The following is a 576716-nucleotide window of genomic DNA, read 5'->3' on the forward strand; positions in this document are numbered from 1 at the left end:
GGAGTACGTATCTAAACTCCTTGTAGATAATGATATTGACGTAGTTCTAATTCAGGAAACACATGCTCCAACTATGGAAGATCTGCGTAAAAGAGGCAGAATCTATGGCCACGATCTTATGGGTGGCACAAATCACGATGTGTATGCTGTTGCCACCTATGTAAGGGGCAACATCCAGCATCCTCGTCTGATACAGAAAACGAGATCCATTATGTCTCTAAACAAGTGGAGGAGACCATTATAAATAATATCTACAAGCCACCAAATGTGCCATGGCCACTGGATGTTCTGCCAGTTACTGCCCACCCATAGATTTATGCTGGAGAATTTAATAATCACCACGGTCACTGGAACTATGCATGTGACAATGAGTGCCGTATTGCGCTCAACGACTGGGCTGCAAATCAAAATCTATACCTGGTTTATGATGTGAAGGATTTGGGAACTTATAGATCCACCGCTTGGCGGAGAGATTACAACCCACATCTCTGCTTTGTGTCCCGCGACTGCAGAGGGCATCCAGTGCCTAAATCTAAAGAAGTCGTACCTAATTTCCCACAAAGCCAGCACAGGCCAGTAATCCTCGAGATGGGGCTCTCTGTCCCAAAAGCGAGATCTGTACCGCGACCCAGGTGAAACTTCCGCAGGGCTGACTGGCGGAGTTTTGCTGACCACCTAGATAAATATATCTGTTTTATTCCACCAGAACCTAAAAACTACCCTCAATTCTTCGGGGCTGTTCTTGCAGCTGCTAAGAAGTTTATCCCTCGTGGGTGCAGAAATGAATATATACCAGGCTTGAATGAACATTGTGAACAACTTTACGAACAGCATAGCGTAACTGGCGACAGCGATATTGCAGACCACCTCCTCCAAAGTCTTGACGCTGCTAGAACAGTACGATGGCGTGAGATGGTAGAAAATGTAATCTTCAGACATTCAAGTAGAAAGGCATGGAGGCTTCTGCGTAAGCTTGGTGGAGCCTCCAATAAACCCAGGCAGAAACCTGGTATTTCAGAGAAACAAATCGCTAACAATATAGTTCAAACATCTAGATCATCCCGTGACAAACAACATACTTCCAAAATAAAACAGGAAGTCACGTCTCTGAAAGCTCAGTGGCCAGACGAATTCAATTTCTCTTCACCATTTACACTGACTAAATTGGATGAGGCCTTGAAACAAACTAAACGTGGTAAAGCACCTGAGTAAAAGTGGAAAAAAATGGCTGGTCCGCGTCTTCTCCAACATCCTAGATAGCGGATCACTGCCCAACGAGCTAAAAAAAAAAACAAAAATAATGGCAATTTTGAAACCAGTGGCAAGACGCAATCAATACCTTCACTGCGCGATAACAACGGTGAAGTCACTGATGACAGTGCAACTATAGCAGAGTTACTGAACACGGTTTCCCGAAACTCCTTCACCAAAGAAGAAGTAAATATTCCTGAATTCCAATCAAGAACAACTGCCAAGATGAGAAACATAGAAGTAGATACCCTCGGTGTAACAAAGCAGCATAAATCACTTAATAAAGGCAAGGCCTCCGATCCAGACTGTGTACCAGTCAGGTTCCTCTCAGAGTATGCTGATAAAATAGCTCCATATTTAGCAATTATATACAACCACTCGCTCACAGAAAGATCCGTACCTAAAGATTGGAAAATTGCTCAAGTCAAACCAATACCCAATAAGGGAAGTAGGAGTAATCCGCTGAATTACAGGCCTATATAACTAACGTCGATTTGCAGTAGGGTTTTAGAACATATACTGTATTCGAACATAATGAAGTACCTCGAAGAAAACGATTTATTGGCATATAGTCAGCACGGATTCAGAAAATATCGTTCTTGTGAAACACAACTAGCTCTTTATACTCATGAAGTAATAAGTGCTATCGACAAGGAATGTCAAATTGATTCCATATTTTTAGATTTTCAGAATACTTTCGACACCGTTCCTCACAAGCGTCTTCTAACCAAACTGCGTGCCTACGGACTATCGACTCAGTTGTGTGACTGGATTCGTGATTTCCTGTCAGAATTCGTAGTAATAGACGGAAAGTCATCGTGTAAAACAGAAGTAATATCCGGCGTTCCCAAAGGAAGTGTTATAGGGCCTCTATCGTTCCTTATGTATAGTAACGACATAGGAGACAATCTGAGTAGCCGTCTTAGATTGTTTTCAGATGATGCTGTCATTTCCCGTCTTATAAAGTAATCAGATGATCAAAAAGACTTGCAAAGTGATTTAGATAAGATATCTGTATGGTGCAAAAAGTGGTAATTGACCCCGAATAAAGAAAAATGTGAAGTTATTCACATGAGTGCTGAAAGAAATCAGCTAAATTTTGATTGCGCGATAAGTCACACAAATCTGAGAGCTGCAAATTCAACTAAATACTTAGGGACTACAATTACAAATAACTTAAATTGGAACGATCACATAGATAATATTGTGGGTAGAACAAACCAAAGACTGCGATTCATTGGCAGAACACTTAGAAGGTGCAACAGGTCTAGCAAATAAGCTGGTTACACTACGCTTGTCCGCCCTGTTCTGGAGTATTGCTGTGCGGTGTGGGATCCGCATCAGGTGGGACTGACGGAAGATATCGAAAAAGTACAAAGAAGGGCAGCACGTTTTGTATTATCACGAAATAGGGGAGATAGTGTCACAGACATGATACGTGAATTGGAGTGGCAATCACTAAAATAAAGGCGATTTTCGTTGCGACGGGATCTTCTCATGAAATTTCAATCGCCAGTTTTCTCCTCCGATTGCGAAAACATTCTGCTGGCACCCACCTACATAGGGAGAAGTGATCATCACGATAAAATAAGAGAAATCAGGGCTCGCACAGAAAAATTTAAGTGCTCGTTTTTCCCGCGTGCCATTCGAGAGTGGAACGGTAGAGAGACAGCATGAAGGTGGTTCATTGAACCCTCTGCCAGTCACTTTATTGTGAATAGCAGAGTAATCACGTAGATGTAGATGTAGGTAAACCAGCTGACCACCCACAAAGTTTCAAACCAATTTCCATTTTGAGCTGTACTTATAAACTCTTGGAGAGGCTCATCTACAGGGTGTTACAAAAAGGTACGGCCAAACTTTCAGGAAACATTCCTCACATACAAATAAAGAAAATATGTTATGTGGACATGTGACCGGAAACGCTTACTTTCCATGTTAGAGATCATTTTATTACTTCTCTTCAAATCACATTAATAATGGAATGGAAACACACAGCAACTGAACGTACCAGCGTGACTTCAAACACTTTGTTACAGAAAATGTTCAAAATGTCCACCGTTAGCGAGGATACATGCATCCACCCTCTGTCGCATGGAATCCCTGATGCGCTGATGCAGCCCTGGAGAATGGCGTATTATATCACAGCCGTCCACAATACGAGCACGAAGAGTCTCTACATTTGGTACCGGGGTTGCGTAGACAAGAGCTTTCAAATGCCCCAATAAATGAAAGTCAAGAGGGTTGTGGTCAGCAGAGCGTGGAGGCCATGGAATTGGTCCACCTCTACCAATCCATCGGTCACCGAATCTGTTGTTGAGAAGCGTACGAACACTTCGACTGAAATGTGCAGGAGCTCCATCGTGCATGAACCACATGTTGTGTCGTACTTGTAAAGGCACATGTTCTAGCAGCACAGGTAGAGTATCCCGTATGAAATCATGATAACGTGCTCCATTGAGCGTAGGTGGAAGAACATGGGGTCCAATCGAGACATCACCAACAATGCCTGCCCAAGCGTTCACAGAAAATCTGTGTTGATGACGTGATTGCACAATTGCGTGCGGATTCTCGTCACCCACACATGTTGATTGTGAAAATTTACAATTTGATCACGTTGGAACGAAGCCTCATCCGTAAAGAGAACATTCGCACTGAAATGAGGATTGACACATTGTTGAATGAACCATTCGCAGAAGTATACCCGTGGAGGGCAATCAGCTGCTGATAGTGCCTGCACACGCTGTACATGGTACGGAAACAACTGGTTCTCCCGTAGCACTCTCCATACAGTGACGTGGTCAACGTTACCTTGTATAGCAGCAACTTCTCTGACGCTGACATTAGGTTATCGTCAACTGCACGAAGAATTGCCTCGTCCATTGCAGGTGTCCTCGTCGTTCTAGGTCTTCCCCAGTCGCGAGTCATAGGCTGGAATGTTCCGTGCTCCCTAAGACGCCGATCAATTGCTTCGAACGTCTTCCTGTCGGGACACCTTCGTTCTGGAAATCTGTCTCGATACAAACGTACCGCGCCACGGCTATTGCCCCGTGCTAATCCATACATCAAATGGGCATCTGCCAACTCCGCATTTGTAAACATTGCACTGACTGCAAAACCACGTTCTTGATGAACACTAACCTGTTGATGCTACGTACTGATGTGCTTGATGCTAGTGCTGTAGAGCAATGAGTCGCATGTCAACACAAGCACCGAAGTCAACACTACCTTCCTTCAATTGGGCCAACTGGCGGTGATTCGAGGAAGTACAGTACATACTGACGAAACTAAAATGAGCTCTAACATGGAAATTAAGCGTTTCCGGACACATGTCCACATAACATCTTTTCTTTATTTGAGTGTGAGGAATGTTTCCTGAAAGTTTGGCCGTACCTTTTTGTAACACCCTGTATAATGAAATTAGCGGCTTCGTTCTGGAACATATCCGAGCGGAGCAAGAGGGTTTCAGGCCACAGAGACATTGCTACGACCAGGTACAGGCCCTAACAACTTTCATAGAGGCTGGTTTCCAAGAAGATGTGAAGAAATCTGTCACGTTCGTACATCTAACCGCGGCATATGACACAGTCTGGAGAGAAGGGATGATATAAAAATTACTAAAAAAACGTTCTAGGGACGGATGGATTATCAGCAACAGGAAACTATTACTGTGTGATGATTATAAAACACGTACAGTTGTCTTGATATCGGATGGTCGAGCATTTTCTCAACTATTACAATTTACAGTCGTTTCATTTTCCTCTAGAACTGTAAGTTTCTCACGCAGATTTAATGAACATTGAAACTTAAAACAAATACATAAGCAACGGATAAAATAAATTGTAATTTTTCATTTTGCTTGTCGTTCACGGTCAGCACGTAGGTGAAGAATAAGACTACTCCGCTACGTACATTATCGTTCGTTTGAGCGAGGGATGTTCAAAAGGCAATGAAACATTTTTTCTCTGCCAATTTCAGTCATAAAAATGCGGAATTTGTTGAGGGACATCGCGGAATATTTCCGCTTGAGCCTCTAGAGTTTCATAAAGTTCCGATGGTTGGTGGCGCTCCCGTAGCCTTCAAAGCGGCGTCTGTAATGGATGTGCCGTCCAAGTAGACATCTGTCATTGAGTTTCTTTTGGCGGAAAACCAGAGCATCGCAGATATTCATAGCTGCTTCCAGAATGTCTTTTGTCGAACATCGTCACAGGGAATGAAACATTCGTTCATCGTTTCGAAGCGAGTGGCCGAGCGTTTCTAGGTGCTACAGCCTGGAACCGCGCGACCGCTACGATCGGAGGTTCGAATCCTGCCTCGGGCATGGATGTGTGCACTGTCCTTAGGTTAGTTAGGTTTAAATAGTTTTAAGTTCTAGGGGACTGATGACCTGAGATGTTAAGTCCTGTAGTGCTTAGAGCCATTTGAACCATTTTGAACTTCGAACCGAAAACAAAATGGCAATCCATGGAGTGACGCCACACTATCTCTCCTCCAGAGGAAAAGCTCTGAGACGCGCCCTCAGCCGCTAAAGTCGTGGCTATGATCTTTCTGTTTGATGTTCACCCTCATGCTGCAACGATCTGCTCTGACATATATTACGCTACCTTCAGGAAACTGAAGAAACGAGTTCAGGGTGTTGGTTGCCAAAAAATGCGAACGAACTTCTCCTTTCCCAGGACAACGCAAGGTCTTACACAATTCTGCGCACCCGAGAGGAGCTCACAAAACTCCAGTTGAAACCTTCCCGTCTCTTCTATATCTCTTTTGTTACGCAATAACCGTCTCCTCTATATCTCTTTTGTTACGCAACCTTCCCTTCTACAATAACCTATGAAACCTTCCCTTAGGATTTCTATCTCTTGCTTAATAATAACGAATGAAATCTTCCCTTTGAAATTTATTCTCGTTCTCAGTCTTCGCATACAAATTTAATTGCTGCTTATTCAAAGTGATTTTCTGATTATTTCGACGAAACATAGAATGTGTCGTGGTCGTGGCCCTCAGTCGTTACCTGCAATAACCCAAAACTGTTCCTTACCTGTTACTGGATCGCCATCTGACTGCTACATCGAACTGCGACATGAATATACTTACTCTGTTTTACTATACTTCATTAGCTGCTGGTGGGCTGTCATAATAAGTGGCTGTATTTATTACCAAAGCTGACGTTATTCTTTATTACCAAAGCTGAAGTTATTCTTTAATTAATTTGACTTAAGTTACGTAATTCATAGTTACACTTTTTCTTGAGAACAATAAAATTTTTGCAAAGTTTTATGTTGATGGTTTTTGGGATGGATTATAATCAGTAATGCAACATTGCTGGCAAAAATTATTTATATTCTGAAAACGCTTGAAATATTTACTGTTGGTAATGAAATGATTTTACAAACGTTCAAATGGGACTTACTTTTTACAGTAGTCTTACAACTAGCATTGCGAAAACATACCTTCAGTAGTCTTGAGTTTCTCAAAAAATTAATTCAATAATATTAGTTCCTCTTATTATAATAGTTAGCTGATTTCTCTGTGCATCCGTTTATAATCTCTTGTAAATCGTAGCTAGTGGCTGGCAGGCACTCCGCTCCTCTCAACCTCTCGCTTCAGACCTGCTACCGACTCGCTTCAATTCTCGCTTACTACTGACTTCCTACGAACGCTAAAGTGCGGTCTCTCCTGCCAACAACGCTTTCTGGTATAGACAGTCCCTGCTACAATTACAAAATGTATCAATGCGCCTTCTTTCCCGCTCTTTTCTTAAAATGTATCCATACGCGGTCTCTCCCGCCCTTTTTAAAATTGTATCAATGTGCGGTCTCTCCTGCCAACAATACTTTGGTGCAGATATTCCCTGCTACGACAATTATTTCCAACATGACAAATATTAATTATTCCTATTTAATCCTATTAATAAAATATAAACATTTTTCATAAATTGTGGTTTGACAATAGACAATAGAAATACACACGTCTCACACAGCGGACTGTTATTCCTGATCCAACCTACAGCACGGATCTCGTACCGTCCAACCTCCATCTGTTTGGCCCAATCAAGAATGCACTCCGCGGGAAGCAGTACGTGGATGATTGTGAGGTTATGCAGCAAGAAGTTGACTCCGACGTTGACCAGAACAATGGTACCACGTGAGTATACAGTCCCTCCCAGAAAGGTGGCACGCGGCCGTCGCATCGAACGGACATTATGATGGGTTTTGTAGTGAAAAGAGTTGGGAATAGATGGTGTATTGGAATCCCGAATAAAGAAAATCTCCTTTCAGAACCCCTCCCGTATTTACGGCAGCAGGCTCGTGTCTACAAACGTGTAAAGTACGTCCCAGAAAAGTTTCCGACATCAAAAAGGTAAGAACGGAGAGAGAGAGAGAGACAGAGACCGAGAGGAGACACCAAACTGTGTCGGGTAAACAACCGGCCGGTCTAAGCTCCCAGGTCTGTGACGTAAACTCTTTGTTAGTCGAGAAACCACTGTCGCACACAGGCTAATCTCACGGAGCGCAATAAAACTAAGAGTCGGAAGTTACGTCATCGCCCTTTGTCCCGATGCTGCTAATTGCAGTTGAGAGTTACTGCAAACCCTGCTATTGAGTAGGACTCAGGAAGCTCCTGTGTCAGATGCCAACTGCACTTCACGGAGAACCCAGGAGGTCTACTGCTAAAGGTGTTCCACCACTGTGGAGGGACTTCCACGCTGGCGTATGACTGTGCGCGTATTTATCCATCTCAGGAACTCCGTTGCGGATACTTGTTAACGCAGTGATCATTCCATTGCTCAAGTGGTGGCAAGTGCCGCATGTAGTTGGTCTGGATTTAGAGCAATATACACGCGAAGAACATCAGCACTGTTCTGCCGCCGACTGCGTAGCCTTTCCTAAGGAACGTCTTTTTTTTCGCGTAGAACTTTATATATTTCTGGCGTAGTAGTGAACAGACGAATATGGCAACGGGAACTGTAAGAAATAGCTATAAGCTATCCTTACCATTTTGACAAAAAATACACCACTGGCCATTGAAATTGCTGCACCAAGAAGAAATGCAGATGATAAACGGGTATTCATTGGACAAATATATTATGCTAGAACTGACATGTGATTACATTTTCACGCAATTTGGGTGCATAGATCCTGAGAAATCAGTACCCAGAACAACCACCTCTGGCCGTAATAACGGCCTTGATACGCTTGGGCATTGAGTCAAACAGAGCTTCGATGGCGTGTACAGGTACAGCTGCCCGTGCTGCTTCAACACGATACCACATTTCATCAAGAGTAGTGAATGGCGTATTGTGGCGAGCCAGTTGCCTGGCCACCATTGACCAGACGTTTTCAATTGGTGAGAGATCTGGAGAATGTACGGCCAGGGCAGGAGTCGAACATTTTCTGTATACAGAAAGGCCCGTACAGCACCTGCAACATGCGGTCGTGCATTATCCTGCTGGAATGTAGGGTTTCGCACGGATCGAATGAAGGGTAGAGCCACAGGTCGTAACACATCTGAAATGTAAATTCCACTGTTCAAAGTGCCGTCAATGCGAACAACAGATGACCGAGACAAGTAACCAATGGCACCCTGTACCATCACGCCGGGTGATACGCCAGTATGGCGATGACGAATACACGCTTCCAATGTGCGTTCACCGCGATGTCGCCAAAAACGGATGCGACCATCATGATGCTGTAAACAGAACCTTGATTCATCCGAAAAAATGACGTTTTGCCATTCGTGCACCCAGGTTCGTCGTTGAGTACACCATCGCAGGCGCTCCTGTCTATGATGCAGCGTCAAGGGTAACCGCAGCCATGGTCTCCAAGCTGATAACCCATGCTGCTGCCCATGCTGCTGCAAACGTCGTCGAACTGTTCGTGCAGATGGTTGTTGTCTTGAAAACATCTCCATCTGTTGACTCAGGGATCGAGACGTGGCTACACGATCCGTTACAGCCATGCGGATAAGATGCCTGTCGTTTCGACTGCTAGTGATACGAGGCCGTTGGGATCCAGCACGACGTTCCGTATTACCCTCCTGAACCCACCGATTCCTTATTCTGCTAACAGTCATTGGATCTCGACCAATGCGAGCAGCAATGTCGCGATACGATAAATCGCAATCGCGATAGGCTACAATCCGACCTTTATCAAAGTCGGAAACGTGATGGTACGCATTTCTCCTCCTTACACAAGGCATCACAACAACGTTTCAGTAGGCAATGCCTTTCAAAAAAATGGCTCTGAGCTCTATGGGACTTAACTACTGTGGTCATCAGTCCCCTAGAACTTAGAACTACTTAAACCTAACTAACCTAAGGACATCACACACATCCATGCCCGAGGCAGGATTCGAACCTGCGACCGTAGCAGTCGCGCGGTTCCGGACTGCGCGCCTAGAACCGCTAGACCACCGCGGCCGGCACAACGCCTTTCAACTGCTGTTTGTGTATGAGAAATCGGTTGGAAACTTTCCTCATGTCAGCAAGCTGTAGGTGTCGCCACCGGCGCCAACCTTGTGTGAACGTTCTGAAAAGCTTATCATTTGCATATCACAGCATCTTCTTACTGTCGGTTAATTTTGCGTGTGTGGCACGTCATCTTCGTGGTGTAGCAATTTTAATGGCCAGTAGTGTAGAATAGTGGTTCCTGCATAGCAAAGAAGAACTCCTGCTTCAAAGAGGCATTTAATTGAAAGGAACGCAATACATTAGACCTACGAAATCTTAAACGTATTTAAGCTTTAACCGTGAACAATGTTCAATGCGCTGTTTGAAGCCTACAACATGATACCATCACAAGAACGTCAGTCTGAGACAGTTCGAGAGAATTTTAGAATTATTGGACAGTAAACTGGACAACGACAAAAGCATAAGTGTACACACAATGGAAACTGCGAGGTGGAGATGGAGGGGACGTTACATACAGTGCGCACAAATGAAACAGAGATTACAGCTACATGTAATTTTAATAACAACTTAATAATTATATGTAAATTGAAGGTACAGATGGGAAGAAAGGAAACGAAAGGGAGAGGATCACTGCTGTTCGCTGCATCGGGACATTACATGGAATCACCGGCGACGATTAAAAATGTCTACTGGACCAGGATTCGAACCCAGCAGAAACTCATGGAGAGTTAATTACAGGCCATATTGTGGGTGATCAAACACTTTCCTTAGAAAACGCTGCAGAGCAGCTTCATTGCCCCTGCAGACTGCGGCCGAGAATTGTCATGCAGACGGAAACGCATTACAGTTATGCTATGTGGGCTGCATGATATCAGGCGAAAACTCACACCAGGCCCTCATACTTGGCGGGAGACACTATTGTTCTAAGCATCTTACGTGCTCATTGTGTGCTCAGAACTGAAAAGAGCGAAATGACGTGATCGACGAGCATACTAGAGGCACTGCCCAACGTATCTACGCAAAGCTTCATCGGATTTTCACTGTGGTTTCCATTTCGTACACCATTGGACCTTACTTTCCGGATTTCCCTCGTGCAATATATCACAGCTGCGGATTCTGCATGGTGTCTGACACCACACATTCATATAATACCATAATTACAATTAAAGTGGAACTGTACAACTGTAAATAATTGCAGTTGACATTGATGCACCGATCCCACCGCGTAGAAAAAGAGCAGTTGGCTTCAGTGTAACAGCTCTAGTTGCTGACGGATCCAGTTTTCCATAGTGTCCTGCAGTCCCTTGCCACAGGAGAAACTCTGACGTTTCAGAGACCGTTTTAAGGGGCCACGATACTGCGGCTGTGAGTAAGATGTCCCAGGACCTCCCATCTAGATGATTTTTGAAGGAGCTCGAGGGTCTTCTTGGTCACATGTGGCCGAGCGTTGCCCTGGAGAAGCATCGTCCCATACGAGAGCTTGCCCCTAAACTTATTCTTGATTGCCTGTTTGAGCCTGAGAAACGTGTTGCATTACTGCCCAGCGCTAACTGGTGCATCCCTTGGTAGTCAGTCGAAGAGTATAGGACCCTCTTCGTCAGAAAACAAACTGGGTATCACTTTTTCGGCAGGATGGACTGTTTTGGGCGAGGGGAGCCGGTATGTTACCCCTCCATGTCCATGCGTTTAGAGGAAGGGTGAGTCCACGTTTCATCACTTGTCGCGATCTGAGCAATGAAATCTGTTCCTTGCTGCGCGTATCTCAACAGGTAGGTCAGGTAAAGACCCGTTCTCACCACCCTCTTCTTCGAAAGATCCTTGGCCACCCATTGTGCACAAAGTTTGCCACAAGGAAGCTTTCCCTTGGGTTACGTGATGCATCGTTCCTCACTTGTCGACAGTTCAACAGCATTGTCACTTGCAGTGATCCGACGATTCCTCCGTATGACTCCAGCATAGCCAATCGTGGCGCTGGTGGTGACAAGGTGCGCCTGCCCTGCCCGTGGCATGTCTCTAATATTTACACGTCCTGCGTCATAACGTTGACACCACTGGAATACTGTGCGTTGTGCGAGACACTGCTCTCCGTACACCTCTTTCATCCTGCGATTAATTTGTGAAGCCTGCGCCCCTTCTGCGCGAAGGAGTTGGATAGGCGCTCTTAGTGCTGATCAGGAGGAATCCGTCATGCGACGAACAGCGGAAAAAATTCTAAAGAAACGGGGAAATTGCTGCGAAGCCATTAACTCCGCTTCTGAAACTGGGGATCACACCATACATCGGTAAACACAGTCACCCACTGGGATTACGTACAACGCCACTACAGCGCAGGTTTGCTTTTCAATTAGACATACTTTACAATTTTGAGATTTCACTACAAACGGCTCTCGGTAAATTTGGTATTAGTCAATATACATTAAATGCTCTAGTTCTCTCCAGACTAATTTATCTATCAAGTTATGATGGATCATGCGAGCTATAGTTATTTCGTCATGGGATAAGTCAGTACATAGTTTACAATGCAGATTAGAAAATTTATAAACAAAAGAATGAAATACGAAAAAATTGTCAAAGAGTTTACGAATAAGTAAAACTTACGGAGAAAAGTTCTGAACTATTGCGAAGAAAACCTGTACAGAATAGAAGAAGTGTGCCACAGGGGAGCTTTTCCACATGAATACTTGCGGTTTTCACTCAACTTTTTTCAGTTCTGCTGGAAGACTACTGAAAATAAAGCCGGCTGAATAGTGCTCAGCCTCCAATACAATGATTAAGGAAGTTTTATCCAAGTGCTTATCATTTTCGCATCTAGTGTTCTTTGAATTAATGTTACACTTCCTCCTGATTCAGTCAGTACTACCAACAATGGATCTCATGAGGGGGATGGCATAGTTAGAATTATGATACACTTGAACAACAGCCCATACGGAAGTATGCGAATTGACTCCTTAGACCAGTCTGACCACCATTTTCTGGGCTAAGAGTGAACAGAAATGAAATGAAATGATCGTGTGGCACTATTTGGCCAGGAGACCCCATCTGGGGACTTTGGGCCGTCGAGTTGCAAGCCTTATTTCAGGAGACACCACTTTGGGCGAGTTGCATGTCGATGATGATTAATGTCGATGATGGTGAGGGCAACACAAAACCCAGTCCACGAGTGAAGAAAATCTCCAACACTGCCGGGAATCGAACCCTGGCTCGTTGCATGCTAGTCAAGCACGTAACCACTCAGCTTAGCAGAGTGGGTGAAATAAAACTGTCCTGTAAAATTTCCTGGTGTGCAAAAGTTAAGGACGAAATACGTTCTGCACAATATATGGATGTCAAGTAACACACCGCGATGAAAATTGAGCCGCACATAGAAGTAACTGCTACAGTATAGTACAGAAGGTATCCCAGTGTGATATTTAGGGGTGAGATTAATGTGAGTTTTGATAGTTCCCGTACCCTGCAACAGAGGCAACACTTATCTCTAGGCTTTTACATTTGAGAGTTAGTCCGGTTTTTCGCGCATGTCTTCGATTGATCTGCAGGCTCTTCTTACGTGACTGGTAAACAAATCAGGCAAATAAACACTTTAGGAGGCAGAGAGTGAACGCTGAGTGAAATTAATCACATAAAGGAGACAGGCCTGGTAAGTTTGTACTCTACTTAACTTTATTCAACTCCCCGTTTCGCGATATGAGATATCGACCTGCCCATGTGAAAATAGAATGTCGTCATCTCACAGGACCTACCTACACGCTCAGGTATGAGTCTAGTCAATGCTGAATAAAGGAAAGTAAACATTCGACGTGTGTGATGCCTGGGGTAGTTATGGAACCATTGAGGCTCAGGGGATGTGCGCGACTATCTATAAATATGAAGATAATATCTCGAGAAGCAATTAAACGCTAATACTCGACTCACTTCAACAATGACCACCTCTTGTGTAAAAAACCGAAAAATCAATGAAACAAAATGATACATAATTTGAGGAAACCAGTGCCTTCAAATTTTTAAAAAGTTGTTATTTTTCGATGATTTATATTTCAAAGAAAAGCTGAAAGGACAAAGTAAACAAATTCATTTTACATTATGTCACAATTATTGAGTTGGGATGTAATTCAAGGATTAATTATGTAAATTACGACTCAAATCTAAATTCTGGAACACGATTAATTCACACGAATACTCGTACTAACACCAGGTTTGAATTTTTGTAACATAATATTTATAACTTCAAAAGTTATAGTCAGAAAAAAGACAGCATTAAATCGAAATTTTGCCTTTGTGAGTATTCAAAATAAGCACAGTGAACAAGTTTATTGGACTATTAAAAATAGAAATACTAAATTGTATTTATACCAATTATGATCAGTACAAAGAGATAGAGGTATTACATTAAAGTCATCAACATCTATTGAACATTCAACCCAAATCCCAGCAATTATAAATTTCCTGCATCAAGAAGTCAGTATGTAAAAACTGTGTTGACTTTGCAGAGATGCATCATGTTTGACAGGGAAAACCGTATAAAGTATTTATTATATGTTTTCTGAGAAAGGAGTATTTTGGAATTTCTACATATGTTAAAGTGTTGCGCCCCCCTGTTGAAATTTTAATGTGTTTAATACATAAGTGGAGTAAGAAGCAACTAATAAACAATGAAGATTATTTATTTATTTACACGTCAAGTTCCGTACGACCAAATTGAGGAGCAAATCTCCAAGGTCATGGAACGTGTCAGTACACGAAATCACAACATAAAAATAATAACAGATAAAAATAAAATGTTTATGAACCCGAAAAAAGTCAAGCCATACGTCTACGTAAACAAAATCAACAGTACAACAAGAATCAGCTTAATTTTTCCAGGAACTTCTCGACATAATAGAAGAAGTGGCCCATCAGGAAACTCTTCCGTTTCGAATTTAAAACGCTTGGATTACAGATAAGATATTTGAATTCTAGTGGTAGCTTATTGAAAATGGAAGCAGCAGTATACTGCACATCCTTCCACACAAGTGTTAAGGAAGTCCGATTCAAATGCAGATTTGATATCTGCCGTGTATTAACTGTATGAAAGCTACTTATTCTTGGGAATAAGCCAATATTGTTAGCAAGAAATGACAGCAAGGAATATATATATTTAGAGGCCAATGTCAAAATACCCTGGCTCGTGAACAGGGGTCGACAAGAGATTCGTGAACTTACAGCACTTACTGTCCGAACCGGCCGTTTCTGAGCCAAAAATATGCTTTTAGAATGGGAAGAGTTACCCCAAAATATAATACTATAAGGCATAAGTGAATGAAAATAATCAAACTAGACTGATTTTCGTAACGAACGATCACTTTATTCAAATACCGTTCGAATAGTGAAAATCACAGCATTAAGTCTTTGAAGAAGATCCTGAACGTGGGCTTTCCACGACAGTTTACTATCAATCTGAAGACCTAGAAATTTGAACTGTTCAGTTTCACTAATCATATGCCCATTCTGTGAAACTATGAAGTCGGGTTTTGTTGAATTGTGTATTATAAACTGTAGAAACTGAGTCTTACTGTGATCTAGCATTAGTTTATTTTTTACAAGACATGAACTTATGTCGTGAACTGCACTATTTGAAACAGAGCCTCTGTTTCACACAACATCCTTTACTACCAAGCTAGTGTCATCAGCAAACAGAAATATTTTATAGTTACCCGTAATACTAGACAGCGTATCATTTATATAAATAAGAAACAGGAGTGGCCCCAACACTGATGCCTGGGGCGCCCCCTCACTTGATTGCACCTCACTCAGACCCCACATCACAGCCATTCTCAACACCGTAAATAATGACCTTTTGCTGTCTGTTGCTATAGTAAGAGGTGAACCAGTTGTGAGCTGCTCCCCATATTCTGAAATAATCCAATTTCTGGAGCAATACTTTGTGATCAACACAATCAAACGCCTTAGTTAAATCAAAAAATACGCCTAGAGTTGGAAACCTTTTGTTTAACCCTCCAGTACCTCACAGAGAAAAGAGAATATAGTATTTTCAGTTGTTGAACACTTCTAAAGCCGAATTGTACATTTGATAGCAAACTTTGTGATATAAAATGATCAATTATCCTCTTTGCCCGCCTCATAACATTTTTTAAGTACCTTACAGTATTGTTTGTAGTTATTCTTACATACACAGCCTTTTCAATACCTTTAGCAAACACTGATAGAATAGAAATAGGTCTAAAATTGTTTACATTTCATTTTCTCCATTTTTATAAAGCGGTTTTACTACTGAGTGCTTTAATCGATCAGGAAACTGACCATTCCTAAAGGAAAAATTACAGATATGGCTAAATACAGGGCTAACATGCGCAGCACAGTACTTTAATATTCTGCTAAGGACTCCGTTGTATCCATGAGAGTCCTTAGTCTTCAGTGATTTAATTATTGACTCAATCATCCACTTCTCTGTATCACAGAGGATATTTCAGGCATCAATCTCGGAAAGGCATTTGCCAAGAGAGTTATATGATTCCTTGTAGAAACTACATTCTTATTTAATTCACCAGCAATGCTCAGAAAATGATTGTTAAATACTGAACATATATCTGATTTATCAGTAAGAGAAATATTTTTACTAGGAACTGACTCTATATCGTCGACCTTTTGCTGCTGATCAGACACTTCCTTCATAGCTGACCATATGGTTTTAATTTTATCCTGTGAATTAGCTATTCTGTTTGCATACCACATACTCTTTGCCTTCCAAATAACATTTTTAAGCAACTTACAGTGCTGTTTGTAATGAGCTACTGTACCTTGATTGGGACTATTTTTAACATTTTGATATAATTCCTGCTTTGTTCTACATGATATCCTTATCCCAATAGTCAGCCACCTGGGCTCCCTTTTACTGCTAGTACCCAGTTTAGAACGTTCTAATGGAACGCAACGCTCAAAAAGCATGAGAAATGTTATCGGCGCTATAAACATCATGCCACTCTTGTTCCTTTACGAGGTTTAAAAAACTCTCTATTGCTGTTGAATTAACTTTCCTACACAGTTTGTAATTATATGTGACATTTGCTTGAATACAAAAGCCTTTTAGTGTTAAAATTTGTGTCTCATGGCCATTCACCCTTTTACTAACAGAATGCCCATCTAGAAATGAAGAATGAATAAAAATATTGTCGCTGTGGTATTGTTCTCCTGCACCCTAGTTGGAAAAAACAAAGTCTACATCAGATCATATGAATTTAGGAGATCTACCAACATTCTTTTTCTTGCACCATCATATACAAAATTTATATTGAAGTCACCACGTACAACTAATTTCTGGTACTTCCTATAAAGTGAATCAAGAAGCCTCTCTAGCTTGATCAGAAATGCTCTGAAGTCACAGTTAGGGGACCTATAAACAACAATTTGAAGCTTAGTTTCACTAAATTCAGCTTCCCCCACACAACATTAAAATGTCTGTTCAGTGCAGTGCCGTGATACGTCTATGAAGTGAATGTTTTTTACGTTCATGGCGACTCCCTCGCCTCGCAAGGAACTCCTTGAGAAACAGCCAGCTAATCTGTATCCTGGTAAAGAAAGCCTCTGAATTGTCAAATTCACTGGAGCTAACTTCGTTTTCTTAATTGGTTGTAATTAACATCACAAAATCTATTGTGCAAATTTCGGCAAAGCAGCGACAGTGAATGTGGAGGTAATAGCTACGCAGTTTCAACTTCTACGAGACCGTGAAGAACAAAGCCAAAAATATTGCGCTGCCTCATTGCTTTGGACGAAAAAGGAGTCTGTAGTGCTACACTCAATTCAGGCGTGACGGCAAATGCGAATTCTGCCTCTGAAATTTCGAGGGAAGGTCACACATTCACTTGGTTTTCCGGGCTGCACATCCTGCTTTGCTATATGCACTGTGCATGTCTGAAAGTTACTGCGGGCAGTTAATAATGAACACCAAGTCGTGAAATGCAAACAGTGGTATGCTCTAGGCTAGACACAATGGTAACACCACCAACATGCCGCATGCAGTTGGTAGTGAACTTAGTGGATAGTTTGTACACTATGAAGAAAGGTAGTTGCTTCATTTTTTTATGTCTTGTCTGTCGTCCTTGTTCTGAAGTAGAACAATTACACCATTGTTCCAGTTTTTGAGAATTTTCCTCTTTCACAAATATTCTGTATACAAATTTTCAAGTACCTTTTCTGGTAGTTTTTCCCCCGCTTCAATCGTTCATTAGCAGGCATTCACTTGCTTATATAGAGTGAACAAAAACTACACCATTTCGTAAGTTGTACAGGATGTTTATTGAGTATTTTGGTACAAGGGACTAATGGTGTCCAGCGCCTCGTCTACACATACCTTAAACTGAACTCCCTCGCCGCGTTTTTTCTGTATGCGAAGGACAATTTCAGGAACTACTGTAGGGATTTTGATAACATTTTCTCTAATAGAGAGACTGATAGACGAAGAATGCTTGTGCATGCCACTACATGTTATAAACAAGTCGTCCGTACAAGGTGACCGCGTTTATTCGTCATCAGCGATTTCGTACAGATATATGGTTTACGCAGGGCTTGGTCAGAAACGAAAGTGACGGAAGTAGGATCTCCATATGCCCAAGCACTTAGAAAAAAATAACATTTTTGGACGAGGAATAAGCAATTTATGTTAGTGTCAGTTCCAGTGTTGCACGTCAGCAAATATGGAGAATCCAACAGTGGCCAAAAGGCTGGAAAAGCTGAATATTCAACCCTCACCCCGACTCCAAACAAAGATGTTTCTAAAGAGTGATAGAATCACCGAACAATCGTGCTTATCGTACATACCAGTTAGTAAAGTCATGCTTAAAATCTTGAAGAATAAATTCACCAGTATATACAGGTAAACTGAGAGCTATTTGAAGAACAAGCTGGGTTTCGTAAAGGAAGAGGAACCAAAGACCAAACTGCCAACGTCACATGACTTATGGAGGAGGCCAAGAAATCCAGAAAGATGTATAATTTGCTCTGTTGATTATGCTGAAGTCTTTGACTACGTTGGCCACAATAAATTAAGGGAAATATTCGAAACCAAGGGAGTACCAGATCACTACATTCACCTTATACGAAATTTATACACTGAACAAGGATCCGTGGTGAGAACCCTATATGCAGCACCTAAATGGATCAAGATGCAGAAAGAAATACGGCAAGACTGTATCTGTTACCTTGTGTATTCAGTCTGTATGCAGAACACATTACAAGGAAAGCTGGGTTAGATAAAGATGAAACCCGCGTTGAAATAGTTGGGATAAAAATAAACAACCTTCGATATGCGGATGATATCAACCTCATGGCAGAAAGTGAAGAACAGTTATTAAAACTCCTCTTACTAAAGGCGAAAGAAGGAAGTCCGAAGGGTGAACAAACGCTGAATGTCAAGAAAATTGAAGTTCTAGCAACTGCTTCAATCAATTCATGGCATGTAGTAGGAGGAACAATGGAGGTGTTTTATATGTTCATTTATCTCTGCTCCCAGATTTCTTTTGATGGTGATAACAGCCACGGAATCGAGAGACACTTCTTACTTCGTAGAAAGGCGATGTTTTAAGGAGTAGAGACGTAACCTTAGTAACAAAGATCCGTATTGTAAGCACTACTCTCTTTCCAGCTATGATATAGGGATGTGAGACCTGGACCATAACAAAAGGTTGAGAGGAGTAGAGTAGACTCCTTTGGATTGTAGTGTTGGAGGGAACTCCTTACAGTTCCATGGATAGCAAAGACAACGAAGAGGTCTGTATTACAGCAAATAAAACCAGTTGCTTCTTAGAAGATCTGATACTAAAACAAAGCTAACCTACCTTGGACAGGAGAAATCTGGATTCGCAGGGAAAGACGTTAATACTTAGATGATCGAAAGTACAAGGAGAATAGTGCTGCAAAGAATGAGATTGACTGATGGCAGTGCAGAAGTAATGGATTCCAACCTGAATAGTCTTCGGGAGATAGTACAGGACAAAAGACTGGGAGTACCTTAACTCGTGGTTCATGAAGTCGCGAGAAGTCGGAACCGACTAAACAACGAAAGTGAGGGAGGGGAGGAGGGGGGAGAGAGGCAGTACAAGTAGCGATTGGTACTGCGGAATGAGTGCAGGGTGGCAATCCGAGGGCCGTGGGTCAAGTATGTGTGCGGAATTATTTTATTTTTTTCAGTTTTTAATTACTTGCACTGTAAATAAACCAATATAATGCTTAATATGGTGTATTTCTTAATATTTTCACAAACGGCATGAAAAGGAAAGGTCAACGAAAATTAGGGATAACAAATAAATTTCCAGGATGGGACTGTAATGCATACACGAGAACTTCGTATATAAATTAGATAGTTTTATTATTTTGTAGTTGATGATTTGCACGTGGTGGGCCAACATCCATCATAAAAACAGTGGATGCTGTAAATTTCTTGGCATCGTGCATACGTTATAAACGCCGTATATTTACAGTTAACTGGTGGTTTTACAGCTGCTATAAAAAACTAAAGTTGGTTAACATCCAGAAAAGACTCTCTCTCATCGCGCAGTGTGACAGCAAACCATGCGTAAAGCATCATTTCGCGCAATATTGTCAGTGGCATGTTTTTTGATGCTGTCTTTTCGGGTGCGGTTTCTTTTGCTCTCCCGGTGAGATACGGACAGCTTTGATGAAATTTTTTACCTGGCGATAAAAATAACCGCAGGGTTGCTTTAGTGAGTGCCTTTGAGGAAGGTGGGGTGAGGAGGTGGGGAGATTCGCTTTACTATTGCATGATGCCAATCTTTCATCTTGTAAAAACTTGTCGTGTAATTGTGGATTTGTTTGTCGTCCTAGAGCCAATTAAGAGAAGGAATTTGTTCTCCTACACGTAGGCTTCATCACAACAGTAAAAAATGCTTGTATAAGATTCTTGGAAGTTTTAGAAATTTTGATGAAGTAATGACGACACTCCTGTATTTCGCCGCTAGCCTATTCATCCACCAAATTTTCCTTTATTTCGGGTCATTTGCAGTGTAAGTAACGTAAAAATTGAAGCTGAGAAGATGTGCTTGACTAGGGACTCGAACCGATGACTCTGAGAATACGATTCTGTACTCTTTCTGCTGCGCCAACTACTGCCGCAACGCTAACAAAAAATATTCAAATGGCTCTAAACACTACGGGACCTAACATCTGAGGTCATCAGTCCCCTAGACTTAGAACTACTTAAACCTAACTAACCTAAGGACTTCACACACATCCAGGCCCGAGGCAGGATTCGAACCTGCGACTGAGCAGCAGCGCGGTTCCAGACTGAAGCGCCTAGAACGGCTCGGCCACAGCGGCCGGCAGCTAACATAAAAGGTTCATGCATCGCCCGATCAGCCTCGAAAATGATATTTTTTCTTCGAAATACGTCGTGATGTGGAGTTCTCACTTCCGCCACTTTTATTTGTCGTTAAGCCCTGCGCATATGATATGAGGACGAAAGGGGTGATAACGAACAACGCGGATCGCTGTTATTGCTAGCCGTGCGATGCAGTGGAGGGTCGCTGGTTACAGAATAATTATATGATTTTTTTGCTACCTCATTTAACCTTGTCTCCCAGAAAATTCCTTCACAAGATTGGACAGCACACATCCCACGGCCTGTAAGTTGCATTCTAGCAGAGAAGCATTATGTTTCTCGTAGGCGTCCCTGTTGGCAAGTGGGGTGCACTCAGCCTTTGTGAGACAAATCGAGGAGTTGCTTGTCTGAGATGTAGCGGCTCCGGTCTCATAAACTGACAACGGCCAGGAGAGTGGTGTGCTGACCACATGGCCCTCCATACTGGCATCCAGTGACACCAGTGTGCTGAGTATGACACGGCGGTAGGTCGGTACCGTTGGGCTTTCAAGGCCTCTTCAGATGGAGTGCATACCGGCCAACTCTAGATAAGTAAACCTATCGTCACCATGAACACACGTCTAACAATGCTTGAAAATCAAACCTGAGACACAACCGAGTAACACTGAGTGCAAACTTGAGGTAGTGGAGTAAAATGGAGATTACCGTTTTCAACAACAAGTATCGTGAGTGAATGGAACAAGTTTGTTTCCAAGCGGGACACACAGCACATATAGTCAACATTTTGACCGTTGGGCAGATGTTTTCAGTGAAATACAGAAGCAACGATAAAAGGGGTGTAAGAAATCAAACTAATGCAATTACTCGGTAACGAACCATCGGATACCATGTACCAAACTACTCGGGAAATACACACATCAAAAAAGATTTGCATCATCTCGGTTCTGAGAGTTCCGGAACCTGTACATAATATTGGAATAGAGATCAACATAAACATCATTTCCGCCCTTTTTATTGCTCATGTAAACCACGCATTGCGTGTTGTCTCACAATACAGCGAGACCTTCAGAGACGGTGGTCAAGATTGCTCTACACATCTGTAACTCTAATACCCAGCAGCACGTCCTCTTACACTGATGCATGCCTGTATTCGTCGTGGCATACTATCCACAAGTTCATCAAGGCACTGTTGGTGCAGATTGTATCACTCTTCATCGGCGATTCGACTTAGAGCCCTCAGAGCCGGCGGGGGTGGCCGAACGTTTCTAGGCGCTACAGTCTGGAACCGCGCGACCGCTAGGGTCGCAGGTTCGAATCCTGCCTCGGGCATAGATGTGTGTGCTGTCCTTAGGTTAGTTAGGTTTAAGTAATTCTAAGTTCTAGGGGACTGGTGACCTCAGAAGTTAAGTCCCATAGTGCTCAGAGCCTTTTGAACCGTTTTTGAGATCCCTCAAAGTTGTTGGTGGGTCACATCGTCCATAAACAGCCCTTTTCAATCCATCTCAGGCATGTTGGATAGGGTTCACGTCTGGAGAACATGCTGGCCACTCTTGTCGAACGATGTCGTTATCCTGTCATTCACAAGATGTGAACGATAGGGGCGCGATTGTCGTCCTTGAAGACGAACGCCTCGCCAATATGCTGCCGATATGGTCGCACTATCGGTCGGAGGATGGCGTTCACTTGTCGTACAGCTGTTATGGTGCCTTCCATGACCACCAGCGGCGTACGTCGGCCCCACATAATGCCACCGCAAAACAGCAGGGAACCTCCACCTTGCTGCACTCGCCGGACAGTGTGTCTAAGGCGTTCAGCCTGACCGTGTTGCCTGCAAACACGTCTCCGACGATTGTCTGGTTGAAGGCATACGCGACACTCATCGGTGAAGAGAACGTGATGCTAATCCTGAGCGGTCCATTCGGCATGTTCTTGGGCCCATCTGTACCGCACTGCATGGAGTCGTGGTTGCAAAGATGGACCTCGCCATGTACGTCGGGAGTGAAGTTGCACATCATGCAGCGTAGTGCGCACAGTTTGAATCGTAACACGACGTCCTGTGGCTGCACGAGAAGCATTATTCAACATGGTGGCGTTGCTGTCAGCGTTCCTCCTAACCATAATCCGTAGGTAGCGGTCATCCTCTGCATTAGTAAGCCTTGGGCGGCCTGAGTGAGGCTTGTCGTCGACAGTTCCTGTCTCTCTGTACCTCCTTCATGTCTTAACAACATCTCTTTGGTTCACTTCGAGACGCCTGGACAGTTCCCTTGTTGAGAGCCCTTCCTGGCACAAAGTAACAATGCGGACGCGATCGAACCGCAGTATTGACCGTCTAGACACGGCTGAACTACAGAAAACACGAGCCGTGTACCTCCTTCTTGGTGTATGACTAGAAGTGATCGACTGTCGGACACCCTCCGTCTAATAGGCGCTACTCAAGCATGATTGTTTATATCTTTGGGCGGGTTTAGTGACATGTCTGAACAGTCAAAGGGACTGTGTCTGGGACACAATATCCACAGTCAACGCCTATTTTCAGGAGGTCTGGCAACCAGGGTGATGCAAAACTTTTTTTGATCTGTGTATATCTGAACCAGCTCCAAACTCTTGTCGCTGGACTTGGAGCCCACCTTATACCCCTCGTCGTCTCGACAATGTTTTGCTTTATTTTGTGGTTGTTAGACAGTCAGTTTTTGTTATAAGGACTCCTGGTTATCCCACAAGTTTTATCCATATTGCATGCCCTTCCGTCTGCAGTAACTTTTTCTAAACCATTTTCTTTGGCTCATTTCTCGCGAATGTTTGAATTTTTTCATTACTTGCTTCTGGCCTACACATATGCTCCGCATGCCACTGAGTAGTGTAGGTGGAAGGTACACGCTACCTATATTATAGAGTTTGTCTTATTACATTCGAATATCGAGCAGGGAAAAAAATGTCTGTATACCTCTGTACACACCGTAATCTCTCTCATCATTTTCTCAAGAACCATGTGCGATATGTACAATGGCAGTAGTTTCATGGTCCCTCAATCTTCCTCGAATACACGTTCACTAAACTTACTCAACAGGATTTAGTAAGAACTACGTCATCAGCAGTATAGCTATAGCAACTTTGGGTCACTTATTACGGTGCAAACATCACCAAGTGGGACCCTCAAGCTACGCCCCTTGTAACCAGAGACATCCCATTATCTTCACATCACTCACAGTCCAAGAAAACACATTTCATTTCTTGTAACAGTGGTACCATTGAAACGAAACATCCAATCACGTCCCACTACATTTTCGAAACAGTTAATCACAACGTAGTCTAAGAGCCACCATCTTGACTATGATAAAGAACACAAACATCCGAAATGTTGTGTGACATTCTAAAGTATTTATCAAAAAATTATGTAAAAGGATCTTCTCTATCTCCTCCGTCAACCCGATCTGGTACGGATCCCACACTGATGAGCAATACTCAAGTATAGGTCGAACGAGTGTTTTGTAAGCCACCTCCTTTGTTGATGGACTACATTTTCTAAGGACTCTCCCAATGAATCTCAACCTGGTACCCGCCTTACCAACAAATAATTTTATATGATCATTCCACTTCAAATCGTTCCGCACGCATATTCCCAGATATTTTACAGAAGTAACTGCTACCAGTGTTCGTTCCGCTATCATATAATCATACAATAAAGGATCCTTCTTTCTATGTATTCGCAATACATTACATTTGTCTATGTTAAGGGTCACTTGCCACTCCCTGCACCAAGTGCCTATCCGCTGCAGATCTTCCTGCATTTCGCTACGATTTTCTAATGCTGCAACTTCTCTGTATACTACAGCATCATCCGCGAAAAGCCGCATGGAACTTCCGACACTATCTACTAGGTCATTTATATATATTGTGAAAAGCAATGGTCCCATAACACTCTCCTGTGGCACGCCAGAGGTTACTTTAACGTCTGTAGACGCCTCTCCATTGATAACAGCATGCTGTGTTCTGTTAGCTAAAAACTCTTCAATCCAGCCACACAGCTGGTCCGATACTCCGTAGGCTTTTACTTTGTTTATCAGGCGACAGTGCGTAACGAACGCCTTCCGGAAGTCAAGGAAAATAGCATCTACCTGGGAGCCTGTATCTAATATTTTCTGTGTCTCATGAACAAATAAAGCGAGTTGGGTCTCACACGATCGCTGATTCCGGAATCCATGTTGATTCCTACAGAGTAGATTCTGGGTTTCTAAAAACGACATGATACTCGAGCAAAAAACGTGTTCTAAAATTCTACAACAGATCGACGTCAGAGATATAGGTCTATAGTTTTGCGCATCTGCTCGACGACCCTTCTTGAAATCTGGGACTACCTGTGCTCTTTTCCAATCATTTGGAACCTTCCGTTCCTCTAGAGACTTGCGGTACACGGCTGTTAGAAGGGGGGAAAGTTCTTTCGCGTACTCTGTGTAGAATCGAATTGGTATCCCGTCAGGTCCAGTGGACTTTCCTCTGTTGAGTGATTCCAGTTGCTTTTCTATTCCTTGGACACTTATTTCGATGTTAACCATTTTTTCGTTTGTGCGAGGATTTAGAAAAGGAACTGCAGTGCCGTCTTCCTCTGTGAAACAGCTTTGGAAAAAGGTGTTTAGTATTTCAGCTTTACCCGTGTCATCCTCTGTTTCAATGCCATCATCATCCCGGAGGGTGTGGATATGCTGTTTCGAGCCACTTAGTGATTTAACGTAAGACCAGAACTTCCTAGGATTTTCTGTCAAGTCGGTACATAGAATTTTACTTTCGAATTCACTGAACGCTTCACGCATAGCCCTCCTTAAGCTAACTTTGACATCGTTTAGCTTCTGTTTGTCTGAGAGGTTTTGGCTGCGTTTCAACTTGGAGTGAAGCTCTCTTTGCTTTCGCAGTAGTTTCCTAACTTTGTTGTTGAACTACGGTGGGTTTTTCCCGTCCCTCACAGTTTTACTCGGCACGTACCTGTCTAAAACGTATTTTACGATTGCCTTGAACTTTTTCCGTAAACAATCAACATTGGCAGTGTCAGAACAGAAAATTTCGTTTTGATCTGTTAGGTATTCTGAAATCTGCCTTCTATTACTCTTGCTAAACAGATAAACCTTCCTCCCTTTTTTTATATTCCTATTAACTTCCATATTCAGGGATGCTGAAACGGCCTTATGATCACTGATTCCCTGTTCTGCACTTACAGAGTCGAAAAGTTCGGGTCTGTTTGTTATCAGTAGGTCCAAGATGTTATCTCCACGAGTCGGTTCTCTGTTTAATTGCTCGAGGTAATTTTCGGATAGTGCACTCAGTATAATGTCACTCGATGCTCTGTCCCTACCACCCGTCCTAAACATCTGAGTGTCCAGTCTATATCTGGTAAATTGAAATCTCCATCTAAGACTATAAAATGCTGAGAAAATTTATGTGAAATGTATTCCAAATTTTCTCTCAGTTGTTCTGTCACTAATGCTGCTGAGTCGGGAGGTCGGTAAAAGGAGCCAATTATTAACCTAGCTCGGTTGTTGAGTGTAACCTCCACCCATAATAATTCACAGGAACTATCCACTTCTACTTCACTACAGGATAAACTACTACTAACAGCGACAAACACGCCACCACCGGTTACATGCAGTCTCTCCTTTCTAAACACCGTCTGTGCCTTTGTAAAAATTTCGGCAGAATTTATCTCTGGCTTCAGCCAGCTTTCTGTACCTATAACGATTTCAGCTTCGGTGCTTTCTATCAGCGCTTGAAGTTCCGGTACTTTGCAGCTTCCACAGTTTTCAATTACAATACCGATTGCTGCTTGGTCCCCGCATGTCCCGACTTTGCCCCGCACCCTTTGAGGCTGTTGCCCTTTCTGTACTTGCCCGAGGCCATCTAACCTAAAAAACCGCCCAGTCCACGCCATACAACCCCTGCTACCCGTGTAGCCGCTTGCTGCGTGTAGTGGGCTCCTGACCTATCCAGCGATACCCGAAACCCCACCACCCTACGGCGCAAGTCGAGGAATCTGCAGCCCACACGGTAGCAGAACCGTCTCAGCCTCTGATTCAGACCCTCGACTCGGCTCTGTACCAAAGGTCTGCAATCAGTCCTGTCGACGATGCTGCAGATGGTGAGCTCTGCTTTCATCCCGCTAGCGAGACTGGCAGTCTTCGCCAAATCAGACACCTGCCGGAAGCCAGAGAGGATTTCCTTCGATCCATAGCGACACACATCATTGGTGCTGACATGAGCGACCACCTGCAGATGGGTGCACCCTGTACCCTTCATGGCATTCGGAAGGGCCCTTTCCACATCTGGAATGACTCCCCCCGGTATGCACATGGAGTGCACTTTGGTTTTCTTCCCCTCTCTTGCTGCCATATCCCTAAGGGGCCCATTACATGCCTGACGTTGGAGCTCCCAACTACCAGTAAGCCCACCCTCTGCGACCGCCCAGATCTTGCAGACTGAGGGGCAACCTCTGGAACAGGACAAGCAGCCATGTCCGGCCGAAGATCAGTATCAACCGGAGACATAGCCTGAAACAGGTTCGTAAGGCAAACTGGAGAGGCCTTCCGTTCAGCCCTCCAGAATGTCTTTCGCCCCCTACCACACCTCGAGACGACCTCCCACTCTACCACAGGTGAGAGATCAGCCTCAATGTGGGCAGTATCCCGGGCAGCCACAGTCGTAGTCCAATCGGGGGATGCGTGGGACGAGCAGGCCATCCCCGACAAACCCCCATCCGGACCCCCACAGTGATGCCCATTGGCAACAGCCTCAAGCTTGTAACCTCCCCCTCACTTATCGACCTTAATGACAGTGAAAAATTAAACCGCGTGTACCTAATGGATATTTGGGAAAAGCAATCGTCACCAAAGTTAATCTGTCGGTAAAGAGGGAGGAAAGGGTTACATCTAAATGAAAGAAAAAATGCAAATGAAACTGGTGGAAATTCATTTTGAAAAAGGGGAAAATTTAATAAAGAAAGTAAATGTGCGGCCGTTACGTTAACAGTTAACTATCGGTAATTAGATATTTGAGATTTGGGGGAAATTACGGTCGCCAGTCCTATGGACAATTACTGTAGTAACTGAAAAAGAAAGGTTATTACACATATAATTAGCACTAGAAGCGTGGCAACTGAAGGTTGACATGTGCAGTGTGAAAACTGAAAGTTTGTCAGAAGTAATAAATTTCGCTACACTCTGACTTAATTTAGCAAAAGAATTAATAACACCGGAAAATTCAAAGTTAATTTAGTGACTGAAATTAATAGTGAGCTTTGTTTCTGAAGCACATCGAAATTCAGTAAAATACAGTTAGTCTTGGGCTACCTCGACAATCATTTCAAAAGCTACTTGAATCTACGCAATTTAGAAGTAAGAGATTTAACTTTGAACTTGAATTAAATGATTCTGAACAATTAACAATAGTAACATTTAGTACGTACCAAGCTGAGCTGCAGTCACAGGTAAGCTAAAATATGCTAACAAAACTCGCACTCTGAATTTGTGCTTGGGTAATCTAAATATTTTATACTATATACTTTAACTGAACTTTGAAACTAAAGCAGTGAAATGGAATGATATTACTTTAATGCTGGCGTCTGAATTTCAGACACCTGGGTTCATTTCGGAAAAGGAAGGGACCCTGCTTGGTAATGCAATTGGGACAATGAGCAACAAAGCTTCATGCTACGTTGCTGTAATTTAGTGAGAAAAATTTAACAGTTTGAAAAGCTGAGGTCTGCCATACAGTTCTAAAACTTTACGTGCTACCAGTCTTCCTTGTTGGTTGATTGAAGGTTTGAAGCCGTCGATCGAGGAGGTGGCGACAGTCACTCATTGTCGGCCGTCGCTGTTGCAGAAGCTGGATGTTGGCGCGCCTTCTTCTCGACACGGTCACCAGGCGAAACGGGCTCTTGATGTGCGCAGCTAATGCTTCCTGTCCGCGACACCGTGTCAGAAACTATCATAGCAATTCGAGCGCAATTACATGCTGCCAAACCCCGAAAGCGCGGCAACTCGCGGGAGCGTCACACAACACACGTGCTCCACTGCACTACTCCAGCCAGACTCCGCTCTGACCGCGCTCCACGCGGCCGAGTTCACACTACCAAAGATCCTAAACACTTTGATTCTCCACACGACCTATCGATGTATTCGTTCGATTGCATAGTTTTCCCTAGGCAAGACCCAGCGTAAAAATACATATAGTATTTACAAAACAAACCAATTATACATCGACACAAATGCATGTATATACAAGTAGTAAAACAATTATAATACACAAAGACACAGAAACGTCATATCTTCAGGTACAAAATAAGGAAAAAAATTTATAGTACAATAGATGGAAATAGGATATGCTTTTCCGGCGTTACAAGTTGTGTGACCGAAGCCAACACTGCCTGAAGCTGGGAGCGAAGGGATGCCAACTCAGCCTGCATCCGAACACAGCAGTTGCAGTCCCTATCCATGCTAAAAACTGTTGTGCAAAGAATGTCTGAACTGATCTACAGAGAGCACAAACAATTCAACACAAAATTTAAATGGTTATTAAAATACAAGATTGGCTAGTAAATGCGGTAATGCTGCTACTTACGCACTGCTGACACACTGCTCGGCGGCGGAAGGAGACTACGCGATTTTACACTATTCATGTACTAAAACGCGATGCTACAACTCTCAAATACTATAATACGCCCGAAATTTATGAATTAAACAATGTAAGTACCAAAAACACGCAAAGAAATTTAGAATTAAACTATATAGCAAATAAGTGAGCTAAGAGTATACGACTTGCTGCTGGCAGCTGCTTATCCAACGGCGGCAGGGAGCACACTGGCTGTGACCAATCGACACTGGCCGTTCAAAACAAAAACACAAGACAGACGACTACGCGAATTTACACTATTCAGGTACTAAAACGCGATGCCACAACTCTCAAATACTATAATACGCCCGAAATTTATGAATTAAACAATGCAAGTACCAAAAACACGCAAAGAAATTAAGAATTAGACTATGTAACAAATAAGTGAGCTAAGAGTACACGACTTGCTGCTGGCAGCTGCTTATGCAACGGCGGCAGGGAGCACACTCGTGCTCATCAGTGTGGGATCCGTACCAGATCGGGTTGACGGAGGAGATAGAGAAGATCCAAAGAAGAGCGGGCGTTTCGTCACAGGGTTATTTGGTAACCGTGATAGCGTTACGGAGATGTTTAGCAAACTCAAGTGGCAGACTCTGCAAGAGAGGCGCTCTGGATCGCGGTGTAGCTTGCTCGCCAGGTTTCGAGAGCGTGCGTTTCTGGATGAGGTATCGAATATATTGCTTCCCCCTACTTATACCTCCCGAGGAGATCACGAATGTAAAATTAGAGAGATTCGAGCGCGCACGGAGGCTTTCCGGCAGTCGTTCTCGCCGCGAACCATACGCGACTGGAACAGAAAAGGGAGGTAATGACAGTGGCACGTAAAGTGCCCTCCGCCACACACCGTTGGGTGGCTTGCGGAGTATAAACGTAGATGTAGATGTAGGTGGTAATGGCAGCATTTCCACAGCTAAACTATGGAAGGTTCATCATCATCATCATCATCATCATCATCGCAGCGCACACACACCACACACACACACACACACACACACGCACACAAACACACATACAATATCATTATCACATGAAATTCATCACTTACGAATGTACATAGTTCGATCTCTGTAACGTATTTGATATAAGGCGCGACAGACCATCTAATTAAATATTTCCAAGGAATATAGGTTATATTCTGTCCTTTGTGAGTATAATAAAAGTCTTATTTAGACCATACTCATTTCATTTTATCAGTACTTTCGTTTTATTTCAACACTTCTGCTATGTTCAGACTTTTTTGCTTGTTACTGCTTTCCTATTGTTCTTCCACATACACGAGGTGTACCATTATTTATAACTCTACTCTTCAATGACACTGGATATATATATATATATATATATATATATATATATATATATATATATAAAGTGTGAAGACACATACACCTCGTATCCTGGCACCTTGTCACCTACCACTCATCCCCAGGCGAGCCATCGAAGACTGACACTTCCCACATCCCACAATTTACTAGCGTGCTGTGTGTATTTCTGCAAATGCGTGAAGATCATGGTGCAGGTTGACCATACTAGCTAGCGGGGAAGGCCCTCACTTCTGGAACTGCTGAACTCTGCTGTCATCAAGGCTGCCCCTCGCTGTGCGCGACAGAGTTGTCATGTTCGTTTCGAGCAAACCGTGGAAACGGAATTCCGCACATTATTGATTTGGTACTCGAAATCATGGTTCACCAGATTTTTCAGTTTGCATATTTCCATGGATTCTTTAGTAAAGGTGCCCCAGAAGATTGTATTGTAGCCAAAACTATTATTTTATCATACTCCATTGACTGTCCAATGGAGGTATGTTGTTCAGCAATAGCAGACTTAGTTTATTGTAAAAGCAGAGCGTAGCTTTGTATTCAGAGCAGTGTTCTTCCACAATACGCGTGGTCAGGTTTATGTAAGCCATAGTGATAAACCAGTTGTATTTTTGAGTTGTATGTTCGAGCTTTGGGCTCAAAGAGAGGGTAACTGAATGGAGTTTCTTACGTCACATCAATTCCAGCTACGAGAACATTCAGTTCACTAAGGAAATATACAAAGACGATTGTCTGCGTTTCCTGGACGTTTTGGTCAGAAGGAAGAATGATGGCTCTCTGGGGCATCCAGTTTATAGTAAGCCCACTCATATCGAGTTGTCAGTGTCATCACCGTTCGCAGTCTATGAGTGTTCTTAAGACACTTACACTTAAATGCAATAGGATGGACATCCATAAATTGAACTTACACACAGAGTTCACACAGTTTCGGATCCAGATAGTACGCCAAAACGATCCGCCCATCTAAAGAACTTTTTCAAAGAAAATAGATATTCTATCGGGCAGATTAACAGAACAGTTAAAACCAAAATGAAGGCTGACGATGACAGCACGTCGGAAAAATCCCTACGCCTTCTTTGGCAATATTTAGTTCAAAGTAGAAAGAATCCCCCGGAAATTACAGTTTAAAGTGGTTTTCCATCCGTCTGGGATCAGTGGAAAACGATTTGTCACTATGGGAGGCTGGAATCTGCTAAGTGCCTTGCGAATAGGCCAGACCAGCCGCACCGTGGAAGAACGCTACGGCGAACATCAACGCTGTACTCGCCTTTTAGAACCAACGAAGTCTGCTGTTGCTGAAGGAAGGATACTGTGGAGACTTGCCCGCGAAAGGCAAAGTCCCAAGTTCGAGTCTCGGTCCGGCACACAATTTTAGTGTACCAGGAAGTTTCATATCAGCGCACACTCCGCTGCAGAGTGAAAATCTCATTCTGGAAACATCCCCCAGGGTGTGGCTAAGCCATCTCTCCGCAATATCCTTTCTTTCAGGAGTGTTCGTTCTGCAAGGTTCGTAGGAGAGCTTCTGCAAAGTTTGGAAGGTAGTAGACGAGGTACTGGCAGAAGTAAAGCTGTAAGGACGGGGCGTGCGTCGTGCTTGGATAGCTCAGATGGTAGAGCACTTCCCCGCGAAAGGCAAAGGTGCCGAGTTCGAGTCTCGGTCCGGCACACAGCTTTAATCTGCCTGGAAGTTACATGTCGGACACCTTTTCACATGAATCAGCTGAGTACATACAACAGCTGCACCGACGCACTGCCCTTTTATAAGTTGTGTCGCTGCATTTCGCTATCGCATTACCTTTGTCACGTCAATGTACCTAAATACACTTTTATAATATGGACGGATTCCCACTGAAACCCGCCTGCGTATTTCATAATTGAGGAGCATTCCTGTTTTTGGAGTAGGAAGACAGCTGGAGACTGTTACGAGATGCGGAGTATTTATGGCTATTGCGGCACGCTTCCATTGCTCCCCCCTCCCGCCGACACACCCTCGCCGGAGAGACGTAACCAGTTGCCGCGCTCGGGGAAAGCGCGCCGGACCGGCCACGGATGCTGGCTCCGAGGATCGCTCGGCAGTAGAAAGCCGCAGGGGACCTTGCCGCCCGTCTGTACAGCACGGAGCTTTCGCTCACAGCGCAACACTGTAGTGGTGTATACACGCGGGCCATCAGCTGTCATGGGAAGCGGATTTCACTATCACCAGTATTACCAATTTCGAGTTGGGAACGAGACGCTGAATTTCAGTGCGAAAGCTACTGAAAAATCTCAGTGTTACTCATCGAACAATGGAGAGATTCATTGTAACTTTGGAGTGGGTTTGTTTCCTTACTGACACTTATCAATTAAACTTAGTAAAAATAAACTACTGGCCATTAAAATTGCTACACCAAGAAGAAATGCAGATAATAAACGGGTATTCATTGGACAAATATATTATAGTAGAACTGACATGTGATTACATTTTCACGCTATCTGGGTGCATAGATGCTGAGAAATCAGTACCCAGAACAACCACCTCCGGCCGTAATAACGGCCTTGATACGCCTGGGCATTGAGTCAAACAGAGCTTGGATGGCGTGTACAGGTACATCTGCCCATGCAGCTCCAACATCGTACCACAGTTCATCAAGAGTAGTCACTGGCATATTGTGACGAGCCAGTTGCTCGGCCACCATTGACCAGACATTTTCAATTGGTGAGAGATCTGGAGAATGTGCTGGCCACGGCAGCAGTCGAACATTTTCTGTATCCAGAAAGGCCCGTACAGGACCTGCAACACGCGGTCGTGCATTATCCTGCTGAAATGTAGGATTTCGCAGGGATCGAATGAAGGGTAGAGCCACGGGTCGTAACACATCTGAAATGTAACGTCCACTGTGTAAAGTGCGGTCAGGTGACCGAGACGTGTAACCAATGGCACCCCATACCATCACGCCGGGTGATACGCCAGTATGGCGATGACGAATACACGCTTCCAATGTGCGTTCACCGTGATGTCGCCAAACACGGATTCGACCATGATGATGCTGTAAACAGAACATGGATTCATCCGAAAAAATGACGTTTTGCCATTCGTGCACCCAGGTTCGTCGTTGAGTACATCATCACACACACACACACACACACGCACACACACACGTGGCTCTGAGCACCATGGAACTTAACATCTAAGGTCATCAGCCCCCTAGAACTTAGAACTACTTAAACCTAACTAACCTAAGAACATCACACACATCCATGCCCTAGGCAGGATTCGAACCTGCGACCTTTGCAGTCGCGCGGTTCCAGACTGAAGCGCCTAGAACCGCTCGGCCACTCCGGCCGGCGAGTACATCATCGCAGGTGCTCCTGTCTGTGATGCAGCGTCAAGGGTAGCCGCAGCCATGGTCTCCGAGCTGATAGTTCATGATACTGCAAACGTCGTCGAACTGTTCGTGCAGATGGTTGTTATCTTGCAAACGTCCCCATCTGTTGACTCAGGGATCGAGACGTGGCTGCACGATCCGTTACAGCCATGTGGATAAGATGCCTGTCGTCTCGACTGCTAGTGGTATGAGGCCGTTGGGATCCAGCACGGCGTTCCGTATTACACTCCTGAACCCACCGGTTCCATATTCTGCTAACAGTCATTGGATCTCGACCAACGCAAGCAGCAATGTCGCGATACGATAAACCGCAATCGCGATAGGCTACAATCCGACCTTTATCAAAGTGGGAAACGTGATGGTACGTACTTCTCCTCCTTACACGAGGCATCACAACAACGTTTCACCAGGCAACGCCGGTCAACTGCTGTTTGTGTATGAGAAATAGGTTGGAAACTTTCCTCGTGTCAGCACGATGTAGGTGTCGCCAGCGGCGCCAATCTTGTGTGAATGCTCTGAAAAGCTAATCATTTGCTTATCACAGCATCTTCTTCCTGTCGGTTAAATTTCGCGTCTGTAGAACGTCAGCTTCGTGGTGTAGCAATTTTATTGGCCAGTAGTGTAGACACTATTGTGAATGGGTGCAGCCCCTATGTAATGAGCGTTAGCAATACATCTTACCGAAAATACACAGGTGTGCAAAACTTAAGGACGAAGGAACTACCACGTGGTGCGTCACTGTCAAGTAACATAACTCGATGAAACTTGGACCAGACATAGAAAGAGCCGCTGCAGTATAGCGCAGGAAGGTAACTGAAAGAATTACGTAATGAGACGAACAGAAATGACACTTTCATTCAAAGAAAATAATTGCACTAAAGTCATCGCGATTCATGATGGTCACTTGGACAGTACAAAAGGCGGGTCACGGTTCTCAATAGGGTACGTGATCAACATGGACGGAAACATAAGCTTCGCAACGTACTTCCATGCCAGTCACAACGTTGGTAAGGATTTCTTGTGGTAAGGCGTTCCATTCCTCCACTTGCAGGGTTGACAACAGCTGGGCGAACGTACTGCAATACGTCTCCCCAACGAATACTGCACGCGCGCGATGGTATTTACAGCGTCGCAGTTATTGAACTGTATGAAATAACATCGTCATAACTTCTGAACGTTTTGCGTTAGGAGGTTCAAACTGCACAGTTGGCCGCGGGGCGTGACGGGAATTAGCATGCGTTGTACGGTTTGGTTTAGCTACGAAACCCAATTTCATTTGGATGGGTTCTTCAATAAGCAAAATTAACGCATTTGGGGGACAGAGAATCGCATTTCGCTATCGAGAAGTCTCATCATCCTCAACGGTGACTGTATGACGTGCAGTGTCCAGTCACGGAATAATCGGTGCGATATCCCTTGATGGCACGGTGACTTACGAACGGTACGTGAAGGTTTTGGAAGATGATTTCATCAAATGGCTCTGAGCACTATGGGACTTAACTTCGGAGGTCATCAGTTCCCTAGAACTTATAGAACTACTTAAACCTAACTAACCTAAGGACATCACACACATCCATGCCCGAGGCAGGATTCGAACCTGCGACCGTAGCGGTCGCGCGGTTCCAGACTGTAGCGCCTAGAACCGCTCGGCCACACTGGCCGGCGATGATTTCATCCCCGGTACACAAAATGACTCCGATTTCGACGCGATGTGTTTCATGCAAGACGGAGTTCGACCTCATCGAAACAGCAGAGTGTTTGATGTGCTGGAGGAGCACTTTGGGGTGCCCAGAGGCGGCTGGCATGGGCCTCGATTGGCCGCAATGGTCTCCGGATCTGAACACATGTGACTCCCTTTTGTGGAGCTATATTAAAGACAAGGTGTATAGCAATGACCCCAAAAACATTGCTGAGATGAAAACAGCCATTCAAGAGGTCATTGACAGCATCGATCTTCCGACCTTCAGCGGGTCAAGCAGAATTTCGCTATTCATCGCCAATGATGGCAGGCATATCGAACATGTCATAACGTGAATCCGAATATCTGTAGTGACGTTTACATATTGAATAAAGTGTGTGCACGTCGTAGTTTGTAACTAATTTACGTTTTTTTTTCATGTACCTCAATAGTCGTCACCCTGTAAGTGGGGGAACGGGCAGCCCAGGCCATTCGCGGAATATTCTCTCTTTGCGATTCGGTCGCGAATTGTCATTCCTAAAAATGAAGTCAGGGCCGAATGCACTTCTAGAAAGACGCACATGAGCATAAAGTGTCACAACAATGCTTGCCATTGTGTTCGAAGATTTGGAGCACAGTATGCTTATGCAACATTCTGCCTCCCCATGCCATAACCGCTGGCCCATCACGACAACCATGTTCAGCAATATTCCTGGGTGCATTACATGTTACCAACTCTCGCCATAGGAGGATACGTCCAGAGCCACTGCTCTGAATTTGAAGAGCACGCGACTCCACACGCCAACGAAGAATCTTCCCTCATCACTAAAACACCTTTGCGCATCACTTGTAAGGTAACGGGCGAGTTGTGGCGCCCTGGAAATATTATAAGTTCGGAATTGGGGCGGCCGCACAGGATGCTCGTCAAAGCCGAGGCCCGGCAGCAAACATGTGGTGCCAAACATTAGCCGGACGAGAGGGGTAGCCCCAGCGCGTGGTCCGCCGAGTGGCTGGGAATTCCACCGTGACGTGGACGCTGCTTTGAGTCGATGAAGGAGATGTGTATGGCAGGAATGCCAAAGATGGCGGACTTTGTGAAACCTTAATGGCAGACATGTCACAGTTCGTACAGAAATTAATAGCAGACAGATGAATCATGATACCTCAAAAAGAAACATGTATATTACTATTATTTGCACGACGATTCTGATGGTGTAATCAGATTTTCAGCATCTTTATTAGTATAAAGTTTAGTATCAGACGCCCGCAGCTCGTGGTCGCGCGGTAGCGTTCTCGCTTCCCGCGCACGGGTTCCCCGGTTCGATTCCCGGCGGGGTCAGGGATTTCCTCTGCCTCGTGATGACTGGGTGTTGTGCGATGTCCTTAGGTTAGTTAGGTTTAATTAGTTCTAAGTTCTAGGGGACTGATGACCATAGATGTTAAGTCCCATAGTGATCAGAGCCATTTGAACCATTTTAGTATCAGACGGTAAATTATACAAGTAACAAATGGCTCTGAGCACTGTGGGACTTAACATCTAGTCCCCTTACAAGTAACACCCAGCAACGAATTTCCAAAATATAAACGCTTCATCCGATTATGTCGATCGCCGTGTCTTTAGAAAGATATTACTGTAAACCTAAATTGCTATCAATTACAGGCATGTAACTTGAATAGTACATGAGTTACTGGAGGTCAAAGTGTCTGATTACTATCGATCGCGTCAGGCCATAAGTACTCCACAGTTACACGAAAAAACGGTAGCAGCAGGCTTATAAATATATTGATTCATCCATGTCTTTGTTAATATCCGATATATGCTATTCACGAAGAAATTGGTTAAATACCTACTGTGTGTTAGAAAGCACAGAGACATTAGGCCACTGGCCTACCATTTCCTTCTTTTCTTTTGATATATGTTTATTTAATTGTTTATGTATTTAATTATGTGTGTTAGAGCGCGTTTATGGTCCAGCCGTAGGAATATTTACTTATGTTCAAATTATTTAAATGTAAATCCGGTATTTCGAATATGTTTCCTTATGTTTGTGACTGCATTGGCATGAAGACATGGCGCAAGCGCTCTAGCCAATCACAGCGCTCGTGAATGGAGAGACGTATGGAGGCTGGGGAAGAGCATCGTTTCCGGAGAGGACACTGGCACTTCTGGCAGTGCTGGAGTTATGGAGGTCGGCACAGGACGCGACAGGACACGGGAGTGAGTGCTGGACGCGAACAGTACGGCGCGACGGACGCACAGTCGGCGGAAAGACTTGGACAGTAGAGCGGTTGAAAGGTGGCTACACTGAGTCACAGCGCCAGAGATTGCGCCAAAGATTATTATTCCGCCGACTCCACTGGTGCAGTAGTAGTTCAGAGGTTGCCGTGGTCAGTAGTTGTTGAGAGGATGTCGAGAGCAGTACTAGTTCAGAGGATGTCGAGTGCAGTTGTGTTCTGTTGGGCGAGAGAGTAGATGCTGTTCGGTTGGTGTAATGTATAGATAGAAGATGTTGCAATGATCACAGTGTATTTTTCGTCAATATACACTCCTGGAAATGGAAAAAAGAACACATTGACACCGGTGTGTCAGACCCACCATACTTGCTCCGGACACTGCGAGAGGGCTGTACAAGCAATGATCACACGCACGGCACAGCGGACACACCAGGAACCGCGGTGTTGGCCGTCGAATGGCGCTAGCTGCGCAGCATTTGTGCACCGCCGCCGTCAGTGTCAGCCAGTTTGCCGTGGCATACGGAGCTCCATCGCAGTCTTTAACACTGGTAGCATGCCGCGACAGCGTGGACGTGAACCGTATGTGCAGTTGACGGACTTTGAGCGAGGGCGTATAGTGGGCATGCGGGAGGCCGGGTGGACGTACCGCCGAATTGCTCAACACGTGGGGCGTGTGGTCTCCACAGTACATCGATGTTGTCGCCAGTGGTCGGCGGAAGCTGCACGTGCCCGTCGACCTGGGACCGGACCGCAGCGACGCACGGATGCACGCCAAGACCGTAGGATCCTACGCAGTGCCGTAGGGGACCGCACCGCCACTTCCCAGCAAATTAGGGACACTGTTGCTCCTGGGGTATCGGCGAGGACCATTCGCAACCGTCTCCATGAAGCTGGGCTACGGTCCCGCACACCGTTAGGCCGTCTTCCGCTCACGCCCCAACATCGTGCAGCCCGCCTCCAGTGGTGTCGCGACAGGCGTGAATGGAGGGACGAATGGAGACGTGTCGTCTTCAGCGATGAGAGTCGCTTCTGCCTTGGTGCCAATGATGGTCGTATGCGTGTTTGGCGCCGTGCAGGTGAGCGCCACAATCAGGACTGCATACGACCGAGGCACACAGGGCCAACACCCGGCATCATGGTGTGGGGAGCGATCTCCTACACTGGCCGTACACCACTGGTGATCGTCGAGGGGACACTGAATAGTGCACGGTACATCCAAACCGTCATCGAACCCATGGTTCTACCATTCCTAGACCGGCAAGGGAACTTGCTGTTCCAACAGGACAATGCACGTCCGCATGTATCCCGTGCCACCCAACGTGCTCTAGACGGTGTAAGTCAACTACCCTGGCCAGCAAGATCTCCGGATCTGTCCCCCATTGAGCATGTTTGGGACTGGATGAAGCGTCGTCTCACGCGGTCTGCACGTCCAGCACGAACGCTGGTCCAACTGAGGCGCCAGGTGGAAATGGCATGGCAAGCCGTTCCACAGGACTACATCCAGCATCTCTATGATCGTCTCCATGGGAGAATAGCAGCCTGCATTGATGCGAAATGTGGATATACACTGTACTAGTGCCGACATTGTGCATGCTCTGTTGCCTGTGTCTATGTGCCTGTGGTTCTGTCAGTGTGATCATGTGATGTATCTGACCCCAGGAATGTGTCAATAAAGTTTCCCCTTCCTGGGACAATGAATTCACGGTGTTCTTATTTCAATTTCCAGGAGTGTATATGGAAGTAAAAAAAAAAAATTATTTCACATTTCTTTAATGACAATGCCTCTTGGTCACAGATTCAGTCAACAAAGCATCTGGCTCGTGTTCATGTATTAGACTTGTAATTCTGGTTTCTATGTGCACTTATAGTATTTCTGGTTTTTCAATTAGTTCATTGTATATGGAGTTTAAAATATCTTGTCGTATTGAGGAAGAACCGTGCCAGATACATGTACGTTGAATCACACTACCATTGAATCACACTACCACACACAGAACAGTAACACTTGTGCTTTGTTGTTTGGTAGCTTTTATAGTTGCAGGGGACTTAATTAATCAGTTGTGTTAACGGAAATTTCTTGTCATTCTTTATTGTTATTTTATGCAGTCAGATTGCGTACTAATACTACTCAGGGCCAACCGGTTACGAGACTTCGTAACCGGACGCACGGCTACTAAAGTTATTGCATTTATTCATTATTCTTTTTGATTAAGCCCCCATGCACAGTTTGCACGTGTTCGCGGAGGATAGAAATGTTTCGGAGTGCCGACCTGTGCCCTTGTGAGATTTCCGTGGCTTCTGCTGTGAAGTCGTAGTATGCATTCAGAAGTGAGTATCTCACGAGCTATGTTGTTGTTCATAACTAATTACGTGAAGTAGGAATCTATTGCTTCCCCTGTTATTCAACTTGTTGTTGTTGTTGTGGTCTTCAGTCCTGAGACTGGTTTGATGCAACTCTCCATGCTACTCTATCCTGTGCAAGCTTTTTCATCTCCCAGTACCTACTGCAACCTACATCCTTCTGAATCTGCTTAGTGTATTCATCTCTTGGTCTCCCTCTACGATTTTTACCCTCCACGCTCCCCTCCAATACTAAATTGGTGATCCCTTGATGCCTCAGAACATGTCCTACCAACCGATCCCTTCTTCTGGTCAAGTTGTGCCACAAACTTCTCTTCTCCCCAATCCTATTCAATACTTCCTCATTAATTATGTGATCTACCCATCTAATCTTCAGCATTCTTCTGTAGCACCACATTTCTAAATTTCTATTCTCTTCTTGTCCAAACTATTTATCGTCCATGTTTCACTTCCATACATGGCTACACTCCATACGAATACTTTCAGAAATGACTTCCTGACACTTAAATCAATACTGGATGTTAACAAATTTCTCTTCTTCAGAAACGCTTTCCTTGCCATTGCCAGCCTACATTTTATATCCTCTCTACTTCGACCATCATCAGTTATTTTGCTCCCCAAATAGCAAAATTCCTTTACTACTTTAAGTGCCTCATTTCCTAATCTAATTCCCTCAGCATCACCCGACTTAATTAGACTACATTCCATTATCCTTGTTTTGCTTTTGTTGATGTTCATCTTATATCCTCCTTTCAAGACACTGTCCATTCCATTCAACTGCACTTCCAAGTCCTTTGCTGTCTCTGACAGAATTACAATGTCATCGGCGAACCTCAAAGTTTTTATTTCTACTCCATGAATTTTAATACCTACTCCGAATTTTTCTTTTGTTTCCTTTACTGCTTGCTCAATATACAGATTGAACAACATCGGGGAGAGGCTAAAACCCTGTCTTACTCCCTTCCCAACCACTGCTTCCCTTTCATGTCCCTCGACTCTTATAACTGCCATCTGGTTTCTGTACAAATTGTAAATAGCCTTTCGCTCCCTGTATTTTACCCCTGCCACCTTTAGAATTTGAAAGAGAGTATTCCAGTCAAATTATTATTATTATTCAACTTATATTTTATTTAATTGATGGACCATCGACACCAATAAGTGTTTAGCAGAAATATACCGCATTCTCAAAAGTACTTCTGCTATCGTACTCATCATTTAAAGTCGTTAAGATCGTACCTGCAAATTTTATTTAATTACAATCTTTCATTTACAAATTTATATGGAATTTTCATAATTCGCAATTGTCGAGTGACAGAAACCTTCGACCATCCGATTCATGTGTGTATTCTTATTGTATACTGTAGACTCAGCAATATTTGGCCTGTAGTGCGGCAACTATGTATCCCACCCCCTAGACAAGGAAACCAGCCAAAAATTTTAATAGAACCTTCAACACGACGTCTTTAGATTACGTCGTCCCCTCAGCAACCCCCCCACCCCCAGGCTAACTATTGACTTTTGGAATAGTTTTTAAGAGTTCCTCCTGTTGTCATAGGTAGCTTCATATATGTTTCTTTCCTCGCATAAGCAACCGTGTGCGGCTATTTTTAGGTTTAATCTCCTATTTAGCTCGTCACTTATTCCATCCATTCTATTTTTTGATATACGTTGATCCACGGTTGGGAATATATGGCCTATTTAGCCACTACCCATGTATAAAGTTTCTCGTATTCGTATGCGCATGCGCATTCAAGTAACTTCCCTTGTCTTGCGCATGTGCTTAGGTAGCGGGTCGGGCGTGTAAGTGAGCGACTATTTGTAGCTGCAGTTTATGGCGGGTCACGACCCATCGAACATAGGCCGGTGTGAGGTGGAGCGTACACCATTAAGTTAAGTAGTGGTTTAGACTTTGTACATATGTACTGTTTGTGTTCCCCCTTTTTTTGTTTATAAATGTATAGCTATGGTGTTCTTTTAATCATTGACAAAGGTCTTCTTAGGCACTTGTGGGTTTTATTGTTCTGAAGAAGGTTTAGTTATCTACGCCGAAACCTAGGTTAACACTAGGTGCTTTTTTCGCAATCGAGGCGGGTTTCTAGTTTTGTAATATATGTAAAAATTTTAATATTGCAACTCTGAGTCTGAGGGTGCGTAGTTTATTGAAAGCCCGCACATTTATGCCATCCAAAATGAACAGTACCTAGAATGATGCTACAAAGAAAGCTTACTCTTTCAAATGCTGTAAGATCATACTTTCGTACATTATCTCTGCACAAAACCTTGAACAGCTCTCTGTAGCTTGTATCACCCAGTTTCTTGGGTGTCCCAAACTCTTAGGGTGATCACTGTTCAGGTAGTAGAGGATCCTAAAAATGTACCTTTACATCTAGATCCATATTCCGCAGGCCACCTGACGGGTTGTGGCGGAGGGTACTTCTGGTACCGGTAAGTGATCCTCCCTTCCCTGTTCCATTCACGAATGGCGCATGGGAAGAATGATTGCCGGTAAACATACGTATTAGCTCTAATTTATAATATTTTCTAGTTGTGGACATTTCGCGAAATGTATGTGCCAGGAAGTAACACGTTATCGGATTTATCCTGGAACTTGGAAGCTCACTAGTGAGTACCTTAGGGTGAACAGCTAACGGTCAGAATGAAAACTTTATTTTTTTACGTAAACAATTTCCAACCTATAGTAAAAATATGCGTGAATAAACACCCTACGACAAAACAGAAAATTTTCTTTATTGATTACCGTTTGACAAGCCGTCTTCCTATCAATCTAAAATGTTGTTCAGTGTATAACAATCACTTCACATCTTCATATTCTTAGAGCTAAGTCCCCCAAAATGAAAACTCTTAGTTGGTTATGTCAATTTACATAAACAACTATGACTTTTCATCTTAGGGCGCCTTAGCTCTAAGAATACGACGATGTGAATTGATTGTTATACACTGAACAACATTTTAGATTGATATGAAGACGGTTAAACTTCTTTAAAAATTTTTACTTAAATAGAAACCACTGAGACGGTGAAATTTCTGCGTTATTTAATTCTGAAACTGCTGTATGCTTACTCAGTGTTCTTAAACTGCTGAGTGAGATCGAATGCTAGTGTCACTTTACTATTCTTTATCATTTCAGCACTGACTCACAATATTCTATCGCAACGCAATCTGACTGCTCTAAAATGATAACCTGACTTCAAATAATTAATACAAAAGAATGGCCCTGAATAAGAAGCAATCCTAACAATAACCTATACATTACTTAAGTCACTTACCTCAAAAAAATCATTACCCGAACTACTGCAATACAACAAGCGCCAATACAGGCAGCTAAATAAAAGATTCTAATTACTGAAGGCTCTAACTACTAACAGGCATATGGTTAGCAAAGGAAAGATTTTTATGCAAAGCAAACAATATATTTTTTTACCTTAATAATGTGACAACCAGTTCAAAAATTATATAATCGTCCGTGACATCCAGTTCCAAAAATTATATAATCATGAATAACATTCAATCTCCAAGTCGCACCCGCCCAGATCGTCCGCTTTCGCTAACACTTCAAACCACTAACCTCCATCAATACTAACTACTCACTTCCAATCTCCATCACTGCTGGCTGTTCACCTCCAACTGCAAGTCCCACCAACCACAGACTCTCTCACAGACAGAGATTTAATACAGAGCGCTACATAGCGCTACCAACATACAAACACATAAACAACCTACTTACAACGGCTCCTCAATGAGCCGAAAACGGTAATCAATAAAGAAAATTTGCGATCTTGACCTAGTATTTTTATTCACATATGTTTCAAATCAAAAGCTCGCGTATATCCCCATTAACAATGTCAAAGAATATGAAGATAGTAACTGTTCTCGAAAGAGCAGATACCATTGATGACAGTGCAGCTTCTCCAGAATAAATGGTAATTAATTGAAACCCTCAGCTGCCGACAGGTGTTGTTGATATACCTCGATGGGGGGGACACCTGAAAATGCATGCACCGCCCGGGATTCGAACCCGGGACCTCTTGCTTACATGGCAGACGCTCTGTCCGTCTGAGCCACTGAGGACAGAGACGAATAGCGCGACTGCGGGGACTTATACCTTGCACGCTTCCCGTCGGCAGCTGAGGGGTTTCAATTAATTATCATTTATTCTAGAGAAGCTGCACGGTCATCAATGGTATCTGTTCTTACGAGAACAGTTATTATCTTCATATATACATAGTTAAAGGCTATCCAGCCATTGACCTTCTCCTGTGCGAATGCGCACGGGTTGCCCTAACTCTTACGGGAATCGTCAGCTTAGTCTGGCGCGAGTAATGAGTGGATGGGCAAATATTTATTAGGTACATTACGTATGTAGATTGTGGACAGTTGGGAATGTGGGTCTCACGGGAAACGTGCAAGGCGTAAATCCCTGCAGTGTCTTCTCGGTGGCTCAAATAGATAGAGTATCTGCCATGTAAGCAGGAGATCCCGGATTCGAGTCCCGGTGGGGGCACACATTTTCAGCTGTCTCCATCGAGGTTTATCAACAACACCTGTCGGCAACTGAGAGTTTCCATTAATTATCATTTAATGCCAAAGCATAATATAGCAAAAATGTAAACTCATAGCAACTGTACAAAATGACGATTGCCAGTCTCAATTCTCGCATTAAAACGGCGTCTCGTTTATGTTACAGGTGTATTTGTTCTTGCAGCAGTACCCTACTCTCCGTATCCTTCACAGTGCGAACTTCGAGGTGACGGGCACGATCCAACAAAGCTCCTCAAATTCTACTGTGCGAACAATTGTGTGTGTCAGGTCTTGAATTGCTCTTTGTGGCTTGCCCCAGTTTCTTGTACGTTTCTCTCCGCGGCGCTAAATTGCTTCCAGTTAGGATGAAAACTACTGTGAAAAATTTTTTGAGCTTCGTGAACACTGGGCACTACTGCTATATACATTACAAAAAGGAGGTAAGGTTAGGATTTAACGTCCCATCGACAACGACGTCATTCGAGATGGAGCACTAACTAGGATTGTTTTAATCATCTTGTGGTGTTGCAGTCCTACAGGATTGTTTTTGTGGGTGGGGAAGGAAATCGGTCGTGCCTTTCAAAGATACCATCGAGGCATTTGCCTGGAGCGGTTTGATTTGATTTGATTTTGGCAGGGAAGCTAAAACAGCTTTGGTCTGACCAGCCACTGCCCGCACCAAAACCGAGTTTATTGTCCGATATCTCTCCCTGTATATCTAATAAAGCCAACCAGTGCCCTTAAATAGTGCTAGGAGTCTCTTTACCAGTTTTTTGTTAGACACAATTGCTTCAGGTCTAGTTGCCCCGAAAATTCCGTGTCTCTTGCTCTCCAATGCCGTGTATTCGAAGAGTAGGTGTGATGCAGTTTCTTCACTCTCATCATGGATCCTACATTCAGGGTCTTCTCCCGTTATACCCATTGTGTATAGATGTTTTTTGAAATTTCCATGGCCAATCATCAGTCCGACCATGAGTTTAATATCTTTCCTGTTCAAGCCCAGGATTACAGAGCTTCTTTTAAAACAGGGCTTTGGCATCATTACCTTACCAAGTTTTTTGTTTATAGACCTTGGTCCAGAATTCTACGTACTGTCTTCTAAGCCAGTTCCGTAGTTCTAGTTATAGCCTTGATGATTGTCAGAACAGGTTCCAGTCCAATGAATTGAGTCTTTGCCCTCATCCTGCCAATTTGTCGGCTTGTTCATTGCCACCGATCCCTCAGTGGCCAGGGACCCATACTATGTTTACCCTATTGCTTCCCCGTAGCTCCACCAGAGACATGTGGCATTCTGCAACATCTTAGATCTTGTTGCAAGAGCTGCCAATGATTTCAGGGCTGCCTGGCTGTCTGAATAGATGTAGATGCTACAGTCCTTGTAGCACCTACGCATATTCTCCTCCACGCACGCCCTGATTGCAGTAATTTCAGCTTGGATTACCGAGGCCAGTTTTCCTAGCGAGATGATACCCTCCAGTCTTGACTGAACCCCATACACCCTGGCCCCAGCGCCTTGCTCTGATTTCGACCCATCGGCGAACCAGACAATGTCCCCTGTATGGTGTCTACCTGTTTTTCCCACTGCTTCCTGCTTCCAATTATTGTATTGTAAGGCTTGTTGAAGCAGTTGGGAGTTATTATATAGTCGGCCGGCATTTCCTCAGCCTTTTCCATATTTACCTCACTCACTATTTTAGTGTGTGATTCTGGATATCCCAGTGAGATCCAGTTTTTACCAGTTTTGAGTCTGTATGCTCCAGCTGCTGCCTTCAACTTGACCCAAAGGTGTAGTGGAGGCATGTCCAGTATGGCTTCCATCCCAGCGGTTGGTGTGCTGCTAATTCCGCCTGTCATGGCTAAGCAGGCCGTTCTCTGCACCTTGGCAAGCTCCTTAACTGCAACCTACTGTTCTACCTTCTACCACCACACTACGGCCCCATAGGAAATCCTAGGTCTAATCACCATGGTGTATATCCAGTGCATATCCCTGGGGCATAGGCACCAGTTCTTGCTTCAAGCCCTTCTGGTACTAACTAGAGTACCTTTCGCCTTGGAGTAGATGCTCTTAATGTGAGGGTTCCATGTTATTTTCTCATCTAAGGTGACCCCTAGATATTTCACTGTCCCCTTCACAGGTAGAGTTTCATTAAAGAGCTTTAGATTCCAACTTGAGTGCTGGAGATGTTTCCTAGTGAATAGTACCACAGTCTTCTTGAGATTAACCCTTAGATCCTGTTTAATGCACCAGTCTTGCACAATGTCCAATGCACCTTGTGCCATATTCCTAACTGTGTCAGTAAATTTGCCAAGTATTACTATGACAAGATCATCTGCATATACTTGGCAAAAGCATTGTCTGGAATTTAGAGGGGGCAAAACTCCTCGTTTTGAACAATCTCTAGTGATGCTAATTACCATATTTTCATTCATCATCGCGGCCTCTACCTTCCTTCCTCTAAACATGACCCTGGTCCACCTACATATAATGGTACCTAGGTCATGCACTTCTGCTGCCCTTACCATGGAATCGAAGGCTGTGTTACTAAAGGCCCCCTCGATGTCCAGGAAGATGCAGAGGGCTATTTCTTGAAAGTGAAGTGCTTTCTTCAGCCTCCCAACAAGTTGATGGAGAGATGTCTCACATGATTTATCTGGTTATATGCGGGTTGGTTTGAATGTAGAGGAGCCCTTCTCTCCCCAACATGTACATTACCAAATTCTCCAATGTTTTAAGAATGAAGGAGGACAGACTGATTGGTCTCATGTCCTTGGCCTTGGTATAATCAATTATCCCTGGCTTTGGAATAAAAACAACCGTCGCTGCCCTGCAGGCATTGGGAATGATTCCTGTGGCTAAGCTAACCCTGTATAACCTGCAAAGGACTCTTACGAGATTCTCTCCTGCATGTTGCAGGACAGCTGGAAAGATTCCATCTGGGCCAGGTGACTTGAACGATTGGAATGTTCCCACCGCCCACTGGATTTTATTGAAATCGACACACTATTTGGCCGATTTCCAGTCCTCTTCAAGTGCCTGAGAACCATTGTCTCTCAGGGATCGCATTCTGATCTATGTTATCCGGCAGAGCATATTGAGGAAAGTGAGTATTGAGGAGTAGTTCCAGTGTCTCATGTGCTGTCTCTGTATATTCCCCACCCTCCTTCCTCAACGTACCTCTTGGATTAGTTGGTACTCTAGTGAGGATTTTGTGGAGTCTGGCTTGAGCAGCCGTGCCCTCCACTTCCTCACAGAATGCCTTCCAGGATGCCTCGCATTCTCTGAAAATTATTTCGAGTAGTTAGTTCATGAGCCCATGCGAATAATGAACGGTTGTGAAAACACGCTTGACCTCTTAGCAACAAATAATCCTGAATTAATAATGAGCATCAAAACGGAAAGAGGGATTAGTGAACACAGGGTTGTCGTAGCGAGACTGAATATTGTAACCCCCAAATCCTCCAAAAATAAACGAAAAATACACCTATTCAAAAAAGCAAATAAAAATTCACTTGACGCCTTCCTGAGAGACAATCTCCACTCCTTTCAAATTAATAATATAAGTGTAGACCAGATGTTACTTGAATTCAAAGAAATAGTATCGGCAGCAATTGAGAGATTTGTACCAAATAAATTAACAAACGATGGAGCTATTCCTCCTTGGTAACAAAACGGGTCAGAACACTGTTGCAGATACAACGAAACAAACATAACAAATTTAAACAGACGAAAAATCCTCAAGGTTGGCGATCCTTTACAGAAGCTCGAAATTTAGCGCGAGCTGCTTATAACAGTTTCCACAACGAAACTTTTTCTCGAAACCTGGTAGAAAATCCAAAGAGATTCTGGTCGTATGTCAAGTATGTTGGCAGCAAGAAACAATCAAGGCCTTCTCTGAGCAATAGCAATGGAGATACTATCTAAGACAGTGCTGCCAAAGCAGAATTACTAAACACAGCCTCCCGAAATGCCTTCACAAAAGAAGACGAAGTAAATATTCCAGAATCGAATCAAGAACATGAATAACGTAGAAGTAAATATCCTCGGAGAAGTGAAGCAACTTAAATCACTTAATAAAAGCAAGTCTTCTGGTCCAGACTGTATAGCAATTAGGTTCCTTTCAGAGTATGCTGATACATTAGCTCCATACTTAACAATCATATACAACCGTTCGCTCGACGAAAGATCCGTACCCAAAGACTGGAAAGTTGCATAGATCACACCAATACTCAAGAAACATAGTAGGAGTAATCCACTTAATTACAGGCCCATATCATTAACGTCGATATGCAGAAGGATTTAAGAACATATATTGTGTTCGAACATTATGAATTACCTCGAAGAAAACAGTCTATTGACACACAGTCAACATGGATTTAAAAAACATCGTTCTTGTGAAACACAACTACCTTGACATGGGATTTCAGATCGATACCGTATTTCTGGATTTCCGGAAGGCTTTTCACGCTGTACCACACAAGCGACTTGTAGTGGAATTGCGCGCTTATGGAATATCGTCTCAGTTATGTGACTTTCCTGTCAGGGAGGTCATAGTTAGTAGCAATTGACGGAAAGTCATCGCGTAAAACAGAAGTGATTTCTGGCGTTCCAAGGTAGTGCTATAGGCCCTTTGCTGTTCTTTATCTATATAATCTATTTGGGAAACAATCTGAGCAGCCGTCTTAGGTTGTTTGCAGATGACGCTGTCGGTTATCGACTTATAAAGTCATTTGTAACGCCGGAAATGCATATACTCCTATTTCCATCTATTGTACTATTATTTTTTTTCCTTGTTTTGTTACCTCAAGATATGACATTTCTGTCTCTTTATATATTGTAATTGTTTTACTGTTTGTATATATATATATTTATGCACTCATGTCGATGTATAATTGGTTTGTTTCGTAAATATTATTTGTATTTTTACGCTGGGTCTTGCCTAGGGAAAACTGCTATCGAACGATTACGTCGATAGGTCGTGTGACGAATCAAAGTGTGTAGGATCTTTGGTAGTGTTAACTCTGCCGCGTGGAGCGCGGGCAGAACAGAGGGAGTCTGGCTGGAGTAGCGAGTGGAGCAGGTGTGTTGTGTGACGCTCCCGCGAGTTGCCGCGCTTTCGGGGTTTGGCAGCATGTAATTGCGCTCGACTCGCGATGATAGTTTCTGACATGGTGTCGCGGACGGGAAGCATTAGCTGGCGCACATCAAGAGCCCGTTTCGCCTGGTGACCGTGTCGAGAAGAAGGCGCGCCAACATCCAGCTTCTGCAACAGCGACGGCCGACAATGAGTGACTGTCGCCACCTCCTCGATCGACGGCTTCAAACCTTCACTCAACCAACAAGGAAGACTAAAAGCACGTAAAGTTTCAGAACTGTATGGCAGACCTCAGCTTTTCAAATTGTTCCATTTGCCTCGCAAAATTACAGCAACTTAGCATGAACCTCTGTTGCTCATTGTCCCAGTTGCATTGCCAAGCAGGGTCCCTTCCTTTTCCGAAATGAACCCGAGTGTCGTTGAAATTCAAACGCCAGCATAATTCCATTTCACTGCTTTAATTTCAAAGTTCAATTCAAGCATTAGCTGGCTACAATAGTTAGATTACACAAGCACAAATTAAGAGTGCGAGTTTTGTTACCGTATTTTAGCTTACCTGTGACTGCAGCTCAGCTTGGTACGTACTAAATTTTACTATTGTTAATTGTTCAGAATCGTTTAATTCAAGTTCAAAGTTAAATCTCTTATTTCTAAATTGCGTAGATTCAAGTAGTTTTTGAAATGATTGTTGAGGTAGTCCAAGACTAACCGTATTTTACTGAATTTCGATGTGCTTCAGAAAGAAAGCTCACTATTAACTTCAGTCACTAAATTAACTTTCGATTTTCCGGTTATTAATTCTTTTGCTAAATTAAGTCAGGGTGTAGCGAAATTTATTACTTCTGACAAACTTTCAGTTTTCACACTACACGTGTCAACCTTCAGTTGCCACGCTTCTAGTGTTAATTATATGTGTAATAACCTTTCTTTTTCAGTTACTATAGTAATTGTCCTTAGGACTGGCGACCGTGATTTCCCCCAAATCTCAAATATCTAATTACCGCTAGTTAATTGTTAACGTAACGGCCGCACATTTACTTTCTTTATTAACTTTACCCCTTTTCAAAATTAATTTCCACCAGTTTCATTTGCATATTTCCTTTCATTTAGATGTAACCCTTTCCTCCCTCTTTACCGACGGGTTAACTTCGGTGACGATTGCTTTTCCAAAATTACCATTAGGTACACGCGGTTTAATTTTTCACTGTCATTAAGGTCGATAAGTGAGGGGGGAGGTTACACGTGGCGACCTCGTGACAGGACAATCTTCAAATTTGAGGTTGTTCTGGACACGAATTTTGCATTGTACAAATCTCGTAACAAAGTACTGGTTACGAAATGGTCGATACGTCAGCGAGAATATTCGTGTGAGAAATCCTAATTAGAGTTGAGATTTTGCATTTATATTGAAAATTATTAAAATGAGTGAAGGCAACAATTTCCAAAATTTGGTTGACTTGGATACGGAACAATCGGTCGAACAGTGGGAAACGCGCACCGCGGTACCCATTGTTCAGGGGCAGGCGGCTAGGATGAAAGACGCGACCGCCGAAACGCAACAAAGAGCAGAAATGGAATTCCACACTTTAGAAAATGTTTCGGAGTCGGAAGTGAAAATCAAATGCGAATCCCTTGATGACGAATACGGGGGGACAATTAAAGAGGAAGCCGCTACGGAAGTAAACCTGGTAGTTTCCGGGAATTTAACTGATTTATTGAATGTTTTGATTAACGAAATCAAGAGTCAATCGGTCAAGCAAGAAGCTCAGTCTGAAAAATTTGAACGGATGCTAGACAATCAGAACAAAGCTATTAACGTTCTTAACAACAATGTTGGAGTTGTTAACACAAAAGTTGATAAAATCAAAGAAGATATTGTTGTAATTAATACCGAAATCGGTAATCTTAAACAGGAAATGATAGGCGTTCAGGCGGAAATTGCGAGCATAAATACTCGTTTTGATTCCGAAATTAGCAGAATCGAGAAAAGTGTAGGAGACGCAGTTGCTCCGATCATCGAGAATAAGGTGACGGAACAAATTCAATTAGTGAGAAAAGAGGATCAACAGAAGGTGGAAACTTTAAAGGCTTTAGTATCCGAAGTAGATACCAAAGTGACGAAGCAGGCTAATACCTGCGAAGAGAAAAAGAGGGAAGTGGAAACGCTTGCGACAACCACTTGCCAAGTGATTACGAGGGTGTCGGAATTAGAAAGGAAACTTGACGAAAAACAGAGCTATGTGCCAATCTGTGCACATAGTTCGGAGTTGTTGACGAAAGAGGAGCGGTTCGACCCCTTGAAAAAAGGCGGTATACACCCGACGGATTTCATTAAAAATTGTGAAAGAGTTTTACCCAGATCATGGACTGATGAGAGAAAAATTAATGCGATTATTGATGTGTTGGCTGGTGATGCCAAGCGTTGGGGCTTAAACCTCAACATTACGAACCTGACTTTTGACGAATTTAAAAATTTGTTTCTGGCTGAATACTGGTCAGAGCAAAAACAGCAAAGTGTCTGGCGCGAATTTGTCGTATCGAGGCCTTTCGATGCGAATTCGCGCGGTTCGATGAAGGAGTTTTGTGAGGGCTGGATCCGCAAGTTGGAATATTTGCGTGACCGCCGCACGGAATCCGAAATAGTCTGGGAACTCTACAAGAAGCTTCCAGATGATACAAAACGATACGTAGGAAGCAATTACAGGACAATCAATGATTTCCTGGAAAGAGTGGAGGACGAGGACAATTGGCGCAATAATCGCGACAGTGGCAGAGGCCGTGGTAACAACAACGGGTACCACAGCAACCACAACAACGATAACCACGGGAATAATGCATACCACAACCATTGGCAGCAATAACAATAATGGTTCGGACCGTAATAACAATCGGTACAATGCAAATAATAACAGGAATGACGGAAACCAGTATCATACTAACGTGATACGGGCTTCACAGAATAGTAATAACGCCAGAGGGTGTGATCAGCCGCCTCAGCAGCATCCGGGGAGCGTATCTGCTGGGACGAGACAGGGAAACCATTAGCCGCGCCGGTGAGGGGCCGACCGGGCGTGGAGAAATTTTGGCGGCCCAATAGCAGGAGAAAACCCAGGTGTCGTCGGTATGAAAATTCCATGTGGAATAATCAACGGCGGGAGAGTGTGCCAGTGTTTAGAGAAAGGAGTGCGCCCACAAGTAGTAGATCAGCTGTATACACGGCAGTAGAAGGTACATTCACTGTCAGTGAGAACAATTTAAGTAGTGTTCCGGAAATCGATTATAAGGTACCAGCTGTAATACCCACAGCGGAACTGGAGATTGAGTTTAAGAATGATTCGCAATTGTTGAGAGAAGATCAGATGTCGGATAAAACGTCCGTCATCGAGCGAGGGGATGCAGAGAGGGATGAGGTCTGGTTAAGGCAGTTCGGTCGCTTATACGACGAACTAAGAGATTATAGGGGTCTGTATGGGAGAAGTGTTTATGGGGAGCGCGTGCAGTATTTGCCGCGTCTCGTCCCACAGGAAGATAGTATTTGTGAAGTGATTGAAAGTTCTGGCCCTAACCGGCAGACTTTACCAGAAATAGTTGATGTTAATGGGGAGCACGAGCAAGATTCGTCGTGTTTCGTCCCGCAGGAGTTAGATGTTGAAGGAGTAACGGAAAGTTCTGGCCCTAACCGGCAGACTTTACCGAAAGTTATAGTGGTAGAAGTAGCCGACCCATCCGACGCAAACCTCCAGTTTAAACATTGCGAGAGTATTAAGGGGAAAGATTACGAAAATTTTAGTGATAGCCGGACACAATTGGTAGAAAAGCACATAGATTTCAGCGTGTATGAGGTTAGAGGTGTATGAGGTTAGAGCTGACGTTATGCGGTCAGACGGTAGCAGTGTGGGTTGCGCAGATCCAGAGGAAGTAATTTCAGATGCGACTGGGCACATTCCTCCAGGTAGATTGGCAGATGAGATCAATCTGATTAAAGAGGAATCAACGAAGGTGACAATTAGTGAATCGATAGCAAAGCAACACTCACTAGTTGACGAGTTACAGGAAAAGGTTTCGGTATTGGAGGCGAAGCTAGAGACTAAGCCTCAGGACAAACGTGTTGAAATTAAAACTGTATGTGAACAGAGGCTGAAAAAGCCGCCAGATAAGCCGGATTTAGGATCAAAGCCGGATGGTTTTTTCTGGAATGACCTGGATATAGACGAGGATTTACTGTGGGAAAATAAAGAAACAGTCGAGGACAAGTGTAGACAGATAGTAGTGTCTGTTAATATGCACGACCTACAACTAAACGTGTTGATTGACACCGGTGCAGAATTGAGTGCTGTATCTGGGAAAATATTTGAGTTACTGAAAGACAGACCTGGCATCGTAGTTATGCCAGTAACAGGAGTGAAAATTATCGGTGCTACTGGGAAGGCCAGTAAACCGGTCACAAAACAGATTTTTGTCAGCTTCGAGATATGTGGGGCACGATTTGAACAAGAGTTTGTCGTCGTGCCAGACTTAACTACGGAAGTAATTATCGGGTTAGATTGGCTGTTAAAGTACCGTGCAGCGATTAACTGCGAAAGCAAAACGTTGACATGTACGTCCCAAGATAAAACAATAGTAGTTAGTTTTGACGAGGCAGGAGACGGTGTGCATAGGCAATACCAGCCTATACACATTGTTAACTGGCCGGATGGTATTCACGTAGGTATGAAGCTGAACTACTGTAATGTGAAGAATCTCGGCATTGACAATAATGTAGAAAGTGAATTGGAAAGTATTGTAGACGGTGTGTCAAACGTAACACACGAACAAAGACGAGGCCGACTTTCCCGTACCTATTGCCATCACAACCATAGGGCATGGGGCAAATATGTAGCAGTATTTGAGAGAATTATGAACACCTTGAGACATGAATCTACGGGATTTTCTCCAGAGGAAATCCTGTTGGGTGACAGAAGTACAAGTTTAGTGGAAGTGATAATCAAATTCCCTCCACGGATTGACATTAGTATTGGTGTGAAAAAAGATCGTTTGCGAGAAGTAATGAAGCTTAAAGCCGATGCTCGCATACGTCGTCATGACGCTAAAGCGCGTTTTGCTAAGTTTGCGATCGGAGACTTAGTACTTGTAAAAGCTCATGAGAAATCGAGCGAGATAGACAATGAAATCTCTAAATTTAAGTTTGTTTATAATGGACCATATAAAGTCACTGGTATACCTCACACAAATGCTTATTGCTTAGAGTATCCAAGCTCTGGAAAGCTATTAGGTATACGAAATATAATAGATTTGAAATTGTAACAACCTAGGATCGATTAATACCACACAATGGGTAATTTGTACAATATGTAAATATAGAGTGTAAGATTTAACGTTTGCTAGATTGCCATGCTTTTGACTGACCAAGAGGACATTAAAGAAGTTGTAATTAATAAGTAATTAATTTTGACTAAATGATTTAAGAGAGAGTGATTTTTTATCAACTGAAAAATCCAAGCTGCTAGTTTAAGTTTTCAGCTGAGTCACAGTAGATTAAGGAATGTAAATATGATTTTGTAAATAGCTGTAAGATTCCATAAATATGTGATTTACTAGTCATTGCCGATGTACTTAGACGCTGTTTTAAGTTTCAGGCTAGTACATGCGTGTGATGATGGACAGTGTTGAGTTATCCACTGTGATAGTGTTTATGGACTCCTTGAGATTACTCGGGAGTGAGTTTTACCGAAAGAATTCAGTGAAACGGACGTTCTGTAAATGCCGTTACAAGGGCGAGAGAGATCAAGCGTGCCGCACAGGCGGGCGCAACAATACTGGCGAGGCGAGCCGCTGTCGGCTCTTGTGTCGCTGTTGGCTCTTGTGCCGCTGTCGGCATTCTTTGTACTTGCGAGTACGAAAGGCGGAATAGTTTTTCTTCCCGGACAGCTGATGTGAAAGAATTCTGCTGTCAATATTTATGTTTTTTTCGATCTACTGAATATTATTTTCTTGTTTAGCGTTAAGTGGAATCTCATGACGAGATATTAATTATGAAAAGGTTATGTAAAAATGTGTATTCTATGTAATTAATTATTAATTTGCGTATTTTGATCTACCTGTTTTTATGACCATGTACTCTGATTAATTTTGCAAATAGCATTCCATTTCTCATAGTGTTACGAATTTTAATGATTTTGGAATAGCTAAACCATTTTCTATATTTGCTATGAATTTTAATATGTTGTCAACCTGTTTTATTTTGATCAAGATGACAGAGTGGAATAAGATTAGGAGTGTCTCCACTCAATTATTACGGTCTAAAAAATTGATTTATGGTTAATTAGACGAATGCTAAATTTTGTTGATGTTTTGAGCATATGCATTTCCGCTGTTTCTTTTTTGGGACATTTTCTGAGTCTGTTTACGTTACACGAACATCCTCAGACAATGTGGGGCACGTGTAACGCCGGAAATGCATATACTCCTATTTCCATCTATTGTACTATTATTTTTTTCCTTGTTTTGTTACCTCAAGATATGACATTTCTGTCTCTTTATATATTGTAATTGTTTTACTGTTTGTATATATATATTTATGCACTCATGTCGATGTATAATTGGTTTGTTTCGTAAATATTATTTGTATTTTTACGCTGGGTCTTGCCTAGGGAAAACTGCTATCGAACGATTACGTCGATAGGTCGTGTGACGAATCAAAGTGTGTAGGATCTTTGGTAGTGTTAACTCTGCCGCGTGGAGCGCGGGCAGAACAGAGGGAGTCTGGCTGGAGTAGCGAGTGGAGCAGGTGTGTTGTGTGACGCTCCCGCGAGTTGCCGCGCTTTCGGGGTTTGGCAGCATGTAATTGCGCTCGACTCGCGATGATAGTTTCTGACATGGTGTCGCGGACGGGAAGCATTAGCTGGCGCACATCAAGAGCCCGTTTCGCCTGGTGACCGTGTCGAGAAGAAGGCGCGCCAACATCCAGCTTCTGCAACAGCGACGGCCGACAATGAGTGACTGTCGCCACCTCCTCGATCGACGGCTTCAAACCTTCACTCAACCAACAAGGAAGACTAAAAGCACGTAAAGTTTCAGAACTGTATGGCAGACCTCAGCTTTTCAAATTGTTCCATTTGCCTCGCAAAATTACAGCAACTTAGCATGAACCTCTGTTGCTCATTGTCCCAGTTGCATTGCCAAGCAGGGTCCCTTCCTTTTCCGAAATGAACCCGAGTGTCGTTGAAATTCAAACGCCAGCATAATTCCATTTCACTGCTTTAATTTCAAAGTTCAATTCAAGCATTAGCTGGCTACAATAGTTAGATTACACAAGCACAAATTAAGAGTGCGAGTTTTGTTACCGTATTTTAGCTTACCTGTGACTGCAGCTCAGCTTGGTACGTACTAAATTTTACTATTGTTAATTGTTCAGAATCGTTTAATTCAAGTTCAAAGTTAAATCTCTTATTTCTAAATTGCGTAGATTCAAGTAGTTTTTGAAATGATTGTTGAGGTAGTCCAAGACTAACCGTATTTTACTGAATTTCGATGTGCTTCAGAAAGAAAGCTCACTATTAACTTCAGTCACTAAATTAACTTTCGATTTTCCGGTTATTAATTCTTTTGCTAAATTAAGTCAGGGTGTAGCGAAATTTATTACTTCTGACAAACTTTCAGTTTTCACACTACACGTGTCAACCTTCAGTTGCCACGCTTCTAGTGTTAATTATATGTGTAATAACCTTTCTTTTTCAGTTACTATAGTAATTGTCCTTAGGACTGGCGACCGTGATTTCCCCCAAATCTCAAATATCTAATTACCGCTAGTTAATTGTTAACGTAACGGCCGCACATTTACTTTCTTTATTAACTTTACCCCTTTTCAAAATTAATTTCCACCAGTTTCATTTGCATTTTTCCTTTCATTTAGATGTAACCCTTTCCTCCCTCTTTACCGACAGGTTAACTTCGGTGACGATTGCTTTTCCAAAATTACCATTAGGTACACGCGGTTTAATTTTTCACTGTCATTAAGGTCGATAAGTGAGGGGGGAGGTTACACATTAGAAGACCAAAACAAACAGAAAAACTATTTAGAAGTGATATCTGAATGGTGCGAAAATTGGCAATTGACCCTAAACAACGAAAAGTGTGAGGTCATCCACAAGAGTGCTAAAAGTAATCCGGTAAACTTCGGTTACGCGATAAATCAGTCAAATTTAAAGGCCGTAAATTCAACTAAATACCTAGGAATTACAATTAGGAACAACTTGAATTGGAAGGAACACGTAGAAAATGTTGTGGGGAAGGCTAAACAAAGACTGCGTTCATTGGCAGGACACTTAGAAAATGTAATAGACATACTAAGGAGACTGCGTACACTACGCTTGTCAGTCCTCTTTTAGAATACTGCTGCGTGATGTGGGATCCTTACCAGATAGGACTGACGGAGTACATCGAAAAAGTTCAAAGAAGGGCAGCACGTTTTGTATTATAGCGAAATATGGGAGAGAGTGTCTCTGAAATGATGCAGGATTTGGGCTGGACATCATTAAAAGAAAGGCGTATTTCGTTGCGACGGAATCTTCCCGCGAAATTCCAATCACCAACTTTCTCCTCCGAATGCGAAAATATTTGTTTGTCAAATACCTACATATAGAGGAACGATCACTACGATAAAATAAGGAAAATCAGAGCTCGTACGGAAAGATATAGGTGCTCGGTCTTCCTGCGAGCTATACGAGATTGGAATAATAGAGAATTGTGAATGTGGTTCAATGAACCCTCTGCCAGGCACTTAAATGTAATTTGCAGAATATCCATGTAGATGTAGATGTGGAAGGTTGTAGTTGACAAAGGCCTTACGATATTTTGCCCCTTGTCCTTCACATCTCGCAAGGTTAAACAGTCTTCGTACTTGTTTTCTGTGCGTTTCCAAGTTATTGTTCCACCAAGGCACACTCCTAGTTGTGCACTTCTTGGTGATTGCGCAGTTGTCCTGGTATCAGGTCACTATGGCAGAGGTGCAGCGTCTGCTACTTCCTGAAACTCCACTGGATTCGTAATCGAGGTTTTAGTTTCCGATACGCTTAAGTCCATGTCCCTCCTGTATGTCTCCCAGTTTATTTTCCTGGGATTCATATAGGCCGTGGTCTGTCTGATTCCCATTTCAACCTTGAATTTAATATACATGTAGTTCTAACGCCACATGCCATTGTTTGCAATAGCTGCCCATCATCATGGAACCAAAGATTATGTCAATTACTTCTTCTCTTCTGCTATTCCTGTATGTAGGTTCATTGCCCCTACTCAGAACCTCCTTAAGTTGTTAGACAAGAGAAATTCATGTCATTGCTGCCCCACACAAGGTTGTGGCCATTGGCATCACATTCAAACAACAGCTGGTGGCCTTGCCGATGGCACACTTCTGTCAATCTCCTCACCTCCAAAGGAGGAGGAAGCTTTCTTCGTAAGGAAGGTATGCTGAGGCCAGAACAATTTCCCTCGTGATACCTTCCTCACGTTGCTGCATCCTAGTGGTCACGAGGTCCTTGGAGCAGAAATCTATCACTGGCATGGAAGAAATTCCATCTCTCACATGTATGCATGTTATGGAGTTTCTTAGATTTCTAGCTTAAATCAACTTACCTCCAGCGCCACCGAGGCCGAATACGCCCCGTTCATATAAGTAGGGTTCTTGTATCAGGGCTACGTCCACTTCCTGTCTACGCAGGCAGCGGCTCAGGGCAGCAGTGGCCCTTTCACAGTGCTGAAAATTAATCTGCAGCACCTCCAGTCTCTGTCGTGCTGCCATCATTGCCCTTGAAGTCTTTGATTACCCTGAGGGCAACTTGCGAGAACCCTAAAAACAATTTCAGGTCCTGCTCTCGCATCGCCTACAGGGACTTCTCTCTGACCTCCACCAACAGGGTTTGTCCTTCTGGTACAGCCTTCTGGCTGATTACTCTCAAATCCTCTGTCGAGACTTTTGGGTTCTGGACCCCTATTTTCTCGAACAGAGTCTTTGGAGAGACAACCTTAAGGATCTTTGGTACCCATATTGATACCTTTGCGGTCTTAAGAAGCTGAGCTGCCGTATTGACCAGCAGCATCCTATCCTCCCTCGAGGATATCATGGGCAACTTGTCCTTGAGCCATTCCGCAGTAGGCACCCCGTCATAGACAAAAATGATGGCACTCCGATCTAGATAGACCCTCCTGAAATTGGGTCCTGGAAAAGCGTCCCGCCGCCCCCCCCCCCCCACCCCCGCCCCCAAACTTTTCGAAGAGGGCCATCTGTACAAGCTACTCCTGCTGCGTGGTGATGCCTACCAGTGGATAGCCTTCCTGGATAATTGCCATGTTAAAAACCGAGACTGCAGTACTATAGGTCTGTTTCCTTATTTCTTGGCTTGGCTTTTTCTGGGCTCGCTTATCCTGAGAGGAGGGTGTCTTAGATTCCTACCTTATCGTATTGTTGCCTGTCTTCGCGTTGTGGGGGTCTGTGTATCCCCTTCAACCTGAGACAGTTATTCTTGGGGGTCTTGGGCTCACGCCCTTTTAATTCTTTCCAGTTATATTTGGCAAGCCATTCTTTTCCTTCCTTTTGTTTCTGTTCCCTGAGACGTTTCCTCCTCTGGGCCTCAGACAAGGTATTAATCTTGATCTGGTCCAACTTCTCAGTTACAGTTCCCACCTCTTTCTCAGGTCTAGACCCTGATTCAGCAGTGGGAGTGCATTCCATCAGTCCTGACCCAGATGTTTGGGTGTCTGAGGTCTCAGTTTGCCGCTCAGTTTGTTTTAATTTATTTTAATCTGTCGTGCCCATCTTGGTCCCACGAGATTTGGGGATCTACATGGTCCATACAACAGAAACCCCGCGCAGTGTAAGGCTACTTACTCAGGGAGATCGCCCACTATCCCTGAGGCTCTTTTTGCGACACATCTTCCCATGTGCCTCACACACCTCAGCACGGATTGTATCACACCTTTGGTTGGGAAAGGGAATTAGGTAAGGACTTGGAGTGTATAAGGAAGACAGGACGTTGTGGGACACTCTTAGTCTGATCCATCAACTAAGACCTTTCTGGCAGAAGGTCCTCTATCTTCAGCATAGACCTCAGGTTCACGCGGATACGCAAACCTCTCCACCCGCAGGGGCAGTGCTTCGCCAAGGTGAGTCTCCCGGAGAGGCCTGGAACACTTTAGGGAGAACATCTGCATGATCGGGCGCGTAGTTTAGTTGACGTCCTCCCGAATGTGAGTCCAGTTCCTTAAGCACTGCGACATTTCACTCGGTAACATACATTAAAAGCAATTTCCTGTAGAAAGAACAGCTCTGTTTTCGATAACCAATGGGAAACTATACTATAAACGGTGGTAAACAGCGCTGTGTCCATATCATAGACGATTGTGTATTATTTTTCGAGGTAGTGCGTCCAACGTCGATGCAGCAGGAAGTTGTTCGTTACTAAACATAAGCATGTACTTCACATGAACTGCTCATTTAAGACCTCGTACTGCCTTAAGCATTCATTTCGACCATTAGTTCCTTACCACATAAGTATCCTATAAACTCCGGGTAATTTTGACCATAAATGTTTTGGGAGACTATATCGGTACCCATGAGACAGCATACATTACCTAATTGTTCCAAAACACCACACATAAAAAAGGGATTCCTCCGGGGCTCATAACTCGGATTCTGTTGGTGATAGAAAGGTAGGGTCAAGCGTCTCGGGTAGACCTTGAGCTAGGGACCATTTGTATATCCAGCAGAAGAATCTTCTTAGTGACGGTATCCTACAGTACATGGTCAATGTATGAATATTAGACTTCCTCCCGCTTAGGCAAATGGTGCAGATCGTTTGGCTCTTGTTCCATTTGAGGTGGCCTACGGTGTACCTTAAGGGACTTATGGAGCACCATTAGTTCTTGGGCAGTTCCTTAGGGAAGCCTAAAAAATCGTGTTTTAACATTTTCTCCTGCCAAAACTGAACCTCAGATTCCAAGACGGCTAAGCACAGCAAATGGGTGTCATTTTTACGGTATATTCCTAAGCTCGCGGTCTTGAAAAGGCTTGAACATTTTCTTGACATCTGTATCCGTTTCCGAGATACAGAGGTTCAACGTTACTCTACTTGGACAAATACGCGCATATAATCGGGTGTGAGACGAAAACGTAGTTTATAAAGCGACGTTGCAGGGAGAAAATGCTGTAAAGTGTATCCGTTATCATCAGAAGGATTCTGGGAACCCCACATTGTAGTGCACGTAAAATCCGGTTTGGAATATAAAATTAGTTTTGCGTTATCTCGTTTTCACGTAAGTAAACTACCTACATTTTACTGACCCATGAAGTTCTTTTCATATGAGTGACGTGTACTGACGTGGAAGGGAAAACAAGTGAACCAGCGGAAAAATGCTCCTATTGGGGCACAAAAAAGACTCTGACTTACCACTGGAAATTCGCTTAACGAGCATCTCCCATATCGCGCAATTCGCATAACGAATAAAAAAAATTGTAAAAAAATGACTCGCTTAACGAGCGATTTTTCGCATAACAAGTGACGACGATTTAGTGTGACGTCACCAGCCGTTGAAATGATAATTAAATCAAGACCCTAAGCTGCCGACAGGCGTTGATATACATCAAAGGGGATAGTTGACAATGTGTGCTCCGACCGGGACTGGAACCCGGGATCCCCTGCTTACAGGGCAGACGCTCTATCAATCTGAGCCACTGGGGACACAGAGCATAGTGCGGCTCTCGCGTGGGACCCACATTCCCAACTTAATGTCACACAGCATAGTGCGATACCATCTTCATATCACCAGCCGTTGGCGCGCGGCGGAGGAACCGTTCAACAGAATTAACACATTTCACTGTCGGCAATGGCGTATGAGCAATGTCTTTAGTACGTAGTGCAGTCTGGGTTTAGGACTCTTTCTTCAACCATCTCAGTGCAGCCTGTGAACACACATTTTTTCTAAACTTGTGTTCACACAATGTTTTTTTTTTTTTGTGTGTGTTCAAATTTTAATAACCTTCGTAGAAATGTCCTCGAATATAAAGCCGCAAGAAGACACCATAAGAGAAAGAAACTGACCTTGGAAATGAAACGTGAAATCACTGAAAAACACGAACGTGGTGTCAGCGTTGCCGATTTAGCACGCACGTACAGTCGGTCTACATCAACTATTTGCACTGTCCTCAAGAACAAGGACAAGATTAAAGAGATAGATGCTTCAAAGGAAGTAACAAGAGTATCTAAACAATGGTTGCGTATTCATACCGACCGCTGTGGCCGAGCGGTTCTAGGCGCTTCAGCCCGGACCCGCGCTGCTGCTACGGTCGCAGGTTCGAATCCTGCCTCGGGCATGGATGTGTGTGATGTCCTTAGGTTAGTTAGTCTAGGGGAATTGATGACCTCAGATGTTTAGTCCCATAGTGCGCAGAGCCATTTGAACGATTTTTGCATATTCTGGGCGATGTGACAGGTTGCTCCTTATATGGATAAATGAAAAACAATTGCAAGGCAACGCTATTAACGAGAACATAATTTCTGAGAAGGCGATAATGATTTTCGTCGACCTCGTTTAGAAAACTCCAGGATCATCAGGGGCAGAAGAAGTGTTTTAGGGAAACCTGAGTTGTTAGAGAAGTTTAAGATATGAACTGGCATCCAAAGCGTTGTGAGGCACCGTGAAACAGCATGCTCCTACACAAAGGCAACAGAGATCTGCATCAGCAACTTCAAGATGCTCGTAGATTCTGAGGGTTACCTTCGCAACAGGATTTTAATTGTGACGAGACAGGTCTATCCTGGAAAAAGACGCCGAAGCGTGCCTTTACAACAGCAGAGGAGAATGCATTGCCTGGTCCCAAGTCAAAGAAAGACTGCCTCACACCGCTATTCTGTGCCAATGCAAGAAGCAGTTTGAAAATTAAACTCCACGAGCGTTCAAGAAGTGTCAAGTCCAGAAGAACGGGTTAAATATGATGTCAAGGTCCAATAACAATGCTTGCGTGACTTGTGATTTTTTTAGTGATTGAATCAATAAAGTCTTTGGTCCTTCGGTAAAAAATATTTGCTTGAGATGAATCTGCCATTCTATGTCTTGCTTGTTATGAACAACGCTCCTGCCCATTCTTCAGGCTTACAATATCACCTCCTTGAAGAATTTCAGTTCATCAAGATCCAATTTATGCCTCCCACAACCACTCCGTTGCTCCAGCCTATGGACCAGTAGATTATTTCTAACTTTAAGCTATACACAAAGCACTCTTCGAGCATTGCTTTGAGTTGACTGAAGCTGCCAATTTCACTCTCAGAGAGGTTTGGAAATATCACTTCAATGTCGCTGCCTGCGTCAAGATGATCGACAAGGCGTGGGAAGGGGTTACCAAGAGAACTCTCACTTCTGCTTGGAAGAAGCTTTGGCCAGAGTGTGTTGTGGAATGTGACTATGATGCATTTGAGTCAGTACCTTTGGAGCCCACAGTCAACGAGATTGTGTCTTTGACCACCGAAGAGCTTATGGAGTTGCATAGTGTTTCACAGCAGGAAGCTGTGGAGAGGAGTTCTTCAGAGGAGGAAAAGGAGGAGGAGGAGATGGAACAGCAAAGGAGCAATCTTGTGGCGCAACAAGAGAAATGCTGAAAGCATGGGAATAGATTGCATCATACATTGAAAATCATCACCCCAATAAAGCAGTGGCAACGCGCACTACAAATTTATTTGACGATAATGCTGTGTCACATTTTCGCCAAATTTTGAAGTGTTGGCAGAAACAAATGACTATAGATAGCTTCCTACTATAAAGGAATTAGTTATGTATTGTGAATAATAAAGTACACAATACTGTATGTATTTTTTTTAATAAATGGCATGAATAAGATAAAACTTTAAGTATTTTTCCTGCGTGGAACGCATTATAGTATTTTACATTAATTTATTTGGCACAAATTGTTTCACTTAACGAGTGTTTTGCACTACGAGTAAGAGTCTGGAACGAATTATGCTCGCTATGCGAGGTACCAAGTGCCTCATTCTACTTTCTTCAGTACCTTCAGAAGCTTTCCCAAAAATTATGGGAAGCGAACATATTCGTGTTTTTTATGCTGAGAGAGGAGATAGAGGCAGTGGGAAAGAGACGGAGAAGTAATAAATACTGGAAGATAACGTTTGTGGTGTAGAGAGAGCGAAGGAGACAATGGCAGTGTGTGAGAAAGGGAAGGACACATTGTCAGTGGAACATGGTTGACAATGACAGAGTAGTGCTAGGGAAAGAGTGGGGGAAACATTGCCAGTGGGAGAGAAATAAAGATGAGAAAGTGGGAGTGAGTAAGAGCCAGAGATAATGACAGAGTCTGTGACAGTGACAACGAGGAAGAGAGAGACAGTAAGAAGACCCTGCAGCAGTAGGAAGGAATGGATGAGACAATAGCAGTAAGAGAGAGCAAGAGAGAGACGGTGACCGTGACAGGAGACGGTAGTAGCAGGACAGAAAGAAGGAGGCTGTGGTTGTGAAACAGGAGACGCTGACAGTCAGAGAGACAAAAAGAGATATTGACACTGAGTTGGGCTGAATGAGTGAGTGAGGACAGACAAGTGGGAGTGATGAGTAAGAGCGATTTGCAATGATGGACTAGTGGGTGTGAGAGAGTCACAGTTACGGAAGCTCATGAGAGTGATAGGTGAGTTGCATATTGACAAGAGCAGAATACATTCGCAAAGCCCGAATTTTGGTAAAATTTTTAACGCTGCTGTGCAAGATAGAGGGAGACAGCTCGTGCCCCACTTTTCAGTCTGTCTTTTAAACCTGAGCATTTTTCCACTGGTGACGGGTGTGCTCCGCAGATGTACTGGTGACTTCAATGCAGGTAACGAAGACGAACTCTTTCTGGAAATAACTTAATGTCTTGAAATATTGTGATATCATACAAGTCAAATTTAGTAGATTCTGATGTCATTATTTAGGGCATGTAAGTATTTTATTCATTAATTTGCCCGATATATTTCAGTTTCACATGACGCAATGGTAAAGAAGCAATTCAGTTATTGAGCGATGTATACTGGCTCAGTTTCTAACTGCAATCAATTATAAATCAGGCGTACTGGATTTGCCACAAAATACTGATCCTCAAGACCTAGCTGTGTTGTTTGCAACATTCCCGATAAGCTTAACTAATGGTCTCTTTAACTCGAAAGTCTTAAGTCTTAGGCCTGCTTAAGAAGTATTTACTTGTTTGTATTAACAGGAATATTCTGACCAAAAGCGTGCAGACACAATTCGGCAAAACTGTTGTAGTCGCCTACTGGCTTATAAACACGAACAGCGTACGCAGTTGATAAAAATAGGATGAGAGATGTGAATCAACGGCCCTTCGGAGTTCACGTGTTTTCAAATGAGTGAAACTCACCTGGCTGTTCTCGTCCATCAGATTACGTTAGGCTGTTTGATGACCTTTGGGTGCTGTCATTGAGGGACAAGGCGACCACTTTCATCATGACCTAAAAAAAAAAAAAAGAAAAATGTTACGAAGACGGTATCAGGGGCCGCTGAAGTCTATTTATATAAGGAAAAATGTAAGTATATTTGTGTGTTCCACACCTCCTCCTAAACCACCAGCTTGCAACCTGAAGAAAGAAGAGGTACAAGCCATTAAGAATCTCAACGCCGACAAGAGTATATTGGTACTGCCTGCCGATAAGGGAAATGCGACGGTCGTAATGAAGACCGAAGATTATGAGCAAAAGATCCGAGACCTATTAGATCCGACGACGTACCGAAAACTAAGCGCAGATCCGACGCAGCGTATCACACGGAATACGAATCGATTAATCAAGGCGTCTTCTCTGCCGGCGGACATACAGAGAAACCTGCGCAATACAGAAAACCTACCACCCCGGCTGTATGGGATACCCAAGATCCATAAGAACAACGTTCCACTGAGACCGATTGTAAGCGCTCCTGGCCCACCGACGTATAAACTGGCAAAACACTTGGCCTCTCTGCTCCAGCCACTTGTGGGGAAGACCGACACATACGTAAATGACTCAGGACATTTCACTGAGAAGCTGAAGAAACTGAAACTTGCATCAGACGACATCCTGGTCAGCTTTGATGTTGTTTCGTTGTTTACGAAAGTGTCTCTCAGTGACGCTCTGGAGCTCATCGGTTCCATTTTCCCGCAAATCATCAGAAAGGTCTGCCATACATGTGTCACCACGAGCTATTTCACGTGGAATGGCGATTTCTACGAACAGCTGGAAGGCGTCACCATCACTCTTAGTCCAGTAGTGGCTGTCGTATCGGCCGCCGCACAGCAGCCGTCAACTCGGCGCGGCGTACTACAATACGCGCGGCACACAGCGAGTACCGCTGGTGCCGTACACGATGTCAATAACTGGCGCAAGTGAACGCGTCGTCGCCGGGTTAGCGGCAGCGTACACACCACTATCGATTCGGATTACCCTGGCGGCGCTGCCCTTGCCACCAGAGTGAGCAACTGTATAAGGGCGCCATCTACCAACACTCTGATTGGCCGGACCTGCGGATTTAAGCGCGCTCCCTGCGCCCGTTTAACCAGTTCAATCTTCGCCGATGACTGTGTAATTACCCGGCTGCTGGATTCACGACGACCGAACCGTACTGTGGCCTCCCTGGCTGGAAACTTGCGACGCGTCGGTATCGACTGGTTGCCAGTGGTTTCGACTTGTATTCTCTACTAGTGACTCTGATTTCTCCTTGGCGCTACAGCCAGCGAAGTGTTGTGTAGTCGAACTTAAGTTTTGTTTTGAATGACAGAAGGTCAAATAAATTTGGTTATCACGGAATATTTGTTGTGTTATAGTGCGGACATAACACAACAGTGGCCAATTTCTTCATGCAAGAATTCGAAGCACAGGCACTCGACTTGGTGACTTTCAAGCCTAAGGTGTGGTACAGGTACGTCGATGATACTTTCGTGGTGTGGAGCCATGGTGAAGAACAGCTCAGTCACTTCCTAAGACACTTTAACAGCCTCCATGCCAACAAAAAATTTACCATGGAAGTAGAAAAGGACAAGAAACTGTCATTTCTAGATGTGCTGGTCACAAGGGACGGCGAAAACCTGGGACACAGCGTATATCGAAAATCGACACACAAGGACCGATACCTGCACAAATTATCAAACCACCACCCGAGCCAGAAAAGAGGTATGATTAATACGCTCGTAACGAGCGCAGGACGAATATGTGAGCCGCAGCACCTCAGAAGAGAAATGCAACACCTGGAAAGTGTTCTGAGGAGCAATGGGTACTCCACAAATTGTATTAGAAGTGTAACAGAGCAAGACACTCGGCGAAGTAAGGAATCAGAAAAAGAAATGTCAGGTACGGCCTCTCTGCCACACATTCCCAGAGTGACGGACAGAATCGGCCGTATATTGCGCAAGCATGGCGTAAAGACGATTTTCAAACCGACAAGGAGGAGCAAAGAGTGTCTTAGATCGGCGAAGGAGAAAAGGGACCCACTTGCAATGTCGGGAATGTACTGTATACCATGCACACACGGAAAAGCTTATGTCGGAATGACTGGACGATCAATCAACACCAGGATCAAAGAGCGTAAGCGACATTGCAGGTTGGGACAGGTGGAGAAATCGGCCGTGGCAGAGCACGTACTGAGACCGATCATCTAATAAAATTCGCCGATACGGAAGTTCTGGCTGTAGAGAACCACTATCACACGCGCTTGCTCAGAGAAGCTGTAGAAATACAAAAACATGCGAACAGCTTCAACAAGAAAGAGGAAAGCCTTAAGGTAAACGGATCCTGGCTTCCCGTACCGCAGTGAACGACCATCGCAGGTAGCAAGAGGAGAACCTCACCAGAAATGACCGCGGAGAAGCCCTCGGACGTTGGCGCGCCAGGTATATATAGTCTGCGGCCGCGAGCTCGGCTCCAGTTCACCACCGGCAATGGAGGGTGAAGCTTTGACAATGCCAGCCACTCGTGCTGGCGAAACGTCAGTAAAATCATTAGATGAACGTCGGCCGAAGAACCCGAGACAGGAGCCAATTGGCAGTTTGTCAATTTCTGACGATTTTTCTTTTGTTTTGGATTGAGCTACGGCGTTCTATCGGTGTAAAAGCATTCAGTTAGCTAGCAAATGGTTTTCTGAGAACAAATCCAATATATTTAACAAGGTAAAATACTTTTCCTCCACAAAACCTAACGAGATAATTACCTTTTACAGATAGCATTCAGACAATTGGAATCCGTGAGGAATGATAGTGGGCCTACTTCCGGTCCGGCTTTATATAAGGAAGAATTTCTCTGTTAAAGACGTTACATCAAATATAAATTTTCTATTTATGCAGACCAGTAATCTTTACTCCATGGGGAGTGCTACATTGCAAGGTAGACTGTAGGCTGTCTGTAGTGCTTCGATGAATGATTTTTCAAGGTCCAGCATCACAAAAATAGCAGCAGTAGCGGCGTCAAGTGTACAGAATTCTATAACGACAGTCTTGTTAATACTTTCAGCTCTACGACTGCTATCAAAGAAGAGTTATTCCTTTAATTCTTTTTTTCTCAATTCACTACAGGAACTTGAAGAGATCTATAAACAGATTTTAATGAACTGCAATTTAATAATTTAAGTATGCATTTAATGAACTTCAATGAGTTAGACTCGATAAGATTAATAGGCTTGTGCACTAAATGACGGTAGCCGGTTAACTTATTACCAGAATTACCTCAAGTAAACGAAATATTGCCTTTCCTCTATTGAATAGTTATTTTAATCACTACCGCGGTACAAGACTCTGCGAAGAGGAGTTAGGTTTCATTTTGTCTTGTGTAGTATTAGTGCAAGTACTGTAATTAATTTATGTTTGTGGTCTTTTCCATGCGACACTAGGGAGTTGGTGAAGTCGTGGAAAGCTGAGCAGCTGGATCGTTACCCACGAGTTCAGTCTACCACAGAATGTAAGGTCAGACAAGAATGTTTTGTGTTCTCTCGCTATATTCCGCCTGTGACAGCTTCTCAGCAAATCTTTCACATTTTATAGGACAGATAATTCTATCATTTCACTGGTAGTTACTGTAAAATACTGTGATGTGTGTACAATTAAGTTATTGGGCATCGTCTTTTGAAAGGGTGCGACGAGTCTTATTAGCAATAATTGATCACTGTGAATAATTAGAGAAGGTATTAGCGATTAGTGGCTGGATATTAGGTTATGGTCAAGACTCACCACTATTCCCAAATGCAGGGCGAACAAGAAGCGAATATCCAAAACATTACTAATATTTCCGTGGAAGCTGAGGCAGCTTAGGCATCACAAGCTACCATGGATCCGCTAGCCGAGATCCTTGAACAGTTAAAGACAGTTAGCCTCACAGGAACCTGAGGTGGCAAGGAAAGTTGAAAGTGCTGCCTAACAACAATCAGCTATGGTTAATCAACAAATAGAAGTGGCTACTGAGCTATCTCAGTTAGCAAATACAATTTGAATTATTTCACGGGAGGTAGAGAATGTGGCAACAAAGTAACATTTAGAGTCAGTTACCGATCAAGCTCTGACATAGTACGCAAACAGGAGGAAATGACTAATGACTAATGATTTAATTCAGTTACTCCAAGTTGAGGAAGCAATTCCCAATGAGTTACAAAAGGAGATAGAAGAAATCAGAAGACGACAAGATATTGGCGAAGCAACTGTTAGTCAAATAACAATAACTTTAAATAACAACGCTTCAGATTATGAAGATATGATAGCAAATAAGTTTGATGAACCTCGAGTTCAATTGTCATCCAAGTTAGAGAAATGGAGCTTACCCTTAAACGAATTGTACACGCAAGTGCTAAAAAGGAAGAAAAGGAACAACTAGACTCTGTTTTCCTGCAGTGGCGCATACAAATAGCGCAACCAGTCGAATATGTCTGTAAGAACATGGAAGATACCCAAGAGGCAATGAAAAATTCTCACTTTGTAATTCTACATCTACATCTACATTTATACTCCGCAAGCCACCCAACGGTGTGTGGCGGAGGGCACTTTACGTGCCACTGTCATTACCTCCCTTTCCTGTTCCAGTCGCGTATGGTTCGCGGGAAGAACGACTGTCTGAAAGCCTCCGTGCGCGCTCGAATCTCTCTAATTTTACATTCGTGATCTCCTCGGGAGGTATAAGTAGGGGGAAGCAATATATTCGATACCTCATCCAGAAACGCACCCTCTCGAAACCTGGCGAGCAAGCTACACCGCGATGCAGAGCGCCTCTCTTGCAGAGTCTGCCACTTGAGTTCGTTAAACATCTCCGTAACGCTATCACGGTTACCAAATAACCCTGTGACGAAACGCGCCGCTCTTCTTTGGATCTTCTCTATCTCCTCCGTCAACCCGACCTGGTACGGATCCCACACTGATGAGCAATACTCAAGTATAGGTCGAACGAGTGTTTTGTAAGCCACCTCCTTTGTTGATGGACTACATTTTCTAAGGACTCTCCCAATGAATCTCAACCTGGTACCCGCCTTACTAACAATTAATTTTATATGATCATTCCACTTCAAATCGTTCCGCACGCGGGGGTGAGATGCTACAGAGCACTGCATTGGACAATAACAATGCGCGCTCTTATCAGATGCCTGGCGAACAAAATGCAGATGCAACACAGGGTATGATGCCACCTACTAACTTATGCACAAGTATATTAATGGAAGGACAGCTTATGTTCACCAGGGATCACAAACTCAAATGAATCTGTGTACAATTACAATGCAAGCAACGATCAGTATGGTAATCAGCAGCATTATCCACAATCGAACAGTTATCGCGGTAATGGTGCTAATGGCAATTAAAACAATGGAGCTAATGAAAATGGATCCAACTTCCGACCCAGTAGAGGACGACAAGGAAGTGAGACAGAAGATATGATCTGGTTCCCGATTGCCAATCATTTGAACTGTAATGAACAATAAGTGCATATTCTGCAGCATCCGAATAACCAGAATTGGTGAGAGCAAATTATATTGGTAACTGATGTTACTGATGAGTACGCCCTCAACATGAAATTAGCAAGTCAAACATGAAATTAGCAAGTCAGACTAACACTGACTATTTCATGCCGCAAGAAGGTCGTCAATAGTGATTGCAGGGGCTATAGACAAAAGTTCAACTTTGTGCAATATAGTGATGGAGGGTAGTTGCCTGAAAGGTGAACTCTGCTCAGACACAAAACAAAGCGAAGGAGATCATGGAGTGGCGCCGATCTCTGCAGTTAAAGCCACAGTGGAAGGAACTCCTGCGACAGTTAGGATAGACTTAGGGGCTATTGTTAACGCTGTATCCTCCAGCTTCTTCGACAGGCTATCTCAAGGAGAGAACTGCCTATGTTACCAGTTCATAACTGTAGTATGGCTGGAACTGTGGGACATAAATCCCAACCAGTAATGAGGCAAACGATGTTGAATATGAAACTAGGAAATGCAGCTCCGTCATGCGCATTCTTATTAATTAATATCTGCATCTACAACATATTCCACATGCCACTGTACGGTGCTACCCTGTAGCACTACTAGTCCTTTCCCTTCCTGTTCCACTCGCAAACAGATTGAGGGGAAAAGACTGTCTATATGCCTCTGTATGAGCCCTAATTCCTCTGGTTTCTATGGCTGTTATCCGTTACTGATGGAATAGGCACCCCTCAGCAGTATCCCTTGTGTTTGCTCTTGCTCCTTCGTAGGTCTTGTTGGACCACTTTTCCATCAGTCTCCATATCCCATTGCCCCCTATTAGGTCTAGTTGGACCTCCCTTCCATTAATCTTCATAAAGTTAATAGCCGTTTGTGTCTGAGGTTTGGAGGCAATATGTGAGAAGGACAGTAAATTCAACTTGTCAAAAGGAATATTTTTATGAAGATTTGTGGAAAGGAGATCTAACTAGACCTACTAAGGACCGAGGTCAAACAACAGTGATTCTGTCAAGCTGTGCCTTTTCCATTAATAATGGATAACAGCCACAGAAATCCGCAATATCCAAAGCGAGAGGATCCTGTACCAGAGTTACTTGACCAAGTATAGGAGAAATTAAAAGAACCAGGGCATGTAACATCTGAGCGGAGGACTAAGCAAATTTTCTAACATTGTAGTGTTTTTTGAAAAGGAGCTACTTACAATCACGTGATCTTGACCTTTACCCACACACAACCTTTCATTATCCAGTCCCCTGGAAACTAAAATATGCAGTAGAAGAGGAGATAAGTCGTATGATTAAATGGGTAGTCATTGAACCCAGGAATAGTCCATATTGCAGCCCACTCTTTGTGGTGCCTAAACCCAGTGAAAAGGTTTACTTGGTATGCAACTCCCAGATGGTGAGCAACATCACAGCTCCAGTACAAACACATCTGAAGAATACACACAAATTAATACAAAAGTTCAATGGTATTAGATACTTCTCCAGTACAGATTTGAGACCTTCATTCTGGCACATAGCCCTTGGACAATCCTCCAGTAAGTACACAGCCTTTCCAGATGCTGTGTGTAGCTATCACATTAAAGTATTGCCATTTGGACTCAATGTGAGCTCCAGCGTGTTTATTTCTGCACTGGACAATGTGCTTGGACACTTGCTACGAAGTCGCCTCAAGTTGTTTGTTGATGATCTACTAATCGTTATGTCAATATGGAATGAACATGTTTCACTTTTATCTCAAGTACCATAAACATTGTGAGAATCTGGAGCAACAGAAAATCTCTAGAAGTCTCACTTTGGTCTGGAAATAATAAGGTTTCTCAGTCATCTTACAGATTCAGAAGAGACTCTGCCCGATTCCAGTAAAATTCGTGCTTTTAGGCGTTTTGTACCAGATCAGTCGCTGAACGCTTTGTCAGTGTTGAGCCTATTGAGTAAAAACGTGCGCTGGCCATGGACAGAATAATGTGAAGTGGCTTTCGACGATATTCAGAGTGTGCTCTTGAATTCAGAGATTCTCTGCCACCCTGACATGTCAATTGAATTTGTTTTACTTAAGGACACATCCTCCATGGGATTAGGGGCTTATTTATTCCAAACCTGAATCATCGATGGACCACCAACACTTTGTCCCGCTGCACTCGCCAGTAGATCATTGTCACCACGCAAACGCTCATATACAACAACTGAGCAAGAAGCATTGGCAATTGTGTGGGCCTTTCGAAAGTTCAAATATTATTTGTATGGGTCGCACACGATTGTTTATTATAATCATCAAGCTTTAAGCTTTCTTCAGCTGTATAAACTATTGCATGTGCGACTTGCTCGATGGGTAACATCTCTGCAAGAATAAAATTTCCAAAATAATATATTACAAGAAAAGATAATATTATTGCAGGTATCCTATCAAGGCTACCTGAAGGGCTAAATCAGGAAACAGTTTTGGATGATCGTAATGAGGAATTCACTGTCTTGTTAATGCAAATTCAGATAAACCAGAATTACCATTTACTGTTATTCAAAAGTGTGTCAGCATTGCAAGAGCAAGACCAAAAGTGACAATCGCGATTCAAAAACTTCAACAGCAACCGGATTACAGACTGCATCAGTTTAACAAGCTAGTGAGTAATGTTTTATTTCACAGAAGGAATGTGCATGCTATGAATTGGTGTGCATGTATTCCAGAAGCTTACAAAAAAAGAATTCATCTGATATAAACATCACGAGGAAGATCAAGCCTACTGGTGCTTTCCAGATGTAAGGTGGAAGGTTCAGTGCGAGATTAGACCTTGTCAGATATGCCAAAAGGCAAAACCAAACGACAGAGGTAGCAAAGTATATTTGGAGATAGTATCTATTCTTTCGGACGTGTCCGAAAGAACAGATACCATCTCCATGTATAGTTAAGGCTAACCGGCCATTGACCTTCTTCTTCTGTGCGGATGCACAGGCATTGCCCGAGCTCTTACGGGAGCTTGCAAGGGATAAATCCCAGCAGTTGCACTATCCTCTGTGCCCTCGGTGGCTCAGATGGATAGAGCGTCTGCAATGTAAGCAGGAGATCCCGGGTTCGAGTCCCGGTCGGGGCACACTTTTTCAACTGTCCCCGTTGATGTATATCCACGCTTATCGACAGCATAGGGTCTCGATTTAATTATCATTTCGAGGTAGCAAAGGTTTGTTGCATTCGATCGTTCCAAGCAAGCCACTCACAATTGCAGATCTAGAGGTGGCTGCAAGCACATTGCTGCTTTTTTCGACATATTTACGACATATGTGAAGATCTTTCCACTGAAAACAGCAATGTGTCCACCTATACTGAAAAGACAAATTCGACGACTTTTTTCTGTGCGTCAGAAAACCTTGCGCAGTTTTATCTGATAACGCAACTAATTTCACATGCTTTTCTTGGTGAAATGCAATAAATCAAGCAGATATCCGACAGATATTAACTTCCCGGTAGCATCTAGAGGGAAATTCAGTTGTACAGTTATTCAGAGAACTCAACGGAATCATATGAACCTAGTGTCATGCAAAACAGATGGCATAGATTGATTATCTTGAGATTATAAATAATCTTCCACATACGATGACACATTACACACCCTGTGAACTGATGTATAAAAGGGGGGATTCTATCTAACTGTAAAAGTTCCAATAGAAACCAATGAGTGGGAATGGAATGTTAGAATGGCTCTGGGTAACTTAGCCAAAACGAAAAGACTCGTGCATGAATGTAAGACACTGAGAATGGTTAGTATACGTGTGCTACTGAGGAGAAACCCCAGATCGTCACTGCTAAGCGAGTGGAATAAAAAGTGGCAACTTTTATATGTATGACCTTTCACAAAACTCAGAATAGAACATCCGAGTGCATATTTATTGGGATACCCCGGAACCAGTCATATTAAAGGTTTGCATCCTGATCAAGACCTAAAGGAATTCTACGCCTGATAAGTGGAACGTCCAAATAGGGCTTAATTGTGTGTATACATTATTTATGTAAATGCTTCTTAGTTGTAAGTCATGAATTTTTTTCCGGAGAACATCAAGAGATAATTCTTATTAATTTGTGTATTAATATTTTCTTCACAGACGATGTGATATATTTAATGATACTTGTGTACATAGCTTTCTGAGTTTAGAAGATGACAGTGAAGATTAGTAGTAGTAAGAGTTAATATATAGGTATAAGGACGTGATTTGTTTGAGGATGAATATTTCAGTTTTTATTGTTGGAAAGAAGAACAATTTTTCCAGAGACATTAAAGCTCATTCATCAAACCTAACAAAGTGATTAATCAGGTTTATTCGTATGAAAAGGTTCTGTGCCATTGCAATAGTAATTTCTGGATTGCTATTAAAATGAGTCAAAGTTTTTGGCTGTAAAGTTACGAGTGACTGGTACGGATGGTGTATGGTTGTGAAATCGTGGCATGTATCTTGGGTTGACCATATAATTTTCCATGAGACATCAGCTCAAACCATAATGAAAGAACAACTACAAATTTATCATAATTGTACACTGAAGCGCCAAAGAAACTGGTATAGGCATGCGTATTCAAATATGGAGATACGTAAACAGGCAGAATACGGCGTATAGCGTCCCCAGTGCTATATTACGAAAAGACTTACAAACAGTATTTATAAAGAAGAGACATTAAAGAATTGAATAATCTATTTTTATCATGTAGTCGTAAAATAATAATTTCTCTGTGCAGGTTTAGATTGCAAAGAAATAATTTATAACAAAATGATCTAAAGAGACGACAAGATACGCTCTTTTGTTAATTTTTTAGTCGACTTCACTTTCTCTTTTGTCTTGAGTGTGTATAGACGGACATCTTGCGAGTGCTGGCAAATGTAAGCATATTTGTATGAGTTAGGCATATAATATATTAATTGAATATTATTGTGCACTTTTAATTTGTAAGAGGTGATCCCGATTTCATGTCCGCCTTCCTTGAATTGGCCTGCATTCAAGTAATTTACAGTTCAACAATCGCAGCGGCCGATGCAGCCAACGACGCCATTACGTGGCAATATTAACTTACGAAAAATTAGCGGAAGCGAAATACTCGCCCGCTATTAACATAATATTAATTTTTCTCCACAGCCGCAGAAATACGTAGCTTTAAGATTCTTATTTTCAGTACCATAGCCTAGAGCCAGAGCCAGGACTCCGACTACAATACAATGGTTAACGGAGGTAAGAAAAATACTCTCGCGCGTGTGTGGGCCGCAATTGTAATTAATAACTAAAGATTTCTTGCTTTAAAGTGAACTGACTAGCCGAGGAAATTAATATGAAAAGTTTATTACATTGTTCAACTTATATGCTCATGTTTTAAAAGATTCAGCGAGTCTAACATTCATTAACGTAACAAATAATTTGAGATTAATATTGTTAAAAAGGAAAACTTCAGGAAATCATTTAATCGTAAATCAAAATTAAATGAAATATCATTTTTATTAAGACCCACCACGTAAGTCGGCAACAATCAAAAAATAATAATAACAATAATAATATATTAAATTACGACGGCCGACGGACGCGAGAGGCGCTGTGGTCGGCATCTCCTATATAAGACAAGTGTCTGGCGCAGTTGTTAGATCTGTTACTCCTGATCAGGATATAAGTAAGTTTGGACGTGGTGTTATAGTCGGCGCACGAGCGATGGGGCACAGCATCTCAGAGATAGTGATGAAGTGGGGATTTTTCCGTACGACCATTTCCCGAGTGTACCGTTAATAACAGGAACCCAGTGAAACATCAAATCTCCGACATCGCTGCGGCCGGAAAAAGATACTAGAAGAACGGGTCCAATGACGACTGAAGAGAATCGTTCAACGTGACAGAAGTGCAACCCTTCCGCAAATTGCAGCAGATTTCAGTGCTGGGCCATCAACAAATTTCAGCGCGCGAACCATTCAAAGAGACATCACCGGTATGGGCTTTTGGAGCCCAAGACCCACTCGTGTACCCTAGATGGCTGGACGACACAAAGCTTTATGCCTCTCCTGGGCCCGTCAACACCGACATTGGACTGTTGCTGACTGAAAACATGTTGCCTGGTCGGACGAGTCTCGTTTCAAGTTGTCTCGAGTGGATAGACGTTTACGGGTACGGAGACAACCTGATGAATCCATGGGCCCTGCATGTCAGTAAGGGACTGTTCAAGCTGGTGGAGGCTCTGTAATGGTATAGGGCGTGTGCAGCTGGAGTGAAATGGGACCCCTGGCACATCTAGACACGACTCTGACAGGTGATACGTACGCAAGCATCCTGTCTCATCATCTGCATCCATTCATTCCATTGTGCATTCCGACGGACTTGGGCAATTCCAGCAGGACAACGCGACACCCCACACGTCCAGAATTGCTACAGAGTGGTCCTAGGTACACTCTTCCGAGTTTAAACACTTCCTCTGGCCACCAAACTCCCCAGACATGAAAGTTATTGAGCATATCTGGGATGCCTTGCAACGTGCTGGTCAGAAGAGATCTCGACCCCGTCGTATCCTTACGGATTTATGGACAGCCTGCAGGATTCATGGTGTCAGTTCCCTCCAGCACTACTTCAGACATTAGTAGAGACCATGCGACGTGGAGTTGCAGCAATTCTGCGTGCTCGCTGGGGCCCTACACGATACTGGGCACGTGTACTAGTTTCTTTGGCTTTTCAGTGTAGTTCCGCAGCTGAACTGTTCCGATTCGAGAATGGTAATTAACTGATCAGTTGTATAGTAATATACTTATTGTGTGACATGGGATACAAGTTTGAACCATAAGCCAAAAAGAAAATGTCAATGAACAAACTACACTGGACTTCAAATGAAGGTGTTGTGAAGTATATAATAACTGAAGGACTCTTCAAGTCAATGTGAATTGTACTAATTGAGTGTCAAAGGACCTACCACACAGACTGTGGCAGTCTCCAGTTCCGTGCGTATGTTTTACAGTTACAATGAGTGAATTGTTGTGTTACCGACATGAATAAAACATACTATGGAATTTTGCTCAGTGAGCGACTTCTGGATCTGATGTTTCAGAATGGGAAACAGCTGAATCATGCATGTGGATGAACGAAGCTATTTCTCAGTATTAATTCCTGTAATCTTTATTTCCACATATCCCTCCTCTCTTCTGTACCCATGTATTCTAAGAATGGTTAGCACTGTTCCTGAGTCACTCACACCCCTCCACTACCAAGACGGGCTTACATTCTCTGGCCTCCTAGAACATCTCGAACTTCTATAACGTCCTCTACCCATTCCATCAGCCGGCCGCGGTGGCCGTGCGGTTCTAGGCGCTCCAGTCCGGAGCCGCGCTGCTGCTACGGTCGCAGGTTCGAATCCTGCCTCGGGCATGGATGTGTGTGATGTCCTTAGGTTAGTTAGGTTTAAGTAGTTCTAAGTTCTAGGGGACTGATGACCACAGCAGTTGTGTCCCATTCCATCCCACCTGATGCTCCACTGACATTATTCTACCGCATCTCTCAAGAGATTGCTCATAACGAAGATTTATAATTTACGAACACAAATTATTCAAATATATTAACTCATCTGATGTTCGTATGACGATAAATTTACTTACCTTTGCAACTCAAATTTAACGGCCTAAATAAGTTCCTAAGTTGTTGTCTCAAAACATTCAATCTTTAAACCATGGTAACCTAGAGACGGACAAGAGTAAGATTCGGTTTTGTCTTTTCAAGGGTTTCTGTGGTTTCCCTTTGAGAGACATTGCCCAAATGTGAAGATCGTTTAAATAAATGTGGCGTGGCATCCTAGTCATTTAATTTGAAAAATTTACGAATTACTGTGCTGGTAAACCCCTAACGTTATTTGATTTTCAAACAGCTGAGCAAAACTGAACGTACTCAGACATTTCTCTCTTTACTTATTCTGATCATTACTAAACTGACACACACTATTTTTAGCGCAACGCAATCTGACTTTCAATAATCCCTACAAAAGAATGGCCCTGACTAACAATAACCTATTCCTTTCATGAATCACTTACCTCACAAAAATTTTCGTTACTCGAAATACTGCAATACAGCGAGCGCCAATACTGCTAGCTAAATAAAAGATTCTAACTACTGAAGGCACTAACTACTGAAAGGCATAGTTAGTAAATGAAAGATTTTGATAGAGGACAAACAATGTATTTACCTTAATAATATTCAAAAGTCATCATATATATATATATCAGTTCTTGATATACAGTATTACAACTTTACTCTTTCTGATGGACACACGTCCAGATCGTCCGCTCTCAAAATTCTGCCATCTCTCTCCCCACATCCATCACTGCTGGTGGCTCACCTCCAACTAGGCAACGCTACGCGCTGTTCACATCCAACTGCCCTACACTACAATAGCGAATATTCCAACAATGCCAACCAGCCACAGACTGCACACAGCATAGCCAGTGATTTTCATACAGAGCGTTACGTGACGTTACCAACATAAAAACCTAAACAGCCTACTTAAAAATTGTCAAACGAACGACTAATAAAAGTCAGTCTTGCGAAAGGAAAGATGACGAACTAATATTAGCTATTCTTAGCGCATATCACAGTAATTGTATGCTCCAGACTACTCCGCAGCAATGCACTACCAAGTTGTCGCAAGAAATAAATGCCTGTCCAAGTAGAATTCCCTGACTGGTAGCGAAACGAATTTGTTAGAAAATTTTATTCTCTCACAATGGGCAATATAATGGATCAAATATAACGATGCGATGTGCAGCATTAATTTGTCGTAAGTTAAAGTGTATTGACATGAAGTAGTATTAACACAGGTCGGAGATCTGAGAGACTATTTAAATGTGATTTACGGCATCTTCCGCGCAACGATACTCCAACTGCGAGTTAGTTGCGAGCAGCGAAAACGATTTACGAGTATAATCTCTTAACAAGAGATGCATTATTCGGGGTTGTTCGGCTGTCTATGATTCATTGCATGTAACTAGAAGAAGTACTTACGATTTTCCTTTTGTCTTGGGTTAGGCTATGGTATTCTATAGGCGTAAAAGTATTCAGTTAGCTAGCAAACGGTTTTCTGCGAATAAATACAAGATATTTAACAAGGTAAAATACTTCGCTTCGACAAAACCTACAGAGATAATTACCGCTAAAAGAAGACGTCATTCAGATTGCTGGTTCGATACTGCTTGCGGCCCGGCTTTGTATATGGAAGAATTTTCTCCGTTAAAGTCGTTACATCAAATATAAATTTTCACTTTATAAAGACCGGTGATCATTACTCCATGGAGAGCGCTACAATGCATGGTAGTCTCCAATCAGCCTGAAATGCTCCACTGAACCCTTTCTCAAGTTCAAGTAAATGACAGCTGTAGCAACATCGAGCATACAGAATTCTACGGCGACCGTCTTGTTAGTGTTTTCAGTTCTACGAAATACTGAGCAGCGTGTCCAACAAACACAAACTGCTATCAAAGAAGGTCTACTTCTTTAATTCTTTTTTTTTCTCAACTCACTACAGGAACACAAAACTTTCTGTGGGCTTCTGTCTGCCGGCCGCGGTGGCCGAACGGTTCTAAGCGCTTCAGTTCGGAACCACGTGGCTGCTACGGTCGCAGGTTCGAATCCTGCCTCGCGTATGGATATGTGTGATTTCCCTAGGTTATTTAGGTTTACGTATTTCTAAGTCTAGGTGAATGATGACCTCAGATGTTAAGTCCCATAGTGCTTAGAGCCATTTGAACCATTTGATTTTTGGGCTTCTGTCTCGGTTTCTTCGGCCGACGTTCGTTGATGATTTTCCTGACGTTTCGCCAGCACTAGTGAGTCGCATTGTCAAAGTTTCACCGTCATTGCTGGTGGTGGACTGGAGCCGAGCTCGCGGCCACAGACTCGTTCTACCTGGCGCGCCAACGTCAGAGGGCTTCTCCGTGGTCATTTCCGGCGCGGTTCTCCTCTTTCTACCTGCAACGGTCGTTGGCTGCAGCATGGGAGGCCAAGATCCGTTTACCTTGAGGCTTTCCTCTTTCTCGTTGAAGCTATTCTCGTGTTCATGTACTCCTATAGCTTCTCTGAAGAAGCAGGTGTGACAGTTCTTCTCTGCAGCCAGAACTTAAAAAAAAAATGGTCCAAATGTCTCTAAGCACTATGGGACTTAACATCTGAGGTCATCAGTCCCCTGGACGTAGAAATTCGTATACTTAAGTAACCTAAGGACATCTCACACGTCCATGCCCGAGGCAGGATTCGAACCTGCGACCGTAGCAGCAGTGTGGTTCCGGACTGAAGCGCCTAGAACCGCTCGGCCACAGCAGCCAGATCTTCGATGTCGGCGAATTTTACTACGTGATCGGCCTCAAACAGCGCGTGCTCTGCCACGGCCGATTTCTCCACCTGTCCCAACCTGCAATGCCGCTTATGTTCTGTGATCCTGGTGTTGATTGATCGTCCAGTGATTCCAACATAAACTTCTTCCACATGTGCACGGTATGTGGTATATTACCGACATCGCAAGTGGGTTCCTTTTATCCTTTGACGATCTGAGACACTCTTTGATCTTCTTTGTCGTTTGTAAATATTCTTTACGCCGTGCTTGCACAATGTACGGCCGATCCTGTCCGTCATTCCGAGAATTTACGGCAGATAGCCGTACCCGGCATTTCTTTTTCTGATGATCACTTCGCCGAGTGTTTGACTCTGTTATACTTCTAACGTAACTTTTGAAATACACATTGCTCCTCAGAGCACTTTCCAGGTGTTGGGTGGTGGTTAGTGTTTAACGTCCCGTCGACAACGAGGTCATTAGAGACGGAGCGCAAGCTCGGGTTAGGGAAAGATTGGGAAGGAAATCGGCCGTGCCCTTTCAAAGGAACCATCTCGGCATTCGCCTGAAACGATTTAGGGAAATCACGGAAAACCTAAATCAGGATGGCCGGAGACGGGATTGAACCGTCGTCCTCCCGAATGCGAGTCCAGTGTGCTAACCACTGCGCCACCTCGCTCGGTATTTTTTCCAGGTGTTGCGTTTCGCGTCTGAGATGCTGCGGCTCACATATTCGTCTTGCTCGTTTTACGAGCGTATTAATCATGCCTCCTTCCTGGTTTTGATCGTGATTTGAAAATTTGTGCGGGTTTCGGTCCGTGTGCGTCGGTTTTCGATACACGCTGTGTCCTAGGTTTTCATCAGCACATCTAGAAATGGTAGTTTTTTGTCTTTTTCTACCGACGTATAAACTGGCAAAACACTTGACCTCTCTGCTCCAGCCGCACGTTGAGAAAACTAACACATACCGTACATAAAGGACTCCAGACATTTCTTTGATAAGCTGAAGAAACTAAAACTTCCACCATTTTCTCGCAGGATATCACAAAGCTCTTTCACGCTTGTCTCACCACGAGCTATTTCACGTTGAATGGCAACTTCTTCGAACAGCTGGAAGGCGTCGCCATGGGTAATCCTCTTAGTCCAGTGGTGGCCGTCTTTTTTATGGAACATTTCGAAGCACAGGCAGTGGACTTGGCACCTTATAAACTTAAGGTGTGGTACAGATGCATCGAGGATACTTTCGTGATAATAAATGGAAATGTCGTGTGGCTAGGGCCTCCCGTCGGGTAGACCGTTCGCCTGGTGCAGGTCTTTCGATTTGACGCCACTTCGGCGACCTGCGCGTCGATGGGGATGAAATGATGATGATTAGGACAACACAACACCCAGTCCCTGAGCGGAGAAAATTTCCGACCCAGCCGGGAATCGAACCCGGGCCCTTAGGATTGACAGTCTGTCACGCTGTGGAGCCACGGTGAGGAACAGCCTGTTGACTTCCTAAGACACTTGAACAGCCTCCATGCCTACATAAAATTTACTATGGAAATAGAAAAGGACAAAGAACCGCCATTTCTAGATGTTCTGGTCACAAGGTATGGTGAACATCTGCGACACAGTGTTTATCTAAAACCGGCATACACGGACTGATACCTGCACAAACTATCAAATCACTATCCGAGCCAGAAAAGAGGCATGATTTATACGCTCGTAACGCAAGCAAGACGAATATGTGAGCCGCAGCATCTCAGACGTGAAATGCAACACCTGGAAAATGTTCTGAGGAATAATGGGTACTACACAAGTTATATTAGAAATGTAAGAGTCAAATATTCAGCGAAGTGATACTTCAAAAAAGAACTGTCGGGCACGGCCTATCTGCTGTACATTTCCGGAGTGACGAACAGGTTCGGCCGTATATTGCGCAAGCACGGCGTAAAGATTATTTACAAACGGCAAAGAAGATCAGTGAGCGTCTCTGACCGGCAAAAGATAAAAGGAACCCACTTGCAATGTCGGGAATATACTGCATACCATGCACATGCGGAAAAAGTTTATGTTGGAATGACTGGACGATCAATCAACACCACGATCACAGAACATAAGCGACATTGCAGGTTGGGACAGGTGGAGAAATCGGCCATGGCAGAGCACGCGCTGTGGTGAGGCCGACCACGCAGCATTTTCGCCGACACCGAAGTTCTGGCTGCAGAGAAGAACTATAACATCCGCTTCTTCAGAGAAGGTGGGTTCAAATGGCTCTGAGCACTATGGGACTTAACTTCTGAGGTCATCAGTCCCCTAGAACTTAGAACTACTTAAACCTAACTAATCTAAGGACATCACACACATCCATGGCAAAGGCAGGATTCGAACCTGCGACCGTAGCGGTCGCGCAGTACCAGACTGTAGCGGCTAGAACCGCTCGGCCACTCCGGCCGGCTCTTCAGAGAAGCTATGGGAATATACAAACACGAGAATAGCTTTAACGAGAAAGAAGAAAGATTGGATTGGATTGTTTGGGGGAAGAGACCAAACATCGAGGTCTTCGGTCTCATCGTATTAGGAAAGGACGGGGAAGGAGGTCGGCCGTGCCCTTTCAAAGGAACCATCCCGGCATTTGCCTGTCGTGATTTAGGGAAATCACAGAAAACCAAAATCAGGATGGCTGGACGCGGGATTGAACCGTCGTCCTCCCGAATGCGAGTCCAGTGTGCTAGCCACTGCGCCACCTCGCTCGGTCGAAAGTCTGAAGGTAAATGCTGCAGCAAACGACCGTTGCAGGTAGCAAGAGGAGAACCGCACCGGAAATGAAAACGGAGAATCCAGCAGCCCTCGGATGTTGGCGCGCCAGGCAGATCGAGTCTGCGGCCGCGTGCTCGGCTCCAGTCCACCACCACCAATGGAGGGTGATACTTTGACAATGCCAGCCACTCGCGCTGGTCAAACGTGAGGAAAATCATCAGACGAATGTCGACCGAAGAAACCGAAACAGAAGCCAACTGGCAGATTGTCATTATGGGAACTTGAATAGATCTACTTAACAGACTTTAATGAACTGTAATTTAATAACCTCAGTCAGAATTTAATGAACTTGAGTGAGTTAGACTTAGCCGGCCTCTGTGGCCGAGTGGTTCTAAGCGTTTCAGTCCGGAACCGCGCGACTGCTACGGTCGCAGGCTCGAATCCTGCCTCGGGCATGGATGTGTGTGATTTCCTTGGGTTAGTTAGGTTTAAGTAGTTCTATGTTCTAGGGGACTGCTGACCTCAGATGTTAAGTCCCATAGTGCTCAGAGTCATTTTTAAGTTAGACTTGACAAGAGTAATGGGCTGGTAAACTAAATGTCGGTAGCCATACAAATAATTCCCAGAAGTACCTCAAGTGAATGAAATATTGACTTTTCACTATTAAATAGCTACTTTAAATTGTAAATTTTAAGTCTTATAAAGAACTGCCAGTAGAAAGATATCCTAGCGCAGTAGATAAGGGGTGACTTGGTGGAACCGTATCTCTCGTTGTAGTATTTCGTTTTCTGATGATGGGGTTATAGGCGTCAGCAAAAACTTATGCATGGGGGGTGGGGAGGAAGATTGTGAACTTACCGTTTATGATACAAATGAGACATAGCATGCATGAAAAAGTAAACTAATTTTATATGTGACACAAAAATTTATGGTAGATAAATGATGCATGTGACAAACATTTTCAGTAATGTATCAAATGATGGACTAGCGAGACATAAACTGCCATGGTAATTTTGTTTCCGTTTAACGTCAGTTCTCATCAGCTTTCGTGACTTACCTTGGACGCTTCTGAACCAGTTCTAAACTCGTTTGTTATAACTACTTTGATACTTAAAACCAACAAAAAACAAATTATACAGCAATTGCTAAAGCCACAGTATTGTCTCACTGCTATTAATCATGTAGTTCTACATTTGGCAAAAAGAGAGTTTTGGCGGAATCATGGGAAATTCGTTCTAGAAGTGTACGAGGATTTTGCAATGAATAAAACATCTGTACTCCAGATCCCAAGTGAGGTTAAGGAAGGGGGGCAGGGAACGGTGTCTATGAGAACACCTATGCATTGGACAACCATTTCCGGTAATGTATCAAATGTTTTGATACTTTTTTGTTGTTCAACGTCAGTTCTCCTCGTCAAGATTTTGTGTTATCTTTGACAGTCCTGAACCAGTTTTTCATCCGTCTTTTTTTTCTATTTTTGCAACAAAGTAGAGCAATTATCACAGCAACAGCGTCTTTATCGTCCGACATTTCGTACCACAGTAATATTGCACAATATTATTGAACCGTCTACGGAAAAATTTAATAATATTGCACAACATTATTGATCGTCTAGGGGGCGCTTTACATCGCTGTTGCCGCGGAAAGTCGATGGGTGATATGAGCGGTCGTCTTTCCGAATATGAGTCTAGTTGCTGATGGTGGTGGATCGTGTAAATGTCAGCGTCTGCTTGATGTTTGTGGCTGAGTGCCCCATGCGTCGTGCTCCTATGACGTAGGGTGCTCGAATGCCACGCTGACGGCCAATGCAGATCTGACTACATCCTTAACACGATACACGCTGAACTATTCCGTTCGCTGGGGTTACAGGCGAGCTCTTTCTCAACACAGCTAATATTTTTAGTAAAGTTGTTCGTGATCCTACACACAACTGAAACGCACGAATGTGTAGAAATGGAGAAGCTGGAAAAAATTTTCTGCGTTTGTGTGGCCAAAGCATCCGTAGATGCTGTACAACTAATAAAAGTGTTTCAAATCCATCTTCGCAACTAATAAAACGTGCGTATTTATTTTACCAATCGAATTTCTTTTCATTCATTTGAAACATCGTCAGTGGACGGGAAGCAAACATATTTACAATTTGGTAGGTTTATAGACCTAAAAACAGTTCTTTCAAAATATAACGAAGAACGATTTTTACTCACTGCATTTCCGCTCACACATGGAAGCATCGTCTACGCGCGCATTTTCCAGAAATCCCTGCGATTGCCATTGATGTTTCTGACCTATTTCACCTTGTCTTAGAGCAACAGACATTCCTCGACGTAAAATACGACAAAATATGAGAGCTTGTGCTCATTTACAAGGGACAGTCGATGAGAAAAAGAGTTCTTGAATGCAAAAATGGTAAGTTATGCACATTATTCATATTTGTCGATGGTTCCATGATAAGCCGAGAAATGGTAGCTCTACCTCTAATTTCGGATTCTCACAAATGCAGCTTTGTCAGGATGTGTGCATGTAAACAGTGGCAAGTGCCAGAAACATAGCTGCTGGCAGTAGTAGTAACTTGGGTGTTTGTGCCATGAAAGTGCTTCACCCGGATTTGTACAAATCCGAGGATGATGTGGACCACTACCACTCAGGTAAAGATCCCGCATATGTTCCTGAACGCAAATGCGCTTAAAAATTTGTTGCTAATCAGGTAAATGTGAATATTTATGTAAGCAAGTAAACAATGTTGTGTCCCTTACCACAGTTTACGTTAATTTACATGGCAGGGTGTTCGTAGAAATGTTAAGGGTCACCCTTAACATTGCTTACGTGCTCTAGAGAGGTGCTTGCTAAAATTAATTTTATATCGTGCGAGACCATTGATTAATTTCTGAGGTTTTTCTACTTCATTATTGCGAAAATTGTTATGCAATTCTTAATACGAAAAAGTGAAACAATTTGAAACTTTTAAAGTTGTATTTTTGTGAGGTTTCACAATAATATTTGTTTAATTCCCCCAGCAAGTAAAGAATGTTAATTCAATGCTTAATTTGCAAGTAAGCAATATTAAGTAACCACTGACAAATTTTTCAGGATAAAATTTTGGGTAGAATTTATCTTTTTATGAATATGTCGTCACTGTAGATATATTTGTTCCTTAACATTGTTCACTGCCAAGATCTTCGCACTGCATCACTCATGTTTGTTTACGTTTCCTGTCTAAACGTATGTCTGTGTGTTTTGTGTGTGCAGTGTTAAAGGAAAATTTAAAAAAAAAACATCCAGTTTCCAACAATCTGATATCTACCAACTTAACTGCAGGGACTGTGACATAATCACGTCTGGAGGAGTAGCAGAAATTTTGAAACCAAGCCAAGGAACACATAAGGACATTTAAATACCATACAAGGCTCTTATTATCTGCAGACCATCTGAAACAGAACAATACAATCCAAGCTCAATAGAGAACGATATGGAGAGCACTGGAAGTCCTCTGCAATTCCGACGCTCAGACCAACCTCTGAGGCGCTGGTTGCCACCGTAACTAGCCAGTCTTCAATAAGTAAGACATCCGCCTATTGGACAATGGTATCGGTAATGCGGTGCGGCGTTCCAGTCCGTGATGATGATGATGATGATGATGATGATGTTTGGTTCGTGGGGCGCTCAACTGCGCGGTTATCAGCGCCCGTACAGATTCCCAACCTTTGCTCAGTCCAATCTCACCACTTTCTTGAATGATGATGAAATAATGAGGACAACACAAACACCCAGTCATTTCCAGTCCTTCTTTGAATCGCTTTTTCCGCATCTTGACCCTTGCAACGGACATGCATTGTTCTTCGTACACTTAGGCCATTCTGTGGTGAATTTCCGTTCCCCGAACGCCTTCCGCCGTTAGGAAACGCACTACACACCTTTGCTCTTCTTTTGAAGCCTTCATTTCTCCGTTTTTCAACACGACTGAATGCAGTGAATAGTCGGCACGTGCACGTATTTGCTCTGTTGTCACGTGGATGTGCGCTCATGTCTCTCTAGCGGCAGGTTTGGTGCCTCAGCACTCTTATAGGTACCACACATTCTTCCGTAGGCAGTGGTATTGCCATCTCTTCAGCGGTTTTAATTTTACAGCATTTGGATCGTTTCTTTTCGACTGACCACATTATAAAAATTACCATTTTTCACCTTTATTGTCTTGTGTTAGTGCCAATAAGTAGTGTCTTATGAACCAAAACTGAATTACGAAACAGTGCCTAGTGAACTATAATATTGTAGAACTTTATTCATATGCAGTGCCTTATCTTTTCACATACCGTTGTCTGCCTTACACATACTTTCCAATCTCTTATTTCGTGGCTTTTATCACGATCACCGTGAGTCTGACATTGTTAAGTATTGAATTATCATGTTTGCTTTAAAACAACTACTTAAAGCAATTTCAATTGGAACTGTGTTCTTATCTCGGAGCTCCAGAGCTTCTGCTTTATCTTTCCACGTTTCACAATCCTATTCTTACACAATCGATTTAATTAATGTAGTACCCTAATTTAAGGTATCTTTCATTTCCCGAAATTTTAAGGTTTTTGCAGTACGTACCATAATTTATATCGTCTTCCGCTTCCTGCAATTTTGCGTCATCTATTTGCCGTGTCAAATACTATCAAACTTTTCTGTCTCTTATCACTATCTACACTGGATCAGTTGTGAATTAATTTTTTTCAACGTATTAAAGACAAAATGGTAAACTGTGGAGTCAGTCCCATTTATTTACTATAGGTTTCCCCGAATCGATTATTATAATTTTCCAGTCATTATGAACGCTTCACATTGCTCTCATTAATTTGTCAGTGTAATCTTTACTTCCTGTTATTTACTTCACCGTGACAGAACACATTTGTAAGTTAAAGTTCCCTGCAATTTTACCATTACTTGTTTCAAAAATATTATTTTATCCGCAGTTGATGCTCGTCCTTGGAATTCATTTTTTCCATCCCAATAACTGTTTCTCTAAATTTTCTGATCTTCGATGATATTCTTACACTTAATTTAAATTAATGAAATATTCACTCTGCAGCGGAGTGTGCGCTGATATGAAACTTTCTGGCCCGCGCAAGGCAAAAGGTGCCGAGTTCGAGCCTCGGTCTGGCACATATTTTTAATCTGAGAGGAGGTTTCGCGTGATTTATATATCTTAGCTAGGTTTTTAATTTCCAGTAGGGGTTTCCCCTTTCTTGTAACAAAAGCATTCACTTCATTGTTTCGGGAGTATTTACAATTTAGTGTCTTGTCCGTTGTTTTGATATTTTAATAATCTTACATTTTTTATCTGTGATACGCATCATGTAGTTGTTTTTGAAGTGAAATTTTTGTTACACTCTTACAAATACGTATCAGTGATCAACATCCAATACCCTAGGTGTTAGCTTCGCGGCTGGCCAGAGTGGCCGAGCGGTTCTAGGCGCTACTGTCTGGAACCGCGCGACCGCTATGGTCGCAGGTTCGAATCCTGCCTCGGGCATGGATGTGTGTGATGTCCTTAGGTTAGTTAGGTTTAAGTAGTTCTAAGCTCTAGGGGACTGATGACCTCAGCAGTTAAGTCTCATAGTGCTCAGAGTCATTTTTGTTAGCTTCGCATGGTAATCCACTAGACATTTTTAACTACCAAGGAAAGATTCTGAGTCAAAGACAATGTCTTCTTTAAGTCTTTCTATTGTATGCAACTACATTTTACAAGAAAAATGTTGTCTGCTAGTCAGTTTCACTTGTCACTCAGAAGCACACTACCTGATGCAATCAACGAAGTTGATTATTAACACTATATCACTCGATGAAGAAATGAATTTGTGCGAAATGGTAGAAGGGCCAGGATGATAGGGCATTTGTTAAAACATCAGGGAATAACTTCCATTGTACCAGAAGAAACAGCAGATGGCAAAAACGGTGAGGGAAGAGCTTGGAATATTTCCAACAATTAGTAGAGGACTTTGTGATTAAGTGGTGGTCGAAGACGGCGTTGCTGACATAGGAATGTAATTCGTGGCGAGCCGCATCAAAAGGTCGGAATACTCAAGACTCATGAGAAAGCCCGAGGTCTAATACATCAACACATACAGAGAAGTAATGTGTTATGTCACACCCCTTATTTTACACTATGATTTACAATATTTTGTTTTCTCATAAATCTTTTAAGCTCCACATAAACTCTACTTTTATTCCTTAATTTTTCCACTCGCCTCTCCCCTCCCCACAGACATACACTCACTTTTATTTTCGGAAATAAAAACTCTGTTTCGTACGCTGCCGTATGTGTCAGTATGAACAAATTTGAGGAGTGGATGTTTTCTCTTTGGCGAGTACATAAAATCTTCTAGAATCACCAAAAGGTATCCGGTTCACTCCAGCGAGCCGTCGCCGTACCAAATTGTCTCACTTCCCTGCGTTCAGACAAGAGAGTGGCGTATTCAAAGCAAGTGGCCAATTAAGAAAATTCCCCTTAAAGTAAGATTAATTGGTGGGAGTCCAGCAGCGTGGCCCTGCACTTCGCTTGGATGACTCCAGCGTTCGCCGGGACTTGCGTAGGAAGCCTTCTGCTGGCATTTTGCGGACTGGAGACGGTTCGTTGAACTTGCTTCTCCAGAGACAGAGCTGCCGACACGGCGCACTGGTTAAAACACTGTGCTCACATTCGGAGTCGAACCATTCAAATATAGACTTAACCGCAAAACAGTTTGGAAGAATTAGGAAATACAAATTAGCCGAAGAGATTCAGCAATTCCTGGTTTATCAGTTATAGTTTATTCGCAGCCAATGTTGCACAGAATCATCCGTTTCAATCTATGGAAACATTTTCATCTCTTAAGTCACGACAAAGTAATCCGTCATAGCAAAAGCTTGACACGGCCACTTTCATGTGCGATCGTAGTTTGTACTCTATTTTTAATGACCAGATCATCGACTGGACGTTAAACATTAGTCTCCTTTTCTTTCTTTTATAGAAAGCAAGAGAGAACTATTTTCAAGCCTTTTAGACAAAAATGCATACCGCCAATGTGTATATTCGTGTGCTTCCAAAAATGTGTTTCAGTCTTAGTTTAAAGCAACTTCCGTCAGCATACACACAAATGCAAGTGTACAGTTTAGTTTTTCACTTCGTACTTGCCAAGAAAACAAAGGAAATGACACAAATCTAAATAGCAACTATGTTCAAAATATAGTAACTTGGAATACATCTGCGACCTTGTTACAATGTAATTCTTTTGTATATTTATGAAATTATTCTTGAAGTCTAAGGACATTTCGTTTGACTCATACATTTTGCACACCAGATGGACTAGTTCTGCCATGGCCGCTTCTCCCAAGGCTATCAGTAGTTCTGAGAGACTACTTTAGGGGCCTTGTCTTGACTTAGGTCTTTCAGTCTCTGTCAAATTCTACTCGCAGTATCGTATTTCTCCTCTCAACATCATCTACGTCCTCTGCCATTTCTATAATATTGCCTTCAAGTTCACCTTCCTTTTAGAGACCCTCTATATACTTCTTCCACCTTCCAGCTTTCCCTTCTTTACATCGTACTGGTTTTTCATTTGAGCTCATAATATTCATACAGCTGCTTTTCTTTTCCCCTAAGGCGGTATCTATCTATCTCCTAGTGAAATATGCTTCTAAATCCCTACATTTCTCCTCTAGACATTTCTGCTTAGCCATTTTGCATTTCCTGTCAATCTCATTTTCTAAACGTTTGTATTTCCTTTTGTCTGCCTCATTTGCTGCATTTTTATTTTTTCTCCTCCCATCAGTTAAATTCATATCACTTCCGATATCCAAGGATTTCTATTAGGCACTGTCTGTTTACCAGTTTGGTCCGCTGCTGCCATCACTATCTCTCAAGGGTACCCATTCGTCTTCTGTTGTAGTCCTTTGCTCTGTTCACGTCAATCCTTGCCTGACGCTCCGTCTGAAACTCTCAAGAACCTCTCGTTCTGTCAATTTACCCAGGCCCCATCTGCTTAATTTCCTAACTTTTTGCAATTTCTTCAGTTTTGATCTACAGTTCATAACCAATAAATTGTGGTCACAGACCATATCTGTCCCTGGAAATGTCTTACAAATTTAATATCTGGCTCTGAAATCTCTGTCTTACCATTATATAATCAATCTGAAACCTTCTGGTGTCTCCAGATCTCTTCCACGTATACAACCTACTTTCATGATTCTTAAGTCAAGTGTTAGCCATGATTAAATTACTCTCCCTGCAAATTTCTGTCAGGCGGGTTCCTCTTTCACTCCTTTTCCCCAGTGCATATTCACCTACTATTTTTCCTTCCCTTCTTTTTCCTGCTGTCGAATTCCAGTCCCCGTCACAATTAAATTTTCGCCTCTGTTACATGAAAAATTTCTTCTATCTCATCGTACATATCTTCAGTCACTTCATCATCTGTGGAGCTAGTTGGCACATAAACTTGTGGTGGGTGTGCGCGTAGTATCTGTCTTGGCTGCGATAATGCGTTCACTGTATTTTTCGTAATAGTTTACCAGCATTCCTATTTTCTTATTCACTATTAAATCTTCTCCAGCATTATCCCTAATTTATTTCATAATTATAACTCTACATTCACCTGACCAGAATTCCTGTTCCTCATGCTAAAGAACTTCATTAATTCCCTGTATATTTAACTTCACTCTATCCATTTCCATTTTTAAAATTTCAACCTGCCTGTTCGATTAATGGATCTAACATTGCACGTTCCGATCCGTTTCTCCTGATGACGACATCCTCAAGAGTAATACCGACTCGGAGATCCGAATGGGGGTCAATTTTACCTCCGGAATATTTAATATTTTACCCAAGAGGATGCCATCAGCAGCTCACCATACAGTAGAGCTGCATCCTCTGGGAAAAAATTATGGCTGTAGTTTCCTCTTGCTTGCTTTCAGCTGGTTAGCAGTACCAGCACAGCAAGACCATTTTGGCTGCTGTTATGAGGCCAGATCAGCCCCTCATCCAGACTGTTGCCCCTGCAACAACTGAAAAGGCTGCTGCCCCTCTTCAGGAACCACACGTTTGTCTGGCCTCTCAAAAGATACCCCTCTCTTGTGTATGTACCTACGATACGGCTATCAGTATCGCTGAGGCCCGCAAGCCACCCGCCAACGGCAAAGTCCAAACTATTAGTTTAATCAATTATGGCTGCAAAATACTAGTGCTATTCTTTACAGAAGAATGGAAAAACTCGTAGAAACTGACCTCGGGGAAGATCAATTTGGATTCCGGAGAAATATAGGAACACGCGATGCAATACTGACCCTACGACTTATCTTGGGATATAGGCTAAGGAAACTTAACCTACGTTTACAGCGCTTGTTGGCTCAGAGAAAGCTTTTGAAAATGTTGACTGGAGCACTCCCTCTGAAATTCTGAAGCTAGCAGGGGTAAAATAAGGGAAACGAAAGGCTATTTCAACTTGTACAAAAAGCAAACGCCAGTTATGAGAGTCCAGGATCATGAGAGGAAGCAGTAGTTAAGGAGGGAGTGAGACAGGGTTGTAGCCTATCCCAGACGTTGCTCAATCTGTACATTGAGCAAGCAGTAAAGTAAAACAAAGGAAAATATGGAGTAGGAATTGTAGCTCAGGGAGAAGAAATAATGTGGTTTGGACAATGATATGTTATTGTCACAGACAACGAAGGATTTGAAGGAGCAGTTGAACGGAATGGACAGGGCCTTGAAAGGAGGATTTGAGATGAACATCAACAAAAACAAAATAAGGGTGATGGAATGTAGTCGAATTACATCAGGCGATGCTGAGGGAATTAGATTAGGAAGCTAGAGACTGAAAGTAGCAGAGTTTTACTATTTGTGCAGCAAAATAACTGATGGTAGGCGAAGAGGAGAGAATATAAAATTAGACTGGCAATGACAAAAAAAAGTGCGCCTGAAGAAGAGAAATTTATCACCGAATATAGATTTAACTGCTAGGAAGTATTTTCTGAAGGTACAAGTATTTGTCTGAAGTGTAGCCTTGTACGGGAGCGAAACATGGGTGATGAATAGTTTAGACAAGAAGAGAATAGAAGCCTTTGAAATGTGGTACTACAGAAGAGTCATGAAGATTAGACGGGTAGATCGCGTAACTACTGAGGAGGTACTGAAGAGAACTGCGGAGACAAGAAATCTGTGACAGAACTTGACTAAAGAACGTATCGATTCATACGATATAATCTGAGACATCAAGGAATCACCAGTTTAATATTGGAGGAAAGTGGGAGAGGGAAGGGGAAGAGATGAAAACAGAAAGCAGATTCAGAGGAATGTAAGTTGCAATAGTTATTCGAAGATGAAGACAGACAGCATGGGGAGCTACATCAAAACAGTCTTCGCACTGAAGATCGTAACTACAACAACGGGTATACATAGAAGGTGTTAGGGGTTCAGTAGTTTTTATTAGTGACTGAGGACAGCGTGCTTAACAAAGGTATATAAATATGTACTTTATTTGCAGAGTAATAATAATAGCTGTCACAAATAGTATGTTATTAGGTTGGCTAGTGCCTCCAAACGCATATGGCAAGAGCAAGCCATTAATGCTTATTTTTACCTGAGGAGTAGATCAGGTGTTGAAGTGTAGGTGCGTGAACGCAAAACAGGTAGTCTATGCCGACAGAGGTAGTCGACTTAGTGGCAGTTACGACCTGGCAGAACACATTAGGTAATAAAACTTGTGACGCATTTATCGGAAGACTGTTACGTGGAGAGAAAAAACTAACACACTGAAGCCAGTACTGTTGGCATAGACACCTACTGACAAACTTGTTTATTTTGTGCCACGTCGAACTACTTATGTTAGTTTGGGCACTGGTGGTGTTACAGAATGGAGTAGGAGGCTTTTGAAAGGACGTTTCTCAGTTTCTCTGCGATGTTGCAATGTAAGCTTTCTAATGTCTTGTGTTAAACTGTATGTTTCGTACCACAAATCTGATGATTGTGTTATCTCGAAACGCGTAATGAGATGATAAACAGAAAGATACGTTGGTGATCAAGACAAGTGTGTTATCCCTCAGTACAAATTTAAAGTTCGATCAGTATTAGGGAATGGCTCATCATCAGGAATCAGACAAATTGTACAATGAAGTCACAGTCGTCACGTCGGATATTAAAGGGTAATAATAAAAGTAAACACTGCACTGGTACTAATCGCATTCCAGTTGGGATCCTGTACACTGCCTAGAAACAGCTTTGTATTTTTCATGGTGAAAACTGGAAAAACATACATGGACATCAAACTGAAAGCTTTGGGAAAAGTAATACGATATTTAACAGCCTGAGACACATTAGTACGACTAATAGTAAGTTTAAATTGTCACTTGTGAAAAATAAAAGTAAGTAGGTAAATTTATCATCATCAGTAAACACTTCCGGGCTAAGTTGCCGTGGTCGATCTGTAGAACTTCTTCTCCCTGACTTTTCGTTCTCAACTACGGAGAACATCTTCCGAGGTGGGTCAACGACTGGCTGCTAGGAGCTGGGGCCGCCGCTTATATAGATATCGTAGGGGGCGCCACCGCACGTCACGTGGCGTCGATGTGCAGCTATCTCTGGCTATCGTCTGTTCTCTCGATTGCAGGCAATCGATTGTCACGTGATTGATGCAACGTCGACCGCCATATCTTATCCAATTTTAATCCTTCTTCTTTACGATTAAAATTGTATTGATATTTGTGGATTTCAATTGCCTCTCTATACATACGTGTATAATAGTATACGGCAACTTAGCCGGAAGTGTTTACTGATGAAGACGCCGGCCGTGAAAGCCTACAAGGTAAATTTATGTTTGTTTGCAGATACGTGAGTACAGTTCAGGTACACACCGAAATCCAGGGGCCATAGAACAGTAACCAGCCAAAGCAAGAGCACGTCTGCACTTTATTAGTGTGTTGCGCCATTTACAGTGCTTTTGCAGTAACAGTCAGTGTCAAGAAATCTGAAACTACACGCTTGAATCCAAGTATTCACACACCGAACAGATAGTCGATTTCTGTGTATGCCGCTGCGCACATACTTAGCCCAGTACTCGGTCTTCCCACACTTTCTGACATTTTCTCTCTCTCTGGACGAGTGAACTCTGAAAGAGAAAGCACGCGCAACTGTTCCATTAACGTACTGGCCTTCAAAGCTCTTCAAGGGCACACTGTCAATAGCTTCGTATAGGTCCGGTGATCAGCTAACTGATGAGGTAGTACCAGTAAGGCATGTTTCGGGCGTTATTCTTCTTCACAAAATGTCACTTTGGACACTCCACCGTCTGCCAACACAATGAAGTAGCATCCAAAAATACCTGAAGGCTAGCTTAAGTAATAGTACTTCACGCAGGTTTTCAGAGAAGTGAGTCGTATGAATAAAACGGAGAATATACTTTATTCTCGGTATTTCGGAGAATATTACCAGGTTCGCATGAACAAAGAGAATATATTTCACCTGAAAATGTTCTCAGCTAGAGTAAAAGGGTGGTGGAAGTGGCTCAACGTGAAGAACATTCTCTGATTTAGTGCGAACAGAACTAGAGGAGCTTCTGACAAGCGGAGAACATTCTCCGATTTTTTAAAGTGAGGTCGGTAGCATACTTCGAGCGGAGTAAGTTCTGTTGAGTTTAAGATTTACCGAGTTTTTTTAGTGAAATTGGTAGAATTTATGTTGCTTGAAAGGAAAAAGAAAAAAAAATACAAGTAGCCTGAAGAAATACTGAAGAGAAAACCTGTAGAAGTTTATACGGATTTAACAATAAAAACATTATTTGGCTGGCGACCTTCTTTCCCGAGAACCATGAGAGAATAAGGGACGGCCTATTAAACGAAGCGAAAATGAAAACTTTTTTATTGTTTTGCTATTTAGCAGGCCCAAGTTTTCAAATTGTTGTGCGAGAAGACTTGCGTATATACCAGACAAAAGTGTCACTGACGTTTTCAGATGTTCATCATCATGTTTTCTCACACCATAAATCTTAAATTTTGTTACGTTATAAATTAGTAGAAGGGTCAGAAAAATTAATAACTGGTTTATTATAAACGTAGCAAGCTGTTTCTCGCAACGAAACCACACAGTCGACATCTTACGTATTTGACGCGCGAGTGCACCATTATGCTTCACATATAAACAGCATTACCTCGTATTAGAAAACTCTGATGAAACTCCGGTTTTAAGAAGATGAAAATGTCATGTATACTGAAGACTTCGTTTGCATAAAGTGTTCACCTAATTTCAAAAGTTTAAAAGTTTCGCTCATGTGTAAAGTTCGGTAACATCGCAAGAAATACAGTTTCGTAAACACCCCTTTTACATTTACATCTATACTCTGCAAAACCACTGTGAAGTGCATGGCAGAGGGTACGTCCCATTGTACCGGTTGTTAGGATTTCTCCCGTTCCATTCACGTATGGAGCGAGGGAAGAATAGTTGTTTGAATGCTTGTGTGCTTGTTCTAATCTTATGCTCACGATCCCTACGTGAGCGATACGTAGGGGTTGTAGTACATTCCTGGAGTCACCATTTAAATCCGGATTTTGGAACTTAGTTAGTAGACTTTCTCGGGATAGTTTACGCCTTTCTTCAAGAGCCTGCCAGTTCAGTTTCTTCAGCATCTCGGTAACACTCTCCCACAGGTCAAAGAAACCTGTGATCATTCGTGCTGCACATGTCTGTATACCTACAATATCCCCTGTTAGTCCTATTTGGTACGGGTCCCACACATTTGAGCAATATTCTAGGATCGGTCACACGAGTGATTAGTAAGCACTCTCCTTCGCACACTGATAGCACATGCCCAATATTCTACTGATAAAGCAAAGTCTACCATCTGCTTTACCCACGACTGAGGCAATGTGATCATCCCATTTTATATCCGTAATAGTGTTACACTCAGGTATTTGTATGATTTGGCCGATTCCAACAGTGACTCATTCATATTATAGTCATAAGATAATACGTTTTTTTTTTTTCTTTTGTGAAGTGCACAATTTTACATTTCTGAACATTTACAGCTTAATAAATTGTTGCCGCTCATAAAAGTTAAATCTATACGTAATGCAACTCCTTCAGAACAAACTGACGCCTGTTCTACAATGAAGCGCCAAAGAAACTGGTAGAGGCATGCGTATTCAGATACAGAGATGCGTAAAAAGGCAGAACACGGCGCTGCGGTCGGCAACGCCTATATACGACAACAAGTGTCTGGCGCAGTTGTTAGATCGGTTACTGGTGCTACAATGGCAGGTTATCAAGATTTAGATGAAGGTAGGAGACGAGGTACTGGCATAAGTAAAGCTGTGAGGACGGGGCGTGAGTCGTGCTTGGGTAGCTCAGTTGGTAGAGCACTTGCCCGCGAAAGGCAAAGGTCCCGAGTTTCAGTCTCGGTCCGGCACACAGTTTTAATCTGCCAGGAAGTTTCAAGATTTAAGTGAGTTTGAACGTGGTGTTACAGTCGGCGCACGAGCGATGGGACACAGCATCTCCGATGTAGCGATGAAGCGGGGATTTTCCCCTACGACCATTTCACGAGTGTGCCGGTGATAATCAGGAACCCCATAAAACATCAAATCTCCGACACCGCTGCGGCCGGAAAAAGATCCTGCAAGAACTGGACCAACGACGACTCAAGAGAATCGTTCAACGTGACAGAAGTGCAACCCTTCCGCAAATTGCTGCAGATTTCAATTCTGGGCCATCAACAAGTATCAGCGTGAGAACCATTCAACGAAACATCATCGGTATGGGCTTTCGGAGCTGTAGGCTCACTCGTGTACCCTTGATGACTGCATGACACAAAGCTTTACGCCTCGCCTGGGCCCGTCAACACCGACATTGGACTGTTGATGACTGGAAACATGTTGCCTGGTCGGACGAGTCTCGTTTCAAATTGTATCGGGCGGATGGACATGTACAGGTGAGGACACAGCCTCATGAATGCTTGGACCCTGCTTGTCAGCAGGGTACTTTTCAAGCTGGTAGAGGCTCTGTAATGGTGTGGGACGTGTGCAGTTGGAGTGATAAGGATCGCTGATACGTCTAGGTACGAATCTGACAGGTGACACGTACTTAAGCTACTACGCCGGGACTACGCCGGGACTAAGGTAAACGTCTGACCTAGAAAACTGAGTAGACTCCAAAAACTTTACATTACGATATCTTTTTTTTTCGTGACCAGGTTTTGATGAAATAAAGCCTACACGTTACGCCAAGCTAGAGTCAAGTTGCCTGTGGAAATCTGATGAAAATTCGACTGGCAGTTTTGGACATTATCGTGTTCGAACAGTCAAACAGAGATACACGAGCCGGCCGCAGTGGCCGAGCGGTTCTAGGCGCTTCAGTGTGGAACCGCGCTACTGCTACGGTCGCAGGTTCGAATCCTGCCTCGGGCATGGATGTGTGTGATGTCCTTAGGTTATTTAGGTTTAAGTAGTTCTAAGTTCTAGGGGACTGATGACCTTAGAAGTTAAGTCCCATAGTGCTCAGAGCCATTTGAACCAGAGATACACGACGGTGTTACAGTTTTATTGTTAGTATACAAGGTGTCCGGAAATTCCCGTTACAAACGTCTAGGACTTACAAGGTGGGGGGGGGGGGGTGAGTACATAATATTTTGAACAGGAACGCATGTCCGGAAACTTACCGTTTCTATTCTGTGACGGTTGCAATCCAGATGTGTAACGCGTCCACGTCTCCTGAGGGAAAGAGAAAAATCTCAGAATTGTTTGTCCTGGTATGCGATAGGGCAGACAGGATGATGTGTACTATACCAGACGGTCACATGATGTCAAGAAATATGGTTTCAGCACGATGGTGCACGGTTTCACTTCTCAAGTGCGGATCGAAGACATCTTAACAGGGCCGGCCGCGGTGGTCTCGTGGTTCCAGGCGCTCAGTCCGGAGCTGCGCGACTGCTACGGTCGCAGATTCGAATCCTGCCTCGGGCATGGATGTGTGTGATGTCCTTAGGTTAGTTAGGTTTAAGTAGTTCTAAGTTCTAGGGGACTGATGACCACTGATGTTAAGTCCCATAGTGCTCAGAGCCATTTGAACCATCTTAACAGACGACATGGTGAAAGATGGACAGGCCCAGGTGGTCTAGACGCTTGGCTGCCGCAATCACCGGATTTAATTCCCAAAGACTACTCTCTGTTGGGTCGTAAGCAAAGTTTAATTTACGAGACTCCTATGGAAACAAAGGGAGATCTGCTGGCACGAGTTCTGACCGCTGCACTGGAAAGTGAACAGACGCCAGATTAGATGGAGAGTGTGCACCAGAACATGCTACATCTACATCTGCATCTACATTTATACTCCGCAAGCCACCCAACGGTGTGTGGCGCAGGGCACTTTACGTGCCACTGTCATTACCTCCCTTTCCTGTTCCAGTCGCGTATGGTTCGCGGGAAGAACGACTGTCTGAAAGCCTGGGTGCGCGCTCTAATCTCTCTAATTTTACATTCGTGATCTCCTCGGGAGGTATAAGTAGGGGGAAGCAATATATTCGTTACCTCATCCAGAAACGCACCCTCTCGAAATCTGGCGAGCAAGCTACACCGCGATGCAGAGCGCCTCTCTTGCAGAGTCTGCCACTTGAGTTTGCTAAACATCTCCATAACGCTATCACGGTTACCAAATAACCCTGTGACGAAACGCGCCGCTCTTCTTTGGATCTTCTCTATCTCCTCCGTCAAACCGATCTGGTACGGATCCCACACTGATGAGCAATACTCAAGTATAGGTCGAACGAGTGTTTTGTAAGCCACCTCCTTTGTTGATGGACTACATTTTCTAAGCACTCTCCCAATGAATCTCAACCTGGTACCCGCCTTACCAACAATTAATTTTATATGATCATTCTACTTCAAATCGTTCCGCATGCATGCTCCCAGATATTTTACAGAAGTAACTGCTACCAGTGTTTGTTCCGCTATCATATAATCACACAATAAAGGATCCTTCTTTCTATGTATTCGCAATACATTACATTTGTCTATGTTAAGGGTCAGTTGCCACTCCCTGTACCAAGTGCCTATCCGCTGCAGATCTTCCTGCATTTCGCTGCAATTTTCTAATGCTGCAACTTCTCTGTATACTACAGCATCATCCGCGAAAAGCCGCATGGAACTTCCGAACAGTATGCTTCGTGGGTACAGTGCCTGTAACAACGCTGGTGGTCACCACATTGAGCGGCTGTTGTAATGCATGAGTACTGCTCCTTACGAACAGTATGCTACGTTCTTTTTTTGTTTTGAAATAATGTAATTTGAGAAACATAGGGAAAAATTGAAAAAAACATAGGATTAATTTTCATAGATTTAGAAAAACCATTTGGTGTCGTACGGAGAAAACTACTTTGGAGAGCATTAAATACGGCGAATATAAAGGGTCCTTTAAATAAAATAATACAAGAAATAAATAAAGATAACATGTCATATGAAAATTGGTAATACACTTTCACAGAAACTTACAACAAGCAAGGGTCTGTTACAAGGCTGCCACATATCACGAATACTATTTACAATCTATGTAGACGTAAGTCTTAAGACATCGTCTCGTAAATGCAATGGCATGGGTCTGGAAATTAAAGATGGAGTTTATTTACATCATCTCCTACTTGCTGATGCTCAAGCTGCTATAATAAAAGGCGGGCAGGATGCAAATTACATACGTAATCAGTTAGCAATGGAATACAGAAATTGAAGACTAATTGCCAGAGAACAGAAAACCTCACTGCTGGTAGAGATGAGTTATACATAGAGGGGAAGAGAATTATTAAGTTCAATACTTCGTTATTTGGGATTCATTTAGAGATGGAGGAAAAATCAGAGGTAGAAATCAATAAAAGAAGGAAGGTCACTGGAATGCTCAACCCAATCTTATGAAGCAGAAGTGTAGTAAATTGAACCAAAAGAATCACATATAATCGATACTAGAGAGCATAGTTATGCATGGAGTGGAGACAAGGACTACTAATCTGAAACACGTAAAATAACTGCAGGCAAAAAGAAATGGACTTCTAGAGAAGATCAGCAAGAATTTCTAGAAAAGAGAAAATAGGAAACGACGAAATAATAATGAGAATGAAAGTAAGAGAAGACGTGACGGATAGGTCATGTGAGAAGAAGGAAGCCAGAATACCGGAAATGATACTGGAATGGGAACCGGAGGAAAGAAGAGAAGAGGACGTCCTATGACAATCTGGCTGCAAAAAGTACAAAGGCTTGGCGCGGAGGAAGAAGATATACGATCTAAACACCTGGAGGGCCATCCTGAGGAGATAAATTAAGATTTTACGTAACAGATGTAATAACTTCCGGGTATCTTGGAGAAAAATCATTGTATACAGGAAAATCTCAATACAAAATAATGTACACAAGTAATGTTTAAGTGTTAATACACACGAATGTGATAAATGGATGTTTCGTTATGTTTCTTTTCGAAATTTTGCCTAATAATTGTACTGCGTCACGCCTAATTCAATTCCTCAAGCAGAAGTGGATGAGTTAAACATCGGAACTGATACCATCGTAGATCGGAAACTGTACTTTTCCGGGCACGAGTTCCTATTCAAAATATTATGTACTCACTCCCCTCTACAACTCTTAGAATTTGTAACGGGATGTTCCGAACACTCTGTAGATGAATGCCTCTTCGAATGTCTGCCAGTGCACACTTAGAAATTGCCTATGAGAGCGTGTAAGACATACAGACCAGTTCCATCCATTTCCTAAATTAAAACTTTCAATCCGATTGATTGTGTTCACTGTTAGTCGCAGTTCCACTCATCCTTTAGCCAAAGAATCTCTTAAAAATGCGCGGCTGGTCCCGACGGAAGTTCGAGTCCTCCCTCGGGCATGGGTGTGTGTGTTTGTCCTTAGGATAATTTAGGTTAAGTAGTGTGTAAGCTTAGGGACTGATGACCTTAGCAGTTAAGTCCCATAAGATTTCACACACTTTTTTTTTCTTAAAAATGTGGCTGTGGCCAGTATTTGAACACTGAGGTGCAGTGGTTGACACACGAGAAGATTAGATTAAATTAGATTAATACTAGTTCCATGGATCATGAATACGATATTTCGTAATGATGTGGAACGAGTCAAATTTTCCAATACATGACACAATTAAGTTAATTTAACAACATAATTAAGTTAATATAACAACTATATCATTTTTTGTTTTTTATTTTTTTAATAATTTTTTTGTTTGTTTTTTTCTTAATTTATATCTAAAAATTCCTCTATGGAGTAGAAGAAGTTATCATTCAGAAATTGTTTTAATTTCTTCTTAAATACTTGTTGGCTATCTGTCAGACTTTTGATACTATTTGGTAAGTGACCAATGGCTTTAGTGGCAGTATAATTCACCCCTTTCTGTGCCAAAGTTAGATTTAATCTTGAATAGTGAAGCTCATCCTTTCTCCTAGTATTGTAGTTATGCACACTGCTATTACTTTTGAATTTGGTTTGGTTGTTAATAACAAATTTCATAAGAGAGTATATATACTGAGAAGCTACTGTGAGTATCCCTAGATCCTTAAATAAATGTCTGCAAGATGATCTTGGGTGGACTCCAGCTATTATTCTGATTACACACTTTTGTGCAATAAATACTTTATTCCTCAGTGATGAATTACCCCAAAATATGATGCCATATGCAAGCAATGAGTGAAAATAGGCGTAGTAAGCTAATTTACTAAGATGTTTATCACCAAAATTTGCAATGACCCTTATTGCATAAGTAGCTGAACTCAAACGTTTCAGCAGATCATTAATGTGTTTCTTCCAATTTAATCTCTCATCAATGGACACACCTAAAAATTTTGAACATTCTACCTTAGCTATCTGCTTCTGATTAAGGTCTATATTTATTAATGGCGTCATACCATTTGCTGTATGGAACTGTATGTACTGTGTCTTATCAAAATTCAGTGAGAGTCCGTTTACAAGGAACCACTTAGTAATTTTCTGAAAGACATTATTGACAATTTCATCAGTTAATTCTTGTTTGTCAGGTGTGATTACTATACTTGTATCATCAGCAAAGAGAACTAACTTTGCCTCTTCATGAATATAGAATGGCAAGTCATTAATATATATTAAGAACAACAAAGGACCCAAGACTGACCCTTGTGGAACCCCATTCTTGATAGTTCCCCAGTTTGAGGAATGTGCTGATCTTTGCATATTATGAGAACTGCTTATATCAACTTTCTGCGCTCTTCCAGTTAGGTACGAATTAAACCATTTGTGCACTGTCCCACTCATGCCACAATACTTGAGCTTGTCTAGCAGAATTTCATGATTTACACAATAAGAAGAAGTCGTGGCAGACAGCATCAAAGCAAAAGCAATAACCACGAACTTTCACTCGCCCATAATTCACAAAATGACCAGTAGAAAGCAGTACGACAGGGATGTCACACGTCTCTGGACGACGTCACACACTTGGTTCTTGAACAAAGGTCTGCGCGGATGCGGATATCCGCGGCATTTGTTCATTTGTTACTTGGCGGATAAAATCGCGACCGGCGCGGATATCCGCGGGTCATCTGCGGATAATGAGCAAGACATCTACCCAGTACGTATGCTGCAATGTTAGTTGAAAACTTCAAGTCTGTTGACATTCTTAGAATCTTGCAGGGCCCGGGTAGAGCGGACGTCTGTTGTCCTCAGCCCCTGGCTACGACCGACGTAGCTGTACCCAAGAGACCTGCGCTTAATCCGTTTCCGCGACCGTGTCTTTCGTGTGGCCTGTGAAGTGCTCTCTGGGTGGCAAACCTGCCCACTGTCTACCAGGTATGTGCCCGTTGCAATTTTCCGCTGCCTTCAGTTAGCGCTTTGTAGTGAGCGAGTGACAACGTGCATCGTAGCAAATATCAGTGAGAGTTCTTTCTTCAAATGAACACCATATCAATGGATACAATTTCGTGTAGTGTGAAAAAAGGTAATTTTACGTTAGTGAAGGAAAACAAATTGAAATCGCCAATTTGGAAAAAATTGGGATACGTATTTGATGGCAACGAAAAGATAAAAGATATAGTGGCTTGTTTTGCATGTAAAAAAGTATATTCCTACACTGGACACAAAAGTGGAACTTCAAATTTGCTAAAACATTCGTGTGAGGTTGGACAAAGTAGCATAATTACGTATTTAAATACCAAGAGAGATGTGAAAGTTCCTGAAGTTCCGCCAAATTTGAAGACAGCCGCAGCAGAAAAACTTGTCAATCTTGTCAGCAAAGACATTTTGCCATTTGATGTTGCGTGTGGATCTGGGTTTCTCGAGACGGCACAGTTTCTTATTATTGATGTGGAGGCCAAGTACGGTGCAGTGAGTGCTAAGGAACTGCTACCTCATCCAGCCATCATATCCAGAAATTTGAAGGAAACGGCCGATCGTCTGCGTGAAACTGTCTCCACAGAAGTGAAGAATATATTCAGAGATATAGGTGGAGCACTAACTGTCGATTTATGGACTGATTTTTACCGTAAAATAAACTATATGGGAGTGACTGCACATTATGTTAATTGTGAAGAAGTGAAACTTGAGGATAGAGTGTTGTGCACCAAAACTTTTGAGAGTGAGATTTAAAAAACAGGAGAAAACATTAAACTTCAATTAATTAAGATACTACGGCCGTTCGATTTATTCAGTGCTGTGAATAACATCGTGTTCGTTACGGATAGAGGTCCAAATTTTGTGGCAGCACTTCGCCAATATAAGAGGCTCTCGTGCCCAGCACACATTCTTAATACTGTGCTGGAGCACACGACTCGAGGAGACGCGAATGATGAGAAGAGCGACGTGCAGCGAGTAATAAATTCCTGTCAGGCTATCAATCATTGAAAGGAGATATAGACACACGATGGAACAGTAAATTGGATATGTTTGAGTCTATTAATTCATAATGGTTTGAAGTTCTGTCAATTTTGTCAGAGAAAAATCAACATAATGTGATTGATTCTATAGACAAGAGGTTGTTGGAAGATATAATAACCTTTCTGACACCATTTAAAATAGCTTCTTGTGATGTCGAAGCCTCCAAAACCCCTACGCTTTACTTATGTGTGTTGTGGAAGATAAAACTTCTGTCCTTCCTTGAAAAAAATTATGGCAGCAGCCCATTTCTGATAAATTTAAAGAGTAGCGTCAAATCTATTTTAATCAGTAAATGGGACATAACAGTAACCCATAAACTTGCAACGTTTTTGAATCCAAAATATAAAAATCTAAAATATCTTAGCAGTGCCGAAAAAGATGAAGTTGTAAAGGAAGCGAAAAATTATGTTGCGAGAAATTGTCCACAGTTAAAAGATAAGGAGGAAACAACATCTGGAATTCCTGCAAAAAAAAAAAAAAGAAAAACGAAGTCTGACGTACTTTTTAATAAATTTGAAGATTCTACAGAAGATGAATCGACGAGAGATCTTGACTTTGCGTCAGATGAAATTCTCAGATATACGAATGATAAAGTCCAATTTTCGGAAGGCATCGACCTGATAGCTTGGTGGCATGGACGTGAAAACGTCTATCCGCGTCTTTCCAAACTCGCATACTTCGTGCACTGCATTCCAGTGTCCAGTGTGCCATCTGAGAGAAGCTTCTCTACTGCGGGACAAATAATGCAGGACCGACGCACGTCTTTGAAGCCACAGACGATTGATGACACCATGTTCCTGCATAGTAATCTTCCAAAGTAAAAAGGTACTTGTACACCTTCTCTTACTTCACTGTATTTTTTTGGGCTTATCTGAATTATTTTCAATTTTTTTCATCTGATTCATTCTTTTACAGAATTTGAATCAGAAGCAAGCAGAAGATGAAAATATTTAATCTGAAGCCTGTGAGTTTTTATTGTAATATTTATAGTAAAGAATTTCCTCGACATATTGTTAGTATTTTTACTATTCCCAATAAGAACATTTAAGTAGCATTAGGTAAAAGAAGGAAATACTTAGCAAGCAATTTGTTTTGTTGTAATTTTCATATTAAAGAGCTCAATTTTAAGTTTTTACTCTTCACAACAAGAACATTCAACAGCTAACACGTCAATATTATTAAACTAGGTAATGATGATCTCATAAGTGCCTACCTAAATTTTAGCGTGCACTACAGTAACATTTGCAGCTGCCGAGCATTGTCGCTCCTTGTGAACAGTGAAACAGCCCGGCCGGAGCGGTGGCACGGCGGTCCTTGTAATTAATTACAAGTGGGACTTCAAACTACGGCTCACGACCACCAACAACCTGTGACTGCGATAGCCCGTGAAAGATTATTCTGATCACATTGAAAACTTACAAAATATTCAAATCATCCAAAATAATAATGTGTCTTTTAATTTACCAGCCAATTAGTAAAAATAAGGGCTGAAATTCGTAACACAACTGAACAAAAAAATTGAACAAAATTGAACACTGTAACTCGGTATTGCTTAACAGGGAACAGTGCCTAACATTTGAAGATATGGGACAGCGGTTTTTATATAGACATCTTGAAATCGTTTGCAGTTCCATTAAACTCTGGAAAAAAATATTTTTTAACATTGAAAGTATTAAAATGCGAAATATACTGCAAATTTTGTCTTAGTAATTTAGACCAATGCTGAGGATGTTTTAAAGTGTGAAAAACTTCGTTTAGTTGAGAATGAGACAGATATTTCATTTATCGCTAGGTCTTAATTCGATAAATCAGCCAAAAGGTGAGGTTCGAGATTTCAATCGTATTTTTAGCTAAAGCTAAATGGACTCCTAATTTCTGTAACCACTAATTTTGTTGCCACTCTTCGGAAGACGAGTTATTCCTTCCAGACAACGTCAATTATTGCTGGCAGTTTAACTTTTTCACAGGTGCGCCAGCGTTTTGCAGTGTAGGCCTAATACTGTAAATATTTTCACCAGGAAATGACGAGGACTGAACGCGTAAGCTATATTATAATCATCAGCTGACATGAATGGCTTCAAAATATGACACATGCAAGCAGTGAGTACAAAAAACTGTCGGTAAATGATGCAATATGCTAGTAACAGTTTAAAGCCATCGTCATTTTCAGCTGCCTTGGCACAAGAGCAGCGAAATGTAATTGTTTCTATACACGTATTTTCATCATTTAATACTATTACATTGAATTTTATTTTTTTAAATAGCGTTTCCAATCTCACGAGATCCGAGCCGCTACTGTGTGTGCTCCGGAGCGCCAATGCTTTCCTATTTGGAATGGTCTGCTTTAGAGTAGGTATTGAGCTTTTCCTATGATTTAAGAAGTCAAAAGTAGTTAAGTTGTCGCAGAAATGGCACCCTAACAACAACTATGTCATTACATACCATAATTCTAAGTACTACTGTCTGTTGTGACTTGGCAAGACAGCCAAGCCACTAGGAGGTAGCCGAAAGGCACGCGTTTAAGCTCACGCAGGCTGGCGTGAGGTCTGGAACAGTTAAAGGAGTTGAGTCTAGTAAAAAAAGTACGTAGCTTCTGGAATACTTTAATCCATAATTGGTGAACATCGGTCTGACGGTACATGCATCACAAGATAAATAGCAAATGATAATAGCGCCTTGCTAGGTCGTAGCAAATGTCGTAGCTGAAGGCTATGCTAACTATCGTCTCGGCAAATGAGAGCGTAATTTGTCAGTGAACCATCGCTAGCAAAGTCGGCTGTACAACTGGGCCGAGTGCTAGGACGTCTCTCTAGACCTGCCGTGTGGCGGCGCTCGGTCTGCAATCACTGATAGTGGCGACACGTGGGTCCAACGTATACTACCGGACCGCGGCCGATTTAAAGGCTACCACCTAGCAAGTGTGGTGTCTGGCGGTGACACCACAACTGTCTATTACTATTAATTACTCATTCAAAACTTAAATATGTGCGGATGCGGATAAGGAACTTGCGGATGCAGATTAATTGCTGCGGATGCGGATGCGGTTGCGGATTAGGAACTTGCAGATGCGGTGCGGATGCGGATTGCACTTTTCTTATCCGCGCAGACCTCGAACTATAGTCTTCGGAAGTGAATGCGTCGCAGGCCGCACCCCCATTTCGGACGGAATCATATTCCACGGCGTAGCTCTGACGGACAATACGAAACGTGAATCCCCGTCTGAACATAAATGCAGATACCCGCATGGTTCGCAGATGGGAGAATAAAACGTGGGAAGGCAACCGGTCGGACGGAACGAACGCCCAGCGCCGACGCGAGGCCGCGTAGAGACGGGGGGTGCGCTGTGACGTCACGGGCGCTCACCTCGCGTGGGCCGCAGGTACGCCAACCAGAGCGCGAGGCTCATTCTCGCCCGGCACCTTGCTCGCTGCGGACACGCGCTCCGCCGACTACGACGACGCGCCGACGGACATCAGGCAATCTCTCCTCTCCTCGCAGCTGATAACCGATACCGTGGGGCGGGTCACTCGTGTTGCGTCACGCGCCTTTTTATTTCTCCCAAGTGGACATTGGGAAGATAGCCGCGGCTGTCGCCCAGTGCTTCTTTTCCGCCAGAGGCGCGAGACAGGAGACAGGTGTCTGTGTGCGCGGGTGCTCCACCCAGCGACTGCCTGCAGTTGCCGAGTGACAGAAACGAGAGAGAGCAGTTCCGTTTGTGGCAGTTCGAGGGCTTGCCATCACCGTTCCGACAAAGACGTCCTCCGAGAGTACAAGCAGCATGGGATACCGCCTACTCGTCTTGTGGACGATAAGCTGTCTCTGTAAGTACACGTCTCCAGAATATTCGTAATATTTGCTAGTGAATCACGATAAATGAATTTCTACACCTGTGTTGCATGTATCACAGTATCTTGCGTAGCGGGGGAGAATGTTCTGTTGTGTCATATCTTACGCTACTTCCGGTCGACTCACGGATGGGGAGCAGGAAAGTTTACTGTACGCCCTGTTATTAATCTGAATTTACCTTCACAGTTCCAGCACGAAACAGAATATACTCGTTTACTGGATAAAGTCTAATCCACTGCCCTCACCCCTCGCTCCTGAAATCCTGTTTGTGATGAAAAACTGAACTGTAGAGCGGTTTAAGTTCGGATGTAATGTGACAGAATGGATGCGAGTTGAAGTAGCCAAAGAATGTGAATACGAAGCAGAGATATTGGTCCAAGATTGATCTGTATTGGAGCAGCGGCCTGTCTACATTCTGTCATACTTAACGCACTTTTCGTTGCAACGACGAAAACTGCAAGGTATTTAAAAAAATCTCGTAACAATGTCTCTCAGCGGATTTACCATTGCGGCGCTTTCTATACGTTTAAACATTTCAATGAACATTAAAATATGATTACTCTCTTTGTCGCAATTACACACAAACTATGACAGGGTACTACCGTAATTTACTAATGAATGTTCTCTCTCTGAAGAGTTTATTGGTGCACACTGTATACATATATCAAGAATAAACTACGAAAATGGCCAGAAGAGGAGAGTTGCAGATAACTTTACCCATAGGCTAATCACTAAGAGGCGAAGCGGCCAAGTTATTTGACTTAATATGTGAGGAGAGGGCTTCGAAGTATTGCTGTCATACTGACCTCGGTTTTCCGTGCTTTCTCTACATCTCTTGAGGCGAATACCGGAAGTTTCCTTGAGCAAGGCCAGAACCAATTTCTCTCTATAGCTATGACTTGTGTAGACCTGGAATCATTGACGCTGCACTTCTGTGTATGAGTAACTCAGTGTCCGCTTTTGTCCAAACTGTAGTGGAGCACATACCTTTCAGTTCAGGGCGTAAAAATGTTTGACGTAAGATGCAAATTGCACGTTTTGGTAAGTATAATCCTACGGTAGATAAGTTTTCTGTTGATATGGCACTTTCATTCATTAGTAAATTACGGTAGCGCCCTGCCATAGTGTGTATGTAATTGCGACAAAGAGAGTAATCATATTTTAACGTCCATTGAAATATTTAAACATATAGAAAGCCCCGCAGTAGTAAATCCTCTGAGAGACATAGTTACGAGTTTGGGCGGTAGTAATTAAAGTTATGTATTACCGTATGTCTAAAGGATCAGTTAAAAAATAAATTAGCAAATCCCAAGCTTAGACTGCAATTCGCATTGACAGTCATACGACTTGTTAGCGCTCTGCAGTTGGTTCCATCCCAAACCGCTGCCTTTACAAGCAATGATCTGCCAACTGAGTTATCCGGCAACGCATTAGAGGCCAGCTCTAACATTTTATTATCTGTTCAAGAGGCTACAAGTCCCCTTCATCTTGATTACGCTGTTCGAATCCCAGTCTGGGACATACGTTTAATTTATAACGAATGTTAATTCGGCAATGTATTCCCCCGAAAGCTATGACGTAGTCCACATTTGTCTAAATTGCCCCACTTCGCTTACTATGAGTTTCGAGTTAAGTTCATTTCGTAGTTCAATCTTTTCACAGGGACATCTTTACATGTAGAGCATAACAAATCTGATTAAATCTTTTTGAGATGAGGATTCTGATTCGTCGACATCTATACCTAATCTCGGCAAACCACTGTAAAGTGCGTAGTAGTGTGGCACGTATTAAGATATGTTCACGTTCAATTAGCCTATGGAGCATGGGAAGAATGACTATTTAAATGCTTCTGTGGCATCTTTAATTAATCTAATCCAATTTTCCCAATAATTTCGGAACCATGTGTACGGCATGCAATATATTCCTAGATTCCTTGAAACTTTCTCAATACGCTGTCATGGAATAGCTGGGCTCTATCGTGGAGCATCTGTCAATCTTTGTTCATAGCATCTCCGTTACGTTCTGCCATTGGTAAAATAAACCTGTCGTTATTCGTATTCTTTGTACACTTTCAGTATCGCCCACTGGTCCTATTTGGTACGGTTTTCACACACTTGAGCCATATTCTAGGTTGGGATGCATGAGTGTTTTATAAGCAGTCTCATTTGAGATTGCATTTTCTCAGTCTGCCATCTACTTTCCCTTCGATTGAACCTATATGCCCGTTCCACTTCAGATCCCCATAAACTATTACCCCCCCCCTCCAGTTGTATGAGTTGACTGATTACAACCGTGAGTCATCGGCATTCCAGTTAAAGAGCACAACGTTTTTAGGTCTTGTGCAGTACACAGTTTGACATCTCTGAAGGTTTCAAGCGAGTTGACGATCTTTGGACTACTTTTATCAAGATCTGATTGCGTATTCGATGGGAATTTTTTTTGGGCAGTACTTCATTATACATAACTGCTTTATAGATAATTGCATAATCTGCGAAATGTTACTACGAATATTGTCTGCAAGGTTATTAGTATACAACGTGAACAGCAATGGTCCTAACACACTTCCGTGGGAAACACCTGGGGTTACTTCTGTGTTGTCGATGACTCACCATCTAAGATAACATTCTGCGACCTCCCTACTAACAAATCCTCAGTCCAGTCAAAAATGTCATTATATAGTCCATGTGATCTTACTTTCATTAATAAGCACTGGTCTGCGCAAAGCACCAAGGTTTATCTAACTCATCACACACTGATTAAGTTCATCATATGGTGCAGGGCAGAGCAATGACCTCGTATCTCTCACGGGAAGATCCCATATGTTGTGTACAACAATGTGCTACTTTTAGTGTTGAGAGTTTTTCACTCTGATGGGGATTTGAGGTGAATGTCGAACAGCTGCTCACTGCCTTGTGAATGTGCCACTTCTCCGTCTGACGTAATCGGCCCGCGTTGCCATTCTTAAGGAGTGCAGAAGTTCTACTTTCTGTTCGCGGAACCAGCAGATGTCGGCGCGAAAAGAGCGGGCCGATGGCCTGTCGCTGGTGAGACCTTCTGCGAAAGTGAGCCGGTAGGACGGGTGTGTATCCGCAGACAAGGAGACTGACTGCCGGAACTCGACGCTTGGAGGTCGCACACAGGACGTACATAGCAGCGAAGGCTACTCGGAAACGAAAGCGACAGTGAAAGTTGTCTTACGTCTAACCCTCAGTTAACACAGCAGCTTACGATGATACGCCTGCAGATTAATTTAGAACCATACTAATTCCTTTTATTCAACGCCCTATTCCGTGAGTACTGGAAGAGATAAGTAAAATGTTTACTCGCTTTTGCACTTTGGCCCGTTTCGCGGAGTGAATGCCTGACACTCCTTTGTCTCGGCACTTCATTGCCGATCTGATAACCGTCAAGTCCCTTAACTCCATTCGATAACACCGGTATATCATGATGGCTGATTCTTCTGCCGCTCCTCGGTGGAACAACGTAATTGAAAATAAAAACCCAATACTGGGTATGTTCTGTAGAATTAATTTAATTTAGCTACCTAGTTTTCGGCTTGCAAGTCCATCTTCACACCTCAGCTGACTGTCGTCGTCAAAGAAGTTACAATATTTGAGGAACACCACAGTCGAGTTTATTTATGGAATTTATTTTCAATAGCAAAGATAAGAACCAATTACTAGCCAACAAGGAGGTGTAAATAATTAACCGGCCTGATCGTGCTACGTTTTACACTACTGGCCATTAAAATTGCTAAACCATGTCGATGACGTGATACAACGCGAAATTTAATCGACAGGAAGAAGATACTGTGATACGCAAATGATTAGCTTTCCAGAGCATTCACACAAGGTTGGCGCCGGTGGCGACACCTACAACGTGCTGACATGAGGAAAGTTTCCAACCGATTTCTCATACACAAACAGCAGTCGACCGGCCTTGCCTCGTGAAACGTTGTTGTGATGCCTCGTATAAGGAGGAAAAATGCGTACCATCACGCTTCCGACTTTGATAAAGGTCGGATTGTAGCCTATCGCGATTGCGGTTTATCGTATCGCGTCATTGCTGCTCGCGTTGGTCGAGATCCAATGGCTGTTAGCTGAATATGGGATCGGTGGGTTCAGGAGAGTAATACGGAACGCTGTGCTGGATCCCAACGACCTCGTATCACTAGCAGTCGAGATGACAGGCATCTTATCCGCATGACTGTAACGGATCGTGCAGCCACGTCTCGATCCCCGAGTCAGCAGTTGGAGACGTTTGCAAGACAGCAACCATATGCACGAACAGTTCGACGACGTTTGCAGCAGCATGGACTATCAGCTCGGAGACCATGGCTGCGGTTACCCTTGACGTTGCATCACAGACAGGAGCGCCTGTGATGGTGTACTCAACGACGAACCTGGGTGCACGAATGGTAAAACGTCATTTTTTCAGATGAATCCGGGTTCTGTTTACAGCATCATGATGGTCACATCCGTGTTTGGCGACATGGCGGTGAACGCACGTTGGAAGCGTGTATTCGTCATCTCCATACAGGCGTATCACCCGGCGTGATGGTATGGGGTGCCATTGGTTACACGTCTCGGTCACCTCTTGTTCTCATTGGCGGCACTTTGAACAGCGGATGTTACATTTCAGATGTGTTACGACCCGTAGTTCTACCCTTCATTCGATCCCTGCGAAACCCTACATTTCAGCAGGATAATACACGACCGCATGTTGCGGTCCTGTATTGGCATTTCTGGATTAAAAAATGTTCGACTGCTGCCCTGGCCAGTACATTCTCCAGATCTCCCACCAATTAAAAACGCCTGGTCAATGGTGGCCGAGCAACTGGCTCGTCATAATACGCCAGTCACTACTCTTGATGAACTGTGGTATCGTGTTGAAGCTGCATGGGCAGCTGTACCTGTACACGCCATCCAAGCTCTGTCTTACTCAATGCCCAGGCGTATCAAGGCCGTTACTACGGCCAGAGGTGGTTGTTCTGGGTACTGATTTCTCAGGATCTATGCACCCAAATTGCGTAAAAATGTAATCACATGTCAGTTCTAGTATAATATATTTGTCAATGAATACCCGTTTATCATCTGCATTTATTCTTGGTGTAGCAATTTTAATGGCCAGTCGTGTATATTGGCCAGTCAGGCAGCGAAACGACGACTAGGTTGGCTAAACATGAACGTAGCTGGAGGTTGCAGAGTTATGACTCCACATTCGCTGGGCACGTGCCAGGTGAAGGCCACAGCTGCCGGACACAGTCCCACGTGTCCTCCACTGGGTAAGGAAAGGCTAAACACCCAACCTGTTGGACGCCCAGGAAATCAACAAGCATCTGGCCCGAAGTCCTGATTTGGTGTTAAATGACCAAACACATCTCATCGCTTCCACTATTCTAAAATTCACTTAATCTTCGCAGTTTGCCAAATACTTCCACCACTATTCCTTTCTATTCCTGCATTTTCTTGTATTTTTTTATTCCATATCGATTGCCTATGTACTCCATATATTCTGTTATTACAATTGTCAATTTTGCTCTTTTTCTGTAATACCTCTTCAAGCCTTTCTTTAGTACTCTTGTCAAGAACTAATTCCATTTCATTGAGATTGTTAATATAATTAAAATCGTTGTACGGGAACTGTTTTTCGAGTTTAACGTTAATGTTTTTCCTGGTTACTCCCTGTACTGTGGTCAATATTCAAAGATATGACAGGAACGTTCATTCGAAGGGAAAAAGTGCAGTAAACATGGTCTCTGAAATGCATTCCATAAGAGCTGTTAGCACTTCTTCATCTTCGATGCCGTTAAACAAATCTCTTCTAGTGCGAGTTGCTTGCTTTCCATATTTTAAGAGGTTGTAGTATGGACCCAAACAATAAAAAAAGCCAGTAAACATGGACCCTAAAGTACATACTTAATGGGGATAAGCGCTTTTTCATCTTCACTACTGTGAAAAACATCTCTTCTACATATTGTCTTCTTTATGGCCTCTTTATCTTCGCAGTCGCAGTTATACGAGCTATACACGTTGGTACACTATTTTGCGACTGTAATAAAAGTCTTGTTAAGACCAAACGTGTTTCGCTTTATTTCACAGTATCTTCAGTGGTCAGTTTTTTTTATCCTTCTTATATGCATCACATGTGTGGTAGATTTTAGCACTTAATGGGGATAAGCGCTTTTTCATCTTCACTACTGTGAAAAACATCTCTTCTACATATTGTCTTCTTTATGGCCTCTTTATCTTCGCAGTCGCAGTTATACGAGCTATACACGTTGGTACACTATTTTGCGACTGTAATAAAAGTCTTGTTAAGACGAAACGTGTTTCGCTTTATTTCACAGTATCTTCAGTGGTCAGTTTTTTTTATCCTTCTTATATGCATCACATGTGTGGTAGATTTTAGCACAGCACTTTCACTAACACTAAATATATTCATCGTTTTTGTTGTTGTGAAAGTCCAGTGCCATCTCGCCATTTGGTGCATTTTGTTTTGATATACTGAACAAGTGCTCATAGCTCTTAAGGTTTTCATCTCAGAGCCCATGTTTACTAGACAATGTTTTCTGTTTTTGGTTGATACTACCTCCTCCCAAAACATGGAAAGCAAAGAGCTTACAGTAGAAGAGACTTGTTTCACAGTATCAGAGATGAAGAAATCCTCTTAGCTCTTTAGAACCCATGTTTACTATACTTGTTTTCTTCGAAAGATAGTTAATATCATATCCCTGAATACTGAACATTCTTCCTCGGACACCCTGTCATCTGTTGTTGCAGCTGTCAGTTCTATCCTTTACTCTGTTTATGTGTCAGTTTTCATACGAAATACCTCTTCAGCCATTCTTTACTACTCTTATCAAGTTCTAATTTTATTTTATTGGGGATTTTCGAGTTTAATATTATGCTTTTCCTGCTCCCTTTATATTTATTTGCTGTTCAACTGTTAACCTTTTCAACTGCATTACAGATGCACTCTCAAAAATGACATTTACGATGTGTTTGTGCCTCAGTGTAGATAAGTAACATCTTCTCCAATGTTATTTACAGGTATTGTAACTTCTTTGACAACAGTAGTCAAAAGTCTTTATGTGTCTACCTCTCTTTTTCTGAAATTACAAAAACTACTTTGGATAAGTAGGGTTTCTCCAAGGGTGGAAAACTGACCAAGGTTCAACATATACCTAGGAACAAATTTTCTGCTCTGACTTCAGAGTTGCAATCGAGAAAATATTGTCAGTACTTTATTTTCTAACTCTGTGTGCGACAATAATACTCTACTACACACCAGTAGATGAAATCAAATTAAAAATAAGTTTATTCAAAAACCAACTGCAACTTAAAAACATTCTGAAATAGAAGCTATTGCCAACCAACACAAATTTCCGATTTAAAGACAGGAAAAACTGTTAAACCATTAAGAAACTCATTTCATTTGCAAAAATCACGTGTTCCACGGCAGAAGACCGTTTATTTGACATTACGAGATGATACACGACCGACGACGAAGTATGGCGTAGCCGTCCACATGTTATGTAACTAGTTTAGAAAATATACAGAATTTTACTCACTATCAAACTCTGTTACTAAAGAATTAACATTACGTTCCACATGGGTTTAATATAATGCAAAGTATTTAAATATTTAGGACTTCGTAATATTTACAAACAGTGCACAAAACAGTCTCATGTCTCACAACAACAAAAACATTAAAACATACTGGAATATAATTGTCACTGTTTCTAGAGCATTTCCTCATGTGATTCTGAAACCAGTCACTACACTGAAATATCGACCAGCAAGCATCATGTGTTACTAAGTAGGTACACTGTCCACCAGGTAAAAAATCTCTCCCCTAAGTTTTCATAATTTTTAACTGGTGCTGTATTTTGTTGCTAACTAAACCATATCTGAGGACGTTTCGTGAAGAGAACAGTAAATAAGTTTAGTTCATTTAGATTAATTCCGTGCCCCATGGATTATACCTGCGAAATTTCGGTATAATGTGGAACAGGTCCAAAAGCCCCGCAAATACAATAAATAACACAGTGTCAGTGAAACGCAGCTACATACTGATTATTTGCATAATTGGCTACCACGATAATTTTAATGTGCATTTAAAATTAGTAATTGCAACCTAGTCACACAGAGATATTATTCTTATTGTTGTTGTTGCTGTAATTATTTATTCAGAAATCTATCTAAGGAGTAGGAGTAGTTATTAAGCAGATATTATTAAATTTCTTTTAACGTTGTAGTTTTGATTCACGAGGAAGCTGCATACCTTTCTCTCTCCGGTGCAAGAGTAAGCTTAAGTTATGCCTTGTGATAGCTATTTTGTTCCTGCTGTTGTACCGGTGATTACTACTAATGTTTCCAAACTGTGAGTGGTTATTGACAACAAATTTCATGTATTATGAAGCTGTTGTTAGCATGACTGGCTTTTCTTTAAGTAGCTGGCTATGAGTGTTTCGTACTTAAGGGCGGAATTGCCACAGAATATTATCCCATATGACATTAAAGAGTGGAAATACGTGAAGTAAGATAATTTTCTGATTCTTTCATAATTAAAAATGGCAATGATATACAGAGAAAACAGCTGAAATTACGCGTGTTGTAACTACACTTGGCTTGAAAATTATAGTGCTTATCAATATGCACATCCAGGAAACTTACATTTACTTTTACAGTTTCCTTTCTGCCATGTTCTGTCGTTATTGGTGATGTTCTGTCCTGCCTTGTAGACAGCTGAATGAGTCGCGTTTTTTTTTGTGTCATAAGTTACAAATATTTACCGGAAACTAATTAATTATTTTGGTGAAAATTTAGTTTATAGTACGTTTTGGATGCCTCATCTCTTTGAACTTCCTTTTTATGCTTACATCTACAGCTAAGAACAGTATTTCAGCTTTGTAGCTTCAATTGGAAGATCATTTGCATTCAACAAAAACAGCAGCGAACCTAAAACTGAACCCTGTGGAACATACCAGCGATGTGATTCGTCAAGAAAACTCTCTCAAAACTCTATCATAACCATCAGTTAAAAATGAAATGAACTAATTAATCGTTGTGTCATAACAGGATTGTATGATCATGAAATGAAAGTTTTTCTTCTGTAGCTGTCTATTCAAAATTTTTATCGTTCTACCAACTTCACATTATCAACTCCTTCCTAACTTGTTGATTTGTGTCACCCCGGAATACCAGACAGGCACATCCCTTCTCCGATGCAGATTTTCCTTGATATTTTGTTAATGAACTCCATTATATCAACTACTTTCTCCACGATTAAACTGTTTTTTCCTCCCGCTTCTAATTATTTCTGTGCGCGGCAACACGGAAGTGATGTCAAATTAGCTGTCCTAATGACCTGCTGTCGGCGTTCTTTCCTGTCGTTAATGAGCTCACCCTTGTTTGTAAACAATACCTTGTAATAACTCAGTGTAATGGTTGTACGCCACGGACGCTGCGCAACACACAAAGGTGCCGTTTCTCTTTAAGGGACACTTCATTAGCTACAAGGGTGTAGCTAGAAGCGTCGAGATATTTCGCTGATAGTATCGCATTTGGCGCAGAGCGCTAGTGAGATAAAGGACAAAGACGAGCAGTAGTATATCAAGTATATCAGGGACTTGAAAGATCGCCTCGAAAGCATGACGTCACGGAAAGATAAGAGGATCCGCCAGTAAACACCTAAGCGTATCCGTGTATTAACTGTTATCATTGTGTTCAGAACACAATCCGTTAAACATGGCGAGTCCGTGTTTTTCCACACAAGCCAGGAGAAAGGCTGATTTGCATGGCGGAAAAATACTCCTGCTTGGGTAAACAACCTCGTAATTGCATTTGGTATTTAGACCAAAGAAGCGCTTTCAGGTAGAGCGCCCGACAACGAGAAAGACAACTGAACTACGAAGCTGTCACAGAAACGAGCGCACAATCATAAGTTAGTTTCTTTGTATAAAGCCGGTAGTCAACGTAATTAACGATGTGCTCGAGTCAAGTTACGAACACCGCTAACAAGAGTTTTGCTTGCGGAATACAACAGACACGTCACATAACCTGCACGTACTCCGGTATTTACTAGTTAATACACGAGATTGCCTGGTTACCTATTAAAACCAATTTCTCGTCACACAAAGATATCGGAGAATGATTTCTCACATTTTCAATTCGTTCAAGAAGTTTCTGCTGCGATACACATGCACTGTTTAAAGAAACGGACGCTTAAATATCAAGACCTTCACCATATTGGCTTGCGACATCGAAAACTACGGTTCTCCACTAACAATGACAAATTTCTGTTGTTTTTGTCATCTCCTTCCTCCCCATTCTACGGGTGCTATGGGTACTAACACAAACAAACACACAGCTACACAGACACATACACATGTAGAGAGAGAGAGAGAGAGTCGATTTCAATGACTGAAAGAACGTGAGAACACACCAGGTGTCGTTATGTAGTGCACAGGCTTGATGAATGAATAAATATCCTGTAGCATAGACACCATGCATTTTCGGTCATATGTCCATATACGAGGACTATTCGGAAAGTAAGGTCCGATCGGTCGCTAAATGAAAATCACTGTAAAAATCAAAACTGTGTTATTTGTAATAACTTGCTACAGCTTCCAGTTACTACTCTACATAGTCGCCGCTCAGACCTCGACATCTTCCCTTGTCGTAGAAGGCAGCCGCTTGCGCTTTCCGCCAATTTTCTGTGCTAGTCTTCTGCTTGTTGTCTCTGCCAGAATGTTGTCTTTACAACCAACGGTTCATCTGAGCAGAGATGGAAATCAGTGAGAGCCAAGTGCAGGCTGTATGGTAGGTGATCAAACACTTTCCATCGAAAACGCTGTAAGAGCATCTTCATTGCCCCTGAAATGTGTGGCCGATATTGTCATGAAGAAGGAAATGCATGACAGCAATGTTAAGTGGGCTGCATGACTATAGGCGAAATCTCTCACCAGGCCCTCTGACTTGGCGGAAGACACTATTGTTGTAGGCATCTTTATGTATTCACTGTGCGCTCAGAACAGAAAAGAGCGACGTGACGCGATAGATTAGCATACTAGAGACACTATCCAACAGATCTGTGCAAAGCTTCATCGGATTTTCACTGCAGTTCCACTGAAATGCCGCGAATAATGAGGATAATGGGGAAGGGGCCCTACATTAATAGGGTGTGGGTAAGTCGAGATTTTGGGTCTGATGGGAGGTGTGCTAGGGTAACCCGTGCAGTTGCAATGACCACTGTATATGGATGGCTTAATGGTCAGAACATGTGCCTACTGTGCAGGAGACCCACGTTCGTACCCCAGTCTGTCACAAATTTTCAACTTTCCCCATTGATTTCAACCAGTGCACTCTCGCAGCCAATGTCTGTACTTCCTTTGTGTCTTAATTTATTGTTCAGCCCGTTAGAATCTTTCGTGTAGTTACAGAGCAAACAGTCTTAACTGAAACAAAGTCAGTTTTATTGTCTTATACTACCATCACTTTGTAAAGTCTGCGGTGAATACTGTTGGTCTCAAACATAAATATGTAACATGAAGAGAACCCCCTATCGCTGAAAGTAATTGCTGCTAAGAGTTGGCATGCTTGCACAGTACCAAATAAGATTAAGTAAAACTGTGGCAAAAATTATGGTACCACAGATTTATAATAATTTATTAATGGAAACTATACCTTACTTTACTTCAGTATGATGATTGCACATACTAACAGTTTAAAGTTCACTTTCACTAATGTGTCTTTGGTCTAGTCCTGAATCCAGGAACGACAACTATCATCAATAGTAGATTATCCAGTTTGCCTCTTCATAGCAGTGATAAAGGATGAATGTTGACACTATCCTGATGCACTGTTGGCACTGTGCAAATACTGACTGACAGGAACCATACATTTGCTTACATCTGCGTTTGCTGGAGTGATGTCCACTTAAGAACAGGTCTTGCTTTGTGCGCCCTCTGTTGAAGGCTAGCCATAACACGCTTGCCCCTGAGTACTAGGCGACTCTGCAATCTTCTATGCGCACTGTGTTCCATATCTTCTGGGGGATTTAGCAGTTCGTGCACAGCTCTGGGAGTAGATGCTATCGACACAGCAGTATCCAGTGCTAAATTGCACAATGGGCTGTGCAATCTTGTGGTGGTTGAAGCCCATCTAAGTGAGTATTTGTGTCCATTTAGACCCATACGACAAACTGAGAAGCTTCTTGAAGAAATATACAGCATCGAACGACATTGCCAAGCAAGCCGCCAAAATGCCCCTTCGCTGTTGATGTTATTAAAGACTGGACGATATCCTCTGGGTGGGTTTCACAATTTAAATAAAGTTGAAGAAGGACATAATTCCACCAGACTGTGTTTTAAATTATGTCAGTTACTGAACAAGTGTATATAGTGTGATTTGTAGTAAACGTTACAAGATGGCCTTTGACTGGTCGTCAAACATGTGCACAAACATGTATGGCAAATGATTCTTTGAGGAAACGAGGGCTATCTATTCACGTCTGTTACGATGTATGGGCAGCGCCCGAAACTATTAGAGCAAATAAAATAGTTTAAAATGTAGCCTGGTGGAATAATGTCTTTCTTGAAATTTAAAGACGGAACAATAGCTCACTTGGAAGTGGATAAAGAATGGCCTCAGTTGGGGCATTCATCTTCAGTTAACTACTCGAACCACGTAAACCCTAAATCAAGACGTCCAGGCGGAGTTTTGAAAAGCGTTCCTCCTTACGCGATGGGTCGAGGTACTCAGTTGGTGACATCCATAAATAAGCGGCATGAGGTCAAAGTGCTTGCTCTAGAGTCACGTGAATAGCATCCTTTACTGCGTCTCACAAGAGAATTTATCCTCTCTGGTTGCTTTTATATATACAGTACATGAACGATCGATTGAATGTATAACGTCTGGAGCATGACATTCCTCAGTGATGACTCACAAGATTGCAAGAAGTTGCTCGATTTCGCAAGAACTGAGCTAAGCTACCACAGATTGTGAAAAAAACTGATTCAGAGCGGTCACACCCACATTAGCGGTTCATTTTTGACCTGTAAGAAACAGAAAACCGCGATATGTCAGACGGCTGGTATTCAGAAGCAGTTGAGTTCAAATCCGAGCCGTGCCACACGAACGTCGATTTCGGTATTTCCTGTTCTTTGGTTGAGCCGAGTTTAAGGATGGTTCCTTCTAAACGGATGTAGGCTATTTCTTAATAAGTCTTCTTCCAACTAAAGTGATATTCTGCCTTTAATTGTCTCACTGCTGTCTCGACTCACAATTAACGTAATTTCGGGAATATGCCAAGGGAGTGATAGAGGGCCATTACTGTTCGACACCCAGGGTCTAAGAAAACTATACCGACAGTTCGAGTGGTTGTAGAGGGTGTCTTGACGAACGAACTGAGGACAGAAATACATGTCTGAAACGACATCCAACGTCTCTACAAGGCGCCGAAGTTACGGGAACCAAATAACAGTTTATAAATGCACGGTATTTGACTGTTGCAGGTACAAAAACAAGGGACGAGCAGAGGACAATGAAAGAAGCAAATGTTCCTAATAAACGTAGGTCCATAGGGCCGAGAACCATTGCGTTAATGCCTTATCTGCCAGAGTTTTAAAGTGTCCTTCGCCCTTAGCCTGTTAAGAACAAAGGGAATGCCTTTAGTGTGATGCTGGAAGACTGTCATTACAATGTTACAGTGCTAGTATAACGAGCAGTATTAGCGTCACGTTATGAGACATCTCCAGTGTGACTTTTATAGTGAGTTAAGTGCGGGATTAAAACTTAACGTTTCATTCGTAAGCGGACCTACGATTATTTATCATGAGAAATTACTTTCCGTTGTGACGATCGTTTGTGTATGTGTAAAATGCTACGCCGTTCTGAGTTCTCTAGACGCCGACTGTTCACAAGTGAAATTTCCCACAGTGCACCTAACGACATTTATGGTGTTAGATGACGCTGAACGCGTAAACGCTTGTCATAACAATGGTACAGAGTTCATCTTTTGGCTCTGCAGCTCTTGTCTTTCTTTCCGTGTTTGTGGTTAAATTACAAGATACTAGATCGGCCTGTATGCAAAAACACTGTTTTTTTTCTTTTTACCCAAATATGTTTCGGCACCTGTGTGCCATCATCAGTGGGTTTTGTTTATTGAAAACGTGATTTTACGTTATATGGTTTTGCAGGACACCACACAGATGATGATGACGACGATGTTTGGTTTGTGGGCCCTCAACTGCGCGGTCATCAGCGCCCGTACAAAGTCCCAGTTTTCTCACAGTCTAGTTTTTACACAGTCCAAATTAGCAACGGCCATGAATGATAATGATGATGATGATGACGAAATGACAACACAAACACCCAGTCCCCGGGCAGAGATAAATCCCCAATCCGGCCGGGAATCGAACCACACAGATGATCCTGCAAAACCATATAATGTAAAATCACGTTTTCAATTAACAAAACCCACTGGTGATGACACAGAGGTGCTGAAACACGTTTGGGTAAAAAAAAAGCTGTGATTTTGCATAAACAGTACAGAGCGTAAAAAATCACTTTTTCTGCCGAAGAAGTGGGCTAGGGCCAGGCAATGACCGCTTTAACTGCAACGCTCTGTAGAGTCATTATGTCACTAACGTTTCCAGAACTAGTTTGTATTCCCAACTCATTGTCACGAAACCTTCTACAACCCCTCAAAGTGTATAGGTATCGTTTCATTACATCGGATTCATAAATGATCTGTGTTGGATAACGTCGGAAGCCTACGTGCGCGTCTGCATCTATATCCACACTCTACAAACAACTGTGAAGTGGATGGCAGAGAGTGCCTCCCACTGCACCACTTATTACCACTTGTTCTCGTTCCATTCACGTATGGGGCGCGGAAAGAACGATAGTTAGGTGGTTGTAGCATATTCTCAGAACCATCATGTAAAGTTTGTCGTTGAAATTGTGTAAGGCGGCTACCTCGCAATAATTTTCATCTACCTTCAAGAGTCTACCAGTTTAGTTTCTCCAGCATCAACCCATTCTAGTATGTGTCGCACAGGTACTTCATATGCACTCTCCTTTGTAGACTGAGTGCATTTACCCATTATTATACCAGTGAATCGAAGTATGCCACGTGTTTTACCTACATTGAACCTATATGACCGTTGCATTCCACATTCCAAGAAACTGTTACTCCCTGGTATTTTGAGTTGACAGATATCAATTGTGACTGGTTGGTATCGTCATCATAGGGCACTACATTTTGTTTCGTTTTGTGATGTGCCCAATTTTACGTTTCTGAACGTTTAAAGCAAGTTGCCAATCTTTGCACCACTTTGTAATCTTATCAAGACAGGCGCAGTATTTTTGAGACAGTACTTTCCTTATAGATAACTGCATCATTTGCGAAAAGTACGAGACTGCTATTAATATTATCTACAAGGTCAGTAATATACAACACGGACAGCGAAGGTAACTGGGGCATACGTGAAGTTACTTCTGCATCTGTCGATTGACTATCCATCCAAGATAATATGCTGCATAATCCCAACCAAGAACTCCTCAATCCATCTCACATTTTGCTTGATACGATATACGATCGCACTTTCGATAGTAAGATAATACGGGAAAGTCACAAAGCCATGAACTTATTGTGAAAGGCAGTAAGAGATGCAGAGGATCGTCATTTTGTGCAGAGAGCGGCAGTTGAGCCTCAACATAAACGTAACATACCGCATGAAGAGACCCACCATTGTTTGATCATCTGAAAGTATCCTCGAGAGGTATTTGATGAGGAAAAAGTACATAAAACAAGTCATAAGAAAAGTGAGTGCCAAATTGAGACTAACAGGAAGAATCGTAAGGAAATCTAAATTCCCCCACAAATGAAGTAGCTTACAAAACTCTGTTTCCGGCCGATTCTTGCGTTTTACATTTCAGTCTTGCACCTCATTCGGTAGCATAAGCAGTTGAGACAGAAAATATCCAAAAAAGAGCGGTACATTCCCTCAGCGGATCATTTTAGCGACCCTGAGAGCTTAATAGAGATGCTTACGAAACGCCAATTACAGTACCAAGACGTCAGGCATTGCGTGTCACGAGAAAGTTTACTGTTGTAATTCAGAAAGGCGTACATCTACAAGGTGAATCATACAACATGTAACACATTACGTCATCCCACATACATTTCGTGTAATGAGTATTAAGGGAAAATAAGAGAAATTTGAGCTCATGTAGAACATGACAGAGGAGAATTACCCTCCGCCACACACCTTAAGGTGGTTTGCGAAATATAAATGACGCAGTAATTCTGCCGTAAAGTAATTGCTTTATTTTATGTGAGTAGACGACTGATAGTGTCTCTGATCTTTCCCTCTTTCTTGGCAGTATCGGATGTGATATAAGCCAGTACTGTCGAAGGGTATCTATGACTCAGAATATGACGTTCTGCAAATGATTCCGACCTGCAGAGGCACTTTTTTTGTGCTGTTTTTTGTTCCCTGCGTGACGTACGCAGAGGTCACAGTTGCCCCACCGGCCTCGGAGGAGGTGTCGACCAGTTGTTGACGCGAAGCAAGCATCCAACAGCCGGCTCTCCGCGTACCAGTAATTGCTGTGACGTCCCGGACATTCGTCACTGGGCAGATGGCACCATCGCTCAGTCTTCACTGTCGGAAGAGGCGCCTGAGTCGCATGACAATTAAGCTCTACTTGAAAGCAACGTCTCGATTCCCTTGCTTCGAAACCCCTTCCTAACAAGTTTACTTCATCGTTGAAATAAAGCTCTCGATAAAGAATTCTGACACAAGATCAAACTGAAAGAAGGAAGGACAGGTGCCATAGGCATTCTGAGGTAGCGATATAGTTCTCATTAGCTTCCATGCCTTCTTGGGAGTAGGTGAGAAAGGGGCGAGATGTAACAGAGCGTCATCGACATCTGTTTATTACTGCAAACTACTCTGCGCTCTGCCCTATTCTCTTCTTTACATATTTTAATGCAGTGACCTGCTCATCTCGTGTACCGCGCGGAGCGCTTGACTATGGGACCGTGGTTAAACGACATTCGGACACGTGTCGTTCGAACAATCGTTCGTTAGACAAGCCAACCTCGGAGTGGTGTTTACGCTATGTCTCACAGCTGCGTAGGGGAATGCTGGGCTTGTTGCAGTCTCCACCACAGAAACACAATCCACTAACAGTAAAACAAGGAAACACACCCCAGGCCTGTATTGAACACCAGAGGTAGGGGTACGGTGAGCTGTTGGGGAGTTGTTTTGTATCCAGCCAGGTGACAAATTAGCGTTTAATGAAGGCTCATGACGTGCAGACATTGGAAAGCGGTGCACGACGGACACCGCAGAAAAGACCTCTACGTTTATTGGTGCCCACCTTACAGTCTCTGTCCAATATATCACATATTCCGTTCAGTTGCCATTCCAAGCCCTTAGGTTTCTCTGACAGAATTGGAATGTCGTAGACAAACCACTAAGTTTTTGCTTCTTCTCCATAAACTTTAAATCCGTTTCCTTCGTTTCCTTCACAGCTCATTGTACAGATAAAATAACATAGGGAGGTATGCTACAACTTTATCTCACTCCCTTCTCAATTACAACTCCCATTTCATTTTCTTCGGCTCTTTATAATGCAGACTGGTTTCTGTACAACTTATAAATAATTTTTTGCTCCGCGTGGTTTATCCGTGCTACTCTCAAAATTTTAAAAAATATACATAAAAACAAACACCTTCACTGTCATACTGTTGTGTCTGTATGTGTGTGTGTATGTGTGTGTGTGTGTGTGTGTGTGTGTGTGTGTGTACGTGTGTGTTCCTGGTTTATGGGCGCCCGACGGCGAGGTTATCAGGACCCGTATGAAAAATTTTAGGAACGAATGTGGATACTATTTTCAAAATGTCGTGAAACAAGTTAGAGTCTGACACAATTACGAGTACACTGACTTCAAATGTTCAAATGTGTGTGAAATCTCATGGGACTTAACTGCTAAGATCATCAGTCCCTAAGCTTACACACTACTTAACCTAAATTATCCTAAGGACAAACACACACACCCATGCCCGAGGGAGGACTCGAACCTCCGCCGGGACCAGCCGCACAGTCCATGACTGCAGCGCCTCAGACCGCTCGGCTAATCCCGCGCGGCATATACTGACTCCTCGTAATGTCAGTATAAGCGATCTACACATCTCATTCTGATAAGTAGATCGTGTGACTAATGAGGAGAGACTAAACAGAACTGGGGAGAATTGGTGGTAAGTTGCTATGGGACCAAACTGCTAAGGTCATCCGTCCCTAGGTTTATACACTACTTAATCTAACTTAAACTAACTTACGCTAAGGACAACACACACACACACCCATGCTCGAGGGAGGACTCGAACGTCCGACGGGGATAGCCGCGCGAACCGTGGCAAGGCCCCATAGACCGCACGCCTACCCCGCGTGGCGAGCTGGGCTGAAAATAAGTTTGTGGTACAAGGCGACTGAAGGAAGTGATCGGTTAATAGGACACATTCTGAGACATGAAGGAATCGTCAAATGGTTCAAATGGCTCTGAGCGCTATGGGACTTAACTTCTAAGGTCATCAGTCCCCTAGAACTTAGAACTACTTGAACCTAACTAACCTAAGGACGTCACACACATGCATGCCCGAGACAGGATTCGAACCTGCGACCGTAGCGGTCACGCGGTTCCAGACTGAAGCGACTAGAACCGCTCGGCCACCCCGTCCGGCAGGAATCGTCAAATCATCAAATCGAAGGGAAGTGTGTGTGTGTGTGTGTGTGTAGGGGGGGGGGGGGGGAAGAAAGTTAAAATTGCAGAGGGACACCAAGAGACGAGTGAAGTACACAGGTTCAAATTGATGTAGGTTGCAGTAGTTATTCGGAGCTGAAGGGGCTTGCGCAGGATAAGGCTAATAAGGAGAGCTGCATCAAACCAGTCTTCCGACTGAAGACCACGAGAAGAAACACCACGTATGTGACAGTGAAACTTCATGTGATTCTGGTCGACCGGTTACTGTGGGACTAGGAATGCCGAGAGATAATAAAATAGCAATCGACAGACTGAAAATAAGTACGGCTTCATTACAAGAACGTTTCTGCTCGTCATCTGCGTAAACAAACGTTTATCCACATTTAAAGTAAGCTGCCACTCATCCTACTAAACAGAAATTTTGTCCACCGTAACCACCCCCCCCCCCCCCCCCCCCTAACAGTCATTCAACGACAACGCTTTCCTGCACTGCACAGTGGGATCTCAGACCGTTTCCCGCCCAACTGACAAAACGTTTATGTACCTGGGGAACTGGGACTAGCACTCGTGGGAGGGTGCGTACTGCGGAGCTCAACACAAGAGACTGTTTGGTCGGAACGAGGGGCGTGTACTCCTCAGAGGCAATTCTCACGCACCGCTCACTCTCGTCGGCACTGTTCCCAACCATTGTCCAACTCTTCGTTCTGGAGGACAGTGAAATTTTCCTAGACTCTCTCCCTCGAGGCGCCGGGTGTAGCGCCGGCTTCAGGGTACACTCGAGGCAGGTAACGGCAATGGTCTGGCCGGAGATCTGGACCAGCGATACGTGCAGAGAAACCCGGACAGCGCCGCCTTCGCAGAGCCTCTGGCGGCGGCCAGCCCTGTCTGTCGGCTGTTCTCTGTAGACACCATGGCGCGACCAAGTGCGGGCCAGACATAGTGGCGCGCGCCACACGGCGAGCCGGTAGCTGTTTGTGGAGCCGCAGGATCCATTATCACCCGCCCCGCCTCAAGGCTGAGGGCCGACTCCTTTTACGTAACAGCTCCTGGCAATGTCGCGCCGCTTCCGCTGCTACACGCTTTGTCACCTGCAAGAAAGTAACAACCACGGCGGAGCTTACACCAATCTACACAACTGGCCATTAAAATTGCTACACCAAGAAGAAATGCAGATGATAAACGGGTATTCATTGGACAAATATATTATACTAGAACTGAAATGTGATTACATTTTCACGCAATTTGGGTGCATAGATCCTGAGAAAGCAGTACCCATAACGACCACCTCTGGCCGTAATAACGGCCTTGATACGCTTGGGCATTGAGTCAAACAAAGCTTCGATGGCGTGTACAGGTACAGCTGCCCGTGCAGCTTCAACACGATACCACATTTCATCAAGAGTAGTGAATGGCATATTGTGACGAACCAGTTGCTCGGCCACCATTGACCAGACGTTTTCAATTGTTGAGACACCTGGAGAATGTACTGGGCCATTTTCTGTATCCAGAAAGGCCCATACAAGACCTGCAACATTCGGTCGTGCATTATCCTGCTGAAATGTAGGGTTTCGCAAGGATCGAATGAAGGGTAGAGCCACGGGTCGTAACACATCTGAAATCTAACTTCCATTGTTCGAAGTGCCGTCAATGCGAACAAGAGGTGACGGAGACGTGTAACCAATGGCACCCCATACCATCACGCCGGGTGATACGCCAGTATGGCGATGACGAATCACGCTTCCAATGTGTGTTCACCGCGATGTCGCCAAACACGGATGCGACCATCATGATGCTGTAAACAGAACCTGAATTCATCCGAAAAAATGACGTTTTGCCATTTGTGCACCCAGGTTCGTCGTTGAGTACACCATCGCAGCCGCTCCTGTCTGTGATGCAGCGTCAAGGGTAGCCATGGTCTCCAAGCTGATAGCCCATGCTGCTGCCCATGCTGCCGCAAACGTCGTCGAACTGTTCGTGCAGATGGTTGTTGTCTTGCAAACGTCCCCATCTGTTGACTCAGGGATCGAGACGTGGCTGCACGAGCCGTTACAGCCATGCGGATAAGATGCCTGTCATCTCGACCGCTAGCGATACGAGGCCGTTGGGATCCAGCATGACGTTCCGTATTGCCCTCCTGAACCCACCGATCCCATATTCTGCTAACAGTCATTGGATCTCGACGAACGCGAGCAGCAATGTCGCGATACGATAAACCGCAATCGCGATAGGCTACAAACCGACCTTTACCAAAGTCGGAAACGCGATGATACGTATTTCTCCTCCTTACACGAGGCATGAAAACAACGTTTCACGAGGCAACGCCGGTCAGCTGCTGTTTATGTATGAGTAGTCGGTTGGAAACTTTCCTCATGTCAGCACGTTGTAGGTGTGGCCACCGGCGCCAACCTTGTGTGAATGCTCTGAAAAGCTAATCATTTGCATATCACAGCATCTTCTTCCTGTCGGTTAAACTTCGCGCCTGTAGCACGTCATCTTCGTGGTGTAGCAATTTTAATGGCCAGCAGCGTAGTTTCTGGCGCTGCTGAAACTTCCACCGCACGAGCTGTCGCAGTGGTTAAACCGGTGGGTTCATTTATGTTAGTATCGGGATACAATTCCTTACTTCCGCACTTACATCTACACCTAAATCTCCATCTACATGGTTACTCTGCAATTTACACTTAAGTGTCTGGCAGAGGATTCATCGAACCATTTTTATACTACTTCTCTACCATTCCACTCTCGAATGGGAAAAGGGACACCTAAATCTTTTCGTTCGAGCTCTGATTTCTCCCTACTTAGGTGGGTGTCAACAAAATATTTTCGCATTCGGAAGAGAAAGTTGGTGATTGAAATTTCGTAAATAGATCTTGCCGCAAAGAAAACCGCCTGTGTTTCAGTGACTGCCACCCCAACACGCGTATCATATCAGTGACACTGTCTCCCCTATTCCACGATAACACGAAACGAGCTGCCCTTCTTTGCACTTTTTCGATGTCCTCCGTCAATCCTACCTGGTAAGGATCCTACACCGCTCAGCAATATTCCAGCAGAGGACGGACAAGTGTAATGTAGGCTGTCTCTTTAGTGGGTTTGTCACATCTCCGAAGTGTTCTGCCAACAAATTGCAGTCTTTGTTTCGCCTTCCCCACGATATTATCTACGCGGCCTTTCCAATTTAAGTTGCTCGTAATTGTAATTCCTAGGTATTTAGTCAAATTGGCAGCCCTTAGATTTGTGCGATTTATCGTATACCCAAAATTTATCGGATTTCTTTTAGTACCCATGTAGATGACCTCGCACTTTTCATTGTTTGGTGCCAACTGCCACTTTTCTCTCTAGATCATTTTGTAATCGGAATTGATCGTCTGATGATTTTACTAGACGCTAAATTACAGCGTCATCTGCAAACAATCTAACGGGGCTGCTCAGATTATCACCTAGATCATTTATGTAAATCGGGAACAGCAGAGGGTCTATGACACTACCTTGCGGAATGCTAGATATCACTTCTGTTCTACTCGATGATCTCCCGCTTATCACTATGAACTGTGACCTCTCTGAGAGGAAATCACGAATCCAATCACACAACTGAGACGATACTCCATATGCACACAAATTTGATTAATAGTCGCTTGTGAGGAACGGTATCAAAAGCCTTCTGGAAATCTAGGACTATGGAATTGATCTGAAATCCCACGTCGACAGCACTCATTACTAGCTAGCTGTGTTGCACAAGAACGATATTTTCTGAATCCGTGTTGGTTATGTATCAATAAGTCATTTTATTCGAGGTGATTCATAATGTTCGAGTACAGTATATGTTCCAAAATCCTACTGCAAATCGAGGTCAGTTATATGGGTCTGTAATTCAATGGGTTACTCCTATTTCCTTTCTTGAATATTGGTGTGACCTGTGCTACTTTCCAGTCTTTAGGAACAGACCTTTCGTCAAGTGAGCGGTTGTATATGATTGGTAAGAAAGGCGCTATTGCGTCTGCACACTCTGGAAGGAGCCTGATTGGTATACCATCTGGACCGGAAGACTTGCCTTTCTTAAGTGATTTGAGCTGTTTCGCAACACCTAAGATATCAACTTTTATGTCACTCATGCTAACAGCTGTTCTGGTTTCGAATTCTGGAATAATTACTTCGTCTTCTTTCGTGAAGAAATTACGGAAATTTTGAGACAGTGTTTCATTGTGGAAACTATTAAAAGCATCTCGCATTGACGTCCGCAGTAAATTTCGAGCTTCTGTGAAACTTAGCCAGTCTTGGGAATTTTGCGTTCTTCTGAATTTGGCATGTTTTTTTTCGTTGCTTCTGCAACCGTTTTCTGACGTGTGACAATTATTGAACTATATGAAATAAAATCGTCATAACTTCTGAACAGTTGGCATTAGGACGTTTAAACGGCACGATTGGACGCGGGACATGATGGGAGTTAGTATGCGCTCTATGGTTTGGTTTAGCGACGAAGCCCACTTTCATTTGGATTGGTTTGTCAGTAACCAAATTTGGCGCACTTGGGGAACTCAGAATCCGCATTTAGCGTTCGAGAAGTCTCTTCACCCTCAGCCGGTGATTATGTGGTGGGCAATGTCCAGTCACGGTATAATCGGTGCGATATTCCTTGATGGCATGGTGACTGCCGGACGGTACGTGAAGGTTTTGGAAGATAATTTCATCCCCATTATCCAAAGTGACCGTGATTTCGACGAGATGTGGTTCATGCAAGACGGAGAGTGTTTGATGTCCTGAAGAAGCACTCTGGGGTCCGCATTCTGGCTCTGGGGTGCTCAGAAGCCACTGGCATGGGCCTCGATTTAGCACCATATTCTCCGGATCTGAACACATGCGACTCCTTTTCGGGGGGCTATATTAAAGACAAGGTGCACAGCAATAATCCGAAAACCATTGCTGAGCTGAAAACAGCCATTCAGGAGGTCATCGATAGAATCGATGTTCGACACTTCAGTGGGTCATGCAGAATTTCGCTACACGTCTGCGCCACATCATCGCCAATGATGGCAGGCGTAAAGAACATGTCATAACCTAAAGCGGAATATCTGTAGTGACGTTTCCATGCTGAATTAAGTGTGTGCACGCCGTAGTTTCTATTTTACGTTTTTTTTTCATATAGTTCAATAATTATCACCCTGTAGGTTTCCCGTAGTTTAATATAAATACAAATAAAACGATTTTCTGAGTCAGTCACTTGTTTATTGTACCACTTTCTATGCTTCACCCTATCATTTGTAGTTAAATTTCTGGTATTCGTGTAGCGCACAGTGTGTGTGTGAAATCTTATAGGACTTAACTGCTAAGGTCATCAGTCTTTAAGCTTATACACTTCTTAAGCTAAATTATCCTAACGACAAACACACACACTCATGCCCGAGGGAGGACTCGAACCTCCGCCGGGACCAGCCGCACAGTCCATGACTGCAGCGCCTCAGACCGCTCGGCTAATCCCGCGCAGCGCGCACAGTGTAAAGGTAGAGAGCGAGGAACTGGAGTGGAAACAGCTAGTAAAAACACATTTACCCCAAAAAATGTAATTTTTCTATTTGACTCGAGGTCAGTGCTGTTCTTTACAGAAAACAAATTTACACAAGCTTATTGCGATTACTACATAAGAATTAGAATCACGTGTTCTACAGGCACAAAAGGAACTTATGAAACGTGCATGAATGCACTCGGTTTAGAATAATCAACTAGCCCCTGTCACTGAAAGTCTGAACATGCACGTGTCTGGTAAGATGATGCAATTTTACAATTTTTCCAGGGCAAAACTGCCCATTAATGGTAACGAAAATATTTGAAAAACTTCCATAAAACACGGGGGTGACAAGGAGATAAAACATACACATTTTTTTAAAAAGAATATGAAAACAGTCAATTCCGATAAACAGCTCATAGACGACTTTTCGCAGTAGCAGGCCACGTGAAAACCTGTGTTTCTTCCTTTGCTGATAATAAAACTTGTTTTTTAATCTGCACAGTAGCGGAAAAGTTTGATTATACAAACTTCGTGAGTGCATGGCTGTAAAGCAGAAGCGAATGGGTGCTGAATACTGCTATTTTTTTATATTCGCTCTTCACTGTAGACGAAATGTTATAGTTCGTTTAATTTATACAAAAATATTATACGCACCAGAGAGGTGCTTATATTTGTATTAAATACAAATATTACCGACAGAAACCCTTGAGATGTGATGCAGTAGAAGAATACAGAATATTAGATGAGTAAATCGAATAACAAATGAGGTGGTACGGAACTGACTCGAGGTGAAAAGAAATTTACGGCACAGCTTGACTAAATGAAGGCACTACAGTTTATTTTTATGTACACGCGCTTTGTTATCAATACGTGGCTGGATTGTAACAGAAAGCGCAGTTGTGCAAAAGCAAGAGGAAGAGCGTCAGGAATGACTATAGCAAAATTACTTCAATAAGTTTATGAGGAATTGACACTTATTACAAATTATAAAAGTGTTATTGACATAAACTGAAACAGTTTTCAATAAGTTCAATTCATTATTACTGCAAATACATATATCATCTACCATTCATTAATAACTTAGTAAAATCATTGTTGATACTCACACTTCTGAATATTCACGTGTGCATATTCAGTTGTCATTCATCCACATACTAATTTTATGAGTGAATGCTTTAAAAAAATAGATGAAACGTAACTGTTTTTCATTTGAAGTGCTGTTATATGAAAACATCTGTCCGCTACACTAACACTAAGAATGTAACTACAAGTTGCTCTACTTGAAGATGACGATGTGCATCATCGTATTTTATAGTCCTACAGTAAGTAACTGACTGGCGCAAAAATTGTTTCATCCCAATTTAACTACGAGTCCCAGTCTTCATGATTCCGTCTTTTGTGGACTAAATAATTATTCCTCAATCGCTTCAGGTATTTGTAAATTCTTCATTTGTGTGGCCATAGTGTCGATACTATCTTTACAATTCCTAAGGGTATTTTCGTTCTGTAGTTGCAACTACAAGAAATAGCGTGTTTTTTTCACCAGATGCGTTTCGCTTTATCGAGGCAAATCATTATCAGTGATCTGTAATTAAAGATATTTATAATTTACTTTGAAGATCAAAAAACAGTTCGTAAAAAGCAACGTATTGGTAACGAACTGTTTTTCGATCTTAAAAGCAAATCAAATTGCAAATGTCTTCAATTACAGTCCACTGATGGCACCTTACCTCAATAAATCGAAACCCGTCTGGTGAAAAAAAACACACTATTTCTTGTAGTTGCGACCATAGAACGAAAATATCCTGAGGAATTCAGGCATTTTCGTTGATAAGAAGGTCATGGTCAGATACGCCCTGAGTTGAGCTAAACTAAGGCTTAGTGTTAGGAGGCATTCGTCGCTAAAAGATGTCTCGTAGTATCAAATATATTCTTTAATTTGAGGAATAAATTTCTAAATTTTAGAGGGGTCTTTACGTCTGGTGCACAGCAGTGAAAGGAAGTGAATCGTGCGTGGACCGTGGGAAAGGCAAAATGTAAGAGAATCGAAGCGTTTGTGATGTGTTGTTACAGAAGGGTGGTGAAAATTAAGTGGATTGATAAGACAAAAAAATTGAGAGGTTCGGCACAGGGTCGATGAGGTAAGGAATGTGTGGTGAACACTGGACAGAAGGAGAGACAGGATGATGGGACGTGTATTAAGGCATCAGAGAAAATCTTTTACAGTAGTAGAGGGACCTGTAGAGAGTAAAAACTACAGAGGAACATAGTGATAAAATATGTTCAACAATTAATTAATGAAGTTTGATGTAAGCGCTACACTGAGGTCCAATGGTTGACACACGATAATAGTCGTGGCAGACAGCATCAAAGCAGTAACCACTACCTTTCACTCTTCCTTCGGTTTCCGACTGTGAGGCCTAGCAGCGGTTTTTTTTTTTTTTTTTGAGCGAAACCAGAGATTCTCCAACCACACCATCAATTCATCAGTTAGCTCTGTGAAGTTTAGAGAGACGTGTAAAGGAGCTGACAGCATTGAAGATTTAAAGGGGGTTGTAAGTGGGCATCAAGAAATTTTTATTTGGTGATGGAGGAGGATGTGGCGAGTATAAATTGTAGACGGAGACTCCAGCAAACAGATTCAAGTGTATGTAAGTCGCAACAGTTATGCTTAGACTAAGAGACACGTACAAGATTCCTCTGTATAACAAGCCGGCGTTGCCGTCACGTACGGAATTTGTGTATGGGTGCGGAAAACTTGTAATTCGACTGCCACGAAAACCGGAACAATACGGTTGAAACGGCAGCACACATCACGACTGAGACAAACAACATCTTTAGCAACAAAAATCTATCGTAATCAAACAAAACATCAAATTCTTACTCGTACAAACAGGTCTACAATTTTCGCCCCTCGTTTCCTTAATGGCTAGTAAACAACCGTCGTGACGTCGGAAAGAGTAAACGAATCGATTGGTTTGTGCGGCGAGGACGTGGCCCATCTAATCCATTAGAGAAGAAGTATTGGCTGCCGGGATGACGATTGATGGCCTCTAACTGCACACGAGGTTAAAGACGTACCTCTCACGTACTTTAGTACGTCGTTGTGGCTGAGCGTGCTATAGCACATGGCAGAACGCAGTAAATAAATCTATAAAACTGTGTAACATCATAAATAATCAAAATGCCACAATGAGGGCACAACAGAATATAAATTCCCTTGTAACGGATAGGCAGAAATATGGGACTGGAGGAACGGTGGAACTGCAATAATTGACCGCATAGGCACTGCCTAACAAAAACCGCTCCCGGCACCGCAGGCGCGGCTGTATCCTAAATCTAAAAGAATTTACACAACTGACTCCTACGTCATATTATACTCCAAGAAAAATGCAAATCAGTCTAAGACTTCAAAACATACATACCAGTAGAATTCGACAAGTACAAGAGGGTAATAATTTTCAAAATCAAATACAGACTTTTCCTTGGGCAATCTTCAAGCATGGGTTTTAATGTAAAAGGAAACAGACACAGGAAAATAGTGCGCTGATAGATAAAATGGAAGATTTTTATTCCATTTACTTTAAAATTTATATGTACTATTTTTTTCAATGTTGGACGAAAAAAAACAATTCAAGACAGAAGCGAAATATGCTGCTGAAAAAATACAGGATATCTGATTCGTATATGTATTTAAAAGACTTCGCTAATGGCTGAAAGAAATAAGGAAGATGGGACTGAAATTGCTGTTTGATATTTTCTGCATGGTCAGCATAAAAAACTAAAAATAGAGTCTGGATACTATGCAAGGGAACCTTTAGAAAGCGAGACAAGGAAATACGGAATTGTCACCACTTACGAGAGACCGTAGAGGTGTCTCCCAATAAGAAGAAATTGAAATACATTTCCTGCCAAGTGTAGCTACTGAAGACTGCATATAAGATCTGAATGCTGCAGTTGTTACTGTTTTGTTATTGTATAATGTAAAACGCTGATCTGAAATCTTAATGTAACAGTGTTTAAATATTTATCATTAACAAAAAATAAATAAAAAATGAGCTTACCTTGTACAAAGACTAGAATAAATACAGAGTAATCAGGAAAGTGAGTAAATTACAGAATACAAACCCAGAGTTGTTGCTTTTGAGCCCAAATCGCTCATAGGATTATTTCCGTCGTTTGTCGCTCCCCTCACTTCTCGCTATGACGTATTAATGTGGAAAATTCCTAATTCCAACACATTCCAGTTCTACTACTGTGCTGTAACTCTCGTTATAATTGGTTGGGGTAACTCAGTTCAAAGGTCGAAGAAAAGCTAGAGCATTCCAGCTCCAATAGTATCGTACGCAGCAAACCACTGCGATATTCAAAACAATCACTGAAGAGAAGCCCGCTTTACTTAGGTCACAAACTGGCAGAAGTGGCTGAGGTCCTCCTAACAAATATTTTTTATCTTAGATTATACACGATCAGACCAAAAGCATCCGGTCACCTTTTAGTGGACATTAATGTGGCATGTGTTCATTCTTCGTATTTATGACGGCTTGAACTCTGTTGTAGACACGATCAGGTGTCAGAATATCTGTAAAGGAATGACAGCTCATTCGTCCTCAAGAACCAAAACCAGAGAAGGTAACCATGTTGGACGCTGGGGTCTGGAGCAAGGTGTTCCATTGGGATCGGGTCGGACTCTGGGCAGGCCAGTCCAGGTACTACACATAAACCATTGCCTCACAGATGCTTCTCAATGACGGGTTGCATTGCAATGCTGCATTGTAACGCCTACGGACTGTTCCTCTACTGTAAGCAATACACAATACTGTCAGATGCGTTCGCATCCTTCCGCTTTTAGCGTTTTCTGACATGCGATAAGAGGTGCACACTGTAACGAATAAAACCACCCCCATCCTCACACCACCTCCTCTGCACTTCACTGCTTGCACCCCAGACGTTCGCCAATCCCAGACCCTTCCATGGGATTGTCGTAGCGCATAGCGTGATTCATCATCGCAAACCACGCTTTTGCAGTCATCCACTGTCGAGAGACGTCGCTCTTTGTACCTCGCGTGTCGTTTGGCACTGACTACAGAAATGTGTGACTTTGACCACTGTATCTCATTCTTTTTAACTCCCTGCACGCAGTCATTTTGCTAGGTGCACTGCTGCTAGCAGGTTAAAACTAAAAAGTGATTTCTTCCGTTGTTTTCATGCTGTTTTTTACAGTTACTTTCCGCAATGCTCGACGCTCCCTATCCATCAGTACATGAGCCCTGACTGGTCTCAGTTTACCTGTGGTTTTCCACTTGACACTCACCAGCAGTGCGGCTTTAGTAAGGTCGAAGTGTACCTCGTGGATGAGTTCCTCAGGTGACATCCAATGAATCCATGATCAAAATTACTGAGCTCTCCCCACCTACCCCTATTTGTTGTTACAGCTTCTCTACTGACACCACAATACACTCTGTCTCCTTTTACACTGATCAGCCGGACCTACCTAATAGCTGGTATGCCCACATCTGGTTCTGGTACCAGTGGCGACGCGTCGTGTCATGGAAGAAATGAGGCTGCACACACAAGTCACCTAAACTAAACTAAACTCCTCCCGAACAGGCCATGAAGGGTCCAAAGGTACCGACCGGCCGCCGTGTCATCTTCAGCCCACAAACGTCTCTGGATGCGGATATGGAGGGGCATGTGGTCAGCAACTCGCTCTCCCCGCCGTATGTCAGTTTCCGAGACCGGAGCCGCTACTTCCCAATCAAGTAGCTCCTCAGTTCGCCTCACAAGGGCTGAGTGCACCCCGCTTGCCAACAGTGCTCGGCAGACCGGATGGTCACCCATCCACAGCGCGTAACTTCAGTGATCTGACGGGAACCGATGTTAGCACTGCGGCAAGGCCGTTGGCCACATAAGTCAACTACTTTCCGTAAATTCCAGGGAGGTGGCGAATGAGCTCTGACCCCACGTTCATTCACATCCCAGATGTGTTCGATCGGGTTCAGATCTGGTGAGTTAGGGGCCCAGCACATCAACTGGAACTCGCCACTGTGTCTCTCGAACCACTCCATCATCCTTCTGGCCTTGTGATACGGCGCATTATCTTGTTCAAAAATGGCACTACCGTCGGGAAACATGATCGCCATGAAGGGGTGTACCTGGTCTGCAACAGTGTACCATACTCCTTACGAGCTCATGGATGCCCACGTCAATATTCCCCAGAGCAGAATGGAGCTGCCGCCAGCTTGTCTCCGTCTGGCAGCACAGGTGTCAAGGAGCTGATTCGCATCCTCCCATCGGCATGACGAAGACGGTTCTAGGATTCATCAGACCATGCAACGCTCTGCCACTGCACCAAGGTCCAGTGCCGATGGTCACGCGCCCGTTTCACTCGTAGATGCCGAGGTCGTGATGGTAACACTGCCACATGCATGGGTCGTCGGCTGCGGAAGCCCATTGTTAGGAGTGTTCCGCACACTTGTACTCTGCCCAGCATTTAAAGGCTGATATTAGTTCCGCCACAGTTCGCCGCTAGTCCTGTTCTACCAGTCTACCCTGCCGACATCTGTCATAAGAAGTGGCCGCCAACCCCATAACGTCTGTGCGTGGTTTCACCTTGGTTTCGCCTTTGTTCGACACACTTACCACAGCACTCCTTGAACACCCGACAATTCGTGCAGTTTACGAAATGCCATCACAATGTGCCTTCGGTCAAAGTCATATAGCCGCCGCGGTGGCCGAGCGGTTCTAGGCACTTCAGTCTGGAACCGCGCGACCGCTACGGTCGCAGGTTCGAATCCTGCCTCGGGCATGGATGTGTGTGATGTCGTTAGGTTAGTTAGGTTTAAGTAGTTCTAGGGGACTGATGACCTCAGCTGTTAAATCCCATAGTGCTCAGAGCCATTTGAACCGAAGTCATATAGATCGCATGCCTTCCCAATTCTACACACGGACAGGACGCTCACTGACACTACATGGACAGTGCGGGTGTCTGATTAGCAGTCATTCCTCGCCAGGTGACGCTGCTATCGCTGGTTGTGGTGGTGGTGGTGGTTAGTGTTTAACGTCCCGTCGACAACGAGGTCATTAGAGACGGAGCGCACTGTGGGACTCAACTGCTGTGGTCATAAGTCCCCTAGAACTTAGAACTACTTAAACCTAACTAACCTAAGGACAGCACACAACACCCAGCCATCACGAGGCAGAGAAAATCCCTGACCCCGCCGGGAATCGAACCCGGGAACCCGGGCGTGGGAAGCGAGAACGCTACCGCACGACCACGAGATGCGGGCGGTTAGGGAAGGATTGGGAAGGAAATCGGCCGTGCCCTTTCAAAGGAACCATCCCGGCATTTGCCTGAAACGATTTAGGGAAATCACGGAAAACCGAAATCAGGATGGCCGGAGACGGGATTGAACCGTCGTCCTCCCGAATGCGAGTCCAGTGTGCTAACCACTGCGCCACCGCGCTCGGTACTGCTATCGCCCGGACGGGTTTATATCTGCAGTAGGTCGGTGGTGATAATGTTCTGGCTGATCAGTACACACTGGTGGGGCCGCCTCTCGTGACATCTAGCGGTCAATTCCGCACTACACAGGTGTGTCCGGATACTTTTGATGAGAAAGCGGGCGTACCGATCGAAAACGGTTTGCAGCGACGGGACTCGAACTAGAAATCGTACCTTCCGCAATCATTGTGTTAGAAACTGCTCCACCGATCGCGTTTCAGGAAGACATTAATAACTTCAACATGTCACAAGCTCCTCTCCTTTCTTCAGAAGCTCCTCCACAGAACTTTTGAGTCCACGCGCAAGGTGTAAATAGGCTGTTTAGGTTTTTGTGCTGGTAACGCCACGTAGCGCTCTGTATGAAAATCACTGACTGTGCTGTGTGCAGTCTGTGGCCGGTTTGCATTGGTGGAATTTTTGCTATTGTAGTGTTGGGCAGTTGGATGTGAACAGCGTGAGTCCGCAGCTCGTGGTCGTGCGGTAGCGTTCTCGCTTTCCACGCCCGGGTTCCCGGGTTCGATTCCCGGCGGGGTCAGGGATTTTCTCTGCCTCGTGATGACTGGGTGTTGTGTGCTGTCCTTAGGTTAGTTAGGTTTAAGTAGTTCTAAGTTCTAGGGGACTGATGACCATAGATGTTAAGTCCCATAGTGCTCAGAGCCATTTGAACCATTTTTTTGTGAACAGCGTGTAGCGTTGCGCAGTTTGAGGTGAGCCGCCAGCAATGGTCGATGTGGGGAGAGAGATGGCAGAATTTTGAGAGCGGACGATCTGGACGTGTGTCCATCAGAAAGAGTAAATTTGTAATACTGGATATCATGAACTGATATATATAGGGTGATCAAAAAGTCAGTATAAATTTGAAAACTGAATAAATCACGGAATAACGTAGATAGAGAGGTACAAATTGACACACATGCTTGGAATGACATGGGGTTTTATTAGAACCAAAAAAATACAAACGTTCAAAAAATGTCCGACAGTTGGCGCTTTATCTGGTCAGAATAGCAATATTTAGCATAACAAAGTAAGACAAAGCAAAGATGATGTTCTTTACAGGAAATACTCAATATGTCCACCATCATTCGTCAACAACAGCTGTAGTCGAGGAATAATGTTGTGAACAGCACTGTAAAGCATGTCCGGGGTTATGGTGAGGCATTGGCGATGGATTTTGTCTTTCAGCATCCCTAGAGATGTCGGTCGATCACGATACACTTGCGACTTCAGGTAACCACAAAGCCAATAATCGCACGGACTGAGGTTTGGGGACCTGGGAGGCCAAGCATGATGAAAGTGGCGGCTGAGCACACTATCATCAACAAACAACGCGCGCAAGAGATCGTTCACGCGTCTAGCAATACTTTTTTTTTGTTCTAATAAAACCCCATGTCATTCCAAGCATGTGTGTCAATTTTTACCTCTCTATCTACATTATTCCGTGGTTTATTAAGTTTTCAAATGTATGCTGACTTTTTGATCACCCGGTATATATGATGACTTTTGAACATTATTAAGGTAAATACATCGTTTGTTCTCTATCAAAATCTTTCATTTGCTAACTATGCCTATCAGTAGTTAGTGCCTTCAGTAGTTTGAATCTTTTATTTAGCTGGCAGTAGTGGCGCTCGCTGTATTGCAGTAGTTCGAGTAACGAAGATTTTTGTGAGGTAAGTGATTCATGAAAGGTATAGGTTATTGTTAGTCAGGGCCATTCTTTTGTAGGGATTATTGAAAGTAAGATTGCCTTGAGCTAAAAATACTGTGTGTCAGTTTAGTGTTGATCAGAATAAGTAAAGGGGGAAATGTCTGAGTACGTTCAGTTCTGCTCAGCTGTTTGAAAATCAAATAACGTAAGAGGTTTATCAGCACAGTAATTCATAAATTTTTCTAAGGGGATGTTTCAAAGGTAAACTAAAAATAGTCCTCGTATTAGAGCTAATTATAACATAATTAAAACGCAGTATGGACGGATAATTTACGCAGGTTGCCACGCTTGATGCTGATGCCGGGCACCTATTGATCTGGACAATGAACTAATCTCTTTCTGGCCTTCCGGGCGGGGCCGGAAGTTACGCGTGCAGTCTGCGAACGCACGTCGCCGGAAACTGTGCCGTAACATGCGTGCTGTCCCGCACGCACGCCCGCCTCCACTTTCTCCATTTCACCGAATGAGGGCGTAGTGGCAGCACTCAGTATCGATTTCCTCCAGTACATGCTGGTCTCTGTCCCACAAAGGTTCTGATCAGGCTGTTGCGAATAAATGGAAGCGCGGGTTCTGTTCGAGACCCCCTTATTGGAAGCAAGTGAACGGCAAACGCAACTGAGAGTGACAGCTTACACTATCTAATCAAAAGTATCCGGACTCCCCTGCGTAATGCGGAATTGTCCACTAGATTTCAGTGGAGGTAGACCTCCCACTATAAAAGGAGGATTGCTGTGTTGGGCCAGCCAATGTGGCCGTGCGGTTCTAGGCGCTTCAGTCTGGAACCGCGAGACCGCTACGATCGCAGGTTCGAATCCTGCCTCGGGCACGGATGAGTGTGATGTCCTTAGGTTAGTTAGGTTTAATTAGTTCTAAGTTCTAGGCGACTGATGACCTCAGAAGTTAAGTCGCTTAGTGCTCAGAGCCATTTGAACCATTTTGATTGCTGTGTTGTGTTGCCAGTACAGAAGCAGCAACGATAGAAGGGTAGAACAGGTCTCTGAGGAGAGCTGAGAGACTTGGAACATGCACTAGTCACTGAATTTTACCTGAGTAACAAATCCATCAGGGACATTTCAATCTTATTGAAACTGCACGAGGCGAGTGTTACTGATGTGACTGTGAAGTGGAAACGAGAAGAAAGAACAGGCGGTAAAACTGAGACCAGACAGACTTCATGTACTACGTACAGCAGAGGAACAGTTCTGAAGCGGTGACTGTTTCTGTCAGCACGACGATGCTGCCTCTCATAAAGCAGCGTCTGTGAGAAAAATCTCCAGCGACGTCTTTACCTCATACAGTTCTCCTCTTCCGAGGTGCCCTACTAATGTATTCCTGTTTCGAGAGACTGTGAAAAGCCAATAAGTCAATGAAAGAACAGAAAAGGTGTGTATAGTGCGCACATTTGCAACTCTCGAAAGAAAATGTAACAAAGCCAACGACAGGTCTACCTGTATCTAGTTCTACATGGATGCCACTGCTCATGATATACAGGGTGATTCAAAAAGAATACCACAACTTTAAAAATGTGTATTTAATGAAAGAAACATAATATAACCTTCTGTTATACATCATTACAAAGAGTATTTAAAAAGGTTCTTTTTCACTCAAAAACAAGTTCAGAGATGTTCAATACGGCCCCCTCCAGACACTCGAGCAATATCAACCCGATACTCCAACTCGTTCCTCACTCTCTGTAGCATATCAGGCGTAACAGTTTGGATAGCTGCTGTTATTTCTCGTTTCAAATCATCAATGGTGGCTGGGAAAGGTGGGCAAAACACCACATCCTTAACATACCCCCATAAGAAAAAATCGCCGGGGGTAAGATCAGGGCTTCTTGGAGGCCAGTGATGAAGTGCTCTGTCACGGGCTGCCTGGCGGCCGATCCATCGCCTCGGGTAGTTGACGTTCAGGTAGTTATGGGACAGATAAGTGCCAATGTGGACTCTCCATACAGTTGATTGTGGAATTTGCAGCTCTCTGCTAGCTCTGCGAGTCGATTTTTTTGGGCTGCGAACAAATGCTTGCTGGATGCGTGCTACATTTTCATCACTCGTTCTCGGCCGTCCAGAACTTTTCCCTTTGCACAAACACCCATTCTCTGTAAACTGTTTATACCAACGTTTAATACACCACCTATCAGGAGGTTTAACACCATACTTCGTTCGAAATGCACGCTGAACAACTGTCGTCGATTCACTTCTGCCATACTCAATAACACAAAAAGCTTTCTGTTGAGCGGTCGCCATCTTAGCATCAACTGACGCTGACGCCTAGTCAACAGCGCCTCAAGCGAACAAATGTACAACTAAATGAAACTTTATAGCTCCCTTAATTCGCCGACAGATAGTGCTTAGCTCTGCCTTTTGTCGTTGCAGATTTTTAAATTCCTAAAGTTGTGGTATTCTTTTTGAATCACCCTGTATAATGGATCGTCAAATGAAAACGAGATGATGCGAAAAAAGTAAGTAAAGTACTTATTATTTCACAAGTAATCGTCGTAACTGTTAATACAATTATCCCACTGTGTGACAACACAGTCAGTACCTTTACGGAAGAATGTTTGCGGTTGTCTACGGAATTACGATGGTACCCAAGCGTACACCTCTTCGATTGAAGCAAATCGACGGCCATCGAGTCTTTGTTAAGAACCATTCAAAAGCCAAGATCACGTAAAATATTTTTTTCTCCAAAACAACCAGTTTCAACTATCTTAGCTATCATCTTCAAGTCTTAAGCACTCTTTTGTGGTAAAATGCGTTCATTTTTCGCTGAACATCTTGTACAAGATGTCAGGTGGATAAAATTCGTCACGTTATAAACGTCTGTCATCGCTAAAAGATTTAAAAACACACAGCACCTTGTCCAAAAAAGGCCATGTTCATATACATACTGCCCACAGATGCTTGTCACATGATAAAATACGGTACACAACATCTGTGAGCAACATGCATATGGACATGGCCTTTTGGACAAAGTGCTGCGTGTTTCTATATATTTTAGCAATGACTAACGTTTGTAATGTGCTGAGTTTTATTCATTTGAAGGCCTGAAGATGACAGCTAAGACTGTTGAAACTGGTTGTCTTGAATAAAACGTGTTTCCTGCGGTCTTAGCTTTTTAGTGGCTTTTAAAACAGATCGCCTTACAACACTCTCGTAATGAGAAAATTCGCCAAGTCTTTCTTCACGGATCCAAAAATATGGAAATCGTTGGGGGAGAGATCGGGACCGAAGGAGAATGTGTAAATGCTTCCCAGCGAAACTTCTGCAGCGTACTCGAGCTTGGGAAGCATATGGGTCTGACAGGGATCGTGGAGCACTGCGGACGGAGTTTCTACTAAAATCTTATGAAATCAATGGTAGGAATCACTCATAATTTCCAAAGTACTACCAGCGATCCAGCTGGAGCAATGATCGAGCCTAGGGAGTTAAAATGAGTGGAATACAGTGTTCGAGCAGCTTCCCACGAGAAACATAATTCTCTAGTCAGTGCTAAGCTACGCCACTGGAAAGCGGATGACTGGAAGCGAGTATTTTGGAGTAATGAATCACTATATATCCTGTGATAATGCGATGGAAGGGTCTGAGTTCGGCGAATCAGTGGACAAGGTTACCTGTCACCATATGTAGTGCCAACAGTAAAGTATGGAGGAGGTGATGTTATGGTGAGGGGATATTTTTTGTCGTTAAGATTTGATTTGTTTAATGTGCTTCATAAAACGCTAAATGCGGAAGGATATGAAAACATTTTACTGTATTGTGTATCGCGTACTGGAGGGAACAGCTCCGAGACGATAATTGTTGTGTCAGCATGACGGTGCGCCCGTAATAAAGCAGCAATAGTGGGGGAATGGCTTGTGGATAAAACATTGAAGACGTAGACTGGCCTTCCCAGAGTCCCGACTTGAACTCAGTGGAACACCTTTGCGATGAATTACAACGTAAACTTCTCTCGTGACTCCAGAGTCCTACATCACTACCGTCTCTGGTTTAGTCCCCTGAGGAAGAATGGGCCGCCATTCCTCCTCTCTGAAAGTGTCCCCAGGAGAGCTGAAGCTGTCTTGAAGGAAGAGGGGTGCACACTGCCTGTAGTAATGTCCACTAACAGGTGTCTGGATACCTTTGATCAGGTGGAGTATACTGAACTCGTCGCGTTTCTCTGTTTACTTCGAGGTAAAGCTGTTTACAGTTCACCTTCTGCACAACTGCCATTTACTTAATGAGCCAGGCTCCCTCGTTTGGACTGGGACTGAACGGGAAGATCTGCTTTCTTGCCCTGTGCGCGCTAGCCTTGCTTCAGTTACTTTCTGTGAACATTTTGGTGAAATGCAGAGAATTGGAAGACAGTGTCTTGAAAGGAGGATATAAGATGAACATCAACAAAAGCAAAACAAGGATAATGGAATGTAGTCAAATTAAATCGGGTGATACTGAGGGAATTAGATTAGGAAATGAGACACTTAAAGTAGTAAAGGAATTTTGCTACTTAGGGAGTAAAATAACTGATGATGGTCGAAGTAGAGAGGATATAAAATGTAGACTGCCAATGGCAAGGAAATCGTTTCTGAAGAAGCGAAATTTGTTAACATCGAGTACAGATTTAAGTGTCAGGAAGTCGTTTCTGAAAATATTTGTAAGGAGTGTAGCCATGTATGGAAGTGAAACATGGACGATAACTAGTTTGGACAAGAAGAGAATAGAAGCTTTCGAAATGTGGTGCTACAGAAGAATGCTGAAGATAAGGTGGGTAGATCACGTAACTAATGAGGAGGTATTGAATAGGATTAGGGAGAAGAGAAGTTTGTGGCACAACTTGACTAGAAGAAGGGATCGGTTGGTAGGACATGTTTTGAGGCATCAAGGGATCACAAATTTAGCATTGGAGGGCAGCGTGGAGGGTAAAAATCGTACAGGGAGACCAAGAGATGAATACACTAAGCAGATTCAGAAGGATGTAGGTTGCAGTAGGTACTGGGAGATGAAGAAGCTTCCACAGGATAGAGTAGCATGGAGAGCTGCATCAAACCAGTCTCAGGACTGAAGACCACAACAACAACATGTTGCTTGGTATTTTATTTTGGTATATAAGCTTAGTTCCGATTTTTGCCTTCGTCAGTACATGTACTGACGTTGTAGATGGAGATATGTCCACCTTGAGTAATGCGTTATTGTTGTCTGTAGTTGTTGGCTGTAATATTTGTTAGCAATTTTTTAAAGTTGTTCGATAAGCTGATGTTGCACGTATGTTATTATACATTTTTTTATATTCAGAAGTTGCAGAAGCTCAAGTTCGACAGCTGGATGTCTACTCAAAGATATGTTATATCCAACAAATAAGGAAAGCAATAATGGATCACTCAAACTTGACATAAGTCCATCTACAAGTGTAGGACATGTACTGGTGAAGCCAATAAAACCGAAATAAGCTTATACAGTAAAATAATACATCAAGCAGCATACTGTCTTCCAATTCTCTGCCTTATGATCTACTGTGACATAATGTGTGCTGCAGGTCGCAGAACAAAGAAATTTTGGTGAAAGGTTTCTGCGAGCCATGTCCTGGTTGAAAGTATTATTGTACCTACTGCACAAATATTTTCCGGTAATTTTTTATGGATATTATATGTACCAGTAACAGCGATGTGCCAGTGAGGCGCTGAAGCATTTATTATATCAATGACCATTTTTTAAAATTTTGCATAATGTATGCTCACCATGTGCACGAATGCAATCAATGTGCGCTCTATCGATACTTCCGATCGAAGTCTGAGAAGACACCTAGTCAGTAAATTCATTGTGCCTTGACCAATGTTAGCACACATTCATCATCAACAACTTCCTAACAAAGCTGTGGTCGGCATACGAACGGTAAAAATCTTTCTCACTGCGGGAACAAAGTGGTTGACAAGAGTGAACGTATTTCCAGATTTTTCTGTGTGGGCTACTGCAGTGGTCAGTGGGCTCTGGGGTTATTTTAAGCGAAGGCCGGAGCTTTGCTGGACAGTAGAATGGTCGATACTTTCCCGTGGATGGTGCTAAGACACGCAAACCGCTTAAAATACTGTCCACATGCATTATGCAAAATGGGCCGTGGTGCGAAATTCATCTAACGCTTCTGCCTCAGACGATAACACTTTCGCTGCCGTTACTTAGAGTCTGCGACAGTCATGGGAAGTGCGTGAAGCATTCAGTTTCACAACGCTATGTTTCTTACGAGAATGAAGCAAGTTTCTCAGTGAAGTTATTTTGTCTACTCGCGTAAGAAAACTGCACAGGAACGAGCAGCGCTCGTTGACGGGGAAGTTTCCTCTTCCGGACAACTACTACAGCTGCCTAACAGAATGAATTTCTCCTCCAGTCGAAAATCACGTAGATACTATCCGTATGCGTTTCTTAGTGTTATTATTAGCAACTCGTATCTGTGTTCCATGAAGTATTAACACATTTTATGGAAAATAAGCAGCCACCGGGATTGTCTGCGCGCTGGGTCGCCATTGAGTCATAAAGCGCGCTGCGGAAGAGTTGGTACAGCCTTCTAAAATACCCTGTAGTGGCGTCTTGTGGCTTAGTGGGGTAGACAGAGTGGAGTATCACCTGCTCGCTCTTCATTTTGCAGACCTGCGAAGGAGGGAAGTGCTAGATCACAATCCAGTGACCCGCCTGCTCTCAGGTGCCTTCCCTCCACCCCTTCACACCTTCTTCCCTCCACCCTGTGACGCTCCCAGATCACTATTCCTCAATACGATTTTTTGTTTTGTTTGATATGGCCGCCACGAATTCCTCTCCTGTACCAACCTCTTCACCTCAGAGTAGCACTTGCAACCTAAGTCCTCAATTATTTGCTGGATGTATTCAAATCTTCCTCTACAGTTTTTGCCCTCTACAGCTCCCTCTAGTACAATGGAAGTTATTCCCTCATGTCTTGTGGATATAAGTTCTCTGCACATGTAATGAGAGAAAATATGGAGAAAGGAGGAGTTGCCATATATGTCAAAAGTTATCATTGTGCAAAAAGTATAGAAACAAAAAAGTTTTGTGTAGAGAAACATATAGAAGCATGTGCCTGTGAGCTTGAATTAAATAAAGGCACATTTATAATTGTAACTGTATATAGGTCCCCATCTGGAAATTTTCATCTATTTCTGAAAAATTTGTACTCCTTGTTGTGCTATCTGTCAGACAGGGGGAAGCAAATTATTATTTGTGGGGACTTCAATGTAGATTCTCTGAAAGAGGGTAATAGGAAAAATGACCTTGAAGTATTACTCGGTTCTTTCAATTTGACACCCGTTATTGATTTTCCTACTCGGGTGGTAAAGGATAGCAGCTCACTGATAGATAACTTCTTTATAGACCAAGATAAGTTTAACCAGATAAATGCTCAGCCTGTTGAGAATGGTCTTTCTGATCATGGTGCACAGCTAGTTACAATATATGACATAGCTCCATTCAGCAATACTAAACAGTCCTCCAAAGTAGTACGTTCAGTCAACGATTTAACAATTGCAAATTTCAGGGAAAGCCTACAGCAGATAGACTGGGATGAGGTGTACCATGAACCTGATGCCAATTTAAAATATGATTTATTTCATGACATTTTTGTAAATGCATTTGAAAACTGCTTCCCCAAGAAAATAGTTAAATATACTCGTAAGAAACCTTGTAACAAACCATGGCTTACTAAGGGTATAAAAATATCTTGTAACCGGAAAAGGGAAATGTATCTGACAGCAAGAAAGAGTAGTGACCCGGAAACTATCAAAAATTATAAAAACTACTGTGTTATATTAAGAAAAGTTATTAAAAAATCCAGGAGTATGTGTATCATGTCTGAAATCAGCAACTCTGATAATAAAATTAAAACAATTTGGAATATTATTAAAAGAGAAACAGGTCAACCAAGAGCAGAGGAAGACAGTATTACCATCAAATTGAATGAAAACTTTACGAACAAAAAGTCAGAAGTTGAAAATATTTTTAATAATCATTTTCTAAATGTTGTGGATATAGTAGGATCCAGGTGTTCATTAGAAGATGCTAGGCTGTTAATGGAAGAGGCCATACCTATGCAATTTGATACAATTGAAATCTCACCCACTTCTCCCTCTGAAATTAGGAAAATAATAAACTTGCTTAAAAGCAAAAACTCACATGGAATTGATGACATTTCCAGCAAAATACTAAAAGCTTGTTCTCAACAGATAAGTAAGATTCTCAGCCACCTGTGTAATAGCTCTCTGGAACAGGGCATTTTCCCTGATAGACTGAAATATGCTATTGTTATACCTTTGCATAAAAAGGGGGATAGATCTGATGTCAACAATTACCGTCCAATCTCCCTTCTAACAGCTTTATCCAAAATTCTTGAGAAAGTAATGTATTCAAGAGTAGCTTCACATATCTGTAAAAATGAAGTACTAACAAAATGTCAGTTTGGTTTCCAGAAAGGTTTTTCAACAGAAAATGCCATATATGCTTTCACCAGTCAAATTTTGAATGATCTGAATAACCGAACACCACCCACTGGGATTTTTTGTGATCTCTCAAAGGCTTTTGATTGTGTAAATCATGAAATTCTGCTAGACAAGCTCAAGTATTGTAGCATGAGTGGGACAGTGCACAAATGGTTTAATTCGTACCTAACTGGAAGAGTGCAGAAAGTTGAAATAAGTAGTTCTCGCAACATGCAAAGATCAGCACATTCCTCAAACTGGGGAACTATCAAGAATGGGGTTCCACAAGGGTCAGTCTTGGGTCCTTTGGTGTTCTTATTATATATTAATGACTTGCCATTCTATATTCATGAAGAGGCAAAGTTAGTTCTCTTTGCTGATGATACAAGTATAGTAATCACGCCTGACAAACAAGAATTAACTGATGAAATTGTCAATACTGTCTTTCAGAAAATTACTAAGTGGTTCCTTGTAAACGGACTCTCACTGAATTTTGATAAGACACAGTACATACAGTTCCGTACAGTGAATGGTATGACACCATTAATAAATATAGACCTTAATCAGAAGCATATAGCTAAGGTAGAATATTCCAAATTTTTAGGTGTGTACATTGATGAGAGATTAAATTGGAAATAACACATTGATGATCTGCTGAAACGTTTGAGTTCAGCTACTTATGCAATAAGGGTCATTGCAAATTTTGGTGATAAACATCTTAGTAAATTAGCTTACTACGCCTATTTTCACTCATTGCTTTCATATGGCATCATATTTTGGGGTAATTCATCACTGAGGAATAAAGTATTTATTGCACAAAAGCGTGTAATCAGAATAATAGCTGGAGTCCACCCAAGATCATCCTGCAGACATTTATTTAAGGATCTAGGGATATTCACAGTAGCTTCTCAGTATATATATTCTCTTATGAAATTTGTTATTAACAACCAAACCCAATTCAAAAGTAATAGCAGTGTGCATAGCTACAATACTAGGAGAAAGGATGATCTTCACTATTCAAGATTAAATCTAACTTTGGCACAGAAAGGGGTGAATTATACTGGCACTAAAGTCTTTGGTCACTTACCAAATAGTATCAAAAGTCTGACAGATAACCGACAAGTATTTAAGAAGAAATTAAAAGAATTTATGAATGACAACTCCTTCTACTCCATAGAGGAATTTTTAGATATAAATTAAGGAAAAAAAAGAAAAAAATATTTAAAAAATTTAAAAAAAAATAAAGTTGTTATATTAACTTAAGTATGTTGTTAAATTAACCTAATTATGTCATATATTGGAAAATTTGACTCGTTCCACATCATTACGAAATATCGTATTCATGATCCATGGAACTAGTATTAATCTAATCTAATCTAATCTAATCTTAAACAGATGTCCTATCATCCTGTCCCTTCTTCTTGTCAGTGCTTTCCACATATTCCTTTCCTCTCTGATTCTGCGCAGGACCTCCTCATTCCTTATCTTATCAGTCCCTTTAATTTTCGACATTCGTCTGTAGCACCGCACCTCAAATGTTTCGGTTCTCTTCTGTTCCGGTTCTCCCATAGTCCATATTCCATGTTGTGCTCCAGACGTACATTCTCAAATATTTCTTCCTCAGTCTAAGGTCTGTGTTAGATACTAGTAGACTTCTCTTGGCCAGGGATTCCCATTTTGCGAGTGCTAGATTGCTTTTTATGTTCTCCTTGCTCCGTCCATCATGGGTTATTTTGCTGCCTAGGCAGGAGAGTTGCTTCACTTCATCCACTTCGCGCCCATCAATCCTAATGTTAATTTTTTCGCTGATATCATTCCTGCTACTTCTCTTTACTTCCGTCTCTCTTCGATTTACTCCCAGTCCATATTCGGTACTCATTAGACTGTTCAATCAGTTCAGCAGATCATGTAATTCTTCTTCACTTTCACTCAGGAAAGGACTGTCATCACCGACTCTTGTCATTGATATCCTTTCACGTTGGATTTTATTTCCATTCTTGAAACTGTCTTTTATTTCTATAATTGCTTCTTCCATATGTCTGTGATCTACAGTACTCATATGTGGTACACACATTTAAAATTTGTTCTGAACCCACTTCATTTCACAACAAACATTAATTGCATATCATTAAAACATTATTTTTAAGAATCTTTTCCATTCCCTGCTATGCAAAAATTATTGGTCCTAAAGAAAAAATGAACAGGATCTTTTTTGTAGAAAATTTAATGTAGTTTAATTTTGTACTGACAAACATTTTCACTAAATATTACCGTTTTCGAGTTATTCCAGAAAAATATCAAAACATTTCCTTTAAACGCCCTCCTCCCCCCCCCCCCTTGTATATTCTAAGCGTTCTCTGAATGAAAAGCATTGTTTGGGTTACCTTATGCACAACATTATCTTTTTGATCGTTCCAGTTTAAATTGTTCGTAATTGTAATCCCGAGGTATTTAGTTGAATTGATTGCCTTTAGATTTGTACGATTTTTCGGCAACTGAACGGATTCTGTTTAAAATTCATGTGGATGACCTCACAATTTTCACTACTTAAGAGTCAACTGCCACGTTTCAAACCATAGAGATATCTTGTGTAAATCATTTTGCAATTGGTTTTGTCCTTATGATGGCTTTACAAGACGGTAAATGACCGCATCATCTACAAATAATCTAAGAGGACTGCTCAGATCGTCTCCTACATCATTTATATAGGTTAGTAACATTAGAGGGCCTTTAAAAGTTTGTTGGAGAACGCCATTTATCACTTTCCGTCAATTGCTACGAATTTTTCTGGCAGGGAATCATGAATCCAGTCGCACAGCTGAGACGATAGTACAGCATAGTTACATAACAGTATCTATTAATAAACATGTAGGCATGCTATTCTTATTTCGTGTTAAAGGTTTTCCTGTCTACTCCATTGTTATTTATGTACTGTTCATTTTTACTCTTTCATTGCATTACCACCACACTGTCAAAGATGTTACTTACTGTGTATTTCTACTTCAGTCTAGACGTGTTACTTCTCTTCCAATGTTGTTTGCAAACATTGTAACTTCTTTGGTGATAATACTCAGTAAATGTCTGAAGATGGCCTCGTAGGCCGAAAACCGGCTAACACAATAAAAGTAATATTGTAGAACAAAAGCAAACTGGTGCTTTTCATTTATTATCAGAATGCACCTTGATGAAGTTAACGAAATAACATCCATGCATGAATACTGTATATTATTGTCTGTATGTATTGTTTCCAAACTAATTGATCAACTCTGAGACAAAATCTCCACATCTCAATGTCTTAAAGTTGAAAATACACAGCTTGTAATCTTGAACACGGCACTTAATAGCACTGTGTCCATGAAACAACTGTTTGCTTGGACGACATTTGAGTTGTTTCTTGGACATAGTGCTACTGAGAACTGTGAGTGCTGTGTCCACCGCATTGATGAATCATGTGTTAACCTCGGCTGTACATGTGCCGTCCAAGCAAACAGTTGTTTCTTGGACACATTGTTATTAAGTGTCCTGTTCAAAATTACAAGCTGTGTATTTTCAAATTTAAGATGTTGAGCTGTGAAGATTTTGTCTCAGAGTTGCCCAGTTGGTTTGGAAACAATATACATCGATAACAATATACAGTATTCATGTATCAATGTTATTTCATTAACTTCATCAAGGTGCGTTCTGATACCTCAATTAGCGGTTCCACGTCAAACTTGAGCGATGTATGTTTCAAAATAACAGCAGAATTGTTAAGATTAATAAGACAAGATTTTCACTTGTCAGGTTCGTTGGACTGCGCCGATCACAATCCAACATATACGAGTTTAAAATGTTGATGTCCTGTATAGATAAGGACTTCGCAGCGATCAATTGCAATGATGTTGCTTCTTTGCGAATACTGCATAACGAGGTTTAATTTAATATGATAATTTTCTAGTATTGTTTCCCATGACAAAGGTGTTGTGGTTAGATGTTGATTATGTTTAAGGTTCTCATAATTAATAGCAGACTTATTTCATACTCGTTACATTTGATAATGGTGACCGATCTTCACCGAAATTAGTCATATAAACTTTTTATACTTCACTGCGACTACTGTACTGAAGTGAAATAAATTTGAAAAACTTACATTTAGTCGTTTTTCAAATTTATTTCACTTCACATTTATTCGTTGACTGGAACACTCTCTTTCAAATTCTGAAGGTGGCAGCGGTAAAATACAGGGAGCGAAAGGCTATTTACAATTTGTACAGAAACGAGAAGGCAGTTATATGACTCGAGTTGCATGAAAGGGAAGCAGTGGTCGGGAAGGGAGTGTGACAGGGTTGTAGCCTATCCCCAATGTTATTCAATCTGTATGTTGAACAAGCAGTAAAGGAAACAAAAGAAAAATTCGGAGTAGGAATTAAAATCCATGAAGAAGAAATAAAGACTTTGAGGTTCGCCGATGACATTGTAATTCTTTCAGAGACAGCAAAGGACCTGGAAGAGCAGCTGAACGGAATGGACAGTGTCTTGAAAGGAGGATATAAGATGAACATCAACAAAAGCCAAACGAGGATAATTGAATGTACCGGTAGTCGAATTAAATTGGTTGATGCAGCGGGAATTAGATTAGGAAATGAGACGCCTAAAGTAGTAAATGAGTTTTGCTATTTGAGGAGCAAAATAACTGATGTTGGTCGAAGTAAAGAGGATATGTAGACTGGAACTGGCAACGAAAGCGTTTCTGAAGAAGAGAAATTTATTAACATCGAGTATAGATTTAAGTATCAGGAAGTCGTTTCTGGAAGTATTTGTATGGAGTGTAGCCATGTGTGGAAGTGAAACGTGGACGATAAAATAGTTTAAACAAGAAGAGAATAGAAGCTTTTGAAATGTGGTGCTACAGAAGAATGCTGAAGATTAGATGGGTAGATCACATAACTAATGAGGAGGTATTGAACAGAATTGAAGAGGAGAGAAATTTGTGGCACAGCTTGACTAGAAGAAGGGATCGGTTGGTAGGGCATATTCTGAGGGATCAAGGGATCACCAATTTGGTATTGGAGGGCAGCGTGGAAGGTAAAAATCGTAGAGAGAGACCAAGAGATGAATACACTAAACAGATTCAGAAGGATGTAGGTTGCAGTAGGTGCCGGCCGTTGTGGCCGAGCAGTTCTAGGCGCTTCAGTCCGGAACCGCGCTGCTGCTACGGTCGCAGGTTCGAATCCTGCCTCGGGCATGGATGTGTGTGATGTTCGTAGGTTAATTAGGTTTAAGTAGTTTCTAAGCCTAGGGGACTGATGACCTCAGATGTTAAGTCCCATTGTGCTTAGAGCCATTTTTTTTTCTTTTGCAGTAGGTACTGGGAGATAAGAAAGCTTGCACAGGATAGAGTAGCATGGAGAGCTGCATCAAACCAGTCTCTGGACTGAAGACCACCACATACCACATTCACGTATTAATGTTATTTCATTAACTTCATCAAGGTGCGTTCTGATACTTCAATTAGCGGTTCCACGTCATACTTGAGGATGTATATTTCAAAATAACAGCAGAATTGTCAAGATTAATAAGACAAGATTTTCACTTGTCAGATTCGTTGGACTGCGCCGATTCTAATCAAACTTATACGACTTTAAAATTTTAATGTTCTATGTAGATAAAGGCTTCGCAGCGATCAACTGCAATTGTGTTGCTTCTTTGCCAGTACTGCATAACGAAGTTTAATTTAATATGATAATTTCACAGTACTGTTTCCTGTGACAAAAGTGTCGTGGGTAGATGTTGCTTATACCGGGTCATCAAAAAGTCAGTATAAATTTGAAAACTGAATAAATCACGGAATAATGTAAATAGAGAGGTACAAATTAACACACATTCTTGGAATCACATGGGGTTTTATTAGGACCCAAAAAATACAAAAGTTCAAAAAATGTCCGACAGATGGCGCTTCATCTGATCAGAATAGCAATAATTAGCATAACAAAGTAAGACAAAGCAAAGATGATGTTCTTTACAGGAAATGATCAATATGCCCACCATCATTCCTCAACAATAACTGTAGTCGAGGAATAATGTTGTGAACAGCACTGTAAAGCATGTCCGGAGTTATGGTGAGGCATTGGCGTCGGATGTTGTCTTTCAGCATCCCTAGAGATGTGACTTCTGAAATTTTCCCGGCGTATTTCTTCTTCTAATAATTTCCCTAGAGATGTCGGTCGATCACGATACACTTGCGACTTCAGGTAACCCCAAAGCCAATAATCGCACGGACTGAGGTCTGGGGAATGGGAGGCCAAGCATGACGAAAGTGGCGGCTGAGCACACGATCATCATCAAACGACGCGCGCAAGAGATCTTTAGAGATCTTTCACGCGTCTAGCAATATGGGGTGGAGTGCCATCCTGCATAAACATCGTACGTTCCAGCAGATGTTTATCAGCCAGGCTGGGGATGATGCGATTCTGTAACATATCGGCGTACCTTTCACCCGCCACGGTAGCACTTTTGCTGTCCAGAGCCATCTGTCGGACATTTTGTGAACTTTGTTTTTTTTTTATTCTAATAAAACCCCATGTCATTCCAAGCATGTGTGTCGATTTTTACCTCTCTATCTACATTATTCCGTGGCTTATTAAGTTTTCAAATTTATACTGACTTTTTTATCACCCTGTATTTCAGGTTGTCATAACTAATAGCTGACTTATTTCATACTCGTTACATTTGATAATGGTGACCGATCTTCACCGATTCGAGTCATGTAAACTTTCTGTAATTTATTGAGACTATGATTTGACTACTGTACTGAAGTGAAATAAATTTGAAAAACTTACATTTAGTCGCGCTCCTTAAAACAGTCATGTCTAATTACAAAGAAGTACGAAAGGCATCGTGCTACGAATGGCAGATAAAACGTGTAAATGTTTCGAACTCGACCACATTTGGAGACTTCAGGCACTCCTGTGTGAGTCCTGTCGAGGCAGGTGGCGGCTTGGTTCGCGCACGCTGCTGCCAGTGAGATCGGAAGCGGCCTGGGCTACTGTGCGCGCTGCGCCGTGACAGCGGCCGGAGCTCCGTCTGAGGGGAATCTCGGACCGCGGGCGCAGCAGAGCAGATCGTGGCCACAGCTGCGCCAGCTGGGCTCGCTCCGACGCGCAGCCGCTGAGCCGGCAACGCGGGGTGCTAACACCTACCGTACCCACTCATCGTGACGTAGTCGCTGCCTTCCTGCCCACCGCAAAGAGATGTGCGCGCACTGCTTACGCCGTCACGTGCGTCTGCGTTTTGCTCCTCCTCAGTTCGAGGGCTATGCTCCTCAACAACCCACCACTGCTTCCTCAAGCGATAACACGTGGTCACATCTCTTTCTACCTCGAAGTGCCGTCACCGTTTTGTGAGTCACGACCGCATCCTGCCTCTGCCGACAGAACTCTTGTGGTTACAATGCAGGAGCGTTCACCCTATATTAAGATTTTTCTAGGTTTCTGAGTACTGTCCGCAGTTTCTCTGCCGAACAAACCTCGTCAACTTTACCTCATATTTTACAGAGAGAAAAAAAAGCAGTCTGGAGCCGAGCGACCGCTACGGTCGCAGTTTCGAATCCTACCTCGGACATGGATGTGTGTGATGTCCTTAGGTCAGTTAGGTTTAATTAGTTCTACGTTCTAGGCGACTGATGACCTCAGAAGTTAAGTCGCATAGTGCTCAGAGCCATTTGAACCATTTTAGAGAAAAGCTCACTTGTAAAATATCATCTCCATCAATTGATCCAGTCCGAAAATATGAGCCTTAATTCTGATAGTATGCATTTAGGACTTTCTGAAATACAGATTTCAGACATTCGCACGCACCATTTTGTTTCTTATTTACATGCTTCAAATGCTAATCGTTTCTGCAGAAAATACTAATGTGCGTGTACTGTGTATATGAACGTCCTATCTCTACTTCTTCAAACTGTTCTGTTTTTTTTTCTGAACATGAATGTACATATTATCAGAATTATGGCTAAAAATTTCGCCCTGGGTCCGTTTCTGGGGCTGATACGTTGTAAGTGTATCTTTTTTCTTGAAATATGAGGTGAAGTGTCAGGAAGTCATTTCTGAAAGTATTTGTATGGAGTGTAGCCATGTATGGAAGTGAAACATGGACGATAAATAGTTTGGACAAGAAGAGAATAGAAGCTTTCGAAATGTGGTGCTACAGAAGAATGCTAAAGATTAGATGGGTAGATCACATAACTAATGAGGAAGTATTGAATAGGATTGGGGAGAAGAGAAGTTTGTGGCACAACTTGACCAGAAGAAGGGATCGGTTGGTAGGACATGTTCTGAGGCATCAAGGGATCACCAATTTAGTATTGGAGGGCAGCGTGGAGGGTAAAAATCGTAGACCAAGAGATGAATACACTAAGCAGATTCAGAAGGATGTAGGTTGCAGTAGGTACTGGGAGATGAAGAAGCTTGCACAGGATAGAGTAGCATGGAGAGCTGCATCAAACCAGTGTCAGGACTGAAGACCACAACAACAACAATGAGGTGAAGTTAGTCATGCTTTGTTTGTGAACTCTGTACAGTAATCATCTGGGTATTTCTGCTTTATGAAAAGGGTACAAAATTTAATATGAAGGTTCAAGTACTGTTGTATTCACCAAATGTACTTGCCGTCAAATTATGTAGCAGGATGGGAACCCCACCACTGAAAGTTGTTGTTTGTTTGCACACAGCAACCACATAGCCTCGTCACGAGCCCAAATAGGGTTACGCAACATCTAAGGCAAAAATAAAGGCAACTCAAATTAGCAACAATTTACAATAATTTATTAACAGAAACTCTATAATGCTTAACTGTAGTATGAAGGTAATGTGTGGAAATAGGTCAAGGTTCAATTGTACTGATCTTTTTTTAGTTCTGGTCTAGTCGTGAATCTAATGAACGATGACTAACATCACTTGCAGCATGTCTAGTTTGGCTGTTCTTGGCGGCGACAGTTGATACAGTCCTGATGCTGTCTTGAGGTGCTGTTGATGTTGAGCTGGTACACTGATTGGAGCCGTTCGTCTGAATGTATCCGCATCTGCCAGGATGATGTCCATATGGGGGCTACCTATGTGACGTTAGGCGGAAGCATAAATAGGTCTTGTCGAGTGGCACCCTCTCTGAAAGCTGGCCTTGACTCAATAAAATCAGTGAAAAAACATCTAGATCGCGATGGTACTTTATTAAAATAACCGGTTTCGGCCTTTATTTAGGCCCTCTTCAGGCAGTACCATCATCTGAAGTTCACTCTGCGTACAGCAGTCAGCTGACCTCAGTTGCTGCAGCGATTCGTTTTCAGGGACTGAGGTCAACTGCCTGTTGTACGCATCGCCAACTTCAGGTTATAGTGCTGTCTGGAGTATACGCCAAAACCGGTCATTTTAATAAAGTACCCTCGCGATCAAGACTGTTTTTTCACAGATTTTATATAGATTACAAGATCGCTGCTTCCCGAAAATGCTACAAAAGTTTTTGGATTTTGGCCTTAACTCAGTCGCATCTGAGTACTAGGCAACTCTGCGAGCTTCTGTGTAGCGTGAGAGTCCCAGCGGTGCTAGGACGGATGATTATTTCAAGCCGGGACTAATTTATACAAGTAGTAGCGTGGGTGGACTATCATGCCTCCATCACTCCGTAATGATACACGAAGGAAAGGCGTAGTGTATTTTTAAGCAGACAGACATAGTATTACTATCTTTATGAAGAGGCTTGAGGTAATCCGAGAAACGTTGGGAAATACAAAAGGTATTCTTAAAGTTTTGAGTATTGCAACATATCATTCCCTGGCTGCACATGTGTGCAAGGTCGGTACGCTATTACGGTGGCCACGGCCAGTCTCTGGTCTTACCCTAATCCTCCTAAATGCGCAGTGATCGGGACCGACTAGTCTGACTTCAAGGATCTAGTATCGCTTTCAACGATGAAGGTACTTGAATGACCCAGGGCGTTAACAACGTGTCCCACGACTATGCAATGCCTTCTGAATCTCCTACATTATGTAACAACGTCCACATCGCGTTATTTTTTCACCTCGACTTAAAGTTCTCATAATTAGAGATAAGAAGGAGCGATCTGTACTTGCTTCGACGAAGATGTAATAGCCAAGACACCATTCAATACTCTTCGTTCGTGATGACCGATTTCATCTTATAAGACTGTTACCTTCTGATCTTTAAAAAACGTGAAACACCTCGAGTAACTGGGGATGTCCACACACGTAACACTCCACTGATGCTTGTTAGATGTTGAATTGCGTAACATTGCACTTTTGTGCACTTGTTTAAGTTTACGTGACGAGTTAAATATATCCTGCATCCACTTTTTTTGAAGTGCACTGTTCGCTATAACGTCAGCATGGCATGTGTGGTAAAGTCTTAATGGAACAGGACGTAAACAACAAGTTTTTTAAAGACCAGAAGATGATAGCCTTAACTGTCGAAACCGATCATCAGGAACAAACAGAATTGAATGCTATCTTGGCTATTAAATTTTCTTTTTCGCCTCGACTTCGACATTTTGCTAGTTATAAAATTAGCATGATCAATGTGGGTAATTAAATCATGAAACTTTGGGTAGGGCATGAATATTTTTCTCTAAGGCACGTGTTTGCTTCGTCTGAAACCACCGGGATGTTACGAAAAGTTGAGAATTCTCCTCTAAAATTAGCTAAGCAGCTATAGCTAAATATTTGTGTTTTCGTTCTCATCGCACACTTAAGAAACCAGAGACGCAACACTTCTGCAATACATGACATTTTTCTCTAATTATTAGAATTGTACTAGAATCAAAGTTAACACTTTGCCGTCCGGCGACACTACAGTGGTGTCGCGTGCATAATATCGCTCAGTGGCCGGCGACGCCACAGTGGTGTCGTGATCATAGTATCGCGCAGTGGCCGGTAACAACACTTTAGTATCTTTTTCATTCTGTTGGTGTTTTGTTAAGGTAACAATAAGTTACATACCTCAACAAGTTTTTTGTTTTTATAAGTACTTGCGCACTTTCATTATTGCAGACGAAAGAGACGATACGATTATTTACGATGAATGCGCGGACGTCTTGTCTGACGTTCCGGACGACTTGCCCGATTTGGAAGAAGACATTGGATATCAAAAAAATGAAAGTGAAGCAGAATCGTCGGAAGATAGCGAAATATGTCCAAGAAGAATTCGGCAAACGCCACGGTTGCCAACTGATTCGGATGAATCAGACGAAGAAGACAGACTATGATTTACTGAGGACCAATAATAAATTTTCCTAAAGATACACAGAGCGTCGTGGATATCGTAGAATGATATATTGGGAACGATCTATTGGAATATACGAGGGCTATCCAGAAAGTAAGTTACGATTTATCGCGAAATGAAAATCACAGTGAAAATCAGAAATGTTTCATTTGTAACAGTTAGCTACACCTTTCAGCTACTTCTCTACGTAGTCGCCGTTCTGACTCAGACATTCGTCGTAGCGTTGTACCAACTTTCCAATACCCTCATCATAGAAGGCAGCCGCCAGTGCTTTCCGCCAATTCTCTACGCTAGCCTAAAGCTCGTTGTCTGTGCCAAAATGTTGTCTTCATAGCCAGCGGTTCGTTTGAGCAGAGCTGAAACTCAGTGGGAGACAATTACGGGCTGTATTGTGGGTAACCAAACATTTCCAATTGAAACGATGCAGGAACACCTTCATTGCCCCTGCAGAATGAGGCTGAGAATTGTCTTGAAGAAGAAACCGCACGACAGTTATGTAATGTTGGTTGCGTAGCTTCAGGGGAAAATTCTCACCAGGCCCTCGTACTTGGCGGGAGACACTATTTTCTATAACATCTTTACGCGCTCACTAAGAGCTCAGGAATGAAAAGAGCGACATAATTCTACCTAGAGTCATACTAGAGACACTGACCAACACATCTTTGCAAGGCTTTATCGGATTTTCATAGTCGTTTCCATTTCGCGACCGATCGTAACTTACTTTCTGGACAGCCCTCGTATTAGCAACGAAACCAACAAGTATTACAGTCAAAATTGCAATAGAAGGAAACTGGATAAAAAAATATGCCAAATTTGTCGACGTTTCGGGACCCGAACTTAGAGAATGGTTTGGGCTTGCTATCCTTATGAGAATTGTAAAAAAATCAAGGATCGATGATTACTGATCAACGAATCCGTTGATAGACACACCGATATTTCGCAAAACGATGTCCCGCAACCGATTCAGACAAATATTATCATTTTTACATTTCTCCGACAACAATAATAAACCGGAAAATGCCGACCGGCTTTTTAAAGTGCAATTCGTAATCGACTATTTTTCCAAAAAGTTTAAAGAAACCTTTAATCTAAGTCAAAACATCTCAACTGATGAAGGAATGATACTGTAGCGTGGACAGTTAAATTTTAAAGTTTACGATCCGTCGAAAATTCGAGTACGGGATACATTTCCCCATTCAAGATATATTCCGGCGCTGGACAACGTTTGGTAAAAACAGTGACGGAACTATTGTGTTTCTTATGGAAAGTGGCATCACCGCTACATGTATAATTATTATAACAGTGTAGAACTTGCAGAGAAGTTACTTAAAAGAAAATTCGAGTTTGTGGAACGATACGGCAAAATAGGCGATTTCCGGAAAAATTGAAGCGCGCAAAAGTCAATGTGTTTGAAGCTTGTCATCAACGGAAAGGTGACAAGCGGCCGGCGACAAGCCAAGTAATCGAAATTATCGCTGCCGGCGCCAAGCGAATAAATTTGTAGGAGACGTCCGGACGGAAAAGTGTTAAGAAGAGTTGTAGGACATTTGCAGGCGAATTGTTGGCGACACAGCTTTAATGCCGGCATTAATACTTTCTAAATGTGGTATGTTCCATATGTTCAACAGCATAACATTCAAAGATGTACATGTTGACACGAAACAGGGAACACCGTACCACACAGTTCGGTGGCGCCGGCTACTGTTTCCATGCCAGTCTCCACAATGCTCTGTTTGTGTCCCAAAAACCGCGGCTTGTTCTCCTTCCCACGCATCAGATACTGCTATCTCCCTAATCGCGGCGTAACCCACCGTGCGATATCGTAGCAGCTGTGCGCCGTAGATACAGCGTTTGGTACCTGAGACGGATCTCTCGTTCTACTCCGCCTTCAGTATGTTGTCATAGACCGCAACAGAATTCTAGGATACTGTCGTGATTGCATTAGCATGTCATGAGAGCATCCACTCGTTTAATGCTCACAGAATAGATGAACAGCTGCTTGAGAATATTCGTGGAGAAATACACGCTCTTGTCGGAGAATTGTAGGTTATAGAGGAAGTCACGTCTACGTTGATTTTATTTCTCACCAAGTTTCTTTGCTTGTGGACGACTCTATATTGACACACATAATTTGTGAGTTGCAGTTTAGCAACAAGCAGGTAAGATGAAAATAGCTGCAAGTCCGACAGGGACCCAAGCACAGAGCGCAATGCTCGTAACAGCTGAGCTAAAAAGAAGTGCCTGTTACCTTGGCTCAGAGTTCATCGTGACTACGACCCGGCAGAGTTACTTGATGTCTGAACAATATTAGGAAAAGTATGTAAGAAAGCGACTTTCACTGAGATTATCAGTCGGGCGGCAGCTGCTGTCCGGCTGATAACACGAAAAGATTTCAGCAGGAAAAGCATGTATCACTGATTAGCGCTTGGTACACCGATATAAATGTTGAAATTTCCAACAGGGACTAGACCTCGGTTTCAGGCCATTGTGAACGTTTTTTCTCCGGCTGTACTGGCTGACAGAAAACGTGAAGCATCCAGAAGACATGGTCGAACGTCAACGTCATTTCGTACTCGTATACGTCAGCGGGTGTGTAAATGATTAGTTGCAATTCTCTGTGACCAGGATGCATTTGTGTTGTTCGTTTTTAGTGGTTCAGAAGGCTCTAAGCACTATGGGACTTAACATCTGAGGTCAGCAGTCCCCTAGACTTAGAACTACGTAAACCTAACTAACCTAAGGACATCACACACATCCATGCCCGAGGCAGGATTCGAACCTGCGACCGTAGCAGCCACGTGGTTCCGGACTGCAGCGCCTAGAACAGCTCGGCTCGTTTTTAGTGTTGTTGCCGGGCCCGGTAGGGTATTAAGGAGGCGTGAGCAGCGGCATATGTTGAGTGATGGCTGCGGGGGACACGGAGACGACGTGTACTCGTTCGAGACAGCGTTATCAGCCAAATGCCTGAAAATTATTGTTGCCAAATCTACGTTTTTCTACGAGGGTCAGTCAAAAAGTAATGCCTCCTATTTTTTTTTCTACGTTTAATTGTCAGGAAATTTAAATGCAATTACATAGGTTGAAAACCACAACATTGAGGATCATTTTGTCATTTTTCAATGTAATCTCCGCCCATCTCTACAGTTTTGGTCCATCTTTGAACAAGGGCATGTATCCCAGCACGGTAAAAATCACAGCTCTGCTTCCTAAGCCATTGACGCACGGATGTTTTGACGGCCTCCTCATCTTCAAAATGAATCCCACGATGAGCTTCTTTTAGTGGCCCGAACAGATGGAAGTCTGATGGTGCCAGGTCAGGGCTGTATGGGGGATGAGGCAAAACTTCCCATCCAATTTTGACAATCTCGTCAGAGGTGTGACGACTGGTGTGTGGTCTTGCATTGTCATGCAAAAGAAGAACATCTGCCATTGATTTTGTTGGGCGAACTCGCTGAAGACGTGCTTTAAGTTTGTTGAGGGTTGTGACGTATTGAACAGAATTTATTGTGCATCCCTGCTCCAAAAAATCAACCAGAATCACACCCTCTGTATCCCAGAAAACTGTTGCCATAACTTTCCCTGCCGATCGCACAGTTTTGAATTTTTTCTTCCTCGGCGAGCTTGTGTGACGCCACTCCATTGACTGCCTCTTTGATTCGGGTTCAAAAAAATGCACCCATGTTTCGTCCCCGGTCACAATTTTTTTCAGAAACTCATCTCCCTCCAAACGGAAGCGCTGCAAGTGTTGGGAGGCTATTGTTTTCCTTGCCTCTTTATTCTGATCGGTTAACATTCTTGGAACCCACCGTGCACAAACTTTTGAGTACCCCAATTGTTTAATAATCGTGATCACACTGCCTTTACTAAGAGAAATAATGCGACACACTTCATCTGCAGTCACCCGACGGTCACCACGAATGATGTCATCAACTTGCTGAATGTTGTGTGGAGTCACTGCACTCACCGGCCTGCCGCTCCGCTTTTCGTCAGTCAACGGTGTTTGCCCTTCAGCTTCCTTACAACGACGAACCCATCGTCTAACAGTGCTGACATCCACTGTCACAACACCATACACCTTCTTCAGTCTTTCATGAATGCGTATGGGCGTTTCACCTTCTGCATTCAAGAATTCAATCACACAACGCTGTCTCAAACGAACATCGATGTCGGCCATCTTACAAACTTCTGCTGTGCTGCCACCTGTTGACACAGAAAGTTACTACTGTAGTGGATTGCAGAAGAAGGTTTGAGGAATGGCGCCAAATTCAAATTTTTCACTTAACTTAATTTCTTTAAGTAGAAAAAAAATGGGAGGCATTACTTTTTGACCGACCCTCGTATTATATACGACGTGTGAATCAGACGTAATATGATGGAACGTGTTTAATATTAGTTCGAAATGTAGTCACTAGATTCCCATAATCTCACCGAATCCTTACAGGAGAAAACTAGAATTACATTTACTACGAACAGTGCCTGCAATTTCTTCCTCAAACTCTTTCGGATATGAGCGTCAGGATAAAACTCGGATAGGAAGGCAGTTGCAAAGTACAAAGCGTTCTGGCAGTGGCCGAAAATTCATTCTGGAGCAAACTGTAAAATAGCAAAAAATCAATGCGCTGCGAAGTAGCGAAACAAATTGCTTGAAGCCGACGTTATCTCTTTCTCCTCCTTATCTTGCGTTCTACGGTTAGTTTTTATTCACCGCGTGGCTTTATGTCTTATTGAGTGCTGTAAAAAATTTCATAATTTTCTTTATACTTCTTGTTCCTCGATAAGTTATGATATTCCATTGTAAAACGTATCCAGTAATATTCCTTATCTATGTTCTTTTACGATGTATTACAACGTCTGTCCTTTTCTCCAGTTAACTGCATTTTGGTGTTAGGATGTGGTATTTCATCTGGGTTTAGAAAATCCGATGGTTTTACAGCGCCTAGAAAAGTTCTGTTGATGATGGCAAGATTATTTCTGTCGATGTTCCAAAGATCTCTCACACTAGAAGAGCGTAGGTTTTCGCCGCTGGAATCCATTTCAATAAAATCTTTCTGCATGTATGACCGTGTCTGGTATAGCTGAGAAACATTTCGACTGCTAGTGCAGCCATGTAAAATAATTTGTGGGGAGTTTAGAAAATATCACACTCCTACAGGAGGTAAATGTAAATGCCGTGTGACTAGGGCCTTCCGTCGGGTAGACCGTTCGCCGGGTGCAAGTCTTTCGATTTGACGCCGCGTTGGCAACTTGCGCGTCGACGGGGATGAAATGATGATGAGTAGGACAACACAACACCCAGTCCCTGAGCGAAGAAAATCTCCGACCCAGCCGGGAATAGAACCCGGGCCCTGAAGATTGACATTCAGTAGCGCTGACCACTCAGTTACCGGGTGCGGACCTACAGGAGGTGGTATTGGTCAAAACAAGAAAAAAGTTCCTATAGTTATACGTCCGAAAACCAATACCTGTTGAGATACGGACCGCTTTATTTGTGACGAAAATCGTGTGTTAGGCCTGTTCTGTGGTGTAGACAGTCACAAGAGATGGCAAAGTAAATTATCACAATACGGACATAGGCAAAACCATCGAGTAATCATGGATTGCCGGTATCGCTTCATTGTCAATGTATGAGCAGCAGTTATCAGTGAAAAACTCATAGGGCTACAGCCTTTATCAAACAAATGAACAGTTGGTAATATGTATTGACGATTTCTGCGCGAAGAATTAGCAGCGTTATTGGAGAACGTTACGCTTGCAGAAAACAGCGACTGCGGTTTATGCACAGAAGGGTACCACTCCATTTTCTACGCATCGTGCAACAGTACCTCACCGCAACTTTTCATGGGCGATAGATTGTACGAGGAGGCCAAGCAGAGTGGCCTCCCGTTCATCTGGGTTCGATCTCCGGCTGTGGGGACATTTAAAAGTATTAGTTTACAAGCAACCCATCGACAAAGTGGCTTACGGAGAATCATGCATATACACATGCATCATTCTCCGTAAGCCACCTAACGGTACGTGGCAGAGTTGACTTCTGAGACCACTAATTGATCCATCCTTCCCTGTTCCACTAGCGAATGACACTTGGGGAGCATGGTTGTCAGTAAGCCTCTGTATTCTCTCTAATTTCTCGAATCTTTGCGTCGTGGTTATTTCGTGAGATATACGTGTGGGACGAAGTATTATGTTGTCCGACCTTTCCCAGGAAGTGCTCACTCAATAACTGACATCTCCGCGACACACAGCACATCTGTTGTAGCGTCTGCCACTGCAGTTGGTCGGGCGTCTCTTTAACGCTCTCGACTGCTACGGTCGCAGGTTCGAATCCTGCCTCGGGCGTGGATGTGTGTGATGTCCTTAGGTTAGTTAGGTTTAAGTAGTTCTAAGTTCTAGGGGACTGATGACCACAGATGTTAAGTTCCATAGTGCTCAGAGCCATTTTTTAACGCTCTCGCGCCGACTAGACGAATCCATGACGAAACGCGCCGCTCTTCGTTGGATCTGCTCTATCTTTTCTGCCAGTCCTACCTCCTACGGGTCCCAAACTGAAGAATAATGCCTAAGACCCGGCCGAACAAGCCACTTTCCCCTGAGATTCTTCCTAGGAATCTTAGTCTGACAACTGCTTTTCCTAATATTTGTTTTATGTGGTCATTCACATAAGGTTGCACTAGATGTGACACAATTTGAATGCTGTCAGGTGTATTTGAAAGGGTGAGTGATTTACTGCGAAGAAGTGCTGCACGACGTGTCAGGATGTGTGATATCCATACGCAACATTGTCTACAGTGTCTGTTGCTACGTAACAGACAGAAGAGTGGCTCGTATCTCAGCTAGTAGGCATCCCGGTGAAGGTTGTGCACAAAAGCAGCCGAAACGTTGGCAGCTTTGTCGCATAGGACAGAATCTGAAACGTCCCCTTAGAAAAATTATACACGACTGTCCTTAAACTGACACACAATATTTTGTTCGCGCAACGCAATCTGACTTTCAATAATCCCTACAAAAGAATGGGCCCTGACTAACATTAAACTATACCTTTCACAAATCACTTACCTCACAAAAATCTTCGCTACTCAAGCTACTGCAATACAGCGAGCGCAACTACTGCCGGCTAAATAAAAGATTCAAAGTACTGAAGGCACTAACTACTGATAGGCATAGTTAGCAAATGAAAGATTTTGATAGAGAACAACCAATGTATTTACCTCAATACTCATAATATATATAGCAGTTCATGACAAATTACAAAACTCCGCCATCTCTCTCCCCACATCCACCACTGCTGGCGGCTCACCTCCAACTGCGCAACGCTACGCGCTGTTCACAGCCAGCTGCCGCTGCCCAACACTACAATGGCAGACAACAATGCAAACTAGCCACAGACTGCACACAGCACAGCCAGTGATTCTCACACAGAGCGCTATGTAACGTTGCCAATAAGAAAACATAAACAGCCTACTTACAAATCATACACCCAGAAGACTTTTATTGAAATCTTCCACTTTATTTACACACGAGTCTGTGTTCCTCATTACATGTGGTACATCTAGCAGAATGTGCTATCATATTGAGTTTAGAATTTGCTGATATTTTATATATGCTGTTAAGTACCTTGCCACCCACTGAGCGGCCTAGCCACAAACTCTACAACACTTCTTCCGTTAGAAGAGACCGGAGGTAGAGAATGTGAGCTTGACTGTAACGCTGACGTACCTAGACTGATGACGAAACTAGCCTATTGGAGTCATCGGTAGCGAGAACAGCTTTTCGAAGAACGAGCTGACCGAAGTTCTTTAGAGCAGTAATGCGTGACGGCGTTGGTCGGGTGTCGGTCACGACTCGAAGGCCTGCGTGACATTGCCGTAAAGGCGCTTCGTGTCATGGCTGCGCAGTCCTCAGGCAGTCTCGCGCGCGACCGGGCTCACAAATAGCTGGCGCTGAGGCCGCTACCGAGGACGTCGCACTGCTGTACCGTTGAAACGTTTAGGCTGCTCCTGCAGGACGCCACATCTGAGCCGGCCGCACAAAGTGTCCGGTCGAGCACTCGGCGTGGTAAACACCATGCAACCGGACTGTTGTTGGGGCTTAATAGAATGTTTCTCTTAACCGATACAGAACAAGAGAGATCGTCTTTAGTAGCGGGCGAAGAGCACGAATAGAAGATTTAGACTTTTGCGTTTCGTCGATATCGATACTGTTACAGACACAAGCCTAACTTCGATGTATTCGGAAAGGGCAGAAGGCACGTTCTACGCTAAGACCACTGCACAACAAGAGTGGTGCATTATAAGTACATGTTGCGGATTTTCTGCAGACGTTATTCTTCTGCGGCACAGAAAACAGGTGCATCATAATGTGCAAATGAAATACGAGGCAAGTGGAAATATGTTCCAAAGTTGAAGTACGCGGGCCAGTACGATACTAGTGAGAAAAACTTTAAATAACACAAGATTCACCGCGAAATTTTGGCGGAATATAGACCACTTGCAATGTCGTGTCCAGCCGTGTTGAAATGATGCCATCAATATGACCTAGGCCGCCCGGACGTATGTGACGCTGTTTTCGATGTCTATATCTTGCTCCATGCGATTACCATCTCCTCGGCAAGCTGAAAGAACATCTGGGGGTAAGGGGAGGGGGGGGGGGGGAGAGATTTCCCAAAGGTGATGACACATCGGTTCTCGAATGATTCCGTAACCGAGGAGCGGATTTCTATTCTCGAGGAACTGAACAATTAGTAAAACATTCTGACCGTTGTTTATACAGATTTGGTGACCATGTCGTAAAACTGTCATTTTGAAGTGTAGTTACTTTGTCTGCAATAATAATACGTAATTCACTAGATGAAGTCCTCCTAAATTAGTCCCTGTCTGATTTTATAACGGGAAATTGAGAAAGTTCAAAAATGGTTCAAATGGCTCTGAGCACTTTGGGACTTGACATCTGAGGTCATCAGTCGCCTAGAACTTAGAACTACTTAAACGTAAGTAACCTAAGGACATCACACACACCCATGCCCGAGGCAGGATTCGAACCTGCGGTCGTAGCGGTCGCGCAGTTCCAGACTGTAGCGCCTAAAACCGCTCGGCCACAATTGAGAAAGTATCTCCCTAAACAATTACTGGAGAAGCAGGAAGGAATAAATACATTTTATTGTTAGTAACTTCTCTTCCTACATTTAATAATGGAAGCTGCACTTCAAATCTACATACTTTACGTAAAGCGAAAATGTCGCGATGTTAGAAATTATTATTCTGAGATCACAGATATATTTTACCGCTACGAAAAACTATCTCTGGTGTGGATTTTAAATATTTTTCTTTCTGACTCGAAATAAATTGAAAATTATTTTAATTCCGAAATATTACTTCGTCAGGCTAAAGCCAAAGTTAATGCAACCTTCTGCTAGTGTGAATTTACGTAAAGATAAATTTTCAACCATCAAAGATAACCGAGCGCGAGAAATGAAAGAAAACTTATTTTAAGCTACTTTTGGGAATTAAAATAGCACACGAGCTTCCACCCGTCCCAAGAATTGGTCACATTTACGTAAACGGTAATGAGAGGAACAGGTTTCCGTTCCACAGCAAGAATAAATTTTTAAAATTCTACACTGATAATTAAAATTTAACGGTAATTCAACTTACATGAGTAGTCAGCAAGCCTCTCTACATTGAACTGCATACAGAGACAGGTAGATCGAAAGACTGGATAAGGCAAGGATAGCAAGTGAGTTCGGCTGTGGCCTTTTCAGAAGACCCATCCTGGTATTGGACTCAATCGATTATGGAAAACACTGATGTGGGTGATCGGACGGCGTGTTAACCACCTAAACGACGTTTCCTAGCCGAAATACTGTTCTCCGAGGTAATGCTGACCCAGGTACACTCCCAAAAACAAATGTTCAGTTACCCAGGAACGTTTCAAGAACCGCAATACGTTGGCTCTGTTTAAAACTTCCACAGCTCGTAGCAATCGTGATTGTTGACTACGATCGTTGCGATCCACATTTGTATCAGAAAATTGTTGGAAGTAATAATAGGCGTGCGCAAAGGAGGGGGGGGGGGAGGTTGGAGATCAGGATCACTGAGGTTCTATTCAATACAGAGTTCTCATACACTTCTAGACATGCTTAGATATGCATCATTTCTCTGGGATATAAGCTTTTTTTTCTGTCACCTATAAAACTTAGCTCCAATGACATGACATTTGAAATTACGAATTATTTGCACACTTAAAATTTCTATTATTAATTACGCAATCCTGTACTGTTTACAATGTTCAAAAATTAAATGGCTCCGAGCACTATGGGACTTAACTTCTGAGGTCATCAGTCGCCTAGAACTCAGAACTACTTAGACCTAACTAACCTACGGACATCACACACATCCATGCCCGAGGCAGGATTCGAACCTGCGACCGTAGCGGTCGCGCGGTTCCAGACTGTAGCGCCTAGAACCGCTCGCCCACCTCGGCCGGCTTACAATGCTCATTTCTAGATCAATTTATGAAATAATAATCGACATTAATACTGTAACTAAAACTAGTAGGAGTTCATTTGTGAAGGAAAATTGTAAATCCTTTGGAATATTGTTATTTCCGCAGAATGTGGGAGTCGTAAGCTTGCCTCTGATGTGATCGGATATATTTTTGTATAATAGGTGTGAACAATGTAATTTCGGCTTCGTTAATGTGAAAAACAAAATGCTGTATGATATACTAAAATGCGAGAAAATCAGTGGAAAATATATTTACGGAAAAAATTCTGCAACAACAATCTTCCAATTTATTTAGTTCAAACCAACCGCGAGGACCTGATGTTAGATTTTCAGCTTCAAGAATAAGACCCGTAGACAAGAAGAACTGGAGACATCTCAACATGACAAGCTAAGTACACTTGTAAGTTTATTGTACTCTTCGCTCCTCTCAAATCTTCATAAAAGACTTTGCTTTTTAATTACTTGGATCGGGCATTGCTTGATGTGGACAGTAGATGGAAGAAGGAAGGAGGGGGAAGATTACACTACGCAAAACATGATCTACTAACAATGAGATTTTCACTCTGCAGCGGAGTGTGCGCTGATATGAAACTTTGCTGGCAGATTAAAACTGTGTGCCGGACCGAGACTCGAACTCGAGTCCTTTGCCTTTCGCGGGCAAGTGCTCTACCAACTGAGCTACCCAAGCACTACTCACGCCCCGTCCTCACGGCTTTACTTCTGCCAGTACCTCGTCTCCTACCTTCCAAACTTTAATGAAGGTTCGCAGGAGAGCTTATGTAAAGTTTGGAAGGTAGGAGACGAGGTACTGGCAGAAGTAAAGCCGTGAGCACGGGGCGTGAGTCGTGCTTGGGTAGCTCAGTTGGTAGAGCACTTGCCCGCGAAAGGCAAAGGTGAGTTCGAGTCTCGGTCCGACACACAGTTTTAATTTGCCAGGAAAGTTTCATGATCTACTAAGTCCCCTCTGCAACCTCTAGAAGTGTGTAACACGCATTGTGAAACACTCTGTAGATAACTGTTTCAGAGTTTGGAGTCCTTATCAAGTAATCGTGACAGCGGTCATAGAAAGAATTCTGAGAAGCACAGCAAGAGTCGAAACCAACTGATGTACCCCATACGAAAGTATAACGGAGACGCCAAGGTAACTGCGGAATGTAGGTGCGGTCGTGTCAGACAGCGAGGAGCACATTGAGCAGTGGTTCCAGGGAAGCTATTGAGGCTCTAGGGAAGCACGTCCTTGGTCTCATCGGCATGCGGGTCTCGCGCCAGCTGAACGTGGTTTAGGCTGCGAAAGCAAGCTAGCGGTGCCTTGAGGCGGGTCATGCCTGCGCTTCGCCTTGACACCTGCACGGCATAGAACTCATCTCCATAACGACCGAGAGGTGAGCTGGCACCGGCCGCGATTATCAGCCTGAAGGCTGGCCTCGAAGCTTCAGTGCCTCAACAGATGCGGTTCTGTTTGAGGTACTACATGCCTTAGCTGTTCTCGACCTGCGATTGTATTTACGCAGATAATCAAACCTGCGGTTTAAAGTAAAGCTCTATTGCGCCTCATGTAATTGTATTCATCTGCATTTACATCTATACAGGGTGGTCCATTCATAGTGACAGGGCCAAATATCTCACGAAATAAGCATCAAACGAAAAAACTACAAAGAACTAAACTCGTCTAGCTTGAAGGGGGAAGCCGGATGGCGCAATGGTTGGCCCGCAGATGGCGCTGCCATAGGTCAAACGGATATCAACTGCGTTTTTTTTTAAAATAAGAACCTCCATTTTCATTACATATTCGTGTAGTACGTAAAGAAACATCAATATTTTAGTTGGACCACTTTTTTCTCTTTGTGATAGATGGCGCTGTAATAGTCACAGACCTATAAGTACGTGGTATCACGTAACATTCCGCCAGTGCGGACGGCATTTGCTTCGTGATACATTACCCGTATTAAAATGGACCGTTTACCAATTGCGGAAAAGGTGGATATCGTGTTGATGGATGGATATTGTGATCAAAATGCCCAACGGGCGTGTGCTATGTGTGCTGCTCGATATCCTGAACGACATCATCCGAGAGTCCAGACCGTTCGCCGGATAGGTACGTTATTTAAGGAAACAGGAAGTGTTCAGCCACATGTGGAACGTCAACCACGACCTGCAACAAATGATGATGCCCAAGTAGGTGTTTTAGCTGCTGTCGCGGCTAATCCGCACATCAGTAGCAGACAAATTGCGTGAGAATCGGGAATCTCAAAAACGTCGGTGTTGAGAACGCTACATCAACATCGATTGCACCCGTTCCATATTTCTATGCACCAGGAATTACATGGCGACAACTTTGAACGTCGTGTACAGTTCTGCCACTGGGCACAAGAGAAATTACGGGACGATGACAGATTATTTGCACGCGTTCTATTTAGCGACGAAGCGTCATTCACCAACAGCGGTAACGTAAACCGGCATAATGTGCACTATTGGGCAAGTGGAACATCAGCGACCTTGGCGGGGTAATGTATGGTGCGGCACTATGGGAGGAAGGATAATTGGCCCACATTTTATCGATGGCAATCTAAATGGTGCAATGTATGCTGAATTCCAACGTAATGTTCTACCGATGTTACTACAAGATGCTTCACTGCATGACAGAATGGCGATGTACTTCCAACATGATGGATGTCCGGCACATAGCTCGCGTGCGGTTGAAGCGATATTGAATAGCATATTTCATGACAGGTGGATTGGTCGTCGAAGCACCATACCATGGCCCGCACGTTCACCGGATCTGACGTCCCCGGATTTCTTTCTGTAGGGAAAGTTGAAGGATATTTGCTTTCGTGATCCACCGACAACGCCTGATAACAAGCGTCAGCGCATTGTCAATGCATGTGCGAACATTACGGAAGGCGAACTACTCGCTGTTGAGTGGAATGTCGTTACACGTATTGCCAAATGCACTGAGGTTGACGAATATCATTTTGAGCATTTATTGCATTAATGTGGTATTTACAGTTAATCACGCTGTAACAGCATGCGTTCTCAGAAATGATAAGTTCACAAAGGTACATGTATGACATTGGAACAACCGAAATAAAATGTTCAAACGTACCTACGTTCTGTATTTTAATTTATAAATCCTACCTCTTACCAACTGTTCGTCTAAAATTATGAGCCATATGTTTGTGACTATTACAGCGCCATCTATCACAGAGCGGAAAAAGTGGTCCAACTAAAACATTCATATTCCTTTACGTACTACACGAATATGTAATAAAAAATGGGGGTTCCTATTTTAAAAAAAAAACGCAGTTGATATCCGTTTGACCTATGGCAGTGCCATCTAGCGGGCCAACCATAGCGCCATCTGGTTTCCCCCTTCGTTCTTTGTAGTTTTTTCGTTTGACGGTTATTTCGTGAGTATTTGGCCAGGTCACGATCAATGGACCACCCTGTATACATAGTGCGTAAGCGATCACACGGTATGTAGCAGAGGGTACCTTGTCACACTGCTAGTAATTCCCTTTTCTGTCTAAGACGCAAATGAAAACTGTCCTTATGGAGGTGAGAGCCCTAATTTCTCCTGCCTTGGTTTCGCGGACCTCATGAGAAATTTGCGTTGGCGCCAGTGGATTCGTTCTGAAGCCAGCCGCGTCTGCCGGTTCTCTAAATTATCTCAGAAGTGTTACGCAATCGAAAAGGAAGTCGTCTTCTCTCCACGGGTTTCCATTTGAGTTCTCGCAGAATTTCCGCAATACAAATCTAACAGCACCCCTCCGAATAATGTATCCGATGTTTTACTTTCATCCGACATTGTGGCGATTCCATACGCTCGATCAGTATTCAAGATTGAGTCGCACAAGTGTTCTATACGCGAACTCCCTTATAGATGAGCTACACTTTCCTACAATTCTCTAAGTAATCTCAATAGTGTTACGCAAGCAAAAGGAAAGTAATCTTCCCTCCAGGGGTTACGATTTGATTTCACGCAGAATTTATAATTCAACAGCACCTCTCCGAATTATTACTTCGATGTCTTCCTTTAATCCGACATTGTGGCGATCCCATATGCTCGAGCAGTACTCAATAATCGGTCGCAGAAGTGCTCTATATGTGAACTCCTTTACAGATGAGCTACACTTTCCTAGAATTATCCCAATAAACCGAATTCGACCATTCGGAATGGAATGGAATGGCTCTGAGCACTATGGGACTTAACATCTATGGTCATCAGTCCCCTAGAACTTAGAACTACTTAAACCTAACTAACCTAAGGACATCACACAACACCCAGCCATCACGAGGCAGAGAAAATCCCTGACCCCGCCGGGAATCGAACCCGGGATCCCAGGCGTGGGAAGCGAGAACGCTACCGCACGACCACGAGATCGACCATTCGGCTTCTCTTCTACCGACCTAACGTGTTCTCCCCATTGTGTCTAGCTTTGTAACGCTACGCCTCGATATTTAACCGACGTTATTGTGTTAAGCAGAAAACCACAAATCTTGTATTCTAACATTACAGGAGTGCCTTCCCCACTCATATGTATTAAATTAAGTTTCTCTACGTTTAGAGGAAGCTGCCATTCATCACACTAGATAGAAATTCTAAGTCATCCTGTGTCCTTCAGCAGTGACTCAACGATGACACTTTGTCGTACATTACAGCGTCATCAGCAAACAGTCGTAGATTGCTGCTCCCCCTATCCGTTACATCGCGTATTTGTATAGAGAACAAGACGTCCTATCACACTACCTTTGGGCACTCTTAAGGACACCGTTGCCTCTGAGGAAAACTTTCCTTCCAGGTTAATGTACTGGGTTCTATTACTTAACGGACAGGTCTTTGAAGTACTTTTGAACAAGTTCTTCAAAAACTGCCTTGAACAACTAGTTAGACAACCCACAGGTAGTGGAAATATTTTAGACCTTATGTAAGGATGCAGAGTCTCGTGGCGGTAACACAGAATAAAAAGTTCGCGGGTTTCCAGCTGCGTCAGTCACTTGTCGCGGATGGAAGACCTTGTAGCTACAAACAGACCGGATCTTAACGACAGTGTCAGTATAGAGACAGGGCTTAGTCTTTATGACGTCATCATAGCGCCGATGGTTACTAAACTTAATAAACCCGTCAAGAGGGCTATAAGAGTATTGATGCTACAGAAAGGCAGGTAAGCAGTTATTAGCATCGCTCTCCGACAATGATTGGACGTCTTTTAGTCACAATCTGGCGGACGTAGGGGAATTACGGGGAACGTTTAAACTGACTGTTACACTCTCGGTTTAAAAAAGAACGCACAAATATCGACAGGCAAAAGTAGGACTTCGTGCGTCCGTAAGAGGAACTATGCGTGAAGCTTACAGCAATTTCCACCATCATACCTTAGCGAAAGATCTTGTTGAGAACCCTAGAAAATTCTGGTCATACGTAAAATCGCTAAGCCAGTCGAGGGCTTTTATCCAGTTACCAGTCTGCGAGATTGGGGTAGCAATAGAACACAACATGAGGAAAGCTGAAGTGTTTAATTTCGTGTTTCAGAAATCATTCACCCAGGAGGAGCGTGGGGTGGAGGAATCCCATGACTCATCGATGACGTCATCGGTGACACACTGTCCGTGAATGCTCCTTGTTATCCCACTTTGGATTACTTTCATTATTACCTATTATTTAGTTCGATTCTGCGTAATTTGATCTGCGAAAACGTGTGTGTATTATTACAGCACCAAGAACAGTAGAAATATTACAGCAAAAGGAACAAAAGGAGATAAAAATCGTAGCACTTCCTGGTGCTTTATAAATGAATTTTATAACAAACATGGTCCATAATGCTATCCGACGTATCGCAAAATTCAGCAGTCAGAAACGATGCGAAAGTGCCAGCACCATTTGACGCTCGATATCCAAGGTTTTTCGAACAACATTCAACTTGGCAATGATCTTTGTCTGGTGAAACGACAGTTAATATCGGAGGGCTAGATAAGGACCAGGAGCACTTATTCTGAAGTGCCCAGTCACGTCTTAAAAGCATGTCCGTTAATCTGCAACGGTGGTCTGGAATTTCCCGCGTTCTTGAGGGAGTAATAGTTTACAATCTTCAATGTTATTTAAAGCTCTACCTACTCTATGTTGCGAAAGTGAAAAAGCCGGCAGTTCAGAATGTTTACCTAAAAATTAGTTTAGAGACTCCATTCTCATTAACGATTCAGGTATTCATGTACCAGCTACTGATTATTTCGATATATACATCTACAGTTACTGAAGATGGATAAAATTCCAAATTCAGATCGTTGCTAACATTTGCTCTGTGCATGGTCGCTTCACAAGCATATCTTAATCAGAGCAGTGATAACATATAGTTCATTTTCCAAAGTACTCTCTTCCCATTGTTCCTATCCGTTCTGAAGAGAAATCACAGTTGCTGATCTTCACGCAGGCATTACATCTACATCTCATCTACATCTACGTGATTACTCTGCTATTCACAATAAAGTGCCTGGCAGAAGGTTCAATGAACCATCTTCAAGCTGTCTCTCTACGGTCCACTCTCGAACGGCACGCGGGAAAAACGAGCACTTAGATTTTTCTGAGCGAGCCCTGATTTCTCTTATTTTATCGTGATGATCATTTCTCCCTATGTAGGTGGGTGCCAACAGAATGTTTTCGCAATCGGAGGAGAAAACTGGTGATTGAAATGTCATGAGAAGATCCCGTCGCAACGAAACACGCCCCTTGTTTTAATGATTGCCACTCCAATTCACGTATCATGTCTGTGGCGCTATCTCCCCTATTTCGCGATAATACAAAACGAGCTGCCCATCTTTGTACTTTTTCGATGTCATCCGTCAGTCCCATCTATTGCGGATTCCACACCGCACAGCAATACTCCAGAATAGGGCGGACAAGCCTGGTGTAAGCAGTCTCTTTAGTAGACCTGTTGCACCTTCTAAGCGTTCTGCCAATGAATCGCAGTCTTTGGTTTGCTCTACCCACAATATTGTCTATGTGATCGTTCCAATTTAGGTTATTTGTAATTGTAATCCCTAAGTATTTAGTTGAACTTACAGCCTTCAGGTTTGTGTGACTTAACGCGTAATCGAAATTCAGCTTATTTCTTTTAGTATTCATGTGAATAACTTCACACTTTTCCCTATTCAGGGTCAAATGGCTCTGAGCACTATGGGACTTAACTGCTGAGGTCATAGTCCCCTAGAACTTAGAACTACTTAAACCTAACTAACCTAAGGACATCACACACATCCATGCCCGAGGCAGGATTCGAATCTGCGACCGTAGCGGTCGCGCCGTTCCAGACTGTAGCGCCTGGAACCGCTCGGCCACTCCAACCGGCTATTCAGGGTCAACTGCCACTTATCGCACCATACAGATATCTTATCTAAATCAATTTGCATTCGTTTTGATCATCTGAGGACTTTACAAGACGGTAAATGACAGCATCATCTGCAAACAATCTAGGACGGCTACTCAGATTGTCTCCTATGTCGTTAATACAGATCATGAACAATACAGGGCCTATAACATTACAAAACCGGACGTCTCAAACAAACGAGATAGGTATAAGGCGTCAAACATGCGGACATCAACAGGAAGCAAGGTAGCTGTAGAGAATGAGATTTTCGATTGAACATAGTAAAGGGCCACGTTAATTGTTCCCTTTCGTTTCAGTAAGACGCAGTGAATAAATCAGTTTTAGTTTCAGTGACTGGAATTTAACAAAATTCCATTGACGTTGGCGATGCTATATGCTTGGTATCCTAGTCATGCTAAAGTTGTTGTTGAGATCAGGTTTGATACGGCTTTCCACGCTTCTCTCTCCTTTCCAAGGATCGTTATCTCTGAATAACTGCTGCAACCTTCAACCATTTTAATTTGGTTACTGCATTCACACATTGGCCGCCTTCTATAATCTTTCCCTCCCACACTTCCCTCGTTACAAAACTGACTATTCCTTGATGCCTTGGTGTATTCGTCTCTTGGTCTTCGTCTACCATTTCCCCCAACCCTCCCCCACACTTCCCTCTAACACTAAACTGATGACTGCTTGGTGTCTCATCCCCATCGACCGATCTCTTCTTTTCGCCAAGTTATACAATAAATTGCGGTTCTCCCCAATTCTATTCAGTACCTCCTCATTAGTTACACGATCTGCCCAACTAATCTTCATCATTCTTCTGTAGCACCACAGTTCATATGTTTCTATTCTCTTCTTATTTGAAATGCTTATCGCCCACGTTTCCTTTCCGTGCACTCGGGTTCCCGAGTTCGATTCCCGGCGGGGTCAGGGATTTTCTCTGCCTCGTGATGGCTGGGTGTTTTGTGATGTCCTTAGGTTAGTTAGGTTTAAGTAGTTCTAAGTTCTGGGGGACTGATGGAAATGAAATGGAAATGAGCGTTTGGCGTCATTGGCCGGGAGGCCCCTCGCGGGGCAGGTCCGGCCGCCATATCGCAGGTCTTATTACAGTCGGCGCCACATTGGGCGACCTGCACGCCGGATGGGGATGAAATGATGATGAACACAACACAACACCCAGTCCCTGAGCGGAGAAAATCTCCGACCCAGCCGGGAATCGAACCCGGGCCCAGAGGACGGCAATCCGTCACGCTGACCACTCAGCTACTGGGGCGGACTGGGGGACTGATGACCATAGATGTTAAGTCCCATAGTGCTCAGAGCCATTTGAACCATTTTTTCCGTGCACTTCCAGACAAATACCTCTAGACTTCTTAACACTTAAATTCAAAAATGCTATTCTTGCAGTAGCCAGTCCGCATGTGATATGAAGGGTTTATTTCAATAGTAGTACAAATCCATTTTTGTTCATTGTGAGATACACAGTCCTAAAGTTAAACGAGCGCAGAAAAATCTGCAGTTGAGATACCAGAAATATTCAAGCATATGGCTTCTTGCTAGAGATGAACCTTTCTTTCTGTTTGTTTGGATCATTAATTTCAGAAGTATTATAGACAGAAAAGTGGAGGTAATGAACTTGTACCACTATTGAAATAAGCGCTTCACATACTCTCTATTTCGGCCATCATCAGTTTTACAATATCACTGCCCATGTACCAAAATTTGTCTGTTTTTACATTGAAGCACCAAAGAAGCTGGTATAGGCATGCGTATTCAAATAGAGAGATATGTAAACAGCAGAACACGGTGCTGCGGTCGGCACCTCCTACATACAAGACAAAAAGTGTCTGGTGCAAATGTTAGATCGGCTACTGCTGCTACAATGGCAGATTATCAAGATCTAAGTGAGTTTGAACGTAATGTTATAGTCGGCACACGAGTGATGGCACACAGCACCTCCGAGGTAGCAATGAAGTGCGGATTTTCCCGTAAGACCATTTCATAAGTGTATTGTGAATATCAGGAACCCGGTAAAACATCAAATCTCCGACATCGCTGCGGTCGGAAAAAGGTCCTGCAAGAACGGGACCAACGACGACTGAAGCGAATCGTTCAACGTGACACAAGTGCAATTCTTCCGCAAATTACTGCTTATTTCAGTGCTGGGTCATCAGCAAGTGTCAGCGTGCGAACCATTCAACTATACAATATCGATATGGGCTTTCGGAGCTGAAGGCCGATTCGTGTACTCTTGATGACTGCACGATACCAAGTTTACCCCCCGCCTGGGCCCGTCAACACCGACATTGGACTGTTGATCACTGGAAACATGTTGCCTGGTCGGACGAGTCTCGTTTTATATTGTATCGAGCGGATGGACGTGTACGGTTATGGAGACAACCTCCACTCAGTGGATCCTGGATGTCAGCAGGGGCTGTTCAGGCTGGTGGAGGCTCTGTAATGGTGTGGGGCGTGTTCAGTTGGAGTCATATGGAACCCCTGATACGTCTACATACGACTGACAGGTGACACGTACGTAAGCATTCTGTCTGATCACCTGCATCCATTTACGTCCATTGTGCATTCCGACGGACTTGAGCAATTCCAGCAGGACAATGCGACACCCCACACGTCCACAATTGCTACGGAGTGACTCCAGGAACACTCTTCTGAGTTTAAACACTTCCGCTGGCCACCGAACTCCCAAGACATGAACATTATCGAGCATATCCGGGATGCCTTGCAAGGTGCTCTTCAGAAGACATCTCCACCCCCTCGTACTGTTCCGGATTTATGGACAGCCATGCAGGATTCACGGTGTCCATTTCCTCCAGCACTACTTCAGACATTAGTCGAGTCCATGCCATGTCGTGTTGAGGCACTTCTGCGTGCTCGCGGGGACCTGCACGATACTACGCAGGCTACCAGTTTCTTTGACTCTTCAGTGCATTTTCTCATTTCTTAATCTAATTTCCTCATCTTCGACTCACATATTTCGACTATATTCCATTACCCTTATTTCAGTGTTGTTAGTAATGGTCTTAAAAATCTATTTTCCAGAAGCTATCCGTTCTGTTTAACTGCACTCCCAAGTTCTTTGCGTCTCTGACAGAGTTGCAATGTCATCGTCAAACCTGAAAATTTTTATTTGTTCTCAGCGAACTATAACTCCCTTTCCAAATTTCTCCTTGTCTTCCTCTGTGGCTTGCTTAATGTACATATTGACGGACATAAAGTGGAACACATAGAACAGAGTTTCCAAGGTGGCTTATTTCTTATTGTACAATGCATGAATTGTAGCGCCTTCTATAATAGTTTGACATACCATAGTACCGTAAACCATCTTGCAAGCGGAGCTCAAACGTCGGGCGCAACCCATTAATAAAGTGGGACTGGGTTTTCCAATTCGTTTCGATTGCTCGTATATTGGGTGTTTCTGTAACAAAAGCAATCGAAATGTTTGGTTTGTAAAGAGGTACCGTAACGAAGATTTATACCTCACACAGGGAAATCGGCAAAACTTCATTCGCTAAGTCTTCAAGCGGACGAAAGTATGTTTTAATTGATCGTGAGAGTCTGTAATTGAAGAAGGTCGTGACGAAAAATAAGAGGACGACAGCCACACAAGTCACTGCAGAATTGAACGCCACACACGCGAACCCTGTAAGCACCAAAACAAAACGAAGGGGGCTCCATAAGCACGGAATTGCAGAGCGAGCTGTAATTCCATTACACTCATCAGTGGTGCAAACGACCGCAACAGGAAAACGTGGTGCCGAAGCTCTAAAACCTGGACTATACGGGAATGTCGCAAGAGTGAAACTTTACGGGTGTTCGGTGTTGATTCCGGCAGCCATATCGTGGTATTCCGTGGGCCCCATGGCTACCCTGCTATGTCGCATTATTGTCAAAGATTACGTGGTCATTTTGGGTGATCAGGTGCCTGCCCTCGTACAATGTTTGTTGGCCAAGTTTAGACGATACCGCCCCCGTTCACACAGCTCGCATCGTTCAGGACAGGTTTTGAGGGAACGAGGATGAACGGCCGCATCTTCCCTGACCACCACTATTATCAGATCTCGATGTTATTGTAGTCTTCTTGGGAGAGAAGGATGTGTAATCGCTCTCCACCATCATCGTTAGCTGAGCTTCCCACTATTTTGCAGCAAGGATGACAGAATATTCCCTTGAAGTCCATACAGAGCCCATATTTATCCACTGCGGTCCACGCCAGGGTTCCCGGGTTCGATTCCCGGCGGGGTCAGGGATTTTCTCTGCCTCGTGATGACAGGGTGTTGTGTGCTGTCCTTAGGTTAGTTAGGTTTAAGTAGTTCTAAGTTCTAGGGGACTGATGACCATAGATGTTAAGTCCCGTAGTGCTCAGAGCCATTTGAACCATATCCACTGCGAGATGACCGGAAGTTGTTTTGAACGCGAACGGGTTTCCCACACTGCATTAGACACGGTAATGTGTTGCGTTTTCGGTATTTCCTCATATCTGTCGAACCGGTGTAATTCCTCTGCAGTTCCTGCAGCTCGTTGGGTCACCTTTCGTAAATATCGGGCCGCTGACAGAATACTTCCATTCTGCCGGGACCGTTCTCTCCTCCAGATTAAACAGACCAAGTGTTAATAACACATTTGTATATTGACAATAAGAAGTGCAATTGTCATGAAATATTATTGTGACTATTTTATTAAATATTGTAACTATAGATTGCTGAGCGCATGGACAGTGATCACGATATTTGCGTAACTGTGAGAAACATTATCAACTGGGAGAAAGCAGCCCTCTGCAATGTCTAGTATTCTGAGACGCTACTGGGACGGGGGGAAGAGGTACAACGGAGAGTGTAATTTTTGTCTTTGGCGGAGGCCGAAAATGTCGTAGAGGAGTATGTGGAAATTTTCCTATTGATGAAGAGCCGCCATTGTGAAATCCCTAAGCGTATAAAAGTCAGCTTAAATGTAATGAAGTGTTAGTAAAGACTATAAGGAGATTTTGTTTTCAAGATGCTCACTTAGCAGAGAGCCTGCTATGTTTTATAATGATTTTTTTGTAATAAACCAAAATCGTTCTTGTTTTCAGAAGGAATTACGTTTATTTTGTTAATAAGGTATTGCACAAACCTCAGTGGGTCGTACTATAAGAAGTTATTGAAGTAAACTCTATGAAATTCTAAACTTTCGTTGATGTGTGAACTTAAAACTGTATTAATTTATGAGCAGTAAGTAAGTATACAATGGCGACAGGAAGAGCATCCGGCCACCCCTTAAAATTAACATGCCACATCCGATTAACCAGCAGACCCCGCAAGTCGGGATAAATGCTTGCAAAGAGAGAAAGAGTAGTAGGTAAACATACAATCATTGACGTACACTCTCTCACATGAAGTGATTTTTCGAAGTGGTAATGAAAGCTTGACGACTAGCCCCCGTAAAGTGAGGCCTTTAAACCTATCCTACGTACCGCGGCTCACTCCAGCCGCGGCCAGGCGACCAGCTGGAGCGGACCGCGCCCGGGGCAGGTTTCGCGCGGCTCCTCCCCTGGAATGCCCGCTCCAGCCAGCCGCAACCGGTCCGCATACCTGCCGGCACCTCCGCTGCCTGAGTCTGCGGCTATTCTTGGCTTCACCCGCTGTCCAGCACGCTCCAGCGGCCTCCAAGACTCCATCTGCGACAACAGACTCTACATAAGGTTTTTCCGTGACTCTCGCAGCTAAATAATGTCTGTGGAAATCCATCCTCGCATTATGATCGTAACTAATTAAAAATAAACTATTACTCCATCAGAACTAATTTTGCTTTGTCCCGTCGTAGTAAAATGGTCGCAAGGACAAAAATATTATTTGATATCTTCTCAGTATGAAATAAATTCTACACTACTGGCCTTTAAATTGCTACACCACGAAGATGACGTGCTACAGACGCGATATTTAACTGACAGGAAGAAGATGCTGTGATATGCAAATCATTAGCTTTTCAGAGCATTCACACAAGGTTGGCGCCGGTGGCGACACCTACAACGTGCTGACATGATGAAAGTTTACAACCAATTTCTCATACACAAACAGCAGTTGGGCGTTGCCTGGTGAAACGTTGTTGTGATGCCTCGTGTAAGGAGGAGACATGTGTACCATCTCGTTTCCGACTTTGATAAAGGTCGGATTGTAGCCTATCGCTATTGCGCTTTATCGTATCGCGACATTGCTGCTCGTGTTGGTCGAGATCCAATGACTGTTAGCAGAATATGAAATCGGTGGGTTCAGGAGGGTAATACGGAATACTGTGCTGGATCCCAACGGCCTCGTATCTCTAGCAGTCGAGATGACAGGCATCTTATCCGCATGGCTGTAACGGATCGTGCAACCACGTCTCGATCCCTGAGTGAACAGATGGGGACGTTTGCAAGGCAACAACCATCTGCACGAACAGTTCGACGACGTTTGCAGCAGCATGGACTATCAGCTAGGAGACCATGGCTGCGGTTACCCTTGACGCTGCATCACAGACAGAAGTGCCTGCGATGGTGTACTCAACGACGAACCTGGGTGCACGAATGGCAAAACGTCATTTTTTCGGATGAAACCAGGTTCTGTTTACAGCATCATGATGGTCGCAACCGTGTTTGGCGACATCACGGTGAACGCACATTGGAAGCATGTATTCGTCATCGCCATACTGGCATATCACCCGGCGTGATGGTATGGGATGCCATTGGTTACACGTCCCGGTTACCTCTTGTTCGCACTGACGGCACTTTGAACGGCGAACGCTACACTTCAGATGTGTTACGACCCGTGACTCTACCCTTCATTCGATCCTTGCGAAACCCTACATTTCAGCAGGATAATGCACGACCGCATTTTGCAGGTCCTGTAGGGGCCTTTCTGGATACAGAAAACGTTCGACTGCTGCCCTAGCCAGCACATTCTCCAGATCTCTCACCAACTGAAAACGTCTGGTCAATGGTGGCCGAGCAACTGGCTCGTCACAATACGCCAGTCACTACTCTAGATGAACTGTGGTATCGTGTTGAAGCTACATGGGCAGCTGTACCTGTACACGCCATCCAAGCTCTGTTTGACTCAATGCCCAGGCGTATCAAGGCCGTTATTACGGCCAGACGTGGTTGTTGTGGGTACTGATTTCTCAGGATCTATGCACCCAAATTGCGTGAAAATGTAATCACATGTCAGTTCTAGTATAATATATTTGTCCAATGAATACCCGTTTATCATCTGCATTTCTTCTTGGTGTAGCAATTTTAATGGCCAGCAGTGCACTTTCATTATTTTCCGTTGCGCAGTGATGAACGCTATCTGACCACAGAATAGCTAAGATTAATTGAACTTTTTTTAAAAAAACTGGGTTAGGATGTACCAAGTTTTTTGCAGGTCACGACGGTAAAAAGGGCGAAGTCTCACGCGACAATCCAGTAGACTGTAGATATATTTAATGCAACTCGTAATTTATTCATTTTTTATCATCCATGAACAAAACAGGCCACCGATCTCTGGAATTTATGTCCAGTGCAGCAATATCACCCTAAACTGGCCAGCCACAATACAAAAAAAGTACGTGCAGTGTGTAATGGGCATAACGGCAGATATTTTTATTGGTGACTGAGGGAAGTGTACTGAACAATGCGTCAGTATTTGCTTCCCTTGCAGACTAACAATTATACCTATTAGGAGTAGTATATTTTTAGGTTGACTAGTGCCTCCAAGTAGATGTAGCAAGAGCAAACTATTAACGCTTATTTTACCCAGGGCAACGGGTCAGGTGCAGAAGTGTGCAGGCATGGATGCAGAACAGTTAGTAGTCCACCTAGTGGTACCGTACGACCGTTCAGAAAGCATCAGCTCATAAAATTTGAGACAAGTTTGTGGGAAAACTCTTCGATAAAAAAAAAAAATCCAACGCACTGAAGTATGTACACGTTACAGTACCACACACACATATATATACTGATGGAAAAACTTTTTGGCTGAGAAGTAATAAGGAAACAGAAGAATAAACAGACATACATGGTGACGTGAGGAAACAAAGACTTTAATTTTATGGGCACATTAAAAGAATGGCACCCACTAGGTTGACAAAACAAACAGCGATTAAGAAGGATCTTAAAGTAGCCAGTACAGCTCTGGCAGACGTTACAGATAGAAAAATATTCAGGCAAAAGATATTTGATTGGAAACCTGGTCAGAGGGAAATTGGAAAACGGACTGGAACACCATGGTCTGATGGAAGAAACAGACTTCTTTCTGAAAGGATGAAACAAATTTGGACATAAAGGAAGGGCAAGAGTCAAAAGTGACATTGATGGATTAGTAGTAGTAGTAGTAGTAGTAGCTTTATTCATCCATAGATCTCTTTTTACAAGGATATAGGACATGTCAAAGTATTTACAAGTTTAGACCAATTTAAAATAAGCTAATTCGTGTACACATATATTTACAGACTTCTCGTTAGAGACGGTCATTAGATTTACTCCTGGTATACGATACTTTTTTACAAACAACTTATTAAATAATGTAATACCACACTGTTCACTCATATCTCACTATCAGTCACTGCACACACTATACACACATTGTTTCGTAACTCTTCACTCACTACACACACCAACACACACACACACACACACACACTGGTGATCTCTGGCCCATTTTCTGTACCGCAACTTCCCTGTTGCTATCCTGAAAAACTGACTCAGCATCCCTCTATAATGAGTGAGATGTTGAGCTCAGAAAGAGGAAGAGGTGTTATTATTGTGCTATGCATAGCTTGGGGGTAACTATTTCTAGAAAAGGAAAAAAGAAGGAGAAAACATAGTGTGGAGGTTGTTTTATAATCATTATTATTATTTATTTGTATATTTTTTATACCAAACCCCTAGTCTGTTTTATCTAAGTAACCATTCAATGTACACAATGTATTGCATAACAGGTACTTTTTATCTACCTTTTTAAATAAGAGTATTTTTGCAATTTCGTTAATCTCTTTTGATAATTTATTGTACAGTTTTATTCCTTGGTAGAAAATGCTGTTTTGAGTTTTGTGTTTATTTTTCTCTCTCTCTCTCTCTCTCCCTCGATATATATATATATATATATATATATATATATAAGAGAGAGTATACTGTGGTTACCTCTACCCCTTTTTTATTCTGCGAACATATTAATATAAGTACGCATAAAAACTGCCGTACATCTGACTTCCATTTCCGATGTAAGCAGACTTTCATTGCAGAAATATATCATTAAAACTACTACCATTGTGCGGGTAGGTGTTCATACACCTCCATGTAGGTAAAATAGAAGAAAATAGAAGATCATAAAAGATCGGCACATCTTTCAATACGTTTGTCTTTTCATAACAGTACCACCTCACTTCATTCTAAGTTTTATTGCACCGACCTCATATTGCTTTCACTTAGATTTGTAGACAGAGCTTATGTCTTCTGCCTAAAGCGTTTGCGCCGACTGATTACGAGAGACCTTTGCTTCTAGATGGATACTAGGGTCTCTCATTTCATGTAATCAAATCCACTAACGAAGCCCCTAAAAACAGCGCCAAAACATTGCTGTTTACAGTCGAGGGGAATGATGGATGCATGTTGCATGGCCATTAAGGCAATGTAGGGTTGCCACACCTGCTCATTAGAAGGAAGCCTAGCGTGCTGGCTCCCCTTACACACGCGGCAACTACAGAAAGTTTCTGAGAGGGGTAGCCCCATAGAGGGTGGGGCGAAGGAGGAAGCTAATTTAGCATCTCCCATACAGAATAGTCAATATTTCTTTGAAATCGTACCTTATAGCTTCCATAAACAGCTTTTTTTTTGCTACAAATAACCACTACTACATGGTCAAATCGTTGGCGACTTCGTGCTGCAAGCCAGCGTCACATGTATGCACAGTGATAAATAATAATGGATTACATTTTAAAACTGTGACATGTGATATTCAACACGGAAAATTTTAAAAGTTCTGCCAGATGATGCCCTCCAGGTTGATACTAGAAGCAAAGTAACAAAATTTTTTTTAAAAAGCTTATAGTAGCGTACGGGTATTTTTAAAAACAAAATATTTCAAGTATTTGGTTGTGTCTTAACAAAGCAAGTAACAACGCACTTTTGATAAAAGTGAAAACTTCCTCCGATGTTAACTTGTTTTGGACATGACGAATGTGTCGACTTACGGCAAATTTGTTAACACATTTACACTGTTTGCATTGCGTTGCAGTACAGTAGCACGGTGATGGTCGAACAATGAACGTAGTAATTGGAGAAAAACGAAAAGCTATAGGTATAAAGGAAATCGTAGACTTTAAGTTATAACGTAGTTATATTTGACAAAAAAAAAACGCATCTGCCATGGCTGAAGATGCTAGCTGTGTCGCAATAACATCATTACGTCCACTTACAAGAATCATATTGCGAGCGCTTCCATCTGTGTAAAGATTGCACAGGTGTCTCAACTCGCATATATTTCTCGACAAACAGAAGGAAGCTGTGGTCTGTTCTTTCACGAAAATATGGAAGACATTAGCTCATCACCTTGGTATTGCGACCCAGACGGCGAAGTTGCAAGTGTACTTCTTCGAACTATGCACGGCAATGCCATTTTAAAAGCCCATTAGGAAGACGTTTATCTCCAGCAAGAACTGCCTATGCGGAGAAGTAACTTCACGCTACAGTTCAGATTGTACGCGACATTTTGTTCTGCTAGGATCTAACGAAAAAGTGGTTATTCTGTCTGGCAAAGCCACGGGCAATGCGTACGAGAACTTGGGTAAGGATCTTTTGCGTTATGTGGGAAGTAGGGCATGAACAGAACAAGGGATCAGTTAGAAAGAAGGAAGATTAAGGTTTAACGTCCCGTCAACAACGAAAAGAAGAAGTCATTGTAGACCGTATTCAGTCTGGGAACAGACAAGAATTGTGAAGAAAATATATCTTGCTCTTTCGAAAGACGCCACGTTGATTGATTTAGGGGAACTGCTGACAACTTTACATTGAACTGCCCGATCGGAATTTGAACGCGGCTATTTCATAATGCGGGTGTAGCGTCTTAATCATCACGCCATCTCGCTCGGTAACATCGCAACGAAAATTATTTAAATTCTTCATCTACTATTGTGGTTAAAAGGTGAGGCAAGAAGGATAACAATAAACTAACATCCGATAGGAATCTCAAAACTGTTCTGAGATCACTTCGAGTAATTAAAAAAAAACTAACGGCAGAAATCCGAGGAACTGGTGAGAATATCTATTTACAACTATATTTGACAACATTTGTAGCGATATATGGCACTGACGCTACATTATCAGCATTCTTTCGTCCAGGGTATAAAGGGACGAGTATTAGCAGTGACATGCGGCACTCAGAAGCCACACAAAAGAACAGTCACATGTTGCGAATTTGACGTAGTATATTCATAGAATATATTCATATGGCGAGGTTGTTATGCCGACGAACAACCACGAAACTGTACGGCATCTGGAGACGAGTAATGTAGATACCTAGAAATGAGTACTGTGTCCCTCTTTCTCAGAACAATACAGCAGATAAGACCGCAACACGATTACCTTAGGATCACGTATATCTCGTAAGTAAGATAGTGTCGTACTGAAATGAAGCGAAATACAGAGTATTTCGTTTACAATTTTCCTCGAGACATGGCATACAAACAACTCTCATTTGAGCTCTGACACAACAAATAGGAAGTTGCTACTGTATTACGTTTCTGGTGTCGAAGTATTCTCCTGTTAACTTTAGTGAAACGTGAAACCATTCACTCATCGCCCTTTTTTTCCTCTTTCCCTACAACTACTCTACATTGGCTGACTGCAGTCCGCATCTTAATGAGAAATAAATGCATGCCATTGATAACAACCATTGACCATTGACGATGGTGTCATCAAGAAAGGCAGAACCCTACAAGAATGCTATTTTCAGTCAGTTTCTATGCCATACTCTTAACATCAAATATTATGCTTGAAAATGGCACAAAAACAAAAACTGCAGCAGCGCAACAAAAAAACTAACAGCTAAAAACGAACAAGACATCATTTGAAAAGTTTGTTAGAATGTGTAACCAGAGAAGCCGGTATGAAAATTTCTGTGGCTGTATCTTGTTACCAGGCAGAGGACGGCAGTACAGCTGCGTTATGGTCGACTACACGTCTGCAATTAAAAGATAACCCATCGGACGGAGATAACGATAAGAAAGAAAGTCGTTAAGCTTGTAGTTGTTCTACAACTTTTGAAATTGTATCTTCCCTGCGGACCAGCAATCTAAATCAGTGTATCATATAAAATAAAATACGTAGCTATAAGGCACCCGGCACAACACCCGACTGCAAGTTTCTTTCCTTTTCTCAGTTTGCAGTTTCTTTCCCTATCTCTTTCTCTCCGCAGCCCTTACAGCTTGATTCCACCTACAGCACCCTCCATCTATTTCTTTACTAAGCTCGATTCAGAAGTGGTGTCTTGATGAAAACTGGAAGATTGTCCGCTTTACACAAGAAAGGTTCAAGTTCAGCGGTACTTCAGCCACGAGGTAATTGCACACTATAAACTAAGTGGACGAGTATGATGACAGAGAATCGTCCGCAGCCTTTTTGAAGAAATAGTCCCGGTATTCACCTGAAAATGCTTAAGGAAACCACAGAAAATTTATACCAGGGTTGGCCATACGTAGATATGAACTGCGCACCTCCCTAATACTGGATGAGGCCAGTATCATAAGTACTACCCCACCATACCGAATATGTGAATATATCTTAATTAGCTGTTGCCCGTGGCTGCTCTCACGTGTCAGTAGTTTTGCTATGATGGGCGATGGTGATTCAGTGAACTGCTGTGTACAGGGTGAGTCACCTAACGTTACCGCTGGATATATTTCGTAAACCACATCAAATACTGACGAATCGATTCCACAGACCGAACGTGAGGAGAGGGGCTAGTGTAATTGGTTAATACAAACCATAAAAAAATGCACGGAAGTATGTTTTTCAACACAAACCTACGTTTTTTAAAATGGAACCCCGTTAGTTTTGTTAGCACATCGGAACATATAAACAAATACGTAATTAGTGCCGTTTGTTGCATTGTAAAATGTTAATTACATCCGGAGATATTGTAACCTAAAGTTGACGCTTGAGTACCACTCCTCCGCTGTTCGATCGTGTGTATCGGAGAGCACCGAATTACGTAGGGATCCAAAGGGAACGGTGATGGACCTTAGGTACAGAAGTGACTGGAACAGCACATTACGTCCACATGCTAACACCTTTTTATTGGTCTTTTTCACTGACGCACATGTACATTACCATGAGGGGTGAGGTACACGTACACACGTGGTTTCCGTTTTCAATTACGGAGTGGAATAGTGTGTGTCCCGACATGTCAGGCCAATAGATGTTCAATGTGGTGGCCATCATTTGCTGCACACAATTGCAATCTCTGGCGTAATGAATGTCGTACACGCCGTAGTACATCTGGTGTAATGTCGCCGCAGGCTGCCACAATACGTTGTTTCATATCCTCTGGGGTTGTAGGCGCATCACGGTACACATTCTTCTTTAACGTACCCCACAGAAAGAAGTCCAGAGGTGTAAGATCAGGAGAACGGGCTGGCCAATTTATGCGTCCTCCACGTCCTATGAAACGCCCGTCGAACGTGTACCTCACCCCTCATGGTAATGTACATGTGCGTCAGTGAAAAAGACCAATAAAAAGGTGTTAGCATGTGGACGTAATGTGTTGTTCCAGTCTCTTCTGTACCTAAGGCCCATCACCGTTCCCTTTGGATCCCTACGTAATTCGGTGCTCTCCGATACACACGATCGAACAGCGGAGGAGTGGTACTCAAGCGTCAACTTTAGGTTACAATATCTCCGGATGTAATTAACATTTTACAATGCAACAAACGGCACTAATTACGTATTTGTTTATATGTTCAGATGTGCTAACAAAACTAACGGGGTTCCATTAAAAAAAACGTAGGTTTGTGTTAAAAAACATACTTCCGTGCATTTTTTATGGTTTGTATTAACCAATTACACTAGCCCCTCTCCTCACGTTCGGTCTGTGGAATCGATTCGTCAGTATTTGATGTGGTTTACGAAATATATCCAGCGGTAATGTTGGGTGACTCACCCTGTATACAATAATGCCAGCTGCCCTTACGCGTCTGCCTGTTGTGGTAATCCTAGCTAATGCGCCAATACATGACACAGCGGAATGTGCAGTGTTGCTACTGAGCAGTGCGTGTGGAGGGTTGGCAGAAGCACGCAACCAAGCTTCGTTCTACTAAAGTAACTACACATCATATAACGTTCACAAATTTAATAATTTTGACCTAAATTTGGCTCACTCACATAAAAAAGATATTCCTCTCTTACTTCAAGCTCTTAAGGCTCGAATTCTTTCAGAGGTCCAATTGCTTTTTGCTTCTCTATTTATTACTTTCTAAAGTAGCCTTTGTCATACTTGAGGGTTCAAGCTACGTCCATACCAAATATCATCAAAATCTGTCGGCAGTTTAGTCATGAAAACGTAACAGGCAGATATAGTTTCCCATGTAATAATATTAGTATAGAAGCATGTATTAAACATGTTGAGGAGTGTATAAGCATTGTAATCATTGTGCATAAGCATTGCATTAATTGCCGGCCGGGGTGGCCGTGCATTTCTAGGCGCTACAGTCTGGAACCGCGTGACCGCTACGCTCGCAGGTTCGAATCCTGCCTCGGGCATGGATATGTGTGACGTCCTTAGGTTAGTTAGGTGTAAGTAGTTTTAAGTTCTAGGGGACTGATGACCTCAGAAGTTAAGTCGCATAGTGCTCAGAGCCATTTGAACCATTGCATTAATTACGTTGAATCGTATTGTGTAGAATCATATAAGTCAGTAAAAGTATTTTCGCTTATAACACAATTCAACAGCCAATGAATAAATACCTTTTTTAAAAAGTAAATATGTATTTTTGTGCTGCGTTCAGATTACGATATCACATGACGAACGAAGCAGGGTGGACATAAAAAGCAGACCAGCGCGAGCGAAGCGGCCGTTCCTGGCCAAAATAGCGAACTAATATCAAACCCTAGCCTTAATTGCAGGAATGAAGGAAATGTTGGAAAACCGGAAAAGAAGAGAATCGAAGGTTTTGCGATGTGATGCTACAGAGGGATGTTGAAAATTAGATGGACTGATAGGGTAAGAAATGAGGAGGAACTCCACAGCATCATGTGGAAAACATTGACAAGAAGAATGGACGGGACTCTAGGAGACATAAGGGAATAGCTTCCACAATACTTGATGGAGCTCTAAGGGAAGACAGAGCTCGGCATATATCCAACAAATAGTTGAGGACACTGGCTGCAAGAGCTATTCGTTAAATCAGAGGAACTAGTAGCTAACTGCACTAATCCAGTCAGAAGATTGATGAACCGGAAAAAGGAATGAAGCATTTTGAATTCTAGACTGGAAACAGTGATTTAAGTTTGCAGCGGTTTGCTACATTATTATGGACATTTGGTAAGATGCTTCCATTGAGAAAACTGACAGCTATTCTTTCTTCTGTCCCCTGCCAATATAGCTAGCGATCCTGCGTCACTGGGAACATCCACCTAATAAAGAAGTCTATGGTTTGGCGGTAGTGACACTTGTCATCGTCGCTGTAATACAAAACAGTCACTTCCTAGGTTAGTTTGAAAACTACGGTAATCTACAGTACGTGATGCTGTTGGAGTTGATACGCCAGGCCTATTTTTGAATTGTGACGTATTTCATTCAACTACTGAGGATCTAGAGTAGACTTCTCGAGCGGTGAAACAACATTTCGGCTCCCGGAGGGCTTAGAGGAAAACTTTGCCTCCTCATCCTACATAAACTGAAAGAAATTTCCTGGTTTTGCACAATTTTAATTATTTACTCCGAGTCAAAAAGGCGGTGGATGTAGATATGGTAATTTAAGCCATCTCCAAGGGTGCTGGATGTGGGGTAGGAGAGTCCCGGTTGAGAATAGCACGAAAGGATATTTCCACTTTTTTCTCGATCTACTTTTCTTGCTTATTACTGTGACCATATTCTTCCAACAAAATCATGTAAGACTTATGAATCCACTTTTATATAAGGTCAAGAACACGTTAGACGTGTATTGGCGCCCATGTCAGGAGAGAAGTAAACTTAATGGGCATAGAACAGTTCTTTCCGATGTCGCCCTGTTTTTCTCGTCCTCTAAAGGAAAGGTTCGTTTTTCGTCACGAGCAACTAGATTTGCAATCGACTTTAAGAGAATCTAATATACCTTTGGAAACGACGTTCACCTGATCGTATTCCTTCAGTTGTAATATAAGGTGTTCTTTGTACTATTAAAAGGGAGGTAACACAGAGCTTAAGACGCTGGTCTCACATTCAGGAACAACAGGATTCAAACCCTCATGCAGTCATCCAGATTTAAGCGTTACGTAGTTTCCCTAAAATCAGTTAAGGTGACTGCCGGAGTTTCCTTTCAAAAGAACAATGCCCGTTTCCCATCTTATCCTTCCCCAATCCCAGTCTTTGTTCCGTCAGTAAGAGTCCCGTCTCTGATGCAATCTCTGTCACTAATTTTCCTGTCTTTTTATGTAAAAATTAGGAAAACCACCGTGTCGTTATGTAAGACCTGTTGCAGCCTCGCTCTAGAGAAGAAGACATTATCCTCATTCGAGAATATTTGAATAATTCCGTTTACGCAGACAATAGCTCGTCGCTGTTGTTTGGTGTCACCCAACTCGCCCCTGAGTTTGCGAAATGAGTAACAAAGACAGCGTTATAACCTCCTCGCACGTGCCTTTTATGTCGCTGCGGAAGCGAGCGGTTTCCGTGTTTCGCTTTTAGCCTCTCCGGTCGGATTTACGACAGGCGGTTGGAGCGTGACGCGGTCGACCATGGACCGATTACTTCGCCTCTCAAAGCGACGAACACGAACTGTTCCGCGCAGCTCCCAGTGGTCGCCATGCGCAGAGGGAAAAAGACTCACAGCACGCTTCCTGCCTGATCGGTTTCCGTTTACGAACGTGCTACGTTTGCTAATGAGGAAAGGGGCCGCTCTGGGCTGTGGATTCAAGTCTGTGGATTCCACATCTACGACATATGGCGTAAAGGCTCCTGGACTGACGGACAGAGAGTAGTTAGGATTTGATGTCGGTAGTTTACAATTATCTGCTGCCTTAGGTGCCATTATGGCCCGGATTCCCATTGGGACGGAGGTAGGAGATTTTAGGCCTTTATGTAGATTCTTCTTATTCCTAATATTGATACTGTGTACTGAGCTATTGGTTGGAAATAGAGATGTATTAATTGCAACAAATTTCATTAAGGGATAAATATACTGAGAAGCAGTGGTTACAATACAAAGTTCCTTGAACAGCTTTCTACAAGATGTTCTTGAATTTACATCACAAATGATTATTATCACACGCTTTTGCACCCAAAAACTTTTGCTCGGTTTCATGAGTTGCCCCAGAATATGATCCTATACGCCATAACAGAATGAAAGTAAGCAAAGTATGCAAGTTTTTTTATATTTATATCTCCTACATCTGACATCATTCTCACGGCAAATACAAACTTGTTTAGGCGCTTAAGCAATTCTGTGGTATCCCAGAAATTTAACACTGTCAACCTCTTCGATGTGCATGTCTTCATATGTTATACTCATGCTGGAAGGAAATCTCTTACAGGTTCTGAACTGCATATAGTGCGTCTTCTCAAAGTTTAATGACAAAGAATTAGCTTTAAACCACTCATTAATGTCAGTGAAAATTTGATTAGCAGCTATTTCTAAATCTGTACTTGACTTGCTACTTATTGCAATGTTCGTATCATCTGCAAACAAAACAAACTTATCATCTGGCAATGTAACAGATGAGAGGTCATTAATAAACACAAGAAAAAGCAATGGACCCAAAATGGAACCTTGAGGAACACCACATGTAATTGATTCCCAGTCAGATGAAGACTGACTGCTTACTGCACTGGTATTTCGCAACGACACCCTTTGTTTCCTGTTACATAGTTAAGACTCAAACCATTTCGCAGCATTGTCGGTAACACCATAATACTCTAGTTTACTTAGAAGAATACTGTGGTTCACACAGTCAAAGGCTTTTGGCAGGTCACACCAAATGCCAGTAGCCTGTAATTTATTATCTAATGAATTAAGTACATTCTCACTGTAGGTGTAAATAGCTTTATCTACATATCAGAACCCTTCAGAAATCCAAACTGTGACTTGGACAATATATCATTTGCAGTCAGATGCTTAAGGAGACGCTTGAACACAGCGTTTTCAAATATTTTTGAGAAAGCCGGCAAAAGTGAAATGTTTGAATTTTGCACTCTACAAATATTCTGAGTGTCCCTCTGGTCACACGACACACGTCCAAGCGGTAGTAAAGTTCGTTCCAGAATGTATGTAGCAAGATCTTGTCATTGGTCATCACAGCAGCATTGATGTGTCCTCTGAGCTGTTGTAGTGTTCTTGGCGGTGGGGCTACGTCAACATGGTCCTTATGGTACCCTCATAGCAAAATGTCACAAGGCGTTAGGTAAGGCGATCTGTCGGAACAAGGGAACAGAGTCACATCATCTTCACCAGTATGCGCAATCCAGCGATGAGGAATTTCGTCGTTTAGGTAGCGGCGAACTTCAATGTTCCAGTGAGGTGGTGCCCCATTTTTTTGGAAGATGAACTTCTCCGAATGAGCATCTGGTTGAGGAATCCAAACCTGCACCAAATCAAGGTAAGAGATACCTGTCACAGTCTTCTCACAGAAGAGAAACGACCCAAATGCAGCTTCGTCTGCGACACTACACAGAAAACATTAATGTTCGGCGAATCACGTTCAAGCGCCACAATTTCATGGGGATTTTCAGTGCCCCACAATCTCACACTGTGGCGCTCAACGTTTCCAGATAAATGGAAGATTGCTTCGTCGCGGAATATCAGCTTGGAGGTGCAATGTTCATCAAATGTTTCAAATGGCTCTGAGCACTATGGGACTTAATTTACGAGGTCATCAGTCCCCTAGAAGTTAGAACTAGTTAAACCTAACTAACCTAAGGACATCACACACATCCATGCCCGAGGCAGGATTCGAACCTGCGACCGTAGCGGTCGCGCAGTTCCAGACTGCAGCGCCTAGAACCGCTCGGCCACTCCGACCGCCGAAATGTTCATCCTCAATTGCTTTCTGCATTGTGGTGCAAAACTGAAGGCGCCGGTTTTAATTGTAACATGAGCTGCAGGTGAGTTTGAAATTTAACCACCGTCCCAAATCTTCCACATCGTTTGCAGCTGTATTTCAAGTTTGTGGCTTGCGCAGAATGATGAGTTTTTTTTGGACTGCGTACGAAACTTTCCCTCAGCCTCTCCACGGCTGCATCTGCCACACTTGGTGGACCAGTGCGTTTTTGTTGACAGAGGCAACTAGTATCGCTACACTGTCGATATGAACGCAAAATGCTGTGTTTACAAGGCGGTTCTTTCCCATAATTCCTTCCAAATGCACACTGCACTGTTATATCAGATGAACGTCTCGGATATTCCAAAACGCAAAATCTCTTTTGTTGCTTTGTCGCCATTTTGTCAGGACACTACCAACGCCAACTGGTGAGCAAAACGCAAACTCTGTGAGTTTACAGTTGCATACATGCATCAGTCGTATTTGCACATGTGGTACTTTGGATAGTAGAGAACTTTGAAACCGAATGAGTCCTTTATAGTAGCCCTACATTTGCTCGTGACGTTATATTGGCAGATTCATCTCAAACAAATACACGCACCAAGTCTCATACGTTCCCCTTGTAAATAAAACTGTTGTCTTTCCTGGTGGATGATGCTAACGCAAAGTTCTCAGGCAACTGGTCGGAAGTGTTTGACGAAACTTAGCGCCTTTTCGAAGAGTTAGGGATGATACGTACTGAGCATCAACAGAACATAGTGGAAGGGAACGGTGCGTGTTGGTGTTTTGATAATAAAGAGTCAACAGTGTCAGCAGGAAGGAACGAGTAATGGTCGCGGAATTTACTGATGATCAACCAAAATTAATAACGAATGTTCTCGACACAGGTCGCATTATAAATTCCGCACACTACTGGGAACTGAAGGAAGAGGAAAAGTGAAAGACAAACATTTCAAAATATCATCATTTATTCGCCCTAGAAAATACACTGATAAGCCAAAATAATTATGATAGCTGCTTACTAGAGTCTTGATACACCTCTGGAGCACAGTACATTGGTGATTCTGTGATGGATGCGACAAATGCTTCGTAATAATAAAGAACAACCGCCTTCAGCCACAAATATTGATTTTATTTCAATGCACGATACATTTCGAGCCCTGGGGGATCATCTTCAGGTGCTTTGACAGTCTACATCAAATTTATATTTCGTTTAATTCCGAGCCTTGCAAGATCACATTGGTATATTACAAAATGCCACATTGTGAAACATAAGTTTATGAAACTACGATAAATCGAAAAGTACTGTTACAGTAGTAGGTGTACAGTTCTGGAGAATGTTTATGAACAAATACAGTTTTTTGTTAAGCAGCACATTTGCAGTAACCTGTTGACACAGCACTTTTTCGTACAAAAATGGTTCAAATGGCTCTGAGCACTATGGGACTCAACTGCTGAAGTCATTAATCCCCTAGAACTTAGAACTAGTTAAACCTAACTAACCTAAGGACATCACAAACATCCATGCCCGAGGCAGGATTCGAACCTGCGACCGTAGCGGGCTTGCGGTTCCAGACTGCAGCGCCTTTTTCGTACACAATTCAAAGAATTTCGACCGTGAAAATACTGCATTTTTACAAATACACAGACATTATTTACAAGGTGTTACATTATTATTTACTTAGATGTCCTTGGTAATGCAAATATTTGTGAATACGGTAAATATGACTATGTTTTATGGGATGGTGACATTGTTAAATAGTTGTTTCTGTTTCTTCTTCTTCTTCTTCTTCCGTATTCGGATGCACCAATTATATCTTCCCTTCCCAGTAATTAGCAACGTAGGTTGCTTTGTCATTGACTTTCAAAATATCGTTTTTAGTGCATGTTATAGACACATCTGGGCAAATCAATAGGTGGTCAAAGTCCTGTATTGCTCTGCAATCACACCTATCGCTATCACTGTAACTCCATTTAAATAGGTTTGATTTGCAACCAGTTACTCCAGTGCGCAGCCGGTTTAATGACCTCCAAGTTGTAAAAGGTAGTTGAAATCCTGCAGATCCCTCCTCAAGTAGTTCCATTGTGGAGTGTGGCACCATTGTTTCTGTAAAACAAATGTAACCAGTTCATAAAATAAAGGCACATTTGCCACATTCACAAATATTCGGATTACTAAGGATTTCTATGAAAGTAATAATGTTACACTTTGCAAATAATATCTGTGTATCTGCAAAAATGCAGAGTCTTCACAACAGAAATACTTTGACTTGCTCTGAATTGTGTTCAGAAATGTGCTGTGTCAAAATGTTCCTGCAAATGTGCTGTTTAATAGCAAGTGAGTATTCGCACATAAACAAAAAAATTACTGTTAACGATCCGCGCATATTTTGGCAATAACAATACATTCACTGCGCCTCATGATTTTTTTTCCTTAGTGACAGCCTTTAGAAAGGATTCATTCAGTATTAACGTCAATTATCGCCACCTGTCAAAAATTAAATATACGTCAGTCAGTAACGAACACAGACCAAAGACTGGCGGAATGCAATTAATTCTGTAGTCTTTATTTATCAGGATACAGCGGTGGTTGTCGTCGCCGGGCCTCCACTGAATCTATACTGCTGGTATTTTTTCGCAAAAAAATTACCAACCAACAATATTCTTCCCACTTACTGCCCTTCTTCCACCACTTAGCAAACGTTTCCAACGCATCACTTTATTTTCACGATTTGAATTATTACTTGGCGGGGGAATAAAAAGCCGAATGCAAACGAACCACTACAAAGTTTACAACTTCTTAGGTCTCACAAACGAGGAAGGCGTCTTGATTGTCAAACGCGGACAAGTGACATATTCGTCGAGACGTGTAAGTAGAGACTTGAGAGCAGATATGGCCCACAACTGAGTTTCTGTCCAACACACTTTGTTGTCCTCCAAGACGAGGAGCCAGGTGCACAAGGACGACGGAGGGCTGACATTGGCGCTCTTTGGTATTCCCCTGCGCCGCCCGCTGCATCCTTGACAGCTGATGATGACTTCCGGCACGGGGCCGACCCTCCGCCCACCAGCAAGCCAGGATCTGACGGGAAGTCCTGAGCGGGGAACATCGCTTACAGCTTAGCCAAGTGCCTCCGAGCACAGAGTAACATATCTTTGTCTGTGCTCCGAGGAGAGTATAATCCGACAGCCTCAGACACCGGCTAAGCTTACCACTGAAGGTCCGTTTGAGCAGTTACCAGAATGCGCCAGACAACAGGCTGTACTGCGCATGCGCAGCTACGATGACGTAGGCAGCCCGTGCTTGGTGCTTGCTCTGCTCATACGCTTTTCGTCGTATTTCTGGTGGGGCATCACGTGACCATGTGTAGCAGTGTCGCCCGTGCGGCATGTTGTTGAGAGAACATACTGAATTGTACTTAGAGCAATTATTTTATCATATCCCACACAGATAAAGGATGCAAATAAGGAAGCAGTTCTTGGCTTTTGAGTCATTTCAAAATTAGACTCCACAGCTCGAAGTACCACAAAATTTTTGACAGATTTTTTCTTTTAATTCGTGCTCTGCAATTTTGTTATGTAGCATTGCCAACACGTTTACATCTACACATCACTGCAAAAAGCTAGTAGGATGGAATACAAATTACTTGCAACAAAAAAAGAGAGAGTTTCTTGTGTAGCTTACACCGGAATAAAGGACAATAAATTTCATAACTATTTCAAAATGTGAAAAAATTAACATGGTTGTCTATGAGGCAAAGAAACTGTACAACTGACAGTTTATATTCTACTCTAGGAATAAATATGAAGCCATGTGGGGAGTTAAAACGATAAAACATGGTATGCTGCCAGTCTAAAATTTAGCATAGAATGGCATTCTATAAATTTAAGACGTAAACACAAATAAAGAAATAACTTCAGGCCCAGAGGAAGTACGAGACAAGTGCCTTGTGATCGAAAAACACTTTCACGGAAGACAGATCTATAAAATTCTGCTACAGCTGTCATTATATTTGAAACAAAATATTTAGTTCAAAACCACTGACCAAATTTGCCTACTTAGCTTCAAGTCAATGATTACGTATGTTCGTACATATATAGCATCAAGAGATCTTACAGTGTCATACAAGGAACAGGACATCAGAGACTACTCCAGCAGCATCGGAATTCCATAAACCATACTAAATGCTTCATTCCGCGCAAATTCCACATTTCTATGTCCAGATGGACTCTGAAGTTCCTGATATTCAGCTTTTCATGTGGTTCTCGTGATACAAATTTTCTTGGAGGTCCAGTACTGTATTCTCATATTTGGTTCTTTATTATGGTATAACGTCATTCATCCCAGAAAATGAAAATTTGCACTTTAAATTGAACGAGGTTGAAAGTAGCCAATAGCGCGGAATGAAACACTTCGTTTCGTTTCAAATAAACTAACTGCCTCAGCGGAAAAAAATTAACTCAAGCAAATTTCTCTATAAAACAGACAGAAATAGCTACATTAAGATATTAATGGTTGATTACTAATAACCTGGAAATAATATAAAATCAGAAACTTGAAACTACTAACTTATTTTGGTCTTTCATGGTTATGAGAATGTATATTAATTCACTTGATGGCTCCCGGCCACAGAAATCTGTTTTGTTTTCATTTGACGTGGGAGCTGTAAACGAAGACACGGCCACGGGTCACGTGAGGAAGGACCCCCCACTATAACTCAGCTTGCTCTGCGCATGCGCGAATCTGGCAGCTTGGGCGCGCCAGGAAAATTTTTCCGGGTAGCTTCTGGCTACTTGCTGCTACTGCTCGTACACCAAACAGCCACGCTCCAAGTAGCCAGAAGCGGGAGGAAGGCACTGCTCATACGCGAATTCAGCTCTGCGCATGCGCACGAGCCCGCTGGCAACTGCTCATACGAACCTAAGCTGCCAGACCGGCGCAGGCGCAGAGCAGTCTGAGTGGTTTTTTTTGGGGGGGGGGGGGGGGGGGGAGGGGGGGGGGCAGCAGACTCCATGTGACCCACGTTTACATTCCGTGATCCTGCTGTTTTCTCTTCGTTTACAGCTGTCACGTCAAATGAAAACAAAACGAATTTCTATGACTGGTAGCTATCGAGTGAATTAAAATGCATTCACATAATCACAGGAGACTAAAATAATATGTTATTAGTTTCAGTTTTTTGACTGAATATTATTTCCACGTCATTAGCAATTAAACTTTAATCATCTTGTACAACAATGAAGTTATTTTTGTTGATTTGATAAAAAAATTTGGCTTTTATTAGTCTTTTCTGCAGAGTCAATTCACTGGAAATAAGTGTTCATTCCACACTGTTGGCTGTATTCAACTGTTCACTCCAATTTCAAGTGCACATTTTCGTTTGCATTATTGTGCATCTACACGTATGAACAAAGTCATAATTACAATAACTCCTCGGATGGTACTGGTATATAAAGATATAGCTAAAAAAGAAAATTTCTAAACAAGTATTCTACATGACAACGTTGTTTCTTTGGGCAGCATTCTTGAAGAAATGCCGCACGGAGTTCTTGCCGCATCTGCCTATTGGGATTCTGTCATAAAAGAAACCGCCGGGATCAAAATGTGTAATGACAGCTTCAATTGGGACAGTGGGCTACACCCCTAGTGGTGCGTGAAAATGGGCAATGGAGAAATAAGTGGGTTGTCCACCATCCAACGTAGGGACGGCCAATAATTCTGCACGCGAGCCGTGGTTTGACACGAGCTAGGTCGCAATGCGGACGCACTGTACACGACTTGGTTTCGTATTGCATATTTCTCAACAGCACAGACAACAAACAAAACAAATTTCATTATTGTTCAATTACTTTTGTTACAATTTTTGTTTGATACAAACTGTCGGCATATGGGCGGACTCAGATTATCTCACTCAGGTTGCACGTAATTCTGACTTATTTAGTTTCATCATCGAAAAAAGCCTTTCACACACATATATTAATCGAAATATTGAAATATTTTATCACACTTGCAGTGTCTTCCCGAGGATACATAATAGACCTCCTGGATAGTTTTAACGTAAAATAAAAAGTCTTTGAAATGGGAATTACATAGCAGATCAATCCATTCCACTTGCACATGCAGAGGGGCGGTTTCAACTGAAACAGCAAACGGCCTCGAAAACAGCTCGAAAACAAAAGTAAGATTAGCAATGTCCTCAAAACGTTTAGAAAACTATCGCTGTAGTTCTTTCAAGGCAACAGTTCTCCAAAACTCACATTTTCTTTGACGCCAATGAGCGTTGGGAAATGGACGGCGTTTTTTCGTCAGAATTTGTTCCTTCCATAATTGGATTTTCCTTTTAAATCGCCTCCATATCAAATTAGAAATAAGTTGCTTCTCACCTTGCAGCGAGCACTCAAGTCCGCTTAGAATGCGAGATCTGCAGTCCATTCCCGAAGTTATAATTTTCGTTTCTGCTTTCCCCTTTTTTTTCTTGATAAATTCAACAACAACGCACTTAAAAATGAAAACGACGTTCCACCCTTCGACTTAAACAACGCACTTTGCGGCAATACATAAATTCTCCACACGCCTTCTGCAATTCTATTGAAAACTGTGCAACGGACAGTGTAATAATACTAGTCACTTCAAAAAATTTGTTTGTACCACCAGTTTCATCACATGCTCCATGCCAGCAAATAATGCATTGTAAAATGCTTCTTGATATGCAGAACAATGAATCCCGTCTGCCGATTGCTGTAATTTTTTGCTCTTTTATCGTCAACTAAATCTTTACAGTCTTTCGGCGTGGTGGTGTAATATCTTTCCATTCCATATTTGTGGCGCCGTCAGTTACGGAACTGCATAATAGAAATTGAGAATTCTCTTTCTTCTCTGCTGTCATTCCCATTCATTTTTAAATGCTTAGATTGCCCCTTTTTCTGCAAACACCCATTGGGCCTGTGAATTTCCTTTGTACCACGAATAAATAGCAAAGTATAAATAGTGCTGACACCACGATTCTGCCAAATGGAAGAACGTCGTGCCGACCAAAAAATGCTGTAATACAATAGTAAATAAAATATCGCGCTGTACCAAGTACTTCCGAGAAGGACTGCGCAAAGCAGAAACAAGCTGAGCTTCAGCCTTCACGAGGTCCCCACATTGTGCTCCCATGCGGAGTGGCCTGACCCTGAGCTAGGGAAATCAGCATCGTACCGGGATTCTTCAGTTACAGACAGTGATATGATCTTTGGTAGAGGGGAAAAGGAAGCGAGGAAGGGAGAGATTCCAGATACTGGATGACATGATGGACGGTACAACATACAGCAGCCTTAAGAAGGAAGCAATGGATCGCAGAAAATGGAGAGGTAAAGGACCGGCTAATATAGCAGATAACTGATGATGAGCACATGTAAGTTCTGTGACTTCGCGTCTTCTCTGTGACATAATTCGATCAACTAAATAACGTACCTAATGGCCTACTGAAATCTCCTGGCGGTGATGGCGAACGAATAAAAAGTCGCCTCAGTTTGGGACTGAACACAACTCAGATGCGACTAAAACTCCTAGAGGCATTTGCTCAAATATTATACATCTATATTGCAGCTTAGGAAAGCTGAAAGTAGTTCGGATGTCAGACGTGATATTGGTAGCAACTCGCTTCACAAGTGGCATGTTTGTGACCTTCTTACACCTGCGACGAAAATAAAAACTATCACTGATAATATGTACTTTTGAAGGTGTATGGAACAATCCAGAAACAGTTCTCAAGATGTCGTGTAAGGTGGAATGCAGCTGATAACAGTTACGGCATCCTATTGCGTAATACACTAATTGAATTACACAGATGCTTTACACGCAGATACACAAGTTAATGATATGATGTTTGCAGTTGAGGGAAGAGGTACAGTGGAATTTACCTCCTGTGTGTGACGCTGCTCAATGGGATTTACCTCTTTTGTGTGACGATGCTCAATAGGATTTACCTCTTTTGTGTGACGCTGCTCAGTAGGATTTACCTCTTGTGTATGACCTTCTGTCAGGGAACTATAAAAGCACTGTAGTTGGTTATTCCAACACAGAACGGAAAGCCATACATGTATATAAGCTAGTGTCCCGGAAACCGGAACACAATACTAGAGCGCAAATTGCCGGTTCTTAGCGGCAACAAAAATTTCGTTTTCAATATTGCGCATAGTTAATGGTCGAATTTAAAAATTTTAAATGCTGTCATAATATACTCCTCTAGAGGTATAATCTTATGTTAAAATTTAACACAATAAGACAAGTATCACAGTCAGAAACTGCGTGTTTGATTTGAAGCAGAGTAATTGACGGCGCGCAAATACCCAGACTTCACACGTCGAGTATTTGAGAATGAGGACACTCAGGGTCTTACAACGAACTTCACACATAAATTCAAATCCTTACGAAGCTTTTTCTCACGAAAACCCTCAACAAAATAATGAAAGGAAAATGTGCCGTTGATGCAGTAAAGCTACAGCATCACATATGGGTTCTAATTTATCACTTTTTTGGTAACGATTCTATGCGCAACACTGTCGGCAACGTAACACACGGAAGGGAAACCGTGTGCTCCTTCTGGCTGTGAATAGAGTAAACTTTGTCCTGTTACGCTATCGTATTTTAAATGTTCGTGTGTAGGATTTTCTGAGACTGAGATTGGAGAACCAGTCTAAAAGGGTGTGGAAAACCAACTACAAACAACACTGATGCATGCAAGTGTACCAGACCAATGGTCGCTAATACGCAGCGCAATTGACCTCTAGGCGTATGTTGAGTGCAGCAACTGGAATGTTGGCATTAGCGATTGTATTCCGTTTTGTTAGGCAGAGTAACTAAGTACCTGAGTGTTTTTTACTTTAAAATCAGTAGTATTACAAAATTAAAAAGAGATAGAGGCACAAATATTTTTATTGAATTTAATTGATGTAAATTTTATTACGTTGTGGTTGTGTTACGTGTCTTGTGGATTGCAGAATTATTTTGGTTTCTTTGTGTTGAAAGTTTACAAAAAAGTAATTCAGTGGATGATTTAAGATAGATTTACTTAGCTTAGTTGAGAGTATTTTGTAGAGTACACACAAAATAACGTGGTCAGTAGAGGCGCAGTTGGCAGGGCATGCGTGGGGAGAGCGGTAATGCTGGGGGTTGTGGGCACTCGCATTCCGAGCGCTGGAGAGGAAGTGCCATTCTAAACTGACACCCACATTCACATTTTTTGTAAATATTAAGTGGAATCCCTCCAGGCCCATACTTCTATGGTGACCATTCAAAACGTCTATTGCCACCTCTGCTTTAATTAGCATCTAAAAACGCAACAAAAATATTGATTTACGCTACTGGCCATTAAAAGTGTCTCAACAAGAAGAAATGCAGATGATAAACGGGTATTCATTGGACAAATATATTATACTAGAACTGACATGTGATTACATTTCCACGCAATTTGGGAGCATAGATCCTGAGAAATCAGTACCCAGAACAACCACACTTGGCCGTTATAACGGCCTTGATACGCCTGGGCAATGAGCCAAACAGAGCTTGGATGGCGTGTACAGGTACAGCTGCCCATGCAGCTTCAACACGATACCTCAGTTCATCAAGAGTAGTGACTGGCGTATTGTGACGAGCCAGTTGCTCGGCCACCATTGATCAGACGTTTTCAGTTGGTGAGAGATCTGGAGAATGCGCTGGCCAGGGCAGCAGTCGAACATTTTCTGTATCCAGAAAGTCCCGTACAGGACCTGCAACATGCGGTCGTGCATTGTCTTGCTGAAATGTAGGCTTTCGCAGGGATCGAATGAAGGGTAGAGCCACGGGTCATAATACATCTGAAATGTAACGTCGACTGTTCAAAGTGCCGTCAATGCGAACAAGAGGTGACCGAGACGTGTAACCAATAGCACCCCATACCATCACGCTGGGTGATACGCCAGTATGGCGATGACGAATACACGCTTCCAATGTTCACCGCGATGTCGCCAAACACGGATGCGACCATCATGATGCAGTAAAAAGAACCTGGATTCATCCGAAAAAATGACGTTTTGCCATTCGTGCACCCAGGTTCGTCGTTGAGTACACCATCGCAGGCGCTTCTGTCTGTGATGCAGCGTCAAGGGTAACCGCAGCCATGGTCTCCGAGCTGATGTTCGTGCAGATGGTTGTTGTCTTGCAAACGTCCCCATCTGTTGATTCACGGATCGACGCGTGGCTGCACGATCCGTTACAGCCATGCGGATAAGATGCCTGTCATCTCGACTGCTAGTGATACGAGGCCGTTGGGATCCAGCACGGCGTTCCGTTTTACCCTAAACCCACCGATTCCATATTCTGCTAACAGCCATTGGATCTCGACCAACGCGAGCAGCAATGTCGCGATACGATAAACCGCAATCTTGATAGGCTACACAATCCGACCTCTATCAAAGTCGGAAACGTGATGGTACGCATTTCTCCTCCTTACACGAGGCATCACAAGAACGTTTCCCCAGGCAACGCCGGTCAACTGCTGTTTGTGTATGAGAAATCGGTTGGAAACTTTCCTCATGTCAGCACGTTGTAGTAGTAGCCACCGGCGCCAACCTTATGTGAATGTTCTGAAAAGCTAATCATTTGCATATCACAGCATCTTCTTCCTGACGGTTAAATTTCGCGTCTGTAGCACGTCATCTTCGTGGTGCAGCAATTTTAATGGCCAGTAGTGTATTTTCGCCAACTTGTTAACCATTTGTAACTTTCAGAGAAGTGTCACCAGTGGCGAATTTTGAGTAAAATCTACATTTCTCTTGATGCCATGTCAAAATTTGCTTCTCTTGCCAAAAACCAGCGGAGTTTACACAATGTTACCTCACTAACATTGCAAGATAACTTTGAAACAGTGGTTTATTAAATGAGAAAATGAGGTTCAAATGGTTCAAATGGCTCTGAGCACTATGGGACTTAACTGCTGAGGTCATCAGTCCCCTAGAACTTAGAACTACTTAAACCTAACTAACCTAAGGACATCACACACATTCATGCCCGAGGCAGGATTCGAACCTGCGACCGTAGCGGTCGCGCGGTTCCACACTGTAGCGCCTAGAACCGCTCGGCCACCCCGGCCGGCGAGGAAATGAGGAAAAGTAGGTTCAATAGCTTATGAAAAAGCATCTAATTGGTACCAAAATAAGCATGTAATGTCTTTACTAATGTTGATCCAAAATCTACAGCAGTTCTCTTTTCACCAGTTATCAATGGTCATTGAACAAGTATGTAGTTAGTGGAATAACACGGTAGATAATGAAGTTTTACATAATAACGCTGTACGAAAATAGTATCCTCTTTGCATGCTATCAGATGCCAAAATTTCATTTCGATATCTCAAACCGTTTTATGAAATATGAGAAATGTTGTGGATATTTCATTCTGGTTTTATCGCTGGCGTACGAGATCACAAACGAGTGCTGTCAGATGAATTTTCTTTAAATCGATGACAGACAAAGATCTCCATCCAAGTCTACAGAAATTCAGTACGCTAGTTAAATTTCTTACACAGTAACATTTAATATAAAATACACTGAACGCAAAATCATAGCGACCTCTATTTTTCAGAATTTCAGGCAGTGTCTTACTTAATTGCAAATATCACAATAACTATGACCATCAAAGAAATGATGGGCAAATCAGCCGAAATCAGGCAAACAATGTCAATCTCCCCTTCCGAGCGTTTACATCTAGTGACGTTTCAGGCATTGTTGTTGTTAAATTCGCGGATGTCACAATTTACGTAATTCGTAGTGCAAGCTCGAGTTCAATATCAATATTACCTGCACCATAACTTACTGAGTACGTAGTGTACTGATGACCGTGTTACTATTAACTACACACAGTTTCTGTACAACAGATGCTGTCTGGAGACAATGTGTCACACTGAAACTTCTACAAATCACCCCAAGCTTAAACATTGGTAGTCTCGTCAACGGAAAGCTCAGTAACCGAGGCTTCCAAGCACTAATGAACAACAAGATGAGATTACAGATGAAGCGAAACAAAGGGCTGCCACAAGAAGCTGTTCTAACTCTTCCTTTTTCAGTTTGTAAATGTGAGATATACGTGAGGCACCTAAAAGGGGAGGCTACTCACATGTAAAAGAAACTCGAAGTATCTAGGGGTCACGTTTCATACAATACACAGTCACTAACAACATCTATTAAAAACAGCTTCCAAAATCAAAACACGATGTAAGACGCTGAAAACTGTGGCCACGTCATGGGCACCCTCTGTATCGGCACTCCGTACTTCAGCTCAGGGATTGCTTTACCCTGTTGCGGAACGTTGCTCCCCATCTTGAGTGAGTAGTATTCACAGAAGACACGTTAACACATAGCTCAAACATACCATGCGGCTTGTATCTAGTACACTCAGAACTGCGCCTACTTTCTCGCTACCCACATTTAGCCACATACCATTTCGATCTCTGCGCGGGAAAGCGCACTGGTACGGGAGTACAAACATCTGCAGAAAAATCCCCACTCACTGTTCACGCAGACATTTCAACCATGAGCAAAGGAAGAGGCTTAGCTCTCGTCACTCACTGCTGGAAACCGCAAAGGTGTTAATTGACAAAGTCTTTGATATTAGTGACTGGTGAAGACCCACACGACAGATTAATGCTACTACGGGACAACTAAAGACGGAGTGCGTATCGACCAGTCCACCTGGCTTTGAATTGCCGCGCAAGGTGTGGTAGGTTATTAACCGAATAACAACAAACACGGGAAGGTGTGACGACTCTCTGTGCAAGTGGAAGGAAATAACTTTTCCTTGTGACTGGGGCGCTGAAATGCAGACTGTTGTGCCATGAAGTACAAGGATGTCTTCTGAGAGCTTTCACCGGCGATCCAGCAGAATCCCTGGTGGTGGAAGAGGTATCAGTAGATTAAATTCGTGGCGTGAATATTAGTTTGTAATTTGAGAAAATTGTGAATATATTTTGTGATGTAGTCATACGGTAAATACATAAATAAATAACATAAATTTAGTCGACGAGCAAAGAAAAACAATCTGGCCCTGACATGATCTGTTCAACTATTATTAATTATTCATTAACTAGCTGTCAAACCCGGCATTCCCCGGAACGAAAAAAGTGAACTATGTTTGTACTGTAGTATAGAAAGACTTCCATTTCTATGTATTCGTGGTGAAAACACCTTTTAAATTATATATCAGTCGTACAATAAATATATATAACGTAAAATGTATAAATAAAGCTGCTTGGCGGGTCTACTCGTATAACGCGATTTTGTAAACATATCTATGGCAACGCTTCTTCCTAGCTCTAGACGGACATGGTTTTCGCCTGCAACCGTTTGCGTTTCACAGTGAAAGCTATCAAAAAGCGCTACCAGATGTCAGGGATTTCTTAAGTTGGCTCGACTGTAGGAGTGTCTTAACAGTAAAGACTAAATGTATTAAAACTTCATTTACGAAGCGTCATTTTTTCACTACTGTCAACTTTTGTGACATCGTACAATACGTATTTGCATAGGTACATTTAGCGGCATTTGTGGATACTGTCTGCGAAATATGTTGCGCACAGAGTTAGTAGCAAAGAAGTAATAAATTTAAACTATATGCGTGATGCAGGAGTTTTTCGTGCAACTCAATGTTTATGACACATCTCCTGAGCTGTTTGTCATACAATGATATAATTGTGTAGATACTTTGAGTGAGACATGTGAATACTGTCTGCAAAATGTGTTGCGAATAGGGATAGTATCAAAGAAGGAATAATTTTTCACATATATCAGTGTCTAGGTCGTCATATCTCACGAATTATGCGTGATGCCATGATATAATTTGGAAGTTGCATTTAGCGGCATATGTGGATACTGTCTGTGAAGTTTATAGCGAATGCCGGCCGCGGTGGTCTAGTGGTTCTAGGAGCGCAGTCTGGAACCGCGGGACTGCTACGGTCGCAGGTTCGAATCCTGCCTCGGGCATGGATGTGTGTGATGTCCTTAGGTTAGTTAGGTTTAAGTAGTTCTAAGTTCCAGGGGACTGATGACCTGAGATGTTAAGTCCCATAGTGCTCAGAGCCATTTGAACCATTTTTTTTTATAGCGAATGGAGTTAGTAGCACAGCGGTAATAAACTCAAACGTTATGCATAATGCGGGAGTTTTCTTACGCATCTCACTGTTTATGACGTCATATTTCCGAACTATAATAGCTAGGTGGTTCTTACGCCAACAGCGATTGCTACCTGACAGAAAGGGATACGTGTACCAAGTTTGGTTGAAATCGATCCAGTAGTTTAGAAGGAAACGTGGTACATTTTTACATACATACTTAACACACACACACACACACACACACACACACACACACACACACATAAGCACACAAATACATGCATACATCTTTATAATACGTAACAATTACAGTTTCAATGTCAAAAACCGTGGGGGGGGGGGGGGGGAGGGGGAGATACTGCCATTTGGGATAGTAAGTTGTAGACGTTCTTTACTTTGATTCGGCTCCTTTCGGAACCGATGGCTCGCTTCCGGTCTAATCAGGTGCACAGTCAGACGGTCCCAGCGGTACGTTTCGTATTATGTGTAAAACGCATAGAATTTCACGCGTCGTTGGGAAATAGTGCCTGCGGTGGTGGGAAAGTGATAGCTGGTGGCGGCACAGAAATACCTGCCAGTTCGTTCTTGTCTGTGCAGTGACCTGGATACGAACACGGGACGGCGGGAATTCCGCAGCCAGCGAGACAGGGGCCCCTCTCAGCTAACGGGAGGTGGGCTCTCTTCGGCCGAGAGTGGCTGAGGTAAGGTCGGGACACGGAATGCGTGACCGTAGCCTACCCATAGCCAGCACACGCTAATTCGCAGACCCTGAGTCCTTCGTTGTCCCGTGGGAAATACGAAAGTCGTGACGCTTGCGTACGCCACGGTCTCTGAGAACCGAAGACTGTCAGGCTAAATCTCTTGGGCCCGGCGAGCTTGAATGAGAAGGCTGTTTACACACACACACACAAACACAAGCAGACTCTTACATACACACACACACACACACAGAGAGAGAGAGAGAGAGAGAGAGAGAGAGAGAGAGAGAGAGAGAGAGAGTACTCAATTCGTTACACAACAAATTACAGGCTACTCCCGCATACTCTGTGATCAACGAAAGGCATTTCTCTGTGTAAATCACAATATCGTTTTACGTAAATGTTGAGAACCACCACAGCTGCATTAACGTACATTACTCTGTTACGTCCGCCGCTCGTGGTCTTGCGGTAGCGTTCTCGCTTCCCGCGCCCGGAGTCCCGGGTACGATTCCCTGCGGGGTCAGGGATTTCCTCTGCCTCGAGATGACTAGGTGTTGTGTGTGTTTCATCATCATTTCATCCTCAATCACTCGCAAGTCGCCGTAGTGGCGTTAAAGAACTTGTGGAGCGGCGGCCGAACCGCCCCGCGAGGGGTCTCCCGGCCACCAATGACATACGCTCATTATTCATTATTACTCTGTTACGACTGGTTTCTTTCAATGAACATCGTAAGGTGACACTGCCTACAGTCTTCGTAACAAATTCTCACAAAATTGCACCGATATCATAACTCAGGAGGTCTATCAAAATGGTTCAAATGGCTCTGAGCACTATAGGACTCAACTGCTGAGGTCAGTAGTCCCCTAGAACTTAGAACTAATTAAACCTAACTAACCTAAGGACATCACAAACATCCATGCCCGAGGCAGGATTCGAACCTGCGACCGGAGCGGTCTTGCGGTTCCAGGCTGCAGCGCCTTTAACCGCACGGCCACTTCGGCCGGCAGGAAGTCTATCGTCTTAAGTAAAGTTGAAGGCACATTCTGGAACATGATTAGTACACAAATACTTCGCCGACCGCTTCTCGGATGCACAGTGAGCAGTGAATGCAGGGAACGTGGCGTGCTGTGCACACTAGACTCTAGGAAAGTCTTGGAAGTCAAGTGCGCACGGATGGACTGCACAATCCTGTGAGAATTTGTTAATAAGACAGTAGGCAGTGTTATTGACATTAACATGAATCAGTTATGCGGCATAAGATAATTCGAGATAATTTTTAAGTAAGTTACGAGAGAGTACTGAAAAGTAATGCCTCCGAATTTTTTACGTGAAAACTCTTAAATTTATTTGTTCTTCATGGCTACATATTTACCTGTCAACTTAGTTACCCTGGCGACGAACAAATTTCTCTCAACAAGAGTCCAGTTTGTTGATAGCATCACTGTAGAAGACGGAGCCACGACCTCCCCTCTGCTTGCACCACTTCGTCATTATCAAAGTGAAGTTCTCGAAGATGTTCTGTAAGTTTTTGGAAACAGATGAAAATCTGATTGGGAAAAGTCAGGGACTGTATGGAGGATGATCCTTGACTGTGAACCCAAGGCGTCGATCTGTTGCAAATGCCGCAGCGTTTGTGTGTGGCCTGGCAGTGTTATGCTGAAGGAGAGACTGCTGTATGTGTGTGGACAAATACGTCCAATTCGAAACTCGATCGCAGCAGGCTATTTCTCACGCACCGACATAGTTATGTCACACACCGCCATGTTACAAGCTACAGATCGGAACCCCTCAGCAGCAGCGCTGCAAATATGTAGAAATGAAGAATAAAGATGTAGAATGTTAATAACGTTTGTTTTATGAAAAAAGATTTGAAAGTTTTCACATAGAAAAATCTGGATGGGTGTGCTTCTTAGCACACATTATTATGATGAAATAGGAAATGCCACAAAATGTTTCAGTGTACTTCGGACAGGAAACTAGCGTTGGAAATAGGAAGAGCTCCTGTATTAATCTGTGAGCCATCATCCAACTGGGAACATCGTGAGCCTTGCACCAAAGTCTCCGCGGCCGCACATTTGTCAACTGGATGATGGTGTCAGCTCACCGCCGTGCATCAAAATTCGTCCTGTAGTTCCTGAAAGTAGCCTTTAGATAAAGACAGTAAACTAATGAACGAAGGTATGGCGTTGTTGTGAAGTAGTCTAAGGATACCGGTTACTGATTGCTGGCCCGTAATTCGATTTCACGTGCGTTCCGATTCTTCTACTCGTCGGTCAGGGGGCGTAGTGGAACACCGAAACTGGACGCATAAATAAAATTTGAAATACAGACGGCTGAAGGTGTTTTTGATTTGACGTTTTATATTGAACAGCCGAAGTCCCTCAACCATCCTTTATAAAGACGGACTTACAGTGAAGTAGACGAATGTTTTATCATGAAAAATTGCAATTATTACTAGTCTGGTAAAAGTCTTATATCAGAAACTATTATTATCACAACAGACGTACGGAAGTTGTATAGCTCTAACTCTAACAATGTTATCGTCATTTATACTCTTTCTTTAAAAATTGCTAGGCTATCCAGTGAAACTTTATTATCGTTATCATAAATTATATGTAGCCGTACAACTTGTATTACGAAAACCCTTACTCCGACATGTCAGTATTCAAACATTTTCTGGAACTTCCTCCTATCGGACATGTCAGTATTCTGATAGATAACAAAAAACAGAAATTAATTACTGTTCCTATAAACCATGAAAAATCAAGTCATCAAGCCTTAAGCGGTGTGAAAAATGAAAAGAATCAATGAAAACTTTTTTGTTAGCTATATTCTGAACCGACGATTCACACTCTGACAAACTTCACTCAGACCTTTCTTTTCCTTGGACAGTTTGATTTGCAAAAACTTTAATTATTCCACTATGTCTTTAGTCAATAATCACGTATCTGGTCACAACAAAGATATGAGCATTACTTTCAATGTACGCATACACAATACTGACAAAATCCTTCCAGTGCGCAAGCAAGCAGCAACAACGCACAGCGGAAAGGAAGGTAACTAAAAATCCTCGATTAATACAAAAATCTCCTCCGGCGCCACTAGCACGGTCAGGGCAGGCTGCAACCTCTCCTAACACTAGGCTTCTTTCCGCGCCAGGCTGCGTCCGACTACCGTCAACAACTGTTCGCTCGCTACCACTCGCGGTAATAATATCTCAGACTCAGAGTTTGTATATGTACGCAACAGTAGGATCAACAGCCAACTTTCCAAGAAAAGATATGAACGCCCAACTTTCATAGTAATAGATTATCAGTGATCTGTTGCGAAGGAACGCACATGAAACTTCACGCAAAAAAATATCAATATTCGGTATTATACTTGAAAGATTCATCGGCAGATCATACTTCGGCGTAAAGATAGATTTATTCGTACACCGAGCTGTTTGCAGGTTTTCTTGTTTATGAACTACGACGAGCAGAGAGAATTTCAAACGCTTTCAAATTGCAAAAGTATTACAACTGATTTTGACCATTTTGAAAGATTTTGATTGAATACTATGCCCTAATTAGACGAGCTGCACAGCAAACGAACATGTAGTACGATCTCTTTGTTTCTAAAAGAGTAGACATCATCTTCCGTCTCACATATAGGAATAGTGTCGTGAGTCGGTTCTGCTTGTCTGATAGTGACGCCAGATGCCGCGTTTAGTGCAGGAAATAAACAGCTTACTTTCACACATACACACACACACTCACACACACACACGTACATAGGCGAAATTTAATTTATGAGTACGTGTCGTTACAGATAAAATATAACATGGCTTATCTGAGTGCATTTATCTGTGTGTTTGCAGCCGCTGCAAGGATTATACAAAGTTGATAATACGGCAGTTTGCACGTTATTTGGAAGACTATGGACCTAGAAAAAAAATAAGGTAAAGAATTTTAGGCTGCGAATGGTAGTATTTCTTAAGATATGTGTTTACTGTTTTACATGAGCACACGGCAAGGAGAAAGGAATCTGGAGTGTTATTCGCTGTCCCATTTAATGAAAACATTGCACTAGAACATGCGACGAACAGCAACTTTTGAAATTTCGTTACTTGTTTCCGTTGAAGTCACAGTGAATGTTGAAGACAATATGTTTGGTAAAATGGCGGTTCAATTTCAAAATGGTTCAAATGGCTCTGAGCACTATGGGACTTAACTTCTGAGGTCATCAGTCCCCTAGAACGTAGAACTACTTAAACCTAACTAACCTAAGGACATCACACACATCCATGCCCGAGGCAGGAATCGAACCTGCGACCGTAGCGGTCGCGCGGTTCCAGACTGTAGCACCTAGAGCTCGGCCACCTCGGCCGGCGCGGATCAAGTACGATGTCCTATAACGTATGTGATAAAATGGTGGACTTGAATTACAGTGAAGTGACCATTTTTCTTCCGCAGTGAGTTGCGATATACCTCTGTTCCGTATCGTCTGGGTGCTACGTTATTATCTTTGCGTCTCCTTTCAATAAAATGAATCGAAATAAAATCTTCAAGACTTGTTTTCCATTTTAATGAACAGTTCTTGATGTTCAACTTTCGCCGTTTTAATTACCAGTTCCCGTTATTCAGTAGGTATTCTAGTCTTTTAGTAGGCATTGTGACATCGTTACGTTTGATTCAAACAATATATTAGTTTCTAAATTATTGGAATTATTCGCAAAGAAATTTATTTCAAGGTACAAAATGAAGACATACCTCGCCTCCTTGAAGGTACATTAACGTAAGTTCGTTATTGTAGACTGTTTCTGTAGACTATTACTCTAATTACCTTAAATTACAAATAAAAATAGAAATAATCAGTAGCAAGCGAAATTAGGTTATTATTATGGTACTTAAATTTGCTATGACTTGATGTAAGATGAAAACTATTAATGTTTCTTTGAACAGACTGAGTGAGACGGCTTGGCCTTGAACAACATCATAGCAATCAAAAGGATGAATATGGGGAAGAAAAAAGAGATAAGCCCACTTCAAGGTTATCCACCCGCCCGTCCTGATCGTTAAAAATTGGCGCATCTCCTCTGCCTGAAATATGGATAAAGAATGCATTTCACAAATACATGAAAAATGAAGTCTTGGTTGTTGCAGATGAACTGTTGTGGGAAACTTACAGACATCAACATCCGCATGATGTGTCATTGCCAAGTAACTTAGCTCGATGAAACTAGGGCCTTACATAGAAATAACTGCTACAGTATAGTACAGAAGGTAACTGAAAGAAATATCTAATGTGATGAACTGAAATGACACTTTTGTTCAAAGACAACAATTTCACTGAAGTCATCGCGTTTTATGATGGCATCTGGGCACTACAAAAGGTGGGGTATGGTTCTTAGTAAGGTATGTGATCGCCACGGACGGTAATGCATGTTCTGCAACGTGCTTCTGTGCTGGCCACAAGGGTGCTAAGGAGCTCTTGTACGAGGTCACTCCAAAGGAAATGCACACTACTTTTGTAAAAATACTGTTTTCATTCTGCATGTGTGAAAGTTTTACAGTGTGTAGATACATCCTTCCCGCTTGTTTTCAAACTTAGTTCAACCTGTTCCCGTGAGTGGCGCCGTCACAGCATGTATTTAGGATGGCTGCTACACTTGACGTTCGTCAGAAACGACGTGCTGTCATAGAATTCCTGTGCTGTCAAAACGAGACACTGGGAAACATCCACAAGAGGTTGAAAAAGGTGTATGGCTATGCTGCTGTCGATCGCAGTACAGTTAGTCGGTGGGCAAGCAGGTTACGTCATGAAAGCGGGCACGGCAATATTGAGGATTGTCCTCGCAGCGGCAGGCCTCGTACTGCACACACTCCAGACAATGTGTTGAGAGTTAACGAATTGGTGACTGCTGACAGACGCATCAGAGTGAACGAATTGTCACGCTACGTTGGGAGAGGGGAAAGAAGTGTTTGCAGAATACTGAAAGTGTTGGCGTTAAAAAAGGTTTGTGCCAGGTGTGTTCCCAGGATGTCGACAGTGGCTCACAAAGAAACAAGAAAAACGTATGCAGCGAACTTTTGGAACAGTTCGAGAATGGTGGAGATGAATTTCTTGGAAGAATTTTGACAGGTGATGAAACATGGCCCCATCATTTTTCACCAGAGACGAAGAGGGAATCAATGGAGTGGCATCATGCAAATTCACCCAAGAAAAAAAAAATTCAAAACCACACTTTCTGCTGGAAAAGTTATGGCTACAGTGTTTTTCGATTCCGAAGGACTCTTGCTTGTGGACATCATGCCAAGCGGAACCACCATAAATTCTGATGCATATGTGACGACACTGAAGAAACTTCAAGTTCGACAGAGTCGTGTTCGACCACATCGGCAAAAGCAGGATGTTTTGCTGTTGCACGACAATGCACGGCCATATGTCAGTCAAAAACCATGGAAGCGATCGCAAAACTCGGATGGACAGCACTGAAACACCCGCATTACAGTCCTGACCTGGCTCCATGTGACTATCATCTCTTTGGGAAACTGAAAGACTCTCTTCGTGGAACAAGGTTTGAAGATGATGACTCCCTTGTGCACGTTGCCAAACAGTGGCTCCAACAGGTTGGTCCAGAATTTTACCGTGTTGGTATACAGGCGCTGATTCCAAGATGGCGTAAGGCAGTTGAGAGGGATGGAAATTAAGTGGAGAAATGAAAATATTGTTCCTAAAGGATGTATCTACACACTGTAAAACTTTCAAATATGTAGAATAAAAGATGTATTAATAAAAGTAGTGTGCATTTCTTTTGGAGTGACCCTCGTAATAGGCCGTTCCATTCCTCCAGTAGCGTGGTTCACAACTGCTGGATGGTCGTTGGTGCATGTAGACGTTCTGCAGTACGTCTGCCCAAAGCATCCGGCACGTGCTCGATGAGATTCAAGTCGGCGCATCGGGGAGGCCAGTCCATCTGACGAATATCCTCTCGTTCCGAGAGCTCCTCCACCTGAGCAGTTCGATGCAGTCACACATTGTCGTCCATAAAGATTATGTCAGGGCCGAACAGACACCTAAAAAGGCGCGCATGGGGAAGGAGTACAGTGTCAAAATAGCGATGACTGGCGATTGTATCGTGTTCAAAGATTTGGAGGTCAGTACGCTCATGCAACATTATTCGTATGTCTCCCGACTCCGCAACACACTGACCATGTTCAACAATATTCCTGGGTGCATTAAGTGTTCTCGTATCTCTCCATATTACGGTCTGTCCAGCATTGTCAAACAGGATAGTTTTGATAATCTAGTTGTTTATGGGGTCGGGAGACATAACGTTGCATGGAGCACTTGACCCAACTGCTCGAATATTTGGGACCCCTGCCATGTCGGATTAACAGAAGACATTGTAGCAATTCAGAGGCAGCCTGCTAGATTTGTTACCGGTAGTTTCGATCAACACGTAAATATCACGGAGTTGCTTCATGAACTCAAATGGGAATCCCTGGAGGGAGTAAGACATACTTTTCGTAAAACAGTACTGAGAAAATTTAGAGAACCAGAATTTGAACCTAGCTGCAGAACAATTCTGGTGCCTCTAGCGTACATTTCGCGTAAGGACCATGAAGATAAGATAAGAGAGATTGGGGCTCGTGAGGAGGCATATAGACAGTCGTTTTTCCTTTCCTGTATTTGCGAGTACAACAGAAAAGGAAATGACTAGTGGTGGTACAGGGTACCCTCCACCACGCACCATATGGTGGCTTGTGGAGAACGTGTGTAGATCCCTCCAAAGAATACAGTGTAGCACGTACCTGGGACTGTGTCCACACTTTGTACATTTCACGAGACCTTGCCCATTTAATCCAGTTTCGCAACGCATTATACCAACATGGAACGATATTCAGTATGTTGTTACGACGATTGTTTGGCGCATTAGAGTTCTGTAATATTTTTACAATCCTGACTGTAAAGAACGTTTCTCTTTGTCTGTTATTGGATCTGAAGATACCCGTTGTGTCAACTGGAGTGGATAAGAGTGTACAGCTGAATCGGCTGAATCGGTGATTGTGTCTGTGAATAAGCTCTTTTGGAATATTTATCAGTCACGGTACTTTCCGTTGGACTCTGCGTAGTAGTCGAAAAATTAAAGAATAATCAGAAAAAAATGTGCGCCTTAGAAACGCATCTGCAGGAAAAATAAAAGAAACAGAAATTAAGTCTATCTGTACTGGATCTGAACAGATATGTGGTAACTGTGGGCGGCGCGACGGAGACCCTAGAAAGTTGTGTATGTCTTACGTGCTGTGGGCGACCTTCAGCGACATCACAGCAGCATTCACTTCGGGTCCACAGTCAGCACCAAGTAGCGCAGAGTAGCACAGATTACACCGTACACAGTGCAGTTTACTTATTTCGTTCACTTACGTCTTCCACAGTTGAGTGTTTGTATGCCTACTAATTAGTTCACATCCTAAAGTTCTGAACGATTTTAGTAGGTGTAATACTTGCGCAATAACAAAAAGAGAAGGAACCCGACAGTATTAAATTACAAGATTAGTGGTGAACATTTGAGCACATAACACCGTATAAATTATTTCGGGATAAATTGCACGAAGCGCTATGAAAGGGACGATCACGGAAAATAAGCGTTAGGAAGGCGAATAGAAAACTTATCGTTGGATGTGTTGTGGGAAAGTGCAGTGGTTCTGTAAAGAAATTTTTCATGTGAGACGCTAGTGCGACCAGTTCTAGAATGTTGGTTGTTGTCCTGCTGATCTTAAAAAGCAGGCATGACAATAATCGAAAGATTTCGGAGACGCGATGGGAGGATCGTTAACAGGTCGGTGTAACCCATAAGAAAGTGTAACAGAGATACCTGCAGAAATTACACTGTCCGAAAAAAAAAAAAAAAAAAAAAAAAGAATCACCCAGAAGACCATGCCCCCGCTTGGGTCGATGTGTCTCATTCCTAACCGTACTCCGGATCTTATAACTGCTATCCCACATCTGCGTCTGCCATCTGAGAACAGCTAATGGATTCCCTGCAACATTTTGTGTCGTCCCGCTCCATTGGTCGGACACTAGCAGCAGTCAGACAAGGGAATTACCGTCCCATGCGTAGCCTGCCGCTAGCACCACAGCACAAACGGTTGTGTCTGGAGGGGTGCCGTCACGGGAAGCAGAGACTGCCGAAGAATTGTTGTTCCGCACTACGCCAGACACCTTTGGTGTGGGGAACCATCGTGTGTGTCTTCAGGTCACGGCCGGTAGTGATCTAGACAACACAGACGGCACAACTGTACGTCACGGACATCCTGAGTCCTCGAGTGCTATCTCTGACGTAACGGTACCGTGGTGCTACACTACTGGCCATTAAAAATGCTACACCAAGAAGAAATGCAGATGATAAACGGTTATTCATTTGACAAATATATTATACTAGAACTGACATGTGATTACATTTTCACGCAATTTGGGTGCATAGATCCTGAGAAATGAGAACCCAGAACAACCACCTCTGGCCGTAATAACGGCCATGATATGCCTGGGCATTCAGTAAAACAGAGCTTGGATGGCGTGTACAGGTACAGCTGCCCATGCAGCTTCAACACGATACCACAGTTCATCAAGAGTAGTGACTGGCGTATTGTGACGAGCCAGTCGCTCGGCCACCATTGACCAGACGTTTTCAGTTGGTGAGAGATCTGGAAAATGTGCCGGCCAGGGCAGCAGTCGAACATTTTCTGTATCCAGAAAGGCCCGTTCAGGACCTGCAAAATGCGGTCGTGCATTATCCTACTGAAATGTAGGGTTTCGCAGGGATCGAATGAAGGGTAGAGCCACTAGTCGTAACACATCTGAAATGAAACGTTCACTGTACAAAGTGCCGTCAGTTCGAACAAGAGGTGACCGAGACGTGTAACCAATGGCACCCCATACCATCGCGCCGGGTGATACGCCAGTATGTTGTTGTTGTTGTGGTCTTCAGTCCTGAGACTGGTTTGATGCAGCTCTCCATGCTACTCTATCCTGTGCAAGCTGCTTCATCTCCCAGTAACTACTGCAACCTAAATCCTTCTGAATCTGCTTAGTGTATTCATCTCTTGGTCTCCCTCTACGATTTTTACCCTCCACGCTGCCCTCCAATACTAAATTGGTGATCCCTTGATGCCTCAGAACATGTCCTACCAACCGATCCCTTCTACTAGTCAAGTTGTGCCACAAATTTCTCTTCTCCCCAATCCTATTCAATACCTCCTCATTAGTTATGTGATGTACCCATCTAATCTTCAGCATTCTTCTGTAGCACCACATTTCAAAAGCTTCTATTCTCTTCTTGTCCAAACTATTTATCGTCCATGTTTCACTTCCATACATGGCTACACTCCATGCAAATACTTTCAGAAACGACTTCCTGACATTTAAATCTATACTCGACGTTAACAAGTTTCTCTTCTTCAGAAACGCTTTCCTTGCCATTGCCAGTCTACATTTTATATCCTCTCTACTTCGACCATCATCAGTTATTTTGCTCCCCAAATAGCAAAACTCCTTTACTACTTTAAGTGTCTCATTTCCTAATCTAATTCCCTCAGCATCACCCGACTTTATTCGACTACATTCCATTATCCTCGTTTTACTTTTGTTGATGTTCATCTTATATCCTCCTTTGAAGACCATGTCCATTCCGTTCAACTGCTCTTCCAAGTCCTTTGCTGTCTCTGACAGAATTACAATGTCATCGGCGAACCTCAAAGTTTTTATTTCTTCTCCATGGATTTAATACCTACTCCTAATTTTTCTTTTGTTTACTTCACTGCTTGCTCAATATAAAGATTGAATAACATCGGGGACAGGCTACAACCCTGTCTCACTCCCTTCCCAACCACTGCTTCCCTTTCATGTCCTTCGACTCTTATAACTGCCATCTGGTTTCTGTACAAGTTGTAAATAACCTTTAGATCCCTGTATTTTACCCCTGCCACCTTCAGAATTTGAAAGAGAGTATTCCAGTCAACATTGTCAAAAGCTTTCTCTAAGTCTACAAATGCTAGAAACGTAGGTTTGCCTTTCCTTAATCTAGCTTCTAAGATAAGTCGTAGGGTCAATATTGCCTCACGTGTTCCTATATTTCTACGCAATCCAAACTGATCTTCCCCGAGGTCGGCTTCTACTAGTTTTTCCATTCGTCTGTAAAGAATTCGTGTTATTATTTTGCAGCCGTGACTTATTAAACTGATAGTTCGGTAATTTTCACATCTGTCAACACCTGCTGTCTTTGCGATTGGAATTATTATATTCTTCTTGAAGTCTGAGGGTATTTCGCCTGTCTCATATATCTTGCTCACCAGATGGTAGAGTTTTGTCAGGACTGGCTCTCCCAAGGCTGTCAGTATTTCTAATGGAATGTTGTCTACTCCTGGGGCCTTGTTTCGACTCAGGTCTCTCAGTGCTCTGTCAAACTCTTCACGCAGCATCATATCTCCCATTTCATCTTCATCTACATCCTCTTCATTTTCCATAATATTGTCCTCAAGTACATCGCCCTGGTATAGACCCTCTATATACTCCTTCCACCTTTCTGCTTTCCCTTCTTTGCTTAGAACTGGGTTTCCATCTGAGCTCTTGATATTCATACAAGTGGTTCTCTTTTCTCCAAAGGTCTCTTTAATTTTCCTGTAGGCAGTATCTATCTTACCCCTGGTGAGACAAACCTCTACATCCTTACATTTGTCCACTTGCCATCCCTGCTTAGCCATTTTGCACTTCCTGCCGATCTCATTTTTGAGACGTTTGTATTCCTTTTTGCCTGCTTCATTTACTGCATTTTTATATTTTCTCCTTTGATCAATTAAGTTCAATATTTCTTCTGTTACCCAAGGATTTCTACTAGCCCTTGTCTTTTTACCTACTTGATCCTCTGCTGCCTTCACTACTTCATCCCTCTAAGCTACCCATTCTTCTTCTACTGTATTTCTTTCCCACATTCCACGCCAGTATGGTGACGACGAATACACGCTTCCCATGTGCGTTCACCGCGATGTCGCCAAACACGGATGCAACCATCATGATGCTGTAAACAGAACCTAGATTCATCCGAAGTGATGACGTTTTGCCTTATGTGCACCCAGGTTCGTCGTTGAGTACACCATCGCAGGCGCTCCTGTCTGTGATGCAGCGTCAAGGGTAACCGCAGCCACGGTCTCCGAGCTGATAGTCCATGCTGCTGCAAACGTCGTCGAATTGTTCGTGCAGATGGTTGTTGTCTTGCAAACGTCCCCATCTGTTCACTCAGGGATCGAGACGTGGCTGCACGATCCGTTACAGCCATGCGGATAAGATGCCTGTCATCTCGACTGCTAGTGATACGAGGCCGTTGGGATCCAGCACGGCGTTCCGGATTACCCTCCTGAACCCACCGATTCCATATTCTGCTAACAGTCATTGGGTCTCGACCAACGCGAGCAACAATGTCGCGATACGATAAACCGCAATCGCGATAGGCTACAATCCGACCTTTATCAAAGTCGGAAAGGTGATGGTACGTTTTTCTCCTTCTTACACGAGGCATCACAACAACGTTTCATCAGGCAACGCCAGTCAACTGCTGTTTGTGTATGAGAAATCGGTTGGAAACTTTCCTCATGTCAGCGCGTTGTAGGTGTCGCCACCGGCGCCAACCTTGTGTGAATGCTCTGAAAAGCTAATCATTTGCATATCACAGCATCTTCTTCCTGTCGGTTAAATGTCGCGTCTGTAGCACGCCATCGTCGTGGTGTAGCAATTTTAATGGCCATTAGTGTATTTTTCAACAGAACAATGCTCTTTCACACATGGCACGTGTTTGTTATTGTTATTAGTGGCCGTGATGATAATTGTGATGGGAGAATGGATCCGACGAAACTCAGTACCTGGACATATGCTACTCGTCTCGAATAGCACCAAACGGGCCTCCGAGCTCCGCGTGCTCATCCGACGGCCGGATCACCATCAGTAGTGTTATTAGCCCTTACTTCATATGACTCCGCAGAGAGATTTTCAGTTTAACCCAGGATAATCGCCTGAATGTGGCACTGTACGCTACCACTCCTCCTCCTCTTGATATTTACTCTGAAAATTTCTCTCACCACTAGGATTTGACCCGTTTGCCTCCGAATCGGATGCCACCTCACAGTCGCCGGTTAGCAACCTCTGCTACGGAAGCGGGGTTTGTCTCGTAGAGACTCAGTAGTGATGGCAAACAATGAGACGTGTCTAAATTGTTTTATCGTGAGGTGCACTCTACATTTTGCCGTCCGCTGTGCTCTGGGCGACTGCCACACGACATCGACTGCCGTGGTTGTAACAACCAGACGACGCTCCCGGCCGCTACCTCCTGTCCACACGTCGATGTCCAAGGACGACGAGTTCTGCTCGTCGTGTTCTTCCACTCTCATTATTTGCTCTGTCCTGCTTGTCCTGGCATGTCCGCCCGTCTTCTGACCGCTTTTAAAACACGAGTCGCAATGAATATTCCCATCAGTTCCGCATTTAAAAATGTGTTTTTACATACAAGGCTTCTGCATTGCATGGTGATGTTCTAAGTAGAAAGTCATGTTTTAAAACACAACTTCAAAGAAAAACTTTAAATACACTTCTTCTTTCCGAATTGGCTATCCTCCACTGCATTTTTCCTTTTCCTTGCTCCAGGGTTCTGACATTAGCCCAGCGTTCCCACATTCATTACCTGTGCTGTACCTTCATCGCTTCAGTTAATGTTTTGCTAATTTTTAGGGTGCCGTAATTCAAATTCTTACGCGATCCCTTTGTTGTCCGTCCGTCCGTCCGTCTGTCTGTCTGTCTGTCTGTCCGATTGTTAAAACCAGTTTTTTCTTAGGGATGGGTAGACGTATCAAGCTGTACGAGTAATTTATAGCACGAAATACGATCGACTGCCCCTTGGCGGTGAAAAAAAAAAAAGTAAGCTTCTAAGTCAACGTAATCAAAAGACACGGCCGTTTATGTCACATATTTTTACACTCGCAAAATAACTTGTCAAAATCTATAGGGTACTGCACGTTGACTTGGAATGAAATGAAATGATCATATGGCATTGTTGGCTGGGAGGCCCCATGCGGGGAAGTTCGGCCGCCGTATTGCAAGTCCTATCCGTTGACGCCACTTCGGCGACTTGCGAGCCAATGATGATGAAGAACACACAACACCCAGCCATCACGAGGCAGAGAAAATCCCTTACCCGCCGGTTATCGAACCCGGGACCCCGTGCTACCGCAAGACCACGAGCTGCGGACGTTGACTTAGAATGATGAAATGTAACAAGAAACAAGGCTTCAGAATACAGCTAACGTCCGCCCCGGGTAGCTGAATGGTCAGCGTGACGGATTCTCACTCCTCTGGGCCCGGGTTCGATTCCCGGCTGGGTCGGGAAATTTTCTCCGCCCAGGGACTGGGTGTTGTGCTGTCCTCATCATCATCGCATCATCCTCATCGACTGCAGGTCGACGAAGTGGCGTCACATTGAAAGACCGGCACCCGGCGAACGGCCTGCCAGACGGGGGCCCCTAGCCATATAATAAAATAAAATAAGTACAGCTAAAGGAAAAAGTCCGAAACTTGTTCATTTGTAATGATATCACACGACTGTCTGTGCGTCCGTCTTCTGTCTCAGAAACGAGTAGACGTATCAAGCTGAAATTTATGTCACATACTAAGGTATAAGGTCTCTTGATAGTGTAACAAATGTAAGCTTGTAAGTGAATGCAAACGAAAGATACTCGCTAGCTCACTCGTCAAAACCTATAGGGTATTTCCGTTTGGTCTAGAATCGCCGATATTTGGAAAGAAGCAAAGTTTAACAAATGGTTCAAATGACTATAAGCACTTTGGGACTTAACATATGAGGTCGTCAGTCACCTAGATTTAGAACTACTTAAACCTAACTAACCTAAGGACATCAGACACATCCATGCTCGAGGCAGGATTCGAACCTGCGGCCGCAGCAGCAGCGCGATTCCGGACTGAAGCGCCTAGAACCCTCGGCCACAGTGGCCGGCACAAAGTTTAGCGTTACAGCTAAAGGAGAAAAACCGAAAATTCTTAATCTGCAATTATTTTACACGAAAAAAATTTTTTTGTCATTTAATATCTGGCTGTCTACCTGTCCGCCCGCCTTGTGGGACCCCTTCTCAGAAACGGGAAGGCGTATGAAGTTCAGATTTACGACACATACTACGGTCGCGGTGCCTTTGCGTTGTAAAAAATTTAAGCTTCTATGTCAAATGCAGTCAAAATATATGGTCATTTATGTCACTTATTTTGATACCTTGCCAGTATCGATATCGATGACAGGCAAAAATCGGCGAAACTCTCGATTCCCCGGATAGGGAACTACCTATATACATAATGAAGTTTGTACGGAACACTTGGTGCGTGAGTCCTACTTGCACTTACTCGGATTTTTATTCGGTTTGGTACTTCTTGGAAACCAAGCTGCTTTTGGAGCTTAGTCTTGGGTGGGAAGCGTTTTGGGTATTCTCCAGTGTTAGCCCTTCTTCTTGAAAGTCTTTTTCTACCTCGGTGAACCGCACGGCCTTGGTTTTATTGTTGAAAAAGAAGCAGCAGATCTGATTACCGAATTGTGTAGGACTCATATGGGCAATCACGAAATAGAAAACAATGCCCCCCCTCGAATGGTGTTTGTAACCTTTACTTCGCGTGTACAGACTTTATGGTTCTGTCATCTCCGGAGCTCACCAATTTCTTTGATCGGGCCTAGGATCTTCCTCAAGGTCTACCTTTTTTTTTGCCAACGGCCATGCCGTAGTGGTAACAATTCTTCCCGTCAGATCATCGAAGTTAAGCGCTGTCGGGCTAACACTTGGATAGGCCACCTTATGGGTCTACCGAGTGCTGTTGGTACGCGGGATGCATACAGCCCTTGTGAGGCCAAATGGCGGTGTGCTGACCACATGCCCCTCCGTATCTGCATCCGATGATGCCGAAGGGCTGAAGTTCTCTTGTTTCTAATTTCTCACTTAGAACTGGCATTCTGCACCGTATAAGATATCAGTTCAAAAAATAACATCTAAGACCTTACAACGTACCGACTGAAGTCTTTCCTCGAAACCAGTAGCAGCAAATAAAGTATAAATACGCAACTCTGGTGGATTATTAACCAGGGCGAGTCATATTGGCTTTGCGCGCCGACTGCTGGCGAAACGGCGCGACATCATTAGGAATACGGGAAGCTAGAACAATTCACGTGCATTGTTAATGCAAGCAAAAATATAATTTTTGAAACTCTGTATGTTCAGCAGGTTTTTTTGTAATGTCTGCATTTGCTTAAGTTGCTTAGAAACTATGTTTTAGATGATGGAGTAACTCTACCCGACATCACAGTCTCGAACAAGAAGCTTTCTGGAAGTCTCTTAGCAACACAGACTAGGAATTTAAGTATTCATACATCAGATTACGGAGGGTTACGTAGAAGTAAGAGGACGAGCTCCACAGAATCGGCAGATTGCACACAGTTGATTTTAAGCCGTTGTACCCCAGCTGTTAAATTCCTGCTAAACAAAGAACAGAAACGAAATTTAACTGATCAATGGCATCTTTGATGTTTTAAACTGAAGGGTTCCTATGAATGATAAGACGCATCTTGGAAGTGGCTGTGGCCTTAATTTTCAAGAGAAAAGAACACACAAAAACGCATCTTCGAGATTTGTTTCAACATGCATTATGAAAGAAAAAAAGAAAACAATGTTTGCTGCCATTGTAGAAGAGTTTATTAGTTTCAGTAAACCCTCTCTTTGAGCTCGTTGTTATTGTGGTCTTCAGTCCTGAGACTGGTTTGACACGGCTCTCCATGCTACTCTATCCTGTGCAAGCTTCTTCATCTCCCAGTACCTACTGCAACCTACATCCTTCTGAATCTGCTTATTGTATTCATCTCTTGGTCTCCCTCTACGATTTTTACCCTCCACGCTGCCCTCCAATACTAAATTGGTCATCCCTTGATGCCTCAGAACATGTCCTACCAACCGAAACCTTCTTCTAGTCAAGTTGTCCCACAAACTCCTCTTCTCCCCAATTCTATTCAATACCTCCTCATTAGTTATGTGATCTACCCGTCTAATCTTCAGCATTCTTCTGTAGCACCACATTTCGAAAGCTTCTATTCTCTTCTTGTCCAAACTACTTATCGTCCACTTTTCACTTCCTTTGAGCTCAAGAGGGCCATAAAGAATAGGGGATCTCCGTACATCTTGATTTCCAGGCTAAACCAGAACTTTTTTTGTAAATTTCGGGGTCTGGACGCATTTTACCACAAAAATAGTGACAAACTGAATGTGGCTTCTAATACCGACTGGAAATACAGGTGACATCCCTTGACAGAAAATACATCAGTTATGGAGAGTACTAGTGAGGTGCCGCCACAAGTTTCTCCAACAGAAGAAACTGAACAGATCTTTATAGAGTTCGTGACAAGCTAGTTGTGTGTTAACATAAATGGAATATGACAGCTGATTCGGACTGCACTAATTTCGGCGAAGAAGAACTAGATAATTTACGGTTTTCTAGTGATAAAGCAACAACTAGTGATGACTGCACAGAAATACAGGTATCTAGCACATTAAAAAGCGTTTACTTGCAAGCACATTGACGGTTCCTTGGGGTCAGTTTCACCTCAGAGAAACCTCTTCCGGGTTCAGATTACATTTCCGGTAATGACTTTATCTCCGTAATCTTCAGAGGTGGGCTCACTTCTCCTCCACCTGACTAGTTCAATAAAATAAAGGAGTTTGAAGCGATATTTTGCGGTTTTCATGGGCGACATGTAGCTAAGTGTGACAGAGTGATGCAAAAGTTAACTTCTATAATAACCTCAAAATTTCCGGAAATACATAAAAAAGTGAGGACAACAACCTTCGTCAGAACAGTCCACCTCAAAACAATTGTTAAAACAAAAAACATAAACTTGCCTCGAAGAAAATCTTCAGTTAACTGCGTCGTCATGTCCCTGAGCTACAGTGAGTAGCCATGTACGCAGTCAGGTCTTACAATTTTAGATTTAAGCGATACTTAATAATATGCGTCAGCACTTAAAAATTCATGAGGCTTGTGTCAAACTCCCGCGGTAGAACAGTATTCCCGATGACGTAACACCCTTCAGCGAATATCAGCGCGACCCCCGGAACGGGCTACCTGGTTGTATTCCATTATTAGCTCCCTTGTATCATTATTACGTTAGCACGCAGGCTCTTTAAGCAGAATGTATACCGAAAAGGCAGAGAGGCTTTTCTGGTTCCGTCCGCTTCACGCTGTACCTCGCAGCACCAGCGTCTTTCTCCAACTCTGTTGGTGGTTGGATGCGCCTCTTCTACATCTACATATATACTCCGCTAGCCACCAAGCTGTGTGTGGCGGAGGGCACAATTCGCGCCAAAGTCATATCCCCCCCCCGTGCCTCCCCCCCCCCCCCTCCCTGTTCCACTCGCGGTTCGCGCGAGGGAAAAACGACTGTCTGAACGCCTCAGTACGAGCTCTAATTTCCCTTATCTGCGAATGGTGATCATTGCGCGATTTGAAAGTTGGTGGTAATATTATATGCTCTACATCCTCAGTGAAGATCGGATTTCCGTATTTAGTGAGCAGCCCCTTCCGTTTAGAGCGCCGTCTATCTGCAAGTGTGTCCCACTTCAAATTTTCTATGAGATTTGTAACGCTCTCGCGATGGCTAAATGTACCAGTCAGAATCTTGCCACTCTTCTTTGGACCTTCTCAATCTGTTGATGGTTCAAATGGCTCTGAGCAAGGACCTACGCAAAGCTGACTGTAATAAAACACGAAGACACTGATGTCTGCGGTAACGTGAATCAGATAATTCCTTATTTAAGAAACAAAATAATATTTCTGTGTGGTCGACTTAGTTCTTTCTGAAGTTATGCTGAAACGTTGAACTCTGAAAAACCTTGATCTCAATATAAAATGGTTCAAATGGCTCTGAGCACTATGGGACTTAACTTCTAAGGTCATCAGTCCCCTACAACTTAGAACTACGTAAACCTAACTAACCTAAGAACAGCACACACATCCATGCCCGAGGCAGGATTCGAACCTGCGACCGTAGCGGTCGCACGGTTCCAGACTGTAGCGCCTAGAACCGCTTGGCCACCGCGGCCAGCCAGTCTCTTGAATCAGACCCAACTGGTAAGGGTCCCATACAGACGAACAATAGTCTAGACTGTTACCGGTATATTTGAAACGGCAATAAAAACTAAACGAGCAGCGATAGAAATACACCGTTTGTTGCAATATGCTTGGGACAACAGTACATTTTCAGGCGGACAAACTTTCGAAATTACAGTAGTTACAATTTTCAACAACAGATGGCGCTGCAAGTGATGTGAAAGATATAGAAGACAACGCAGTCTGTGGGTGCGCCATTCTGTACGTCGTCTTTCTGCTGTAAACGTGTGCTGTTCACAACGTGCAAGTGTGCTGTAGACAACATGGTTTATTCCTTAGAACAGAGGATTTTTCTGGTGTTGGAATTCCACAGCCTAGAACACAGTGTTGTTGCAACAAGACGAAGTTTTCAACGGAGGTTTAATGTAACCAAAGGACCGAAAAGTGATACAATAAAGGATCTGTTTGAAAAATTTCAACGGACTGGGAACGTGACGGATGAACATGCTGGAAAGGTAGGGCGACCGCGTACAGCAACCACAGAGGGCAACGCGCAGCTAGTGCAGCAGGTGATCCAACAGCGGCCTCGGGTTTCCGTTCGCCGTGTTGCAGCTGCGGTCCAAATGACGCCAACGTTCACGTATCGTCTCATGCGCCAGAGTTTACATCTCTATCCATACAAAATTCAAACGCGGCAACCCCTCAGCGCCGCTACCATTGCTGCACGAGAGACATTCACTAACGATATAGTGCACAGGATTGATGACGGCGATATGCATGTGGGCAGCATTTGGTTTACTGACGAAGCTTATTTTTACTTGGACGGCTTCGTCAATAAACAGAACTGGCGCATATGGGGAACGGAAAAGCCCCATGTTGCAGTCCCATCGTCCCTGCATCCTCAAAAGTACTGGTCTGGGCCGCCATTTCTTGCAAAGGAATCATTGGCCCACTTTTCAGATCCGAAACGATTACTGCATCACGCTATCTGGACATTCTTCGTGAATTTGTGGCGGTACAAACTGCCTTAGACGACACTGCGAACACCTCGTGGTTTATGCAAGATGGTGCCCGGCCACATCGCACGGCCGACGTCTTTAATTTCCTGAATGAATATTTCGATGATCGTGTGATTGCTTTGGGCTATCCGAAACATACAGGAGGCGGCGTGGATTGGCCTCCCTATTCGCCAGACATGAACCCCTGTGACTTCTTTCTGTGGGGACACTTGAAAGACTAGGTGTACCGCCAGAATCCAGAAACAATTGAACAGCTGAAGCAGTACATCTCATCTGCATGTGAAGCCATTCCGCCAGACACGTTGTCAAAGGTTTCGGGTAATTTCATTCAGAGACTACGCCATATTATTGCTACGCATGGTGGATATGTGGAAAATATCGTACAATAGAGTTTCCCAGGCCGCAGCGCCATCTGTTGTTGAAAATTGTAACTACTGTAATTTCGAAAGTTTGTCTGCCTGAAAATGTACTGTTGTCCCAAGCATATTGCAACAAACGGTGTATTTCTATCGCTGCTCGTTTAGTTTTTATTGCCGTTTCAAATATACCGGTCATTTTTGAAACACCCTGTATTTTGTACTCGTACGTTAATGGAGATTTTCGCCTTGTTATACGCAGTAGGTTACACTTACTAATATTGAGAGATAACTGCCAGTCATTACACCACGCATTTATTTTCTGCAAATCCTCATTGATTTGTTCACAACTTTCGTGTGATACTACTTTCCTCTGCAGCATCGTCGGCAAACAGTCTAATGCCGCTGTCAGTACCATCAACCAGATCGTTCATGTAAATCGTAAAAAGCAGCGGACCTATTACGCTGCCCTGGGGCACACCTGAAGTTGAGCCGTTCAGGCCGTTCAGGACGACATACTGCTCCCTGCTCCCCGGGTAGATGAGTGCTTTGCTTCGCCTGATGGAACTGTCTGCTGTCCGCGGTGGCTGGCCAGTAGCTGCAGGCGAGGAGAGGGACAAGAAGCGATCGACCGGCCGGCCATGAAGGACACCATGTCTCGCTCGCTCCCCAGATGGTCTCCAGGCGGCCAGCCACGTGTTCTGTACAAGGCCGCTGCGCGCTGCTGGAAACGCAGCGTCATCTCAACAGTTAAAGCTCTCTTCCGTAGCCGTTCCCGTACGCTTTTTTCCACTACAGCCCTTAAAAGAGGCGAAACAATGCTAGCTGCGGTCACTCGAACTGGAGGAAGTACGGCTGTGTCGACGGAAAGAATGAACGGTATCTGCTGGTTACTCGAGGTTATTGCTCTGACTTGTGACCGTCCCACACAGGGTGCTCGCTGATAGTAAAGAGAATCAAGGATGATGGCAAATGAATTCATTTGAGAAAAACGACTCACAAGGGGACCGCACGTATTTTTTATCACGGATTTCGTCCGTGTACGACATATATGGAGTGCTCGGCCAGAAATGTGACAGTATTGTGAGCGCCAGATGGCCAAACGTTCACAAAAAATAGTACTCTTAGAGCTGGTTGAAGAAGGCATGAGCCATTTATGTTAGCGTACGCTGAAGGTAGTGGTTGGCGCATTAGAAAGAGTACAGATGCAAGCGTCGGAGGTTCCAGTCCGAAGGCAGGGACTTTTATTTTCAGTTTTCAGTGTTACGTGACTTACATTACAAATAAACCGAAATAATGCTCAATATATCGTACTTATTAATGTTTTCATAAAATGAATGAAAAGGCGCCGCGCAGGTTAGCCGCGTGGTCTAAGCGCCTTGCCACGGTTCGCGCGGCTCCCCCCCGTCGGAGGTTCGAGTCCTCCCTCGGGCATGGGTGTGTGTGTGTGTGTGTGTGTGTGTGTGTGTGTGTGTGTGTGTTGTCCTTCGCGTAAGACAGTTTAAGTTAGATTAAGTAGTGTGTAAGCCTAGGGACCGATGATCTCAGCAGTTTGGTCCCATAGGAACGTACCACAAATTTCGATAAAAAGGCAAATGAAAATTTCGTACTGCAAATAAATTTCCAGGAAGGGATTGTATGACGATCACGAGAAGTTCGTATGTATAATCAGATACTTTTATTATTTTATAGCTGATGATTTACGCGTTCTGGAGTGATATTCATCGTAAAAACAGGGGAGGCAGTAATTTTCTCTGCTTCTTGCACGCGTAACAAAAGCCACATTTTTACAATTACACGGCTGTTTTAAAGTTCCTGTAGAAAACCAGCTGCGTTTACATTCTTAAAAGGTTCTCTCTCATCACACAGTTTCGGCACCAAATCACAAGTTAAGTATCATTTGGCCAAATATTGGGGTAGATAACTGCTGTCGTATAATGGAATGTTCTTTGATGCATTCTTCTTGGAACGTGATTTCTTTTTCTCTCTTTGTGAGACAACAGCAGTTTTGAACCTTTTTTATTCAATTCTTTACCTGACAATATAAATAGACATCATTGTGTTGCATTAGCTGTCGAGGGCTGCTTGAAGGCCAAAACGAAACTAATGGAATACGAAGAACGTGAAAGTTTAATTACAATCCCTTATTGTAAAATTATTTATCTACAGAGTCCTCGTGGACACTGTAAGTACAGATCTATTCAGGAAATTTATGTGCAATACCAAATTTTCCTTTGCCTCTCCTGTTCAGGCCATTTATCAAAATATTGATAAATGCAATATATTTAACATTTTTTCGGTTTACTTGCCGTGTAAGTAACGTAAAAATTGAAAACAAAAAAAAGTTTCCGCATGTGGACTCGACCCACGACACTCGGATTACGGTTCTGTATTCTTTCTGGCGCGCTAACCGTTGCATGAAAACAATAACGTTAATGGTTCATGTCTCTCCCGACCCGCGACAAATATTTTGTTTTTTTGTAAACGCTTGGCCACCTGGAGCTCCCACTCCCATCACCTTTATTTCAGGCCAAGTCCTGCATATTCCATAAATTAGGGTAAAATCGGTGACGACCAGTGAGACCCTTATGAGTCGAATATCGGAAGCCAAATGTGACCTGGGACAGCTCTTCCAGCTAATAACAGAACTCACGAGTCATACGGTGTAGAAAACAAAATTATTCTTTAAAGTGACCCAAAGTTCCACTGGGGAAATTTCGAAAGCCGTTCAGTTATATTATATGAGTATTTTGGCACAAGAGACCCGTGGTCTCAGGTGACTCACAGTAGAGTAATGATGTAATTATGGTTTCTGTGACTATGTGTTTCTTCAACAGTGAAAGGGTCCGCAGTATGTAGTCACAAAAACGTCCAGCACAAAACGGAGAAAAATACAACACCCCTTAGACGAAACACGTACGGTGTTCAATCTGTTATGTCAGTGTGCAGTTCAGTACGTAACGAATGCCGAACTATTCCCTTACAGGTACGAGGGGGTGTTGATAGGTCTTCGGATTTATAAGCAACAAAAAGCCTATTATGAATTTGAAAAAAATTATCCACTCAACATATTCCCCCTTGAGCTCAGCACATTTACGGCACATTTGTTCCAGGTTCTTTAACCCACCCAAAAATAATAATAATTTTCTACTGGGCTGCAAACCAGTCACCCATAGTCTTTCTAGCTTGTTCAGCGTTCAGAAATCATTTGCCCTTGAATGTTTATTCAGGTTTGTGAATAGATACTAGTCTCAGGGGGCCAAATCAGATGAAAAGCGTGGATATCTGAGGATTTCAAAATGAAGATCTGCCAATGCGGCTTTGCAACGAGGCACAGAAATAAGGTTCCTTTTCTCAAAATGGTTCAAATGGCTCTGAGCACTATGGGACTCAACTGCTGAGGTCATTAGTCCCCTAGAACTTAGAACTAGTTAAACCTAACTAACCTAAGGACATCACAAACATCCATGCCCGAGGCAGGATTCGAACCTGCGACCGTAGCGGTCTTGCGGTTTCAGACTGCAGCGCCTTTAACCGCACGGCCACTTCGGCCGGCTCCTTTTCTCAGCTCTCCTCGACGTTTGGAGATCAATTATTGCTTCAGTTCGTCGCTAAGTTCAAAAAAAGACTTGGCTGTGATGGTTTTAGCATGTTATCAGTAGTCAATAAGTAACATACGAGCAACTGATGAAGATAGTAACTGTTCCGAAAGAACAGATACCAAAGATGACGATGCAGCTTCTCTAGAAAGAAATGATGATTAAACCCTCAGCTGCCAATGAGTGAGTCGGCAAATTCATTGCGAATGTAGGTTGTGGACAGTAGGGAATGTGGGTCTCACGGGAAGCGTGTAAGGTGGTAAGTCAATGCAGTCGCGCTATCCTCTGTGCCCTCGGTGTCTCAGATGGATAGAGCGTCTGCCATGTAAGCAGGAGATCCCGGGTTCGAGTCCTGGTCGAGGCACACATTTTCAGCTGTCCCCCATTGAGGTATATCAACAACACCCGTTGGCAGCTGAGGTTTCGATTAATTATCATTTCTTAATAGCTGATCTTTGTGTTTTGAACCGCTTTGGCCATGGAGAACCACTGTATCTGCATTCTTTGGACTTCTTTGGTCTCTGAATCATAAGTCTACATCCATGTTACATCAATGGTGAGGAGACTACACAAAAGTTCCAAAGGATGCGTGTGAAGCAACCACTCGTTCACGGTTTTTGGTCTACAGTGAGACCTTTGTTGACTCATTTGGCTGAGAGCTTCCTCACACCCAAAATCTCAAAGATAATACAACCCACACCTTCTCGGGATATGCTCAGGACCCCTGCTATTTTTAGCAGTTATAACTGTGAATTGAGTTGGCCTTCCAGGACGCTCTTCATCCTCAGCACTGAAAAGCTTAGTTTTTAAACGCAGTAACAGAATTCTTAGTAGTGGAGTAGGAGGGGCAGTTACCACTCAAGGTAATAGACATATAACATAAATTTTTTTGGCCGTGTCCCCTTTTAAAGAAAGGTACTTAATCAGAGCACGACTACCCTCACTCCGAATCCTCTATTTTCTTGCGCCATGTTCACTTCAAATCTGCACAGAAAACCGATGTTACCGCTATGCAATTACTGTCATATATAATCTAAAGAATAAGGTCAAATGCCAAAATATCAGTATCAACCTATGGTCATTTTAACTAGGAAAAGCTAAGAACTTATCAGCACCTCCTCTTGAAAATTTCCACCGTTATGATTACGGCAGAGTGACCTGCGACGCACCATCAACTGTCTCACACAAGTCCTGTGACGTGGTTTCCGTCCCAGCTTAGTATAGCGCTCTTCTGCCGTTCTTCCATTGCATTCAGTGAACCCATACGCAGGCTGCATACCAGCTAACTCTTCACCAGTTAACGTATCTACGAGGATCGTTCCGAAAGTAATGCCTCCTATTTGTATTCATGGAAACCACAGGAGATACATAAATCACAACAGCACAGCTAAACAGAGCAATATTTCAGCCACAGACCGCCATTTTTCCACATAGTCACCACCACTCGTTAAGCACTTTTGCCAACGGTGAACCAGAGCCTGCATGCAGCACTTCTAAAAATTGGAACCAGCTAAGGCTAGCCACTTCCTTACAGCTTTGATAACACCATCCGAGTCTTGAAAATGTTTGCCACATAGTCCATCTTTCAGAGGCCAAAAGAGATGGAAGTCTGAAGGCGCTAAATCGGGACTGTACGGTGGATGTGCTAAGGCAGTCCAGCAGAATTTTGCAATGAGTTGCATGGTCGCTGAACTGATGTGGGGCCTGGCGTTATCATGTTGCATGTGAAAGACGTTCTTCATCTCTGGCCGTACTCTGGAAATTCGGGCATTCAGCTTAGTCAGTATCGTCTTGTGGCGTGCTGAACTGACAGTTTTTCCAGGCTCCAAGACATCCAAAAGAACCACACCCTGGCTATCCCAGAAGACCGTGCACATCACTTTGCCTGCAAACAGCTGTGCCTTGAATTTCTTCTTTGACGGACAATTCGCATGTCGCTATTCCATGGACTGTCTTTTGGATCCCGGATCTCGTAGTGGTGACACCACTTCGCATCTCTGGTGACGATGCTTTTTCAGAAAATTGTCACCTTCAGCCTCATATTGGTCCAGTAGGTCCTGACAAATTTCCATGCGATGAGTTTCTTGTTCTTCTATAAGCTTTGCGGGACCCAACTTGTACAGACTTTGTGATATCCAAGATGTTCCGATATTGTTTCCAAGGCATTACAGCCGACATTCAGCTTTGCACACAATTCTGTGGTCGTTATCCACCGTTCAACACGGATGAACTAATCAAGACGCTCTTCATTGCGAGGGATGACAGCTGTGCAGGGTCGACCGGGCCGTGACTTGTCAAGCACAGCCTTTTCACCACCTTGAAAATGCCGTACCATCGCCTCCCGTTGCTCACGTTCGCTGTATCGTCTTCGTACACCTTTAGCAAGCGTTGATGGATTTCAATCGGAGCAATTTCTTCAGCGGTGATGAATTCCATCAAACATCGCTGTTTTATCGCGCGTCCGTATCAGACTCCATTTTGAAACACTCCTCTGCTGGCGCCAATACCGCAGAACAACGGAACCACCTGCTATTGAAAAAGGAAAATTCAAGCATTAGCACTACACCAACGACATCTGGCGCAGACATCCAAAGTCACCACAAAAAATAGGAGGCATTAATTTCGGAACGACCCTCGTGTATTGCTATGTATCACTGTTAGCAGGGAAGAAAAGTAACTGCACAATATTTCAAAAGTCGTGCACGGACATGCTCCTGAACTTTCTATGGGTCAGCTACGAAGAATGTGTGAATTCAGTCCATTGCTCACGAAGTCACACTGTCGATCACGTCTCGTTTAACTCACATTAAAATACCCACATGCACATTATGATACCCCCGTGTTTCTGCGTGCATGATGGAGCGTCGTAATGGTAAGTGACACGGACGGCAGTTGATCTATGCTCTTACGAGTTATGGAAATCACCAGCACTCACGTGTTCGGTTCGAGAATAAGCACGGGTCGAAGACACGGCCCATATTCCATCAACAGTGAAGATCCAGAATGAATTTCACACTCTTGAGCGGAGCATGAAACCTCCGGCAGATTAAAACCGAGTGCCGGACCGGGATTCGAAATCGGGACCTTTGATCGCTGCGTGCAAGTGTTCTACCAACCGAACTAACTAAGCATGTCTCACGAAGGTGGGAGATTAGGTACCCATCTTCTCTACTTTACTTCCCCCAGTCCCTCGTCGCCTACCTCTGTAGGCCGTGCTTGTTTAACTTACTTGGTATAGGACTTGCCCATGAAAGCAAACGTCTCGGGTTCGAGTCCCGGTCTGGCACAGAATTTTTAACCTACCAGGAAGTTTCACACTCTGCTGCAGAATGAAAAATCCATTCGTGAGACAATTCCCCACACTGTGGCTAAGCTATGTCTCCGAAATGTTCTTTTTTTCAGGAGTGCTACCCCTGCAAAATGGTTCAAATGGCTCTGAGCACTACCGGACTTAACATCTGAGATCATCAGTCCCCTAGAACTTAGAACTACTTAAACCTAACTAACTTAAGGACACCACACACATCCATGCCCGAGGCAGGATTCGAACCTGCGACTGTAGCAGTCGCGCTTTTCCGGACTGAAGCACCTAGAACCGCTCGGCCACCGCGGCCGGCCATTACCCCTGCAAGTTTTGAAGGAGAACTCCTGTGAAGTTTGGAGGGTAGGCCAGTTGGCAACACTACACGCCGTTAACACACGTCTTGAACACAAAAAGTAAAGTGCAAGTGATGTAAGCAATGAGTTGAAACAAATATGGGTGAAAGAATGCAGGAAATCGGCCAGCTGGGACATGGAGACTGATGAACATATCTCAAGGACCACACACATGAGCTAACAGTGATGGAAATCGTGAGTAACATCGAACGATAATTTCACATAATGAAATTTGTACAACAAAAATTGATTCTAACCTGAAAAACAGGCGGGAAACATCACAAAATGTAACATCGCAACATACTGAAACTACCACATGTTGTTTTTGTTATGGTCTCCAGTCCAGAGACTGGTTTGACGCAGCTCTCCATGCTTCTCTATCCTGTGCAAGCTTCTTCATCTCCCAGTACTTACTGCAACCTACATCCTTCTGAATCTGCTTAGTGTATTCATCTCTTGGTCTCCCTCTACGATTTTTGCCCTCCACACTGCCCTCCAATACTAGATTGGTGATCCCTTGATGCCTCAGAACATGTCCTACCAACCGATCCCTTCTTCTAGTCAAGTTGTGCCACAAATTTCTCTTCTCCCCAATTCTATTCAATACCTCCTCATTAGTTATGTGATCTGCCCATCTAATCTTCAGCATTCTTCTGTAGCACCACATTTCGAAAGCTTCTAACTACCACATAATACATGCATTATATGAAGGACTTATTTCAATAGTGGTACAAGTCTATTTTTGTTCATTCTGAGATACAGAATGCTTCATATGTATAAAAAGAAACATGAATTACAGGCCACTGAAGATGCTTCACAAATAAAAGAGACGAAACGCGTAAGGCAATAAGCAAACTGCCTTCAATTAGTTGCAGGGACGGAACATTCCTCCAAGAATGAAGAAGAACGTTAACGATGTATGGAAGAAAGTTCATACACTCATATTTCGTCCAGCAACACAATGAATTAACTATTTATGTGTCTGGTTCTGTCTGAAAGAAAAGGGCCCCTTCAATTGCGGCATTATAATCTTGTAACAATCCCGTAGCTTTTAACTTACGAAACCATCTTCTCAGAGACCAAAAGAGCCCCTTACCTTCACTGTTTGGCCTCATGCTCTCGTGATCCGTCATTTGAGATGAGGGAACACCACACGACATGTAAAACTCGTTGTCGGGACCTTGAATGGAAACCGTAACAGCGATTACGTAAGGCGTTGTCCGGCATCTAGCCGACACCTGTTGGCACGACTAAGACTCCACTAGCCACCCGTGTATCAAATTTCCACTGAAGAAGGCAGACTTGCTGCGAAACTCTGTCTCACATTCTGTCCTTTTGTATCAGTGGTAGTTACGTGCGCTGTTGCCTTAGAAACTCTTCACTACCACTTGGTATCACTTTGTCAATATTTTCTATTCTTACTAGTTCCCCCTACATCTACAACTACATTCGCAATTCACAAGTTACGAACTTCTTGATGTTCGCCGGTGGCTACATACTATACCAACATAAATGTACCCCTTAGACTCTTCCATCTCACAGTCTTTTTTCTGCTGTGTTCCATTTCAGTATCTAGTCGATATCTGTACCATTGGAGTCTGAGCATTAGCATTAGATCAGCTTGCCAATTAGGGAAACTACATAATATTACTGTCATGGTTCTTCAGCAGGACGTGTGGAACTGATATGTGTTTTACCTCTCTTGAACTGCGCGCTCTCGGAATATTTAGAGTAAATCTTTCGACTGTTCAAGTGTCTGTCTTCTGCGCCTACCAGTGGCGTTTGCTATGGTTCAAATGCCTCTGAGCACTATGGGACTTAACATCTGAGGTCATCGTCCCCTAGACTTAGAACTAGTTAAATCTAACTAAACTAAGGACAGTACACACATCCATGCCCGAGGCAGGATTCGAATCTGCGACCGTAGCAGCAGCGCGGTTCCGGACTGAAGCGCCTAGAACCACTCCGGCACAACGCCCGGCTACCGTCTGTTATGAATTTTTATCATGGTCTAGGGCTGACTTAGTATTATTAGGACTCAGCTGTTACCATAGCTAACAAGTGTTGAATTACAGTACGTTTTCCTGCATTTTGCACAATTTTCTGTCTCTTTCGCTGTTGTACAGTGAGGCATAACGATAAACAAAATACGATATTACTTACTGTATATTAACAGTTTTCAACCGTAGATAAAATTGTGACCAGTTTTATTTGTCAACCACATTAATATAAGATTTTGAGAGGGAAAGATAGTATTTTTTAGAAATAAAGTTCTCTGGCAACGCCCTGTGTGCTTGTGAATTGCAGCAGTTATAGAATAGATGTCACTCAGCGTTAAGACACCGGACGGCCACCCAGACTTAGGTATTTTCATGGTTTGCCAAATTACTGGTTCCTTTGAAAAGAATACGGCTGATTTATTCTTCCCATCCTGTGATCTTGTGATCTCGTGATCTCGTCTTCGATGCGACGTTTAAGCGTTATGTTTGTTATCGCGTTCGTATTCAACTTTCTTATAACGTTAATATTCTGTTACACAATTATAAGATCTCTCCGAGCATTAAAAATGGTGGGTGATTTGGATGAGTAATTTTTTCCAGTCTTTACATTGGAAAACGCTTGGAAATAGCTATTAGTCTTATTGAATAATATGTAATTACAAACAGTGATCAAGTAGCGAAGGGGAACTATCATCATCTTATTCTACTTTCAATCAGATTACTAGACGAGCCAAGGTAATATTTCCTGTTGTTACAATGGAGCCGGCCGGGTGGCCGAGCGGTTCTAGGCGCTACAGTCTGGAACCGCGCGACAGCTGCGGTCCCAGGTTCGAATCCTGCCTCGGGCATGGATGTGTGTGATGTCCTTAGGTTAGTTAGGTTTAAGTAGTTCTAAGTTCTAGGGGACTGATGACCTCAGAAGTTAAGACCCATAGTGCTCAGAGCCATTTGAACCATTTTTGTTACAATGGAAGGGCACGAGATAAATTTCGAATTCCTTTCAAGAGTGATTGTTTCAGTCCAGTCTAAATAATGTCCCTTGGTGGATTATCATTTTCCATCAAGTCTCCTGGTTCGCAAGTGGGCAACGTCCATGCCTCATAGCGACTCTGATTAGATAGGTGAGTAAAGCTTTCGATTTCAACTTATCCTCAACAAAGATGAGAGGTTCTTCGAAATCTAAATTACCAAGCGACTATCCTCGGACCTGGAAACGGCAAACAGTTGCAGGGTGCCTATATAACGGCTTCCAGGGGCAACAAAAATTTGATTTTCAATACTTCACATAATAATCGCTCGAATTTAAAAATTTAAAATACTGTCATAATCCACTCGTTATGAGCTATAGTCTTATGTCAAAAGTTTAAAACAATAGGACAAGTATTACAGCTAGAAACAGTGTGTTTGTCTTGAGGCAGGATTACCTGGAAGATGCGCGAATACCTGGACTTCATTCAAAAAGTATTTGAGAATGAGAGTACTTAGCGACTTTCAATAAACTTTACACATAATTTTCAATGTTTACGAAACTTTCTATCGGTGGCACACACCCTGCCCCCCCCCTCCCCCCCACAAACTAATAAAAAGGAAAAAGGTTATCACTTACTATATTTTTACCGTTCATGCAATAAAATTTAAGAAACAAACATGACGTTTTAATTGATTACTTCTTTACTTCCGACTCTGTTCGCAACGCAGTTTGCAGACAGTATCTACACACGCCACTGAACGTGCCTGGAAAACTAGATCATTGTACAGCACGTAGTTCCGGAGATATGATGGTTCAAATGGCTCTGAGCACTATGGGACTTAACATCTATGGCCATCAGTCCCCTAGAACTTAGAACTACTTAAACCTAACTAACCTAAGGACAGCACACAACACCCAGTCATCACGAGGCAGAGAAAATCCCTGACCCCGCCGGGAATCGAACCCGGGAACCCGGGCGTGGGAAGCGAGAACGCTACCGCACCGGAGATATGACGTCACAGACATAGAAACTTGGTGGGTGTTACAAACGGCTGACGAAAATTAAGTGCTCTATTAGGATAAAAAATGGCGAGGAAAGCAATTTAAATACTGACTAGCAGAAGAGATAGGAAGATAGGACGTGTGTTATATAACTTCCATAGCACTAGAGGGAGCCATGGAGGCCAAAAACTGTAGAGAAAGAAAGAGATTGGAATATAACCTACAAGTAACTGAGGACGGTGCGTGAAAGTTTTCCTCTGAGACGAAGATGTTGGCACTAGAGTGGAAGTTGCGACGGGTAGCATGAAACCAGTCGGAAGATGGATAAAAAATATGTATCAGGTTTGGAGGAATCTGGAGAAGTTTTAGGTTATATTCAGGTGAGGTACTTGCCTCGAGGCGTTCCGGAGTTATGCCGGAAAATACACATAAATGTACAACCATACTGTTATCAAGAATTTATTTATTCTTGCACCTGAGGGGGAATTTTTGTGTTAGATCGTTATTACTAAAATGGCTCTGATCACTATAGGTCATCAGTTCCCTAGAACTTAGAACTACTTAAACCTAACTAACCTAAGGACACCACACACATCCATGCCCGAGGCAGGATTCGAACCTGCGACTGTAGCGGTCGTGCGGTTCCAGACTGTAGCGCCTAGAACCGCTCGGCCAGCCCGGCCGGCGATCGTTATTACAGTGCAATTTTAAATGATTTTTATATTATAATTCCTATCTGTACGTTATCACCGTAAGATGTTCTGCCTAGTGGCACGCTGCTGGCAACATTGCTTCTGTTGCACGCCAACTGCTTTGTAGCTTGATACCTTCCTCTTTTCACTTGATCCAGCATTTTTTATTCTTCTCCTTTCTCTTTTTTTCTATCCTTCCACTGTACCTGTGAAAGCTTTTGTCAGAATTCATTTTCCTCACAGTATGTATCACACACAGTCTGCTTTCCTTTCTTAACCAGGTTTAGGAGAACTCTTTTTTCCTTTACCCTTTCAAGTACTTCCCTGTTCTTCACTTTCTCTGCACATTCTATTTGCTCCATTTTCCTCCAAACCCACACCTCAGATGCTTCAAATTTGTCTCTTTCTACCTTCTTTAGTGTCCATATTTCACAACCACACAGAAAAAGATTCCACACGAAGCATGTAACCAGCTTTTTTTTAACTTCAACCTTGCTTTTGCTGTGTAATAAGCGTTTTTTCCTCTGAAAAACTTGCTTTGCCCATGCAGTTCCTGATCTTATTTCATTTTCGCTGACCGGTTATCAGTCCAAGTGCTCCCCAAACATCTATACTGTGCTAGCTGTAAAATTTGACCTGTTGTTTTCATGCTCATGTCTTCTTTGTCATCTACTTCCATCTTTTTTGTGTTGATTTTCATACCGTACTCTTGTAGGCCTCCTTCAAACGTAGACAGTGTTTTCTGTAGAGACAGTCTCTTATCTGCAAGCAAGTACCATATCGTCAGCAAATCTGAGGCAGTTAACCTTCCGGCCTCCTATGTTTAATCATTCTTTCTCTACTTCTAGCGACTTCATCATCTAATCTTCTACATGTGTGGTCCTGTATATAACCCCTTAATTAGTCCCGTGTACGACCAGTTCACCATCTTCAACTTTGGATTTTCCATCATCTCGTCCCATTTCACTCGATCGAAAGCTTCTTACAGATCTACGCAACACAAACTGTTCCTCTTTCTATATATATTTCACCTATCAGCCTAATTAGTCCAGAGTCATCCTTTGTAACTTTCCTGAAAAAATACGTAATCACCGTAATTATGATTTTACGCAATAGGTGCGTTTGACAGCTTTTCCTGTCTTTATGGGACAGCCTGCCAATGGCAAGCAATCTGCTCGTGAGACAACAGAACTGTGTTCTAGACTCACCTTGAGGCATGACCTCTGCCTTTCCCTTGCAGTGCTCCTCCAAATGAGTCACTCCTCACAGGTCGACCTCGCGCGTTATCTCTCCGCTACGTTCCTTGTACCAACAGCGTTGACCCTTTGGTTAAGCCATTCTCTTGGCGGTGTCCTGTCCTGTTAGTCCTGCGAGATTAGCGCTAAAGCTTCAGTGGATTAGAGCGGGACGAAGAAGCGCGGTAGAAAGTTCAAGCTGCGAGCTGGCGCGATTGCAAGAGCACTGTCCCTGTAAGTTCGATTCCCAGCCGGTCCGGTCATTTTCAAATGGTTCAAATGGCTCTGAGCACTATGGAACTCAACTGCTGTGGTCATAAGTCCCCTAGAACTTAGAACTACTTAAACCTAACCAACCTAAGGACATCACACACATCCATGCCCGAGGCAGGATTCGAACCTGCGACCGTCGCGGTCGTGCGGTTCCGGACTGTAGCGCCTTTAAACGCTCGGCCACTTCGGCCGGCCGCCGATCATTTTCGCCGCTCGATATTGTGTGTGTGTGTGTGTGTGTGTGTGTGTGTGTGTGTGTGTGTGTGTGTTGTCTTTACCATCATTTCATCGTCACTGACGCGGAAGTCGCTGAAGTGGCTTCAAATAAAAAGATTTGTACCAGAAGGCCGAAATCCCCAAAACGGGACTTCCGGACAAGAATGCCGTATGCACATTTCATCAATTGGAAAGTTTTGCAGACAAACTGGCGCGCTACCACTCTCGCGAGCCACTATGAAATTAACACTGTATACAGAACGGAAAGCAGATGTGTATAAAGTCAAGCGTTGCGCTCGACGCCATATTGAAAGTGAGTAAAGACAAAACGATAGCTGCTTTCTGCCACGGCTCTAAATGGACATTCTCATTACACGAAGTAATCTAACCGGCTAAATGAAAACTTTTACGAAAGGAAACACTAATGGAACAATTAGTGATGATTATCTATATAGTAACTTACCACATAAGCCTTTAATTTCATTGCCGGCCTGAGTGGCCGTGCGGTTCTAGGCGCTACAGTCTGCAGCCGAGCGACCGCTACGGTCGCAGGTTCGAATCCTGCCTCGGGCATGGATGTGTGTGATGTCCCTAGGTTAGTTAGGTTTAATTAGTTCTAAGTTCTAGGCGACTGATGACCTCAGAAGTTAAGTCGCATAGTGCTCAGAGCCATTTGAACCATTTTTTTAATTTCATTACTGTTCAAATGCGCAAGCTATGAACTGCTACTGCTTTTAGCTTCGGTTGACAATGAAACTACTTTGTTTTGTAAACATTGTTCTTTTTTCTTGCAGCAGTTTTACTTTTCTTTTTAATTTTTCATTTCTGCGCCTTTGAGCTGATAAATCAACTTCATTTCCGACAGAAACAGCTGTTATGGGACACTCTGCAGGAGTTTCAGTGTTCGTATCAGTGCTGGAATTTTCGTTCATGGTCTCAGCCTGAAAGTAATACATAGGTATTACTTTAAATGAAAACAGTAGGATGCATTAAAATTAAATTTATACAAATTTTTTGAATTAGGCCTAGATCCGTAGGTTCACCCTAACATATTATTTATTGTGAATCATATTCGTTTAATAGACTACGATTCATAAGTTTCGCAAAGAAACTTTTATCAAGCTTAGTCCTAAATATGAGATGTGTTTCAGCCTTCCCATTATGTGACTCTTCGCGTGAATGTCTTCATCATATTTTTTTCCACCAATAAGTACAACAGTACATCACAATCAGTAATCTGAGAAAAGTGACTCTACCTTGTACAGTCTCCTGGTACTGACTTAAGTAGATGCGTTAAATGTACGTAAAAAAAAAACCACTCATGTCTAGTTCGCAAGATGAACTGAACCAAAGACAATAATGAGTAACGCGTGTGTATGGTCTGGAAGAAAAAGATAAAGACATTACAAAAACAGCCAATAAAATTCTTCTGGGTTTGGAACCACATTGTCAACTACAAAATTCCGACGTTTCGGCGACTATTGCAAGACGCCTTCCTCAGGGTGTATTGCTAATTCAGTTGATAGTTGACAATGCGGTCCGAAACACAGAAGAACTTTATTTACTGTGGCAATGGCCGCGGAAGCCTGCGTTTACATTACAAAAACTAGATGGCAGACTTTTTGGTTTGATAAAGTGTTTCACGTCTCTGGCTAGTACGGCTGAACTGAATGGACGCACTAACATTTCGATCGATGTATATCTCTCAAGGTCTGTAACATTAATTTATTGGTTTGTGTTTGAAAATACATTTGTTATTGTAAACTTTAAAATAATATTCTTCTGTCTGTGTAAAAGTAGCGTCCTTTCTAAGAGGACTGGTGGACTATATCCATTGTTGGCCACCTTTAAGGCGTATAACATTAATTTTGTTAAATACGGCCCAGAGAGCCAAGTTTTGCTAAAGAAAAGTGATAAATTCTTAACATCTAATTGAATATTGAATAATACTCGTAAGAATTTTCAGATTTTGGTTCAACTTCCACTCGTACCGTATTGCATATGCCGAGTACATTACCTAATAGCAGCTAGAACGGGGAAATTTTACATTACGTTACGTAAATGATATTCAATGAGCTTAACCAAGTAAAATGTGTATTGTCTACACATACATGGAACCAGATATCTGAGATACGTCACTGAGGTCATGTTTCAAACAATTTGTAGCCCCTGATGTGAGAAAAAGAAGCATATGTTATGTAACAATTCCACAGCTCTGCAGGGCATTTAATAGCAATGTTGAAAGTAATTCTACTCAAAGTTTATTTAAAAGTTAAGTCATTAAAGGTACCATTTGTTTTTTTAACCTACAACGTGTTTAAATCAAAGACAATATTCGCCTCTTATTTTTCATGCTCTACTGACAGTCATACCAACCACACCAGAGTAGAGAACCTATATTTTCTTTTATTCTCATGCTAAAATTGTTCACGACTGAACTGTAGGCTACTTGAATGGGGCGTCGCCACGCAGTGCGCTCCCCGTCAGCGCTCTCAAATAAAACACTTTAACTTCTATTTCCTCCGTACTGTAGTGAGATGTTGTTTCCCTTCCAATTTTAAAAACAATTTCCATTGTTACAATATTATGAAAAGGAAGGTTGCTACTCACCATACAGCACAGATGCTGAAACAGACGACACACACACACACACACACACACACACACACACAAACTCAGCTCACACGCACGACTGCGGAGGCTGGAGCCACACTTCAGCTGCCAGAGGCTGCAGTCGAGTGGGTGAGTTGGGTTTGGGTGTATGTGTGTGGGTGTGTCGTCTATTTTCGACAAAGGCCTTTGATGGCCGAAAGCTTATATTGTGACAGTCTTTTTGTTGTGCCTATCTCCGGCTCAGCATCTCCGCTATATGGTGAGTAGCAACTTTCCTTTTCATAATATTGTTACATTCCATCTTGGATTTACCATTGCTTGATTTCGATGTGTTAGCTACATATAGTACACTGCAACTTGCCACGTGAAATGAACCAAATGTAAAGTAGCCAGCGGCCATTTTTTTCACTGCAAGCCCTTTAAGCGTTATCCTTCAGAGTAGTTTGAAATTAAGTATCTCAGAAACGAAATCTTTAACATGGCCGTGAATCAGCAGCTGTGTAAATCTGAAGAGGCTGAAAAACATCAACCTTGAAACCTAGGATAAAGGCTAATAAACCTATGTTTTGCAACTGGTTGGCTGATTTTTTCAGTACCTCAGTAACTATGATCAATATCGAAAAATAGACACTTCATCATCAAACTGTGATATGAAACTAAAAGCCACGAAAGAAATCAGCTTTGTGCACCAATTAGTTTCCCCAGAATCAATTGCGAGGTACCATGTTATATACAGTAGTGAAGGAAACGCGCAAATGCAAAACAAGTCGTTTTTAGTTTTTGAAAGGAAAAGGAGAACTTCTACCGAAATGCTAACTGAAGGGGTAAATGTAGCTTTGATTTATTTACATACAATGTTTTTTACAGTTTAATGATCTTTTACTGTTCAAAGCAAAGAAATCGTAAAACTCATTTTTCTCGCGTGCCACTTCGTGCAAAACGATCGTTACTTTCATGTGTGGCCTTTTCTCTTACGTAATGGAATGTAGTCGAATTAAATCGGGTGATACTACGGGAATTAGATTAGAAAAACGAGACACTAAAAGTAGCATGTGAGTTTTGCTATTTGGGCAGCAAAATAACAGATGACGCATAAAGTAGAGAGGATATAAAATGTAGAGTGACAATGATAAGAAAAGCATTTCTGAAGAAGAAAAATTTGTTAACATCGAATATAGATTTAAGCGTAAGGAAGTATTACGTGAAAGTATTTGTATGGAGTATAGCCATGTATGGAAGTGGAACATGGACCGTAAACAGTTCAGAGAAGAAGGGAATAGAAACTTTCTAAATGTGTTGCTACAGAAGAATGCAGAAGATTACGTGCGTCGATCACGTAACTGATGAGGAGGTACTGAATAGAATTGGAGAGAAGAGAAATTTGTGGTACAACCTGACTAGAAGAAGGATCGGTTGGTGGGACACATTCTGTAATATCAAGGGATTACCAGTTCAGTACTGATGGGAAGTGCGGGTGGCAAAAATCGTAGAGGGAGACCAAGAGATGAATACAGTAAGCTGATTAACAAAGATCTAGGTTGCATTAGTTATTCGGAGAAGATGAGGCTCACATAAGATAGAGTAGCATCGAGAGCTGCAACAAACAAGTCTTTCGACTGAAGACCACAAGAACAACAACTGCTCATTACACAGGGTGATTCAAAAAGAATACCACAACTTTAGGAATTTAAAACTCGGCAACGACAAAAGGCAGAGCTAAGCACTATCTGTCGGCGAATTAAGGGAGCTATAAAGTTTCATTTAGTTGTACATTTGTTCGCTTGAGGCGCTGTTGACTGGGCGTCAGCATCAGTTGATGCTAAGATGGCGACCGCTCAACAGAAAGCTTTTGTGTTATTGAGTACGGCAGAAGTGAATCGACGACAGTTGTTCAGCGTGCATTTCGAACGAAGTATGGTGTTAACCCTCCTGATAGGTGGTGTATTAAACTTTGGTATAAACAGTTTACAGAGAATGGGTGTTTGTGCAAAGGGAAAAGTTCTGGACGGCCGAGAACGAGTGATGAAAATGTAGCACGCATCCAGCAACCATTTGTTCGCAGCCCAGGAAAATCGACTCGCAGAGCTAGCAGAGAGCTGTAAATTCCACAATCAACCACATTCGCACTTATCTGTCCGTAACTACCTGAACGTCAACTACCCGAGGCGATGGATCGGCCGCCAGGCAGCCCGTGACAGAGCACTTCATCACTGGCCTCCAAGAAGCCCTGATCTTACCCCCTGCGATTTTTTCTTATGGGGGTATGTTAAGGATATGGTGTTTCGGCCACCTCTCCCAGCCAGCATTGATGATTTGAGACGAGAAATAACAGCAGCTATCCAAACTGTCACGCCTGATATGCTACAGAGAGTGTGGAACGAGTTGGAGTATCGGGTTGATATATTGCTCGAGTGTCTGGAGGGGGCCATATTGAACATCTCTGAACTTGTTTTTGAGTGAAAAAAAACCTTTTTAAATACTCTTTGTAATGATGTATAACAGAAGGTTATATTATGTTTCTTTCATTAAATACACATTTTTAAAGTTGTGGTATTCTTTTTGAATCACCCTGTATATTTCTAACTTTTACAGTACATCAAACAAGTATTTACTTGTAGGTGAGCCCAGCACTAAAATGCACAATTAATAAAGTAAACAAAACGTATCCGTTCACCTATATCTCCAGACACAACTGTTAACTCGGTTTTAATATGACAGACTTCACGCATGGGCACTAAATTTTGGCGTATGGATTGCAGCCGAGTTCCCATTCCGTGCACTTTCTCTTCTGTGCCCAGATCGTGTAACGAGTCTCATTACTTTTCGCGGCAAAGCACTGCCACCTGAGCCGTAAGAATTAGCCCCAAAGTTACAGTCTTCCAAAGTCCATCCCACAGCTTTCCAAATTCCATCTTCCTGGTGTAGTGCCTCACAGAGAAAAAAAAGATAAGATCTTATCCCGCTCCTGGATCTACTTTCATCATGTTTGGAAGTTCGATCTAGTGCCGTAGTGAAAATTCTACTCTGCCACTTGTCCTTTTGGTAGTAGCTGACCGACTGACGTCTTTCTCCGAGGGTAGCGAAAGCGACGAAGCTAGACTGGAGGGCAGCAGCCTCTAATGCTTTCAACATTGATTATTCGATCAGTCACGGACGAACTGGGCAAATATTTATCTGGTCGGGCCGAATGGCGACCTGTCAGGGAGACCAATTAGCAGTCCGGAGTAGAATGGGGCGCAAACAGCCACAGCGAGTTTGTGAGAGCGGGGTAATAGTCAAGTTTCCCAAGGCCGCACGTGCCTAGGATCACCGCTCTGAGGCACTGTCTGCCAGCGAAGAGGTTGCAGCCATGGCCCGGCGAGGTCTGCCGCTACGCGTTGCCGTTCGTAGCCACCTGGAAAACTGCGAGGTAACGCTGTGGCTTTTCCGCTACTGAAAATATCGAAAGTGAGAAACGCAACGCAATTTACAGTGATACTGCAGTGTAACATCTTCACGGACATATGCATAACTTATACTAACACGTACTTTAAAAACTGAGATACAACTCCAAAACGAAGGGCATTACTTAAAGTACAACAGCTCAATATTTTGCAACGTAAAGACCAGTTGGTACTGACATAATTAGAACCTCCACTTTGCACTCTAGTGTGGACGGCGTGCAGTTTAGCAGGTGAGTCATATTTTCTTTTTCTACACGGTGACAAATTGTCATCCAGACCCTGAATATAGAGGGGTTGGGCAAAGAAATGGAAAACCTGCGTGAAATGCATGCTTGAACATATACATTGAAGAGCCAAAGAAACCGGTACACCTGCCATATCATATAGTGTCCCCGCGAGCACACAGAAGTGCCACAACAGGACGTGACATGGACTCACCTACTGTCTGAAATAGTGCTGGAGCGAACTGACACCGTGAATCCTACAGGGATGTCCACAAATCCGTAAAAGTACGAGGGGGTGGAGATCTCTTCTGAACAGCAAGTTGCAAGGCATCCCAGATATGCTCAATAATGTTCATGTCTGAGGAGTTTGGTGACCAGCGGAAGTGTTTAAATTCAGAAGAGTGTTCCTGGAGCCACTCTGTAGCAATTCTGGACGTGTGGGGTGTCTCATTGTCGTGCTGGAATTGCCCAAGTCAGTCGGAATGCATAGTGGACATGAGTGGTTGCAAGTGATCAGACAGGATGATTACGTGCGTGTTACCTGCCAGAGTCGTTTTTAGACTACGAGGGCTCCCATATCACTCCATCTGCACACGCCCCACACCGTTACAGATCCTCCACTGGCTTGAACCGTCCCCTGCTGACATGCAGGGTCCATGGATTCATGAGGTTGTCTCCATATCCGTACACATCCATCCGCTCGCTATAATTTGAAACAAGACTCGTCATAGTAGGCAACATGTTTCCAGTCATCAACGGTCCAGTGTCGGCGTTGACGGGTGCAGGCGAGGCGTAAAGCTTTGTGTCGTGCAGCCATCAAGGGCACACGAGTGGGCCTTCGGCTCCGAAAGCCCATATCGACGATGTTTCGTTGAGTTGTTCGCACGCTGGCACTTGTTGATGGCCCAGCACTGAAATCTGTAGCAACTTGCGGAAGGGTTGCACTTCTGTTACGTTCGTCCCATGTTTGCAGCGTCTTGTTCCAGCCATAACGATGTCGAAGATTTGATGTTTTACCGGATTCCTGATATTTAGGGTACACTCGTGAAGTGGTCGTACGGGAAGATCCCCACTCCATCGCTGCCTCGGAGATGCTCTGTCCCATCGCTCATGCACCGACTATAATACCATGTTCAAGCTCACTTAAATCTTGATAGCCTGCCATTGTAGCAGCAGTAACGGAGATAACAACTGCGCCAGGCACGTGTTGTCTTATATAGGCGCCGGCCGCTGTGGCCGAGCGGTTCTAGGCGCTTCAGTCCGGAAGAGCGCTGCTGCTACGGTCGCAGATTCGAATCCTGCCTCGGGCATGGATGTGTGTGATGTCCTTAGGTTAGTTCGGTTTAAACAGTTCTAAGTTTAGGGGACTGATGACCCCAGATGTTAAGTTAAACCAATCTTACATAGGCGTTGCCGACCGCAGCGCTGCATTCTGCCTGTTTAAATATCCCTGCATTTGAGTACGCATGCCTATACCAGTTTCTTTGGCGCTTCAGTGTATAAAGGCGTTCGCCAACCCTGCAGGTTGTGCTGCTGTGTCTGACCACGATCGCCACCTCTGTGATGTCCTCAATACGTTGCTAGTGTCAGCCGTGTTCAGAACAATGTTCTGTGTAGTTGTCCAGTGTATTATGTCGGAGCTCAATCAATCTGAAAGCGGGAAAATTGTTGGTGGTCATTTAGCTGAAGTGTTTAGCGTTTCAAGAGGGACAGTATCGAAAATTTATACCACATACAGAGAAAACGGAGAAACAAGATCTAGTAAGCCACAATTTGGAGTGATCGTGGCGGACGGTCAGTGAAGAGGACTGTGACGAAAAATATGAGGACAACAATTGCAAAAGTCAGTGCAGAACCGAATGTCACACTCGCGAACCCTGTCAACACCAAACCGACATGAAGGGAGCTCCATAAGCAGGGAATTGCAGGGTAAGTTGAAATCCCAAAACGAATCATCAGTGATGCAAATGCCCGGGACAGGAAAACGTGGTGGCGTCGCCATAAAACCTGGGCTGTGGAGCAATGGAAGAATGTCATTTGGTCGGGTGATCTTGTTTGAAAATGTTTCCTATTTCTGGCTGAGTGAAGAGCATGGTGTGTGTGCGGTGATGATTTTGGCACCCATATCGTGGTATTCCTTGGGCCCCATGGAAACTATGCTAGGCCTCACTACTACCAAGGATTATGTGACCATTTCGACCGATCAAGTCCATCCTATAGCATAATGTTTGTTCCCCAATAGCGATACTGTGTTCCAAGATGACAGGGCCACTGTTCACACAGCTCGCATCGTTCAGGACTGGTTTTGTGAGCACGAGGATGAATTGTCGCATTTCAAATGGTTCAAATGGCTCTGAGCACTATGGGACTTAACTTCTAAGGTCATCAGTCCCCTAGAACTTAGAACTACTTAAACCTAACTAACCTAAGGACGTCACACACATCCATGCCCGAGGCAGGATTCGAACCTGCGACCGTAGAGGACGCGCGGTTCCAGACTGTAGCGCCTTTAACCACTTGGCCACCCCGGCCGGCTGTCGCATTTCCCCCGGCCACTACAGACACCAGATCTCACTACTATTGAGACTTTTTGGTCTAGTTTGGAGAGGAGGTTGCGTGATCGCTATCTACCTCCATAAAAGTAACCTGAACCTAGTGCTATTTTGCAGGAAGAATAGTATAAGACTCCTCTGAAAAATATGGAGCGCCTGTATTTGTCCATTCCGAGACGACTGGAAGCTGTTTTGAATGCCAAGAGTTTTCCTACATCGTATTAGGCACTGTAATGTCTTGTGTTCTTGGTGCGTCCATATTTTTATCCACCTCCTATCTGCTTGTTTATAACTGCAGCTGAACAGAATTAAGAGTGAATGGAAAGATACAGAAGAGTTAGAATGTTTCAGGTTTGCTAGTTATTCCGCAGATAACGTTTCTAGCTTGAGTAATCATAACAACTTGCAAGAAATTTTTAAATTCATGTCATTTTCATAGACACGAGGAAAATATAAGATGCTGAGCCTAGATCAAAAAGGACAAAACAATTGGATAAACCATCTACAAGTGAGTATTACTTAAATTCTGTAACAAAAAGGTCTCGTTGTAAGTCCTCAGCGGTACTAGACAGTGTTACCTCTTAAGTACTTCAAACAGCAAAAACTGGTGTCTTCGCACAACTCCGTTTAAGACAGACTTCTCATATGCTCATAAACGAGTTCCTCGTCCAGGCTTTGAAGGCCCAAAGGATACCTACCAGCTGCCGTGTCATCCTCGGCCATTCGGCGTCTTGTGGATGCGGTATGGAGGATCACTTGGTCAGGACACCGCTCTTCCGGCCGTTTTGTCGACTTACCAGACTTTGGAGCTGCCACTTCTGGACCAATCAACTCCTTAATGGGCATCACGAGGCTGAGTGCAGCCCGTACCTGTCCTCCCACCAAGAAAAAGTCCTTGGCTAAAGCGGGAGTCGAACCCATGTCCTCCGCATGGTAGCTATCTACTCTGACCAATCAGCTACGGTGGCGGACTGATGAATTCAAAGGAACCGGCAAAGTAGATTCCGAGGTCCTGTGAACAAACGATGCACGGCCCCAAATACTTTTGTTTATTGACTCTCTGGTGGTAATCGTTGGTGGTGCTGCGTGTATGAGACGGAAACGCATAGAAGATTGTGGAAAAACGGGGTTTGCAAACAAATTCGGAAAATTTTAAGCATGATGCAGCAGAAACTGTGCAAATGTAACATATGTAATAGTAACAGCCACCAGTTGAAGAAGGTAGTAGTCAAAAGCTCTTGACCTAGGTTTCGACCCATGTAAATGGGTCAGAAGTATTATTACGTTTTACGATGCTGATCGTAATATGCCCTGCAATAGATAGACGGCTGTTTTTACGAATGTCAATTTTATTTATGACTAATGCGGTACATCATGACCAGCTAGCATGAAAATGTATTAAGCCTTCTGAATATGACCCTGAAACCTAGGTCAAGAGCTTTTGACTATTAAGTTTTACAATTGGTGGTTGTTATTTTTCCGTATATCAAATTTCGAAAACATGGACTATCTCTGAAACCGATGCAGAAAATTTAGAAATCGATAAAAACACTGACAGAAACTGCAACTGTTGTGAAGTTGTTGTGAAAACGATACGATTACGTATTTTACAGAAGCGCACCACGTACAAAGTAAAAGTTACCGCCACGTGACTTTTTATCACAAATATAGACTGATGTTTACGACAATGGACTTGTATTCAGGAGCAAAAGAGGTTTATTTCCTTACGACCACCCCAAATTTAGTTTTTCCGTAGTTTCGCTAAATCAGTTAAGGCTCATTCCATTCAAGCGTGGAGCGCGGGAAAAATACGGCGAGCGGGCTGCAATTAATCTTAAACTTCGCCTTCGTGGTCGCTGCAGGAACGATAAGGAAAGGGTTGTACTGTGTTACTAGATTCCTCACTTAATACAGGTTCTCAAAACACTGTAACGAGGCATTCTCTGAATAGCGGAAGTTTACCTTGAAGCGTCTGCCAGTACTGGTTTTTCAACATTTCAGTGACGCTTTTCCGTCGGTAAAAAGAAAAAAAAAACTTGTGGCTATTCGTACTGCCCTTCTTCTTATACGTTAAAAATCGCCTGTTAGTCCTATGTAATACGAGCAATGTTCCAGGTATGGCCGACCGAGGGCGAAGTAAACAATCTCCTTTGTAGACTCACTGCATTTTCCCAGCAGGACAGAAGAGCATATGTGACCCAGGACAGAGCATATGTGACCATTCAACTCATGTCTACATCTACATACTGTACGCACTCCGCAAGCCACCGTATGGTGCATGACAGGAGAGGCACTTTGTACCACTACCAGTCATATCCCTACTCAACGTACGTTCGTTAACAAGTGTTGGTGTGTTACTGAAGCCAATTCTTTTCGGAAGTCAAGAAATACTGAATCTATCTAACTACACTGATCCAAGGTTTTCAGCGTGTCATGTGAGAAAACCGCGAGCTACGTTTCGAGTGACCTATGTTTGTGGAATCCTTGCTGGACGGCATGGAAGGAGGACATTCTTTTCGAGATACCTCATTATGTTCGAGCTAATAACATGTCTTAAGATTCTACAACAGATGGATGTCAAAGACACTGGACGCTAATTTTTTGGACCACTTGTTATTCCTTTCTTATAGAAGGGTGTGGTCTGTGCTTCTCTTTGCAAGTAGGGAAGTTAGAAGTATTTAACGTATATTAGAAGTCTAAATTCGGTATAGAACCTGATAGGGATTCTGTCAGGCCATGAAGCTGTCCAGTTTTAGCGGTTTCAGCTGTTTCTCACGCGTGTGGCGAACTGGAGGAAGTGAAAAGATAGCAGGTATCTAGCTTATAAAGTGCAAGGGAACTGAAAACTTTGCTCTTTGAAATCAGTTCTGTGTGACTATGTTGGATCGGCCAAGCACGTTAGAAATTCGGAAAGCGATGGTGCTTCAACCTACGCACTGTCTACGGAAAACCGAAAGACCGTGGAAGGCGGACAGCTGCACGGTCGAGAACAAGGAAGCGTGTTTTGCGTAGCAGTCACGCAAGCTCTTTACCACAGGAGAGGGTAACGAAGCGGGCGGAAAAGTGACTCAGCCGGTCAATAGCGACTGAGTCAGCCTGAGGACGCCGTGAAACACGACACCTTGTAGTGAGCTCAGGATGGCTCCAACAGGAGCTACGACCTTTGCATGTAGAATGACAGCGTTATCTGGTAGCTGTAACTGTACACAACAAAGTCTTCAACAAGATCTTTGCTATATGAAAGCTAAGAATTTGTCTGCACTCAAGGCTTCCGTAGCACCGATACTTTATTCTGTATATAAAGCATTTCCGCAAAATAATTTGCGTGGAAGTTGTCACTTTATCTGAAAATCACCGCGAAATGAGACATGAATATTGGCTAATGAGGACACACATACATCATCCACAGACACACGACCACACAGTCTGAAAAGCTTGTACATCTACATCTACATGGATAATCTGCAAATCACATTTAAGTGCCTGGCAGAGGGTTCATCAAACCACCTTCACAATCCTCTATCATTCCAATCTCGTATAGCGCGGTTCAATCCCGCGTCCGGCCATCCTGATTTAGGTTTTCCGTGATTTCCCTAAATCGCTCCAGGCATATGCTGGGATGGTTCCTTTGAAAGGGCACGGCCGCCTTCCTTCCCCATCCTTCCCTAATCCGATGAGACCGATGACCTCGCTGTTTGGTCTCTTCCCACAAACAACCAACCAATCGTATAGCGCGCGGAAAGAATAAACACCTATATCTTTCCGTAAGAGCTTTGATTTCCCTTATTTTATCGTGGTGATCGTTCCGCCCTACGTAGGTCGGTGTCAACAAAATATTTTCGCATTCGGAGGAGAAAGTTGGTGATTGGAATTTCGTGAGAAGATTCTGTCGCAACGAAAAAAGCCTATCTTTTAATGATTTCCAGCCCTAATCCTGTATCATTTCTGTGACACTCTCTCCCATATTTCGCGATAATACAAAATGTGCTGCCTTTCATTGAACTTTTTCGATGTAGTCCGTCAGTCCTAGCTGGCAAGGATCCCACACCGCGCAGCAGTATTCTAAAAGAGGACGGACAAGCGTAGTGTAGGTAGTCTCCTTAGTAGGTCTGTTACATTTTCTAAGTGTCCTGCCAATAAAACGCAGCCTTTGGTTAGCCTTCCCCACAACATTTTCTATGTGTTCTTTCCAATTTAAGTTGTTCGTAATTGTAATACCTACGTATTTTGTTGAATTTATGGCTTTTAGATTAGACTGATTTATCGTGTAACCGAAGTTTAACGAGTTCCTTGTAGTCCTCATGTGGATGACCTCACACTTTTCGTTATTTAGGGTCAACTGCCACTTTTCGCACGATTCAGATATTTTTTCTAAATAGTTTTGCAGTTTGTTTTGATCTTCTGATGACTTTATTAGTCGATAAACGACAGCGTCATCTGCAAACAACCGAAGACGGCTGCTCAAGGTGTTGCAGGATAGGTTGTGCTGAGAACTAACTGTTAAGAAAAAAAATCGATACGTTGCGTCGTTTCCGATTTATTTAACATTGATGTTAGCCAGTCAGGTCGTAGCGCTCGCAAGTCAAGCTAAAATGCGGTAATGCACAGACGTCTGGGAGTGCGTGAGTTACCACTTGTTCAAACGCTCATTACCAATTAAAATGTGACTTTTTCGAGAAGTGATTAATTTTAGCTAGGTGAGCAAAAACTAAGTTCGTTCAATTTGAGGAACTTAACGAACAACTCGTTCGGCGACAGTGTCTCTTGCAGCTTTCTTGAATTTTCGGGCACAACGACTTGATTGGCTAACATTAATGCTAAATCGGACACGACACAACGTATCGAATTTTTTCTTAAAGATTATTCCTCAGCACAACCTGTCCTCTAACACCTTTACAAGCTTTCCAGACTGTTTCTGACCACCTTGTACATACAGGGTGTCCCACGCAATTTTGCCACCTCACATATTTCCGAAATGAGGGACTCACGAAATGGACGGAATGCACAATCTCAACAAGTAAGCAAATATCACTTTCAACACAAAGTTACATTTCTTTTTAAAGTGGCAGATATATGTTTTTTGTACCGAAATGAAAACTAGAGATACAATTAGTGATGGCAGGACGACGTAGCTGTAAGTAATGGGGAACGGTGCCACAGTTCTCTGCCGCAATGCTGTAATGCCGTAATGCGGGTTGCCTGCACTGTCCTGAAGCCTACTGTAACAATCCTTGCTCTGGGTGTAACGACAGAAATTGTGGCACCGTTGCCATCCTTTAAAGTCCACAATTTTAGAAGGATGAGGTTTTTAGAACACTGAAAACAAGTCTTCCATCACTAATAGTACCTCCAGTTTTCATTTCTGTCGAAAAAACGTTCATGCGCCACTTAAAAAAAAAAAAAACGTAACTTTGTTTTGAAAGTGGTGTTCGTGTACATTTACAGACTGTGCAAAAAATGGTTCAAAAGGCTCTAAGCACTATGGGACTTAATATCTGAGGCCATCAGTCCCCAAGACGAGCGGGATTAGCCGAGCGGTCTCAGGCGCTGCAGCCATGGACAATGCGGCAGATCCCGGCGGAGGTACGAATCCTCACTTGGGCATGAGTGTGTATGTTTGTCCTTAGGATAATTTAGGTTAAGTAGTGTGTAAGCTTAGGGACTGATGACCTTAGCAGTTCAGGTCCCATAAGATTTCACACACGTTTGAACGCATCAGTCCCCTAGGCTTAGAACTACTCAAACCTGACTAACTTAAGAACATCACACACATCCATGCCCGAGGCAGGATTCGAACCTGCGACCCTAGCAGCAGCGTGGTTCTGGACGGAAGCGCTCAGAACCGCTCGGCCACAGCGGCCGGCGACTGTGCATTCCTGGCCATTGAGTGAGCCCCTGACATAGCTGCATCTCTGGCCAATTGCATTTTTCACATTTTGTTTCGTTACGGAAATATGAGGCGTTCAAAAACCTCAGACGTGAAGTAGATGGCACTGAGCCCAGTGATTTAATATAAGACACATGGAGCCGCAAAGGTAGCGAAGTACCCCAAAATTGGATGTTAAATGTTGAACATGTGACGTTGCCAGATGACGTACGTCACTGCAGGTGCACCGATTGAGCGTATCAGTTTTTTCACACAAGTATTCATGTCGGTGTGCCTCTGGGCCTACGTGAGCGACTTCATCACATACGGCTCAGGGTTCGAGTCTCGCTTCTAGCAGGCAGAATTTTTCTCATTGCGTTAGACAATTATGTTAACACTGAGGTAGGATTTGCCCTGAAGAGCCAAAGAAACTGGTACACCTGCGTAATACTGTGTAGGACCACGCTGAGCACGCAGAAGTACCGCAACATGACATGGCATGGACTCTACTAATGTCTGAAGTAATGCTGGAGGCAGTTGACGCTATGAATCCTTCAGAGCTGTCCGTAAATCCGTAAGATTACGAGGGGGTGGAGATCTCTTCTGAACAGCACGTTGCAAGGCATCCCAGCTATACTCAATAATGTTTATGTCTGGGGAGTTTGGTGGCCAGCGGAAGTGTTCCTGGAGCCACTCTGTAACAATTCTGGACGTGTGGGGTATCGCATTGTTGGGGTGTCGCATTGTCCTGCTGGAACTGCCCAAGACCGTCGGAATACACACTGGACATGAATGGATGCAAGTGATCAGACGGGGTGCTTACGTACGTGTCATCTGTCAGAGTCGTATCTAGACGTATCAGGGGTCCCATATCACTACAACTGAACACCCCCCACAACATTACAGAGCCTTCAGCAGTTTGAACACTGCCCTGCTGATATGCAGGGTCCATGGATTCATGAGGTTGTGTCCATACCCGTACACGTCCATCCGCTAGATACAATTTGAAACGAGAGTCCAGTCATCAACAATCTAACGTCGATGTTGACTGACTCAGGCGAGGTATAAAGCTTTGTGTCATGCAGTCTTCAAGGGTTCACAAGTGGGCCTTCTGCTCCGAAAGCCCATATAGATGATGTTTCGTTGAATGGTTCGCACGCTGACAGTGTCTTGTGGCTCAGCATTGAAATCTGCATCAGTTTGCGGAAGGGTTGCACTTGAACGATCCCCTTCAGTCGTCGTTAGTCCCGTTCTTGCAGGATCTTTTTCCGGCCGCATCGATGTCGGAGATTTGATGTTTTACCGGGTTCCTGATATTCACGGTACACCCGTCAAATGGTCGTACGGGAAAATCGTCACTGCATCACTGCATCAGATGCTGTGTCCCGTCGCTCGTCGCCGACTATAACAGCACGTTCAAACTCACTTAAATCTTGATAACCTGCCATTCAGCAGCAGTAACCGATCTGACAACTGGCCAGAAACTTGTAGTCTTATATCGGAGTTACCGACCGCAGCGCCGTATTCTGCTATTTACATATCTCTGTATTTGAATACGCTTGCGTGTACCAGTTTCTTTGGTGCTTCAGCGTATTATTTTATTTACCAGTCTCGCGGTCTTCGCTGGTTTATTGTAAAACACGAACTACCGTATTGCATCACAAGTTAATGAGTATAAGTTTCCAAATAGGGACAAAAGGAGAGAAACATAAAATGACAACAGCTGTTGCTTGGTCACAGCGAGGACAGTAATTTTGTAGCTTCTACGTTTACAACACATTACATTTACAAAAGGTGTTCGAAATTTGCTCCTTTGTGCAGCGATGTCTAGCACGCCCGCTACCGGCGACAAGCCAAAACGCTGCACGTACGCTGAGGTTCGTCATCGTGTGACGTCACATGTTCAACATTTATTTTTCACTTCAGAGGTATTTTTCATTATTTCCGGGCTCATATGTCTTATATTCAATTACTAGTTGCAGCGGCCCCTACGTTCCTTCGGGAGTTTTTAAAAAAAAGTTTAATTTCGTTCACCTCTTGAAAGTCTGCAACTATGTCATTCATGACTGAAATAATGAAAACTGCACCAGTTACTTACGTTTAGATGTTTAGCACAACGCGTTTCGCGAATTTATTCGCATTTTCAAGTGCATTTGTGTATTTGTTTACAAGTAAATACATGCACTTGTGCGTTTATTTACACGTAAACAAATGCTTAAATGCACTTGAAAATGAGAATAAATTCTCGAACCGCGTTGTGCTAAGCATCAGAACAAGTAACTGGTGCAATTTATTTAAATCATAAAAGAATTTTGTTTATGAGGTGAAATAAACAACGCTTCCGTCGACACTGGGTGTCGCATGAAAAAACTTGATCTGTATTTGCTCGTGCTGACTCCAGCTACACAGACCAGGAACAAAACCGCAAATGTCAGCCGAAACACCAGAGAAAGTGCGCCACACGGCGCTTAGGAGGGGCACGCTGGACTTCTGCTGTCGTGGTTGTGGCCTTTAGTCGGAAGACTGGTTTGATGTAGCTCTCCATGCTACTCTATCCTGTGCAAGCCTCTTCATCTCCGAATAACTACTACAACCTACATCCTTCTGAATCTGCTTAATGTGTTCATCTCTTGGTCTCTTTCTACGCTTTTTACCGCACATACTTCCCTTCAGTACTAAAATAGTGATATCTTGATGTCTCAGAGTGTGCCCTATCAACCTATCCCTTTTCCTACTCAGGTTGTGCCATAAATTTCTTTTCTCCCCAACTCTGTTCAGTACCTCCACATTCGTTACGTGATCTACCCATCTAATCTTCAGCAGTCTTCTGTAGCACCACGGTTCAAAAGCTTCTATTCTCATCTTGTCTAAACTATTTATCGTCCATGCTTCACTTCCATACACTCCGGAAAAATACTCTCAGAAAAAACTTCCTGACGCATCTATATTAGATGTTAACAAATTTCTCTTCTTCAAAAACTTTTTTTTTTCATTGTCAGCATCACTTAATTTAATTCGACTACATTATATTATCTTTGTTTTGCTCTGTTGATGTTGATCCTGCTTTCAAGAAGCTGTCCATTCCGCTCAGCTCCTTTTCCATGTCCTTTGCTGTCTCTGTCAGAATTACAATGTCACCGGCAAACCTCAAAGTTTTTATTTCTTCTCTCTCGACTTAAACTCCTACTCCAAATATTTCTTTGGTTTCCTTTACCACTTGCTCAGTGTACAGTTTGAATAACATCAGGGATAGCTTATAACCCCCACTCCCTTCAACCAATACTTTCCCTTCGTGTCCCTCCACTCTTATTGTACAAGTTGCAAATGACCTTTCGCTTCCTGTGTTTTACCTCTGCTACCTTCACCATTTCAAAGAGAATATTCCAGTCAATATTGTCAAAAGCTTTCTCTAAGTCTACAAATACTATAAACGCAGGTATGCATTTCCTTAACCTATCTTGTAAGAGAAGTCGTAGGGTCAGTATTGCCTCACGTGTTCCTACATTTCTCCGGAATCCAAACTGATCTTCCCCAAGGTCGGCTTCTACCAGTTTTCCCATTCTTCTGTAAATAATTCGTATTCGCAAAGTTTAGTAATTAACGACGAAATAACTGAAGAGGTCTTACATTTTGAATATTTGTGCAGAGACATGAATTATGATTGTGATAATGATACAGATTAAAAGTTAAATAAAGTTCAAGCAATGTGTGTGACAACAAACACAGCACTCAAGTACAAAACGCTGAAAAATACAAAAAATTAAATGTGGAGATAACACCACTACTGTACGGAACTGAGAGTTGAACAAATAAAAATGACAGCACAATACAAGCAGCAAATATGAAACAGTAGAGGAGACCGAAGGCCTGCACAAGTAGAGATTTAATAAAAAAAATTAGAGATGAAAGATTAACCAGAAAATCCTGAACTACAGTCCGAAAGGAAGGGGGGAGAGAGGTCGACTGCGGAATCGATGGCCATAAGCTGTCTGAACGGAACAAGGCGATACCTAATCCCCGTATGAAAGATGACGTCTTGCCTTCGTTGCTGAGTTTATCTATTCCTTGATGCCTCAAGGTATGTCTTATCAACCTATACCTTTTTTTAATGAAATTGTGCCACAAAGCTGTTTTATTCTCAGTTCAATTCACTGCCTTTTTATTAGCTATCTAATCAGCCCATCTAATCTTCACTCGTCTTCTGTAACACCACAATTCAAATGCTTATATATTATTTTGTGTAGTCTGTATCATTTATTGTGCACATTTCACTTCCCTATAAGGCTTCTTTCTAGGTATACAAGTTCAGAAAATGTGGTCTAACATTTTAATTTACATTTTATTTTAAGAATATCTCGTTTTCAGAAAAGCTTCTCCTGCTATTGCCAGTCTGCATTTTAAGACAACACGCTGAAAATTAATGCCTCCAATTTTTTTATGTAAAAAATCTTAAAGCTTTTTAAATAACAAACGTTATTAATATTCTACATCTTCATTTTTCCTGTCCACATATTTACAGCCTTCTGTCTCTAGAGGACTCCAAATTGCAGCGTGTAACATGAGTTTGTGCAACGCAGTTACGTCGGTGTGTGAGGAACAGCCTTCTGAAATCGAGCTTCGAAATCGAAGAGTTCGTTCACACGTCACGAGGAGCACCCTATCCTTCAGCATAACAATTCCAGGCTACACTCGAACCCTGCGGCTTCTGTAACAATCCGACGGTGGCGTTATCACTTATTTTTGTGCCCAAAAAGCTGCACTTGTCTGTTACTTTTAGCGTCTCCTTTCCAGATCAAATGGTCCCAGCATCACCTGACTTAATTCATCAACACTGCACGAAATATATGTACTATGATAACTGCCAAACCAAAACTAGCACATGAATGAACCTTTCCGACAGTTTCATAAGCAAAAGTGGCTTCTTGATTGGGACCGCTGTCATTAGTAGTGCAATGACAAGCACAGCGGCCTTCCACTCGATTAGTAGGTGAAACATCCTGTGTCACCACATCCGCAACGAGTCTTTGGAGTCGAGATGAGAAGCTAGTAAAAATAAAAATCTCTGAGCTCAATATGAGATATTCGCTAAAGACCCGAGTCTTCTAAGACCGGCAGGACAATGAAGTCTTCCTGCTTGCGTTACGTCAGGGCAGCAGACGGGAAAACAAGACTGCTGTCGTGTTTTTCTCACACGGCACGTCAAGACTGTTGTCGTTTCTACGCCGTGTTTCACATGCAAGCATGCATGTTTTCCAGTAGTCGCTTTTATTTCTTTCTGCGAGAACTTCGGAGAAAAAGTCAGCGTCTCCTCCTGTTACTACTGTAGAAGATACTAATCACCATCATCATCACCATCATTTGGCTTACACGACGACAAAAGCCTCCTCCAGTATTCTCCGTACATTATAGTGTTGTGTCATATTTATCTATAATACGAGAAACAGGACTCCAACCACCTGCGGTCTTTGAAATAAACCAATGGTAAAGGTTGAAAATTTGTGCTGAAGTGGAACTCGAATCCAAATGCTCTGCTTCTATCGAACGGTTGCCTTAAGCCCCGCCTCGGCCATCTGGACACGCTACCCATCCTACCCACATTCTCAGCTTCCCACGCACAGGAAGCGCCCCTCCCATTAGCCCCACTGCTCGAAGCATTCGCCTTTATATATATATATATATATATATATATATATATATATATATATATATATATATATATATATATATGGTCTCTGTTCTGTCGGACATGTTCGATAGAATGGACACCACAGTTCAACGTACTTGGTCCTACATGTTTTGTAATGTCGTTTACGCCCCTTCCAATAACTCGTCTACTTGGTGGTAGTAGTAGTAGTAGTTTTATTCATCTGTGACCACTCTTGCAAGGATCCTGGTCATGCCAAGGTAACACATTTTAAGTATAACAAAATAAGCTTAATTCATACACAGGGTGAACCAGAACTCCACTGACAAACTTTCAGAGTTGATAGTGGGGACCAAAACAAGAAAAGAACTGGAGGTATGAATCAAAAAACACCTTCAGTCACAGCTTTTCGTGTTTTATTAAGTACACGATGCAATTCGGACCCTGTGGGTCCATCATCATTTGTAATTTTTTCTCTTGAATGAGGTGAAATGCACATTTCTTTCACGAAAAGGTTTGATGTTAAGTTGGGAATTTCTTAAGTCAATCGCGGAAAATATGTGCGAAATAGTGGAAAAGATGAACAGTGTAAACTTGCCATATAATCCAAGAAAAGCGCTTTTAAAGTTTTAGCGCCAGCAAACATTCTTTCCTCCATCGTTTTTGTGCATGTCACTTCATTCAAGAGGCACATTTGCACACACATATTTGTAAACACTTCACAGATGTTTTTGTACGTGGTGTGGTCAAAGATTAATTTACACATAGTGCTAAAGACATAATTATAAAACAAATGACATATGCAGGAAATAGATTTAGAATAAGTCTTTAAAATTACTGAAATAACTGTGGCTTGCGAAATCTGTTTTTCCATTTAACATAGATTCTGGGTTTTTGATGTTGTGGAGTTAAGTACGTGTCGATCGGTCCGGCAAGGACACCTCCATGCACGTCTGGTAAACATAGGCTCTAAAATGCTTACGATACCGTAAGAGCTGTGAGCAATTGTTCAACTTCAGTACTGGACCCTCTTTGCTTTCCAAGCTTTCGGATGAGATCGTAGGACCAAAACAAGGAAAAAATGTTTGGTAAATATGGGCTCTAGAATGCGCACGCTATCTTAAAATCTATGAGCATTTCTTCAACTGAAGACAATGTTTCACAGAAGCGAACATGAACAACTGCTCATAGCTCTTAAGGTAAGCACTTAAGAGCTCTTGTTTGCTGGACATTTTTGCTCTGTTTTGGTCCTTAAAAGTACGGAAAGCAAAGAGCTTTCAGCAGAAGAAATGTGTTTCACAGTAGGGAAGGAAGATGAACAAATGTCTATATGCATTTTAGAGACCATGTTTGCTATACATGTTTCCTTGTTATGGCTCATACTGAAACCTTTGAAAGTTGATCGGTGGGATTCTAGTTCACCCTGTCTATAGGTATTTACATACTTACAGGTCTAGTTTAATATTTATGGGATAGGTAGTTGCCCATGGCCTTAAAGTATGATTGCAGAATATGGATGTAGATGAAGATGCAGGTATATAATTTAAGTAAGAACAACGATAACCTAGAGATTCAGATTACGTCCTCGTCTTCAGAGACCACTGTCGGAAGGAAATCATGAAAGCAGGTGCGTAGTGTTAAAACAGCTGTGCCTAGTTAAGTACGTGTCGGTCGTTATGGCAATATACCTCAGTGCACTGCTGGTGTGCCGCTGTTGCTGCCCCATGCGGGCGATTACTTCCAAGGTGACTGTATAACTGCTTTACGATTGCCAGATGTGAAAAATAAGCAGGAAGTTACAGTGGTGCAGTGTTGTAGCTGATTAGCAACAGGCTTAACTGAAGTAATTAATGATCGTCTTTCTCGTTAAGTGGCTAAGCGGAAAATCTTCGCTAGACGCTTGGTCCTACATGTTCTGTAATGTCGCAGGAGCTGCTGTTTAGCTTCAACCTACCTAGAATAAATCCTCTCAGGCGGAAATATTGTGTTTCGTGCACAGCGAACATTCATCGGTTCGTGATGGACACCAGGGCTGAACATTCTGTTCAATCGTTGCTCACGTGTGACGTAACATGGATCTTTCAAAATTTTACAAAATACCGGTAGTGCTTTCTAAAACTTGGGGTACTTCACGTATAAGCAAGCTATCGTCTATAACATGTCGTGCAAATAGAATACAGACGCTCAGAAGAGAAGCACGTATTCTCTTCTAGAGTTTAAATGCAACGTAAGTAGTCATGAAATCAACAGAGAGTATGGATATCAAAAAGTAAACGTACGAAACGTACTGAGACTGTTAAAAAGATTCCGATCCACACGAAAAAGAACGAAACTGACCGAACAAGATCGAGGCGGCGAAACCTGAAGGGAACGCTGAACAATCATTCTTACGGAGTCGTTACTCGGTTCTGCCGTTGCAGTACTCACTGAATATCCCTCGTATAAATAGCATATACTGAAATGTTTCGAACCACTCGTCTTCGAGCCTGTATTCTTTCCCCTGCAAACAGGTTAACTGAGCACAGTGGTCCTCTACATCTACTTCCGTGTGCTACAAACCATTCGCGAACATATGGGGGGAAAAAAGGACTGAAACGTATGCAGGCATTACAGATGTGCTGTGCTGCACAGTTCACTTTCACGTGACGAAAACAAGGACGTGAGCTCGCCAGGCACATCTTTTTCGACAGCTTCTAAACTCCAACCTTCTCTTCACAGTAGTGTAGAAGTGAAGTAAAAATGATTTGGGCTCATAACACAAATATCTATATTTCAAGTTGGCTATATTTGATTGTAAATCGATTTTTGTTTTGTAGGTACTGGGGAGCGGGCGTGGTAATTAAGACGATAAATAATCACTCGCACTCCCGTCACTTACTATGAATACTTTTATTCTCGCAGCTTATACATACCAATGTATCATAGAGCGCGTACTACAGAGAACTGATCTGGCAATGTTACTGTTCTTGCTGCAGTAGGGCAGCGATATTATTTTGGGGGTAGAGCCAGTGGTTCTACGTCCCCACAATTTCAAGTTCCAAACGAAAAATCGTATCGTGCTATTTTCATATCGCATAGCTTCTTGATACTGTATTAGTTTTTACCGGTCTTCAGTATACCGTCTTATTATTTGTGGAGTTTCCGACTGATACTTTTCTGACACCCTCTGTACGGCCTGTTATTCGCCACAGAAGAATATTTACATTTCTCCCGTATTTAGCAAAAGCCGTTTCTCTTGATTTACATTAAGAGTCATTTCCCTATCTTCTTACTGTAGACTCGTGGCTTTTTCGTCCTTCCAAATGTTCCATATTTTATCTTAGAACCCCAACTATCCAGCTTTACTTTTCAATACATACGAACACTTTCTCTTCATGTTGCAAAGAGCTTAAGTCATATTTGGATTCATTCAGTGCAGGTTGAACACTATCAAACGCACTGCTTCCCAGGTGTACACTGTGCAGACCTATGTCTTCTGTTTGCCGGTTAAGATCAGAAAATAGGGTCACAGAGGCCGTTTCACCTTGCTTCTGCTTCCAGTTGGTCTACTTAACCATTGCGCTGTAGAGATGTAGATGATCGTTTTTTTGTACGGTACACAATTGTATAGGTGTGCGTAGCCTGGTACCAAGCTGTCGTTGTGTTTTGCTTTCGCCTTGGTGACTATATCGATTTTCTCCGCGTGTCCTTATTGTGGCGTTTTTGTCGCCCGGGAATATCGATCCCTGAAATATTAGCTTCATTCCAATAGCCTCAGACGGCACGCACCCACAACAACGCTCTTGGTTCAGTTAACGGAAAAGACGTACGGGACACTGTTAACACAGGAATACACCTGCAGATGTAATAGTCTTCAATGTTGAACGGCAACAACAATCCACAATTCAAATAGATATAGTGTTAATAAAGGTAGACCCAAGTTTTGACAGACGATGGGAGTATTCGAGTTTATGAAGCACACGAACGAAACCAAACTGGCAGTTCCCTTGGGATACTGGTACACACATTAATGATTTATGCATGTACCTCGATCAATGAATCCTCAAAGCGTCTTTGCAGCAGAAACGTCGTTGCAAAGGCTGATAGCCCACTTCCGTACAGTAGGGCTCTAACGACATGAACAGTCTCCCTTTCATTTGTTGTTAATTTTGGCTATCGGTACCTGTTTTTGAGGCAGTTCAGAAATTAACTAAGTTAATGATTAGCCCATAGGAAATGGCGACCAGAATGTTCTTGAATCCTGTAGATGTTTATTACAGCCTAGTAAATTTTCGTTTGCCTGGAAGTTTACTAGCTTCTGTTGCCGTCCTGTTCTTAGTCTGCGTTGCCCATCTTTCTTTCAGTATTCCGCATTTTTAAAGTTTTCTCTTACTTACTGGTACGGAAGAAATATTTGATACGGTTTCATAAATGATGGTGATATTATTTCTTACGTAACAAAGTTTATTAAAGAAAGTTGTGATTGAATTGAGGATTTCTTGATAGGTAGGAAGCAAAATGTATGTAATCTTGGATAGAAAGTAAACGGCAGCTGTAGAAGTACTGAGTGACTTCGGGTGTGCGCAGGAAGACAAACGCCATGTGCATTCAGTAACGACACCGGCCTTCAAAACTTCCACTACAAGAAGTGCTACACAAATGCACAGTTACTTGCCACACAAGATAAACGGTATTTCCTCGTTTTCACTGTTTCATAAATTCCAAAGGGCAGTTTTATTAGATCACTGATTCTACTCAGTCGCAGAATTTTTATACCATGTGAAGTACGACAGACTTGAAGCAAAGGTATTGCTACTGCTCCTAAAGCAAGAGCTATTATAATTCATTTCTTGCACCATTGCAATATATTTTTATGGTATATGTAACGCTTGTGTGTGTGTGTGTGTGTGTGTGTGTGTTTGGGGGGGGGGGGGGGGCAAACGACATCCCACAGCCTGTAGAGATTTTCGATGAATAAAGAATAATAAAATGTTGTGACGCTTGATATTAATGGTGTATATTAATAATTTGGCAGATTGATTGACAACACAGATATCTACTATGTACTACCAGAAAAAAGTTGCGCAAATACCCAGTCAAAGTTGTCCAAAGGTTGTCAACTTGCTTTAAATGTTGAACGAATTTTAATGGTGTACTTTAAAAAAAGTCGCAAAATCGTACTATCTCGTGATCATAATACTTGTGAGTCACTACTGGAATCAGTTAACTGATGTGGATATTTGTTTTTATCAATTAATGGGGAATGCAGTGGCCACATGGGCTCAAATGTAGGTAACTTAGGTGTCAAACATTGGTTCATTGGTAGGATATTTGGAAAGGAGATTGCCTACAAAATACTTGTGCTAGCCATCTTAGAATACTGTTCAAGTGTATGAGCCCCATACCAGATAGGACTAATGGGAAATATTGGAAGTATACAAAGAAGAGGAGAATGGGTGGTCACAGGTTGGTTTGACTCACAAAGAGATCATCACAGAAATAGGTTGTAGAATAATAACTCTACCAGTAACAATAGAAGGTGATTTTATTTAACACATGACAGGTCTTCAGGTGGTTTACAGTCATACATGTCTCCATAGTCAGTACTGGAGATCACTGTTTAAATTAAAAACAAGTAATGTCATTCTGATTAAATAGACAGAAATGAAACATTTGGAGGTGACTCAGTGAGAAGTTTGCAAAATATTATAGGACTTACAAAAAAAATTTGCAACACATATCACTTAGCCATTTTCAGGTGTTTCATTTGTGTCTAGTCATCATCACATTATTTGTTTTTTATTTAAACAGTGATCTCCAACAATGAGTTTGGAAACATGTACCTGAATGTAAGCCAACTGAAGGTGGCACAAGCTCAGAACTGCTTGTGTGTTAAATAAAATCACCTTCTGTTGTGACTGGTTGCGGTTTTTATTCTACACCCTGTGAAAGCACAGTCTTGGATTTCAACTGCATCAGTTATGGATAAAAAAACTCAGATGAATACACCACGGCACCATGGGTATCACTCCCATGGAGACCATGTGGACAAGATTTGGCTAATTACAGTGTGTGCATGTGCATTTAAAACATTCATTCTTCTTACCCTCCATATGTGAATAGAACTGAAAGAAATCCTAATATCAAACAATGGAAACTCCATGTAGGAATATCAACAACCCAGGAAAAGACAGATTGCTACTTACTGTAAAGAAAACGCGTTAAGTTGCAGACAGGCTCAATTAAAAGACACTTACACAAAGCTTTTGGCCACTGCATTCTGGCCTGAGCTGCCGAAGTTGGCGATCATGTGTGTGTGAGGTGTGCTTGCTTGCATGTATGAATGGTGTGTGTTTTTTTCCTTGTGCAGATGAAGGCTGTGGCCAAAGGCTTTGAGTAAGTTTCTTTCAATTGTACCTGTCTGCAACTTAACATGTCTTCTTTATGGTAAGTAGCAGTCCATTGTGTCTTACATTGTAGAAATCCTAATATGTGGTACTATGGGAACCAACTTTTGTGAAACACTTCACAGTATTTCACAGAATATGAATGTAGATTTAGATGTATTCTATATGTGAATGGAGCTGAAAGAAATCCTGATACATGGTACAATGGAAAGTATCATTGTGAAACACATCACAGTAGTTGCAGACAGGCACAAGTAAAAGATGTTCACATCTAGCTTTGTGCCCCAGCCCACATCACTAAAACACACACACACACACACACACACACACACACACACAAAAGCAAGCACACCTCACACATGACAAAGGCTCTGGCCGAAAGCTATATGTGAGTGTCTTTTAATTATGCCTGTCTACAACTTGATGTGTCTTCTTTACGGTAAGCAGCAATTTGTCTTTTCCTACATTGTTGATATTCCTACCCAAGTTTCCATTGTTTGATTACAGAGTATGAATGTAGATTTAGATGTAAGTAAAACTGTATCTTATTAGCCTCTGTTTCTATAATTTATTCGAATAGTTGGCTGTAAATTCTGATTAACATCAATTCTCACATTAAACAGGCTTTAACTCTCCCAGTACAAGGACAATGACTTGGTTTTACGAAGGTATTTTCTTCATTTAAGGTGCTCCATTTTGTAAAGATTTCATACATATATAAACAAGAGCTAATGCTTTCAGACTTTTTAAAAGCGGTCTGCAGAAACCTCTGCATTTAGGTTGCTTTATCCCTCTGGTTCCAGTGTTTTTGTAACCATTGGAACACACATGCCAGTCTAAGACAATCGTAACTGCCTACATCATGTGTATAATGTTTCCCAATCTAAAGTGTTTTTTACTGGTTCTCTTTGTTCCTTAATATCAGGCCCACATGTGTGACTCTTCCGTTTATGACAGTATTATGAAAAGGATAGTGTTGCATTACACCACAGCACAAGTGCACGTTAACAGTCTTAATGTGTATTCTTCCTAAAGGCTACTGTGTAAATCACTTGTTATTTAATGGCAGTGGCTGCCTCATTGTGCAGGGCAATTTTCTCAGTCACATAGTGACTTAACAAACTATAGTTATGTTAAGGGGGTTTAGTCTGTCACAAGTTTGAAGGTGTACTAATGAAAAATCGTTTGTGGAATATAAGTAATTTAAGGAGTACCATTACAATTCGGAGACTAAATAAAATACCTAGTCATCAACAGGCACATAAACAATCCTGAGATTGTGGGTGGCTATCATGCAAATCCTTCTTCAGAGCTGTTAACACAGGTGGTGTGTACGAAAGTATGCCAATAATCTTGTAGATAGAGCCAATGTCCAGAAATGGCACCAGGTGAACAAATGTTCTGGACACTGGGAGACTGTGGTGATCCTCTATTATCACAGGCACAATGAAAGAAAATGTAGATCAAATAGCTAAAAAGACACTCATATATATCTCCAAAAATGAAAAATACCTTGCTGGTAGACACTTAAAAAATGATGAAGACTTCCCCCATATTGTTGCGACCTGGTAAAGCGGAGAGAAATCCACACTGCAAGAGGAGGGAACATTATACTGGTTTTGAGACAGGAGAGCTGATTTAATGTTCTCACTGATGTGGAGAAGCAGACGAAAATGTGTGGTAAAATGTGTGTATTTTGATTACAGGGGATTATTAATAAATAGCTTTTTATGAGAAAGTAGAGTTACTTCTCAAAGGACTTTATACAAAAGGTTATGTTATGAATAATGTAATAAACATATACAGATGTCTTTAACTTAGTGACCAGAGTAACAGAATTTAATAGTATACAAAATAAAGGAAAAGCAACCACTCTCTTACCGCTGACTTTTTTGCACATAGAAACATGTAACAGAAAACCATATTCTCACTAACTTTTGGGCTCTTGCTCTTTTTCTATCAAAAGTGCACACACCACAGCCACACAGACACCCAAGAGCCTGAAAGCTAGTGTGAATACTATTTTCTGTTTTGTATTTCTGTGCCAGATATCACTCGGCTATAGGTCATTGGCCACCTATCCTTTGTTTTACACATTATTCCATCCAGGTATTTCCATTGTTGTTATAAAATTTAATTGTAGTTAGAATTCATAAAAAAGGAGTCATGTAATTTTCTTCTGATAACTAATGTTGCTTTGTCTGATACACACACTAAAATACAATTTTTTGTTTTCTTCCACAGGCATCCACTCGTCACTATGTGAGGTCCAGCGACAGTATCACAGTGAGGAAGAATTTGATAATGGCGAAGGGCATTGGGCTGTTCCTGACAGTGTAGCTTTGGAGGCTGCAGACATGTTGAATACCAGTAACAGACAACCAGGAGATTTTGTTAATGCAACTGAACTTGTTGAAAGTCCCCATGTAGTTGACCTTGGTGGAAAAACACATGAAGAAAGTGGAAATACGACGACCTCACCAATGGAAGAGACATGTAAAGTACCAATAGACTGGCTAAAAGGCTTTCAAGAAATAATTAAGGATTACAGATTCTCGGACGACTGGTTAAAGAATCCAAGGGGTGTGCCTCTGATAGACTGCAGTGCTTTAGTGATCAACACAGAAACAAAGCTTCAATGCCCTCTGCCATCAGTCAATAAAACAAATGAAACAAATGTCTCAAGTTTTACCATCAGTCTAACAGATGTGGACATAAACTTTTCAGATGATGTAAATTTCCCTCTTTGTCCACTATTAGAGAAACTTCTCAATCCAACATTCAATTGCTCTGATAGGATAGAGGGAAATCTGAGAATCACAGTGTGCCATATTCCAAAGCAATGGCTAAAAGACCAAACTATTATAACAAAACTCAACTGCACAAACAATGGAAATACAACAACTGGAACAGAAACATGTATAATTTCCAAGGAAATTGTCCAGAAAAATATGACCCATATGATGGACTGTGAATCCTCAGATGACAATGGGATAGAGTGTTTAGTCCCCAAAGGATGGCTGAAATATAATGTATTTTCCATTTTGTCTTGCACTGAGCATGAAAATGATACTTTAAGGAATTGCCTATTTCCAAACAATTTAATAACTACTGATACCCCAACAGAAAACTGTGCAACTACAAAAGATGGCAATTCAACAGACTGTCCTATTTACACTGGTATAAACTGTACAAAAAATAGTAATACCACAAAATTACAGTGTTGGACGCCACATGAATGGCTGGCAGAAGTGGACAATGCAGCAAAATTAAATTGCACAAATGCTAACAACAACAGTACACAGAAAGTTTGTAGTATTCCAAAAGAATGGCTACGAGGTCAACTGGAAAATTCCAGTGAAAATACCACTGGAAATAACACTAATGAAACAATATGTTACATTCCTAAGCAGCTGTTAAATGACAAGAGTAACATGACTCAGCCAAACTGTTCATCAGATAATCTTACAATGACTTGCCAGATTCCAAATGAAGCCTTCAACATCACAACAATGTGCCCACTGTTTGAAGAAATTAAAGAAACATCAGATGCACTACGTTGTGTGATACAGTATGAAGGAAATTTCACCACTTTTATTTGTACCGAATCAGAAGATCAAGCATTACAGAATGAGACAGAAAGCTGTAACACATCAACAGAAGTACTAAACATCAGTTCTACAGATGCTGAGACAGGAACAGAGGACAGTTCTACCACAGAGGATACAAAAAACAACTCCAGCCAAACAACAGAACAATATCATGCAAATGTGGACAATTCTTCTGAAATATCTACGGTAGCAGTGCCATACCTCGTAGACACAACTACAGAAAGTCATTCTAATTCCAACAACGTATCAGTAAAGCTTAACACCGTAAAAGATGAAGATGCATCAAGTGGAGGTGTGAACTATGAAGAAACTGAGCATAATCAAGGCAGTGAACTAGAAATAGCTCAGTCAAGCAGTGAACCAAATACTAAAATTTCTCCAGCTGCACCTGGGCAGGCAGAGTCAAAGTCAGATTCAGTACACGAGAACGAGGTTGTACAGTATGAGGCAGCTGCTGCATTGTCACAGCTACACACTGCACACACACATGCTACAGTAAATGAACAAACAGTTACATTTTTACGCCCCACAGAATCTGCAGCCATACTTGTTGGGGTATTCATCGCATTTGCTGTGCTAGGGTATGCTGGACTGCTGATATGGAGAAGAATGCTTGAGTGAGTATAATTGTTTACACTGCTATCACTACATCTCACTTAATCAGCATATAATATGTTCTCACAGACAGGAAATGTATACTCAAAGGTCATTGCAAAACTGCACTATTAACTTCCAATGATTTAGTTACAGCAATGGTAAATGCTTCCAGTTTTTTTGTATTTGTGAATGTATTTCTGCAAATCAATACTTAGATGTTACTGAAGATAATTTGCTAAGTTTTAAACCTTTCTTAGTAATTTGACAAGCAGCACACTCCAAGCTTATGACATTTAACAATTTATACTATGAGGATAAGAATGCTATCACACCTAAGGATACTGAAAATTTGTAAATATTTTTAACTTTTACAGTGTACTGATGCTCGAAGTCAGACCTCATACTTTAAATTCTACTGACTATGAATCCAGAGGCTGATTGTGAACACATTTTAATTCAACAATTTCTTGTTAAATTCAATTTTACAGTTTTTGTGGATCATTTCTGCAACATTAGGTAGTCTAATGAAGTCATTACAAGCCGCTGTTATATATTTCACACCGTCAAATGTTTGTAATGTAGTTTGTTTACCATGTTAATTCACCACAATATTAAATCATCTTAACACGCTACACTTCTCTACATCTACACCTACATTTACAACTCAGTGTAATATGTGTTGGAACTGTTTAAGAGAAAGGTTGAAAGATTAACTGGTTTTATACCATACATTAGTTATGTTGTGTCTGCAACACAAACAGGACTCAAAATATGGAGTGAATGTTCCAAACAATGAACTGTTGTAGAGTAGCCTTCATAATGTTTTTGGTAATTGTGTAAGTGGCAGCTGTTAAAACAGGCATAACAGGAATGATTGAGACATACAGAAATAGGAGGTACTTGCAATTGTGCAAAGAAGCTGCAAAAAGGGAATATTGCCGTATTTATCCATTGCAGATATCAACACTGCATCTACCCTCTCCAGGACAGAGTGCATTCCAATCAACATCGTAGAATTCCACCTCAACTGGGTATCAATAGTGACTTAAAATAATAACAATTACAGCCATCATATGCATGTAATCCAAATAGGTGAAAATTGCGATATTGCTACTATCCTTTAATTTTTGTCCACAAAGAAATTGTTATTGCAGATACACCTGCAGAATCCATATCAACAAGTACTGAAAATAGCAGGATCTGTGCTGAGCTCCAGCTGTGATTTAACTAAAAAGGAAGTAAGAATATGGTATAATGTATCAGGATCTTGATACAGTCAGGGTAGTAAACAGGACCTGTTCTTTTCAAAGAAACCATCCCAGCATTTACCAAAAGTGGTACGGAGATCCCGCGAGAAACCTACATGTCAACTGGTCAGATAGGGATTTGGAACATGCTCTTCATGAATGCCAGACAAGTGCTTTGAACTCCTTGGTTAAAGCTAGTTCATCTACATCTAAATACACACTCTGCAAGCCACCCTACAGTGCATCATATACCACTGTGACTCATTCCCCTTCCTGTTTCACTCACAAATGGTGCAAGCGAGAAACAGTTGTCTATATGCCACCATACAAGCCCTAATTTGTCTTACATCTACGTCAACATCTATACTCTGCAAATCACTGTGAAGCGCATGGTAGGGAGTGTATCTCATTGTACCTGTTATTAGGGTTTCTATCCATTCCATTCACGTATGGCGTATGGGAAGAATAGTTGTTTGAATGCCTCCGTGCATGCAGTAATTATTCTAATCTTATCTCAACAATCCCTATGTGAAAGATATATAGGGGTTGTTGTATATTCCTTGAGTCGTCATTTAAAACCCATTCCTGAAACTTTGTTAACAGACTTTCTCACGATAGTTTACATCTATCTTCAAGGGTCTTCCAGTTCTTTTCCTTCAGTATCTGACACTCTGCCATGAATGAAACAAATCTGCAACCATTTATGCTGCCCTTCTCTGTATAGCTTCAATATCCCCTGTTAGTCCTACGCGTTACAGGCCTCACACACTTGAGCAATATTCTAGAACCAGTCAGTTGTAAGCAATTTCCTTTGTAGACTGATTGCACTTCCCCACTATTCTACCAATAATCTGAAGTCTACCACCTGCTTTACCCACTGAGCCTATGCAAACACTCCATTTCATATCCCTACAAAGTGTTACGTCCAGGTATTTGTATGAGTTGGCTGATCCCAACAGTGACTCATTGATATTATAGTCATAAAATACTATGCTTTTTTTGTTGTGTGAAGTGCACAGTTTTAATTTCTGAACATTTAAAGCAAGTTACCCATCTTCACACCACTTTGAAATCATCAGATCTGACTGAATATTGTCGGCCGTTTTGGCCGAGCAGTTCTAGGCGCTCCAGTCCAGAACCACGCTGCTGCTATGGTCGCAGTTGAATCCTGCATCGGGCATGGATGTGTGTGATGTCCTTAGGTTACTTAGGTTTAAGTAGTTCTAAGTCAAGGGAATGATGACCTCAGATGTTAAGTCCCATAGTGCTCAGGGCCATTTTGACTGAATGTTTATGTGGCTTCTTTCAGATTAACTTTATAGATAACTGCATTATCTGCAAAGCATCTGAGGTTATATTAATATTGCCCATAAGGTCATTAACATACAACAGGAACAGCAAAGGTCCCAATACACTTCCCTAGAGTAAACCTGTCAATGACTCTCCATCCAAGATAACATGCTACATACTCCTTACCAAAAATGTCCTCAGTTCAGTCACGAATTTCACTTGGTACCCCATACGATCATACTTTTGACAATAAGTGTAGGTGTGGTAGTGAGTCAAATGCTTTTCAGAAATCAAAAAAAGAATGCATGTACCTGACTGCCTTGATCCAAAGCTTTCAGTATGTCATGTGAGAAAAGTGTAAGTTGGGTTTCACATGTTCATTGTTTTCCGAATCCATGCTGGTTGGCATTGAGGAGGTAATTCTGTTCTTGGACGCTAGTTTTGTGGACACTTCTACTACCCTTTTTGTAGACGGGCATGAACTATGCTTTTTTCCAAGAACTGGGCATGGTTTTTTGTTCAAGGGTCTACTACAGACTATAGTTAAAAAAGGGGTTAACTCAGTCACACAGTCAGTATACAATCTGACAGGGAATCTATCTGGCCCCGAAGCTCTTTTCAGTTTTAAGGATTTCAGCTGCTTCTCAAAATAACTGCCACTAATACTTATTTCATTCATATTTTCAGAGTATGAGGATTAAATTGGAGCAATTCTCCTGGGTTTCCCCTTGTAAAGGAATATTTCAAAATGGAGCTACGCATGTCAGCTTTTGCTTTGCTAACCACAATTTCAGTTCCTGTCTCATTCACTAGGGCCTGGACGCTATCTTTGGTGCCACTAACAGTCCTTACATACCACCACAATTTCTTTGGGTTTTGTGAAAGCTTATTTGACAATATTACAGTTGGCGGCAGTAAAATCATTTTGTAGTCAGCCACAAATGCTGGTTCTCTAAATATTCTCAGTAGTGTTTTTTCATGAAGCATCTGCTAGAAGTCATTGTAACATATCCACTGGAAACTTCATGTTCTAGGAACTCTGAAGTAATCTCTGTTATATGTATTTTGCCCTTCATAGATGTAGGAACAAAAGGAAATTTTACAACAAAATAAATACTGAGACTGAACACTATATTTCAGAGGAAAGATGTCTTATGAGCTGACATACAAAGAATGAAATATAAAAATGCAGTATTAAGATTCAAACTTAGCTTTAATAAGAATTTGGTTGCTCAAGAGAGTAATACATTCATAACAGATTATTATATTTGTATGCCAAACTCTGGTGCCACTCATGGGATATCAAACACAAGCCCAATAGGATTAAGGTAGAAAACTCTAATTATTGTGGTCCTTAAGGAACTGGAAACATAGATGTACTCTGCAAGGACAAATATTATTTTGTAGTCAATGATATATTTACACACTGGAGCAGTCATTATCTTGTTTCAGAGCACACAGATCTCTTTTATCGGAGATGGCACCCAAACAGATCAGAGTTGCAGCTTCATTCAGTGATATCTCATTTGACATACCTGATTTTCCCAGATTAGTATACATCATGGCCGATTGTCTACAGGAAACTGGGAAAACACAGTCAGTTCACAAACGAGACTCCTTACAAATCAGTTGTGAATCTTAGAATATTGCTCAGTTGTGTGAGACTGATAACAGATAGGCCTAACAGGGGATACTGAACGTATACAAAGGTTTGTTGGATTCATGGGAGAATGTTGAAAAACTTGAATTGGTAGACTCTTGAAGATGCAAATTGTGCTGCAAAAGCTGCTTACAAAAATTCAGAAACCATTATTAAGATAAGAGTCTAGAGGTATTCTTCGGAGCCCTATGTATCTCTCCTGTACGGACCATAAATACAAAATTAGACTACTTACAGTGTGCACAGAGGTATTTAAACAGTTATTCTTCCCAAATTCATATGTAACTGGAACAGAAAGAAACACTGCTGTATGCTTCAAAAATATTTGAAAAATATGTGGGTAGAGACAGATAAGCAGAATTGTCACTCCTAATGGCCCAGTTCATATGTGAACAGACCATTGCTAAACACTTTTTTTTTTTTTTTTGTGAGAGCTGCACTTGCTGTTGGTTATCCCAAAACTAATCACATCCATCCTTAGGCTTTGAGCATGTCTATGAACAAGCTTCACTGTTGCCTCCATGAGGCATTTTATATCAACTTGATCTTATTCCACAGCCACCAGACTATTAGAGGGTGGAAATTGTAAAGCTTTGCAGTGTTGATCTACCTCTGAACTGTTTCCAGACTTCCAGAGATACAACAATTTGTCAACCCAATGTGACAAGCTAATTATTTAGGATGCTTACACTGACCATATCACAGTAAAATAATATTAACATATCAGTGGTTCGTAAGTAACTCGTAATACAATTCATAAGCATTCTATCAAAATAGGTTACTCTACAAGAATTATACTTCATAATTTACAGTAGAGTAGCACTGTCACAACTGCTACATCATGGAATTTCAAAACAAGCAGTAAAATCATTATTTTATATTAAAGTCTCCTTTAGTTCATGGCTTTTATACAAAAAATAAGGGAAAGGCAACCACTCACCTAGAGTGAACCGATGTTTAGAGCACAGGAACACCTAATAGGCAACAGCATTCACAATAGCTTTCAAGCTCTTGCTCTTTTTCTAGCAAACACACATACAAACAAACAGACACCCAAATACAAACTCTCATGGCAACAAGAGGGTTTTCTTTCATTTGTGTTTATTTCATTTCTAAATATTCAGAAGTAGTTTATGATGAACAGTGGATTCTAATATAACTCTACCACATTGTTTCTAAACTCTTAGAGCTGCACTTGCCTTTTGCTTTTCTTTGGCTCTTGAGTTCCTTGATCTTCATTTCAATTATTCCAAACTTTTTACAAATGTGTTCTTAATACTGATAAGTACAGAAATTACAAAATTTTAGTACTAAGTATTTGTGCAAAGGACTGCCAATTTCAATGGTTACCAGCTTAAAAAAAAAAAAAAGGTAGCAGAATACTTTTTCGAAAATAAGAATACTCTGTTACTCAATATCTACATTGCCCTCTTTCAATTTCAGGAAACGTTATGGAAACAGACAGCTCCTAATAAATGAAGATGATGATTTCAGCAATGCAAATAATTTTGAGGTAAGTGTTTTCAAGACAAATACGGAATGATAGTTCTCGTAAAATGTGTGCAGACAGTTATGTTAGAAAGGATTTAGAAGGTACATTGGGACTCAGTAGTGTGACAATGGATATCTGGGGCTTGTGTGGGATCCAGTCATCCATTCTGGTGCCCTCTATCCTGGAAATGCTAGGTTGGGACTAGTATGGTACTTCTCCAACTTTGTGGAGAAACATACCTGTATAAGGGCTATTAATGTCATGGGGCAGCCACTCCCAAAGGCATTTTAAAATTACTGCCAGCCCCCCCAGTCCTCCCTCATGGAGGAATGCGTATGCTCCTTTTGTCTGTGTCAGTGTATGTCACTGGTCAAATGTTATGCCATTTTTCAAAGCATTTGCACACTGTGTAAGTGAGGTGGAACATGGGAACCAAGTCCAGTATCTCCCTAGGTGGATGTGGAAAACCACCTAAAAATCATATCCAGGCTGGCTGGCACACTGGCCCCTGTCATTAATTGGTAAGGTGGATATGGTCTGCGGTCAGTGTGTCTCGCCATGTCCCAGAAGTGGCCACTTTTACATGCTCAGCTACCTGCACCAGTCTGTATGGGATAAGGAAAATTAATACTCTGTCAGTAAAAACAAAGTTCTCTGTTCAGTATTTATTAAGTACAGATGTTAAGAGGAGTAGGTAAAGGTATGATAGATAGAAATAACCAAGAGTAAGGAACAGTACGGTATCTGCAATGGGCACTGGAATGTCTTGAAGTGTTGAAAGATGTGGCATAACTTTCGACAATAATTCTGCTTTGCTGTTACAATACTTACCGAAACAAAAGAGAACTCTTTGCCATGGTGGTCAATAGCAGGATTAACCTACTTTTCCACATAAACATTCTGCTTTGAAATTACTCGAAATGGACTTACTAGTATTTTTAGCTTTTTAGTATACTGGTGGTATGAAACTGATTTCTCATTCTTCAAACTTTTGCAGCAGAATTAATCATGTGTTTCTATTAAAAATCTAAGAAAAAAGGTATACTGCACAGTAATCAGTTTACAGCAGTTACCAATTTGTAGACCACATGTCTGGAAGACATGTAGTCTATCCAACAGTGCAAAGAATAAAGTTTTAAAGTGAAACTTCTAAACGAACAGCCTATATTGACACAAAAAAAAGCACTAAGCTCTTAGTTTTAATCAGTTTACTCCTATACGCAAAACCTCTACATAGATACCCACTACAATAGAATAAAAAAGAAACTTTTCATTTAAAAACTATAAGTAACTACTTGAAAAAAAGAGTTATGAAAAATATAAATGCTTTCTGTCAAAAATAAAATTAAGCTTGACATCCCATGTGCCCTCTTGTGAGGTACATGCAAAACACCATTTCAGTTATGAATAGCTGCTTCAATAACTGTCTCTCTCTCTCTAGATGCCAATGTATGAACTGCAAGAGCGTTTTTGGCCACGGGGGGTTGACAGGGGAATCTCAAGGTAAAGTCCAATCTGTTATTAGCTCTTTAGCATCAAAATTTTTGTTAGAAAACATATTGAGCAGTTGTTTATTGAAGCAACTAGATATGAACTGTGATTAATTACTGTTAGAAAATAATTCTAGTTTCATATACTGCAGGTACCAAATTCCAGGTTAACTCCAGGCACTTGTTCTGCTGCTCTCCTGTGGAGAATGAAGCGTAGTAACACATGACAGTTACTTCTCTGAAACAAACTGAGAAATTTCCCTTGTGATCTAGCTTCAAAATTTGTTTGTAGGATTTCTGAACTGAGAAGAGACAATATGAGGAACACTGTCATAACTTATGTAAATTAGAATATTGATGAGTGCAGATCCCACTCCCCATTCCCACATACACATGAATGTGCACACACTTGGCCCCTATTCCTCACCCTGTTCTCTCTGTGTCTTCTTAGCATGTACTGATCTTACCTGGTCCAGATGGACTACAGAAGAGATGATAAGGAAATACGCATGTGCAAGTAGGGGCATGTCTGAGCTCTCACAGGAAAGGAAGGTTATAGTGCAGGTGCCCACACCATAATATGCTTGGCAGATAGCAATGTAAAAGGAAAATGGGGCACTGCAGATTAAGTATTGTAGATGGAAAATGGTTGGGGAGGGGGGAAGAGCTCATAGTGAGTGAAGCAGCCCTCCAAGAAGCAGCACAGGGATATGTGTGATGTGAGAGAAAAAAATAGTTCAATTAAAGAAAAATATGAAGTTAATGAAAGGAGATGTAGCAAAAGAATCGGATGACTGCAAGAGCAGGAACTTGAAAGTGGGCTCAGGTAGGTGGATGCCAGGTAGACTAGGGATTGAGAAAAAGAGAGAAACCAGCATGACCAGATGTTTGGTGAATGACGGAATAATACTTTGGGAGGTGTAGGAATCAGTTGTGATGAAAAATTGTACCCAGTGCCATAGAAGACACAGCTTTTATGGTCCACAGTGGTACTATGAGGTAAGAAGTTGCCTCTTTGTGGGAGTTTAGTTAGCATTAAGAATGTGAGGTGAGATGGCATTTGAAGATGTAGTTGCAAATGAGATGTGCCTATTAATGCTTCAAAAAGGCCTTCAGCACAATGGCAGAAAAACTGCTTACTACTGTACATACAGCATTCCCTCTCTTCCCTACCCCTCCCAACAAATCCAGCTCACAATCAGTTCGCTTGGTCCTCTTATAAATGTAAATGTCGTGTGACGTGCAGCTTTCTATACTAACCACAGCTGAGGTCACCACTCTCCTTCGATGGCACACAAGATCAGTGTGGATGTGCTGTAGGTATATGCTTGGTTGACACATAAACTACCATAATCCACATCTATTTTACATGTTTTCTATTGCTCAGTGCTTTCTGCACACTGAATGTTGTCTTCCCTTACACCATTGTTTACATTGTCTTCACTGGACTATATGACAGGATAAACGGTAGTTCTCAGTAATTTTGTAGGTTCTTTACAGTTGATGAACTGCAAAAAAATTGTGAATTCTTGCATAAATTTTCTATTCAGCACCTGTATTCGTAAAGTTAATAATATGTCAGCACTTTAGAGTAGATAGCTAATCACTCTATGCATTATGATTCATTCTTCAGTCACAACTTTGCTTTTATTATTAATTTTATTTATGCTGTTTATCATAATTGCTGTAGTCATTTTCTTAGGTGAAGATAACATGTGATTTGTTTATCTGCATTTATTGTTTACTGTTTTTGTAGTGGTTTAAGTGGTATTCTTGCCTTCAATTAGCTAAGACATGTGATAACTTTGAAGAGAGGAAAAATATACTTATTGAGCAAAACAAGTTTACTCAGTATATACAAGCTTTTTTCCTCAAATGAACACGAAACTACTAGCTTGAAAAATAAAATAAACTTGTTTTTTATGACCAGCATATTTTCCTCTGTTCAATATAGTTGTGAACTTATACAAGATGAGATTTAATTTCAAGCTTCTGACAACACTAATTACATGTGTTTCATGTTGTTTCAGTTGTGACAACACACAGAAGTCACTTAACAAGAAATAAACCTGTTGATGATGTGATCCTGCATGCAGGTTCTTCAATGTCCCAGCATATCTGTGATACTTACGTGTGAATGTGTGTATTCTGTGATGAACTGAAATATAGTACTATTTAAGTTAGTCATGTACATATTAAATTACAAATAAAAGTTGCAAAACCCTTTGGCTTTTTCCATGTTTAACATAAAGTGTGTATGTACAATTTTCATACAAAATTGTCTTTTATTAAATATTACAATTTCAAGATTTCTGTTACAATAGTGTGACTTTTATAAAGTCTAAAATTATAGCAAATGCTGATACAAATAGTTTCAATGCCTCAAATAAATGCAAAGTTTTCCCTTTAAACAATGATGTAAATAGTAAATATTCATTTGGAATGTAAAACATATGTTATACATTGATCATCATAATACCATTCTTTTTTCAAAGTTGCACACATACAATACAGAAAATGAATGGCTATGACATTTAGTAAGGCACTTGACAAAAACATCCATACTTGAGGAAATTCCTTTTAGCACCTTGATTTCAAACTAGAAAAAACAGTTGAAACATTGTATTTAGAGAAATACAGTGCGGAATAACAAAAGAAGGAATATGAACACGAAGAATAACAATTTCCTTTGTTAACAATATGGAAAAGGAAAGGATAGGGAGAAAGGAAACAGAGGTTTAATAGAAAGGAGAAAATTATTCAGAACCCAGTGTTATGAGATCTATCAATGTGAAATTATTTTTGTCTTAGACACAATTTCTGTAACTACACCCTATTTGCCGAGTGCTGTCTGCCTCTGTTTCTTTATATTTTCTTTTGTCTGCTTTTCTCCTCTTTCCTCATCTCTCATATACAATTTGTACTCTTTGTGCCTGTGGTTTTCACACTCACTCTCTTTCCTATCTCATCAGCCTAATGAACTGCCAACTGTCTTCTCTTATTTTTATTTTTTTATTATTTTCTCAGAACTAAACATATTCTATTGTTATCTAGAGTCAAACTTTCGTCCCCTTTTAAGAGTCATTTGCTCTTAACTTTAAATTTTTTAAACTTTCTCTCTTCTAGTTACACATTACCATCTCTTGTAGCTCTGTGCTCCCCTTATCATATCTCCCTGTGAACAAATACTTGGAAGTCTCAATTTCTGGTTATACTTTTCTGCTGTTGCATTTCTCAATAACTCTAAACGTGTAACTTTTTACCTGTATTTACTAATGTGTTTCATCCAGACTTATTGATATGGATGTTTTCAAATCTCAAGACTCATCCAACTGTGAAACTGGAAGCCCACAGATCACCATTCACCAGAATTGAAAATAAGAGACAATAAAAGTGTCAACATATAAGAAAGTAGCTATCTACATGAAGTTCACCTCCAATACTTTTTGTGCCTACTCATCAACTTCTCTCACATGACACATTACATGTCAAACTGAAGTTCTCTCCACACCATCTCCCAACCTAACTGAATTGGTCAACCAGCTCTCATGTCACAGGAATCCAACGGTATATTAACTCCATAGGCCAAAGCATAATAAAGCAAGGATGCATTAAAACTAGCCTCCAAACTGAGAACTGCTTTGTTTTATAGTATGATCCATGCAAGCATATAAATGTGTTAATAACAGAAGTATATTGCACTGTCTGTGTTCCATAACTGAAATTGGCTACTTTTTACAACAATACCACTGTGTGTGCAGCACTATGATGCATGTTTCTTAATCTACTGAAGCATGCAATATATAGTTATTAAAAACAAGTTAACGATATAGAGGGGAACTTGAAATTGTTCATAATAGATGATGACATAAATTCTGGTTTCACAGCATAAACATAGTTATGAGGGTACAAAAGTGTTCTTAATTGTGTCTATATTGTAGAACTATTTCTGCAAGACATTCTAGTTTGTCCAAAGAAAAATATAAAGAAAACTAATAATAAGAATCCCTGCAGCCTAATCCATTTGTATCCTACACCAATGAACCGGTACCAGTAATTCATACTTTGCGCTTGATGACTAAAGGTCCCACGTTGTCTCCTGTTTCTCTGTTGTAGTACTTGTGCACTCCATCACAGTATGGCCACTAAAAGACAAAAATGTGTTTCAGAACTTCTAACAATTGAAGCAAAAGAACAATACAGCTTATAAATCTTATCAGGTGAATTTGTATTCTAATTACCAAGGAGGGGATATAAAAATATGAATAATTGCAATCTGCATTAAAAAGGGACATAAATGATGTGTGAGACAATAGTTCCTGCAGTAATACCAGCTTATGGCAAAGTTTTGTACAACAAATACTTCTTATGTACTTTATGTTAGGACAGTGCAGTTTTTAAATCAAGCACTCAGTAATTTTACATATTGTGATTATTTACTTTAATGAGAGGTAGTTTAAGTAATGAAACATTGTAGGGCATTCAAAATCACACACAAATTCAGCTAGAAAATGAATTCCCCTTAAAACAGACGGGAATATTATTAATATCACTTCATACAGTGTTTCTTAGTTATGCACCCTTATGATACATTTTTCATAAAGGAAATTATGATGGTTGTATTATAGACACCGAAAACTGAAACTGTATTTTAACTAATTCAAGCCACCAAGTATTGCACTATCTGCTGACTGGTCAATGGAGTCTGCTACATTTTCCTATAGACTAGTACACACCAAAGCATAAAAAATAAGCTTTCTTAATGATTATGCTATCTCTGGCATGCTAATTGAAAAGAAATGTTTAAGAGAATTCTTAATTATATGGGATAAAAACATTAACAACTGAATTTACTGTCACAATAAATATAATGATTACTTGCTATTTACTTCAATACAATTTTCAAAAGAATATTTTTAAGCAGAGAGAGAGAGACAGAGAGCGCTACATGTTCTGCTGGTTATTTTGCCTCGGCACCGCAGCCCAACTGGGCTGTATTAGATCTCACTCAGCAATGATTTCTGTCTTATTTATGTGGCTGTCATTTACTTAACATCTCAACTACTTGCAGTTCATTTCAATCCTTCCATTGTTCATAGAAGAAATTTGATTTCACTTCACATATGACAAAAAAAGAGATACAAGTTTTCTGCTATAGCATCAGGTGATGAGTAATAAGCAACTGATTATCTTTACAATACATAAAGCTCAGTAGACATCACACTAAAAACTGTTTCTCTCTCTGACTGCTCCTACGGGACATTGTATCATCCACAGACAAATCATCAAGCATGACAATATTACATTTATGATAAAAGTTCTTTTTACAAGTGTCATGAAGGAGAAGGCCCTTCTGTTCCACAATCTCATCAATCAAAATAAGCAATTTAAACATATGTTGTACAGTATGAAACTCCACAATGAAAATGCCACATTTCTTGTCACACGCCCAGACAACAAAGATATGGCCTCATAAAGGAGAGAATAGCTTAAAGGCAACTTTGATGTCTTTATGTCCCATGATCTAGCTCCCACAACTCCTTTACATGGGCAGTGTGCAAAACATTCACAAGAAAGACCTACTGTCTGGAAATGAATCATACACAATATGAAAGCCGGACATGGCCAAATGCTATACTAGAAACTTTGGTCTAATAACAAAATATTCTGCCATTTGAACATTTACATCTGCAAAGAAAATCCAGTGCTCATTGCTTAATACCCCTACCTCCACTGTGTGGATAGACATACCGTGTAATTTCATGACTACTTGCTTGCTGGGTACAAGTTAAAACACAAAGTGATGTGAAATATCAGAAATGGTAAGTACATAGAGCAGTCTTCAAGACCTGTTTGCTCGTATTCTTGTCAAATTGTGTTTTGGTAACTATGGGAAATAAAGCACTAAAAACAAATATCACTGATCAGTATTACTGAATAATGGAGCAGTATTGGTGTTCTCGGCACCGTCTTGTGGGTCTTGGAATATCGAATTCCCTAATGTTTTTAGAAATGCAATGTCCCAAGTGTCTAGCTCAAACTACCACTCCGGGCTCAAAGTCTATTAATTCCTGTCATGCAGCCATAACCACATCATGAACCTTTTCATATGAATCACTTGAGTACAAGTGATAGCTACGCCAATCCACCGCTCTTTTATACATGCGTATGCGATACTGCTGCCATCTGTATATGTGCATATCCCATGACTTTCGTCACCTCAGTGTACTACGACTACTTACACACAAGTATATGGGAAACTAATTACGATGGAAAAATAGGGGACAGTAAAGGAAGAAAATATGTATATGTGAAATATATTCTAGTCATAGTTTATATGAACATGGAAAGGCATTGCAAATATATTATGAAGTCATCCAATAAAACTAAGTCCATGTGGAAAGTTGTGGAGGATCTTATGGGAAAGAAGACAACTCACAAAAATACTGTGATATCACATGATTGCAAGAATGTCACTGACCCTAGGGCAGTTGCAAATAGTTTCAATTCTTATTACACAACTGTTGCTGGAAAATTAGTGAAGGAAAAATTTGGTAATCCACCTAACACAACATGGAAAGAAGTTTCATCTACTGAAGTAAATAATATATCCACATTCCTCAGTCCAATAGGCCCAACAGAGCTCCTAAATACCATTAATTCACTGAAGAGTAATTATTCAACTGGTATTGATGACATTCCACATTATATTATAAAAATAACAGCAATACTTTCGCCTTTATTAGGCATATGCAATTCATCCTTACCATGTGGTGTCTTCCCACAGCAACTGAAAATGGCAAAAGTAAGACCCTTTATAAGAAGGGTGATCATGAATGTATGGGTAACGATAGGCCTGTGTCTCTACTGTCAGGGTTTTCAAAAAGTATTGAAAAAGTGTTCCTTTCAAAACTAACTACATTCTTTGATAAGAATAATATTACTTCTGAATGTCAACATGGCTTCAGACCAGCGATCAATTGAAACAGCCACTTTCAATCTGATAAACCATATCTTAAATGCAGTGGACAACCACAGAAATATCTCAGGTTTATTCTTGATCCTAACAAAAGCTTTTGGTGTGATTATCATTCTGTGCTCCTGAGGAAGCTTGAACGGTATGGTGTAAGAGGCGTGCCATATCAATGGATTAAATCATATTTGGAATATCACTCTCAGGTAACTGAAATTAAGTACATGGAAGGAAATTAACTCGAGGTACTCCTTCTAGAATCACATGGACTAAGTCATGGTGTTCCACAGAGCTCCATTTTAGGTCCCTTTCTTTTTATTTGTGCATATGAACAATTTCCCATCACACGTTGGGGATTATGAACCAGTACTGTTTGCAGACGACACCAGTCTATTGATTGAAAGGAATAAAGAAGAAAATCTTACTGCATCTGCAAAAGATATTACAAAAGGAGTGTCTGAATGGTTTACCAGAAACAGTTGGTTAATCCAAAGAAAACGGTACTAATGAATTTCCACACCAACCAAAATAAAAATGTGGCACAACCTGTGATATGTATAGATAACCAAAACATTAGTGCTGCCAATGAAACTAAATTTCTTGGGATTCATATCCCGGAAAACCTTAAATGGAACACTCATACCACATCCCTAAGTTCAAAACTAGCAAAAATTAGCTATGTAGTAAGAATTCTTTGCAACAATACTAATGCAGAAACAGTTAGGGTTGTATACTTTGCTCGTGTACAATCACTACTGAGGTACAGTATCATTTTCTGGGGAAATGTACACCAGGCAATAACAGTTTTCACGAAACAAACGGCAATTATAAGAACGATGAAACAAGTGAGCAGCAGAAAACCATGCAAACCTTTCTATAAAGACCTAAAGCTCCCACCCCTTCCCAGCATTTATATACTGGAAGTAGTCATGCATGTCAAAAAAGTATACAGAGAAAAAGGAAACCTTTTTCTTCAAAACAGAAGTGTCCATGATTACAGTACGAGGTCAGTGACATACATGTTAATCATTGTAACACCACATTATGCCAAAAAGGTGTATATCATGCAACAACAAAACTATACAACAGATTACCAAGACATATAAAATCTCTTCCTGAACTACAGAGCCTTAAAAAGCCTGTGACAGCCTACCATCTGAAAAACTGCTACTATTCAATCTCATAATATCTTACGCAAGAAAAAATGTAATTCGTATCTTTAATTATTGCAATAAGGTATAAATATACAGTATTTTTTTAAAATGTAATTATTAACTGCACAGATCCAATTTGTTATAAAAATGTTAATAATGTATGTCTGACATTGGAAAAACCAATAGATAAAAAGGTTTTCTGCCCAATATCCTGTGTAGGATATATGCACTGAAAAAGAGATTTATATGGACAAATAAAGGAAAGATAACCTTCAACGTCCACCACAATACTCCGTATTGTAAACTCAAGACATTACAGAATAGCAGTAATTCTAATTACTAAATACTGAATACAACAGGCCTAAGGAAGAAGATAGGGGTTTGGGTGGGAAAAAAACTGAAATCTAACATAACAATCACAATATCCAACAGATAGTGACAAATGACGAAAGCAAATAAAACGAAAATAATGGAAAAACAGTATAGAAATCACAAAATAAATAGCGCTATACAACGAAAATTCACAAATAACGATGACATATGGAACCAACATTCAGAATTCATCTATACAGGTCAATTAAAGTTGCCGATTCTTAGGTTCGTCATTTTTGCGTTTCTAGAGTATACAGCATGTTTAATTAGTTTGGCATACAAATTTTTCTTATCGCTGTCTGTACTAGGGCTACTGAAAAAACACGGTAAGTGAGGAAAAACATAATCGAGAGCAAGAACTTGCCCATTACGTCACTCTAGTTGTTGATTCCAAGGTTCGTTATGTTTTGCATATTTGCAGTAGGTGTGTACAGCGCTTTCTTTTAGGATTTTCAATTTTGGAATCGCTCTATGTATTTGAGCCATATAGGTCAACCATGAACTATGGACCTTGCCGTTGGTGGGGAGGCTTGAGTGCCTCAGCGATACAGATAGCCGCACCGTAGGTACAACCACAACGGAGGGGTATCTGTTGAGAGGCCAGACAAACGTGTGGTTCCTGAAGAGGGGCAGCAGTCTTTTCAGTAGTTGCAAGGGCAACAGTCTGGATGATTGACTGATCTGGCCTTGTAACAATAACCAAAACGGCTTTGCTGTGCTGGTGCTGCGAACGGCTGAAAGCAAGGGGAAACTACGGCCGTAATTTTTCCCGAGGGCATGCAGCTTTACTGTATGATTAAATGATGATGGCGTCCTCTTGGGTAAAATATTCCGGAGGTAAAATAGTCCCCCATTCGGATCTCCGGGCGGGGACTACTCAAGAGGATGTCGTTATCAGGAGAAAGAAAACTGGCGTTCTACGGATCGGAGCGTGGAATGTCAGATCCCTTAATCGGGCAGGTAGGGTAGAAAATTTAAAAAGGGAAATGGATAGGTTAAAGTTAGATATAGTGGGAATTAGTGACGTTCGGTGGCAGGAGGAACAAGACTTCTGGTCAGGTGACTACAGGGTTATAAACACAAAGTCCAATAGGGGTAATGCAGGAGTAGGTTTAATAATGAATAGGAAAATAGGAATGCGGGTAAGCTACTACAAACAGCATAGTGAACGCATTATTGTGGCCAAGATAGATACGAAGCCCACACCTACTACAGTAGTACAAGTTTATATGCCAACTAGCTCTGCAGATGACGAAGAAATTGAAGAAATGTATGATGAAATAAAAGAAATTATTCAGATAGTGAAGGGAGACGAAAATTTAATAGTCATGGGTGACTGGAATTCGAGTGTAGGAAAAGGGAGAGAAGGAAACGTAGTAGGTGAATATGGATTGGGGCTAAGAAATGAAAGAGGAAGCCGCCTGATAGAATTTTGCACAGAGCACAACTTAATCATAGCTAACACTTGGTTTAAGAATCATGATAGAAGGTTATATACATGGAAGAACCCTGGAGATACTAAAAGGTGTCAGATAGATTATATAATGGTAATACAGAGATTTAGGAACCAGGTTTTAAATTGTAAGACGTTTCCAGGGGCAGATGTGGACTCTGACCACAATCTATTGGTTATGACCTGTAGATTAAAACTGAAGAAACTGCAAAAAGGTGGGAATTTAAGGAGATGGGACCTGGATAAACTGAAAGAACCAGAGGTTGTACAGAGTTTCAGGGAGAGCATAAGGGAACAATTAAGAGGAATTGGGGAAAGAAATACAGTAGAAGAAGAATGGGTAGCTCTGAGGGATGAAGTAGTGAAGGCAGCAGAGGATCAAGTAGGTAAAAAGAAGAGGGTTAGTAGAAATCCTTGGGTAACAGAAGAAATATTGAATTTAATTGATGAAAGGAGAAAATATAAAAATGCAGTAAATGAAGCCGGCAAAAAGGAATACAAACGTCTCAAAAATGAGATCGACAGGAAGTGCAAAATGGCTAAGCAGGGATGGCTAGAGGACAAATGTAAGGATGTAGAGGCTTATCTCACTAGGGGTAAGATAGATACTGCCTACAGGAAAATTAAAGAGACCTTTGGAGATAAGAGAACCACATGTATGAACATCAAGAGCTCAGATGGAAACCCAGTTCTAAGCAAAGAAGGGAAAGCAGAAAGGTGGAAGGAGTATATAGAGGGTCTATACAAGGGCGATGCACTTGAGGACAATATTATGGAAATGGAAGAGGATGTAGATGAAGATGAAATGGGAGATACGATACTGCGTGAAGAGTTTGACAGAGCACTGAAGGACCTGAGTCGAAACAAGGCCCCCGGGGTAGACAACATTCCATTGGAACTACTGACGGCCTTGGGAGAGCCAGTCCTGACAAAACTCTACCATCTGGTGAGCAAGATGTATGAAACAGGCGAAATACCCTCAGACTTCATGAAGAATATAATAATTCCAATCCCAAAGAAAGCAGGTGTTGACAGATGTGAAAATTACCGAACATTCAGTTTAATAAGCCACAGCTGCAAAGTACTAACACGAATTCTTTACAGACGAATGGAAAAACTAGTAGAAGCCGACCTCGGGGAAGATCAGTTTGGATTCCGTAGAAATACTGGAACACGTGAGGCAATACTGACCTTACGACTTATCTTAGAAGAAAGATTAAGGAAAGGCAAACCTACGTTTCTAGCATTTGTAGACTTAGAGAAAGCTTTTGACAATGTTGACTGGAATACTCTCTTTCAAATTCTAAAGGTGGCAGGGGTAAAATACAGGGAGCGAAAGGCTATTTACGACTTGTACAGAAACCAGATGGCAGTTATAAGAGTTGAGGGACATGAAAGGGAAGCAGTGGTTGGGAAGGGAGTAAGACAGCGTTGTAGCCTCTCCCCGATGTTATTCAATCTCTATATTGAGCAAGCAGTAAAGGAAACAAAAGAAAAATTTGGAGTAGGTATTAAAATCCATGGAGAAGAAATAAAAACTTTGAGGTTCGCCGATGACATTGTAATTCTGGCAGAGACAGCAAAGGACTTGGAAGAGCAGTTGAACGGAATGGATGGTGTCTTGAAGAGAGGATATAAGATGAACATCAACAAAAGCAAAACGAGGATAATGGAATGTAGTCGAGTTAAGTCGGGTGATGCTGAGGGTATTAGATTAGGAAATGAGACACTTAAAATAGTAAAGGAGTTTTGCTATTTGGGGAGCAAAATAACTGATGATGGACGAAGTAGAGAGGATATAAAATGTAGACTGGCAATGGCAAGGAAAGCGTTTCTGAAGAAGAGAAATTTGTTAACATCGAGTATAGATTTAAGTGTCAGGAAGTTATTTCTGAAAGTATTTGTATGGAGTGTAGCCATGTATGGAAGTGAAACATGGACAGTAAATAGTTTGGACAAGAAGAGAATAGAAGCTTATGAAATGTGGTGCTACAGAAGAATGCTGAAGATTAGATGGGTAGATCACATAACTAATGAGGAAGTATTGAATAGGATTGGGGAGAAGAGAAGTTTGTGGCACAACTTGACCAGAAGAAGGGATCGGTTGGTAGGACATGTTCTGAGGCATCAAGGGATCACCAATTTAGTATTGGAGGGCAGCGTGGAGGGTAAAAATCATAGGGGGAGACCAAGAGATGAATACACTAAGCAGATTCAGAAGGATGTAGGTGCAGTAGGTACTGGGAGATGATGAAGCTTGCACAGGATAGAGTTGCATGGAGAGCTGCATCAAACCAGTCTCAGGACTGAAGACCACAACAACAACAACAGGTCAATTCTAATGGTCGAGCCCGCGTGACGTTATTTTTATTGTTATTTCAAGAAAATTTACCTTTTTGGTGTCACTGTCTGTACTACTGCAAAAATGCGATGAATAACAAACCTTTGAATCGACAGCCAGACTTCACCTGATAGCTAAAGTACAGAGACCGGAATCAAAAAAACAAATCCTAAAAGTAGTAACAGTACACATTAAATTAAAAATTACGAAATATGGAATGGAGAACTAGAATTGACCTTTACAGTTGCTCTCTTAGTTTCCTGCCTAACCATACCACTGGAAATCTCAAAGTATTAGGACTTAACAGCATAGTTCACCTCAGTTACTAACGCAAAATTCAGCTTCTGCAATTCTTTTGAAAAAGGAAAAAAAAAAGCCCTGCTAGTGTCATTTACTGGTGTATTAATAATTCTGAAGGCTTGAATGTAAAGAAATCGTGTCATTCATAAATGAACTTGTTCAAGTGATACTTTCCTTTATGCACATGGATTCTGATTGCACTATTTATTTTTACTGTCTGAGGATTCCGGAATAGAAAGGGGGAAAATTTGAAAATATCTTCTAAAAATACAAAAGGTTTAATTCGAGAACTGCAAGTTTTTCTATGAACTCATTATGGTCTAATAATCACAAAAATACAATAATATCGTAGGAACACAAAACTTTTTTATTCCAAAACAGGAAAGTACATCATTTGCCCCATTCTACCTGGGCATGGGGCAGTAAGGACGAGAGCTACACTTCTGGTCATTAAAATTGCTACACCAAGAAGAAATGCAGATGATAAACGGGTATTCATTGGACAAATATACAGGGTGTTACAAAAAGGTACGGCCAAACTTTCAGGAAACATTCCTCACACACAAAGAAAGAAAATATGTTATGTGGACATGTGTTCGGAAACGCTTACTTTCCATGTTAGAGCTCATTTTATTACTTCTCTTCAAATCATATTAATCATGGAATGGAAACACACAGCAACAGAACGTACCAGCGTGACTTCAAACACTTTGTTACAGGAAATGTTCAAAATGTTCTCCGTTAGCGAGAATACATGCATCCACCCTCCGTCGCATGGAATCCCGGATGCGCTGATGCAGCCCTGGAGAATAGCGTATTGTATCACAGCCGTCCACAATACGAGCACGAAGAGTCTCTACATTTGGTACCGGGGTTGCATAGACAAGAGCTTTCAAATGCCCCCATAAATGAAAGTCAAGGGGGTTGAGGTCAGGAGAGCGAGGAGGCCATGGAATTGGTCCGCCTCTACCAATCCATCGGTCACCAATTCTGTTGTTGAGAAGGGTACGAACACTTCGACTGAAATGTGCAGGAGCTCCATCGTGCATGAACCACATGTTGTGTCGTACTTGTAAAGGCACATGTTCTAGCAGCAAAGGTATAGTATCCCGTATGAAATCATGATAACGTGCTCCACTGAGCGTAGGTGGAAGAACGAAACTAAAATGAGCTCTAACATGGAAATTAAGAGTTTCCGGACACGTGTCCACATAACATCTTTTCTTTATTTGTGTGTGAGGAATGTTTCCTGAAAGTTTGGCCGTACCTTTTTGTAAAACCCTGTATTATACTGGAACTGACATGTGATTACATTTTCACGCAATTTGGGTGCATAGATCCTGAGAAATCAGTACCCAGAACAACCACCTGCAGCCGTAATAACGGCCTTGATACGCCTGGGCATTGAGTCAAACAGAGCTTGGATGGCGTGTACAGATATAGCTGCCCATGCAGCTTCAACACGATACCACAGTTCATCAAGAGTAGTGACTGGCATATTGTGACGAGCCAGTTGCTCGGCCACCATTGACCAGACGTTTTCAATTGGTGAGAGATCTGGAGAATGTGCTGGCCAGGGCAGCAGTCTAACATTTTCTGTATCCAGAAAGGCCCGTACTGGACCTGCAACATGCGGTCGTGCATTATACTGCTGAAACGTAGGGTTTCGCAGGGATCGAATGAAGGGTGGAGCCACGGGTCGTAACACATCCGAAATGTAACGTCCACTGTTCAAAGTGCCGTCCATGCGAACAAGAGGTGACCGAGACGTGTAACCAATGGCAACCCATACCATCACGGCGGGTGATACGCCAGTATGGCGATGACGAATACACGCTTCCAATGTGCGTTCACCGCGATGTCGCCAAACACCGATGCAACCATCATGATGCTGTAAACAGAACCTGGATTCATTCGAAAAAATGACGTTTTGCCATTCGTGCACCCAGATTCGTCGTTGAGTACACCATCGCAGGCGCTCCTGTCTGTGATGCAGCGTCAAGGGTAACCGCAGCCATGGTCTCCGAGCTGATAGTCCATGCAGCTGCAAACGTCGTCGAACTGTTCGTGCACATGATTGTCTTGCAAACATACCCATCTGTTGACTCAGGGATCGAGACGTGGCTGCACGATGCGTTACAGCCATGCTGATAAGATGCCTGTCGTCTCGACTGCTAATGATACGAGGCCGTTGGGCTCCAGCACGGCGTTCCATATTACTCTCCTGAACCCACCGATTCCATATTCTGCTAACAGTCATTGGATCTCGACCAACGCGAGTAGCAATGTCACGATACGATAAACCGCAATCTTGATAGGCTACAATCCGACCTTTATCAAAGTCAGAAACATGATGGTACGCATTTTTCCTTCTTACACAAGGCAAAACAACAACGTTTCACCAGGCAACGCCGATCAACTGCTGTTTGTGTATGAGAAATCGGTTGGAAACATTCCTCATGTCAGCACATTGTAGGTGTCGCCAACCTTGTGTGAATTCTCTGAAAAGCTAATCATTTGCATATCACAGCATCTTCTTCCTGTCGGTTAAATTTCGCGTCTGTAGCACGTCATCTTCGTGGTGTTGCAATTTTAATGGCCAGTAGTGTGTAAGGACATACAAAACTAGTGGAAATGCACAATTTCTTTTTGTTCTACATTTATTTCGTTTTAAGGTATTATTAAGTTTTAATCGCAGTATTTATGCCCATCTCTTTTTAAATTCACAATCTATGGCACCCTCGTCATCTTCGCTGTCGTAGTCCTACGATAGTTGTGTGTCCACAACATCGGAATCACTCATTAGTTTTGTGTTCTCTCTTCTTCCTTTTTGAATTTATTGTCAGGCTCTTTCTTTTGTTTTTTACATTTCCAATTTTGTCTTCTTAGTTTTTCCCTTAGTCTTTCGTCTTTGGCAAATTTCTTTCCTCTTTTCCTTAACAATAGCTTCACACTTTTTTTTTCCATGGCTAATCAGTTAAAGACTGCCACCTTCCCCTCTTCCGAATTGCCCTTTCGTGCTTTCACAAACATAAAGGTAAAGGAATCTGAATTGCAGGAGAAACATTAAATGAAGGGGCCCTATTGTCATCCAAGAGCATTCACGAGTAGAAAAAGTAGTCTAATTAAATAAGAGCACCTTGGCCGGCGCGCCGTCATTACAGTTAACTGAAACCTCGTCAGCTTTATCATCTAACCTGGTAGGAATGTCTCTCTTAATTGGTGTAGGTCTCCTACAAGAAAGAACTATTCCAACTGAACAACTCCAGAAATGATTACTTCTTTACTTAGATGCCTTCCAGGTCCAGTGTCAGTTGTCTCACCTGGGGGAAAATCGGCATTGGTCAATATCGACAGGGGATCTCAAGTTGATTCCGTATTTCTAATTTACGCAAAGCTTTTGACACCGTTCCTCACAAGCGACTTCTAATCAAGCTGCGGGCCTATGGGGTATGTCTCAGTTGTGCGACTGGATTCGTGATTTCCTGTCAGGAAGGTCGCAGTTCGTAGTAATAGACGGCAAATCATGGAGTAAAACTGAAGTGATATGTGTTCCCCAGGGAAGCGTCCTGGGACCTCTGCTGTTCCTGATCTGTATAAATGACCTGGGTGACAACCTGAGCAGTTCTCTAAGGTTGTTCGCAGACGATGCTGTAATTTACTGTCTAGTAAGGTCATCCGAAGACCAGTGTCAGTTGCAAAGCGATTTAGAAAAGATTGCTGTATGGTATGGCAGTTGACGCTAAATAACGTAAAGTGTGAGGTGATCCACATGAGTTCCAAAAGAAATCCGTTGGAATTCGATTACTCGATAAATAGTACAATTCTCAAGGCTGTCAATTCAACTAAGTATCTGGGTGTTAAAATTACGAACAACTTCAGTTGGAAAGACCACTTAGATAATATTGTGGGGAAGGCGAGCAAAAGGTTGCGTTTCATTGGCAGGACACTTAGAAGATGCAACAAGTCCACTAAAGAGACAGCTTACACTACTCTCGTTCGTCCTGTTAGAATATTGCTGCGCGGTGTGGGATCCTTACCAGGTGGGATTGACGGAGGACATCGAAAGGGTGCAAAAAAGGGCAGATAGTTTTGTATTATCACGTAATAGGGGAGAGGGTGTGGCAGATATGATACGCGAGTTGGGATGGAAGTCATTAAAGCAAAGACGTTTTTCGTCACGGCGAGATCTGTTCACGAAATTTCAGTCACCAACTTTCTCTTCCGAATGCGAAAATATTTTGTTGGGCCCAACCTACATAGGTAGGAATGATCATCAAAATAAAATAAGAGAAATCAGAGCTCGAACAGAAAAGTTTAGGTGTTCGTTTTTCCCGCGCGCTGTTCGAGAGTGGAATGATAGATAGTATGATTGTGGTTCGATGAACCCTCTGTCAAGCACTTAAATGTGAATTGCAGGGCAATCAATCATGTAGATGTAGATGAATATAGATTTATTATTATTATTATTATTTGGCCTTTGAGAGTGTACTCAATCTAGCCATCGGCAACACAGTGACAATGTACACACAACTGAATAAACAAATACAGAAATGTATACTTACAAGAATAAAAAGCTTAACTGTTACAGTTTTGTGCATAATGTTTTAAAAATTAAATTGAATTGGAAAATAATTAAAAGTGTCTTGGCTTACAATTCACACCAATTGTGAAGTATCTTCATCAGCAAGACATATTTATAATTTACGTACACCATTAAAACCTACAGATTGTAACCGGTACCCTTGATTAAGTAAACTATCACTTTATATAGACGAACATCTTTAGTACACAAAAGAGAAGAAGCTGATTGAGGAAGATGGTAGCCCATACTCAGCAATGTCTTCAGAAAGACCAACCGTTCACGGTCAAATTTGGGGCACATAAATAAGATGTATGATTACATGATGATGGCGTCCTCTTGGGTAAAATATTCCGGAGGTAAAATAGTCCCCCATTCGGATCTCCGGGCGGGGACTACTCAAGAGGATGTCGTTATCAGGAGAAAGAAAACTGGCGTTCTACGGATCGGAGCGTGGAATGTCAGAGCCCTTAATCGGGCAGGTAGGTTAGAAAATTTAAAAAGGGAAATGGATAGGTTTAAGTTAGATATAGTGGGAATTAGTGAAGTTCGGTGGCAGGAGGAACAAGACTTCTGGTCAGGTGACTACAGGGTTATAAATACAAAATCAAATAGGGGTAATGCAGGAGTAGGTTTAATAATGAATAGGAAAATAGGAATGCGGGTAAGCTACTACAAACAGCATAGTGAACGCATTATTGTGGCCAAGATAGATACGAAGCCCACACCTACTACAGTAGTACAAGTTTATATGCCAACTAGCTCTGCAGATGACGAAGAAATTGAAGAAATGTATGATGAAATAAAAGAAATTATTCAGATAGTGAAGGGAGACGAAAATTTAATAGTCATGGGTGACTGGAATTCGAGAGTAGGAAAAGGGAGAGAAGGAAACATAGTAGGTGAATATGGATTGGGGCTAAGAAATGAAAGAGGAAGCCGCCTGGTAGAATTTTGCACAGAGCACAACATAATCATAACTAACACTTGGTTTAAGAATCATGAAAGAAGGTTGTATACATGGAAGAACCCTGGAGATACTAAAAGGTATCAGATAGATTATATAATGGTAAGACAGAGATTTAGGAACCAGGTTTTAAATTGTAAGACGTTTCCAGGGGCAGATGTGGACTCTGACCACAATCTATTGGTTATGACCTGTAGATTAAAACTGAAGAAACTGCAAAAAGGTGGGAATTTAAGGAGATGGGACCTGGATAAACTAAAAGAACCAGAGGTTGTACAGAGATTCAGGGAGAGCATAAGGGAGCAATTGACAGGAATGGGGCAAATAAATACAGTAGAGGAAGAATGGGTAGCTTTTAGGGATGAAATAGTGAAGGCAGCAGAGGATCAAGTAGGTAAAAAGACGAGGGCTAGTAGAAATCCTTGGGTAACAGAAGAAATATTGAATTTAATTGATGAAAGGAGAAAATATAAAAATGCAGTAAGTGAAACAGGCAAAAAGGAATACAAACGTCTCAAAAATGAGATCGACAGGAAGTGCAAAATGGCTAAGCAAGGATGGCTAGAGGACAAATGTAAGGATGTAGAGGCCTATCTCACTAGGGGTAAGATAGATACCGCCTACAGGAAAATTAAAGAGACCTTTGGAGATAAGAGAACCACTTGTATGAGTATCAAGAGCTCAGATGGAAACCCAGTTCTAAGCAAAGAAGGGAAAGCAGAAAGGTGGAAGGAGTATATAGAGGGTCTATACAAGGGGGATGTACTTGAGGACAATATTATGGAAATGGAAGAGGATGTAGATGAAGATGAAATGGGAGATACGATACTGCGTGAAGAGTTCGACAAAGCACTGAAAGACCTGAGTCGTAACAAGGCCCCCAGAGTAGACAATATTCCATTGGAACTACTGACGGCCGTGGGAGAGCCAGTCCTGACAAAATTCTACCATCTGGTGAGCAAGATGTATGAAACAGGCGAAATACCCTCAGACTTCAAGAAGAATATAATAATTCCAATCCCAAAGAAAGCAGGTGTTGACAGATGTGAAAATTACCGAACTATCAGCTTAATAAGTCACAGCTGCGAAATACTAACACGAATTCTTTACAGACGAATGGAAAAACTAGTAGAAGCCAATCTCGGGGAAGATCAGTTTGGATTCCGTAGAAACACTGGAACACGTGAGGCAATACTGACCTTACGACTTATCTTAGAAGAAAGATTAAGGAAAGGCAAACCTACGTTTCTAGCATTTGTAGACTTAGAGAAAGCTTTTGACAATGTTGACTGGAATACTCTCTTTCAAATTCTGAAGGTGGTAGGGGTAAAATACAGGGAGCGAAAGGCTATTTACAATTTGTACAAAAACCAGATGGCAGTTATAAGAGTCGAGGGACATGAAAGGGAAGCAGTGGTTGGGAAGGGAGTAAGACAGGGTTGTAGCCTCTCCCCGATGTTGTTCAATCTGTATATTGAGCAAGCAGTAAAGGAAACAAAAGAAAAATTCGGGGTAGGTATTAAAATTCATGGAGAAGAAATAAAAACTTTGAGGTTCGCCGATGACATTGTAATTCTGTCAGAGACAGCAAAGGACTTGGAAGAGCAGTTGAATGGAATGGACAGTGTCTTGAAAGTAGGATATAAGATGAACATCAACAAAAGCAAAACAAGGATAATGGAATGTAGTCTAATTAAGTCGGGTGATGCTGAGGGAATTAGATTAGGAAATGAGGCACTTAAAGTAGTAAAGGAGTTTTGCTATTTGGGGAGCAAAATAACTGATGATGGTCGAAGTAGAGAGGATATAAAATGTAGGCTGGCAATGGCAAGGAAAGCGTTTCTGAAGAAGAGAAATTTGTTAACATCCGGTATTGATTTAAGTGTCAGGAAGTCATTTCTGAAAGTATTCGTATGGAGTGTAGCCATGTATGGAAGTGAAACATGGACAATAAATAGTTTGAACAAGAAGAGAATAGAAGCTTTCGAAATGTGGTGCTACAGAAGAATGCTGAAGATTAGATGGGTAGATCACATAACTAAAGAGGAAGTATTGAATAGGATTGGGGAGAAGAGAAGTTTGTGGCACAACTTGACCAGAAGAAGGGATCGGTTGGTAGGACATGTTCTGAGGCATCAAGGGATCACAAATTTAGTATTGGAGGGCAGCGTGGAGGGTAAAAATCGTAGAGGGAGACCAAGAGATGAATACACTAAGCAGATTCAGAAGGATGTAGGTTGCAGTAGGTACTGGGAGATGAAAAAGCTTGCACAGGATAGAGTAGCATGGAGAGCTGCATCAAACCAGTCTCAGGACTGAAGACCACAACAACAACAACAAATAAGATGTGGTTGACATGAGCTTCCGACTCAGGATAACACTCACATGCTGGTGAACTGTAAACGTTGATCCGATGTAGATGTTGTGGGAAAGAGGCATGATTGAAGCGGAGTCTTATGATGGTAGAAATCGTGGATAGGACCAGATGTGTTCTCATGAACCACGGCTGTGAAGGAATCCGAGGTTGTAGCACTGCGTAATAACCGCCTTTTGTCTGTTGAGGAACGTTCCACATTTCCTGCCATTGTTGTCTTGCGTGATCCTTGACTTCGCGTAAGTAGTCTGTATAAGGAAGGTGCAGATCCAGGACGGTGCCTAAGGTTACCGCTTGTTTGGCTAATGCACCAACTTCATCATTATAGACTATAGAGGATACCAGAATGGGAAGGTACCCACAACAAATGGATCGTCCGGCCCGTGCGTGTGCTGCGAATATATTCAGATGTCACATCCAAGATATAACTGTTGTTTTGTTCCATGGACTGTACTGAATGTTTTTAAGAACGCTTTGCGAGTCAGATACTATCAATATCTTGGGAATGGAAGTGCTAGAGACAAACTTAAGTGCTTCCAAAACTGCCACTGTCTCCACCGTAAGAATAGAAGTGCTCGTAGGCAGTTTGAAGGTTTTGCGGATCTGGATCTGAGGGCAGAAAAAAGCGCATCCTGTACACTCTTCTTGCGGAAGTTTGGAGCCATCGGTGTATACACAGAGAAAACCCGGCCATTGTGCTTGAACGAGACGATTGAAGCCAACGTTGACATTAGTACTGTCCAGCCAGGTCGTACTTAAATAATGGACTGGGATCTGGGAGCAGAGAGTTTGAAGATCAAAAACAGGTAGATGCGCTGAACGCCGTATAGAATGTATGACTGGTGACCAAGTGTCAAAGCTGGCACAAACGGCTGGCACGTTATTCCTTCTGTGGGATGCAGTCCACAGTCGATAAATGCAGTCTCTACTTTGATAGACGGAACTGTCCATAATGGCAATGCCTTGAATGTAGAATTTGTCCGATAACATTTGGCGCCTAATACTCAAGGGCATCTCCCCTGCTTCTATTAAAAGGGCGTTGGTGGGCGTCGATCGCATGGCGCCAAAACAGGTACGAATAGCTCTATATTGAAGAGTATCTAATTTGGACAGATGAATCTTTGACGCAGTGTGGTAGAATGGACAGCCATAGTCTAATCGAGATCGAATTATCCCTCGGTACATGGCGAGTAAAACATTCTCGTGCGCTCCCCACCAGACACGAGTGAGTGACCTGATTACATTTAAACCTTCTTCACACTTGGTAACGGTGGGTCGGATGTGGGGCGCCCAGCTTAACCTAGAGTCAAAAATCATCCCCAGAAATCTAACGTGAGATTTTATTTGGAAGGTGTACTTGCCACAGGTAATGTGATCTTCAGTGCGAGCTGTCGTCGACTTGGAGAACGGAACGACTGCTGATTTCTCAGCCGAGATCTCCAGCCCATTGTTAGAAAGCCACTCATCGATGTGTGCGATGGTTGTGGTTAATGCCGTTTTGGCCTTAAGATATGAAGCAGCAGTAGAATAAACACATCAGCAGCATACTGTAGGATTTTTGTGGGGGAGTAAGTATGCGTTCTAGGTCGTGCGTATGTAGAGTACACAGGAGAGGACTTAAAATTGCACTTTGCGGCAAGCCCTGGAAGACATAAAAAGGTCCGATCATGGTACCTTTGAAACGGACATAGATCGTTCTTTGAGTAATCAGGGTTCTGATACCGTAGACCATCTGTGAAGGAATTCCGAATCCTGCCAGCTTGTCCAAGAGTATCGGTATTTGTACGTGATCATATGCACCCTTAATGTCAAGAAAAGCTGCCACTACTCTCTCTTTCGTTTGAAAGGCTGACGTGATATCCATATTAAGCAAAAACAGGTTATCCCATGGTCCCTTTGCCTTTTCTGAAGCCGTATTGACTCCGAGGCAACAAATTACTTTTTTCAAGCCACCATTCTAGTCTCCTTTTTACCATTCGTTCCAGTGTTTTTGCAACACACGACGACAAAGCAATAGGTCTATAATTAGTACCGACATTTGGATCTTTACCACTTTTGAGAATTGGAATTATTACTTGCGTCTTCCATGTTGATATGAGGTCTTTCTTCATCCAGTACTGATTAAAAATACTCAAGAGAAAGTCTTTCGCTTCTATAGGCAGATGTGCAAGCATAGAGTAGTGTTATGATCAATGCCAGGGCAACTGTCGCTCGATACTTCAATAGCTTCGTTGAGTTCTTCTTTAGAGAAAGGACGAAGGAGAACATGATAGAGGTCTTCTTCAGCAGGGAACCGATGGTTTAAAAAATGGCACCATGGGAGGAGCGATTGTATCTATGAATTCCTCTAAACCAGGCCGTGGTAGCAGGAGGGGAGGAAGACAGTCTTCTTGTTCTAAAAGCTTTTATTTTATGCCAGATGCTTGCCATACTGGTTTCATTATTTAGGGACAGACAAAATTGTTTCCAACTGTCCTTGGTTTTCTTCAGGAATTTGTTAACTCGCGCATTCACTTTTTGCACAGCCAAGTTGTCCAATGAAGGATTCTGACGATAGGTTTTCAAGGCGAGTCGTCGCTTCGCAACTTCCCGAGAGCATTCAGAATTCCACCAAGGAGGAGAACGGTGCTTCATTACTGTAAACTCTTTTTTCTTGGGGATGCTGATGCCAGCTGCGACGTTCATAGCATTGAGTGAAACTGGGTATGCATGTTCGTCACGTCTCGTATTTGCGAGTGCCCGCCGAACCGTTCCCTTATAAGAGGCCCAATTGGCTTCCTTGACTTTCCACGTACTATTAGAGTAACAGATGTGCGTAGTATCGACGTTGATGTTAATGTGAAACTCTATTGGGAGATGATCGGATCCCATTGAATCCTTTTTAACGCACCAATTAGATATTTCAGTACAGCGGGGGGGGGGGGGGGGGGGGGGGGGGGGGGGGGGGGGGGGGGGGGGGGGGGGTTGCAAAGAGTTACATCAACTGCGGAGGGTTTACGGAGAGGTGAAGTTATCATAGTAGGAGAGCCACTAGGTTGTTATCTTCGATAACGCTTATCAAGGTCCTGCCGTTCCTGTCTGTCACGTCTCCTCCCCACACTACATGGTGGGCATTCACGTCTCCAGTTACGATAAAGGGAGGACGAAGCTGACTTACTAATTGTCTCCAGTCATCTTCCACGATACTGTGGCGGGGAGCGTTATACAACGAGATAACTGTAAAGGTTTTGTGGGCAGTTCGTATCTCCACAGCAACTAATTCAAGGTTGGTGACAGGTACGTGTAACGGGTGTGGTCGATGCGGCAGCGAAGTTTTTACCAGTATAGCTACGCCGCCCCACCCATCGAGACGGTCTTTCCTTACTATAGAATTATTTTGAAAGCGAACAGTTCGTTCGAATTTGAACCAACTTTCACATAACAGAACGATATCAGGCTGACTTACGAACAGTTCTCGTTGCAAGCTTTCTCTATTAGAATTAGCCGATCTCGCATTCCACTGCAATACTTTTAAAGCCGCCATAATTTAGGGCGAGAGAGATTGAAACATGCCAGTAACGAGGTGCCGGATATCGGAATTGTTCGTAGCACTATTTTGTCTCATGTTTTGCATGACAATATCAATCACATTATCGTATCTATAAGTTCAGCATGACCTTGAGGCTGTCGTTGATTCGGCGCTTGTGGGGTTGCTAATCTGCGAGCAGCAGGCTGGTATGGATTTTGGCTGATGAGTGAATGACTGTTGCATGTGATATAAAAGGCTGCGGTACTGAGACCACTCACCAACGTTACTTTGGTTGTTTACTTGCGCCTGCCGCCGGGGAGGCCGGTAAGCGACGTGTGTCTGCTGGGGCACAGTTGCACACTGAGTTGCGTCCCCACTTCCACGTTGTTGACTCTGCATGCTTGCGGCGGGCAGAGTTGTGGGTTTTGAAAGTCCGGAGAGCTCAAATTTGTTGGAGCAGGAATGATCGGAGCCGGCAAGTGATGCTGTTGAACCCTGGTGACGGATGCATAGGTTGGCATACGAGCAATAGATGAAGTCAATGTTGTTGAACGTAGCTAATTCTTGAGCTCGGCGCCGTATATGGTATTCCGGGCAAGAACGGTCCGTATATGCGTGTTGTCCCCCGCAATGAGCGCAAATAGTGATGGGTGAGACACAGGATTCAACATTATGTGGACCATTACATTTAATGCATCTGCAACTGCTTCGAAACTTCTAATACAAGTTTTCATTGTTGCACTTGTGTTCAATGCTGATCCAAAAAGAGTCGAAATTGTAAAGACAGTGACGATTTACCTGGTTTGCTTCTACGCCATTTTCGAAGCTCGTTGGTATAATGAAGACTTAAAGGCTTCACAAAAGAAACATCAAGTGGCTGAAAGCCCATTTCAGCCACGAGAGCAATGGGGTGGTAGACATAGCAATGAAATGCCACTTACCTCTTGTAGTCCATAACCTGAAGGTTCTTGGTATGTATTGGGTAGGATTTAAGAACTGGGAAGTCTTTTGACGCTTTAGAAAACTCCACAAATTTGTAAATTATACAAAAAAATAAGGTCACTGCAGTCATCCACCCAGTGCTGCGTATCTCAGTCCAACCTCCTGGTGACAACCCTAGCTCAAACTCTGTTTCTTCTTTCGAGGAAAAATGAACATCTGGGGCATGTAAGCTCCGCTTGCAGACATACAGAAAAGGTAGGTTACAATTTCGCCCCTTTCTACAGATGTTAACCATCTGTCTTACGTTTCCCCCTGCATGCTATGATTTTGATTGTTTTTTTTGTTTTAGATTCACTGAAACGCCTGATTCATCGCAGTTAAATATTTGAGAAGCTGTTAGTTTGTGTTAGTCAAGTACACTTGTTAGCAACGAAAAAAAGTATATACAGTTACTTTATTAGTCAGCTAAAGTAGGATGTCTCTTAAGGAATCCTTTAACCCAATCTTCGCCTGTGATTTCATTTTTAAATCTAAGAACAATGCCATTTCTTACAGTCAACTGATAAGCTAAGTTACGCAAACCTTTCATTGTTAGATCGAATAACGTAGCCTCCACTGGTTTTAAGCAGTTAATGAGCTCAAGTTTCTTTCATAAATACATTTTTAAACTTTCCTGTCATTTTATCAGTTTTGTAGTCAGGGTCTTCCACACTAGAGTCGGGAACAGTAAACTGATCTGAAGCCTTTAACTACTCATACTGCCTCCCCCTCCCCCCGACCCTGCAACAGGGACACGATTTAGGTTACAGAAGTAAAGTCACTCGAGAAATATACGGAAACAAGCATTTAACAACACGAAACTACAGCCAATTATATGTACTTTCACCATGTACTAAGAATATCTGTAATGTTAACACGTATGAATACATTACTTTGTTTACAAAATGACCATGAATTACAAGACAGCACCAAATATCACATAACGCAAACTTTACACATCAGTTCTCAGGAAAACTCGGCAAACCTAGCTGTCATAAGAGCACCAAGGTAATCTAGTTCAACTTATTGCCACTAGCTGGCACCACCTCCTTGTGACCTAAAAAAGTCATCTTCATTCCGCCTCTGTACCGCATTCTATGCTGGGTTCCCAAAGTTGTTGTATTTCAGTCATTTGACTTCACTTTTCCTATCAGTCCAACTCTGAGAGCTCTCTGGATGAACGCTGTGGGAATGAAAGATTGGAAACCGAGAAAATATAGCAAAATTTATTATCAGGATTTTTTGAGAAGAGGGCGTAGATGAACACGAGTTTTGTGTACACATTATGGAAAATGCTGGACTTCGAAAGCAGCCTTTTCATATCGCATACTTTCTATCTTGGTTATTCAAAACGTATGACAAAAGAAAATTACATTAACGAGACAGCATGCTTCGTCTTACTGGATCGAATATGCAATCAAGGACAGAAACATGCTTGAAACTGCCTTGCTGACGCAGTGTGTCACGTATGCACTGCACCATTTTCTACTTAAAACAACTGTTGGGTGCACGACGGAAGTTACGAACAAGAAACAATCGTAAACAGTGGGCTTGCTAATGTTTCGGTACCTCTAACACGGCGGTGTCGGATTCAAAGCAACGTACAGCGTTAAGTCGGTTGCGCCATCCCCTCTTATTACATCTCCTCCGTGCCTGCCATGGTAGGTCGCTTACATCCTGCGCTTCGTAAACTCATGACGCCATTGGTCAAAGCTGACTGGCGGAATCAGACATGAATTTACGCCAATGGGCAAATGCTTGATATTTTTCGTGATCATTCGGCTTCTTTTCTCGGGTCAGCTGGATTTATGCCTGAAGATGGTGATCTTTCAGAAGCACAACAAATGAAGGGCTTATTTCAATAGTGGTACAAGTCCATTTACCTCCACTTTTCTGCCTATAATGCTTCTGAAATTAATGAGCCAAACAAACAGAAAGAAAGGTTCATCTCTAGCAAGAAGCCATATGCTTGAATATTTCTCGTATCTCAACTGCAGGTTTTTCAGCGCTCATTTATCTTTAGGACTATCTCAAAATGAACAAAAAATGGACTTGTACCACTATTGAAATAAGCCCTTCAAAGGGCACCCGAGGGCTTAACGTCTACACTGGTTTTCAAATTTAGCAATTAGTCTCATCACAGTCGACTTTGCATTACGTTGACCAAACACTCCAAGGAGTTTGCGAAGTCTTTGGACAACATTCACCATATTTGCAGTAAGTTTCACTAGAGCAGTATTGCTATTACCACACAAGAAAGAAATGACACTCGATCAACTTCCAGTGCTGTCAACTCGTCGTCGTCGTCGTGGTGGTGGTTGTTGTTTGTTGTTGTTGTTGTTGTTGTCTTCAGTCCCGAGACTGGTTTGATGCAGCTCTCCTTGCTACCCTATCCTGTACAAGCTTCATCTCCCAGTACTTACCGCAACTTACATCCTTCTGAATCTGCTTAGTGACTAGAACAGAAATAGCGTTCTTTACTTTCCTAGTTGGCAATGCAGTCCACTAAAAAATGAGTATTCTAAAATGGTTGTGGCTATAAAACTTCTCAACGAACGTGACACCTGTACCATGCATTGTAGAGTAAAGAAGTATAGCTGCAAAGTGTTCAGTAAGTGAATATCGTTCCTGTAACTGTTCAGATTTCCCAACATTTTCCTTTATACAATGTCTGTAAAACGAATAGATCGACTGATACACTGGTGCATTTCTCATTCTGCTACGCACAGAAATTTTTTATAATTATGAGCAATGAGTGCAAGCTCTTTGTTATCTGTTTAGGGAAACATATGAGGTGTCCAATAAGTAAGTTTCTATATATATAAAATTACACGCAGTTTTGTAATGTTCAAATAATTGTATTAACACTGTACAATGCTTCTGTTACTTTTCTACATAGACGCCACATTTTCCCATGCATTTTTAGTAATGTGATAAGCTATTTCAGACCAGTGTTTTACCATGTTGGGGCCTATGCTCGTAACCATCTGTTAACTGTTGATGCTACTTCATGGTCTGTGTAGAAATGCTTACCTCAAAGATGACTTCTGGGTTGAGGGAACATGTGAAATCACTTGGGGAAAGATCTGGTGAACACTTCCTAGTTGATTCTTCCCAACTCCAGCCGAGTCATTCAAGTTTTATGAGGCCAGACACTGTCATGAAAGAAGATAACTTTGCGAGACAAAAGAGCAAGATGTTTTCTTTTGATGGCAGCAGTCAGATTCTGGATGATATTACAGTATCCCTCTGCATTCACTGAGGTACTGTGAGCAAATACCCCCAACCCCAATGGTTGCAAAAGATGGTACTTTGCCTGTCAATGTGACATTTACCTTTTTGGGGTACTTTCACCAGTTTTCTTCCACACTATTTCCTAACTTTTTCCCAAAAGTTGAATGATGGACACAGGTCTCATCCCCAGAGACAAGCCACTTGAAAAGCATATCTCCCTTTCTCAGATGCATTTCCAGAAACATTCTGGTCAAATTCATCTGTTGCTGCTTGTGGACATCACTCAGCAAATCTGACACCCCTCTCCTGCACAGACTTCGCAATAGTGAACATGGATGGTCACAGCCTTTGCAATGGCTAAGCATACAATCGCAGAGCCAGGAGCTAGCTGCATTATGATTTTGACAATAGTAATGTGATGATCTTCCTCCATAATACTGTGGATTGCAATAATGGAATCATCAGATGTCCCCATGCACTGTTCATCTTGACCATATTCATGCTTCCGCAAACTGTACACACCAATATCTAACTATTTGAATGTTCTTACAGCCTTCCCCATAGACAGAGGTTAATTCCTGTAGGATATCAACAGCGGACAGTTGTCTTGCTGCGAAGAAATGAATGACAGAGAGCAGCTTGCAATGGGATACACTTTGCAGTGTTAACTCCTCACTAACTGGTATTGTACTGGCAAGATACTATGGTGCGCATCATAAGCTGGTGTGAGCGTTCACAACATATGCCATTCACACTCATCAGCCCCCAAATGTCACAGGCATGATTTATTTTTGAAGATAAATAAAATAGGAAACTTACTCATTGGACGACCTCGTATATCTTCCATAAAAGATCCAAACATATTTATAAAATGTTTGAATAAATATCATTATTTGGTTTAAACAGAGATATTTATTTAATTTCCACATGTCTACAGGGCATTTATGAAATGGCATCACTGGCAGTTCGACTTTTCTTTTAATGCCATGATGCCACTGAAACTGACCCAGTGACTGTGCAATCTTCAAAGTTCAGATGCAAATTATTCCCTGTTAGTGATGCAACAGAAATGGCAACCTTGGTCAAGGAGACTCCTTATGCAAAGGCATGCATTTGAACACTGACTGCTACATGCTTAGTGATGTATATTCCACCGCCAAGCCAGGCCAGCCCAGCACGACATTACACTCTGCTGTGGCTGCTGGCAGACATACGGCAGTCAACAAGTTAATCAGATTGTATCTGACCTTATTGTGGGAAGTGTCTTAAACTGATCAAAATGCTGATTTTTTTGCCACCATGTAGTTCTTAGCATGTTAGAAGTACCATCTGCAATTTTTCAGAATTTAATTCGTGCTACATATGTTGTAAAGACCACCTTGTTTCATCCAATGTGCAGTGCCATGTTCCCTTTTCTACAACTCTGACCTTGTTTGTGATATTTTACTATTTCCTGCCATCAGAGAAGACATCTGTAAGGTGTAGCACTCTGTGAGCCCATTTCTGATGCAATTAATAATGATTTATTTAAGAAATGCACACATGGCGTCACATAAAACCTGAACTAAAGCCTTAACCTCATTTAGAGGCAACACCCAAAGACTGCATTTCCCTCATGTACTATCGTTAAAATTTCCTCATGTGATGCTCGTCTGTTCAATGATGGTAACATTGGAAGAATCAAGAACCTTATGATACTAGGATTTGATGCAAGTTGCTTCAATGAAAAACTACTGAAGAAGATTTTGTGATATGCATGTTGTTCTCAAACATCGGTGATGGATATTGCCAAGGGCATGCCCAGAAGGACTAGAGAAGAAAAAAAAAGGTGCTACAGGGAGACCAAATGTATCATTATGGTTGTAAGGAATATTTTCTGCTGAATAAAAAGGTACAGAATTTTTCAGTGTGCATTACTGTAAAATTTATTTAAATTTTTGTGAAATAAAAAATTGCTATGTGTCATACACACAAACTTAAAAAAATTATGAGTTCTCAGACTGATATTAAAAAAACTGGTACCCAGAGTTGTTTATGTAGTTACTAAGAAAAACCTACAACATTTTGAAAGTGATAAGTAAAGTAACCTTTGAGAAAATGTTCTTCAAGTGATAGTGGATGTTCTGAAAGTATCCGACAATGATGGGAAAATCTAGATTATAGCTAATAATATAATGACATGTGCAAAATTTGATTCAAAATATCTAACATTAAAAGCTAAATTAGCTTACAGGTACCCATGTATTTTCTCATACATCCCCCTTTAATGACATCTTGTAAGCTATGTGTACAGAGACCCTTGAGCAAAGAAAGGTTACTAGACAGGACATGTGCGAAACAAAAACACTGAAAATGGTCAAATATATAGCATATCAGCAGTTAACTGAGGCAAACTTATGCACTGTAGCTGTCTGAACTAATGGCAGTTAATGAATGTAAATGTATGTTTGTAACCTGAAAAGGGTTGCTGAATTTGGTTGAATGCAGTTTTGATGCATCACAGTCAACTGCTTTCTCCTTTTAGTTGACCATAATTTTGATCTTCTTAGAAAGGTAGCACAGTTATGCTGTAAACCTTAAATTTACAGTGGCCGACATGATTCAGTGTGTACATAATTGCTTCCAACAATATGTAAAGTAATCTTATGCAGAGTACCTAACGAGTGTTGTGTCAGAGAGAGATACTTCTTTAACACCTATAAATTGGACAATACCAAAGGAGTTGACTTGACGACTTGTTTTTCCACCTGGCACAACCGTATTCGGTGACAGTCATTACCAATTTCTGCCTGCATATGTGAACAGAACTTTCACCAAACCCTAGTCATGACAAACAGCATCTGAATATGGTCAGTGTAGGCTGAAACAGGTAATGATAGAGATCATCATCAAAGTAAAAAGAAATTCACATTATATCAACCACTGATCTCCTTCAACAGAATACTACTTTTCCCAGGCGTTTACTCATTTTAGTCCAGACAACCACAGTTTGTAAAAGTCTGTACGGGTCATAATGTGTGGATATAAGAGGAAGAACATATGTTTGCAGCACAGCACTGCATGGTAGTATCACAGACAGTGGGAAAACGAAAACAATCTAAGCATTTGAGGTGTGTAGCTACAGAAGACTATTGAAAATTACATGGACTAATATAAGATAAGGAATACGGAGATTCTCTACAGAATTGCTGAAGAAAGGAACATAGTGCCAGCTTAGAAGAAAAACCTACCACCAAAATATTTTTATTGCATTATTAGGCAGAAAACCTCCTATCTCAACTATTCGTAAGCCAACGAGAGGTAACAACCTATATTCTATAGTCTAACGAGGAAGTAAAAAACCCTGTATATTATTAGGCCACTGTGTTACGGGAGAAAATCACTCCTAACTTTTCTGAGATAGGAGGTTTTCATTCTAAGTTGGAAAACACTGAAAAGAAGAAGTGACAGAATGACAGGACATATGCCAAGACAACAAGGAATAACTTCGTTGGTACTAAGAGGGAGCTGTAGAAAGTAAAAACTGTGGGAAAATACAGAGATTTGAATACATCAAGCAAATTTTTTTGTCCTGAAATGTAGCAAATAGCTTCCTTGTCTATTTCGATATGTTCAGTGACTTAAGTGTTCGATCAACCTCTATTGAAATTTTCATGCAATCATAATTACACCTTCCACTTGCCTGCTACATGATTCATAGCACTTTTAGTAACTATCAAAATGTATTTATTGCTTCATTGCTCACTCAGCAATGATCTCTGTATACATTTTCCACATTAAAAGTCCGCCTTTCATTGCCCCAAGTCATAACTTTCAATACACAGATCAGATTTAAAGACAGACTGGAAACTATTTTTAAATACTATTTAGTACACCAAAATGATTCCAGACAAATTTTACTCTATTTCCTTATGTGGACCATGCAGAAACTTATTACATCAATTTGTTCAGTTTTTCTTGTTGATGGATTGATTGATTTATTTTAGTCTTTTCATAATTTATATTCATACCTGCTTTCACATTTGCTACAACAGGTTCTTCCATTTCTGTGTATCTGCGCCAAAAGCAAATAATAGAATTTATTATTTCTCTCCCCAGTTTAAGAATCTGAAAATTTCCTTCAGGGCTGCTACAAATAGCCTTGGTAATCAAAATTCTCCTTGCGCAACTATTTCAGTTATCAGTTTCCTCCCCTCCTCAAAGAGTGTCATGTATGATGTAGCATTTTTACATATTTTTCACACTGAATCAGTGCCTTGCCCCTGATGGGAAGAAAATGTTTTGTTCAACTATTTCAAAAGTTTCCTTTCACGTGTGACTCAGATTCGATTTGGTAATTCATACTCACTGGTCCATTGTTCTGTAATGCAAAGTTTCTTTGTGTTACTAAATAAGTGACTGCTGATAAGTACAATTTAAAACAAATTGTTAACATAGTAACTCAAAGACTACTTTGCATGAAATGACTAAATATTTGCAACTCATTTCAGAAGCCCATCTGTGAAATATGCTTACAAAGCTTCTTTAATAGATGTCTCCATAAATGTTAATAAAGGCTAGGTGATTTATTCTGATCCCAATGAAAGTAACTTATTTCTTTCTTCTAATAAAGAAATGATACATGAAAGTTTTACGTAACTCTGAAATAACAGCTCTTATATTGTAACATCAATATTATGAGGAGGAGATATTGCTACTTACCATATGGTGGAGACACAGTTGCAGACTGGTACACTGAAAAGAGTGCTATACATTTAAGCTTTCAGTCAAAAAGCCTGCTTTAGCCGAAACCTAAAATGTGTAACAGTCTTTTCGTTGTGCCTGTCTGTGACTCAACATCTCTTCTATATTGCAAAATATCCTTTTCATAACCAGCCTGGACTTTTCATTATTTGATTTAGCTGTCCTAGGCATATTAAGATCCACAGATCACTGCTACATTTAATGTTCTGGACTTAACAGAAATCTGCACATTGATCAATCCGCTTAGCTATTTACACGTATGCATCAAATGACTTCATGCATTTCTCCTAGTTGAACAATTTCAGAAATCTCTTAAGACATTTCCACTGGCAGTACAAATAGCCATCAGTACACACTGATAAAGCATCTCACAAAAACATGACTGAACACAAGCTTGGCAAGAAATTTATCTGCGCACTATGATGAAGAAGGCAAGATGTTTTTGCACTGACAATTGCATTTTGCAGTACATAGCCCCATGGTCACAGGGACATTTTTTGCAGATTATATTGTCAACTCTGAATTTATTCAGTTCTGAGGAGACATCTTGTGATTCAAACATGTAGTAATATGCCCAGGATTCATCACTGGAGCTACATGTATATACTATACAAGATAATGTACAGTGTATGTAGGACAGTGCACTGTACCAATTTACTTGTTTTTTGCATCATCTCAAACAATATTGAGCAACGAGAAAAACTCCTGTCTACATGCTTCTGGATGTTCTGTACCCTAATCTTTCTGACATTCTTATGATCCCTATATGAGATATGCTGCATAATTATTAAAAAAAAATGGTATAAGGTAAATGACTTAATGTAATGTAACAAATGACATAGAACATAAATGACAAACACTAAGCTTTTTCTTTTAACATGGCACAGCAGTTTGGAGAGCTGCCAACAAGGGCACCACCATCAGCCACAGTTGCTGAAAATGGGAGCAAGCCAGATAGACAAAGCATTTAGTGCACTAAATTTCCTGGTGCCAATCAGTAGCGCATGTGCACACAGCCTCTTTTGGCAAGTTTCACAAGATACCACCAATTTACTACGTCATAGTCAAGAAATGCGAGAATAGTTACTTGCACGACACGAAACATTCAGGCCGATCGGGCTAATCAGAACAGACAGTGGACTCATGCGAGACGTGATATGAAATCTTATTAAGTCTACCTATCGAGTTAGTGCAGAAGCCAACATCCCCAGTCAACAGTATTGAAAATCCTCTGTAAATGATTAAGAGTGAAATTGTATAAACAGCAGCTCCTGCAGGCTATAAACTATGACAATGAAGTTTGTTGTCTGCAGGTCTTTGATATTCAGAACCATCTGGAAATTGATAGCTTTGTAAGCAAATTAACCGTAAGTGAGGAAGCAATCTGTAACATCGAACACTTAAGTTACAGCAGTTGTTCTTACTTATATTTACTCCCAATTATCTGTTGGCTGCACAAAGGTATCATGCATTCCTCTTAAACTACCTGCCTGATTCGCTGCACTTCATGTTCGCAGAGGGTATGGTTCCAACATGATGATGCACCTCCACACTCTGGAATTAATGTGCAACATTATTTGGACAGAACATTTCCAGGGAAATGGCTGAGACATGGAGGTCCAGTTGTATGGCCACAGAGTTCACCTGACCTAAATCCCCTGGATTTCTTCCTGTGGGGACACATGAGGGAGCACACGTATTGTACACAGCTGACGAATTTGGAAGAATTGGTTGCGCGTGTTCATGCTGCTCTTGTTACTGTGGACACAGCTTTGCTGCAAAGGGTCCAGACATAATTGTCACTAGTTGCTAATGTGCGAATCTGAGCACTCATATTGCACGTAGTATAAATGACAAGTAGACATTGTGTTCTTGTACTGGGCTATCATCTTTAGCATCTCAAAATTGATATCGTATTTTTGTAGTTATTCTATCCTATGACAGGACATTTGCTTCAAATGTATTTATTTGTCTAACCACGTATTTGTTTTGTTCAGCATTCAGTTGACACCTGGGGTACTTATGATCCTTTTAAAGTATTTAGAACATAGATCAAAGAATGATCACTGATTAACAAGATGACTGTAACAAAGCAGCTACGTCATGCATGGAAAAAGAAGAATAAGAATAAAAAATAAAATAAAAAGAGCTCCACTTATTGATCTGCATCTAATTTCTCACCCCAATTGAAGACGAAAGTATGTAGCTAAACCTAGTCTCACCAACAGGTTTAATAGATATGTGATTTTAAAATAAAAGACGCTCTGGCAACACTGTAACTGCATACAGCATGGCCAAGAACAAGTAACAAATCGGCACTGAGCCAGAGCTATCCCACTAGCTCCACGAGACAAGTTAATGCTGTGGGGAATTTGTATGCAAACTCGCCGATGTTCACGTTGCAGTGAAGCTGAACTTTTTTTCCCCTTCAGTTAAAGCATGAAACTGAATCAAATGTACACCTCCAGAATGCAGTGTCTTGTGAAATTTTTGTTTTGTTATTGTTATAATTCAACATTAACACATAACATGATTTTCTTACAGATAGAAATGACCACTTCGTCTTGTCCATGGCATAAATAAAGTCAATGGGAAATAATTGTGTATACAAAAAGTAATCTGTATCCAATACAGCACAAAAACACAGTAGGTCAACTTCTTCACTAGATTACATGTTATGCTATGCAATACAATTATTTTGACAGATATGGTACATGTGTGTGAGTCACATTCACTTTGAACAGCTGAAGTGACAACCTTGCCTTTGCAGACACTTTGCCACTCACTGGATCATATTTTGCTGGACCCTTCGCCACACACCTGCATCCACTGTTGCCGAAGCAGACTGCACGCGAGCTACTAGGTTGTGTGCATCCACGAGTGGAGTGCCATAAACTTGTTCCTTTAAGTGCTCTCACAAATAATGATTTAGTGGACTGAGGTCTGGGGAATGTGGAGGCCATAACATTGGACCTCAAAGACCAGTACATTTACCTGGAAATGCTTCGTCTAATTAGTTACACACATTCATTCATTCATTCATTCATTCCAAAGTGTGGTGATGCATCATCACACTGATAACACAGCTGTCACTGAACACAAAGTGAAACATTTTCTAATGCATTACACAAAGTATTGCAAAGAAACATACAATACTTTAATTCGGTCCGATTGCATTCCCTGCAATAGTTATATTTGTCACTAATTTCTGAACTTCACACTGCATCATCACAAATTCAGAAGGCACCCTGCGGAAAGGTTTGCTTGTAGGTGCTTCTTGCAACATAGCTGGATAGACAGTGTGTGGATTACCTGCTCACTCAAATTTGCAGACAGGCAAAGATGAAAAGGACAACATATGCAACATTCACAGATAAGGACAGGCTTTTGATAGTGTGGATGTACCTATTGTTGGACAATGTCAAGAATTAGAGTAGATCAATTCTATATTTCAAAGAAAAAGAAAGTAAAAGAAAAAAGAAAGAAAGAAAAGAAAGAAAAAGAGAAAGAGAAAAAGGAAAAGAAACTAAACGAAAAGAAAATACAGTGATGAAAGTAATCACTGAAATTAATTAATGGACAGATAAATCTACTGAAGTGGCAGCAAGAGAGACCACAAGAAATTTGGAAATGTTCGAGTTCTCGCTCTGGCAGAAGGATTGAAGGGAATGGAGGATGGATAAACAAAATGGAATTGCAAGGTTTAGGAAATGGGGAATTTTATGGAAAAGTTGCCCAAGAATCCTGGGTCACAGAAGACTTACTGGATGGGATGAGAAGGCTGGCTTGCTGGTGCTTGCACTGCACTAGAACTGGAAACCCCAGTAAAAGGTGGATGATGGGGATAATAAGCAAGATGCTGAACTGAAAATATCACGCAAGAGTGAATAAGAGTAGAAGGCTAAGTGTCTTGTACATGGGGAGAAAGATGAGGGGTCCAGGGAATTATTAACAGGTCAGAACATGACATACAGAAAAATAAAACGGAGCAAAGAAAATGGGTAGCTATTGAAAAATGCTGAGAATGTTTTAGTCCACTGCAGGCACCCAGCAATCCACCTTTCCTTCTCTCCCCCCCCCCCCCCCCCCCCCCCCCCCCCGATGACTTTTCTGTTACTTTCCCCATTTCAAATACAAACAAAGAGATAGAGGGGCTGGCCAGTACTTACCTCAGCTCAGTACAGCCGATAGATACACAAAAAACAGAACCAAAATTTACGTTCCTAGCTTTCGGAACAAATGTTCCTTCATCAGGGAGGAGAGAGGGGAAAGAAAGGGAAGAAGGGAAAGTAGATTCAGTTACTCACAACCCAGGTTATGAAGCAACAGGGAAAGGAAAACAGGGAGGGTAGCAAGGATGGAGGCATTTCCTTTCCCTGTTGCTTCATAACCTGGGTTGTGAGTAACTGAATCTACTTTCCCTTCTTCCCTTTCTTTCCCCTCTCTCCTCCCTGATGAAGGAACATTTGTTCCGAAAGCTAGGAACGTAAATTTTGGTCCTGTTTTTTGTGTATCTATCGGCTGTACTGAGCTGAGGTAAGTACTGGCCAGCCCCTCTTTCTCTTTGTTAGTATTTGTTTCACATCTTTATATGAGATTTTCCATTAATCACTTTCCCCATTTCCTCAATTTTGGACGTCTTTTTCCTTCATCTCTCTTCCATTTCCTTCAATCGTTCTGCTGGAGGGAGAAGCAACTAGCTCTGAAAACTTCTCCATTTCCATACTATATATATGTTTCCTCTTGCCACCACTTTGTTGGTAGCTTTTTTGTAACTATCTGCAGTACAATAACATTCATGGCATTAAGAAAGACTTTAAAATAATATGTCAAGCATGGCTATCAATTTTTCGTTTAAAATGTTTATAAAAATGCAGCAGAAACAACAAAATTTCACTTAAGGAATAAATATCTCTAGTGAAAAAAATACACTGCACTGAGCTTATCTTTTTCTCACGATTACTTCGTGAGATAATTCACTGGTGGCAGCATTATGGCTCCACAATTGTCTTTGAATTCTGTTTTCACCCTACATGGCTTCAGAACAACTACATCTTTCTTCCAGAGATTCCAGTTTAATTTCTTTTATAGTCACACCACACTAACCATTCCAACGAATCTATCCGTAATACTGATTTTACCTAATCATCGCAATCACATCACTTTTTACTTTACTAGGGAAACAATTTTAAGCATCCCCTTAAAAGTCTCAGCACAGACATCACTGGAATTGCTAATTCATGACGAGCCTTCAGAACAGATTTCTTGATCTATGCATTAAAACCTCACTCATTAGAAACATTTTTCAGTCACTGTGTGTCATTTGAGCTATTATTTATAACTAAGTTGAATGTAATAAATGCTGCAGAGCCTTGATATCCTGATCTTCATTTTGAAACACACAGTGAAGCCACTCTTATGTGGTCATAAGCCATGATTTTAAACAATTTCATTAATATTTTTGTATAATTGTGAATTATTTATGAATAAACATTTCAAAAGAGAAAGCTGTGTATCAAGAACTTCTCTGCATAAGAAATTACAGTTATTTCAACTTTTGGTTTGTATCTGCTTGTGTCTGTATATGTGTGGATGTGTGTGTGTGTGTGTGTGTGTGTGTGTGTGTGTGTGTGTGTGTGGGTGTGGGTGTGCGGGCGCGCGCAAGCGAGCGAATACCCGTCCTTTTTTCCCCCTAAGGTAAGTCTTTCCGCTCCCGGGATTGGAATGACTCCTTACCCTCTCCCTTAAAACCCACATCCTTTCGTCCTTTCCCTCTCCTTCCTTCTTTCCTGATGAGGCAACAGTTTGTTGCGTAAGCTTGAATTTTGTGTATGTGTTTGTGTGTCTGTCGACCTGCCAGCACTTTCATTTGGTAAGTCACATCATCTTTGTTTTTAGATATATTAATAAATAGTCAGGAAGATAGTGTCTAGCTCTCATTTTGTCATTTTATCTCAGCTCATCTTGTCTCATCTTGTCTCATATTGTCTATTGTGTTAGTTAACATGCGCACCGAACTGTGAAAATATATACAGTGAAAGTGTTCAAAACTAATTTCAGAAATACCTTCAACTTTAACTGAAAGTAATTAAATCTGCGAGGGAAAAGTTTTATTATTAATAAGTACTGAATTTTTAAAGTGAATTAAGGGAAGTGACATAGGGAGTTACAGTGGACAGAAATTAATTCTAAGCTTAAACTGTGAACTTTTTCGATCACTACATTAGGCAGCACAGTGCAGCAATCATTTTTTCATCAAACTGAAATAAAGTTTACACATGCATCTTTGAATGCCAGCATTAATGAACATAAATTTCACAGCTTGCAGAAGAAATTTTGACGTGAATTTTACTGGCCTACAAGAGTGTACATTTGATTTGGACAGGATTTGCTTTAAGATTATCACCTTTATTCATTGCTTAATCCATTACAGTTAGAGAGATGAAGATACTATGAAATATACAATTCCAATACGAACCCTATTTTATAACAAATTTTGAAGTCAGTAAATTGCGGCATCATCTTGCAGAGAAAATTAAGAATTACCACACCCTGACATCAAAAAAAGTAATATTAGTGATGACAAACCACTACCAAGAAATATTAAGTTCAAAAGAGTCACCACACCAGTACTTAGAAATGACATACAAGATTTTCAGCAAAAATCTTGTAACCAGATGCTAATGGTCATGGTATTAACATAATTTAACTTTTACCACATTTCTGAATAGCTCCTATTCATTACATCCACTAGATATGTTTTCTGAACTTCGCCACAATTGTGTAAAAATGATACTTCCCTACACAAAACTGCAGTGTCAGCCAACAATCCTATAGCGCTGTTGGTGCTATCTGTTGAATTGTTTGTGTGTACTGAAAACGGACGCACATTCCATATTACTTTTGTATCTGTGGAACATTCACCATCCTGAATATCATATTGGGTTCTATTAGCCAAATATTCCTCCAGCCAATCACATATTTGTACGGATACTTACAAGGGATGTGTGTCAGCTTGTGCAGGAATTTGTATTACAATATTTGTAAACAGACATCTCACACTCCTCACCACACCTGCAACAGCATGTGATTGCTTTGCTCTTGGTTTGTACACAACAGCACTTGCAGTCTGAAGAGGGGGGGGGGGGGGGGGGGTGTTTCACACCAGTTGTGACTGTTCACCTTTGTGTCTTCGTTTGTTGTACTCGGTGTCGACGAACCGGCTGAAAAAATAGGGGTGGAATTGCAGTACCGTCTACAGTAAATGATTCAGCCAGCAGGTGCACATTTGTGTTTCACTGTTTAATTTCACTTTTCACAACCTCCCATATACACATTAATATGGCCAGTGCACTATTGTTCAGCTTTCAGTAAGCCTCATTAATAGTTTATAGGCGAACATCCACATACTGCTACAATAGTTTACTGTTGAATATCTACGAGCAGTAAAAAAAGAACATAACCACATAATTCACAGTTCTTTTGGAATAATCGGGTACATATAGAATAGACATTGTCATTGTTTTAACACTTATTTCACAGTTACATTGATGCATTATTGTTGTTTTAACTAACACAGGTTTCTCATCTGAAACTGACGTGGACTGACTGTCTCATGACCGAAAACCAGGCTCTTATATCCTCACAATAATAGGGACTGGAACTACAAATTGTTCGACGTTAAATTCACAGAAATTACAATTAAAATTTAACTCGTTAAGTTAACTGAATACATCGAAAAACTGATTGTTTGACAGTTTCTTCTACTACAAGAGTTAAGCCGAATCATTTGCTTAAATTGTGAAATTAACGAATACCATTATGCAAACAATACTTTTAACAAAACTGTTAATTACCTTGAAATTAAGGGCTGGCGTGGCTAACATGTTTTCGAGTAGAGCCAAATAGATACATTACAACTGCTAGTGTTTCATCTCGCAAAAGTTTACAATTATTACAGTATTTATATTTGTTTATACGTCAAGCACAATTTTTTTATATTCTAAAAGACTAAGAGCTAACCTTTTTCTTTTATGAAGATGCAGATTATACTCTGCGTATGTTAATGGTAGTCAGTCGGATGTAAAAAATGAATTTTAAGGAGGCAGATGGCGAAACAAGAGCGGAAGCAAAAAATATCCCAGCTTGCTTCGCCACACAGCGTCAGTAACCTCAGCAGGTAGTTGACATGTTTAGTACACATGTCAGTGCTGTCTTACATAGAGTGAAAAAATGAATGGCACTTAACATTTGGTACATTCCAAAAATATTGTGGCATCCAAGTTAAGAAGGTGTTATCTAACGGAAGACAGTATACCACAGGGCAATGGCACTTTCCCAATGCTTTTGGTGGATCTATTTATTCAGAAACATAAATATTAACTTTACTGTTTAACTGAAACTACTTCGATAGGATAGTGGATGAAGAAAAGGGCTTTATAAACAATAATGTGATTGATAGTGTTGAAAGGTTGTAATGCTAGTGACAGCAGTGAAAACTATACTCCTCGAAGAGGAGCCAACAGTTCTTGCAACTATGAATTTTCACCAGAAAAGAAATTCAATACTGTTAGTATTTTAAAATTTTTTCAGAAAACTGCATTTAACATATTAATGGTGTTCATACACCATGTGAAATACCAACCTAAAGCTCATTACTGAAAAGACATCCATCTATAAAAAGCACATCAAACACCAAGGAAAATGTGTCCATTAATGGCAACAGAAGTTTTGGTCAATGGAAAAATATGTTGAGTGCACAAGCTTTAAATGTTTCGTACCTTTCACAGCACGTCTCAAAGATACAGGATGTGCCATAGACACTGCTTTCCTGACAACCAGAGAGAAAGGAAGATCAAGATGTTCACCAGTCTGGGGCCCATTTTGTCGAAGTGAACCGGAGAACTGCAAGCTTCCACATACAGCTAAACTGCATTTGGAACACTGATCAAAGAGGATTTAATTATGAACTAACTTGTGGTGCAACATTATTTGTAACAAGGGAAAACAAATCATCAGTTGCCTTGATCCAGTTTGCACACAATGCATCTCAGTTATAAAACAGATGACGGAATTTTAGGTGAGTGGACACTGAAAAAAAGAATTTTATTCGTCGTCAGGAACAAATTTAGGCCTGGAAGTTAAAAACACTATACATTAAGAAGGCTATTCAGGACAATACTCCATACATACATTTGGAGGCTAACAAAATTGGGAAAATGTCAAAAACAATTTAAAATCCTTTTTCCTGAATGGCATTAATGTCAATGTTTCAAATAACCAGAAATGTCTACTCCTTTGCGACAGAAGCTCAGATGGACGACAACAGCAAATGTTTCATTTGCAGGTGAAGATATGATCATTCCACCAAAAACAATGAAATATGTACAGCCTGTGGATGTACATTTCTTCCGGCAATATAAAATATATGCAAGAAGGGTAACAGACTAAGGGCTATCTGCAGTGGCTTTAACATTAAATTAGGAACTAGAATATTCATAATGTAAATGCATTTTATTATTAAGCTATCTACTCCAGGGTGTCAGCCTATGCTTCAATATTCCTGGCAAGCGCCTGGCACATGTTGCCAACCCCAAGAATGTATTTCAATTGGCATTTGATTTTGCAGTTTATCTTCTCTCCCTGTTCCACTCCCAAACAGAACAAGGGAAAAATGACTGCCTATATGCCTCTCTACGAGCCCTAATCTCTCTTATTGTGATCTTTCCACGATATACAAGTCGGCGGCAGTAAAATTGTACTGCAGTCAGCCTCAAATGCTGGTTCTCTAAATTTCCTCAGTAGCGATTCACGAAAAGAACACCTCCTTTCCTCCAGAGACTCCCAACCGAGTTGCTGAAGCATTTCTGTAACACTCACGTGATGATCAAACCAACTAGTAATAAATCTAGCAGCCCACCTCTGAATTGCTTCTATGTCCTCCCCCAATCCGACTTGATAGGGATCCCAAACGCTCGAGCAGTACTCAAGAATAGGTCGTATTAGTGTTTTATAAGCAGTCTCCTTTACAGATGAACCACATCTTCCCAAAATTCTACCAATGAACAAAAGACGACTATCCGCCTTCCCCACAACTGCCATTACATGCTTGTCCCACTTCATATTGCTCTGCAATGTTACGCCCAAATATTTAATTGACGTGGCTGTGTCGAGCGCTACACTACTAATGGAGTAAAATATTATGGGATTCTTTTTCCTATTCATCTGCAATAATTTACATTTATCTATATTTAGAGTTAGCTGCCATTCTTAACACCAATCACAAATCCCATCCAAGTCTTCTTGTATCCTCTTACAGTCACTCAACGACAACACGTTCTTGTACATCACAGCATCATTAGCAAACAGCCGCACATTGCTATCCACCCTATCCAAAAGATCATGTATGTAAATAGAAAACAACAGTGGACCTACCACACTTCCCTGGGGCACTCTAGATGATACCCTCACCTCTGATGAACACTCACCATCGAGGACAACGTACTGGGTTCTATTACTCAAGAAGTCTTCGAGCCACTCACATATTTGGGAATCAATCCCATATGCTTGTACCTTAGTTAGGAGTCTGCAGTGGGGCACAAAGTTAAATGCTTTCCGGAAGTCAAGGAATATGGCATCCATCTGATACCCTTCATCCATGGTTCACAAGATATCATGTGAAAAATGGGCGAGTTGTGTTTCGCAGGAGTGATGCTTTCTAAAGCTGTGCTGATGCATGGACAACAACTTCTCTGTCTCAAGGAAATTCATTATATTCGAACTGAGAATATGTTCGAGAATCCTGTAACACATCGATGTTAAGCATATTGGTCCGTAATTTTGAGGATCCGTCCTTCTACCCTTCTTATATACAGGCGTCACCTGCGCTTTTTTCCAGTTGCTCGGGACTATGTTGGGCAAGAGATTCGCAATAAATGCAAGCTAAGTAAGGAGCCAACGCAGTGTACTATCTGTAAAACCAAATTGGAATCCCATCAGGACCTGGCGATTTATTTATTTTCAACCCATTCAGCTGCTTCACAACCCCAGGGATGTCTATCACTGTCTTCCAGACGGGAATCTGTACGAGAAACGGCGGTATGTTTGTACAATCCTCCTGCGTGAAAGATTTCTCAAATGCTAAATTTAAAATTTCAGCTTTCGTTTTGCTGTCTTCCGTTGCCAGGCCAGACTGATCAGTGATTGAGTGGATGGAAGCCTTCGACCCATTTACCGATTTTACGTAAGACCAGAATTTCCTTGGGTTTTCAGCAAGGTCTTTTGCTAAGGTATGATGGTGGTAGTGGTTGTATGCTTCGCACATTGCTCTTTTTATAGCAGCACGAATCTCTACTAACTTTTGCCTGTCCTCATTCTCCCAATCTTTCTTGTACCACGAGTGCAACTGTCCTTGCTTCTTGAGCATTCTCCGAATTGTGCTGCTAAACCACAGTGGGTCTTTTCCATCCGTAACCCACTTTTTCGGCACGTACTTCTCCAATGTATGATTTACAACGTGTTTAAAATTTGCCCATAATTCTTCCACATCCATCTTACCTGAAGTGGGATGCTAACAACTGCTTATCTGCTCTTTCTAGCAGGAATACTCTCCTGGCCTTCTTGACTGACTTTTTAACTTTCTTAACCATAGTCATAATGACAATAATGATCACTAATCTCTGTCAACACTGACACCGTCGATGAGGTCTGGTCTGTTCGTGGCTACCAGATCTAAAATATTTCCATTACGCGTTGGCTGTCGATTTTGCTGCTGAAGACAGTTTTCAGATAATGTGTTCAGAAGTAATTCACACGACGGCTTGTCTGCACCACCTGTAATGAATCCATAGACATCCCAGTCTATACTAGGTAGGTTGAAGTTGCCTCCGACTAATATAGCTTGATCTGTGTACTTCTGCAATACAGAGTGTAGACTCCCTTTGAATGATTCTAGAACTGTCACGGTGGAACCTGGTGGCCTGTAATAACACCCAACAATTAGCTTTATTTCTCCTAGCCCTGTTAAACGTGTCCAGATAACTTCACAATCACACTCTACTTTGACCTCAGTAGACAATATTTTTGTCAACTGCAATGAAGACACCACCCCCTACGGTGTCTAATCTGTCTTTCCAATACATGTTCCAACCCTCACTAAATATTTCAGAACTTCCTATCTCAGGGTTCAGCCAGGTTTCAGTCCCGAGAATAATTTGCGTGCCACACGCTTCCTGGAGGGCAGTAAATTCAGGAACTTTATTCCAAAGTCTGAAAATTTACTGCTTCTAAATGCAACTGGAACACTGAATCCCTCATTGACCAGAGAGACTTCTCTTGTCAGTAAGTATTTGTTAGTAATAGAAGATGTACAGTGTAACAGCTTACAGAAATCTACTAAGACACTATCTACCTGTTCATCTGCATCTTGTTTGCAAGGTGATACAAATGAAGCATGCTGTGTTTCAAGAACCATACTGATTTTCAGAGAGAAGCTTCTCTCCTCCACAAATATCAAATGTCATCACTTATGTAATAAATCTGTGTTATGTCTGTGTGTCAAATTGATCACCATAACTACTACAGATTTTCATGGGGGTTTTTGCAAGTAACTGAGCAGAAATTATGGCACCTTATAGGCTTTAATGCATCAAAATCTATTAATACACATTATAAAAATGTATGTATATTCGTATATTCCATCTCTTCTCTGAAACAACTGAACCAATTTCAGCTAAACTTGGTACATATATATCACTTACTGTTTACGAAGAGTAGCTGTGGGGTTAAGAAAGATATCAAACAAAGAGGTAGGGGGTAAAAAATAAGTGTAGCCTACAATGCAAATGCCCAGATTTTCTGCATCCACTACTTTAGAAAGAGCACTTAGTGACCTGCAACAAACTTTACACATTATTTTGAAACCTTTACAAAACTCTCTCATTGGCACCCCTCCCCCCACATGATGAAAGGAAAAAACCACCACTTTGTTTGCAATGTTCATGAAGTAAAACTGCTGCATCAGGCAGGATGTCATGATGTTCACACTTATTACTTCTTTGTTACTAACTGTTCGCAGAACACTCAACAGACAGTGTCCACATATGCTACTGAATGTACCTACGAAATTATATCATTATATGACAATTCAAGAGACATGAGGCAAGGAGGAGATGGAAGGAGGGGTGGGGGCAGATGGACAGACAGAGGGAGGAGGAGATAGACAATAGGGGGTTGAGGCAGACGAGTGAAGGGGAAGAAGGTGACGGACAGAGGGGGACACCCGACTAACAATTTAAATATATGCTTACTATGTTTCTTTTAATTCAATGAAGGTTCTTTTTTCCGTACCCTATAACTTCTCTCTTAAAACTCAGCAACTTATAGCAATACCTGTATTAATTTTTATTAAAAGTTATGTACTTTAAGTATTTTTCAACAAGGGTTAAAAAGCACAGTACCCTAATCACTAATACAGATAGTAGTTTTGAAACAAACAACTGATGAGCCAAAACTTTATGATCATTGCCCATAGAGACCAAATACTATGGGAACCAATATGGTAAGAAAACTACGTAAATAGGGCAGAGAAGTGGGGAATCATTACATTGACAATACAGGCCACAAACAAGAAAATTTACAGGCATATGCAGTTTTGAGGAAGGGCAGTTTGTTATGGTCTGGGTCTTGGGGAATCTTGCAAGCAGTGAAACTAGTCAACTGTTCACACCTTACTGTTGCGAGCATCTATGGAAAGTTGTTTTTGACAGTGACACCATAGGTAGGTGACAGTTTTTTGGATGTCCATACCTAATCACAGAATGTGGAGGTTACAGTTGTCTGGTCTGTAAACCAGATTAGCCAACAAACTGTGGCAGATCTGATGCAATACAATGCTAGTGCAGGCAAAAGTGTTTCCTGAAACACCATTTTGCACCCTTTGTCAAACATGGGGCACCGCAGTAGATAGCCCTATGTACTCCCATGTCAACAAAAAAATAATTATGATTGCAGTGCACACAAGATTATAAAAGTCTGACTGTGTAGCAATCCAAACCTGCTGAATGAATCATTTCTTTTTATATCATACACACTGTCACATTTGGGTTCACCATAATCTAGGCAAGTGACTACTCAAAACATGCACTGCAACACCAGCACTGACTGTCAGGACAGTATTATGCTATGGTAAACATTCACATGGACTTCAAAGGGTAATTCAAGGCACCATGACAGCAGTAGACTACATTACCCTCCCTCCATGTTTGAGATCTTTGCAATGGTAATGCAGTATACCAGCAGACAGCAGGCAAAATGCCACAATCATGCTACAGTGGTTTGAGCAGCTTGATAGTTTTTTTTTTTTTTTTTTTTTTGTGGTTTTAGGGCGCAAAACTTCTATGGTCATTAGCGCCCAGCCCGTGACGTAGAAAACAGGAAAAAACGAAATTTAAAATCAGCAGCAATGGAAACAAAGTCAGAAAATTTGCGAAACTAAAGGCAGAAGGAATGCTTAAAAGTCCACTATAGAAAGGGGTTGGTTGTCCCCCAAAAAAAAGCTTCAAATGACTGACGTCATTTCACTGTCACTAATAAACTGTAGAACGCGGTCAGCTGAGCGCGTGTCATCTGCTAAAATCGACGATAGATCAGGCGATAGCTGTAGACGGGAGCGTAACGGATTAAAATAGGGGCATTCAATTAAAAGGTGTCTGACCGTCCACAGCTGAGAGCAGTGGGGACAGAGTGGGGGAGGATCACCGCTTAAAAGATGTCGATGACTAAAAACACAGTGCCCTATCCGGAGTCGAGCTAAAATTACCTCCTCCCGACGACGCGTTCGGGAGGAAGAGGTCCAAGCGCAAGGAACGGCTTTCACTTCCCGCAATTTATTATGGGGAAGTGTTGACCAATGCGCATGCCATAAATGAGTAACTTGGCGACATAAGCCGCTCCGTAGATCGGTAAACGGAAGAGACTGAAGAGCTGGCCGAGGAAGAGAGACTGCAGCCTTGGCCGCTATATCGGCCGCCTCATTTCCACAGATACCAGCGTGTCCCGGGAGCCAGAGGAACGCCACTGAGACGCCCCCCAGGTGGAGCAAGCGCAGACAGTCCTGAATCCGGTGGACCAGAGGGTGCACAGGGTAAAGAGCTTGGAGACTTAGGAGAGAGCTGAGAGAATCTGAGCAGATTACGTACTGTATCCGCTGATGGCGGCGGATGTAGTGGACAGCCTGGAGAACAGCGTAAAGCTCCGCAGTATAAACCGAGCACTGGTCGGGAAGCCGAAAGTGATTTGGGGTGTCGCCAACAATATAGGCACTCCCTACACCGAACGATGTTTTCGAGCCATCGGTGTAAATAAATGTGGCTTCCGTCATTTGTGCACATAGAGCAGCAAATGCCCGACGGTAAACAAGTGTAGGGGTACCATCCTTGGGAAATTGACATAGGTCTCTGAGCAAGTCGATCCGGGGACGGTGCCAAGGCGGTGCTGTACCCCAAGTTGTCAAGAAGGTTTTAGGAAAGCGGAAGGAAAGAGAATGGAGCAGTTGACGGAAGCGGACTCCCGGGGGTAGTAGGGAGAAGGAGCGGCCTGCATACCCGACATCAAAGGAGGCGTCGAAAAAAAGGTTATGGGCTGGATTAGCAGGCATGGAAGACAGATGGCTAGCATAACGACTCAGAAGGACTGCCCGCCGATTGGACAGCGGAGGTTCAGCAGTCTCAGCATAAAGGCTTTCCACAGGGCTGGTGTAAAAAGCTCCAGACACTAAACGTAATCCACGGTGGTGGATAGAGTCGAGACGCCGAAGAATAGACGGCCGAGCAGAGGAGTAGACTATGCTTCCATAATCCAATTTCGAGCGCACTAAGGCGCGATAGAGGCGGAGAAGGACCACCCGGTCCGCTCCCCAAGAGGTACCATTCAGGACACGGAGGGTGTTAAGGGAACGCAGACAGCGAGCCGAAAGATAGGAAACGTGGGAGGACCAGCACAGTTTTCTGTCATACATAAGACCCAAGAATTTAGCGACGTCGGAAAACGGAAGGTTGACAGGACCTAGATGTAAGGAGGGCGGAAGAAACTCCTTACGTCGCCAAAAATTAACACAAACGGTCTTACTGGGTGAGAAACGGAAGCCGGTTTCGATGCTCCACGAGTGGAGGCGATCGAGACATCCTTGAAGACGTCTTTCAAGAAGGCTGGTCCGTTGAGAGCTGTAGTAGATCGCAAAATCGTCCACAAAGAGGGAGCCCGAGACATCAGGAAGGAGACAATCCATAATTGGATTAATGGCGATGGCAAACAGTACAACACTCAGCACGGAGCCCTGGGGTACCCTGTTTTCTTGGGAAAAAGTACGGGAGAGAGTAGTGTTCACCCGCACCCTAAATGTGCGCTCTGCCATAAATTCGCGAAGAAAAAGGGGCAGCCGGCCTCTAAAGCCCCAAGAGAACAGTGTGCGGAGGATGCCTGTCCTCCAACAGGTATCGTACGCTCTCTCCAGATCAAAAAATATTGCTACCGTTTGGCGTTTCCGGAGAAAATTGTTCATGATATAAGTGGAGAGAGCAACAAGATGGTCAACAGCAGAACGATGCTTTCGGAATCCGCATTGGGCTGGTGTTAAAAGACTGCGGGACTCCAGCCACCAAGCTAAACGGTAATTCACCATACGCTCCAAAACCTTACAGACACTACTCGTGAGAGAAATGGGGCGATAGCTAGAGGGGAGATGTTTGTCCTTTCCAGGTTTCGGAACGGGAACGACAATAGCTTCCCGCCATCGCCTGGGAAAGGTACTGTCGGTCCAAATTCGATTATAAAGGCGAAGGAGGTAACGCAGGCTATGGGTTGATAAATGCAGCAACATTTGGACATGGATACCATCCGGTCCTGGGGCGGAGGAGCGAGAAGAAGAGAATGCATGTTGGAGTTCGCGCATGGAGAAAACAGTATTGTAGTTTTCGCGATTTTGAGAGGAGAAAGCAAGATGTCGCACTTCCGCTGCACGTTTCTTCGGGAGAAACGCTGGCGGGTAATTTGAAGAGCTCGAAATCTCAGCAAAGTGCTGACCCAATGAGTTAGAAATTGCGACGGGGTCCACTAAGGTATCATGCGCGACAGTGAGCCCAGAGACCGGGGAGAAACTAGGCGCGCCTGAGAACCGTCGAAGCCGACTCCAAACTTCCGAGGAGGGAGTGAAGTTGTTAAATGAGCTAGTAAAGAATTTCCAGCTTGCCTTCTTGCTATCGCGGATGACGCGACGGCATCGCGCACGGAGCTGCTTATATCGGATACAGTTGGACAAAGTTGGATGGTGACGGAAAATGCGAAGAGCACGTCGCCGCTCACGTATTGCGTCACGGCATGCCTCGTTCCACCAAGGAACTGGAGGGCGCCGGGGCAATTCGGAGGTGCGTGGTATTGAACGTTCCGCAGCTGTGAGAATAACGTCGGTAAAATGTGTGACCTCATCGTCGACGCTGGGAAAGCGACGGTCATCGAATGTCGCTAGAGACGAAAAAAGTGTCCAATCGGCTTGGGCAAACTTCCAGCGTCGCGAGCGCATATATGGCAGTTGAGGCTGCAGTCAAAGAACACATGGAAAGTGGTCACTCGAGTGTGTATCATCAAGGGCGAACCATTCGAAGCGCCGAGCTAGCGGAACAGTACCGACCGCAAGGTCCATATGGGATAAATTTGCCGTGGAGGCAGACAAAAATGTGGGGACCCCAGTGTTGAGGCAGACTAGATCCGCTTGGTGGAAGACGTCTAGCAATAGTGAGCCACGTGGACAAGGATGTGGAGATCCCCAAAGCGGGTGGTGGGCATTGAAGTCCCCAACCAGCAAATAGGGGGGTGGAAGCTGATCAAGAAGATGAAGGAGATCAGCTCGTGCCATTGGTGTAGACGATGGAATGTATACCGTACAAAGAGAGAACGTGTATCCAGAAAGGGAAAGACGGACGGCGACAGCTTGGAAGGAAGTGTTTAAGGGGATTGGGTGATAATGGAGAGTATCATGGAGCAGAATCATGAGTCCTCCATGGGCTGGAGTGCCTTCAACAGAGGGGAGGTCATATCGGACGGACTGAAAATGAGGGAGAACAAAGCGGTCATGGGGACGCAGCTTTGTTTCCTGAAGACAGAATATGACCGGCGAGTAGGATCGTAAGAGGATCGACAATTCCTCCCGATTGGCGCGAATGCCGCGGATATTCCAGTGGATAATGGACATAGGGTGAACAGAAAATGGAGGAGCGTCACCAAGGGTGCTGTCAACTCAACGACTGCTCAGAGCTTGCGACCGACAGCATGGAATGGCATTCAGTCGAAGGCAGAAGATCCTGATCCATAGGTTGGTCAGGAGCAGCCCCTGCCACCAACGATCGGCCAGTTGACCGGCCACCAACAGTGCGCCTCGGCGACACAGAAGATGGCCGAGGGCGATTTCCGCCAGGTGGTGCTGTAGATGGGACACGCCTTGGCGGGAAGGAGAGGAACTGTGTTTCTTCGTAGCCTTCTTGGAGGTATGTTTAGATGAAGGAGGAACCGATGGTTGTGAAGTTGCAGAACGTAAAAACTCTTCACGAGAATGCTCTTTTTTTGAAGACTTGGCGTCTGACTTTTGGGCTCGAGATTTAGCAGAACCCGACGAAGGGTGAGCCATAGAGTTGGCAGGCGAAAGTGGTGAGGTTGAACGGGCGATCTTTGCGCTGGCCGATCTGACGACCGTGGTACTAAATGTGAGGTCGCAAGTCTGCGTGGCCGCCTCCTTTGTTGGCCGAGGGGAAGCAAGGACAGCGCTGTATTTTCCTTTCTGAGGCACGGTGGGCTGTCGACTGGCGAGTAACTTTCGAGCAGCAAAGGTCGACACCTTTTCCTTCACTCTTATTTCCTGGATCAGCTTTTCGTCCTTAAAAACAGGGCAATCTCGAGAGGAAGCAGCGTGGTCACCCATACAGTTGATGCAGCGAGGGGATGGAGGTGGACAAGCACCCTCATGGGCATCCCTGCCACACATAACACATTTGGCCGGATTGGAACAGGACTGGCTGGTGTGATTGAACCGCTGACATCGATAGCAACGCGTAGGGTTTGGGACATAAGGGCGAACGGAAATTATCTCATAGCCTGCTTTGATTTTTGATGGGAGTTGAACTTTGTCAAATGACAAGAAGACAGTACGGGTTGGAATGATGTTCGAGTCAACCCTTTTCATAACCCGATGAACAGCGGTGACGCCCTGGTCAGACAGGTAGTGCTGAATTTCTTCGTCAGACAATCCATCGAGGGAGCGTGTGTAAACGACTCCACGCGAGGAATTTAAGGTACGGTGCGGTTCCACCCGGACAGGGAAGGTGTGGAGCAGAGAAGTACGCAGCAATTTTTGAGCCTGGAGGGCACTGTGTGTTTCTAACAACAGGGTACCATTCCGTAATCTGGAACAAGACTTTACAGGACCCGCAATTGCGTCGACACCTTTCTGAATAATGAAAGGGTTGACCGTGGAAAAGTCGTGACCTTCGTCAGACCGAGAAACAACAAGGAACTGTGGCAACGATGGAAGAACCGTCTGTGGCTGAGACTCAGTGAACTTACGTTTGTGAGCAGACATAGTGGAAGGTGAGGAAACCATTGCGGAAGAATCCCCCATGATTACCGGCGTCTCCGATGGCGCGCTCCTCCCTTGTGGGGGCCCTCACCGAGGGCACACTCGCCTTAGGTGATTGTTCACACCTCAGGTCACACCTCCCGACAAACGGACGGAGGGACCAATCGGCACTTTCGGAAGGTATCAGCTCGGGTAATCACCCCTCCCTGGGCCTGGCCGTTACCAGGGGGTACGTACGTGTCCTACCTGTCTACCCGGGGCGGGGAATTACGCGTTACCCCGTCACCGGCTACGCATGGAAGTGCGTGGGTCGGCCTTCAGACACGCACAGGGAGGAAAAAAGAGAAAGGGAAAGGAAAGAAAAGGGGGTCTCAAACGCCGCAGCGGAGAAAAGGGCAAGGAGAAGAGGGAAGGAAAAGAGAAGGACAGAGGAAGGACGAGGACTTGCAAGTGTAAAAGCAAGGAATTTGGAACAGTTTCGAGCGTCCGTCTCCGGACGTAGGCACAAACCATACTCCCAGAGGGGGAGAAAGGGAAGGAAAGAGCCAGAGGTGAGGGGGGGGGGGGGGGGAAGATGGGGGACGGGGAGGGATGCGGAAAGGGAAGGGAAGGTATGCAGCCCGGAAAGGAAGGAGGGCCACATTAGCTCGGGGTCCCGTGCTCGCTACGCACGTGTCCACAAAAGAGTTGTGGACCCCCTGGGGGTCAGCTTGATAGTGAAATCAGGCCTGGGCAACCAAATTTGCCCAGTGTGAACCTAGGTGTTGGTGCAGAGACTTGAATCCATATTGCATGGAATCACTGCTGTATTGCATTCAGCAACCACAGAAATAGCACTGAGCACAGTAATCAATTTGGAACAAATGATAATTTTTACGAACTGAATGCTCTACCGTATGTGATTCAATCAGTTTCACCACACACGAAATAAACAATGTATAGGAAATGGTATATGTCAAAAATGTATTACAATAGTTTAATCCAGAAATTCTTGAAAATAAATGCAAATATTCACTATGGAAAATTTGTTGTGCAGGTACACATCAAGTAGTTTTGAAAACAACTGAATGAAAACAACTTATTCAATTAAGCAGTTTTACGTGCCATATTACTATCCACTCATTTGAGTGAAAGTCGTCAGAGCTCTCAAATGATAAAAAGTGACAATCTGAGTTGCCCAATCCCGAGTGCAACCAATTTCAAGCAGCAGTATTTCATTGTTTTGGCACTGTTTAATCATCATTGTTGATTGTACCCATAACACTTATTGCCACCGATATTGTTCCAATATTTGCTTTTTATTGAATGCCAGTAAGTTCCGTTTAGTTCATTTTTTCAGATATGTTTATGAATAGGCATTTACATAGCAAACTTTGTATCTGGATCTAAGTGCCGAAATGCTCACTGGTGGGGTATGTAAGAAATCATGGCCGCTCGACAAGTTGTATTACATGCTTGAAAAGCAAGTGATTAAATCACGAAACCTTTTAAAAACTTATCTTAAATGCTATCTGCTCACTTCATCTCAGCATTTACTGAAACTGTCCATTGCATGCTAACCAGTGGAAAGAGATTTAAATGAAGTAATTTTCATTTACTTAAAAAAAAAATTTAAAACATAGCACCTGCAGTTAAACCTTTACAAATTACCAACCCACATTTAACGCCAGAAGTATGAAAAATTCACGTTTCAATTAAGAAATACTTTTTATTCATCTCCCAATCTTAGTCACAGTTCATGTGAAACTTTGAAGGCTGAAAGTATGTACGTGAGATCACTCAAACCCAGAGACTTAGTGACAAATATTCAGTGTAAATGACTTATCCAACAGACTTGTGCCAAATATAGTAAGAGAAGTAAAGTTTTTCCTCTTTTTTCATGTACCTACTGACGGCTCAACACTCCTGCTGACTGGTGAGGTCTCCTTTACTCCTAAATTATTTAGAGACACCTGTCTGTCTGTTCTCACAGTAACTGAAACCACTGAAATCCAGAGTGTGAGTAAAAACATTAATATAGGGCTGCCATAGTAACAGATTAGTTTCATTTAAATGAAAAAACAAACTGAACAAAGAAACAATCTGTTGTGAAAACTAGCCAATTGCCCCATCACTAATGTGAGGCAAAGCTGAAACATGTTCAAGGTCCCCCAGTCACAATAGCACAATGAATTGAATGCCAGTCTACATGCACACGTATTGACATAAGGAACAGGCTGGAGAGAGGTATGGTGCTAAATAATATCCACTATGTAAAGACACAAAGACACAACACACATTACTGTTAGTACTTTAAGCAAGCAGTTATGTACAGAAGCAAAGGAGTGGAAAATGCTGTTAACTTAAGCATGTTGAATTTCACTAGCACACACTTACCAAGGAAAGAAATTTGAAAGTACTGTGTTACACATCATTTCAGTGTGAATGATCAGCTATTATTCTTGTTTTACCTTAAAGAGTTGTATGCAACTTATCATTGTGTTCTCATCTGAAAATACTATTTTGTTTTGTTGACTATATTCTGTGGATAAAGACTACAGTGAATGGCATTATTAGCTCTCATTGCTATTGAGTGAAGATGCCTGTTCAGAGAAATTTTAAAATAAAAATTTTAAATAATGAAAACTTTAGTCTTGTGGGGTGTTAAATGTAACTATAAATTTCTAATTTTAGACAGAAGGGAAAGAAATGGTGATGCTATCACAGGGGGAGGGAATGGTTGGGGATGGAACTTCCATTGCTCAACACTACCCCTGATGAATTTCAACTACCTAGGTCAATGTGACAGGAAGTATCACACAATTCTCAATATTTTCTTATATATACAAAGCTGTTTCCTTAGATATCACAAATTCAACACACACTACTAATTTTATTAGAATCGTGTTTCAACACTTGAGGATTTCCAAACAAATACAAATGTGTGTGAGAAAGCATCTTAATTTTAATAAATATTTTGTCTAAAAATATACACATGAGATCTATTTACATAAGTAGCTAGAAACAGTGGCAATTTTATTCTAGTTCACAATGTCAATGTCTGAGGCAACATGAACACGTTAATATGAAACTGATGATAAACTCCTGAACTGAAAGTGCTGCCTCATGTTGTTCTTTACATAAGGGCAATAGAACTAAAGTATTAATGACTCACAGCTTATCTGAATTCCCATTTGTTTTATTTAATATTATTCACAGTATGCAATTTGTGCACGGCAAAGTGCTGGCCTATCAGCTCCTATAACACAAATCCTTCTGCACCAAAGTGCTCTGTAGTTAACTCAGTTTTCCTTGCACATTCTATCACACAATTCTTAACCACAATGTTTCTAGATACCATTTTAAATATCAACAACAATGTGAAGAAATAATCTGTTTACTAAACAATCAAACACTACAACAACACATGCAGAGGCATTTCAGTAACATTTCATGTTTTGCTTGAGGTTCCCATCTATTGTTACATATTCAGGCACAAATTCAGATTGGCACTTCAACAATTTTCAATTAAAATCCAGTGGTATTGTTATAATTGATTACACCAATGACATTTAAGACACTTTCACTGTTAAGGACTCAGTATTTTTATACCATTCTAAATTGCAGGAAGGAACAAACAAAAGAAAGCTGCCTGCCAACCTAGATAACAATCTACACCATCAGTCTTAGTTTTACTCCTTATGTTTAAGGACGACTGGACCCACATTGTCTCCAGTTTCCTGGTTGACCTTGTTATGTGTGCCATCACAGTATGGAAACTGAAAAAACAAAGTTCGTTGAGTCAAACTATTTAGAAGAATTAGACGTTGAATGAAACCAATAGGCAGAATAAATGCTCAACTATGAATTTCACTACAAAAAGTGGTAAAATGCATGCAAAAATACAGAGGCCTGGATCATAAAAAAGTAACTGTTACAGTATCTGTCCACACTCTTATCGGTATCAAAAACCAAGTTCAGCACAAAATCTCCAGCCTGCACAACAATCTTTTTCAAACTATAGGAAACATAGACAAAACACTTCAAAATAACTATTTTTGATCTATTTTGTCTAATTCCCAAGGCACATGGAACCACTTTCAACATTAACATTCCTCTGCCTTTTCCACTCATTCTTGACTTGGCTTTACTCCTTGGCACTACAGCCCTTGTAGGACCTTGGCCTCCCTGACAATCTCTGCCCACTCTTCTCTGCTGGCTGCCTTGGCTCTCCGTCTTCTAGCTCCCATCCTTCTGAATTCCTCCTCCATGTTGTGTAGCTATCTGGTCTTTGGTCTGCCCCCTTATACAACATCCATCACGTTTTCCTTTGAAAAACTTTGACTGTGCTGTTCACCATTCTCTCTACATGTTCCAAACAATGTAGTAGTACAACTAATCTTATTTCTGATTCTCCAAAAACCCCTATCATTCACTGGCTCCGAAGATTGTCCTAAGTATCTTCCTGTCCCATCTTCTTTCTCCTTCACTGTATCTTTTCCTAGATGTTACTTGGTGTTTGATTAATGGTCAGTCTCATCTCTGCACCATAGCTTTCTACTTTTTCAAGCTTTTTCCAGGTTCTGTTTCCTCCTGGATAACAAATCAATATCATCATAAATGCAAGCTCCTGAGTCACTATTAAACAGTGTTCCCAGGGTCGTTGCTTTGTTTCTTTCGCACTACCCTCTCCAAGCTGACAAACAATAGTGGTGAGCACATCACCCTGCCTCAGTCCTTGATTACCTTCAAATGGCTTCGATAAATTGCCCTCAATCTTTACTTTGCATACTGCTCTTCTCAAAGTCATTTGAACCAATCATGTCATTTGGTTAGGGACTCCTGCCTCTTGCATTGCCTTCCGAAGTTGATCCCTTTGGATACTACTGTAAGCTTGTTTGAAATCAATGAACAGCTGGTAGACACTTATGTTTTAACATTTTTCAAGGATCTGTCCGATAGTGAAAATATGATCTGTAGTGGATCTATTAGCTCTGAAACCACACTGGTAGCCACCTAGATGCTCTTCTACGTATGTTCTTAACCACCCAGCCATGATTTTTCCTAATACTTTATATACTATACAGAGCAGTGCAATTCCTCTACAATTCCCACAGTCAGCTTTGTCATGTTTCTTATGTATAGGGCAGAGTATTGCTGTACGCCAATGTTACGGCATATTTTCTTTCCACCACATTTCCACTATAATCTCATGCAAAATCCTTACTAGTTTCTCTCCACCATATTTTATCATTTCTGCTGTAATACTGTCCTCTCCCCTCTCCCCCCCCCCCACCCCACCCCATGAACCATACACTTTGCTGTTGGTGGGGAGGCTTGCGTGCCTCAACAATACAGATAGCCGTACCGTAGGTGCAACCACAACGGAGAGGTATCTGTTGAGAGGCCAGACAAACGTGTGGTTCCTGAAGAGGGGCAGCAGCATTTTCAGTAGTTGCAGGGGCAACAGTCTGGATGATTGATTGATCTGCCCTTGTAACACTAACCAAAACGGCCTTGCTGTGCTGGTACTGCGAACGGCTGAAAGCAAGGGGAAGCTACAGCCATAATTTATTTTTCCCGAGGGCATGCAGCTTTACTGTATGATTAAATGATGATGGCGTCCTCTAGGGTGAAATATTCCGGAGGTAAAATAGTCCCCCATTCGGATCTCTGGGCGGGGACTACTCAGGAGGACGTCGTTATCAGGAGAAAGAAAACTGGCATTCTATGGATCGGAGCGTGGAATGTCAGATCCCTTAATCGGGCAGGTAGGTTAGAAAATTTAGAAAGGGAAATGGATAGGTTAAAGTTAGATATAGTGGGAATTAGTGAAGTTCGGTGGCAGGAGGAACAAGACTTCGGGTCAGGTGAATACAGGGTTATAAATACAAAATCAAATAGGGGTAATGCAGGAGTACGTTTAATAATGAATAAAAAGATAGGAGTACGGGTAAGCTACCACAAACAGCATAGTGAACATATTGTGGCCAATATAGACACGAAGCCCACACCTACTACAGTAGTAAAAGTTTATATGCCAACTAGCTCTGCAGATGACGAAGAAATTGAAGAAATGTATGATGAGATAAAAGAAAGTATTCAGGTAGTGAAGGGAGACCGAAATTTAATAGTCATGGGTGACTGGAATTCGACAGTAGGAAAAGGGAGAGAAGGAAACATAGTAGGTGAGTATGGATTGGGGCTAAGAAATGAAAGAGGAAGCCGTCTGGTAGAATTTTGCACAGAGCATAACTTAATCATAGCTAACACTTGGTTCAAGAATCATGAAAGAAGGTTGTATACATGGAAGAATCCTGGAGATACTAAAAGGTATCAGATAGATTATATAATGGTAAGACAGATTTAGGAACCAGGTTTTAAATTGTAGGACATTTCCAGGGGTAGATGTGGACTCTAACCACAATCTATTGGTTATGAACTGTAGATTAAAACTGAAGAAATTGCAAAAAGGTGGGAATTTAAGGAGATGGGACCTGGATAAACTGACTAAACCAGAGGTTGTACAGAGTTTCAGGGAGAGCATAACGGAACAATTGATAGGAATGGGGGAAAGAAATACAGTAGAAGACGAATGGGTAGCTCTGAGGGATGAAGTAGTGAAGGCAGCAGAGGATCAAGTAGGTAAAAAGACAAGAGCTAGTAGAAATCCTTGGGTAACGGAAGAAATATTGAATTTAATTGATGAAAGGAGAAAATATAAAAATGCAGTAAATGAGCAGGCAAACATGAATACAAACGTCTCAAAAATGATATCGACAGGAAGTGCAAATGGCTAAGCAGGACAAATGTAAGGATGTAGAGGCTTATCTCACTAGGAGTAAGATAGATACAGCCTACAGGAAAATTAGAGAGACCTTTGGAGAAATGAGAACCACTTGCATGAATATCACGAGCTCAGATGGAAACCCAGTTCTAAGCGAAGAAGTGAAAGCAGAAAGGTGGAAGGAGTATATAGAGGGTCTATACAAGGACGATGTGCTTGAGGACAATATTATGGAAATGGAAGAGGATGTAGATGAAGATGAAATGGGAGATACGATACTGCGTGAAGAGTTTGACAGAGCACTGAAAAACATGAGTCGAAACAAGGCCCCGGGAGTAGACAACATTCCATTGGAACTACTGACTGCCTTGGGAGAGCCAGTCCTGACAAAACTCTACCATCTGGTGAGCAAGACGTACGAAACAGGCGAAATATCCTCAGACTTCAAGAAGAATATAATAATTCCAATCCCAAAGAAAGCAGGTGTTGACAGATGTGAAAATTACCGAACTATCAGCTTAATAAGTCACAGCTGCAAAATACTAACGCGAATTCTTTACAGATGAATGGAAAAACTGGTAGAAGCCGACCTCGGGGAAGATCAGTCTGGATTCCGTAGAAATGTTGGAACATGTGAGGCAATACTGACCTTACGACTTATCTTAGAAGGAAGATTAAGGAAAGACAAACCTACATTTCTAGCATTTGTAGACTTAGAGAAAACTTTTGACAATGTTGACTGGAATACTCTCTTTCAAATTCTGAAGGTGGCAGGGGTAAAATACAGGGAGCGAAAGGCTATTAATAATTTGTACAGAAACCAGATGGCAGTTATAAGAGTCGAGGGGCATGAAAGGGACGCAGTGGTTGGGAAGGGAGTGAGACAGGGTTGTAGCCTCTCCCCGATGTTATTCAATCTGTATATTGAGCAAGCAGTAAATGAAACAAAAGAAAAATTTGGAGTAGGTATTAAAATCCAGGGAGAAGAAATAAAAACTGAGGTTTGCCGATGACACTGTAATTCTGTCAGAGACAGCAAAGGACTTGGAAGAGCAGTTGAACGGAATGGACAGTGTCTTGAAAGGAGGATATAAGATGAACATCAACAAAAGCAAAACGAGGATAATGGAATGTAGTCGAATTAAGTCAGGTGATGCTGAGGGAATTAGACTAGGAAATGAGACACTTACAGTAGTAAATGAGTTTTGCTATTTGGGGAGCAAAGTAACAGATGATGGTCGAAGTAGAGAGGATATAAAATGTAGACTGGCAATGGCAAGTAAAGCGTTTCTGAAGAAGAGAAATTTGTTAAGATCGAGTATAGATTTAAATGTATTTGTATGGAGTGTCGCCATGTATGGAAGTGAAACATGGACAATAAATAGTTTGGACAAGAAGAGAATAGAAGATTTTGAAATGTGGTGCTACAGAAGAATGTTGAATATTAGGTGGGTAGATCATGTAACTAATGAGGAGGTATTGAATAGGATTGGAGAGAAGAAAAGTTTGTGGCACAGCTTGACTAGAAGAAGGGATCGGTTGGTAGGACATGTCCTGAGGCATCAAGGGATCACGAATTTAGCATTGGACGGCAGTGTGGAGGGTAAAAATCGTAGAGGGAGACCAAGAGATGAATACACTAAGCAGATTCAGAAGGATGTAGGTTGCAGTAGGTACTGGGAGATGAAGGAGCTTGCACAGGATAGATTAGCATGGAGAGCTGCATCAAACCAGTCTCAGGACTGAAGACCACAACAACATCAACAACTGTGTTCTCCCAGAGCTTTATTGTTTTTAAGTGTCTTGGTACTAACTAACTTCTTGTGCGTTCTGCCACTGATCCCTGGTGCTCCTCATCTCCATTTGCTTTCTGCTCGATCTCTTCTGCCGTACCGGCATCAACCCCACCTTCATCTTCGGTGTCTGTTCAGTAGTTCATTAAAATACTCCAACCATGTGTCTAAATCTGATCTTTTCTTCTAATCAGATTTCCCTTATTCTCTTTACAGAAAACGGCTATGGGTTGGAATACTTTCTTTGTATCTTTAACCCTCATATAGAATTTCCTTGTTTCTTGAGCAGAATATCTCTCCTAACTCATCAATCCACCGTTTTTCAAATTCTCTTTCCTCCTGCATTCCTTATCTGCTTCCCTTCTCTTCAAGTGGTATTCTACAGTACCTCTAGTTCTCTGTAGCATTCCTTTTCTTGTGCCATTTCTATCTTCCTCCTACAGTCTTTATCAAACCAGCTCTGGGTTCTCAATTGCTTCTTTCTGCCCAGTACTGTTTCAGCTGTCTCATGTATTAGTCCTTTAACCATTTCATATCTTTCTTCAATATCTTCTCTTGCCACTCTTTTTAAAATGATTACTATTTTTGATATATTTTGTCACATTTGCAAGGCACATGGAACCACTTTCAACATTAATATTACTCTGCCTTTTCCACTTAAGAGTTTGAAAGCATTTTGTCTCATTTCATTAAACAATTCCACTAAACGCCACTCATTCTTGACTTAATGCACATAAAACACTGAAGTTTCTCAGAGTTCTGATCAGCAACCATCGATTCCTGAAAAATCTTGGCAGTTCAAATACATTCATTAGCTCCATCATATTAAAAACCAAATCTGACTTTTCATGTTGAAACATGGTGATTTTTCTCCAAAATTTAGGATTCAAAATTTTTTGAGCTGAAAGCATTCTGTGTACGGAAATTGTGAGTCCTTCAGTTACTGCCCAGTACACATTTCTTCAGTGTTTCCTTAAATAGTCAACTATTGCTATGTTGTTTCCTCACGTTTCCTTTACAAACTGCTCTTACGAGAAATCTTCAGGGTGGAACAGGAATGTTCACTGATGTAATGAACAACATTGCTCCATCCTGGTACACACCTATCATCTGCTGCCATGTATTCTTAATGAAGGGAAGAAACCAATGCCCAAAGTTTTGCAGACTTACAAACACACTGAATTTTCATATGATAAGTAAATACATTTTTTCACAACAGACTTTATAGTAACTTAAGAATACCACAGTGTAAGTACGCCCACTAGGCAACAACGAAGTTTTTCATATGAGCATTGGCAATTTATCTAAATGTCTAAGTGACTTTCAGGGAGAGACTTCACATGACAACTTCTGCTGTTTCATAGTCGAATAGTTTAAGTTTTCTACCAATTTTGCATGTAATTTGTATTTAATATTTTTCACAAATTCCCACACATACAGCAGGTATCAACACAGTCAATTACAAAACAGCAGACAACACACAAGATATTCAAAACAAGTTATTTCACAAAGTAAATCAATCTGAACATGATACATAAAGCAAAGAAAATAGCAAGAAAACATTTTTAATAACAACTTATAGACTGACACAGCAGACCTGACTGTATAAAAATGAACAAAATTACAATACAAGAAATTGACATACATATATAGATGAAAAGGAAATGTGGCTAAATGGATTTTATGCTAAGCTCAACGGTGTTTGACAAGCAGTAAAAGCAATTATTTTAGTGACTGTTTTGGCAGTTTCCCATAAGAAATATGTAAAGCGCACACACACACACACACACACACACACACACACACACACACACAGTATTGCCTCTGTTTAGTCCTTTCTGATATAAATTGTAACAGAAAGTGGAGTGTAGGACATTCACTACCTTTTGACACTAACCCCAAAAGCTTCATTTACAGCTTCATATGAAGTGAACGAAAGTGAATGAGCATTTAGACAATTCACTAGTGTTCACAACTTCTGGCTTGTACCTGTTGAGACACATTTACACTTTAGGTTATGTAAGGCAATAAGAGATGAGCATATAAGAACAGTAACTCTCCAAATGCAGCATATTTCTTTTGCACTCAAGTTGTCAGCAGAGGTTTCATTCAATATAACACTAAGTATAGTCATGATGTAGAACAGTGGTATTTAGATAGGATACTTTCTGCAATGAATATTCTGAGAATGATTATAGCAAGCAAAATGGCATAGAGAAAGAAAAATAAGTGCATGTGCATTTCTGTGCAGGTGTGAAATCCAACTCCAGCCTCCCTTAACCTTGTTTCAAAACTTTATACATACATTCACTGAAGATTTTTGACAGTTACTTGCAGCAAATGAGGGAAAAACTGAAATGCAGGGCACTAACTACTGAAAAGCAACTGCGCCTGAAGAAAGCCCAGCAATTCCACTCCAATTCTTAGAAACAAGAGATAGTTACATGTATTGTTAATTACTTGCTTCACATTTGACCAATGAAAGCAAATTTTCCCAGCTGTTCATACCAAGGTGAGCACTGAAGTGGGGTTTGCATAAACTTTGACAATCCCTTTAATGAACAATGCCCAGTGGATCACAAATTATTACCCAAGACTTTGCACTAAATAAGAGTGAATGCTTCTGCTGTACCACCTTTCACACCTTCAGACAATGGTCTGTATACTGATGCTAATTTGCTTCAAATGAAAGTCTTCAAGACATGTCCTATATTCTTTCCTTTTAACTTAGTTGTCATTAAAACATGTCTTACTTCCATAGGTTGAGAGCATAATTGTTTAGATAGTAATACCACTGTATAAAGCTTACAGGCAGCAGCACTTTGATACTTTTATTCAAAAAATTATTCTGGTGTCTCAAACTGAGCCACTGTTAATTGATATGACTAGTACTGCATCAAATGCTGGCTCGCAAGCAACCTTCCAATGTTCATATGCATGTAAAAACACAGTGAAATTCAGATAATAAGGGTTATGAACACTGTCAAACTCAGGAAGCAAGGAACTGTTACTGGCTTGTGACAGGGTCATGTTTCTGACAAAAACAGATTTTTTCAGAAGAAGACATTCATATGAACTGGAGGGTGAAAATGATCCTGCTGTTAGTGAAACTGATGGGATTATGAATATTATGCAGAAGTTCCAATTAGTGAAGTTCACCATTCATGGCAAAGCCAACAAAACTTCTTCAGTCCACCTAGCATCTATTCAGCTAGATAGATGTTCCACCAATCTACGTTTCATTTACATTATAGACTTATCTTCCCCTTCCTGATCTCTATGTCATCACGTTTCTTGTAATAATTCCCACCTAATAATTCCCAACACATCTCTCCAATGCTCCGTGTGCAACCCAAAATTGTGCAATAGTTGCCACATTGAATGTCCATGTGCCACAGCAAGACCAAGTTGGTAACAAAAGGTCTGTTTCACTGAAAACTTACTGTAAGCATTCCTTATTTTTCACAGTTACATTTATTTCTTTTAGCTGCCAGGTCTTCAACAAATTCACTATCAATGTTACAATTTTCATTCGACAAATGTTATTTTTGTCTTTTTACACATGACTTTCAGGCTCTTTTCCAAACAGTTGTATTAAGATTTTCCACTCAGAAAACAGCACCATGTCATTAGTTAAAGGTGGTAGGTATGTTCCATCAACATGAATCATTTATTTTCACATTTTTGGGAAGTTGTGAACATTTTCTAGGCCTGCTGAGAAAAGTTCTGCATTTTCTTCTCCAATTCCTATCAATTCTGAATTTCTGCTACCCATCAGTCTTACGGAATTTGTAACATGATGGACATACGTTCAACATACTACCAAAGGTTGAACCACCACCTTGTTCCTCCAGGACTGCCAGCATCAATTCAGTTGAAACAGAGTCCAAAACTCAAATCTATTTATTCCAAGTGAAATATAACTTCATACTATTAACTGTTCTGTCCTAAAATTTTATTCACAGCAGCAAAATGGTTCATTACACTAAATCCACTTCTAAAATCAAATTTTTACCTTTGATTCATTAAAATTGTATACTGTTTCTATAAATTTAGGCATTGAAAATTTTAGTGAATGTGCCAAGTACATTTTTGAATGTGTCTGACCCCATGTGAAGTGGAACATTTACAGCACTACTACAGTTTCAGAATGTTTCTGTCTGACACATTCTGTACATAATTTTGGAGGTTTTATTTGCATCAATTTGCACCAGGTTTAAGAAATTCTACTGAACTACCACCTCCCAGTCTCTTGTTTCTTCACCTTTCTGGCTTTAAACACCATCTCGTATTACATACTGAATATTATTAATTATTCACAAGAGGTTTCTCTATTTCACAAATAAAATCAACTATTTTTAGAAATGAACATAAAATTACAAGGAGACATATGTACAAAGTACATCAGAAAATTCATAAAACTTTATGGTAAATCTGTTCATAATCCCTGTTGTAAGTTAGGTTAATAGATTTGAAGCTGATGGACTTAATCTTGGGAACATGTTCTGTCTCCCCTGAAACTGTGACATTATTTCGAGACATTGTTTCATTATTTTCCCAAAAATCATTACTCTCGCTGTTAATGCACTAAGCATCTTTTTTCTAGTATACCTGAACAAAACAACAACCAGCACATCACATTTGTTGACAGTTTGTGCTGTCAATGGTAATACCATCCTACTGAAGCCCATAGGTGCTTCTCTGCTCAAATACAGTATGGAAGAAATTTAATAGTGAAGGTTTGGGTGGATCTGTCAATATTTTTTGAACTACAAGTCACCCAAAAACGATTATAACAACATACAAACTGATTCAGTATGACAATGACAACTATAATACTGGTTCAGCTACAAATTACTGAACATCTTTGCTCCTCAGAAACTGAAGATCAGTTCTGCCCAGAATGGGGGAACAAGAATTGCAATAGACAACTTGAATTCAGATGTAACTTATTTACAGTTGTCTGATCACTATGCATTTAAGGGAGCACAAAGACCAGAGTTAATTTAAACAATGAAGCCAATGCCAGTAAGCTAACTGTTTATGTGAACAAAATTTCAGTATCTATAGAGTGGTTTATCTCTCACTGCATATATTGAGTACAGCTGTAAACCTTCAGATTACTTCCAGAACCTTCTTCCAGAAAATTGTCTATACAAATCTGCTGTATAACACTACTGATTTGCAGGAATTATAATATAGTCCTTTTTCTTTGAACACTGAATGGACACTTCACATTTACAAAGCATTTCTCGACTGGGGAAATATGACAAGTTATAAATGCAGCAAAACCAGCGACCTACCAAAATATTGGGTAATTTCTCAGCACTACTTAACACTTCACTCTCAAAAAGTTAGTAGAGACCTTTGAAGTACATGACTGTCTGTTTTTGGGGAATGAAGAACGAGTCCAATCATCATACTTGAGTATTCTTTCAGGCAAGTGGGATGGAAACTACTCAATTGTCTGATAACATTTAGCAAGTTAATAGTGCCATAATATATAGCCAGTGTCCTTTGCATGCAGGTTGAGACAATACTGCTCCCAAACAATTACACTGGAAAGAAAATTAGAAATGAAAACACAGATTCACACCATTCATTAGATCTTAACATGAATTTCTACGCAGAACTAAAAAGAAAGACCAATGCATGCAACCATAGAAATATTCAAATATTACAGGAATCACTAAAACCATGACTACTCTTCTTGTGATTCCCAAAAAGTGTGTTAATACACAAAGGCTTCAATGGTGTTTCCTGCAAAGTAACTCTCACTTGAAAAATTAAAATCACCCAAGACAAATTTATCATTGACATAATTAATAAACCATAAAAATACTTGTGGTTATTAGTTTAAATTTTATCGCCCCATAAAGTGTAAATCCAACGACATGTGGATTACCTGTGCAGATATAAATAAGCAGAGGGAAGTGAATTACTCAAAAATTCTTACTCCTAAAAAAAAAGTTACAAAAGTCAAAATAGAAGCAACTCCATTTAATATTGGAATTATGTGATTCAGAAGAAACTTTTGCTTGTATCAAATAGTCAATTGCTTCATCCCAGGTTTTTGGAAATTCTTCCTGATATTCTGAAAGTCTTCTACAATCTGCTTACATGAACACATCTTTGGTTTTCAACACCTTTATTCTGCTTGCCTTTCTTACATTTGAGAGTAAGAGTATGAATTTCCTCAATGCCTGCTGCAAAGCTAAATATTTTACTTTCCCTTCTATTTTCCACTCCCACCATACAACCTTTCCTCTCAAGTAAGGAGAGGAAGTATCAAGCTATGTCAAGAAAACCCAACTTATCCACAGTGAACAAAATGTCCATAGAGCCTTATTCTTCTGGGATAAAATACATTACTAACCGGAGCGACAATAGCAGTAATCTCAACATTCAAATGTTGAAACAATTTCATTATGCATGTCATTCAATTTTCAGTTGCAATGAAGAACAACATTTTGGATAGTAATTAATTTCAAGGTAAGTAATCCAACATATACTCCATGACAAGTAATCTGGAAAAGTAATGAAATACCTTTTTGCTCCGCCAACAACGACAAAAGCTCACTTTGTCACCAATATCCTCGATATCGAAAACATCTGCTACTTTGGCCAGATCTTTCCTTATATCAGGATTGATCATATTTGTCTACAAACAAGAAAGAAAAAATGTTATTGGACCAACACACAACATACAAAACAAAGTATGTTTCCAACAATGAATCCTACAAGAGCAATGGCAAAGGTTAAGATAAATTAGTGAATTTATTAATAATCTGAAACTCAATTTTTGAAATAATTTTGCATTTCATGAAATTATTCAGGCTTTCACATCTGCTGTTTGTAAAATTCAGTGGTTCAGTTGGTTCTATGGCAGAATGGCCATACTTCAACATTTCTTCGTTCCAATGTTTTGCCAGTGCATGTAATAAAAGGAAACCCTTGAAAATGACAACCTTGTCATTTAACAATATTTCATTAAAGTTTAGCATGCATGCATCCCACTCTGGCATACTTCGTATTACAAATCTACCCCAGTCTCTGATACTTCCAACTGCAGATTAATCTATCTAGAAGCGCACAAATTTGTGTATCTTACACCCTGCACCATGCATGTAGAAGGGTTTGGGTGACAAATGGTTCCCTCAGAGAAATTATCAGCAGCCCCCTCCCTGCACCAAGAATTAAAATTGTTTTAGTGTGTCCCCCATCACTCCCATGAACAAATCAACTTCAAGAAATTTTATCCTCCCAGGAAAACTTAGCTATTACATATATGCTCTTCAGCCTTGTTTACTAAGGCTGGCAAATAATCTGGATTTTAGAGAGAGGATAAGGTACTTTATAAACTGGAAGATGCATGTGTATCAACACCTTGCATCCAAGCTCCCTGCAATGGGGAAGTAAGGACAACTCAAAGCACAAGCATGTCAAAAGGTTTTGAATTAAATGTCTTTGAAGCTGCCAGATCAGTTAAAAAGTTAGTTCCCTTGTTTTATATCCTTATTTCTGCCCAGGACATTGTCAGGGAAGAAAGTTTTCTAGACATTTTGAAGTCAAAATTTGGAAATAATTTCATTAAGGGGAAGTGAAATCTCTTACTAATTTTGAATATAAATGAACAAGCTTTATTAGTAGAATTACATGCATTTTGTTGTCCACAGTAATCATTCAGAATGTAAAGTTTTAATTATTTTGTACGAAGATTTATTAGAAGAGAGGTCCTGTTTTGTGTATTATTTGCATGAGGTATTCCGCCTGGTCTCCGTGCCGCTCCTAGAGAGTTGAAGATGTAGTTTAAGTCTTGACTGGCAAAGCAGTTGAAGGTGGCAAAGAAGGTTTCCTGTAACAAGATACTTGCCACCTTTTATGTGTTGTATTTAAAGGTGCAAAAAAGCCTCAAACGATTGAAGTTTAGTAAAAATTAAGTTATTCTACAGAAAAGAAGAATATCTAACAAGTCCAGGGGTTTGCAGACAATCCCGAGCCATAGATCACAATGAGTTAATTTAAAATATAAAAGAACACTCAAAACATTCGCCATTTTTGGCAGATGATTGGAGCATTTTTCATTCTGCTTCCCAACTTTTACTTTGCCATAATTTTGACAGAAGACCACCATAGCTTGGCAACCAATTTAGATTTTTATTGACTGGCAATGACTGATCCAGTGTAGGTCTTTTGTCTTCTAAACTCACTATGTTGCTGCTTATATCACGGCAATGCATAAATCTTTCACCAAACAGGACAACCATTAATTACATTATTTTGTGTATCTTCTTACAAACTTTGAACCAAATGGTCGAAGTATAAAAGATAGAAATGGTGCAGCTAAAAAGATCACAGAAAACTTCTTTGCAAATAAAAGCTAAATAAACCATTTTTTTTTCCAAACTGTTAAAAATCTTGCACCAAGGACCAACACGCCAGTGGCCCAAATTTGAACTGTCAGTCTTGCTCCAGTCCTGACTTACTTAAGGGTGACAATTTTTGCGCATAAAATCCAAAAGGTCCACATTAAAATGGTGCTATTAGGTGAGCACTGAGCCCAATTAAAATCTTTTGCAGAAGGAATTCTATTTGTACCATGTACCTAGCCACCAGCTCCAGTTAGTCATCCAAATTTGTTTGATATACTGGAACATAGCTATAGTATGACAGATGTTTGGATGGCTTTTATAGAAATGTCTACTGGTCTGGGATAAACCAAAAACTTCTTACCCTATATGCCTTTTTCAAATAGGAACTGAGCACCAAGAACTGCCTCCTCCCCCTGGAGTGAAGGATCTGGAGTGAAGATCCAGTAGAAAACCAGTTAATGGTCTGTGCAAGTATTGATAACGTGCAGTTTTTGGATGAGTCATACTGACAAAAAAGTTATGACTCTGAGGTTGAAAATAAAATTTTGAAGACATTCACACTGGTGAAATATTAACCAGAAATGAGAAGGAAGAAATACTGCAAATCCTCATAAGAAAATGTTTTCGAATCACCCTGGGATACACAGGACTAAAAATGCAAGCCAAGACTAAAAAAGCAAGCTATTTTTCATTAAACTATCCTGCACCTTTTGCTTTAAAGGAGGTACCTCTTGCTTTAAAGGAGGCAGCAGGTCAAGAGAGATCAGCAAGACACTGAACCAATGTATTCTTGAGACCATGAAATCATTTTAACTATCCACTGCTACCAGTAAAATATCTATGTGGAGATGCAATTCTCTTACACAGCACCCATTCCCCTAACCGAAGTATTGAAATGAAAAGAGGTATTGGTTACTATTTAAGCTATTGCTGAAAACCAAACGGTACCAAATGCGTAACTTGTACAAATCTGACTTCTGTTATTGACAAGCCCTTACACACCAGTTGTAGACCCATTACAGCACTTTTTAAATAGAGACAGTCCCATTAAATGGTTTTACCATTTGGTTTAAATGTGTGGTTTTACCATTTGGTTTAAATGTTATTAGTTGGTGTGTTTAAGAGAGCTGTAGACCAAGCCTTAGGCCTAAGTCTATTACAGAAAACATTGTTACACTTGATATCATGATCATCTCAGGAGCTTAGTCTGAACGTATCGATGTATTAGGAGAGGTATAACGAAAATTTTTACCAATTTTTTTTTTTTGGTTTGTGGTTTTAGGGCGCAAAACTTCTATGGTCATTAGCGCCCAGCCATTCGTAGGAAACAGGAAAAAAACGAAATTTAAAATCAGCAGCAATGGGAACAAAGTCATAAAATTTGAGAAACTAAAGGCAGAAGGAATGCTTAAAAATCCACTATAGAAAGGGGTTGGTTGTCCCCAAAAAAAGCTTCAAATGACTGACGTCAGTTCACTGTCACTAATAAACTGTAGAACGCGGTCAGCTGAGCGCGTGTCATCTGCTAAAATCGACGATAGATCAGGCGATAGCTGTAGAAGGGAGCGTAACGGATTAAAATAGGAGCACTCAATTAAAAGGTGTCTGACCGTCCACAGCTGAGAGCAGTGGGGACAGAGTGGGGGAGGATCACTGCTTAAAAGATGTCGATGGCTAGAAAGACAGTGCCCTATCCGGAGTCTAGCTAAAATTACCTCCTCCCGACGACGCGTTCGGGAGGAAGAGGTCCAAGCGCAAGGAAGGGCTTTCACTTCCCGCAATTTATTATGGGGAAGTGTTGACCAATGCGCATGCCATAAATGAGCAACTTGGCGACATAAACCGCTCCGTAGATCGGTAAACGGAAGAGACTGAATAGCTGGCCGAGGAAGAGAGACTGCAGCCTTGGCCGCTATATCGGCTGCCTCATTCCCACAGATACCAGCGTGTCCCGGGAGCCAGAGGAACGCCACTGAGACACCCCCCAGGTGGAGCAAGCGCAGACAGTCCTGAATCCGGTGGACCAGAGGGTGCACAGGGTAAAGAGCTTGGAGACTTAGGAGAGAGCTGAGAGAATCTGAGCAGATTACGTACTGTATCCGCTGATGGCGGCGGATGTAGTGGACAGCCTGGAGAACAGCGTAAAGCTCCGCAGTATAAACCGAACACTGGTCGGGAAGCCGAAAGTGATTTGGGGTGTCGCCAACAATATAGGCACTCCCTACACCTAACGATGTTTTCGAGCCATCGGTGTAAATAAATGTGGCTTCCGTCATTTGTGCACATAGAGCAGCAAATGCCCGACGGTAAACAAGTGCAGGGGAACCATCCTTGGGAAATTGACATAGGTCTCTGAGCAAGTCGATCCGGGGATGGAGCCAAGGCGGTGCTGTACCCCAAGTTGTCAAGAAGGTTTTAGGAAAGCGGAAGGAAAGAGAATGGAGCAGTTGACGGAAGCGGACTCCTGGGGGTAGTAGGGAGAAGGAGCGGCCTGCATACCCGACATCAAAGGAGGCGTCGAAAAAAAGGTTATGGGCTGGATTAGCAGGCATGGAAGACAGATGGCTAGCATAACGACTCAGGACTGCCCGCCGATTGGACAGCGGAGGTTCAGCAGTCTCAGCATAAAGGCTTTCCACAGGGCTGGTGTAAAAAGCTCCAGACACTAAACGTAATCCACGGTGGTGGATAGAGTCGAGACGCCGAAGAATAGACGGCCGAGCAGAGGAGTAGACTATGCTTCCATAATCCAATTTCGAGCGCACTAAGGCGCGATAGAGGCGGAAAAGGACCACCCGGTCCGCTCCCCAAGAGGTACCATTCAGGACACGGAGGGTGTTAAGGGAACGCAGACAGCGAGCCGAAAGATAGGAAACGTGGGAGGACCAGCACAGTTTTCTGTTAAACGTAAGACCCAAGAATTTAGCGACGTCGGAAAACTGAAGGTTGACAGGACCTAGATGTAAGGAGGGCGGAAGAAACTCCTTACGTCGCCAAAAATTAACACAAACGGTCTTACTGGGTGAGAAACGGAAGCCGGTTTCGACGCTCCACGAGTGGAGGCGATCGAGACATCCTTGAAGACGTCTTTCAAGAAGGCTGGTCCGTTGAGAGCTGTAGAAGATCGCAAAATCGTCCACAAAGAGGGATCCCGAGACATCAGGAAGGAGACAATCCATAATTGGATTAATGGCGATGGCAAACAGTACAACACTCAGCACGGAGCCCTGGGGTACCCCGTTTTCCTGGGAGAAAGTACGGGAGAGAGTAGTGTTCACCCGCACCCTAAATGTGCGCTCTGCCATAAATTCGCAAAGAAAAAGGGGCAGCCGGCCTCGAAAGCCCCAAGAGAACAGTGTGCGGAGGATGCCTGTCCTCCAACAGGTATCGTATGCTCTCTCCAGATCAAAAAATATTGCTACCGTTTGGCGTTTCCGGAGAAAATTGTTCATGATATAAGTGGAGAGAGCAACAAGATGGTCAACGGCAGAACGATGCTTTCGGAATCCGTATTGGGCTGGTGTTAAAAGACTGCAGGATTCCAGCCACCAAGCTAAACGGTAATTCACCATACGCTCCAAAACCTTACAGACACTACTCGTGAGAGAAATGGGGCGATAGCTGGAGGGGAGATGTTTGTCCTTTCCAGGTTTCGGAACGAGAACGACAATAGCTTCCCGCCATCGCCTGGGTAAGGTACTGTCGGTCCAAATTCGATTATAGAGGCGAAGGAGGTAACGCAGGCTATGGGTTGATAAATGCAGCAACATTTGGACATGGATACCATCCGGTCCTGGGGCGGAGGAGCGAGAAGAAGAGAGGGCATGTTGGAGTTCCTGCATGGAGAAAACAGTATTGTAGCTTTCGTGATTTTGAGAGGAGAAAGCAAGATGTCGCACTTCCGCTGCACGTTTCTTCGGGTGAAACGCTGGCGGGTAATTTGAAGAGCTCGAAATCTCAGCAAAGTGCTGACCCAATGAGTTAGAAGTTGCGACGGGGTCCACTAAGGTATCATGCGCGACAGTGAGCCCAGAGACCGGGCAGAAACTAGGCGCGCCTGAGAACCATCGAAGCAGACTCCAAACTTCCGAGGAGGGAGTGAAGGTGTTAAATGAGCTAATAAAGAATTTCCAGCTTGCCTTCTTGCTATCGCGGATGACACGATGGCATCGCGCACGGAGCTGCTTATATCGGATACAGTTGGCCAAAGTTGGATGGTGACGGAAAATGCGAACAGCACGTCGCCGCTCACATATTGCGTCACGGCATGCCTCGTTCCACCAAGGAACTGGGGGGCGCCGGGGCAATTCGGAGGTGCGTGGTATTGAACGTTCCGCAGCTGTGAGAATAACGTCGGTAACATGTGTGACCTCATCGTCGACACTGGGAAAGCGACGGTCATCGAATGTCGCTAGAGACGAAAAAAGTGTCCAATCGGCTTGGGCAAACTTCCAGCGTCGTGAGCGCATATATGGCAGTTGAGGCTGCAGTCTAAGAACACATGGAAAGTGGTCACTCGAGTGTGTATCGTCAAGGGCGAACCATTCGAAGCGCCGAGCTAGTGGAACAGTACCGACCGCAAGGTCCAAATGAGAGAAATTTGTCGTGGAGGCTGACAAATATGTGGGGACCCCAGTGTTGAGGCAGACTAGATCTGCTTGGTGGAAGACGTCTAGCAATAGTGAGCCACGTGGACAAGGATGTGGAGATCCCCAAAGCGGGTGGTGGGCATTGAAGTCCCCAACCAGCAAATAGGGGGGTGGAAGCTGATCAAGAAGATGAAGGAGATCAGCTCGTGCCATTGGTGTGGACGATGGAATGTATACCGTACAAAGAGAGAACGTGTATCCAGAAAGGAAAAGACAGACGGCGACAGCTTGGAAGGAAGTGTTTAAGTGGATTGGGTGATAATGGAGAGTATCATGGAGCAGAATCATGAGTCCTCCATGGGCTGGAGTGCCTTCAACAGAGGGGAGGTCATATCGGACGGACTGAAAATGAGGGAGAACAAAGCGGTCATGGGGACGCAGCTTTGTTTCCTGAAGACAGAAGATGACCGGCGAGTAGGATCGTAAGAGGATCGACAATTCATCCCGATTGGCTCGAATGCCGCGGATATTCCAGTGGATAATGGACATAGGGTGAACAGAAAATGGAGGAACGTGACCAAGGGTGCTGTCAACTCAACGACTGCTCAGAGCTTGCGACCAACAGCATGGAATGGCATTCAGTCGAAGGCAGAAGATCCTGATCCATAGGTTGGTCAGGAGCAGCTCCTGCCACCAACGATCGGCCAGTTGACCGGCCACCAGCAGTGCGCTTCAGCGACACAGAAGACGGCCGAGGGCGATTTCCACCAGGTGGTGCTGTAGATGGGACACGCCTTGGCGGAGAAGGAGAGGAACTGTGTTTCTTCGTAGCCTTCTTGGAAGTATGATGTTTAGATGAAGGAGGAACCGATGGTTGTGAAGTTGCGGTACGTAAAAACTCGTCACGAGAATGCTCTTTTTTCGAAGACTTGGCGTCTGACTTTTGGGCTCGAGATTTAGCAGAACCCGACGAAGGGTGAGCCATAGAGTTGGCAGGCGAAAGTGGTGAGGTTGAACGGGCGATCTTTGCGCTGGCCGATCTGACGACCGTGGTATTAAAGGTGAGGTCGCAAGTCTGCGTGGCCGCCTCCTTTGTTGGCCGAGGAGAAGCAAGGACAGTGCTGTATTTTCCTTTCTGAGGCACAGTGGGCTGTCGACTGGCAAGTAACTTTCGAGCAGCAAAGGTCGACACCTTTTCCTTCACTCTTATTTCCTGGATGAGTTTTTCGTCCTTAAAAACGGGGCAATCTTGAGAGGAAGCAGCGTGGTCACCCATACAGTTGATGCAGCGAGGGGATGGAGGTGGACAAGCACCCTCATGGGCATCCTTGCCACACGTAGCACATTTGGCCGGATTGGAACAGGACTGGCTGGTGTGATTGAACCGCTGACATCGATAGCAACGCATAGGGTTTGGGACATAAGGGCGAACGGAAATTATCTCATAGCCTGCTTTGATTTTTGATGGGATTTGAACTTTGTCAAATGTCAAGAAGACAGTGCGGGTTGGAATGATGTTCGAGTCAACCCTCTTCATAACCCGATGAACAGCTGTGACGCCCTGGTCAGACAGGTAGTGCTGAATTTCTTCGTCAGACAATCCATCGAGGGAGCGTGTATAAACGACTCCACGCGAGGAATTTAAGGTACGGTGCGGTTCCACCCGGACATTGAAGGTGTGGAGCAGAGAAGTACGCAGCAATTTTTGAGCCTGGAGGGCACTGTGTGTTTCCAACAACAGGGTGCCATTCCGTAATCTGGAACAAGACTTTACAGGACCCGCAATTGCGTCGACACCTTTCTGAATAATGAAAGGGTTGACCGTGGAAAAGTCGTGACCTTCGTCAGACCGAGAAACAACAAGGAACTGTGGCAACGATGGAAGAACCGTCTGTGGCTGAGACTCTGTGAACTTATGTTTGTGAGCAGACATAGTGGAAGGTGAGGAAACCATTGCGGAAGAATCCCCCATGATTACCGGCATCTCCGACGGCGTGCTCCTCCCTTGTGGGGGCCCTCACCGAGGGCACACCCGCCTTAGGTGATTGTTCACACCTCAGGTCACACCTCCCGACAAACGGACGGAGGGACCAATCGGCACTTTCGGAAGGTATCAGCTCGGGTAATCACCCCTCCCTGGGCCTGGCCGTTACCAGGGGGTACGTACGTGTCCTACCTGTCTACCCAGGGCGGGGAATTACGCGTTACCCCGTCACCGGCTACGCACGGAAGTGCGTGGGTCGGCCTTCAGACACGCACAGGGAGGAAAAAAGAGAAAGGGAAAGGAAAGAAGAGGGGGTCTCAAACGCCGCAGCAGAGAAAAGGGCAAGGAGAAGAGGGAAGGAAAAGAGAAGGACAGAGGAAGGACGAGGACTGGCAAGTGTAGAAAGCAAGGAATTTGGAACAGTTTCGAGCGTCCGTCTCCGGACGTAGGCACAAACCATACTCCCAGAAGGGGAGAAAGGGAAGGAAAGAGCCAGAGGTGAGGGGGGGGGGGGGCGAAGATGGGGGACGGGGAGGGATGCGGAAAGGGAAGGGAAGGTATGCAGCCCGGAAAGGAAGGAGGGCCACATTAGCTCGGGGTCCCGTGCTCGCTACGCACGTGTCCACAAAAGAGTTGTGGACCCCCTGGGGGGAATTTTTACCAAAGAGGATCACAGTGAAATTGAGCTAATCCTCTTTTGGAGTACACTCCCTGGACTCAGTACACTTCATCCATACACAGTGCATCTCATTTATCTTGACCACCCTAAATAACTGTCTGTCCAGATGCAAATTACAATATGTTTCAAGCTAATGCTCTCTGGCCATGATGGGGACATAAATCAACATGATTGCCTTCATTGTAGCTTTGTTTTTACAGAAATATGAACAGCAGTACAAGTTTTTAAATGGCACCCTGTATATTTTATTCGGTAATTCATTTCCTCTCCTATAGGCCTATTCAAAAATGTACCACAATGTACCATTCCCTGAAACACAATGTTATTAATTACATAACAAAACATTAATGATGACGCTCCCAGTGCTTAGTGCAGGCATTCGGGGGTAATGGAACACATCCACGTGCTGACATTGACAGGGACAAACGTAAACATGAGTAGAATGTGCACCTGTCATTCCGTCAGACATCATCAGTTGAAGAGTTGTGTGAGTAGAATGTACACCAAAGAAGAGAAGGTAGAAAAGCTACTCATCTATAGGGAATGGAAGTTAGCAGAACAGTAATCGCAATACTGTTTTCTTATGTATGGGTACATTTGGTACAGTAGTTTAGTCCTTTTAAATACTGTTGCATAGAGTAGGCACACAGTAAAGGCTGTCCTTAGAACAAACTGCATCGACATAACGTTTCTTTTATTGTTGCTGTTGTTGAAGGTAAGTGAAATGTTACGCAGGCAGCGGAACCGTACGGAGAGCGATATACTGACAAGAACCCACCTTCCTGACAGGTATTTTCTCGTGACGCTTCAGGAAACAAAGTTTCAACCCACAACAACGCAATCCTCGTCGCACTCGCACAGACGAAACTGTCGAAGTTACTGTTCTCTCTTCCGTAGCTATGAGTCCACATATGAGCACACAACAGCTTGAACACGAGATTGGCATTTCTAAACCAAGTGTACATCGTATTCTTACACATCACCAGTTCCATCCTTAGCATTTACACCTACATCATCAAGAACTGCATGGAAATGATTTCCAGAATCGTGTACAGTTCTGTCAGTGGGCACAGTAGCAAATCCTCGCGAACCCGAACTACTTTTCCAATGTTATATTTACCAATGAATATTCCTTCTCAAACAAGGTAAATACAAGGAACATGCATTATTGGTCCAGCTACAACCCACGGTGGCTTAGACAGGTGGAACATCAGCATCAATGGAGAGTTAACATCTGGTGTGGGATGCTTGGTACTACAATTGTTGGCCCTTATTTCATTAATGGTAGTCTATAAACAGCACATCGTAAGCTGACTTCCTCAGACAAATTCTTTCTCCTCTTCTGGATGAAATGCATGTCCAGCACAGAATGCCTTGCATGCACATCACGTTCTGAACTGAAGGTATCCTGCCAGATGGATTGGTCGAGGAGGAACAGTTACTTGACCTGCTAGGTCTCCTAATTTAAATCCTGTGGACTTTTTTTTTTGGACACATTAAAGACGTTGTCTATAGCAATATTCCAGCAACTCGAGAGAACATGCAGGAAAGTATTATGTTTGCTTTTAATTCTCTTCAGCAGGCAACACTGAAAGCAGTAAATAATCCTTTCGTTCAACGAGTGCACTGGCGTATTAGTGTCCAGGGTCACCACTTTGAGCACCTTTGAACGTTCTACTCCAGGGCAATTGGTACAGGAGAGTCAAAGTCAATTTTGTTTTATGTTTTTACTTGCTTTTCATTTGTTTTCTGACAACTCCAGCAAGCGGACGAGTATGTGATCCCAGGCTCAAAGTCAATGCTGTGTTAAGTAATTAATAATGTGTTTTAGTGATTGATACACTGTGATACATTTTTTAATAATGTCTTTAGGAAAGGAAATGAATTACAGTAAAAACTATTTACCATCACTCTTTAAACTGTCATTTTCTGTTAACCGTCATTGCTGTAACAGCATAATAATACTGTAATAACATAATGCTCTAAGGTGACGCGTTTGCTTTATTTATTTTGTCTATTTTAGTGGGAAGTGAATGTACCCACCTGCCGTAGAATGTTACATAAAATATGACCTTCAGTTGACGTGCTAACATATCTCCCCCTTTTCTTGCCTTTGTCTCACTTGAGTCAACAATCACCACTGGATCGGTTTCCAGTTGTGGCAAGAAGACTAATTGTCGCAGTGTATCTAGCAGGCTGAGCCGCGTTACGTGTTTTCCACTTGAATAAGCTTTATTGACTAATATTTTACACTGCCGTATTTAGTGCAGGTGTGTGTGATACAGTGACTTGATAAAATGTCTGAAAAACGTAAACATGTTGTTTTAGGACTTAATCAAAAACTTGAAATTATAAAACGCTTCAGGAATGGCGAAACTGCGACAAGTTTAGCACTGATTTATGGTATTGGAAGAACAACAATTAACGATATAAAACGTGATGCTGATAAAATAGAACAACATGTGTCAACAATGCAGAGCACGGATGGAGATGTGCGAACAAGAAAGACAATGAAACCTGCTAAATATGACGAATTGGACACTGCAATGTACCGATGGTTTATACAAGCAAGAAGTCATGGGCTTCCACTTTCAGGGCCTATAATAATGGCCAAGGCGGTTGAAATAAACAACAAATTTGATGGTGACTCATCTTTTAAAGCAAGTATTGGATGGCTCAACAAGTTTAAATTTCGTCATGGCATTCGCCAACTTGATATCAGTGGAGAAAAACTCAGTGCGGATAGCTCTGTAATTGATGAGTTCCGGGAACAATTTAAAGAAAAAAAATGGCTGAATTGAATCTTGTTAGGGAGCAAGTTTACAATTGTGATGAAACTGGGCTTCATTGGAAGGCTTTACCACAAAAGACATTAGCATCACTCTCTGAAAAAGCTGCTCCAGGTTTCAAAGCACAAAAAGGTCGCATCACTGCTTTGGTTTGAGCAAATGCGACCAGCAATCAGACTCCCCTGCTTACGATTGGGAAATCAAGAAAACCTCATGCATTCAAGAATTTGAATGCTCTCCCTGCACAATACTACACCCAGAAGAGTGCTTGGATAGATCAATCAATTTTTTCTGACTGGTTTCACAAACAATTTGTACCTCAAGTTAGAGCACATTTGGCTGAAAAAAGTTGCCACAGAAAGCGCTATTGCTATTAGACAATGCCCCAACGCACCCTACTTGTGAAATGAAAAGTTATGACGGCAACATAACATGTCTCTTCCTTCCAGCAAACAACTTCACTTATACAGCCCATGGATCAGGGAATCCTCGAAAACATGAAACGTCGTTATAGAAAAATATTTATCGAAAGTTTGCTCTCATCTGATGAATCAACATCTGTAAAACAGTTTTGGAGGTCTTACAGTATTAAAGATGCCATTTTCAATGTTGCCAGTGCATGGAGTGATTTGTCAGTGTCAAATCTCAAGAACATCTGGAATAACCTTTGGCCTCAACCTAGAGGCGAAGAATTGGAGGAACCTGAGTGTGGAACAGTTTACGAGATGGTCAATTTGTGTAATAATTCACAAATCAGCACAAATTTGAGGTCAGAAGTATCAGAGTGGTTAGAGTGTGACAAAGTGGACGGGGTTTTCAAATTTTGAGTGATGACGAAATTGTTGCCAGCGTAAGTGCCACCAAAGAAGAAGAAGAAGTGGCTCATGAAGACGAGTGTTCAAACCATGAAGAAAAGCAAACTATTAGCCATTTAGAGGCCGAAACAATGCTGTCCAAGTGTATAGAATGGTTTGAAAGCCAATAAGAGGCTAATGCAACGCAGGCACTACTGCTCCAAAAAATACGAAATATTGCCGCAGTGAAAGCTCGAACATCAAAAAGGCAGAAGAAACTGGCTGACTATTTCCAAGCTAGATAAACTATTTCACCCGTAAGTTTACAGTACAGTACTGTACCGTACTGTAAACTTACAGGTGAAATAGTACTGTACATTACGTATTTTGCAACTGTTGTAGCTACTGTACAGATGTTTTTATCATGTAATAAATAGTTTTATTTGCTATTACACTTGTGTTTAATTTGTTTTCGCTCCGAAATATTACTGTGAGTGATATGTGTCTATACATAAAATAATTAATTGAGGTTATGTTTTGGAGGAATACAGTGTTTGTTATCCGTCTATTCGCTGAACCGTCACGACCACGGTCCCGAAGATGACTGTTAATCAAGTTTCCACTGTACCGAATAAAAAATACAAGGTGCCATTTAAAAAAGTCATACCACTGTTCATGTCTTTGTAAAAAACAAAGCTACAACGAAGGCAATCATGCTGATTGATGTCCCCCTGATGGCTAAAGAACATTAGCTTTTAACATTTTGTAATTCGCATCTGGACAAACAGTTATTTAGGGTGGTCAAGATAAATGGGACATCCTGTACATTATTCCTCGCTGAAGACAGTACATGCCGAGTGCCAATGGGGCGACCAGGAGCGTGAGTTTGACATTAAGCAAAGCGAAGAAATGTCTAACTATTACTTCATCCTAAAAAACAGAAGTATTAAGATGCCAGATGTTTTGTACTACAGAATTCTATGCAACATCTCAAGGGGATTTTGATAATGATGAAGGGAACTACCAAACGTATTGCAATTGCCAAACAAATTTTGGGGAAGCACGAACTAAATTGCACCACCACAGAGGTGGTGAGGCATTAACTGTGATATAGTGATTCAAGAGATTAAGATATCCATCAGTAGGACAGATAACTATAGTGTAAGTGTTGCACCAAAAACTGCAAAGATGGGTATTATCCATATGGGAATTTGAGACAGGTTATGAGGAGGGTAGTAATGTCATCATATGCACTATCATGATTACCTGCAAATTTACAATATCATTTGAGGAACACAAAAGGAAAGTGTTCCTCTATTTCTTGAAATCTGGAGTAGTGGGTGTAAATTAGCTATTATGAACAAATAAGATACAGATCCTTATTTAAAACATGTCATATGCTCTTTGAAAAATAATAATTGGCCCAAGGAAGAAAGTGACCTCTGTTAAATTTTTAAAGGTACACTTTACTGGAGAAATGATCTGTAAAGTGAGAGCTGGGAGATACGTATATGGAAACTTGGTTGACCAACAAATTTTTTATATTCACCAAGCATGAGGGCTAATACTAGAAATGTTCTAAATTGCTAGTTAATAAAAGACATGAATTCACAGTGTAAAGACTAACTGTGCGCTACACTACCTACAGGTCTACAAGATTTCACTGCTATTTATTTCTGCAGACCATTGAAGGAAAGGACGTAGTCTAGACTGTGTATTTGACACATTAACGTGTTCGTCCAAATATATGTGAGTATACCCATTCAAAGTCACTGTTACAAATGCTGCCAGATGCTGTTTAAAGAAATATTACTTTGTGAAGTATCAGATTGCAGGACTACTATCTAACAGTAGTCAGTTCACAGGGAAGTAGTTAAATTATGCTTGGAAGAAGAATTTCCAAATACCTCTCCCAACCCAGGTGAACAGGTTGGTTGGTTGGTTGGTTGCATTAAAAGGGGGGTGGAGAGGGGGGAGGAAGGGATCAAATTACTAGGTCATCAGTCCCTAGTTCTGAATACAACAATGCCACAAGGATGAGATAAAAACACGAGAGACTGGCATTACAAAATGGAGAGAAAGGAAAAACCACAAGAATGACAAGGGCAACACACACTTAAATGGACAAAAGGGGACAAGAAAACAACATAAATGCAAGAAACAGGTAGAAGATATTAAAATGACAAAACAGATTACCATGGCTGGCTGACCATGAGAATAAAATGGAGAAGCCAGCCTCACTGCAACACATTAAAACGTCCACCCTAAAAGCACTAGGGTGGAGGACACAGTGGGACAAAGGACGTGCGCTATAACTTACATCAAATGATAAAGCCCACTCTCACAAATAAAATGTAAAACTAAATCAGCCGATGAGGCATTCTCAGATAAAATTAGTGGCAACAAGTCCGGTAACCAAAGATTTCGTCGCAGGGTACTCTAAGTGGAACAGTGCCCCAGAATATGGGCCACTGTCAACAAGCCACCACATCGACACTAAGGCACGTCTTCTTGGCACAGGAGGTAGCCGTGGGTTGCCCAAGCATGGCCAATGCAAAGCCGGCAGAGAACCACGGAGCCCCTGCAAGAGGCCACTTGGAGGACTGCCACACATTCATAGTCTCTTTAATGGCACGCAGTTTGTTGTGCTGTACTAAGACTATGCCATTCTGTCTCCCAAAGCCAAAAAGCCTGGCGGCGTAAAAACAAACACAGGTCAGTTATTGGGATGCCGATCTCCATAAGCGGTTTCCGTCTAGCCTGTCTGGCCAGCCTGTCAGCAAGTTCGTTGCCTGGGATAGAGCCCCACAAACACCACTGAACAACCGGACCGTTCCAGAGCATAGATGGACTCCTGGATGGTCGCTACCAAAGGATGGCGAGTGTAGCACTGGTCGATAGCTTGTGGCCTGCTCAAGGAATCAATACACAGAAGAAAACTCCCAAGGCATGAACAGATGTGCTCAAGAGCACGAGACATAGCCACCAGCTCTGCAGTGAAAACACTGCAGCCACCGGGCAAGGAATGCTGTTCAATATGATCTCCATGGACACACGAAGCAGACATGACCATCAGCCATTGAGCCATTTGTGTAAATCATTTCATGGCCTCGGTACATGTCAATAATCGAGAGGAAGTGACAGTCGAGAGCCGCAGCGTGAACCGAGTCCCAAGTCCTTTGCACCATGTGAAAGGTCCAAGCGCAGCCGCAGCTTAGATGTACAGGAGGTGTATGTGAATGGACCTGGAGTATATGTGGTAAAGGCAAGGACTCCAGTTCAGATAGAAGGGATCGAACGTGAACGTCAATTGTAAGCCCTGACCTGGGTCACCAATGTGGGAGATGAACTGCCGTGGGTGGGGAAAGAAGACTAATTCGGATGCTCAGGAGAACTACGAATGTGTGCAACGTAACTGGTGAGCAGTTGTGCACGTCGGATCAGCAATGGAGCGACTCCGGCCTTCACCAAGACACTCATCACGAGACTCGTTCTAAAAGCTCCTGCCGCTAGGCGAATGCCACAGTAGTGCACTGGGTCAAGGAAACGGAATGCTGAGGGCACTGCTGAACCATAAACCAGACTCCCATTGTCAAGGTGGGATGGAACAAGGGCTGTGTAGAGCTGCAGCAGTGTAGAGCGATCTGCACTCAATTGGTGTTGCTCAGGCAGCAGACAGCATTGAGGTGCTGCCAGCACTCCTGCTTAAGCTGATGAAGGTGAGGTAGCCAAGTCAATCGGGTGTTGAAAACCAGTCCTAAGAACCGATACGTCTCCACTGCAGTGAGTGGATCGTCATTAAGATAAAGATCAGGTTCCGGATGAACGGTGCGACACCAACAGGGGTGCATGACACAGGACTTCGCAGCTGTTAACTTTACGCCGTGGGCTAGAGCCCATGACTGCACCTTGTGAATGGCTCCCTGTTGGTGCCCCCCTCAGCAACACCAGTACTGGAGAAGCAATATGAAATGCAGAAGTCATCCTCATACAGAGAAGGGGGAGATCAATGGCACGACAGCTGCTGCTAGGCCATTGGTGGCCACTAAAAATAGAGACACACTCAATAGGGAACTCTGCGGAACGCCATTCTCCTAAAAATGTGAGGAACCATGGGAGGCATCAACTTGTACGTGGAAAGTACGGAGCAACAGGAAGTTTTGGATAAAAATCAGGAGTGGGCCCCAGAGACCCCACTCATACAATGTGGCAAGGATATGATGTCGCCAGGTCGTGATGTACGGTTTTCGTAAATCAAAGAAGACGGCAACCAGGTGTTGGCATCTGGAAAAGGCTGTTCGGATGGCAGACTCTAGGGACATAAGGTTATCAGTGGTAGAGCGACTTTGGTGTAAGCTGTCCTGACATTGAGCCAGTAGGCTGAGAGAGTCCAGGACCCAATGCAACTGCCAACACACCATATGTTCCAGCAGCTTACAAAGAACGTTGGCGAGGCTGGAAAACATTTGATCTTTGCACAGACTTGGAAAGGTGACAAATGGCACCCAATGGTCAGGACTTATCTCTCCTAACACTCCTGCTTCTGTCTGATAAGTTGGCGAACATGAGCATGGAGCCATTTAAAGGCTCTGAGGTGCTCCAGGGAATGATGCTGCTTATGCCATTTCAGAGCTCGCCGACGCTCCTTAATTGCTTCAGCAACTTCCGACGACCACCAAAGGACTGTCTTTCGCAGGGGGCACCCTAAATGGTGAGGGATCATGTTTTCTGCCACAAACAATTGTTGTAGTCACCTGCTCAACCATCACATCGATGTTGCCGTATTGGGGAGATTTAACGGTGACAGCAGAGGAGAAAGTTTCCCAGTCCGCGTTGTTTAAATCCCATTTGGGCAGACGTCCATGGGCCTGACACCGGGGCAGTGACATGACACAGCTGAGGTGCTGCCAGCACTCCTGCTTAAGCTGATGAAGGTGAGGTAGCCAAGTCAATCGGGTGTTGAAAACCAGTCCTAAGAACCGATACGTCTCCACTGCAGTGAGTGGAGAGAAGACGGCAACCAGGACCCAATCCAACTGCCGACACACCATATGTTCCAGGAGCTTACAAAGAACGTTGGCGAGGCTGGAAAACATTTGATCTTTGCACAGACTTGGAAAGATGACAAATGGCACCCAATGGTCAGGATTTATCTCTCCTAACACTCCTGCTCAAGCCACACTGAAATGTTTGGTGGCCCCAGTATTCACGAGGCGGAGGTTGAACTGAGACAGTAAAGTTTCGACATCTCTGCCTCGGTCAGTAAGCACGGTGCTACCCCACAAAGTGTTATGGGCGTTAAAATCTCCCAAAAGTATGAAAGGTTTAGGGAGTTGATCAATCAGAGCAGTTAATACATACAGGGATACTACACCAGCTGGAGGAAGATATACATTGCAGACAGTTACCTCCTGCGTCATCAGTAAAATTCAAGAGGGGTTTGAAAGGGCACAGGTTCACTACATACTGAGTTCAGGACAAATGTAAACTCCACCTGACACTCTATTAGAGTTGCTACAGTTCTTATAATACCTCCTGTAGCCACAAAGGGCAAATGTTTGCATTGCTGGGAACCAGGTTTCGTAGAGAGCAATGCAGAAAGCAGGTGTAAAGCTTAACAGTTCACGTAGCTCAGCCAGGTGGTGGAAAAAACCACCTCAAGTCTACTGGTTGGTTGGGTTGAAGATTAAAGGGACCAAACTACAAAGGTCATCGGTCCCTTGTTTCATAAAAACACAGAGCACAGGGGAACTATCCACCAGTCAAGCGAAGCACTAAAAGAAAAACTCCAGGGGAAGAAAAGCCCCATGGTCCATTGTAAGACAACATGGAAAACAGAGCACAGCAACAAAAACAACATAGAGAACACAGGCAGAAGGAATTAAAACTGCACAGCAGAGGACTGTGGCTGGCTGATCACGAAAATAATAGGATGAGCCAGCCACTCTGCAACACGTTAAAACCTCCAGCCTTAAAGTGTAGGGCGGAGTCGAATCACAACACAAAACTAATTAAAAGAGAGAGCTCAAAAGAGGGTGATATTAAAAAAAATTTAAATGGGCCTATAAAAGCCGCTTGCGCGAATAAAACTTAAAACCCGATCTGCCATAGAGACATTGTCACCTAAAAGAGATGATAAAGCACCCTGGAGATTAAAAGTTCGCCTGAGGGCAGTTAAAAGAGGACAGTCCAACAATATATGGGCCACCGTCATAATCGCACCACAGCGACAATGAGGGGGGTCCTCTCGATGCAGCAGATGACCATGCGTCAGCCAAGAGTGACCAATGCGGAGCCTACAGAGAACCACAGAATCTCTCCGAGAGGCCTGCATGGAGGAACCCCACACAGTCGTTGTCTCCTTTACCTGCCACAGCTTGTTGGGTGCAGACAGAGTGCGCCATTCGTCTCCCCACAACCCAAAGACCCGACGGTGCAAAACGGCTCCGAGATCAGTTTCCGGGAGGCCGATCTCCAACGGCAGTTTGCGGGTAGCCTCTTTGGCTAACTTGTCGACGAGTTCGTTTCCCGCGATCCCAACATGTCCTGGGGTCCATATTACCACCACCGAACGACCACGCTGTTCAAGAGCGTGGATGGACCCCTGGATGGCAACAACAATGGGATGGCGTGGGTAGCACTGGTCAAGAGCCTGTAGACTACTGAGCGAATCACTGCAAATGACGAAGGACTTTCCAGTGCTGGTACGAATATGCTCAAGGGCACGAAAAATGGCTGTCAGTTCTGTGGTGTAAACACTGCAGCCGTCCGGCAAGGAGCGCTGGTCGACATAGTCCACATGAGCATAAGCGTAGCCCACACGGCCATCAACCATCGAGCCATCGGTATAGATAACCTCCGAGGCATGGTACTCGCCTAGGAGAGCAAGGAATTGGCGGCGCAAGACTGCAGGAGGAACTGAATCTTTTGGCCATCGGGAAATTTCCAGCCGAAGCTGCGGCCGACGAATACACCAAGGTGGTGTATGTGGGCGGACCTGGAAAGCAGATGGAAGAGGCAAACACTCGAGTTCATTAAGGAGCGACTAAACACGGATCCCAAGTGTATGGCCTGATCGTGGCCGCTGGTGTGGGATATGGACTGCCGCATTTTCGAAAAGGAGACGATAGTTAGGGTGACGGGGCGAACAACGGACGTGGGCAGCATAGTTGGCTAACAGTTGTTGACGCCGAATACGAAGTGGAGGAACCCCAGCCTCAGCAAGGAGGCTATGAACAGGACTGGTGCGGAATGCTCCTGTCGCCTGTCGAACCCCACAGTGGTGAACGGGGTCCAGCAGTTGCAACGCTGAGGGCGACGCAGAGCCATACGCCACACTCCCATAATCCAGTCGGGACAGCACAAGGGCTTTGTAGAGCTGCAGCAGCGTGTTACGGTCTGCACCCCAAGTTGTGTTGCTGAGGCAGCGGAGGGCATTCAGATGCTGCCAGCACTGACGCTTGAGCTCACGAATATGTGGAAGCCAAGTAAGCCGGGCATCGAACAGCAATCCCAGAAAACGGTAAGTGTCAACAACCCTGAGCTTAGCATCCTGAAGATAAAGCTCAGGGTGGGGATGGACAGTGCGACGCCGACAAAAGTGCATAACACAAGTCTTCGCAGGAAAAAACTGAAACCCATGGGCTAGGGCCCACGCCTGCGCCTTGCGTATGGCTCCCTGCAACCGACGTTCTGCAACACCAATGGTGGAGGAGCTGAAAAAGATGCAGAAATCGTCAGCATATAACGTGGGTGAGAGACGACCCTACTGCTGCTGCAAGGCCATTAATGGCCACAAGGAAAAGGGGCACGCTCAATACAGAGCCCTGTGGAACGCCGTTCTCCTGGATATGAAGTGAACTATGGGATGTGCCAATTAAAACGCGGAATGTCCGAACAGATAAAAAATTCTGAATAAAAATGGGGAGAGAGCCCCAGAGACCCCACCCGTGCAACGTGGCGAGAATATGGTGCCGCCACGTCATGTCATATGCTCTGGAGAGGTCGAAAAAGACGGAGACGAGGTGTTGGCGCCTGGAAAAAGCAGTGCGGATTGCAGACTCAAGGAGGACCAAAGTATCGGCGGTGGAACGGCCGTGATGGAAGCCGCTCTGGCATGGAGCCAGAAGACCCCGAGACTCGAGCAGCCAACACAGCCGTCGACTCACCATGCGTTCCAGCAACTTGCACAGAGTATTGGTTAAGCTGATGGGCCGATAACTATCCACAGTAAGCGGGTCCTTACCAGGCTTCAGCACCGGAATGATGGTACTTTCTCGCCACTGCGACGGAAAGACACCATCACCCCATAGACGGTTGAAGATGGCAAGAACACATCGCTGACAGTCCGGGGACAGGTGGTTGAGCATCTGATTGTGGACGCCATCTGGCCCAGAGGCTGTATCGGGGCACTGTGCCAGGGCGCTCTGGAGTTCCCACAAACTAAATGGGGCGTTATACGCCTCAGGGTGGCGAGAAGCGAAAGAAAGCCGTTTGCCTTCCTCCCAACGTTTGAGCGCGCGAAACGCAGGCGGGTAATTCCCCGACGCAGAGGCCCGAACATAGTGCTGAGCGAAATGCTCGGCGATTGCATCGGCACCGGTGGATACTGCCCCGTTGATGGTAAGCCCTGGGACACCTGTAGAGTACTGCAATCCAAAGATGCGCCGAATCTTCAGCCACACCTGGGAGGGGGAAGTACGGGAACCAATGTTGGAAACGTACCTCTCCCAACACTCCTGTTTCCGCCGTTTGATAAGCCTCCGTACCTGAGCACGGAGACGGTTGAATAAAATGAGGTTCTCCAAAGACGGGTGCCGCTTATGTCGCTGAAGAGCCCGCCGACGTTCTTTAATGGCGGCAGCGACCTCTGGAGACCACCAAGGCACCGACTTTCGCCGGGGGCACCCGAACGAACGAGGAATGGTACGTTCCGCAGCGGAAACAATCGCTGCAGTCAGTGTCTCAACCGCCACATCGATGGTACCATGGGGGAGAGAGTCAACAGTGGCAGCAGAGCAGAACGTGTCCCAGTTTGCCTTGCTAAATGCCCATCTAGGCGAGCGCGCAAAGGAGCGACGCTGTGGTAGTGAAAGGAAGATCGGAAAATGGTCACTACCACACAAGTCCTCGTGGACTCTCCAGTGGACCGATGGTACAAGCCCTGGGCTGCACAACGACAGATCTATGGCCGAGAATGTGCCATGCGCCACACTGAAATGTGTGGCGGCGCCAGTGTTTAAGAAGCAGAGGTCGAGTTGGGAGATGAGATTCTCGACCTCCCTGCCTCGGCCAGTAACCTTCATTCCACCCCACAGGGGATTGTGGTTGTTAAAATCCCCTAGGAGAAGAAAAGGCGTGGGGAGTTGGGCGACAAGCGCAGCCAATTCGGTCAGGGAGACTGTACCACCTGGAGGGAGATAGACACTGCAGACGGTTATGTCCTGGGTAGTCCTTACACGGACAGCCACAGCTTCCAATGATGTTTGAAGGGGCACAGGAGCACTATATACAGAGGTAAGGACATACACGCAGGCTCCACCTGACACACAATTGTAAGTGCTACGGTTGCAGTAATAGCCCCTGTATCCACGAAGGACAGGTGTCCGCATTGCCAGGAACCAGGTTCTTGGAGGGCAATGCAGAAAGCAGGTGTCAGGCTTAGAAGCCGTCGTAGCTCAGGGAGATGGCTAAAATAACCGCCACAATTCCACTGGAGGATTGTACAAAGCGTGTCCGGTAGGGGCATTCAGGCACTGAAAAGGCAAATTACTTGGCAGGGTCACATGCTGCCACCGACTGAGCGACGGACGTCACTATGGCCATCGTTTCTGAGGAGACGGCGAGATCCAGGTCATCAGGGGACGCAAAGAGCTCGACCTCGTCCTCAGAGGCTGAGCTGACAGGGAGCGTTGGTGCGGGAACCACTGGGTCCTTATGCTTCTTGGAGAGCTTCCTTTTCTCTCTCTTGTCTTTGGGAGGAGGGTTGTCATGCTGGGAGGGCTTTCCTGACGCATTATCAGGAACAGAGGAAGAGCGTGAAGCCCTTCGACCAGCAGCTGGAGGCTTCTTCAGCCACTGGCTAGTGTCTTGTGAGACACTGGGGAAGTCCTTGGAAGGGACGCCCCCAAGGGATCCCTTCCGAACAAGTGAGGCCGGAGGAGGCTGTTGCGTCCCCGGCTGATCAGCCGGAGGGAGCTGTCACTTCCCCGGCTGAGGAGCCAGAGAGGGCTGTCGCAGCTCCGGCTGAGAGGTGGGGACCAACGTCCCCGGTTGCTTGGGGCGCACTGCTCCCAAACTCGGTGTTTTGGGAGCAGTGGAAGAGAGAGCGGCCTGTCCCAGCGGTGGGGCAGACGTTACCTGATTTCTCTGTGGGCCAACAGAGAAGGGAGTCTGTGCAGGAGCTGGTGGCGGAAGTGTGACAGTAGCATAACTCCTCAACATAGGTGTGGGGTTGAGTCGTTCTAATTTCTTCTTTGCCTCTTGGTAACTTAAACGGTCCAAGGTCTTAATTTCTTGTATCTTCTGCTCTCGTTGATAGACTGCACAGTCTGGTGAGCAGGGAGAATGATGCTCCCCACAGTTAACGCAGGTGGGAGGCGGAGCACATGGAGCATTAGGATGTGGAGGTTGTCCACAATCACGACACGTGGGGCTGGAAGTGCACCTGGAGGACATGTGTCCGAATTTCCAGCACTGGAAGCATCGCATAGGGGGCGGGACATAGGGCTTGACATCGCACCGGTATATCATGACCTTGACTTTCTCAGGCAAGCAGTCGCCCTCAAAGGCCAGGATGAAAGCACCGGTAGCGACCCTATTATCCTTCGGCACCCTAAAGACACGACGGACAAAGTGTACACCTCGTCGAGCCAGGTTCTCACGGAGCTCGTCATCAGACTGTAGCAGAAGATCTTTATGAAAAATAATCCCCTGGACCAAATTTAAGGACTTATGGGGAGTGATAGTAACGGGGATGTCACCGAGCTTCTCACAGGCGAGTAATGCCTGGGACTGCGCAGATGAAGCTGCTTGTGTCAAAATGGCCCCGCTCCTCATTTTGGAAAGAGACGCCACTTCCCCAAACTTATCTTCGAGATTGTGCACGAAGAAAAGAGGCTTAGTCCCCAAAAACGAATCCCCATCAGTTCTGCTGCATACAAGGTATCGTGGCGAATACGGCTCCTGTCTGTCTGCAGCCCTACGTTCCTCCCATGGTGTGGCTAGGGAAGGGAACGACTTCGGGTTATACGTCACAGCGTTAAATTCCACCTTACCACGCTTAGAGACATTGGTGGTCGGACGACCACCAGATTGAGATTTCACCCTCTTCATTGCGGGGCATCCGCCCCGATGCCACCCACTCCGACCAGGGGCTCTCCCCACGGGCGCCACCCAGCCACAGCAAAGGCCACCTGGCAGGATGGCCGTTGCCGGGAGTCCCGATGCCCCAGAGAGACGAGCATCTACTCCTTGGCTTACGTGGGGAGGTGTCAGCTCAGGCATCGGCAGTACGATCCCTGTGTTGTCAGGGGGCTACAACCTAGAGGGTACATGACGAACCCACCACAACGGGCTGGCTACCGTGCTGGATTTTGGGTGCCATAGGTAGTCCATAGTGATCGTGGGTGCTGGTGGTGACACACTAAGGGCGGTACTTACACAATACATCAGGTATCTATGCCCAAAATGAGGGATGGAGGGTGCAGGTACGACGCCAAGACTATCAAGAGTGGCAAGGTCGTAGGGCACAGAGGACTGATGGTGCACCACGTAAGGTGTCCTTCCCCAAAAGGCTCGTACTTCTGTGGAATTTGGAAAAATCGAGGTCAAACCCGAATGGGGACCATCACATTAAGGCCAAAACGTTTGAGACTCCTTTTAGTCGCCTCTTACGACAGGCAGGAATACCGCGGGCCTATTCTTACCCCCGAACCCGCAGGGGGTATCAAGTCTACTGGAGGATGAGGTCATCGTGGGACTGGGAAGGCATGGAACATTCAATGAGGCAGTTTACACCTCGAAGTCACCTGCTGCCACCAACTTTTTGCCTGAGCAGTCTATATCCATTTTGTCTGAGGGTCTGGTTGGCTGGTTAGTTGTTTGAGGTGTAAGGGACCAAACAGCGAGGTCATCAGTCCCTTGTTTCAAATATACTCCATTCTGCTAACGAGACATCTCAGAAAAGTCAGAACAATAAAACGGAAAAAGGGAAAAACGTAAAAGGGGCAGTCACGTTGTCATTGGTAAAAACAAATGAGGGAAGTTGGCAAGAGAAACGAACCCAACACTATGCTGAAGCAGCATAGGCAAGACCACCTGTGACTTTAAAGGTACAACTGCTATAATGCAGAAAGTACGTATGGGAATAGAAAAACTAACCAAGCCTTAAAAAGAAGGGGTAAAAACAGAGTAAAAGGGAAAGAAAAGACGATTCCGGTCAGGGAGGTGAATCGGGAATCTCTGAACACTGCCTACAGTGGGAGACACCCAAACACTCACCGCCCTGCCCCAACACCAGAGGGAGATTAAAAACTTTAAAACTGAGAATAAAAACCACTCTCCCAGAGGAAACCTAGAACCAGAGAGACCATCGGGAATCGTCAGCCAACATCAAAGGTAAAGTGTGGGGGAGTCTGTACTTAGCACGCAGAGCCAAAAGAAGGGGGCATTCAACCAAAATGTGGGCCACTGACTGGAAGGCTCCACAACCACATAGCGGGGGTGGCTCATCACGCAAAAGGAAACCATGGGTCAGCCTGGTATGGCCAATGCGGAGACGACACAGTGTGGTCGAGTCCTTGCGGGAGAGGCTAAAGGAAGAACGCCATGGGCCTGGATTCACCTTAATGGCACGAAGTTTATTAGACAGTGGAGCAGCCTCCCAAGAATTGGCCCATGACTGTGCAAAGTGGGATTTGATGTGAAGCCGTAAATCCGCTGCAGGAGGGGTTACAGAAAACGGGGGGTAAGTAACTGCTCCCCCAGCCAAACGATCAGCGAGCTCATTACCCGGGATACCCACATGGCCCGGGACCCATAGGAAGTCAATGGAACAAGCAGCACGGTGAAGATCAGCGAGATGGTCATGGATGGCAGAGACCAAGGGATGGCGCGAAAAACACCGGTCAATAGCAAGAAGGCCACTCATCGAGTCCGTACATAACAAAACGCGGTTGTGTTGGGATTGTTTAATAAAGGTAAGGGCCCGGGAAATTGCCATCAATTCCGCAGTAAACACCCCACATGAGGGTGGCAGTAGATGATTTTCCGTTCCAACAAAGGACGTGAAGGCATACCCAACATGATCAGCAGATTTAGAGCCATCAGTGTAAAAAACAACAGCATCCCGAAACTCCCATAAAATTTGGCGGAAAAAGGAACGGAACACCACCGGGGGGATGGAATCTTTCAGACCGCGGCGGAGATCCATCCGAATTCGAGACCGAGGAACTAACCAAGGAGGGGTGGAGGGGAGGGAGCGAGGAAGACAGGACAAAGAAGGAAGCCGAAAATCACGGTTAAGAGACGCAAGGCGCAGCCCAACCGGTAAACCCGCCCGAGGGCGGGAGTCAGGCGGGCGACGTCCACGGTCTGGGAATAGGATAGAATAGGAAGGATGAGCGGGAGAAGAACGGATAGTAAGGGCATAAGACACCAGTAGCTGGGACCGCCGAACAGAAAGGGGGGGGATCCCAGCTTCAACCAGGAGACTATCAACAGGGCTAGTAGGGAAGGCACCGGTGGCCAAACGGATACCACGATGGTGGACTGGATCCAGCACGTGCAGCGTGGAAGGAGCAGCTGAACCATAAACTTGACAACCATAGTCCAAACGTGACAGAACTAGAGCACGATAAAGACGGAGGAGGAGGGAACGGTCCGCACCCCAAGAGGAGTGGGCAAGGAAGCGAAGGACATTGAGTTTACGGAAACATCCTACCTTCAGGAGTCTGATATGGGGCAGCCAAGTGAGCTTGTTGTCGAAAAGAAGACCTAGGAAACGAAACTGTGGAACCACAGGCAATCTTTGTGCAGCGAGATAGAGCTCTGGATCAGGGTGGACCGTAGTACGGCGACAGAAGTGGACCACCCGCGATTTTAAAGGAGAGAATTGAAACCCGTGTGAGAGGGTCCATGCAGAGGCACGCCGTATAGCCACCTGGAGCTGCCATTCTGCAGATGGCATCGAGGAGAAACTAACCCAAATGCAGAAATCATCCACATACAGGGCAGGGGCGACCAAGGGACCGACAGAGGCCACAAGTCCATCGATAGCAATGAGGAAAAGAAGGACACTCAAGACAGAACCCTGTGGGATGCCCGTCTCCTGGGTCCGTGGAGAACTAAAAACAGTACCAACTCGAACTCTGAATGACCGATGGATCAGGAACTGGCGGATAAAAATCGGGAGTGGGCCCCGAAGACCCCACTGATGAAGGGTTAGTAAGATGTGATGGCGCCAGGCCGTGTCATAGGCCTTGCGAAGGTCAAAAAACACTGCAACCAAATGGCGGCGCTGGGAAAAAGCCTGCTGAACTGCGGATTCCAAGCGAAGCAAATGATCGATTGGAGATCGTCCCTCTCGAAAGCCACACTGGTAAGGGGACAATAGATCCCGAGATTCAAGGACCCAAGTGAGCCGACGGGCTACCAGCCGTTCAAGTAACTTACAACCAACGTTGGTCAAACTAATTGGCCGATAGCTGTCAACAGATAGGGGGTTCTGACCAGGCTTAAGGACAGGAACCACAATGCTATCCCTCCACTGAGAAGGGAAGTCACCCTGGAGCCAGATACGGTTAAACACCCGAAGAAGATGGTGCCGTTGTGGAGCACTGAGATGTTGAAGCAGCTGGTTATGAATGGAATCTGGGCCAGGGGCTGTATCATGAGAAGAAGATAGAGCAGAAAGAAATTCCCATTCAGTGAAAGGTTCGTTGTAAGATTCTGACTCACAAGTGGTGAAACATAAGGTGACAGCTTCAGCCTGCTGTTTTTGATGAAGGAAAGCAGCTGGATAGGAGGCCGACGCTGATGCCACTGCAAAATGGGTCGCAAGATGTTCTGCGAGAACTAATGGGTCCGTACAAATGCCATCTGGGAGGTGAAGGCCTGGGAGGGTGGACTGCCGATGGCAACCTTGGAGAGAGCGAAGTGTAGCCCATACCCGTGACAGAGGGACAGTGGAACCAAGGGAAGAAACGAATCGTTCCCAACATATCCGCTTGCTCTGTTTGATTAAATAACGGGCTTTAGCACGAAGGCGCTTAAAGGTAGAAAGGCTGGCTACAGATGGGTGCCTCTTAAAGTGTTGCAAAGCTCGACGGCGATCACGGATGGCAATGGCAATGGCCGTACTCCACCACGGGACTTGCCGACGACGAAATTGTCCAGATGAGCGCGGGACAGCAAGGTTAGCAGCGCGAACAATCGCGTCAGACACTTCACGTAGGACGTCATCAATACAACCCGACAAAGAGGGAGAAAACTCGACCTGTGCAGTATATAGAGGCCAAGCGGCGTGGTGGAAAGACCAACGAGGTAACCTGTCCATCGGGGAGCGGGAAGGGAGCGTGATAATCAACGGGAAATGGTCACTATCACAAAGGTCGTCGTGTGGCGACCAGTGTAATGAAGGGAGGAGAGAGGGAGAAGAAAGAGAAAGATCAATGGCAGAAAAGGTACCATGACCAGCACTGAAATGAGTAGGGGAGCCATCATTAAGAAGGCACAGGTCGTGGTCTGCAATAAATTGGTCTATAAGAAGACCTCGTCTAGATGGAAAGGCACTGCCCCACAAAGGATGATGAGCATTAAAATCCCAAAGGAGGAGGAAGGGAGGAGGAAGTTGCTGAAGAAGGGTGGTTAAGGCAGCAGGTGTAAGAGTCCTGTCAGGAGGGAGATAAAGATTGCATACTGTGACTGCAGAGTCTAAGTGGACCCTAACAGCAACCGCTTCCAATGTAGTTTGGAGAGGAATCCACGTGCTAGCAATGTCTGTACGGACCAACGTACAAACGCCACCAGAAGCCCGCAAGGGTCCGACCCGATTTCGACAGAAAACACGGAATCCACGGAGGGTCGGTGAGTGAGCATCAGTAAAATGAGATTCCTGGAGAACCACACAAGCTGCTGAGTAGGACGAAAGAAGGGATTTCAATTCCGGAAGGTGACGATAGTAGCCATTACAATTCCATTGGAGAACCACAGAACGATGGTTTAAATGAGGGCTGAACACGCTAAATCCAGTCATACCGCCGGGTCCCCACCCGTCACCGACAAGGAGGGGGCGACATCCATAAACGACAGGTCAGAATCCGGTTGTGAAGCCGGGGAAGGGACCTCCGGTGACACCAGAGGCTCTTTGTCCCGGGACTTATGTTTCTTCTTCTTTTCAGGCTGAGATCAAGGAGGGCTGTGTGGCATAATGGAGCCAGCTGCAGCAAGATCAGGAACAGAAAGAGACCGGGCGACCTGGGGGCCGATAGACCACGGCTCTCGCGGTCGCCGCGCTGCAGCAGACCTTTGACCTGGAAGGTGCCGGGAAGGGGCATCCCGGGAGAGGCGCCCTTGACTGGCAGACGCCGAAGGAGTGGGACACTTCTCCGGCTGGGGAGGGGGAGCAGCGCCCAGAGGAGAAGGTGTGGGAGCCGCAGGGGAGGGGGAAGGAGAGGGGTCTGGGATGGGGGTAAGGAAGGGGGAGGAAGGGATGAAGATGTAACCAAGGCGTAACTAGATGTCATGGACACAGGGTGCAATCGTGCATATTTCTTACGGGCCTCTGTGTAGCTTAAACGATCAAGAGACTTATACTCCTGTATCTTTTTTTCTTTCTTATAGACTGGGCAATCTGCTGAACGTGGAGAATGACTACCATGACAATTTACACATACAGGAGGGGGAACACAGGGACTCCCCTCATGGAGTGGACGTCCACAGTCACCACAGAGAGGGTCCTGGGTACAGCGAGAAGACATGTGGCCAAAACGCAAGCACTTAAAACACCGCATAGGAGGTGGGATGTACAGCTTCACATCACAGCGATAGACCATAATCTTAACTTTCTCAGGAAGGGTATCCCCTTCAAAGGCCAGGATAAAGGCACCAGTATCAATACGATTATCTTTAGGACCCTTCTGAACACGCCGAACAAAGTGAACACCCCGCCGTCCGAGATTGTCCCGAAGTTCCTCATCAGTTTGAAGGATGAGGTCTCTGTGAAAAATCACACCTTGTACCATATTTAGAGACTGGTGAGGGGTAATGGACACGGGAATTGTGCCAAGATGGGTACAGGCACGAAGGGCCGCAGATTGGGCAGCCGAAGCAGTTTTTATCAGTAACGAACCCGACCGCATCTTGCTCAGGGAGTCCACTTCGCCGAACTTGTCTTCAATGTGTTCCACAAAGAATAAAGGTTTGACACTGGTGAAAGTATCTCCATCAGTCCAGGTGCAAACTAGATAACGGGGGAAAGGTTTTGCCCCTAGACGACGGGCCTGACCCTCCTCCCAGGGGGTAGCCACGGAAGGGAAGGCCGAAGGGGCAAGAGAAGCAGCACTTGAGGAATCAGTACCACACAGAGAGACGGCCGCAGAAGAGCGGCCAGAGTTTTGGACCCGTATGCGTTTCATCTGCATAGCGTCCGCCCTGATACCACCCACTCCGATCAGGGGCTCTCCTCACGGGCGCCACCCAGCCACAGCAAGGGCCGTCTGGCACGGCGGCCATTGCCGGGAGTTCCGATGCTCCAGGACGACGAGCAACCACTCCAAGGCATGCATGAGGAGGTCACAGCTCAGGTATCAGAAGTGTGATCCCTGTGTGTTCAGGGGGCTCAACCAAAAGGGTACATAGCGACCCGACCACACGGGCTGGCTACCGTGCTGGCTATGCACCCTAGCATCAGACAACGACGTAAAAGAAAAGGTGGAATGTACTAGGAGGGCACACGTCGGAGACACTAGGTAAGGTGCTCTTCCCCAAATGGCTCACACTACGGAAGAGAAATTTTGGAATGGAGGTCAAACCCCAGAGGGGGACCAAGGAATGCCAAAAGGAGGAGATGATTACGCAACAAAGCCGGAGTGTAAAACCAACAGAACCAGGAGGATAGCGGAGGCCAACATAAGCAAGGACACCAATAGAGGGAGAGGAGAGGGCGAGGGGAAAGGGGTATGGAGGGGAATGGAGGGGAAGGGAAAGGAAATGCAGCCCGGGAGAGAAAGAAGGCTGCAATGGCTCGGGGCCCCGTGCTCGCCACGCACGTATCCACGAAAGAGTTGTGGACCCCCTGGGGGGCTGAGGGTCTGGCAATGTGTAGGTCCTCAGCGGAGGTGATTTCTAGGTTCTCAGCAGACACCACCACAATTCCCTTGGTCTTGGGGACCTTCTTTTTGGATTTCTCTCACTGTTCCTTGGGTTTCCCTGGCTGGGAAAACTTCACTGACTCAGTCTCCAGGACTGAGGATGAGCGTGAAGCCCTGCTACCAGATGCTTCCTCCTCTGCGGCCACTGGCGGATGTCTTCTTTCCCATTAGAAGAAACCTGGGAAGGGAGTGACCCAAGTCGACCCATTTCTAGAGAGAGAAGCCGAAGAAGACTTACACTTCTCCAGCTTAGATGTGGGGACAGATGTCCCCGATGGTTGGGGGGTGTTGCTCCCAAAGTAGGTGGTGCAGAAGCAACAGGGAGTGAAATGCCCCCACCATCAAGGGGGCAGGTGTAGTCTTCTGGCTCTGGGTTGACAGAGCTGATGGTGCCAGAACTGCTGGAGCAGCAGCATAAGACAATGCCATACACACAGGATGCAGGCGTTCAAATTTTCTCTTAGCCTCAGTGTAGGTCAGTCGGTCCAGGGTCTCGTATTCCATGATTTTCCTTTCTTTCTGGAGAATCCTGCAGTCAAGCGAGCAAGGCGACTGGTGCTCTCCGCAGTTGACACAGATGGGAGGAGGGGCACACGGAGTATTGGGATGTGATGGGTATCCACAATCTCGGCATATGACACTGGAAGTACAGCGGGAAGACATATGGCCGAACTCCCAGCACGTAAAGCACCACATTGGGGGAGGGATACAGCGCTTTACATCACACCGGTAGATAATCATCTTTATCTTCTCGGGCAATGTATCACCCTCTAAGGCCAAGATGAAGGCACCGGTGGCAACCTGATTATCCTTCGGACCCCGGTGGACAAACCCGATGAAATTTTATACCTCGCCGCTCTAAATTTGCGCACAGCTCATTGTCGGACTGCTAAAGAGGGTCTCTTAAATATGATATCCTGGACCATATTTAAGCTCTTCTGTGGTGTGATGTTTACAGAAACCTCCCCTAGCTTGTCACAAGCAAGTAGCTCCCATGACTGGGCAGAGGATGCTGTTTTGATCAAGACTGACCCAGAATTTTGGACAAGCCCTCCACCTCCCCCGAACTTGTCCTCTATATGCTCAACAAAAAACTGAGGCTTCACTGCTGCCATCCTTAGCCTGATGTTCCTCCCATAGTGTGGCCAGGGAGGGGAATGATTTGGGGTTGTACTTCTGTGCTTTGAATTGGATCCATGAACACTTAGAGACTGCTGGTGTTTGACCACCAGCATGAGATGATGTACTATGCTTCACCACGTGTCATCCACTCTGATGCCAACCACTCTGACCAGGGGCCCTCCCAATGGGTGCCACCCAGCCGCAGCAAAGCCACCTGGCAGGATGGCCAATGCCGGGAGTCCCGATGCCCCAGGGGGATGGGCATGTACCCTTTGCCATACTTGGGGAGTTAACGGTGCAGGCATCAGCAGAGTGATCCCTGCGTGGTAAGGGGACTACAACCAACAGGGTACATGGTGGCCCCACAACAACGGACTTGCTACCGAGCTGAATACCAGGTGCAAAGAAGTCCATGGTCATCGTCAACATAGAAAACAAGAATGCATAGCGCATGGTGGAACACACACCCAGGAAGGTGTCCTCATCCAAGAGGCGGACAAAGGGCGGGACGGAAATGTGACGAAGAGAAAGTGGCTAATGATCTCAATGCACGATGGACACAATGCACCATGTAACGCGCCCTTCCCAACTGGCTTGCGTTTCGGGAAAATTTTGAAGAATGTATGTCAAACCCTACAGGGGACCATCACATAAAGGCCATAACGTGTGAAACTCCTTTTAGTCACCTCTTATGACAGGTGGACTACCTTGGGCCTATTCTTACCCACGGTCGCAGGGGTGGTTTAGGGAGTTTATCAATCAGTGCAGCCAATGTGTTCAGGGGTACCAAACCATCTGGAAAGAGAAATATGTTGCAGTCAGTTATTTCCTGTGTCGTCCATATCCTGACAGCCACAGCTTCCAGAGGAGTTTGAAGAGGCACAGGTTCACTACATACTGGGTTCAGGACAAATGCAAACTCCACCTGACGCTCTATTATAGATGCTACGGTTCTTGTAATAGCCCCTGTAGCCACAAAGGGCAAAGGTCAAAGGTCCGCATCACCGGGAACCACGTTTCCCGGAGGGCAATGCGGAAAGCAGGTGTAAAGCTTTAACAGTTGCCGTAGCTCAGCCGCAACTCCACTGGAGGATGACATGATAGCGAGACTGGGAAGGCATGAAACAATGAGGTAGTCTATGCCTCAAGGTCACCTGCTGCCACTGACCTATTTCCTGAATTGGCTATTCCATTGTGTCTGAGGGTCTGACGAGATCTAGGTCCTCAGCAGACACCAGAATCTTCACCTCATCCTCAGACGCAGAGCTGGTAGGCAGTGGTGGTGTGGGTGCCACTGCAATTCCCTTGGTCTTGAGGGTCTTCTTTCTGGATTTCTCTCGCTGATCCTTGGGTTTCTCTGACTGGGAGGGCTTCACTGATTCAGTCTCTAGGACTGAAAGGAGAAGACAACTTATGCTTCTCCAGCTGAGAAGTAGGGACTGGTGTCTCCGATGGTTGGGGGACAGTGCTCCTGAGGTGTTGGCACAGGAGCAACAGGGGGCGAAGTGCCCCCCACCATCAAGGGAGCAGGTGTAGTCTTCCCACTCAGAGCCAACTGGAACTCACGAAACTGATGGGGCTACAACTGCTCTCATAGCGGTGGCATACAATGTCACAGCCACAGATGTAGGTGCTCAGATTTCCTCTTGCCCTCAGTGTATGTCAGACAATCCAAGATCTTGTATTCCATGATTTTCCTTTATTGCTGTAAAAGCCTGCAGTCTGGTGTGCAAGGGGAATGATGCTCTCTGGAGCTGACACAGATGGGAGGCAGGGCACATGTAGTATTGGGATGAGATGTATGTCCACAATCTCGACATGTGATTCTGGAAGTACAGTGGGAAGACATATATACTAACTTCCACCACTTAAAGCACTGCATTGGGGAAGGGATGTATGGCTTGACATCACAGCGATGGACCATCACCTTGATCATCTTGGGTAATGTGTCACCCTCTATGGCCACGATGAAGGCACTGGTGGCAACCCAATTATCCCTCGGACCCCGATGGACGCACCGGACAAAATGAACTCCTCGGCATTCTAAGTTGGCACGCAGCTCGTTGTCTGACTGCCATAAAGGTCCCTGTGGAATATAATACCCTGGACCGTATTTAAGCTCTTAAGAGGTGTTATAGTAATGGCAACATCTCTCCAGCTTGTAACAAGCAAGTAATGCCCACAACTGTACAGAGTATGCCGTTTTTATCAAGACTGACCCTGGACAAGCCCTCCACCTCCCCAAACTTGTCCTCTAAATGCTCTACAAAAAACAGACTAAATCAAGACAAAGGGGCCCCTATCAGCTCTCGTTCATACGAGGTACCGGGCAAATAAAGTTTGTTGTCATTATTAGCCTGGCATTCCACCCATGATGCCGCCAGGGAGCAGAACGATTTACCATCATACTTCCTTGCATTGTACTGAGACTGAACGCTTACAGACTGCTGGCGTTTGATCACCAGCAAGTGTTGACATGGTACGTTTCATCGCACGTCATCTGCCCTGATGCCACCCACTCCAACTAGGGGACCTCCCCATGGGCACTACCCAGCCACAGCAAAGGCCACCTGTCAGGATGGACATTGCCGGGAATCCCGATGCCCCACAGGGTGACAGGCATTTACTTCCTAGCTTATGTGGGGAGTTAACGGCACAGGCATCAGCAGAGCGATCCCAGTGTTGTCGGGGGCAACAACCAACAGGGTACATGGTGGCCCCACCACAATGGACTGGCTACAATGCTGGACACGAGGTGTAAAGCGCAGGAAATAACACTGCATAGTGGGTGGAGGAAAGCACACCCTGGAAGGTGTCCTCACCGAAGAGATGAATGAGCAGGCCTGCAATGCCAGGATAAGAAAGTGGGCTAAAGATCTCAATGCACAATGGACACGATGCACCATCTAAAGCACCCTTCCCCAATTGGCTTGCCCTACAGGAAAAATTTTGAAAAATGGAGGTCAAACCCTACAGGGGACCATCACGAAGGCAGAAAGGCACGAGACTTCTTTTAGTCACCTCTTATGACTACATAGAACATATTTCACAAAACATAGTAGACAGGTAGATTTCAAGACACTACTAAATGAACCATAACATGTCAGCACAGGTCTTGCTCCTCTGGAAATTTTGGGCCACGAATGGTGGGCAATCCACTATTTGTTAAAACGGTTTTTGCTCTGTGAAAGAGACATGCCAGATCCACCTGTCAAACAAAAGCTGACCCTAACTGTTCATCAATGACTGACTAAACAGTGTCCTCTTCTGTCTACCAAGGTTCAATGTAGACGATTCAGTAATGCTAGGCGCCCATAAACGAAGTTCTACTTTAAATAAAAGAACGAGAAAATTTTGTTTCAGAAACAATGGAACAGGGGAAGTTGCAGAGTTAAATTATCAGTACTACTGAAAGACCCTAATATTGGAGAAGGCGAAGGCTTCATAGTATAGAACATATTCTTAAGTACAAATCACAGACGAGGAAAGGTGCCAGGACTGGAGCTTTACAGATGTTAGGGAACAGTACCTAGTGGAGGTACATTACAGATCCTATTTGTTGTGTTCTCACCATTGGACACAACCGGAACTGGTGAACTTAGAATTTCCAACTGGCACCAAGGACAGCACTTTGAAGTTTGCCGCCAACCACATGACAGCCCAATCAGCAACCCACGCACTGCTGCCAATGACAATGACTTCCGCATCGTGATAAGCAGTGGTCACAGGCACATGCTTGGTGCTGGCATACGACAGTTCAAGTACGGAGGTCCAGGGTTGCAGTTCGTAGCCACAGTTCATACTGGAGATCAGCCTGCAATATAGTCTCCAAGTGGAGTCGCCTATAGCCTTTGCATAGATGCATGTGTTTACTACAATGATTGACAATTTGGCCCCCAGGACACAGTCTTGTGGACATTGAGTTCATTAAAGCCTTGACAGATCACTGCTTATCTTTATCTGTCTGCAAGCACATCCAATGAGTTGTTGTGCAACTTATGTTAAGTACTGTAGGGGGAAAAAGTGTATACTTGTGTGTCACTAATTTGTTTGCACTACCACAGTTCCTCCAACCACCTCTAAGCACCCATGCTTAGAATGACACATGCGAGTCATTCTATTACTTTGTTTCATTTTGGGGCAGAGAAACATGACGTTGTCAGAACCTTGGAACATTAATACAAAAAAAGTTTTAAGTGTCTACATGTTAAGCCCAACTGAGGGAAGGAAAAAGTTAAGGGCTTCCTCTTTGCGAAAGGTCCACAAAATATGCCTTAGAAATGACAGATTCACCGAACTAAATGTCCTTCAACTTATTGATACAACAGGTATGCAGAAACACAGTTGACAGCCCATACATTGTTTGCTAAAACACCCAATAACTCAGATTGCAAACGGATACTAGAACATAAATGGTTAAAACAGGATTCACTCAGCAAATGTGGAACCGACAAATGTTAACAATGAGCAGATAGTGGTGGGGGACCACCACCTAACAAATGACAACTGTTAGAACGACAGTGCCTATTACCCAATCTACCTAAAATGATCTACTTGTGGCGAGAGGACCAAGACGTCTGCCACATCGCTGCGAGAGGTTTAATTCCCTGCAGCTTGTTCACACGAAGAGAAGAATAGTGGTGATGCCAAAGTGACAGGACATACGGAAATACACAGTTCATAAGGAATGAAAGAGCTAGCAGATCAAGGTAGGACGGCAGCCTTGGCAGCAGCGTCACCAGCTTCATTTTCCATTAGACTTATGCAACCAGAAACCCATATACAGGGCTATTACAAATGACTGAAGCAATTTCATAAATTCACTGTAGCTTCATTCATTGACATATGGCCACGACACACTACAGATACGTGGAAAAACTCGAAGTTTTGTTCGGCTGAAGCCGCACTTCAGGTTTCTGCCGCCAGAGCACTCGAGAGCGCAGTGAGACAAAATGGCGATAGGAGCCGAGAAAGCGTATGTCATGCTTGAAATGTACTCACATCAGTCAGTCATAACAGTGCAACGACACTTCAGGACGAAGTTCAACAAAGATCCGCCAACTGCTAACTCCATTCGGCGATGGTATGCACAGTTTAAAGCTTCTGGATGCCTCTGTAAGGGGAAATCAACGGGCCGGCCTGCAGTGAGCGAAGAAACGGTTGAACGCGTGCGGGCAAGTTTCATGCGTAGCCCGCGGAAGTCGACGAATAAAGCAAGCAGGGAGCTAAACGTACCACAACCGACGGTTTGGAAAATCTTACGGAAAAGGCTAAAGCAGAAGCCTTACCGTTTACAATTGCTACAAGCCCTGACACCCGATGACAAAGTCAAACGCTTTGAATTTTCGGCGCAGTTGCAACAGCTCATGGAAGAGGATGCGTTCAGTGCGAAACTTGTTTTCAGTGATGAAGCAACATTTTTTCTTAATGGTGAAGTGAACAGACACAATGTGCGAATCTGGGCGGTAGAGAATCCTCACGCACTCGCAATTCACCAAAAGTTAACGTGTTTTGTGCAATCTCACGGTTTAAAGTTTACGGCCCCTTTTTCTTCTGCGAAAAAAACATTACAGGACATGTGTATCTGGATATGCTGGAAAATTGGATCGTGCCATAACTGGAGACCGACAGCGCCGACTTCATCTTTCAACAGGATGGTGCTCCACCGCACTTCCATCATGATGTTCGGCATTTCTTAAACAGGAGATTGGAAAACCAATGGATCGGCCGTGGTGGTGATCATGATCAGCAATTCACGTCATGGCCTCCATGCTCTCCCGACTTAACCCCATGCGATTTCTTTCTGTGGGGTTATGTGAAAGTTCAGTGTTTAAACCTCCTCTACCAAGAAACGTGCTTTCGAACTCATTGATTGGGAGATGCTGCGCCGAGTGTGGGAGGAACTTGATTATCGGCTTGATGTCTGCCGAATCGCTAAAGGGGCACATATCGAACATTTGTGAATGCCTAAAAAAACTTTTTGAGTTTTTGTATGTGTGTGCAAAGCATTGTGAAAATATCTCAAATAATAAAGTTATTTTAGAGCTGTGAAATCACTTCAATCGTTTGTAATAACCCTGTATACGTCACAGCGACTCCAAGAGCAAGTGGAAGCGTTCCTTGACCTGTTGCACAAAGGGGTGGACTGTACAACCAGAAGGCACAGAGAATCCGAGCGAATGCAATTAAAAACTGTGTCGCCAAATGAACTGCGTAGCCTTATAGAGGGCGAAGAGCTCCACTGTAAGTACTGAGCAGCATTCCAGGAGCCGATATTGAAAATTGTCATTGCCAATGAGGAAGGCACAGCTGACACCATGGTTATTGCTAAGTTCTGCACGACGGTCGAGATACAGTGACAGATCGAATCAGGAGTAATTTTCTTGGGAAGCGAATGAAGCCCAAGGTGAACACAGGCTACCACACAAAGCCAAGGTGGTGAAGAGTTCACACCCAAAGGGAGCTTCTGCAGAGAGACTCAACCAAGCTAGTGTAGAAAGTGCCAGTGGCCAAATGGACTCCACGATGACAGATTGTATTAAGACACTGTAAGATGGATGGATGTGCAGATGCATAAACTAAACACCATAGTGTAGCTTAGAACACACAAGGGACTGATACAAATGGAGGAGAGTAGTCTGATCTGCTCTTCAGGAAGTACTGTTTAGGACATGTAGAACACTGAGGGACCGTGTACAGCAAGTGTCCAGGTAAGACAAGTGGGAGAACCAAAAATTGTTTTCTATCAAGCATGAGCCCCAGGAATTTTGTAGTTTCAGCAAACAAAAGACCAACATGCCCAAGATGGAAATTCTCTGGAAGAAAGCCACTGACCACCAGAAATTCATACCAATAGTTTTGTCAGTGGAAAAGCCATTGTAGATACTTCATGAGTAAATGAGGATCAAGACATCACTGAAGACACTGCCCAAGGAGACATGTCTGTGGAAAACTGCAATAGATCACAAATATTGTCGTTGAAATGGGAGCCAGAGAAACCCAGCAGGAGACAGGCCATAAAATGGTTAATGGCTATAGCAAAGAGGACAACACTGAAGACAGAGCACTGAGGCACCCCATTTTCCTGGATAAATTTGTCCAACAAGCCCAATCCCACACGTACCCTGGAAACTGTTTTAAAAATCCCTGAAGGAAATGGGGCAGGCAGTCTCAGAAGCCCCAGTGTATAGAGTATGGATGATACCAGTCCTCCAGCAGGTGTTTTGGCTTTCTAAAAAAACACCAGTCTGGTATTTCCACAGAAAATTGTTCACGACATGGGTTGACAAAGTGATTAGGTTGTCAACTGAAGAAAATCACACTAAATAGTCTTCTGGGGTGTGTAATAAATGAAGCAATGGAGGTCAAAATATCTGACAACCTAAATAAAGACTGTAGACTGCAGCCAGAGTAAGGCCTGGCATCCTGTGATTGGAGTTTAAGCAGGCACAGCTGTCGCACCATGAAAATATTACCATGTATGTTGTTGGACTAAGCACCAATGAGGTCACTAGCGACAGTGCGGCCAAATAAGCATGGTAGCTGCACCCACATGACCGTCAACCATTTAACAATGGAAGAAGTGATCTCTGCCAAAAGCTCGTGAATAGTTAAGCACTTGACGCGACTTTAAACCTGAGAAATTTTTATTAAGGCAAACTTTAAATATAATGTTAATGTAAACGTTAGGCAGTCTACGTGTCAATATGTTGCACAGCTTTCATTTGATATCCACATTTGTTGACTTCACCAAATCTCAACCAAGTTATGACATGTTCCAACCTAACATAGACCTCCACTAAACATTTGTTTGTCACCTCAGCCAAGACTTCGGTGAAGGGCATTGGCAGCGTGCACTCACCCTAGCCCTGAATGCCTAGGGTGAACTGAATAAAAATCTATTGGTAACGTCTGCAAATGGTTACAATGTTCCTTGCAGATTTATCTACCAATGTTTTGAAGCCTGGTTTCTTGTTACTTTTGTAGCATCGTAAAAGCAACTAATGGAATAACACAAAAATTTATGTTTGCTAAAGAGTTGACTGAATAAGCTGGAATTAAAACTGTATTCAACTCAAGGATTACCTTCCACAGTATACCTTCAGATTGCATGCCCTTGCCATCCACTAACCTCTGCACTTAAGCATTCATAGAGGAGCATATTTTAATGTTGACTGAACTACAGTACAACATCACATTTTTCACGTATATAGATAATTGCTACAGGTTTAAAGTGTGATCAATGACACACATCCTGTAACTCACTGGAACTTAAATACTGAACCTTTGGCAATCTTGCACTTAGGCAATACACAGTTCTTCCATTGCGTGCTGCTGTTGGTAATTCGTCATTAGTTGTAACCAAACAGGTGGTAGTATTTGGTAGCCAATGAGAACCATTCCCTCTAATGTTATTTTTTTCGAACCTCTCAAAGTATCTAAGATGGTTGTTAGGCACATGCTAACAGCACAGCTTAAATTTATAACCATGCTAGTCAAAATTATTTACCCATTTTTTCCCATGACTGATTTCTGAGATGGTTACACCTGAGAGAGAGAGAGAGAGAGAGAGAGAGAGAGAGAGAGAGAGAGAGAGAGCAGTATAAATTTCTGCAAGTGAAAAAATACCAGCTAACTTCATTTATTAAGCACAGGAAATTACAAACGAGGAATGTGATTGGCTGCCCACACTCACCTAGAGCCATAATTTTCACTTCCCCTCATGGGGACAGTTACCAACAGCAGCATGTAACAGGGAAGCCACAGACATTGTAAGAGGACTTTTAATGAACCTTTTCATTTGTAGTCTACAGACACTACGCCACACTGGATATGAGCTTACTATGAAATACAGTTGCAATGCAAATGACTCTTTAGGAACTACTCTGAACAGGTCAGAAGAACATTCATCATAGTTGGTAACCACATTCTCAGAACCAATTCAGAATTGTGCTTAATCAAATTTCAAACAATTTTTCAAACTGCCAGTACACAACACAAGTTATCATGTTCTTTAAGGTATACAGACCTTAGAAAGATGAGTGACAGAAGGTGTAAAATGGCAAAGCAAGAAAAGCTACACATCTAAACAACACTACAGAAGCATCCATGAATACAGGAAACAAATGCTGCATATGGGAAAAATAAAAAATCTTTGAAGGAAAGCAGGGAGCTTTATGAAAAAGAGCTCAGATGGCAAGCCAATACTAAGCACAAGAGAGAAGGCAGTCAGAAGGAAATATAGGAAGACTAAATGTAAGAATGAGATGAAGAGAACATGGGGGACATGGTACTGAAAAATTTGAAAGTATGAATGACTGCATATTCAAACATCATCTTGAAAAGATGAAATCCCATAAGAATAAGATCTGAGAGAACCATCCATCACAATCATTAAAACTATGTGGGATATACAACAAACATGAAATACCCTCCAACTTTAAGACTGTTTGCAGAGAGCGTGTTGGAGTAAGCAATGGCACACTAGTGTGTGATGTTTATGTTTCTGAATTGTTTGTGAGTGATGATAGTGTGGCATTGGAGTTAGTGTTGCGTATTTCTCAATGTTGTGTGTGTGTGTGTGTGTGTGTGAAAGGGGGGGGGGGGGGGGGGGGGGGCGCAAGTGCACACACGGGTTACTATCTGTGAATCTTACAACATAATCAAACAATGGAAAATCCTAGATGGAATGTAAAAATATTACGAAAAGGATGGTTGCTACTCACCATATAACGTATGCTGTCACAGACAGGCACAGCAAAAAGACTGTCACAAAATGAGCTTTCATCAAGGCCTTTGTCTTTTACAAGAAAGGTCTTGATGATCAAAACCTCGTTTTGTGACATTCTCTCTGTGCTCATCTGCAACTCAGCAACTAGTAGCAACGATCCTTTCCATAATGATCTTACAACAAAATTTAGCAGCCAGTCGGTTGCTGCTACAGGAAGCAATATGACATCTACAATCAAATTTCTTCAGTTTGTGCCTCTTGGCAAAATTTGTGAAGCTTCAGAAGTGTTTAGAAGTCATGAAACAGAGAAGGCTATGCTTCCCAATCCAGGAACTGCTGTAAGCAGCACTGATTTCTGCAGGTTTCAATAAGGGTTATTTTGGTTAGATGTTGTATGTGCACACGTGTGATTTCATGGATCTGTCAACCAGCTATGGGTGGTAAGTACATTTGCATGTATTTTTGGTCTCTGTAGTAAAAGGTGTAATGTGTGTATTTTTGTAATTTTCTTTGACATGTGGGTACCAAACTCTGCTGCAGCAGTCTATAACTTTGTGGTTTTGGTAACTGAAGTTCATAATTATTAGTTTATAGTTGTAGGTTCTGTGAGAGCTGTTATTTCAGTCTCTACATTCTGAAAATATGTTTGCTACATTATTAATAGACAGTAAGTCATGGGCTGTGAATGAGTAACTTCTACATTAGGGATTATTAACGATATTCTGTAATCAGTCACAAATATTTATTTTTATTTACTGCACAACACTATTTGGTGGTAGTAGTAGTAGTAGTAGTAGTAGTAGTAGAGGGGTTTTATGGGCGCACGACAGCAAGGTCTTCAGTGCCCGTTCAGTAACAGTGAGACAGGTGTCACGAAAAAACTCAGAACATAAAACATGGGGAACAATCATTGAAAAATAGGTGCTCACCCACACCGAAGCGTGGGATGAAGCAGGGCGTCAGCAGTAAAACATGGAACACTATTTGGAGCTGTTTGCAAGGACTGTATATGTCACACTGTATTACTGAGAAAATGTGAGATATTATGCCTAGGAACATATTACTTGTGGTCAACAAAGTAACTTCCACCTTCTGCATTGGCAAAAAACTTGCATTTGCACTCTTTGAACCTATTTCCTGATAGTATTAGGTGACTCAAATGTTGCATGTATAACCTGCGATACAATGGTATGACTGAATATTGCATTTACTGTAACATAAATGAGAATACGAATCCAATCTGGCAAATTCTCATTAATCCCGACTCATTAAATCTGCAGACTGTGCCTCTATTATTGTTCAGCTAAAAACTGAAGCAGCTCAAATTGATGATTGACAACAATATTAATAATCCCTAACCTATAGTTCTTGATAAAATTATTTTACTGGACAGAAATCTACTCACCAAGTGGCAGCAGAAAACACACACAAAAGACTGCGATTGGCAAGCTTCTGGAGCCAGTGGCTCCTTCAGAAAGAAGGGTTGAAATGGAAGGAAAAGGATCTAGGAGAAGGGATAGATTTTGGAAAAGTCACCTAGAACCGTAGGTCAGGGGAAACTTACCATACCAGATTAGAAGGAAAGACTGACTGTTGGGGACTGTATCGGACAAGATTTTGAACACTAACCTATAGTTCATCAGTTGTGGGTTCTTTACTTCCTTTGAACTATACAGGTCAATTGAAATACAAAATACTGCTTTTTATGTTTTTGAGCTCTACATGCCAAATGAAATATTCAATTCCAGTAGAGATTTTTCTGTATTTTTGGTCAGTTTATTCTTGAGAATTTCATGTTTTTTTTTGGTTCTGTTTTGTCCCCGCACCAAACTACCCCCAATCCCCACAGCTGTCCCATTACTTTAATTTTACTGCTGGAGTGAAGTATTTTCTGTCATTTGTACCCTTGTTTGCAGGTGTATTTAGTGATATGGTCACCGTATTGTATATGCTGGAAATAGGGGTGTACCATCTTGATGCTGTCACAGGTCAAAGCAGATGGGCACAATCTGACATTTCCATATTGTCAAATTACCAACAGAAGACAAACAAATCTAAACTGAAAACAGAACTAGATTAATGAATAAATTCCAAAAATTAACCAGGCTCATTTTCATAAAGTGAAGTTGGCACTTAATAGTTAGAAACAAGTAATAAAACTAAGTATATGTTGACATGTTGGGTTTGAGTGTTATGAATCTAAGGGATGAACTACAGCATATGATTCGCAAGTCAGTGCTGACCAGTGAATACTCTTACATTTCCATGGCCTATAAATTTTATCACAAAATAGAGAATCACAGGAAATTCTTAATTTTGAGAAACTAATGGCACAGTCCATATCAATTCAGGCAGGCTAGGGAAAAACCTTACCATCACAGTCTCTGAGGGTATTGATTTTAGCATATGTTAAAATGAAAGACCAAGTAATGAACACATTTTTTGTTTTCTCCAAAAAAATTTCTGCTCCAGGATACAGCCCTCCAAAGACGCGAATTTTGGAAAAAAAATTAAAATGCTGTATCTCTGGAAAAGTTCTATATATTTTGTTGGGTTTTTTTATTTGAAAGATAATTGCTTTATGATTACAAAGAAATCCTTCATTTGAACTTATCTGTCACAGTTCTTTTACTACAGCACTCAGAAGTTTTTGTAGTTTATGTAAAAAAAATTTTTCTAAAAATGCCAATCTGTAAAATTTTGATTTTTGTTCTGTTGATTATTACTATATAGTTCTACATTCCCTGAAAGTGGGAGCTTCCACTTTTAGGTTGAACAGGTTTTATAAACAATTGAAATTTTTGCCAAACATAAAACCTGTTTTATTACCACATTATCACATAACAAGCCACTAAAAATCAAAACCTAGCCTTATTTAACATAATTTTAGTTTCGAAAGATGAGGAAGAGACATTTTTTAGGCATTTTAAATGGTTCCAAAATGTGGAAGGTCCTTTATACAACTTCTGTGCACTGTTTTGTACTGAAATTAGCCAGTCAATGAACTAAAAATGTTTTCCACAGCTTCAGTATCTTCGTTTGATGTAGAGTGATGCCTTCCTGTTTAACCAATAGGAAATGGAGCACTTACAATCTTCAAAACATTGTGAACAGGAAGTGACCATTGATGGCATTTTTGCTGTCCTTCAGCTGGAAACCTCTACACAGCAGCTGGTCCATACATTTCACTACAATTTCATTTAAGTCATAACTGGTGTCTATAATTCCTGCAATCCACCAGTCAGTCATACACACATGCCACAAACATCCTCTTCTCAGGTTGTGAATCTGATCATCATCCTGTTTCTGAGTTGGCCAACGGGCAAAATTTCCTTTCTTGCTCTTTAAAGTGCATGCAATATGATTTTGCCCATCACTTTGAGTCCAAGAATGTGTCTTCTGAATTCCTTTCACAGGAGTAGTTTGTCTGGACATTTTTTTGTTTTCTGATCACAGAATTCTTCGAATTCCTCTTTAGACAAAATAATGAGAGTTGTGAATGTGTAAGATTTCAAAACAGGCAGGAGGAACAAGACTTCTGGTCGGGTGACTACAGGGTTATAAACACAAAATCAAATAGGGGTAATGCAGGAGTAGGTTTAATAATGAATAGGAAAATAGGAATGCGGGTAAGCTACTACAAACAGCATAGTGAACGCATTATTGTGGCCAAGATAGATACGAAGCCCACACCTACTACAGTAGTACAAGTTTATATGCCAACTAGCTCTGCAGATGACGAAGAAATTGAAGAAATGTATGATGAAATAAAAGAAATTATTCAGATTGGGAAGGGAGACGAAAATTTAATAGTCATGGGTGACGAATTCGAGTGTAGGAAAAGGGAGAGAAGGAAACATAGTAGGTGAATATGGATTGGGGGACAGAAATGAAAGAGGAAGCCGCCTGGTAGAATTTTGCACGGAGCACAACATAATCATAACTAACACCTGGTTTAAGAATCATGAAAGAAGGTTGTATACATGGAAGAACCCTGGAGATACTAAAAGGTATCAGATAGATTATATAATGGTAAGACAGAGATTTAGGAACCAGGTTTTAAATTGTAAGACATTTCCAGGGGCAGATGTGGGCTCTGACCACAATCTATTGGTTATGACCTGTAGATTAAAACTGAAGAAACTGCAAAAAGGTGGGAATTTAAGGAGATGGGACCTGGATAAACTAAAAGAACCAGAGGTTGTACAGAGATTCAGGGAGAGCATAAGGGAGCAATTGACAGGAATGGGGGAAATAAATACAGTAGAAGAAGAATGGGTAGCCTTGAGGGATGAAGTAGTGAAGGCAGCAGAGGATCAAGTAGGTAAAAAGACGAGGGCTAGTAGAAATCCTTGGGTAACAGAAGAAATATTGAATTTAATTGATGAAAGGAGAAAATATAAAAATGCAGTAAGTGAAGCAGGCAAAAAGGAATACAAACGTCTCAAAAATGAGATCGACAGGAAGTGCAAAATGGCTAAGCAGGGATGGCTAGAGGACAAATGTAAGGATGTAGAGGCCTATCTCACTAGGGGTAAGATAGATACCACCAACAGGAAAATTAAAGAGACCTTTGGAGATAAGAGAACGACTTGTATGAATATCAAGAGCTCAGATGGAAACCCAGTTCTAAGCAAAGAAGGGAAAGCAGAAAGGTGGAAGGAGTATATAGAGGGTCTATACAAGGGCGATGTACTTGAGGACAATATTATGGAAATGGAAGAGGATGTAGATGAAGATGAAATGGGAGATATGATACTGCGTGAAGAGTTTGACAGAGCACTGAAAGACCTGAGTCGAAACAAAGCTCCCGGAGTAGACAATATTCCATTGGAACTACTGATGGCCGTGGGAGAGCCAGTCCTGACAAAACTCTACCATCTAGTGAGGAAGATGTATGAGACAGGCGAAATACCCTCAGACTTCAAAAAGAATATAATAATTCCAATCCCAAAGAAAGCAGGTGTTGACAGATGTGAAAATTACCGAACTATCAGCTTAATAAGTCACAGCTGCAAAATACTAACACGAATTCTTTACAGACGAATGGAAAAACTAGTAGAAGCCAATCTCGGGGAAGATCAGTTTGGATTCCGTAGAAACACTGGAACACGTGAGGCAATACTGACCTTACGACTTATCTTAGAAGAAAGATTAAGGAAAGGCAAACCTACGTTTCTAGCATTTGTAGACTTAGAGAAAGCTTTTGACAATGTTGACTGGAATACTCTCTTTCAAATTCTAAAGGTGGCAGGGGTAAAATACAGGGAGCGAAAGGCTATTTACAATTTGTACAAAAACCAGATGGCAGTTATAAGAGTCGAGGGACATGAAAGGGAAGCAGTGGTTGGGAAGGGAGTAAGACAGGGTTGTAGCCTATCCCCGATGTTGTTCAATCTGTATATTGAGCATGCAGTAAAGGAAACAAAAGAAAAATTCGGAGTAGGTATTAAAATTCATGGAGAAGAAATAAAAACTTTGAGGTTCGCCGATGACATTGTAATTCTGTCAGAGACAGCAAAGGACTTGGAAGAGCAGTTGAATGGAATGGACAGTGTCTTGAAAGGAGGATATAAGATGAACATCAACAAAAGCAAAACAAGGATAATGGAATGTAGTCTAATTAAATCGGGTGATGCTGAGGGAATTAGATTAGGAAATGAGGCACTTAAAGTAGTAAAGGAGTTTGGCTATTTGGGGAGCAAAATAACTGATGATGGTCGAAGTAGAGAGGATATAAAATGTAGACTGGCAATGGCAAGGAAAGCGTTTCTGAAGAAGAGAAATTTGTTAACATCCAGTATTGATTTAAGTGTCAGGAAGTCATTTCTGAAAGTATTTGTATGGAGTGTAGCCATGTATGGAAGTGAAACATGGACGATAAATAGTTTGGACAAGAAGAGAATAGAAGCTTTCGAAATGTGGTGCTACAGAAGAATGCTGAAGATTAGATGGGTAGATCACATAACTAATGAGGAAGTATTGAATAGGATTGGGGAGAAGAGAAGTTTGTGGCGCAACTTGACCAGAAGAAGGGATCGGTTGGTAGGACATGTTCTGAGGCATCAAGGGATCACCAATTTAGTATTGGAGGGCAGCGTGGAGGGTAAAAATCGTAGAGGGAGACCAAGAGACGAATACACTAAGCAGATTCAGAAGGATGTAGGTTGCAGTAGGTACTGGGAGATGAAAAAGCTTGCACAGGATAGAGTAGCATGGAGAGCTGCATCAAACCAGTCTCAGGACTGAAGACCACAACAACAACAACAAGATTTCATGACTCTCATAAAATCCTCAGTATTCTGAATTGCAGCTGAATTGGTCTAGAAAGATTATGTTTTGTAGCATGGTGCTTCAGCAGGCCTCTTACACCATCACTAGGCCCCTTCCCATGAGCAGTAGCACTGTATATCCAGAAAGTTGACAAGCGACTTAATTCAAACAGCTGGTAACAATTTTTAAAATGACTAGGAGCACCATCAGGAATAATTAAGAACTACTCTGCCCGTGTTTGCAGTTGAATTTTGTGCATTGCTAGTGAAGTGTGTACTGACTCATGTCCTGTGTCACCACTTATAACTGCAACACTTGTGCTTTTGTTTTGAAAATTTGTCACTCCTGTAAAAATTGGAACCTAGTCATTACTCCAATGATCCCTTTGTACTACTTGTAGGAGAATTGCAGACCAGTTCTCAGCAGAATCACAGCGAAGCACTAAACAGTTTTACAGCCTGTACACACCCTTTCACTACTGCAATGTGTTTTTGCAATTTCTTCAGATGCTGGTGTGTTACTGCTTTCACTGACCATTTACCAAGTTCATCAATGAACCTGTGAAAGGCAACAGTTTTCTTAATTTATTTTCTTCCCATGTCGCATATGTAATTTCTGCAGAGTTATCTGCTGTCTTCCAGGCCAAGTGTCTAAAGACAGTCCCCCCTTTCCAGGGCAGTCACCATATTCTTGAAGCAAAGAAGTCTCTCACTTTATGTCACAGACTACTATTGACTTAACATGCCCAACCAAGGTGTCATGTCACATGCTCCAGGAAGTTCTTCAAAGTTACCACAAAAAATTCAAAATTCGCACAATACACACAGACAGACATCTCTAGGTGGATGTGGAACTACCTACTTAGGTCGTAGTTAATAAAATTATTAAGTTTGCTCTTATAATTTGCAAAATTTTCTTTAATACTCCAAGTTGTGTATCTCTTCACTTTCACAACTTTTTGACCTTCAACTATTACTGTTATAGTGTCTTGTTGGCACTCTTGCGAGAACAGCCCCATTTATCCTCCAGATAAAATGACTGCACTACTTTGGACTTTAGCTGCTTCTACAGGATGACCATAATGGGGATCCAGTCTTCCAAAGACTCCTTTTACAGACCTCACATTTCTTGACTTGTCTACCTTGTACTGATGGAATGTGGTTCAAAATTGTTTTCTTTGAAAACGTCTCTGGAATAATAGTTAAAACTTGCACCTTTTCATTGTGGGATGAACACTATTCAACATCTGAATTGATATTTGGGTAAAATTCCTGGTAAGGGTGCTTTGGTTAATTTTCTTCTGAAGATGGAATTTCTACTTTGAAGATTGTGGTCAGTGTTGCTGTAGTGTATTTATCCATAACTTTAGCAATTTCTCAGCACTTTCTTGATGCATAGAGCTTATGACTCACTAACCATGGTTTGTTAACAGGACTAATCTCTGTAGTTGAATGATTCCGGGTATTTAATACTTTCTCTATTGATGCAAAATGGCATCATCTGCACCATGGGAGGCTTCACCTTGTTCAGATACTATTGCTGTTATTCTGTCAAAAAATTTAAAACACAAAAAGTTGTCACTGGAAACATCTTCACTTTGAAACGGTCTTCAAATGAGAACACTTATTCTCAGCCCAAAAAAAGTCTTTTGTCTGTCAGATATCACTATTTTATGGATATGCAAATAGGCAGCACACTTCACTCTCCTGTGGCCCCAGTCAGAAGACATTCCAAACCATCCTTTTCGCAAAACATGCTGTCACTGTGTCAAATGACTAATTCCTCGTGAAAACTTCAAACTCACTGGATGGTCTCAGATTTCTAAAAGCCTCTTCAGTAAACAAATTAGCACTGAACAACTACAATACAGAAACCAGCAACGAACAACAATGACAAAGAAACTACAACAAAGTAAGAAATATCTGCAACAATGAAAGTGATAAGAAATAACTGCAACAAAGACATTAGTAAGGAAACTCAGTGAAAACATACATTACCCCAGAAAGTTAAAAAATGATTTTTAAAAAGAATGAAACCTGTCCAACTTAAAAGTGAAAGCTCTTCTTTACATAGAATATAGTACTACATGTTACTACTAAACAGAAAAATCCATCTTTTCTGGACTGACTTTTTGAAAAACAATTCTGTAAATTAGAAAAAAAATTGAAAAGGTAACAGTAAAAGAACTGACAGATAAGACCAAACAGAGGATACCATTGGAATCAAAGCAATTATCTTTCAAATAAAAACCTAAAAATATCTAGAACTGTTAGACACAGCATTTCAAAAATTTTCCGAAATTCACCTCTTCAAATAGGTGTTCACAGTGTCATCTTTGGCGGCCTGTATCTCGGGACAACCATACTGACCTTTTGTATAATCATATAGTATATGTTAACTTTTGTGTAATCATTTGTACCACAATCTGTAACTATATAACTACTGACCTTATGTATAATCATTTGTATAACCATCTGACGATGCCTATACAACAGAACAGTTGTCTACAGGCAAATATTAAATGAAATATGAAAGTGATTCATTGATATTACAGTCACATGTACTCCTAGGATAGGAGAAAAATGCTGTGGGAATGGTAAGTCTTTCTGTGAAGAGGAAAAATCAAAGCCCATATCAGTTTAATTCTGTAGAATATAATGTAAGCCATAAAATCAATTGCAAGTCCAAAAATAAGAAACCTTACATCATAAGACGAAAACAAACACATTAAAAAATACTTATGACCATACCAGTTAATAGTAATAACTGGCAACAAGTGATAGTGAGCTCATGAAATGTAGTACTAAGCAGAGGCTGCCAAAAAATGTTTAATGGTTCAAATGGCTCTAAGCACTATGGGACTTAACATCTGAGGTCATCAGTCCCCTAGACTTACAACTACTTAAACCTAACCAACCTAAGGACATCACACACATGCATGCCCAAGGCAGGAGTTGAACCTGTAACCGCAGCAACAGTGCGGTTCCGAACTGAAGCGCCTAGAACCGCTCGATTAAAACGTTGAACTTGTCTTCAAATTTCCTGCCTGGGACTTTGTCAACACATATTTAAAGCTGTTCTGTTACATGTTTACTTTTAAGGTCCTTGAAAAATGAAACCCACAAGAAAGCTTACTGACACCTCACATAACTAACTCATAAAATAGGGATAATTATAACAACTTTTATTTGATTTCTAACACACACACACACACACACACACACACACACACACACACACACACACACTTGCCAAGTGAAATCCTTATACTGACAATAGATAGCAACACAAAATTCCGGATTCGTAACATTCTTGTGGGATTCTTTTCATGTAGCATTTAAAAAATTTGACACCAATGTGCTTACCTTCTTCGAGCCTGGCCCGAAAGCCTTGTAGGTTAGGAACGTTACTGCTGCTATCGACGCACCAAGAGGGATTAGAGTTGTCCAATCGCGAACTGCAAAACACAATGGTGTACATTTACAGGCTTTGCAGTAAAACAAGCATATATTAAGCTTAACCCTGAACAATTTATATGTTCTTTTTACGAGCACCTTCCAATTTGGACCAGCCCTCAAACGTTTTGGGAATTGGCAAATTAGATAAATAAGTCGGTACGGATTCCTTGACGAAATTAGAAACTGGCTCCATTATCACCTTACAATCACGAACAAATGACACACTGTCAACAGATTACTTATTGGGTGGGTGATAGAATATTTTAAAGTTTAATGGAACATGACAAAACCAGCCCAATTACAACCGCACTTATTTTCGTTGAACTACTTTTATCACCGTGCGTTCCATACTGCCAACAACCGGATAACAAATTTCGATGATTAAAACTTCCTGACGCGATGGCGATACTGAATATAAATATTTGTTACTACTAGAAATATTGCACCGCAAACATTTTAATTTCTTTCAAATTAAGAATACTTTTGTCTTACATGAGAAAACACTTTTTGAAGTGCAGAAATCCTTAAACAAAATTAGTGGTTGGGGAGAGGCCTTTTAATCAGATCAATTGCCACCCAAATAATTTTGAGCTGAATCGTTATTACAATTTTCTTATTACTTCTGAAGTAATTAGTCGATGGAGAACTTCAACGATGTTTATATAAAGCCAAGTTCTGATTCGCTAACGAGTTCCAAAAATAAACACTCGTCCAACCCGCGAAATCCTTCGTATTCTCGAAGTTATCCCGCGCCTAAAATCTGCAACGTTGTTATTTATCAGCCTACGCCGTAACTTCACATCATTGACAACTGTTTCACATTAAAGCGCAGTGACTTCTCCGCCGTAATTGTATTCTTTTTCCCAAATAAGCTTACTTACATTCTGGCATTGTGGTACACTGGCCTTACACTAACGACTTTCGAATGAGGCACTTTCTACTTTGCCTGCAATCTGCCTATCAGTATACAAAGCAACAAACAAGAACGGCATAGTACTTGCATTTACCGCCAAAGATATTTCTTCCTTACGGAGTAACATGTGCAACTTTTCGGTTACCATCTTTGGATGTATGCCATAATTTATCAGTGGTGATTGTTTCGGAAATGTAGTATCCAAATCGTGTGTCAATTATTTGAACTTCACTTCCTTTTTTATGATCAATTTCTTGTCATTTCTTGCTTTCTTTCACCTCTTCATAAAATTTATTTTTTCTTCCTTCAGGCTAATTCACATCTATTCTCACATAGTTGTACCTGAAACCTCAATTTTAATGTTTTCTTTCTGAAAACGTATTTTCCCCTGCTTCTTCTTCTTTTCTGTTACGTATTTCTAAATTTTTTGCAACTTCTCAGATCTAGCGTTTTTTATAACTACTTGTCCCAGGCATACTATTTTGTTAGCCTATTCTTGTTGATTCTGTACAAATATACAGACAGTATCACAATTATTTTTCATATTGTTCCTACATTTTGATATATTTCATTATTGCTTCTAAACTTATCGGTTTCTATGATTCTTATTGAATCTAAAATTTTCTTGGTGAATCTTCTCTCTGATACTTCTAGTTTATTTATGTATAATTCGATCTAGGTATTCACAACCACGAAACACTGTAATAAACTTTTCTCCAGTGGTAATATGCACCTTTCATTGAACCTAAATAATCGAAGTTATTCCATATATTCTTTCCATTATGTGTATCCCTTCATCTATGACAATTTTTTCTAACGCATTTTCCTGCAAAATGCCCCCTTGGACTTAAACTTTCAATCTTTTCTATTTTACAATATCTTTAACTAAAAGTTTTATCCATGATATAGCACAATAAATGCAACCACACAGTGCACAGAAAGGTACTGAATGAATGATAGTTAAAGATGTATGAAATATCAGACTAGTTCAGTGCCACAGCAAAAGGAGACTGTACAACCAAACAAATATATGCTACAGAGGATCCACATTTGTAGACCCCGATTTGCAAAATAGGTAGAAAGTGTACTTCCACAATTTTCTTTAGATAAGACTGAAAAATGAATGTGTTACAATGCGCACAAGAACTCACACACTGATTTTGTTTTCTGCAGTTGCACAGTGTTAAATTAGTTAAACAAAATACAGAAAAAAGGTTGTCACTGGGTCTGGCTGCTATGTGTAGGACCCAGGTGCAGTTTTCAGTAATGCCAGAGTTTTTTTTGTGACAGTAGCACTGGGATGGGGGATGCTAACTGAGGAACTCATGAATGAGAAGTAGCGGTTCCAAGGTCTAGAAAGTTGAAATGACCAGGAGAGCAGTGTGCTGAGGCCACATCCCTCCATACCAATAGGCCTCAGATGCCATGGCAGTCATTTGGTCCTGACTGGGCCAGCGGGGCCGAAATGTGGAGCTTTGCTTTTGCATTACGTTTTTTCTTAGTAAAATTTTTTATTTTTTCTACGGAGATGATTGAATCCATTCTAAGATATTGTCTTGTTGTTCTGCATGTGCTAGATTTACAGACAGTACAGCAACAACAATTACAATGCAATGTTACTTATAATCTGCCTTGATTGCAAAAATCTTCAGATCTGCAATTTTGGTTACAGGAGTAACCCGTCCACACACAGCAACCTTCATATGCTGCGTCACATTCTTTTCGTTCCAAATCAGTATTACTTTATCTAACATACAATTGCAGAGTTCATAACAAAAGCAACCATTTTTGTCTTCTTTGATTTCATGGTTTCAACGCTTTCTGGTATCCATGCTAGGGACTCACCATTTCCTTTAACCAAATTTAGCAGGTAAAGCCCCTGTCCTGTGTTACTGCAGCTTAAAGAAAAGGTAGTCTCACAGTAGCAACCTCTGCCAAAGATGTTTCTGATGAGAAATGGCCTTTGTCAATTTACAAAATCTATTTTTGGATGAAAGTGAGCGACAATTGAAGCTGAATGCATGTTGGGGGCCTTCCTAGTAATTGATGGGGATGTCTCAGTATAGTCCTTGGTTGTCTTAAGGTTCAGTTTATGTGATTCTGAATGTATACAAGAGACAGTATCCAGTGACCTAAAAAACAGAAACATCAAGAAAATAGGGAAACGCAATAAAAGGGGAGTTGATGGGCAAGGAACATGTAAACCAAATTGATAGAAATGTTCCCTTCAGTCACATTGAAGATGACTGCAGGTAAGCTCTGTTTCCATTGTTTCCTTGTCCTTGTTAGTAAATTTTTCCATGAGGAAAGTATGTAGGTGCTTGGTGTGTGCTCCATTGATTCCAGGTCAAAAAGATTGCAATGCTTTCAGTCGACAACAGCTGAACAACTAGAACAACATTTCACACAGTGCTGCACACAATGGGGTTGGCCAAGGTGGGCGAGTGGCACTACAGTCTTGAGCCATGCAACTACTACGGTCGCAGGTTCGAATCCTGCCTCGGGCATGGATGTGTGTGATGTGCTTAGGTTAGTTAGGTTTAAGTAGTTCTAAGTTCTAGGGGACTGATGACCACAGATGTTAAGTCCCATAGTGCTCAGAGACACTTAAATAGTGGCAACTATTTATTCACAACCAATACAAAACAGTTACATGTTTGCACCTGTTTCTGTCCTTCAAAGTAGTCACCAGCTTTGTGTAGAACCCACTGCCAGCGATGTGAAAGGCATAGTATACCGTTAGCAGTGCCTATTCTGTTGATGGTGTGAATGCAGCGGTCTACTGCCTGTCGAATCTCTGGAACAGTTCTGAAGCGAATGCCACGAAGTGGTTCCTTCATCTTCGGAATAAAATCAAAGTCACAAGGACTTAAGTTTGGGGAGTATGGTGGATGGTACAGTACTTCCCAGTCCCATCGACAGAACAGAGCTACCACAGCTTGCGCTGTATGCACCCTCACATTGTCGTGCAAAACGATGGGTAGGTTGTGCAGAAAGTGTCACCGCTTCTTTCGCAAAGCTGGTCGAAGGTGACGCTCCAAAAACGAACAGCAATACTGTGCATATACGGTCTGCCGTGGAGCAATGTAAAGCGTTAGGATAACACCATCAAAGTCGTATACGAGAATCACCAAAACTTTCACCATACTGGGGCTCTGACGCACTTTCGACTTTCGCGGAGACCCATAATGACGCCATTCGTTGGATTAACGTTTCAGTTTTGGCTCGTACAATGGAGCCTATGTCTCATCCAATGTTATGATGCGGCGTAAGAAAGCCTCTCCTTCACGCTCATAGCGCTCCTAGTGCGTCTGAACAGCGTCGTTGCATCCATTTCTGCATTTCCGTAAAGCCAAGCGGAACCCATTATCATGCAGTTTTTCGCATGCCCAGGCGTTCCTTCAGGATGCGAAGCACAGTCATATGCGCTAATCCGGTATCGTGGACGAGCTCACAAATCGTATGGCGTCGATCACTGTCCACTAATGCGACAACAGCATGCACTTCTCCTTCAGAGATGTTAGGACGACCTACCCAATGCATGTCTGCCACAGTTTGCTGACCTTCTTTGAAGGCCTTTACCCAATGTACCACTGTTCTGTACGGCAATGTCGATTCCCTGCGCGCCTCTTGAAGCCCTTGATGACACTGTCGTGCTGCACGACCACTGGCACATTTAATCTTGGTCCAACTTAGTTGTTTCTGTTTCGAAAACATAGTGGCACCGTTACGTTAGACCGCTCGATCACAAGTGACTGTGTTTCACTCAATTGTACACACGCCAGTGACGTGGGACGGGCGAGTCCATTTTCTCGGAGGTAAGGTAGGTATGTCAACAAGGTCTACTATCAGCGACAATAGTAGATTCCATTGCATAGTGTCTCCATAGCAGTGTTGCCAGCTAAATATTCATCATATGTAACTTAGAAAAAACGTTTTTACATTGATATGGAGATCGTTCTCCTTTTAACAAAGCCACGTAATTACCAAAATATAATTGATGACAAGATGATATGCAATGATTTACATTTTGTTGCTCCACAGAAAAATGTAGATTTTTGACAAAGACTGTTCTTACTATGAACTCTTCAATTGTAGAGAAATGAAGTCCAACTGTCACCTTGTCTTAAACATACATTTACTTTTATTTGATCTTCATTAATGTATTTTTGTTTTCAGATATTGTATCTTCCCCATTAAAGTTCTCTCCAAAAATAGAGCTGAGCAACATACAAAATTTTTGTATGAAGAATGTTGGGGCTAATGGAGTGCCTCAGTGTTTTTATACATTAAAGCTTAGACAATGAAGAACTTTGGTTCACATTTGTGTATCTCATTTATTTACTGTGTTCAATGGATTCCATCATCAAAGCTAGTATTCACAGGCATAAATTACTTCAGGTACACAATAAAAAAGATAGCAGTTACTACAAACTAATTCTGAAGAATGAGTAATTAATTACCGTTTAATTGTCATTATCATTAAAATGAGCAATGCTACAATCATTATACATCACAAAAAAGAGACAGACAAGCAATAACGAATCTGTTCTCCCAAATATACATAATGTTCAGAAACCTATGACCAATGACGTAGAAAAAATAGATTTTAATCAAGCAAGAGAAGGAGTTTATCTCATTCTTGGATGGAGCAGAAAATATTATTTTGAATTCAGGACTATATAGTACTGAACATTGAGTATTAATTACCACCCTGTCTGGAATTCATATATGATGACCATGTTTAACACTCAGTCACAACGAAAGTGAAAATTAAATGGAGGTGGGTGAACTTTTACCCTTACAATGAATGGGAGATAAGCCAAAAACTTCCAATTGAGATACGGGATTAAAAACTTGAATGTACACTACCTGACAAAAAAATATGAAGCATACAGCAGGAGGGGAGGAGGAAGCAAAACTGAAACTTCATTGGTTGAAAGGGTATGTGATGTAACTTCAGTGATTACACAATCATTCCAAATCTACAAAAAACTTGACTGTTTGAATCGACTTAACAGTATGATGTTGCACCCCTACTGGCTAGAGGCATGCTTTGATTCTGTTGGGAAGGGCGTCATGAAGCCATTGTGCCCTCTCCTGAGGCAATTGTAAGTGGTCGTTGATATCGTGTATACTGCCTCTGAATCAGAGCTGACGCCCAAGTTGGTCACACACATCTTCTGCCAGGGAAAGATCTGAAGGTCTCACTGGCCACAGGAGTGTGTAACTGTAATTCATGGCTGAACACATTGCGATGCCTTTCATCAGCAAAGTGCGCTTTCTAGTCACAGCACCCCTCCAAATGCAGCCATTTGTGTTGTGGTGTTAACGACAGCCTATGAATGGGACAGTAATTCTCTGGTCTGGCTGCGGCTAGTCTCTGACCAATGTTGCATTATGATGCCAAACGTTACAAGCAGTCCATTGCTTGTTCGCGGATGGCAGACATGGATGTGAAGGGTTACAATGTGCTTGATGCACTATGTAGTGGTCCTCATTTATGGTAGTGATCAATGGAACCTTAATGACGAGTATTCCTGACCTCACACACCCATGCAGTCCAGCATCTAGCAACTGCCACACCTGAATGCCCCACAAATCTGGATACAACAAGCTGGCCAAATAGAGTGCACTGGGGCCACTTTCAAACTCGGTGAAGAGCTGAAAACGCTGTCTTATAGGAGTACATGGCATCTTTGTGTCTGTCATGGTGATCACTTAAACATCTGAGGCTGTTCATATATACTGTTCTTATATACTCATGCATGTCAGGTAACAACACTAAACATGAATAATACTAGTGTGTCCTGAACGCCATTCTATCTGTCACAGAGAATTGCAACACAAATGATTTACATACCTGCAGTTGGTTCCTTCTGGGCACTACATTATTTGTCAGGAAGTGTGGATGTATGTAGCTGAAGACCATGATGCAAAAGTCTACAGAACCATTTATCCAGTAATGGATGCCAGAATGTTGATGATGATATTATGAAGGTACTTGCCTAGTATCACATATTAGAGTTTCTTCCCATTCCATTCACATACTGTAACATTACGTTTATGTGTGCGAGTTATTTGACCACCTAGGGCTGATATTGATGAGAGACGAATTTGTTGCACAGCTGAAAGCTAGCAGGCCCAGGGCACAGAGCTTGCTGTGGCCAGCTTGGCCACTTGGTTTCCAACCAGCCAAGTGCAGAGGCGAGAAACATCATCAGAAACGAGTAAATCCCAACACTGGGAATTTGGACAGCTGTTACTTGCATGGCCTTTGTGCAACAGATAATGCTTCAGGAAATGGCTGAATGCCAGACAATCTTAAAGATGACTAAGTTACAGCTCTCTGAACTTCAACAATAAGTCACATTTACATATTAAAGTGAATCTGAAAACATCTCCAATCTCAAGAAAACGAGGCACATCTAATGACACAACATTTCACATCTTTAAGACAACGGAAGTTAATATTTCAGAGCAAATAAACATTAAATCAATGAACCTCTGAATTAACAACTTTAAATTGCTTCATTCGATTTCAACAAACGATGTCTCAGATGACAGTGTTGCACTATAGCTATCATCCCTGAGCGCAACATACCTGCTTCTATCTTATTTATTGATTAATTAAGTATTTATATCTTTTTTATTGTGGAAATGTTTGTTGGAACATTGTATTATCCACATTTACATAACAAATAAATACAGCATCAGTGTCTCATGTTTTGTCATACTTGTGTAGTTATTTAATGAACAGTTTACTGATTTGTCGTTATCTTTATTTAAATATTGATTGCAAGTGCTATTAAGAGACTGTGCTAATTTAAAACTCATCTATTGCATGTGTTAGCGGACAACACAACTGAAGAGAGAAGCAAAAGATGGTTCTGTCAAGAAGGCATAAATAATCATTTAAAACATATATAAGGACAATCTGTTGTCATTATAGTGAGTGCACTTGTGCAAGAATAATGGCGTATTCATTCATGGACAAACCTTTATTTATGATTATTATAAATTATCTGAGTGTGATAGAATATTTATAACATTTCTGTATTTAAAAATTGTTGTAATATATTAGTTTGTCTGGGAGGTGATCAGCTTGCATCAGATCATGTTTGTAGAGCTTAAGAACGATATATTTTTGATGTGGATGGCTTCCAGCCAATGGAAAAGCAGAAGACTATAGGAGTCAAGTGGAGACAGACTTTTCGAGCGAAGAGCTCAGGGGAGCTATTCTGGACACTTTATGTCGAGTGCTGGACGAAGACAGACCTGCCTATGGTAACATACGTATTTCAGTTGTATAAGTGATTGATTCTGGGTTGTTAACAGCTGCTACAATACTTTTCAAGGGACTTTTAAATTTGAGAGATCTGAATTTGCTCCAGAGTAGGACACTAATTTTTTCCACCTGCATTAAGGAACTGAGGATAGACAGAGTATGAGCTACTGCGACCGAACCGCCGAATCTTTCCATCAGTAAATGGGGTATTTTCTCAACTGACTCGGTTGTTTTAACCCCCTCCACTGATGGATTGAACCGCTTCCTAATTCCATATGTATAAAACCAATACAGACTTGTAGCTGTCACGCCTTTGCGCTTACTGCTACGTATTTTAACCGTAAATAGCTCAGTCCTAATGGTAAGAGGTAGTAGTGAATTCACGTTATTAATATTTGAATACAGCACAGCTGCCACAAGCTCAGTTCACTTTTACTCCACTCCTACCCTCGCCATTGCACCACATTAACTATGTGCTACGTGAACCTTGCTAAATTCACTTGCGTGTACATTTTGACCGATACTCGCCAGTATTTACCTAATGATTAGCACACTCTTAACCGGACTATTTCCCAAAGAGCTGTGATGATTGAACGGGTTCGATCCACGGCCTACAGTGCCCTACAGTTCACATGGTAACACTGCCTACCTGACCAACTTAACTTGGTAGTGAGCTTATGTATCCAATCACCACTGCTAGCAGCAGTGGATAATCCTATCAGCACGACGAGAGCAGCAGACTTACCGTCGAATCCTCCTGAAAATACTTATAACTACGGTCGCCAGCTCTGAAGGAGCAAAAGAATAAATCAATTTTTGGCTCGTTTCAAAGTGAAACGGCTTGAGTTGAATGTAAACTTAATTCTGAATATTACTATTTCTGATAATTCGAGGTGATTCTGCAAAGCAAATACTCTTTCAATTTCTGTGAGTTGGCTTGGTAATTACTACCAAGACTATTTATGCAACTTGGGTTAACAAAATTCTATCCTTCACTTTATGTAATGATTTTGGATATTACTCTTTGGACAACTGATATAGAATTACTTAAGTGACTTTACTTGAAAGGTTACTCAGAAAAATTTAAGTAACTATAAATAGGCGACTCATTCTGGTGTGACCAATGCTCTTTTCAACATTCTTATACGCTAAAGTATTCTACAACAAAAAGAATTGTAAATGAAAGAGGCGATGGTGGCCTCAGTCTGATTTCACTATACTATGTTTGACGTTACTACACTTTACAATGAACAACATGCGTCGTAATTTTACTCATTACTATATTCCGTCCTCTGTACTTGCATAAAAGAAAACTGGTATTCTCCTTTTACATTTATACAAAGTTCGAATTAACAATTGCAAGCAGTCTTGCCTTGGGTAGACGTGTCGGTGCTGGTGGTGAGATGCATGTGGCTAACGCAGCTCTTCACGCCTGATGCCCTTAATGGCGGCTGGAATTACGAGCCGTAGCACTCGTATAAGCTACTGCACATCCGCCATAAAATCTGGACGCAGGACCTCCTACAATCAGCCCCAATGGCATGGAGGCGGCTTCGATAACCATTCGTCGCGTTTTACTCCACAAACGGCGACGATATTCGCCTCTTTGCTGTTGCACAATCACTTTTGCGTGAGCACAGTTACACACGTCCGATCACGTCAAGACTCCCCAGGCCATCCCATTGTTCAGTCCCTGTGTCTCCAGCTACCCCTAGCTACGCTCGTATCACCAAGAGTGGGGGCGTTCCCCTACCACCTTTTCACTGAAATCATTTAGTATTTAAGAAAATTTATATTTATTACCCTGGAGTTCATACCAGTCATAATAATGTACTACTAGCGCTTTACAATATTAAATTATACAGTAATAACTTATAATTACCAAGAAAAAGAATACATTTGACTCCGAGAGCTTAGTACATTGTCTGATAGGTAGCGCTAATTCCCGGTTTCGCCAATAGATGACATCAGGGTGCACTCCCTGGCAGTCTCACACCAGTGCGCCCGTTTCCGACGCGCGGGCTCCAAATTACTGGCTGCCTACCCTCATTTCAGTTCCAGTACACTACCATTCTGTGTATCGTGTGTGTCAATTTGTCAATCATCATGCAGAACTCTAAACTGTTTTGAGCTGGTGAATAATTCGTGTGTTGTGATTGCCAAATGGACTTAGTTTTTGCTAGTCTTTGATGGTTGTTTAGTTTAGGGATTTTGCTGCCATTCTCATAACGCTGTCAATGTAGCTTTACTGCATTTGATAAGGGTATTTGCTGTCTGTATTTTGACTGAACATCATAAGACCAATTCACCAATTCCTATTTATTTGAGATATTCTTTCTTGAATAAACAGTATTCAACATAATTCTCTGTCGTCTTCGTCAATTACAAGTGTTAGAATAGAACCCTTTTTATTAAATTATCCATTTATATTTTACTCTGTGTTTCTGTGTATCTAATTAACTCTCAATTCTAGCCAGTGGATAGACTATTTGACCGCAGGATCACAGCTTCACGTTATTATTTAGATGTAAGGCATGAAAGCGAGACTTACAAGGCCCAACCTTATGACTACATCGAGCTACTCGTTTATTAACAGAGCTGTGCATAGCCCAAGACCTAAAGTACGAGTAACTGCAGGTAAAGAGGCGACTGGTTTGCTCGTATGAACTGATGCTTAGGAAGAGCAACTCAGCAGCAGTAACCATTAAGGTACCAGTGCAATTGTGGTTTTCTGATCTGAGATATGAGTCTAGACCCTTTAGAATTGCAATTGTGGTTCTAACGCTTTACAATATTCTGTGACGCAGGTCCCAAATAGACTGCACGATGGGGACGCCAAACATATGGTTTTGCAACAGTTGGATGCATGAGAACTACTGGCAAATGTCAGGTGTAGGGAAGACGCTGCAGAACTTCAATAAAGAATAAGAAGGCTACACAGCAGCATGCTGAGTTCAAGTGGAGCAGCCAGCACAGTAACAAAGACCTCGATGATGGCATAGCGGCAGTGGCGGCCACGGCAATGCGGACCACCAGTTGCGACTTCGACGCCGTTAGCATCGACACTTTGGGCAGCAGCAATACTGAAGAAGCCGCCCAGATGATCGATAACTTAAATACTAGCGCCAGTAGTTTTAAAATGTGTGAATCTGTAGTGTCATCGTCAAATATGGAGGTTCCAACGATGTGGTTCCGATAATGTGAGTAGGCCAGCTAGTCCAAAATCTGAAAGATTTTTTTTTGTGAATTGTGGTTTGTCTCATGACGTACATAATCTAAATCATTTGTTTCAGGCACAGATGCCACGTCAAAACTGTAGTAAAATTTCACTGTGAACATAGAACAGCTGATGTTAACAAACAGCACAATAATAATAATAATAATACAATTTTGTCATATATACATACAATAAAATCTAACACTTAATTACCCCTTGCTCAAATTATCATTTCATTCTGTATGAATTCTTCCACTGAATAGCAGAATTTCTCTCACAGAATCTGCTATAACCTCGTTTTTAAAATTTATGGCTTCATATTAAACATGTTTTCGCCCATGAACTTGTTGTCTATTGTCATCTCCATATACTGTTGAGTCCATGCATATAATTTCAACTGTTGTGTGGGTAACGTAAAATTGTTTTTATTTCTTGTGTTGTATGTGTGGTTAAGATGACTCTCCTCAAATAATTTTTGTCTGCTGTGTAGCAGGATTATAATTTCATAAATGTTTATGAAGGAACAGTTAGGATTTGTTGTTTCCAGCAAGACACTGTTTGCTATGCAGTACCTATGTACCTGACAATTTTCTTTTGCAGTTTCAGCATTCGAGATACACTACTTGAGCTTCCCCAGAAAATTATGCCATACCTAATGACAGATTCAAAATAACTACGATAAGCAATTTTTCGTGTACTCAAGTCGGTGGAATTTCCTAGTATTTGAATTGCAAATGCAAGACTGCAGAGTTTATTTGATAGGGGTTGGGGTTGGGTTGTTTGGGGAAGGAGACCAGACAGTGAGGTCATCGGTCTCATCGGATTAGGAAAGGACGGTGAAGGAAGTCGGCCGTTCCCTTTCAAAGGAATCATCCCGGCATTTTCCTGTAGCGATTTAGGGAAATCACGGAAAACCTAAATCAGGACGGCCGGACGAGGGATTGAACCGTCGTCCTCCCAAATGAGAGTCCAGTGTGCTAGCCACAGCGCCAATTTGATAGGTAGTCAATATGTGTATTCTAGTGAGTCGAAACAAGGCCCCCGGAGTAGACAACATTCCATTAGAACCACTGATGGCCTCGGGAGAGCCAGTCATGACAAAACTCTACCATCTGGTGAGCACGATATATGAGACAGGCGAAATACCCTCAGACTTCAAGAAGAATATAATAATTCCAATCCCAAAGAAAGCAGGTGTTGACAGATGTGAAAATTACCGAACTATTAGTTTAATAAGTCACAGCTGCAAAATACTAACGCGAATTCTTTACAGACGAATGGAAAAACTGGTAGAAACCGACCTCGGGGAAGATCAGTTTGGATTCCGTAGAAATGTTGGAACACATGAGGCAATACTGACCTTACGACTTATCTTAGAAGAAAGATTAAGAAAAGGCAAACCTATGTTTCTAGCATTTGTAGACTTAGAGAAAGCTTTTGACAATGTTAACTGGAATACTCTCTTTCAAATTCTGAAGGTGGCAGGGGTAAAATACAGGGAGCGAAAGGCTATTTACAATTTGTACAGAAACCAGATGGCAGTTATAAGAGTCGAGGGGCATGAAAGGGAGGCAGTGGTTGGGAAAAGAGTGAGACAGGGTTGTAGCCTTTCCCCGATGTTATTCAATCTGTATATTGAGCAAGCAGTAAAGGAAACAAAAGAAAAATTCGGAGTAGGTATTAAAATTCATGGAGAAGAAATAAAAACTTTGAGGTTCGCCGATGACATTGTAATTCTGTCAGAGACAGCAAAGGACTTGGAAGAGCAGTTGAACGGAATGGACAGTGTCTTGAAAGGAGGATATAAGATGAACATCAACAAAAGCAAAACGAGGATAATGGAATGTAGTCAAATTAAGTCGGGTGATGCTGAGGGAATTAGATTAGGAAATGAGACACTTAAAGTAGTAAAGGAGTTTTGCTATTTAGTGAGTAAAATAACCGATGATGGTCGAAGTAGAGAGGATATAAAATGTAGACTGGCAATGGCAAGGAAAGCATTTCTGAAGAAGAGAAATTTGTTAACATCGAGTATAGATTTAAGTGTCAGGAAGCCGTTTCTGAAAGTATTTGTATGGAGTGTAGCCATGTATGGAAGTGAAACATGGACAATAACTAGTTTGGACAAGAAGAGAATAGAAGCTTTCGACATGTGGTGCTACAGAAGAATGCTGAAGATAAGGTGGGTAGATCATGTAACTAATGAGGAGGTATTGAATAGGATTGGTGAGAAGAGAAGTTTGTGGCACAACTTGACTAGAAGAAGGGATCGGTTGGTAGGACATGTTTTGAGGCATCGAGGGATCACAAATTTAGCATTGGAGGGCACCGTGGAGGGTAAAAATCGTAGAGGGAGACCAAGAGATGAATACACTAAGCAGATTCAGAAGGATGTAGGTTGCAGTAGGTACTGGGAGATGAAGAAGCTTGCACAGGATAGAGTAGCATGGAGAGCTGCATCAAACCAGTCTCAGGACTGAAGACCACAACAACAACAACAACAGTGTAACCCTTTTACAGGCCATGGGGCACATACTTTCCAGTAAACGTATTTCTTTACAATGTTTAAGGGAATATGTGTTATTACTTCTGTATGCTCCTGGCATCTAGTGGCAGTCAGCTGCACCAGATTTAGTTTCTGTTTGTTGTGAAATATAGCCTTCAGGACTGTGGGAAGTATATATCCCATTAAATAATGGTGTTTTAATGGTTATTGGGAAGTATGGTTACCACCAATGGAGTTTCTGGAAGGAGCTTGGGAAGTACGCTTTCCACAAAATTGTCATTTGTGGTCCTTGGGAAGCATAGTTACCACCAAAGCTTTTGGGAAAACTTTTCACCACCTCTGTCTATGTCTGTCATCTTGTGGTAGTACACTGCACCAGGTGTATGAAAACTGCTACAACAATCAGTTCCTCTATGTCATGGGATCAGTACTACTGTCAGAAACCATTGATTTGCTTCTGCAATATACATTATTGTGGCCTGTATCAGCTCATACCTTTATTTCATGATCAAGTTTCATTGTTTACCCAGTGTGGTAAGTAACTTTAATATCAGTAACAAATATTTTTAAAAAAAGTAAAAGAAAATAAAAATTAAAAACAGAAAACACTTCATTATTTTTTACGTTTAATGGCAACACATAAGAACACACAAAAGGAAGTGGGACATCCGTTTACCACCAATTTACTTACTGATATATGTACCACCGTATTTTTGGTTCTAAGTTGTAAAAATAAAATTATCAAAAAAATAAATATAGTTGGTTGATCACATTTCTAATAGGACGGCAAAACAAATCTTACCTGAGTTGCCGGCCATGGTGGTCTCACGGTTCTAGGCGCGCAGTCCGGAACCGTGTGACTGCTATGGTCGCAGGTTCGAATCCTGCCTCGGGCATGGATGTATGTGATGTCCTTAGGTTAGTTAGGTTTAAGTAGTTCTAAGTTCTAGGGGACTGATGACCACAGCAGTTGAGTCCCATAGTGCTCAGAGCCATTTGAACCATTTTTTTCCCCTGAGTTGCTACAGAAAATACGCCCACAAAAGGCTTAAGTTCTTGTCCACATTTAGTCCTAAGAATTTGGCCATGTTAATTTCTTCCATAAGTTGACATGTTGTATTTTAAGTTCCACACATTTTGAATGTTTGGTTTTGAAACGTACCACATGTGTTTTTGCAAATGTCCAGTTTCAACCTGTTTAACTTGTATCAGTTTTCTAAGGTATCCAGTGTACTTTAAATGGAACTCGGAATTTTTTCAGCATTAGCTTTTTCAATTAAAACAGAAATATTGTCTGCAAACAGAACTGACGGGGAATTTATATTTGTAGGTAGGTCATTTAGAATAGGAACAAAATTGGTTTCATAATGGAGCATTGAAGCATACCTTGTGACACTGTACTCCATTTAGAATAATAATTCACTGCCTCTGAAGTGAAAGTTATCCTTTGTTTTCTGTTGTGTAAGTATAATGTGAGCCAATTTAGAGCATTGTTCTTAATACCATATTTTTCTAACTTGTAGATAAGCTAGTCATGGTTCATGGAATCAAGTGCTTTTGTAAGCTCACAGATGTCTGCAACTTTACTCCTCCAATCCAATGTTTTGCGTACCTTTTCATTATTCAGTTATTCACTGCATCCAGAGTGTTTTTTCCTGGACTAAATCCAAATTTTTTACTTACAATAATATAATTTTCACAGTAAAACTTTTGATTTGGTTTACAGCTACTTTCTCTAATACTTCTGACGGGACTGGAAGAATAGAAATAGGGCAATAGCTTCCCATGTCTTCCCTCAGCCTTTCTTGAATCGTGGTCTTACTTCATCATACTCCAAAACATTGGGAAAGCATCTCTGCTCAAAAGATTGGTTGAATAGCTTAATTAGGGGAGGTGCTATTATATCACACCCTGTTTTAATCACTTTAGAGGATGTTCCATCTTACCCAGGAGAGTTTTTATTTTTTAATGATAACGTCCTTTACTGTGGCTCTTTTAAAATCCGTGAGATAATCAGCTTCTTGGGGGAGTCGAAAGGGATTTATTTTACTCTGATTCTTTGCTACATCAACATCTAACTTCGCCATAGTTATGAACAATTCATTTAAATCCTCTGATATTTGAGCTGGGTTTACAATAAAGCTGTCACCTACTTTTAACTGTAGATGTTTCATTACTACTAACTCTAACACCTAACTCTGATTTGACAATGGACCACACAGCTTTTGTCTTTATTTATGTTGTATAATGAAATTACTGTTTGCCATTTGTTTGGTTGTCTTCACAACTGTTTTGAATATAGCTTTCTAAACATGAACATACACAGGTAAGACGTCTGTATTATTATATTTCAATTCCTTGTGGCGTTTCCTCTTCCTGGCACTAACGATTTATATACCCTCAATTACTTGTTTAAGCTTATTAGTCGTTTTCTTACATGTAGTTCTAAGTGGAAAAGTTTCATTAAATATTTCAAGAAAGCTACTTAAAAATTGTTAAAGTTACAAATACTTGAATTACAGCTGTTGTAAGGACATTCAACCTCTCTTAATTTATTTCTAAATGTAACTGAATTTCTTTCCTTGAAGTTTCTTCTCAAATGTTACATGAAATTAATTTGTCAATTTTTGGTAATTCAGTGAATAAAGTAGGGTGGTCAGAGATTCCCAAAACTACACAAAATTTATAAAAATCTTCAAATACATAATTTGTTAGAATTTTATCAATACAGGTCCTGACTGTGTATTTACTCTTGTGGGTTGGATGAAGTTTAGTTTGAAGCCAAAGTTTTTTATTATGTCAGTGAATTTGGACACACCATATAACACTAGTGTGTATATGTCATTCTTCCCTAACAACCGAACCTTTAGTCCTGTCATGGGAAAAGCCACACATGACATTAAAATGCTGTGAAACACGCTAATGTTACCCTCTGAGAGGATTTCGAAGATTTGAAAGCGCTTGTGTCTAATGGACAAAGGTATCAAACTATAATTTTGAATAAGGTGAAATTAACAGAAAAACTAAATGGACTTTAACACTGGGAATTAATGCAAATGGTAAAATCATAAGTGAATAAAAAATTAACGGTCGCCAGCCCAATTAGGCACATTAACTTGGAAATATATGTTTAAGAAAATTGAATATTGGTTACTGAAGCTACTTTCATTGATATGAGTATTTCCCCTTTGAATAGCACACAGGATACAAACTGACATTGCTCTCTGAATGGTGTGTAGCAGTAGTTACCAATAACACACACACCAGTGAATTATAGAAAGCAAATATGCACCCAGCTCATACTAATGACTGCAACTCTCAAGAGCATTACTCAATCAAATACTGAAATGTTACTGTATGAAGTGCAGAACTAAATTTGGCCATGAAGCGCTTTTATCTTAACTGACACAAAAAAACAAAGGTGAATAATATCGTAAATACACTTTTCAAACTCCTCTACGTACATGTTTTCCTTAGCAACAGTAATAGTTCAATTTTCTTTTCTGATACGTGGAGAATATGATGGGGACCCATAAACTAGTATAGTTTCATTAGTCAAGCTCTGATTATTACAGTAGAAAAAACTAATTGAAAAAGCTAATCATTCGCTTCACTTAGAGTAGTACATAATGTGACATGTTAACACATGGAGCGCTAGCATCGCTACATTCTGTCGTCTGTAGTGTTTTTATAAAAATTACGGGTAATTACAATTGGTGTGTGCCGACAACTACAAAATTAATAGAGATGTCTGAAGCTGATGAGGCGCTGAATACGAAAATAGATTACAAAGATTGGAGACCTGACCTAACCTAACCTAACCTAACCCTCTCCTGTAGCAAGGAATCGGAGTGTTACAGTGAGCCTGCCTTCTGCAGATGTAGCAGTTCTTAATCTGCAGATGTTGCAGTTCTTAAGTGAATATTGTGCTTTGTGATATGAGGATACACTTCATTGAGCACATACAGAAATGTATGCTTATCCATTCTTAAGTAATTGATGTACGACTTGACGTCCTTCACTATAAGCTCACGTAACACGATTTGTTGAATGCTTTTATCGTGTCGTCGTAAAACCCACAGCTTCACCCAGCTATGTTTCCTTTCCCCCCCCCCCCCCGATTCTCTTCCGCATATGCACACAGTGCAATTGTGGAACATGCAACTGCTGCAGTTAATAACAAGTTGTTGTTGTCAGCCATCTTGAACTTTGACGAAAAAGATGATGACAGTGTAATACCCCTTCTAGCGCTACGTCAAAGAGCAGTCTTGTGTTAACGTGCCACAGCAATGCCTCTGCGACGTGGTTACCGTCGTCGCTGGCGGCGCAGTGTACCTGTGTATCGCAGTTTGAAGGCGATTGATATTGACCTTCAAGGGCAGCTTTCCAAACAGCAGTTGATTGGAGGCCCGAATGTTTTTCGTGGTTTGCACCTGAACTTTACTTGTGATATACAGGCTGTGTTTGGTAGGTCAAGATGGATGACCTTGGCTGTTGTTTGGGGCAATCATGCTGATTATGGTGTCCTTGAAGCTTTTCCAGATGCTAATATTTTGGCATGGAAAACTTGGAGTATATCTGAAACAACTGGTCTTCTGGCTAAAGTTCCTTATGGTATTCTTGTTCCAAGCACGCCATTTGTATTGTCCACTAGAAGAAAGAAGAAGTTAAAAGCTGATGAGTACATGTTTATATGGGCCAAAGTCGGCAGAAGACCAGTTATTTCAGATATACTCCAAGTTTTCCTTGCCAAAATATTAGCATCTGGAAAAGCTTCAATGCCACCATAATCAGCATGATTGCCCCAAACAACAGCCAAGGTCAGCCATGTCGACTCACCAGACACAGCCTGTACATCACAAGTAAAGTTCAGGTGCAAACCACGAAAAACATTCGGGCGTCCAATCAACTGCTGTTTGGAAAATTGCCCTTGAAGGTCAATATCAATCGCCTTCAAACTGCGATACACAGGTACACTGCGCCGCCAGCGACGACGGTAACCAGGTCGCAGAGGCATTGCTGTGGCACGTTAACACAATCATGCCATTTGTATTGTCCACTAGAAGAAAGAATAAGTTAAATGCTGATGAGTACTTGTTTATATGGGCCAAAGTCGGCAATGGCAATTGTAAAATCAAGGTCAACGGTGACTGTATGTTGTATTATAGACAACTGGGTGTGGCTCTTCTGCCACAGCAATGCCTCTGCGACGTGGTTACCGTCGTCGCTGGCGGCGCAGTGTACCTGTGTATCGCTGTTTGAGGGCGATTGGTATTGACCTTCAAGGGCAATTTTCCAAACAGCAGTTGATTGGACGCCCGAATGTTTTTCGTGGTTTGCACCTGAACTTTACTTGTGATGTACAGGCTGTGTTTGGTGGGTCGACATGGCTGACCTTGGCTATTGTTTGGGGCAATCATGCTAATTATGGTGGCCTTGAAGCTTTTCCAGATGCTGGTATGATTTCTTTAGTTTGGGCCAGTAATATTTGTCCACGCGAATCTGGCCCGTAAAACACGCAGGCCTTAGTTTTCCGCGTCATTTCGGTTTTGATAGTTACGCGGTGCAAACCCTCTACCACGTAATGACCTCTGCCTCTACCTCTTTGCATCATATTTACGTGGTAATGTTCGTTCTCTTTCTGGTCATTATTCTCGTGATTATCCCTATTCCAGTTGTTATTATTTTGACGATAATCATGGTTCCCTCCCCAGTGGTCCTCGTCTTCGACTCTTTCCAAGAATGACAAGAAGTTTTGGTGATTACTTCCCACATAATATTTTGAATCCTCCAGGAGCTTTATCCATAGTTACCACATTATTTCGGATCCGTTCATCTGTTTCTCAAGTGTGTCAGTTTCCGATACCACATTTCGCAAAACTCTTTCATTGAGCTTCTGCCTTTGTTGTCATATAACCTGGCCATAGTAAATTCCCGCCATAGGCAGTCCTGTTTTTACCCCGACCAGTATTCCTCTATAAATTTCTGTTTAAATTCGCCAAATTACATTTGCTCTGTATCCAAATTTAGGCCCCATCTTTTCGCATCGTCAGCTAAGGCGCTAATAATCACATTGATCTTTTCCTGGTACGTTACGTAATCAGGAAAATTCCATTCACAGTTTTTCAAAAAATCTAACGGTTGCCAACCATTATGCTTTTTTGCCGGATTGAATCGCTCTTCGCCCTCTAGCAATTTGCTAAAAATTATTCTGTTAGTGACACGATTCGGTTTTCCTCTTATTTCCAATCAAGATCGCTCACTTTACAAGTGTTCTGCTCACAGTTCTTTTCGCATGTTGCCACTTGCTTTTAAGGAATCGTTCATCGGTTGTCTCAACTGAGAAATTTCGGTTTTACATTTGTTTACTAATTCCGTCTTGAGGCCGAAAACTTTTTCGTCAACTCTTGTTACAACTAAAGGTTCTGCAGTGTCTTGAATTTTCATACACTCATAAGCCAAAACATTATGACCACTGTCCGCTGAAAGGTTGGAAGCCTCCTGGCGACATTGCGGCATGAAAAGTATGTAAGCTGAGCACAGACGAATGGGGGATTACCCTAGCGAAGATATGCGCTAAAAATGGAGAAATAAACTGAGATAAGAGACTTTGACGAAAAGCATATTATTGTTATGTAGTGCCTGTGAACAAATATCTCAAAAACAGCGAAGCTGGTAGAATGTTCATGTGCTACAGTCGTGAGCGTCTACGAAAGTAGTAGAAGGGCAGTAAAACTACCACTAGGCGCTAAAGTGATTAAACGTCCACTACTCTTCACAGAATGTGGGGTTTAGAGTGTCGTTTCCTCCGTAAAGTAGGATAGATGGTGATCTGTGGCACCTCTGGCGAAAGAGCACAATGCTGGTGGACGCACATGTGTTTCAGCGCACACCACTCGGAGCACATTGTTGAACAAAAGGCTCTGCAGCAGACGACCCTTGCGTGTTCACACGTTGGCTCAACAACATCGTCAATTACGATTGTGGTGGGCTTGTTATTATCGTTATTGGAGCATGTATCACTGGAAACGTGTCGACTAGTCGGAAGAATCACGTTTTTGCTCCATCTCAAACGCCGTCGCCCAGGCGAACGACTGCTCGAAACATGCACCGCGCCACAGACGCAGACTGATGGGACCAGTTGTGCTATGATAGACAACCGAAGACACCAGGTCAGCTGCGGACCTTCATGCTTGTATTCTTCCTGACGACAACGTCGGCGGTATAATTGTCCGTTTCCCGAAGCCAAAATCGTGCTGCAGTGGTTCAAGGAGTGTGACAGTGAAACAACACTGCCGTCTTGGCCACCAGATTCGCCTGCTGTGAATCTGATAGTTCCCATCTGGGTCGCCATCCAACGCTATCCCCGCGTTTAAAGTCAGCAGCCAGTTATTTATGGGAATTACATGACTTGTGCATAGACACCTGGTGTCACATAGTTCCACAAATTCATCAACAAACTGTAGAATTGACGGTATGTAGAATCGCTGATATATTGGGTTACAAAGATGGCCCAACACACTATTAAATAGGTGGTCATAATGTTTTGGCTCGTCACTGTATCACACTGTGGTAAGATGGCGCAGAGTACAAACGGCAAAGAGTTTGGTGCGCCATAACTCTCTCGCCAAGCTACACCCCACGCCCCGCTGTCCGAGTATGATGGGTAAAGGGGGGGGGGAGGGGGGGAACTACTAGGTAGCCACGTTTAAACGGCAGTGCAGTCGCACTAAAGACAAATACAATTTTTATATGGTACAAACTTTCAGCATAGGGTAGACAATGAGAATTTCACAGATTTTTGCTCTCATCTACATCTACATCTACGTGGCTACTCTGCTATCCACAATTAAGTGCTTGGCAGAGGGCTCAATGAACCACCTTCAAGCTGTCTCTCTACCGTTCCACTCTCGAACGGCACGCGGGAAAAACGAGCACTTAAAATCTGTGCGAGCCCTGATTTCTCTTATTTTATCGAGATGATCAATTCTCCCTATGTAGGTGGGTGCCAACAGAATGTTTTCGCAATCAGAGGAGAAAACTGGTGATTGAAATTTCATGAGAAGATCCTATCGCAACGAAAAATTCCTTTGTTTTAATGACTGCCACTCCAATTCACGTATCACGTCTGTGGCACTATCTCCGCTATTTCGCGACAGCACAAACTGAGCTGCCCTCCTTTGAACTTCTTAAATGTCATCCGTCAGTCCCACTTGATGCGGGTCCCACACAGCACAGCAATAATACAGAATAGGACGGACAAGAGTGGTGTAAGCAGTCTCTTTAGTAGACTCGTTGCATCTTCTAAGTGTTCTGTGCCAATGAATCGCAGTCTTTGGTTTGCTCTACCCACAACATTATCTATGTGATCGTTCCAATTTAGGTTATTTGTATTTCTAATCCCTAAGTATTTAGTTGAATTCACAACCTTAAGATTTGTTTGACTTATCGCGTAATCGAAATTTAGCGGATTTCTTTTAGTACCCATGTGAATGACTTCACCATTTTCTTTATTCAGGGTCAATTGCTACGTTTCGCACCATACAGATACCTTATATATATCGTTTTGCAATTCGTTCTGGTCATCTGATGGCTTTACAAGACGGTAAATGACAGCATCATTTGCAAATAATCTAAGAGAGTGAAACGTCCCCTTAGAAAATTAATGAATTACTGTGCTGATAAACCTCTTACATTATTTGAGTTTCAAACAGCTGAGCAGAACTGAACATACTCAGACATTTCGCTCTTTACCTATTCTGATCAACACTAAACTGACAGCCAATATTTTTAGCGCAACGCAATCTGACTTTCAATAATCCCTAAAAGAGAATGGCCCCGACTAACATTAACCTATACGTTTCACAAATCACTTACCTCACAAAAATCTTCGTTACTCGAACTACTGCAATACAAAGAGCGCCACTACTGCCAGCTAAATAAAAGATTCAAACTACTGAAGGCACTAACTACTGATAGGCATAGTTAGCAAATGAAAGATTTTGATGTATTTACCTTAATAGAGTTCAAAACTCATAACATATATATCAGTCCATGATATCCAATATTACAAATTTACTCTTTCTGATGGACACATGTCCAGATCGTCCACTCTCAAAATTCCGCCATCTCTCACTCCACATCCACCACTGCTGGCGGCTCACCCCCAACTGCGCAACGCTACACGCTGTTAACAGCCAACTGCCCACTACAATAGAGAATATTTCAACAATGCCAACCAGCCACAGGCTGCACACAGCACAGCCAGTGATTTTCATACAGAGCGCTACGTGGCATTACCAATATAAAAACCTAAACAGCCTACTTACATAACCCCCATGCTCCCCACAAAAATTTTTAGAAATTGTTTTGGGCAGATTTGAAAAAAATTTTCATAATTACAATAACAAAGAAATCAAATGCACAGAGTTATTGATACAATGTTGGTCAAAAGCTAAATCTTTCTCACAGTCCATAAAGACAGTCCTGATCATACATTACAGTATTAATTACAATTTTATGCACAAAGTCTGAGCAGTAAAAGAAAATGCACACAGAAATAGTGCATTTCTATGCAGTCTTGAAGAAGTAGTGTTGTCCTTCCAACGGACGACAGAGCAGACTCTTGACATGCAGACAGGTAATGGGCCACAACAGAGCAAACCCACACCAGAGTCAGTCGAAGTTTTGAAGAAAAGTGGTAGGTAGGTCATCACAGAGCAGACCCACTGTAGTCCTGGTAGAGATTATGGTATTGGTGGGCCACCAGAGGTGCAGCCCACAGCAGTCCTTGTAGAAATAATGGTATTGGTGGGTCATCAAAGGTGCAGACCCACTGTAGTCCTTGTAGAGACGGCAGCAGCCATCTGTTGCGACTGTGCAGGTGCACAATCACCATCAATGAGTCTTGTGGACAATATATCAAGTCCATAAACCACCACTTGTGCACTCAAAAACTTTTTGGGATGTCCTTAGAACCAGCAATGCTGTTAACCACTCCCTTGCTGAATTATCAACACATGTGCAAACACTAAGAGTCCCAACTTCTCACATATTGTGCATTACTATGACCAACAGAAACGTGTGCACTGAAATGAAACTTAATTTGAAGAACTGGTGTCTATACAATTATAAATTTACAACATAAGAATACAATTACAAAGGTACAAAATACATTATTAAAGAACATAACAATACAGATAACATTTTTGGTAATGCAGGCTTTACTAAAGAATCGAAATAACATATAAATCAGTGTTACAGGAATTATGACATAAGTAAATACATAAAAGGTCAGAATAACTTTCGAAACATCAGCTTCATATGTGAGCATTAAAACAAAACGGAATAAATAATGTCTAAACATCTTTACAAAGTAAATAACATATTATAAATGCAAATTATATTTGAGGATAACAGTATTCCTCATCATAGTGAATGTAGCTGAGTATTAGAAAAATTCTACAACATAAGTCTTATCAGATAAACACATAAAGACAGAGAGAACACAAATACACAAGATACACAGACACATAGTGGAACAACACAAAAGGACAGGACAGGGTTTGTTAGTAGTGTGACATTTGGTATTGCAGTCCAACCCAAAACTTCATTTCATAGATGTTTCCTCTTATTTCACATTTTTTTTATACCTTGTCAATGGATTTCTTCCAATTTATCACAACCCATTCTCTTACATAGCCTACCCCCTCTTAATCTAACTTAAATCTACTGAACTCAGATGCTAAACTAAGGGACGAGGCAACGCAGCAGCACAAGACAATTAACACAAAGAGAAATGACAAAAAATGGAAATTGGCAAAGCAAGCAGCAGTATATCTAAATCAGCAAAGCAAATGCAACATTTCAACTAACAGGTACCAATGTGCAGCAAAAAGAAAAATAAATCAGTAGTAAAACTGGCTTAACAGAGTAATACAAAGTCAAATTCAGTAACACTATGCCTGGCAAACAGCAGCAGAAAATGCAATAACTAATATCTAAACATGACAAAGCCCAAGCAGAAAAAAAATATTACAGTAAAGATGGCCATGTCTAATACCTATGTCACTTCTTAACACCGGAGTGATGCATCACATTAACTTACTCTAGCAGACAAGTTACCAAATTGTTAAAAAATTATTTATGCAATTCCTGTGAAGGGAAATGTCTATTTGTGTTCCCTTTTTTTGAGAAAGTAGATCATAAAATTATTGTTTAATGGATCTGTAGACAGAAAATATTTACGTTAGTACATCTATTAAATTTTATTGTAACCAATGCTGCAGTGCAGCTAGAAACTAGATATTAAACAAAATGAGCAATCTGTCAACTAGAAAGACAGTAGATGTAAAATGTTTCTCATCATTTCATTAGGCATTTTAGTAAACATTATAAATTAAGAGCTCCACAGTGTAATCATATGTTTTCAAGTTCGAGCGTGTCGTATTTGCGATGCTTTCTACAAAGAAATGTCAGTAGCGAGGATAATGGCCTCCTTTTTTCTCCACCTGTGTCTCTGATAGGCATACACTAATGGCTTTTTTCCAGGTGACTGTCGCTCAGATGGGCCTCCACAGCACATTACATCAAGGTCATCTTCCTTCTTTACTGAAATATTTATGGCAGCAGTTTTCATTACAGTGATAGTCTCATATAAAATAAAAAAAATTCAAATGTTAGAAATTTACATTAGAAGTGTGTAGAAACAAAATCTCATATATAACAGTGTAAAAAAAGTTTTGTCAGCATTGTGGTAACTTACATTCACATATGTACACACATTTCATAACTCTTAAAGTTTGAGTCTTGGTTTCCAACATCCTTTTCATAAATCAGAGTCCCTAACCACTACTCATTATTTCTTACCTTATTATACATATACATATTCGTAGACACTTCTTCAGTATTTCATCATAATAAATACATAGCATAATCAAATTCCTCATATAGCATCAGCTTATTGATCATAAAAATACCTCAACAGCATAATACACATCTTCATTGTAATAATAACATCATAACACCTCAGTCAAATCTCAAAAACGTCGTAGCTTTCTGCAATAATTTCAAAACCTAAAAAAATTCTCTGCTCATTTAAGTAGTGTCATCTACCTCAAACATACTTTAAAAATCATGATCTCATACCAAATACATCATTCAAAGCTCTCATAGTATCAGAATGGTTCCGAGAAAATATGAACAGTTCACAAAGTACAGACAAAATACAATTTCATAAGTGTGAAGTTATCCAACTGTGTAATTACGTAAACATGTGTCATTGACGTGGTAAAAAAAATGTTTGTCTCTCTCAGTTAAATGATCAGATAGCTGTGTAATTTATGTGTTAGAGAAATATGGTACCGATGTGTGAAGTTGTACAAACAAATACCATATTAGCTAGTGCTCCTTGTGCTTGCTAAACACATGGTACACAAAGTAAGCATGTACCCCCCTGATGATTAATGTAATTATACCCTCAGGTGTTACAGATTACAGAAATGGAATGAAATGTATCACCGAAAACCTTAGTATCTTTGTAATTCAAAAATCTTTAAAACTAAATGTTTTACGTACAAAATTAATCACTCAAATACGTGTACTGTAGCGCTATATTGTGCGTCTTGTTGTAAGATAATCTCTGTCATTACTTGAGGGTAAAAAATGTGCCAAGTGTCGTAATTATCGTCGTCCGTAAGCAAAGTTCTGTAGAATTCAATGTACTTACCTCGTAATAAACAAAGTGAATTGCTATGCGTATAGATATCGTAGTTGTTACACTTATTGCCGTGATGAAGTAAGTACTGTACTTTAACGTATTGTTGTGCTACAGAAAAAGCTGTCTCATTGTAGCTATGTCCGCCCCAGTAGCTGAGTGGTCAGCGTGACGGATTGCCGTCCTCTGGGCCTGGGTTCGATTCCCGGCTGGGTCGGCGATTTTCTCCGCTCAGGGACTGGGTGTTGTGTTGTGTTCATCATCATTTCATCCCCATCCGGCGTGCAGGTCGCCCAATGTGGCGCCGAATGTAATAAGACCTGCGATATGGCGGCCGGACCTGCCCCGCGAGGGGCCTCCCGGCCAATGACGCCAAACGCTCATCATCATCATCATTGTAGCTATACCACAAAAGTTACTACTAAAACATGTTTTCCTTTCCAGAAGAATTCAGAAAAACTGTGGAGATACAAAGCAGATACACCGCAAAAGCAACATTGTAAATTGTGTCACACATTAGTAGCGTCGTGATATAGTTGTGTAGCAGTCAAATAAACTAACCATTGTGTCATCTGGTATCTCTCAGAAAGCACTTTAAATCCATAATGTATTTTCAAGTAAACCAAAATGTTGCAGTAAAATCTCATTAGCAGTATATGTTCTAAGTATGTAAGCCATATATTCGTTACGTAATTGTGCAACTAACAAGCAAGAATGCACACATAACAACACTGTGTCCTCTGTTCACTATAACAATGCATTTGTAATTACTGTCTAAATACGTTCCCTAGGTTCTTGACTGGATAGTTAACTTTAAAACATAGTTGCATGTTAACGTGAAGTGAAAAATTTTAAAGCAAAGACTAAGGTAAAAAGCCGGTTTTGCATGTGAAATGTGGTGCAATCTTTTACCTTTTCTAGTGCGCAGAGTTTCAACTTCAAAGCAATTATCATGTTGTATACATCTGTAAAGAATACTAAAATTTTTCTTAGCGTTAGCGTCTATGTTATTTTTCTCTGAGCCAGCTGGCGCACGTGGCTGCCTGCGGTGCGAGTCATTGTCTGTCTCTTTGTTGTCGCGCGTCGTTGCTGGGATTTGGAGATCTAACTTCTACAAATTCACCTTGTCGAGAGGTCCCTGCCCTGTTTGAACCACGCCAATTGTGGTTAAATTCTGGTCTGTTGTTAAGATTATATCGTCTGTCGTCATGTCGGTAGTTTACATAGTTTCTATTTTGTCGGTCATGTGGTGGAAAATTTCTCCCGGAATCGTAACTGCGCGGTGGACCATTGCGTCTGACGTTATTCTGTCTCCCTTGATAATAATTATTTTGGTTTCCACATTGTCTGTTTCCCTGATTGTCTCTGTGATAGTCATTACCGCAAAGAGGTGATCTTTCCCTGTAATTAACACTACTCTGCCAACGGTCGTCATACGGGTGGTGTCTGTTTTGGTCACGATTTACGTTGTAAGAATAGCCTTGTCGTGTCCAGTTATTATTTCTTTCATAGTGGAATTGTGACGGATGTGACCTGTAATTGTTGTGTTTGTGTTTTCGCGTCCCGCGATTGTCAGTGTCGATTTCCAATTCTTGCAAGGGTCCCTGAAAAGCTTCAATGTCGTCTTTGCAACGTCCTGCCAAAATAATATGTCGTAAATGTTCAGGCAATTTGATTAAGCAAATGCGGATGAGTTCTGAGGGGCTGTATGGGTTTGACAGGTACTGATTCTTGTGCAACATGTCTTCAAAATGTTTCACAAGACTGGAAAATTCAGATTGTTCGAAATGTTTCATCGTTATGATGCTATGTTTTACTTGGTCTTGTGTGGCTTGAGACCAATATGCTCAGAGGAAGGCATGATAATATTCTCCTTCACTGTGACAATCGTGAATGACCGATCGCATTCTTAGAGCTGGTTCATTCTCTAAATAGCCACACATAAATTTTAATGTGTGCTCTAATGACCAGTTGGGAGGAAAACAATGAGAGAATTGATGAAGCCACGCTTGTGGATGAATGTCGTTGCCGGAATTCGTAAATGTTTTGAATTTACATGTAGTAATAAACAGCTTATATTCAAAATCATCATGTCGGCAAGTCGCATATCGGTCATTGTTACTTCGTTTCGGCGGTTCCATCTCAAAATTCGGTGTACCTTGCCAATTTCTTTCATAATTTCCGAAGTGCCCAGTGTTATTATTTTGTGGCTGTTCCGTGTTTCTATGTCCCTCTTCCCATATTGGAGCACGAGTGTCCTCTGAAATACGTAATTCTTGTAGTACCTGTGTCAACTGATCTTGCACTTCCCAGATTTCTCTTTGATGTTGCGTATTAATTTGATTCTGATTTTGTCTGAATTTCCTAATTTGTTCCCACTCTTCAGTGTCATTAAAGACTACCGGTCTTGTGTCATTCAAATTATCATCTACCTTTGTAGATAAATTATTTAGCTGATCCGAAAGTTCGACTACTTTTTCTGATATTGGACTAATTTCCTCCATGTGTATTTCTGAACCAATTTTCAGAGTATCTATTGTGTTCTTTCAGTTTTCCTGAGTTTTTGCAAGTAGCGTAACCAAATCGGTAGATGCACCTGAGTCAATTTTAGCCCACAAGGTCTCATGATTTTCATGAACAATAGTCTGCAGTTCTTTTGTGGCTGCTTCGTGATTCTGTAATGCATTTTCATGCCGCGAAAAAATAGGTTGAAAATGCTCACAAATTTGTGGTTTTACGTCATTACAGACTTTTTGACATTTCGATTCAATGTTATGTAACTCAGTAGTTAAATCTTCACGTGTTTGTTCAAGCATGGTGTCTAACTTTTGAAGATTTTGTTCCATTGTGTCTAACTTCTGAAGCTTTTGCTGTGTTTGTCTCTGATTTTGTTCCATTGTGTCTAACTTTTGAAGATTTTGTCCCATTTGTTTCTGATTTTGTTCAAGCGTTGTGTCTAACTTTTGTAGCCTTTGTACCATTTGTTGCATTAACTGTAATAACGATTCACTGGTGTCTGAAACATGTTCCTCAGTGCTATTCGGCAGTGCATTTGCACCGACAACATTTACATTTTGACAAGCAGAAAATGTGTCTTGACTTATTTGAGAAAATGGTGAGGACGCAAAACCTGAATCTACAGAATTCGCAAGATTGTGTCATTTCGGATTCCTGAGGCGAGCTGTTGCCGACCGATCGATCGATAATGCTTCCCTGTTCACTAACTGTTTCACTGTCTACACCATTATTTGCAGCCCGCTCCATTTCCCTGTGCACAATTACCAAATTACTACTTTGAACATTAGTTAATTCATTACACGGTGGCGCTAACACACTGCTTTCGTCTTCACTGTCATTTCTTACTTTACTTTGGAGCCTAGTATTACGTTTTTCATGCACCATTATTATCACAATATTTCACACGATAACACAGAAAAGCACAATTTGGAGAGCAAAATAAGAAAACACATTAACATAGCATTGAAAATAATATCTAGTTAATTCCAAGCTCAGCTGCGAAATACTTGGTGCAAATCTACATGCATGCCACAACTGTTTTACTGTACAACAATGAAAAACTACAACTACAAAGGAAATTCTCTCTATAATTACCTGCTAGCAATAGACAATAGCTACACTAATTACACAAACTACAAGAAAAAAATCAGAAGATTCCAGTGAGGTATCCAGGCAGGGTCGCCATATGAAACGTCCCCTTAGAAAAATTAATGAATTACTTTGCTGATAAACCTCTTACATTACTTGATTTTCAAACAGCGGAGCAGAACTGAACGTACTCAGACATTTCGCTCTTTACCTATTCTGATCAACACTAAACTGACAGCCAATATTTTTAGCGCAACGCAATCTGACTTTCAACAATCCCTACAAGAGAATGGCCCTGACTAACATTAACCTATACATTTCACAAATTACTTACCTCATAAAAATCTTCGTTACTCGAACTACTGCAATACAGCGAGTGCCACTACTGCCAGCTAAATAAAAGATTCAAACTACTGAAGGCACTAACTACTGATGGGTATAGTTAGCAAATGAAAGATTTTTGATAGGTAACAAACAATGTATTTACCTTAATAGTGTTCAAAAGTCATAATATACACAGTGATTCAAAAAGAATACCACAACGTTAAAAATGTGTATTTAATGAAAGAAACATAATATAACCTTCTGTTATACATCATTACAAAGAGTATTTAAAAAGGTTTTTTTTTACTCAAAAACAAGTTCAGAGATGTTCAATATGGCCCCCTCCAGACACTCGAGCAATATCAACCTGATACTCCAACTCGTTCCACACTCTCTGTAGCATATCAGGCGTAACAGTTTGGATAGCTGCTGTTATTTCTCGTTTCAAATCATCAATGGTGGCTGGGAGAGGTGGCCGAAACACCATATCCTTAACATACCCCCATAAGAAAAAATCGCAGGGTGTAAGATCAGGGCTTCTTGGAGGCCAGTGATGAAGTGCTCTGTCACAGGCTGCCTGGCGGCCGATACATCGCCTCGGGTAGTTGACGTTCAGGTAGTTACGGACAGATAAGTGCCAATATGGTGGCGCTCCATCCTGCTGAAATATGAATTGTTGTGCTTCTTGTTCGAGCTGAGGGAACAGCCAATTCTCTAACATCTCCAGATACTGTAGTCCAGTTACAGTAGCACCTTCGAAGAAAAAGGGACCAAAAACTTTATTGGCTGAAATGGCGAACAAATGTACAACTAAATTAAACTTTATAGCTCCCTTAATTCGCCGACAGATAGTGCTTAGCTCTGCCTTTTGTCATTGCAGAGTTTTAAATTCCTAAAGTTGTGGTATTCTTTTTGAATCACCCTGTATATATCAGTCCATGATATCCAATATTACAAATTTACTCTCTCTGATGGACACACGTCCAGATCGTCCGCTCTCAAAATTCCGCCATCTCTCTCCCCACATCCACCACTGCTGGCGGCTCACCTCCAACTGCGCAACGCTACGCGCTGTTAACAGCCAACTGCCCACTACAATAGAGAATATTTCAACAATGCTAACCAGCCACAGGCTGCACACAGCACAGCCAGTGATTTTCATACAGAGCGCTACGTGGCGTTACCAATATAAAAACCTAAACAGCCTACTTACAAGGGCTACTCAGATTGTCTCCTATGTTGTTAATATAATCAGGAACAATAGAGGGCATATAACACTTCCTTGGGGAACGCCGGATATTACTTCTATTTTACTCGATGACTTTCCGTGTATTACTACGAACTGTGACCTTTCTGACAGGAAATCACGAATCCAGTCGCACAACTGAGGCGATATTCCATAGGCACAGAATTTGGTTATAAGACGCTTTTGAGGAACGGCGTCAAAAGCTTTCCGAAAATCTAAAAGTATGGAGTGAATTTGACATCCCCTGCCGATATCACTCATTACTTCATGAGTATAAAGAGCTAGTTGTGTTCCGCAAGAACAATATTTTCTGAATCCGTGCTGACTATGTATTAATAAATCGTTTTCCCGAGGTACTTCATAATGTTCGAATACAGCTTATGTTCCAGAAACCTACTGCAAATCGACTTTAGTGATATGGGCCTGTAATTCAGCGGATTACTCCTCTTCCCTTTTTGGGTATTGGTGTGACTTGAGCAACTGTCCAGTCTGTAGCTACTGAACTTTCTGTAGTGAATACCGACTGGACCGGAAGCCATGCCTTTATTAAGTGATTTAAGCTGCTTTGCTACACCGAGGATATCTACTTCTATATTTCTCATCTTGGCAGTTGTTCTTGATCGGAATTCGGAAATATTTCTTCGTCTTCTTTGGTGGAGGAGATTCGGAAAAAAGTGTTTAATAGCTCTGGTTTGCTGGCACTGTCATCTGTGACTGCACCGTTGTTATCGCGCAGTGACGGTACTGATTGCATCTTGCCACTGGTGTGTTTTATATATGACCAGAATCTCTTTGGGTTTTCTGCCAGATTCCGAGACAGAGTTTCGTTGTGGAAATTATTAAAAGCACCTCGCATTGATGCAGATTGCCATGTAATCATGACTTACACTCCTGGAAATGGAAAAAAGAACACATTGACACCGGTGTGTCAGACCCACCATACTTGCTCCGGACACTGCGAGAGGGCTGTACAAGCAATGATCACACGCACGGCACAGCGGACACACCAGGAACCGCGGTGTTGGCCGTCGAATGGCGCTAGCTGCGCAGCATTTGTGCACCGCCGCCGTCAGTGTCAGCCAGTTTGCCGTGGCATACGGAGCTCCATCGCAGTCTTTAACACTGGTAGCATGCCGCGACAGCGTGGACGTGAACCGTATGTGCAGTTGACGGACTTTGAGCGAGGGCGTATAGTGGGCATGCGGGAGGCCGGGTGGACGTACCGCCGAATTGCTCAACACGTGGGGCGTGAGGTCTCCACAGTACATCGATGTTGTCGCCAGTGGTCGGCGGAAGGTGCACGTGCCCGTCGACCTGGGACCGGACCGCAGCGACGCACAGATGCACGCCAAGACCGTAGGATCCTACGCAGTGCCGTAGGGGACCGCACCGCCACTTCCCAGCAAATTAGGGACACTGTTGCTCCTGGGGTATCGGCGAGGACCATTCGCAACCGTCTCCATGGAGCTGGACTACGGTCCCGCACACCGTTAGGCCGTCTTCCGCTCACGCCCCAACATCGTGCAGCCCGCCTCCAGTGGTGTCGCGACAGGCGTGAATGGAGGGACGAATGGAGACGTGTCGTCTTCAGCGATGAGAGTCGCTTCTGCCTTGGTGCCAATGATGGTCGTATGCGTGTTTGGCGCCGTGCAGGTGAGCGCCACAATCAGGACTGCATACGACCGAGGCACACAGGGCCAACACCCGGCATCATGGTGTGGGGAGCGATCTCCTACACTGGCCGTACACCACTGGTGATCGTCGAGGGGACACTGAATAGTGCACGGTACATCCAAACCGTCATCGAACCCATCGTTCTACCATTCCTAGACCGGCAAGGGAACTTGCTGTTCCAACAGGACAGTGCACGTCCGCATGTATCCCGTGCCACCCAACGTGCTCTAGAAGGTGTAAGTCAACTACCCTGGCTAGGAAGATCTCCGGATCTGTCCCCCATTGAGCATGTTTGGGACTGGATGAAGCGTCGTCTCACGCGGTCTGCACGTCCAGCACGAACGCTGGTCCAACTGAGGCGCCAGGTGGAAATGGCATGGCAAGCCGTTCCACAGGACTACATCCAGCATCTCTACGATCGTCTCCATGGGAGAATAGCAGCCTGCATTGCCGCGAAAGGTGGATATACACTGTACTAGTGCCGACATTGTGCATGCTCTGTTGCCTGTGTCTATGTGCCTGTGGTTCTGTCAGTGTGATCATGTGATGTATCTGACCCCAGGAATGTGTCAATAAAGTTTCCCCTTCCTGGGACAATGAATTCACGGTGTTCTTATTTCAATTTCCAGGAGTGTATTTAGTTTCATAGACGAAAAAGGCCTTTCACGGACATGTTGAACAGAACCACATTATGGAGACGTGGAAACTCTTCCCGAGGAAATGCAGACCTACAAGGTAGTTTTAACATAAAAGAATTTATCATTTAAATGGTAATTACACTGCAAATCAGTCAGTTCGATCTGCACACAGAGGGGTGCTTTTAACTGAAATGGCAAATGGTCTAAAAAAAAAAAAAAAAAGCTTGAAAACGGATGTAGGACTGGTAGTGTCCTCAAAACGTTTAGAAAACTGTCCTAGTAATGTTTTCAAGGCCGCAATGAATTCTACAAACCTTGCGTTTTCCTTAATGCCAGTGACCTTAGGAATATGAGTGGCGTTTTTTGTCGGAATTTGTCCCTTGCACAATGCGGTTTTCTTTTTAAATGCATCCCCTTCAAATTAGAAATAAGTTATTTCTCACCCTGCAGTGTCTTACTGTGGCCAGAGTGCAGTCAAGCCCATTTAAAATGCGAGATCTGCAATTCGTTCCGAATCTTTTAATTTTCGTTCCTGTTGTCTTTTTATTCCTTTATAAATTCAAGAACAGTGCGTCTTAAATCGAAAAATCGCTGCAGGCACGCCTCTTGACTTAATCAATGTACTTTGCAATAATATATAGCGTCTCCATACACTTCCATTGAAAACTGTTGAAACTGACAGTGTAATAATGTGTGCGACTTCAGAAAATTTACTGTTCATACCACCAATTTCATCACGTGCTCCACGCCCGCAAATTTAGCACAGAGTGCGTCTTTATGCACAGAACAATGCATCCTGTCTGTCGATCACTGTAATTTTTTGCTCTTTCATTGTCAACTAAGTCTTCAATTTCTTTCTGCATGATGTTGTAATGTCTGTATATCGCATAGTAGATATTGAGAATTCTTATCCTTATCTTCTGCCATTCCGATTGATTTTTAGAGGCTTGTGAAGATAGATCACTGGAGTGCTTCTTTTTGTGAAAACACCAGTGGACTTCTTTTATACCATGAACAAATAGTTTTTGTACGTCCATCCTTTTGACTGGAGGTCTTGGGGACCACAACCATTCACTATTGTAAGACAATGAAACGCCTTCGGCTGTCCTTATGATCTTATTTATTGCGTAGCTGCCAGTTTCGACGCTTCAATGGGCCATCTCCAGGCCTTAGTTGATGCAGAAGGGATTATCACGAACGATATATACGCTGCATCGGTGGCCAACATAACTGGTTTACGCAAACTGTAACCGTGATGTCAGCACACAACCGGCCGAAGTGGCCGAGCGGTTCTAGGCGCTATAGTCTGGAACCGCGCGACCGCTACGGTCACAGGTTCGAATCCTGCCTCGGGCATCGATGTGTGTGGTGTCCTTAGGGGACTGATGACCTTAGAAGTTAAGGCCCATAGTGCTCAGAGCCATTTGAACCATTTTTGTCAACACACTATCAACTCCCAGTTGGCAGTTGATGGTTGGTGTGCTGACATCACGGTTAGAGTTGCGTAAACCAGTTATGTTGGCCACGGATGCAGCGTATACACTTGAGACACACCGCCGCTCAGTACAGAAACGAAAAGGCCTGATGGGGTGGCATAAAGGGCGCCAATGAAACCACGCCTTCCCCTGGGGCGTTGATTGTCACTCATTTTGTGGTCTGAAACGACAGTTCGCAGCGTGATGAGCAACAGGACGACGCCCTTGATAACTTTGGCACTGCTAATGTTCCCTGGATGATTCAACTTTCTCCAAGGAAGTAGTGGTGCTGCACCCTCACTGAACGTTGATCGCACCCCTTTGGATCTAGTGCCACTGTAAGCTTTGCTTTGGTATACAGATTGGAAGCACTAGTTACCGTTCAAAACCATTCGACGAAATTTGAACACGATTCAAAGAGTAAAAGTTGTTTGTGCTTTTTCAGCCCACCTGTTACACATCATCCCAATATGTCATCACAGGGGAGGGGGGGAGGTACGATATTGGTACATGCGTGAATAAAACGGTAAAGTGTCCCTCTGATACTCGCAGTTTGGCAACACCCTCACTGCCAGCTGCTCACTTTTGCTGAGCGCTTTAAAAATGTACCTGTACAGATACAGCCATTATACAGCCAGTCACTGGTTACTAGACGCCAGCCTGACAGGCAGCCATTTCAACACCCCTGTGCTGAGTGTCGCTTCCTCGCTGAACTAACGCCACCTGGCGGCACGCCGAAATATAAGGGGTGTCGAAAGCGATGCATGTTATGCCAGCGTTTGGTGATTAGTGACTGGCTGTTCTCCGTGGAAGCAAATTTTGAACGTGCTCAACAAAGGTGGGCAGGTGGCACAGACAATAAGACCAAACTGGAGGGTCTCAGACGGACCCTACGCCATTGTTAGTCATCCATATATCAATGTCGCACCCTCTACAGCATCTCCCTACGCTTCCCCGTGAAGACGCCACCAAAAACGAAAACAACATTTGCCCCTTCGGGTCACATTCAAATTCCATCGAATGGTTTTGAAAGGTCCTTGTTAGTTCTGCTCTGAATACTAGATCAAAAATTGCTGTCATGCTACATTCCAAAGGGACGCGATCGTGTTGAGAGGGGTGGAAGGCCCACTATGTCCTTAGTGAAGGGATGAAACGTCTGAGAGGTGTAAGCAGTGTCAAAGTTTCCCAAGAACGTCGTACTGTTGTTCATCACACTGTGAACTTTCGTTGTCGACCATAAAATGAGTGACAATCAACGCCCCAAGGAAAGGAGTGGTTTCATTGACGCCATTTATGCCACACCATGAAGTCCTTTCGCGGTGATACTGAGCGGCGGTGTGTCTGAAATGTTTTCCTCGGCCGCCCGTAAGAAAACTAAGTGATTTCATCGCTAGGCATCGCATAGGCATCAGAGAGAGGTACGAAATGTGGGTGCGGAGGGAGTGTCAGGGTCTTCCGATCGTGTGACACGTCCGTTGTGTCGTTGGGTAGAAGTGTGGTGAAATTTACTGACAATGCGACATCATTAAACCATCTTAACGTCACACGAACATCTGAGCTCTGGCCCTTTCTTTCGCAATTGTCAACACCTTGCTGTTTATATCTAATGATGTAAAATTGCTGACAGAGAACACAGCAAAGATGATATCGAAGCAATTCAGAGGCTTGCTACTAGATTTACTACTGGTAGGTTCGAGCTGGTATTACGCAGATGGAATCAAATGTGAATCCATAGAGGGAAAACGACGTTCTCTTTGCGAAACACTATTGACCAAATTTAGAGAAGCGACATTTGCGGCTGACTGCAGAACAATTCTACCGTCTACCGTCAGATTTCGCGTAAAACCCGCGAGGACAAAATTAGCGCTCGTATGGAGGCATATACAGTCCTTTTACCGTCGCTCTATTTGCGGAATGACAAACTGTGGTACAAGGTATTCCCCTTATGGTGGCCTGCGACATATGTACACTACTGGCCATTTAAATTGCTACACCACGAAGATGACGAGCTACAGACGCGAAATCTAACCGACAAGAAGAAGATGCTGTGATATGCAAATGATTTGCTTTTCAGAGCATTCACACAAGGTTGGCGCCGGTGACGACACCTACAACGTGCTGACATGAGCAAAGTTTCCAACCGATTTCTCATACACAAACAGCAGTTGACCGGCGTTGCCTGGTGAAACGTTGTTGTGATGCCTCGTGTAAGGAGGAGGAATGCGTACCATCACGTCTCCGACTTTGATAAAGGTCAGATTGTAGCCTATGGCGATTGCGGTTTATCGTATCGCGACATTGCTGCTCGCGTTGGTCGAGATCCAATGACTGTTAGCAGAATATGAAATCTGTGGGTTCAGGAGGGTAATACGGAACGCCGTGCTGGATCCCAACGGCCTCGTATCACTAGCAGTCGAGATGACAGGCATCTTATCCGCATGGCTGTAACGGATCGTGCAGCCGCGTCTCGATCCCTGAGTCAACAGATGGGGACGTTTGCAAGACAACAACCATCTGCACGAAAAGTTCGACGATGTTTGCAACAGCATGGACTATCATCTCGGAGACCATGGCTGCGGTTACCCCTGACGCTGCACCACAGATAGGAGCGCCTGCGATGGTGCACTGAACGACGAACCTGGGTGTACGAATGGCAAAACGTCATTTTTTCGGATAAATTCAGGTTCTGTTTACAGCATCATGATGGTCGCATCCGTGTTTGGCGACATCGCAGGGAACGCACATTGGAAGCGTGTACTCGTCATCGCCATACTAGCGTATCACCCGGCGTGATGGCATGGGGTGCCATTGGTTACACGTCTTGGTCACCTTGTAAGTAGGCTGTTTATGTTTTCTCTATGTAAGTAGGCTGTTTATGTTTTCTCTATGTAAGTAGGCTGTTTAGGTTTTTTATTGGTAACGCCACCTCTGTATGAAAATCACTGGCTGTGTTGTGTGCAGTCTGTGGCTAGTTTGCATTGTTGTCTGCCATTGTAGTGTTGGGCAGCGGCAGCTGGGCTGTTAACAGCGCGTAGCGTTGCACAGTTGGAGGTGAGCCGCCAGCAGTGGTGGATGTGGGGAGAGAGATGGCGTAGTTTTGAAATTTGTCATGAACCGCTATATTTATATATGATGATATCAAGGTAAATACATTGTTTGTTCTCTATTAATATCTTTCATTTGCTAACTATCCCTATCAGTAGTTAGTGCCTTTAGTAGTTTGAATCTTTTATTTAGCTGGCAGTAGTGGCGCTTGCTGTATTGCAGTAGTGGGAGAAACGAAGATTATTGTGAGGTAAGTTATTTAGTGATTTGTGAAAGGTATAGTTTTGTTAGTCAGTGTCATTCTTTTGTAGGGAATTTTGAAAGTCAGATTGCGTTGCGCTAACAAAATATTGTGTGTCAGGTTAAGCACAGTCATGTAGAATTGTTCAAAGGGGACGTTTCATATGTCGACCCTTAGCCTAGGATACCTCACTGGAATCTTCTGATTTTTTCTTGTAGTTTGTGTATTTAGTGTAGCTTTTGTTTATTACTAGCGCGTAATTGTAGAGAGAATCTCCTTTGTAGTTGTAGCCTTTCATTGTTGTACAGTAAAACAGTTGTGGCATGCATATAGATTTGCACCAAGTATTTCGCAGCTGTAATTAACTAGATATTATTTTCAGTGTTATGTTAATGTGTTCTCTTATTTTTGCTCTTCAAATTGTGTCTTTCTGTGTTGTCGTGTGAAATACTGTGACAATAATGGCGTGTGAAAAACGTAATACTAGGCTCCAAAGTAAACTGAGAAATGACAGTGAAAATGAAAGCAGTGTGTTAGCGCCACCGAGTAATGAATTAACTGATGTTCAAAGTAGTAATTTGATAATTGTGCATAGGGAAATGGAGCGGGCGGCAAACAATGGCGTGGACAGTGAAACAATTAGTGAAGAGGGAAGCATTATCGATCGATCGGTCGGCAACAGCTCGCCTCAGGAATCCGAAATGATAGGACACAATTTTGCAAACACTGTAGATTCAGGTTTTGCGTCCTCACCGTTTTCTCAAATGAGTCAAGACACGTTTTCCGCTTGTCAAAATGTGAATGTTGCCGGTGCAAATTCACTGCCGAAAAGCACTGAGGAACATGTTTCAGACACCAGTGCATTGTTATTACAATTAATGCAACAAATGGGACAAAAGCTTGAAAAGTTAGACACAATGGAACAAAATCAGAGACAAACACAGCAAAAGTTAGACACAATGGAACAAAATCTTCGAAAGTTAGACACAGTGGAACAAAATCTTAAAAAGTTAGACACAATGGAACAACATCAGAGACAAACACAGCAACAGTTAGACACAATGGAACAAAATCTTCAAAAGTTAGACACCACACTTGAACAAACACGTGAAGATTTAACTACTGAGTTACATAACATTGAATCTAAATGTCAAAAAGTCTGTAATGACGTAAAAACACAAATTTGTGAGCATTTTCAACCTATTTTTTCGCGGCATGAAAATGCATTACAGAATCACGAAGCAGCCATAAAAGAACTGCAAATTATTGTTCATGAAAATCATGAGACCTTGCAAGCTAAATTTGACTCAGTTGCATCTACCGATTCGGTTACGCAACTTGCAAAAACTCAGGATAACTTAAAGGACACAGTAGATTCGATTTCAACGCAAATGGACACTCTGAAACTTGGTTCAGAAAAACACACTGAGGAAATGTGTTCATTATCAGAGAAAGTAGTTGAACTTTCGGATCAGCTAAATAATTTATCTACGAAGGTAGATGATAATCTGAATGACGCAAAACCGGTAGTCTTTAATGACACAGAACAGAGCGAACAAATTAGGAAACTGAAACAAAATCTGAATCAAATTGATACGCAACACCAAAGAGAAATCCGGGAAGTACAAGATCAACTGACACAGGTAATACAAGAATTACGTATTTCAGAAGACACTCGCGCTCCAACACGGGAAGAGGGACTTAGAAATACGGAAAAGCCGCAAAATAATAACACAGGGCATTTCGGAAGTTATGAAAGAAATTGGCAATGTGCACCGAATTTTGAGATGGAACGGCCGACACGACCTAACAATGACCGATATGCGACTCGACGACATGATGATTTTGACTATAAGCTGTTCATTACTACACGTAAATTCAAAACATTTAAGAATTCTGGCAATGACATTCATCCACAAGCATGGCTCCATCAATTCTCTCATTGTTTTCCTCCCAACTGGTCATTGGAGCACAGATTAGAATTTATGTGTGGCTACTTAGAGAATGAACCAGCTGTAAGAATGCGATCGGTAATTCACGATTGCCACAGTGAAGGAGAATTTTACCATGCCTTCCTCTCAGCATATTGGTCTCAAGCCACACAAGACCGCGTAAAACATGGCATCATAATGATGAAACATTTCGAACAATCTGAATTCTCCAGTCTTGTGAAATATTTTGAAGACATGTTGCACAAGAATCAGTACCTGTCAAACCCATACAGCCCCTCAGAACTCATCCGCATTTGCTTAATCAAATTACCTGAACATTTACGACATATTATTTTGGCAGGACGTTGCAAAGACGACATTGAAGCTTTCCAGGGACTGTTACAAGAACTGGAAAGTGACACTGACAATCGCGGAACACAAGAGCACAACAATTACAGATCACATCAGTCGCAATTCCGCGATGAAAGAAGTAATAACTTGACACGACAAGTCTATTCTCACAACACAAATCGTGACCAAAACAGACACCACCCATATGACAACCACTGGCAGCGTAATAATAGTTACAGAGAAAGATCGCATTTCCGTAGTAATGACTATCACAGAGACAATCAGAGAAACAGACAATATGGGAACCAAAACAATTATTATCAAGGGAGGCAGAATAACTTCAGACGCAACAGTTCGGCGCACAGTTACGATTCAGGGAGCAATTCTCCACCACGTGACCGACAAGAAACAAACTATGGAATCTACCGACATGACGAAAGACGATATGATCGTAACGACAGACCTGAATTGCATCAGAACTGGCGGGATTCAAACAGAGCAGGGCACTTTCGACAACGTGAATTTGTAGAAGTTAGGCCTCCTAATCCCAGTAACGACGCGCGGCAACAAAGAGACAGACAATGACTCGCACCGCAGGCATACACGTGCGCCGGCTGGCTCCGAGAAAAATAACATTATATCTGGTACTGCTAATGAGATTTTAATGCAACATTTTGGTTTACTTGAAAATATATTCTGGATTTAAAGTACTTTCTGTGAGATACCAGATGACACAGTGGTTAGTTTATGTGACAGCTACACGATTTTTATCACGACGCTACTAATGAGTGACAATTTACAATGTTGCTTTTGCGGTGTATCTGTTTTATATCTGCACAGTTTTCTGAATTCTTCTGGAAAGAAAAACATGTTTTAGTAGTAACTTTTGTGGTATAGCAACAATGAGACACCCTTTTTCGTGGCACAACATTACGTTACTGTACAGTACTTTCTTTATCACGCCAATAAGCATAAAAACTACGATATCTATACGCAAAGCATTTCACTTTTGTGTATCATGAGGTAAGTACATTGGCTTCTGCAGAACTTAGCTTTCGGAGGAAAATAACTACGACACTTCCACAGAGATTATCTTACAACAAGATGTACATTTAGCGCTACAGGACACGCATTTCAGTGATCAATTTTATACTTAAAACATTTATTTTTAAAGATTTTTGAATTACAAAGAAAGTTTTGCGTGATATATTTCATTCCATTGGTGTAATCTGTAACACCTGAGGGTATAATTACATTAATCCTCAGGGGGTACACGCCTACTTTGTGTACCATGTGTGTGGCAACCACAAGGAACCCTAGCTAATATGGTATTTGCTTATACAACTTTACACATCGGTACCATATTTCTCTAACACACAAATTACACAGCTATCTGATCATTTAACTGAGAGATAAACTTTTTTTATTACATCAGTGACATATGTTTACGCAATTACAGAGTTGGATTACTTCACACTTACGTAATTGTATTTTGTCTGTACTGTGTGAACTCTTCATAGTTTTTCGGACCCATTGTGATACTATGAGAGCTTTGAATGATGTATTTGGTATGGATTCATGATTTTTAAAGTACTTTTGAGGCAGATGACACTTTTGACATGAGCAGAGAATTTTTTTAATTATTGGAGGAAGCTACGACGATTTTGAGATTTGACTGAGGTGTTATGAGGTTATTTTTACGACGACGATGTGTATTATGCTGCTGAGGTATGTTTATGATTAATAGGCTGAGGCTATATGAGTTATTTGAATATGCTTCATATTTATAATGACGAAATATTGACGAGTGTCGATGGATACGTATATGTGTAATAAGGTAAGGAGTAATGAATAGTGGGTAGGGACTCTTGACTTGTGAAACAGGATGTTGGAAACCAAAGTGACCACCTGCACGTAATGCGTCGCGGGCACCCAGCTGTGTCAGACGCCTGGAGAAAAAGCCATTATTGCGAGCCCTTTTCAGCGGCACAGGTAGAAAAAAAAAAGAAAGGGAAGGCCATTGTCCGCGCTACTGACATCTCCTTGTTGAAAGCATACTGTGGAGCTCGTAATTTATGATATTTACTGAAATGCCTAATGAAACGATGAGAAACATTTCACAGCTATTGCCTTGCTAGTTAAGAAAAATGCCATATGGCTTGCTTAATGTATTTATTTACACATTTTGTTTAATATCAAGTTTCTAGCTGCACTGCAGCATTGGTTAAAATAAAATTTAATATATGTACTAATATAAATATTTTATTCCTACAGATCCAGTAAATAATTTTATGATCTATCCAAAACAAATGAGGGAGCACAAAAAAAAAAAAAAACATTTCCCTTCACAGGAATTGCATAAATAATTTTTTTACGATTTGGTAACTTATCTACTAGCGTAAGTTTTTGTGATGCATCACTCTAATGTTAAGATGTGACATAGGTATTAGACATGGCCATTTTAGTGTAATATTTTTTCTGCTTGCGCTATGTCATGTTTAGGTATAAGTTGCTTCTGTTTGCCAGGCATAGTGTTATTGAATTTGACTTTTGCTCATTTATGCTGCTAGCTTTGCCAATTTGCATTTTTTGCATTGCTGTTGGTGTTGATTTGTTATGTGATGCTGCATTGCCTCGTCCCTTAGTTTAGCATCTGAGCTCAGTAGATTTAAGTTAGCTTAAGAGGGGGTAGCCTCTAAGAGAATGAGTTGCGATGAATTGGAAGAAATGCATTGAGAAAACAGGTTTAGGTAGGATTTTCTTGGAAATAAATGATGAGGTAAGATAATGGAAAATAAAAATGAGGTAAGAAATGTGTGAACATATAAACACAGAAAGCATGCTTAGTTAGAATTTTTTTTGGTGGAAACAAAGGATGAAATAAGAGGAAAGATATATGAAGTTTTGGGTTGGACTGCAGTACCAAATGTTACACTGAAAACGAACCCTGTCCTTTCCTATTGGTGTTATCCCACTATGTGTGTGTGTACCCTTGTGTATTTGTTTTCTTCCTGTCTCTGTGTAGTTTCATAGAATTTTTTCTTCTTTTAATATTAAGCTACATTCACTATGATGAGGAATACTGTTATCCTCGAATATAATTGGCATTAATAATATGTTATTTACTTTGTAAAGATGTTAGACGTTAATTCCGTTCTGTTTAATGCTCATGTGTGAAGTTGATGTTTCGAAAGTTATTCTGATCTTTTATGTATTTACTAATGTCATAATTCCTGGAACACTGATGTATATGTTATATCGATTCTTTTGTAAAGCCTGTAATACAATTGTTATCAATATTGTTATGTTCTTTAATGATGTATTTTGTACCTTTGTTATTGTATTCTTCTGTTATAAAATTGTAATTGTCACCAGTTCATGATATTAGTAACTTGTAAGTTCCATTTCACTGCACACATTTCTGTTGGTCATAGTATATGGACAATATGTGAGAAGTAGGGACTGATAGTGTTTGCACGTGTGTTGGTAATTCAGCAAGGGACTGGATAACAGCATTGCTGGTTCTAAGGACATGTCAAACAAATTTTTTGTGAGTGGACAAGTGGTGGTTTATGGACTTGCTATATTCTCCGCAAGAATCTTCGATGGTGATTGTGCACCTGCACAGTCGCAACGGATGGCTGTTGGCCGTCTCTACAAGGACTCCAGTGGGTCTGCACCTCTGGTGGCCCACCGATACCATTATCTCTACAAGGACTACAGTGGGTCTGCATCTATGATGACCTACCAACGCCATTATTTCTACAAGGACTGCAGTGGGTCTGCACCTCTGGTGGCCCACCAATACCGTAATCTCTACCAGGACTCCAGTGGGTCTGCTCTGTGATGACCTACCTACCAATATTCTTCCAAACTTCGAATGACTCTGCTGTGGGTTTGCTCTGTTGTGGCCCATTACCTGTCTGCATGTCGAGAGTCAGCACTGTCTTTCCGTTGGAGGGTCAACACTACTTCTTCAAGACTGCATGGAAATCCACTACTTCTAAGTGCATTTTCTTTTACTGCTTGGACTTTGAGAAAAGCTCTGCATTTTTACTGTGATGAACAATGTGGACTGTCTTTATGGACTGTGAGAAATTTTGATCTTTTGACCAACATAATATTAATAAGTGTGTGCATTTTATATCTTTGTTACTGTAATTGTGAAAAATTTTTGTCAAATCTGTATTGGCCAGTGCCCAACACCATTTGTAAAAATTTTTGTGGGGAGCATGGGGGCTATGTAAGTAGGCTGTTTATGTTTTCTCTATGTAAGTAGGCTGTTTATGTTTTCTCTATGTAAGTAGGCTGTTTAGGTTTTTTATTGGTAACGCCACCTCTGTATGAAAATCACTGGCTGTGTTGTGTGCAGTCTGTGGCTAGTTTGCATTGTTGTCTGCCATTGTAGTGTTGGGCAGCGGCAGCTGGGCTGTTAACAGCACGTAGCGTTGCACAGTTGGAGGTGAGCCGCCAGCAGTGGTGGATGTGGGGAGAGAGATGGCGTAGTTTTGAAATTTGTCATGAACCGCTATATTTATATATGATGATATCAAGGTAAATACATTGTTTGTTCTCTATTAATATCTTTCATTTGCTAACTATCCCTATCAGTAGTTAGTGCCTTTAGTAGTTTGAATCTTTTATTTAGCTGGCAGTAGTGGCGCTTGCTGTATTGCAGTAGTGGGAGAAACGAAGATTATTGTGAGGTAAGTTATTTAGTGATTTGTGAAAGGTATAGTTTTGTTAGTCAGTGTCATTCTTTTGTAGGGAATTTTGAAAGTCAGATTGCGTTGCGCTAACAAAATATTGTGTGTCAGGTTAAGCACAGTCATGTAGAATTGTTCAAAGGGGACGTTTCAACCTCTTGTTCGTATTGACGGCACTTTGAACAGTGGACGTTACATTTCAGATGTGTTACGACCAGTGGCTCTACCCTTCATTCGATCCCTGCAAAACCCTACATTTCAGCAGGATAATGCACGACCGCATGTTGCAGGTCCTGTACGGGCCTTTCTGGATACAGAAAATGTTCGACTGCTGCCCTGGCCAGCACATTCTCCTGATCTCTTACCAATTGAAAACGTCTGGTCAATGGTGGCCGAGCAACTGACTCGTCACAATACGCCAGTCAGTACTCTTGATAAACTGTGGTGTCGTGTTGAAGCTACATGGGAAGCTGTACCTGTACACGCCATCCACAATCTGTTTGACTCTATGCCCAGGCGTATCAAGGCCGTTATTGCGGCCAGAGGTGATTGCTATGGGTACTGATTTCTCAGGATCTATGCAGCTAAATTGCGTTGAAAATGTAATCATATGTCAGTTATAGTATAATATATTTGTCCAACGAATACCGGTTTATCATCTGCATTTCTTCTTGGTGTAGCAATTTTAATGGCCAGTAGTGTATTAAAGCAGAAGGCAGTGCTAAGGTTAACCTAACCTTCCTTGAAACGCACACCAAACTCGACTGTTCTTTTGTAAGTATGGAAGCAGGTCACTGTTATCAAAATTTATGGACTGCTTGCTCAAGTTGTCAAACCCACTGTTGCCTGCGGTTATATAAACTCACCTGCAAATATGTGCTGTCAAACTCGAATACGAATTTACTGAAGAGTCTGAAAACTGAACCGCTTCACGTCAGTACTATACATTAGGGAAACGATCCATGAACCATACAACAACTTAACTATTTCATCTTTTCGGGCGAGAGATTTTAGGGCATACGCTGAACAACATTAACGACATCTTTACAACATATGTTACTACTTGTCGTTGGAATAACCACGTATCCACAAAACTGTTAATGTTTTCGTTGCCACTTGTTGACTGCTTCTTGGCTTCCGTGTCGGGTTCTTCGGCCGACATTTGATGGTTTCTCTGACGTTTCGCCAGCACGAATGGTTAGCATTGTCAAAACTTCACCCATCACCACCAGCAATGGAGGGTGAAGCTTTGACAGTGCTAGTCACTCGTGCTGGCGAAAAGTCGGAAAAATCATGAAACAAACGTCGGCCGAAGAACCCGAGGCAGAAGCCAACAGGCAATTTGTCAATGACGTATCCGCTCAGCGCAGTTTCTGAAGCCAGTTTCTTTAATTATTATTACTGACTTCGATTTTTGCAGTCATACACATTCGACAAACAGTGTATTTATTCACACACTCACAACATTACATATTCAAGTCATACATATCATTCCATTCAGAAACGAACATGGTGAGTGTACTATGTATGACGTACTTGAACATCGTGGTTAGGCTCATGATGCCTTGTACACACACGATACGTAGTATAAAAACATAAAATTTATGTCTATATAAACAACAGCTTAGCGAACTAAATTTTCTTTACGGTCTTGTCTCTCTGCGTAGAAGAAAGAGGCAATTCCACCGCAACAATGGAATTCGATAATAATGTAAAATTTTTGATGCCCACAATTTACAGGGGCTGTATCAAGTTAAATGGTCCGAAGTCCCATACTCACGTGGTTAGAATCTTCCTCCTCTCCACATTTAATGAGGCGAACCTGTTCGTCCAAGTCGTACATGATTTTTTGGAGTTTTCGTGACAGAATTTCAAGTTTTTTACTGTCATATAAAACCCGCAAGGGATGGTTTCGTCGGAATACCATTGTATGGCTGGGTTACAAGGATTAACTCACTGTGGGATCGTCCCCTGGAGATGATACTTCTGCATTCATTATCCCACTGATTTCATAATTTACGCTTTCAAAATAATAAGATCATTGAGACCTCGACTATGTCAACAACGAAAATTTGACCGTTACGTATGCTGTCACGCGCCCGCCTCAGAATTAATATTCGACATCTTACGTTTCTCTGCATTTTTTTCGAGTGGGATTTCCTTAATGTCTGGAAACCAAACACAGTAATCATTTTAAGCGGCTGATCGTTATCGAGGTAATTTATATCTGAATGAGATAATGAGATACTTTGCTGCTGTGATTTATAAGGTTAGCTTAAAGAAATGGGCATGACGTTATTTCAAATAACGGACATTTCCACATCACTGTTTCACTTCGTATCACACGCGATTCCAAACAACTCCATATGCAGGCAACATGCAGCGACCGTTGTCGGGTTAGATAAGGCCGTACGTTCGGGTTGCAGCCCAGTGTGATAAATGTACGTAACAGGTTCCTACTCGTATCTTATTTGCAGAACGACCGTGCTGCACGTAGCACCAAGGCCTCGTCACGTAACTGCGGGAAGAAGAGCAAACTTAATTATACTTTCGATCTCTTTGTGGCATCCCAGTTCGTGTTAAAATTATTTCCGTAAACCAATAAAATATTGCAAAAAAAAGGTAACTACGGAAGATTAGATTTTAGCTTGCCGTCGACAATAAGAGCAAGAGCAATAGAGTCGGAGCACAACGTAGGTTGATGAGTTTACCATCAACTCAGTGGGTTTGAATGAGGGCGCATTATTGGCTTGAGATAATGTGATGCACCCACCAGGGAAATTGCTGTCCGTGTGGGACAAAGTGTTTCGGCAGTGCAACGAGCATGTGCAGAATGGTTCACGGAAGCCACAGAACATGATGAGATGGGTCAGGTTACACCACCCAGACCCCCCCCCCCCCCCCTCATCCGAATGGCATTGCAGGACAGATTTGCGTCCTCCTCGGCTCTGGTGCAACAGTGGGACACATAGTTCGCTATCAGGGGTGACAGTCCCTCGTCGTTTCTTCCGGCGTGGGTTAGGTGCGCGTCGCCCACTTCTGCGCCTACCTTTGACGATTGTGTAGAAACGTGCTAGACGGCACTGGGGGAACGACGTCACTGGGGACAGGGACGGCATCAGCTAGTGTTTTCGGACGAATCCAGATTCTGTTTGCTTGGAAACGATGGCCGCATTTTGTTCACTGCAGTGGGAGGGAACGCCATCACAGTGACTGCGTTCACGTTAGACATACAGCGCCAACTCAAGGCCTGATGGTGAGGGCCGCTTTTGGGTACAGCCACGAATCACAGCTGGTGCGTTTCCAGGGCACTATGACCAGCTTGACCAACGTGAATGACATCCTGCGACACATAGTCATAAGCTTTGTGCCAGCAACCTACAGGCCATTTTTCAGCAAGACAATCCACGACCACATAATGCTGCATGGAACACGTGCCTTCTCGGTGTCACAGGATGTCAGCCTTTTGCCCTGGCTCACCAGATTACCGGACTTGTCGTCTATAGAAAATGTCTGTGGGATATGGTGAAACGATGGGTTACCACTGTGACCGAATGCCAACCATCATAGAGGAACTTTGGAACCAGGTGAATGCAGCAGGGATGCCTATACCACACGACGCCATTCGCACCTTATGCGCGTCAATGCCATCACGCATGGAATAAGGTATCAAGGCCCATGGTGTACCCTGTGCCTACTAGGCAACAGGACACTGAGAATTAATGACAATCTGTTTTGTGGAGATACACTGCTCTGTATAGTTGTGACTTATACATATTAAATTAATTTTTTACATAATACCTAAATATATATTATATTGTAGTTTATCAAACAAGTTGCAGGCATTTTGAAATGGTTGCAAAACTACCGACAATCGTCTTCCAGTTATCGATAAACCACATGAAACGCTCCTTTGCAGTCACGAAAATTGTATGCAGTGCCTCCTTTTCCGTTTTCTCTTTTGTGTTTGAAATGTGAAGTAATGAGATACCAACAGTTTGCAACAATAATGTACTAAGAGACTAAGGCGCAAAATAACGATTCCTAAGTTACGAATTATTAGCACAGTGAGCTTCCTGGGGTCTACATGTTTCATTAATAAAAAGGATTTCTACTGAATGGAGATGAATATTTTATGAATTTTGCGTAGTAAGTCACTATTTTGCAACAAAGGGAGGTAGCCGAATTTGTGGAGGGGTATCTGGCAAACGTTCTGTAAAGGAGGACGCCAGTCAGTTAGTGGTTGGGCAAGACCTCACTGTTGAATGTGCCCTAAGTGTTTCATGAGACTGCCTGAGTAAACGTTCCATGGAAATACTGTAGCACACATGGATGCGTCTCTAGGATTAATTGCGAAGACGGTTTGCTTCTATTTATTTACCTATTCTGAAATTTTTTTGTCATTATGTGGTATTAAATCCATTTAAATCAAATATCTGTAGATGTTCACTGTGCCTCATGTATCATAAGAACTTATTAAACTCCGCCACAGGGTGTCCAGCGAAAGAGTACCTAATTTCAAAATTAAATGGTTCAAATGGCTCGAAGCTCTATGGGACTTAACATCTGAGGTCATCAGTCCCCTAGACTTAGAACTACTGAAACCTAACTAATCTAAGGACATCACACACATCGATGCCCGAGGCGGTGAAACTGTTGCCTCGCATTATAGCTCAGCCTCATGTGCGTGTAACACATCATTAAACGTATCCTTATGATCGTATTTGACTGTACTGTACGTAGCTTGGCTTCTGCTTCACGTGAAAGGAAATCCAATGAGTTTGAAGCAAACTCGGAAGAATACATGGCGTAATATTTACATCAGGTTTATTCTTGTGATGAAGAGAGAATAGAGGAAAATTTTTTCGCACAAGACGCAATTCGGTTTCTCATATGCTGTTAATATCACAAAGATCAGCGTACAGTGAGTAAACTGCATACGACGCAGTATAAAACCGAACTTTCAGAAGGCATAAAATGATGGTTACAATTGATTCTATACATATATTAATATAAAAACAATCTATAAATGTTCCGTAGCGCAGTGGTAACATCACAGCCAGTGATGCAAGGGAAGAAGCTTTAGAATATCGCCATGTGATTATATTTTTTCTTTTTTAAACCTTTACCAAAGTTACTCTTTTATTATTTCCAATTAATTGGTTTCAATCTAAATTTTCGAATTTTAACCTTGTGTTACATGATTTTCAACATCGTATTGACTTTTGTATTTGCTCGTATTTTTCTTCCTATTATTCATCTTTCTTTTGGAATCTGCTTATTTAATCTATAACCCGTAAATGGGTTGCAACCGGGACTGCTTGTCGATCGGTATCGAGTCAGCTCTCGTAGCAAAGCCGCGCGCAGTGGCCGCGCGGTTGCGGTGGAACCTTACATTCCGGGTTCGAACCCTCGATCCGGTACACATTTTAGTCCGTCCCCGCTGATTCCGCGTAAGGTCCCGATGCAGCTGACATAACTAATCCCATTCCTTCCATGCCCGCACGGTAACTCAGCGTGTTGGGTCAGAGGGTTACCTGAGTGAATGGATCAACGATGAAATTGAACGTGTGTCTTGCGACGTCCGCTCCGAGTAAATGCAACGAACAAAAATCATCATCATAAACTAAAAGCTATGCCTTGTCGATTTAGCCACATCCCTCTCTCCATTGTCATCCTCTTCAATTCTTCACACGATTTTATCCCCATATTTTCTTTGATGTTACTAAAATACGCTGCTCTTGGCCTGCCTCTTGGTTTTTTCCCTAAAACTTTTCCTTCAAATACATTCTTTAGGAACTGGTTGTGTCTCATTACGTGCCATATCATTTTTGATTTCCTTCTTCCTATATAATTTAGCATCGTTCTGTTCTCATTTACTTCTCTTAAGACCTGTTCATTACTTTTTCTATCTACCCAGCTTGTTTTCGTCATTCTTCTCCATACCCACATTTCGATTGCTCCAGTCTCTTTTTCTCTGCCTTTCCCAGAGTCCACGCTTCACATCCGTATGTTAAGACACTCCAGACAAAAGTATTGGCAAACTTTTTCCTACCTTCTAGGCTTATATGATTGTCTGTTAGTAAATTCCTTTTATTTTGGAAAGCTTGTTTTACCAAGGATATTCTTCTCTTTATATCTGTGATACATTTATTGTCGTCAGTGATTGTGCTTCCCAAATAACAGAAGTTCTCAGCCTGCTCTAGAATATCATCTTCTAGTTTAATATTAACTTTACCATTTTCTTTTGTATTCCCTACTACCATAGTTTTTGTTTTCTTCTTATTTATTTTTAGATTTAATTCTCTTAGGATTTTGGCAAATTTTAGCAACATAAACTTCATCTTCTTTATTGAGTCAGCAAGTACTACTATATCATTTGCAAAACGGATACAATGCATTCGTTCCTCGTTAATTTTAATTCCTTTGGTTATTCTTTTCAATTGTTTTTTTCAATAAATAAGTTGAACAAATATGGTGATAATGGGCATCCTTACCTTACTCCCCTCCTTATTTTTGCTTTCTTCTTCACACCATTCACTTCTATCTCTGCTTCCTGCCTTTTATGCAGGTTCCAGATTAATCTTCTGTCCCTCCAATCAAGATTTATTTCCTTCATTGTTCGGAATAACAATTTCCAATTAACCATGTCAAAAGCTTTTTGTAAATCTATAAAGGTCAAGTAGGTTGTCCAATGAACTTCAATTCGTCTTTCTAATACCATCCTCAGAGCTGGTATTGCCCCTCTACTTCCTTTTCCGGATCTGAAACCAAGTTGGTCATCTCCTAGGTTTGCCTCAATTTTCCTTTTTCATTCCTGTTTTATTATGTTTAAAATTATTTTGGAAGTGTGGGATAGTAAGGAGATAGTTCTATAGTTCTCACAGTCCAGAGAATTTTCTTTTTTGGTATTATTACTGTTTTGCTGTTAAGCAAATCTGTAGGCGGTTCTTTTCCATCTTCATAGTACTCTTTAATAAGTTTATGTAAGTACTCGTTTGTTGATTCTCCAATTTCCTTCAGTATTTCTGCTGGGATGTTTTCTGTGCCTGTCGCTTTGCCATTACTTAGATCATTCAAGGCATTGTTGAATTCCTCTTTAGATATAGGTAGCCCTATCATATAGATATCCACACTGCTCTCTTCTTCCAGAAGTTCCCCCTCATTAGCAATATCTTCTCCTTCATATAGTTACTCAATATACTCTTTCCATCTTTCGCATACAGCCTCTAATTCGAGAAGTAGGTCACCGTTTTTATTCTTGACCACATTTGTTTTTGTTCTTGACTTTATCTGCATTGATTTAATTTTAGACTAGGCTCTATCAATTTGACCTCCACTTAGATCTTGTTGAATTTCCTTTTGTTTGTCGTGCATCCACTTTTCAAATCTACATTTCTGTGTAATTGCATTTTTTACTCTTTTGTACTTATCGAAATCTTTTTTCCTCAGCCTGTTTCGTTCTTCAGTAAGGTCTAGTATTTCCTTGGTCATCCATGGTTTCCTCGGTTCTAGTTTCCTTAATCCTACTGGTTCTTTAGCAGCTACTTCTACGGTCTCTTTGAATCCTTCCAATCTTTCCCTGTTACCTATCAGGTTATCGGTCAATTCTTTCATAACCGCAGCTACTTGCTTTTCCTTAAGTTTTTCTACAGACCATCTGTGTTGGTTAGTTCTTTTATATTTCTTAAATATGCTACTATAGTCTGATATCACAAGAGTATGGGCACTGTCTATATCATATCTAGGGTATGAGTGGCTAGACTTTATTTGATTCATAAATATATTCTTGAGCAGGATATAATCTATCTTATACCTTTTGCCATCTGCTGGACTTTTCCATGTATATCTACTTCTCTTGGGCATTTAAAAACACGTGTTGGTGACTATCATCTCATACTGTTCACAGAAATCTAGCAACCTTTCTCCTCTAGCATTCATTTTTCCTAGCCCGAACTTGCCATTTCATAATCCTCTGTTATCTTTATCAATCGATGCATTGAAATCACCAATTATGATAAGATTGTCCTTTTCTTTAACCTGTTTCATTAAGTAATCAATTTGCTCATATACTACTTCTACTTCCTCATCCTTGTTATTTGTTGTTGGCAAGTAAACTACGATTACACACAAATCCGTGGGTTGTACTTTAATTTTAATCATCATTATCCTATCGCTGCAGTGGTATGCGTTCAACACGTTGTTCTTCCATTTTCCTCTCAAAATTATAGCGACGCCATTTCTTCCTGTTCGACCACTACCACTGTGAATGATCCTGAAATCCCCTGACATAAAATCACCGTTACCGCCCCATCTAGTTGCTCAGATTCCTAATATGTCCAGCTGTGACTTTCCACCAGTATCTTAACCTCTTCTAGTTTCCCATCTTTTAATAAGGTTCTGACATTCCATGCTCCAATTCTCAAAAAAGAAGCGCCATGTCACGGAGACCGCCCCTTCCGTCGGAGGTTCGAGTCGTTCCTTCGTATGACAGAGAAGCCGCCCCTGCAAACTAGGGCATGGGCGTCCTTGAGGACCAATTTTATACAGTAACTACTCAGTACTCGGAATACAACAGTGTTCTATAACTGTTATACTTTATTAAGGTTTACACTGAAATAAGTAACAGGCATCAAATGACTAATATATATGTAATAAAAACATAAGACACCCTCATAATTATGTATAATAATGATGTACCAAAATATTAGAAGTTAATAAAACATTTGCTTAGATAACAATATACAACTTTTAAAAACGCAGTTGCTCATGGCCTCATATTTCTGTGATGAATGACTTTTATTTATCAAATATCTGCTTTCTTTTAAATTCAGAAAATCATAGAATTCTTAACAACTGTATTTCACATTAATTTTAACCGCTAGAATTGATTTCAAAGTCTTTATTTTCATTTGAGTTTTCTCAGATGTCTGTATCTTATTCATCAAAGAAAAGACACGCTCGACTGTTGCATTTGTACCTGGAAGACAAATTCCACACTCCTTGAAATATTCTCATAAGGAATTTGTTTCGATGTGAAGTGCTGAAACATCTGTACCAACGCGTATCAGTGTCAGTTATTTCTGCGTTCCATTTGTCTATTTTATCATGGTTGACAAACTGCTGCATATTAAGACATTCTTAAAATAATTCATTGTCGCTGATGTTACAGTTTGGCGAAACGTTTATGACAGATTCGTGGCGTTTTTTGGACCTCAGCCCATGTAGGTACATCGTTTAAAAGAACCCATTTGAAGTCAGAAAAGGCAATAAAATGATCCGTTCACTGATCAATGTATTGCGCACTGCTATCATAAAATTCACAGATGCTTTCAGTGAACTTTAATAACGTTTATGCCCCCCTCATATTCAAGTTTGCTTAACGCACTTCATAAAAAGTGTGGCACTAATCTGGTTTTTCGTTTTTCTGTCATATTCACGTTTAAATCACGACGTGCTTCTCCAACCTCTGCATATGTAACATCTGGCTTTCTATCTTCAAAAGTTGACGCTTGATTATGTAATAACAGAAGGAGGACTTCAGAGCATGGGTTTTCAAAAAATTTCCTTAGTATTGTTGGGCATTTTTCTTCACTCAAAAAATATGATTTTAGTGGTCCCTAGAGCAGTAAAACTCTTTCAATGCCTGGTATCGAGGCCAACCATCTGGTACTGCTGTATATAAGTAATAGTTTGTACACTACGTCAAAAAATGTTCAAAATTCTTTTAGGCTTTCTCAACGTGCACAGAATATATGTTGAATAATAATAAATCTTGTGAATGACACACTCTAGGTCGACTGGTAAACGACCTGCAGCTGTCTTTATAGCATTATACACCAAGTGCGCTGCACATTATACACCAATGACGCCAAGCCCTTTAATTTGTGGAAAATATTGTTTGTCCCTCTTCGAGACCGTCCACCAAAGTATATGTTGGCTTTGTCCCCGCAAAATGCTACAACCTTATTATTCAAATTATATTCTATGATGGAATCTCATGGACAGTAATGAACAATATCTGCAGTTTCACCAGGTTGCTCCTTAAACTAGAAAATTTTCATACATATGTCTTCAAGTGGCAACAAATGTCGGACAAGTACAAGGAAGAGCTTTGTGTTTCCATGATTAGATGCATAAGAAAGAATGCAGTTCACTTTGCACATTTCTCGTTATAATTCATCAAGACAGTTGGAGCAAGCACGTTAACAACAATGGCTTCGCATTTTGTACGGCCGCAAGTCTACTTAGACTTGAAGCACTTCTGGATGAGTTTCGACGTACAATCACTTGAACGAAAGCTGTGGTTCTCTTGTACTAAATGGAAGGCCTGCAGATAGTTTAAGTTCGTGGTCATTTGGAACAACTTGCCGAAAGAAGTGTGTTAAACTTCTCGAAGATGCAGCACTGGTACCTGATGACTTGTGTTCGGCCGTTTTCAAGTTATACTCCGTACTTCCCTCCATGAGAAACAGAAAACTCTCCTCCACATTTCGTGCAACGGACATCGTGGTCTGTTCTCCCTCTTTTTATTATGAATGGATACCTGTGTTAAAAGTAAATAAATGACGGTGTATGAGGGTTTGTTCGCTTGAATTTGAGGTAAACCGTCTACTATCTATGGATGTCTACAGGAATACAATTACTATTTAGGGGTCTAACAGACCGCCTATTTATTATTTTTTTTAATGTAAAACAATTGTTCTGGTGAATCTACATGTTTATGATTTTCTGTTTTTGTATATGCTGAAACGAGCAAATTCAAAAGACAAAAATTATCATCGTTGGTTAGTCGTATAAGATAAATATACGTTCTCGAAGACTTTAATTTAGATCTTTTTAACATGTTGGTAGCCACGGCCAAAATGAGTGAACTGCTCCTAGAATCCATGTTAAACGATTCATACAGTTTGATTCGTCATCTTAGTTGTAGTCCATCTCTCTAATAAATTTTTTAAAAACAATTACTGACGAGAAAATAGAGCTTGCGAATTTTCTCGTAGTTGGCGTAAATAGTGGAAAGTTCAGCTCAGATGAGCAATAATATCGTCTTACATCTTCAAGAAATGGAGCAGAAGGAGAAAGTGTGTTTTCCAAGTGAGTTGTGTACGCCTTTGTACTTATTAGATGACCCTACTGTTTATTGCCTTTTACCTGTTATCTCGTGGGTTTTTGGTCCAATTTATGAAGAAACACCAAGTCTTTGCGTGGAAGAATGCTTTAAGACAGCGATCCCCAACTGAAGGGCCGCGACACGAAAATAAAACACCAAATATCTCCTTGTCGTAACTAACAGTTTACATTTACGAACGTTATTAAATAAACACATTTAGTAACAGTGATTTAATTAAAGAAACTTAGTTACTAAAGGGAAACATATGACAGTTGTATGTTACTCAGAAGTTGTACTCTTCTAGTAAATAATGAAATTGCGCGTCGTTAAGATACTACTTTACTGACGATCGTCATGCGTTTGGCCTAACACTGAGGCTCACAAAGCTAAGAGGATTTCAAAGAGAGTACAACAAAGGTTCATTCCCGCACGATACAGCAACTCTTATCAAGGAATATTTTCTGGGACTGGACAGTGGGCTCTAATCTGAAATAATATTTTCCTTCAATCAACAGCAACCGAACATGGATAAGGGACCTATTTTCAGTCAATTTAGAATCCTGTAATTTGTCAGATTCAAATGCTGAGTCGTTAACTGTGCTGTCGTATGACAGATTTTTGGATATCTTGTCGTCAAGAGACCCCGCTTTTGCAGAACAAGCCATGAAATTTTTAATGTCTTTAGATTCGATAAGTGTGAATCAGGGTTTTCAACATTGGTTTTCCTGAAGAAATAAATAGGCCTATATAACCGATTGGAAGTTGAACCAGTCCTAAGGGTAAAGACAATGCCTTTTGAACTGAATTTAGTGTTCATAGTTAAAAATAAAGAGCCACACACTTCTCACTAACAGAAGACAGCTACGGTAATAAAACTGCAAAACTGTAATTCTCATTTTATTGTTAAAAGTCGACTCTTGAAATACATTGTATACAGTGTAGAGTTAAAGTGTTTTAATTTGCTTCATTATCGGCCACGCGAGAATTTGAGCTCTTTGCCTCCTAGAAGTGCTGTTGGGATCTTGGCGGCATCATTAGAAATGTTAGTCCTGTCAGTTAAGCGCATTTTCTCATTGCTGCCAACGTGATTGGCTCTAACAATTTTTACGCTATAGCTGCTTGGCAAAGTGTTGTTACAATAACAATTTGAATTTAATTTCATATTCTTTGCTACTTACCAGTACTTTATATGAAAATAACAGTCTCTCTAATGACAAATCACTTCTTTAAAAGTTCACCTGCGCGAGCAGTGAGGGAGAAGGGGCAATGTAGTGGGGCCGACAACGTTTACTCGCGCGGAGCTCACGCGCTTCAGTACTGTATCTCCTCTGTGCCGAAGACTGTATTCTCGCATGTGTTGGCATCAAAGTGGAAAGGCAGGAGAACTAGCGGCGGGGGCGGTGGCTTTTTCAAATGTTCTACTGTGTAACAATAAAAAAAATCAGTGGTTCAGGAAGAGAAGGCAAAAAAAGATAACCGGGTCAGGACAAAAAATTTGGGAACCTCTGCTTTAAGGCTTATTAACAAATAAAAAAAAATGTTTCCTTTGCTATTAGCGACAAACAGTATACGTTTTTCGTCTGAAACTAAAATATTTGTATGAAATTTTGTGCGCACTTTTCTCTTACTTCATTCCAAGTGGGAAAATAAAAATTCTGTTTCACCATGTCCAGGTGACTTACTATACCTGTTCCTGACGCCAAAAACCCGTAAATCACATAACTCGTAGTTGGCAGGCAACGTGTTAAGCTCTACAATCTGGCACTACGTAACTTGATGTAGCTCTTATGAATCGTTTTATATAGAGCGTTATCAGGGGAGCTGGCGCAAAATTTTTTTACTTAAAATTTAGCTGATGATGTTTGAACTGCTGTACAAACTTTTATGAAACGTAGCTAATTAAAACCATTCTGATTAAACCAGCTGCTAACTAAAGAAACTGCATTAAAATAGGACCTTTCGTTTGGAAATTATGATTCCACTGACATACACACACAAACACTCTTTAAACTTGTAACACCCCTCCGTTTGCGTCGCCGGTTAATAAGAAAAAAAGCTCAGTAATAGTCTAGAGTTCCGGCATACCTGTATCACATCTAACAGGAAGAGCCCACAATAGAAAAAAAAATTGTTGCGCTCTGAGAGACGACCCATAATAGCTGAGGGTTAATTGAAAGCCGAGTTCCCACACTGTTTATGGCACTGCGTTATGAATACGTTACCTACCCCTCTTGAAGATCGGAAATGAAAACGCACAACATTTGGGCATTGGGAAGCTGGTTACAATCTGTACACGCTACAACACTCACGCCAACAAAACAGTCACGAAAGGGCTACCGTTTGGAAAATCCAGCTCAGTAACACCAACTTCAGCGCTAGTATTATCGAAGGTCTCGAACGCGTCAGCAGACAGGTCGTGTAAACGCATTCTATAATGTGGTAAGTTAGGTTTGGGATATGATTTGGAAATAAAGTTTAAAACACTTTTATGATGCTAAAAATGTGAGAAGTTTCACGTTGAAACATCCCATGACCGAGATTTGTATCTGATTTGTAAAAATCGGAACGTTTAGGCATCCCGGCTGATCCCGGTCGGGACAGGGGGTCATAACTTCAAAAACCGGAACTGTCCCGGCCAAATTGGGATGTCTGGTCACTTTACCATTATGTGAGTTCTGCTTTCGCAGGAGCACGAAACCATGCAGGTAAAAAAGAGGGGAGGTGGCACTCCAGACTTAGGCTGTAGTTTGTTTTGAAGCCAATGTGGGTGGGGCCTGGCGCCATTTTAAGTAGCCCAAAACATTACCAGACACTTGTTTACGGGTGCTTCTTGTTCATTATTTCTGTCGAGTGCGCGTAGCAACCGTTTTAAATACTAAAAATTGTAGAGCTTAGATGAATAACATAGTGTCAGGAAGGCAGTTTCAAATACTTTGCTGCTCTTGAATTTGTATTTGCTTTACTAATACGACGCAGTCAGAGTGACGTCACGGGGAAGTGTCGACGCGGTGAACTATGGGATTATGAATGAGGTGAACCTAGTGTTTTGGGCTAGTTAAGATGGCGGACATCGGCTTCAAGTGACGTAATGCCACCTCCCCTCTTTCACAAAACACATGAGCAGGCTGCCAGCCCTGCGGCAGTGTGGCGGGACTTGTTTCTCAAATCGCCCCTCTCTCCTTGCGGAATCAAAGTTTTCGTTTGTTTACAATCGCGGCCGACTGCCAGAATATACACTCCTGGAAATTGAAATAAGAACACCGTGAATTCATTGTCCCAGGAAGGGGAAACTTTATTGACACATTCCTGGGGTCAGATACATCACATGATCACACTGACAGACCCACAGGCACATAGACACAGGCAACAGAGCATGCACAATGTCGGCACTAGTACAGTGTATATCCACCTTTCGCAGCAATGCAGGCTGCTATTCTCCCATGGAGACGATCGTAGAGATGCTGGATGTAGTCCTGTGGAACGGCTTGCCATGCCATTTCCACCTGGCGCCTCAGTTGGACCAGCGTTCGTGCTGGACGTGCAGACCGCGTGAGACGACGCTTCATCCAGTCACAAACATGCTCAATGGGGGACAGATCCGGAGATCTTGCTGGCCAGGGTAGTTGACTTACACCTTCTAGAGCACGTTGGGTGGCACGGGATACATGCGGACGTGCATTGTCCTGTTGGAACAGCAAGTTCCCTTGCCGGTCTAGGAATGGTAGAACGATGGGTTCGATGACGGTTTGGATGTACCGTGCACTATTCAGTGTCCCCTCGACGATCACCAGTGGTGTACGGCCAGTGTAGGAGATCGCTCCCCACACCATGATGCCGGGTGTTGGCCCTGTGTGCCTCGGTCGTATGCAGTCCTGATTGTGGCGCTCACCTGCACGGCGCCAAACACGCATACGACCATCATTGGCACCAAGGCAGAAGCGACTCTCATCGCTGAAGACGACACGTCTCCATTCGTCCCTCCATTCACGCCTGTCGCGACACCACTGGAGGCGGGCTGCACGATGTTGGGGCGTGAGCGGAAGACGGCCTAACGGTGTGCGGGACCGTAGCCCAGCTTCATGGAGACGGTTGCGAATGGTCCTCGCCGATACCCCAGGAGCAACAGTGTCCCTAATTTGCTGGGAAGTGGCGGTGCGGTCCCCTACGGCACTGCGTAGGATCCTACGGTCTTGGTGTGCATCCGTGCGTCGCTGCGGTCCGGTCCCAGGTCGACGGGCACGTGCACCTTCCGCCGACCACTGGCGACAACATCGATGTACTGTGGAGACCTCACGCCCCACGTGTTGAGCAATTCGGCGGTACGTCCACCCGGCCTCCCGCATGCCCACTATACGCCCTCGCTCAAAGTCCGTCAACTGCACATACGGTTCACGTCCACGCTGTCGCGGCATGCTACCAGTGTTAAAGACTGCGATGGAGCTCCGTATGCCACGGCAAACTGGCTGACACTGACGGCGGCGGTGCACAAATGCTGCGCAGCTAGCGTCATTCGACGGCCAACACCGCGGTTCCTGGTGTGTCCGCTGTGCCGTGCATGTGATGATTGCTTGTACAGCCCTCTCGCAGTGTCCGGAGCAAGTATGGTGGATCTGACACACCGGTGTCAATGTGTTCTTTTTTCCATTTCCAGGAGTGTAGTTCCCGCATAATACCAACCTAGCAACTACCACACATGAATGTCATTAACTTGCAAGACATCGCTTTTCGAGTGCTACCGAAACAATCGTGGAGTACTTGAGTTGCATAATCACGTGCCAGCAACGAAGTTTTCCTGTTTTCTACAAGGATTAGATAGCATATAAAAGACAGAAAAATCTAAAATTCCCGCCAAGCGGGAAAATTAATTTTTAGCTTCCGAACATTAGAAAAGCTAGACGTAGTGGGAGAAAGCTAAATTGGCAACACTGGACTCATTGTATTTGCGTGTCGCCTTTAACGGAGCGCTAGCTGATGTAGCAACACTGTAGCGCCATGGACGGACGTTAACTATCAAGTAATTTTAAACTGACTACAGTGAACGTTACGTTGCAATTTTGGAATAGGTAGTTGCCACACAGCTGGCGTTGGAGGATCGATCAGACACCGAGCGCTTTATACAAATATAGCCAGACTACATTGCACTGAACAGGCGCTTAGCTTTCTTGATGAATACTTTGGGAACAGATCGATTCTATGTGCTAGGGGGGTGTAAACGACCTTGAAATCCTCGCTTTCTCCAGCCCCGTATCCACCAGTAGGTCCCTATCCTCCCTCCCATTTCCCTCACAGACCACAAAGCACTGGCTATGCCAGAGTCCATGTAGCGCTGTCGCTAAACTGCAGCGTTATAGTGGAAACGACATGCGACAACCTACGCTACAATTCGCGCATGCAAACGTGCAGACGTTACCATTCCATTTGACTGAGTTCATTACCATCCCAATTGACTGAGTTCAGATGCATATTTCAGGAGCCATAACTTTCATGTCATACTGCTGTCGGAGACGTGGCTTACGCCCAGTTTCCCTTCCAGCTCTGTAAGCCTCGATGGCTATGTGCTTCTGAGACATGACAGGTATAGCAGAAGAGATGGCGCTGTGGCTGCATATATATAAGTGCAAACTTACTCCCCAATGTCGTGCTCACGCCCAAAAACTAGGACAAACAACTCGAATATATGTTCACTGAAATTAAACTCGTCAACAAAAAGTGTCTTATCTGTGCAATACACAATCCACCCAGATATTGACTGCTCTCCATCTTTGAAGCCGCACTCTCAGGTCTTGACTCTTGGTATGAACACGTAATTCTAGTCGGATATCTGAACATACAGGAAGACAGTTTTTGAACTATTTGAAATAAAATCGTCATAACTTATGAACGGATTGCATTAGGACGTTCTGATTGCACGGTTGGCCGCGGGCATGAAGTGAATTAGTATGTAAATGTATGGTTAGGTTTAGCGAAGAATTCCGCTTTCGTTTGGATGAGTTCGACAATAAGCAAAATCGGCTCATTGGGGGGAGTGGGAATCCGCATTTCGCGATCGAGAAGTCTCTTCACCCTGAATGGGTGACTGTATGGTGTGCAATACCCAGTCACGCAATAATCGATGTGATATTCCTTGATGGCACTGAGACTACCGAACGCTACGTGAAGGTATTGGAAGATGATTTCATTCTCATTATCCAACGTGACCCTCATTTCGACAAGATGTGGTTCATACAAGACGGAGCTCGACCCTATCGAAGCAGGAGAGAGTTTGATGTCCTGTAGGTGCACTTTGGGGATCGTATTTTGGCTCTGGGGTACCCGTAGGCGACTGGAATTGGCCTCGATTGGCCGCCGTATTCTCCGGATCTGAACATATTCGACTTCTTTTCGTGGGGTCTATATTAAAGAGTAATAACCCCAAAACTATTGCTGAGCTGAAAACGACCATTCAGGAGGTCATCGACAGCATCGGTGTTTCCGACACTTCAGCGGGTCATGCAGAATTTCGCTATTCGTCTGCGCCACGTCATCGCCAATGATGACAGGAATATCGATCGTATCATAACCCAAATCCGAATATATGTAGTGAGGTGTAACTGTTGACTAAAGTGTGTGCACGCCTTAGTTTGTAACGAATTTATGTTTTTTTATATAGTTCAATAACTGTCACCCTGCAAACTTTATAAGCAACAATCCTCCAGTTTCAAAATTCGAGCTTATACTTTCCTGCTCGAATCTTACGCTGCTTCCACTTGGGCCAACTCATCATACTGCAGACACTCACGTACCTCTACAGGTATTTTCACAACCAAGTTCTAAACAGAGTAATTCGCACTGATCAAATTTGTACACATGGCGCACCTGATAATGATGTAATATTCATGAATTATTCGTTGCAATACTCAAGGAAAACACCACAAGTGGCCAGTTTTAGAGATTTTAAGTTCTTGACTGTGTCTGAGCTTACAGGTGGTGCCTATGATATCTCTTGGCAGGGAATGACAGGAAATAACCTTGACTTTAAATATCACGCAATTTCACTGAGAGACTCGATAATTTATATGATAAAGACGCTCCGATAAATGCACCGATAAAGTCAAACACTTAATGAGTATCAGAGAGGGTCAAATGGTTCAAATCGCTCTGAGCGCTATGGGACTTAACTTCTGAGGTCATCAGTCCTCTAGAACTTAGAACTAATTAAACCTAACCTACCTAAGGACGTCACACACATCCATGTCCGAGGCAGGATTCGAACCTGCGATCGTAGTGGTCGCGCTGTTCCAGACTGTAGCGCCTAGAACCGCTCGGCTACCCCGGCAGGCTATCAGAGGGGCAACACACGGGAAATATGAACGGCACCCGACCCCCTAGAATCATCTCGACTGCAAACGACTACACAACCGAGTTAGCAAGTTAGTGAGAAATACAAAACACATATGCGCCCACTCGTTAGCTGAGGTGATTCGCAGGCCTTGTGTCTTGTGGAAAAAAATCTACGAGGGCTAGAAACATGCAAACTCCTATCAACAGCTGATCCACTCATTCCTGTTGAGGATCGAAATTAGTGTTTCGCGACACCAGTATATATCTCTGCTTGCCCGACCCACAAGGGCACAAGCCATCGATTCCCTTAAGTATCTGCTGTCGGTACAAACGAAAAATTTCTTCTGCAGCCGGTAAGGCTTAACACAGTCAGGACAAATGCGTGAATTCGTTCTACAGCTGCAGGACACGACAATATTACAATACGAATGAGCAGTTTCTTCATTAATTCATTACTGCTGATAATAATGTGTATCTTTAATTATTCTCTGATTCCAGCAACTTCCCAATATCCTGGAAAAGGAGACTCATTAAACCTCTGCTCAAAAAGGAGTCTTCCAAAGAAATATCTAGCCACAGAGCTATTTGTATTCTATCAGCATTATCTAAACCTTTAGAATACATAGTTCACGACCAACTCACCAGTTACTTAACTTCAAATAACGTTCTGATGAATACCTATCTAGCTTCCGGAAAAATCGCGGCACAACTACTGCTCTCATAAAAGTGACAGACGAAATCAAACAAGCTGTGGGTAAACAAGAGGTGACTAATACGAGCTTTTTTGGATATTAGCAAAACTTTCGACACTGTCGACTTTGTAATTCTACTTGCTAAACTCAAAACTGCTGTTCAATAACACCACTCATGCATTACGTACCGACAACAGTGTGTAATGATCGGAACAAAGAGGTCACAAGGATCAGTGTGAGGTCCACTATTTTTCTCATTATTTGTTAATGATGTGTAGACTGTTAACTCTAATTGCAAATATCATTTATACGCTGATGACCTTCAATTATACTTAAGAACAAGCTCAGCAAATCTGCACACAATGATCCATGCCGACTTCCGTGCTTCACCAGAATGGGTGTAGAACATAGGTTGGAAACTTAACCCATTTAAAACGCAGGCAATCTTAGTCGGTCGCAAAAGAGTTATTACTCCTCAGTTCAGAGAATTTCTTCCATCCTTAATCCTAAACAGCACAGGAATCTTCTGTCCTTCTGCAAAGAATTTGGGAATAATTCTGGACCATCACCTAAACTGAACTGAATACGTACCTGCAGTCTGTGAGAAGGTGTCAGAATCACTTCATTTATTACAAAAATATAAAAAAGTATTTCCTCTCGAGCTTAAAAAGAATCTTGTAGAGTCACTAACACTCCCCATCCTTGAGTATGATGGTTCTATTCCCCAAGGGCTTGCGTTTAAGAGCTCATGTCGACTGGAACTGGTGATGAATTTTTTTGTCCAATACGTTTGTGATGAATGCTATGTAGACTGTATCACTCCTGCCTATGAACAATTATGGCTACATGCCAATAAGTGTAGGGATTATCATACCCTGTGTTTGATGTATCATCTTCTGAGTCATTGCACTCCTTCCTATATATCTTCAACCCATCTGAACAACAGCAGAAATACTAGCTGCCAACAGTGTAGTAAAATCCTCTCTAGATCGCTACACAACGCAGACATGTTCTCTAAATCGTTTTCTGTATAAGGAACTAGACTCTGAAACAATCTTCCTCAAATATTTGTTGCCGTGGTGGCGGTATTCCCGGTCAATTCTCGATCGTTGGGCCTCCGAGTGGTGTTTCTTTCTCCGTTGCGGGGCGCCTCCTGGCCGGTGGCGTGTGCGCGGGCAGTCAAGTTTGGGCGCGAGCATTGCCTTTTGCGTCGGACGGTGGGTCCCTCCGCGCTGCCGCTGGCCGGGCCTGGTGTTACTTGCTGCTCCCCGGGTCTGTGGTTGGAGTCGTCACCGTATTACCAGCTTTCCTGCCCTGTCTGACTGCGCCTTGATGAGGCCTGGGTGACGGTACTCGTGCTGGACCATCTTTCTCGCGGCGATTTCCCTGGACGGCGCCTTGGCAGGAGCTTGTGGCTGTGCTGCTCCCGGATATAGTTTACAGGGGAGTACTTTTCCGTCCTCGAAAGTTTGGTGCTGTTTGTGTATTCAGCGTGCTATGGCTAAGAAGATTATCTTCGTTGTTATGGTTGTGTTGGAAATGTGGGCAAACACCAGTGTTCGCGTTTCTCGGCATTCTGTGGGGTGATGTACCTTACTTAGTGTGTTTTTCTTGGCGTTCTATTGTGCCGTTGCAGAACTTTGTTTAACCTTTTCCCTCCTTACTCTTCTGCAGAGTGCCTTTGGATCCTGTGGCCTGTAATCACGCTTGTGCCAAGTTCCGGGGTTTTGGGGGATAATTGATTAAATTATGTTTTGGAATTTATGGGATTCTGTGTGTTTGTCTGGGGTTTTTGCTGGCCTGTGCCCGTACGATTTCCCGTTTCCTCGCCCGGGCATCGTACATAAAGTGTAAGGTGAGTGAATTTTGGTAGTTCCCGTCCTCTGTGCCCGTACGCGAGTGTGTATGTGGGCGACGGTGATCGTTTCCTGACTTGTTTACCGTTTCTTGCCGACTTCTCTGCATAGACTGCCGTATCTGTAATTTGGTCTTAGCCATGTTATAGTTGCTTCAAGTTGGTTCGCACACTCCCCTTGGTAATGACATCTGTGCACCTATGAAATTGAATAATGTTTTGAGCTATTGTAAGCTAGCGGTTGTGGCTGTGTGTGTCAAATTTTAACTTGTATTTGAGTTTTGGTGTAATTGTATTTTGTTAACTGAGCTAATTTTATCTTGCCTAGTGCTGCGATGTCATAAATGTTAAAATCTAGCCTTGGGCTCCTTGTGAATTTTTATGTTGATAACTGATGCAGCATTTTAGTGTAATGATTTATCTTTTACGTTTTGGGGAAATTTTATCTTGGCAAATCCTTGGGGTTAAACTGTGCAACTTGTGAATGATCTACGGAAATGTTGGGGTGGATTGCACCTTCTCGTTAGGGCTATCACTTATTGTTTTACTAAAGGCATTAAGGGATCTTTGTTGAAAGTTTTTTTTAAATTTTAACAATCATAAATTTAATCTTACCTGTGAATCCATATTTGTGAAGAGTTGTTTTTTAAATTTCATTGCCTTCCCAGCTTGCCCATTGCTACTGTATTAAAAGTGTTTGTTGTTTTGATTAATCGCAGCTGCTTGCCTTAAAGAACTAAAGCTGACTTTGAAAGATTGAGAATTAGTGTTACTGTTCACTCCAATAAAGCCACCCTGTTAAAACAAAAATTTTGGTGCTACCATTTGTTTCCCCCTGGTTCCCCAACCACGGCTCAATATTAGTGAGATTTTCAAACCTCAGAAGACAGCTATTGACCCACTTTCCAAAACAATAGCTATCCCTTCTTGTCAACGCTTCCTCCCCCAATGCTTTTCCCTCCCCATGTTTACAGAATTCTCTATTGAAATTCTCTTCTTTTCTAGCGACTACTGTCACTTTCATTTCAATCCTCTTCTCTTTCATTATCCCTTCCACTTCTTCTAACACCAAACAAGGTTTCAAAAGTGCTAAACAAATCAATATCATTCTTAACGCCTCCATTATTTTATTATTATTGCCAATTATTATTTTATTATTAATGCACATTATTATTATTTTGGTTGTTAGGTAATATTTTTTTGTATGTGTTGCTCCTGGTCAGATGTCAGAGAGGGCCTTATGGCCCTAATCTGATCAGGATAAATAGGTGAGAAATAAATAAATACTGCGAATGCACAAGTGCAGCGATGAATTGTCTTCCATACTTGCCACGTCTGATTGCTTGTGACAACTTTTTGTGAGGCACATTGAAATACGCTGTCTATGGGCACCATGCCGCCCGCCATGCTCGACGATCTTGAATTGGCGTTTAGTGTGACATCTGTATCCATTTCCCTTGAAACACTACAGGATATGGCGGGAAATTTCATTGTTAGTTTGCACCACCTCCATACTATGGGTGATGGACATTTAGAAAAGATTGTGATGTGACAGCATTGCAGAGAACGATTTTAATTATGCGTGCTGATACTGTACGAGATGCACGGCGCCATCTGTTAGCAGCTTTTCGAACTATTTCGAAACTTCCATATAAAATTCTAACAGGTTTCAAATAAAAACAGTTTTTGTTGCACTCATCTGTCTGTCTTAGTTTCCGAGATATTTGATTTTGAAATGAGGGACTCCTTCGCTGAATACCACAGCAAACAGAACTTCTTTCTTTTCTAGATGGTAAAACTAGTGGCGACACTTTATTCAATATTTAAATTATTATTGTCGTATTCCAGAGTTGACGGTTGACTTGCCACAGGGCCATAGTTAAATAGTAAAGTAGGAAGCTGTGGGACAATGTGGAAATGAAATGGAGTTTCACACTGACATATGAACCGTGGACCTTTCCTTGCGTTGGCCTGAGTGCGTAAACAATATACACTCCTGGAAATTGAAATAAGAACACCGTGAATTCATTGTCCCAGGAAGGGGAAACTTTATTGACACATTCCTGGGGTCAGATACATCACATGATCACACTGACAGAACCACAGGCACATAGACACAGGCAACAGAGCATGCACAATGTCGGCACTAGTACAGTGTGTATCCACCTTTCGCAGCAATGCAGGCTGCTATTCTCCCATGGAGACGATCGTAGAGATGCTGGATGTAGTCCTGTGGAACGGCTTGCCATGCCATTTCCACCTGGCGCCTCAGTTGGACCAGCGTTCGTGCTGGACGTGCAGACCGCGTGAGACGACGCTTCATCCAGTCCCAAACATGCTCAATGGGGGACAGATCCGGAGATCTTGCTGGCCAGGGTAGTTGACTTACACCTTCTAGAGCACGTTGGGTGGCACGGGATACATGCGGACGTGCATTGTCCTGTCGGAACAGCAAGTTCCCTTGCCGGTCTAGGAATGGTAGAACGATGGGTTCGATGACGGTTTGGATGTACCGTGCACTATTCAGTGTCCCCTCGACGATCACCAGTGGTGTACGGCCAGTGTAGGAGATCGCTCCCCACACCATGATGCCGGCTGTTGGCCCTGTGTGCCTCGGTCGTATGCAGTCCTGATTGTGGCGCTCACCTGCACGGCGCCAAACACGCATACGACCATCATTGGCACCAAGGCAGAAGCGACTCTCATCGCTGAAGACGACACGTCTCCATTCGTCCCTCCATTCACGCCTGTCGCGACACCACTGGAGGCGGGCTGCACGATGTTGGGGCGTGAGCGGAAGACGGCCTAACGGTGTGCGGGACCGTAGCCCAGCTTCGTGGAGACGGTTGCGAATGGTCCTCGTCGATACCCCAGGAGCAACAGTGTCCCTAATTTGCTGGGAAGTGGCGGTGCGGTCCCCTACGGCACTGCGTAGGATCCTACGGTCTTGGCGTGCATCCGTGCGTCGCTGCGGTCCGGTCCCAGGTCGACGGGCACGTGCACCTTCCGCCGACCACTGGCGACAACATCGATGTACTGTGGAGACCTCACGCCCCACGTGTTGAGCAATTCGGCGGTACGTCCACCCGGCCTCCCGCATGCCCACTATACGCCCTCGCTCAAAGTCCGTCAACTGCACATACGGTTCACGTCCACGCTGTCGCGGCATGCTACCAGTGTTAAAGACTGCGATGGAGCTCCGTATGCCACGGCAAACTGGCTGACACTGACGGCGGCGGTGCACAAATGCTGCGCAGCTAGCGCCATTCGACGGCCAACACCGCGGTTCCTGGTGTGTCCGCTGTGCTGTGCGTGTGATCATTGCTTGTACAGCCCTCTCGCAGTGTCCGGAGCAAGTATGGTGGGTCTGACACACCGGTGTCAATGTGTTCTTTTTTCCATTTCCAGGAGTGTAGATAGCCATACTGTCGGTGTAACTGTAACTGAGAGGTCCATGGAGAGACCAGACAAACACGTGGTTCCTGAAGGAGATCAGCAACCATTTCAGTCATTGCACGAGCAACAGTCTGGATAATCGAATGAACTGGGCTTGTAATATTAGCTAACGTGGTCTTGCAGTGCTGATACTGCAAACGGCTGGAACCAAGAGAGAACTGCAGCCGTTATTTTCCCAAAGGGCATGCAGCTCTACTGTATGTTAAACGATGCTGGATTGGGTAAAATATTCCAGAGATAAAGTAGTCGCTCATATGGACCTCTAGGTGGGGACAACTCAGGAGGATGTCATCATTAGGAAAAAGAAAACTGGTATGGTATGGCTTGCGGCGTGGAATGTTAGATCCCTTAATCGCTTAGAGAGGTTAGGGAGTTTATAAAGGGAAATGGATAGGTTGAAGTTCGACATAAGAATTAGTGAAGGACAGTGACAGGAAGAATAGCTCTCCTAGTCAGGTGCATACAGGGCTATAAATACAAAATAAGATGGGGTAATGCAGCAGTAGGTCTAATAATGAACAAGAAAATAGGAATGAGAATAAACTACTGTGAACAGAATAATGAACTCACTATAGCAGACAAGACAGAAACGAAGGCGACATCCAGCACAGTAGCACAAGTTTGTGTACCAACTAGCTCCACAGATGAAGAGATTAAAGGAATGTACTATGAGACAAAAGAAATCATTCAGATAATTAACGAAGACGAAAAATTGTGACTGGGAGCTGGAAGTCGATACATGAAAAGGACGAGAAGTAGAAATAAGAGAATGTGGACCCAGGGAAAGGAGCGATAGAGGATCCCACCTGCTATAATTTTGAACAGAGCATTGTTAACACTTGGTTTAAGAATATTGAAAGAAAGTTTTATACGTGGAAGTGACCTGGAGATTCCGGAACATTTCACATCGACTATACACTGAAGAGCCAAAGAAACTGGACACCTGCCTAATATCGTGTAGGGTCCCCGCAAGCACGCAGAAATGCCACAACACGACGTGGCATGGCCTCGACTAATCTTTGAAGTAATGCTGGAGGGACACCATGAATTCTGCAGGGCTGTCCATAAATCTGTAAGAGTACGAGAGGCTGGAGATCTTTTCTGAATAGCACTTTTTAAGGCATCCCAGGTCTGCTAAATAATGTTCATGTCTGAGGAGTCTGGCGCCCAGTGGCAGTGTTAAACTCAGAAGAGTGTTCCTGAAGCCACTCTGAGGCAATTCTGGACGTGTGGGGTGTTGCATTGTACTGCTGGAATTGCCCAAGTCTGTCGGAATGCACAATATCACTCCAACTCACACGACGCCCCACACCATTACAGAGCCTCCAGCAGCTCGAACAGTCCCTGCTGACATGCAGGGTCCACGGATTTACGAAGTCGTCATCATACCTGTACACGCCCATCTGCTCGATACAATTTGGAACGATACCAGGCAACTTGTTTCCAGTCATCAACAGTCCAGTGTCGGTGTTGACGGGCCCAGGCGAGGAGCAAAGCTTTGCGTCGTGCAGTCATCAAGGGTACACGAGTAGGCCTTCGGCTCCGAAAGACATATCGATGATGTTTCGTCGAAAGGCTCGCACACTGACGCTTGTTCATGGCCCAGCACTGAAATCTGCGCAATTTGGGGAAGGGTTGCACTTCTGTCACGTTGAACGATTCTCTTCAGTCGTCGTTTGTCCCGTTCTTGCAGGATCTTTTCCTGTCGCAGCGATGTCGGAGATTTGATGTTTTACCGAATTCCTGATATTCACGGTACACTCGTGAGATGGTCGTATGAGAAAATCCCCACTTCATCACTATCTCGGAGATGCCGTGTCCCATCGTTCGTGCTCTGACTATAACACCATGTTGAAACTCACTTAAATCTTGGGCAGATGTGGACTCTGATCATAATTTATTGGTTATGAACTGTAAATTAAAAACCAAGAAATCGAAAAACACAAGAAACGAGGAAGATAGAACCTGGATAAGTTTAAACAACCAGAGATCGTTGAGAATTTTAAAGGGAGAATTATTAACACTTGACAGTACCAAGGGAGGGGAATGCAGTAGAAGACGGATTGATAGCTTTGAGATATGAAATAGTGAAAGCAACAGAGGATTAAATAGATAAAAAGGCAAAGTCTAGTAGAAGTCCTTGGATCTCTAAGGAGATACTGAATCTAACTGATTAAAGGAGAAACATAAAAATGCAGCAAATCAAGCAGGCGAAAGAGAATACGAATGTCTAAAAATTGAGATTGGCAGAAAGTACAAAATGGCTACGCAGAAATGGCTAGAGGAGAAATTTAAGTCTATAGAAGCATGTATAAGCAAAAGATAGATAGATACCGCCTACTGGAAGATTGAGGAGACCTTTCGAGAAAAGAGAAGCAACTGTTTGAACATCGAGAGCTCGAATGACAAGCCGGTACTAAGCAACGAAGGGATGACTGAAAGGTAGAAAGAAATATATAGAGTGGTTCTACAAGCGAAATGAACTCTAAGACAATATTGTAGAAAGGGAAGAGGAAGCAGATGAACATGAGCCGGGAGATGTGATACTGCGAGGAGAATCTCACAAAGCACTGAAAGACGACATAACCTTAAATTTCAGGAAGAACATTGTTGTTGTTGTGGTCTTCAATCCTGAGACTGGTTTGATGCAACTTTCCATGCTACTCTATCCTGTGCAAGCCTCTTCATCTCCCAGTACCTGCTGCAGCCTACATCCTTCTGAATCTGCTTAGTGTATTCATCTATTGGTCTCCCTCTACGAATTTTACCCTCCATGCCGGCCTGCAGCACTAAATTGGTGATCCCTTGATGCCTCAGAACATGTCCTACCAACCCATCCCTTCTTCTAGTCAAGCTGTGCCACAAACTCCTCTTCTCCCCAGTTCTATTCAATGCCTCCTCATTAGTTATGTAATCTACCCATCTAATCTTCAGCATTCTTCTGTAGCAACACATTTCGAAAGCTTCTATTCTCTTCTTGTCCAAACTAGTTATCGTCCATGTTTCACTTCCATACATGGCTACACTCCATACAAATACTTTCAGAAACGACTTCCTGACACTTAAATCTATAGTCGATGTTAACAAATTTCTCTTCTTCAGAAACGCTTTCCTTGCCATTGCCAGTCTACATTTTATATCCTACGTCGACCATCATCAGTTATTTCGCTCCCCAAATAGCAAAACTCCTTTACTATTTTAAGTGTCTCATTTCCTAATCTAATTCCCTCAGCATCACCCGACTTAATTCGACTACATTCCATTATCCTCGTTTTACTTTTGTTGATTTTCATCTTATATCTTCCTTTCAAGACACCATCCATTCCGTTCAACTGCTCTTCCAAGTCCTTTGCTCTCTCTGACAGAATTACAATGTCATCGGCGAACCTCAAAGTTTTTATTTCTTCTCCATGGATTTTAATACCTACTCCAAATTTTTCTTTTGTTTCCTTCACTGCTTGCTCAATATACAGATTGAATAACATCGGGGAGAGGCTACAACCCTGTCTCACTCCCTTCCCAACCACTGCTTCCCTTTCATGATCCTCGGCTCTTATAACTGCCATCTGGTTTCTGTACAAATTGTAAATTGCCTTTCGCTACCTGTATTTTACCCCTGCAACATTCAGAATTTGAAAGAGAGTATTTCAGTCAACATTGTCAAAAGCTTTCTACAAGTCTACAAATGCTAGAAACGTAGGTTTTCCTTTCCTTAATCTAGCTTCTAAGGTAAGTCGTAAGGTCAGTATTGCCTCACGTGTTCCAGCATTTCGACGGAATCCAAACTGATCTTCCGCAAGGTCGGCTTCTACTAGTTTTCCATTCGTCTGTAAAGAATTCGTGTAAGTATTTTGCAGCTGTGACTTATTAAACTGATAGTTCGGTAATTTTCACATCTGTCAACACCTGCTTTCTTTGGGATTGGAATTATTATATTCTTCTTGAAGTCTGAGAGTATTTCGCCTGTCTCATACATCTTGCTCACTAGATGGTAGAGTTTTGTGAGGCCTGGCTCACCCAAGGCTGTCAGTAGTTCTAATGGAATGTTGTCTACTCCCGGGGCCTTGTTTCGACTTAGGCCTTTAAGTGCTCTGTCAAACTCTTCACGCAGTATCATATTTCCCATTTCATCTTCACCTACATCCTCTTCCATTTCCACAATATTGTCCTCAAGTACATCGCCATTGTACAGACGCTCTATATACTCCTTCCACTTTTCTGCTTTCCCTTCTTTGCTTAGAACTGGGTTTCCATGAGCTCATGATATTCATACAAGTGGTTCTCTTTTCTCCAAAGGTCTCTTTAATTTTCCTGTAGGCTGTATCTATCTTACCCCTAGTGAGACAAGCCTCTACATCCTTACATTTGTCCTGTAGCCATACCTGCTTAGCCGCTTTGCACTTCCTGTCGATCTCATTTTTGAGACGTTTGTATTCCTTTTTGCCTGCTTCATTTACTGCATTTTTATATTTTCTCCTTTCATCAATGAAATTCAATATTTCTTCTGTTACGCAAGGATTTCTACTAGCCCTCGTCTTTTTAACTACTTGATCCTCTGCTGCCTTCACTACTTCATCCCTCAAAGCTACCCATCTTCTTCTTCTGTATTTCTTTCCCCCATTCCTGTCAATTGTTCCCTTAAGCTCTCCTTGAAGCTCTGTACAACCTCTGGTTCAGTCAGTTTGTCCAGGTCCCATCTCCTAAATTTCCCACCTTTTTGCAGTTTCTTCAGTTTTAATCTACAGTTCATAACCAATAGATTGTGGTCAGAGTCCACATTTGCCCCTGGAAATGCCTTAAAATTTAAAACCTGTTTCCTAAATCTCTGTCTTACCATTATATAATCTATCTGATACCTTCTAGTATCTCCAGGTTTCTTCCATGTATACAACCTTCTTTTATGATTCTTGAACCGAGTGTTAGCTATGATTAAGCTGTGCTCTGTGCAAAATTCTACCATGTGGCTTCCTCTTTCATTTCTTAGCCCCAATCCATATTCACCTACTACGTTTCCTTCTCTCCCTTTTCCTACTACCGAATTCCAGTCACCCATGACTATTAAATTTTCGTCTCCCTTCCCTATCTGAATAAGTTCTTTTATTTCATCATACATTTCTTCAATTTCTTCGTCATCTGGAGAGCTAGTTGGCCTATAAACTTTACCACTGTAGTAGGCGTGGGCTTCGTCTCTATCTTGGCCACAATAATGCGTTCACTATGATGTTTGTAGAAGCTTACCCGCACTCTTATTTTTTTATTCATTATTAAACCTACTCCTGCATTACCCCTATTTGATCTTATACTTATAACCCTGTATTCGCCTGACCAACAGTCTTGTTCCTCCTGCCACCAAACGTCACTAATTCCTACTATATCTAACTTTAACCTACCCATTTGCTCCTTTAAATTTTCTAACCTACCTGCTCGATTAAGGGATCTGACATTCCACGCTCCGATCCGTAGAACGCCAGTTTTATTTCTCCTGATAACGACGTCCTCCTGAGTATTCCCCGCCCAGAGATCCGAATGGGGGACTATTTTACCTCCGAAATATTTTACCCAAGAGGACGCCATCATCACTTAACCATACAGTAAAGCTGCATGTCCTCGGGAATAATTACGGCTGTAGTTTCCCCTTGCTTTCAGCCGTTCGCAGTACCAGCACAGCAAGGCCGTTTTGGTTAGTGTTACAAGGCCAGATCAGTCAATCATCCAGACTGTTGCCCCTGTAACTACTGAAAAGGCTGCTGCCCCTCTTCAGGAACCACACGTTTGTCTGGCCTCTCAAGAGATACCCCTCCGTTGTGGTTGCACCTACGTACCGTAATGATAATCAAGCTTCTCTTTCTATCGCTGAGGCACGCAAGCCTCCGCACCAACAGCAAGGTCCATGGTTCTTGGGGGGAAGGGAAGAACATTTTGGAAGAACATTATAATTTCAATTCCAAAGAAATCAGCTGTTGAAAAATGTGAATATTACCGAATCATCAGTTTAATAAATCATGGTTGCAAAATACTGACACAAATTATTGCATCAGGAAACCAAAGAACTCCAGATGGGGTATCCTGATCAGTTATGCTGTACGATCATTTCATTTAATTTATTATTAAATCTGACCTCTGGGACCATCAGTTTAGGTTCTGGAGAAATAGTGACCCTACGACTTCTCTTAGAACATAGATTAAAGAAAGGCAAACCTATGTTTATAGGATTTACATATTTAGGGAAAGCGTATGACAGTGTTGACTGGAATACACGATTTAAACTCTGAGAGTAACGTGGATAAGGGAACGAAATGTTATTTATAACTTGTACATAAATCAGACTGCAGTTATATTAGTCGAAAGATATGAATGGGAAGCAGTGGCTCAGGACGGAGTAAGACACGGTTGTAGCTTATACCCCATGTTTTTCAATGTATACAATGAGCAAACAATAAAAGAAACTAAGTTATATAAACCGAAAGATATGAAAGGGAAGCAATGGCTGAGAGCGGAGTGAGACAGGATTGTAGCCTATAACCCATGTTATTCAATCCCTACAGTGAGCAAGCAATAAAAGAAACCAAAAAGAAAAGTGCAAAGGGAATTTAAGTTCAAGGAGAAAGAAAAAAATGTTGACAGACATTGTAATTCTGGTAGAGACGGAAAGGACGTGGAAAAACAGTTGAACAGAATGGATAGAACTTGAAAAGAGATTATAAGATGAACATCAAGTACAACAAAAGTAATTGAGTTTCGTCGAATTAACTCAGGCAATGCTGAGGGAATTAGGGTACGAAATAAGAAGCTGAAAGTAGTAAATAAATTTCGTTATCTAGACACTAAGATAACTAACTGACGACGATCGAAATAGACATGATATAAAATGTAGACTGGCTATAGAAAGAAAAGCATTTCTGAAAAAGACGAATTCCTTAACGTCTAATTTAAATTTAAGAGTTACGCAGTCTTTTCTGAAGGAATTTGTCTGGAGTTTAGTCCTGTACAGGAGTGATACAAGGACGAATGGCAACTCAGGCAAGAAGAGAATAGATTTTGAATGTGGTGCTAAAGAGGGATGTTGATGACTAGGTGGCAGAACGCGTAACTAATGAAGAGATATTGCATCGAACTGGAGGAAAATTAATTTATGGTAGTACTAGACTAAAAGAAGGGGTCAGCTGGCAGGACACAGTGTGAGGCATTGAGAAATGAATTGTCAGTTTCGTATTGGAGAGAAATGTGTCGTATAAAACCAGGAAATGGATACAATAAGCAGGCTCACATGGATGTACGCTGCAGTAGTTATTCGTATACGAGGGGCGCTTGAAAAGTCCGTGCGAAGTCCGAGAGATGGCACTACCGGCGCGTATTGAGGTCATGTTTAGTTAGTAGCATCTTTGGAAAGAACGCCCACCAAGTTTGAGCCATATTGGCCTTTTTCTTTGTGTTTGGCATTCGTGTGAATCAAGGAAGTCGAATGATTGTCAAAAAATGGAAGAAAAAGAATTTCGTGTGGTGATTAAACATTAATTTATGAAAGGCAAAACGCCTCAGGAGACCAAAGAGAAGCTTGATTATCATTACGGTGACTCTGCACCTTCGATTAGAACAGCTAAGTAGTTTCAAAATTTTTGGAATGGCCATATGGGCCCAAGTGATGCTGAACGTTCTGGACGCCCTGTGGAGGTTACGACTCCAGAAATCATTGATAAAATCCATGATATGGTTATGGATGATAGAAGAGTTAAGGTGCGTGAGATTGTTAGTGCTTGCGGGCATCTCGAATGAACGGGTACATAATATATTGCATAAACATTTGGACATGAGAAAGCTATCTGCAAGATGGGTTCCGCGATTGCTCACGCTTGACCAAAAACGGAATCGTGTGAAGTGTCGCAAGGACGGTTTGCAACTGTTCAGGAAGAATCCGCAGGACTTTAAGCGTTGTTTCGTCACTGTGGATGAAACATGGATACATTACTATACTCCTGAGACCAAAGAACAATGTAAACAATGGCTTACCAAGGGAGAATCTGCACCTGAAAAGGCGAAGACCATTCCTTGGGCCAGAAAGGTTATGGCGACTGTCTTTTGGGATTTTCAAGGGATAATCCTCATTGATTATCTGGAAAAGAGTAAAACTATTACAGGTGCATATTATTCATCGTTATTGGACCATTTGAAAACCAGCTGCAAGGAAAACGCCGGCGATTGGTCCACAAGAAAGTCCATTATGACAATGCACCATCACACACCTCAGCAGCTGTGATCGCAAAATTAATGGAAATAGGATTCCAACTCGTTTCACATCCCCCCTATTCTCCAGACTTAGCTCCCTCGGACTACTATTTGTTCCCCAATTTGAAGAAATGGCTGGTGGTACGAAGATTTTATTCAAACGAGGAGGTGATTGCAGCAACTAATAGCTATTTTGCACACTTGGACAATTCCTATTATTCAAAATGGTTCAAATGGCTCTGAGCACTATGGGACTTAACATCTGAGATCATCAGTCCCCTAGAACTTAGAACTACTTAAACCTAACTAACCTAAGGACATCACACACATCCATGTCCGAGGCAGGATTCGAACCTGCGACCGTAGCGGTCGCGCGGTTCCAGACTGAAGCGCCTAGAACCGCTCGGTCACCACGGCAGGCTCCTATTATTCGGTAGGGATCAACAAATTATAACAGCTTTGGTCGTAGTGTATAAGTCTAAAAGGAGACTATGTCGAAAAATAAAAAAGATTTACCCCAAACACGTAAGTAGTTTTTATTTTTGCATGGACTTTTCAAACGCCCCTCGTATGAAGAGGGTTGCACACGATAGGGTAACGCACACGGCTGCAGCAAACCAGTCTTTGGACTGAAGGCCGCAGTAACTACGACGTTGTAATAAGGGAGGTTATACTGCGAAAGACAATACACAACCAACCATCAAGAAAATCCACGTAATCCCGCAACATCTTTTACTGAACTTTTCCCGTTGAACTCTTATTTGCTGATACTTCGTAAGTTTGCTCACTGATGTCTGCTGAATCGTTTTTAAGGTTCCACGCTTTTGACTATAGCACTTCTTGTCCAGTTGTTTCAATTGGTGTTACCACATTCCTTTTCTGGAAGCCAACGCGGCAACAATGAGCTCTTTAGTACTCCTGATTGTTTCTTCTAAAAACCGAAATTTCATTTAAAATCCATTCATTCTTCCCTGCATACGTTCACGATGGTTATAAAACCCTGGAAAATACATCATCGTGCTAGCTCTAGGAACAGGGTAGCTCTAGATAAGAACAACTAAATCGACAAAATAGTCGCAGTTCTTTGTACTGGGGTCAAATTTTAAAATTCCCTCACATGTGTCAATAAATGTTCCCTTGCTGACGCAATCCGATGCATAGGTCTAAGTAGGTTTTCCTTTCAGGATTAACTCTTAAATGTCACGGTAGATTCTAAGTCACGACAGGATGAGGAAGTAAGCAAAGCATTGCACAAATCTGTGCACTGTGAAAAGCACCTAGGTGTTTCACAAATTGGATACCTGGTGGCATACGACCACCTGGGTAGCTTGTATCAAGAATTGTTCGTCTGTTGCGAACAATAGGTGTCCAGCTCTCGCAAACATGAGAAATTCGTCCTGTCAAAAGAATAAGAAGTGTACTGTTTCGGCATCTTTTCATAAATGCTTAGACGGGGAGCTCATTACTATCATAGATGATGATTAGCTATATTCAAACATGATTTCAAACACATAGATTCAGTACATCAGATTCGGTGAAACGATTGTTACAGTTCTCGCCAGAAGAGTGGAGGAAGCTACCGGTTAATGTTATCCAATTACGCTGCTGACAATACGGTGATTTACTGCTAATGAGAACTACAGATAAGCTCCGTAATCTCTCCGATAGCATGGAGGACATTTGAGCGACTGGTAATTATCTGAAGATGGTTGATACCTTCAGTCGACAACCGCTGTAAAGTTTTCATCGCTCTCTCTTAAAAGATTCATGCGGGAAAAAAACCCGGAGATGCTGACATCCAGCTGCGATGGTAAGTTAGTACCAGAAAGACGGCAGGTGCACATGTAACTAAATTACTCTTCCGCTGTATCTTTCACGAATTAATTGTTTCATTTAGCCACCCACCGGCGACTTTATTGTTCACATTAAAAAGTTCGAATTTGCAATTTCCGAACCTTTTGACAATAAGGTAAACGTAAGTTAAGAACGGGATTCACTACGTTAACATAGGGGTTTTGACTGGAAAAGAAAGGGACGAGTAAGAAAAACAACAGCTGCATCTCCTCAGGATTCAGACACAATGTGACAACTGGCAGAAAATCCTGAGGAATTATGGACTATTTTGAATCAGTAAACGGATCAAAGCCATCTGTTCAGAACCTTTGTGACCATAACGCCTTCGAAAAGAAAAATAGCAGAATGACGTGATTCTAAATTCATTTTTTCAAAATTGTTTCGTTTAGGAAGATCCTTTTGCGGTTTCTTCTTTAAATCGCCGCAGGAACATCAAAATGTCGGATATCGAAATAAGTGAATCTGGGATAGAATATCAAATGAAATTTCTCAACAGAGGAAAGGCCATTGAACTTGACGGGATACCACTTCTATTCAATTACAGTGTTCACCTTAAGACCTGTTGTAAGCATTACACCGTGTATTCTTCCGCTTTTGCTGGAATCTGACTGGATTTCGTTTCACGTTGAGCGGAAGACAAGCTGTTTCGAGTACAGTAAAATACGATGGTAAGGATACGCTTTATGGTGTGCGTAACTCGCACATCGCCTGAGGGATAATATGGAACAACAGCTTTACCACCGCAAGTCCCATGGTGCTCAGAGCCCTTTTTTTTTTTTTTTTTTTTTTTTTTTTTTTTTTTTTTTTGTAACTGATCTGAACGCAACTGAAGTAAAACAATTATCTGGTCCTAACCAAAATTTCCACTTACGTACTGTTGCATATTTCTCGAATGCACAACAATAAACAGCAAGCAGGCAGCGCTAAGCTAGATTTCTATTTCCAAATACATATTCAAAGTATTGCATGCGTTAATGCGTGATGATAAACAGTGGGGTGGGGAGAATAATTATTCCTGGGAAATGATATTCGAAGACAAGGATTTTAGAATGAAGTATTTATTCAAAAAGGCAGAGGAACAATGACTTAGAAACGGTACAAAGTTAACAGAGAATTTCTATAAAAATCAAACAGCTTAATCAATTAATATACAAATCCATGACTCAGAAAAGTGGGGTGGTCTTTCCCTCACCTGCGAGGAAGTTAACTAGATGCGCAGTGTTGCAGTCTTACCTCAAACTTCTTCTCTTCAAAAATAACGACATTATTAAAAATTTGTATTCATTTCACCGTTCAATGCATCTATCATACTTATCCTTGCTGTCCTTTCTTTCTTCAACTAAGCCGGCCGAAGTGGCCGTGCGGTTAAAGGCGCTGCAGTCTGGAACTGCAAGACCGCTACGGTCGCAGGTTCGAATCCTGCCTCGGGCATGGATGTTTGTGATGTCCTTAGGTTAGTTAGGTTTAACTAGTTCTAAGTTCTAGGGGACTAATGACCTCAGCAGTTGAGTCCCATAGTGCTCAGAGCCATTTGAACCATTTTTCTTCAACTAAGAATGTATCAAACTGCTCACAGGCAAAGACTGTGCCACGAAAAGACCAAAGATTGTTTAACAGTAACGTAATTTGCTCTGTCTCTGATGTGCACATCGATGACATACAAAAACCAAGTGAGATAACCACCTTACCAATTTACCTAGAAGACGTAGATAAAAAAATCGTGTAAACTTCGAATAATTTGTGACACTGTAATCATAACTTTAAAGCATAATGTGAGGGAAGAAATTAAAATCAGAATTTATAAAACTGTTCTTCTCTGTGGCAGTGAGACATGGATTCTTACCAAGTGACAGAGGCTATTTGTTCGAACGTTTCAAGTTAAATTCTTTAAGAGCTGCGAAAGAATTTAAAAAATTAAATAAAACAGAAAATAAAGCAATAGGTGATATAAGAGTTGTATATAGAGATTTATGAAAGGATCGTGTAGAGTGTCGATTACCTCTGCGTCATAGAGTAGACGAATTCTTAGAAGACTCAAGAAGAGATGGCATGAGTCCACAAAAACAGAATAGGCGTGAGGAACCCGAACTTTTTCAGAGTTCACCAGTGTGCTGTCTGCCTGCTGCAGAACTGTAAATGTGACGTCAGCAGTCCACATGTGAACCGGACGACCTGTGTTTAGGAACACCCTTTTTTTCATCAGGGCGTATGGCTTAGCTTAGACGGTGAGCCACTCCCCAGTGCGGTTTCGGGGTTTACGCATTGCTCCGAACAGCCAGTACGTAGTCGTTACAACGAATAAGTCAACAGGTCGTTCGCGGCAGCTGATGGCGCTATAGCGATGGCGGCGGTGTGTGGATTCGCGGTGTCCTGGTGGCCGCGGTTTCCGCAGGGGACGTGTAATGGGGCTTTTATAGCTGCCTGCACACGTCGCAGCTGGCTTAGAGCGGCTCTCTGCCCTTTTTTACGGCAGTAACCCTCCCGTGGGGCAGCGCCGGATCACACAACTGCAGTCTCGTTTCGTGCCGCTGCGGCAGCCGAGTCCACACGCGTGCCAACTGTGCAACGCGAGAACATATTTCATGAGTTGATGAGGGATCACGTTTTTGACGTTAATGCCAACCCTTTGGTGAGAATTTCGAGAGACTGGTGATAAGTTATAGAAACATTCGTAAAACAATGATAGAGAGGGACATTTTGAAAGCCATGGAGCAAACATTTGCCGCAGTACCGTGCCAACGTTCGTTCACGAAAGTTCGGTTGTACGGGGTGTCAAAGGAAATTTGTGACGTGACTTCGGATGGAGAGTCGTTGACCGATGGAACAGTAAATTCGGATGTGCCGTAGGAATGGGTATTGGGCTCTGGATGTTATTGCTGTATATACCCGTGCACTGCTGGCCACCCAAAATGCGACACACTGAAGGAAGCATCCAAATCAAGTGAAATGTGCAACATGCGTTTGCGGCGATGAGAGATGAACATATTCAGCATTTCAGAGCCACCTGCAAGCCCTATATAAAGGGGGGGGGGAGGGACAGACGGCCGCGTGGACGTACTGGCATTGTTGTTTGGTGATGCTGTCTTGCGTAAGTACACTAGTCGCCATTAAAATTGCTACCCCAAGAAGAAATGCAGATGATAAACGGGTATTCGTTGGACAAATATATTATACTAGAACTGACATTTGATTACATTTTCACTCAATTTGGGTGCATAGATCCTGAGAAATCAGTACCCAGAACAACCATCTCTGGCCGTAATAACGGCCTTGACACGCCTGGGCATTGAGTCAAACAGAGCTTGCTTAGATTGGTGTGTACAGATACAGTTACCCGTGCAGTTTCAACACGATACCACAGTTCATCGAGAGCAGTGACTGGCGTATTGCGACGAGCCAGTTGCTCGTCCACCATTGACCAGACGTTTTCAGTTGGTGAGGGATCTGGAGAATGTGCTGGCCAGGGCAGCAGTCCAACATTTTCTGTATCCAGAAAGGTCCGTACAGGACCTGCAACATGCGGTCGTGCATTATCCTGCTGAAATGTAGGGTTTCGCAAGGGATCGAATGAAGTGCAGAACCACGGGTCGTAACACATCTGAAATGTAACGTCCACTGTTCAAAGTGCCGTCAATGCGAACAAGATTTGACCGACACGTGTAACCAATGGCACCCCATACCACCACGCCGGGTGATACGCCAGTATGGCAATAACGACTACACGCTTCCAATGTGCGTTCACCGCGATGTCGCCAAACACGGATGCGACCATCATGATGCTGTAAACAGAACCTCGATTCATCCGAAAAAATGACGTTTTGCCATTCGTGCACCCAGCTTCGTCGTTGAGTACACCATCGCAGGCACTCCTGTCTGTGATGCAGCGTCAAGGGTAACCGCACCCACGGTCTCCGAGATGATAGTCCGTGCTGCTGCAAACGTCGTCGAACTGTTCGTGCAGATGATTGTTGTTTTGCAAACGTCCCCATCTGTTGACTCAGGGATCGAGATGTGGGTGCACGATCCGTTACAGCCGTGCGGATAAGATGCCTGCCATCTCGAGTGCTAGTGATACGAGGCCGTTGGGATCCAGCACGACGTTCCTTATTACCCTCCTGAACCCACCGATTCCATATTCTGCTAACAGACATTGGATCTCGACCAACGCGACCAGCAATGTCGCGATACGATAAACCGCAATCGCGGTAGGCTACAATCTGACCTTTATCAAAGTCGGAAATGTGATGGTACGCATTTCTCCTCCTTACACGAGGCATCACAACAAGGTTTCACCAGGCAACGCCGGTCAACTGCTGTTTGTATATGAGAAATCGGTTGGAAACTTTGCTCATGTCAGCACGTTGTAGGTGTCGCCACCGGCGCCAACCTTGTGTTAATGCTCTGAGAAGCTAATCATTTGCATATCACAGCATCTTCTTCCTGTCGGTTAAATTTCGCGTCTGTAGTACATCATGTTCGTGGTGTAGCAATTTTAATGGCCAGTAGTGTAGCTTCAGCATGCCTCATAGAAGACAGCGAGCGTCTTTCGAACACTTTTCGGAGTTTGACCGAGCAAGAACAGTTGCCCACAGGGACTGCAGGTTATCCTTCGGACGGAACCGAACAACTGTGATGCGGATCTATAATCGCTGGACGCAGGAGGGAATAGCGGACCGACGAGGCCGATTGCGCACGCACCTCCTTGAATCACTACATGTGATGATAGGCCTATTCTGCGCACAGCAGTGACGGATCACTTTGCACATCACGAACCGTATCACAAGCAGGGGCGGATTTATGAAGTTTTGTGGGTGGGGCGGTTGCCTAGAAGAGAAACAATACCCAGGGGTCCTCTCCTTGAAAGATGAGAAAAAGCCTGTTACGATAATTAATAAAATATCAAAAAACTGCAAACTGTGTTTTATCTTAGACAAAAAAGTTTTAAATTACTTGAAATGTGAAGCATTCACAACCTTTTTCTGAAAACTTCCTTTATGTAATTGTTAATACACAGCAACAAGCTCATAAGCCTTTGTTAACACAGAGTTGATAAGCAACTTAAAAGCAAATAAACTGAAATTATAATAAAATACTTTCAATACTTGAAATATTTCTGGCTTTGCAGCCATCATATTCAGGTACAAGCTCTTTTTAGAGCAGTTGGGAAAGCATCAGTGGCAAGACGACGTAATGTGGTGTGAGGTAACAATGACAGATGGTTTGTTTGGTACGGGTATCGTGAGAAAGACCGCCTAAATTGTGGTCCTTCTCCGCAATTGGCTGCTGCGTTCGGAAGTTGCGCGCCAAAATGGTAATCTTCTATTATTAATAACAGATAAATTAAACAGCGTATTTACTTGAATTTCATACCAAAGCATCTCTCGACAGCGTGCTTCATTCCACTATTTCACTAGTGTTACTAACCTGCAGAATTCTGAACAACTGCGAAACGAAAAGGCAGACGAAACACTTCGGTGATCTTCGGATCGCGCCTAACTTGAATGGCGGGTGAAGTGGTTCGGCTGTAAGATCAGAGCTGGTTCGGTAGTATCCGTGGACAGACATGTTGTCTGCCGCGATCGGTGTTAGTTAACACTTTATTAGCAATGTATGGTTATCTGCAACATATAGTTCAGGAAAGTGTGACAGTAATTACGGAAACAAGCAGTTCATTAATTTATTGAAGAATAGAAATTACTTGTGACTCTAAAGTGGAATGTAATTGTGCAGTTCCTCGTGTTCTGCTAATAAAAAGCGAGTGGCATCCCGTATAAATAAACTGAGTGGAAATTTAATTATTCCTAAAACAACAGTTCCTCGCAAAGAGTTTCTTACAGTCTCAACGGATTCACGACCTACGCGCTGTTTTCTGCGCAGGGCACAACAACTGTAGAAGACTGCAGGCTGGTGAACGCTTATTAGAACTTACGCATTCAATTCTGGGCGGTGGAAGCAAATAGGTACCGCGGGTGTACTACATACAGTTTTAGTACAAATGAGATCAGTGACAGGTCATCTGTGATAATACAGGGCAGGTATGAAGGAAAGAAGTATTTTTGTGGGAAGGGATTTATCATACGCACGTATACATCACTCACTCACTCTCTCTCTCTCTCAGTTTGCCGTAAACTATAGTTCTTAATTTGTTGACAGTTATGTTTTTGCCAGTTTAGTATCTCTCTCTCTCTCTCTCTCTCTCTCTCTCTCTCTCTCTCTCTATATATATATATATATATATATATATATATATATATATATGTGGTGCGTCAAAAAATGTATACACACTTTGAACTGTCATAGACAATTTATTTCCCGTTCTAAAAGGTCGATCAGGACGACCTCGTACAGCTACAAGTGATGATTCCACAACTGCGGTCTTGGAACTGTTTCAGCGTTCGCCTCAAAAATCTTCAAGGCAAGCGGCACGTGAGGGTAATGTAAGTGCTAGTAGTGTGCTACGCATTCTGAAGAAAGGCAAGTTTCGTGTGTACATTCCAAGGCTGGTGCAACAGCTAAGTGACGACGATCCAGATCGAAGGTTGGAATTTTGTGAATGGGTTCAGGAGATGGTGAGACGTGAACTGGGATTTATGGGTAGCATAATTTGGTCGGATGAAGCCCAATTCAAACTCAATGGAACTGTCAATAGGCACAATTGTGTGTACTGGGCTGAAGATAATCCTCACATTACAGTTGAAAAGGCTGTGAATTTGCCTGGGGTAAATGTGTGGTGTGGTTTGTCTGCAAGGGGCTCATTGGGCCTTTCTGCTTTGAAGGTACTGTTACTGGAGAAACGTACCTAACAATGCTTGCTGACTCCATATTCCCTGCCATTCGTGCATTATACGGTAATGATGAGATTTATTTCCAACGATACGGCGCCCCGCCGCACTATCATAGGGACATACCTGGATCACAATGTGCCAGGCTAGTGGATAGGACGCAGGGGACCAATCGAGTTTCCTGCACGCCCTCCAGACCTCACGCCGTTGGATTTCTTCTTATGGGGCACAGTAAAAGATGAGGTGTACAAACGCAAACCACGTAACCTGGACACACTTTGGAATGAGATTCAGGCGGTGTGCGCAGAAATCTCATTGGACACTTTGGTACGATGCACGGAATCAGTGGTGACTCATACTCAGACATATATTGATGCTAAAGGCCACCAGTTTGAACATTAATCACATTTGCATAGTACATTTATTTTTCCAATTGAACTTTAAGCTTTCCATTTCCAGAAATTTAACATTGTAGAACGGGAAATAAATTTTCTATGACGCTTCAAAGTGTGTATACATTTTTTTGACGCACCCTGTATATATTGCAAATTACACTCCTGGAAATGGAAAAAAGAACACATTGACACCGGTGTGTCAGACCCACCATACTTGCTCCGGACACTGCGAGAGGGCTGTACAAGCAATGATCACACGCACGGCACAGCGGACACACCAAGAACCGTGGTGTTGGCCGTCGAATGGCGCTAGCTGCGCAGCATTTGTGCACCGCCTCCGTCAGTGTCAGCCAGTTTGCCGTGGCATACGGAGCTCCATCGCAGTCTTTAACACTGGTAGCATGCCGCGACAGCGTGGACGTGAACCGTATGTGCAGTTGACGGACTTTGAGCGAGGGCGTATAGTGGGCATGCGGGAGGCCGGGTGGACGTACCGCCGAATTGCTCAACACGTGGGGCGTGAGGTCTCCACAGTACATCGATGTTGTCGCCAGTGGTCGGCGGAAGGTGCACGTGCCCGTCGACCTGGGACCGGACCGCAGCGACGCACGGATGCACGCCAAGACCGTAGGATCCTACGCAGTGCCGTAGGGGACCGCACCGCCACTTCCCAGCAAATTAGGGACACTGTTGCTCCTGGGGCATCGGCGAGGACCATTCGCAACCGTCTCCATGAAGCTGGGCTACGGTCCCGCACACCGTTAGGCCGTCTTCCGCTCACGCCCCAACATCGTGCAGCCCGCCTCCAGTGGTGTCGCGACAGGCGTGAATGGAGGGACGAATGGAGACGTGTCGTCTTCAGCGATGAGAGTCGCTTCTGCCTTGGTGCCAATGATGGTCGTATGCGTGTTTGGCGCCGTGCAGGTGAGCGCCACAATGAGGACTGCATACGACCGAGGCACACAGGGCCAACACCCGGCATCATGGTGTGGGGAGCGATCTCCTACACTGGCCGTACACCACTGGTGATCGTCGAGGGGACACTGAATAGTGCACGGTATATCCAAACCGGCATCGAACCCATCGTTCTACCATTCCTAGACCGGCAAGGGAACTTGCTGTTCCAACAGGACAATGCACGTCCGCATGTATCCCGTGCCACCCAACGTGCTCTAGAAGGTGTAAGTCAACTACCCTGGCCAGCAAGATCTCCGGATCTGTCCCCCATTGAGCATGTTTGGGACTGGATGAAGCGTCGTCTCACGCGGTCTGCACGTCCAGCACAAACGCTGGTCCAACTGAGGCGCCAGGTGGAAATGGCATGGCAAGCCGTTCCACAGGACTACATCCAGCATCTCTACGATCGTCTCCATGGGAGAATAGCAGCCTGCATTGCTGCGAAAGGTGGATATACACTGTACTAGTGCCGACATTGTGCATGCTCTGTTGCCTGTGTCTATGTGCCTGTGGTTCTGTCAGTGTGATCATGTGATGTATCTGACCCCAGGAATGTGTCAATAAAGTTTCCCCTTCCTGGGGCAATGAATTCACGGTGTTCTTATTTCAATTTCCAGGAGTGTATAATTGTAAAGCGTGCTGCTGTGGCAGATTGGAAAGCCCTTCTTATATTTGGCGCCCACAATTCGAACAGGAGGGGAGCGCAAGTCGCTGGTACAGGTAGTATATTTTCTCGGGCACACAAACTAAGATGGCTTGGAGAATATTGAATTAAATCACTAAATCCTATGACCAGCACTCTAAATTCGCGTACTTAACATTGGCGCGTATTACAAATATTACCATTTGATTTTCATTTAGTTTCAACTCTGAGGGGGCGACCGCCCCCCTCTCCTTGCCCCCCCCCTCCCCTCTAATCTGCCCTTGATCACCTTGCACACAACAAATTCGGTCTGTTGCGTAACAAGCCGCGTCCGCGCGAATCATTCGATGTCGATTTCAACTGAGTGTCTGCAAGGCGTCCGTCCCTTGTCGCGTTTAACACAGTGTCAAGGCCACAGGAGTTTGCCCCGGCAATGGTGCGATGGGCGGCGGACATGTACAACCGAATGGCATGATGGTCGGATTAGAGTCTGGAGAAACTATGGTGAGGGACTGCCGAAGTGTTGCCTTACGCGTTGCCATAATGGCCCTGCGACAGGTTTGTGGTTTCGGGTGGTATTGGGTTCAACTCCCGCACCCTCCTCGAACGCAATGCCGGTAAGCTAAGCAGCTAGTGTGACATCTCTGACATGTTGGAGCCTGTTGTTCTTGCATATCATCGGAGCTTGCCGACGGTCACACTGAGAGGTGGCATGAGCCCCCTCTCATATTTCTATCTTACGATTTTCCTCTCTAATTGCATGCAGTGAAAAGTCGCTATTCCTTCACACGCGGACTTCCCACGCAGCGTCTCTCGTCACCCGGGTGGTCCGGTGACAGGCGGGATCTGCTGATCTGGAAAGGGTTAAGCCGACGGGTGTGAGGAAGTCGAGTGAATGCTTTGCAGACGCCGACATTGTCAAGAGACACGCCCGGAGGGGTCTGAAGTAGCGGCTGGGCTAGAGGTTCCGTTACTTCACAGAAACTTAGCAAAAACACTTTCTGGCGGGCTACCAGCGAGGCGTGGGAATGACTTGTGTACCCAGGCAGTTGTGGCGGGAAAAATTCCCGTGCTTTCTGCAAAATAGTAACTGTGATTGGCTTGCTCAGGGCATAGCTCCGTGACGTAGCAAAATCAGCGCAGAAATTGGCGCCAAGAATCTCCATTGGTGGAATGGTAGTGCTCCAGCAATAGAGTGGAATTTTCCGCCGGTTTTCGAGTTGCTGATTGGAACGTTTAACCACGGCCACTGTTGTGTGGGCGGGAATGTTGTGTGTTCGGCCTGTACGGGTGCTCTAGGTAGTCGGCTCTCGCCTTTTCGGTCGAGGACGTCGAAGCAACCAGCCATCGCCTCCGGTACGCCAAATCGTGTTCTTGCAGTTAAGATGACAGATTGGTAATGTATGTCCGCAGCACCGGCAGACAGGGATTTTCCTAGGTGATAATCAGAGCTCAGCAGAGAGCGCCTGTTCGTCTTTTTCTAACTTTGTTCTGTCTTGGGTAGCAGCAATTAATGTTGTGTTGGCTATGTGTTTTCTCTTAAGATTTGAGTTGCAAGGAATTGGCTCCACATACCACTTCATCATAATCCTCACAATCTAGTTTAGGGACAACTTCACACTCACAGCGTTTGTTTGAGTATCCAGTTTGAGCCAATTTGATGTATTGTAAATGTTTCATGTGTTTTTGTTTATTATTTTGTGTTTAGTCTTAATAAATCATATTGTTATTTTGGACAGAACTTTCATTCTGTTAATCGGTAGAGGAACCCTATCATTCCTCACTATGTTAATGAAACCTTCGTTTATTTAACTTATTTATCAAATTAAATTATTGCAGGTGCCAAACTCTCTTCTACTCCACTGGCAGGGTTGATTAGAGTCAGTTCGCGTTTTCTTTTTAATCCTTGTGCAACAGCAAAAGTCGGAGTTAGAATAGGGGTGGCTTAGAGCATCATTTACATATGTAGATTCTAGAAGAATTTAGTGTTAAATACACTGCTAGCCCCTGCACCTCGCAACACTGCAACGTGATAATGAGCAAACTCGTGTCACACAATGTTCAAGACTTCTTCATTGCCAACTGGATTGAACTGCTGTCTTGGCCTCCCTGTTCTCTCGATCTCTCGCCTATCGAAAACGTCTGTTCGATGATTGAGTAAACGACTGGGCTGGTACACATGACCCACTGCTACACCAGGTCAACTTTGGCAGTACGTGGAAGCAGCATCGGCCGCTATACCCCCACAACACATCCGGAGCCTCTTTGGTGCAATGCTGAGGCGTGTACCAGCGGATATAACCAGCGATGGCGGCAACGACCCAGTACTGATTTCATCATTTTCCTCTCTTAACTTGGGGCTGTATTTTCAATCATTTGATCTTTGTACAATATATTATCTCTCAAATTAATTGGCCTGTGATATCTACAGTCCTTCTTGGTGTTGCATTTTGGATGGCTAACAGTAAATGAATTGGCAGACGATATTAACAGTTGCTGTTAGAAATAGTTTATTTTGTAGCGAACTTAAAGTCGGTAGTTCCTGTAGCTAGTATCGGTAGAGGTTTACTCCAAAACTGGAATAAATTAATAATTGGTTTCCTTTACCAACCCCCTGACTCAGTTGATGCAGTTGCTGAAAGGTTCAAAGAAAACCTCAGAATCAAATAGTTAGTTACTTAGTTACATGTTCCATAGATAATTTGAACGATTCTGTTATCGAAGTGATGTGCAACGATTCAGATTCAGAGTCGTTTCAAGTACATACCCCTCTCATACAGTTGGACCTGATGGTGACTAATCTACCCTCGACATTTTGGCGAAAATACAAGTTCAAAGCTGATGAAGGGTGTAAAACAAGGTCCGAAATTGTACTGAATACTTTCCAAAAATTATTTTGAGGAATTAGTTCAGGAGCCCACTCGACGTGTAAACGGCTGAGAAAATATAAATGACTTCTTAGCAACAAATAATACCGAGTAAATAGGAAGCAACATTACGGATACAGGGATTAATGACCACAAGGTCGTTGTAGCGAGAGTGAATACCGTAACATTCAGACCCACCAAATATAAAGCGAGTATTTAAAAGCAGACAAAACTTCGGTTGATACCTTCCTAAGAGATAGTCTCCGTTAATTCCGAACTAGCTGCGTAAGTTTTTGTATATCCATCCTTTTGACTGGAGGTCTAGTGGACCACGGTCGTTTACTATCGTAAGAAAATGGAACGCCTACAGCGTCCTTAATGATCTTATTTATTGTTTAGTTACCAGTTTCGGCGCTATAGTGCATAAACTTAAAGCCTTAGTTGATGTTGAAGTGGTTCGTGATAATACGTAAGCATAGACCAAGTAGAAATAATACTGATAGCAATTGAGAAATATGCATCAAATAAATTAACAAGTGACGGAACTGATCCGCTATGGTCCACAAAAAAGATCGGAACACTGTGGCAGAACAATGAAAAAGCAATGCCAGATTTAACAGTGCGCAAAATCACTCAAGATCGGCGAAGTTTTACAGTAGCTCGAAATTTAATGCGAATTTTAATGCGAAATGCTCTTAATAGTTTCCCCAAAGGAACTACGTCTCGAAATCTGGCAGAAAATCCAAAGACATTCTGATCGTATGTAAAGTACACCAGCAGCAAGGCACAAGCAATACTTTCACTGGGCGATAGCCATATTTATATTACACTGCCACTAGAGAAAGCCTCGTCTTACTAAATACAGTTTCCGAAATTTCTTCACCAAAGAAGACGACGTAAATATTTCTGAATTCGAATGAAGAACTGCTGCCAACTTGAGTCAGTTAGTGGTGTTGTGAAGCAGCTTAAATCACTTAACAAAGACAAGTCTTCCGGTCCAGGCTATATACCAATTAGATTTCTTTCAGAGTATGCTGATATAATAACTCCATACTAAGCAGTCACATGCAACAGCTCCCTCGACGAAAGATAAGTACAGGGTTACTACAAATGATTGAAGCGATTTCACAGCTCTACAATAACTTCATTATTTGAGATATTTTCACAATGCTTGGCACACACATACAAAAACTCAAAAAGTTTTTTTAGGCATTCACAAATGTTCGATATGCGCCCCTTTAGTGATTCGGCAGACGTCAAGCCGATAATCAAGTTCCTCTCACACTCGGCGCAGCATGTCCCCATCAATGAGTTCGAAAGCATCGTTGATGCGAGCTCGCAGTCCTGGCACGTTTCTTGGTAGAGGAGGTTTATACACTGAATCTTTCACATAACCCCACAGAAAGAAATCGCATGGGGTTAAGTCGGGAGAGCGTGGAGGCCAAGACATGAATTGCTGATCATGATCTCCACCACGACCGATCCATCGGTTTTCCAATCTCCTGTTTAAGAAATGCCGAACATCATGATGGAAATGCGGTGGAGCACCATCCTGTTGAAAGATGAAGTCGGCGCTGTCGGTCTCCAGTTGTGGCATGAACCAAATTTCCAGCATGTCCAGATACACGTGTCCTGTAACGTTTTTTTCGCAGAAGAAAAAGGAGCCGTAAACTTTATACCGTGAGATTGCACAAAACACGTTAAGTTTTGGTGAATTGCGAATTTGCTGCGCGAATGCGTGAGGATTCTCTACCGCCCAGATTCGCACATTGTGTCTGTTCACTTCACCATTAAGAAAAAATGTTGCTTCATGACTGAAAACAAGTTTCGCACTGAACGCATCCTCTTCCATGAGCTGTTGCAACCGCGCCGAAAATTCAAAGCGTTTGACTTTTTCATCGGGTGTCAGGGCTTGTAGCAATTGTAAACGGTAATGCTTCTGCTTTAGGCTTTTCCGTAAGATTTTCCAAACCGTCGGCTGTGGTACGTTTAGCTCCCAGCTTGCTTTATTCGTCGACTTCCGCGGGCTATGCGTGAAACTTGCCCGCACGCGGTCAACCATTTCTTCGCTCACTGCAGGTCGACCCGTTGATTTCCCCTTACAGAGGCGTCCAGAAGCTTTAAACTGCGCATACCATCGCCAAATGGAGTTAGCAGTTGGTGGATCTTTGTTGAACTTCGTCCTGAAGTGTAGCTGCACTGTTAAGACTGACTGATGTGAGTGCATCTCAAGCACGACATACGCTTTCTCGTCTCCTGTCGCCATTTTGTCTCACTGCGCTCTCGAGCGCTCTGGCGGCAGAAACCTGAAGTGCGGCTTCAGCCGAACAAACCTTTATGAGTTTTTCTACGTATCTGTAGTGTGTCGTGATCGGTATGTCAATGAATGGAGCTACAGTGAATTTATGAAATCGCTTCAATCATTTGTAATAGCCCTGTACGTAAAGACCAGGAAGTTGCACTGGGCACATCAGTACCCTAGAAAGGAGGAGTAATCCGCTGAATTCCAGGCGCGTAGCACTGACGTAGATTTGCTGTTGGATTCTGAAACATATACTGTGTTTGAACATTATGAGTTACCTAGATCTATTGACAAATAGTAAGCACTGATTCAGAAAATATCGTACTCGTGAAACACAACTAGCACCTTACTCGCACGGAGTACTAATAAGCTATTGACAGGGAATCCCAAACTGATTCCACACTTCTAGATTTCCAGAAGATTATTGACAGAGTTCCTCTGAAGAGATTTCTAACCAAATTGCGTGGCTATTGAATATCGTCTCAGTTGTGCGGCTGGATTCGTGAGTTCCTGCCAGAAAGGTCACAGTTTGTAATACTCGATGGAAAGTCATCGAATAAAACGGATGCAATATTTGGCGTCCCCCATGGAGGGTTTATAGGCCGTTTGCTGTTACTGATCTACGTAAACAATTTAGGAGACAATCTGAGCCACCCACTTACATTGTTTGCAGATGATGTACTCAGTTATCGTCTTGTAAAGTCATCGGAAAATCACAACCAACTGAGAAAATACGTGAGATTTCTATATGGTACGAAAAGTGTCAATTGCCTCTAAATAATGAAAAGTGTGAGATCATCCACATGAGTACGAAAAGAAACTCGTTAAATTTCGTTTACACGACAAATCATAAAAGTCTAAAGATTGTCAGTTCAACTAATACATAGGGATTACAGTTACAAATAATTCAAATTGGAACGATCACATAAATAATGTTGTAGGGAAAGCTAACGGAAGACTGCGTTTTATTGGTAGAACAATTAGAAGATGAAACGGGTCTAGTAAAGAGACTGCTTACATTACCCTTGTCCGTTCTCTTCTGGAGTACTGCTGCGCGGTATGGGATCCGCATTACACGGGATTGACGGAGAACATCGAGAAAGTTCTAAGATGGGCAGATGGTGAATATGTGATAGAGCATCTCGAATACATGAAGGTAGGATCTGTTCCCGAAAGAACAGTTACCATTGATGACCGTGCTGCTTCTCTAGAATGAAATGATAATTAAATCGACACCCTAGCTGCAAACAGGCGTTGATATACATCATTAGGGACATGTTGAAAATGTGTGCCCCGACCGGGACTCGAACCCGTTTGCATAGAGTGTGCGTTCGTGTCTGTTATTTCGGGAACAGATACTGCCTTCATATATAGTTAAAAATGGTCACCCGGCCATTGAGCTTCTTGTCGAACGCACACGCCATGCCCCAATTCGTACGGGACTTGGTAGATTAACCTGTACGAGTAATGAGTGTGATGGGCAAACATCTATTAGGCTCTAGAGTGAAATTTTCACTCTACAGCGGAGTGTGCGCTGATATGAAACTTCCTTAAGTTTGGAAGGTAGGAGACGAGGTACTGGCAGAAGTAAAGCCGTGAGGACGGGGCGTGAGTCGTGCTTGGGTAGCTCAGTGGTAGAGCACTTGCCCGCGAAAGGCAAAGGTCCCGAGATCGAGTCTCGGTCCAGCACACAGTTTTAATCCGCCAGGAAGTTTCATACCAGCGCACACTCCGCTATAGAGCGAAAATTTCGTTCTAGAAACAACCCCCAGGCTGGGGCTACGCCATGACTCCGCAATATCCTTTCTTTCAGGAGCGCTAGTTCTGCAAGGTTCGCAGAAGAGCTTCTGTAAAGTTTGGAAGGTAGGAGACGAGATACTGGCAGAAGTAAAGCTGTGAGTACCGGGCGTGAGTCGTGCTTCGGTAGCTCAGATGGTAGAGCACTTGCCCGCGAAAGGCAAAGGTCCCGAGTTCGAGTCTCGGTTGGGCGCACAGTTTTAATCTGCCAGGAACTTTCATATCAGCGCACACTCCGCTGCAGAGTGAGAAACTCTCATTCCAGCTTCTGTTAAGTTTGGAAGGTAGGAGACGAGGTACTGGCAGAAGTAAAGCTATGAGGACGGGGCGTGAGTCGTGCTTGGGTAGCTCAGTGGTAGAGCACTTGCCCGCGAAAGGCAAAGGTCCCGTGTTCGAGTCTCGGTCCAGCACACAGTTTTAATCTGCCAGGAAGTTTCATCTATTAGGCTCACTACGAATGTAGTGGTGTGTACATGTTGGGAATGTAGGTCTCACGGGGAGCGTGCAAGCGATAAGTCCCTGCAAGCGCACTATCCTCTGTGCCCTCGGTGGCTCAGTGTGTCCAAACTTAATTATATTGCGCACATTTTCCTTCTAGTAGCCGCCATGGCCCGCACTTTCCAGGCGGCGTACGGACAATATGTGAGTGCAGATCATATATTCAACTCTACTTTAACGAGGCCTCCACTGGCAGGGGGCCTGGGGTTGACTCCCGCCCACAGCCGCGTGCGGGAATTGTACCTACGGATTATGCGACTTGCATGGACCGCGACCAACAACAGTTTGACGTGGACGCGCTTTAGTCTGGAACCGCGCGACCGCTACGTCGCAGGTTGGAATCCTGCCTCAGGCATGGATGTGTGTAATGTCCTTAGGTTAGTTATAGGTTTAAGTAGTTCTAAGTCTAGCGGTCTGATGACCTCAGGTGTTAAGTCCCATAGTGCTCAGAGCCATTTGACCCATTTTTGACGCGGACGCTGCTACAGATCGTCGCGCCGCGAGATATTCGTCCACCGGTCGCCGTGGGTCACATAGCTCCGTCTCTTGCCCACATCCGCGATTTTATGGTGGAACTAAGTTACATGACCGAGTATCTACGGGCGACGAGGACGCCGAACACGAGAGATTACTACCGCATCTATCAGGCACGACAACCCCGTAACAACGTCCAACAACAACATCCAACCATCTGCTGAACCAGGGTGTGACGAGGTGTCCACACCCCATACCGGCCTACGTACCCTCGTTCCCTGTGGTATGTGGTAGTGAACGGCAAATTTGCCACACGCCAGCGCCTCCATTCCATCCATCTCACCGACGACCCTTTGTGTCCGCACTGTGCCGTCGTCGATTCGGATGCGCACCGCCTGACATGTGCTGTGACAGGCAGATGCTGGGATCTTGTACAACGTATGCTGGCGCTGCTGTTGCGACGAAAGCCAGAGTCTGTCACGCCAGATACCGCTTACTTTCCCACTACACGAACGAGCGCCGTTAACTGGCTGAAGGGCATGGTGCTGTATTACATTTTGCAAGCCGCTCCCGAAGACGCTCTGGACTTGTGGGTCGACCCGCCAACGACTCATGAGGCATTCCGCCACCATCAGTTGTTCCGCACACGACTATCGAACTATTTAGGCGCATTATTCGAGGATCCTCCTGCCCATTGGGACGTTCCGAGTCTCAAGGCACACTTAAAAATGATTCACGGCACACGATTGATCCTCAGAGCAAACGGTTTAGAGGGAGTCTCCCTTACATTCATTACGCGAAGACGACTCGGAAGCTTCTGGTGCCCGCATCTCGTGGTCGTCCGGTAGCGTTCTCGCTTCCCACGGACGGGTTCCCGGGTTCGATTCCCGGCGGGGTCAGGGATTTTCTCTGCCTCGTGATGGCTGGGTGTTGTGTGCTGTCCTTAGGTTAGTTAGGTTTAAGTAGTTCCAAGTTCTAGGAGACTGATGACCATAGATGTTAAGTCCCATAGTGCTCAGAGCCATTTGAACCATTTTTTTGCTTCTGGTGGCGGTAGTAGGATCCCGTAAATAAATACATAGTAAATATATATAGATGTATACTTAAACTAACAACACACACACACACTCATGACCGAAGGAGGACTCGAACCTCCGACGGGGGATGGGGGGAGCCGCGCGGACTATGACATGACACCCTAGACCATGCTGCTACCAAACGTTGCTACATGGAAATAATCGGGAGTAGTCAGTGTCTGACATATCGGTTTTAACTGCGCGATAAAGCAGCCCATGTTAATTACACAGTTGAACTAGGATACACTAGAAGCTCTCAATTACTTTATGGCTGTATAAATAAGTGAAGCTACACGAAACAAAATGGTAAACATGATTATTATTTGAAGAGCAAACGTCATTTAATAAATACCTGAATAATAACTCACACAAATTCATAAACAGCCCAACACCTAAAATACACACACACACACACACACACACACACACACACACACACACACACACTGTCTCTCTCTCTCTCTCTCTCTCTCTCTCTTCACTTCACTGAGCCTTACGAGTGCATAGCAGATCATAAAAAAGTTCGGCTGCATTGGTCTGAGATAATAAGGTCCAGATGACACGAGTAAGGGTACAGATTTCGAGTCTCAGTGTGGCACACATTTTCACTCTCACTGCATAACTACTGCAACCCACACTCTATAGTCAAGCCTTGGTCTCCCTGTGCGTTTTTAACCCCCACAGCCCCCTCCTAATTAGTTCTCCACATTACCAAACCAATTCTCTCGTTCAGTCAAGCTGTGCCATAAATTTTTTTCCTCCCCGATTCAGTTCAGTCCCTCTGTATCAGGACACACAAGTTGTAGGCCTGCTTAAGACACATTGGTGCGGCTCTGTGATGTGAAGGGTGGGAGCACGCTTTCTGCTCTGCATTCTTTCTCATAAGATATTACAGAAACTATTCGGTGAAAAATGTTTGATTCTTTGGTTACATGCAGTCTCATAGCTCCATGACCAAGTGTCTATCTCTTCATTAATGGTCAGAGTTGTTATAACATTTACAGATTAAATACCACACTGCAACAAATTCGAATAGTGAGCAATGACAAATAGGAGTCACATGAATTTACATTTGGTGGATATTGGGCCATACATTACTACATACGAAATGTAGGTTACGCAGTGAACTTTTTTTTAAGACTTGAGAAAGTCTATATCTTCCGCAGTCTTGAGAAAATGGATTTTATGCATCGCAATGAGTTCCGCCTGCTCCTACAGTGATAAAGCTATAGTGAATTACTCATAACATCCATCATACTGTAAGGTGTCAGGCAAATCCAACACCTTCCATGAAAACCCTGCCATGATAAGCAAATCCAGTAGTATGTCACATAGCTCCGAATAAATCGTGACATTAAATTAACCAAAGTAATACGAGTAACGAGTGAGCAAATGGAATACCACAGACTAACACAAGAATGCCTAAATGCATGTCATACCTTTCCACCGTGAGACAGACGCAGCTCCGAGGGGAGAAACGAGAACAGAACCCGAGAGCAGAACCGTGTTAAGCTGGAAGGCCCTACGATAAGGGACGGACGGACACCCACGTCGCCAGCTAACTGCTAGGACCACACCACCCGCAAGTTTTAGCGTGAGACCTTTTTCGCGTCTCTGTTACGTTAGGACCACCCCCCAGCCCATGTTAAAAGATAGAGCCCTCCAGAAGAGCAGTATAGATCTTACGATAACGCTAAAAGGACCACACCAGCTGCAAGTTTTAGCGTGAGACCTTTTCGCTTCTCTGTTACGTTGCAAACTTTAAAAACATTGCCCCACCACGAAAAGTATAACGTTTCTCATTGGATAGACAGAATTTTTGTAGGCAGAGCTTAAGGTTAACATTGAGACCCTGATTGGTCAGATGAAAACACAGCCAGATAGTTTTTTTTAAACCAACTTCGGTAAATTGTAGTAAGGGGAAGTTAGGAGAGAGTTGCTTCGGAGACGGCGAGGTGAGCGGAGCTGTGCTGTCCGCCGCCCCCTGACGAGCACCGACAAGGTAATGAACGCACGCGATGCCGCATTTTTGAGCGCATAAGGCTTCACTCAGAACTGCAGAAGTCTCATCTGTTACATCCCCTTTTTGCGTAATTCTAGTGTCGATCGTCAATTAAAGCTCTTGGTGTTCACATTTGCCACTTGAAGTAAAAATCTGAAACGCGATGATTTTTCTGTTACATAGTTATTGAGAAGCTGAAACGCGTACGTCTCATATGTACCAGCGATGGCGAGGCATGACAGAATCTCTGACCAGAGAGTTGTTTATCGTGGCTAGTCTGCGCTTGACCGCGCGAGAGTTCAGTTGCTTGTTGCACTCTGTCAGTGCTAGTAGCGCGCGAAGGACAGTAGTCGTGTGTGAGGAGTCGGCGGGCGTCGACATGGGTCTCTGGTCACGATTCAGGACGAGGTATATTGTTATCAAAGGTAATGAAGCAGCATTGCGCTCAGCCAATAACATCTGCTAATTGTAATTAATTTGTTCAAGAAATGCCCCAATAATAATTTGTTTTCAAAGCAATCGTTTTTAAGAAAAGAATCATTCCAATTGAAACAATATTTCCTATGCTTTTCCTCCCAGAATCAATTTATCAGATTAATTATTGCACAAGGCCTAAGGTCTGCGATGCTGCCCTATTATTGTGGGTTTAATGATTAATGTTGATTTCTCAATTTTTGTGTCGAGTTTACATTTGGGCCATTATTTTTCTATAATTTTTGTGGGGAGGTTACAAAGCCACATCAGCCACTGTAATTTACGACAAGTTAGATAAGTAATTAAAGATAATTGAGGGTCACTGTAGACCATTTTGATAGTTTCCTCTTTTGTGAAACTTAATTTAAACCTAGATTATAGATTTGATATGGCATAGGTCATCCTTCGATCCATTGTAGAACTTGGAAACCCATTCAGGGAATATTCGTTCACATTTTTGTTGAACGCAGTCGGTTTTTACCATCTTGTATTAAAACATTTCCTTTTGTCAATAGTGCAATTTATAAACAATGTTTTGTGAGTAGAATAAAATTTCCAATGGTAAACTTAACTGCTTTTTCGACGTTATTTTACCAGCTAACTAAAAATAGGAAAGCCTTGAACCACTTCCACTAAATTTAGTTAGTATTGAGATTCTTTTACAGGAAGTGCAGTGGAGCTGACGCTGAAATCATTAAGTATTTGGTTATATCATCGCTAGTCTCACTGAACTCTTCTGAATTCTACATGTCATGTGTGGTCTGGCGTCTCCTTACCAGCAACAGGTCCCAGGTTCAAACTAGTCAATTCCCTAAAAAACACGCTCAGAGCGTCGTTGCGCGAATGTGGTAGAGAGACACGATATAGAACAAACAGACACCACGCAGAATGTTTAGAATACTTAGCAAACGGTTCAAGATATCGAATGAGTTTTTCGTAAACGGTAGCACACAAAGAAAATTTTCGCAACAGAAGTAGCTACAGATTTTTTTCAACTATAATAACGTTTTTAGAAGGATTATCGATAGCTGGTGACAGGAGAATTTTGTAAGTGTGCAACAACACCAGAGAAGACATTGCATGTACGTTTTTATACTGACAATGAGCTATTTCATAAGCTATTGATCTGGCTTGTCCTCAGTTGCTTGGCTGCTTGTGTACTAACAGACTGTGATCAAGACTCCATCGCAGTTATAACAGTATTAGCATTACAGAGAATTTAAGTTGCAGAAACTTTACTGCTGGTAAAACATATCACATATCAATAGAAAGCTTAGAGGGACAGTGCATCTGTAGAAGAGTGATTTAGCTGCACTTGCTATTCGTACGATGGTGACTGTCAGTAAAAAAGAGGCGACCAGAGTGACGTACCTCAGTCATTTCCAATCAGTTATAATATATGAAATTATGTTTTTGCTATTCGAAAGAGGGTCATCAGAAACATGCATAGAGTGCATCCCAGACACTACCAGGGACTTATTCAAACACTTGGGAATCCTCAGGAGACCAAACTAATACTTTCTGTCTGTTAAACCCTCCCTTGCAAAAAATAAAAAAAATACACTGATTTATCAGTGCGTATCATGAAAAGACACTCGAAAAAAAAGAACAATAGACAGACCTCAGAGAAAACCTCAGTATGGTACACACAGGAGTACATTACTTCAGCATCAAGATATACACTGCCTGACAAAAAATGTGAAGCATCAAAAAGAGGAGGAGGAAACGAAATTTCACAGGTTGAGATGTTGTTTCAGTGATAAGAAAAGCGAGTCAAATTTTCTCCTGAGGCAAGATGCCTACTGACCCTTGATAACCTGCACACTGGGGCTGGTAAGGAACTGACGTCTGAGCTGGTCCATTGGGACAGATCTGGGCATCAATATAAGATTAAACAGCCAACCGGTTGCACGTAAACGTTAGATACATTGACCTAGGTTTCGACACCTACTAGGGATGTCTTCGTCAGAATGAAGAGTTGTTAAATGTTACAAAATAACACATATAAAATCAAGTATGATAAAAAGTACCTTAACCAAAATGACAATTTTTATGAGAGACAAAATTTACTTACGTAAAATTACATTGCTAAAAAGCAATAGTCAGAATTTTGAGCAGCTACGCTCAAGTCAAAAGTAAAACAAAACGTGGTAGCCTTTGACACGTGTACGCAGCTGGGATCAACGTCAGACTGATGCCACGAAAACGAGTTGCGCCGCCTATCAGGTGCGGGCGGTGACATGTGCCCATTTGAACCACTGTGACAAAAATTACTGAAAAAGAAAGACAGTTAATTAAAAAAATTTATAAAGAGAGCTTAATGTCTTTTTGAAATTACACTCTAGTCAAGCAGATTAAGTATAACAGAGCCATCTGTTATGGTTTACAAAAAAATGGTTCAAATGGCTCTGAGCACTATGGGACTTAACATCTGTGGTCATCAGTCCCCTAGAACTTAGAACTACTTAAACCTAACTAACCTAATGACATCACACACATCCATGCCCGAGGCAGGATTCGAACCTGCGACCGTAGCAGTCGCGCGGTTCCGGACTGCGCCCCTAGAACCGCTAGACCACCGCGGCCGGCTATGGTTTACAGAAATGACTAATACGTAAATGACAGAGTGACACAGAAAAATTTTTACAAACAGCTGTACAATGCAGAACATATTTGCATGAAGGCAACTTTAGCAGCACATATGAAGGGCTTATTTCAATAGTGGTAAAAGTCCATTTTTGTTCATCTTGAGATACAGAGTCCTAAAGTTAAATGAGTGCTGAAAAATCTGCGGTTGTGATACCAAAAATATTCAAGCATATGGCTTCTAGCTTGAGATGAACCTTTCTTTCTGTTTGTTTGGATCATTAATTTCAGAAGCATTATAGACGGAAAAATGGAGGTAATGGACTTGTACCACTGTTGTAATAAGCCCTTCATATGTATGAGATTAGAAGAAAATAAGCAGGAAAAATATAGTAAAAAATAGGGGAATCAAAATTCCGCGGGCAGTGGACTGAAAACATTGAAAAAATTTGTATTACGTAGTTGCAACTGTTCATTGAGGATGAGGCTATCGTTCCAAGAAACATGCTTGAAATTCTCTAGCTCTTCGAGTAAATCGAGCCTATGACCTTTCATTTCTCTGTTCAAAACTGTAAGATGGACATCTTGCTGGCTGCAGAATTACCTCAGCATCATACAAGCAGTTCATAGAGTGAACGTAACATAGCTTGCACTGGTCAACCAGAACATTATGACCAACGACCTACTATCAATACAAACCTGCGTGAACGACCGTCATTCATGAATAGGACTATAGGTGGCTTCACTTTGCCTTGTAATACGACGGTCGCTAGTTTTCGTACGCTACTGCCTTCTATAATCCGTTCATCATAAGAATAAACCTGACGTAAACACAAACGCGATGATTGGTCAGAAGCCAAAGCATACGTACACTGGTGTTGTTACTCTCTTGGAAGTAGGTCCTACTTATGTATTAAAATGTCTTATTACTAAGCTACCTTAAATGAAACTTTAAGATATTCCAGTGTATTAAAAGCCATCAACGCTTTTGTTAATCACGCTTTAACTACGTAGTTTTTATTTAAAAAGTCGTTTACAGTCATACCCTCTGCAACATTTTGCTCTGATTGTCGCGCTGTCAATGCGCAGTATGAAAATGGTTGAGGCTGCTTTCTGTTCCGTAGTGAAAGACGCGGGTGGAAAATGGTTAAAAAGTGCCGAGAAATGGGCTGTTCTTAATTTACGGGGATAATCGGCTTTGAGGATTTCCCAGCGTTGTATATAATGCATTTGTTAACCAAAGTATCGTTGAACGCTTAGCCCAGTCTGTTGCGCAATTGATTGAGAAACAGCGCTGATTATTCGTGCATTGGTTCGAATCACCCCCGCATCTTTGCTATTTTTTTTCCTCGTTCAATTTAAAATACCTACATCCTGTAATTATAAAACTCATCATCGTTTTTTATGACTAATGCACGTCTTCTTGTTTTTGATTACGTATTGGACGCGAAATTCTTGTTTCCATATCAAATACAAATTTTTAATTATCGATGTTTTATGAAAGACTGTTCAATATTTGACTATACGGTGAAATCCTTCAACACTCTCTTACCTTACACACAACTTAACGCAGAAAAATTACCCTGTGGTTAAGTCATGAATTTTCATCATTCTTTTTAATTACAATAGTACGTTAGCTATAAACGAATGTTGCAGTTTTCGTCTAGTCGTCTAAGGAGCGCATTGTGGGAGATTTGCAGTGTAGTATTTCATTCTGCTTAAAAATTAAATGACATTCGAAGCTGTATTGCTCCTCTGCTCGTCTCTTTTTACGTGTGAACTGCAGCTGGCCACGTCACTGCAGGCTGGTTGTAGCAGCTGACCGGCCAGTGCTGTGCAAGTTAGATGCGCCGGTAAAGCTGTTGTCCTGTATTATCGCTAAGTCGATGTGCGCGTAATGATAAGTCGATGTGCGCGTAATGCACAGCACAAAAGTTACCCTTATTATTGTACTTGACAGTACTGGAGACAGCTTGGCTGCAGTTCCACGTGAAATGAAAAGCCAATGAGCGTCCAGCAAACGAGTAAGAATACATGGTGCAATGTTTACATCAGGTTTATTCTTATGATGAACGGATTATATGGTTCAAATGGCTCTGAGCACTATGGGACTCAACTGCTGAGGTCATTAGTCCCCTAGAGCTTAGAACTACGTAAACCTAACTAACCTATGGACATCACAAACATCCATGCCCGAGGCAGGATTCGAACCTGCGACCGTAGCGGTCTTGCGGTTCCAGACTGCAGCGCCTTTAACCGCACGGCCACTTCGGCCGGCTGAACGGATTATACCACCGTATCTAGGTCTCATGTGCGGCCGTCACCTGGTGTTCACCGTGTGCGGTGTCGACGCCCAACTCGATGTACACGGGTGAACCAGAACATTGTGACCAGCTACCTAATAGCCAGTATGTCCAATTTTGCACTGGGAACAGGGTGACGCATCGTGGCATGCAAGCAGTGAGGCGGAGGATGGTGTTTTATACAGAGAAGTCGCAACGCTAGAAAATTGTAGCGAAGTGGAGGAAGACCTGCAGAGTATCGAGGTTCGGTGAAGGAGTGGCAAATGGCCCTCACACAAGCAAATGTAACGTATTCCGAATAAGTAGGCAGAAAGACCCCGTTGTTGTATCAATACACGAATGGAGAATAATCAGCACTGGAAGCAATTACTTCAATTAAATATCTAGGAGTGTGCATAAAGTACGATTTAAGTGGAATGAGCACAAAAAACTAATATCAGGGAAAGGGGATGCCAGGCTGAGGTTCATCGGACGAATTCTCAGGAAATTTCGTCAACAAAGGAGGTAGCTTATAAAACCCTCGTTCACCCAGTAGGTACACTTGAACACTGCTCGTCAATATGGTATCCCTGCCAGATAGGACTGCCGGCCGGTGTGGCCGAGCGGTTTTAGGCGCTTCAGTATGGAACCGCGCGACCGCTATGGTCGCAGGTTCGAATCCTGCCTCGGACATGGATGTGTGTGATGTCCTTAGGTTAATTAGGTTTAAGTAGTTCTAAGTTCTAGGGGACTGATGACCTCAGGTGTTAAGTCCCATAGTGCTCAGAGCCATTTGAGCCATTTGAACCAGATACGACCGACAGAGAAAACAGATAAGAGCAGCACGTTTCGTTACCGTTTCATCTGGTAACTGCTAAATCATCACGCAGACGCTCACTCAGCTCCAGTGACAGAAGCTGAGACAGGCGTTCTGCGTTACGGTACCGTTAAAGTTTCAAGAGCGTACTTCCCTGGAAGAGTCAGCCAATACACTTCCTCCTCCAACGCATATCTCGTGGAAGGGCCAAACAGAGACTCACAGCTGTCATTTTCCCTGCGAACCATACGCGACTATAGGAGGAAAACAGGGAAAGTGAAACTGGAACACAAAGTACCCTCCACCACACACGGTAAGGTGGCTTGCGGAATGTAGATGGAGATGTAGGTGTAGGTGTATTTAAGCGCTTACCAGCCCTTCTGCTAAGCTCCATTCCAAGTGATGTTCACCTTCCTTCGATATTGTCTTTTTTTGAAGATAGAACACACATGGATCTTCACTAGGAGTGTTCAAGAAATTGCCTCTACAAAGACTGCAAAAATGTGACAAAACGGGTACAACGTTCCTCCTGCAAAGGCAACAAGCTTGTTAACTTGTTTCTACAAAAAGCCTCCTGTAATAAGATCATTCCGGAGAAAAAAAATCTCTAACTTAATTAGTGTATATACAAAATTATTTTGATAATTAAAGAACACCGATTTTTTTCAGTTGCCACCGAAATTGCAAATCAAGTTTGAGATGAACACTATTACGGAGTCATTTATTTTTCATCCCTTGAAAGAAAAGTTAAATAGAGAACTCATCTGTTATTTTTTTTCTTTTTTGTTTTCACGGAATCACAGTTCCTCGCTGCGGAGAGGGACGGCTTTAATTTACGTTTGTCGATGCGCCAGTGGAGTTCATCAGCGCGGCAGCACTAATTGCACCGATGAGCGCAGGGGCTGATGCTTGAGGTAATTTTCAGAGTCCCTGCCATCCCCCTTTGAGGGGAATGAATCCTCAGAGAGTCAAGGTCGACGGTGTTGTTTGGTCGAACCAGTCCTGAGAGAAATTCTGCCAGCAAAGCGCAGTAGATTCAGAGCTGTTCATGTCGAGGTAGTCTTTTTCGTTGGCCGTCTTCCAGATATCTGGCAGTAACAAAAGAGGGTCTGAGGGTGAATTTGTATGTATTTCATTCCCGATGAGATCGGCAAAGTTTCCTGCGAAGACAGCAAAATTCCACAAGAAAGACGCTATTCAAGAACTTTCCATTACTTAATAAGCTGGGGGATAATCAGTTAGCCGGCCGCGGTGGTCTTGCGGTTCTAGGCGCTCAGTCCGGAACAGCGCGACTGCTACGGTCACAGGTTCGAATCCTGCCTCGGGCATGGATGTGTGTGATGTCCTTAGGTTAGTTAGGTTTACGTAGTTCTAAGTTCTAGGGGACTGATAACCACGGATGTTAAGTCCCATAGGGCTCAGAGCGATTTGAACCATTTTTTTGATAATCAGTTAAATAGCCTTTCTGTCACTTACACAGACTACTGAGGAGTGGTCGGGCTAGCTTAATAGGTCGAACTTGAGAGCTATTTTAAATAGCGTACACTGTAAACGTAAAAAGTGACAGAAGTAAAATATTTCATTTAGTTGACTTCTGCTAGTAGGCACTGCACGGGCGTAAAAAGATTGTGAGGACACAACGTGGGTTTTGTAGAAGGAAAACAACTACTAGCATGAAAGTCCGTTAGAGTGACAAGGCAGAAACAGTCAAAATGTTCATCTGATGTCCACTGCTGTATAAGTTGTGGAAATTTTAATTAGGCTGTTTAGGTTTTTGTGTTCGTAACGCCACGTAACGCTCTGTATGAAAATCACTGACTGCGCTGTGTGCAGTCTGTGGCTAGTTTGACTCGTTGTTGGAATATTCGCTTGTGTAGTGTTGGGCAGTTGGAGGTGAGCCGCCAGCTGCGGTGGATGTGGAGAGGGACATGCCAGAGGTTTGAGAGGTTGCTATAGGCGGACGATCTGGACGTGTGTCCGCCAGAAAAAGGAAATTTGTAAAGATGGATGTCATGATGACTTTTGAACATTATTAAGGTAAATACATTGTTTGTTCTCTATCAAAATCTTTCATTTCCTAACTATGCCCATCAGTAGTTAGAATCTTTTATTTAGCTGGCAGTATTAGCGCTCGCTGTATTGCAGTAGTTCGAGTAACGAAGATTTTTGTGAGGCAAGTGATTCATGAAAGGCATAGGTTATTGTTAGTCAGGGCCATTCTTTTGTAGGGAGTTTTGAAAGTCAGATTGCGTTGCGCTAATAAGTATTGTGTGTCAGTTTAGTGATGATCAGAATAAGCAAAGAGAGAACTGTCTGAGTACGTTCAGTTTTACTCAGCTGTCTTTGTATCAAATAACGTAGAAGTTTACCAGCACAGTCATTCGTAATTTTTCTAAGGGGACGTTACAAAATTTACTGCTCGTGGCATCAAAGGAGATGTGCATGGAGGCGCTGGTGATGTGGCTGGCGCTTGTAGGCGCTTCAGTCCGGAACCACGCGGCTGCTACGGTCGCAAGTTCGGGCATGGATGGGTGTTATGTCCTTAGGTTAGTTAGGTTTAAGTAGTTCTAAGTCTAGGAGACTGATGACCTCAAATGTTAAGTCCCATATTGCTTGGAGCCATTTGAACCATTTTTGATGTGGCTGGAGAGAATATATACAAAGATCAGTTGAACAGGTAAGAGATACAAAGAAAAAGTTTTAAAAGAGATAAAGGACACAGAAGCGTCGTGAGAAATTAAGGAGTGTTTTTGATCCTTAGTTGACGTGTGACAAGCTATCATTAGCCTTTTGCAATACCATACGTTCTGGGAACCGGGTACGATTCCAGCCCCTGTATAGATTTCGAATAAAACTCATCAGCTGTGGCGGCTGGAGACTTTCAGCATAAGAAGTCAACATTATTGTGCTAACAGGTTTATCAACAGAGGGCGCTGGAGTGGACAGTAGGGGCGGGGGGGGGGGGGGGCATGGGGGAGGGAAGGGATCTGGGTACCCTCTAACACATGGGTAGTCAACCTTTCTTGACTACCGCCCACTTTTGTATTTTTGTTAGTAGTAGAATTTCCTAACCGTCCACCAGTTCTACAATAATGGTGATTTATAAAGCAGGAAAGTAACTTCACGTGTGTGTTTCTGTGTGTGTTCCACATCTCCTGCTAAACCATTGCACCGATTTCAACCAAACTTGATACACATATACCTTACCGTCAGGCGGCAATCGCTGTGGGGGAAGAACAACCAACCTGTCGAATGGATATGGGTAAGAAAGACGCGTAGCCTACGACGCGTTACTTCCCAGACTTTATAATACATTATTTCAGAATGACATCAGTTACCGACTTGCAACAAACTTTACACATACTTTCAAATTTCAACAAAATCTTTTCTCGCCGACAACTCCCAAAAAAGATGAAAGGAAAAATGTTAAAAGCTTACTACTTTTCTACTCTTCATGCACTAAAAGTAATTTACTACTTCCTTACTACTAACTGTATTCTCGTCACATTTAGCAGACAGTATGCACGTATTTCACTGAATGTACCAACATATTATATCATTATACGACACATAATTCAAGAGCTATTACATCATACAGACGGTGTGTGGTATGGGGTGGACACACAATTATAAATAAATGCCTAAGCAACGCCGGGTTTCTCCATTAGCAAAGTTTGTAAATCAGAGTTTTAGCAAGTTAAAGCGTGTAATAATAATTACTTGCCAAATGGTTTATGCCAAAATTTTTTTAAACCCAATGAAAATATCTTTACCCCCAACAGCCTACTGCTCACCATAATAGCTGGAACGCTCACTAGTGATCGGTAGGGTCCCGGGTAACTATCACTGCTCTAGCCCTTCGGATGGGAATCTGTCCTCAAACGTGGACGAATCAGCTGTGATAAATGCTATGAAGAGGCGGGAGACAATGGAAGCTCTTGTATCCGACAGTGATTCAAATTCGCGCCAAGCCGCGATACCAATGAGTGGGAGACAATGCTATTCGCAAGTAGTTTCTCGCGGTTCGGCAGAAGGCAGTTTTCTGCTTAAGTAGGCACTTGCAGCCATGAATTGCAATCTGAAGTCCCCGGACCTCGCGCGCCCTTTCATACAGAGTTCGATTATTGCCTGTGTTCCAGTTTTCTCTGTTTTGGTATTCACTCTGGACTCATCTTGTATGCTTACGACAATCTTGGTGCGTTTTGGGCTCTGTTTTTAGCGAATCACCCAGTAAATGAGCTTAGTAGAAACCGACCACCCAGAAATGCCATTTGCTCCAACAGTCATCATGCCACTGTGTGCTGAGTGGTACCAACTTCTGTTACTTGTGCCGAGTAAGATAGTAAGGAAACCACTGCACATGTAAAGTGTATTCATTACTTAAAGATAAAACACTGCAGCAGTTATCTCTTTTCGTGCGTAACACGACGCGCTTCGAGAATTTATTCCCCTTATCAAATGCATCTACATCTACATCTACATGGAAACTCTGCAAATCACATTTAAGTGCCTGGCAGAGGGTTCATCGAACCACCTTCACAGTTCTCTATTATTTCAATCTCGTACAGCGCCCGGAAAGAATGAACACCTATATCTTTCCATATGAGCTCTGATTTCCCTTATTTTATCTTGGTGATCGTTCCTCCCTATGTAAGTCGGTGTCAACAAAATATTTTCGCATTCAGAGGAGAAAGTTGGTGATTGGAATTTCGTGAGAAGATTCCGTCGGAACGAGAAACGCCTTTCTTTTAATGATGTCCATCCCAAATCCTGTATCATTTCTGTGACACTCTCTCCTATATTTCGCGATAATACAAAACGTGCTGCCTATCTTTGATTTTTGTCGATGTACGCCGTCAGTCCTATCTGGTAAGAATCCCACACCGCGCAACAGTATTCTAAAAGAGGACGGACAAGCGTAGTGTAGGCAGTCTCCTCAGTAGATCTGTTACATTTTTTAAGTGTCCTGCCAATAAAACGCAGTCTTTGGTTAGCCTTCCTCACAACATTTTCTATGTGTTCTTTCCAGTTTGCCGCCCGGTGTGGCCGAGCGTTTCTAGGCGCTTCAGTCTGGAACCGCGCGGCCGCTATGGTCGCAGCGCAGGTCCGAATCCTGCCTCGTGCTTGATGTGTGATGTCCTTAGGTTGGTTAGGTTTAAGTAGTTCTGAGTCCTAGGGGACTGATTACCTCAGCTGTTAAGTCCCATAGTGCTCCGAGCCATTTGAACCATTTGAACCTTCCAATTTAAGTTGTTCGTAATTGTAATACCTAGGTATTTAGTTGAATTTACGGCTTTTAGATTAGACTGATTTATCGTGTAACCGAAATTGAACGAGTTCCTTTTCTACATCTACATCTATACTCCGCGAGCCACCTTACGGTGTGTGGCGGAGGGTACTTATTGTACCACTATCTGATCCCCCCTTCCCTGTTCCATTCACGAATTGTGCGTGGGAAGAACGACTGCTTGTAAGTCTCCGTATTTGCTCTAATTTCTCGGATCTTTTCGTTGTGATCATTACGCGAGATATATGTGGGCGGTAGTAATATGTTGCCCATCTCTTCCCGGAATGTGCTCTCTCGTAATTTCGATAATAAACCTCTCCGTATTGCGTAACGCCTTTCTTGAAGTGTCCGCCACTGGAGCTTGTTCAGCATCTCCGTAACGCTCTCGCGCTGACAAAATGTCCCCATGACGAATCGCGCTGCTTTTCGCTGGATCATGTCTATCTCTTCTATTAATCCAACCTGGTAAGGGTCCCATACTGATGAGCAATACTCAAGAATCGGACGAACATGCGTTTTGTAAGCTACTTCTTTCGTCGATGAGTCACATTTTCTTAGAATTCTTCCTATGAATCTCAACCTGGCGCCTGCTTTTCCCACTATTTGTTTTATGTGATCATTCCACTTCAGATCGCTCCGGATAGTAACTCCTAAGTATTTTACGGTCGTTACCGCTTCCAATGATTTACCACCTATGGCATAATCGTACTGGAATGGATTTCTGCCCCTATGTATACGCATTGTATTACATTTATCTACGTTTAGGGAAAGCTGCCAGCTGTCGCACCATGCATTAATCCTCTGCAGGTCCTCCTGGAGTACGTACGAGTCTTCTGATGTTGCTACTTTCTTGTAGACAACCGTGTCATCTGCAAATAGCCTCACGGAGCTACCGATGTTATGTATATTGTAAACAATAAAAGTCCTATCACGCTTCCCTGCGGTACTCCCGAAATTACCTCTACATCTGCAGATTTTGAACCGTTAAGAATGACATGTTGTGTTCTTTCTTCTAGGAAATCCTGAATCCAATCACAAACCTGGTCCGATATTCCGTAAGCTCGTATTTTTTTCACTAAACGTAAGTGCGGAACCGTATCAAATGCCTTCCTGAAGTCCAGGAATACGGCATCAATCTGCTCGCCAGTGTCTACGGCACTGTGAATTTCTTGGGCAAATAGGGCGAGCTGAGTTTCACATGATCTCTGTTTGCGGAATCCATGTTGGTTATGATGAAGGAGATTTGTATTATCTAAGAACGTCATAATACGGGAACACAAAACATGTTCCATTATTCTACAACAGATTGACGTAAGCGAAATAGGCCTATAATTATTCGCATCTGATTTATGACCCTTCTTGAAAATGGGAACGACCTGCGCTTTCTTCCAGTCGCTAGGTACTTTACGTTCTTCCAGCGATCTACGATAAATTGCTGATAGAAAGGGGGCAAGTTCTTTAGCATAATCACTGTAGAATCTTAAGGGTATCTCGTTTGGTCCGGATGCTTTTCCGCTACTAAGTGATAGCAGTTGTTTTTCAATTCCGATATCGTTTATTTCAATATTTTCCATTTTGGCGTCCGTGCGACGGCTGAAGTCAGGGACCGTGTTACGATTTTCCGCAGTGAAACAGTTTCGGAACACTGAATTCAGTATTTCGGCCTTTCTTCGGTCGTCCTCTGTTTCGGTGCCATCGTGGTCAACGAGTGACTGAATAGGGGATTTAGATCCGCTTACCGATTTTACATATGACCAAAACTTTTTAGGGTTCTTGTTTAGATTGTTTGCCAATGTTTTATGTTCGAATTCGTTGAATGCTTCTCTCATTGCTCTCTTTACGCTCTTTTTCGCTTCGTTCAGCTTTTCCTTATCAGCTATGATTCGACTACTCTTAAACCTATGATGAAGCTTTCTTTGTTTCCGTAGTACCTTTCGTACATGATTGTTATACCACGGTGGATCTTTCCCCTCGCTTTGGACCTTAGTCGGTACGAACTTATCTAAGGCGTACTGGACGATGTTTCTGAATTTTTTCCATTTTTGTTCCACATCCTCTTCCTCAGAAATGAACGTTTGATGGTGGTCACTCAGATATTCTGCGATTTGTGCCCTATCACTCTTGTTAAGCAAATATATTTTCCTTCCTTTCTTGGCATTTCTTATTACACTTGTAGTCATTGATGCAACCACTGACTTATGATCACTGATACCCTCTTCTACATTCACGGAGTCGAAAAGTTCCGGTCTATTTGTTGCTATGAGGTCTAAAACGTTAGCTTCACGAGTTGGTTCTCTAACTATCTGCTCGAAGTAATTCTCGGACAAGGCAGTCAGGATAATGTCACAAGAGTCTCTGTCCCTGGCTCCAGTTCTGATTGTGTGACTATCCCATTCTATACCTGGTAGATTGAAGTCTCCCCCTATTACAATAGTATGATCACGAAACTTCTTCACGACGTTCTGCAGGTTCTCTCTGAGGCGCTCAACTACTACGGTTGCTGATGCAGGTGGTCTATAGAAGCATCCGACTATCATATCTGACCCACCTTTGATACTTAACTTAACCCAGATTATTTCACATTCGCATTCGCTAATAACTTCACTGGATATTATTGAATTCTTTACTGCTATAAATACTCCTCCACCATTGGCACTCATGTGGATGACCTCACACTTTTCGTTATTTAAGGTCAACTGCCACTTTTCTCACCATTCCGATATTTCTTCTAAATCGTTTTGCAGTTTGATTTGATCTTCTGATGACTTTATTAGTCGATAAATATCAGCGTCATCTGCAAACAACTGAAGATGGCTGCTCAAATTGTATCCCAAATCGTTTATATAGATAAGGAACAGCAAAGGGCCTATAACACTACCTTGGGGAGCGCCAGAAATCACTTCCGTTTTATTCGATGACTTTCCGTCTGACAGGAAATCACAAATCCAGTCAAGTAACTGAGACGATATTGCATAAGCACGCAGTTCCACTACGAGCTGCTTGTGTGGTACAGTATCAATAGCCTTCCGGAAATCCAGAAATACGGAATCGATCTGAAATTCCTTGTCAATAGCACTCAGCACTTCATGTGAATAAAGAGCTAGTTGTGTTTCACAAGAACGATGTTTTCTAAACCCATGTTGACTGTGTGTCAATAGACAGTGCAAATGCACTGCTTGACAACTGCTAAGGACAACTGATATTTTCTAAGGAACAACTGCCCGTTGGTAGGGACAACCGACAATTCGTACGCAACACCCGACCAGCGATAGTAAGAGGAAATATAGAGGGCACGACATGTCAACTGCAGCGAAGCCTGTTCACGAACGTCCAGTATGCATTCGACAGTTCATGAAATATGGTGTTTGACGAAGATACTTGCGGAACCCATTAGTGCAATATTCCGTGTGGTACGGTAACATGTGTGCAAGACGCCACTTAGTGCTTGCGATCGTGGACGAGCAGTTGGATGGCTCGAAACCGGTCGAAGTAATGTCACAGTAATGGGTGTGTCCAACAGTGTAATCTAATGAGTGTAAAAGGCCGCTGTAGGTGGAAATGCTATACGAAAGTATGCCGGTGGTGGGAGGTGGACCACCACATCGTAAGAACATCGATACGTGTCTCACTCCTAGGCAGATCGCTGTGGATCTTGGAACCGCTACTGGAACAATTGTCTCCGCCAGAACCATTTCGCGCTGTTAAATCAGGCTGGTTTGTTTGATCGGAAGCCTGTTAAATGCACCCTACCTCAACCGCGGCATCGTCGAAAAAGAGTTCTTCCTTATAGGGAGCATGTTGGCTGAGATCAGCAAGTGGCCCACAGTGATGTTCTTCGACGAATCTTGATTCACTATGGCGAGTGATTGTGGCCATCAGTTAATGTGAAGAGATAGAGCAACGCGTTACACACCACAGAATGTTTATGAACGTCATCGGTGTGGCCTTGGCATTATAGTGTGGGCATTAATTATGCACAACGGCTGAACATCGCTGCATATCTTTGCGAGAGGTACCGTTACGGCACAGCGGTATTGCTGGAAGATTATTCTGGATCACTTTTTTCCTTGATGCAATAATTTACCAACAGCCGTGTGTATTATAGAAATACAATACTGGCCACCAAAAGCTGTTGCATAACGATTTGTTTCACGGATCCAGTTATATGGCTCCTTCCGTGTATAGCGGTTTTACGACTAAGACGTGTGGATCCTGAAGATGGCATCAGTGTAATGCCGAAACTGGTAGCACATAAGAAGTTCATAAAATAAATTTCAACAATACATACGGCTGTTGGTAAATTATTGCATCAAGAAATACATGCCAGCCGTTGTCCCATGGTCCATAATGGATCAACGAAGATAAGATATTCTGGATCATGTCTGTCTGTTAAGGGTGAGGTAGGTCCCGAATTTCTGTTTATGGAAAACAACGCCCGCCCACGTAGAACCGCTGACGTGTCGGACACACTGGAAAGTGAAGATACTGAACGTATGGAATGGCGTGTGTACTTCCCGGACCTAAACCCTATGCCTGGGATGTTCTTAGAAGGACATGGTTCGCAACGAATACTCTCCTTGACCGTTGCAGGAACCGAAAACCGGCGTGAGGGAGGAGTGGGACAATATCCCCTGAGGACTCCTCAATAGCTTGATAGCATGAATAACAGGCACAAAATGTGCATTACTGACCGAGGAGGGCATTTTCCTTACTGAGAGTCCGATATCGATGTTTATGTTGGGAGTCTGCCCTGTGTAAAACATGAAAGTTATTTATGTCTGTTATGATGCTTTCCCATGTAGTGAAATCTGTGCCATTTTTCGTTATATGCATACCACTCCATCTCTATTACGTGTGTACTATGTTTCATGTCGTCCATCACTGCCTGTGATTATTACAGTCCAACAATTTCCGTGTTCCGTAGCAGTTGTCAGGCAGTGTGTTTACACTGGTGTTCAAATAACTTACGGGGATGCAGCCGGGTGACATCATCGACAACCGCCGACATTTCGACAGGTACGCACCCTGTCGACGTCACCTGAGAGCATTCCCGTACGTTACCTGAACACTGTGTACGTGGAGAAAAACTCACGTCTCACATTTCCATTGGTATTTTTAAGTGAAGTTTGCTTGTGTGTTGTTCTGTCTCTCTAGCCCAGTGTGGTTTTACTGTAATCGAAAAACTCAAATCTTGTGGTGTTTTGGGTGCTAGTATTAGAAAATAGTATTTTTTGTCTTTCTGCTTATAGGTATTGTTCCTCCTTCATTTTGGAGAAATGCCAGCACACGAAAGACCTGACTCACACTGCTTGTTTATGTGGAATCAAGATATGGTACAGAGATATTACGGTAGTGTGATTTACCAGAGACTTCGGATTCAGCCTGAGGTGTTCCATTTTTTGTAGATTATTTGCTCAAGTTGTCATTTATAACTTCTATCCTCTCACTACTGACAATTTAAATGATCGATTATAGTCAGTAGTGTAATCTACGAAAAACGGAACACCTTTGTATGCAAACTCTTTGCGAAGCCATATTGTCGTAATACCTTTGTACAATATTTTGATTTCTCATAAACAGTGTGAGTTACGGTTTGCACGTATGTGTATTTCTCAACAGTGAAGGAGACACGATAGACAAGAAATACTATTTTCCAACATTAGCACCTAAAAAATCACAAGATTTATATATTTCAGTAGGAATAAAATCACAAAATGGCGACTGCAGTGCAACAAAGGCAGAACAACACACATACAAACATCACATAAAACACCAGTGCAAACACCTGCACTTGATAATGAGAATAAATTCTGAAAATTCTTCGAGCTGTGCATGATAAGATGTAACTGATGCACTGTTTTGTCATTGAAAAAGAAACACGACGATCTCTCGATTCAGGATTATTTTCCTATTTGGGTCTCGGGGAGGGGAGTGCCAAGGGGGAGGTGGTCGTAAGAAAACGGTTGAAAAACAAGGAAACCGGTAACATTTTACGAGTCGGAATGAGGAATATCAGAGGTCTGAAAGAGTGAATTTCATCGGCGCATCGAGAAACGCAAAGTAAAACCTCCCTGCTCCCCGCCTGCAGTTAGGAACTGTGAGTCTGTGAAAACAAAAATGATATACCTACATCACTGAAATGTTCTCTGCTTAGTTTTTTTCGTAATAAATCTAAATTAAAAGATTCTGTAATTGTATTCATCTGAAAATAGATTTAGAATCTGAGTGGCGATTGAAAAATCAGTGACCGTCACGCACAAAGATAATTTTATATGTATTCTCATTACTCGAAGTGCGTTGTGCCCCGGTTTAGTCAGTCTGAAGCAATGCAATCGACGTTGACTCATGCCGCTGGGGTGCTGTTGATCTGAATGCTCCACCCTGCATTTTGTTTATACGCCTGTGAGTGCGGGTGCTCTGACACACACACACATACACACGCACATATCCAGATAATGCATAGTCCGCAAGCCACCAAACGGTTCATGGCGGAGAGTACCTTATACCGCAACTAGCCATTCACTTTCCTGTTCCGCTTGCAAATGGAGGGAGGGAAAAACGACTCTACCTATGTATCCGGGTACGAGTCGTGATTTCTCTTGTCTTCTCAGTCCTTACGCGAAAGCAATTCTGTACAGGAGATTCGCAGCAAGGCAGGTGATAAGTGACATCTGGTGACGGTCTGACGTCATTCTGTCTATATTATTGCATACTAGGACAAGCAACTCCGAGGCTTTTTTCTTCCCCACAGCAGACGTTGAATCGTTACACAACTAAACTGAAAGCGTCGTAGAACGGAAACGGTATGTTTCTAGACGTGAGTTCTATTCAAAATATTTACTCACTCCCCTCTACAAGTCCTAGAAGTTTGTAATGGGAATTCCCAAACACTCTGTATTGACCTGTTTATGTGTGTCTTGGGTTTTTCCTAACCTCTTTGTTCTTTATGCTGAGACATGTTTTGGGGCGGGTCGGTGTTCTTACTATCCATTAAACAGTCTGTCCACCTACCTGGATAGGCTTCAGGTTGTCTACCCCTTCACTCTGCGGTGGTAGTTACTGGTTTAGCCGACAAAAGCAGCGTTGATGAAAATTCGACTATATACCTACTACACAAAGACCACATAACTCCAGTCTATTGGTAGTAGCTGAAAATTAGTTAAACTATCGAGCGTTCTGGGTTCTTGAATGAGTCGTTTGAAAAAATGTAAAAAACCTCCATTTAGCTAGGTTATTAAAACAAGGAAAATGGCTATCAAGTCCTTATTTAATATCGCGACACCAATTATGTAATGTTACTGGCTGTCTCTCTAACAGGTTCACATCCAAAAGCAGCCAGGAGATATTTAGTCCGACCCGATATTTCAAACGCCGTAAACAGTCACTGACCCACGACTACTTGTGAGTTAACACGTTCTGTCGTTCAGAATGCTTCTTGTAATGAAGTGCTCGCCATAATGTCTCGTAATCTACACGAAAATGCCACGCAGTGCTTATTCGAGGGTTATTCAAAAATGGTTCAAATGGCTCTGAGCACTATGGGACTTAACTTCTGAGGTCATCAGTCCCCTAGAACTTAGAACTACTTAAACCTAACTAACCTAAGAACATCACACACATCCATACCCGGGGCAGCATTCGAACCTGCGACTTAGCGGTCGCGCGGTTCCAGACTGTAGCGCCTAGAACCGCTCGGCCACCCCAGCCGGCGAGGGTTATTCGGAAAGTAAGGAACGATCGGTCGCGAAATGGAAACCACAGTGAAAATCCTATGAAGTTTTGCACAGGTGTGTTGGGCAGTGTTTCTAGTATGCCTGTCGATCGCGTTGCGTCATTCCTTTTAGTTCCGAGCACACATGGGGCACATAAAGACACCTAGAACAATAGTGTCTCCCGCCAAGTACGAGGGCCTAGTGAGAAATATCGCCTGAAGCTATGCAGCCAACATTACATAACTGTTGTGCGGTTTCTTTTTCAAGACAATTCTCAGCCACATTCTGCAGGGGCAATGAAGATGCTCCTACATCGTTTTCAATTGGAAATGTTTGATTACCCACAATACTGCCCGTAATTGTCTCCCTCTGAGTTTCATCCCTGCTCACATGAACCGCTGGCTATGAAGACAAGATTTTGGCACAGACAACGAGCTGTAGGCCAGCATAGAGATTTGGTGGAAAGCACTGGCGGGTGCCTTCTATAACGAGGGTATTGGAAATTTGGTACAATTCTACGACAAACGCCTAATCGGATCGGCGACTATGGAGATACGTAGCTGGAAGTTGTAGCTAACTGTTGCAAATAAAACAATTTTGATTTTCACAGTGGTTTCCATTTTGCGACCTATCGTTCCCTACTTTCCGACGTGAAAGGTTTACACGCGAATATCTCGTAAAGTAGAGCACTCACAACGCTCAGAGTTTCACAAAATACTTAAAATTGTGGTCGCTCTTCGTCGACGATACGAGAACCGATCAAACGCGCGAATTTCTTCATTTTGCTACAAATTTGGCCAGAGTGGTTTAACATAGGTATTTACCAGAAGACGGCTTCGGAGCGACTTTGTTGACTCCTAGATCTCAGGCACAAAACCTTACTCAGACGCCGGAAAATGCTAAATTCTTATTGGCTAGTACGTTAAGCAGCCGATCAGATCATCTCGAGCACTTTATACTCGCAGTATTTCTAATGTCAGCCAAACATATTATTGCAAGGGTAATTTAGACTAGAAATTTCGTATTTCTGAAAGTAAATAAAATTTAATGAAAAGACAATACGATTTTTTCCGCAAAATATATTACTAATAAATTTAATATCCCGTGTCCCTTTTGGCTGACATTTACTAAATCAAGCTCACTCGGTCATACGTCACAAATTGTCCTATTGTACAACAATTTTCTCGCGCATACACAGTATTCACATAGTTTTAATACAATATCACATTCTCACTCAAAAAAGTATGTCCACCATTCAGTCTCTCAGTCTCTCCAAAACACACACAACCAAAATACGGTGACATAATTTTCGAAAGAATTTTTAATTGTGTCAGAAATCTATAGTAATGAAACTAAACAAAATTTCAGAAAATTAGATTATGTGAACCCATCTTCTTAGTTGTAGTTTCAACTGATACTGTAGATGAACACTTTACAATCCGTAACTCAAGTTTCACAATGCCAGCACCGTTATTATGTGTTTTAGGCTAAATTTATATCTCCAGAAGTATTGAAGTTATTGATTTGAAATTTTAGCAGTGTGGTTGTGTTATTCATACAATTTGGTACACTAAGGGCCGACTGCACCAACGCTGGTTAAAAGTTAACCGCGGTCAAGTCAGCATTTAACCCTGATTAACTCGATATTCGGCTGCACCAACCTCGATCAAAGTTAATCGAGGGATTTGATCGCGATTAAAGTTAACTGAGCTCGAAGGGTCGATTATCTTGAATTGATCGCGGTTAACTTATTGTAAACACGTAACGTGGAAGCGCGTTTTGACGTTTTAGATGGCATACAAGACGAAGAAATGCTATATCTTCAACATATAAATCGTCGCAACCGTGTTGGTGTACTTGTGGAATGGCGAAATCCTTTAGAAGATTATGGTGACCGGAAATTTGAAGAGAGGTTTCGTCTTTCAAAAGAAACAGTGTGGTGGTTATTGGATCAAATTCACGATAGGTTAGAATTTCCAACTTACCGAAATAATCGGGTTTCGCCCGTGAATCTGATGACATTAAGGGCAAACCCAACTGGAGCATTTAATATAGTAATTGGTGACAGTGCTATTGTGCATTCTACAACGGCACAAAGTATTATAAGTGAAGTGTTGGGAATCATAGCAACAATGTCTCGTCAATACGTAAAGTTTCCTTCTTGAGCGAAGTACGCTCTGTGATGCATGGTTTCAACACACTGGCTGGATTTCCTGGTACAGTGGATTGCACTCAAAGTGGTTCAAATGGATCTGAGCACTATGAGACTTAACATCTAAGGTCAGCAGTCCCCTAGAACTTAGAACTACTTAAACCTAACTAACCTAAGGACATCACACACATGCCGGCCGAAGTGGCCGTGCGGTTAAAGGCGCTGCAGCCTGGAACCGCAAGACCGCCACGGTCGCAGGTTCGAATCCTGCCTCGGGCATGGATGTTTGTGATGTCCTTAGGTTAGTTGGGTTTAACTAGTTCTAAGTTCTAGGGGACTAATGACCTCAGCAGTTGAGTCCCATAATGCTCAGAGCCATTTGAACCATCACACACATCCATGCCAGAGGCAGGATTCGAATCTGCGACCGTAGCAGTCTCGCAATTCCCGACTAAAGCGCCTAGAACAGCTCGGCCACCACGGCCGGCCCGATTGCACTCACATAAGGATTCAGTCACCGGGGAACAGAATGCAGAACTTTTCCACAATAGGAAATCATATTTCTCCTTCAATTGTCAAACAACCAGCGACCGCAATTTAATAATACGGGACACTGTGGCTCGGTGGCCTGGCACTGTGCACGATAGTACAATATTTCGTAATTGCGCTCGAAGGGCACAGTTCGAAAATGGTGAAATACCAGTCGGTCACTTACTAGGAGATGGTGGATATGCATGCAGACCTTACTTATTGACACCACTTTCAAATCCACAACTACAGTCTGGAACCACGTGACCGCTACGGTCGCAGGTTCGAATCCTGCCTCGGGCATGGATGTGTGTGTGATGTCCTTAGGTTAGTTAGGTTAAAGTAGTTCTAAGTTCTAGGGGACTGATGACCTCAGATGTTAAGTCCCATAGTGCTCAGAGCCATTTGAACCATTTTTTCAAATCCACAGAGTGCGGCAGAGCACCGATATAACAGGTCTCACATTACAACAAGGAACACTGTGGAGAGACAATATGGTTTGTGGAAGATGAGATTCCCCATTTTGTCTAAGGGAATGAGGTATAATCCACAAAGACAATGGCAATTATAGTGAGTACGGCTGTCTTGCATAATATTGCAAGGAGCACAAGCAACGAAGAGCCACCAGAAGATATGGAAATTATGCGGCTGCTGAGGCTATTATGTAGCGAGAGGGGCGCCAATATCGACGATAATGATCCACTGCCTCCCGGTCAACGAATGTATCGTGATGACACATTACCAGGACGAGCAGTTCGTCGCACTATAATTGATGAACATTTTCACTGAGGTAAACTGTTACTTAATACGAGTGAAATAGTAATTATTTTTATTTGAAATTATTATAGTGCGAAAATAACAAAATGTTTTTGAAACATTTACATTACATTCGGTAGAATTCTTCCTCTTCCAATATTTTAATTTTTCTTTTAGTGCCAAAATTTTGAAATTTTTTATTCTCATTTCTTGCATATGTTCTCTCTTCATCATTTCCAGCTGCTGCTGGAGTAATTCCACCCTCTTCTGCATCACACTGTCCAGTGCAGAGGAGGATGTTGGTTTAGGTCTCGGTGGTATCCTTCTCCGATTACATGTTTCTTGTGTTCCTGCACTTGAAGGTTTGGAGAAGGGCTATGAACATTCTCCATAACAACCTGTGCTGGGATCAGGCTTTCGCCAGCTTCAGCAGCAATTACAGTTCCACTACTGTTTGTGGTACTGCTGGCATTGCCAACTGCTGCATCATCAACTACATCTACATTTAGATCCATTATTACACTGTACTGTGCATCCCAATCAAAGGTATTTTTCACTGGCTTCAATGATGAGCCAACTATTTCCAGTAATTTTGCCTCGTGTGGTTTCTTTTTAGGTACTGGTACTGCCTTCCCTCCTCCTATTTTATAGACTTCAACCTTCTCTTCAGCCAAAATCCTTCCGCAACGTCCTCTTCAAATTCTCGTAACATGTTTTAAGCCTTTCAGGCCGTCTTTTTGTTACACCTGAAATGGATATATTTTGTAGTAGCTGATATCATTTTTGTTGCGCGTATCTTGAATTGTTTTTCAATCTTAATCTAAGCACGATGAAAAATAGTGTTTTAATCTACATTAGTAATAGATATTTATTGATTTATGATTCAAATAAAATTTAATCTTACCTGGAGTTGAATTAATTTGTGTTGCTATATTTTCCCATCCATCCAGTTATTCCCTAACTGTACAACCATTCGTTTTTTTATTCTAATATACCTGAATTGGAGGCAACCAACTCCAAAAGTACGTCTACTTCGAATTTGGAAAAATTCGGCGTCCTTTTCCTGTTCTCCATAGTGCAGTAACAACGCTCGCGTTACGCTAGCAATATGAAAAGTGAGCGGTACCACAGATCGAGGCGGTTACATCACCCTTGCCACAGGCAGATAGCGAATATTATCTTTGCATGTATATGGGCGCTTTCCTTTGTAACACGCTGATCTAACCGCATTGAAACTCCCGATTAGCTAACCGCGTTTTGGTAATCGGTGCAGCACAAAGACAACTTAATCGCGATTAAGTTTTAACTATGATCACGGGACCCTCAGCTATTTGCTTTTTAATCAGCGTTGGGGCAGTTAGTCATAAGTATGACAAAGATCGATTAATATTTAATAGTACTTCTTCAGATTCATAGAGAGTACGTGTAATGTGTTGCACGCAGCGTTAGCCAAGTACACAGCTTGCTCCACCCAGTAGCTATGAAACGTCCCCTTAGAAAAATTAATGAATGACTGTGCTGATAAACCTCTTACGTTATTCGTTTTCCAAACAGCTGAGCAAAACTGAAAGTACTCAGACATTTCTCTCGTTACTTATTCTGTTCAACACTAAACTGACACACAATATTTTTAGAGCAACGCAGTCTGACCTTCAATAATCCCTACAAAAGAAAGGCCCTGACTAACAATAACCTATACCTTTCATGAATCACTTACCTCACAAAAATCTTCGTTCCTCGAACTACTGCAATACAGCGAGCGCTACTACTGTCAGCTAAATAAAAGATTCAAACTACTGAAGGCACTAACTACTGATAGGCATAGTTAGCAAATGAAAGATTTTGATAGAGAACAAACAATGTATTTACCTTAATTATGTTCAAAAGTCATAATATATATATCAGTTCATGACATCCAGTCTTACAAATTTACTCTTTCTGATGGACACACGTCCAGATCATCCGCTCTCAAAACTCCACCATCTCACTCCCCCGCATCTACCACTGCTGGCGGCTCACCTCCAACTGCGCAACGCTACGCGCTGTTCACATCCAACTGCCCAACACTACAATAGCAAATATTCCAACAATGCAAACCCGGCACAGACTTCACGCAGCACAGTTAGTGATTTTCATATAGAGCGTTACGTGGCGTTACCAACATAAAAACCTAAACAGCCTACTTACAGCTAGTGTCAGCTGTGCCAGCGTGAGAACTAAAACTGCTCTCCTCCCTGCTCCACAGCAAGCTACGCTTTCAGTGTAGGATGACAAGTGTAGGATGATAACTCGTAATAATTTGCTACGTTACAGACAGACATCTCATATTCGTTTCCCCAATTCCACTTTGCTTAATTACAACGTCTGTCGCTGAAATAGTTAAATGCGAAATTCATAACATGTAACGTAGCCATAAGCAATTCGGATATGTTTCCTGCTGCGGCAGTAGTAAAGGCCCGTGTAGGCGTCGCAAACTTTCCGACCGCGTATTTCCCCCGCGGAGGGGAGCGCCGCCGGCTGGGAATCGTCCAAGCACGCATATCTCTTCGGGCGGACGGCCGGTCCACTGCTCGCCCAGATTGGGGCGGCTCGCTCGCTGCGCGCACAGGCCATTGATTACTCCGTGCCGCCTCTCTCTTCCTTCGCTGAAAAAAAGTCGCTTCGCTCCGCCACCGAGCAAACAAAGCGTTCCCTGCCGCACGTGCGGAATCCTCTGCTGACGGGGACTCGCCGTCGGTTTACACGCAATGACGTAACGGTATCAGCGACGACACAACAACCACCAAAATCTTTTTTTTTTTTTTCGTTCAGTTTCGCGTCACGTGCTTGAGTAGTTCAGTTGAGTAAATGTCGACATTATTCTTTTCCAATAGAAGAACGAATGAGTTTTAGACTGGGAAGATAACATATGCATTGTGTTTTCTCTATAAACGAGATAACAGGAAAATATACAGGGTGTTACAAAAAGGTACGGCCAAACTTTCAGGAAACATTCCTCACACACAAAGAAAGAAAATATGTTATGTGGACAAGTGTCCGGAAACGCTTACTTTCTATGTTAGAGCTCATTTTATTACTTCTCTTCAAATCACATTAATCATGGAATGGAAACACACAGCAACAGAACGTACCAGCGTGACTTCAAACTCTTTGTTACAGGAAATGTTCAAAATGTCCTCCGTTAGCGAGAATACATGCATCCACCCTCCGTCGCATGGAATCCCTGATGCGCTGATGCAGCCCTGGAAAATGGCGTATTGTATCACAGCCGTCCACAATACGACCACGAAGAGTCTCTACATTTGGTACCGGGGTTGCGTAGACAAGAGCTTTCAAATGCCCTCATAAATGAAAGTCAAGAGGGTTGAGGTCAGGAGAGCGTGGAGGCCATGGAATTGGTCCGCCTCTACCAATCCATCGGTCACCGAATCTGTTGTTGAGAAGCGTACGAACACTTCGACTGAAATGTGCAGGAGCTCCATCGTGCATGAACCACATATTGTGTCGTACTTGTAAAGGCACATGTTCTAGCAGCACAGGTAGAGTATCCCGTATGAAATCATGATAACGTGCTCCATTGAGCGTAGGTGGAAGAACATGGGGCCCAATCAAGACGTCACCAACAATGCCTGCCCAAACAATGAGTTGCATGTCAACACAAGCACCGAAGTCAACATTACCTTCCTTCAATTGGGCCAACTGGCGGTGAATCGAGGAAGTACAGTACATACTGACGAAGCTAAAATGAGCTCAAACACGGAAATTAAGCGTTTCCGGACACATGTCCACATAACATCTTTCCTTTATTTGTGTGTGAGGAATGTTTCCTGAAAGTTTGGCCGTGCCTTTTTGTAACACCCTGTAGAGAATTTAATGTCCCAACGTATACCCTACACCAAAGTGACAGAAAGTCATGGGATAGCGATATGCACATAGAAAGATGGTGGTAGTATCGCGGAGCTGTCGTTTGTACTGTAACCTCCCAACAGAAAAATAAATATACACTACTGGCCATTAAAATTGCTACACCACGAAGATGACGTGCTACAGACGCGAAATTCAACCAACAGGAAGAACATGCTGTGATATACAAATGATTAGCTTTTCAGAGCACTCACACAAGGTTGGCGCCGGTGGCGACACCTACAGCATGCTGACATGAGGAAAGTTTCCAACCGATTTCTCATACACAAACAGCAGTTGACCGGCGTTGCCTGGTGAAACATTGTTCTGATGTCTCGTGTAAGGAGAAGAAATGCGTACCATCACGTTTCCGACTTTGATAAAGGTCGGGTTGTAGCCTATCACGATTGCGGTTTATCGTATCGCGACATTGCTGCTCACGTTGGTCGAGATCCAATGACTGTTAGCACAATATGCAATCGGTGGTTTCAGTAGGGTAATACGGAAGGCCGTGCTGGATCCCAACGGCCTCGTATCACTAGCAGTCGAGATGACAGGCATCTTATCCTCATGGCTGTAGCGGATCGTGCAGCCACGTATTGATCCCTGAGTCACCAGATGGGGACGTTTGCAAGGCAATAACCATCTGCACGAACAGTTCAACGACGTTTGCAGCAGCATTACAGACAGGAGCGCCTGCGATGGTGTACTCAACGACGAACCTTGGTGCACGAATGATAAAACGATATTTTTTCGGATGAATCCAGGCTCTGTTTACAGCATCATGATGGTCGCATCCGTGTTTGGCAACATCGCGGTGAAATCACATTGGAAGCGTGTATTCGTCATCGCCATACTGGCGAATAACCCAGCGTGATGTTATGGGGTGCCATTGGTTACACGTCTGGGTCACCTCTTGTTCGCATTGATGGCACTTTGAACAGTGGACGTTACATTTCAGATGTGTTACGACCCGTGGCTCTACCCTTCATTCGATCCCTGCGAAACCCTACATTTCAGCAGGATAATGCACGACCGCATGTTGCAGGTCCTGTACGGGGCTTTCTGGATACAGAAAATGTTCGACTGCTGCCCTGGCCAGCACATTCTCCAGATCTCTCACCAACTGAAAACGTCCGGTCACTGGTGGCCGAGCAACTGGCTCGTCACAATATGCCAGTCACTACTGTTGAAGCTGCATGGGCAGCTGTACCTGTACACGCCATCCGAGCTCTGTTTGACTCAATGCCCAGGTGCATCAAGGCGGTTATTACGGCCAGAGGTGGTTGTTCTGGGTACTGATTCACCCAAGCTGCGTGAAAATGTAATCACATGTCAGTTCTAGTATAATATATTTGTCCAATGAAAACCCGTTTATCACACGCATTCTTCTTGGTGTAGCAATTTTAATGGCCAGTAGTGTAATATTCACATTTAGTGTAACCTCCCAACAGAAAAATCTCGTTTGAGTTCCCAATAGAAAATGTCTTTCCAATAATAAAATTTCAAGTTTTAATGTGACCTTCCATTAAAGACGTCAGCAACGCTGCGTCATGGCCCTGTGAAATCATCCTGAATAAACTGAAAAATTCTTACCTCACAATGATGTCGCCGGATAACGCTATCTATATATCTGCTCCTATAAGAAAATTATGGCACAGCCTAGCTCAGTGCTGACCACTAGGAAAACAACCGATTTTCTTTTGCTTAATCAACATGAGTATGCACAGGAAAAATTCGTAAAATCTTTAAACTCAGATAAATGACTGGCAAAAGTTTTCTTCAGAACAAAAGTTATTATTGAAACATTTCTGCAAGGAATTACATGGGCCTTTAACATTACAGTTGTGGTTAAATCAGTTGTGGCAATTAACATATTCGTGCGGCAACAAAGAACAATTTTTTTTACCTTATACCACATAGCTCACGCACCGCCATCGTTCTGCATGACCGGCCCAACGCAAGTCAACGCTGCACAGCCCTGTCCGAACTCCATAACTAAAGTGCTCTGTGCGAGCTACAAAACACGACTGCTCTCTGCAAGCTACTTAACTCGATTTACTGGCAACACCGCTCTGAGCTGCGATTCTGGTGTAGCATAGATATTCCATATCGCATGCAGCGCGTGAGCAATTCATCGAATTTACATCTTCTCAAGTGCGCTAGCGAATAGTAATGAACCCCTAATGAACCCCTTACAGTTCTCTGATGTGAAAAGTTTTCCGACGCCATTATGGCCACACGATGGGAATTAATAGACTCTGAACTTGGAATGGTGGTTGGAGCTAGACGCATGAGACATTCCATTTTGCAAGAGGTTAGGGAATTAAGTACCTCGCGATCCACAGTGTTAAGAGTTGTGACGGGAATACCAGATTTTAGGCATTCCTCTCCCTATTGACAACGCAGTGGCCGACGGCCTTCACTTACATCTACATCTACATCCATACTCCGCAAGCCACCTGGCGGTGTGTGGCGGAGGGTACCTTGAGTACCTCTATCGGTTCTCCCTTCTATTCCAGTCTCGTGTTGTTCGTTGAAAGAAGGATTGTCGGTATGCCTCTGTGTGGGCTCTAATCTCTCTGATTTTGTCCTCATGGTCTCTTCGCGAGATATTCGTAGGAGGGAGCAATATACTGCTTGACTCTTCGGTGAAGGTATGTTCTCGAAACTTTGACAAAAGCCCGTACCGAGCTACTGAGCGTCTCTCCTGCAGAGTCTTCCACTGGAGTTTATCTATCATCTCCGTAACGCTTTCGCGATTACTAAATGATCCTGTAACGAAGCGCGCTGCTCTCCGTTGGATCTTCTCTATATCTTCTATCAACCCTATCTGGTACGGATCCCACACTGCTGAGCAGTATTCAAGCAGTGGGCGAACAAGCGTACTGTAACCTACATCCTTTGTTTTCGGATTGCATTTCCTTAGGATTCTTCCAATGAATCTCAGTCTGGCATCTGCTTTACCGACGATCAACATTATATGATCATTCCATTTTAAATCACTCCTAATGCGTATTCCCAGATAATTTATGGTATTAACTGCTTCCAGTTGCTGACCTGCTATTTTGTAGCTAAATGATAAAGGATCTACCTTTCTGTGTATTCGCAGCACATTACACTTGTCTACATTGAGATTCAATTGCCATTCCCTGCACCATGCGTCAATTCGCTGCAGATCCTCCTGCATTTCAGTACAATTTTCCATTGTTACAACCTCTCGATACACCACAGCATCATCCACAAAAAGCCTCAGTGAACTTCCGATGTCATCCACAAGGCCATTTATGTATATTGTGAATAGCAACGGTCCAACGACACTCCCCTGCGGCACACCCGAAATCACTCTCACTCCGGAAGACCTCTCTCCATTGAGAATGACATGCTGCGTCCTGTTATCTAGGAACTCCTCAATCCAATCACACAATTGGTCTGATATTCCATATGCTCTTACTTTGTTCATTAAACGACTGTGGGGAACTATATCGAACGCCTTGCGGAAGTCAAGAAACACGGCATCTACCTGTGAACCCGTGTCTATGGCCCTCTGAGTCTCGTGGACGAATAGCGCGAGCTGGGTTTCACATGACCGTCTTTTTCGAAACCCATGCTGATTCCTACAGAGTAGATTTCTTGTCTCCAGAAAAGTCATTATACTCGAACACAATACGTGTTCCAAAATTCTACAACTGATCGACGTTAGAGACATAGGTCTATAGTTCTGCACATCTGCTCGACGTCCCTTCTTGAAAACGGGTATGATCTGCGCCCTTTTCCAATCCTTTGGAACGCTACGCTCTTCTAGAGACCTACGGTACACCGCTGCAAGAAGGGGGGCAAGTTCCTTCGCGTACTCTGTGTAAAATTGAACTGGTATCCCATCAGGTCCAGAGGCCTTTCCTCTTTTGAGCGATTTTAATTGTTTCTCTATCCCTCTGTCGTCTATTTCGATATCTACCATTTTGTCATCTGTGCGACAATCTAGAGAAGGAACTACAGTGCAATCTTCCTCTGTGAAACAACTTTGGAAAAAGACATTTAGTATTTCGGCCTTTAGTCTGTCATCCTCTGTTTCAGTACCATTTTTGTCATAGAGTGTCTGGACATTTTGTTTTGACCCACCTACCGCTTTGACATAAGACCGAAAGCAGCGGCGTTTGTGTAGAGCTGTCACTGCTAACGGACGAGCAACAATGCGTGAAATAACCACAGAAATCAATTTGGGTCGTACGGGGACAGTGCGCCGAAATTTGGCGTCAATGCGCTATGGCAGCAGACAGCACGACATCGCCTGCAGTGTCTCTCCCGGGCTTGTGACCATATCGGTCTCGCCCTAGACGAATGGAAAACCGTGGCTTTTTTTTTTTAATCTCATTTTGTTCGCTTTTGTTTGTTGAATATGCTCGGGGAGGACGTCGTAAGACATCCGTTTAAGTTCGTTGTTGATCGATTAACTCAGTTTTTTTTATTACATAGGGCTGCGAACCCTCTGACCGAACACGCTGAGCTACCATGCCGGCTATGGCCTGGGCAGAGGAATCCCGATTTCATTTGGTAAGAGCTGATAGCAGGGTTCGAGTGTGGCGCAGTCCCCACGAAACTATGGACCTAAGTTTTCAACAAGGCATCGTGCAAACTGGTGGTATAACGCAAATGCATGTCCTGTATAGTTCCGTGTTAAAGTATAACACTTCACTGCACCCTCTGGGAGGAATTTTACATAGTTTCACCGTGTTGACCTAGTGGACAGAGGGCATCGAACTATGATTTTGTACAAATTGCAATTAGCAGAAAAACTGTAAGACTTTATTTTGGAAGTTAAGAAAGTAATTAAATTCACCTAAAAGAAAGAATATACGGTCGCCAGCCTAATTAGGCATAATAATTTGGAATATTAAGTTCAAAGAATTTAACTATAATTTTACGAAAGGAAACTTTCGTTACTTCTTTCTTTGTAAAGTGCAGTGAACACACACAACTACCAGAAAAGCTGAACAGTAGATAGCAGTAGTTATCATTCGCCTAATTGGCAATCACAGAAAGATAAATGGCCCTATACATCTATTATTAATAATTATCATCTCAACCATTAACCGATTCAGTACCAAATGTTATCAAAGGCATCACAAGACCAAACTTGAGCATGAACACCCAAACATCACAAATGCAATTAAATGACGCTGCACATACACTTTTTATATTCACTCTACTGTGGAAATGTTTCATATTTCATTAGCAAAACTACTATTTAGATTGACTTTCTCATACTAGAAGAGATTAAAGTGGGGACCCATAAACAGTCACTTCCTTTATAAGCAAACTATGCACCCATTTCATAAACAATTTGCATCACACTAATACTGATTTCCAACCCCACTTGAGGTTATTTATCTTTCAATGCTTTATAGCAATTTACAATAACAATATTCTTAATTAACTTCAGAGTTAAGTTCCAGGTGAAGTTAAGTTTCAAATAGGTTCAAAATTGTTTGTCTCTTTCATTACTTGTGAAGCAAGTGATTTTAACTAACAACATTTATGCCCTTTAGCACTAAAACTTTGTTACATTCGAAGTAGAAACAATTCAAACCAAAATAAAGTTTTGCTGTAAGTTCCAAATTGTGTGCCTCTCTCTTTACCTGTGAAATGAGTAATTTAACTATGTAGCAACATTTATATGCTTTAACACTGAAACGTAGGAACATTCAAATAGAAACAAGTTATTGGTTCTCCACAAACAGGATACTCGGTCTTTAGCACGTTTAGGATAGAACCCCGCTTGGTTTCATGAACAGGACAGTTTCAAAGTTCAAACACGAATTTTTAACATTGAAATTATTGTTGAATAACACTCACACACAAGCATACTGGTTCATACTGGTATACATAACTGATTTCCAAAGTTGGTGAAGCAGTGGCGCAATAGTAGTGGCAAGCACGTGGCGACTATCTGGTCTCATCTCTGGCGGTTTATTGCTCTATTCAGATCTTCTTGGCCACGTATTAATCATTTTAGAGCCATTCCAAAATGCGAGAGCACCATTTTACAGTTGAAACCACATACGAGGCCATTCCACCATAAATCGGTTTCTGAATGCCTCACTTGGCACCCGCGGTGTTGACTGTACAACTGCTGGCCACTTGACTGCGTAATGTGCTCTCTCTCTCTTGCCTCCCAGATTGACCATCAAATCCACCTTTTCCCATGCGCCAAGTCCCTTCCGTAGCGGAGGGGTTTCCCTACACCTTTTCCTTCCTTATAATACAACTTCCCTATGTACGAACCAGTTTCATAGATACAATTTCTTTTTTATAAACAGGCATTTTTTAAAAGTTTCATTATTTAAACACAGTGTTAAGTTTTTTTTTAATATAAAAAAAGTTCAAATGTGTGTGAAATCTTATGGGACTTAATTGCTAAGGTCATCAGTCCCTAAGCTTACACACTACTTAACCTAAATTATCCTAAGGACAAACACACACACCCATGCCCAAGGGAGGACTCGAACCTCCGCCGGGATCAGCCGCACAGTCCATGACTGCAGCGCCTCAGACTGCTCGGCTAATCCCGCGCGGCTTAAAATATCCATCATAAACTTCCACTTCCCTCTGTTAATTCAAAGACATTAATCAGTAAATACCAAACATTTCAATGTTACTTACATAAAATTACACAGTATAAATTATTTATAATCGATCTTGGTGTTACAGTGGTGCCTCCACAATCGTGTGGGCTGTGTTTACATAGAGTGGACTGGGTACTCTGGATGTTCGGCTACTTGGAGACAATTTACAGCCATTCATGAATCTCATGTTCCCAGACAACTATGGAATTTTTATGGATGGCAACGCACGATGCCACCGGGCCAAAATTGTTCGCCATTGGTTTGAGGAGTATTTGGGACAATTGGAGCGGATTATTTGGCCACCCAGATCGCCCGACATGAGTTCCATGAAAAAATTTATAGGACATAAACGAGAGTTCGAGTTCATGCACAAAATCCCGCAAGGCAACACTTTCGCAATTATGAACGGCTATAGAAGCAGCGTAGCTCATATATCTGCAGGGGACTTCAAACGACTTGAGTCCATGCCGCGTCGAGTTGCTACACCACGGCAGGCGAAAGGAGGTCCGACGCTATATTAGGAGGCATCCCATGACTTTTTGTCATCTCAGTGTATACAGGGTGTCCAAGGTGAAATGGTCAAACTTCAGGGTTGTGAGAGGAACGATCATTTGAAGCAAGAACCCTTGACATATGACCTGTTCCAAATGGTTACCGGGACAGGACACATTCAGTGTTAATTGTTATTTATTTTATGTATTACTCAGTACATTGTCAGGCTTACATATGTACCACATAATTTTACGAAATATCAATTGAAAAATATGTGCTTTTAACAAATTCAGCTCTAAGCATTATCGAACACGTCGCACTACAACTGCTGTACAGTTCACAAGAAATGTTTAAGTACCCCACCGTCAAATTCGGTGCATTTGCGCACTCTTGGAAGAATATGTGTTGCTCGTCTGAGTGCCTCTGGACGTTCCCTAACGAGTGTAGCAGCGTCCGTGATGCGCTTGCGCAGTTCATCTCGGTTTTCACGTTTCTTTTATGCAACTCAGACTTCATTCGAGAGTGCCCGCGCGGTTTGAGACGCCATGTCACGGATTGCGCGACCCATTCCGCCGGAGGTTCGAGTCCTCCATCGGGTATGGGTGTCTCTCTTGTTCTTGGCATAATTTAGTTTTAGTAGTGTGTAAGTCTAGGGACCAATGACCTCAGCAGTTTGATCCCTTAGGAATTCACACACATTTGAACATTCTGAACTTCATCCAACCCCATAAACACAAATTTAATGGCTTAACGTTTAGGAATCATGGTCACCAGTTAACTGTTCTACCACGACCAATCCAGCGATTAGAATAAATAAGGAAAAGTGTTCCCTCACAAGTCTGGTAAAATGTGGAGTAGCTCCTTCATGCCGGTTCAAATGGTTCAAATGGCTCTGAGCACTATGGGACTCAACTTCTGAGGTCATTAGTCCCCTAGAACTTAGAACTACTTAAACCTAACTAACCTAAGGACATCACACACATCCATGCCCGAGGCAGGTTTCGAACCTGCGACCGTAGCGGTCTCGGGGTTCTAGATTGCAGCGCCTAGAACCGCACGGCCACTTCGGCTCTTCATGCCGGAAAGACATCAGACTTTGCATGGCGAAAGGAACGTCCTCAAGGTGTTCAAGTTTTCCAAAAGAGGCAGGTAATTCTGTCCAGTCAGTTTGCAGTTGATGGTTGCAGTACTGACATCACAGTTACAGATACTCTGCGTAAACCATTTCTGTTGGCCACTGATGCAGCGTATACAAGGTGGTCCATTGATAGTGACCGAGCCAAATACCTCACGAAATTAGCATTAAACGGAGCAATAAGAAGAACAAATCTGTTCGAGTGTGACAGGGGAAAACAGATGGCGCTATAGATGGCGCTGCCATACGTCAAATTGATAGATGCTGCATTTTTTAAAATAGGTTCCGCCATGTTTATGACATATACGTATAGTATGTAAATAAATAGGAATGTTTGATTTGGAACATTTGTTTTGCTTTGTGATAGATGGCGCTGTAATATTTTCACAAATGTAACAACGCACCCAATAGCACTGTGTGCAATTCATTTCTTAAATTATATATGATAATACGCTTGTCCCTTACCATCTGTACCCGTCCTGTCCGCCTCTACTCCCCCCTCACTTACCTCGGACTCACCATTGACCGTCACTTCACCTGGATCCCTCATCTCCACTCTATCTAATCCAAAGGCCACAACCACCTCCAACTCCTTATACTCCTCTCTGGCCGGACATGGGGGTTGAACCCCTCTACCATCCTCCACACCTACAAATCTTTAATCTATCTCATCCTCTATTAAGCGAGTCCTGCCAGGATATCCGCCCCCCCCCCCCCCAAATGCTGTAAGTCCCTCCAGATCCTCGAGCACCATTCACTCTGCCTCGCCTCCCCCACATGGATCCCCTATGACCTGACTCCTTTCCCCCATCTGCTCCTTTTCCTCGAACATAACCGAGTCCTCTACACCTCCTGCCGACTTGATCCTCCCCCATCCCCTGGTTGCTCCTCCGCTCTCCAACCCCCACCCACTGCCACATCTTCACCATTGTGCCCCCCCCCCCCTACCCTCAACCTCTACACCCTTCATCTCCTTTCCCAAAGTGGCTTCTGGCAATCCCCCTCCCAGATGATGCCCTCTCCCTCCATTTATCCCTCCTATCAATTCTGATCTCCGCTTCCACCTCCCTCCCTTGTCTTTTTCCCAGGCTCCCTCTCCCTCCTTCCATTCTGTTTCCTTTTTCCTCACCTATCCTCTCTTTGAGTCCTTTCTCTCCCCCAAATCCTTTCCCATCCACTGCCTTCCACTCCTACTCGCAGCCGCCTTGTCTCCCTTTTTTTCTGTGTCCTCTCCTTCCTTAGGCTCCCCATTTTTTCTTTTCCTCTCCCTCTTTTTTCCCCCACCCATCTGCCATCGTGTCTCCTCTATGGTGCAGTTTTAAGTGAGTGTTTAGTGTCGCGAACAGACACCATATTGCCGCTAGGTGTGTTTTTTAACTCTTGCGAACAGAAACCAGAGTGTCGCCGTGTTTTTTAATCGTCCCTGTGTAATTACTATGTATTTTATTCAGCATTACCTACCCTTTATTTTTTTAATTTCACTTCGCAACTTTTCGACATGTCACAGTTTTAACCAGTCACCGTTTTATCACCTGTTTTTATTGTTTTATTATCTCCTCATTATGTTTTTAACTTCTGTAGGCTGCAGAGAGACATGTTAAGGTGCTGCCAGCCTGCTCCCCTCTGGGGGGGGGGGAATAGAAATTCAATAAAGAAAAACAAAATGCTTGTCTAGTCATAATAATTACGTGGAAGACATAATCTTGTTAAAATGGAACGTTTAACAGTCGCCGGAAAGGTAGATACGGTATTTATTTATGGCTTTTGTGATCAAAGCGTCAAACAAGCTTGTGCTATGTATGTTCATCGCTATCCTGACAAGCAGCATCCAAGTGTCCGGACCTTTCGTCGGATAGTTAATGTATTTTAAGAAACCGTAAGTGTTCAGCCAAAGAAGAAGACACAACCAAGAACTGCAACAAATGAAGATGCCCAAATAAGTGTCTTAGCTGCAGTTGAGGCTAATCCGCACATCAGTGGCTGACAAACTGAGCGGGAATGGGGAATTTCAGAAACGTCGGTTTTGAGAATTCTACATCATCATACATTTCACCCTTACCATATTTCTGTGCACCAGGAATTGCAAGACGATGATTTTGAAAGTCGTGTAAATTTTTGCCACTGGGCACAAAATAAATTACGAGACGAAAACATGTTTTTTTCAAGAGTTCTATTTAGTGACGAAGCGTCATTCACAGAGATAACGTAAACAGGCATAAAATGCACTACTGGGCAACGGAAAATCCACGATGGCTGCGACAAGTGGAACGTCAGCGACTCTGGCGGGTTAATGTATGCTGTAGAATTATGGGAGAACATCTAATTGGCCCTTATTTTATCGATGGCAGTCTAAATGGTGCAATGTATGCCGATTTCTTAATTAATGTTTTACTGATTCTACTACAAGATGTTTCACTTCATGACAGAATGGCGATGTGCTTTCAACATGATGGATGTCCGGCACATAGCACGCGTGCAGTTGAAGCGGTATTATTTATTTTTATTATTTGAGCTTTTCCTCATTACAGAGGCTTATCTCCAACATAATAATTTACTCAAAAATTACAATACAAAGAATAAACGTTCCTAAACTATATTTTCAAAATATTCCTCCAGGTGTTTCGATCTTGTGTGTCCTCTTCCTCTGCGCCCATTCTCCTCATTGTGTGCTGTACATTTTGGGGCCAGGTAGTCATAGGTCGTCCTCTTCTTCTTCTCCCCTCCGGTTCCCACTCCAGTATCAATTTTGGTATTCCGGCTTTCTCCATTCGTTGTACATGCCCGCACCACTGTAATTTCTTCCTATCCATTACGTCATATATTCTTTCTTTTATTTCCATTCTCCTTATTATTTCGATGTTCCTTATCTTTTCTTTCCTGGAGATTCTTGCCGATCTTCTCCAGAAGTCCATCTCTAGAGCTTGCAATTTTTTAATGTGCTTCAGGTTAATTGTCCAGGTCTCCGTTCCATACAGAACCACACTCTCTAATATGGATTTGTATATTAATTTTTTAGTTCTGCTCATTACATTCCTGCTCCATAAGAATGAGTTACGCATCCCGATGACCTTCCATCCGCTACTAATTCTTTTATTGATTTCTGACTCTGATTTTCCCTCGATTTCTAAAATGGATCCCAAATAACAGAAAGTGTTTATCTTTTTGATTTTCATCCTTCAATGCATAGCTCATCTGAATCATTAGTCAAGTATTCTGTTTCTTGGTAATTAATCTTCAAACCCCAAGTTTTGCATGCTATTGCTAGTTGACTGAAGCGGTATTAAACACAATGTTTAGTAGCAGGTGGGTTGGTCGCAGAAGCACCATACCATGGCCTGCACGTTCACCGCACCTTACATCTCCGGACTTCTTTCTTTGAGGAAAATTGAAAGATATTTGCCATCGTGATCGACCAAAAACGCTTGAAAACATGCGTCAGCGCACAGTCAATGCATGTGCGACAATTATTGAAGGCGATCTAGTCGCTCATTACAGGAATTTCGTTACGCGTATTGCCAAATGCTTTGAAGTTGAAGGACATCATTCTGAGCATTTGTTACATTAATAAGGTTATTACGGTTGTTCACGCAGTAACAGCATGCGTTCCCATAATTTATGATAAGGTCATAAAAGTTAATGTATCGTATTGGAACAACAGAAATTAAGTCCAAACGTAACTACTGTTTGTGCTTTAATCTAAAAAACCACATTGTTACCAACTGTTCATCTAAATGGTTGGAATATTACAGCTCCATCCATCACAAAGCGAAAGAAACGTTCCAAATCAGACATTCATATCTATTTACGTACTATACGAATATGTCATAAAAGTGGCGGCACCTATTTCAAAAAATGCAGTTTCTATCAATTTGACCTATTTCTATTGGGCCATCCATAGCGCCAACTGTTTTCCCCCGTCACGCTCGAACGGATCTGTTCTTCTTATTTTTTTCGTTTGATGCTAATTTCGTGGGATATTTGACCCAGCCACTATCAATGGACCATCCTGTATATGGATCGTGATAACCCTTCAGCATCAACTCAGGTCTGAAGATGGCGCATTGTAGCGCGGAAACTGGTAGCTACGCAGTAAATAAGATTATAAGGATGGCTGTAGGCGTTTCATTTTCTTACAACAGTGAACGGCTGTGATCCCCAAGACCTCCAGTCAAAAGGATAGACATAGAAAAACTTTACGAATGGAAGTCCAGCCATCCCACCACAGTCACAACTGAACGCTGGACGTCCTTAAAGTAGGAGAAAATACAAAAGTGTTCTGCGACACGCAAGCGAAAGTGACGATAAGGTTTTACTCGTTAAAAAGTATACATTTCTGGCTCGTTTATCAGCGCTGTCCCGGCCGTAAGGAGAAGATAAAATTAACAATAGGCTATTCAAAGCAGTAAAATTAACTCACCCTCTCTCTTGGCTCATCTCCAAATTTACAGTTACAGGCACACGTCTTTAGGTCTTGTTCTGACTGTCTCTTAAAACTGCGAATCGGTGGTTACCACATAAGCACACGTTGATAGAATTTTATACTGTAGAAGAGTTCGTGAGGAGAGATACCTCTGTAATTATGATTCTTCATTCCCATTCGGATGTGGCGACTTTCAGACACACGTCAGACCATATAGTAAACATTTCTTCCATATCACGTCAGACAAGGGTTGCCACAACCTCTGTCTGAAAAACCGTGATATTTCTCTTAAACTGACTAAAAATGGATGTAATTTGGGAAGCAGAAACCGGGATAGTTCTCTTAAGCTTAAAAAAAGGAATTAATTATTGGAAATATTTCCCGGCTTTCTGATAACTACCGTCTGTAGCTATGCCAAAACAACAGACCATTGAAAGACCATCGCACATTTGTTTCACAGTGTCGCGCTCAAACACTAGGTTCACGATTTCGTTGATTTTGCTCTGCCCAACCTAAAAGTATTTGCGTCTTTGGAATCATTAAGAAGTTCGGAGCTTAGCCGAGAAATACAAAAGACATATGACGTGTAACGGTAAGATAGCACATTGCTAATTCCGCTGCTGTTACTAATTTGCTCTATTTAAATGAATTAGAAACAAAATAAGTGTCCATTTTTTCAGTGCTTGCAGAGTACGCGGTTGATTTATGCTTTACTCTAGCTAAGTTATCCTTAATATCTGCTCTTCCCCAAACACAAATTACACTTTCTACTTCACAGTCCCTTCTACCTCATTATATGAGGAACCATTTTTCTGAATATTTTTCTTGGAATGAAAACTGTCTGTGCGGCAATTTGAGTACATTTAAGACAATCACATATTAATAACAAGTTCATAGCGATACGACTCAGACAGAGAAACAGAGAACCACGTTGGTGTAAAGTTTAAACTGAACGAAGGGACAAAAATGTAAAGCGAATAGCTTTACCTCTCAATAATACTCCTAAGGGGACCCAGTCAGCTGGGATAATGAAAACTTACGGTATCTAGCTCAATAGCTGGAGTTGAAGTACAGATCCATGCATGAATATGGAGAAAAAATAGTACGAGAATATTTCTCTGAAACCCGGGACAAACTGCTGTGGCGAAAGTATTAATCTGAAACCGGGATTATCCCGGGAAACCGGGACATTCTGCAAATCTACATCAGACGAACATCTGATTGGTTACTTCAACAATACCATCACCGATTCCTACTCAGTATTGTCGATCTCTGACCCAGAGTCTCGCAGAAATTTGTTCTCTAGATCTGCTATTTTCAGAACAAGAGTTCAAGAAGTACTGTGTGTCCAATGTCTAGGATGGTCTCGAGGAAAAGTTCTTTGGGAGGAGAGTGACCAAAATACTGACAATGATAAAACAAATAGCGATGATGGAGTTAACAGCAACACCAGTGAAGATAGTGATTAGAAGCCTGGAATTTCTGTTGATTTATCTACTTTATAATACACAAACATGTGATTAAGAGTGATGATATTGCGATCAGTTTTTGTAAATGGGTCAAGTGACAAATTTTTCTCCACTGTTTACTCTTTGTTTCCTTCAAAATTAAATGTATCGCTCATATTCGGATGAGACTTACATTAGTGGCAATAGGATACTATCGGTGATAAAATTTGTTTACATGCGAATCTGTCTAAGGAGGTATAAAGTATCGTTTGGATATGAAATGTATTAAATTTTCTATACGGGAGAGAGAGAGAGAGAGAGAGAGAGAGAGAGAGAGAGATAGAGAGAGAGAGAGAGTGAGAGAGAGAGTGTGAGACCATACAGAACTTTTAGAAGCAAGTAAAATTTGGGCGCTCGCTTTCCAGTCACTCGTAAATTTTGCCTTTTCGTTTTCTGAGTACAAGGACACTGTTAATGCTCTTACTCGTTGACAGATGAAGTCGTAAGGGTGCTTTTAGGAGTCGTGGTCCAGTGTTTTTAAGGATTCTGTTTGGAGAAAGCATCAAGGGATGCGGGAAGTCGGAGAAGTCGTTAAACGAGCTATTTGAATTTGTTTTAACTCGCTGCGCTAACAGTGGGCTGAAAGACAAACTTTTACCACGAGTGACGTCACAGAAGAAGTTCGTAATTAAGAACGTCTCAAATGAATGAGATAAACTGCTACCTATATACGTCGTCATTTTTCAAAAATATGTGATACACATCTAACAGTGCACAACTAGACCACTGTTTGTGTAGCATTCAGGGTTATTTTGAAATAAAATATTGAGAATCATTGATCGGAGTACACTATTGATTGTGTTTGGTGCTATAAGAAGCATACTTCTTTCCGCATGTGGGTATCTGCTGCCGTTTAGTATTCTTCTTCGAGGGTGTCCTAATCTAAACGGTTCCATAGCCTGTGCACTGTTGATGCAAATGCTGTCAGTATATGCGGACATTTCAAAGGTTCTCAGTGGGTATTAACTGTTTTTGATTAATAACGTCTCATCTTCAGTACGTTACTGCTAAGGGTTTTGATGTTGATATGTAAGATGTGTGCACTGTTGTACACCATCAGCGTACTAGCAGAAATTTTAAGCCACAAATGACATGCGGAAAACTAATAACTGAAATTTAATGAAATCGAGATTTGTGAGTACAAATTAACTACGTTCTTTGGATGCCACTACCAGAGACATTCTTGACATCAGGGTACAAATACGAGAGATGTTTCGCGAGGTTATGAGATGTTTAGACATAATTCTGTTTCGTTCGTCGCGTCCGCAGCTGTCACTTTTCACTAGTAAGTCAAAAGAAGACTCAATATTTGCTTTTCATTTTTTACTTTACGCTATTTATTTGTTTAGCGATGTGATAGAATACTCTGCAGTACGATTAAAACAAGGTTACGTAGATTTCCTAATCTTTGCTGGATAAGAAAGGAAATACCAAAAGAATGGGAAGTATCACTCATAAAGCCAATATTCGAGAACCGTGACAGATAAATTCCCAAAAATTATATGGTTTTTTATTTTTATTTTTTATTTATTTATTTATTGTTCCGTGGGACCAAATTAAGAAGTCTCCATGGTCATGGAACGAGTCAATACATGAAATTATAACACGATATTGGAAACAGATAAAATGAAATATAAAAAAAACATATTCAGGTGACAAGTCGTAAATTTAAATAAAGAAAATCAACAATGTAACACTGAAATTTGCTTAATTTTTTAGCTCTTCCAGGAGCTTCTCGACAGAATAGAAGGAGTGAGCCATGAGGAAACTCTTTAGTTTAGACTTAAAAGAGTTTGGGCTACTGCTAAGATTTTTGAGTTCTTGTGGTAGCTTATTGAAAATGGATGCAGCAGAATACTGCATTTCTTACTGCACAAGAGTCAAGGAAGTGCATTCCACATGCAGATTGGATTTCTGCCTAGTATTAACTGAGTGAAAGCTGCTAACTCTTGGGAATAGGCTGATATTACTAACAACAAACGACATTAAAGAAAATATATACTGTGAGGGCAATGTCAGAATTCCCAGACTATTGAATAGGGGTCGACAAGAGGTTCTCGAACTTACACCACATATAGCTCGAACAGCCCGTTTTTGAGCCAAAAATATCCTTTTTGAATCAGAAGAACTACCCCAAAAAATTATACTGTACGACATAAGCGTATGAAAATATGCAAAGTAGACTACTTTTCGTGTTGAAGTGTCACTTATTTCAGATACTGTTCTAATGGTAAATAAAGCAGCATTTAGTTTCTGAACGAGATCCTGAACATGGGCTTTCGACAACAGCTTACTATCTATCTGAACGCCTAGGAACTTGAACTGTTCCGTCTCGCTTATAATATGCCCATTCTGTCTGATCAAAATATCGGTTCTTGTTGAATTGTGAGTTAGAAACTGTAAAAACTGAGTCTTACTGTGATTTAGCATCAAATTATTTTCCACAAGCCAAGAAATAATTTCATGAACTACGTTATTTGATACTGTTTCAATATTACACACAAGATCCTTCACTATCAAGCTGGTGTCATCAGCAAACAGAAATATTTTTGAATCACCTGCAATACTAGAAGGCATATCATTTATATAAATAAGAAACAGCAGTGGCCCCAGCACCGACCCTTGGGGAACGCCCCACTTAACAGTGCCCCATTGGGACTGAACATCACTACCACCCTCAATATTGGGGAGAATTAACTTCTGCTTTCTGTTCTTAAAGTAAGAGGCGAACCAATTGTAAGCTACTCCCCTTGCTCCATAATGGTCCCACTTCTGCAGTAATATTTTGTGGCCAACAAGGTCAAAAGCCTTCGTTAAATCAAAGAAAACACCTAGCGTTCGCAACCTTTTATTTAATCCGTCCAAAACCTCACAGAGAAAAGAGAATATAGCATTTTCAGTTGTTAAACCATTTCTAAAACCAAACTGAACATTTGACAGCAAATTATGTGAATTTAAATGCTCCAGTAACCTTGTATATACAACCTTCTCGATAACTTTAGCAAACACCGATGGCATAGAAATAGGTCTATAATTGTCAACATTATCCCTGTCTCCCTTTTTATAAAGTGGCTTCACTACCGAGTACTTTAATCTGTCGGAAAACCGACCACTCCTAAAGGAAAAGTTACAGATATGGCTAAGTACTGGGCTAACATACATAGAACAATACTTCAGTATTCTGCTAGATACCCCGTCATATCCATGAGAGTTCTTGCTCTTTAGTGATTTAATTATTAACTCAATCTCCCTCTTGTCAGTATCATGGAGGAGCATTTCAGGTAAAGTTCTTGGTCTTTAGTGATTTAATTATTAACTCAATCTCCCTCTTGTCAGTATCGTGGAGGAGCATTTCAGGTAACAGTCTCGGAATACTTTTTTCTAAGAGCGCTTTATAATTCCCTGTTGGGACTAGGTTTCTATTTAGTTCACCTGCTATATTCAGAAAGTGATTATTAAATACTGTACGTATATGCGACTTATCAGTAACACGGACATTCCCACTACGCACTGATTCTATATCCTCAACCTGTCTCTGCAGACCAGCCACTTCCTTTACGACTGACCATATGGTTTTAATTTTGTCCTGAGACTTAGCTATTCTATCTGCATACCACATACTTTTTGCCTTCCTAATTACATTTTTAAGCACCTTACAATACTGTTTGTAATGGGTTGCTGCATTTAGATTTTGACTGTTTCTAACGTTTTGATATAATTGCCACTTTTTTCTACAAGATATTCTTATCCCTCTAGTCAGCCACCCAGGCTGCCTGTTTGTGCGAGTACCCTGTTTTGAACGTTCTAACGGAAAGCAACTTTCAAAGAGCACGAGAAAAGTCTTGAGAAAAGCATTATATTTATCGTCTACTGTATCAGCGCTATAAACATCTTGCCACTCTTGTTCCTTGATAAGGTTTACAAAGGTCTCTACAGCAACTGGATCAGCTTTCCTAAACAGCTGATGACTATATTTAACACATGTTGCAGCACAAAAATCTTTTAGAGTTAAAATTTGTGCATCATGATCTGAAAGGCCATTCACCTTTTTGCTAACAGAATGCCCTTCTAGTAATGAGGAATGAACAAAAATATTGTCTATGGTTGTTCTACTGTTCCCTTGCACTCTCGTTGGAAAGAATACGGTTTGCATAAGATTATATGAATTAAGGAGGTCTACCAGCATCCTCTTCCTTGCACAATCACTTATGCAATTAATATTGAAGTCACCACATATAACTAACTGTTTGTATTTCCTATAAAGTGAACCAAGAACCTCCTCTAGCTTTAGCAAAAATGTTGTGAAATCGGAGTCTGGGGATCTATAGTGATGTCACTCAACTCGGTTTGTAAGATACAGTATACGCTAGAATGATAAGTGAAAGACTGATGCCCATAATGGAGTACAGCTTACCAGAGGAATAAAATGGATTCGCAATAAGAAGAAGTTGTGCAGAAAATATATCTACACCACAATGATTTATAGAGAAGCACGATGAATATGACAAAGAAACACATTTGATTTTCATAGACTTTATGAAGACGTTCGATGAAACATACATACAATCATTTGGGAGATTTGAAGAAGACAAGGCATACCGATGGATCTTATACAGGTAACTCAGAAGATGTATAATAATATAAGAATCAAAATGATTGGAGATAGTGAGAAAAGAAGAGAATAGAATATTACCTTAGGGTTCGACAAAGTTCGTCATTGCTCTTTAATGTATGAACTGACGAAATTGTAAGGCAGTGAAAAATGAAACTACAGAATTACGCAAACTTTCATCTCGAACAGTGAAGATAGACTGCACAAAATATCAAAATATGTCAGATATGTAACATGAGACTATCAATACAAAGCCATGGCTTCTTATGGGAAATACCCAGTAAGGCCAAAAATAGTAATAGAAAACAAGATCAGAGAACAAGTAGATAGATTTAAATATTGAGGGACCATGCTAAGATGCAGAGGTGACTTAGAACAAAACATACAAAATTGAGAAGTTCAGTTATTTAAAAGGTACCTTGAGATGATCTCTCCAAAATAAGGTAAGAGCAAAAATTTATCTCAAATTTTATAAAGTTACGTCTTTACCAACTTTGCAGTATGGGAGTAAATCTTGGGTAATCAAAAGAACATAAGATTAGGTTACAGACCAATGAAACGAAATTTCTCAGGAATATAGCACAAAGACGTACATCTACATCTACACGATTACTCTGTAATTCACAATTAAGTATTGGATTGAATGAATTTCACAATTAAGTGCCTGATGGAGGGTTCATCAACCCATCTTCAAGCTATTTCTCTACCGTTCTGTTTTCGATCAGCGTGCGGTAAAAACTATCACTTAATTTTTTTCATGCGCGCTCTGATATGTGTTATTTTATTGTGTTGATCATTTCTCCCTATCCCAACAAAATTTTCTTACACTCTGAGGAGAAAATTGGTGATCGAAATTTCCTGAGAAGATCGCGTCACAGCGAAAAACGTCTTTGTTTTAGTGATTACCACCCCAATTCGCCTATGACTCCGTGGAACTCTCTCACATATTTAATGACAATACAAAACAAGCTGCCCGTCTTCGGAGTTTTTCGATGTTCTCCATCAGTCCTAACTGATGCGGATCCTATACTGCACAGAAATACTACAGAAGAAGGCGGACATGCGTAGTGTAAACAACCTCTTTAGTGGCCCTGTTGCATTTTCTAAGTGTTCTGCCAATAAATCGCATTCTTTTCGCGTGCTCCCCCAAAACATTATCTATGCGATTCTTCCACTTTAAGTTATTCATAGTCCCTAAGTATTTAGTTTAATTGTAAGCCTTTAGATTTGTGTGATCCTTCGTGTCACCGAAATTTAACGGATGCTATATAGTGTTCATGTGGATAACTTCACACATTGCATTATTTTAAATCAGTTGCAACTTTTCACACCGTACGGATATCTTGTCAAAATCATTGGTTTTGATCACTTTATGTGTTTACTAGGTGGTAAATGACAGCATAATCTGCAAACAACCTAAGTGGACTGTTCAGATAGTCTCTGAAATCGTTTATGTGGATCAGGAACAGCAGAGGGACTGTAACACTCAGTTGGGAAATGGTAGGTACTATTTCTATCAGTTACTACGAACAGTGACCTTTCTGACAGGAAATCACGAATCCAGTCACACAACTGAGAAGATATTCTATAAGCACGCACTTTAATTAGAAGCCGCTTGTGTGGAAATGTGTCAAAAGCTTTCTGGAAATTTAAAGAGTTAGATTATAAAAAAAGAAATATAGATATTAGGAAGGAATTGAAAATATTTGATATAAACAAAAAATTGATAAAACTAAGAAAAAATGGATAGACCACTGTTGCAAATGCAGGAGTCAAGATTACTTCTACGTTTTTGGCAATATATCCCACAAGGTAAAAGATGTATTGGAAGACCAGGAAAAAGACTGAAGGTGCAGATGTAGCTGGAACAGACTGGGCAAACCCTAGATTGTGACAGAACAAGAAAAAGAAGAAGAAGGAGAAGAAGAAGAAGAAGAGCAAGAGGAATACAGTTTGCTTAGGAGCCAGCTGTCAATCTATAGATTAAAAACAGCATTTACTTGTGAGGTTTGCCTGCTTCAAAAGAAAGGTGAACAAGTAAGTAGTCAGGTCCGGTTGGAATCCCAGCTTTGGCGCCTTACCTAGTTTGCATTTATCGGGACTCTCCCGCCCAGTGCAAAATTCCAAGTGTCTGAAAAAATAGCAGGCATAAGAAGGGTAAAAGAACGCACCCAAAAAACTAGAGACCAATATCCATAATATCGTTTTGCTGCAGAATTCTTGAACATATTCTCAGTTCAGTTCCCCGGTCAGAGTTTCGAATCCTCCCTCGGGCATGGGTGTGTGGGTCGTCCTTAGCGTAAGGTAGTTTAAGTTAGATAAGTAGTGTGTAAACTTAGGGACCGATGACCTCAGCAGTTTGGTACCATAAGATCATACCCACAGATTTCGACTTTTTCCATTTGGCATAGTGCCCCACTACAGACTGTTAAAGGAGGTACTAGTGTATGGAACAGCTTCCCAAACACACTATGTGATCAAAAGTATCCGTACAGCCCCAAAAACATACGTTTTTCAGATTAGGTGCATTGTGCTTTCACCTACTGCCAGGTACTCCATATCAGCGACCTCAGTAGTCATTAGACATCATGAGAGAGTAGAATGGGGCGCTCCGCGGAACTCACGGGCTTCGAACGTGGTCAGGTGATTGGGTGTCATTTGTGTCATGAGTCTGTAAGCGACTTTTACACACTGTTAAACATCCCTAGGTCCAATGATAGGGCCGGCCGCTGTGGCCGAGCGGTTCTAGGCGCTTCAGTCCGGAACCGCGCTGCTGCTGCGGTCCAGGTTCGAATCCTGCCTCGGGCATGGATGTGTCTGATGTCCTTAGGTTAGTTAGGTTTAAGTAGTTCTAATTGTAGGGAACTGATGACCTCAGATGTTAAGCCCCATAGTGCTTTGAGCCATTTGAGTGCTTTGAGCCATTTGAACTATTTGAATCAACTGATAGTGAAGTGGACAGGTGAAGGAACACGCACAGCACAAAAGCGTACAGACCGACCTCGTCTGTTGACTGACAGAGACCGCCTACAGTGGAAGAGGGCCGTAATGTGTAATAGACAGACCTCTTTCCAGCCCAACACACAGGTATTCCAAACTGCATCAGGATCCACTGCAAGTACTGTAACAGTGAGGCAGGAGGTGAGAAAACTTGGATTTCATGGTCGAGTGGCTTCTCATAAGCCACACATCACGCCGATAAATGCCAAACGGCGCCTCGCTTGGTGTAAGGAGCGAAAACATTGGACGATTTAACAGTGGAAAAACGTTATGTGGAGTGACGAATCACGCTGCATAATGTGGCGATCCGATGGCAGGGTGTGAGTATGGCGAATGCCCGGTGAACGTCATCTGCCAGCGTGTGTAGTGACAACAGTAAAATTCGGAGGTGGTGGTGTTATGGTGTGGTCGTGATTTTCATGAAGGAGCCTTACATCACTTGTTGTTTTGCGTGACACTATCACAGCACAGGCCTACGTCGATGTTTTAAGCACCTTCTTGCTTCCCACTGTTGAAGAGCAATTCGGGGATGGCGATTGCACCTTTCAACACGATCGAGCACCTGTTCATAATGTACGGCCTGTGGCGGAGTGGTTACACGACAATAACATCCCTGTAATGGACTGGCCTGTACATAGTCCTTACCTGAATCCTATAGACTGCCTTTGAGATGTTTTGGAACGCAGACTTCGTGCCAGGCCTCATGGACCGACATAGATACCTCTCCTCAGTGCAGTAGTCCGTGAAGAATGGGCTGCCATTCCCCAAGAAACCTTCCAGCAACTGATTGAACGTATGCTTGCGAGAGTGGAAGCTGTCATCAAGGCTAAGGGTGGGGTAACACCATACTGAATTCCAGCATTACCGATGGAGAGCGCCACGAACTTGTAAGTCATTTTCAGCAGGTGTCCGCATAGTTTTGATCACATAGTGTATGTAAGTGGCTCGAACACTTCTTAAGCAATAGAATCCAGTACGTTGTCCCCGACGGTGAGTGTTAGAGACAATGGTATCGTCAGGAGTGTCCCAAGGAAGTGTCTTATGACCGCCATTATTTTTCATATACATAAACGATCTGATGGACAAATTGGGCAGCAATATCCGGTTGTTTGCTTATGATGCTGTGGTGAATGGGAAGGCGTCGAAGTTCAGTGACTGTAGGAGAATACAAAATGACTTAGAAAAAATATCTAGTTGGTTCGATGAGCGGCAGGTAGCTCTAGACGTAGGAAAAAGTAAGCTAATGCGGATGAGTAGGAAGAACAAAACCGTGACGTTGGAATACAGCATTTGTTGTGTAATGCTTAACGTTGCAAAGCGATATGAAATGGGATGAGCATGTAAGGATCGTAGTAAGGAAAGTCAAAGATCGACTTCTGTTTACTGGGAGAAATCTAGTTCGTCTTTAAAGGAGACCTCATATAGGATGCTAGTGCGATCTATTCTCGACTACTGCTCGAGTGTTTCGGATCCGTACTATGTCGGATTAAAGGAAGACATCGAAGCGATTCAGAAGCGGGCTGCTAGATTTGCTACCGATAGGTTCGAACAACTCTCAGGTATTACGGAGACGAGCCGGCCGGAGTGGCCTAGCGGTTCTAGGCGCTACAGTCTGGAGCCGCGCGACCGCTACTGTCGCAGGTTCGAACCCTGCCTCGGGCATGGATGTGTGTGATGTCCTTAGGTTAATTAGGTTTAAGTAGTTCTAAGTTCTAGGGGACTGATGACCTCATCAGTTAAGTCCCATAGTGCTCAGAGCCATTTGAACCATTTATTACGGAGACGCTGCTGGAACTCAAATAGAAATCCCTGGAGGGGAGGTGACGTTCTTTTCGAGGCACACTATTGAGGAAACGGCATCTGAAGCTGACGGCAGAACGATTGTACTACCGACAACCTACATTTCGCGTAACGGTCACGATGGTAAGACGAGAAATTAGGGCTCATTCAGAGACATACGATCGTTCTTCTGTCGCTCTATTTGCGAATAGAACAAGAAAGGAAATGTCTAGTAGTGGTAGAGGGTACCCTCTACGACGCACCATACGATGGACTCCGTAGTATGTATGTAGATGTAGATGTCAAGGGTGTACCACTTTGAGTAGGTCCTTGATTGGTAAAGCACTGTAGTGTACAAATCAACCTTCGTCTTGAGGACAGCATCATTGCGAAAATGTTAATTTTTCTTGAACTGCAGGACTTTCTGGATTGGGGACAACTGCAATACTAATAATATGTACAAGCTTTTTCTGTATACCCGCAGATCACCTACAAATATGATAATATAGTCTTCCTACTGTATTATACGAGCAAAGTTAGTAAATTTTATTTAATTGTTATCGTTCCTGGTGTTGCAATTTTAACGGCCTGCAGTGTCCTTGAGACACTGTGTGTGGGGGACATAATGGTCCTGCCTTTCGAAACCACTACCGTACCTGACGAAAACCGGAGTGCCTGCCTCAGAACGGCACTGGCGTTTTTACTATCAGTTATAATTTTAGCGCCGCCGTTGTTGATATAGCAGGAAGTAGTACGTTTCTTGTGTGTGCTGTCGTTCAGGCACTGGTTTTAACCGGTTGTGGCTTGTGCATTATCGCTCTCAGACTGTGTGTCCTTCAGCTCCGTTCATTTCGCTTTGCGAGATAAGAATGTTTGAAGTTAACTTAAAGCGCCCTTGTCTCGAGACATACTAACGTAGTACTAGTGGACGATGCCATTCTTAAACCATTACTGCTCGTCAAGAGACACTAAAAAATGAAGAAATATTTTTCTCGAAACGAATCCAAATATTTCAAGTGTTTCTTAGGTAAAGAAATTTTGGTAAGATAATTTAATTTCTGAAATAAATATGTATTATCTAAAAACTGCATCCTATGGATTCTTCTTCCTCTTTCCTCTCAATTGTCGCTTTCGCCTCGCATACCATATGCGTTCCCTACACTCCTCCACCAGTCATTTCTATTCCCATTCCCCTCCGGGCCACCGCCTGCGTGTGGCTGTTAATACCGTCCATCTTGTCTATGGCCTTCCTCGTCCGCTTCTGCCTTCCAAGGATCCTGAGACTGCTACTAACTATAGTCTTTTGTCTTTCGTCCTAATTAGATGTCCTGCCCAAATCAATCCTCTCTTCTTCATCCTTCGGTCAATATCAGTTTGTGAGTATGATCTGCCATTTCCTGTTTTTTTTTTTTTTACTTTTTTTTTTTTTTTAATGCCCTCCATTCCTGTGACTAGGTGTCGCTCTTGGGGCCAAATACTTTCCTTAGTATCTTTCTCTTGAAAACTAGCAGTTTTTGTTCATTTGTGTTCCTTATTGTAAATGTATTAGACCCTTATAGAGCTACCAGGAGAATTGTACTCTGAGACAGGCTGATTTCAAAACCTCTCGAAACTGCTCTACTGCTCAGCACGTTCCGTAAACCAAAATATGCCGTATTTGCCGCTGCGATCGTTGCCTTATTCTCAATTTCCATTCCATTTTGCTCTCTAAAAATGCTGTTTAAATGTATTCCTTTAAAAGTGACTTCGTCAACTGCCAGGCGGTTACCATCTATGGGTGCCTTACTCACGACTTCGTATTCAGTTTTCTCTCATTAATTTGTAATCCTGCTTGCCTTATAATTTTTCAGTAAGAACTTGTCGTGAGGTGCAAGTCTTTTTTGCTACCACTTATTAGAACAACATCGTCCGCGTATGCAAGTCGATTTATTCTTTTATTACCCAGTCTTGTTCCAGTTAAGTTTCAGTGTTCTCTATCTTTTCTAAAATTAAAGTAAAAAGTGTTGGAGATAGTTGTTGTCTAAAACCTACTCTGACTGTGGACAGTGATATAAAGTCGTTAGCTAACGTATGTGATAAATTAGTGGACTGGTGTCAAAGACTGGGCATTCAAGAGTAGCCCTGTTTAAGATAGGGGTAAAGCAAGACGACATGCGCCGTTGTAGTAAATTACTTGAAATTACTGAAGTAGATGAACTAAATGAACTTCAGAATTTACTAAGATAGCTCAGAGAATTTTATGAAAGTGGCCTTTATGATGTAAGACATTCGTTAGTGTTTGTCCGAGATATACTAGGCTGAGTACAGTTATAGCGAAATGTCTTAAAATTAGAGGATGAGCTCGTCAGTAATGATACAATTGTGACAAAATCGTTTTTCGCTTTATTAATCTGGCGATATTTTGCTTAAAGAAAGTAGCAATGTCCTGTTACCGCACTAGATACGGATACTACTGCATCTTAGGTGCAAAATAAAACGCAGGGCTCTAAGACAGAAATGGCGAACGAAACGCAGTCGGCTACCGAGAGGGCAATGGCTGAAGCCTTCAACGACTTCCGCAGCAGAATATTATAGAAAGTCTTTCATAAAACGCAAAAAAAAATACGGTAGGCCTAATACGTAAAGACTGTTATTGGCATGTATGTTGTTGCTCTGGCACTCTTGGACGAGACTGAAAGTGAAACTGAGGATACCAAAACAAAAGCAAAAAACACAGAATCCATATGATCTCGGTGCGAGCAGCGATCGTTGAATATAGGCAGTGGAGAAAAGAATAGCAATCCGTCGTTTTATTACAGCAGATCTAGATTTCAACTATTACATAGTCATCTTCAGTACTAAAAATTACAAAACAGGAGAATTAGGAACAAATATACGACAGTTAATAACGAATCGGAAGTTCAAATGTAAGCATCACACAGCTACATACAGTATAACATCAGGTGACATAAGTTCAAAGTGGCACATAGTGTAGAATATTGGGTGACGTAGAACATTATTTCTCGTAACTCTCATACATTATTTTACGTATTTGTTCATTTTTTTATGCGCCAATGGCTAGTTTCAAGCCTTTTGACATTGTAACGGTGTTTTACACCATATGTTTATACTGTAAATCCAGAGATGGCGCTAACGTATTTTTACGATCTGTATGATTTCAGTTTATGCCCAGAGATGGTACTCCATGTTTTGTTGTACCATTATCCTTCCTTTATTTTACTCGTTTGTTCATTTTTTATGCGTCACTGTCTAGCTTTGTACCTTTCGACACTGTTATGTTGCTTTATTTGAATGGTTTGTACTAAGCACAGAGATGGCACTGATGTACTTTTACGGGCACACCATATTTTATTGTACTTCTCGCCGTTACGTGGTCTGTAACATCTGGTGACATTAGTCCAAAGTGTCACGTAGTAAACAATATTGGTTGATGTAGAACATTTCCATACTTACTTATTTGTTCATTTTTTTATGCGCAATGGCTGACTTCAAGCCTTTCGACATTGTTATGATGTTTTACTCCACATGTTTATACTGAAAACACAGAGATGGCGCTAATGTATTTTTACGATTTGTATGGTTTTAGATTATGCCCAGAGATGGCACACCAAATTTTATTGTACTTTTCGCCGTTACATGGAATTGTAAATGGATCTTCTTCCATTAGTTTGTAATCCAAAAACACTTCACGTACTGTAATTCAGCGTGCTGTACTTATGGCTCCACATATGTGATTTGTTTCCTACGATTTAACCTTACTCGTGGTTTCATTATTCAGTACATTTTATAACTTCAATATTGTTTAATTATTCACCCGTGTCTCAACAGAGGACACCACACATCTCTGACTTCACATTTTCTTCTTGTTCAACCACGTAAGCAACAGCTTCAGTTAATGTTAGATCCCTGTACATTCTACATCAACCATTGTGTACTACGTGATACCCTGAAAAAAACGTCGCCTGTCGTTATATGGTATGTAACTGTGTGGTGCTTATGTCTGCACTTACGGTTCGTTGTTAATTATCTTGTATTTGTCCCTGAGTCTCCTCTTTTATGATTTTTAGCACTGAAGATGACGATGTAATAGCTGAAATCTAGATCTACTGTAATACTATCGATTGCTATTCTTTCTCCATAACCTAAAAGCAGAAATGCTGGACTTCGTTTTGAAATGTTCTGTTACGGTGGGACATCCAAGAGAATTGCCGTAGTTTACTTTTCCCACTACTGTGAAACTGACTGATCTAGATATTAACATCAGTCAACTGTTTTGCTGCGGTCAGTACACTGGTTACCCTCAGAACTCCGACGTTAAACACCGTCGGATGTGGCTAACACTCGGATGGGTGACCATCCAGGTCTATCGCGCGTTGTTGACAGACAGGATACTCTCAGTCTTGATGAGGTCCATTAACGTCCTACTCTATTGAGAAGCAGTGGCTCTAGGTCTCAAAAACTGATAACAGCCGGGAGAGTTGTGTGCTGACACCACATCCCTCCATATTCGCATCCGATGACACCTCTGGCCTCAGGAAGACACGGCGGTCGGTCGGAAACGTTGGGCCTACTGGGGCCTGTTCGGACGGGGTTTAGTTCTAGATATTATGAGCAATGACACTGAGAAACAGCAAAAATATGTGAAATTAAACAAGAGTCCATGACGCGGTGCGATCCCTGCCAGAATCTGTATAGAATTTGCACCTGAGTTAGCTCCAACTTTAATCATAATATACTGTGAATCTCTCGAATAAGAGAACTGTAGCCAGCGATTGGGAGAAAGCACAGATCTCACGTGTCTACAAAAAAGAGGAGCAAAGTGGCCCACAAATTTTCCGTCCAGTGTCATTGAAGTCTATGTATTGTAGGATCCTGGAATATATTCTGAATTCAAATATAATAACGTGTCCTCTTACAGAATTGAATCCTCCATGCCAACAAGGAAGGTTCCTGCATAATCCTTGAACATATTCTCAGTTCGAATACATTAAATTTCATTTAGAGGGAGAAGTTTCTGTTCACTGATCAACACGGTTTGGAAAGCATCGCTCGTGCGAATCTCTCAGCTTGCCCTTTCCCGCGAAGGACAACAAACGGATTCCATATTCCTAGATTTCCGTAACGCATTTGACACAGTACCAAACTGGCGATTGTTAACGAAGATGCAAGCATATGTTGCAGGTTTTCAGGTGACTCGAAGATTTCTTAAGTAACAGAACCCAGTATGTTGTCCTCGGCGGCGAGTGTTCGCCAGAGACAAGGGTATCGTCATTAGTGTCCCAGGGAAGTGTGATAGTACCATCGTTATTTTCTATGCACATACATTATCTGGCTGACAGGGTAAGCAGCAGTGCGCGGCTGTTTGTTGATGTGTGTGGCAACGTGTCGTCGTTGAGTGACCACAGACTGATACAACATGACTGAGACAAAGTTTCTAGTTGCCGTGATGAAGGGCGCTAGCTCAAAATTTAGAAAAATGTAAGTTAATGCAGATGAACCGGAGAAACAAGCCCGTAACCTTCGAGCACAATATTTGTAGTGTGCTGCTTGAGCAAGTCACATCGATTAAATATCTTCACGTAACGTTGCAAAGCAATATGAAATGGAATGAGTATGTAAGGACTACAGAAGCGAAGGCGAATTGTCGACTTTGGTTTATTTGGAAAATTTTAGGAAATTGTGTTTCTTCTGTTAAGAAAACCACATATAGGACACTAATGCGACCCATTGTTGAGTACTGTTCGAGTGTTTGGGTTCAGCATCAGGTTGGCTTAAAGCAAGTCACTGAAGCAATTCAGAGGCTGGCGCTAGATTTGTTACCAGTAGGTTCGAACAACACGCAAGTATTACAGAGATAGTTCGGGAACTCAAATGGGAATCATTGGAGGGAGGGCGTTGTTCTTTTCCAGGAACACTCTTGAGAATAACATTAAATGTATTCGCAACTGCGAATGTGGACAACCATCAGCCGTAGAATGGAACGACGGCAGTGAAAATTTGTGCTGGTGCGGGACTCGAACCCGGGTTCTGCCCGTTATCGCGAGCTGTCATCGTACCATTCTTTTCACCATTTTACTATTTGGTTATTTGTACGACTGACGGCCAGACCCAAACTTCCATATGACGTCAAACATGCTTCTTCAACCTGTACTCCTACATCCATTATGTGTATTCCAGCATGGGTGAGACATTTCTTTGAAAGTCGTTTGCCTGATGTCGGCGGATAAATATGATATTGCAGTGCCTGTGTTATTCTGACTTACGATTGCTAAGCTCCTTTGGACACGCATGCACCGTGCAACTGATTAAAAAAAAGATAGTCTCAACTGTACAAAAATGGTTCAAATGGCTCTAACCACTATGGGACTTAACATCTGAGGTCATCAGATGTTACCTAACTAACCTAAGGACATCTCAGACGTCCATGCCCGAGGCAGGATTCGAACCTGCGACCGTAGCAGCAGTGCGGTTCCGGACTGAAGCGCCTAGAACCGTTCGGCCACAACAGCCGGTCTCATCCTACAATATTGTACCCTCGAGAGAATTTAGAGAACCGGCAATTGAGGCCGATTGCAGAACGGTGCTACTGCTGCCAACGTACATTTTGCCTGTGGATCATGAAGGTAAGGTCAGAGAGACAAGGGCTCGTGTAGAGGCATATAGTACAAATCTTTAACATCGTGCAGTGCTTCAGCAACCGCAAATTGTTCAGAAATTGAGAAATTCAGCCTTCAGTTGCAAGGTAAAATTTTATTAGTTTACCTAGGTTTCGATGCCAATAATGGTATCTTCTTCAGAACAAAAATTAAATTATTTTGAGGGCCAAATGTTGGCCATGTCACAGAATAAAATTAAAACAGAATAAAGACGCATAGTCATACGATTATGTCTGTCAAAACTAAAAACGGTTAGACAAACGTAGACGGAGCTACTCCGTCCAGGAATAAGAGTCATACGTAAGGTAAACTAATAAAGTTTTATCTTGCATCTGAATGCTGAATTTCTTAATTTCTGCTTATAGTACGGGTTTATCCTCCGTCACGCACCATATGGTGGCTTGGAAATTTGTGGTAAGGTCTTATGGGACCAAACTGCTGAGGTCATCGGTCCCTAAGCTTACACACTTCTTACTCTAACCTAAACAAACTAAGGACAACACACACACACCCATGCCCGAGGGAGGACTCGAACCTTCGACGGGGGGGAGCCGCGCGAACCGTGACGGGGCCCCCTAGACCGCTCGGCTACCCCGCCCTGCTATGGTGGTTTGTGCAGTACGTATGTAGATGTACATTCCAAGAAAATAGATCATGTGGAACACAACTTGAGCTTTTCTCAGCTGATATTCTGAAAATAGTGAGTGAAGGCAGTGAGACAGATGCAATATTTTTTGACTGCTGAAAAGGAATTTAGCTCGGTGCCATAGAAACACTGATGATGAGGTCCCATACTCCGAGCAGCGTAGGGGACGATGCGGGAGACCTGCACCGCCGTACTAGGCATGGTCCTAGCGGAGGTGGTTTGCCATTGCCTTCCTCCGACCGTAATGGGGATGAATCATGATGAAGACGACACAACAACACCCAGTCATCTCGAGGCAGGAAAAATCCCTGACCCCGCCGGGAATCGAACCCGGGACCCCATGCGCGGCAAGCGAGAACGCTCCCGCAAGACCACGAGCACGCTACCGTAAGCATACGAGCTGCGAACATTAATTAACGGAAATACGATCATACGCTTGATCCCACCACATGACCGATAGGCAGCTGCTACGGCGTGGACAAGGTTAAAAAATGGTTTAAATGTCTCTGAGTACCATGGGACTTAACATCTGTGGTCATCAGTCCCCTAGAACTTAGAACTACTTAAACCTAACTAACCTAAGGACATCACACACATTCATGCCCGTGGCAGGACTCGAACCTGTGACTGTAGCAGTCGCGCGGTCGTGGACAAGGGATCCAAACCATAATACTTAATGCAATAAATGCCGTAAGTTTGTTTAAAACAATTGAGAGGAACCGCCGGTAGTGCATCAGTGAGTAATATGAATTCAGTGAAAAATAATGAACTCAGGTTGGCCTAATCAACCAACACGACCGCTCGAGGGTTAAAACAGTTTAAATTAAGAGGTGCCTGTATTACTTTAGATCCTAACAAAAACTCTTTCTTTCTTATCTTAAAACCAATACAGGATAGAGGAGCAGCTGGAAACGTCTGATCTTTACGCCACCAGACACTGCTACAATCGTTAGCCAAAGAGAGTTCCTCGCCAAATGCAGCCAACAAAGAAAACTCGTAAGGTGATTGACTGCAGCACTCACACCTAAGCTCCGTTTTTTTGCTCGTCACATGTAACGAGCAACTGCGCACGTGGCCGCAGGTGAAGCCAGTCCAGCGGCAGATTCCGACACCCCTCACCGGAGATTAAGAGCCGTCGCCTGTCGGGACGTTAGCGACGCCACGCGCGACGGCGACTGACGGCCCGAGATTTCCTCGCCGAGGCGTCGCTGCGTGACGCGCGAGCAGATGTGGCAGCGCCGCCGCGAACAAGTAGTCCTTCACCGGGGCTTCCCCTGAATGCGAAGAGCGCCGCGCCTCCGACGTGGGGGAGAGTCCCGCCCGCCGTGAGGCGTCGAGTCGTTAGTGTGACAGTTCAAAATTCGTCTCTGGGACACCTCTGGAATCTGTAATGAACACTGTAGAGCCAAAAAACTCTTTCCTTTTGCAGGATCAATTGTTGGGCAGGGATCAGAATCTACATGACAGGTGGGGGTCTCCTGCAGGTGCGGATCGAACGTTCTGTTCAGAGGGTTGTCACAGTTCGTTATTATCTCCCTTTCCTCCATCCTCAACCAAATCTAGCTCACCACTTTTAACGTGCCACTGGTTCCTGCGATTATAATAATAAGTTTAACAATACAAACTGTAAAATGTTTTAATATAATAATAATGACAATAATAATTTTCTTACATCAATGCTTAGTAAATAGCCTTAGCGTAACTTCCAAGAAATTATGTTGTTGTTGTGGTCTTCAGTCACGAGATTGGTTTGATGCAGCTCTCCATGCTACTCTATCCTGTGCAAGCTTCTTCATCTCCCAGTACCTACTGCAGCTTACATCCTTCTGAATCTGCTTAGTGTATTCATCTCTTGGTTTCCCTCTACGATTTTTACCCTCCACGCTGCCCACCAATGCTAAATTTGTGATCCCTTGATGCCTCAGAACATGTCCTACCAACCGGTTCCTTCTTCTTCTCAAGTTGTGCCACATATTTCTCTTCTCCCCAATCCTATTTAGTACCTCCTCATTAGTTACATGATCTACCCATCTAATCTTCAGCATTCTTCTGTAGCACCACATTTCGAAAGCTTCTATTCTCTTCTTGTCCAAACTAGTTATCGTCCATGTTTCACTTCCACACACAGCTACACTTCATACAATTACTTTCAGAAACGACTTGCTGACACTTAAAGCTATGCTCGATGTTAACAAATTTCTTTTATTCAGAAACGCTTTTTTTGCCATTGACAGTCTACATTTTATATCCTCTCTACTTCGACCATCGTCAGTTATTTTGCTCCCCAAATAGCAAAACTCCTTTACTACTTTAAGTGTCTCATTTCCTAATCTAATTCCCTCAGCATCACCCGACTTAAATCGATTACATTCCATTATCCTCGTTTTGCTTTTGTTGATGTTCGTCTTGTATCCTTATTTCAAGACACTGTGCATTCCGTTCAACTGCTCTTCCAGGTCCTTTGCTGTCCCTGACAGAATTACAATGTCATCGGCGAACCTCAAAGTTTTATTTCTTCTTCATGGATTGTAATACCTACTCCGAATTTTTCTTTTGTTTCCTTTACTGTTTGATCAATATACAGATTGAATAACATCGGGGAGAGGCTACAACCATGTCTCACTCCCTTCCCAACCACTGCTTCCCTTTCATGCCCCTCGACTCTTATAACTGCCATCTGGTTTGTGTACAAATTGTAAATAGCCTTTCGCTCCCTGTATTTTACCCCTGCCTCCTTCAGAACTTGAAAGAGAGCATTCCAGTCAACATTGTCAAAAGCTTTCTCTAAGTCTACAAATGCTAGGAACGTAGGTTTGCCTTTCCTTAAACTTTCTTCTAAGATAAGTCGTTAGGTCAGTATTGCCTCACGTGTTCCAACATTTCTACGGAATCCAAACTGATCCTCCCCGAGGTCGGCTTCTATCAGTTTTTCCATTCGTCTGTAAAGAATTCGCGTTAGTATTTTGCAGCTGTGACTTATTAAACTGATAGTTCGGTGATTTTCACATCTGTCAACACCTGCTTTCTTTGGGATTGGAATTATACTTAAGAGAAATATTGCATTTGAAAGGTATACTTCCAAAAATTGGAGTAGTTGATTTAAGAATTTCACTGGGTGATAGAAGACATGGTCGGATGTTAATGTAACATCCGATTGGTAGATATGTAAATGATTAGAGTTGCAATTTACTGTGACAGAAATAATGGCTACCAGTGCACTTAAGCGATGTATGTGTTTAGTGTTGTTAACAGGCCTCATAGGATAAATAAGAAGCGTGAATCACGTGAGATGTTGAATGATCATTGTGAAAGACAGAGCCATGGTGTGTACACTTGTGAGACAGCGTTAGCAGCTCCTGACACAGTATGAAAGAGTCGTCATTGTGGATCTCCATTTTGACGGCAGGTCGCATCGTGAAATATCCAGATGTGTGATGCGTTTGGAAGTGACAGCGGCCCGATGTCGAACTACACGGGCAGGAATACTCATCATCAGGTCTCGGTCGAACACGTCGGACCACTGTGCCCATCAAGAGGCCCAGATCTCTCTCCGATAGAGGCGTGTGGATCCAGCTCGAAGACAGTTGCATCCCAGAGTCAGTAACCAGGATACCAAAGACCAGTTACAACAGTTATGGGTCAGAGCGCTTCAAAAGAGTATACAAATGCTTTTTACTGCCTTCCCTACGCCTACAGGCCAGAGTGGGTGCAACGTTACAGTGGCAAGTGGTCTCATATTGCTAATTTATCTCGGTATTGTGATCACTGAACTAACGTCACATACCTTCTCATACCGTGAAGTTTCGTGTAGCTTCTTCCTCCGTTCCAGTGCGATTCGTTTGTTTTGTCAGACAGTGCATAAAAATAACAAATTTTAACAATTTTGACAAGAATAAACTTTATATATTACAAAATCGAAGAGTGCATTCACCATTGTAAGTATTTCACGTCACTATGTGGGAACATGTTTGCAAACTATGTGTTGCGAGCATCTAAATGGGGAGAATGCTGTTTGTTTCAGGCATTTCTGCCTAAGATCGGAAAGTCAGCTTTTGTGTTACGTTTTTCTCAGTGGAGGATCTTTCCCTTTTTGTCTTGCTCTACTAAGTGTGCTGTGGATTATTGGTTCTACTTGTGGACTCTCGAACCGTGTCGGATTTGTCGTTGGCAGCAGATGCAGTCAGCCTCTGGATTGACGTCTTTACGCAAGCGCTCAGACCACAAGCCTAGCCACGTGAATGAGAAACTGTGTTAAAAATAGCATGTAATTCCTAGAATTCTGTGACATTTTCGATACTTCTACTTTTGATGCTTCTTTTTTCCTTCGAAAATGTAAGAATACAAACGCTTTTATGCCTTCCCAATTCTTCCACTCACCCACCCACCTGCTCGCCCTTGGATATGTCTCTGGTCATAGGCGTCATCACACAATCTCCCCCCACCCCAAAAAAAAAGAAACATTTTTCTTAAAGCGATTGTATTTGCACACACTGCAGATATATTAAGAGTGACATTTCAGTGCGATGTTGTTTCTTATTACGTCTGAATTTGCGAGGCTGTTAGCCATATGGTCATGAAACAACACACAGCAAATTTATAATCTGAGGCGATACCGACGAGACCCTCCATGGTCAATAAATATTTATAATCAGACAACATTAGTGAGTGCAATGATCGTTACCTTCATGTTAACAAAATCTTCCATCGGTTCTTGGTAGAACAACATTATAATAAATGAAAAATATTCGTTAAACAATAAGAGAATGAACATCGAGTTTGGCCACTGTGCCCAGTGATAATGCAGTCAAAGTGAGAACGACAAGCTTAGTTGTGTCCCTGATTGTATTTATTACCAGTAAGTTGTCCAACCATGAAAAAGCAGTAGTATAGTTTAAAGGATGTTTACATTTAAGTCAAGACTGATACCAGCAGCTACTTTATTCTAATGATCAACGTACGTCACAATTCAATTACACTACTGGCCATTAAAATTGCTACACCAAGAAGAAATGCAGATGATAAACGGGTATTCATTGGACAAATACTAGAACTGACATGTCATTACATTTTCACGCAATTTGGGTGCATAGATCCTGAGAAATCAGTACCCAGAACAACCACCTCTGGCCGTAATAACGGTCTTTATACGCCTGGGCATTGAGTCAAACAGAGCTTGGATGGCGTGTACAGGTACAGCTGCTCACGCAGCTTCAACACGATACCACAGTTCATCAAGAGTAGTGACTGGCGTATTGTGACGAGCCAGTTGCTCGCCCACCATTGATCAGACGTTTTCAATTGGTGAGAGATCTGGAGAATGTGCTGGCTAGGGCAGCAGTCGAACATTTCTGTATCCGGAAAGGCCCGTACAGAACCTGCAACATGCGGTCGTGCATTATCCTGCTGAAAAGTAGGGTTTCGCAGGGATCGAATGAAGGGTAGAGCCACGGGTCGTAACACATCTGAAATGTAACTCCACTGTTCAAAGTGCCGTCAATGCGAACAAGAGTTGACCGAGACGTGTAACCAATGGCACCCCATACCATCACGCGAGGTGATACCCCATTATGGCGATGACGAATACACGCTTCCAATGTGCGTTCACCGCGATGTCGGAAACACGTATGCGAATATCATGATGCTGTAAATAGAACCTGGATTCATCCGAAAAAAGGACGTTTTGCCATTCGTGCACCCAGGTTCGTCGTTGAGTGCACCATCGCTGGCGCTCCTGTCTGTGATGCAGCGTCAAGGGCAACCGCAGCCATGGTCTCCGAGCTGATAGTTCATGCTGCTGCAAACGTCGTCGAACTGTTCGTGCAGATGGTTGTTGTCTTACAAACGTCCCCATCTGTTGAATCAGGGATCGAGACGTGGCTGCACGATCCGTGACAGCAATGCGGATAAGATGCCTGTCATCTCGACTGCTAGTGATACGAGGCCGTTGGGATCCAGCATGGCGTTCCGTATTACCCTCCTGAACTCACCGATTCCATATTCTGCTAACAGTCATTGGATCTCGACCAACGTGAGCAGCAATTTCGCGATACGATCAACCGCAATCACGATAGGCTACAATCCGACCTTTATCAAAGTCGGAAACGTGATGGTAAGCATTTCTTCTCCTCACACGAGGCATCACAACGTTTCACCAGGCAACGCCGTTCAACTGATGTTTGTGTATGAGAAATCGGTTGGAAACTTTCCTCATGTCAGCACGTTGTAGGTGTCACCACCTGCGCCAATCTTGTGTGAATGCTCTGAAAAGCTAATCATTTGCATATCGCAGCATCTTCTTCCTGTCGGTTAAATTTAGCGTCTGTAGCACGCCATCTTCGTGGTGTAGTATTTTTAATAGCCAGTAGTGCATTCAAAACGCGAACTGGAAAAAAAAGTGTTGGAAATTACGAGGGTCACAAATGAAGCTCAGTTCGAAGAACAACTCTGTCCCCCCCCCCCCCCACCCCCCCACCCCTCCGAGCCCACTGCATGGTAGGCAAGCACGTCACCACATGTTATTTATTTATTTTTTAGTTGATCTCATTTTGTTCGTTGTATTTGTTCAGGACGAACGCCCAATGACACCAGTTAAAGATTTCTTTATTACAGAGGGCACCTGACACACTGACCGAACACGCTGAGCTACTGTGCCGGCTCCCGCACCTGTTAGCACCCGAGTGTGGCAGCTAGAGCTCTGCATTTCGATGAAAACAACCGCTCGAGCATTTGCCGTTTCGTGCCGCTGCTCGACGGCTGGGGAAGGCCTACGCTGCAATAAGGCTGTGGCCGTCTAATGCGCCATATGGCCGGTTGTCCTCCACCTCTCGGTTATCGACTGGACTGTCGAGCAGTGCCGGGCGCTCGAGAGTACTCACAATCTCGGCCGGTGACAGTACAACCGCTGCGCGCTCTACAGTGCCGAATCGCATTAGAAACCGTGTGTAAGTGCAATTGACGACCTGGCTTTGAGCAGTGCAGACAGCTTTATGGATAAATCAAGTATAGGTCGTAAACGTTCCATTCATGAAACGAAGAGAAGTATTGTGGAGAGAATTAGGAGCGGCTCATTAGTCCTGAAGAAGAAAGACATGTCGGAAGAGGAGGCGAAAAGTGAAGCTTGGAAATCGTTTGCACTTGTAGTGGATCCTGTCACGCAGGCTTCTGCTGGTTTCGTGCAATGTACCACATGCGATACCATACTTTCGTACCAGTCAAGCACAACAGGTATGATTAGGCACTGCAAAAGTAAATGCGAAACACAAGTCCACCGGCCACTTTCAGTACCAAGTAGCATAAAGAAAGTTGTTGTTGATAGGTTGGTCGATATGAGTGGAATAGATTTGCTACCGTTAAATACTTGTAGTAAGATTGGCTTCAAGATTTATTCGCAGGAGCTCATCAATGCTGGCGCCACTTACGGCAAAGTCAGTATAGAAGATGTTCTTCCGCACCCTACAACTGTATCGCGGCATATTAAAGAAAAGACAGACAAAATACGGGTGACAATGGTGCCCAAGCTAATATGTGCCTTAAAGAGCAAAATGTGCGCTTTAGACGCCGATCTGTGGTCTGATAACTACAAGAAGAGAAATTTTTTGACTGTGACGTCGCATTATGTGAATGATGAATGGCAGCTGGAAATGCTTGTTTTGATAACAACCAAGTTTCCGGACGTACCTAAGACAGGAGAGAACATACGGCACGAAATCGAAGAGCGGATGCTTGAGTTAGGAATTAACAAGAATGATCTTACGAAATGTTACTTTGCCACCGACCAAGGAGCTAATATGAAGAAGGCACTTGCTTCGATCACTGCTTGATGACTGCGCTTCGTCACACATTTCAAGAGACGTTTTTAGAAGACGAAGCCCCTGAAATCCTGTCGTGTCTACTATCAGCAAGAGCTATAGTAGGCTATTTGAAGAGATCGGGTCACTCAGGGCGTCTGCGGCACTCTGTGAAGCATGAAGCTGTAACTCGGTGGAACAGTATACTGTTAATGCTCAGTTCCATCATAAGTCAAATCGACGATATTCGAGATCTACTAGAATCCCGGGGGCAATCGACACTCTTAGAAACCTTCCAAGAAGGGTGCGTACGAGACGTTGTCGCTATTCTAACCTCCTTTAAAGAAGCGAGTTTGGATTTGGAAACTGCGGAACGTGTGGTGCCGTGGCACAAGAGTCTGTTACATCATTGTGAACCAATAGACAGTGACAACGAGGTAAGAACACTTTCTACAGGTTACGATCCTTTATACAACTGTTGAATTATCAGAGTGCAGTTATGTATATTGGGTTTCCTTTTCAGCTCATGGCGAAAATAAAAAGGAGAGCAGCATACTTCATCACAGAGAAGTGCAAAATTGAGTCTATCCATTATGTTGCCACGGTTCCATGGCCATCACAGCGTCATTTGAAGAAACTCACAGCAGACGAAAAGCAAGCCGCGTATGCTGAAGTTCGACGATTGTACTTGGAACTGCCCGTAAACGGTAAGGTTCATTCGCTGAAACCAATTAGTAAACGAATGTTTGTTGGTCTAATCTGCCACATTTCGTTAGATCAACATTTATTACGTCTAGAATGTGATATTTGGGAAAGGTTTCGCAGCTTAAACATTCCACAATGCGTTTTGATATAATTTGTGCGATGTATATAAAATGTCACCGTAATTATAGTCGTTTAGTAACCAGTAATTCTAACTATGGTGTATACATTTTTGAAGGTGACAGGAATAGGCCGGCCGGAGTGGCCGAGCGGTTAAAGGCGCTACAGTCTGTAACCGTACGACCGCTACGGTCGCAGGTTCGAATCCTGCCTCGGGCATGGATGTGTGTGATGTCCTTAGGTTAGTTAGGTTTAAGTTGTTCTAAGTTCTGGGGGACTTATGACCACAGCAGTTGAGTCCCATAGTGCTCAGAGCCATTTGAACCATTTTGACAGGAATATCTTACGGATGTTTTCATTCATGTTTAGAGTCCATTCAAGCAAACAGAGACCAAGTTCTGCCCATGAAAAAGTCCAGGATGGACTGGAGTTCGGATGAGGACGACGAAGATGGACCCACAGTTACTACCAATGAACTCGACAGGTACCTTTCGCTCTCCAAATCCGACTGTAGCTGTGCCGAAGGACAAATTTTGCAGTGGTGGAAAACGCACGCTGGGTTATTTCCAAGGCTGTCGGTAGTAGCCAGAAGGGTTCTCTGTATTCCTGCCACTAGTGCTGCCAGCAAAAGAAATTTTAGCCAGGCCGGTCACCTGCTGTCCAGCAAAAGATCGTGCCTGGTATCAGACAAGGTGGATGATCTCTTACTGATCCATCACAATTACGTAAGTATTCACAACGTACCACGTAATCACAAGGAAGGAAACATTCCTCAAACTCTATAAATGTATGATTTCACTTTCATTGACTTCACAGGAAGAAGTTCAAACCGCCAACGGTAGTAATAGCTCCAGGAACACAAATGACGCCTCTGTATCAGGGAGCACCAACGACGAAAAACAAATTGTATAGTCATGATTCACTTGTAACGTTTTTACAGGTCATAATTTGTTCAGAAATTAACGTCTGTGCAACAACATTTCGTGAGTATTACTTTTAACTCCGTCATTCCTTCCCGATCCTGCATTCAATATTAGTACAACGTATACGTGGCCGAGTTTGGATATAGGCTACACATAGTCGATGATTAGACTACTGTGTTCCCGTTTGTCTACCGAACGGAACAAAATACTAAATACAGATATTACTGTTTTTAACGTTACAATTACTTGAATACATGATAACCTCAAAGGCGAAACTCCAGTAGTCTGCAACATATTAACAAACATCAAATGTAACATATACAAGTGCATTATTTAGGTCGTAGAACTGGTAGTAAACAACGAAAGACATTTGTTAAAGAAATAAGTGAGCGGTTAATGTGAAGCGGTGGCCTCTGATCTCAAAGAGTGTGACGAAGCGCCGCTCGCTGGCACTGAGTCCACCGGTTACTGGCAACCGGCCGAGCGTTTGGCGCAGTCGGCCGAGCGCTGGCGATCGGCTGCCTACAGCCGGCGGAAGAGGACGCTCGGCCGCATACTCCCGAGAGCCAGAGGGGCGAGCGGGACTCGCCGGTAAAAATCGGAGATAACGCAGACCTCTATGTGGCACCCATGTCGGCAGAGCGGCCGCCGCGAGGTTCTGCCGGCAGGCCTGCCAGCCTGGCGGCGCTGCCAGTGGAACACACGGCGGCCTATGGGCGCTCCCGCACCAGGACTTCGGCGCAGCTGCCATGCGCTACTTGCCGCTCACCCGTGCCCAGTTTCATCCGCCCACGTGAGGGATATGGATAGTTTTGACACAGAAACTTTCATCTGCGAGATTCAGACGAGATCAGCAACTTGGTACACTCCATCTTACATGGGGAGGCCGCCAATTGTGAAATTCAGATTCGATTCATACTGCGCATAATAAAAGCTCATGGCCAGAGGTGTAATGTGGCAAAGCACCAAGATGCACTTCTCAGCCGTTGTCGAGAAAACCGACAGTTAAAAGAAACCATTGTGGGGAAATACTCTCTACGAGTAATGATCTCTACAGCGTCGTGGCGCAGCGGTAAGCTCTCGGGTTCGTAATTCGAAGGTCGCCGGATCGAATCCCGCGCCATGCAACTTTTTTTCATTATTAGTTTTTTGTAATTCATATATATATATATATATATATATATATATATATATATATATAAACTATTAATGAATTGCTTATGCATGTAGGTGAAGGCGGATCGCTCTCCAATTGTACCGCCTCCATTTTTCCGTTTGTTTAACAGGGTGTACCAAAGCTCTCCCGTCTGCACTGATTTTCGACGATGTTATAAGTTGCGCTAGGGACCGCATCTACCTTCTTTCGAAGTTAACAGGCAACTACGCTGTTATGCGGCGGCTCATTTCGGCCCATTCAACATCTGTCCTTCAACTGTAACGAGCGAGTAATGGAGTTTATATTTCATACCTGCCACAGCGAATTTGTGTTCGTGGGGTCTCTATTCTAATTCGAACGTTTGAATTAGGCTATACGTATTCGTTTCGGAATATCGTTTCTACGTCTTCCGTTAACTATACGTGGTTAACATTTGTGAAATACAAATTTGTTTGCGGAAAACATAATGATGTTCGAAGTCGCCAGTTTTTCCACGACAAACGACTTTCAACAACTTATTATATGCATCATTGTTGCAACTGATTGCTGGGAATTATATATATATATATATATATATATATATGTGTGTGTGTGTGTGTGTGTGTATACATTTGAATTACAGAAAAACAAATACTAAAAAAAAAAAAAAAAAAAAGAAAAAAAAAAAAAAAAAAAAAAAGATTGCCTGGCACGAGTTTCGATCCGGCGACCTTCGGATTACGAAGCTG

The 576716-nt window shown here is 42.5% G+C and overlaps 2 protein-coding genes and 1 non-coding gene across 6 annotated transcripts; 2 read left to right on the top strand and 1 right to left on the bottom strand.

Annotated features, from left to right (window-relative positions):
* Positions 1-75202: 75202 nt before the first annotated feature.
* Trnat-ugu lies at positions 75203-75277 on the top strand. Its single transcript has one exon. It is a non-coding gene; the product is annotated as a tRNA-Thr (tRNA).
* Positions 75278-110543: 35266 nt separating this feature from the next.
* LOC124619630 lies at positions 110544-290648 on the top strand. Of its 2 annotated transcripts, XM_047146145.1 has the most exons (5): positions 110544-110958; positions 279282-281265; positions 286886-286955; positions 288376-288437; positions 290455-290648. In XM_047146145.1, the coding sequence occupies exons 1-5, from the start codon at positions 110916-110918 to the stop codon at positions 290489-290491; spliced, it is 2196 nt and encodes a 731-aa protein (XP_047002101.1). In that variant the 5' UTR covers positions 110544-110915; the 3' UTR covers positions 290492-290648. The 2 variants fall into 2 exon arrangements, with proteins under 2 accessions (XP_047002101.1, XP_047002109.1); XM_047146153.1 differs by lacking the exon at positions 288376-288437.
* On the bottom strand, positions 290338-408762 carry LOC124619643 (CDGSH iron-sulfur domain-containing protein 2 homolog). Of its 3 annotated transcripts, none has more exons than XM_047146176.1 (4): positions 407844-408106; positions 407655-407746; positions 356134-356247; positions 290338-292569 (listed from the first exon to the last, which is right to left on the bottom strand). In XM_047146176.1, exons 1-4 carry the CDS (start codon positions 407938-407940, stop codon positions 292483-292485), a joined length of 390 nt encoding a protein of 129 aa, XP_047002132.1. In that variant the 5' UTR covers positions 407941-408106; the 3' UTR covers positions 290338-292482. The 3 variants fall into 3 exon arrangements, with proteins under 3 accessions (XP_047002132.1, XP_047002139.1, XP_047002124.1); XM_047146183.1 differs by lacking the exons at positions 290338-292569; positions 407844-408106 and adding exons at positions 343952-344785; positions 408629-408762; XM_047146168.1 differs by lacking the exon at positions 290338-292569 and adding an exon at positions 343952-344785 and having other exon boundaries at positions 407844-408104.
* Between the last annotated feature and the right edge of the window lie 167954 nt (positions 408763-576716).

Source organism: Schistocerca americana, chromosome 1 (assembly GCF_021461395.2).
Source record: "Schistocerca americana isolate TAMUIC-IGC-003095 chromosome 1, iqSchAmer2.1, whole genome shotgun sequence".
Lineage (NCBI taxonomy): Eukaryota > Metazoa > Arthropoda > Insecta > Orthoptera > Acrididae > Schistocerca > Schistocerca americana.

Coding starts and splice junctions, on each gene's coding strand:
- LOC124619630 (XM_047146145.1), top strand. CDS start 110,916: ATGGGATACCGCCTACTCGTCTTGTGGACGATAAGCTGTCTCT. Junction 281,266..286,885: donor ATATGGAGAAGAATGCTTGA/GTGAGTATAATT, acceptor TTTCAATTTCAG/GAAACGTTATGGAAACAGAC. Junction 286,956..288,375: donor GCAATGCAAATAATTTTGAG/GTAAGTGTTTTC, acceptor CTCTCTCTCTAG/ATGCCAATGTATGAACTGCA.
- LOC124619643 (XM_047146176.1), bottom strand. CDS start 407,940: ATGGAGCCAGTTTCTAATTTCGTCAAGGAATCCGTACCGACTTATTTA. Junction 407,747..407,843: donor GGGCTGGTCCAAATTGGAAG/GTGCTCGTAAAA, acceptor TGTGTTTTGCAG/TTCGCGATTGGACAACTCTA. Junction 356,248..407,654: donor TCGGGCCAGGCTCGAAGAAG/GTAAGCACATTG, acceptor TCTTGTTTGTAG/ACAAATATGATCAATCCTGA.